Genomic DNA, 493,759 nt, shown 5'->3' with positions numbered 1-493,759 from the left:
AGGCAGCTTCATGTGTTCACGTGTTCAACAGTTGGTTTTTATATGCCCACTTTCTCTACCACTTAAGGAAGAATCAAACCGGCCTTTCCTTCCCCTCCCCACAACAGACACCTTGTGAGGCAGGTGGGGTGGAGAGAGCTCTAAGAGAGCTGTGACTAGCCCAAGGTCACCCAGCTGGCTTCACGTGAAGGAGTGGGGAATCAAACCCAGTTCTCCAGATCAGACTCCACCGCTCCAAACCACTACACCAGATACACCCTTGTCAGTAGCGGGATGAAAGACCACTAAGGAAGTCCAGGGTCGCTACCCGGAGGCAGGCACTGGCAAACCACCTCTTGCCTTGAAAACCCTATGGGGTCGCCATAAGTCAGCTGTGACTTGATGGCAATAAATAAATAAATGCTGACCCACACGTCTCCAATTCTCCAAATTGCCTGAATCTGACCTTACATTGTTCCGTAGTTCTTACAGTGCTGATCAGTCGTAGTACCACTTCCAAGCGCAGGTCACATGACCAACGCTACTCCAGCGTGGTGTAGTGGTTAAGAGCAGTGGTTTGGAGGGGTGGATTCTGATCTGGAGAACCGGGTTTGATTTCCCATTCCTCCACATGAGCAGCGGAGGCGAATCTGGTGAACTGGATTTGTTTCCCCACTCCCACATACACGACGCCAGCTGGGTGACTTTGGGCCAGGCACAGCTCTTATAGTTCTCTCAGCCCCACCTTCCTCACAGGGTGTCTGTTGTGGGGAGGGGAAGGAGATTGTAAGCTGGTTTGAGTCTCCTTTACGTGGCAGAGAAAGTCGGCATATAAAAACCAACTCTTCTTCTTGACACACACAAAAATGTCCTTGAACTAGGAAAACTAGCTTCTCAGGGAGAATGGTTTCGGTCTAGTTTTCTCCCTGTAGTGTCATCTTTCTACAGCAGGCCTCTTGAGGATGTTTCATCTCCTCGTGTGGAGCATTCAACGCCATAAGCCAACACCTATGTTCTGTGGTTGACTGCCTCCATGTCAAGCAGGCCAATTACTTAACCCTTGGAAATTATTTACAACCTGCACCGGCTGAGACATGCTATCTAGCATGCGAGGCCCTTGGCTGCATTGAGTGCATCAGCAATCCAGCTCCCATCTCGGAGTGGGAAACACCCTTTGAATTCCCAGCCAGCAGGTCTGGGCGCGGCCCTGGCTGCACCTGATATCAAACCCACCCAGGTTAGGAAAACAGAAAGCACAGCATTGCAGAGAAGGAGCTGGTACTGAACAGGGTACAATGCCAACCCGGTATAATGCAATACAGTCCAGCTTCCAACGCATCCAGTTTCTCCAGGGAAACTGATCGCTGCTGCCTGGAGATCTCTAGGCCCCACCTGGAGCCAGCGTGGTGTAGTGGTTAAGAGTGGTGGACTCTGATCTGGAGAACTGGGTTTGAGTCCCCCGTTCCTCCCCATTAGCAGCAGACGCTAATCTGGTGAAACCGTGTTCGTTTCCCACTCCTACACATGAAGCCAGCTGAGTGACCTTGGGCTAATCACACTCTCTCAGCCCTGCCTACCCCACAGGGTGTCTGTTGTGGGGAAGGGAAGGTGATTGTAAGCCGGTTTGATTCTTCCTTAAGTGGTAGAGAAAGTTGACATATAAAAACCAACTCTTCTTCTTCTTGGCAATTCTTGAGACTCAATGCCAGACATCTCCGCATGGACCGATCTGAGCCAGAGTGGTGTAGTGGTTAAGAGCAGTGGACTCTAATCTGGAGAACTGGGTTTGTTTCCCAACATGAAGCCTGCTGGGTGACCTTGGGCTAGTCACAGCTCTCTTAGAGCTCTCTCAGCCCCACCTACCTCACAGGGTGTCTGTTGTGGGGAGAGGAAGGGAAGGAGATTGTAAGCCGGTTTGCTCCTCCGTAAAAGGTAGAGAAAAAGTCGACATATGAAAACCAGCTCTTCTTCAGCCCATGAAACCATGCAACAAATTTAAGAATACCCCAACAGAAAACTGAGCCTAGGCCAGGAGCATCACGTGACCGACTGATTTTCACAGGAGTTTCACCATAACAGGATGGTTTTCGTTTGCTACATCTACACCCCCAACTGAACACCATGGGAGTTACTTCTGAGTAAATTGGCACAGGCTCTGCTCCCAACCTAGATTTTAACTCTGAGAACAGGATTGGGGAGGGGGGCTGAAAAAAAAGGATCTAAGCCCATTCACTTGCTCAGGGCCAGGTTAACAGCCTGAGCTGGGAAGTTCCCAGTTCAAATCTCACTTTGATAATTAACTCATTGGCAACCAAAGGCAAACTGCTCTCCTCTGTATCACTGAGTCCTTTGTAGTTACTTGCTGTATCAGGATTATCAGATCATATTTATTCATAAGGATTACTGAGAACGTATCTGAAGTGCTAATGTTCTGAAATGCTATTTCATATGATGTACTGTTTCAATTAGGTTTCTGTGCACCAGCAGCACCTAAAGGGACAGGCGCCAGACCAGTAAAAATGCTGGCAACCCAGCTAATATATCAACAACAATTCTTTATTACGGTCAATGACCAGCGCAGGACCCAGCTAATATAAACTCCTGAAGCAGAGGGGGGTTCCTAACAGGGTAGGGGTCATTTAGGGTTATCTCCAAAGGAAAGGGCGAAAGGAAAGGAAAACATCTTGGCCCCTTCTTTGGATCTGACCAGCAAAATCAGAATTTCAGTTGTTACCTTCCAACCTCCAGGAAGAAGACAGAGATAAAAAGTGCATATTTTACCATTATTGGTTCAACCGTTTCACACAAAATTATCTAACACCAAAGCCCCACCATTGCTTGCAAAAGCTGTTAACCCCCTTCCAAAACAACCCCAGCCATTTTTATTATCAGTAAACCCAATGACTGCAATGGGATTGCTCCAGGGCCAATTCCCCAGGGGCCAAGGATTCCTTTGTTGACTTAAGAAGCCGATCCCGCCCAATTCCACGGAGTTTTCTCCCAAGCAAGCAAAAGAGGGCCTCCACAACCTGCTTCCTTATGCCCAGTTGGGCAAGAGGGAGGGTGCAAGCCTCGGGGCCGTTTTACTCCCGAGGAAATCTCATGCAACTGTTTAATACTGAACGCCTCGCTCCAACGTAGCTGCAGCCAAGACACGTTCACGAAGGAACTTCCCACTGAACTCACAGCGCAAACCGATGCATGTTTACTCAAAAGTAAAAGACTCTTTACTGACATGTTTACTCACCGCAGTCTGGGCAGGAACTCACTGTTGAACGGAAGGGGCTAGACTCCAATAATAGGGAAGGGAATCCCTTCTTTCAGGCGCGGATTCCAGGTAAGTGTCACTCAGTCCCAAAGCAGGGGATCAAAAGCGAAGAGGAAGCCTCGCCTGGAGCTCAGTTGTAATCCCAGGCGATCTCCAGCCACCACCTGGAGGTGAACAGTCTAGGAGCGAAAAACATTTGCAAACAAGGTGCCGTTTTTATATAAGCTACTGAGATTCCTATAAACATACAATGTGCAAATGCAAGTGACCACACTATAACCAACACATAGTATGTACAAAATATACAATAAAGGAGCAAAAAATCTTTCAAAGGTCTCAGCAGAGTACCAAGTATGTATAATTCACAGTGGCTCGCCATGTTAGTCTGTCTGCAGTGGTAGAAAAGGGCGAGAGTCCAGTAGCACCTTAAAGGCTAACAAAAATATTTTCTGGTAGGGGATGAGCTTTCGTGAGCCACAGCTCACTTCTTCAGATACAGCTAGAATGTTCTAGCTGTATCTGAAGAAGTGAGCTGTGGCTCACGAAAGCTCATACCCTACCAGAAAATATTCTTGTTAGCCTTTAAGGTGCTACTGGACTCTTGCCCTTTTCAAGTATGTATAAGTTCAAGTTCAATTTTCAGATGAATAAGAAGCCACAATCTTCAAGAGGATATTGAAAGATTTTTTGCTCCTTTATTGTAGATTTTGTACACACTATGTGTTGGTTATAGTGTGGTTACTTGTATTTGTGCGTGGTACGTTGATAGCACTGGTTCCCAACCGGGGGTCCGTGGACCCCCAGGGGTCCGCGAGAACTAAATTAAGGTCTGCGAAACAAAGTTACAAACCCATAATAAATTAATATTTTCAATTCAAAGTTCTCTATTATAAATATATATATATTGAAATATTATTCTAAGTGTAATGTTTAACTAACAGTTATGATTCAAGTTGATTTTCAACTTCTCCGAATTTTTATTTTGAACCTTGGGGTCCCTGCACCGAACAAAAAAGTCCTAGTGGTCCCTGGTCAAAAAAAGGTTGGGAACCACCGGTTTATAGGAATCTCAGTAGCTTATATAAAAACGGCACCTTGTTTGTAAACGTTTTTCGCTCCTAGACTGCTTCCCTAACCTTTAGGGATTAGTACAGAGGGGCCTGTTTCTCCCCCACCCCCGGGAGGTTGGCAACCCTCTCCCCCCCCCAAGAAAATGCGAGGCTGTCCGCCCCCCCCCCCAAATAAAGGGGCGAGGGGTCGTCTGGGCTACTCCCTTGCAAAGGGTCCAGCCCCGGATCGGCCCCCTCCCCTGCGCGCGCCCCTCTCCAAAGGGAGCCCCTCCCCAAAGGCGCCTACCTGCGTCTCCATTGCGCGCGGCCGGCCGGGCCCGGGGAGAGGAGCGCAGGTGCCTCCGCCGCCCGGGAGCCGCCCAGAAAGTGGCGCTGGGAGCCGGAGCGGCTCCGCCCGGCGGGGAGGGACCGACAGGCACCTGGGCCGGGCGGGACTCCCGCAGCCGTGCCGAGCGAGCCTCGCGCAGCCCGCCTCCCAAGCGGAGCAGGCGGCGAAGTTGCCCAAAGTCTCCCGGGGAAGCCGAGCGACGAAGTTGCCAAAGGTCCCGTGGGCAGCCGGGGGGCTGCGAGGCGCGCCACGCTTCCTCTGGACGCACGGGTTCCCAGCCAGGGGTCCCTGGACCCCCCGGGGTCCGCGAGAACTAAATTAAGGTCCGCGAAACAAAGTTATAAACCCGTAATTAATATTTTCAATTAAAAAGTTCTCTATTATAAAATATATATATTCAAATATTATTCCAAGTTTAATGTTTAACTAACAGTCGTGATTAAATCACAGTGGGTAGCCGTGTTAGTCTGTTTGCAGTAGTCAAAAGGGGCAAGAGTCCAGTAGCACCTTAAAGACTAACAAAAATATTTTCTGGTAGGGCAGGAGCTTTCGTGAGCCGCAGCTCCCTTCTTCAGATACAGCTAGGATGTGAATCACATCGGTCTTTAAGTAAATTAAGTAGATTAAAGTTTATTTTCAAATTCTCTGAATTGTTATTTTGAACCTTGGGGTCCCTGCAGCGAACAAAAAAGTCCTAGTGGCCCCTGGTCAGAAAAAAGGTTGGGGACGGATGGTCTGGAGCAAGAGCCGTTGGAACTCCGGGGGACTTCGTTCCCAGGGGCAAGCTGGGGGCGCTCGGAAGCTCGGCCCTTTGCGCGCCGAGTCGAGATGCGCAGGCTCGGGCCAAGATCCTGGGCGCGTTGGCTTGGGTGGGATTCCCCCCCCCCTTGCAGGAGGGTACAAACTCTTGGGGGACGGGAGGGGAGCGAGCCAATGCCCTGCCTTCGGTAGGGTTGCCAACCTCCAGGTACTAGCTGGAGATCTCCTGGTATTACCGCTGACCTCCAGCCGATGCAGATCCGTTCCCCTGGAGAAAAGGGCCGCTTGGGCCATTGGACTCTATGGCATCAAAGTCCCTCCCCCAAACCCCACCCTCCTCAGGCTCCGCCCCCCAAAACCTCCCGCCGGTGGCAAAGGGACCTGGCAACCCTCGCCTTCGATTTCCTTTGGCTTGCTTTAAATGACTCAAGTCGCTTAAATGATTCAGAGTCATTTCAAGTCTTGCTTTAAGTATGACCCCACGGCCATTTATGCCGGGGAGGTTTCGCCTTGGGTTTGCCGCTGTCTGAAAGTGCCTTTCCCCCCCCATGCAAATTCCCAAAACTCAATAATAAGCGCCCATGCAGAGTTCTGAGACTTCGGATGGGGAAAAGGGGCCTCTAGAGAGCAGCAAACCCAAGGCGAAACCTCCCGTGCATAAATGGCCGATGGCTCTCCTGGTTCCCAGGGCCAGCAGCATGCTGGGTCCGCGCCGGGCAGTATTTTTGTAAGGGGACAGCCGCAGACGTGGTTTTTTTTTGCAAGTCGCAAACATCATTTTTCTCCCGGTTTAGGGCATCCCCGAAGCGCGCAGGCGCGTTCCCGGGACTCGCTCTGGCAAGGCTAGCCAAGGCTGACTCGGCACGCCCTCTGCTGTCCGATGCTAGCCATTGCCGTCAGGAACAAAGAGCAGCATCTGCCTCGAGCTCACCTGGATCTCTGTGCTTTTGCAGCTTGGGCTCCGTTGCATCACTAGAAGAAGAAGAAAAAAAGGAGCCAATTGCTTCTGAGTGTTAAGCGCAATTCCTTCCTGGGGAGGGGGAATGGAATAGTGTTTACCTGAGCGTGTGCAGAGTGTCTTTTTCTTTGGGACAGGAATGCTTCCTCACGTTTTCAGAAACGGACCGGGAATGCTGTGGAATCTGAAGGCTGTCGCCTACTACCACGCTTTTCCGCCTTATCCAGCAGTAGCTCTGCGGATGCCAGTGTGTTGTGATTAAGAGTATTGGACTAGTATCTGGGAGAGCTGGGTTTGAATCCCCTCTCGTGCCATGGAAGCTCGCTGGGTGACTTTAGGCCAGTCCTGCGCTTTCAGCCTACCTTACAGGGTTGTTGTGAGGATAAGACAGAGGAGAATTATGTAAGCTGCTTTGGGTCCTCATTGAGGAGAAAAGTGGGGTACAAATGAAATAAATGCAAATAAATAAATGATGTTGAGATGCTGGAGAAGTTTGATTCACACATATCTGGTGAGGTGCTCAACCTGTGTTTGGGCTGTAGCATTTCAAATTCACAAGGGATCTCATATGACTGTGATATGCTTATTCATGAAAAAAATGACACCCCTGCATATAGAAATGTGTGCAGGGATGTGTGAGAATATGTTTTCTGCCTGGATGAGGATGAATTTTGCATGGGTGTGATCTTTCCAACAGTGGATCTTTTCTGTAAAGCCCTTTCCACTTTTGTTGAACACCTGATCTCTTGTAAATAATGCCTGCGTACATAATGGCCAGCGTGGTGTAGTGGTTAAGAGCAGTGGACTCTAATCTGGAGAACCAGGTTCAATTCCCCACTCCTGCACAGGAAGCCAGTTCGGTGACCTTGGGTCAGTCACAGTTCTCTTCGAGCTCTCTTAGCCCCACCTTCCTCGCAAGGTGTCCGTTGTTGGGAGGGGAAGGGAAGGCGATTGTAAGCCAGTTTGATTCTCCTTAAAAGGTAGAGAAAGTCGGCATATAAAAACCAGTTCTTAGATAGTGCCTGAAGCAAACTAGTGGAGCATATGTCTTGCCTGCTGGAGGCCCCTGAATCAAATCCTGGCTTCTCCAGCTAAAAGATCTCCAGTAGACGGTGCTGGGTGAGAGACCTTCCTCTGCTTGAGACCCTGGAGAGCTGCTGCCAATTATAGACAATGCTGTGCTAGATGGGCCAATGGCCTGACTTGGTTTATGACACTTGCGTCTGTTAATTACTGATAGGTGGCTCAGTGGTAGAGTATCTGCTTGATATGCAGGAGGTCCCAAGTTCAATCCCCGGCATCTCCAGTTAAAAGAATCAGGCAAGTAGATGATGGGGAAGACCCCTGCCTGGAGAGACCCTGGAGAGCTGCTGCCGATCTGAGTAGACAATACTGACTTTGATGGACAAAGGGTCTGATTCAGTATAAGGCAGCTTCATGTGCTCATTCAAATGGGTGAATGTGTGCCCGCTTCTGAAGAAAACCCACAGGACCATTCTTTTAAAAAAGCACACAAGTTTATTGCATATCAATCTCATGTATAAATCCGTCGTAGCATTGGAAAGATTACATTTGGTATACATTCCTATTCTACAGCATTAACCTCAAAATCAGCGCTTCCTAGTCATTATGTTTTTTAAGGAATTTCTCTACACAAGTCATCTTTTTTATCACAAGCATCAAAGTGAAATTTTTGCAAAATCGCCTTTTTAATTATATTCTACAAGTCATCTCTCTCTCTCTCTCTCTCTTTTTAACTTCATTTACTCTCCCAACAAAGCGATTTCATATTAATTAATAACTGCCACTTATTTAAAATTTTCCTTGGCAGTTCGAGGCTTCTAGCCCCTAACGAAAAAACAGAAAAAAATTCAAACAAAAGGAAAAAAAAATACCCCTAATCACATATACAATAAGTGCATCTACTGAATTTTTTTTGTTGTTTTTAATAAAAATTTCACAAACGGACACAAGAATGACTTTGAAACACAAGTCATGCAATTTTACTTATTAACAACAGAAGCAATATATACTCCAGAATGCCAAGAACTAGCACCTTCCTCGTTCTCAATGTTTTTAAAACATTATTTGGGGAAAAAAACAAACGACATTTACAATTGATTAAAAAAAGACTATACAGTTCTAAAAGGAAAAAAAAAAAGCCTAGATCAAATTTGTATACTGTAACAACGGTGGAGAACTGGAGAAGGAAGAAGGATGACAGATAAACAAATTATAATCCTTGCTACCATTATATATATAAGTTTCTTTTTTTAAAAAAAACAAGAAAAAATTACATCTTTTTTTTTCAGGCAGGCGACGGGCATTAAAAAAGCTTGCATTTTGAAATTAGCAAGAAAGACAGCTGTGATAGGCAAGGAGGCATATCTAAACTTCAGATTTGTATCGGTTTGATATCAGTTTAAGGGGACTGGTTGCCCCCAAAGAATCTTGGGAATTGTAGTTTTTGTGGTGGGTGCTGGAACATCTGCTGGAGGCCACTTAACTGTGCCCTCTTCATTGAACTACAGTTCCCAGGGTTCCTTGTTAAACCAGTTGAAGTCTGTGGCGTAGATATGCCCATTTGAGAAATGGCTTTAGAATTATTTGTTCTCACGTGAATTGTCTGTTGGAAAATGAAAGCTGCCATTTTTGCTTATTTTTTTAAAAAAAGTTCTAAAAGTGGTATTAAAGGACCAAGAAAGAAAGAAAGAAAGAAAGAAAGAAAGAAAGAAAGAAAGAAAGAAAGAAAGAAGGAAAGAAAGAAAGAAAGAAAGAAAGAAAGAAAGAAAGAAAGAAAGAAAGAAAGAAAGAAAGAAAGAAAGAAAGAAAGAAAACACACTTGGATTAAGGCAAAACAAAAATCCTTGTTTTCAAAAAAATCACAGTATCTGTTAAATATAAAGGAAAAACATTTCCATGGCTTTGTGAACGACACTACTGACCATCGTATACGAAAATGATTTTGCCCACGGATCATCTGCAGAGGCGCAAGATTACATTATTCCTTCATTTTTTTTAAAAAAAGTGTACATTTCTACACCCAAGATGCTTTCCCTCCGACCACAACGTCAGAAATAAAAAAATACAGTATATTAAAAAGAATGAATGTTAAGTCAGTAGATTGCAGTACGTTGGAGGAGAAAAAAACACGAATTCCAGTGCTTCGATGCTTCATTTATGCCTATATGTATACACAACGCAAACCAATAGGGTGTTCTCTCGCACAACTGAAATCAACAGGAGCCGTGCCTAGCCTTTTCCATGGAGTTTATGCAAGAGACCTTCCCCATGTTTCACATCAGCCAACAAGTGCTTTACAGGATTCTTCACCAAGGACACAGGGATGGGAAATAAGTATTTTGTTGTTCTCGTGAAATTCTAAGTGCTGATTCTTGGGTTTTTAGATAGACAGAATGGGGTTCTTGTTTCCGTCAAGACATGCAATTTGGCACTTGGCAACGGTCCTTAAAAAAAAAAAATCTTTTTAAAAATTCCCTCCTTTTTATTGGCATGTGTCAGGAACAGAGGCAAAAGGGGCCATGCTTTGGCGCATAATGTGCCAATGCGCCACCCTCTTGGCTGGTTCAAAGCAAGCATTCCATTGCAACAGGCGCATCAAGAGATACCCTTTTGAGCTTCCATAGCCAACTCCTCTTCTAGCCTGGTCAGATTTTTGTCCCAATCCTTCACAAATAAAGAAACGTTCGTGCAATTAGGGTTTGGGCTACAAGAACATGTTTTGCATGCAGGGTGAACAAATCTCAATTAACTGGCCTAGGAAAAACCTCTGCCTGCCAATTAGAATAAACTATACTGGCCTGGATGAATCAATCGTCTGACTGAGTATAAGTCTTTGCTAACATGAGTTCAGAGCCAGTAGGGACAGGTTAGGGGAGTATTTTTTTTCATCAGCATAAATGTTTCGGTCTTCCAATGTATAAGCTTAGCTTCTTCCTCCATTTTGGGATTGTGGAACTGGGCAGGCGAGATGAATGCTTACATGTTCCAGATTTCTTTGGAACATCTCGACATTATACTCCAATTGTATCGGCTCTGTAGACAAGAATCTCCCCCCCCCCCTAAAAAACTAGTGTCAAAACTAATTCAGCTGTTTCCCCTATTGGTAGTGAAAAGACTACCAATCTACTGGCCAAGCATGCAATCTTGTAGCAACTCATCAGGGCAACCCCGTTCTGGGCACAGATCCCCTGCCGAATGGGGAACAGCAGATGGGGAACAGCTTGCGTGTGCGCATACATCTTTACAGACACCAGAGCTCCGATGGAGAGAATGCATGGCTGGTTCCCAACATCAAGACCATGGCACATTAGTTGCACGTACACAAGACAAAAGAACTTGGATGGTACCGATCACCTGTTTGGGGAATCCCAAGTCAGCCCGCCCTCTACACCTTTGCCTCTTTGAAAAGGCAATCCGCAAAACAGACAGCGCTGACCACCAACTTGGTGGGTATGCACCTGAAAGGGCTAGGGTTGCCAGCTCCAGGTTGGGAAATACCTGGAGATTTTTGGAGCGGAGCCTGAGGAGGGTGGGGTTTGGGGAGGAGAGGGACTTCAATGCCATAGCGACCAATTGCCAAAGTGGCCATTTTCTCCAGGGGAACAAATCCCTATCATCTGGAGATCAGTTGTAATAGCAGGTTGGCAACCCTAGTCAGGGCCCGTGCACAACAACACACAGAGCACACTGCATGCAGGGTGGTGGTGTCTTTGGAGCTGACCCGTAAGTCTTAAAATTAGGTCATTAGCAAAACGAGGAGGGTTTCCCCCCCCCTGAAAATCATCGGTATCTTTTGCCCTGAATGCCACAATGTCTGTAAAATGGAATGTCATTTGGTGCCTTTGTTTCATGGTTACATTGCGTGTGCACATGTGTGCCTCTTGGCTCTTTCTTTTTCAAGGGCATCTTCTGAGCTTTCTGGTTGCAATTTCCTTTCCTTTGCCAAACCGTAAAAGGAAACAAAGATTCAAATAAATAGAACGCTTAATCCTAAATGCAAATGCCCCAGAAATTTTAGGAAAAGAATAATTAAACGTAACGTATGATTGTCTGGAAACCGGCAGCAAGAACAGCACTGTTATTACCCATGGGTCATTTGGCACATTAGAGACAAAATGGAGAAAAAAATAACCAAACCCTACTCCCTGGTTATCAATCATACGACATACAGCCTTAATTATACCATTTTGGTCCTTCACTAATTACTTATATTAACATTATTTCTTCACAATAATGATATCTAACGCAAAACAAAAATATATAATAAAAATACTGTTACGGAAGAAATAAAATAAGAAAAAAGGGTGTTCTTTTTCTTTCTCAAAAAAATTACATGTTATATACAGATTAAAGAAAATCCCATCGCATTCCGCCCCCCCTCGAAATCTTCCAACAGTGTGGGTTCTCATTTTTTTTTAATTGGCCCCTCTGAAAATACACAGCCCCCAGGAATGGGATTAGTGGTGCCAGCATCTGGAATGTTCTGCCTTAGCTTTAAGGGTGGCTTCTTGTGGGAGGACAATAGAGGGAAAGGCTTGCCTAAGAAGTGTTCCCCTGGCTGAGGACATGTGCAAAAGGAAGTATTTCTTGAACACATGAAGCTGCCTTCTACTGAATCAGACCCTTGGTCCATCAAAGTTAGTATTGTCTACTCAGACTGGCAGTGGCTCTCCAGGGTATCAGGACTTTTCCCATCACCTCCCTACCTCCCTAGTCCCTTCACACAATGCATCGTTAAATTGTGGGACTCCCTGCCCCAGGATGTGGTGATGGCTGCCAACAGGGGAGGCTTTAAGAGGGGAGTGGACATGTTCATGGAGGAGAGGGCTATCCATGGCTTCTAGTCAAAATGGCTACTAGTCATGATGCATACCTGTTCTCTCCAGGGTAAGAGGAGCACACCTATTATATTAGGGGCTGTGGAACACAGGCAGGACAGTGCTGCTGCAGTTCTTGTTTGTGGGCTTCCTAGAGGCACCTGGTTGGCCACTGTGTGAACAGGCTGCTGGACTTGATGGGCCTTGCTCTGATCCCGCATGGCTTTTCTTATTTTCTTATGGAGGATGGGGCTATCCATGGCTACTAGTCAAAATGAATACCAGTCATGATGCATAGCTATTCTCTCCAGGATCAGAGAAGCATTCCTATTATATTAGACAGGATAATGCTGCTGCAGTCATCTTGCTTGTGGGCTTCCTAGAGGCACCTGGTTGGCCACTGTCTGAACAGACTGCTGGACTTGATGGGCATTGGTCTGATCCAGCAGGGCTCTTCTCATGTTCTTATGGCAACTTTGTGAGTTTCTGCGGGGATGCTGTTATGCACACAACCCGGGCTGCCCAAAGGGTCTCAAGGGGAGGGAAGCAACCCCAGGACACCACCACGCACAACAACGCTGTGTACTAACAGCAATGTACTAACTGAGAGCTGCTGTTGATTCCTGCACCCTCTATAAAGGTTTCTTGGTCTCGTGTGAAGGGGAGATGCATAAACGGCCCCTGGGAGGAAGGAGAAGGAGTCATGCAGATTTACTCTCTTTGCACATCTGGGCACAGAGGATGAACAAGACATCATCTCCCAGTCCCACTGGCTCCAGGGGTTGGTCAAATTCTGGATGATAGAGGTTTGTGGAAGGTCCATGAAGTCAGCTAACCATAACATAGAGTCCCCCACACCCTAGAGTCATCCTGGGCTTCTGAGGAATGTCACACGGGAGAAACCCCCCCCCCCAGAGAAACTGCTATGAAGACCGAAGCGACCACTAGAAGGAGCAAAACACGTGCGGAAAAGGGGAGAAAGAACCCCGACACAGTACGGGCAACAACCAACAGAAATAACATGTGTGGAAAAAACCCTTTGCTGCCTCAGTAGAAGTCAGACTAGGGTTGCCAACTCCAAATGGGGAAATGCCTGGAGATTTTGGGGGTTCAGCCTGGGGAGAGCCAGGTTTAGAGAGGGGAGGGACTTCAGTAGGGTATAATGCCATAGAATCCACCTCCAAAGCAGTCATTTTCTCCAGGGGAACTGATTTCTGTCAACTGGAGATCAGTTGTCGTTCCAGCACATCAACAGTCCCCAGCTGAGCAACCCCAGCTGAGACCCAAGGCTTCTGTTACAATAGCCAGTGTGATGTATTATCCACATTACAGGTGAATTGGCAGAGGGGAGAAGGCCCCTTAGTGACCAACAAGATTTTGGGGGTATAAACCTTTGAGAGTCTGATGAAGAAAGCTTTGCTTCTTGAAAGCTTATACCCTGAAAATGTTCTTGGCCTCTAAGGTGCTCCTTGACTTGAATCTTTGCCAAACTGCTATTCTTTTAAAGGAGGTCAGGACACTTAAACTAATATAACACTGATATGTATAGATGGGCCCACAGGAGAATCATAGAATCATAGAGTTGGACAGGACCACCAGGGTCATCTAGTCCAACCCCCGGCCTAATGCAGGAAATTCACAACTACCTCCCCCCCACACACCCAGTGACCCCTACCTACTCCATGCCCAGAAGATGGCCAAGATGCCCTCCCTCTCATGAATTGCCTAAAGTCATAGAATCAGCATTGCTGACAGATGGCCATCTAGTCTCTGCTTAATAACCTCCAGGGAAGGAGCACTTACCACCTCCCGAGGAAGCCTGTTCCACCGAGGAACTACTCTAACTGTTAGAAATTTCTTCCTAATATCTAGATGGAAACTCTTTTGAAGCAGCTCTGTAGAGGATAATATCTTTTAACAGTCCATGGCAACATACAGTGAAAAGAGTTTTGCGCAAGGAGTTGAGAAAAGAGAGCAAAGGTCATCTGTTCACTCTACAAAGCACAGACTTCGAGACGACATCTCACAGAAGTGCGACTTCTTATGAAGGGACAGGACATTACGGAGGACACGTGGCTGCCACAGAAAACTGCAGCCTTGCGCCTCATTCTTCCTTTCTCCCTGATCACGTCGTCATGTTTCAGAGGGTAGCCAGCGTTGTCCTGCGGTAGAACAACTAGATTCGAGTCCTGTAGCACCAACAAGATTGTTGGGGTATAATCTTTTGAGAGTCAAAGCTCCCTTTGTATCCGACAAAGGGAGATTTCATTCTGGAAAGTTTATACCCCTCCAGAATCTTGTTGGTCTCTGCGATGCTACTGAAATCTAGTCATGTTGTGAGTTTCCCTGCCCAAACAAGAAACATACAATGAAGTGAGGCGGGTAGGGGGGCAGAGAGCCACAGAACCTGATCATGTCACATCAACATTTTTTGTTTTAACTCGACATTACAGGGGAGTGAGGAAGAGAAAATGCAGGGCGTACAGTTTTCAGCGGCAGCCACGCATCCTCCATAATGACCCCTTAGGCATGGCTGTTTCCTCGCGGTCACCCCAATGACGACTTCGGGGCTTTGCTGTGATGATCCTTGCGTTTTCCGTCTGTCAGAGGTCACCTCGCTCTCCCCACGCGTTTCCGCGCGCTTTCTGGAAGCCGGCTAAACACGAATCCAGAAAACGCAGGCAAAACGTGCGGAAATGCGCAGGGAAGGGGAGGTGACCTGTGACAGTCGGAAAATGTGAGCGCAATCAAAGCAAAGCCCCGAAGTAGTCAGCAGGGTGACTGCGAAGTCACGGCCGTGCATCAATGGCCAATGTCTCATTCTAGCCACAGAAGAAAACACAGAGAATCTTTGACTCCTGATGATCATCTTGCATCCCTTCTTACTCAAGACTACCATAGAATTTTCCTAAACATGTTTTTTTTTAAACCACTGAATTAACCCAGTCTAATTTTAAGGCTGGACTCTTCCAGTCCTTTGATATGTCCCAAAGATTTGAAATTATTGGCACTGAGGGAAAATCCATAGTGAGTATCCCTCAAACCAATCAATCCCCCTTCTCATATTATCTGGGCAAGCCTGTCCTCCTTTTGAACCCAAGTCCAAATTTTGATCCTGGAATCTGGTAAAACAGGTAACCCTTTAGATTCCAGGCTAGGGGATAGTGGAATTTGACTGTTCATGTTCTTCTGATGTGTGGTAGGAATGAGGCGGACGAATGCTTCTATATTAGGGCAGTAGCTTGAATGCTGAAATATACTCCATTCTGGGATTGCTGGGATCTGGTTTTATACCCTGAGGGTTCCAACTAAAGGGCCCTTATTACACACAAAACAGCCCAATTTCTAAGCCAGCTCTTTGTGAGTTAAGAGCTGTCAACCATGAAACTATCTGATCATCACTTCTGGTATCAAACACCCACTGGGTTTAAGTGGAAGGCACCCAAGAGAGACCCCTTTAGCCCATCTGCAAAGGAAAACTCTGCAGTTTTCTCTTGTGGTTGACACCCAAACTTCAACATCAGATTGGTGGCATATCCAAAGACCAACCCCAAAATTCACAAAAAAACACAGCAGCCTGTAGTTGGTCAGTACACATGCACCTGTGCTAGAATGACCACCAACCTTTCACCACAGGTGAAATTCTGAGGCGAATTGGCAAAGTCCTGCTGAGCTGAAACGTCCAAGAAATTCTGAGGAGAGCAGAGAAGGTTTTGGTGGTTTTTGCAAAATTTCATGGGCCGGGGAGGCACGGTTGGCTCTGTGGCAGACAGCCTCTGCTTTGTGTGCAAAAAGTCCCAGGTTCAGTCCCTGATATCTCCAGTTAAAGGACCTCAAGAAACAGGGAAGGCCTCTCTCTGCCTGAGTCCCTGGAGAGCCATTGCTAGCCAGAGAATACCAAGCTAGCGGGACCAATTATCTAACTCGGTTAACAGCGACATCATCTTTTGAGAGAGGACCTGAAAATTCCTAAACCGGGTCCCTTTCTCAGGGGGACCTAATTTTCCTTTTTAGCAATGCCCTTTTCTAGAACCATTTCTGCTTTCAGCTATATAGGAATCATCGCGGCCACACAACAGGAGAGAGACGAAGGTCCCCCTGGCCTTACGGATTATTTTCTAGTATAAGTAAATCTTGGGCAGGGGGGAGCGCATAACACCAGGTTGTAAAATGGGTTTTCTAACACAGTCTTGATGGCTTCCTTGTTCAGAACAGACTCTGTACCAAAGACCTTCCGCTAAGAAAAATGACAATGGGTGGGATATAGGCACAAGGCTATGGGGGGGGGGGATATGCGGTGACATAAAGAACCATGAACTTGAGCTACCGGGAAAGCGACCCACCATGGGGAATGTATGTTCAGAGGCTGTTCTTGACCACGCCAAGGCATCATAAGAAGGGTTCACACTACATACGTACATGGATCCGAAGGAATAGGATTTGACACCAGTTGTACAAATTGGAGAAGGGGGGAGGTGAAGCAGAGGAACATCAACAATGTCCTAATCTCAGTGGAAATCCAGTGACTTCATCAAAATAGACCTGGCCCGGAAAGTCATCGTCGTCTTCTTAAGTAGAACTGGATATGAGGAACAAAGGACTTCAAGTTTATGTTCGTTTCTTTACAAGTAGGTTTTTTGCTGGCTCAGCAATACGGTCCGTAACGGGAGAAGGGACAGTCTTTGATTTGCTAACAACAAGTGCACCTGTGATTTCCCATGCAGGAAGTCATTCGCTCGTGATCTGGGCTACGCTTCGGAGAGGGCGGGGTCCCAGGGCGGCTGAGGTTGGCGGTTTCGACAAAGTCGAAGATGAGAGGCAACTTGTCTGTGATGGGTTTTTGTTCTCCTGGCGGGAAAGCCCGGGAGGCCTTCTGGTGAGTTTCCCCGCTTCCTAGAGTGTCCAAGAGGCCTTCGGGGGGGGGGGGTTACCTCCGTCTCCTCGCTGGTATTGTGGCCAGGTGCCTCCTCGAACCTCTCAGAGGTGACCGACGGAGTTGAAGCCCCCCGACCCCGAAGCTGCTCCTGCCATGTTCAACCAAGCGTCCAGAGAGTTCTGGGAAGAGGGATGGAGGGGGGTGTTCTCGGAAAGGGATAACATCATTGCATAAGCCTATTGGATAAAGAAGAAAGCACAGCATAGGTTAGAGGGCAGTAATGTATCAGATTCCTATCTGATAAATAAATACATAAATCGCAACCCAAAGGCTTGCAAGATCCCATGTTGGGCATCACTGACCAAGACCATAAGTTTGATTCAGTATGATACATGAATGTGTGAAGTTGCCTTATACTGAGTCAGGCTATTGGTCCCCTAGCTCAGTGTTATCTGCTCTGATTGGCAGCATCTGCTGCCAGAGATTCTTTGGGTGCAGATGCTAAGAACTGAGTGTGGGACCTTCCGCATGTGAAGCATAAATCAAAACCCTTCTGCATATGCCTCATATAGAAGAACGGTACTTGTAGGGAAAATGTCCCCATCCCCATAAGCAAGCCAAATACTAACCATGCGATCTGACACAATCTGATGGGAGGATTTCCAACCCACAATGAGAGACAAATTTGTTTCATCTCTGGGGTGGCATTCAGAGATCTCCCAAGTGAACATTCAAACAGAAAACATTTATCTCCCTCATCCTTCTCCCCAGTTTTGCTGCCTGCACCAATATATTATTGTCCCACAATGGCACGTGTGTGAGTGTTTGTTACACAAAATTCTCTCATCAGGACAAGCCCGGCACTACAGGAAAAGCAACAGATAACACAATGTCCATAAATAATTAGTACGATTTCAGCGTATTAGTAAAAAGACAACAAAGACTGAGGCATGCATGGAAACAGGAAATGAACTCTCTCTTGAACGGCAAAAGAAGTTGAAAACCAGAGTCCTTCCTAGGTTGGTGCACCTGTAATGTTTGGCAGTTATGCTCCCCTCCAGGGCTTATCTGTACTGCAAACGTAAACTAATTTTAATAGGGACTCCTTTCCAGAAAGCACTGGGCTTTTAGTGGCTTAGATTAAGGATCTTCCACAAAGAAGTCTCAGAATCCTCGCCAGTTTACAATTCCCAGGGTTCTTCAGGGGAAGCCATGATAGTTAAGCAGATATAAAACCAGCATATGATGGGAGTGTCGATACACCAGAGCTGCTTATCTATCAGGGCTGCATTCAAAATAAACCATGGTTTGTTTAAACTGTGGTTTGTGGCAACAAATTCCGATTTGTCTACCAGAGGTACCTAATAAATTCCAGGCTGGATTCACATGCTGTTGGATATTTTTAAATCACCTCCCGGATTTTCCTATTTGGCCAGGAAAATGGTTGCTGCAGGGGGCGTATACTTCATTTAATTTGCAATTTGTGAACGTAGATGTCACAACAAACCACAAAAAAGTAGTATGAACTGCGGTTAATAAATCAACTGCAAACCCTAGTTTGAAATCTCAGTTTGGCAGCACTCAACAAGCCCCAGTTGGTTGGACCAACTGCATTTGGACATCAGAACTCACCAGGGTTTGATCCAACCACGGTTTATAAACCTCAGTTTATTGTGACATCTGTAACATCAGAGCTAACCAGGGTTTGATCAAACAGTGATTTATAAACCATGGTTTATTAAGACATCCAAACACAGCCCATCTCTTATGAGTATAGAAAGGGCAAAACTCAAATCTGTAAAACTGGATGAAAACACTCTGTCTAGTTCCCCACCACCACTGGGCTGCTAGATTACCGCAGTGGGCCCTGATCTTGAGAATCCTAGCTTTATGCGGACAGAAAGCAAGTTGGCTAATCCCGTAGAACTGCTGGAGGGTAGCTAAAGAAAAGTCCCAAGGTACACCTACCTGATTTTTAGCCTGCCTGTACAGAGTCTGTTTAATTGCCTCAGAGTCTAAGGTGGGATTATACACATCTTTAACTTCAAAAGATTCCTCGGATGCTTTGCGTAGATCCATCCCCTTCCCAAAATGCGGCATCTGCTCCAAATCTAACAAGCCGGCTTCGTCCTCCTCAATACACCTGTACCAATGACCAGGAGGGGAGGGAAGGGGTTGACCTGTTAGCGCGTCTGACGGTTCACAAATATGGCCAAGGCGAGGGTTGCCGAACTCAGAGCAGACATGCACATGCCCTGGCGCTGCCAGAAGCCACATGCAGGACACGAGAAAGGGGGAGACACACAAGACGATCCACAGGCAGACAAGCGACTTTACACATAACACAAGGGACAGAATGAAGCATGGGAAGGGTGGCTGTACGAGCTCAGATCACAAGCCCTATGACAGATGTTCAGCCTTGCTGGCATTTGCTTTGGGGGCTGCTGCTGAGAGAGTCATTCGGAGGACTCTCCCTGGAGATTTTTCCACATGATTATCAGCTGACTATTCCATGTGATTATGGTGTGACATCAAGGCAACCTTAAACATACTATTCTGGTTGCAATAAATGGCATTAATAAGCACTATAAGGGCTAGGATGGTAAAATGGTTAGAGTGTTGGATTCGGACCTGGGAGGGCAATCCCTCCTCAGCCATCAAGCTCCCAGGGAGGCTCTAAGCAATCATCTTGTTTCATCCTGGCCTTTCTCACAGGGTTGTTGTGAGGATGAAAGAAGAGAAGAGAACCCCCATCGTCTCTGGAGGAAGGGCAGGATAAAAATGTGACAGACAGGTAACAACAAAGGGGCGAGAATATGTGTCTGTGGAGAATTCTCCACTCTTCTAGTATGATGTTATCACTTCTGCTGTCGTATCACGTTGTAGGCCAAGCAGGAATTACTTACCGTGTTTTATGTTATCTTTGAGATTCTGCTGCCGTGCAAATTCTGTTCCTTCTCTGCACCGTTTCCCTCTTCTTTGCCCTCACTGCCCTTGTTCTCATTTGCCCTCACTGCAATGGAATTCTGTTGACTCTGGTGACCCACCTGATTTTGTCACCAATGTGACGGTGGCACAGGGGATCGAAACCATGCATGGATCCAAGGGAACAGGATTTGACGCAATGCTGTGGTTTCTAGGCACTGTCGTGCTCTCAGTGGTATCGTTCAGAATGCTTATGAGTCGTTCTTTAGTCTGCACCTCTCTTGACTTGGACAGCGCCCTCTCGGTAACTCTCCCCAGTTCACAGAACATATCAAAGGCAGAGGGCAACTGGTTGGATACTGTCCAAACCAGAAGAGGTGCAGGGAGGCCTCAGATGCTCCAAGACATGGGCAGGGCACCACTGACCACCAATGATCTTGGATGTACCACACATGCGTGGAGAGATCTAAAGTTTTCCCACTGCTTGCACAGGTCAGCGAATGTTCTGTGGCACTACCTGCCACCAATGTTCACTAGCAAGGAAATGGCATTTCTGGGGTTGATGCAATAGCCGCGCCAAATGGATGATTCGTGGTCACCCCATGCCTTGCCAACGAGGGGCAGAGAAAGCCGGCCTTTCCCCCCACCGACGGAAGCAGTCGCCCCTACCTTCGGGTGCGGTCAAAACTCATGGTAAGGGATGTGGCCTCTTCATCTTCCTCATCCTCATACCCTCCTCGGGGCTCCGTTGTCGGAGACGCCGTCTCGTCCTGCGATTTCCCTGTCAGGCTGTCGTCGTCTTCCTCTTCCAGTTCTTCCTCTTCCTCGTCCACGTCTTCCGTTTTGTCGTTAGCAAGGTCGTGGCACTGGGAGTTGCCGTCGACATTCTGGATTTCAGGCCTACGGGATGCGACCAGGAAGGATGAGTGGGACGGGATTATAAATGGAAAGCGCTGAACTAACACTGAAAGGTCACCTCTGCCTGTATTTCCTTTCTGTCTTTTTTTAAATAGCTTTATTTCTTTTATAAGCTAACCGCCAAATATGACATCACATAACAACACATAAACATAGACAATTATCATCACCTTACAGTTTACATGGAGCTTACTTATTTTTTAAAAAAACATTACATCTTATTAACCAGCTTCTTTAAATTTCAGTGCTCTATATCAGAGGTTCCCAAACTTTTTGAGACACGAAGCACTTTTTAGGACAGAAATTCGTCACGGAGCACGAATTTTCACCTAGCACCTATATACTGTGTGTGTGTGTAAAGTGCCGTCAAGTCGCAGCCGACTTATGGCGACCCCTTTTTGGGGGGTTTCATGGCAAGAGACTAACAGAGGTGGTTTGCCAGTGCCTTCCTCACCACAGCAACCCTGGTATTCCTCGGTGGTCTCCCATCCAAATACTAACCAGGGCTGACCCTGCTTAGCTTCTGAGATCTGACGAGATCAGGCTAGCCTGAGCCATCCAGGTCCGTTGTATTTTTCTTTCCAATCTCTTCACAGAGCACTAGGAGATGTTTCACGGAGTGCCAAGTGCTCCTTGGAGCACAGTTTGGGAACCTTGGCTCTATATCATCACAAGTCTTCATATCGAGCATATTTTAATTGTAAATCCATACATATCCTTAGTTATTTTTTAAACTTTTAAAGAGGGTGTGTGGCCAAAATGGCAGCCGGCTGAAAGCATATTTTAATATGTGCTTTCTTGTACCTCTGGTAGGGGGGTATGAAAATACCAGGCAGGGCTATTAAGTAGACCAGAGCCCCCTCCCAAATGTGGGGAAGGCACCATCCGTAGGTGTGCTGAAGGGGGTGGGTGGGTCTTCCTTCTTAACCTTTCTGTCTTTGAGTTAAAGGCAAGCAAGCCATGGGACAGGCAGTGAAACCAAACAATATTAAAAAGGTAAAGGTCCCCTGTGCAAGCACCGGGTCATTCCTGACCCATGGGGTGACGTCACATCCCGACGTTTACTAGGCAGACTATGTTTGCGGGGTGGTTTGCCAGTGCCTTCCCCAGTCATCTTCCCTTTACCCCCAGCAAGCTGGGTCCTCATTTTACCGACCTCGGAAGGATGGAAGGCCGAGTCAACCTTGAGCCGGCTGCCTGAAACCGACTTCCGTCGGGATCGAACTCTGGTCGTGAGCAGAGCTTTGGACTGCAGTACTGCAGCTTAACACTCTGCACCACGGGGCTCCTTACCTGTGGACTAACAGTTTGCTCTTGCAGTGGCAGAGACAACAGATTGTGGGTCAGTAGTTGTCCTAAGACTGGGGAGAAGTTGCTTCAAATCCCCATTCAGTAGGGTTGCCAGGTCCCTCTTCCCCACCGGCGAGAAGTTTTTGGGGCAGAGCCTAAGGAGGGCGTGGTTTGGGGAGGGGAGGGACTTCAATGCCATAGAGTCCAGTTGCCAAAGCGGCCATTTTCTCCAGGTGATCTGATCTCTATCGGCTGGAGATCAGTTATAATAGCGGGAGAGCTTCGGCTAGTACCTGGAGGTTGGCAACCCTACGCTTTAACCACCACACTGCACTGGCTGAGAACACTGTTATCTCAGGCAGAAAATAAGCATTCCACCCTGTACAAGGATAACCAGAAATACCTTGATTTCTGTCTCATTTTGGCGCCACTCAAAACATGGAATTCCCAGTGCAAAAATAATAAATAAATGCCCATTTCATATTGCGCAGCATTTGGAAACATCAGAATGGAAGAGTCATAATTATAGCTGGCGTTGTACATTTGTACAGCGTGCATGCACAATATAAAAAGGTCCCTGTTTGTTTCTTTTTCTCAGTTCATTGGCAGATTAAATATCCCTCAGACAAACAGAGGGTTCTTTTTTTTAAATTAAGAGTAGGAAACACACAATTTCCTTGAGCCCTGCATCTTATCACATAGTTTAAACACACTGAAAAGGGCTACTTGTAAGTTTTCTTTCTTTTTTAAAAAAAAAGTGGAACCCAAGGGCTTCAAATTTGATTCACCCAGAATCAATTATACCAGTTGGCTAAAAGATCACACCTTTATTTTGTATCAAAATCTTCCTGATTTCCCAAAGGATGCCTCGGTTTTCCGATTTCCTTTCTAACTTCAGTTTGAAACACGGAAACTCGAAAGCATGCACAGAACAGAAAAAAGGGGTTTTGTACTGAGCATGGTTTCTGGATTTTTCTTTCAGGCAATTGGCCAAAGCTGCCAAAAAACAGTGGGAAGGAGACATGAAATATATTTCTCCAAATAAGTGTGTGTGTGTGTGTGGGGGGGAGCTATTGGTAGAGAGTAGGGTTGCCATCTCCAGGTTGAGAAATACCTGGAGATTTTGCAGGTGGAGCCTGAGGAGGGTGGGGTTTGGAGAGGGGAGGGACTTCAATGGAGTAGAATGCCACAGAGTCCACCTTCCAAAGCGACCCTTTTCTCCAGGGGAACGGATCTCTGTCGCTTGGAGATCAGTTGTAATAGTGGGAGATTTCCAGCCACCACTGGAGGTTGGCAACCCTAGACTGCACTGTTAGTGACTTACAAAATCATTCTTTCCTCTTCCATCCAATTCTCACAATGTTAACTCTATGCGGTAGGCTAGGCTGAGAGAGAGTGCCATCCCAGGGTTCCCTTGCAAGCTTCCTGGGAGAGCAGGGATTCATCCTTGGGTCTCCCAGATCTTAGTCTGACCACTACACCATGCTGACAGTGAAGGCTCACCTAAGGACAAGTGGTGCAGGCTTTAAGTGGAAGAGGAAAGAAGAAGAGTTGGTTTTTATGTACCAACTTTCTCTACCACTTAAGGGAGAATCAAAGCGGCTTTCAATCACCTTCCCTTCCCCTCCCCACCACAGACACCCTGTGGGGTAGGTAGGGCTGAGAGAACTCTTAATAGAACGGTGACTAGCCCAAGGTCACCCAGCTGGCTTCATGTGGAGGAGTGGGGAAACCAATCCAGTTCACCAGATTAGCTTCTGCCGCTCATGTGAAGGAGTGGGGAATCAAACCCGGTTCTCCAGATCAGAGTCCACCGCTCCAAACCACCGCTTACGGAGAGTCATTTTGGGAGAGATGGGCGAGTCAGGGCTAAATGTTCTGGCTTTCAGGAGCGTGTTTATTTCTCAAGGACCATTCTTCTGTAAAGTGTGGGGGTATACTTGATAACTTGGAGAATGTCTCCTTGGGTATAAGGTTACCAGCCTCCAGGTAGGCGGGAGACCTCCAGCCACCACTTGCAAGTCGGCAACCCTAGTGGAGAGCCGGCGTGGTTTAGTGCTTTGCATGCCAGCCTAGGCCTGTGGAGAGGAAGTTCAAATCTCCACTCACCCCAAAGCTCACAGCATATGACCTTGAGCCAGTCATTTATTTACTGCCTTTTTATTTGGTTCTTCCTCCAGGGGGAAGAAGAAAAAAGAGGGGAATAGAACCGAAACTGGAAAACAGAAGTTCATTACCCAAGGTTGGGTGGGATTAAATATATATATATATATATATATATATATATAAATAATGAAACTATATAATTTATTAGAAGTGCTATATAATAATTAAAATTATTTAAAAACTGTTAAAATAGCACAATGGCATTTCTAAAGGTTGATGTCTGTTACCCCAAGCCAAATGCGTTTCGGCCTATATGGCCTTCCTCAGTGGTCTATTTAAATCATATAAAATTGTGCACACACATTACAAATATATTTTTACATGTACAGGCAATATACAACCGACTAGGCATGTAATAGGTTGTATATTTTAGCAATCGCACCAACATCTGGTGGTACTGTCTTAAGTTTTTATGCTGGGCTGTATATGTCTCCCGCATAAGTTGTGTGCAAGTATCAACCTATTCAAACAGTGTGCCAGGGGGCTCCCTTCTCCTTTCTTCCCTTTTATCATCACAGCAACCTGGTGAGGTAGGTCAGGTTAAGGGAGAGTGACTGGCCTAAGGTCACCAGGTGATTTAATGGGGATTTGAATCTGGGTCTTCCTGGCCTCCGGTTCGACCCATCATGCCACACCGGCTCTCGCTTCTAACTTGTGTACCTTTTATCCGCTAGAGCCGACGATTGGTTCATTTCGCTATTTGCAATAAAGTTTCTGATCTCGGAGAAATACGAGTCCTCTTTCTCGTCTAAAAGTGCATGGTTGTCTGATTCTGAGGTCGGAGAGGAAGCGTTGGTCCCGAGGTGGTTCGTGATGACCCCGGAGTGTTGGCTCACTGTGGGAAAGGAACGGGAGAAAGGGAAGTATTAGGATTTGCACAGTCAAATAAGGATGAAACAAGAGCGTTGGTCAGAGAGACTCCCTTCCTGTAAATAAGCAGGGAAGAGAAAATGTTTTCCCTATTCAGTTTTTCCTTTGTACATCTCATTTCAGTTTTTCACTTTTGACTTTATAGATTGCATACGGTTCTAATACAAAAATGTATACATACGTAATACACGTGTCATTCTATGACACACATATCATCCTGGTAATACTTTGGCTGTGGCTAAATTCCAGGCAGCAGTGGCTGGACAAACACTTGGCAGAAATGCTCTAGGCTGATCCTGCATTGAGCAGGGGGTTGGACTGGATGGCCTGTATGGCCCCTTCCAACTCTATGATTCAATGAACCTTCCCAATTCACCTGGAACATTTTCGTGTTCGTGCTTCTTCAGATGCCGGTCGAGATTGGTCTGCTGTCCGAAGCACCGATTACATAGGTGGCATTTGAATGGCTTCTCCTTGTTGTGTATGTTTCGGACGTGGCGCTGGAGGTTCGAGGAAATGCTGAATGATCTGTCGCAGTATTTACACCTGGAGGAAAAAAGAGACAGAATGCGGGGTTGATATAAATTGCTCATACTTCGACATCCCAAAGTTCTTGTTGATGTCACAGTAAGAGTTAAGCCCGGCAGGATTTCAAAGTCCTCAGCTTTGGTTAGTTTACACCCTATTTCGCTGACGTCTGTTTCACTGCAATGAAAGCCAATCTGGAAAGACAACCATCTTGTGCAGTCACATGGAAGAGACGATCAGGAGCAAGTTTGTTGGCCCCACCCTAGATCAACATCCTATTTCCTGTAATGGATAACACAATCATTCTGGGAAGTGAAATCAATAGCCTTCCCTTGTTGTTGCCCTCTAATACCTGGCATTCAGAGGTATACTGTCACCAGAAATGGAGGATCCATTTAGCTATCACTGCTAATAAGAATCGATAGGTCTATTTTCTCTGTATTTACATGGTCCCATTTTAATAAGCCCTACTGAAGTTCCTCCATCCAGCATCCCGTTTCCCAAATATCATGTCTGATCCTTTCCCCCCATTCTTGCTAATTTTTGTAATCCTAGTCCTCGTCATACATTGTGAAGAAGAAGAAGAGTTGGTTTTTATATGTCAACTTTCTCCACCACTTAAGGAAGAATCCAACTGGTTTACAATCACCTTCCTTTCCCTTCCCCTCCCCACAACAGACACCCTGTGAAGTAGGTGGGGCTGAGAGAGCTCTGGGAGAGCTGTGACTAGCCCAAGGTCACCCAGCTGGCTTCGTGCGTAGGAGTGGGGAACCAACCCAATTCACCAGATTAGCGTCCGCCGCTCATGTGGAGGAGTGGGGGATCAAACACAGATCTTCAGATCAGACTCCACCGTTCCAAACCACTGCTCTTAACCACTGCACCACGCTGCCTTATTAGATATCTCCAAGCTGTTTGACAGCGTTGTTCTACCCTTTGTAGTCTGCCTCAAATCTCAGCAAGAAAGGCGGCCTATGAATACAGTAAATAACTACAGGTACATTTCTATCTCGTTTCACTGGCTGGGCAAGGGATCTTCCTCATTGTCTTCACCAGCACGAACTGAGACTGCAGTTGCTACTGACCACCCTGCCAGCAGAATCTGGAGCAGAACCAATCACGGTAGTTTCATTCATAATGATGACAATACACGATCCATAAAAATCCAGTGGTGCATGGAAAATTGCGAATATTATGCATTCTTTCAACCTCCTGAAGGGGGCAGCATTGGGGCACTGAAGAGCGAGGATTTCTGAGCCGTTGGGTGCACGTTGAATCAAGATGAATGCACCATAAATCTCTGCTTATATGAGATTGGGGTGTTTTTTTGGGTACGTTCAGTCCCGACGCAGAGAACAGCAGAGATTAGTTTACCGATCAACTTCACCGGTTTTCTTAGCACATTCGCCAGGACTGGGAAAACCTCATTCACATGCGCAGCTAGTCTTGTCCGCTCGTAGCCTTCTTTCTATCAGTGCGAGCACCAGTTTGTTTTCTTAAAAAGAAACTAATCAGGAGAACGGCAAGTGTCACAATCGTACATCGCGCCGAGAGCACATATTTTCCAGATGTGCTACAGCTGCAGCCGTGACTCGGTCTCTAAAAATATCTGCCCTATTATTTTTGGATGTGGCGGAGATGCATTTATGAAACACTCTCCGCAAATGTTATTCGGACCCCGTGTTCACCCCAACAATTTTGTCGCCGTTTTGAAAAACGAGCTGGAATCAGGACATCGAGGCTGACTTCGAAGTATGTCGCTTACAGGCTCTTTGCCCCGCTGCCTGTCTGCTGGGCGCAGCGTTTGCCTCTCTGACCCCGCACGCTTTTTGTTCTTTAATCCTAACCCTCCCACCGGAGGCCAAAAGTAAGACAAGAGGTCAGCCCTAGTAAGTAAGCATTTCTGAGATTTGCGGGAGTTGGCAAAATCCAGGTAAATATGTGTAGAACAATGCTGAAAACCGAGCGGGAGCCCCTGTCCCTCCACCCCACCCAAGCCGATTAAGACACCCAGATCTCATCTATTACCACCAATATTTGTTTGTCTGATTCAGCACTGCAAGCTGCTCTTCTGTTCTACGCATCAAAGCCATACAATGTGTATAATAAATGCCTACAAGATGAAGTGTGCATTGGCTCATGAAACCTTAAGCTGGAATAAATTTTTTGTGAGTCTTTAAAGCACTCCTGGGCTTCTGTTCAGTTTTACAAGAACCAGAGAATCCGCAGTTCCAGCAATGGGAACAGGCCAACCAAAAACCATTTACGGCGACAGCTTTTGCAGACAAACAAAAAACAGTGGCGGGGGGACATACATATTTGCTCATCCTGAACTATGGCTTATATCATTTGCCATGGTTATCAGCATCGGGTTGGGTCCAGCCAACTTTTTTGCTAATGAAAGAGGAAGGTGAGATCCACTTTAAACACAGAAAAGAGCATGCGCAAAAGCCAGAGGTTTTTGAGAGAAGGACCGGGCTGCAATGAGAAGGGGAATTCGGCAAGACTGAGTGGAAAATCGGCCTGGATCTGACCCGTCATGTTTTAGGGGCCAGTGTGGTGTACTGGTTAAGACCGGTGGACTCTAATCTGGAAAACTGGGCTTGATTCCCCACTCTTCCACATGAGCGGTGGACTCTAATCTGGTGAACTGGAATTATTTCCTCACTCCTACACATGAAGCCTGCTGGACAACCTTGGGCTAGTCACAGTTCTCTACGAACTCTCTCAGCCCCACCTACCTCACAAGGTAGAGGAAGGTGATTGTAAGCCAGGTTGAGACTCCTTAAAGGTAGAGAAAATCAGGGTATAAAAACCAGCTCTTCTTCTTCCCCCGCGCCTTCTTACCATCTCGCAAGAACTTCAAAGTGTCTCGCGCCAAGCAAGCCAAACTTGGCGGCCTATCTGTTCATTTATTTAGATGTTCAGGAAGTCTTTGAAAAGTTTCTTTTGACAGCTTTGGCTGGGACCGTGAGTGATGAGGATCAAGGTTAGGATACAGAGGCTAGATAACAAGCTTGTTAAAAAAAATCAAAACCAGAGGGAGGTTAGCGGAGCTGTGCCTAACAGCGTATGAGGAAGGAGGCAAAAGGTTATTGCATTTAATGTGGTCTCGGAGGGGTCACTCCTTGGATCTGAGCTGGTTTTAATCTAAATCATTGGAGGGAGGACAGAGAATATATGAAGGAATATGTGCCTTTAAGGTCAGGGGGGCAAAGAGAACAGAACAGCTATAGGTAAAAAAAGGTAAAGGTAGTCCCCTGTGAAAGCACCGGGTCATTACTGACCCATGGGGTGACGTCACATCCCGACGTTTACTAGGCAGACTTTGTTTATGGGGTGGTTTGCCAGTGCCTTCCCCAGTCATCTACCCTTTACCCCCAGCAAGCTGGGTCCTCATTTTACCGCCCTCGGAAGGATGGAAGGCCGAGTCAACCTTGAGCTGGCTACCTGAAACCGACTTCCATCGGGATTGAACTCAAGTTGTGAGCAGAGGTTTCGACTGCAGCACTGCAGCTTAACACTCTGAACCACGGGGCTCCTTTTGGACTATAAGCATGTGCAACTGTTGGAGTTAGCTACTTTTCGCCATAGGGTTTTCAAGGCAAGAGAGGTTCAGAGGCGGTTTGCCATTGCCTGCCTCTGTGTCATGACCCTGGTAGTGCTTGGAGCCTTCCCATCCAAATACTAGCCAGGGCCGACCCTACTTCTGAGAGCTGACGACATTGGGCTAGCCTGGGCTATCCAGGCCAGGCATGGTTAATTGAAATTCATATGAAGTTGCCTTATACTGAATCAGACCCTTGGTCCATCAAAGTCAGTACTGTCTACTCTGACTAGCAGTGGCTCTCCAGAGTCTCAGGCAGAGGTCTTTCACGTCACCAGCTTCCCTAGTCCCATTAACTGGAGATGCCAGGGATTGACCTGGGACTTTCTGCATGCCAAGCAGATGCTCTACCACTGAAGAAGAAGAGTTGGTTTTTATATGCGAATCAAATCAGCTTACAATCACCTTCCCTTCCCCTCCCCACAACAAACACCTTGTGAGGTAGGTGGGGTGGAGAGAGCTCTATTAGAGCTGTGACTAGCCCAAGGTCACCCTGCTGGCTTCATGCGTAGGTGTTGGGAAACCAACCCAGTTCTCCAGATGAGAGTCCATTGCTCATGTGGAGGAGTGGGGAATCAAACCCGGTTCTCCAGATTAGAGTCCACCGCTCCAAACCACTGTTCTTAACCACTACACCACACTGGCTCTCTGAGCCACAACCCCTACCCTAGGTGCTACTAGACTCAATTCTTGCTCTTCTACGCACCTGAAACCGTCTTTCCCTGCAGTTTGTGATCTAGCTCACAAACCTTTGGTCATGCATACAAGCGCCTTTGATCAATCTCTCCAACTAGAAGAACCAACAAAGGAACCCCTGAAACAACCAAAAGGAGAAGGAAAATACACACACACACGGATTTAAGGACCGTGATGCCGTGATGGACTTCTTCCCACTTGGACCAAGCCAAAACGCTTTCCAGACAATTGTATTTTTGTAGCTAAATTTAGAAACCAGAGTTGTGAAAGGGAGCTTTAGAAAATCAATTATCAACTGAGGTCTTTTCAAAACACCGTGCGAACTCTCCAGAGTGCTGTTACTATACGAGATTTACCAGAAGTCGGTCCTCGATGGATAAAATCATGCATGGGGCTTGTTTCTGGGAAAGGACCAGGCCAAATACATCTTTATTTTGCTAACTTAGGTTAAGTACAAAAGTCTCCTTTTTTGGAAGAAAATGGAGCTAAACAAGCTGTGCATAATCTGGCGTGCGCTTTGGGCCTGACAAGTGAATGCTGCTCGGTTCCTTTCGCTCAAAGCACAAAGAACATCAGCTCAGAAACCCATGCATTTTATCTGTCCCAATTTCCCAGGCACAGTCCCTTCTTTCTGGTCCCTGTCTCTGGAAAATCAGGAGACCTCTACACACAACCCCCTCTGCGCAGTGACTGAACACGAGTCGAGTGGGAGCAGGCACAAGGATGCCTCCTGCCTCTGCACAATCACTGTCTCATGATCATGGCACCTACACATGGAGGAAGCACTCACACATCCCTCCCCATAATCAGGAACATTTGGAAAGCAGAATCCCCGGTCACAGGAAGGAAGCAGAAGAGGGCTGACCAGTGTACGGTGGCTGTGATCGTAGCTTGTCCCCCCCTTTCTGAGTGGGGGCACACCAATGGCATTGGGCGTATCCACCCCTTTTCCTTTTCTTGGCATACAAGCAGCCACCAAAGGCGGAGGAAGCGGTTCTGGTTATCCCTCTTTCTTCTCCCCTAGACAATCCAACAGGCAACCACCACTGGCTCCTAGTAGTATTAGTATTAGTATTAGCAGTAGTAGTAGTAGTAGTAGTAGAAGAAGAAGAGGAAGAAAAGGAAGAAAAGGAGGAGGAGGAGTTGGTTTTTATATGCCGACTTTCTCTACCACTTAAGGAAGAATCAAACCGGCTTACAATTGCCTTCTCTTCCCCTCCCCCCAACAGACACCTTGTGAGGTAGGTGGGGCTGAGAGAGCTCTAAGAGAACTGTGACTAGCCCAAGGTCACCCAGCTGGCTTCACGTGTAGGAGTGAGGAAACCAACCCGGTTCACCATATTAGCCTCCACTGCTCATGTGGAGGAGCAGGGAATCAAACCCGGTTCTTCAGATCAGAGTCCACCACTCCAAACCACTGCTCTTAACCACTACACCATGCTGGCTCCCTACCCCCTGGCTCATACCCCTACCCCCGTCAGCACTTGTAGCTGCTAGAAGCCACAGCTGCTAACCAGAGGAAATACGGTTAGCAAGCAAGGGGACGCTTCCAGGGTCAATGCTGCTCGTTCCTGAGAATTGATGGCAACTATAAGAAAAAGCCTCCCGCCCTTCCTCCCTTCTTCCCTTCCTCCCAGGAACTCAGCAGTGTTCATATTTCTCCCTTCCCTATTTTTTCCTCACAACAACCCTATAAGGTAGTTTAGGACTCAAAAGAACAAACGGTCCAAGGTTACCCTATGAGCTTCATGGCAGAGTGTGGATTTGAACCCAAGTCTATCCATTCCTAACTGTGCCACTCTATTACGCCGCACTGGCTCTGCTTGCCTCTGTGTATTCACTATCTGTGTCATGTTTATGCCTGGCAAGGGGTCCACTGGACAGAATCTCGCCAACGGCCCCTCCTGTCATATTATTTGGAACACATGAACACATGAAGCTGCCTTATACTGAATCAGACCCTCGGTCCATCAAAGTCAGTATTGTCTACTCAGACCGGCAGCGGCTCTCCAGGGTCTCAGGCAGGGGTCTTTCACATCACCTACCTTCCTAGTCCCTTTAACTGGAGATGCCGGAGTTCGAACCTGGGACCTTATGCATGCCAAGCAGAGGCTCTTTCACTGAGCCACAGCACCTCCCCTGACTGATTTGCAACTGCAATGTTTTGCTGTTGTCTCCGACGTTTACAAGCTTTGTTCTTACTTACCTGTAAGGTTGTTCTCCTGTGTGTGTCCGGAGATGTCTCGTCAGATTCGCTGATCGTGGGAAGATCTTACCACAGTACCTAGAAGCGGGGGAAAGAGGGGGGGAAACACTGTAGTGAACTTCATGCAATATTTTCAAAGTCCCCCAGCTCTACCGTGCTGAGATCCAGAGACTGCGTACTGAGATGACAAGAGGGTGAAGGAAATCATGCCAAATAAAAGATGCTTTGGCAAACATCTTCATTCACTAGTTAAAAACAAGCAGGTAGAAACTCCCTTGAAGGCATTTTCACACTGTGCTAAACAGATTGTGGCCTGCTCTCTCTTCTAGTGGTGCCAGAAGTGGGATGGTGCCTGCACAAACCTCCTCCCTCCTTTGGCACGCACGCTGACGGCCTCTTCTTTCCCTCCTCCTCTGCTACCAAGTCAGAGAGCAGCAGGAAGCACTGGCAGGCCCATTGCAAACATTCATGGGAAACTGAGTTTTCCCACGACTCTTTGGAGAGGAAGCAGCTTTAAAGACAGTGAAAAGTCAGTCTTTTTAAAATTCTCCCGGGGTGGTTTGGTGGCGGAGGCATTTTTTGAGGGAGAGTCACCAAATTTGCAGCATAGCTTCAAGGGACTCTCCTTGCATGAACTCGAAAGTTTGGTAAAGTTTGGGACAGGGGTCCTATTTAATGGGGGGGGGGTATGGTAAAGATTACAATGCTTCTCTATTGGGGGGGGCGACCCCTTCTGGACCTCATAAATCCAATCTTTATTGGACCCCCTGATCCAATCTTCACCAAACTTTGAGTTTCATGCAAGGAGAGTCCCTTGAAGCTACCCAGAAAATTTGGGAACTCAACCTCCAAAAATGCCCTCACGGGACCTTCAAAAATAACCCCCATAGACCCGAATTTTTTGGTAAACCCAAATATAAAGCTGAAATACAAATTTTCCAGTACGGGTATTCGGCTTATTCCAGGTTTACCGAAAAAAATCGGGCCCAATAAAGCTGAACCCGAAATTTACTAGTCAGCCGTATCGATTCTTGACAGGCCATGCTAGGGTTGCCAGGTCCCACCTCACAGATGGCAGGAGATTTAGGGAGGCGACGTTGGGGGCGGCAACCAGCGTCATCTACGTGATGACGTCACTTACCGTGTAACCAGAAGTGCCAGCGTGAGGCTTTCCCTGCCCCCTCCTGGTCATTCCCCCTCTCTTTCCCTGCCTACTTTCGCCCGCCGACCAGCTGAGAGTCGGTGGGCAACAGCACTAATGGGTGGTAGATTGCCCACCATAAACGGACAGTTGGCAACCCTAGCTCACACCTTTCCAGAGACGCAGATAGAGGCCTTTCACATTGCCTAGGAACTGATCCTCGTAACTGGAGCTGCCAGGGATTGAACCTGGGACCTTCTGCGTGCCAAGCAGACGCTCTGTCACTGAACCCCAGATCTGCCTGGGAAGCAACCAGGAGGAGAAGTGACTTTCACCATGGTGTCACCATAGACGAGTGGTCCCCCTGGTCAGCATCTTGCTGAGGACACCCAGTTTGGCCCGGGGTACCGCTGATCTTCAGTCTTCTCGAATCTTGCGTCCCAGCTTGGAGCTCTGTTCAAGCAGAACCTCTCATTATCGGCTAGCGACAACCCCATCTCACTTTTTACCTGCAGGTATAGCGTTCTTTCCCCTTGCGCAAAATGGGGTCAGACAGCGTTGGGGGTGGCGACCGGAAGTTGAACGGGTGATGCGGGAGGGGCTGCAGGGAGGCACCGCCGTCTGCTTTCATGGCTGCAAAACTCTCCAGTTTCTCCGTCATGGTTTCTATGGCCGACATCTGTTTGAACAGGGGGGAAAAGATCCTTCCGTCAGCAGGGGAAAGTTGCAGCGATGATTGTTAGGGTTGTTCCCGGCTTAAAACACCCATTCATGGCCTGGATAGGAACTGATGGGCCAGTTAAAAAATTAGTGTCTTGCTTGCAGGGTATAATGGGGAAGGAATAGGTTAGTTTGGGCCAGGAGGTTTTTTTTATTCTGGACACTGAACGAGCAAATCTTGTATTGGTCGTTTTGAACTTTGATTTGCCTGTGGGTTTTTTGTTTTGGTAAACTGAATGCAGCTGGGGGATAGTTGCTGATTTGGTCAGGGAAATGTCACCCGGGCTGGAGGCTTTCTGTCCATGTCTTTTTCCTGATCTAGATTTCCCTTGTGAACTTGGTATTTGCTCATAGTAGCGAAAAATGCAGGCATCTATAACATGTCTATTCGCTACAGCTGTGAGGAGTGCGTAATAGTGTTGCCAGGTCCCTCTTCCCCACCGGCGGGAGGTTTTTGGGGTGAAGCCGGAGGAGGGCAGGGTTTGGGGAGGGGAGGGACTTCAATGCCATAGAGTCCAATGGCAACAGCGGCCATTTTCTCCAGGGGAACTGATCTCTATCGGCTGGATACCAGTGTTATTAGCAGGAGATCTCCAGGAGTACCTGGAGGTTGACAATCCTAGTGCACAATCTAGAGAAAAAGTGCACCATTAGAATAATCGATCTGGATACTTGTAGGGTTGCCACCTCTGGGTTGGGAAATAACTGAAGATTTGGGGGTGGAGCCTGAAGAGGGGAGGGTTTGGGGAGGGAAGAGAAGGGAGCTCAATGGGAATGGGGTGCTACAGAGTCCACCCGCCAAAGCAGCCAATTTTCTCCAGGGAAACTGATCTCTGCAGTATGGAGATCAACTGTAATTCCCGGTGCTACCTGGAGATCATGATGCACACCTATTCTCTCCAGGATCAGAGGAGCATGCCTATTATATTAGGTGCTGTGGAACACAGGCAGGATAATGCTGCTGCAGTTGTCTTGTTTGTGGGCTTCCTAGAGGCACCTGATGTGCCACTGTGTGAACAGACTGCTGGACTTGATGGGCCTTGGTCTGTTCCAGCAGGGCCTTTCTTATGTTCTTAACCCTAGGGGGAGAGGAATTGCTTTGTTCAGTGAACCCTAGATGAGGTGGGTGAGTGTCTATCTGGGGAGGATGAGCCCTTTACCATCATAAGTGAGGGGACAGATTTTACATCGTCCTCAAAGAACAGCTGTCATTTCCTCCAGAGCAGTGAAAAGCATATGGCTAGCAGATCTGTAACTATTCTGATGCACTTTTGTCTTGAGGAGAGATGGGTCAAAATCCCCGCTCCGGTTGTCGGGCCTGCCTCCATCTCTCGGCCTAACCTACCTCACAATGTTGTGGTGAGGATAAACGTGTGTGTGTGTGTGTGTGTGTGTGTGTAGGGAGACACACGTGCCAGCTGCCTTGAGCAGATTGGGAAAGGAGCAGGCTAGAAATAATTAAAGAAAAAATAATTGCAGATTTGTGAAGCCCAGGGTTTAATTAAAGGAATGAGATGCACCCTATCCAACTTTAGGCATAAGGCGTGGATATATGAATAGCTTAATTTCCCCCGTCTTGTGGGAAGCAGACGGAGAGGAAATAGCTGAAGCTGTGATAGGGCTATGATAGGTACCACTTATGCCAGACTCCATTGATGTAAGGAGGTCTGTCTGTTTCAAATAACTTCAGCGGTTCAGGGAGGGAAGGTGCCCTCTCATTAGAAGAAGGAGCCAAGGGCTGGGGTGATCTTCTACTTAACAGGGAGAAGGAGAGATAGCCGCTTACTCATTCTCTGTGAGATTCAGATGAAACTACCGATTCATCACTGCCCTAGAGCAGTTCTGTACTGCACAGAATGAGGCGGTAGAAATCTGGGCCAGCTGACTTTGGGCTGTGGGGTGAGACGGGTAGAAAGGCAGAGGTAAGGCCCCCCTCATGTCAAAAACGTGCCATAACCAGCACACAACAGAGAAGGCTAAGTTGCTCTCAGTTACGATTCTGAGCTAAGTTGCTATCTGTTATGATTCTTCAGTGTTGTTTAGCAGAGAAGAATAATCCAATAGTTTCAAATGAAAAGGTTTGCCCCGTAAAATAAATCTCATTTTCAAAGGGGGAGGAACAAAAATATGGCCGATTTTAGAAACGCTTTGATTAGAAAATGTGTATCAAGAAAAAGAAAAAGGAAGGAAGGAAGAAAAAAGGAAGAAAAAAGATGGAGAAGGAAGGAAGGAAGGAAGGAAGGAAGGAAGGAAGGAAGGAAAGAAGGAAGGAAGGAAGGAAGAAAGAAAGAAAGAAAGAAAGAAAGAAAGAAAGAAAGAAAGAAAGAAAGAAAGAAAGAAAGAAAGAAAGAAAGAAAGAAAGAAAGAAGGAAAGAAGGAAGGAAGGAGCAAGAAAAAAGGGGAAAAGATCGAATTAAGGAGAGAAAGAAAGAAAGAAAGAAAGAAAGAAAGAAAGAAAGAAAGAAAGAAAGAAAGAAAGAAAGAAAGAAAGAGGGAGGAAGGAAGGAAGGAAGGAAGGAAGGAAGGAAGGAAGGAAGGAAGGAAGGAAGGAAGGGAGGAAGGAAGAAAGAAAGAAAGAAAGAAAGAAAGAAAGAAAGAAAGAAAGAAAGAAAGAAAGAAAGAAAGAAAGAGCAAGAAAAAAGGGGAAAAGATCGAATTAAGGAAAGAAAGAAAGAAAGAAAGAAAGAAAGAAAGAAAGAAAGAAAGAAAGAAAGAAAGAAAGAAAGAAAGAAAGAAAGAGGGAGGGAGGGAGGGAGGGAGGGAGGGAGAAAGAAAGAAAGAAAGAAAGAAAGAAAGAAAAGAGAGAGCAAAAAGGAAAGAAAAGAGGGAAAGGAGAGAGCAAGAAAGAAAAGGACAACTTCTCCCATTCGTCTTGATAAACTGATGAATAAATTGTAGAAGGCTGACAACTATTCATAATCCTTAAAATAAAAAGAAATAAAAGGGGGCTCATAAAAGCCATTAAGAATAGATCTCGGTCCACAATGATAATAGCAAGTGAGCAGCTTGCAGAGGTTCTGAGAGGCACAGAGGTCCCTGCCTCGGCTGCCAGTCATGTAACAAAACCATCCAGTTAAAATGCTCTGCGGATCTCGCCGAGAGATTTCCCGCTCAGCCCTTTGCCGGAGTACCTGGAGATGGCTTTTGTTGTTCCCTGTTCTTTCGGCACTTAATCACAGAGGTTTTGCCAGTGTGATACGTCGTGGGCTTATTTTAAAATTCTAAACACCGGCCACGGCCTTTCCATTTGGTACCAGCATTTTGCTATTTAAGGAAGGAGCGGCTGCTTAGAAGTGACAAAGAACGAGAGGAAGAAGAAAAGACCGTCATCAGGTGGGGGGGAACGGGTTGCCATTTAAGTAATCATAAAAAGCGATTCCATTGATTGATGTGGGCCAGAGGTTCGTTTGAAACAGATAATGCAAGAGACATACAAGTCAATGCAGAGAGAGGGGGGGAAAGGTTTCTTTTGTCTAAACAGCTTTTCAGAAAGATACAGGTCACATTTTCAAAGGCGCCCAAGAGATCAGCAGCAAAATCCTAAACACGTTTACTTGGATATTAATGTCACTGGCTCCTAAAGGCTAATGCCAACCCCGTCACCTTTGGTCAAACTGGCTTTTTTTAAAACTGCCCCAGCCCAGTAAAAACCCACAGGCAAAAACCGAGTATATCATTTAGGTAACAAAGAGAACAATCCTATATGCAAACAGATCTTAGAGCATGGATTATTCAAATTGGCTGTCAATATATTTTCATTTGGGGAGGTTATTCTGTTGCTGTTTTAGACACCTGGCTTGGTATGGTTTTAGAAGAAGAAGAAGAAGAAGAGGAAGAGTTGGTTTTTATATGCCGACTTTCTCTACCACTTAAAGGAGAATCAAACCGGCTTACAATCACCTTCCCTTCCCCTCCCCACACCAGACACCCTGAAGGGTAGGTGGGGCTGAGAGAGCTCTAAGAGAGCTGTGACTGGCCCAAGGCCACCCAGCTGGCCTTATGCGTAGGAGCAGGGAAACAAATCCAGTTCACCAGATTAGCCTCCACCGCTCATGTGGAGGAGGGGGGAATCGAACCCGGTTCTCCAGATCAGAGTCCACCGCTCCAAACCACTGCTCTTAACCGCTACACCATGCTGTCTCCCATCCCAAGGTTCCCATCCCATCTTTGCAAACACACACGAGGGTTGCCAACAACCCAGAGAGAATTTTTTTTTGCTCATTTGTGTGTCTGTCAAGTACCATCAAGTCGCAGCGGACTTATGGAGACCCTAGGATGGGGCTTTCAAGGCACGTGAGAAGCAGAGGTGGTTAACTAGTGCCTTCCTCTGCAGAGTCTTCCTCAGTGGTCTCCCTTCCAAGTGGTGACCCTGTTTAGTTTCTGAGATCTGAGGAGATCCGGCTATACTATGCCACCTTCCTCTTGCTCATTTAACAGAGGCTTAACGTGTGGAAATGGGCAAGTGAAGCATTTCAGGGCACAAAGGTGTATGGCATCACCTGGTAAATAACACCCCACAAAACTCTATTGGAGGAGAGTTTTATAAATACCTGGAATGCCAAAAAGGACACATTAGAGGGTTCTAGATCAAAGCAAGACAGAACTGTCCCTAGAAATGAAAATGACTAAACTGAGGCTATCAGGCTTTGGTCACATTATGAGAACACAAGAATCACTGGAAAAGACAATAACGCTAGGAAAAATTTCAGGCAGCAGGAAAAGAGGAAGACCCAACATGAGATGGATTGTCTCTATAAAGGAAGGAACAGCCCTCAGTTTGCAAGACCTGAGTAAGGCTGTTAATGATAGGATGTTTTGGAGGACGTTGATTCATAGGGTTGCCAGGAGTTGGAAGTGACTTGACGGCACTTAACACATACACAAAGGGGCCCGGCATTTGTTCACCAGATTGTTGGCAACTCTAAAAGAATAGTTGACCAAAACTTCAACACGACAGCCTACCCATTTCTCTGGGTGTTTCTTCCCACCAACCACATGTAGCTCCCTCCATCTCTCCCCATGTGCCGAGTCGACAGGTTTTTTTTTTTTTTTTAAAGAAACTGAACTATTGGAATGGGTGTAAACATCCCGTAACACTAGGGTTGCCAACCTCCAGGTGGTAGCTGGAGATCTCCCGCTAATTGGACTCTATGGCATTGAAGTTCCTCCCCTCTCCAAACCCCGCCTTCCTCAGGTTCCACCCCCAAAATCTCCAGGTATTTCCCAACCCGGAACTGGCAACCCTACGTAACACCCCAGCAGATGAAATAAGCCTGGGGAAGGCTTATTTCAATGCAGTGAGCCAGAGTGTTTGCAGCCAGTAACTCTACAAAGGTTTCAAAAACTACAATCCCGCATTTATCCCAGGTTGTCCCCCCTTCTCTTGCCGAGTTTATCTGATTTTTTTTTGGGGGGGGGGTTAAATGCCAAAACCTCTATTTTTTTCTGCTGCACATTAGTGTGTTCTGTGTTTTGATACCTCATTCATCTCTCTGTGACCAGGGTAAGGACCCTAAAATGATTATCCGAAACAGACTTTGCCTTTGCAATAGATATACAGATAGCATTGTGGGATACTAGCTTGACAGATATTTCCCCTGGCCTGAATTTTATTAGCTTGACTGGTGTTTTCCCCTCCCTCCCTCCCCTCCCTCCAATGTGTGCTCATGTCCAGAGCCTATATCTTGCTCACCAGACTGGCTGGGAGAGCTATCGGATCCGTGCGAGGCAGATCTCCTTGCAATTCTAACCCTCACAAACACAGGATGTCCCCGGCCTGCCCGTCACCATTGTAGGGCCTGCTCGAGAGGAAAATCAAGGGAAGTTATTAACCAAACTCTCAGGCCCAGACCAAACAATGAAGAAACTAAGTTTAGATGTGAAAGCGACCCGCTTCGGGTTTTCACAAAGTGCTATTAAGTGATGCCGGAAATGCCTCGGCTAGGAAACAAACCCAAGAGTGCCGACTGTAAATGAAACCATGGCTCATGCCACTGCTGATGGAAGAAGAGGGAGCAGCTGTGGCTCAGTGGTAGAGCCTCTGCTTGGCATGCAGAAGGTACCAGGTTCAATCCCCGGTCTCTCCAGCTAAAAGGATCAAGCGGGAGGAGATGGGAAAGTCCTCCACCTCAGACCCTGGAGAGCCGCTGCCAGTCTGAGTAGGCAATACTGATAGGGTTGCCAGCTCCGGGTTGGGAAATACCTGGAGGTTTTTTGGACGGAGCCTGAGGAGGACAGGGTTTGGGGAGGGGAGGGACTTCAATGCCATAGAGTCCAATGGCCAAAGCGGCCACTTTCTCCAGGTGAACTGATCTCTATCAGCTGGAGATTTGTAATAGCAGGGGATCTCTTGCTAGTAACTGGAGGTTGGCAACCCTATGTGGCAGACTTGAGGTCACCCTATTGTCTAGTTTGGCTTTAAGCTGAAGGTCACAGTTTTGGTCCTCAGCATCTGCAGGTAAAAGGAACGTCATCATGACCGAAGAAACTTCCGGAACGCTCTCACAAAGCACGTCTGGATGTATTTTAGCATCTCCAAATTGCTAGTGTCAAGGAACGTATGACTTGAATGAGAACAGTTATTTTTAAGTCCCGAAGCTTTTAACCCACATATAATGAACACCTTTCTTAAATGAATAATAATGTCTTTAAGTTATCTATTGCCTGCCCCTGCTGCGCTCATAGTTCTAGTAGCTAAAAGGGGGAATTTCTCAGGATCAATTAAAGTATAAAAGGTGATCATGATTTTGAAAAATCCTCCAGGGGGAATCTTGGGCAAAATGTGGGGGGAGGGAGGATTTCGAAGTACTTCCACTTCTGGGGATCATTGTCAGCTGCTGCTTTCTTCAACCAGAAAACTTCCTGTTCTAAAGAAGCTCTCATTCTTCAAAGGACATGAATAAAGAAGCTCCCCCTGCCTTTTCTTTGCATGAAAATTATTTAGATGACACAAATTGGTGCTCCACGTGGGATTAGATAGATAGATAGATAGATAGATAGATAGATAGATAGAGAGAGAGAGAGAGAGAGAGAGAGAGAGAGAGAGAGAGAGAGAGAGAGAGAGATACAGATAGATAGGTAGATAGATAGATAGATAGATAGATAGATAGATGGATAGACAGACAGACAGATAGATAGAGATAGAGATAGAGATAGAGATAGAGATAGATAGATAGATAGATAGATAGATAGATAGATAGATAGATAGATAGATAGATAGATAGATATAGATACACACACACACACCTCATCCCATCCATAGCCTTGACGACTTTGCACAGGAATAGTTAGGGTTGCCAGGTCCCTCTTTGCTACCGGTGGGAGGTTTTGGGGTAGAGCCTGAGGAGGGCGGGGTTGGGGAGGGGAGGGACTTCAATGCTATAGAGTCCAATGGACAAAGCAGCCATTTTCTCCAGGGGGACTGATCTCTATCGGCTGGAGATCAGTTGTAATAGCAGGAGGTCTCCAGTTGGTACCTGGAGGTTGTCAACCCTAGGAATGGGCATAGAGACATTTTCAAACCTACACAGGATGCACATCAGGAAAACAAAGCCATGCAGAGCTTTGTATGGACACACCCTAATCAGGCCCCAGCTGGAACAAATCAAGCCAGGTGAACACCGAGAATAGGGCTCCCTGTTGCTTGACCTTACCTGGGGATGAAAAAGCAGTGGGGAAGGCCTCAAGTACTTCTCCTTTAGTGCTCCCACTGAGTCCGTCACCTTCCGCTTCTCCACCCTGCTGGACAGCAACACAGAGGGTTACATACCTTACAGGGCCTCGAGGCGGAAATGCAAGTATCCTGCCCTGCCCTCTGAAGCGGTGAGCAGCTGGGAGCTGTTTGGACCCCTGGGGATGGGTCGGTGAAGTCGGATCCCTGTGGACTGTTGGTACAATCCGCCAGAAAAGGGGAGATCGCTCTGCCGCCCGCTTCCCCCAAGAACAGTTGGCATTTTCAGTGTTTTGCCCCCGCAAGATCTAGCCTTTAAAACCAGCAGTTTTAAATTGTGGGTTTTAAATTGTGGTTTTTATGTACTTTATGCGTTTTATTGTTTTGTTGCTGTTTGTGTTGTAAGCTGCCTTGGGTTCCTGTAAGGTAGAAAGGCGGCGAATGAATGTTTTAACTAAAACGAACAAATAGCTTGATGCCGACATTAAAAGTTGGAAACCTCACACATGTGTAGAGAAGAGTGGGGTCACACCTGCTGGCCCCATATAGCCAGACGTCTGCAGCAAGCCCTCTGCATGTTTAAGTGCCGCACGTAGGGCTTTCCATGTGACTGGGAAAGCAAGCAAGGTGCGATCCTGTCTTCTCTCTGTGTGCCTGGAGTATGGTTAACTATAGCAAGATGAAGGGCAAACAGATCTGCTCCAGCAGGCCTGTGTTTAAACTCAATGGTAGCACACAATTATTGATGACAGGGTCAGTCCCTGCCATCTCCCGCTAAAAGGGTCCCAAGCAGCACAACAACAACAACAACAAAAAACCCTTTTGTCTCAGTCCTTCGAGAGTTATGGGCGCCTTTACTGAGCTACGTGGACCAGTGGTCTAGGTTGGTGTGAGGCACTTTCATGGGTGCTCCTGCCGCATGTGCGCATGTGCATAGGCTTGCTGCATTTTGCGTATGCTCCAAAATCTTTCTAACTGACTTTTCACATGTGTACAGGATGCAATAGGCTGTGGTAAAGGTACAGGTAGTCCCCTGTGCAAGCACCGGGGCATTATTGACCCATGGGGTGACGTCACATCCTGACATTTACTAGGCAGACTACATTTAAGGGGTGGTTTGCCATTGCCTTCCCCAGTCATCTACACTTTACCCCCAGCAAGCCGGGTACTTATTTTACCAACCTCGGAAGGATGGAAGGCTGAGTCAACCTTGAGCTGGTTACCTGAAACCGACTTCCGTTGGAATCGAACTCAGGTCGTGAGCAGAGCTTTTGACTGCAGTACTGCAGTTTAACACTCTGCGCCATGGGGCTTCTTAAATAGGCCTTGACATGTGCCTAAAAGCTCGGAGCCTCTCAGCACAATAATAAACAGTGCCAAAAAAGAAGAAAAACACATGTATAAGATATTGCTGTATATTCCCAGCAAATCCCTCTAATCCACTTGCTGTGTGGTTTTGATGACCTGCAGTTCCAACAAGCCACAAGCCCTGACACAGAGCAAATATGGAGCAAATATGGAGCCACAAGGTGGACATAAATGAGGAGTCAAACCTTATGAAAATACCTGATTAAAAAGGAGCGGAGACCATTACATGTTTAACTCAGTGCAATATCACCTGGGCTTCAAAAAGACTGTTTTAGTTCACAATCTTGACATTGTGGCTGGTATCCTCAAGAACACACTGAAGGATTGTCCTTACCCACAATCCTTCTCTTCCTTTGGGCTTCCGCTCCTCTGCCACTTCCCATTTTAATTGGTAAGGGCTCCCCCACCATCTTATTATTCTCCAGCCCATACAGAGTAGTAGTGGAATAATTACGTTTCTGTCTTTCCCCAGATGTGGAAGCTACCCAGTAGCATTCCCAAAGGGACACAAATAGAAAGGAGACCCAACAAGATGGAATATTTTGGCCCCAATTCTCATTATAAGAGAGCCTCAAAAAAGCAGCTTTTTATAGGCACAGGAGCTCTGGTGTGGCTGTGGGGCTCCACAACAGGTGAAGTGTTGCCAATTCAGTTCCACAGAGGATGCACATCAAAGTGACACTCGGAGAGTGACTGAACATGGACCCTTTATACATGATGGCTCACACACCTAAGAACACACACAGCTTCCAGTGCAAAGTGCAATGTAAGTGTATCTTTTGCCTCTGAGAGGGCCAGGAGAATGTAAGAACCTAAGGACATCAGAAGAGCCCTGCTGGATCAGACCAGTGGTCCACCTAGTCCAGCATTGTTCCCCACAGTGGTCAACCAGATGCCCCCAGAAGGCCTGTTACAAGCAGGGCACTGAGGCCCAAACCTCCCCCTGCTTCTGCACCCCCTCCCCAGAAACAGGCATTTGGGAGGTGGTGAGCTCTCCTTCCCTGGAGGTTTTTAAACAGAGGCTAGATGGCCATCTGTCAGCAATGCTGATTCTATGAACTTAGGCAGTTCATGAGAGGGAGGGCATCTTGGCCATCTTCTGGGCACTGGGTGTGTGTGGGGGAGGTAGTTGTGAATTTCCTGCATTGTGCAGGGGGTTGGACTAGATGACCCTGGTGGTCCCTTCCAACTAATACTATGAAAGTAGGGTTGCCAACCTCCAGGTGGTAGCTGGAGATCTCCTGTTCATCTAGAGAAAATGGCCACTTTGGAAGATGGACTCTTAAGGCGTTATACCCCATTGAAGTCCCTCCCCTCCCTAAACCCTGCCCTCTTCAGCTTCCACCCCCAAAGTCTCCAGATATTTCCCAACCCGGAGCTGGCAACCCTAATTCAAAGGTATATTCCAACTGAACATGGTGGCCCCATTCAGCCAAGAGGCGGTCTTCCTCCATTAATCTGCCTGCTGCCCTCTTAAATCCAGCTAAGCTAGCAGCTATCCCCACCTGTAGAAGCGAGTTCTACAGGTTAATGACATATTATCAATATATCAATGCAGTCCTACACAGAGTTATTCCAGTTTAAGTCCATTGCAGTAAGTGGCTTAGATAGGAGTAACTCTGCATAGGATTGCGCTGCAGGCAACAAAGAAAAATCTCTGAATCTCCCTCCAAATTTTGGAGTTCTGAATTAGATCATCTTATTTCCAAAGTGGAACCAAGGCATTGGGAATCCTGTTCTATTTTTCTTTTCTTCGGCTTAAAAAAAAGCAATCTTGCAGTGATTATACCTATGGTGTACCAAGGCTCACTGAGGAGCGCATGCACATATCAGTTCAACAATGCATGAAAATAATCTTAATGCAAATCGTATGTGCAGTCATGCTACTTTTTTCTGCAGTGTTTTGTCAATGTGCAAACGTATATCAGCCACAAAGGGAGGGAAAAGATAAGAAGGATCGGATAGAACCAAAATGTGTCAACATTTGTATAGTAGGCCATGTCTCTTGTTCAACAATCCCTAGTTAAACCAGAATTCAGAAAGGGTGCAATGAAGCACAAACAGAATCCATGGAACAATATACGAATAGAATGGAGGGAGTCTGCTGTTTCCAAACAGGACTATACGTGAAGCGGTAGTATTGTGCCACCTTATTGTCCGTAGACCACAATGCTCAAATTTTGGTTCCATTCCCTAACAAATACAAGGGCTTTGTAATGTATAGACCAGGGGTCCCCAACCTTTTTGAGCCTGTGGGCACATTTGGAATTCTGACACGGCACGGTGGGAGCAGCAACGAAATGGCCACCACAAAATGGCTGTCACAGGAGGCGGAGCCAGCCACAAAATGACTGCCACACCTTCACTCATCCACACAGCGTAGATCCTCGTAGTGTGGTGGCAGCTGCCAAAGCAACATTTTTTAAAAGCTGCACGGCCAGTCAAATGTCAATCAGAAGCCTCGCTGGGCGAAAGCCCTCCCTGGCCCCACCCACTTCCTAAAAACACTCGGCGGGTGGCAGAAAAGGTGTCGGCAGGGCACCATGGCACCCACAAGCATCACACTGGGGACCCCTGGCACAGATGGAACCTCAGCTTCCTGTCTGCCCAGGATTATTCGATCCCCTTTCTGAAATCCAGCTGCTGCTTTTTAATCGCCTACCTATCTTGCGTGCCGTTATCCACCTATGGCTCACCGGACCATCAGCTGCTGCGTACAGCTCTTGCCTCTTGCCCTGCCTTATCTCCTGCTACTTGCCTCTGGCCTCCACCAGATGGGCAGCCAACACCCCCTCCTTTGCACCCTGAAATATGATTGCTGTGGTCCTCAACCCCACTGGGCCATGCCATGGGGCTAACTGTGCCTGTGTGTATGGTACAGCCCATCAGGGACCATGGTTAAGGCAGGTTATGTTAATACCTGTAGATGGGGTCCATGAAAAAAGGCGACGGCTTAGCATAATGCAGAGAGGGCTGCGGCGGCATCTGAGCCTGAGAAATCTTGGGTAATACTTCACTGGCCATTAGTTTCCTCTCTCCGTAAACATGGTTCTTCCGGGAGTCCCGGCTCCCGTTCTGGCTGGCCCGGATGCGGTTGCCGATGCTCAGGTCTAGTGGCTGTTCCTCCCCAGAATGATGGGTGGGCAAGATTTTGGGGGGCGGCAAGGCTGGCTTAATTTCTTTTGGCTTCGTGGTAAGGTCGAAGGGCGACTCGGAGCTGCTGCTGCCCATTTTGTGAAGGTCCCTGGGCGACTTTGGTTCTGCCTTGACCAGCAAGCTGTGATTCAGGGTCCGGTCCGTGAAAGGGTACAACGAATGGGGGAAGTTGGGGAGGAACTGGAATGGAAACATGGAATGATAAGGGAGGGAGCCGATTTTCTTTTCCTGCATCCCCATGAAGCCGGGCCCAAAGTACTTCTCCGCGATGGAGGCGATGGCCTTTATAGAGTCGTTGGCTGCCCCGGCCGTGGGAAGCAGCTGCTCTTCGGGGGGAGGGAAGAAGGAATGCTGCGAGTAGAAAAGAGGGATGTCGCTCATGTTGTTGGCAGAACTCACGGACACCGCGCTGCCGATGAAATCTGGCTTGCTCTCGGGCGGGTTGCTCTTGTCTTTCATTTTGTCCCTGTCGCTCTCTGCGTCACTCTCCAAATCAGACCCAGTGCCCGTGGTGGTGTCCATATCCGTGCCCGTGGTGGTATTGACGTCCTCAAAATCGCTCGCGTCCGAGATGTCGCTGGTCCTAGCTTTGAGCTTCTCCAGGTAGGAGTTCCCCAGATGGCTGCTGTTGAACTTCTCCTCACCCGAGTGGCCGCTGTTGCTCACGGCAGAAATGAGGGGGAGGGCCGGGTTCCCCAGGGGGCTCGGAAGCTTGGCGTCTTGGGTGTGGTTGATGGGACTCTTGAGCAGCGGGGTCGGAGGTAATAAAGGGGGCCTGGGATATAGAGAGGGAGGGAAAATACCTGGGAAGCCGGGAGTCAGGGCGGGGAATGCCGGAGGACCAGGGGAAAACGGGAGTCCTCCCGGGTGCGGCCGGGACGGGAAGTAATCGTTGAACCCGAGGCTGGTGTGGTTGAGATTGGGAGATGGCTTGGATTTGTCCATCATGGAGCTGGGGGTCAGAGGCAAGCCTGGGCCAAAAATCCCCCCCGGGTTATAATGGTTCTTGCCCTCGCAGAAGCGCCGGTGCTTGTTGAGCGAGGAGGTGGTGCTGAACATCTGCCCACAGTCCTTGCATTTGATCTGGGTCCGGCAGTCAGCGTGCATCCGCTTGTGGCGGCACAGGTTGGAGAACTGCGTGTAGGACTTGTGGCAGACCTCACCTAAAGCATCAACAGAAACCAAAACACCAAAAGCCAATATGAAATTAATATGAAGTGACTCATCGAAAGTGCGCATGCGTGTGTGACTGGGGAGAGATCGTAGCCAGATTCAGATGTATTGATACAGCATTAGCCAGTAAAAACACATGTGTCATTTATACAAATTCAATAGTTCAACCAAAAAAACATTCTTAATTAAAATTTCCAAATAATTTATAATAGACTAAAATTGACCAAATTATGATTTATCTAACTGCAATTGCCCAACATTAGGGGTTGAACTTTATATGCTATAGCACAAAATTTGGCTACCTGTTTTGCCATCTGGGCATTCCCTTCACAGAGGAGACTCTTAATTCTCCCTTCCTCTGAGTTGACTGAGATTTGGCTGAGCAGGGGGATGATTAGCTTACAACGAGCTTCCTTGTAGAAGGAGCACCTGAGCAAAACATGCTCTATAGACTCCAATTGCCCCGACTTACAAGGGCAGGGATTGTAGCCCTTTTCAGGTTTTGGCATTCCAGTCTTGCACACCGGGTCGTGGCTCAGTGGTAGAGCCTCTGCGCTCGGCATGCGGAAGGTCCCAGGTTCGATCCCCGGCATCTCTAATTAAAGGGACCGGGCAGGTAGGCACCCTGAGATTCTTTAATTACAGATGCCAGGGATCAAACCTGGACCTTCCGCTCACAAAGTCTGCGCTCCACCTCTCAGCAATTAAAAGTGGTATTATCACCAGCCAGATCTCTGGTCCGTGTTGCTCAGTAACCCCTGCTCTTGACTGGCGGCATGTCTATGAGTTCCCAGTGTGAGGGAGGGGAAAGATCTTTCTCCAAACAAATTTGCAGAAAACTTACGTCATGTGCTATTCTAACTCAAGGACTTTATTTTACAGTGGGGGAAGAGATGAAATTATTATTATCACAGTAAATAGTCTGGCCAGCCTTTAATCCTGACCACTATTTATGTTGGTTGAAAAAAGCTGGTCTTGCCACCTGGCAGGGCGGTCAGGAAGTGGCCGAGGTCGTCAAGAGATGAACGTGGCTTCATATCATCCTATCACGTGTTATTATATTCCATTTCCCCCTCCCCTTTATTATTATTTATTTTAAAAAGTCATTAATAGCAAGTTATTTCTCCGTTGGGACGCTCTATAAATATTTCTTACGTAAGGGCTCGGTTTCATTTCAAGCACAAAGGGAGAGATGGTGTTTGTTAAATGATTGAGAGGCTAAAAGGAAATATCACCCCAGCTTTTCACACAGTTGCCAACCGCATAGTGAGGTCAGCTGCCCAATCATAAATTGGTATTCTCTCAGGTCTAGCTGTCAAGGCCCAAATGATGCTGGGAATCTACGACGGGAACTCCTGGCGTGTGATGTCCCAGAACGCAACCACAGGAGTCCTAGATGGATCAGGCTCAGCACTGGGGAACAAGGGTTAACTGTCCCCCCCACCACCATGTGCTGTTTTCCCTGCTTCGAATGGCTCCCTCCAGGAGTTTTTTAGCCATGGAAGGCAAAAAGATACAGATATGTGCCTGTCATCCCCTTAGGGTTGCCAACTACCAGGTGGTGGCTGGAGATCTCCTGCTATTACAACTCCAGCAGACAGAGATCAGTTCTCCTGGAGAAAAGGGCCGCTTTGGCAATTGGACTCTATGGCATTGAAGCCCCTCCCCTCTCCCAACCCCGCCTTCCTCCGCCCCAAAATCTCCAAGTATTTCCCAATCCAAAGCTGGCAACCCTACATCCCTTCCCCCACCCCCGAGGTTTAAGTAGTGTTGGGGAGAAGTCCATTACGAACTGCAAAAATGGCACATGGAGCAAGAATTAAACATCCCATATCCCAGGACCATGCTTCTGAAAGTGCCGATTCGGATTGTGACTATGGCATGCAGTGATAAAGGGGTCTTAGCCTTCCCTCTCCATGGCACCATTTTCCTGATCTGAAATGGTCCTAGCGGAGCAGTAGGTAACCTGTTATTCTCGGGCCAAATAGGGCCCTCTTGGGACCACTGCAGATTGGGACAACCGCACAGGGGGAGGTTGATGCCCCTCGATCCGAATCGGGTACTGCATATGTCTGAACCAAGGAGAACACTCAACATCTCTGATTGTTACATGGGACTCTGGTAGGGTTGCCAGGTCCCTCCTTGCCACCAGCTTCCTGGTTTACCCTGGAAGTGATGGGGATGATCTAGCACATTCCTACAAAAACTCCATGATTGCCATAGATTTTTTTTTAGAGAAATGCTAGTGTTCCACTCGCTTCCTGATTTACCCCAGGTTTACATTATTGCACAGATCTCCCCCCTTCAACTGGCCTGCTTCTGCCCACCATTAACAGGCATTTGGAAACCCTAGACACAGGGTGGGGACCGAGGGCTGCCAACCTCCAGGTACTAGCTGGAGACCTCCTGCTATTACAACTGATCTCCAGCCAATAGAGATCAGTTCACCTGGAGAAAATGGCTGCTTTGGCAATTGGACTCTATGGCATTGAAGTCCCTCCCCTCCCTAAACCATGCCCTCCTTAGGCTCTGCCCCCAAAACTTCCCGCCGGTGGCGAAGAGGGACCTGGCAACCTTACTGAATGGGGATTTGAACCATCTTCTCTCCAGTCTTAGGACAACTACTAGCCCCTCCCCTCCCCAAACCCTGCCCTTCTCAGGCTCCGCCCCAAAAACCTCCCGCTGGTGGCAAAGAGGGACCTGGCAACCCCATGGGGGCCTGAGAGCCAGGCCATGCATTTCGTAATGTGTGACTCATCTGGAATGGTTGCCTTTATGAGACCAATTGGATTTTTCAGTATAAGTGTGTTCTCCCAAACACAGAAGATTCAACGCAAATTGTTTTTCAAGGAAACCTCCCTTTTCTGTTCCAAAACCCGCCTGCTAGCCCCGTTGTTACTTCAGACACTTCTGAAGCATGTTTCTGTCAGGTGGCGTCAGCTGTTTATTTATGCCCAATCGGAGGGGGGGGGGAAGAAGGAAAGAAAATGAAATGGAGGGAGGGAAGGGGGTAGAACACAATGAAAAAGCAAAATTGGTGGGACTTGCTGTGGAGTTGAGCTTTTAACCTGTCAAAAACCTGCCAGAAATGTTTACTGAGAAAACAGGGGCTGTGCGTAAAGCAAATTTTTTTTTGAGAAAGAACGAAAAAGTGGTGGAATTCCATCTTGTGTTCTGACCTATAAAATTAGGGCGGCTGCTTGCGGAGGAGAAGCTGGCGTTTGGGTGGGAGGCGGGGGCCTCCGGATATGTGCAATTATAGTGCCCAGCCGGCTCTCCGAGACGGCCATGACAACTTACATATGAAAGGTTTGACAGTGCTGTGAATGTGCTTATGCTGCTTGAGGCCAGACGAAGTAGCAAAAGTTTTCCCACAATCCGGGCAGGCGTGGGCCCGCGCGCCAACGTGCTGGGAACGGATGTGCCGCTGCAGATTGCTGGGGTCCGTAAACACCTGGAAAAATGGGAAGAGAATTGCCTTGAAAAACGAGAGGGTCCGCTGGGGTTGCCAAGTGCCAGGTGGTGGCGGGCAAACCCCTGCCAATCCACCTGGCTGTCCACCGACCAGCTGAGGGTCGGCGGGCAACGTGTGCACGCACCCCTGCCTGCAGTGACATGTCACTTCCGGTTTACACCCAGAAGTGCTGAATTGCAAGGGGCCGGTTACCACTCAAACTCCCAGTTGTGATGCCAATCCACCTGGCTGCCCGCCGACCAGCTAGCTTTGCATTTCTCCAATATTCTGCACTGCAGCACTGATACTTCCCCCACCTGATGTCATAAGAACATAAGAACATAAGAAAGGCCCTGCTGGATCAGACCAAGGCCCATCAAGTCCAACAGTCTGTTCACAGTGGCCAACCAGGTGCCTCTAGGAAGCCCCCAAACATGATGACTGCAGCAGCATTGTCCTGCCTATGTTCCAAAGCACCTAAAATCATAGAGATGCTCCTCTGATCCTGGAGAGAATAGGTACACATTTTGACTAGCAGCCATGAATACTCCTCCCCTCCATGAACATGTCCACTCCCCTCTTAAAGCTTTCCAAGTTGGCAGCCATTACCACATCCTGGGGCACAGAGTTTTTTGCCCATTGTGACGGAGTCAAAAATGAAAGAGTTGTGTTGCACTCCCTCATGGAGGGTATGCGTATAAACAAGGGGGTGGTGCACTTAGTGTGTGCGGGGGGTGGGTACTGGAGGGTACTCTTGCCAAGGGTCGTCTACTCCTGGTCACAAGGAAATCCAAACCACTGGGGAATGTTCCCACCAGATTGTGATTTTCTAAAGGAGGGTGTTTATCTGCCTCAAATCTTGTGAAGAGTTTCGACCACGGCAGCTTCTTTGGGGCAGGTGTAATAGATAAACCATGAGAAGAAGGTATGCCTTGGGGGAGGGCGCAATTTGGTAAAGTTTACACAAACAGAATAGAAACTAAAACACCTTTTGTTTGCCATCAAGTCATAGCTGACTAATGGCGACGCAGTAGGGTTTTCAAGGCAAGAGATGTTCAGAGGTGGTTTGCCATCCTGGACGTAGCAATCCTGGACTTCCTTGGTGGTCTCCCATCCAAGTACGAACCAGGTCCAACCCTGCTTAAGCTTCTGAGATTTGATAAGATTGGGCTAGCCTGGACTATCAAGGTAAGGGCCAAAGCACTTCCATAGAACCATAGAGTTGGAAGGGACCACCAGGGACATCTAGTCCAACCCCCTGCGCAATGCAGGAATTTCACAACTACCTCCCCCACACATACCCAGTGACCCCCTACTCCATGCCCAGAAGATGGCCAAGATGCCCTCCCTCTCATGAACTGCCTAAGGTCATAGAATCAGCATTGCTGACAAATGGCCATCTAGTCTTTGGAAGTTTTGAGGTTTGTTAAACTGAAGTTAACGGTAATGATATGAGCCTAATGGCATTTTGGAAGTTCTTGAATGGACTCGGGATCGAGGGCCTTTGTCTTCCTGAACAGCCCAGTTTATTTCAGTGGAACTTTCTCAGGAAAGGGTTCCAAGCTTTGTGTCCCTGAGTTCTTGGCCCTCAAATGGGTAACTCCGCTCTACCATACCCAACCTGCTTCCCACTGTCATGCGACATTAGCTACTGACATCATACCTTCACACAGTTTTCACATTCAAATCGCTTTCCGCTGTCATGTGACATCTGGTGACGAATCAGGTTTGATTTCCAGTTGAAGGCTTTGGGACACTGGTCGCATTTGTACTCCCTTTCTTCAGTGTGGATGATCATGTGTTGCTCCAAGCTGTTGGACACAGAGAGAGCCAAGCAGATATACGTGGTTATGCAGCTCTGGTAATTGGTATCTGAGGTCCAAAGTATACTCTAGAGATTCTTCTGAAATCCTCCTAGTTGAGAGCCAGCGTAGTGTAGTGGTTAAGAGCGGTGGTTTGGAGCGGTGGACTCGAATCTGGAGAACCGGGTTTGATTCCCCACTCCGCCACATGAGCAGCAGACGCTAATTTGATGAACCGGGTTGGTTTCCCCACTCCTACACATGAAACCAGCTGGGTGACCTTGGGCTAGTCACAGCTCTCTCAGCCCCACTACCTCACAGGGTACTAACCCTGACTCAGAAGATAAGTGCCACTGCGTTCAATGGGGCTTGCTCCCTAGAAAGTATGCACAAGATTTAGTATGACAGCGCACCATTTGTATGCCGAAGGTGCTAGGCTGGGTGTGAAACGCCTTTGGATATGGTGGAAATGATTTTTTCATTCTCCAGCTGTTTCACCTGAGGACCCTCTCCTCCCCACAAATTGTTTGACCTTCATTTCATGAAAGGCTTGGAGGATATTTAGCAATTCTCATTTGTTTCTTTTGAAGCCCTTCAAATAATTCTCCTGTGAAACTTGAAGTTACCCCCATTTACATCCAAGATGGACCTTTTCGTATCTTAAAAAAAAATTGGGGTGTGTGCGTCTACTTTCGGTGTATTTGAACATGCCTTTTCTCTGTGTTTCTTCTTTTTTCTTTATAGCCGTAAAATATTTAATGTGAAAGGGACAAGTAAAATGCCATATTTTAACTAACTCTATCCCTCTCTTATTTGAGATTCTGGCAAGGTTTTCTCTCCAAAAGACAAGATATTCACGCGTTTTCTGCTGAAGCTATCATGTTCTTATTTTCATAGGCAAGAGGCCCATAATTTCCCAGAACACAGTTAATGTAGCATTGGAAAGAAATACAATCAGGTGCTAACACACTTAAAATGTCAGGCATTTTTTAGTCCTTAACTGGGAGATTTCCCCTTCTGCTAACTGGCAGCTACTCTTCAGCTGAAGGATGGAGGCGTGTTGGCTGAGAGCCCTTTAAGAAAAGGGTTACCCCGTCCTCCCCTCCAAATAAAGATGGCCTTTATGGCATTATACTCCACTGAAGTCCCTCCCCTTCCCAAATCCTACTCTCACCAGGCTCCATTCCCCAAATCTCATTTCCCAACCCAGTGGGTGACTTTGGCCTGTCACAGACACACAATCCTTCCCTTGGGCCAATCACTCTCTGTTGGAGCCAAATGACGTTACAGTTCTTAACTTGTAGTGTCTGAGTTCCCCCACCCTGAGTTTGACTAAGAGGAAAACATTTCATGTGTGAAGGAACTCATTTCCCAAGCATGATGTAATGGTTAAGAGCGGTGGTTTGGGGTGGTGGACTCTGATCTGGAGAACCAGGTTTGATTCCCCACTCCTTCACATGAGCGGCGGAGGCTAATCTGGTGAACTGGATTTGTTCCCCCGCTCCTGCAAATGAAGCCAGCTGAGTGACCTTGGGCTAGTCACAGCTCTCTCAGCTCCACCTACCTCACAGGGTGTCTGTTGTGGGGAGGGGAAGGGAAAGTGATTGTAAGCCGATTTGATTCTTCCTTAAGTGGCAGAGAAAGTTGGCATATAAAAACTTCTTCTTTTTCATGTCAGAACCCAATTTGGATTGTCATCATTGTGTGAGCCAGTGGCTCCTTGCTTCACATGAACACACAAACACATAAAGCTTCCTTCTACTGAATCAGACCATCGGTCCATGAAAGTCAGTATTGTCTACTCAGACCGGCAGCATCTCTCCAGGGTCTCAGGCAGAGGTCTTTTACATCACCTACTTGCCTAGTCCCTTTAACTGGAGATGCCGGGGATTGAACCTGGGACCTTCTGCATGCCAAGCAGATGCTCTACCACTGAGCCTCGGTCCTTCGCCTGCTCACTCTCAGCAGCAATGAAGAATTTTGATCAGTCAGCAAGGCATTACCTGTATTTGTTCGGGAACATCCTCTCGCAGTCTTTGCACTCGTGGACCTGCCCGTCCGCCGCGCCTTCCTGCTTAAGCTCCTCGCTGAGAGACTCGTAGAGGGAGCTGACGGTGTTGCAGGAGTATTTCTTGTGCCGCCTCATCTCCATCTTTGACTGGAAAAGCTCGTCGCAGTCCTCGCAACGAAACGTGTGCACTTCTGGAGGCAGCAACGGCACAAGCAAAGAAGACCTGGCGTTTAATAGCGGGGCAACAATGGCGTATTTTGAATACTGAAACCTCCAGGTACTAGCTGGAGATCTCCTGCTAATACAACCGATCTCCAGCCGATAGAGATCAGTTCCCCTAGAGAAAATGGCCACTTTGCCAATTGGACTCTATGGCATTGAAGTCCCTCCCCTCCCCAAACCACACCCTCCTCAGGCTCCACCCCAAAAATCTCCCGCCGGTGGTAAAGAGGGACCTGGCAACCCTATTGCTTGAAGAAGGCTCTGGCGTAATTTTTGCACTGATACAGTAAATGTTGGTCTGTGCTGCACCTAGGGTTGCCAGACACCAGGTAATGGTGGCAATTGCCTACCAGTTAAGGGAGCTGGCCATTGTTTTTCTGCTGGCCGGCGGGCGGAAGCAGGCCAAATGAAAGGGGTGCCATTAATGTCACTTCCAGGATTATTCTCAAAGTGATGGGGACGCTTGAGCACATTCCTCCAAAAACTCTATTGCACCTATCCCCCCCCCTAGTCCCACCACACTGAAGCTCCTCCCGGTGGTGAGGTGGTACCTGGCAACCCTAGGTGCGCCATTTCCAGCTGCAAATGAGTAGGGTTACCAGGTCCCTCTTCGCCACCAGCTGGAGGTTTTTGGGGTGGAGCCTGGGGAGGGCGGGGTCTGGGGAGGGACTTCAATGGCACAGAGTCTAATTGCCAAAGCGGCCGTTTTTCTCTAGGCGAACTGATCTCTATGGGCTGGAGATCAGTTGCAATAGCAGATCTCTAGCTAGTACCTGGAGGTCAGCAGCCCTATTCTAGAGTCAGGGGGTAGCATCCAGAGACAGGACATTTTCTGTGGTGCCACCTCGGCTGTGCCATGCAAGTAGGGCTGGCATGTTGCCAATGTCCAGGTGGTGGCTGGAGATCTCCCGGAATTACAACTGATCTCCAGACCACAGAGATCAGTTCCCTTGGAGAAAACGGCTGCTTTGGATGGCGGACTCTATGTCAGCATACCCTGTTGAGTTCTCCCCCCTCCCCAAATCCTGCCCTCTCCAGGATCAACCCCCAAATCCCCAGGAATTTCTCAACCCAGAGTCGGCAACCCTAAATGCAAGGTGTACTCCCAAGCATACCTGGCACATAGGTGCCCTGATGGGGCAGAAAGGCAAGATAAAAACGTTGTAAACAAATCGTTTCTTGGGTTGCAGGCACCAAGTGAGAACTTTTTTAAAAAAAATTGGAATGGGCATTTTCTTCACTGCGATTTTTGTGCCTCGCTTTTCTACAATTTTGGCAACTGCATCCTGCTGAATTGTTCCTTGTTCTATATTCACGGTTGGTTTTCATTTAATTAACACATTCCATTGTAACATTGTAAGCCGCTTTAATAATTCTTTGGAGAATGTGGCTAATGGAGTTTAAACAAATAAAACTTTGACAGGTTTTTTTTTGGGGGGGGGGTGTTGCAATTTACAAAGCAGCCATATGAGCAACCCGCATGGCAGAAATATTCAGCCCAAAGACTTACGAAAGATTAACAACAAAACATACACCTGTTCCCATATCCAGAATATATTTTTGATAGCACCGTATTTTTACAAGCTGGTTTGCAGCGGGACCTTAATAAGCCAGTTTTATAAATAGATGTAATATAAATAAATAAAACCAATAATACAAGAAAGCAGCCCTCGATGGAAATAAGGGTAACTCATCTCACAAGATGAGTCGTGAGCCTCAAATTCTACTCTGAGCACCTCAGATGAAGGATGGGAAACTTATGTGAAAATACAGCTGTTTTGATATTGACACCCGGAAACTTTGAGAATGCACATCTGGCCTTTCCCAAGTGTGATCTGAAGTAGGGTTGTCAGGTCCCTCTTCTCCACCAATGAGAGGTTTTTGGGGCGGAGCCTGAGGAGGGTGGGGTTTGGGGAGGGGAGGGGCTTCAATGCCATAGAGTCCAATTGCCAAAGCGGCCATTTCCTCCAGGTGAACTGATCTCTTTGGGCTGGCGATCAGTTGTAATAGTGGGAGATCTCCAGCTAGTGCCTGGAGGTTGGCAACCCCAATCTGAAGGGATGGCAGGACTAATGCAAGGAATGCAAGAAAGAGAATCCAAACTATTATTTGCAAGGACCAAGATAATTATGCTTTTTTGCCGAGGAAAATCCCTTTGGGTTTCATAGAATCATAGAATTGGAAGGGACCACCAGTGTCATCAAGTCCAACCCCCTGCACAATGCAGGAAATTCACAATGCACACTTGGAAAGATACCTCCCTTCGGCAACACTGAAAACTGCTAACCGGCAGCGGCCGTAGCTTGCCTCGCAGCCAAAGGGAATTCCAAGACGGAGCTCCATGCAGTGAAGAGAAAGACGCCAGGGCCTTTGTTTTAAAGAAAAGTCGTCCCCCCCCCCCGCCTAAAAACACACACACACCCCAAACCCTCTCCAGTGCACATAATAAATTATTGTAGTCAAGGTCAAACAAATTAAAAGGAGGGCAGCTATTACTAAGTTTACAAAGCAGCATCCTGACCGCACTGCCAAGCCAAACAATCGGCTCCGTGCTGTAAATTTTCCAGCAGAACGACTTCTAGGAGGGAGTCGAGACAGGCCAGAATTTCCTCACCCGGCAGTCAGCTGGAAACAGAAGCTGTTCAATTACCATTTAGTAGGATTTGGGGTGTGTGTGAGTGGAGGGGGTCGTTCTTTTTTTGTGAGACGACCCCCTCCCTCCAGCCTCTACCCTCTCGATTGCAGAAAGTTGTTTTGTAATTAAAGTTCCTCTCTCTCCCTCTCTCTCTTTCCCCTTTCTATTCAACGGTTTCACTGTTAATTTGCATCTTGTAGCTGCCGCTGGTAGTGCTGTTGGCTGTGGCTGTGTGTGGGTCAATTTGGTAAGGCATTGCATGATAATAAGGAAAGAAGAAGAAGAAGAAGAAGAGTTGCTTTTTATATGCCAACATTCTCTACCACCTAAGGAAGAATCAAACCAGCTTACAATCACTTTCCCTTCCCCTCCCCACAACAGACACCCTGTGGGGTTCTTAGAGAGCTGTGACTAGCCCAAGGTCACCAAGCTGGCCTCATGTGTAGGAGCGGGGAAACCAACCTGGTTCACCAGATTAGTATCCGCCGCTCATGTGGAGTGGGGAATCAAACTCGGTTCTCCATATTAGAGTCCACCGCTCCAAACCACCACTCTTGACCACTACACCACACTGGCTCTCTTAACGGTGGAAAGCACCAAGGTTGCATGCTGAAAAGGCAAGGGCTTCTGTCAATTTTGTCCCCAAGTTTTGTCCCCTGTGAGATGGTCCCAGGTTCAATTCCCAGCATCTCCAGTTCAAGGGACTAGGAGAGTGGGTGATGTGAAAGACCTCTGCCTGAGACCCTGGAGAGCTGCTGCCAGTCTGAGTAGACAATACTGACTTTGATGCACCAAGGGGTCTGATTCAGTATAAGGCAGCTTCATATGTTCATGTGAGACCTGTTCGCTTAGAGCCAACCTAGGTTCTGAGCAATTCCAGAATCCAGTAGCTCCACTATGACCGCTGCCTTTCTCGCTAAATACAACCAGGTTTCTCCTACCTATCGCTCTGTCTGTGTTTATCACAACTGTATCACCCCCTTCCTTCAAGGAGCTCAGAGCAGCGTAAAGGGCTCCCCACTTCCATTTTATCCTCATAACAAACCTTCAAGGTAGGATGGGACAGTGACTGATCCAGGGTCACCCACTGACCCCCTTTGGGGCGGAGTGAAAATCTGAACCCAGAGCTCACCACTCCTAGTCTATCCTAGTTCTATCCATCCACAGAGGTGGGAGATCACGCCACTGATCAGGGCTACCGGCAGTAAATACCATTAATGAGGGAAAAACACACCCTTATTTCTGTAAATTGTCGGTATGCCGTCCACATGTTTCGTATCCAACAGGGACAGCCATTCTTTCCTGCCAGTCTTCTGTGCTCCGTTTGTCAAATTTGTGTTACACGCCTCTATCTTAAGTTCCATCAGGAACATTCAGGACAGAGAAGGAAAGTAACCAATATATATATATATATATATATATATATATATATATATATATATATATACATCAGGCCGTAATAGCTTTCAAAGAGACCGAGGGGAACATAATTATGTACCATCTACATACTAATCTACCCGAGCCGTATCTCAAAGGAATTCAAGAGCCTTGCGCAAAATTCCTGCAGTGATAAAGGGGGTCGGCTGCATTTGGCTGAGGTTTGGAGAAAAGAGGTTTTTTTTTCTTCTTCAAATGATAATTATCTTTGTGTGGAACATTTTAACATTTCCTTTCTTATGCAATTCAGAGTTCCATTGAAAAAGTGGTGAGAGAGAGCATTGTTGAAGGCAAAGGGGATTTAAAAAAAAATTCTAAAAAGTCAAATTTTGGATGATGGGCTATTATGTTTGGGAAGCAATTAGCGAGCAACTGCCTGCCACTTGATACGCGGAGAAGGAGGAGGCAGATAAATACTGCCGAATGCCAAAAATGAAGCATTGTTGGGTACAAGGTAGGGGTTTATTTTTCCGGTCGGTTCAGAAATGTGTCATTTTGGAATTAAAATAAAATTGAATTCATGATGCATAAGAGAGCATCCAAAATTCAATTAAAAAAAAACACTGTGTGTTCCTTCTTTTTGAGCTTAATTTTTTCCTTGGTTTTAAAGGGAGGCTTTGACCCACCAACTATGAAACTGAAAAGGCTGAGGGTGTGCTCTAAGGCCCAATTCTGACCATACCTCAGTGGGGGTGGGACAAGCTCTTCTCACAGTAACCATCATCCGAAGCCAAAAGCCACAATTTACTGTACGTTTCCTGCTACTGTTATTTTCCCCACTGCTATTGTGCTCATCTACCCTCAAAATGAATCAGAATTTTTTCTAATGGAACGGAAGGAAGGAAGGAAGGAAGGAAGGAAGGAAGGAAGGAAGGAAGGAAGGAAGGAAGGAAGGAAGGAAGGAAGGAAGGAAGAAAGAAAGAAAGAAAGAAAGAAAGAAAGAAAGAAAGAAAGAAAGAAAGAAAGAAAGAAAGAAAGAAAGAAAGAAAGAAAGAAGCCTGAACACATGAAGCTGCTTTATACTGAATCAGACCCTTGGTCCATCAAAGTCAGTATTGTCTGCTCAGACCAGCAGTGGCTCTCCAGGGTCTCAGGCAGGGGGCTTTCACATCACCTACTTGCGTAGTCCCTTAATTGGAAATGCCGGGGATTGAACCTGGGACCTTCTGCACGCCAAGCAGATGCTCTACCACTGAGCCACGGCTCAATGGAAGAAAGAAAGAAAGAAAGAAAGAAAGAAAGAAAGAAAGAAAGAAAGAAAGAAAGAAAGAAAGAAAGAAAGAAAGAAAGAAAGAAAGAAAGAAAGAAAGAAAGAAAGAAAGATGGAAGAAAGACAAGTAGCAAAACAAAATGGTGAGATGAATAGGAAAGAGATAAGGCAGGAAAATGTGAGAGGGAGGAAGGGAAGAAGGAAGACAGGACGGGAGGAAAAGGACAGGAAGAGAAGGAAGGAAAAAATTACAGAGAACAGGAAAGAGAGAAAAACAATATTCGTTTTTTATTTTCTGTTTTTCGGTTATTTTTTTTCCTCAATTTTTTTTTTTATAAATCAGCCTTGCTCTTCCTGAAGCCCTATTGCCCTTCCTGCCCCAAAATTTAATCCAGCACTTAAAAAAACAATAATCCCAATCTTCTCTCAAGGAGATGAGGGCCACGCTCGTCATTCTCCCCTCCCTCATTTTATTTATTTATTTATTTATTTACTTATTTCCGTATTTCTAGCCCGCCCTCCCCCGACGAGGCCGGGCGCAGGGCGGGTTACAGCAATTAAAATTTCCAAGAGAACAATCGAACTGCAGATTGATGCATCAGGTTGAATCTTACCAGCTTTTCGGCTTGATCTTGCTCAATTTCCCTTCTCACTGCAGTCCCCTTCCTGTGTGGCTTTCAGCCACGTAGTTCCCACAATCCCATAAGCAGCATTTTTTGGCATTCAAAAAGAGCCCCTTTGCCCTCTTTCCCCGGCAAAAACACTGCTAGGATCCAACCCACGGAGCTTAATTTCTATGCAGACAGCAATAGCTAGCATGGTGTAGAGGTTAAGAGCAGCAGACTCTAATCTGGAGAACCAGGTTTGATTCCCCACTCCTCCACATCAGCCGCAGACTCTAATCTGGTGAACCGGGTTGGTTTCCCCACTCCTCCACATGAAGCCAGCTGGGTGACCTTGGGGGTAGTCACAGTTTTTTAGCCCCACCTACCTCACAAGGTGTGTGTTTTGGGGAGAGGAAGGGAAGGAGACTGTAAGCCGATTTGATTCTCCTTAAAAGGTAGAGAAAGTCGGCATATAAAAACCAACTCTTCTTCTCTTCTTCTTCACCGGGCCAGGTGCACTTTTTGGGTTTATTAAAAACATTATAAACAGGGTCAGCTCAGTACACCATAAAAAGCTGCATAAAAATCCCCTGGGAGCACCTGAATGTCTAAAAAAACCCTGAATGGCACATTTTTGAAAACTATTTTATTTTATTTTCGTTTCATTATGGCTGACCCTCAGCGAGGTTGTTCAACGGTTGAATATATATGGGCATAAGAGACTTGCTATCTACCAAACCACATCAGCCCACCAAGCTGATTCGTGTGTACTCCGGATTTCCCTTGTGTCTCAGGGAGAGCAGGGACTTTCCCAAGCCCTGTTTCCTGAGATGGTTGCAGCTGGCACTCAATCTGGGATAGGGTTGCCAGGTCCCTCTTCGCTACCGGCGGTAGGTTTTTGGGGCGGAGACTGAGGAAGGCGGGGTTTGGAAAGGGGAGGGACTTCAATGCCATAGAGTCCAATTACTAAAGCGGCCATTTTCTCCAGGTGAACTGATGCCAGGGATTGAACCTGGGACTTTCTGCCTGCAAAGCACTGAGTCTGTCATTGAGTTACCCCCTTCCGTATTGTAAACAGCTTCGAAGGTCAGGGGCATTGGCATATAACAGCTAGGTCTGAGCCCAGCAGCACCTTAGAGTCCAATAAAATTTTGGGGGTATAAGTTTTTGAGACTCAAAGCTCCTTTCGTCAAATGCAAAGAAGGGAGCTTTGCCTCTCGAAAGCTTATACTCCGAAAATCTTGTTGATCTTTAAGGTGCTACTGGACTAGTCTAGAATCTAGCTTTTCTGGTGGTATATAAGCGTTGAATCCAAACTGAAAAGGTCAAGCTAAAAAACACTAAAATTACAAATATATAAATTTATTATGGTGCACAGTAAAGTTAAAAACATAAGGCCTATATCATAGGCGAGTCATTCTCAATCAATAAATACTTGAAACTCATACACAGTTGTGATGTGGAAACCGTACAATGACCAAAGTAGGACCAAATAAGGACCAAACGCGTTTCGGCCTCAAAAAGGCCTTCCTCGGTGGCCAGACATAGAATTGTAGTCTAGTACACATCCTAACAGTATGATATCATAATGCACGGTAGAAAATACATAAAAACCCTTCTAGTCTTATGAGGCTTCTTGTAAAATTATTTATTCCATGTACACTAGAAAATGGCTCACATGTCCCACCTTGTATTTCATGCCGGGCTTCTAAGGGTGTGTATATATAGGGTTGCCATCTCTGGGTTGGGAAATACCTGGAGATTTTTGGGGCAGAGCCTGAGGAGGGCGGCGTTCGGGGAGGGGAGGGACTTCAATGCCGTAGAGTCCAATTGCCAAAGTGGCCATTTTCTCCAGGGGAACTGAGCTCAATCAGCTGGAGATCAGTTGTAATAGCAGGAGATCCCCAGATAGTACCTGGAGGTTGGCAACCCTATGTATACATCAAACAGTGTGTTAGGTCAAATCCAAATCAAATCATTTTTATGTGCGGCAGTTGCATCATGGCAGAGGAGAAAATGTGAATGCAGATTATCGTGTGTGTGTGTGTGTGTGTATAGGTCATGTTTTGACGGAGAGTGTGCTGGGGGGGGGGGCAGTTCTCACCTTCCAAACTAGGCGGCATGTTCCCAGCAGGGTAAGTGCTTTCTTTCATGTACATCAGCAGCTCTTCTCCTGGTTCTATTTCTTTAATAACTTTATAATAAATCTAGATATTTATAAAAAGAGAGAAAGAGAAAAGAGAAAAAAATTATTAAAACCACGGAACCGTTTGTGTTTTACTTCAAGTTACCTGAACTGCTCTGGCAAGTAGGGAATGCTGATACTGGACCCTGGGTCACTATTCCTGACAGCTAGGGGTGATTTTTAATTTCTTGTGCCTGTTGTTTTAAACCAGAAAACCCATTTCCATTTTGCTGCTGCATTATGTGGATCAAATCCGTGATTCTTTCTTTTTTCTGTACCACGTTCCGTTTCTGCACACTGAATTTTCCAGGCAAAATATACTCATTTCCCAACTAGGCATCAGTAAATCAGCATTACACATATTTGATACATATACAATATGCACTGTATGTATAAATATCATCAAAAGTGCACATTAAATCCATACAATATATGCAAACAAATCTACTAAACCAACAGCTAAGTAGAAAACTGAAACCACTGAGTAAAACAGAAATGGAAAGCATTTTTTTTTTAAATGGGAACCATTCACTCATCCCAAAGATGACTCTTCCACCTTCCCACACTGTTCTCACTTCCTGACTGTCCAATTTTCATATAAGAAAAACATTAATAGGTACCAGAACGCATCTCATTTATGGCTTATTCACAAGACCATTTTTATGTAGTGGGGAGTCACAAATTCAATGGACTTTCTTGGTCTGGCGCCTGGCCTTGGGAAAGCACCCCGCCCTCCTCAGGCTCCACCCTCAAAATATCCAGGTATTTCCCAACTTGGAGCTGGCAACCCTACTGTACATGAAATATCCTGGATCTGTGGTCAAGCTTCTCCTATAAGTCTTCTGATCTAAAACTCTACACAGCTCTAATGCCTACCATGGAACACCACACAAGATGTTCCCTACATTGCACATGCACAGCTGAACACTGTAGTTAATTGACCACCCTTGTGAATGCATCCTAGACTCTTCCTCATTCTTGTCGCTTTCCCCGATTCACCTTCAGGAACACGGTTGCCAGCCTCCAGGTAGCAGCTGGAGATCTGCTATTACAACTGATCTCCAGGAGACAGAGATCAGTTCACCTGGAGAAAATGGCCGCTTTGGCAATTGGACTCTGTGGCATTGACGTTCCCCCCCTCTCCAAGCCCCGCCCTTCTCAGGCGCCACCCCCAAAATATCCAGGTGTTTCCCAACCCAGCGCTGGCAACCTTATTCAGGAAGCCTTGTACTTGTGACCTTTGGGTGTGCACTGGGACAACGACCGCATGGCCTCTACCCACATGGGGCTTCTTCCATTCCCTTCAGTGTCAAGTGCATCTCTCTGAATGCATTGTTAATGTGAGTTTGGAATGCCTCCATCCATGAAGCGAATGAGGAAAGCCCCTGGCTTCTGCAGCAGCAATGTTGAAGCTCCGTATTGCTTTGAAGCTCCGTATTGCTTTGAAGCTCCGTATTGCTTTCAGTCGGAATTGCAGATAAGCATCCCCGATGGACAGCAGGTTTGAGATATGCCAACCCCCACAGTAAAAATTTTAAAAAAGCAGCCAGCTAGGAAATAAATAACACAAATAAATAAATAACACAAACATCGTGCACTAGCACAACATTTGCAACAACTAGCACAACATTTGCAATAATGGCCATTTGTTTGAGGCTAATAATCTATGCAGCCAAGAAGCACCACCACTGACAGGAAGAGAACTTGACATTTCAAGCCATAAATGAATCATAGGCTTTACTTTTGTGTAGAGTTCCTGTCCCCTTTGTCTATGTAGGTGACAGCTTGTGGCAGTGGCGGCTGAGTCCTTGGGACAGCTCATGTTGCCTTGTGCCAAGGAGCTGGATTAGATGGGGTTTTGTCCCCCTGTGATTTTATAGCAATGTGAATTCCCAGCTCAGTAGTAGGAGACAAGTAAGACTTATGTGGATCCACCTTGGGATGCCTCCCCTTTAAATACGTATGACTTTTAGTATGCGTTTTTCAATTGTTCCTGGATTGATGGAAATTGATTTAGTCTGCAATGTTAATAAAATTAAAAACACACACACACACACACACACACACACACACACACACACAAATTCTGACCTGTCGGTCAAAACAATACACAGTTGCACAAAGAAGCACAACTAAGCTTCAATTCTACATTATACTATTTAGACACATTTTATGTTTTGAATGGGGTGAGGAAATATATGTTCCCCCCCGCTTTTTTCTTTTCAGTTTTGTGCATGGTTCAGAAGGCTGCTGTTCCGCTGGCAGTTGCTTTTGGCAAATTCCCTCATGTTTGTTTGTTTGTTTTAGGGCATTTGCAATGGCATGCCGTTTTTGCCCTATGCGCCGTTTATTACACTATTTATATGCAACGGATGTGAAAACAGGTGTTGCTTGTAACAGCAATATCATTTCAATTATATAGGGGTGGGGGCTTTGTCCCGAGTATCGAAAAAACCTTAAAAGAAAAGTGAACTTTTGAGCGCCCTCAAAATTGTCACCAAATTTGGTAACGTCCCCGAACATGATAAACAATGCTTCAGGCAATTACAAGACTGAAGCCGATCTGCATTTTGGAAAGATTGTTCTCAGATGCCAGAAGGTAGACGTATTCGGGGAATGGCTGGTTTACACATATCCCAAGTAAAGATATTTTATAGCTCTATGGCTGCGTGGATCTTTCTATACTGGCACCCCTATTTCTAAACAGCGCTTGGAGACCTTTCACAAGACGTCTTCTGGAAAACCAAGCCAAAGCTGCATTCTCCTTTCCGTACATTACACTATACAGACAGACTACTCTAAAGATAATGAAGGATTCCCTTAAGAAACAATACTTTTTAAAAAGGCTTTTTTATCAGTAGTTTTTAGGACTTTCTATGTAAACAATCCATCTTTCTAAATAAAGAACACTCCATACTGACAGTTTCATTTCTCTAGATTCACCCGTGCCTCGTTCTTGGGCAACATTTAGACTGTAACCTCCTTTGGGGCAGGAACATGTCTTTATTGTGTTACAAAATGAAGTCTTTGTTATAAAATAAAGGGCATGGTTGCAGGATACAGATACTTGGCGGACGTTTTCGGTCTGTTCAGAACTACTGGGAATCCCAAGTATGCTGTCTTGAGCTGACATGGAAGAAATGCATAACAAAAATGGAATAACTTGCAGTGTAATCCTAAACAGAGTTACACCCTTCCAAGTCTGTTAAGTCAACGGGCTTAGGAGGGTCGAATTCTGCTTAGGATGGCACTGTAAAGTCAATAAAAATGGCATGTAAATTGACGTGCATAAATAAACGACAGCCCAACATAAGAACATCTTTCAATACAAACAAAATTTGCCTGTGATGAAAAAAATGGGTTGGATCCTATTTAAAGGACATTCTGTTGCCATACATACCCTGAACCTTGGGGGGGGGGGCTATCCTTGCTGTCCCCTTCTGCCATTTTGGAGAGGCTGGCTACTGTTCACCCCAAGGTCTTTTCTGGGGTGGCCCCTCAGGAATGGCCTTCCTGAGTTTGTGAAGAAGGCCCCCCACTTCATTAGAAATCATACATGGCTGAGGGGTTTAGGAGGGCATTTGGCTAGAGTTCTGATAGAAGTTTTTACTGGACTGGGTTTTTGTGTGTTTGTATTTGGATGTATTAAACTTGGTATCTTAAAGATAACATTATTACCTGCCTTGAGTCTTATATTTGGAGAAAGGCAGCACATAAATGCCACAAACAAATAACTCCCACTGAGTGAGGAGTCGGCCTCAGAGAGAAAAGATTCCTTCTTCTAGAGCAGTGGTTCCCAAACCTTTCGAGTTCCACAAACTCAACCCCAGCACCCCTTAACCTATCCTATAAAAAACATTATTCAAAATAGGGGTTTGCACGACGCACTAAAGAAGATAATAATAAAATTTCAAAACAGTAACAATTAATTGCACAACTATTCAAAATCAAACTAAAACTTTTTAGTTGAAATTTATTCAACAAAACTGATGAACTTGATCCAGTGGTACCAGCTCTTCAAAGTCTGGGGGGAAAATTCCGATAGTTTCCACCAAATTTGCCAGCATGGCGCCATAGCTTGATCTATTGTAAATTAGTGAACAACACAGTTGAAGGGGCCCACCTCTAGAGCCCCCCTACTGCCCCCTTGCCTCTTATTGCCCCCTAGGTGGTACTGCCCACTTCGGGAACCACTTTCTAGAGTAACACTCAGCTGAAGGGAGTTGTAGGATACAACTCATCGTCCATAAGGATATTGGGCATATATTTTGATTCTACTGATCACATTGTCACCCTGAGTCATTCCTAGGCAGCCTTCTAGTCTCGGCAGAGTTACACCCTTCTGAGAACACGGACTTAAGTAGAACTTGCAAAGGTATAACTTTGCCCAAGTTAGCCCGGTTGATGAATTTCTTTGAAATTCCAACAGGTTGTGGTTGTTTTTGCCTGACCTTTCAAATTCAACCTTGGATTATTTTTTTCCCCAGGCAATATTCGGGGGACACGGTTAGACAACCACAGCCGTGAAGTTTGCTGAAATTGTCAACAGATGAATCTGTCAGGATTCGGTCTGCACCATCCTGTCCGAGGGAAAGGCGCAGAATTCCACTGGTAGATGACCAACACCGACTATTTCCCCGCCCCACACACACATTTTAAAGCGAATATAGTTTGATATATCTCACCCACGCTGAGGCTAGGAACCTGGCAGACATTTAAATAAATAGATAAGGCAGAAACTATGGGCTGCTGTTCTTTTAAAGTTACTTTCAGTAGCTTTATGTTTTATGTTTTAATTTATTTTTCAAAAGCCGTTTACATTTTCTGAGGAATACATTTCAGGGTCATCCTTGTTATTTCCGCCTGAAAAATAATAATCTCCCTTTCAGTTTTACATGTATGGATCAAATCTGTGAGTCTATATTTTTCTGCCACTGTCTGTTTATTCACACACACAAAATCTCCAGAAATTGTACACATTTTGCAATGATGTTTGTGCATTAATACATATTAAAAACATATAAACAATGTATACTGCAGGCATAAATACTGCATATGTCTAAAAACTGTACAACATGAGGACATAACATTATTGAGTCTACAAAAACAACTGAGAAAAGCACAGGACTGTCAGCAAAATCAATAATAAAAATGAAAGAAACAAAAATTATTGACTATCTACTCATTCGTAACTCTTCTGCGTTCTCATCTTTTCAGCTCACCCACAAGAGGGCGGCCTTCACCAATGAAAATAAAGTTTGTCAATGAAAGAATCCCTGTAAGGATAAAACCCTGTAGTCCACATATCCCCCCCACCCCGACTTCAGGACCATCTCTTAAAATATACCTTTAAGACAACTAGTTAAAACAGCTGTCCCGTCTCAAACAAGACAAAACTTTGAAATAAAACAACAGAAACACTCCCTTTAAAAACACACACACAAACAAACCAAGCACACAGAAATCGATTTCAAATTCTCAGTCAAAAAGAGAAAAACACGATTATATTTTCTCATACAAAGGGCATCTTTCCTAAGCAACAATCATAATGTTTTATGCAAGAGCACAAAGGACATCGGTCAGCTTTTTAAAGATCACGGATCGTAAGGAAGAGTTCTGTATAGCTCACTCCATCATTTGGACACTGGATGGTCCAATAAACTTATTTAACTTCAGATGAAAATCTAAAAGGGTTGTTTGAGGTGGGCCCAGGAGCCTAAGCATACCCCATGGGACTTTTGACTCCCTCCTACCAAAAGGCAATAGACGTCTGAACCCCATCTGGAAACACCTCTGAAACTTTCCTTATTTTTTGAAGTAGAATAGGAAGAAAAACAGGTTGATGCTCATAAACATACATTTAAATTTTTGATGGGGGCGTGGAGTGAGTTTGCTGGGCGTTTTGGATCCGAGACCCAACTGACATGCTTTGTTCTGTATGATCAGTTATGGAGAAGGATGCCTTTGACAGCCCCCACTGCACCCCACCCCCAGGGTCACGTAACACTGCAAATCAGACCTAAAAAAGACCCTGCAGAATGCAGACATTTCAGACACGCACGAGGGGTCAGGGAAAAGGGGGAGAGAAGGAAAGAAAAGGAAACCCAAATTAAAGGAAAGGGGGAACGAAGCAATAAAACGTCTGACCTGTTTCTGTTGCGCAAGATTCCCCACCGGAGAAACCCAGGTTAAATTTAGATTGTGGACCACAAAAACCATTCTCTCCTGCGATTAGGAGACGACGGCAGGTATTCTAGGCCCGGGGGGGGAGGGGAAGGGGGGGTCTACTGCTGTCTTTGCAAGGGCATCAATCTGAAATTCGGAGCACCCCTCTCTTGCAGAAGCTCTCCTGTGCTCAACCCGTCCTCGATTACCTAAAACTTCATCTCTCAGACACACCCACTTCATTTATCAACCCGGCCTCCCTAACATCAAGAATGTCAAGAGAGATTGCGGCCCCGTTGAAAGTCAAAGGAAAAGGAAGTTTGGGTTACGGGAGCCAGCAGTCCTGAGTTTCAAACAGGCTGAAAAAACACTTTATTTGTATTTAGGGAGGAGGGGGGAAACCTTTCTTTAATACAGTGTCGAGGATGAGAAGGCATCTAACCGGGCAAGATTTCCCTTTGTTTAATAATCAGAATACAGAGCAGTTCTGGGTAATTACAGACACGACATTCTGTTGATTCGGGAAGTGTTTGGGGAAAGGGTTCGCAACTAATTTGCTTTGTGGGTTTAAATATAGTCATTTTTTTAAAGACTACTACTGCCGCTCAAAAGATTAAATTTTAGGCCAATTTACCTGAGCGCTAGTCCACTTATCTAAATGAAGCAGCGTGCATTTCCACGCAAACATCGATAGAAGACGAGAAGAGCAATCTGTGAATTAAATCATGGGCCCGCTTCATGGATCTGAAGCAAGGGCTTCTTGCTTCTGAGGGCACGGGCCACAATTCAGCGTGTTCGAATTTTTGGAGACCACGGGACTCTTTGTTCTTTGCCACAAATAATATTACCCCATTGCACCCACGAGAGGACAACTGTTAAGGTTTGTCGGTGTGGCAGAGGTGTTGATCTTTTTTTTAAATAAATAAATAAACAAAGCTTTAAAATTATTAACAATAAATATTACTTATGGTTCTCTCTCCATCTAACACAAAGATTTGGATCTGGTAAACTTGCCAGTGCCACAGGATGGGAGAGTGAAAAGACTGTTCCCAAGTACAGAGTGCTTTTCTCCAAGGCCAAATTAAATGCACTGCCATCGGGGGAGTTAGTAGGCAGATTTTCAGGGGTCCCATTTTCCGAGCGACTTTGGAGTTCGGACACTGGTTGGCATTTTTTTGTAGATGGTGAAAAGCATGATCTCGCCAGAGACAAATGGATCACAATACACATTCAGAGGTGGGGACCTGCCCTAAAGCAAGAATTTATAGTTGCAAAGTTATTGGCGGATACTGATCCAAATGTAACCCTCACCGTGGCAAAAAAAAAAAAATATTATCGATGGTTTTTAATGATACCTCTTTTTAACTGTACTGTTTGGATATTATATTTTTGTATGTTTGGGCATTTATGTATTATGGAATGTATTGAACTTGTTTTGCTCATGACCTGTTGGTCCACGAGCATAAAGAATGGAATAAAGGCGAGTCAAAAGAGGTATTTCTAATGTGAAATGTGAGAGAACATTTAACAACAACGACCACAACACACATTTGTGATAAACGCAATAGCAAAATATCACGATTTAGTTCTATGCCATTTTCAGAGGGTAGCCATGTTGGTCCACAGTAGCACAGCTGGATTCAAGTCCAGTATCTGACGAAGGAAGCTTTGACTCTTGAAAGCTCATACCTCCAAAATCTTGTCGGTTTCTAAAGCGCTACTGGACTCTAATCTAATTGTTCTATGTCAGTCGCTCCTGGACTTATCTTCAGAAGACATCTGCAGAACTTGGCAACGAGGACTTCTTATTCATTAAATGTTTTCAGGGGGTGGGGAATGACACGGTGTTCAGTATTCCTGCATGATTTTATAACAGCGAATTGAACATGGCACTCCGTAATCCAGGAATACAGTCAGAGGTGAATTCCTACAGTCGTTTCATTTGTTGTAACTATTCAGCTTCCAAATGTGTACTTGATGTTTAACAAATGTTATATGCCTTCGCAAAAACATTCCCCCCCCCTTAAAGACGAACAAACCATTTATCCCAGTTGTAGCTGATTCAGATTCTGGCTGAATTAAATGACCCGAAGGAGATTTGAAGGAGCGGAGCGGATTAATTTTGCCCACAGAGGACAAGGTTCAGACTGCAACGTGAAAACAAAACAGGGGAGAGAGTCTGTCTCCATACCACTTGAAGGTTTAGAACGGGGGGGGGGGAGCAGAAAGAATTTCCTGCATTCGCTGGCTCCGTGCAAACTTGGAGGGTTTGAGCAGGTTCTTGTGTACTGCACGATGAAATTGGGGCTGTTGACCATGTTCAATTTACAGGCAAAAACTGACAGAAAAAAACAGACTTCAATATTGATGGCTGTTGTTCAGGAGTTTGGGATTGGGTAGTGTGGAATCCTAAACAGAGTTATACCCTTCAAAATCCATTGACTTCTGCGGACTTAGAAGGGTGTAACTAGTTCTTAGGATGATGGCACTGTTATTTCTTAACTTGACCTCAGCTGGATTTTTTTGTGATGCTGAAGATTTAGAATGATCAGTGACTTCCTGAACAGTTGTAAAAATGGCGATAAGAGATCTAGTGGGGAGGTCAACGGTTTGGAATTCTTTGGCTCAAAGAAGAGCATTGTTTAGACTTCCTGGAGTTTTCCAAATAGTTTGGTGTCATCTGCAAACTTTGGTGCAATTTACACATCAGGAGACATTACAGTCTATTGGGAGGGAAATGATAGGATTACAACAGGTACCTTTTACAGGGTTGGGCATCCCGATTTACGACACAATTATGCACTCTGCAAACAAATCAGGTATCAAAAATACTTCTGGACATCGACTGGAGACCAGTTGTAATAGCAGAGCTCTCCAGCTAATACCTGGTGGCTGGCAACCCTACTGCCCCCTGACCCCGATCTTCGAGTCCAGCTTTCTTTCCTGCTAGAGTCCCGGATCAGGATGCCAGTCTCCCGGTGGGGACTAGGGATCTCCTGAAGTTACAGTTCATCTCCAGAGTACAGAGATCAGTTCTCCTGGAGAAAATGGCTGTTTTGGAGGTTGGACCCTATGGCATTATAGCCTCCCCAAACCCCGTGCTCCCCAGGCTTCACCCAGAAATCTCCAGGAATTTTCCAACCTTGAGCTGGCAACTGTACCCCCCTGCTCCCTGCTAGAGGCCAGGAGGAACCTGGCAACCTTAGTCCCAGATGGCCATAGGAGGCAGAAGGACGAAAGACTCAGCTGCTAGAAGAACTTGGCAAAATGCACAGCAACGCAGAATGTACAATGCTGATTTACCGATGCAGGACGGCAAAATGCATACCTCAAATGGGGAAATCACAGATTCGCATCACACAACGAAAAACTAAAACTGGGAGTTTTGATTCAAAACAGCTGTGTTGAGAAATCTAAAAACATCCCGAAAGCCACCTCAAAATAATTTCTAGAAATACATAAGCGTTTTGAGTAAAAAAATAAAACAAAATACAGTTGGGCTCCAAACAATGTGGGGAATGATGAAAGAAATGGGTGTTAACAGACCCGGGTCCATTGTTCTTGCCCTTTGTTATGAAATAATTAGCCTGCTAACACTTGCCGTCATTTTACTGGACTTTTTGTTTAGCAGAAGCGAAATAAATTCTGTCCAATGCCATGGTTCTTCTTTGGTCGACAGGCTGTTTAAACCGCCAGGTCATGTTTTAAACTGAATCTCTTGGTGGTGGGGGTAGGGGTGTCTTTTACATGCAAAAAAGGTCATTGGTGCATTTTATCAATGATAAATAACACGATTCCCATCATTCAATATAAATTTCATTTTGTGCACTAACTAGAACATGACTTTCATTTTTTTTATTAAGTTTCTGGACTGACAACTATCAAGGGAGATTTTGTTGCATCAACATCAGCTTTTGCGGAAGGCTTCCCGGTGACTTCAAAATGTTACCTTTCAGACTGATTCTTTTTTTTTTGGCACTCATAAAAATAGCCACAAGTTTTTCCTTGCTTATTCATTTATTGAGCGCCGTTTAATGGAAAGCAGCAGAAACACCAACCAAAATAACTGACCCAGCTCTGCATAGTCTTGTGGAACAGATAAAAAATATGCATTAGCTTCAAGAAAGCTGGAAAAAAAGAAAAGGGCACCTTGGGCTGTGGTTAAATTTTGGGATTTAGCATTTGGGATTTTGTATTTCAGAAAGAAAATGCATTTATGTGTGTACTTAAAAATATGTCTATCTAGATTCTCAGAAAAACTTTCAAAGCAGCTGACAATGATATGATGTAGCTCTTAATTAAAAACAATATAAAAAACAACATAAAACTATTTATTTATCTTCATTATTTGAACTCAAATGGGATGGGGGAAATTTCAGAGAATTTTGCCTTGCTTCTGCACTTTTGAAGAAGAAGAGTTAGTTTTTATATGCCGACTTTCTCTGCCACTTAAGGGAGAATCGGCTTACAATCACCTTCCCTTCCCCTCCCCACAACAGACACCCTGTGAGGTAGGTGAGGCCGAGAGAGCTCTAAGAGAGCTGTGACTAGCCCAAGGTCACCCAGCTGGCTTCATGTGGAGGAGTGGGGAAACAAATCCAGTTCTCCAGATTAGCCTCCGCTGCTCATGTGGAGGAGTGGGGAATCAAACCCGGTTCTCCAGATCAGACTCCACCGCTCCAAACCACCATTCTTAACCACTACACCACGCTGGCTCTCTTTTTTGTTAATTCTTTTATTTCTTACTTCATTTAAAAAAAAACAAAACACACACAGCACAATTCCATGACAACAGCCATTTTAAAAAAAAACCTCAGGAGAAAGAGCCAAAAACCTTCCCTAAGTCACCCCAGGCCTGTTTCAAAGATTTTCACAAATAACAACCAGATCGCCACAAGACAGTGAGCAGTGACCATCTGCTAGACGATGACATTCCACAAATGGAGAGTCACGGCCAAAAGGGCCCTGTCACATATCCTTACTTGGCATAACACAGCCCCAGATGTTCATCAGAGAGAACAATGGCCTAAAATTTACCCACCTGGAACCAATTTTCTGTCCCCAAGGAACTCAGGAGTGGGAGAGAAAAAAAATGGTCCCCGGACAGTATCGAGCTAGAAATTTCCCCTAGTATCTATGGTAAAGACTACAGAGGCTAGGGGAGGCAGCCTAGAGAGTCACCTGGAAGGGACATCACAGCCTTCCGAAACCTCCTGTGAAATCTCCTGAGGAAGTATTGGGAACTCCACACATACACATGAGGGATGTCTGCTGTTAGGGTTGCCAACCTCCAGGTAGTAGCTGGAGATCTCTTGCTATTACAACTGATCTCTAGCCGATAGAGATCAGTTCACCTGGAGAAAGTGGCGGCTTTGGCAATTGGACTCTATGGCGTTGAAGTCCTTCCCCTCCCCAAACCCCGGTCTCCTCAGATTCCACCCCCAAAAACCTCCCACTGGTGGCGAAGAGGGACCTGGCATCCCTAAGGTGCATGAAGGAAGGCGATAGAGTAGAGGAAGGTGAGATGTGGCTTTTCTTTGGGGTTGCCAGGTCCCTCTTCACCACTAGCGGGAGGTTTTTGGGGCGGAGCCTGAGGAGGCCGAGGTTTGAGGAGGAGAGGGAATTCAATGCCATAGAGTCCAATGGCCAAAAGCGGCCATTTTCTCCAGGGGAACTGACTTCTATCAGCTGGAGATCAGCTGTAATAGCGGGAGATCTCCAACTAGTATCTGGAGGTTGACAACCCTACTTTTCGTGAGCTGAGGCATCACTGAGCATCTTGTCAAAACTGGGGCAGAACTGCTCTTTGAGTATGTACAAGAGTCCTTTCCCTTAATTGTGAGGAAGCACTGTTTACTTTTGCATCCAGTATCTCCTGTTTTGCAATTAAAGAACTAGATTTTTTTTTAAAAGGCTCTAAACGGAACTCAAATGATAAATGGACAGAACTTTCATCTATGATACAGTCCTTTTATCTCACTACACGCAGGCACACCCCTGCCCCAACGTTTACAACCAAAGACCAAATCACGTCAAACTAAATTGAACACACTGGTGGAAAGACAGGCTGAGACTGGGAAGAGAGTAAAATAGAGCCAGACCGTACCTGGTCATTTATGGGACACGCTGCGAGGTTTTGCTCTTCGCTGGAGCAGGCCATCCGGATGTACTTCAACCAGTTCCCGTTTCCATTTCCGGTCTGACTGGCATCGACGCAGAATTTTTCAGTGCTCAGGTCTTCACCAATCTGCAACAAAAGGCAAGAATGCTGTTGTTGTTGTTTTTTAAAAAAATTAATCAGCATGATCAAAACGGAAGTTAATTGCGTTTCCAAGAATTCTTTTAAGCCCTATAAGTATTAAAGAGGAAGAAAGGGATGTCCGGCAGGCACCCCAACCATTATGTGGTCACTTCAAAGAGCAGTGCTGAGACAGAAGAAGGGCAGACACTTCTGTGCCTTGACTTAGAACTATTGGTTCACCAAAAAACAAATCCCCCAACAACCCTATCTGGAAACTGCAGAGCAAAACTTAAAACATGCAAAGAAAGAATAAAATATTTATTTCTAGGGTTGCAGACTCAAGGTTGCGAAATTCCTGGAGCTTTTGGGGTGGAGTCTGGGGGTGGGGTTTAGGGAGGGGGGAACCTCAACATAGGGTTGCCAGGTCTCTCTTCGCCACTGGTGGGAGGTTTTTAGGGTGGAACTTGAGGAGGACAGGGTTTGGGGAGGGGAGGGACTTCAATTAGGGTTGCCAACCTCCAGGTAATCGCTGGAGATCCCCTGCTATTACAACTGATCTCCAGCCGATAGAGATCAGTTCCCCTGGAGAAAATGGCCATTTTGGCAATTGGACTCTATGGCATTGAAGTCACACCCCTCCCCAAACCCCGCCTTCCTCAGGCTCTGCCCCCAAGAAGAGGGACCTGGCAACCCTAACGTCAATGCCATAGAGTCCAATTGCCAAAGGGGCCATTTTCTCCAGAGGAACTGATTTCTGTAGCCTGGAGATTAGTTGTGATAGTGGGAGTTCTCCAGCCGCCACCTGGAGGTTGGCAACCCCGTAATCAAGAGACACCATGCTTAATTGTTCCTCCAAGGAAGAGTGCCATGGATTTGAAGATGAGAAAAGTACAGCAAGAGCGACCTAATGCTGCAATTCTCAGAATTACTTAAAGGCATACATATATGTGTGACTGTGTGTGTGGAGGGGAGAGAAAGAGAATACGGTGACCTTTTAGCAAAGTGTTTTTTTTTCCTTTTCAAAATTATTGTCAAAGCAAGATATCAGCACCTTCTACTTTCTTCTCACAGGAAAAGTGACACCATACCGAGAATATCTACAGGCAGGTATTAAACGTTTTCACACCCAAACTCTCGAAGAGGCAAGCTTCTCTCAGAAGCCCTGGGTAATTTCCTGGTGTGATTACTGTAATACATATTATACCTTTGAATATGATTTGGAAGATGCAGAGGATTACAAAATATGGTTGTCTAGCTATCAGCTGGGAAGAGTTGCAGCAAGAGAGCATGCTGCAACAGTATTGAAGGAACCTTAATCAGTCATTGGCTCGTCCCAGGCTAAACCAGGGTTGCCAGGTCCCTCTTTGCCACTGGCAGGAGATTTTTGGGATGGAGCCTGAAAAAGGTGGGGTTTGGGGAGGGGAGGGACTTCAATGCCATAGAGTCCAGTTGCTAAAGCGGCCATTTTCTCCAGGGGAACTGATCTCTATCGGCTGGAGATCAGTTGTAATAGCAGGAAATCTCCAGCTAGTACCTGGAGGTTGGCAACCTTAGGCTCAGCTCAAGTTTTGGCATTATCATTTCAGTGCACTAGACAGGCACATCTGCAGTACACTGCTTTGAGCAATGCCTGTGCTTTGGACTGGGACACATGCTGCCAAAGAAAGCCAGCTTTGGTTAAGAACATGCTTGCAATGTACCACACAATCGGGATCGGTGCTGAGAAAACGGCATTTCAGCTTTGGCGGTCAAGGGCTCCGAACTTGTGATGCTCGTGTGCAGGGAGGTGGGAAATACTGTCAACAACAGATGAGCAGATTGCGCATGTCCCCTTTGAGGTCTTTCGTACAGTTCCTTTTGAACGACACTGGTGTAGACAACACGGTGACGTCCCCAGTTTGCTGGGAATGAAAACCACTGCTGCAAGAACCGCTTCTAAGCCTGATATCCTTTGGAAAAGAGTTAACTGGGCAGAAAAAATTATATCTTCTAGGTTACAAAGTGATTTTCCACATCAGAAATTTAGTCTGCCCCCCCCCAGCATTTCCCCCCACTTCTGTCCCTAACCTCCCCTCTCGTGGCTAGTCTCTACCTCTTCAGTGTCACTTCCCCACTCATCGAAAAAGGTGTATGCCGTACATCACCTCTTCTCATCTCCTGGTTCGTCTGATATGAAAAGCAGACTTCTCCAGGATCAGTGGCAGCCAAATTTTGCCCTGCCCAATTACGCATTTTGGATTCTTGGTTGAACCGTCACAGTTCTGAGATGCTCGCATGAACTAAATGGAGTGTGCCACACGCTGCAAAGGATCTGGATTTTCTTTCCACATTACTGAGCTCTGTATATTTTTTCAGTTCCTTATGTTCTGAGGTATTGGGATTGGCCAGTTACCGAACCACCAAGCACCGGATTGAGTTCCAGCGTTCCCACTTGCACCTTTGGTCTGTTCCGCCAAGTGGCACTCAGGATCTCGGCCCGAAGACACGTTTCATAATCCATTAATGTTAGACGCTCCGAATTAGCAAAAGCAAAAGTTAACGGGGGGGGGGGGTTTCTAGTTAGAATTTGCAGGGCCTTTTTTTTCCTTTTTCTTTTTTTGCACATCGTTTGAGGTTTCCTGCTTCTCTAATTTGGGAGCTCTCTCTGGTGAGTGGTTCGGTCAGATTGCCAGGAGAATCTGTCATCAGTTTTGCTAATGGATTCTCTGGGCGCATGAAGAAATGTACCAGCCATGAGCATCGATGCCCAAGCGCCTGGTTACTACAACACCACTTTGTAGATGCATTAAACTTCCTCTCCCCAAGAAGATTGCCCTTGACAGCTTGGCTGATGTGCTAATTTTATTTGGCAACAGTGAGAAAGAGGTGTTTTGTTTTTTTAAAGCCACATTAATGCACGCGCTGTTTCAGAACAATGCGTTTGTTGCTCCTAAGAGTCAGGAAACTGGGTTTTCCCCCCTGCCTTAAATGCCACAATTCATATTTTCAAAAATATTTTTTGTTTGGGTTATCTCAGCACTGTCAAAACGTTGTGCCAGAACACAGAGATGGAGAGTCTGCAAGCAACAGAAGGGAAGAGAAGGGAAGAAGCTGTATTTGTGCGGTTGGGAAGCTGGGTTGAGCGCAGTATCCTCTGCAACCAAGGGATCAACGTAACGGGCCTCTGCATTTTTTCCCCTCTTGCCATTTTTGTCTGTGCTCAACCTTGCTGCCCTGTCTTCCTCGGTGGTCTCCTTTCCTTGTATTGACCTTGCTAAGCTTCTGAGATCTGACGAGATCGGGCTATACTATGCCACCTTCCCTCCCACTAGGGTTGCCAATCTTCGGGTGGTTAAGCAAAGCAAGAGTAGGCACTTATGGCACAAAAAGCACTACAAAAGAATGCTGAACAACATGTTTGGAATGACAAGTTAAACAAGCAATGCAACCAAGAACAGAAGGAAATTCCTGTTACATGTGTAGAAAAGTCACCACGTTCCTGCAGTGTAGACAGGTAAGTGAAGTGACTAAATATCAAAGTCCTAGAATGCCATGAGTAGAGAGAAAATAGGCTTCCGGTAATGAGTCCTATTTCGCTGGTGCTTTGTCAATTCAGGCAATCCTGTGACGTTCCGTCAAGGTTCCACGGAACATATGTTCCGGACAAGAAGGCATATAGCCTGACAGTACTAATGGATGGCGAATCTTCGGGTGGTGGCTGGAGATCTCCAGCTATTACAACTGACCTCCAGGGGACAGAGATCAGTTCACCTGTAAAAAACGGCCGCTTTGGAAGGTGGACTCTATGGCATTATACCTTGCTGAAGTCCCCCCTCCCTTAACCTCCCCCTCCTCAGCCCCCATCCCTGAAATCTCCAGGTATTTCCCTACCCGGAGCTGACAACCCTACCTCCCACCTTCCATGTTTGAAAAAGATAAAGAGTTTGGGGCCTTTTCACTTTGGGAAAAAACAAATGATTCGGAGGGGGGGATATGGTCAAGGTTTATAAAATTATGCATGGTGTGGAGGAAAAGGCTAAAGGTGCTTCTCTGTCCTTTCCCTTTACTAACAGCTGGGGCGGGGAGTTATTCAACGAAACTAATAAGCGGACAAAAGGCAATACATCTTCACACAATGCGTAATTCATTTCTGAGATCTGCTGACAAAAGGTGTAGCCAGAGCCACTAGCTTGGGTGACTTTTTAACAGGAGGATTAAGACAAATTCATGGAGAAGAGGCCCACCTATGACTATCAGACACAATGACTAAATGGAACTTCTATGTTCTGGTGCAGTCTACCTCTGAATACTGAAGGCAGCAACAGGGGGGGAGGCTTTAACCTTTGCGCCCTGTGTGTTTTCCACTGTGGGAAACAGGATGCTCGACTCAATGGACTTTTATTCTGGTCCAGCAGGTCTCTTCTAGAGTTGCCAGGTCCCTCTTGGCCACCGGCGGCAGGTTTTCGGGGCGGAGCCTGAGGAGAGAGGGGTCTGGGAGGGAAGGGACTTCAATGCCATAGAGTTCAATTGCCAAAGTGGCCATTTTTCTCCAGGTGAACTGATCTCTGTCGGCTGGGGATCAGTTGTAATAGCAGGAGATCGCCAACTGGTACCTGGAGGTTGGCAACCCTAGTCTCTTCTGATCTTTCCGCCGCCCACAAAAGCCGTCCTCACACCTGGCTCAGCAAACATCACTGTGCTGAGCCAGTGCAGAAACGCTCCTCCGAAACACCGCGTGGGCCTTCCTCTTTCAGTCGGTTATCATACAACGGCAGGAGTTCGCAGAGGGTAAAGGTTTGCAGCAAACCGCGGAGCTGACCACAGCTTTACACGCTCGAAGCAGAGGGTTTCGTGTTTTGAAATTTGCCGATGATGCGGGGAGGGGAACGGCACACCCTTCCTGAGATGCTACTACTTGAGTGCATACCGAAGTTTGGCTTGGGCAGGAAGCTGTGCTGAGAACCAAAATAAAAGCCAAAGAAGGTGCCACACTTGTGGGAAGAAGTACTGCCCTCGCGACCTTTGCTTTTTTGGGGGGGGGGTGTCTCTTCACCCTTCCCACATACTTGGGTGTTTAATAAGATGATACCCTTTTTGCTTTTGACACTCTCGTCTGTGGCTTTTGAGAAGGTGTGAACAAAGTAAACTCGACATAGATCTACAGTACAAGCTCACCCCTGTTTATTTCTCTCCTTTCCCTCAATTTAACAGCCATTGGCTACTCATAGAATCATAGAACCATAGAGTTGGAAGGGACTACCAGGTAGGGTTGCCAGGTCCCTCTTCACCACTGGAAGTGGGGTGGAGCCTGAGGAGGGCAGGGTTTGGGGAGGGGAGGGACTTCAATGCCATAGAGTCCAATTGCCAAAGCTGCCATTTTCTCTAGGTGAACTGATCTCTATCAGCTGGAGATCAGCTGTAATAGCAGGAGATCTCCAGCTAGTACCTGGAGGTTGGCAACCCTACTACCAGGGTCATCTAGTCCAACCCCCTGCACAATGCAGGAAATTCACAACTACCTCCCCCCCACACCCCCAGTGACCCCTACTCCATGTCCAGAAGATGACCAAGATGCCCTCCCTCTCATTATCTGCTTAAGGTCATAGAATCAGCATTGCTGACAGATGGTCATCTAACCTCTTCTTAAAAACTTCTAAGGAAGAAGAGCTCACCACCTCCCGAGGAAGCCTGTTCCACTGAGGAACCGCTCTAACTATTCATCTGCCATTCCACTCATTAAAAAAGGGGGGAAATGAAGATTATTATTTTTCTTGACACTATAAAGAGAAAGGTTGCCGTGTTTCTCATGCAACTCACCGATCTACTTGATAGCAGATAACGCAGCATCTGCTTCTCAGAAAGTGTCATGAGTTGTTTTACCCAGGGAGTGATATATTTATTTTGTGCAAGATTATTTTGTGAACATGCTAAAACAATGTTTATACTGAGTGCTGTAAATATCTTGTATACTTTCACCTGCCGAACATGTCCGATACCAAGTTAGAACCCCCAATGATGATCCTCGTATTGAGAGCCAGCGTGGTGTAGTGGTAAGAGTGTCGGAGTAGGATCTGAGAGACCCCAGTTCGAATCCCTGCCCTGCCATGGAATATGGCTGGGTGACAGTGGGCCAGTCACGCACTCTCAGCCTAGCCTACCTCACAGGCCTGTTGTGAGGATACCATGGAGAAGGGAAGAATGTTGAGGGCTGCTCTGAGTCCCTATTGGGAAGGAAAGTGTGGTATAAAGGCAGTAAATAAGTAAATAATCATGATGTTCGCAAGGGAGAAGATGGCTCTGATTCTTCAGTGATTTCAAACATGGCGACCTTGGGCCAGTCACACACTCTCAGCCTAACCTACTTCACAGGGTTGTTGTGAGGATCAAATGGAGGAGAGGCGAACAATGTAAGCTGTCTGAGGTCTCCACTGGAGAGGAAAGCAGGGTATAAATGAAGTAGGCAAACAAATAAATATAAATAAATATCACAGATAGGAGGCTGCCTAAGGAACAAGTGAGTCAGGAGGCTTTTAGGTGTCAGCTCGGATTCCTACAGCAGCTCTGACCTGTTACCCCATCTGGAAGACAAAAAGCTGAGGAAGATATGCTAACGGTTGCTGCAAAGGAAACTGGACTTTTGAGCTCTCGATTTTGCCTCTGTAAACCTTCATGACAGATCTCTGCAGAAACCTGGAAAGATCTGGTAGGTTCTCATAGAGCATTCTAAGGGAATGCTCCCCTCCTAATATAGTTGATTTTTTAGATGAATAAAAAGTTATGACTAAGAGGGTAGGGATATGACAGAGGTTAACAAAAGGATGATTCATGCAGAGTCAGGGGGAAAGAAACGATTGCCTTGCGTTCACTCAAAATATTAGATCATCTAATGATGGCAACACGGCTTCGGTGGGTTTCCCCCCCCAAAAAAAAAATTTCAGATACCACAATTCTGTTCTGATCTTGCACCGTTAGAAAACACAGTTTGACGCTTCGGTTTCTGTCGTGCCTCTCTAGGGAACTTATAAACGGAGGCAATGATTGGAATTCCATACAAGAAAGATTTAATAAGCAGGAAATACATAGATACAAAGAACAGAACAGAATAGTAATAAAAGAGAATGTTATAGAAATGATGTATAGATAGTACCACACCCCAGTTAGATTAGCAAAGATCGGTCTTCATGATGTGATAAACAGGGAGGCATGGAGCACCCCATTTGGTGATTCTACAGGGTTGCCAGGTCCCTCTTCACCACCGGCGGGAGGTTTTTGGGGCGGAGCCTGAGGAGGACAGGGTTTGGGGAGGGGAGGGACTTCAATGCCATAGAGTCCAACTGCCAAAGCGGCCATTTTCTCCAGGGGAGCTGATCTCTATCAGCTGGAGATCAGTTGTAAGCAGGAGATCTCCAGCTAGTACCTGAGGTTGGCAATCCTATGTTTCTATCATACAACTTTCTAAAGGGAATGCTCCCAAGAGAGTTATGCCGGTTGCAGAAGCATGAGATGTGCTTGAATCTCAGGAACTATCTATTTTGCGCCGGTATCAAAAAGCTTGCCGGAATACGAGGGGAAGGGATGTGACTCAGTGGTAGAGCATCTGCTTGGCATGCAGAAGGTCCCAGGTTCAATCCCCGGCATCTCCAGTTCAAGGGACTGGGCAGGTAGGTGATGTGAAAGACCCCTGCCTGAGACCCTGGAGAGCCACTGCCGGTCTGAGTAGACAATACTGACTTCGATGGCCCAAAGGTCTGATTCAGTATAAGGCAGCTTCATGTGTTCATGTGTACGAAGGAGGACCTTATGGAGCAAAATGGAACAATTAATGCAATGCAGAAAAGCTTCTGGGAGTTTAAGAAAAAGGCACTGTATGAATTCAATGAAATTTAGCACAATATTTTCCCCCAGAAACTCTCACCTTTGCTGCGTGAAGACATACCAAACTCGCTTGGGTTGCAATAAAATGCAATAAAAAGGGACCCTGCTACACATCACCTCCCATAACCTGATAGGGATGCTTCTGAATGTGCATTGGTAATTTTTGGGAGGGGGAGAAAATATAGATGGACTTAGAAGTTCAGGATACCTCATCTGTTTCAATTCTGAAGTTAATTTTAGGAAATGGCCACTTTGGAAGGTGGACTCTATGGCATTATACCCCATTGAAGTCCCTCCCCTCCCAAACCCTCCCCTCCCCAGGCTCCACCCCCAAAATCTCCAGGTATTTCCCAACCTGGAGCTGGCAACCCTAGTTCCACAGCATCAAAAGGCAGGGAAAGGTGGGCAAAAACACTGTCCCCTTGTTATAGGCTGCTATCCTAAAAATACTTTCCTGTGAGTAAGCTCCACTGAATACAATGGGGCTTATTTCTAGGGTTGTCAGGTCCCTTTTCACCACCAGCGGGAGGTTTTTTGGGCAGAGCCTGAGGAGACGGGGTTTGGGGAGGGGAGAGACTTCAATGCCATTGAAGTCCAGTTGCCAAAGAGGCCATTTTTCTCCAGATGAACTGATCTCTATCAGCTGGAGATCAATTGTAATAGTGGGATATCTCCAGCTACCTGGAGGTTGGCAACCCGATGTATTTCTGAGTAGACCCGCTTGGGTCCTGGGCTCACATACTTGCCCAGAACCAGCCCCAAAGCAGCAGGCCCCGAATCAGTTCAGGAAAAGCTTCTGTTTCCCCTAAAAGTTGTGCTTCCAGCCTAGATGCCAAAGGGGCCTGTATTTCCCCCCCTGATCCCTCAAAGTTCCTTGGCAGCCCCGCTTCTTCTTTGATAGCCTGAAGTATCGGATGTAGGCCAGCGAGGCCCCGTGTCACTTAAAATTAAGCGGCCAGAGGATAAGCAAACTGGAAAAGCCTCCACAAACGGCCCGGCGAAGCCAGGAAAAGCAAATGCCTGTTTCAGGCTGACTTCCTTTGCTGTAGGATAGCGCGTTCCCAGTCGTAGCAATTCTCCGCTCTCTCTGTACAAAGTCCTCTTTGTCGGTGGACAATATTCTTAAGAAGGACTTTGCTGCAGAATCTGACCGTGCAATAGGATGTCAGACGTACATTCTAATAAATAAATCAAACACACTTAAGACTTGAAGTAAAAGATCCTTCATTAGACACCCCGACCACTTTCTCCCCCACCCCCCATGCCAAGCTACGTTTTTATTGGATCGGATCCAGTGATCCTACGGTAGTGTAATGGGTCTCCCCCCTCCCTTTCTGGACAAAAGACTCTTTCTTGTCTTCGAGGGCTGACAGTTTATCCAAATATTCTGGCCTTACTACTAGACCCTTTTTTTTAAAAAATTGATCTGCTCAATAAAAGGATACTTTGTACATTTCCAAACCACACCACGGATCAGTGAAGGTCAGTGAAGGAAAAAAGGAAACAAGTTTGAACCGTGTGATGATGTCCAAGAGGCAGAGCGGGTGGTGTCCTGAAGGACGAAGGTAAATCCAAGGAGTTCTGGGCATCGTAAATCACCCCAATAGGTTGTGTCTATGGTTGCCAACCTCCAAGTGGGGTCTAGAGACCTCCTGAAGTTACAACTGATCTCCACTCTATAGAGATCAGTTCCCCTAGAGAAAATGGCTGCGTTGGAGGTAGGGTTGCCAACCTCCAGGTAATAGCAGAAGATCTCCTGCTATTACAACTGATCTCCAGCCAATAGAGATCAGTTCACCTGGAGAAAATGGCCACTTTGGCTATTAGACTCTATGGCATTGAAGCTCCTCCTCTCCTCAAACCCTGTCCTCCTCAGGCTCCGACCCAAAACCTCCCGTCAATGGTGAAGAGGGATCTGGCAACCCTAATTGGAGGCTAAACTCTACGGCATTATACCCTACTGAGCTCCCTCTCCTCCCCAAACCCTTTCCTCCCCAGATTCCACCTCCAAGATCTCCAGGAATTTCTCAAGCTGGAGCTGGCATCCCTAGCATGAAACAGCTTACCGTACTTACTTTTGATGTGTGGTAGTGGTGAAGGAACTGGGGCCTCCTGGGAGTATCCTGTTCCCCTCCTACCTCCCTAGCATGCAAACCATCAGCACTGGTAGGGTTGCCAGCTCTGTGCTAGGAAACACCTGAAGACTTTTGGGGTGGAGCCTGAGGAGGGCGGGGTTTGGGGAGGGGAGGGACTTCAATGCCACACAGTCCAATTGCCAAACGCGGCCATTTTCTCCAGGTGAACTGATCTCTATCGGCTGGAGATCAGTTGCAATAGCAGGAGATCTTCTGCTATTACTATTAGCAAATTTTATTGTTGGAATAGCTACACTTTGTATCCTTACCCTTTGTGGGATGTGGACTTTTTCTCTAGCCCTAGTGGGACGTCTGATGTAACCTACATTTTGATAATGAAACTGGTAGAAATATATGAAGGATATTGAATGTAAGTATTTTAAATGTACTATTTATTTATTATATTTTGTAAAATTTAAGACTAGTATAACATGACTGCAATTGCACATTTTGTATTATTTATGATATAGGAAGGACTGAAGAAGAATTGCTTAAAAGCTAAGAATTTGAAATGGCGGTATCCTCCATTAACTGTTGGCCTCTATCTTACTACATGATATTTGCCTTCAACAAGAAGAATTTGTACTCGTATTGAGACAACTTTGAAGAACATTTTTGTACATATGAACTAGTATATATGGCTTTTTGTAGGTCTTTGATGTATATGTAGTCTTGTGCTGTCTTCATTTTCATGTAGTAGCTTATAAAGAATTTCGCACTTTAAATTGTCTTCGCTCCTGTACTGATTTCCAAATCTTTGGATACTTGTACAGTGGTGTCTATTTCGTTCCCATATTACCTGGAGGTTGGCAACCCTAAGAGCTGGCAACCCTACCTGGCAGGAACTCTGGTTTCAGGCTTAAGCAGCGTAGGTCATCAAGCAATGCATTCTTGCACTCTTAGAGAGTTTTCGCTTCTCGTCTTTTCTCGTTTTAAATGAACGAACCCGATTCACGACGGTCGAAACGCACACGTCAGCAGGTAAATACCCCTAAATCTCCTTGCCTCTGCCTTATTAGATTGGTTCCTGGGTAACCGAAGCCTAGGCCAGCCTCCCCCCTTCAGGATGTGCACGGCCCGTGGGGGTGGGTCAAAAAAAACCCAAACATGATTGCACACGGAGTTGGGAACGGTCCCAAAAGGTCCGTGGGACCGAATGCCGCAGGTGCGGCCGTAGGCATTAGTGAATGATTAGGCCTCGTAAAATATATGAATGGTGTTTCTTTAAGAAGCTATAAAATTTTATGGAGGAAAAAATCCATGTGTAGGCTTTTGGTCTCTTCTATGGCCGGTCATTCAGAATTTCGCTCATTTCTGTCAGGACCATGATAATTAAACCTGTGGCAACCGTCTGGTTCCTATAAAAAAAACCCATCTGGCCTTCTGAGATGAGGCGCATGTGATTGCCCAGGCAGCTAAGAAACATTCAACCATTTACTGGGTTTTTATTTACTCCATACAGGGTTTTTTTTGGGGGGGGGTTGGGGTTTAAAGGGGGGCAGAATATCATTCATGGACAGTGTGGAGTATAAAGGGCTTTGGGGGCAGCTGGCCAGTTCATATTTTGTTATCCTTTTTTATTCAACGGGCTTCCACCCATTCGCGGAATGGATGTGAATTTGGGAGGAAAGATTAATGACAGAAAGATCATTAGAAAGAGTTTACTATGAGGTGTTTTTGGTTGGGGTGGGGGGTGACTTGAGATCTTAGAAACTGTTACATTACCCCTCCGGGCTTTTAAAGCAATAAAGGCCTTCTATATTTGTCTCCCTGAAAAGGGGATTTATAAAGAACTCATTATATGGGGGTTATAAAAGGTGAGGTTTGTTTTCCAATTATGGGTGTTTCCAGCATTCTCATCATCTGAATTCTCCCTGGATTTTGCATTTCTGAATTATCTGTCCCTGTTTCCAAAACTGAACTAAAACATTACAAATCCTTTGCTGTTGTGGCGTTTTATTTCTGAATTTTTGTACACAGCATGGTTAGGGTTGCCAACCTCCAGGTACAAGCTGGAGATGTCCTGCTATTACAACTGATCTCCAGCCAATTTCTGGAGATTTGTGGATGGAACCTGGGGAGGGGGGAGCTTGGGGGAGGGGAGGGACCGCAGCGGGGTATAATGCCATAGAGTCCGCCCTCCAAAGCAGCCATTTTCTCCAGGGGAACTGCAGTCTGCAGATCAGTTGTAATTCTGGGAAATCTCCAGGTCCCTCTGGAAGGCGGGCAACCCTACCTTTCAGGATTTTTTAATGCCATTTTTTAAACATTTTGCATTTTTTCCATGCAAACCTGCCCCGCCCAAATTTGCAGAAGCACAAACCTTACCCTTGGGGTCCTGCCATCAATTCTGAAATGGGGGTACACACGGCTATTAGATGTATTGTTTACTTACGGTCTTCTTTGACCTGAGAAATGATTTTTTAAAAATATCATTGGTACACACACATGAACACATGAACACATGAAGCTGCCTTCTACTGAATCAGACCCTTGGTCCATAGAAGTCAGTATTGTCTACTCAGACCGGCAGTGGCTCTCCGGGGTCTCAGGCTGAGGTCTTTCACATCGCCTACTTGCCTAGTCCCTTTAACTGGATATGCCATGGATTGAACCTGGGACCTTCGGCATGCCAAGCAGATGCTCTGCCACTGAGCCACAGCCCCTCCCCAAAATAATGTTTGGTCACATGAAGCTGCTTTATACTGATTCAGACCCTGGGTCCATCGAAGTCAGCATTGTCTACTCAGACTGGCAGAGGCTCTCCAGGGTCTCAGGCAGGGGTCTTTCACATCACCTACTTGCCTAGTCCCTTTAACTGGAGATGCCAGGGATTGAACCTGGGACCTTCGGCATGCCAAGCAGATGCTCTACCACTGAGCCACAGCCCCCCCCCCACTTTACTCTGGGTTTTTAAAACTGGGAGGGGAGTTATATCTATTTACAGGGAGATTATGAGTGGGGGGAGAAAGACTGATGAAATGCATTCAAGCCAAAGAGTGGGTAGAATGCAACATAAAATTTGCAGGGGTGCACGCTGGGATGTCCCTAGAGCTTTTGAATGCAAGGTCAACTTGGATGGCTTTGGGGGGGAAACATCCCACCCATGCTGCCTACTGCTGACTACAGAACAAGACGGAACAACACAATGCTCGCTTCACTGTCCCACGCAACCACCTCCTATCATAAAAGCCTATCTGTGCCTCTGAATGGCACACTGTGTCACAAGACACTGTTGGAATTGTTGCAGCAGCGTCTTCGCTGAGGGGGAAAATGAGGGTATGGAAAATCCCAAGCGGACGGTACATTCTTCTTTTTCTTTTTCTTTTTTTTTTGCCCTGATGGGAACATCAGCAGCACATCTGGTATCATTTGAGGACTTTCTGAAGATGTTCGACTTCGGGACGTGCCGGAACACCTCGGGGGGTGGGTGGAAGCCAGGAACTGAGGGCTTCTGTGTCGAAGCTCAAGGGAAACGGCTCTGCGGCCAGACGGCAGTTGCGAAGAGGGGACAAGATGCACATGTAGCGCGTGAGCCATCTCCTTCAAGCTCCATTTCTCTCTGCACAAAGCTTAGTTAATGTAGGGAATTCACTGCCATATGGTGTGGTGTCTTAGGCCTGGTCTATATGTAAAGAAGAAGAAGAAGAAGAAGAAGAAGAAGAAGAAGAAGAAGAGTTGGTGTTTATATGCTGACTTTCTCTACCACTTAACGGAGACTCAAATCGGCTTACAATCACCTTCCCTTCCCCTCCCCACAACAGACACCCTGTGAGGTTGGTGGAGCTGAGAGAGTTCAGAGAGAACTGTGACTAGCCCAAGGTCACCCAGCTGGCTTCGTGTGGAGGAGTGGGGAAACCAACCCAGTTCTCCAGATGAGAGTCAATCGCTCATGTAGAGGAGTGGGAAATCGAACCCGGTTCTCCAGATCAGAGTCTACCGCTCCAAACCACTGCTCTTAATCACTACACCACACTGGGTGAACAGCCTGCACCACTTTGCCCATGGTGAGTTTTGCTTCTGAATGCTCCTCCATGGAAGGAACCTCCTTGCAGATGGAAAACTGATGCAGCAGAAGAGAAAAGGGATGTCATTAAGAAAGAAGCTTTCTGTGCTGGTTTTCTGTTTGCAAGGAGCTTTTGACATAGTCTCCAGTATTTCCAAGATGAATAGGGACATGCTTCCACAAAGCCCTACCTTTGCACCAATAGGGTTGCCAGCTCTGGGTTGGGAAATACCTGGTGATTTTTGGGGCGGAGCCTGAGGAGGGCAGGGTTTGGGGAGGAGGGACTTCAATGCCATAGAGTCCAATTGCCAAAGCAGCCATTTTCTCCAGGTGAATATCAGCTGGAGATCAGTTGTAATAGAAGACAATGATGATGACATTGACGACGACGAAGAAGAGTTGGTTTTTATATGCCGACTTTTTCTACCACTTAAGGAAGAATCAAACCGGCTTACAATCATCTTCCCTTCCCTCCTCTCCCTGTCAGGTAGGTGGGGCTAAGAAAGCTCTAAAGATCTGTGACTGGCCCACGAACACCCAGCAGGTTTCATGTGCAGGAGTGGGGAAACAAATCCAGTTCACCAGATTAGCCTCTGCCATGCATGTGGAGGAGTGGGGAATCCAACCCCGGTTGTTCAGATTAGAGTCCATCACTCCAAACCACCACTCTTAACCACTACACCACGCTAGTACCTGGAGGATGGCAACCCTACGTATCACGGATCCCAGATCCACCCACCCTCACATCACAGAAGGCTGAAAAAAGGTGTGCTCCCCACTCCAGTGGTGAGTTCACACGGCAGTCCAAGTGCTACAGGGCCAGGTGTGTACTCATGCCCAAACCAGGACATTCGTACTCACTCCTATGAGCCACAGCCTCCAGATGGAGCCAAATCCCTGTGCTGAGGGCCTCACAAACTACAGTTCATTGGAAGGCAACAGAGGAAGAGGAGAAAGATGGGACCGAGGGCAAACACCCCGCCTGGTGGAACAGTAAGGTTGCCAGGTCCCTCTTCGCCACCAGTGGGAGGTTTTGGGGGTGAACCCTGAGGAGGGCGGGGTTTGGGGAGGGGAGGGACCTCAATGCCATAGAGCCCAATTGCCAAAGTGGCCATTTTCTCCAGCTGAATTGATCTCTATCAGCCGGAGATCAGTTGTAATATTAACAGTTGTAATATGGCTGCTCTGGCAATTGGAATCTATGACATTGAAGTCCCTCCCACCGGTGGTGAAGAGGGACCTGGCAGCCCTATTTCCCCCCATCTTCTCCTATTTGTTTCTATTGTATTTTCTAATTGTTAAGTTGTTCTGGTCCTCCACTAGAGCAAGGATATAATGGTGAAGAAGATGAAGAAGGAGGAGGAGGAGGAGAATTGGGTTTTATACCCTGCTTTTTTCTACTAAAAGGAGTCTCAAAGTGGCTTGCAATCAGCTTCCCTCCCCCCCCCCCACAACAGGCACCTTGTGAGGTAGGTGAGGCTAAGAGAGCTCTGAGAGAACTGTGACTAGCATGTGGAGGAGTGGGGAATTGAACCCGGTTCCCCAGATAACAGTCTGCTGCGCATGAGGAGGAGTGGGGAATCAAACCCGGCTCCCCAGATTAGAGTCCGCCGCTCTTAGCCACTACACCAAGGTAGTTATTGTTATTATATGATGATGATGATGATCCTGAAGCAGCATCAGATCCTTGCCTCGAAAACTTTACAGTCTACTTAGCACTACGCATGGATTTTGCCACATTGCGCTGCTGAACAACAAATGTTATCTCTGCAGCGGAATGGATTAGCGGTGCATTTCTTCGAGGCGGAGGCCAAAGTCCCACATGTGGTCCTCGTTATTACCCTTTCTCGGAGATGAAAGCAGACAGGCACATGATAAATTGGACCGCGCATTCGAACTGACGAAAATATTTTCATTGCTGCAGTCCTCAATGCAATTACGGCGCAGTCTCCTCGCTGCCCACTGAATTGCTAACGTTTCTAATTGGACGTACTCGTTTCATTGACCTGACAGCGGCGCTTCGTTGAAAACCGAGGTTCTGAGCACCGCAATGTTTGGCTCTGGCATCATAACCGGCCTGCCAAATGGCACTTAATGGGCTTCACCTTTATTAATTTGTCAACATGCTCTCTAAGTAGTTCTCTGTGAGTGCAAAGAGAAATACAATCTGCCACCAGAACAGAAAACATGCAGAACAGCGTCACGGAACGGGGTGGGGAATGTTAACTCTTTTGGCTCCCGGTCTAGGGTTGCCAACCTCCAGGTTCTAGCTGGAGATCTCCTGCTATTACAACTGACCTCCAGCTGATAGAGATCAGCTCACCTGGAGAAAATGGCCGCCTCGGCCATTGGACCCTATGGCATTGAGGTCCCTCCCTTCCCCAAACCCCGCCCTCCTCAGGATCCGCCCCCAAAACCTCCCGCCGATGGTGAAGAGGGACCTGGCAATCCCTGTCCCATTGCCATGACCAGGGCTATGCAACCTTTTACAAGAGCCAAACTACGTCGACATATGTGCGAGAATCAGAGAGTTGGAAAGGGCCTCCAGGGTAATCTAGTCCAACCCCAAGAGATCAACAACGAGCCAGTACAAGAAAGCCCATATGCAGACCTGAAACTATACCCCTTCACATTACTGCTAACGGACACGTTGATTAATAATCCATAAAGTTTTCGCAGCCCAAACACTGGTTGTTGCGAGTCCTTCATTAGGAAGTGGCACACGTGAGATCTCACAATAAAAAAATTAATAAATATGCACAGGAGCACCCTGTGTAACTGTTTTAGCACACCGGCTATTTCTGCGTATAGTTCGTGCTTGGATTCAGGTAACTGTTCCCCTTTCTCATTCCGCTTTCTGTAAAGTATCTTCACTTTCACACAGCCCAAATAATGCACTTTCAATGCACTTTCAATGCACTTTGAAAGTGGATTTTACTGTGTGAACTGGCAAAATCCACTTGCAAACGATCGTTAAGGTGCACTGAAAGTGGATTGAAAGTGCATTATTTGGGCTGTGTGAAAGTGCCCTTCAAGAAGACGTTTCGTTCCATAAAAATATTTTCTTGCCATACTGGTTATGCTAGCATCTTGCTTACCCCTCTGATAGACCTTAAACTTAAACATTTCTTCTGGAGAAGGGAGTTTTGACTCTTGAAAGCTCATACTCTGAAAATCTTGTCGGTTTCTAAAGTGCTGCTGGACTCGAATCTAGCTGTTGTTTTATCTAGGGGTTCCCTTATCTCTCTTCCCATAATTCAAGCCTGCGAGAGAAAGAGAAAGACAGGCAGAGAGAAAGGGAGGGAGGGAGGTAAAGGGAGAGGCAGACAGGCAGGCAGACAACACAGTCTTCTAAAAAGTATGTTGCATCCCAAAAAGCTTACCATAGCATCCTCAGGTTTCTGAGACAGCTAGTCTACCAATGGCAGAGTGGAGAATCAAACCGGGGTCTCTCAGGGAGCATTCCTAAGCCGATCTACTTAGAAGCAAGTTCCATTTTATTTACTGGGGCTTCCTCCCATGAAAGCGTTCTTAGGATTGCTGCCTTAAACCCTGGGCTGACACTCGGACTACTATATCACACTAGCTCTGTCATCTTTAATGTTAGTTTTTTTAATGGTTATAATTTGCACTCTCTCCAATATTGCATGCTGTTTTGTAAACTATGATTGAAAGGTCCTAGAGTCATAGAGTTGGAAGGGACCACTTTTAAGTGGCACATAAAGATATTGCTGTGAGAAAGTAAGAGAAGCAGGGCAAATTGGGGCACTGGAGTCTCTCAAGGGGAAATTCCTAAACGAAAGGCTTGCAACATTATTATTTTTTTTAAATAGAAACTGGGTAAGTTTATGAGAATCAATATTGATGACAGGTGTAGCAGGAGCTGAAATTCGAACTCAGAAGTTACTGCAAATAAAGATTTGTTACACATGGTTTTAATATGACCTAACACTCCAATACCAGCTAGAGTATCACGTCTTTTTTTATTGTAAGCAGGACAAAGCTAATAATATAGTTATGGAAACATGTTACACTAAAGCAAATACATACGAGGGGGGGGGGAAGCGCCCTCCTCGAGGCAGACGCTGGTCTCGGAGGAAGGGAACGGCTTGGCTAATAAAACCTACAAATAACAGGGCTGGCCCCAGGGTTCACTGGATCCCCCGGAGCAAGAAAGCTGATTCCCCACCGTGGCGTCTTGCCCTCATAGTGAGTGAGCGCTTCTTACCTGGTCACCACAGAAGAGAGCACCTCTTGTGTCATTCGAACAGGGAAGGATTGATAAAGCCCCCTTCGTCCCTACTGCTCTCTGGAGGGGGGGCATGCAAGGATTCATAAGGATGGAAGTTGGGGTGGGACTGTAGCTCTGGGTTCTCATGGTGAACAATTTAGAGCAGGAGTGTCAAACATATGGCCCGGGGCCCACAGCTGCCCCCTTGAGAGCTCTTATCCAGCCCACGAGCCAGTGGAAGCAGCCACCCCCCCCCCTTTATCTGGGCTGGCAAGGCATGGCCCGGCCCGACCAAGTGACATTTATGTCATATCCGGCCCTCGTAACAAATGGGTTCGACACCCCTGATTTAGAGTGCTCGATAAAAAGCATGTTTTGGGTGGGCAGCCGTGTTGATCCACAGTAGAAGAGCTGCGTTCAAGTCCAGCAGCACCTTAGAGATTTTGGGGATACGAGCTTCCAAGAGTCAAAGCTCTGACAAAGGGAGCTTTGACTCTCGAAAGCTTACACCCACCCAAATCTTGTCAATCTCTAAGGTGCAGCTGGTCTCAAATCGAGCTCTCGATAAAAAGCAAGCATCTTTTGGACAGTCTGAGCAAAAGCGCTGCTTTGCCGTTGGTGTTTTGGGCCGAGATTTTGACCACAGATCCTTCAATATCATTTGATTCATAGAAACTCTTTCTGGCCTTCCTCGAAAATTCCACCCATCGCTCCGCCCAAGGATGAACCTCTAAACTTGTTCTGAAGCTCGATTTAAGTGAAATTTTGGTAAGAAGTCGAGTGTTTTTCATTCGGGGTCTCTTTAATGATGTGCGATCTGCGCCCGAGTCTTTATCCCACCCCTCCCTTCCAAAGATGTCTTAATTTGGCATACAGATTTTCTTTTTGAAAAAGCCAAGCTCCAACGATCCAGAAGCAGATAATGCTAGCACAATGAGTTCCAATTGTGCCACACTGACTTCTCAGAAGGGAGTGCTTGGCTGTTTTTCAACTGTTAACAATGTAATTGTGTGGAGAGCCCCTTCCCTTCCAAATGGTTCAAATTAAAGCGGGCTCAATCTCTGCTCTTGGGGGTAAATTTTCACATATACTGTAGCAAACATGCACAGAAAAGAAGTTCAGGTTTTTGTGTGTGTTTGTTTTAATTAAGAAGCATATACAGTTTCCTCTTTGCTTTTGTTACAGACAAAATATCTTCAGAATGGATTAGAATTTTCACAGCAAAGGTTTTCAACTACAGCAAAAGAAATTATTTGCTTGCTCCATTATCACAGGACTGTAAAACTGAAGGGGACCAAAATATCATTGTGGCCAGTGCCACGATTTGAAGACAGAATCTATCTGTCTTCTGGACTGCAATGGGACGGAAGAGGCAGGGAATCACAGAATCACAGAGTTGGAAGGGACCTCCGGGGTCATCTAGTCCAACCCCCTGCACAATGCAGGAAATTCACAACTACCTCTCCCCCACACCCCCAGTGACCCCTATTCCATGACCAGAAGATGCAGGGTGGGGGGGGAACCGTCCAGGATCCCTGGTCAATCCGACCTGGAGGAAAATTGCTTCCTGACCCCAAAGTGGCTATTGGCCGGGTCTTGGGCATGTAAGAAAGGGCCATGAGAGCCAAACACTGACACAACCCTTCCTGCCCTCCCTCCCATGATCTGCCTAAGTTCACAGCGATCCCTTCTCATAGAATCATAGACTCGTAGAGTTGAAAGGGGCCATACAGGCCATGTAGTCCAACCCCCTGCTCAGTGCAGGATCAGCCTAGAGCATTCCTGACAAGTGCTTGTTCAATCACTGCTTAAAGACTGCCAGTGAGGGAGAGTGCACCACCTCCCTAGGAAGCTGATTCCACTGTCCAAAAACTCTTACCATAAATCCCCCCCCCCCCAGGCAATATCCATCTGGTACCTTTCCGCCCGAAATTTAAACCGATTATTGCGAGTCCTCTCCTCTGCTGCCAACAGGAACAGCTCCCCGCCCTTCTCTAAGCTACAGCCCTTCAAATACTTAAAGAGAGCAATCATGTCTCCCTCAACCTCCTCTTCTCCAGGCTAAACATTCCCAAGTCCCTCAGCCTTTCCTCGTAGGGCTTGGTCTCTCACTCATTACCTGGGGCACAATCTCTGGGATGATTCCCCTGCGCAGGTTTCATTCTGCTGGCGGAAAATTCAGTTTGGAATCAACCTGTTGTTAATACCTGGCTGGTGTCTTGTGTTGTTGCTGTTGAAAGTTTTGGGTGTTTTGATTAGGGGGTTCAGGTGGTCGTGGATTGCCCTGAGCCTTCAGGTGAAATAATGTGCAATAAGTGAATCACTTGCATGAAACAGTAAAGGAAGGAGGGGCTGTGGCTCAGTGGTAGAGCATCTGCTTGGCAAGGAGAAGGTTCCAGGTTCAATCCCCAGCATCTCCAGTTAAAGGGACTAGGCAAGTAGGTGATGGGAAAGAACTGAGACCCTGAAGAGCCACTGCCGGTCTGAGTAGGCAATACTGACTTAGATGGACCAAGGGTCTGATTCAGTAGAAGGCAGCTTCATGTGTTCATGTGTTCATGTGACAAAAGGGCAGCTTTGTGCACGTTCCGTCTTGCTGGTTATGCTGCCCCAAAATTTGGGGGCCTGAAAAAGCCGAGCACGCTGGGCCCATCCCATGTCTGCTTTTCATATGGAAGCAATCGCTCTTCCGATTTCCCTCTCCTGCTCTTTCGGGTGGACATGTTTGGTTCCTGAACGGTTTGACAGTAATGATTAATATAGTGTATTAGGAGATTCCAGTGAAAATATTTGAGAGCAAGCTGTGCCGTTTAGTTCTCATCAGATGGTCAGGCCTACAGGCCTATTAAAAACAGCAGGGGGGTCGCAGACTTAATCACAGAGGCTGCGCCCACAGAGGGAAGACGACACACACATAGAAACCAGGCCGGACCAAGGTATTTTTTTGGTGCCTGAGGCAGAAGAGCCAAACGGCGATCCCTTCTCTCGCTCATTCGCCTGGGGCACAATCTGTGGGAAGATTCTCCTGTGCAAACCCCGAAGAAATGAAGAAAAGCAGCGTCTGTACATGACCCACTCTTCTGTGCGATTCCCATTCGTTTCCATAAGACTTCTAAAACTCTCCGTTCTCTGAGTTTCTCTTTGCTTCTGGAAATGAGATCTGCTATACTTTTCAGTGCGATACTGATGTATCCACCCAGAGAGCCAGCGTGGTGTAGTGGTTAAGAACGGTGGTTTGGAGCGGTGGAATCTGATCTGGAGAACCGGGTTTGATTCCCCACTCCTCTACATAAGCAGCAGAGGCTAATCTGGTGAACTGGATTTGTTTCCCCACTCCTCCACACGACGCCAGCTGGGTGACCTTGGGCTAGTCACACTCTCTCAACCCCACCTACCTCACAGGGTGTCTGTTGTGGGGAGGGGAAGGGAAAGTGATTGTAAGCCAGTTTGATTCTTCCTTAAGTGGTAGAGAAAGTCGGCATATAAAAACCAACTCTTCTTCTTTGCCCTGACCTGGATGGCCCAGGCTTGCCTGATCTCATCAGATCTCAGAAGCTGGACTCTGATCTGGAGAACCGGGTTCGATTCCCCACTCCTCCACATGAGCGGCGGAGGCTAAGCTGGTGAACTGGATTTGTTTCCCCGCTCCTACACACGAAGCCAGCTGGGTGACCTTGGGCGAGTCACAGCTCTGTTAGAGCTCTCTCAGCCCCACCTACCTCACAGGGTGCCTGAGCAGGGATTTGAACTCAGGTCTCCCCACTCAAAGTCCAGCACTACAGCCACGACAACATTCTGGGCTCTCGTAGTATTTAGGGGAACACCTTGCCATCTGTGGCTTCGTTTCTCACTGCAGCATCCTGAGCTGGCAATACCGAACCGGCAACAGGGGGCTAGAAACAGTTTGTGTGTGTGTGTGTGTGTCTGTGTATGAATTTCTCATATTGATCTGAACTAACCAGCCAATTCCTTGGCTGCAGGCTTCTAATACAATTCCTAATATTATTAATTAGGAATTGTGACCCAGGCTAATTGAACTGTGAAACCCTTTGGGCAAGAAAGAAATTGCAAACGTTGAATGGAAAGAGGATGTTGGAAGAAACCGGAACAAGGGCTGCTCACAGTGTATGATTTGTGGAGGCAGAGGAAGCCACGGGACAGAAGTTTTATGCGGAGGAAGAATCAGATAAGGTAATCTATCCAGGACTGGTGAAATCGTCAAAGAAGTATTTGGTGTGGAGAGAAGGACGGGAAGAATTTACAATGTAGTGGCCTAATCCAATGATCATAGAGAGAAGCCTCATAATAAAAGGAAGTACTTCACATAATTTGCTTAGGGAATTCACTGCTATAAAATATACAGACATCTAGTGCAGTGTAGTGACTAGAGTGTCAGAATAGGATCTGGGAGTCCCAGCTTCGAATCCTCATTTTGCCACAGAAGCTTGCTGAGTGACCTGGGGGCAGTCACTTGCTCAGGTAGGGTTGCCAGCCTCCAGGTGGTGGCTGGACATCTCCCGCTATTACAACTGATCTCCGAGTTACAGAAATCAGTTCCCCTGGAGAAAAACGGCTGCGTTGGAAGGTGGAATCTATGGCATTATACCCCATTGAAGTCCCTCCTCTCCCCAAACCCTGCCCACCTCAGGCTCCACCCCATAATCTCCAGGTATTTCCCAACCTGGAGCTGGCAACCCTATGCTCAGGGTTGTTACATAAGAACATAAGAAAAGCCATGCTGGATCAGACCAAGGCCCATCAAGTCCAGCAGTCTGTTCACACAGTGGCCAACCAGGTGCCTCTAGGAAGCCCACAAACAAGATGACTGCAGCAGCACCATCCTGCCTGGGTTCCAAAGCACCTATATACAATAGGCCTGTGAAGTTGTCTTAATTAGGCCAGAATTCAGGAGGAGCGAAATGCTGGGCAGAATGAATGCGTGGCTCAAGGAAAACCAGCTCATCCCTAGTTTTGATGTCTTTCTAAAAAAAAGCGAACCAACGCACAAACTCTCAGTGGCTCTTCATCACAGCAGAGGTGTCCTTGCATCATAAAAAGGAAGTGAAGGACTCGATTTTGCCTCAAAACTCTTTTTAGAAATGTGAACATAATTAACGTCAAGCGAGAAGCCGTCGTTTCTAACCGGAATCCGTGTCTATAGACAGTGGGGCAATATATTCCAGCGATCCGGTGCCTGCAGTTTCCTGTGGCCAGATGCAGAATGGCTTCACACAGTCAGCTTCATTGCCTTCTCTTCTCCCCACCCCCTGCATAGGTGTTGCTGATTTTATGGGTTAATAGACATAAGTATTGAATTTGGCAAGTCAATATTTAATTGTTAGAGGCAATGATTCCCTTTCATTAAGTGAGAATTGTTATTTTTTTGCAGCGGAGGAATGGTTCCTTCCTCCAATGGAAGATTCCCTACCGGAGAGGAATCACTAGAGTTGCTGCTCAAGAGTCCGAGAACTTCGCAGGGAAAATGTTCGGCAGGCGAATATACTGTTTCGGACCGGCGTGATCATTCAATGGCCAAGCTTCAAAACTCCTCGCTTCGTTTTCTTTTTTTAATAGTATTTTTTGTAAAACTATTAAGACTATATAAAACAGTTGTGACAACTTCCAAAATTGAGACAGAGCCCGCGTGGTGTAGTGGTTGAGAGCTGTGGTTTGGAGCGATGGACTCTGACCTAGAGAACCGGGTTTGATTCCCCACTCCTCCACATGAGCGGTGGATGCTAATCTGGTGAACTGGATTTGTTTCCCCACTCCTACACACGAAGCCAGCTGGATGACCTTGGGCAAGTCACACTCTGTCAGCCTCACCTACCTCACAGGGTATCTGTTGTGGGGAGGGGAAGGGAAGGTGATTGTAAGCCGGTTTGATTCTTCCTTAAGTGACAGAGAAAGTCGGCATATAAAAACCAACTCTTCTTCTTCTTCTTCTTTTCTTCTTCTTCTTCTTCTTCTTCTTCTTCTTCTTCTTCAAAGCTAGATATGTTATAGTTTCTTTTTTCAATTGTAATGCTAGAGTAGATATTTTAAGATATTAATGAGCAGTTTTGAATATAGAATGTTATTTTTAGACAGAATGTTTTTGTATCAGTATTAAGATGAACAACATTAAGTAGAGAAACGGAAATTAAAAGCAGTAACAATCAGTACCAAAATAGAATTAGTGGTTCTTAAACATAGTATCTGTTAAATGGATTTTATTATCAATATTCAAGAGGTTAGCAATTGATGATATGATAGGGGTAGGTACACTTTGGAAGCGTGGAATTTCGGCATGTAAGGGTAGTATATATGTTCGTGGTATTTGTTTTTGTTGTTTTATGCTTAATTTTTTTAAAAAAAACTCCTCGCTTTGCTGTTTGCGCAAAAGTTTGTTCCAGCTTTACCTGGGACTCTCCTCCTGCAGATACCCCATTTTCTAGGAAAAGAGCGGGAGGCAAGGAGGGAGGGGCGACGCCCCCAAGTCAGCATCTGTTCTGAATGTCAGTCAAGAAGCCTTTCCTTGTCCGCCTGGGCAGCTGTTCCCCATCCTGAGCAGTAGCTCACAGAAGCCTCAGCCCAGCTGGACACAAGTCTGCCACCGTGCTCATGTTTCAGGTGCTGCTTCCTAATTGTGTCGAGACGCTGGGAAATCCCGCTTTCACACTACAGAGGCAAGCCATAAAAAGTGGAACTGTGGCAGTAAGCGCTGCTCTGATTTACTCAGGCGCGTTGCAACTTAAGCGTACAGAATGCAAATGCTGGGTTTTAAGTGCAGTCGAGAACCCTGGAAAAACTGGGTTTCCAAGAGGATGGTGTGTGTGTGTTAAGTGCTGTCAAGTCGCTTCCGACTCATGGCGACCCTATGAACCAGTGTCCTCCAAAACGTCCTAACTTTAACAGCCTGGCTCAGGTCTTACAAACTGAGGGCTGTGGCTTCCTTTACAGAGTCAGTCCATCTCATGTTGGGTCTTCCTCATTTCCTGCAGCCTTCAACTTTTCTTAGCAGTATTTTCCAGTGTCTCTTATCTTCTCATAATGTGCCCAAAGTACAATAGCCTCAGTTTAGTCACTTTAGTTTCTAGGGACAGTTCAGACTTGATCGGTAGTACCCTTGGTCGGGATTTAAGGGTGGGCTAGAAATCTAAATAAATAATTAATAAACCCACTTATTTGGGATTTTTGGCAGTCCACGGTATCCGTAACCCTCTCCTCCAACACCACATTTCAAAAGAATCTACTTTCTTCCTGTCAGCTATCTTCATTGTCCAGCTTTCACATCCGTACATAGTAATAGGGAATTCTATGGCCTGAAGAAGAAGAAGAGTTGGTTTTTATATGCCAACTTTCTCTATCACTTAAGAAAGAATCAAACTGGCTTATAATCAACTTCCCTTAACCTCTCCACAACAGACACCCTGTGAGGTAGGTGGGGCTGAGAGAGTGTGACCAGTCCAAGGTCACCCAGCTGGCTTCAAGTGTAGGAGCAGGGAAACAAATCCAGTTCACCAGATTAGCCTCCACTGCTCCAAACCACTGTTCTTAACCATTTCACCACTACACCAATTAACTTGATCTTGGTTACAACTTAAGCACCCAGAATGCAAATGCTGGGTTTTGACATGCAGTCGAGAACCCTGAAAAAACTGGGTTTCCAATAGGTTGGGGTCAGCACTATATCTATGCATAGACTCCGTGCATTCATTCGGATGGAAGTGTTTCAGTCTGGGTGGAGCCTGCTTCTGTGACCCCCCCCCCAACATACTCACTGTACGTATTAAAAATATATGACAGGGCTAAGGACACCTCAGATTTTTCTACTGGACTCTGGAGAACGAAAGCAGAGGAGCAAGGCTGGTCAGGAGAAGCCCTGATATACAAGCCCTGCATTTCAGACAGCCTGTTATAGCCCTGAAATATATCCATAGGCCAGCCAATCAGAAGGCTAGGGTTGGAGCCAATCAAACTCTGAAATACCCCAGAAGCAACTTAGAAAATACCTCCTTCTTTCCAGGTATGGTTGAGTAGCTGAGGTTCTGGCTTCAGGGTCTTGACAGATGCATGGAATAGGTTTTACTTTGTGTGTAAAGTGCTGCCTAGTGACAGCCAACTGATGGTGACCCCATAGGCTTTTCAAGACAAGAGACCAATGGAGGTGGTTTGACATTGTCTGCCTCTCTGGAGTGACCCTAGACTTCCTTGGTGGTCTCCCATCCAAGAAATAACCGGGGCTGACCCTGCTTAGCTTCTGGGATCTGACAAGGTAGGGCTAGCCTGAGCCATCCAGGTCAGAACCTGGTACTTTTAAGTACCCTTTCCTGAAAGTGAATGCAAATCCTACTGTAACATCCAAACCCAGTGTCATACAAACAAGAAAAGCCCCGAAGGGTTCAAACTCTTAAAGCTTTTTTCCCCCTTCAATGAAAGGTCCACAGATCAAGCACACGCAAAACACCAATTCATTCTTCTCCAGTGCACCGGCTTGGAACAGCAACAACAGCTTAAAAGAGCTCTTAACCTTAAGGAGGAAATATCGGAGAAGACTGGTCTGGGACATTTGGCTGCACAGATTAAGCAAATTGAACCCAAGTTGCTAAGAAGGCAGGGACTTATTCGCTATTAGGAAGAAGAAGAAGAAGAAGAAGAAGAAGAAGAAGAAGAAGAAGAAGAAGAAGAAGAAGAAGAAGAAGAAGAAGAAGAAGAAGAAGAAGAAGAAAAGGACGACGACGACAATGACAACAACTTTGGTGGATCTTGAAAACTGTTTTCCACCTAGCACAATCATTTAATTGCCTCTAAAATTACATAAGAGCCTTGTGGCACAGAGTGGTAAGCTGCAGTACTGCAGCCCAAGCTCTGCTCATGACCTGAGTTCGATCCCAACGGAAGGTGGTTTCAGGTAACCAGCTCAAGGTTTACTCAGCCTTCCATCCTTCCGAGGTTGGTCAAATGAGTATCCAGCTTGCTGAGGGTAAAGGGAAGATGACTGGGGAAGGCACTGGCAAACCACCCCGCAAACATAGTCTGCCTAGAAAACGTCGGGATGTGACGTCACCCCATGGGTCAAGAATGACCCGGTGCTTACACAGGGGACCTTTACCTTTTTTACCTTACAAAATTACATGGTCTTCATTTCAAGAAAGCTATTCTGGGGTTTTCTTCCACATTCTGAAAACACCTTTCCCCCCCTCCCCCATTTGTATATCAAACATTCAGCCCTATGAAGAATTCCTAAGAACTCCTTGCGCTGTGAGTAGAGGGTCATAAGAAAAAGGTATTTTGCAGCCATTCTTTGTGTGTGTGCGCGCAAAAAATGACTGTGACCCCCCCCCCCAAGAAGAGATGAGAACATTTCCCCCTATTTTTGTTTCTTGTTTTATTTTTTAAATATTTGAATAAACGGGTTCCGTTTTCACTTTTCACTGTTAGATTACTAAACTCATTCGTATTGCACAAGCTTGCTGTATGGCTTTTCTACTGAATTTATATAAGATTTGTACCTACAATGTTTGCCTTTTATATATACACAGTGTAATACATTGTATAATGCTGATTTATTGATGTACAAATAACGGGAAAAATGCATTCCTATTGGGGGGAAATTCTGCCAACAAAATGAGAAATTGCACAAAAATAAAGAAACGGGTTCAGTTTACACCCAGGAGAAACAAAGCTGGGATTTTCAAGTTGAAGAAGCAGGGATGAAAAATTCAAAACCATTCCCAATTGGAAGCTTACATCTTGCTTTGTGACATCGGGGCTGAGCCTAACAAACACATATTGCATTGCTGTTGTGGGTTTTTTCCTACGCAAAGGACAAGAGTTGTCTCCAGCTCTACAGATCCAGTTCTTTTGGGGGCAATTGCCGCTTTTCTCTTTGGCTGAGCTGACAGCGAGAGACTGATGAAGGGCAGGAATTCCCCCCTCTTCTAAACCACCCTCCTGCTATCTTCACATAACTTGGATTTGCAAGGTTATCAGTGGGGGGCCGTGACTTCAGCGATGACCTCATTAAGTTAGCGTAGCCACGTCAGCACCTTTTCAGAAGCTTTGGCACTCTTCATGTGTCGAGGTGGCTTCCCATCGACACCTTCCTGGCCAAGACGACTTGTTTCTCCTTATCTCCTGCGGGGAGAGGTCTCTCTCGCTGGGAGACAGGGAGCTTGTCTAGGAATGCAGCAGAGAGACAAGTTCACCACCGGTGGCTGACCGGAGATGATTAGGCCAGCAATCTTTGAAGCAAAGGGAATTATAAACGGGCCCGGTTCACTTTTAAATTTTTTTTTGCTCCTGACAACACATTTACCGACAGCTGCTATAATTCCCGAATTGTTACTATAATTTCAAACTCAACCTCACAAGGTCTTTTGATCCTGAGCGGGGCTGTTTTAACTCTCTTTGCGGCAACGTGACGCGAGCAAAGTTGAATCCATTTAATTTGCAAAAATACAGTCTTTATTCCCTTGGGGTCGGGGCGGGAGGAGAAGGCACTCCCAAAAGGTCCTTTTTTTGAGTATACAAGGGAAAAAATATATTGCTCATTTGCACCTATTATAGGTTGGACACTGGAAAGAGAGGCCCGCTCTCAAAACAGCTGGAGTGCCGAATGAAAGGATGCCAGGACTTCTTACCTTAGTGAGGATCTTGTTCCAAAAAGTGGAGGTTTTTTTTGAAAGCTATATTTTGCAAGAAAAATGGCTCATTTAAGTGGCAGAAGCTGTGCATTCTCTTCTCGAGGAACAAAAGGGGACTCAGCGTGGAATTGAGTCATGCATTGGGGGTAAAGCTGACTTTCTGTCAGTGCCACATATATTTTCGGAGAGTTAACAGGGAACAAAGAGCCCCCTTCACCAGTCATAACCCTCCCCACCCACTTTCCCCCCCTCCCCTATCACAAACAGGCACTGGGCATAAATATTAACTTCGGCTCAGCGGCTTTGTGCTGGCGCTTTCCCCCCCTCGTCAAAGGCGTAAGTGCAATCACTCAGAATCAACTGGAACACAATGTCCAGGAAGAAACATGGGGCCAATCCAATGGCACAAGCAAATCCTACCAAGTGTTTGGGGCAGCACAGGGGCAGATGGATTCATTCAGGGCACTGAGCTTGGGAATGGAGGATCACTTCTCATAAGCATCAAGTTGACTATCGTGCAACAGAATCAAGCAGGTGCAGAGGAGAGTGACGAGGATGATCAGGGGCCTGGAGACCAAGCCCTTTGAGGAAAGGCTGAGGGAGGTGGGCATGTTTCGCCTGGAGAAGAGGAGGTTGAGGGGGGACATGATTGCTCTCTTGAAGTATTTGAAGGGCGTTCGCTTAGAGGAGGGCAGGGAGCTGTTCCTGTTGGCAGCAGAGGAGAGGACTCACAATAATGGGTTTAAATTGAGGGCGGAAAGGTACTGGCTGGATATTAGGAAAGATTTTTTACAGTAAAAGTTGTTCGACAGTGGAATCAGCTACCCAGGGAAGTGGTGAGCTCCCCTGCACTGGCAGTCTTTAAGCAGAGGCCGGACAAACACTTGTCAGGGATGCCCTAGGCTGCTCCTGCATTAAGTAGGGGGGTTGGACTACATCAAAGCTTCTTAAACTGTGGGTTGCAACCCCATATGGAATCGCGTAACTGAATGTGGGGGTTGCGAAAAATTTGGCAACAGTAAATGGTAAAATTATATGTATACCAAATAATTGTTTTAAAATAAATTTCTTTATGATTTATTATCAGTAAATGTTTGATTTGTATACCTATTTATATACCTATATACCAGGGTTGCGTAAAAGGTTCTCGGGTGAAAAGGGGTCGCAAGTGGAAAAAGTTTCAGAAGCCCTGGACTAGATGGCCTGTATGGCCCCTTCCAACTCTGTGATTCTATGAACAGCTGGAAAATACAGTACCTATTGTTCATCTTCACTTGCCAGGCCAAGCAACGACAAGGAGCATGGCCTGAGTTTGTGATAACATTCTTTTGTTTTGGTTTTTCTTTATTGCTGGAAATTTGGCAATATTCATGCCCATTCAATAAATGGTGCCCATATGCATGGCAGAAATAACAGTAGGTTTTTAATAAAGAGATTAATTGATTTACTGATTCATAGCTGTGATCTTTCCTCCTAGTCCTAGGATATAATAAAGGAAGAAACTAGTAGTGATAACCTTGATGATGTGAAGCTGCCTTCTACTGATTCAGGCCACTGGACTTCAAGCTCAGGATTAGATTTATTAAATACAGTAGTTGACAGCATAACAATAAAAATTTAAAAAGGAGCAATCACAATAGTACACAGTTGTACAATAGGCCAAATGGGGAGCTGTTTCACAGCAACAACGATCTCCGTATTCTGGTAGCAATATAACAAAACTTTGCCACTGTATGTGAGATGGTGGAATTCTTATCTTCAAGTAAAAAATTCACCCTGAAGACACTATCATGGCTAAAGTGGCTAGTGTAATGGGAACCTGGACAGCAGAGGCGAGATCAGGCAATTTCTGACATCCCTGTAAAATTCGCAATTTAGTAAAATATGAGCAATTGACTCGATCGCGTTTGCGCTGCAGGGGCGTAACTGTGCCTCCATAGGCCAGTGTGGGAATCTTCCACTAAGCAGGGCTGATGGAAAGCCATTACACCGAGCTTTAGAGAAAGCCCATTGGTATTTAGAGAAGGCAATAGCTGTTAAATATGGTGCAGAGATTCTCACCCATGATTTCAGAGGCCTGGAAGGAGAGCCTTCCTAAATCCTAGCTCCAGTAGTTGTTCAGAGTCTAAGCCTATCATGAACAGTTTCATTATTATCCCCTCGCTCCAGGAGAACTGGTGGGTTCAAGCTCAGGATTTTCTCCTTGGACAGAAATGCAGCAGGGGCTCTGCAGACCTGAACCTGGCTGCCTGCAATCCTTTTTAGGTGGAGACGCCCAGGTGGATCGAGCCTGCGACCTTCTGCATGCCTAGCAGGTGCTCTTTGCCTGAGCTGTAGTCTTGCTTATCCATCCATCCATCCATTCATTCTTATAGATCTGTACCCCACGGAGTCTCCAAAGAGGCTCATAACGCATTCACGATCTTAAGCTCCGTTCAGAGTCTCAAAAGGGTGTGGACATTGATGATCTGGGCGCCGGTTTATTTAAATGTACGGCAATCAACAAGCTGGTGATGAAAGCAGATGATAGGTCAGCTAAATATTCTTTGATTGGCTGTCAGCCCGAATACAGAAACACTGCCATAACGTATGCACGTCCTCCTCTATAGAAGGCACACAAAATTGCATAGAAGGCACACAAAATTAAGTATTATGTCCACTAGGGGCAGTGTAACCTAAAAGAGAATGAAGAGCTGTTGAGCAACTACTAAGGAAGAGGACTACTAAGGAAGAGGAGAATGTTCTGTCAGCCATGAGGAATTCTCTTTCCATCCTTTCTTTTGGTCTTAACCTAATCCTTAACTAAAGTTTCCAGGCCATGCCTCGCAACCAGTGGGAGCTTCGTGGGCTGTACATGGGGGGGGGGGTGCAGCACCATGTGCACTGTGACATCACTCTTGGGGAAAACCCAGAAGCAATGTCAAGTAGTTCTAGGAACTGCTGGAAACTCTGTGGTTTTACCATAGCGTTTCCAGAAATTCCTAGAGCTACCTGACTTCACTTTTGATTTTTCCCCATGGCCCACATAATGTTGACTTACAAAAAAGAGTTATCCCACTGCCACTCGAAGCAGCACTGGGCAACAATGATTGCCAGTGGGAGGCCGCCCGCCAATAGGCGAAGCCTGGCAGCCCTATGCTTATAACACTAGATTGTCAACAGAGTTTCATAGCTTAGTGGGGATTCAAACCTGGCTCTCCCCGGCCCTAGATGTTAGCTCCCAGTCCATCTCATTTACCCAGGCAAGGAGCCCTTCGATGCTGTAAATCACCAAGCAATGACCATGTCTTCGGGTCAGCCAACCCCTACGTGGACAGCCTGCTGAGCAAAACTCCATCCTTCAGGATCCAGGACAAAGAGCAACCAAAATGATCAGGAGGCTAGAGCAACGGCTTTATGAGGAGCGGTTAAAACGCTTAGGGCTATTTAGCTTGGAAAGAAGGCGGTTAAGGGGAGACATGATAGAGATCTATAAAATTATGCATGGTATGGAGAGAGTGGACAGGGAGAAGCTTTTCTCCCTCTCTCATAATACCAGAACTCGGGGTCATCTGCTGAAGCTGGCGGGTGAGAGATTCAAAACAGAGAAAAGGAAGTATTTCTTCACGCAACGCATAGTTAAATTGTGGAACTCCCTGCCCCAGGATGTGGTGATGGCTACCAACTTGGAGGGCTGTAAGAGAGGAGTGGACTTGTTCATGGCTACTAGTCAAAATGAATACTAGTCATGATGCATACCTATTCTCTCCAGGATCAGAGGAGCTTGCCTATGATATTAGGTGCTGTTTGGGGGCTTCCTAGAGGCACCTGGTTGGCCACTGTGTGAACGGACTGCAGGACTTGATGGGCCTTGGTCTGATCCAGCAGGGCTTTTCTTATGTTCTTAAGAAAGCACTTCCCCCCCCAGTGCAGTGACTATATTTGAATCTTCATTTCTTCACACATTTTTTTTTTAAAATAAAACAACCCATAATAATGGTTACATGTTTGCAAGCCACTCCGCTTCTGTGTTTTCTCTCACAGCTGCTTCGGGAGTTTCTGTTTCGTTATCTGATGACATCCCTCCGGCTATTAATTTCATAAAAAGATCATTGTTCTTCCAGATGATCTTTACAGAAACATGTCCCTGGAGGATGGGAACATTTAGTTAATAATTTAACATTGCGCTGTCTGCAGAATTTTTTCCCCCCGAACCCCAAATGCGATCGATGAGGCAAACAATTGGTATATTGAATCTCCTGCAGGCTTTTTATTTCCCAGAGACACAGATGGGAATGCAAAAAAAGATAGCTGCTTCCTACTAAAACAAAACAAAACACATGCACGCCCACATATACACATATGCACACTAAATCGATGCAAGTTGCCAAAAAATAATTGTTTTATTTTCTAAGGGAACAGTTAAGACACTATCGGATGCGCTGACCCATAACGTTGGTTTTTGAAGAGCGTGGGGAAACAACTTGGCATTTATTGACAGTTTGTTTCCAGCCTCAGAAGATGGGAGCGGAGAGCGAAGCAAGGGAAATGCTTTTAATTTATGATCCTTTAAAAACAAAAACCAGATTCACTGTACTTATTAAGTAAAGGGAGAGTACAGGGCCCAATGAAATCCAGAACTTCTCACTAGGGAAGGGCAGCTGTCTGGAAAATAGGGTACAGCCTCTTTAGTTTTGCACTGCTTCTGCATATCAGGTGCCCAGCTGAAACGACCTGCTCTGCGTAGCTACTAAGGATAGGGTTGCCAACCTCCAGGTACCAGCTGGAGATCTCCTGCTATTACAACTGATCTCCAGCCGTTAGAGATCAGTTCGCCTGGAGGAAATGGCTGCTTTGGCCATTGGACTCTATGGCATTGAAGTCCGTCCCCTCCCCAAACCCCGCCCTCCTCAAGCTCTGCCCCAAAAACCTCCCGCTGGTAGCGAAGAGGGACTTGGCAACCCTAACTAAGGGTCCAGCTATATGATCTATGGGACATCTGTGATGAGACTTTCTCCATGTTTCTTTTAACACCAAGAAACCACCACGATGTGTATGAGATAATGTGATCTGGTTTGGGTCCAAAGTAGGGTTGCCAGGTCCCTCTTTGCCACTGGCGGAAGGTTTTTGGGGCGGAGCCTGAGGAGGGCGGGGTTTGGGGAGGGGAGGGACTTCAATGCCATAAAGTCCAATGGCCAAAGCAGCCATTTCCTCCAGGGGAACTGATCTCTATCAGCTGGAGATCAGTTGTAATAGCGGGAGATCTCCAGCTAGTACCTGGAGGTTGGCAACCCTGCCTGGGGGGCACCTTCCAACCAGCAGGTCTGAGACATGGACAGATTAAAACTAAGTCCCAGCTATGCCTCAGAATGAAGTTACATGATAGAGTAATACTGTTCTAAACCTACAATAGAAGTGGGCTAAAGCAGATTATGGTTCTAAATATAACTTACACAAGCCTGATGACGATATCTACTTACCAGGAACCCATTACCATATCCTCAATAAGTACTACAACTCTATCTACCCAGTGCATAACCCAGCTACCTGTCTACTTACTTGAACATACTCGGTTGAGAGTACCTAAGGTGGTAATAATCATGCCTCCTCTCAGAGCCTTCCCAGGCGGCTTTGCCAAGGGACATGTTTAGCTTGGCCCCCCTGCATGTTGCCAATGATGTGGCCGTAGGCTACCTGGGGGCCTTAAGGGGGCCTTCTCAAGGCCCATCGCGTGCCTGTCCAAAATGCAGCAGGGCAAGCGAAACAACCGACCCGGCATTGATGTTCTAACACGAAGCAGCTACCTGCCACATGAGCATACACGAATAAAGCACTGCAAAAGAGCGATCTTTATGTGTACTGTTGCACAAAGATTCTTCTCCTGTGGTGTTTCATCAATGCGCTCTGGCGTAGCTCGGCATAAGTACAACACTACATAGAAAGAATCTTGATGCAACAGTACAGATGATCACATCAAGAATGCTTTTCTGCAGTGTTTTATCAAAGTGCCTGTGTGAATTGGTAACATAGAAGGTTAAAAAGATTAAATGAATTGAGATAGTACAGGGTACAATCTTGTATTAGTTGTTGTAAATTATTCTAGTTATACCAGAGTTTAGGAAAAGAACACCAGGCAAGGCAAGATTCCAGTCTGGCAGAGAGGCACAGAACAGGGACAATAATCTCTAAATCTGATACATAACCAGACTGGAATCATAGAATCACAGAGTTGGAAGGGACCAGCAGGGTCATCTAGTCCAACCCCCTGCACAATGCAAGAAATTCACAGCTACCTCCCCCCCAAACCCCCAGTGACCCCTACTACATGCCCAGAAGATGGCCAAGATGCCTTCCCTCTCATCATCTGCCTAAGGTTATTGAATCAGCATTGCTGACAGATGGCCATCTAACCTCTTCTTAAGTCTGTCCCCTGTCGATCCCAAAAAGTAACCACATTTCCCTGTTACTCTTTCAATGTCCTCTTCTTTATTTTCACAGATCCGGGAGAGGCTGCTGCATTAATGATTGAGGCATTGCGTTACACACCTGGTCACATTAAGCCAAAGCTCTCTCCCATGCTTGCTGGTGCATCGGAGCCTGTGAATAATTTAAGTGGCTTGAACAGTGGACTGAAATGTATTATGAGCATCCCCACTGCCAGCCTTCTATTTATTTATGCTGGGCACGATCCAGCCCAAAGTTAAGCACTTTCAAGGCCTATATTATTTCAGCAACCGAGAGGAAGCTTGGCACACATTCGGTCCCCTCCACCTCTAGTTACAACTGTTTACTCGTATTTATTTGAAAACGCATCCTAATGTTGGTTCCAGTGGGCCATTCCATTTGAAACCATGGCTGTTGCCAGAGATAAACAGAGGTGGGCAGTTGCTGGGTATCCAGCATATTAAGGGGTTTGCTCACCAGGAGCAATGGCTAGTATCCTGATTGTTGCTAGGCTGGAGGCCTAGCCAGGCAAAAGGTACACATGAACACATACTGAATCAGACCCTTGGTCCATCAAAGTCAGTATTGTCTACTCAGACTGGCTCAAAGCTGGTCTGGCAAGGAAATATGCATGATACACTGTGACTATCTGGGTTTGGAAGTCAAAGACCCACATCTCCTTTTCCAAGAATTATCATGGCATAATTTCCCTAAGTGTTTGGCCCAACCTAACCTAGGGATGACAGTAAGGTTCCCCAATACTGCTTAGGCAAATGCCAGGAAATTTGGGGGATGGTGTCTGGGTAGAGTTTGGGGAAAATGTGATATCACCTGTGGGTGACGCTCTAGGATTTCCCCTTATCTCTATGATGAAAACCATAGAGGTTGGGGAAATTCCCAGAGCATCACTATAGAGGCCATTTTTCCTGCTCCTCAGTTTCTCAAGGTTGGGAGATTGGAGTGGGGGGTGGGGGGAATTGCCCACAAGACCCAGGAAATTGAGAAGCCTAGATGACAGGAATGCCTACAAAACTGAAATACGGCATTCCTGAAATACTGAAATACTACCTCCACTTTGCATTTCAAATTTCGGGTAGAATACTGTGCATCTGCAGTTCGCTTCAGCTTTTAGCCCTTGAAGTGCACAAGCTCATGCCGGCTAAATGAAACAAGTGGCAGTGTGGTATATTTGTTAGAATGTCAGACTAGGAACAGGGAGACTTGGGTTCAAATTTCCACTCCACTACGAAGTTCCCCTTGAACTAGTGATGTTCTCTCAGCTTAGCCTATGTCACAGGGCTGTTGTGAGAAGAAAATGCGGGGGGTGGGGGAGAACTACATACACTTCGCTGAGCTCAGAGGAAGGGTGGGATAAAAATGTGCTAGCAGACAATATCAGGCAGCTTCAAATTTTCATATACATGGCCAAGCATGAGGGACAGGTACATACTTTTCCAGGGGCTCTATACAAAATAGTATAGTAAAGAACATATTCAAATAAGTACATTTGAGCGAAACTCCAGAAGAAAGGAATTCTAAGGAGTAACAGAAGGAATTCATATGTGCCAATAACGGCAGAAACAGCAGAACGCAGCCAGTGAATTTGTTTCTCCATAAGTGAAATAATACACAAGGAGACATAATATCATATTATCATCATCTGAACGGCTATTATTATAGTGTTTTATCAATGCGCACATGCCCGTCGGCAATGTAGAGGGAGGAAAAAAAACAAAAAGGCAATCTTTAGAAATTCTTCTAATTAACCCAGAATTCAAGGCGTCAGGAACACCCACTTTCCTCCCACCCCCAAGCTTGGGTGCCATCTCTGGGTCACCAGGTTGCAACTGAGGTCCCGCCGAAGCCGGTAAAGACAACCGTTTCCAGGCCGAGCCAGTTTGCCAAGTTAGATTCTCTCGGCGCGCGCCTCTTAATTCGCGACAAGGCGAGAAGCTCGGAACGTTCAAGAGTTCGTTTGTGCAAAAAAAAGCCAAACAAGGTAGCCCACATGAAAGGGTTTTTGGAGCGCGTCTCCGAGGCCAAACTGAGCGGCTTCAGTGTTTGTCGGTGGGCCGAGCCAGCAGCAAAAACAGCGCGGCGTAAATGACCCTCGAAAGGTGAACCTGACGGCTAGCAAAAGGGGTCTTTTATGTAATTTTTGGCATGGTTTCCTAACTGCCACTCCGCATAGAAATGATAATAAACTCTTACCCCCCAAAAAAGGATTCCTTGGTTGTGATACATCCCTCAGGTATATTGGATATAAAACCAGAGACTGCATTAATGTTCTATATTAGGGATTCTTTGGCAGGAAGCCACAGACAAGTTAGCTCCACTGAAAGCAACAGGATAAAGGATTTATTTGCTTAATTTTGGGAGTGGGGGGAGAGACATTTGGTTCCTACAAAGCTCAAAGTAGTTTATATTATCACTTCAGCATACAAAGTAGAAGAGTGAAAGCACATTCCTTTAAAAAAATTGTACACACAACACACACAATACAGTACTTTCTAAAATCATGCAAGGATTTTATTTTATTATTACTATTTTTAAATTTCCAAGATATGCTGCAGGAAGCAAATCATATTTGGTCTCATATTATATCAGTTTATCAGGGTTTTTTTTGTCAATCGTTTCAGTTTCCAACTCTGGAAAAGATGTCCATTCATACAGCGCATGCATGTTAAATGGATTTTTGTATGCAATTTATAAGGTATTTATATGCACAGTGTTTGTCATTTATGTATATAATTGGGACAGGTAGAGCAAGTACATATTATAATCCTGATTTACTGATAATGTCAAAAATGTGTACATTTTATAGGAATAATTTGGTGCAAGGAAACAGAAAATGGTGCAAAAATAAATCTAGCTCAGGGTTGTTGTATCGAAAGAACTGGATATATACATATATGCCCCTCTGTGCTCCTTGAAGGAAGGGTGGGATAATACTGGGCTATATGTCATCAAATCTCCTCAACTGGACTTTAAATTAATAAGGTTTTAAATATAATTTACATTTATAGTATGTTTTTAAATTAATTGTGTTTCTTGATTGTTAGCCACCCTAGCCTGAATGTAGTCAGGAATGGGTGGGATATAAATCCAATAAACTAAACTAAACTTTTGATTTATTTTATTTTTTCAGATTAGTATTATGATAGCAATCTGTTAAATACCACAGCTGCACTATCCCTATTGATAGTGAATAAATTAATGGAAATTGAACGACAGCAGCTACTGACTGATTGTGGTACATATTGGGGCTGCAATGTGAAGGTATCCCTAATTAACTGGGCAACACATTTCTTGAAACACATTGTTAATTATTTTAATACAATTTTTTTAATTTAATACAATTTTTATTTTATTTTATCCCATCCAAGTACCGACCCTGCTTAGCTTCTAGGCCATCCAGGTCAGGGCAAAGAAGAAGAAGAAGAGTTGGTTTTTATATGCCAACTTTCTCTACCACTTAAGGAAGAATCAAACTGCTTACAATCACCTTCCCTTCTCCTCCCCACAACAGACACCCTGTGAGGTAGGTGGGACTGAGAGAGTTTGACCAGCTGGCTTCATGGTGTAGGAGTGGGGATGCAAATCCAGTTCACCAGGTAAGCCTCCAGCCGCTCTTGTGGAGGAGCGGGAATCAGAGTCCACCGCTCCAAACCCCTACTCTTAACCACTACACCACAGCCGCTGCTTATGCACAAATGTATCCTTTTTTCTTGTTCGTTCTTTTGGAGATGAGCAAAAAAAATGTCCAGAAAGGAAATACCCCCCATTGCACGGCAAACTACTAAAAGGAATATATATATTCCTCATCTACACGACTGAGCTGTGGGAACAGGGATCCTTCCATGCAGCAGGAATGGAATGTGAAATTGAGCCCACCCCACTGTGAATGGGAGGTGCGCTTGTGAAGGTTCACATGATTGGGCCTCCAGCAGGCTCATTGTCTGAAGACAACTCCTAAGGTTTCGTATCATTGAAAGGACAGATGCCGTAACGGGAGCCGAGCAAGAGTTGGCATTGCCGGTACAGGCGGTCGCAGGTGAATACTTCGACCTCCGCTCTTGTATTTTAAGGTTTCCAGGGAAGATCACAATGAATGATAGATTTTCTTCATTTGCCCTTTTCCTGGTTGTCTTTCATTAAGATCTTTTGTGTGTGTGTGCAAAGGTTTGCCACTAAATTATTACTGGTATACTAAAATTCCAGGGGGGATCTGGAGATTCTTGCTTTGGGAGAATGTTGGAGGAGAAGGAAAGGAAACAACAAATTGTTTCAATTAGATTTGCAAAATTTTGGGGGTGGGTTGGGCTGGAGGTCTGCACAGCTTGCCCATTTGGGCCAGATTGTGCTGTGGGTGTTGTCTTCCACCAGCACAAGAGGTCCTGCTGGAAATTCCAAGCTGGTCCTCTTTCCAAGCGACAGACAAAAAGTTGACAAGGCCCAGGGCTTAGGTGTTTGCTGAATTACACTCAACATGAAATTTCAAGTCAAATCCCAAAATTTGTGCTTGGGCGAAACATCTAAGAATTTAAAAATAGAATGTTGGGGAGCTTAGCAACATTATCAATAGGGTTGCCAGGTCCCCCCTCTCCTCCAGTTGGAGGTTTTTGGGGTGGAGGTGAGGCAAAAATCGTGCATGCGTGGCTGCGCCAACATGATCGCGTCACTTCTGGTTTACACCTGGAAGCGCCGCATCGCAAGGGGCCTTTTACCACTCAAACTGGGAGTTTGAGTGGTAAAAGGCCCGTTGTGATGCGGTGCTTCTGGGTGTAAACCGGAAGTGACATGGCATGGTGGAAAGGTGAGCGTGCACGCCTTGCCCGACGACCCTCAGCTGTTTGGTGGGCAGCCAGGTGGACTGGCGGGGTTTTCCCTGCCACCACCTGGCACTTGGCAACCCTAATTATCAGAAGGATCTGCGCAGCCCTAAATTGTGACTGGATGGCAGAGCCTGTTATTGACTGCAAGGCATGCAGGATGTATTCCAACAAACAACTTCCGTGGCGGGTATTCTCATATGTAAACAGAGAACTGCTAAGATTGCATTACAGGATTATTGTCAAGATTACTGAAATAACACTTAGAAACACTTGAGTCTGGGTTTTTTGTTTGTTTGTTTTGGTTATTTATGTTCCACCCTTTCTTTGAGGAATTTAAGTTTGCATACACTTAGCAACAGCCTTGTGTGGTAGGTTGGGCCGAGAGAGGGATACAGATGGCCAAAGGTCATCTAGAACATTTTGGGAGACAGGGTTCAAATTAGGATTCATAGATCTAAAACTCCAGCGAAAAAAATGTGTTTATGCAAAAGGAAGACAATCACCTTTTTAAAAATGTTATACGCACACAACAATTAATTCCTGGACATAATTGTAACTTGTATGTAAATGTAAGATGAACCTCCCCTTTTTATGGCATCCCTGGGGGGGGGGCTAATTTTGCATTTCAGTAAATACAGCAAGTGTTAGAATTACAATGTTGTTATTACAAGTGAGGGACTGTGAAGAATCACCGAGGAGGAGGACATGTATATCTCATGCAGTCCCATAAGCTCCCCTTTTAGGATTCTATAAACTTTCAGAGGCTTGAATAGACCTATTTCACTTTCCCCTAAGAACATAAGAATGTAAGAAAAGCCATGCTGCATCCGACCAGGGCCCATCAAGTCCAGCAGTCTGTTCACACAGTGGCCAACCTGGTGCCTCTAGAAAGCCCACAAACAAAATGACTGCAGCAGCATTGTCCTGCCTGGGTTCCACACAGCACCAAATATATTAGGCGTGCTCCTCTGATCCTGAAGACAATAGGTATGCATCATGACTAGTAGCCATTTTTACTAGTAGCCATGAATACTTCTCTCCTCCATGAACATTTCCAACTCCCCTCTTCAAGTCTTCCAAGTTGGCAGCCATATCTTGGGGCAGGGAGTTCCACAATTTAACAGTGCATTAAGTGAAGAAATACTTCCTTTTATCTGTTCCTTTTATCACCCTACAGCTTCAGCTCCCTCACCCTTTAACTTGCTCTCAACAGTTTGAGCCTTTTGAAGCCTATTCTGTCACCATCCAAACAGGCTCCCCCTCTTTATCATTTGGTAAATTTGCAACAGATTATTCTTCTGCACATCTGGCGTATGCAGAGACTAGGGTTTTCAAGGCAGAGGTGGTTTGCCATTGCCTGTCTCTGCATCACACCCTTGTTTTTCCTTGGAGGTCTGCCATCCAGGGTCAAGTCCGAGAGTGCGTGACTTGTCCAGGGTCACCCAGCAAGTTTCCATGGCAGAGTGGGGATTCGAATTGGGGTTTCCCAGATCCTTGTCCCACACCTTAACTACTACACCACGCTAGCTCTCTACTACTAGGTAAAGGTCCCCTGTGCAAGCACCGGGTCATTCCTGACCCATGGGGTGAAGTCACATCCTGACATTTACTAGGCAGACTTTGTTTGCGGGGTGGTTTTCCAGTGCCTTCCCCAGTCATCTTCCCTTTACCCCCAGCAAGCTGGGTACTCATTTGACCGACCTCGGAAGGATGGAACGGCTGAGTCAACCTTGAGCCGGCTACCTGAAACCGACTTCCGTTGGGATCGAACTCAGGTCGTGAGCAGAGCTTGGACTGCAGTACTGCAGCTTACCACTCTGCGCCACGGGGCTCCTATCTCTATTACTAGTACTACTATTTATTAATAATAGCTGCAACAACAATAATAATAAATGGGCAGAATGTGCAACTGCCCTGCATGTGTGTTTTAAGTGGAAGACGAGATTCTCAGAATTCCTCAGATGTTATAAGATCCTGCCATGCGGACTATGCTTCAGGAGCCACAGCCCGGTTGCAGTCACGGCCCTCCTGTTCAAAGGAGCCATAAAGCTGCAGACTGCTATTTTGAAGATTCTTTCCTCTTCCTCCAGAGGGTCAGAAAGCCGTGGAGATAGACCAGTAGCAAGCCCTGCTTGCCATGTAATTAAGGAAGTTCAGCAGCGCAAACATTTCCTCTCGTCTCCAATTACATTTAACAGCCCCACATGTGCTCCAAGTCTAGCACATCCCAGCAGCGCAGAGCGGGTCCCTCCCCCCCCCCCCCGCCGCGATCTCGGGCTGGCCCAAGCTGACCATTTTATGAGAGATTTGCTTGCAATAAATCCCCATCTTGCTTACTGGTGGTATATCAATAAGTAGCTCAAAGGCTGTAAAAAACGAAACGCCGGAGCAAGTTATGAGACAGATTTTATGTGCAGATCTGACAGCTGGTCCCTCAAAGATGGGTGGAAAAACCCACCATGCCAAATGTGCTTTACTGTTTCGTTGAAAGAGTTGTCTGGTATTATTTTTTTTTAATAAAATTGCTGTTTCATTGAAAGCAGCATCTTTGTGCCTGTTTCAAAATAGCCGTGCGGCGTTGTGACATCACCGCTTTCTTCGTGTAACCACGTGGGATGATGCACCACCCCCAACTGCAGTCTCAGGAGAGGGGGGCACTGAAAATCCAAACCCTGCGCTAAAAACATGAAGTCTCCCGCGAGCCTGGGCAGAAAGTTCTCGCTGCTGAGTCTACGCCATCAAGCCTCCACAAAACCCGAGACTGATGTCTTCTAAGACAGAAATCTAAATTCCAAATTAACTACCGGAACCTCTTGTTTTGGAAAAAAAACAAACTCTTAACATTTTTTTTTTTAAAAAAAGATAAGGAATGGCCATGAGCAAATTTTGAGGCAAACTGAAAAGAACTTGGTTGAACAAAACATCCAAAGAATTCATGCATAGGGTTGCCAACCACCAGGTACTAGCTGGAGATCTCCCGCTACTACAACTGGAGAAAACGGCTGCTTTGGCAATTGGACTCGATAGTATCGAAGTCCCTCCCCTCCCCAAAACCCGCCCTTTTCAGGCTCCACCTCCAAAACCTCCCACCGGTGGCGAAGAGGGACCTGGCAACCCTAACCTTTACTGATTGGGCGGACCCAGGGTTTTAGATTTTAATACACAGACAAGAGTAACCATATATGTGCCGCTTGTTCTCTGTGCAACGCTCAGTAGCCCCAGAGCTTCCTTTTCTGCTCGGCTGCTGAACGGAGTCGCCCTGTCAGTGTTAAGTTTAATGTCTATTCCTTATCAGATCAAAGCAGGTTGGAGTTTCAGTGTTCTGACTCCTGCCATTCTCCTCTCATTCATTCCTACTTCCTGTTCACTGAAAGTCAAGCTTCCATTCACAAAGAGCCAGGCCTTATCTCCTTACCTCTTGACCCTGAATCATGGCTGCAAGGAAAAAGGGGTTTAATTTCTTGCCAGAGAGCTAACAGGTGACAAAGTCCTTGGCTGCAGTGCCTTGGGTGGATAAAGAAAGGCCTTTCTTAAGGCCCAGGCCGGAGGGCGACGGTGGGGACTGAACCTAACCTCCCGGCAAAAGCTTTACATGCCATGAAAGAAAGAAAGAAAGAAAGAAAGAAAGAAAGAAAGAAAGAAAGAAAGAAAGAAAGAAAGAAAGAAAGAAAGAAAGAAAGAAAGAAAGAAAGAAAGAAAGAAAGAAAGAAAGAAAGAAAGAAATGCCCTGCTGGATCAGACTAGCGTTCTATCCAGACCAGAAGCTTCCTGCTGCATACTGTAGCCAACCAGTTACCCTGGAGAACTAACAGACTAGAGTATAGAAGCATATGCCTCCCCCTAACATTGTCCTCTTTGACTGCCCCTGGATATGGAGGTTCCTTTGAGTCATCTTAGGTAGCAGCCATCGATGGACCCCTCATTCATGAATCTGTGGAATCCCCTTTTAAAACATCACCAGGTCCACTGGCAGCAAATTCCACGATCTTAATTATTCTTTGAGTGAAAAAAAAGTCCTTCCTTTTGACCATCCTGAATCTACTGCCCATCAACTTCGTTGGATCCCTTCAAGTTCTAATGTGATGAGAGAAAGATAAAAAGTCCTCCCAATCCCCTGTTTTCAGAGCTAATTGAAACAAGCCTTTTTATCACGCGAGTTACTTGGGCAGACAGGGTATGGCACATTGAATTAAACTCTCCAGCACTATGGACGAAGGGAAAAAAGTTTAAATTCGTTTATTACATCACCGTGCTACTTGATCTAATGTGCTCTTGATGGTTTTACAGGTTATATAAGCATTGGATCTTACCGGAGCAAGAGCAGAAAAGAGTTCACACAGGCAGAGCTCCACTTTTTTCTTCTCCCCCCTCCCGGCTGTCCCATTAATGCCTTTAAATTCCTCTGCTGAAGGTCTTGGGACTCTCAAAAACAAAATGCACTGTAGCTCAGGGTAGGGTTGCCATCTCTGGGTTGGGAAATGCCTGGAGATTTTGGGGGGTGGAGCCTGAGGAGGGCGGGGCTTGGGGAAGGGAGGGACTTCAATGCCAATGAAGTTTTCATTCATTTTCAAAGCAGTTAGAAAGCATTTGAAAATATCTCGAGGATCTTAGAGACCAAAAGAACTTTGCTAAGGAAAGCTGCAGCCCTTAGTTCGGCGCCTTAAAACTTCATTCATACAGGCTGAAGAAGCATTATATGCAAAAAATGTTTAAAAAATTCCGGAAGGCGTTTTCCATCTTTACCTACCTTCAATAAGGAATCAAGACATCACTTGATCTTTGGAAAATTTAGCATCAATATACATGCAAGTTACAATGGACTATACATGAAATTTTATATCCTCTAGAAGTCATTTGGACTCAATTGATGAACTTCATGTCTTAAGCTTATGTTCATTTTTGTTTAGGTTGTTTATAAGTTTTCGTTTGCACGTCACTGTCATATCCACTGTATAGTAATACACTTTTGATATTTTTGCATATAGAGTTGAGTACTGTTTCCTTTCCAACTTATTACCGTATAGTACAGGTGATTTTTTGTATTAAACCTTCAGGTAGTAGCTGGAGATCTGCTATTACAACTGATCTCCAGCCGATAGAGATCAGTTCCCCTGCAGAAAATGGCCACTTTGGCAATTGGACTCTATGGCATTGAAGTCCCTCCCATCCCCAAACCCCATCCACTTCAGGCTTCGCCCCAAAAACCTCCCGCTGGTTGTGAAGAGGGACCTGGCAACGCTGCATACAGTTAGGGTTGCCAGGTTCCTCTTCGCCACCGGCGGGAGATTTTGGGGGCGGAGCCTGAGAAGGATGGGGTTAGATGAAGGGAGGGGCTTCAATGCCATAGAGTTCAATTGCCAAAGTGGCCATTTTCTCCAGGTGAACTGATCTCTATTGGCTGGAGATCCGTTGTAATAGCAGGAGGTCTCCAGCTGGTACCTGGAGGTTGCCAACCCTACTAGGGATCCTTCCCAAATCCTCCTCTGATGGTTCCTCCATAATGATATACATCACCAAATGCACATCCTGGGCTTACCTCCCAAAAATATCTGGGATACACAAATGGAAAATAAAGGATATGTGAGCAGTTCTGTTCTGTGATATGGGCTACTTGTCTAGGAGTAACAGAAGTTCTAGAGTGGCTACAAAGGGTGGATATTCAAGGACTTTAGTGTGTGTGGGGGGGTATTCCTTGCCAGGCACCACCCACAAATCTCCAGGAATTTCCAAGCCAGAATTGGCATCCCAACTGCTACTACTTTCTTCTGAGTAGAGCCTGTGCAAGAAGGCTTTGGTTCTGCTGGGGAAGACAACTGCAAGAGATGCCATGGGTAGGGTTTCCAACCTCCATGTACTAGCTGGAGATCTCCTGCTATTACAACTGCTCTCCAGCTGATAGAGATCAGTTCACCTGGAGAAAATGGCCGTTTTGGCAATTGGACTCTATGGCATTGAAGTCCCTCCCCTCTCCAAACTCTGCACTCCTCAGCCTCCACCCCAAAAGCCTCCCACCAGTGGCGAAGAGGGACCTGGCAACCCTAGCCATGGAAATGTCGACTTTTGCAACATATGTGAAGCGTGGCTGTTAGAAGCAATACCTTTAAAAACCGTGCAAAAACATTTCAACAGTTTAAAATGATCAAACGGTCGCTGGGCCCAGCCCAGGTTGAATTTGGTCATGTGAAAGTTTGCACTGTGCTAGCCTGTTTACTTTTTTTTTTTTTTAAACTTGGCTGAAACTTTGAAAGAGTTTTTATCAGGTTTCACAGCCAGGCCACTTGAGTTAAGAAATGTCTGGCGGGCAGAGGCTCCGACACATACTTCAAGTCACAACAATGCAAGCACCGGCGTTAATTTAAAGGAGGAGAAAACACAACCTTCTGCCGATCAGACCCAAATTCTACAAGGCCCTCGGTTGAGCAAACTGGGTTTATTTCAGCCGAAGCGCTGCTTAGCTGGCAACGTCCGCTTGCAAGCAATCAGGGCTTTCCCCCCTTTCTTTTGGGAAAGCTGGATTTAAACAAAGCGTTCTCCGTGAGCTAATTTGCTCAGGCACGGCGAGGGTTAAGAAACCCTGCCGGGCCTGACTTGGACAAGGTGAAGTGGGTGGTCAGCGAAGTCTGAAAGGCACCCTTAACCCCTCTTGGCTGAGAATTCAAGCTGTTGTTCTCTCCGCTGAACACGCACATCATCACTTGGTGATATGAATCAGAATGAGGCGGCTTTCGCCGGGCAAAGCTTTTGGTCTTAAAGAGACAGCCGCTTGAAGCAAACTCTTGCGCCCAGGAAAAGAAACAGCCCTTCACGTTAGGGTTGCCAGGTTCCTCTTTGCCACCAGTGGGAGGCTTTTGGGGTGGAGCCTGAGGAGGGCGGGGTTTGGGGAGGGGAGGGACTTCAATGCCATAAAGTCCAATGGCCAAAGCGGCCATTTTCTCCAGGGGGACTGATCTCTATCGGCTGGAGATCAGTTGTAATAGCGGGAGATCTCCAGCTAGTACCTGGAGGTTGGCATCCCTACCTTCCCCTCCCCACAACAGACACCCTGTGAGGTAGTTGAGGCTGAGAGAGTTCAGAGAGAACTGTGTCTGGCCCAAGATCACCCAGCTGACTTCGTGTGTAGCAGTGGGTAAACCAACCTGGTTCACCAGATTAGCAAGAGCAAGAAACGGAGGTGTTTTGGTGCTCACAGCCAAATCTATGGACAAGATTAAAGACACATAGAACTGCTAATTGCCATTTTCTCCAGGGGAACTGATCTCTATCGGCTGGGGACCAGTTGTAATAGCAGGAGATCTCCAGCTGGTACCTGGAGGTTGGCAAGTCCCTTCTGATCTTTCCGCCACCCACAAAAGCCGTCCTCGCACCTGGGTTTTACATCCTCACGTCAGCAAACATCACCGTGCTGAGCCAGTGCAGCAACGCTCCTCCAAAACACCACGTGGGCCTTCCTCTTTCAATAGGTTATCATAAAATGGCAGGAGTTGCCAGCTCCAGGTTGGGAAATACCTGGAGATTTTGGGAACTGATCTCTGCAATCTGGAGATCAGTTATAATTCTGGGAGATCTGCAAGCCCCACTTGGAGGTTGGTAACCCTATCGTCACCTTCCATCACTACAGACACCAGGAAACAAGACTTGGTCCACTACCTAATTAGCCTATTTCTTAGTGGTTGCTATTACTTTGATTTTGCATCTTTACATTGCCTTTCTTTTACTGTAGAGTGACCCTGTTGTTCCAGGATTAAAAGCCAAGGCCTGGCTTCATGTGTAGGAGTGGGGAAGCAAATCCAGTTCACCGGATTAGCCTCCGCCGCTCATGTGGGGGAGTGGGGAATCAAGCCCCGTTCTCCAGATCAGAGTCCACCGTTCCAAAAACCACCGCTCTTAACCACTACACCACGCTGGCTCCCAAAAGTGGCCTAACCACCGTTATGAATGGCTCGATCCCTCTCCCCAAGTTTTGCCAAGGCGGTATTTTACTTGCCTTTTCGCCCTCCCTCCACCCCAGGCAAGAACACCACTAACGCAAGGCAACCGAGTTCCCCCGCTCAACCATCTCTGCTACGGGAACAGGTAGGTTTAAGGTTATCCACCTCGTAGCCTGGGCCTCCCATAATGGGAGATGTTACGGTGGTTGTCTGAAAACTGATTCCTGTCAAGAGCTATTTTCTCCGGGAGACAGAGGAGACATTGTAAGCCCCCTCGGCGCTCAAGTGTGGCCTCGGCTACCGCCGAAAGACCACCTTTCTCCCCCCTTCCTTCCCTGAGACAAAACAGAATCCCTCTGGCTGTCAGTTCTATCGGGAGCTGCTGAAAGGAGGTGTATCAGCCCAGCCACGCAGCTCAAGAGATAACTGTCAAACGGCATGAAAAGCCCTGCCTATCTGCTTAGCGAGAGGAAATGGGGCACCAACAAGGAAGAAAGAGAGAGAGAGAGAGATCCTCTCCAGCTTCACGCTGAACACCCCTTGGCATCTCTGAGCTCTTGCATTTATTTTTATTTTTTGAGGTCATTCTTTAACACCCTTATGAAACAAAATGGCGAGTGCTACTCGTGGAATTCACGATCCTTTTTAGGTTGTTTTTTTAAAACCCAGATCATCGTGGGAGATGGTCTGATTAGGAGGGGAATGGAAGGAGGCTGACCCCAACATTGTTGCATCTTGAGTTGTAGTTTTTTTCAAAAAGAGAGAAAGGACAGAAGGTAAATGCAGAGGCCACACAGTGAGAATGTGAAACAGATTTGCGTCTGAAACGTCAGCGTCAGATCGGTCAGGGTAGGCAAAAGACCTGTATGGAAAAACCAAATCCCAACGAAAAGCCGGGAAGTTGTAGCTCGAGCACAAACGCTTTCTCGAGCATCAGCCATGCATAAACAATTGTGGAAATTTGGTTCTGCCGCTGACAGGCAGGACCTAGAGACCAAGAACTAAAAAGATGTATTTAGACAGCCAGTCTTGTGAAGTGGTGGGAATGTCAGACTCGGACGTGGGAAACCCAGGTTGGAATCAACACTGACACGAGACTTGGTGGGTTGATTTGGGTCAGTCGTTCTTTTTCAGCCTGGCTTCCCTCTCAGAATTGTTCTGAGTATAATGTGGGGAAGGGAGAACTATACGCGACCCTCTGAGCTCCTTGGATCAAAATCTTGTAGAGATTTAGGAAGCAGATTCTTTTTGCAGCCCGTCCTACGTGGATAGGGTTGCCAACCTCCAGGTACTTGCTGGAGATCTCCTGCTATCACAACTGAACTCCAGCCGATAGAGAGCAGTTCACCTGGAGAAAATGGCCGCTTTGGCAATTGGACTCTATGGCATCGAAGTACCTCCCCTCTCCAAACCCCACCCTCCTCAGACTCCAACCCCCAAAATCTCCAGGTATTTCCCAACCTGGAGCTGGCAACCCTACACATCTGGTCAGCAGACGCCCAATAATGCTGACCATCAATTTTGGCTCAAGGAGTAACCTAAAACCATCCAAATCACAAAGGTATATGATAGCTCACTGTGTGTGTGTTACGTGCCGTCAAGTCACTTCCGACTCATGGCGATCCTATGAATGAAAGTCCTCCAAAATGCTTAGCGAGAGGATAAACTATCTTTGACAGCCTTGCTCAGATCTTGCAAATTGAAGGCTGTGGCTTCCTTTATTGAGTCAATCCATCTCTTGTTGGGTCTTCCTCTTTTCCTGCTGCCCTCAACTTTTCCTAGCATGACTGTCTTTTCCTGTGACTCTTGTCATCTCATGATGTGACCAAAATACGATAGCCTCAGTTTAGTCATTTTAGCTTTTAGGGTCAGTTCAGGCTTGATTTGATCTATAACCGACTGATTTGTTTTTTTGCCAGTCTAGGGTATCTGTAACACTCTCCTCCAACACCACATTTCAAAGAAATCTATTTTCTTCCTATCAGCTTTCTTCACTGCCCAGCTTTCACACCCATACATATTAATAGGGAATACGATGGCATGAATTAATTTAGTCTTGGTGGCCAGTGACACATCCTTACACTTCAAAATCTTTTCTAGCTCCTTCATGGCTGCCCTTCCCAGTCTCAATCTCCTTCTAATTTCTTGGCTGCAGTCTCCATTTTGGTTGATGGTGGAGCCAAGGAATAGAAAGTCTTGAACAATTTCAATTTCCTCATTGTCAACCTTAAAGTTGTGTAATTCTCCTGATAGCTCCTGATAGCTCACTACTATAATCATTTTTCAAGTTGGGAGCAGAGCCTATTCTGTTCCGCATGAATTAATCCCATGCCAATGTCATTCCTGGTTCTATCTGCCCAACTATGAATGGAAAATTGAAAAAAAAAAACCTTTATAAGTATGCACTGAAATAAGGAAAGAAATCCAGTCTTCTCACACAACTGGTAAGGAATGCAGCAGTGTGGTTAAAGAGTAACTAATTCCCATTAAATTATCTTAACCGGGTATCCTAAGGGTAAACTACCCAAGGTCATCACATACGTAAGTGCCGTCAAGTCGCAACCGACTTATGGTGACACTTGCAAGGTCTTTCGAGGCAAGTGGGAAGCAGAGGTAGTTTGCCATTGCCTTCCTCTGCAAAGTCTTCATAAGAACATAAGAAAAGAGTGAGGGACTGTGAAGAATCATCCAGGAGGACACGTATATCTCATGCAGCCCCATAAATGTCCCCTTTTAGGATTCTCTAAATGTTCAGAGGCTTGAATAGACCTATTTCACTTTCCTCTGAGAACATAAGAAAAGCCCTGCTGGATCAGACCAAGGCCCATCAAGTCCAGCAGTCTGTTCACACAGTGGCCAACCAGGTGCCTCTAGGAAGCCCACAAACAAGACGACTGCAGCAGCATTATCCTGCCTGGGTTCCCCAGCACCTAATATAATAGGCAAGCTCCTCTGATCCTGGAGAGAATAGGTATGCATCATGACTAGTATTCATTTTGACTAGTAAGCATGGATAGCCCTATCGTCTATGATCATGTCCATTCCCCTCTTAAATCCTTCCAAGTTGGCAGCCATCACCACATCTAGGGGCAGGGAGTTCCACAATTGCTTGGAAGTCTCCCTTTCAAGTACCGGCCCTGCTTAACGTTTGAGATCTGATGAGATCAGGCTATACCATGCCGACTTCCCTCCCACCCAAGGTCATTAAATGAGAGCAAAGAAGGCTTTGCCATGAGGTGATGGCTTCTAAGAGCCATTCTGGACACTGGAGCAGGAGACAGACAGATCTATGACCACAATGTGATGCGAAATTCCGCTGAAATGACCAGAACTGGCACAACAGCATAAGACAAGGCAGTGGGAAGAGTTGGTTTTTATATGCCAACTTTCTCTACCACTTAAGGGAGAATCAAACCGGCTTACAATCACCTTTCCCTCCCCACAACAGAAACCCTGTGAGGTAGGTGGGGTTGAGAGTGACTGGCCCAAGGTCACTCAGCTGGCTTCATGTGTAGGAGTGGGGAAACAAATCCAGTTCACCAGATTAGCTTCCACCGCTCATGTGGAGGAGTGGGGAATCAAACCTGGTTCTCAAGATCACAGTCAACCTCTCCAAACCACTGCTCTTAACCACTACACCATGGTGGTAGGAGGTAGAAAGTGCCCGGTCGAGAGTCTTGGGGTGCTAATGGACTCTTGCTCTTTTTTACCGCTACAGTCAGATTAACACGGCTACCCATCGGGATCTAAAGTTGGAGATGTCAGCAAAATGAACAAATCAAAATAACTTTATTGAAAGGACCATGACTCTTAAAGACATCTTCAGGTTACTCTTCTGTTCTTCTTCTGCTACCGAAGACACATAAACCTGGCAACCCTGGACATCCCATTGTCTCAAGCATAAGCACCATCACCGTAGGAATATCAGGATATATGGATTCCATCCTGAGACCATACGCCATTAATACCCCCAGCTATGCCCGTGATACCACAGACTTCTGAAGGAAACTGCAGTCCATGAACCATCTCCCAGAAAACTGCATTCTAGCCACTATGGATGCTGAGTCTCTGTACACTAACATCCCCCATGAGGATGGACTACAAGCCATTAGAAACACCATTCCTGACAACTCCACAGCAAATCTTGCCACTGAATGCTGCAGATTTGTTCTCACCCATGACGACTTCATGTTTGGTGAGGACTTATACCTTCTTAGCAATGGCTCTGACCTGAATGGTCCAGGCTAGCCTGATCTCGTCAGATCTCAGAAGCTAAGCAGGGTCAGCCCTGGTTAGTATTTGGATGGGAGTCCACCAAGGAATACCAGGGTTGCTGTGCAGAGGAAGGCACTGGCAAACCACCTCTGTTAGTCTCTTGCCATGAAAACCCAAAAAGGGGTCGCCATAGGTCGTCTGCAACTTGAAGGCACTTTACACACACACACACACACATCATAGCTCAGCAGTGGGCACCCACATGGCTTCACAATATCCCACCTCATGCAAGAAATCAACACTGCAAGAATAGGGTCAAGGTCTGAGCAGAAAGGAGCCTGCTTTTCAAACCTGGTAATATTTTCCTTCTTGGTGCACAAGAATTTGAGCCCACGGAGAACATTTGTGGATGTACATCGATGCTGAATCATACTCCCCATTCATAACCTTTCTGTTTGCAGATCCCATAAATTAGAAACTCCTTAACACATGACCTCTGAGTACACAGTTTGGAAATTTTTTTTGCGCTTTTCAGTTAGCTAGTCAGTCATTCACACTTAGTAATTAATTACTCGCCAAGCACACAACTTCATAATGTGCTACTTTTGATACTTCAAATAGGGACATAACTCTCAAGGGCAAAGCCATGAATTATGAATCTGAACGTGCTGGCTTAGGGAGAAATAAAAGGATGGCAACTCTTTTGCACAATTAAAATTATAATGTTTCATTTTGTCCTATTCTGGGATGATAATTGCCTAGTATAGGAGGAGGAGGAAGAAGAGGAGGACAAGGAGGAGTTGGTTTTAATATGTTAACTTCCTCTACCACTTAAGGAAAAATCAAACTGGCTTGCAATTGCCTTCACTTTCCCTCCCCACAACAGACACTCTGTGAGGTAAGTGGGACTGAGAGAGCTCTAAGAGAGCTGTGACTAGCCCAAGGTCATCCAGCAGGCTTCATGTATAGTAGTGGGGAATCATATGGAGGAGTGGGGAATCAAACCCGGTTCTCCAGATTAGAGTCCACCACTCCAAACCACCGCTCTTAACCACTACACCAGGCTGGCTCTATACTTCTCAAAATCCTCTTTTTGCCACTTTAAAAAAAAGTGTGTCCACCCCCCAGCTTTATAGTTCTGAGCATGCTTTTCCTAGATTTTAATTGCAGTTCTTCTTTTCTCTCCCTTGCGCCCAAAGTCTGTGTCCCCAGCCTCCAAGTGAACTGATCTCTATTGGCTGGAGATCAGTTGTAATAGCAGGAGACCTCCAGCTAGTACCTGGAGGTGGGCAACCCTAAGCTGTGCCCACCGTCCTGTGTCAGAGGTCTAAAGGTGACCCGCAGGCTCAAAAAGGTTGGGGGAGGACCCTGCTCCAACCACTACACCACACCATCTCTCTTGGACTTCAAGGGGGCCGGCACGAACCAGAGGCGCAAGAGCACGGACAAATTGCAGCGCGACCCGTCCGCCCGGCAGCTCTTTTCCCTCCTCAAAGGCTGAAACAACCCCGAATGGGTCCGGCCACCTTTTAGACGTTTCGGTCGTATTATATTATCCCGCTATTCAAATAAAGGGAAGAGGAAAGAAATCAGATTTAATTCCCTGTTCCCTTCAGATGGGGGACTTTAAAATGAAATTAATGAGCTCTGCGGCAGGCTGCCGCACAATCAAGCTATTTTCTTTCTCTCTCCTCTCCCTCCTCTTTTTAATATTTAAACCCTTGGAACCAAGAGTGGCCATAAATTTTACAATAAGCCAGAGGAGCGCCCCCCCACCCGTGCTGCTTCTTTTTAAAAAAATAATAATAATAACAGGATTTGTACTGACCTCGGCCTCGACGGCTTTGATCAGAAATATTACTGAATGGTGATGGTAGCGGTGGGTTTGGGGAGCACTTGGCAAATGTGTGAATGAATGACCCTACAAGTTGACGGGGGGGGGGGGGGAAAGCCAGGAAGCCGGTGATTTCTTTCAGGCCCCAAGATACGGAGGCAGGGAGTGTTATCTCAACTGCTAGGATGACTATAAACTATCTTAACAGTGCTGGGAGGGGGGGCTCCCTGCATCTCGTAGGGGCCTGGCCCCGTGAAAGGCGGCTCTGTGCTCTCGGGCTGCTGCGGCTGAAAGCAGAGAGGTTGTCTCAGAAGTTCTCAATTGTTTTTAAATTCTGTTTTTACAAGGAGCGGGAGATTTATAGGCTCTTGAGGGGAAGAAAATGATGTAACCTTAGTAAATCAACAGGCCATTTATTCCTGGCCCTGTTTCCTCTCTGCCGCTGACTTTTCGAATTAGCCCCCAGTACTTTGTCTTTGGAGACGCGCTCTGCTCCTGGGCATCTGGTAGAGATAATTAAGGGTACGGCTTGTGTTTCCTCCAGAGCGAGTGCCCAAAATGAACCCTATAAAACCGAGGTGGCTGACCAACATTTCGAGGAGCTGCTCTCCGCTCCCCACTTCGAGAAGCAACCGTTCCCTCCCCCCTTAATTTGCGGCATTTGTATCCCACCTCTCTGCAGTTTGCACAAAGTGGTGGAGAGGCAGCATCCAGCCATGATTAAAAATGAAGCTTAAAATTAGTCAACAGCGATAAAGACCTGCATAAAATCAATACTAAAGCCTGTAAAAGAAAAAGAAAAAGAAGAAGAGTTGGTTTTTATACGCTGACTTTCTCTACCACTTAAGGGAGAATCAAACCGGCTTACTGTCTCCTTCCCTTTCTCTAGGGTTGCCAAGTCCCTCTTCGCCACTGGTGGGAGGTTTTTGGGGCGGAACCTGAGGAGAGCGGGGTTTGGGGAAGGACTTCAATGCCATAGAGTCCAATGGCTAGGGTTGCCAACCTCCAGGTACTAGAAATCAAATAAAAAATCTAGTGCCTCTAAACGGGAGTTAGCAAAAGACGAAAAAGGCACTTATGGCTAATAATTCCAAAGCATACTCAGGAAATAACCAACACAGTGTAATCCAAAATATGTACAAGAACAATAGCATATCACAATATCAATACAATAACAATGGAACCAAGTTCCTTTTGATAAATCCAAAGTCCATGAATGCCAAGAATAATGGCTGTGTTGGCCATTGGTAGGGTTGCCAGGTCCCTCATCGCCACTGGCGGGAGGTTTTTGGGGCGGAACCTGAGGAGGGTGGGGTTTGGGGAGGGACTTCAATGCCATAGAGTCCAATGGCTAGGGTTGCCAACCTCCAGGTACTAGGTGGAGATCTCCTGCTGTCACAACTGATCTCCAGCCGATAGAGATCAGTTCCCCTGGAGAAAATGGCCACTTTGGCAATGGAACTCTATGGCATTGAAGTCCCTCCCCTCCCCAAACCCCACCCTCCTCAGGCTATGCCCCAAAAAACGTCCCGCCGGTGGCGAAGAGAGACCTGGCAACCCTACCAATGGCCAATGCAGCCATTTTCTCCAGGGGAACTGATCTCTATCGGTTGGAGATCAGTTGTAATAGCAGGAGATCTCCAGCTAGTACCTGGAGGTTGACAACCCTACCTTCCCCTCCCCACAACAGACACCCTGTGAGGTAGGTGAGGTTGAGAGAGTTCAGAGAGAACTGTGACTGGCCCAAGGTCACCCAGCTGGCTTTGTGTGTAGGAGTGCGGAAACCAACCCGGTTCACCAGATTAGCGTCCGCCGCTCATGTGGAGGAGTGGGGAATCAAATCCGGTTATCCCCATTAGAGTCCGAAATAGCAGCAGCCCTGTGTCATAGCAACCAACAACTTTTAATATGAATGAGCAGCAATAAGGTCTTTTAAAAAAGCAATAAACATAAGCAAAAAGTGCAGACCCATATAAAAAAAAGGCCATGCACCAATTTGGACAGGGTGAGGCAGCAGGGAAACAGGAGGTGAGAACCACAATAGATCATTTAACAACTCACCAATTGGCCAAAGATATGGGGAAATGAATGTTTTTGCCCAAAGCCCCAAAAGGTAGGCCGTGAGCTGTCTAAAGAGGAGGTGCTACAGCAAAACAGGCCCTGTCCTTAGATTTCACTCACCCGTCCCTCAACTAATATCACAGTCCCCTTGGTGACTTCAGGACTGGGGCAGAGACTACACGGTTATCTGGATCAAGGCTGCTTTTCCCATGAACCACAGAAATCCAAAACCCAAATGCATAATTATCATCTGGAATTTGTCAGGAGAAGGTGATGGACTCTATGGTGTCGAAGTCCCGCCCCTCCAGAAACCCCACCATTTTCAGGCTCCACACCAAAAATTTCCTGTTGGTGGAGAGGGGGGAACCTGGCAATCCTAGATCTCCTGCTATTACAACTGATCTTCAGGTGACAGAGACGTCGAGAAAATTCCCGCTTTGGAAGGTGGACTCTATGGCATTGAAGTCCCTCCCCTTCCCTTCCCCTCCCCACAACAGACACCCTGTGAGGTAGGTGGGTAGGCTTGCCAGGCCCCGTAGCTCCACCGGCGGGAGCTTTGTGCGGCTGCAGCCACAATGTGCGATACGTGTGTGTGCACCCCGCGCGATGTGCCTATGTCACTAGAGCAGACGCTCTAGTGATGTTGGCCAAAACTCTATGGTTTCCATAGAGTTTTAGCCAAGGTTGCCAGAGCATCCATGTCACTTCCGGGGAAACCCGAAAGTGACGCACGTGGAGCATGCATGCGTGCACACACCGCCCGCCAGCTCTCAGCTGGTCGGTGGGCAGCCCAGTGGATTGGCAGGATTTTACCTGCCGCCATCGGGCACTCGGCAACCCTATAGGTGGGGCTGAGAGAGCTCTAACAGAGCTGTGACTAGACCAAGGTCACACAGCTGGTTTCATGTATAGGAGTGGGGAAACAAATCCAGTTCACCAGATTAGCCTCCATTAGCTCATGTGGAAGAGTGGGGAATCAAACCCAGTTCTCCAGATCAGACTCCACCGCTCCAAACCACCACTCTTAACCACTACACCACGCTGGCTCTCCAGGGGCACAATGAGACTGGGGTGATGTAAAGAATCTGAACAATGCAGCAACCGGTGTACGTACAGCATTGCCTACAACATTTGGAAACAAACAACACAGTGGTGGAGAATTGGTAATGTACTGGTTCCAGTTTGGGAACTAGGTCGAACAATTTGGAACACCAAAATCCAGGGTGAGTTTGAGTGAGAAAGCACCCCTCCTGATGAACCATCAAAATGTTCACCATTCAAAGGCGCCCAAGGGCATTATTGAGTTTGTGCGCCCCCCATGAGCTTGGCTAGCTCCTGTCACCCGTTGCTCTGCCTGTCATCAGCCATGCAATGAAGAATGAGTAGGGGGAGGGGGGAAATGCCTTATTCTTCCTAGTCCCCAATTTTTTTTCCAGAGCATAATTTGGAAAGAGCCACCACCACCATCACCAAGACCCAAAAAACCCTCCCCTCCCCAGGGGAAAAAAAAACTTTGCAGTTAAAAAAAAACAACCAAGGGTATAATTTTCTTCAATCAACTGCAGCCCGTGACTGCAATTACCCAAAATCTTTCCGAACCTTGCTGTGATACTCCAGGGACAGGTCTCGGAGCCTCGGTGGGTGGCTCCTTTTCATCTGCTCCTCAAACTGTTCTTTATTGTAAGGTTTCAAATTAGTGCTAGCAGCAATGAGCAAATTTGATAATTCCATCTCAAATTAGTTAATGCAACGGGCCAGGAACCGCTAACGAGGGGCCGCGAAAGCAGCAAATGCATCTTTGCCATCGTCAGGAGACACACTTCACCAACCCATCCTTTTAAGAGCTGAAAAGTTGCGTGTGTTATTTTTTTAATTAAACTTTTTTTTACCGTCAGGAGGGGGGAAATTGCCCATCTTTCCCCCCTATGCATATGACTATGGGCGAAAACGTACAGTCGGTCGCTTTAGTCTCCTTTATTCCCTGTTTCAGCCAGGATTCAGCCAGGATCGAACGCATGCGTTTTGCCGAACGTACGTTCGATCTTGGCTAAATCCTGGCTGAAACAGGGAATAAAGGAGGCTAAAGCGACCATGCGTTTTTGCCCTATGTGTATTTCAAAAAATATATATATCTGTAAGGGCCAGTGCTAAACACAATAATGAATGCGATCAATCAAGTACAACTTTTCTTTACTTCAGTGGAAACGTGCAAGGAAATCGCCGTACATAGGCATATGGTGAATCCTAGGAGGAGGAGGAGGAGGAGGAGAGTTGGTTTTTATATGTCGACTTTCTCTGCCACTTAAGGGAGAATCAAACTGGCTTACAATCCCCTTCCCTTCCCCTTCCCACAACAGACACCCTGTGAGGTAGGTGGGGCTGAGAGAGCTCTAAGAGAGCTGTGACTAGCCCAAGGTCACCTAGCAGGCTTTATGTGGGGTAGTGGGGAAACCAACCCAGTTCTGCAGATTAGAGTCCGCCCCTCATGTGGAGGAGTGGGGAATCAAACCCGGTTTTCCAGATCAGACTCCACGCTCCAAACCTGCTGGCAATTGTGCATGTATTTTGTTTGTGCAGTGCTGACTCAGACAGGATGTGAGAGAAGGAAGAACTGGGACCACAATATTTGCAAGGAGATATAAGTTTCAGGTACAGCTTTTTTGTTGTTGAGCTGAACAAGATACAAAAGGGATCTCTCAAGGCCATAGCATAGTAAGTGTGGTGTAGTGGTTAAGAGCAGCGGGCTCTAGGGTTGCCAACCTCCAGGTAGCAGCTGGAGATCTCCTGCTATTACAACTGATCTCCAGCCAATAGAGACCAGTTCACCTGGAGAAAATGGCCGCTTTGGCAATTGGACTCTATGGCATTGAAGTCCCTCCCCTCCCCAAACCCCACCTCCCATTGGTTGCAAAGAGGGACCTGGCAACCCTAGTGGACTCTAATTTGGAGAGCCGGGGTTGATTCCCCACTCCACCACATGATTCTAATCTGGCTGAATCTGACTCCCATCAGGATCGAACTCAGGTAGTGAGCAGAGCTTAGACTGCAGTACTGCAGCTTTCCATTCTGGGCTCCTTTAGTACAGGGTTGCCAACCTCCAGGTGGTAGCTTCCCCTCTAAAAAAACCCTAAATCCAACATGCAAAAGTTGGGGAGGAAAGAAAGAACAGAAACTGAGATTTGCTTCTGCGCGCATACTAGAAACAGGACAATTTGCTTGAGATTTCCTTCCCACACCCCCTTCCTCTCCCCCCCCAGCTACTTAAGATTTAAGCATCTTTAGGACAACATCTGAGCAGAATATCTGATCCCAAACACGAACAAAATACTCTGCTAGGTTAACAAAAAAGGACCCTATTACAGCTAATGCTCTTGCTAAGCATGGCCCATCATTTCTTGGGAATAAGAATGCTATCAGCAATATATGAATGCCGGGCGGTTTGCTTCAAATTCTGGGAAGCTGTGAAGTTAAGATGGGGAGAAGGATTGGCGAGAGAATTTCAAAAGCTCCAGTGTTGCGCTGAACTCTCTACTTTAATCAGAGCTGAAAGGCCTCCGGCCCGGAGCCGAATGACAGATGATTCTCCTCTGAAATGTTTTCAAATGGAACAGAAGACGCTGTTTATCTGTGTGGTCTGAGCTCATTTACTCCAGTAGAAACCTCCAGCTTCTCTCTGACTGAAAGCCAGGTCTTGTTCTCCCATCAGATGGATGAATTGAATCTGGAAGTTTGATCCTGTCCCTTGAGATGTCATTTAAATCCACAGATACGTCCGACAGGCATAGGGACCCGTCAACTCTTTGGCTCATCTCTCTCTCACCCTCCCCTCTCACCTCCTTCATTCACTACAAGATGCTCTCTCCTTGCTTCTCCCCCCCCCTTTTCCTTCCCCTTCTTTTTCTGTGTGTTAAAATTAGGGCTCTGTTCTTGTGCTTTTGAAATCTTCGATGCAAACGTGGTTTGTTTTTTTTAAATGGAAAAGCCAGAATTAAATTGTCGAAGGCTGTCACGGTCAGAGTTCATTGGTTCTTGTAGGTTATCCGGGCTGTGTAACCTACAAGAACCTACAAGAACCAGAATTAAATTGTCCGAAAGTTTGAAAACAGAACGAAATAAAAGCAGAAGTTTTTCTTTTAGAACCTGTCTTTGGAAGGTATGAAATCTAACAGCATCTTAAAAGCTAAACCGTGCGGAGGACACGCTAATGACCAGGTAGGGTTGCCAATCTCCAGATGGGACCTGGAGATCTCCTGGAATTATAGCAGTTAGGGTTAGGGTTAGGCAACAGAAACCAGGCAACAGAAACCAGTTCCCCTGAAGAAAATGACTATTTTGTAGGGCTGGACTCTATGGCATTATACCCTGCTAAGGTCCCTCCCCTCCCCAAACCCTGTCCTCACCAGGCTCCACCCCTCAAATCTCCAGGTATTTCCCAATCCAGAGATGGCAACTCTATAACCAGAGTTGCATCAGACTTTGGCTGGGGATCTTCTCTTGGAGCCCGTGTAGGACCTCATGGTAAAGTGGCCTTGTAGAGTTTGATCTGGCAACTTCTGGCAGAAGACCATTATTTTCATGCCAGCCCACCCCAATTAATAGCATTCCTCAATTTCAGGAGGCCGTATAATAGGGGAGGTTCTTATTTGGTACAGGAAGAGTGCATGGTATAAAGGGCAGGTCGCTTTCGTTTCCAGGGTTTAAACACCAAAGAATAATAAGGATCAGAGGAGCATGCCAAATATATTAGGTGCTGTGGAACACAGGCAGGATGGTGCTGCTGCAGTTGTCTTGTTTGTGGGCTTTCGAGAGGCACCGGGTTGGCCACTGTGTGGACAGACTTCTGGACTTCATGAGCCTTGGTCTGATCCAGCATGGCTCTTCTTATGTTCTTAGGGATGTTCCCTTCCTGCTGTTGTTGTGGGGTTCCTGGAAGGGTTTAGCTGCCTTCTCTTGGGAAACAGGATGCATAGTTTGGTCCAGCCAAACAGTTATGACATTCCTATACAAAGGATAATGCTCTTTGCTGAGATTGCCAAATGGAGCCTATGTCCTGAAACAGTCTACAGCTGAATACAAGATACTAAGGAGAGGGAATACAATGGTAGAGGCCGGTTGCCCTCATTCGCAGCTTGCGGCTTCCAGGAATTTTCTAACTGGAAGATCAGTTGTAATAGCGGAGATCTCCAGCCACCACCTGGAGGCCGGCAACCCTAAATCTGCCCCAGCAGAAAAACTTGCCAGAGGCATCTAGCAATAAATGTCAAACAAGGAAATAATGAGTAAATAGGTCCTTCTCCATTGACAGGAGGTTTCAGGGGGCTGCACATGATGCCATTACGTCACTTCCGGGTTTACCACTGGAAGCGCCGCATTGCCGTGGCCACTTTAGCACCCCAAAGTTTGGGGGGGGGGTTGAGTGTTAAAGGGGCTGTGGCGATGTGGTGCTTTTGGGGGTAATCCCGGAAGTGTAATCGCGTCACGCGCAGCCACACGTGGGCACTACTGCTGCTCCGGAGCAGCCAGGTGGATTGGCAGGCAATTGCCCGCCGAAAACCACCCACCTGGCAACCCTGTGAGTAAATTACACTCTCAGCAGTGAAACATGAATCAGTCAAAGGAACAGTACAAACGCTTAAAGAAGAAGGGTTAAAATGCCAAAAGTGAGTACAGAGCTACCTAAAGCCAGACGGCCTGGCCCAGCAAGGCTCTTCCTAATCACCCAGGCCTTAAAAACGGACAGCTTCTCCTAGAGCCCGTGTGGTGCAGTGGTTAAGAACAGTGTTTTGGAGCAGTGAAGTCTGATCTGGAGAACTGGGTTCGATTCCCCACTCCTCCATATGAGCGGCGGAGGCTCATCCAGTGAACTAGATTTGTTTCCTCACTCCTGCACACGAAGCCAGCTGGGTGACCTTCGGCAAGTTACAGCTCTGTTAGAGCTCTCTCAGCCCCACCTACCTCCCAGGGTGTCTGTTGTGGGGAGGGGAAGGGAAGGTGATTGTAAAGCGGTTTGAGTCTTCCTTAAGTGGTAGAGAAAGTCGGCATATAAAAACCAACTCTTCTTCTTGTCTTGAAGGCAAATATGAGTCTTCACGGCTTCAACTCAGTGCCAGATACTTTGCTGGGAGCAGTGGCCCACTTCATTGCTCCCCTATCCGTTCCCCTTGGTTCCGGTTTCTGTCCTCCGATGCTCCTTGCCCTCGTTCTGAACTGCCTCCTTGAAATTTGACTCGTCTGACCCAGAGAATTTACCTGTCCGTGAGTGGAGGGGTAATAGATGCCACTGATCCCACCCATCTGCCAGCTGCTGTCCCCCTCCGCATTAAGTCCATCCCTTGACGGAGGGAAACAGGTACACACCTGACAATTGCGTTGATGAAACAGCAGAGAAGTCACCGCATTCATGGCACTCGATATACGAATCCATTGGTGGCCTTTTTGAAAGACACCTTTCATGTGCCGCGTAAATAAACTCCCAGGATGTATTTTATTTATTTAGATATTTATACTCCACTTTTGTACCCCAACAGGGAACCAAAGTGGGTTGCAACATTGTTCCCTCCTCCTCCATTTTATCCTTACAACAGGAGAGGCCAAGAACCGAACCATCTGGCGTTAGGATTGCCATCTCCAGGTTGGGAAATGCCTGGAGATTTGGGGGGTGGAGCCTGAGGAGGGGAGGGGGTTTGGGGAGGGGAGGGACTTCAATGGGGTATAATGCTATAGAGTCTACCTTGCAAAGCGGCTATTTTCTCCAGGTGAACTGATCTCTGTCACCTGGAGATCAATTGTAATAGTGGGAGATCTCCAGGAGCCAGCGTGGTGTAGTGGTTAAGAGCGGTGGTTTGGAGCGGTGGACTCTGATCTGGAGAACAGGGTTTAATCCCCCACTCCTCCACATGAGCAGCGGAGGCTAATCTGGTGAACTGGATTTGTTTCCCGCTCCTACACATGAAGCCAGCTGAGTGACCTTGGGCAAGTCACAGCTCTGTTAGAGCTCTCTCAGCCCCACCTATTTCACAGGGTTTCTGTTGTGGGGAGGGGAAGGGAAGGAGACTGTAAGGCGCTTTGAGTCTCCCTTAAGTGGTAGAGAAAGTCAGCATATAAAAACCAACTCTTCTTCTTTGAAGACTGGCAACCCTATCTGGCATGCAAAACTGGTCTTCTACTGCTCATTCATTCCTCCCATAGAGTTTCTGGAGATTCCTAGATCTACCCTAAGTCACTTCTGGGTTTCCCCTGGAAGTGGCATAGTGGCGCAGATGACATCACCTTAAAAAAAAAAATTTCCGCAGCCTCTCTGAATAAAGCTTAACAAACACAAGGGTCACACCAGCAATTCAGAGTTGTGCAGTGAGGGAAGGGGTTACCTAAGGTCAAGGTTTGTACCAGCAAAACCTTAGAAATGACTAAGTTTGGCACATGTTTTGTTTAGTCATTTAAACTGCTGTTTTTTGGCCATTCCTGAAAGTGTTAGTCTGCTTTTGTTTTCAGGGCAAACGTCTTTAAGATGTGGCACATGCGGGGTTCAGTGCTCATGTTTAATGTTTAGCCTGAAAAGGAGAAGACTGAGAAAGGATATGATAACCATCTTCAAGTACTTGAAGGGTTGTCATAGAGAGGAGGGTGCCAAGTTGTTTTCTGTGGCCACAGAAGGTCGGACCAGAACCAACAGGTTGAAATTAAATCAGAAGAAAAATTAAATCACAGAGCGGTTCCTCAGTGGAACAGGCTTCCTCGGGAGGTGGTAAGCTCTCCTTCTCTGGAGGTTTTTAAGAAGAGGTTAGATGGCCATCTGTCAGCAATGCTGATTCTATGAACTTAGACAGTTCATGAGAGGGAGGGCATCTTGGCCATCTTCTGGGCACTGGGTGTGTGTGGGGGAGGTAGTTGTGAATTTCCTGCATTGTGCAGGGGGTTGGACTAGATGACCCTGGTGGTACCTTCCAACTTTATGATTCTATGAATGTGTAGGTAGAGGGTTCTGTTTTTGGTTTTTAACTGGACCAAGAATTCACCTCGAGCAAGATTACAACTGTGCAAGCCTTTCTAAGGCAGGAGGAGTTCGTTCCCAGCATTTTTCAAGAGGGCCTCTTGCAGGCCTCGGTAGGGTTGCCAGGTCCCTCTTCGCCACCGGCAGGAGGTTTTTGGAGTGGAGCCTGATGAGGGCGGAGTTTGGAGGGGGAGGGACTTCAATGCCATAGAGTCCAATGGCCAAAGCGGCCATTTTCTCCAGGTGATCTCTATCGGCTGGAGATCAGTTGTAATAGAAGGAGGCTTATATTCATTTTCCTCAGTGGTTGTGATATGAACGATCAATCATATCAGTTGTATCAACATTTTTCTGAGCAAAACTTTCTCCAACATTGAACAGAATGGGAATGTCACATACGATGCAGTTCAGTTCACAAGAACTTCTGGAAGTAAGGTTTCCAGCTTTTACGGAGATCTATAACGTGATATTTGGAATCAGGGAAGGCTTGTGGAAAACATTCCTCTTTAGTTTGCATAAAAACATTGTTGTTTTAGCAAAACGTGACAGCCGCATTTGAGTGTGTATTGGCGAGGATGACTAAATCAGATTTGTAGGATAAGGTGTGCTTTTTAAAAAACAACAACCTGCATTTGCATCTCTTCTGTTTTCTCTCAAGACAAAAAATAATAGTGCTTAAATAATACTCAGCATAAATATGCATGACAGATTCCAACCTTGTATTTGGATGCATTGTGAATTGTAACTCTTACCCACAGGTATGCAGCTTGGAATTTTCCCCTACTGTGCGTTAGGAAATGTCATTCAATCAGATAGCAGAACCTAAAGAAAAGGCCTATGCACCTGAATCATAGAATAGAATCATAGAGTTGGAAGGGGCCACCAGGGTCATCTAGTCCAACCCCTTCCACAATGCAGGAAATTAACAACTACCTCCCCCCACACCCCAGTGACCCCTACTCCATGCCCAGAAGATGGCCAAGATGCCCTCCCTCTCATTATCTGCCTAAGGTCAGGCTCCGCCCCAAAAATCTCCAGGTATTTCCCAACCAGGAGCTGGCAACCCTACAACTAAGTTGTAAGGCAAATGAGACCACCTTTATCAGACAGCCAATGGAACCCACAGTGCTTAAAACAGACATATTATACTGCGATCAGAAGTTCACGGCTCAGGTACCTGAACCTTTGTATTTATGAAAGAATAATAGAATTATATTTTCATATCAAAGTTCAGTGCATCTGATAAGTTTCCACTCTCGCTTCGCCCCAGGGCCATGCGGTCCCCTTTATTAATACCTCGTCCTGGTTCATAGATGGATGAATCACTGCACGGCTATCAATGCAACCTTTAGCCAGAGACTATTATCAAAACCAGCATCCATGGCGATTTTAGAAGGTTTCATTACACCTCCGTGGCTAAGCACATTGTAGAGATGCAAACCTTTCCAGTGCTGATTACAATAATTTCATTGCCAAGAGCTCAGAATACAAACTTGGCGTTCACAGCCCCATTTTTACAGCCATCCTAACATGAAAGACAGGAGTTTTGCTCAAAATGCTAACATTTATCATAAGGCAAAAATAAATAAATCTTTTCAATAAGACCAGTGGGTTTGAGGATTACTCATTCTTTCTTTAAATAGCACACCATTTTGGATTGCAGACTACACAGGTAAGACAATCATGAAACACACACCATCATGTACACATATATATACACAGAGCGTACACTCTTCAACATTTACAAAGAAAAGAGAGGCATGTTTGTAACTAGTAATAGGTGAACACTCCCATGCTCAACACAAAACTGCTTGCAGTATTGCGAACATACCTGGTCGGTACTTAGAAATGCTGGGTGGGCATTTGCAGGTGTTCAGTGTGCAAGAACACAATAGCTCTCTGCCTTCTCTGGGCCCGTACCCCTCTGAGTCACAGTTTTTACTTTTCTGAAAGGTAAAACCTTCATGTTGTGACATTACTTCCAGTTTGTGCCTAGAAATGACATCACATCACTCTAGGAATTCACACATATCTATGGTAAAAACCATAAAGCCAAGCAAATTCCTAGAATATCTTGACATCACTTCCAGGAACAAACAGGAAGCGATGATACCATATTGTATATCATTGTGCAATGTCTCCTCCAAAGACTCCTGCTGGTTGTCAGCATTTAGCTGGCAACCTTAGTGGTGCAGCTCAGACCTAGATTAACTACCTCACTTAGAAGTAGGCCCAAAGGGCTACATTACTAGAGTGATGTACTTCAATGAAGAGACGGTCTTGTCCACCTAGCAACGGCTATCCAGCTGTGTTCTTAAACGTATCCATGGTCAGTGGAAAGAGGAACATTCTTTTCCTTTCTCCATGTCATTATGAGATAATCTAATAAGCAGTAAATTCTTTCCTCTGTTTTCATCTACATATTAAACTCACTCCGTCTTTCGCTCTCTCCCTCTCTGTCTCTCTCTCTCTCTGACAGTGCAGTCAAGAGTGAAGGTCATACTTTTAAAAGAAGTACCCCTTTCAACACACAAGGAAAACAGTTCAACTGGAGAGATAACAAAGCAGCCAGAAACGTCCCCTTTCTTTTTCAAAGTATTATCTCTTTGGTTCCTCTTAAGGTGGACAGGACAGGACAGACCAAATTAGCTTCAAAGCCACATGTGAGCAAATTCAGGGCTAGATGCTTTTCATTCGGGGCTGAGATTGAAGAGGGGAAAGGAAGAGCGGCACACGCTAGAAATGGGGAGGCTGAGCCAGTTGGAGAGTTCAGCTGCCATGAAAGTTACACCTAGGGTTGCCAACCTCCAGGTCCTGCTGGAGAAAAAAGGCACTTGGTACTAAGGGGAATTGGAGAAAAAATGAGTACCAAAAACAACTCATAGAATGCAAACACAATTTAGTGGAAATGACAAAACGTGCAAAAGTGAAACGAAACAACAGACATTACTATATGTACAAAGAGAAACACATATACGTAGCTCCTAAGGAGTCTTCAATAACGCCTTCTTAAACGTAATTATGAGTCCCAAACGACTTCATACGTGGAAATTTATGGAGAAGACGGTAGAATTGGTCGAAATCGGATTGAAACGCAGTCCGGATTAACTTAACGTTTTCACCGCCGCTTTGGCGGCTTCATCAGCACACCGTTCAATTATCGGGAGACCAAGCTCCTTAGTGCAAAATTCTCAAAATCTCAACAATATTCAAGACAGTTCCAGGCGCTTGAAAAGCTGCTCCGTTCAAAGTCACACGCTAGAGATGGGGAGGCTGAGCCAGTTGGAGAGTTCAGCTGCCATGAAAGTTACACCTAGGGTTGCCAACCAGGTCCTAGCTGGAGATCTCCTGCTATTACAACTATTCTCCAGCCAATAGAGATCAGTTCGCCTGGAGAAAATGGCCGCTTTGGCAATTGGACTCTATGGTATTGAAATCCCCCCAAACCCCGCCCTCCTCAGGCTCCACCCCAAAAACCTCCAGCTGGTGGCCAAGAGGGACCTGGCAACCCTAGTTACACCATCCATGGTGAACAAAGATAGAGATGGGAAGAGTGGGAAGACCTCCAGATGACCGTTTCCCTGAAGAAAATGGCAGCTTTGGAGAGCGGGCTCTATGGCATTATACCCTGCTGAGGTCCTTCCCCAAACCCTGCCCTCCCCAGGCTCTACCCCCCAAATGTCCAGGAATTTCCCATCCTGGAGCTGGGAACCCTATATGCCACCACCACCTATTGGCTGGAGATCAGTTGTAACAGCGGGAGATCTCCAGCTAGTACCTGGAGGTTGGCAACCCTAGTTGCCATCTCTGGGTTGGGCGAAAACTGGAGATTTTGGGAATTGATCTCTGCAATCTGGAGATCAGTTGTAATAGTGGGAGATCTCCAGGCCCCACCTGGAAGTTGGCAACCCTATCGTCACCTTCCATCACTACAGACACCAGCAAACAAGACTTGGCCCACTACCTAATTAGCTGGCAAATCTTTTGTTTCTTAGTAGTTGCTATTTCTTTGATTTTGCATCTTTACATTGTCTTTAGAACATAAGAACATAAGAAAAGCCCTGCTGGATCAGACCAAGGCCCATCAAGTCCAGCAGTCTGTTGACACAATGGCCAACCAGGGGCCTCTAGGAAGCACCCAAACAAGACTACTGCAGCAGCACCATCCTGCCTGTGTACCACAGCACCTGATATAATAGGCATGCTCCTCTATGCATCATGACTAGTATCCATTTTAACTAGTAGCCATGAATACCCCTAACCCCTTTCCTCCATGAACATGTCCACTCCCCTCTTAAAGCCTTCCAAGTTGGCAGCCATCACCACATTTTGGGACAGGGAGTTCCACAATTTAACTATGCGTTGTGTGAAAAAATACTTCCTTTTATCTGTTTTGAATCTCTCACCCTCCAGCTTTAGCAGATGACCCCGTGTTCTAGTATTATGGGAGAGGGAGAAAAACGTCTCCCTGTCCACTCTCTCCAAACCATGCATAATTTTATAGACCTCTATCATGTCTCCCCTCAGCCGCCTTCTTTCCAAGCTAAACAGCCCTGTGTTTTAACCGCTCCTCATAGGGCACTTGCTCTAGTCCCCTAATCATTTTGGTTGCTCTTTTCTGCACCTTCTCAAGCTCTGTAATATCCTTTTTTAGGAGTGGTGACCAGGACTGTACACAGTAGTCCAAGTGTGGTCTCACCATAGATTTGTACAAGGGCAGTATGATATCAGCAGTTTTATTCTCAATTCCTCGTCTTTTACTGTAGACTGATTGTGTTGTTCCAGGATTAAAAGCCAAGGCCTGATTCAACCACACAGCCCCATGGATAAAGTTCCACCTTAACAGCCATTCTGAAGATCCCTGAATCATCCCTTTCCCCCCCTGCATCTGGGGCTAAAGAAGGTCTCTCCTGCAGCTGCCCACCATCGGAAGGCTCAGCCCACTCCTAATAACATCTCTAAGACAGCTAATAAGGCTCCCGATGAATGATTAGTATGAATTTCTCCACTGCTAATTTCCTTAACTATCACTCTCTGAAAGACAGCTGAAGGGATTTTTGGGTTCAGGGTTTGCCTCTCCTCTCCGCAAACAGAGGGCTGCATTATTTTGACAGAGTTCGAATCGGCGTATCCGGTTTCAGGGATCTGATGGGGGGGCGGGGAGGGGGGGCTTGCATTTTAAAATGATACAATATTTTGAAACGTGCAACTGCTTCGCTGATTCCTCCTGCTTCACAAGTGCCTCTTCGGGAACGCTGCTTTTTTAACTAAACCGGACACGTCTCTGGCAACGGCATCGCCATGCAACAGAAGCAATTCTCTCTCACCCCCTTCCCAAATTTGAAGGAGCTGGGTATGTTTAGCCTGAAGAGGAGAAGACTGAGAGGGGATACAATAACCATCTTCAAGTACGTGAAGGGCTGTCATATAGAGGATGGTGCCAAGTTGTTTTCTGTTGCCCCAGAAGGTCGGACCAGAACCAAGGGGTAGAAACTCAAAAGAGTTTCCATCTAGACATTAGGAAGAATTTTCTAACAGTTAGAGCGGTTCCTCAGTGGAACAGGCTTCCTCGGGAGGTGGTGAGCTCTCCTTCCCTGGAGGTTTTTAAACAGAGGCTAGAGGGACATCTGTCAGCAATGCTGATTCTATGACCTTAGGCAGATCATGAGGGGGAGGGCATCTTGGCCATCTTCTGGGCACGGAGTAGGGGTCACTGGGTGTGTGTTGGGGAGGTAGTTGTGAATTTCCTGCCTTGTGCAGGGGGTTGGACTAGATGACCCTGGTGGTCCCTTCCAACTCTATGGTTCTATGAAATCGCACTGTGAAAATTCTGTGCATGATCCCCTTTCTCCTGCGCAACCGTCAAAGACTCCCTACACAAAGTGACGGCTTTTATTTCACAAGCGTTGCGAGGAAGCATTTCCCCAAATGGTGTTGGTAAGCTATCTTAAACTCATAGGAGGGCAGGATATAAATTTTAAAAATTAAAAAAAGAAGAAGCAGACAAGAGGAAGCTGGGGTAAAAACTAGGAACCCTGGAAATAAGCCAGTGTAAACCGAACCTGGTTTCAATTAGAGATGCGTCCAAATTCCCCCCACCCCACCCCCCGGTAGGAGCTCTGCCTGGAATACGGTGTTCCATCAGGAGCTGCCCAACATCACAGAATGGAATTGCGTTCTTTTTGTCTCAGCTTCTAATGGTGAGTCCCAGATATCCTTCAGGGATAATACCGATGAGATGCTCACTTGGGTAGGTACTATCATTATTCTGTAGAAATACAGTATAATACAGAGGACTACAGAAATAGTGGCAAAATTCATCTCTTGGGCACTAAAATATTGAAATATTGAAATCTATGGCATTGAAATCCCTCCCCTCTCCAAACCGTGCCCTCCTCAGTCTCCTTCCCCAAAATGTCCAGGTAGTTCCCAACCCGGAGCTGGCAACTCTACAAATAAGTACAATTTCATATGCCAACCAAAGTACAAACAAGGCAGTTTATAGTGGTTTTTGTTTTGTTTTATTCATTCCATTTATACCCTGCCCCGTGGCGCAGAGGGGAAAGCTACAGAACTGCAGTCAAAAGCTCTGCTCACGACCTGAGTTCAATCCCAACGGAAGTTGGTTTCAGGTCGCCGGCTCAAGGTTGACTCAGCCGTCCATCCTTCTGAGGTCGGTGAAATGAGGACCCAGCTTGCTGGGGGTAAAGGGAAGATGACTGGGGAAGGCACTGGCAAACCACCCCGTAAACACAGTCTGCCTAGTAAACGTAGGGATGTGATGTCACCCCATGGGTCAGGAATGACCCGGTGCTTGCACAGGGGACCTTTACCTTTTTTAAAAATTCATTCAATTTATACCCAAAGTGACTTACATCATTCTTCTCTCCTCCATTTTATCCTCACAACAACCCTGTGAGACAGGTTAGGCTGAAAGTGTGTGACGGACCCAAGGTCACCCCGTGAGTGTCCATGACAGAATGGAGATTTGAACCTAGGGCTCCCGGATCTTGGACCGACTCTAACCACTACGCCACATTATAAAAGCAGTACAATAAATTGGATTGATAGGAAAATATTGTATATATTCCAATTCCTCCCCCACCCCATTTCTGGTGTCCCCCACCCCCCAATGACTTCAAGATTTCTGGAAATTTGACATCCTTTGTGTGAAGATGTGGCTTCCAGGGGAAAAGGACGTTATCACTCATATCTACGAATAATGAGCAAGGCTGAGGACAGGATTCGTAGACGTTCCTAAATGTCAATTATAGGAGACAATTGTGCTGAGTCATTATTGTACCTTTTAAAAAAAACATATTCCTCTCATTTAGCAACAGGAGCTGTCTGTCTTGGGCCAAGGGTACCTGAAAGCTTCAAACCGTGTCCAAGTTCCTGTCAATCTGGAATGTAATTAGAGTAAATTAAACACCATCCTGAAGCTGTGGAGGTCAGAGAGAGCCAGCGAGGCTGAGGTGGGTCATTACCAAGTCTCTCTCTCTCTCTTCCTCAGGAGGCTTCCTCGGGAGGTGGTAAGCGCTCCTTCCCTGGAGGTTTTTAAGCAGAGGCTAGATGGCCATCCGTCAGCAGTGCTGATTCTATGACCTTAGGCAGTTCATGAGAGGCAGTTCTTGAGAGGCAGTTCATGAGAGGGAGGGTATCTTGGCCATCTTCTGGGCATGGAGTATGGGTCACTGGGTGTATATGGGGGAGGTAGTTGTGAAATTCCTGCATTGGGCAGGGAGTTGGACTAGATGACCCTGGTGGTCCCTTCCAACTCTATGATTCTATGAGACAGGCAGTACAATTTTTGAGGACCGGTTTCAATTTGGGTCCTGCCTTGGAGACTGTTTTTCTTCCCCAACTGCAGCAGAGAAACAAAATTTGCAGTCTGCTCACCTTGTTCGAAGGTTCCCCACCGGGTGAAAACACCCGAATCATTTCCAAGGAGGCCCAAAGCGAGAGCAGCCCTGTATGGTGTGAGCAAGTTCCCACCTCAGTCTACCGTTAAGCAAATTTCAAAGCAAAATTAGACATGGGAGATTTATGAAATTGCTCCACATCAGATTAATTCCAGACACCCCAAAACCTTGCCAAAATAAGGAGATCTGACATTTTGGGAAACGCTTAGGCTCAGAGGTTGGTGGATTGTGCAGCAAAGCAAAGCCCCGTGTCTGTTTTGATTTGAAATCTGCATGCCACCAGTCAGTCCAAGTATAGTCCATCATGGCAGGTCATATTCATTAACACACAAAACCACATGTCCACGAACCACAGCTACCATGGACAGCAATGATGCTGGGTAGGGTTGCCAACCTCTGGGTACTAGCTGGACATCTCCTGCTATTACAACTGCTGGTGCCTGCTATGGGTGGGGCAGGTCCCAATGAGTGTGCTGACCCAGCAGGCAGAGCAAACAGGTAACCCAAGTTTGCCTTGAGACCATGTCCCCAGAGGCAATCTTGGCTGCCACCTGAGGGAGCTTGCCTCTCCCAGTGGCCTGGCCAGTTAGGGTTGCCAGCTCCAGGTTGGGAAATACCTGGAGATTTTGGGGGTGGAGTCTGAGGAGGGTGGGGTTGGGAGAGGGGAGGGGCTACAATGCCACAGAGGCCAATGGCCAAAGCGGCCATTTTTCTCCAGGGGAACTGATCTCTATCGCCTGGAGATCTGTTGTAATAGCGGGCGATCTCCAGCCACCACCTGGAGGTTGGCAACCCTATGGGTATTTCTCAGCACCACAAGGGTATCTGGCACTGGGCCATGTGCAGTAAGGACAAAGCGGGTAGAGGAGGGGGTGCCCTGTCTTGTCAGGAGGCCAACAACAAGGAAATACTGATGCCCAGCCTACCCAGGGGGAGGTACCAAGACAGGAAGGGGTGGACCTAGATGCCCTAAGGGTATAAAAACTAGGGTTACCAGGTCCCTCTTTGCCACCAGCAGGAGGTTTTTAGGGTGGAGCCTGAGGAGGGCGGGGTTTGGGGAGGGAAGGGTCTTCAATGCCATAGAGGCCAATTGCCAAAGCAGCCATTTTCTGCAGGTGAACTGATTTCTATGGGCTGGAGATCAGTTGTAATAGCAAGAGATCTCCAGCTAGTACCTGGTGGTTGGCAACCCTAATAAAAACCCAGCTGGCTCAGGCTGAGGAGAAATGCAGATGAGGGGAAATCTGGAAGCAACCCTAGATAAAGTCCTCCTTCAGTTATTCTAGCCTCGCATCATTTAGTTCTTGATTATCTGAGTTTTATTATACCTGAACTTTATTAATTTCCAAGGGGAACTTGGGAGGTAGGGACCCCAAATGGCCCGTGCCCCTTTTGTCTCCAAAACATGCAGCCATGTTGGGGTAGGCCCCCTGATACCTACCAGGCTTAACAATATTTTTGGTGTTCATATCAACTTGATTCAATTACTCGTACTTCTGCGCCGGAGACTGTTACCTCCAGGGGAGAAAGCAAGTTGGGGCAAATGCATCACTGCCCATGGATATAGTATAAAGAACAGATTAATATACCCGATTTACATCCAGACTGCTGACTCCATTACTTTAAAACTCCCATAATTGACTTGTTTTTTTTTTTTTAAAATGACATTAGCATTTAAATGGTGCTTGTGTTAGAAGGGTGAAGGTTCAGCAGAATATGATCAATTTATTGAACTTTTCAAATGTTTCTTTTGCGATACAGATATAGATATATATTTGAGGCTCTCAGGCTGGAGGCTTTTATTTGGTGTTTTGTCAGACATCAGAAAAAAAAGTCTATAGCACCAAGTCCTCGGAGTTGGCAGCTGGGAAACAAGCTGCAGCGGCGTCCTTCAAATCATTACGCCATGGTGTCATTTTAAAAAGTTTGCTTGAGGGTGCTTCTAAAATTCTCCACACTGAAATTTCTCATCTGCCTTTGCTTCTCAGGCAGTTGATTTTCTTTTTTAAATTTCCAGATTTTGTGCCAAACTGTGCACATACACCGTTTGTTCTGACTTTCAGGACCTTCACTTCTTTTGCATTTCCTTTGTTCCTGATGAACATGTGAGCATCAATTAAACATTGCAAAAAAGCAATCTTGGTGTGATAACATAGCCTTTGTCAGCAAATACCCAACGCAAAAACCACACACACACACGCACACGATTAAGGAGTAGATCAGGACAGACAAAAGGATGTACTTCTTTACTCAAAGAACAATTGGTTTGTGGAATTCACTGTCATGGAAGGGGCTGAGGGCCACTAGTTTAGTAGTTTTAAAGTGAGATTAGACCAATTCATGGAGCATGGGTCCATCAATGATTATTAGCCACAATGACTAAACGGAACCTCCATATTCAGAGGCAGTAACCCTCTGAATAGCAGTGCTGCGAAGCAAGCATGGGGGAGGCTTTGCCCTCTCTGCCCTGCTTGAAGGCCTTCTGTGGGCATTTGGTTGGTGGCTGTAGGGTCCCAGACACAAGACCAGAAAAAAACATAGGCCTGACCCAACACGATTGTCATATGAATACATAAAGCTGCCTTATACTGAATCAGACCATTGATCCATCAAGGTCAGTATTATCTACTCAGACTGGCAGCAGCTCTCTGGGTCTCAGGCAGAGGTCATTCACATCACCTGCCACCTGGTCCTTTTAACTGGAGATGTTTGGGATTGAACCCTGAACCTTCTGCATGCAAAGCACAGGCTCTATTGCTGAGCCACAGCCCCTCCCTGTTCTTACATACCGATTTAGAATAATTTGGTTGTAGAAAAACAGAATGACCTGGTGCTTGCCTTCACCTTTAGAAAAACAGAGCAGTGCACCTATAGCCAATTTCAGGTCACAGGCAAGCTCATAAGAGTTGTCCCCCTTGTAACCCCGTGCTAAAACATCTGATATTACCATGGAATTGTATCATCCACTGTCTTAAGCATGATATCAAATTGGGGGGGGGGGGACACACGACCAGCTCAATAGTGTCACACTGATGCACACCATCACTTCCAGCATAAAACCAGAAGTGGGGTCATTGTGTTATGGCAATGCTCTAGGATTCCCTCTAAACTAACCATAGGGTTTGGGGTGAATCCTAGACCGTCGTCCCACCGTGATGACATCACTTCCAGTTTTGTGCTGGAAATGATGTTGCACTTCGGCACAACACTGGTGAGCCCCCTTCACTCCCCCCCCCCCAGTCAGTGAAGTAGCAGCAGGGAACAGAGGGCCAACAGCGGGAGATCTCCTGCTACAGTGAGGGGATCTGGCCCCCTATATAAAAAAGTATTTTTTACGGATGGCATAGCCAGCCAAGGAGTGGTAGCATTTTTTATAGTAATTTGCTGTTAGTTGTCTTGGAAGCCTTTGACTAAGAAGCAGGATGAAACGTTTGAAAACAAGCAAACGGATAAATGTGCGCATTTAAACTAATCCAGATAGATACACAGATAACAGTATTCCTTATTTCAAAATAATGTAATGGCATTCAAAAGAGAGAGAGAGAGAGAGAGAGAGAGAGAGAGAGAGAGAGAGAGAGAGAGAGAGAGAGAGACTATGTTAAGAATCTCATACTTTCATTCAAACCCTTAACTGCCTATTTTGATCATTTCCGTCTTGCGATTCAGGGCATCATGATATATCAAAGCACCCTCAAATATGTAAACATTCAGGAGGAGAAAGAAAGATTGCCATTCAATAATTATAGAGGCAACCAAGATTATCTTACCATAAACGTCTTACAAAAAATAAACCCCCAAAGGGTGCTCCTAGATCAGATGGTAGGTTGGAATAGAAAGATGGGGTAACATTTTTGCTAAATACATAAATTAAAGAATCCAAATGTGTGTGTGTGTGTATGGGATTTATACCAATGCAAGGCCCACTTGGGAGTTAAAAAAGAAGATTTGCATCCTGGAAATCAATAGAAAGAGCTGTTCTCTGCAGTTTGTCAAACATGGGGCTGATTGTGTCTGAGGAAAGGCCCAATGCATGCTGAGTATGGCTTGAAAATCTTCCCCTGACTCTTAAAAATCTCAAGGATTTCAAATTTTTCATCTCTGCTGTTTTGATCCCCCAAATCCCCATTTTGCTTTTCTTTCTCCTTTGTGTGAGATTTGCATATCAATAAATCAGCATTACACGTTTTAAGTATAAATACCACAGGAAAAACATATAAGCAGCTGGAAATTGAGTACAGCATTCAAACAAACCTGCAAAACCAACACCAAACTGCAAAAAATCCCTCAAAACAGTCAACAAAAAGATATATGAAAAAGAGAGACAGAGAGAACAGGAAACATTCACTCACTGCCAAAATAACAAGAAAATAAAGAATCTTTATTTCTACATTTGGGTATTCGTACACATGCAAAACTCGTTTGAGAATAAAAACAACAACGGACTGCATCCCATAAATCAACAGAGAACACATCAGGTTTTAAACGTGGGGCTAATTCTTTCTGAGTAAAAAGCCCAGTGTGGACCACAAATGGTTTGAAAATGTCCTCCTCTTCCTCTTGCAAATCTACTCTGGAAGCAGGACAGCTCCTAATCTGCTGGGGGGGGGGCGTCTTCTTTCGTTATTTGGGAGTTAAAAGAGACCCACGCTTCTTGCAAACAAGGCAAAGGCAGCCGTGACTTAACCACAAATGTTGATTTCTCTCAAACATCCCTGGATCTTTTCACGTCTCACAACTCAGAGAGGCTCTAATCTCTCAAGGAATCCCACCTCAAACTTCTGAAACATTTGCGGCTACCAGAAGTGCCAGCAGTTTTTATTACCGTAAAACGTTTGTTCTTCCTCACCCCAGCCACGTCTGCCCGTAAATCTTTCCAGCCTCGGAGGCGCAGGGCCGGTGCCAAAAATTAACTTGAAGAGTGTCCTCCCCCCTGCTTAGGAAGGTTCATTAGCAGGCCAATTACACTGTACAAGGGGACTTGCTATCATATGAATTGATGTAAAGGTTCAGAGCGAGCAGAGTTTCCGTTTTTTCCCTGGTTAATCCCCCCAAAACAGGAGGCATTTGTGAAAGTGTTCAGTTTTCAGTTGCATTTAATAAACTTTGTCCAACGAGCAAAGCACAGCCAAAATGTAGCAACTCCCCCCCATCCCGACCTTCATAAATTTGTACCGACGCTCCCCGTCACCTCTTGAACTTTTCAGAGTCAGCAAAAAGACAAGTAGAACACGCAAGTCAAAAGCGAATGGAAAGAGGTCCAGCAGTGGATTTTCAAACAATGCCCGAATTCTGTGCCACTAATTCAGCAACCTAAATCAATTAGGCGAAGGGAACAAATACATAACGTTCTCCATTTGAATTATTCTTCAGTGTTTACTCTTTGCAGACATTATGCTGATTTTCCTAACTGAGAGATCTGCTGGGCACTTAAGCCTTCTTCCCCCTCCCAGTGCTGGCAATCTTGGGCCAAACTGGGGATAAGCGAATGTCGTCCTTTCGTTTCTTTGTATGTTCATTCACATTTTGGACAACCATTCCAGTTCCCTGCTTTTCGTGTGTTCGCCGAGCAGATCCAGGGCTTTTTTTGTGGTAGTACTCACTGGCACTGAGTACCGGTACCTTGGGGGGGGGGGAGAGAGAGAGAGACTGTCCCAACTCATGATTGGGAAACGCATGGAAATCAGTGCAACCTTATTTATTAGAACCAGAGCCTTGAAACAAAAGCAAAAAAAGCACCAAGCAGATCTAAAAATCTTGCCCCGTTCACAAAAGATACAGGTGATCTGGTTGGAGTGGAGAAGCCAGACTCCTCTTTCTGGATTGGTTTTGTGCATTTCATTGCCAAGGTGAATGCTTATACAGCAGTGTCTGCTGTATTTCCATCGGAACACAGGACAAAAATTGAGGAGTTCACTAACAACTTTTAAAAAACCACTGAGAAGCAATTTTCTTGATTTTCAGAGGTGTTGTTCACTGATTAAACAGGAGTCTAGTGGCACCCTAAAGACCAACACATTTTTATTCTAGTGGCCTCTAGTTTACGAAATGTGCACAAAAAGAAAAAAATTGTCTTTAAGGTACCCCCAAATTCCTATTGATTTTTTTTTCTACAACAGACCAACATGGTGACCTCTCTGGAACTGGTTACTGAACCACAGCATACCTTACTGGCAAACGCAGTTCATGACCAACCAGCAGAGTCATGTTCCTGGCCGCCACTGGAAATCTCCCCTCCCCCAATCAGTGGCCTTTTATGCATGGCTGTTTCCCTCGCAGTCACCCCTCTGATGACTTCGGGTCTTTGTGTTGATTATGCATGCCGTTTCCGACCGTCAGAGGTCGCTCTCCTCCTGCCTTTTCCCGTGTTCTGCCTGCATTTTCAAATTTGAGATAACACAGGTCCCTGAAAACGCAGGCAAAATGCGGGGAGATGCAGGGGGAGAGCAAGGTGACCTTTGGCGGTTGGGAATGGCATGCATAATGAAAACAAAGACTCCAAGTCATTGGAGGGTTGACCGCGAGGGAAACAGCCATGCATAAAAAACCAGTGTCTGGCTTGGAACTTTGTACTAGAGTGCTGTTGGCCACTATGATGGCTAGGGTTACCAGGTCCCTCTTCGCCACCGGTGGGAGGTTTTTGGGGCGGAGCCTGAGGTGAATGGGGTTTGGGGAGGGGAGAGACTTCAATGTCATAGAGTCCAGTTGCCCAAGCGGCCATTTTCTGCAGGTGAACTGATTTCTATCGGCTGGAGATCAGTTGTAATAGCAGGAGATCTCCAGCTAGTACCTGGAGGTTGGCAACTCTAGTTATGGCAGATTTGTTGCTTCAGATTTCAAGAGAGAGAGAGAGTTTTTTAAAGTTAAAGAAATCTAACTCGCCTTCATACTTTTTATTATGAGAACCAAGAGAGTACCAGCTTTCAGCTTTCTCAGTGTTGTGGGAGTACCTTAATTTTAATCCATTCATCATGAGATAGTCAGTGTGGTCCAACTGTATATTATATAAACCAGAACTTCCATCATCTCATTTGCTCCAGAGCGCATCCCTTTTCCCCAATGGAAGGAACTAGAAACTTACCTAGTTCACTTTGCATTGGTGAAAGTCCCTATTATATAAATTAATGCAAACGGTAGCCTCAATTATTCGAAATCTGGATTATCCAAACATATGTTGTGTGATTCCCACGCTACTGGACGAGTCAATATATATTGTTTTCTCTGGACAGGTTTCCCCTGTGTTCTCTTATCGGGTATGTATTCTGATTTTTTGGACCAATTTTATTTCTCTTCTGCGGAAAAGTCTGATATGTTCTTACAATATAGTCATTTCTTAGCCAGCCAAAAATCATAATTTTTTGACTTTCAGAGATTCAGCTAATGTTTGGCATCCGTCGAGATGAGTGTCATTTTGCAATGGAGAAGGATAGGGGGGGGGAAAACTTCATTGAAACCACACAGATTTAACCCAGAAAGCTGTCTCCATGTAGGGGCTGTAGAATCAACTTTGAACAACAGAGGGCACCTTCACACAGTAGTTCTAATAATATATTTCAGACACACTAATAAACTTAAAAATAAATGATAAAAGAAACATTCTGGCCAGTTGAGGAGGCCTGTTTTTAAAAATAGCTCTTTTCTGTGGATGTGATTTTTTTTTAAAGGAGAGAGAGACAGAGAGAGAGAGAGAGGACAGAAATTCAAGTATCATAGTATACATCCGGACTACATTGCATTTCCTAGTAGTATGAATATTTTAAAACACTGGATATTTTCCTGTCACTAAAGAACGATGCTTAAAAATAATCTTATGCACTGATGCAAATCTGCATGACTTCCCTTTATGATGTGGCAATACACATTCAGAGGCGGGGACCTGCCCTAAAGCAAGATATAGTTGCAAAGTTATTGGCTGATATTGATCCAAATGTAACCCTCGCTGTGGCAAAAAATTCATCTATGGTTTTTAATGATACCTCCTTTTAACTGTACTGTTTAGATATCATATTTTTTATGTTTGGCTATTTATGTATTATGGAATGTATTGAATTTGTTTTGCTCATGACCTGTTGGTCCACAAGCATAAAGAATGGAAATAAAGGGGGGAAAAGTGGCAATCTGCGATGCAAAATGCACACCAGTTGGGCACAAAAAAAGCAATATGAATCTAACCTTGTATTAGTGAATCTCCCGAGAAAAACTAGTGCTGAGATTCTATTCTGATGTAATATTTCCTGTCTGTATAATGTGTGGGTAAAACGTAAACACACTAAGAGTTGGTGAATGGTAGACTTTAATAAATATCATCACAATAGAAAGCTCATTTGCCACAGTGGCTGAGGAAGGAAAATGCATGTCCCCAGTTCCAATCTTGCCTCTGCAGTAAACCTTTCAGAACATGATCCCAGAAGAACATAAGAACCCTGCTGGACTGCATCAATGGATCCATATAATCCAGAATCCTGCTTTTTACACACAGCCAGCTGGCTGCTTCTGGGAAGCAGGGTGTGAAGGCAACAGTCCTTCGCTACTAGTGCCCCTGGTAACGGGAATCCAAAGATACACTGCCCCTGAACATGGAGGTTTCATCCAGCAACTATGGTCAAATAAATAAAATAAATAAATTTCTTTATCATAATTTACATACATAATAAATAGCGGTAGATAGTGTGTGGTCATGTGTGGGGGGGTGCTGCTTAGGAAGAAAAATCCCTTTTGGACACAGTGGTTAAGGTGTTGGACGAGGATCTGGGAAACCCAGGTTTGAATCCCCACTCTGCCGCGGAAACTTGGGTCAGTCACATACTCTTAGCCCTGACAAGTATTTGGATGGGAGACCTCCAAGGAATACCATGGGCGTGACACAGAGGCAGGCAATGGCAGACCACCTCTGAATATCTCTTGCCTGGAAAACCCTATGGGGTCGCCATAAGTGACCATGATGGCAAAATAAATAAATTGATGAATAAATAAATAAATAATATTAAATAATTATTTCACTCCTCTCTTTGGTTTTTCAAAAACCCACTGAGAAGAAAGATATTCATCAGATCTTAATTCTTTGGTCTTCTAGAGGAAAGAGACTTAAGTTGACAAATTAAAAAGCATAATGTCTAGAATTGAACATAGAAGAAATATTCAGAGTATGTAAAGTATAATTGTATAACGACTAATAGACGAAGTGATAGAGAACTTAATAATGATAAAGTAATGTCTTTTGGGGGTAGATGTAGGATGCCTGTATGTAATGTTTTAAACCACTAGGACACAAATATCAAATACTATTATTATTTCCCCCTTTCCCCCCCATTTTTCCTTTTGTACTCTTATAAGAAAAATAAAATAATTTTTAAAAAACCCACTGAGAATTCATAATGACAGAAAACTAACAGCAAAGAAAGTGTAAAAATGGTCTAAGGTTACAATCGTGTGCACACTTACTTCAAAGATTATCTCTATGGAACAAAATGGGAATTACTTCTGAGTAACAGGATGGAGCTTTTGCTGAATTTACAACGATCAAGAGAAAACATCTCTAGAAACATTAACATTCACTTCAATCTGAAAATTAATATTGGCTTTGTAAGGAAAACCCCACCCTGACCTGGATGGCCCAGGCTAGCCTGATCTCGTCAGATCTCAGAAGCTAAGCAGGGTCAGCCCTGGTTAGTATTTAGATGGGAGACCACCGAGGAAATCCAGAGTTGCTACACAGAGACAGACAATGGCAAACCACCTCTGTTAGTCTCTTGCCATGAAACCCCCCCAAAAGGGGTCGCCATAAATCGGCTGCAACTTGACGGCACTTCACACACACGCAAGGACAACCCCACTTTTAATGTGCAGTTTCATAACCAGTTTGCAATGCCTTAAATGTCTCTTTTGGTGTATGGCTTATGGGCTGTTAAACCTGAACAAAGTAAAGTTTGCAGTGTGATGTGTTGGGAGCGCAACTCCACCCCCACTGCACACCTCCCCTCTCAGAGCACCCCAGTCGGTTCACTGGACTACACCATCCAGATGGACTTCAAGGTCTTTTTGTGTGTGCGCATGCAGAAAACCATTTGAATGGGCACTGGTAACAGTTTTTGTTTCTATCTTTTCTCTCTGATGGCGACCCAAAGCGGCTTAGAACATCACTCTCCCTCTTCCATTCTAACCTCACAACAACCCTGTGAGGTAGGTTGGGCTAAGAGAGAGTGACTGGCCCAAGGTCACCCAGTGAGCTTCCATGGGAGAGCGGAGAGTCGAACCTGGGACTGCCAGGCTCTAGTTTGACACTCTGATCACTCCAGCCTGCTATTTTTCTTAAGAACACTTTCAGAAGAGGAAGAAGAAGAGTTGGTTTTTATATGCCGACTTTCTCTACCTTCTAAATAGAATCAAACCGGCTTACAATCTTCTTCCCTCTCCCCCCCACCCACAACAGACACCTTGTACTTACAGCCCAGATGAATTAACTGTCTTTCAGCATATAACTCCTTAAATGACAAAAGCCTACAACTGTTTACATTGAGCTGAATGGGACAGTGTGGACACTTTTTCTGAAACAATGTGCTCAAAATAACCTTCATTCATGAGACATTTGTACAGGTGTGAGGTGACAGTCATTCCATCACATCCTATGCCTGGACAAGTTCTGTTTCAAAGCGTTTGCCACCTTCCCCATCAGCCGGGGCTTGGAAAACACTTGAAAACAGAGAACTTCAGACAAGAAAAACTCTCACTTTGATTTCAGCACAATATTGGTATTATATCAGTGCGATTATACTGTAACTCTACTATCATATGCATCTCTACTTAAACTCATTTTGCAATGCTGTTCCATTTAATGAATGCATTGGATGGTTTTGTTTTTATCGTGCCTTTCCCCCAAGGAGCTCACGGCAGCATGCATGGAATTTCCACCCCTTGCATTTTATGGTAAAGGCTCGGTTGGGGACCTTGTAACGTTCTCCCCCACCCCCATGCAGAACCAAGTGCAGCTTAGGAGGGGGTATTTAAATTCAGACAGGGGCATGACAGGAAAGGGTTAAACACTCTGCCAACCCAGCAACCCTTCTTCAATATTCAAAGCAGCTGCTTAAGGCTGCTAATTAACGTTTCGAAAAGAAATGTGGAAGATCCCAGAAGCAGCTCTTTGCTCGGGTCCAAAGTAGGTTCAGGGGCAGGGACAGGGGTGGACATGTGTGCTGTTATGTCACTTCCAGGGAGAACCCAGTAGAGTATCTCTAATAATCACCAAAAGCTCTATGGTTAGGTTTGCCAACATCCAGGTGGTAGCTGGAGATCTCCCGCTGTTACAACTAACCTCCAGGTGACAGAGATCAGTTCCTCTGAAGAAAATGGCCGCTTTGGCAATTGGACTCTATGGCATTGAAGCCCCTCCCCTCTCCAAACTTTGCCCTCCTCAGGCTCCGCCCCAAAAACCTCCTGCCGATGGCGAAGCGGGACCTGGGAACCCTACCTATCTATGGTAAAAACCATAGTAAGGCCTCTGAGATTACGTGCTTTTGCTGGTGGGACCGTCGTTTTGAAAGAACAGATCCTTTCCCTCCCCAGTGTTGGCAATACTCACACTCAAGTGCTCCACAGGCATCCATAAACCAGTTCCTCTAGTCTTCCTCTTGTGCGATTGTGTGTTTTCCTTTTTCTTTTTTTCCAAAGAGAAAGGAAACTCCTGAGTCCAGCGAGAGCATTGCTGTTCTTTGGGTTCCTGACTCCTGAGCTGAGATCATGAGAAGGCAGCCCATTAGCTGCCTCCTGGAATTGTTTCTTTGCTCAAGTCAGTTCCTTGCTTTATTATCCTCAGCTCAAAGCATAAGAATTCCTTGGTTCCCCCCCCCCCAACACACACCCCTTGTTTTCCTGGAGACTTTAGGAGAAACCAGACAAGGGCTGTCATATAGAGGATGGTGCCGAGTTTTCTGTTGCCCCAGAAGGTTGGACCAGAACCAACGAGTTGAAATGTAATCAAAAGAGTTTCCGTCTAGACATTAGGGAGAATTTTCTAACAGTCAGAGCGGTTCCTCAGTGGAACAGGCTTCCTCGGGAGGTGGTAAGCGCTCCTTCCCTGGAGGTTTTTAAGCAGAAGCTAGATGGCCATCTGTCAGCAATGCTGATTCTATGACCTTAGGCAGATGATGAGAGGGAGGGCATCTTGGCCATCTTCTGGGCATGGAGTAGGGATCACTGGGGGTGTGGGGGGGAGGTAGTTGTGAACTTCCTGCGTTGTGCAGGTGGTTGGACTAGATGACCCTGGTGGTCCTTTCCAACTCTATGATTCTATAAGATCCCTGGTTGCCTTTCTCTGGGTGATGGAGACAATTTCCCTCCAGTGTGTGGTGTTACTTTCATTATTCTAAGCAGTGCTTTGTTGTTGTTGTTGTTTTAAAAAGAGGTGCTGGTATAAAGTCTCACTGATTTTTGCCAATCCCCCCCAGGACTTGGGAGAGCTCCCCCAAAAAGGTTCCAGTACTCAGTATGCATGTAAAATGCCATCAAGTCACAGCCGACTCATGGCAACCCCTCATGGGGTTTTCAAGCCAAGGGCTGAACAGAGGTGGTTGGCCATTGCCTGCCTCTGGGTAGCCACCCTGAACTTCCTTTGTGGTCTCCTGTCTAAGCACTAACCAAGGCCAACCCTGCTTAGCTCCTGAGGTCTTCCAAAACCAGGCTAGCCTGGACCATCCAGGTCAAAGCACTGATGAGTACCATCACACACCAAAAAATACCCTAATTTTAAGGGACAAGTTTCAAGATTGCTGAAACATGGCCGTTTGGAGAAACGCCAGATTTTTCTATTTGAAACCAGATGTATTGCTAGCATAGAAAACTAATCTGCATTCTTAAAACAGGTGGTGTCATGTTTCATGTCCCAAGTTACAAAATGTTATAGCATTTGTCTAAAAAAATAAAAGTTCTCATATGTATGAATTGCTGATGCAGGTGGGGCCATGAACCTATTGGCACTACCCTGGCTTCGGATGGGAGGAGATGCAGTTCATCAATTTATGGTGCTCTGAGTTTGTTTTAAACAACAAAGTCGTTCTTTTTCAGCAACCAAAACTTGAAAGCCTGGCTGTGAGTCTCTTCGGATAACCTTGGCTCTGTATGAAAGCCTGCTCTTATTTGAAAAAGAGAAGCCCCCTCCCAGGGTGAGATTCTCTTCTCCTCGGCTGTTCAGAACAGACAGCGATATGGCAACCCCTCTCTGAAGTTTGACCAGCTCCACGGTGAATTTAGGCATTCATACTTGCTTTTCTGTGGATGGTGTTGAAAGCGTGGAACCATCCAATGGTGTCTTCTCCTGCCAAAGGCCAGCTCCGATGATTCTCTCTCTGGGGCCAGGTTCATTAGCCTCCAGCGAGAAAGCTACCTCCAGAATTCCCATCAGTTCACCGCAGCTGCGGGCTGAAACAGTGCCCTCCTTTATTCGCCCATACCAACCTGTGCCCCCCTGTCATTTGAACTTCCTGTTTATTCAGAGCTTTGATCCAACCACATTTACCACTGCACCCCTCCCCAAATGCTTACTTCATCAAGGGAGTGTGTCAGTATCCCTGGCAACAATAAGGAGATTCTCCAAAGACACCAACAGTGCACATTTATCAGGGACAATCCTTGTTCTCTGGAAACAGTCCCAGGTAAAACACAGTCCTGACTGTACTTAATTTTCCTTTGGAGGATAGTTTATTAAAAATTTTACTTGTGCAAGATACTAGAGTTGTGATTTTTCAGGGGTTCACCCCCTCACCAGAATGATAGCCGGTGTCTCTTGGTGGTTACAGTGTGGAACCAAAACTGGGGAGAACGCACAAAGCGCCATGAAATACTGAAAGTAAAGTAAAAGTAAGGGTAGTCCCCTGTGCAAGCACCGGGTCATTCCTGACCCATGGGGTGACGTCACATCCCGACGTTTCCTAGGCAGACTATGTTTACGGGGTGGTTTGCCAGCGCCTTCCCCAATCATCTACACTTTACCCCCAGCAAGCTGGGTACTCATTTTACTGACCTTGGAAGGATGGAAGGCTGAGTCAACCTTGAGCCGGCTACCTAAAACCAACTTCCATTGGGATCGAACTCAGGTTGTGAGCAGAGCTTGGACTGCAGTACTGCAGCTTACCACTCTGCGCCATGGGGCTTAGGCTTTAAATAGGTTAAAATGCATCACATACATGCTCTCTCAAATCATTACTACAGTCACAAAAGGCATGCCATCATCAATAGCATCATAGTTATTGTTATTGTTATCTATCCTGGTAAAATCTTCAGCATCCTAGCTGGAGCAAACTACAAATAAACAGCATAAGCCAAAAAGGTGCAATGTATGTATATATCAAAAAGCAGGGAGAAATGGACCCCCCAACTTGCACCAGCCTTCTTTTTCTCTATCCAAAATTTCTCCAATTAAAATGATTCCCCACCACCACTAAATCTGGTGACAAGTGTGGTTTGAACCAAAGTTTAGGTTCTGGTTTTCTCCAAATTCAGGAAGAAACCACAGACATCTTCCCCTCCCCCCTGACTGTACTAACAAACGTCAATATCAATGTTGCTGTTAAAACCAACATCTGTTTTCATACCAATTGTCTATAAATTGCGTAAAACTGTCATACAATGTAAAAACTTGTAGTCAAAAAAAGAAATTTGCCAGAGAAAACATGAGAAAAAATTGTCTTCCTAACTGTGAATGAAAATTTAATTAAAGATGCATACTCATACATCCATGTTCACATATAGCATTATTTATCTGCCATTTTTCACAACTATATTCCACTACATTTGGACTTTCCCTTTCTATATTACTAATGTGTATGTACACACTGATAAAACACTGCAAAAAGATTACTCACATGTAGTATTCCATTAAGATTTTTTGGGGTGCCATGCTTTTATCACTGTGTGGGAGCATATGCACCCATTAATGAAACACCACATAAAAAGAATCTTGATGTGACCATGTGTACAATAATATCTAGACTGCTTTTTTTTTGCAATGTTTTCTATCAATGCCTACACTTTAATAGCACTGGGGGGCAGGGGGGAGAGAGAAGGAAGATGTGTATGAATTGAAGGAACGTAAAGGTGGCAAATGGGGACATGTTTCAATTCTGGAAATAGCTTTAGAACTTTTCCAAGTTAAATAAGAGGAAGTAAAATTCAGAACACGCAGAAATTCTGAAACAATACACAAAAAGAAAAAATCTGTTCATCCCTGACTTTAATATCAGAAAACATGGTTCAGTCTCTACTAGGTGAACACTCGCTGATCAGTTGAACCTGTCAAGCACAAACCAACCTTGAGGTTCTCTTTAATAGATCTCCTTTGAACTAACGCTGCACCAAAACGGGTGGTGGGCATTTTCCAGGTACAATTTAACCCTCTTTGAAAAATGACTTCCTTTCTTTTTTGGGTATGTGTGTGAAAAGGTTCAAAAATATGTGCTTTTTCAGAGAGAAGGCCTCACAAGGCAGGAAGCATCTCTCTCGTTCTGAATTGGCTTTTGTTTGGGATAAAGCGCGATAGATCATCAACAGCAGATAGCCATCTTCTCCCCTGCTTGTGAGCGCCCTCTCCCCAATAACACGTAGGGTTACCAGCTCTGGGTTGGGAAATACCGGGAGATTTTGGGGGCGGAGCCTGAGGAAGGCAGGGTTTGGGGAGGAAAGGGACTTCAATGCCATAGAGTCCAATTGCCAAAGCCGCCATTTTTTCCAGGTGAACTGATCTCTAACGGCTGGAGATCAGTTGGCCTTTCCTTTATCCCTTAGAAGCTCCTTGATCCATTGATCTTGAGCAGCATAGTTTTGAATCTAATGTTTGAGGGATATAAGGACTGAGATAAATGTTGCCCCTGCCAATGTAGCCTTGGGATCCCTATCAATAAAAAAGGCATTATATCAGACCCGGATGCTTTGAATTTATATATAAAAAGAGGAGAGATATATTGTGCTCTAAGGTCCTCATACAAACAGCATTCCAAGGGCACCTGAGCTAATGAGTCAATGGAGCCAGAAGAGCACGGACAAGTCCTGGAGATCAGTTGTAATAGCAGGAGATCTCCAGCTAGTACCTGGAGGCTGGCAACCCTAATAACACGTAACATGGTTTCTCTCGGAAACAGAATGCTGGACTTTTCGGACCTGGTCAGAGCTGGTAAGTCAGCCTCTCATGTCCTTCCAAAACCCCTGAGCCATCAACTCCAAATCCTCAGAGCCATTGGACGCCTGCTGAATGGGCACAGCCAGGCTTCTAATTAACGCCTGTGTTTTTGCCCTGAAATACATTGCCTATCACTTGGTTAATACTCCATAATACTATATTGCAATGGCTGTCCATAGTAATTGCGGGGTTTTCTCCAACCAGGTCTACAGAGCCTCCAATCAGAACTACAGTCTATGAATCTTTCTCAGTTTCCTGTAACGGCTTTTAAGCCTTGCGTCGTAGGCTGTTTATGGCGCATTCACACTTGGCTTTAGAGATTTGTTTTAATGCTGTTGGTGTTATTTAGAGAGGGATTAAATTCAAACAGCTTTATGGGTGCTAATAAACGTCCCTTATTATTACAGGCCTTTTGATATAAAAACCTCATACAGGTACTTCCCCCCCTCCCCCCGTAAACTATGTAGATTTGATTGATTAGGCTGTGCTTGTAACACAGTGGTTTATTTTACACTTCAGTGAACATTAAATCTTTCGTTAAGATTAAAAGTGTAGTTTCTACAAGGAGGAAATAACTTCACAGTCAACCCCAAAGCATGGCCCCTGCTTCAGCCAAACTTCAACGGGGGGAGGCGAGGAGGAAATTGTGCTGATCATGGAAGCTGAGTCAGTCATTTCAAGATATGTTATTAAATTAGAGTTGCCAGCTCTGGGTTGGGAAATTCCTGGAAAATTTGGGGAGTGGAGCATGAGGAAGGCAGGGTTTGGAGAGGGGAGGGACTTCAATGCCATAGAGTCCAATTGCCAAAGCCGCCATTTTCTCCAGGGGAACTGATCTCTATCGGCTGGAGATCAGTTGTAATAGCAGGAGATCAGTTGTAATAGCAGGAGATCCTCCAGCACCACCTGGAGGATGGCAACCCTATATGGAATGGAGTCAGGGCTGGAATCGGGGATGGCATTATCAGAATCCACTGAGGTCCATGGCCCCAGCAGTGGCTGTGCCCCTGGAGGGTGGAGTTTAGCTTGCCTTGTTTTGACTGAGCAAACAGTAATAGAGGCAAAAACATCATCCTCTCCATCTGGGCAGAACTGGGACCAGATGGAGTCAGCAAATCAGTAACACAGGCAGCAATAATGGCCAAAGTAACACCAGTGACCACTTATACAAACAAACAGAATGAAAAAGGACCATGTCATGCAACCTGAACATTTGAACACATGAACATGTGAAGCTGCCTTATACTGAATCAGACCCTTGGTCCATCAAAGTCAGTAATGTCTACTCTGACCAGTGGCAGAAGCAGCTCTCCAGGGTCTCAAACAGAGGTCTTTCACATCACCTACATGCGTAGTCCCTTTAACTGGAGATGCCGGGGATTGAACCTGGGACCTTCTGCATGCCAAGCAGATGCTCTACAAACTGAGCTACAGCCCAAACACCCTGCCTCTCAATCATAGGCCTTTGAAGTGGTTCCCATAAAAAAGCACAAAACTATAACCTCCCCCAAACTTAAAAACTCTCACTAGAACAGCCAAAGCATCAGAACTAAAACTTTTAAAAAGCCAAGAACAATCTCAAAACCAAAACAATGTGCTTGTGCAGACACAATTGAAAATACCAGGCACCAACCATGCAGAAACAGGGAAGGCATTTCAAAAACAGAAGGCCGGCACAGAAAAAATCCTTCCTTGGATAGCCACTCACCTCCCTTCTGATGTTATGGTACTTGACACAGTATCTCTGGTGAAGCTCCTAGTTCTTAAGCATGCTTATACTGAAGCAAGAGGTCCCTTCAAATCTCTGGTGCCAAGAGATGTAGGGCTTTAAATTGAAGAGTCGGATTGTGCCCAAGAGACACAATCCCAACCACTATAGACTTCTTTTCTGAGATCTGATACTCAAAACTAGCAAAACTAGTAAGATGTGAGTGGAAGGGTTGCCAACCTCCAGGTTTTGTACCAGGGATTATTTGCCTGTTTGCTTTAGTTACTACAGAATTTTGCACTATCGTTCTGCTGTGTGTTTGTTATTTGTGTCATTTGAGTTGTTTCTGGTTTTTATTAGAGTGATAGTTAAGTTTCCTTTATAGGTGTTTGATTGATATTCCTGAGCTTAAAGTGCTGCTTTTTTGCTTTGCCTAACCTCCAGGTACTAGCTGGAGATCTCCTGCTATTACAACTGCTCTCTCCAGCCGACAGAGATCAGTTCCCCTGGAGAAAATAGTCATTTTGGCAATTGGACTCTATGGCATTGAAGTCTCTCCCCTCCCCAAATCCCGCCCTCCTCAGGCTCCCCCCAAAAAACCTCCCACATGTGGGGAAGAGGGACCTTGCAACCCTAGTGATTGGAGGTGGGTCAATGGGTAGTGTACATATTTGGCCCAGGTTAAATCCCTGGTATCACCAGCTGGTAAAGACCAGAAAGACCTTTCTCTGCACAAACCTGGGAATAATGTTGCCAATCAGAGAAACCAATATCAAGCTAGATGGGCCAATGGTGTGACTCAGTATAAGGCAGTTTCTCATGATCATTCCAATAAATTAGCATCACCATGACCACTGCATTGTGCACAGATCAAATCAGTTGGTATTGATAGGGCTGTAGTTAATACACCTTAACTTACAACTTCATCCAAGATACCTGGCTCCAAAATACTCCCCAGCAGAGTTGCTCCAAAATCCTCCCCCCTCCCAGCAGAATGGACCTGGGGTTTCATCTTCAAGAAACACATAAAGAATTTTGAGGAAAACTAAAAAGTGCTGCCATCATAGAGACGAACAAAGGTTCTGTATTTCATTTCTTTTGGTGCTCATTATCTTTTTTTGTCAACCATTTCCATTCTGCGCCATTTGCTTTCGGTTTGATCGATTCGTTCATACTGTGAACCCATGCTGCATGGTTTTTATATGCAATTTATATGATATTTATACATACAACGTAATAATAATCGTACGGCGCATCATGCTGATTTATCGACACACAAATAATGCTGAAAAATGTGTACGTTTAATGGAAATATTCAGAGCGGGGAAGCAGAGTGGTGCAAAAAGAAAGGATCAGAGGTTCAATTTGCACCACAAAGGAGAAGCAAAAATTGAAATAGGATTTGGGAGATCAAAACAGCAGGGACAAGAAACTTCCAGCCATCCCTAAAGGTGAAGAAATACAAGGAAAACTTACAGTCTCGAGAAAGCAAACTCATTTTCTAGGGGTGAGGAGCGCATACGCGCGGTTCACACATCCCTTGAGCCAGGTTAAGAACTTACAGCCATTTTATCAGAATTTAAAATACAGTGTTCGCACTCGGAGTTTTGATTTGGGGAAAGAGGCAGTTAATTACTGCGCTTTTCAGCTAAGTGTCTTGCCGAGTCCCGAAACGGCTCCCACAAGCGAGGCTCGGGCCTTGGCAAACGCAGACGGGCACCGCCACCTGCCTCGTAGCCTTCAGACAGTCACCACCAGGGACCGTGTTGATGAATGGCCAGTTTACAAGGCTGTCATGCCAGTTTTGTCCGGTGGGAAATGCAGGAGTCTCTCAAAACGGCTTATTACCAACCTGTGGCCAAGGCAATGATCAATCACACTGATCGGATATGGCAAACCAAGCAGCTGATACAAAGAAGATGTCCGGCTGCTTGGCTTGAGGTTAACATGACAAATGATACCGGGGACCGAGAATAACTAAAGAAGGGAGGGGGCACATTCGGGGGTGAGCCGGGGCCCATCAAAGCATGGCCAGTTAACAGCAATATAGCAATGTCCTCCCCCACACACACCTCTCAAGCACACACATACAACCAATGCATTCCTGCTTAGCTTTCATCAAGGTAACCTACAAGGCTGTTACTAGTAATGACTTTTTAATAGCTTATTTTTAATGGCTTTTAATCTCTAACACTATCTATCTATCTATCTATCTATCTATCTATCTATCTATCTATCTATCTATCTATCTATCTATCTATCTATCTATCTACTTTTTTTTTTAAATTGTAAGATGCCTCGAGCAGGATATAGAAAGAGGAGGCATAGAAATATTCCCAATGAATTAATTTAAAAAAACAATAAATGGCCAATGAATTATACATTTTCTAGCTTTAAAAGCGTGGGGGCAGGGGGGGGGTTGAGTTTAGAAATAGTGACTAACAGTGCAATCCTAAGGAGAGTTACTCCAGTCTAAGCCAATTCATTTCAATGGGCTTGGACTGGTGTAACTCTCCTTAGGAATGCACTGGAAAGGGGGAACCCATATTTATGCATTCCCTAGTACTCTCTGCTCTCCAGAATTATTCCATAGCTGCATGGTGTCAAGTGCTTTGTTCTATCTCTTTCCAATGATCCACTGCAGGTTTCTTCGAAAACTCAGAACACAATCCACACAACACCTTTCACCATAAAACAATTATTTTCTGCAGAAGATACAAATAATGCCAGTGCAGATTTCTGTGAACATTGTGTGTGTTGACCATGAGATATTTACTTATTTATTAGATTTATACCCCGCCCTCCCTGGCACAGCTGTTTTGAAAAATTATGCAGTCTATATTCAATGCATGTTGCAATTAGGGTTGCCAGGTCCCTCTTCGCCACTGGCAGGAGGTTTTGGGGGTGGAGCCTGAAGAGAGCGAGGTTTGGGGAGGGGGGGACTTCAATGCCATAGAGTCCAATGGCCAAAGCAGCCATTTTCTCCAAGTGAACTGATCTCTATCGGCTGGAGATTAGTTGTAATAGCAGGAGATCTCCAGCTAGTATCTGGAGGTTGGCAACCCAAGTTGCAATCCACACTTCCATAGCAGTTCCATAATAATGAACATCCAAATATGTTGCCAATACACTGTGCAACCCATATTTCTGAAAGGGGGGTCCTCTTCAAAAAAATGAGATGTACCAGTGTACAATGGGTGAAACGAAAACCCAAACAGGTCCTTTCTTCAACATAGACTGCTTGGGTCGGATAGCTACGATGGGTAGTCCTTCTCATAAGAACTTTCACATTCCCCCACCAACGAAGTACTAAAATTCCTTCTGAAGATACAATAAAATTATCGTAGAAGAACACAAATGCCAATTTTGTATGGATCAAGACTCCCTAGCCCACATTGTTTTAGCATGTTCCCAAAATAATACTGCACAAAATAAATATATCACTCCCTGGATAAAGCAGCTGAAGACATTTTCTGAGAAGCAGATACTGGGTTATCTGCTGTCAAGTAGATCAGTGAATTGCGTGAGAGATATGGCAACTTTTTTCTTTACAGTGTCAAGAAAAAATTAATTTTCATTTCCCCTCCGTTTTTTTAATGTGAAATGATAGATGAATAGCCAATGGCTGTTAAATCCAGGGAAGGATTTAAACTTCCTTCTGGCTCAATGAGAACCAAGCCCATCAGGACACTCTTTTCAGTATTCTCCTGATATTGACGAACTCCCATGATACCCACGAAAGTCATTTGCTTCCGTGTCTTAACACTTTTGGGAAGAAAATTAACAACCAGACTTTCTGCCAAGTGCAGGATTATCTAAATGTTTTTGTGTGTGTGCACGAGCAATTGCTTTGGTTGTTGGCTTTGTGATTTTTACAGCAATTATGCAAGCTTTTTATTATATACATGTGAGCAGTTTAGTGGGATATGAATTCTGTGAAATATAATTTAAAGAAATAGTCCAACGCTTCTTTGGCAGTGAACGTAGACTTGCAGTTGGGTATTTGCTTGGCAGGGAGTTGCAGACCATCCATATGCTGTGATTAGTATAACTGTTAAGTCGGATGAGTATTTTGTACTTGCAGTTGTCTCATTCACACATTACCTTTTTATAACCAGACTGTTTGTTAGGTGTTATGTAATGTGTGAAGTGACCCACTTAAATGTAAATCCCATAATGGGATTCAAACTCAGGACTGGAAGCTCAAACCCAAAACTCCACCCACAGGCCAACACAGGATCTCTATGGTTTTCCATACGTTTGGCCAATTGTATTATGGGCCCTGCTGGAGACCACATTTCTTTGCGATTAATAAGAAGTAGCATTTCTTGTTATGAAACTACAAGGTATTTAAGAGGAGCTCTGCTGTGACGCACTTCACTCGACGTATTTACTAAGTACATCTAAGTACACGTATATATGTATTCAAAAGTTAAAAGATCTAAATTGTCAAGCCGCAGGCGACCAGGTATAATGGGACCAAATTCTAACTTTCAAGGGTGTAGAAAGTGCAGACACCGCGGTGCAACTATGCTAAGCAAACTCTATTGACTTGTATATATATTTTTTTATTGTTGCATTGTTAATGGCAGGATCCGTTTCACGGGATTGTGAAATCACAGGGAGAAGGGAGTAGACTCAGTAGAGGCAACCACTGGAGAGTCCCCCCCCACTTTGGACTTCATTGGGAGTATAACCTCCTGTTTAACAACAAAGACCCCCACCAAAAAAAGCTGTCCGTTATCTTCTTTATGCCTGGAGGAGGACACATCCATCACTTTATCTCTGGATCTATCTCAGTTGTTAACTCTCCCGCACTTGTTAGAGGGGGTCTTATTGTGCCTGTAGCTAACAACTGACTTTTTTTTTTTTTGCTCGAGTGGCTTTGTGGGGGAAAAACTTGTTTGCGAACACAATTAATGAGCAAAAGACAGTCTTCAACGAGACAATAATTTATGGCTTCTGGAACAGGCAACCTTAACAGTCGAACTCATCCAATGATACATTTCAATAGAAAGAAGACGGGGAGCAGAAGGATTTTCATTTCAGAACGAGCAATGGCCTTATTTTTTTAATGTATTGTATTATTGTTTCAGCTTATTAATTTAAGGACGTACACCCCGCATTTCTGTTAAAACCCCCCACGATGGTTGCGATAATAATTCAAATAACAATCAATACTTGGTGGAAAACAAAAGCTCAGCCTTCCAGAGAACGTTGTTTTTTTTAATTGCTATGTTCTCTGGAAACCGTGAAAAATAAAATAAACTCTACGGCCATAATATGGAACAAAAACCCCTGAAACATTCTATTGAGAAGCTTGGAAATTTTACTAATAAATTGTTAATCTGTTCCAGACAGGGATAGTCAGATGTATAAGTAACAATAATGTACAATAGGGATATATGGAACGGGGTGGAGGGGGGTTCAGTCCTGCTTCAATTGCAAATAAATTCCCTTTTGATGCACCAGTGATAGACGAGGGGGGCTTCAAATGTATCAGAAAAATAAGACTCGCTTAATGGCTAGCAGATTTCCAGAGTGTCAGTTCTAGTGTTTTCCACAGATAGATTTTCGACTCTATAATAATCATGCAGCTAAGATACAAGGTTTCTTGTTGGCAGTAACCTACATGACATGACTTAGAAGGCAGGTGTTATTCTAATTAGCTATTGTTGGGTTATCAAAAGTCAGAGCTGATTAAAGCCACTAAGTACAAGTGCAGTATTTTATTTCAAAGAATATTATGAACTCCATGCTGGGACCCTTTCACTACGAACCTACCTTCCGGAGTCAGCTAAGAGCCCATGCCAGCAGTAATCAAAACTGAAATCTGCATAAACCTTCGGGGTTTTTTAATTCAAGCAGAGCCATTTCATTAGAAATATGTTACTTTATGAAATCTGTTCGCCAGCAAGGGGAGAAAAATGTGACTTCTTAAGAAAAGTGAATGGCATCTCTTTAGTGATTAAACCCAGATTAATGGAGGCTCCCACCGGTGGGCCTAAGTCCATTTTATTGCTAATTCATTTAGGTACTATTTCAGATGTACTTGATGAAAGTCACCTGCTAAGAAGTCATGTTTTGGCAAGTAAGGATAGCCATTATGGTTGAAATCCCAAATAGATTTTTTTTATTATTATTAAAGAAGCTTTGAAAAGTGTCTTGCGTTAGGCAGTCTTTTAGGGGACGTATTATTTAATGTACTCAATTAGTTAAAAAAAAAATTGGGGCCCCGGGTCACTGATGAAAGATTTATGGAACGGTTATGTGTATTTCCATCTATTTCTCCCCAACCCCAACCCGCACATACACAACCTGCTGCAATCGGTACAGATCTTTAAAATGGAGAGCCCAATGAAGACAACTGAGACGGGCAGCTGTTGTAGTGATGCACAGTGAGAATTGAGAACTGCACTCCTATCATCACTGGTAATTCCACTCTCCTCTTCCTAAGGTGTTCGGTGCCCCTGATACATGAGTAATAGGGTTGCCATCCTCCAGGTATTAGCTGGAGATCTCCTGCAATTACAACTGTGGATTTCTAGAGCTACCCAACGTCCCTTCTGGGTTTCCCTTGAAGTGACATTATGGCACAGAGAATAGGGTTGCCAGGTCCCTCTTCACCACCGGTGGGAGATTTTCGGGACGGAGCCTGAGGAGGGTGGGGTTTGGGGTGGGGAGGGACTTCAATGCCAGAGATTCCAATTGCCAAAGCGGCCATTTTCTACAGGTGAACTGACCTTTATCAGCTGGACAGCAGTTGTAATAGCAGATCTCCAGCTAGTACCTGGAGTTCGGCAACCCTACACAGAGAATGATGTCTCCCCATGTCCCCACCCTCCATGGCCTAGCAACCTTACTTCCAACAGAACACAGTGTGCTTGGAAACAAATTAACTTTGCGTATTTTTTCAGATGTTTAAAAAATGTGTGCTATGCACCAAAATATTGAATTTTTCAGGAATCTGGAATATCTCTGTTGCAGAATTTTGTACTTTATCAATACACTAGATCCATTTCTATCCCACCTGTCCTCCCAGGAGCTTAGGACAGCGTGCATTTTATCTAGGGTTGCCAACCGCCAGGTACTAGCTAGAGATCCCTTGCTATTAGAACTGTATCTCCAGCTCCCGCCGGTGGCAAAGGGGGACCTGGCAACCCTAATCTTATCCTTACAAAACCCCTTTGGTTGAGATAGAAGGACTGGGCCAAAATCTCTCATGGCACTGGGGAGTTGAAGCTGGATCACTGTGACACTCTAACCACGACACCACACTGGCTCTCCTGTATAAATGTAGTGTGACAAAGAAATATGGGTCTCTTCTGATAAATCTGTGCTTTTGGAAAGAATCCACATGGATAAAAATGTGTAGGAAGAAGTATACCAGAATTGGATACATATTTATTTACTTCATTTATATTCCACCTTTCTCCACAATGGGGACCCAAAGAGGTTTACATTGTTCTCCTCTTCTCATTCCCCCCCCCCCATATGAAAGAACTGCTAGTAACAGCTGGTAGGAATGTACTATTTTGACTTCCTGGAAAATTCATAGATTTCCATCTTGGATGCAACATTTTGCAAGCATATGTTCCCACAGGATTCTTTCCATAACCCTTTTTACAGAGGAACCACATGGAATTCCAAGTGCCCCCAGAGGCATTAGGGAACTTGACTTTGCCAATTTGAGCAGGGGCTAAATGTCATGATGGAAGAGGGCAGCACAATCCCTGCCCCCATGTAAAAGGAGAGGTGGGGTCTTCTCCTTTGGGTCTTCAAGAGGAAAAGCAAAATCTCATAATGAAGGGCCAGATTCAAAGCTATTTTTTGTTTGACTTGAGCATTTGTCTAATTTGGTTTCCCCCAGAGCTCTACTCTGAATAGGGTTGCCAGCTCCGGGTTGGGAAATATCTGGAGATTTGGGAGGGGGCAGAGCCTGAGGAGTGCATGGTTTAGGGAGGAGGGACTTTGATGAGGCATAATGCCATGCAGTCCACCTTCCTAAGTGGTCATTTTCTCTAGGTGAACTGGCTGCTATTGCCTGGAGATCACTTGTAATCCCTGGAAGTTGGCAACCCTAGCTCTGAACCATCAGCTCAGCCAGGCTGTTCCCCTGTCCAGCGAGGTGCCATATTTTGTTCCAGCTGTTATGTATGGATTAGAAGCAAGGCTCATGTTGAGCTTGAAGTTTTCTCCAGGCTCCTTCGCCTGTGATTCTCATTGGACTACGGGCCAAAACCGCCCAATCACGGACTTGGCTTCGCCTGCGTTCCCATTGGACTACGGACCACAACCAGCCAATCACAGACTTAGGGGCGTGGCTCCAGGGGGTTGGGATTGGCATATAAGCCGGGGAGTTGTGCACTTGCAGCTCAGTTCAAGACAGTTCAGGAAAGTTCAGCTCAGTTCAGTTCTAGTTTGTTAATAAAGCGGCTGTTGTTGGAACTCCGTCTCCTGTCTCGTGTATCACCCACACATACATGATACCAACCAAGCACCACCATCCCAGTTCCCTCATCTTCCAGCACAAGCTCTTAGTTCCCAGGCTCCACTTCTGCATCTCAAGGTCTAATTCTCAGAAGACTGGGCAGGCCTAAGTGGATTTTACGTAGGAGGATTTGGGTTTGAATCATATATAAATATGATTCTGCTGTTGTGTTTCACTCAGTAGTTGGTTGTGCTGAATTTATTGACTCTGCTGTTCTATATACTGCTTTTACTTACTGACTTGGTAGGGTTGTCAGATCCCACTTTGCTACTGGTGGGAGGTTTTGGGGCAGAGCCTGAGGAGAGAGGGGTTTGGGGAGGGGAGGGACTTCAATGCCATATAGTCCAATTGCCAAAGTGGCCATTTTATCCAGGTGAACTGATCTCTATCGGCTGGAGATCAGTTGTAATAGCAGGAGCTCTCCAGCTAGTACCTGGAGGTTGGCAACCCTAAAACACTTTCTTGATATTCCAGAGCAGTAACTTACAGTTTTAGCAATATCTGGATCACTACAAAAGCCATATGAAATCTGTACTGAAACTCGACAGTTGTTCAAGGTCTGAGCTTGAATGTTTTTACTTGGTTTAACCTAGTCCTTCACAGCCAAAATAAAACAGGAGTTTCACGACACCTTAAAAACTGCCATGATTTATTCCAGAATGAGTTTTTGTGAGTCAGGGCTCACTTCCTCAGCTGCATCTTTACCTCAGTTTTTCCAACCTGCTAAAAGTGCCGTCCTCAACAGAGCTGCACCCTTCAAGCCCATTGACTTCAATGGATTTAGAAAGGTGTAACTCTGTTGAAGGATGTTCGGCGAATCCATAACTGAAAATGCGCAGGCAAATAAAAACGAGGGAGGAACAACTGCAGATCGATTTCATAACCCGGGAGAATCAGGTTCAGATCCCCCCCCCCAATACAGGCAGTAATAAAACAATCTCCTTAATTTTTTTTAATGTGGGTTCATGAAGCTGCTAGTGTTTCACATCAAAGAGAGAAATCAGGGGAACAAACACACTGTCCCCCTAAAAACAAAAGAAAATTTGGCACTGGGAGAAAAGCTGTCCTCCCATGTCAAAGGAGGAAAGGGAATAATTTTTCTTGAGAGTCTTGGAGGCCCAGGCAAGCGAATCTTAGCCTTCTGTTCAGCTCAATTCGTTCACCTCCAAGGCCCTTTAGTGATTCAGTCCTGTCTTACTATCCTGTTATACCCTTTGTTTTACAGTTCTTTTTAAATGCATGTGTTAATTATCCTGCCACTGCTGTAATTTCTCCCTGTAGTCCATTAATTAAGAGGTCACAATCTAAGAGCATGTTTACCCAATAAGCTTTCTTTTTTAATTATCTTAATTGCTTGGATACTGACAAAGAATCTGTCCTTCTCCTCCCTGTATTCTCATTGGATTAGCAAAGAGCATTTAAACACACACACACACACACACACACACACACATACGCACAAGCACAAGAATGGGTTTGTTACATGGATAGGGCCATCCATCCTTCTAAGCCTTACAGTTCAAAGGTCAATGGGGGGGACATTTTCAGCAGACTCAGAAATGACAGAAATGCACTTTGGCTTATTTATTAATTAAATTTTGTTAAAACATTTATATCCCACCTTTCCCCGTTGGTCAAGGCGGTAATAAAGCTGGAAGAAATGCATTTGTGCAAGGGAAATGAGGGAACTGAAGGCAGCTTTGGATATCACTAAGTTTACAGGAGCCCCAGGAAATCTGACAAAGTTTGTTTGTCCAATTATATGTCAAGTAGGGTTGCCAACCTCCAGGTAGTAGCTGGAGATCTCTTGCTATTACAATTGATCTCCAGTCATTAGAAATCAGTTCACCTGGAGAAAATGGCCGCTTTGGCCATTGGACTCTGTGGCACTGAAGTCCCTACCCTCCCCAAACCCCACCCTCCTCAGGCTCTGCCCCACAAATCTCCTGCCAGTTGCGAAGAGGGACCTGACAAACCTAATGTCAATTGATAAGGACATCCAAGCTGCTACGTGGGGCAGGCAAAGCTCGATAAATGATATTGTGATTTGTTGTTTGCTGAATTTGATTCGATGAAATAATTTAGGGATGACTCCACTTTTTCCAGCCCTACTGTTTTCCACACGAGAACCCTTGTTTTGATTTCTCTTCCCCCTTGTATAAATTAAACTTTATAATGACACCCATTTTCCCCAACCCATTATTCCTTATTATTGCACCATTTTTCCTGTAGTATGTATAGGTTTCTATATTATTTCTGCATCAATACACTGGCAATTATTATGGTTTGGATCCGATGGTAATTTCTACAGATACAGTTTCTGACTGCAGAGCAGAATTTCCTCACTCCCCCTTCCTGCTTCAGCCCAAAATGCCCTTATCCTCAAAACGTTGGTCTCAGGGGACAGGGGACCCCAGAAACAGCATAAGGGGGGTGTCAGAAGTCTTCTGTGGTGGAAATCACCCCCCTTTGTCCTTGGAAATACTCCATGAGATTGAACCCCATATGTATAAATAAGGTATATATAAGTACTGAAAAAGTGCACAAAGCCTGTCCAATTTGCTTACACAGTACTATCAAATCTACAAATCAAACAGAGAAAAAGCAAAGAACTGAAACCATTGACAAAAATATGCACAAATATAAAAACGGATGAAAAATCAAGTGTATTTGCTCATCCCTAACACAAAGATTGCAGTGTTTTCCCTCTCTGAATTCCAGCCTCCTTGTTTAAGGAACTCTTGTGTCTTTTGTTGGCTTCACAGACAACATATTTCAAGCTTATCGAAACAAAGAAAAAATCAAGATTACTGAAAAGACAAATCAAGTCTATTTAGCTCACATTCATAAAGAGCTTGCAGGAAAAGAGAGCCAAGTATGATTTTAATAGTGAGGGAAAGCTGAATTGGGGTGGGGGGGAATCTAATATTTTGTCACAGTTGTATAGGGCAATATTTGACATGTGGACAAAAGGGATTCCTTGGGTGGCTTTCCCCCCCTTTTAATAAAGGCTTCATTCAGATTAGACATCTCGGGAGCCGACTCATATAAAAGTAATATAAATTAATCAGAAAACACTTTGGGAAGCATGATTGATGCATGGAAAAATAGATGTTTCCCTACACTTATTGTTTCTGCTGATGGATTATGGATGAGTATTTAACAGTTCATTTGACCCGCCCATCCATGCGGCTGTCGATTTTGGCCGTGCCGGTGCGCACCAGCAACTTCTAAGCAGTTAAAGACTCTTTAATAAAGATTAAGATGTCAAGAGGTCCTGCATTGCACGAAATCCCAAGTTTATTAACTTCTCATTATCAACTTGAAATATGAAGGCCATCTCTCCCCCTGCCCCCAAACACACACACCGCTGCTAAAATGTTCCCTGAGGTGGGGAATGCTATTAGGCAATTGGGTAAAGCAACTGGTTATTTTCCTTATTGACTTCACTTGGGTGACTCTAGAGGCTTGCAGATTGCAAAGGCGGTTGTTTAACTTTTTAATTTTTAATTTGCATTTTCAGACTGTTTTCTCGTTGGAAACACAAAACAGACATCCAAAACGGCTACCACCGCCTAATATCCAATACAAAAACACAGTACAAAATGTACTTAGGAAGGCATTCTCAAGCAAGGCCTGGGCCCAAGCCGACAGAAGAGAATCTGGCTGCTGATCCTAGGGTTGCCAGCCTCTAGGAGGAGCCTGGAGATAACCTGGAATTACAACTGATCTCCAGACTACAGAGATCAGATCCTCTGGAGAAAATGGTTGCTTTGGAGGGTGGATGGCATTATACACCATTGAGGTCCCTCCCCAAACCTTGTCCTCCCCTGGCTCTACTCCACATTTTCAGGAATTTCCCAACCCAGAGTTGGCAACCCTAGGGTCAACCTTAGGGTTGCCTGGTCCCTCTTCCCCACCGGTGGGAGGTTTTTGGGGTGGAGCCCGAGGAGGGCGGGGTTTGGGGAGGAGGGGGACTTCAATGCCATAGAGTCCAATGGCCACAGTGGCCATTTTCTCCAGGGGAACTGATCTCTATCAGCTGGAGATCAGTTGTAATAGCAGGAGATCTCCAGCTAGTACCTGGAGGTTCAATACAAATTACAATAGGCTCAATATTAGGCAAACAGTATCAAGTGTATTCAAAGTTCAAAGCAACAATACACAAACAAGGACTGTACACATAAACAATGGTTCTGAACAACAAACGTGTACTATATACAGTATTTACAACAAATAGTCACCACCAGATTCATTCATCAAGCTATTCAGCTTACTGATACTAATAATGTCCGTAGACTCAAAGTAAAGCACCCGGCTTCATCTGTTTCTTGAACTTCCCTTAAGACAGTAATGCCAAATGTCCGGTGGGGACCACAATTGAATCCAAACTGTTCAGAACTGGATCAGAGAGAGGACTGCAAATCCATGGTATTCATTGCGTTTCACCTAAGGCTTCATCAGCCTCAATAAGTTTCTCAGGTCGCCTAGTTCACATCAGTCAGTTTTCAAAACATGCTCAGAGGAGCTAAGTTAGTTTTCCAAGGCTTATCACCAGAATGCCCATTTATGAATTTCCAGAGTCATCTGAGTGTTTGAAACAAGATGACAGACTAGATGGGTCCTTTGGTCTGATCCCCAAAGCTGCTGTTATGTTCTCATTGAGGATTAGATGAACTTGTAGTTCGCATGCATATTAGCAGCAATTTACCATGATGGCTAAGAAGGAAACTTCTATGTTCAGAGGCAATATATCTGATTCAAGTGTGGAATTCGCTGGCAGAGGATGTAGTGATGGCCACAAGAATAGGCCGCTTAAAAGGGGATTAGACAGATTCATGGAGGAGACGTCTATCAGTGGCCGTGGTGACTAAAGGAAGCCTCCACTTTCAGAGGCAGTAAACCTCTGAATACCAGTGCCAGGCGGCAACACCAGGGGAAGGTCTTGGACTTTATGCTCTGTTGTTGGCCCTCCAGACTAACCATCTGGCCACTGTATGAGACATGATGCTGGGGTAGATGGACCTTTGAAAGGAAAATTTCCATAGACTATAATGGACCCATTTCCCCCCGGTAAACCTGGAAATAAAGTCGAATACCATATTTACTGGTATGGGTGTTCGGCTTATTTCGGGGCCCAATAAACCCGAACCCGAAATTTACCGAATATCTATCTATCTATCTATCTATCTATCTATCTATCTATCTATCTATCTATCTATCTATCTATCTATCTATCTATCTATCTATTGCACGACCCTAGTCAGCTGCCTTTGGAGAGGAAGACCCAACAAGAGATGGATTGACTCAATAAAGGAAGGCACAGCCCTCAGTTTGCAAGATCTGAGCAAGGATGTCAAAGACAGGACATTTTGGAGGACTTTGATTCATAGGGTCGCCATGAGTCTATGAAGCAACTTGACGGCACTTAACTCTCACACAGTCGGCTTCCTGGAGGCGCCTGGCTGGCCACTGTGTGAACAGACTGCTTAACCTGATAGACCTCGGTCTGATCCAGCATGGCCTTCCTTATGTTCTTAATTCTTAACTTCACACATCCATCGTTATAGGATACCCTCCACTGGGCATTTGCTAAATCCAAGCGATATTTACCTCACACCGCTTTGGTTCAAGGCCTCCACTTGACCTCGCATTGAATGCATTTTCATTTTTCACTTTGGAAAAAAAAGAAGTACTGGAATAGAATAACTAACAAGTGGAAGATAGCAACTTTACTGGGGGAACTGATTATGACTTTTTTAAAAAATCCCTGATCAAATACACCAGGGCAGGGTTGTCGGTGGAATATCCTTCCTTGTCAAAAGGACTGAAGCTATTTGTCCTTGCACCTGACATTTCTCAGTTTCTATGTAACAACACAATGGGTGGAAACATCTTTTAACTGCCAGACGGAACTGTGCCGATAAGCCGGCCAATTAATAATACTGATTTGAAAAGCCCGAGAATAGGTGAGAAAGCAAAGTCCTTTGGTAAGTCATATTTGCACAGCATTAAGAGTCCCTTTCTACCTGATCTGGTAAACAGAGCGTTTGTGGAAAGCCTGTGCAATTGGGAAAGGGAAAAAAAAGTTTGAGGCACTACTGTGATATGTTGGGCTGATAGTTCTTGCCACTCCTAGCTGCTCAGTTCCACTTATCATGCCTTTTGTACATACATACCTTTCAGAAAGACAGCTCAGTGTTCATGCATTCCTCCTATTTTGCTGGGCCCAGAATCTAGGGTTGCCAACCTGCAGGTGGGGCCTGGAGATCTCCCGGAATTACAGCTGGTTTCCAGACTACAGAGATTAGTTCCCCTAGAGCAGAGTTTCCCAAACTTTTTGAGTCATGGAGCTCGTTTCAGGAGAGATATTCGTCACGGAGCACTAATTTTCACCTATCACCTATATACTCAACTGAATGACACGTGAAGTGATGGTATCGTTTTGCTCTGGTTAGACCTCACCTAGAGTATTGTGTTCAGTTTTGGGCACCACGATTTAAGAAAGATGTAGACAAGCTGGAAGGTGTCCAGAGGAGGGCAACAAAGATGGTGAGGGGTCTGGAGACCATGTCCTATGAGGAAAGGTTGAAGGAGCTGGGTATGTTTCGCCTGAAAAGGAGAAGACTGAGAGGGGATATGATAACCATCTTCAAGTACGTGAAGGGCTGTCATATAGAGGATGGTGCCGAGTTGTTTTCTGTTGCCCCAGAAGGTTGAACCAGAACCAAGGGGTTGAAAATAAATCAAAAGAGTTTCCATCTAGACATTAGGAAGAATTTTCTAACAGTTAGAGCGGTTCAAAATATTGTCGAAGGCTTTCACAGTCAGAGTTCATTGGTTCTTGTGGGTTATCCGGGCTGTGTAACCGTGGTCTTGGTATTTTCTTTCCTGACGTTTCGCCAGCAGCTGTGGCAGGCATCTTCAGAAGAGTAACACTGAAGGACAGTTAGAGCGGTTCCTCAGTGGAACAGGCTTCCTCAGGAGGTGGTAAGCTCTCCTCCCCCGGAGGTTTTTAAGCAGAGGCTAGATGGCCATATGTCAGCAATGCTGATTCTATGACCTTAGGCAGATGATGAGAGGGAGGGCATCTTGGCCATCTTCTGGGCATGGATTAGGGGTCACTGGAGGTGTGTGGGGGAGGTAGTTGTGAATTTCCTGCATTGTGCAAAGGGTTGGAGTAGATGACCCTGGTGGTCCCTTCCAACTCTATGATTCTACAGTAGTATTTTTCTTTCCGATCTCTTCACGGACCACTAGAAGACGTTTTGTGGAGCGCCAAGTGCTACTTGGAGCACAGTTTGGGAACCTGTGCCCTAAAGAAAATGGATGCTTTGGAGAGTGGACTATGTGGCATTGCACCCCACTGAGGTCCATCTGGAGCTCAGCCTAGGATTGCAGTCAATTCAGCACCCCTTTCCATTGTTTCGTTTGATGACATTAAAAAATGAAAAGAAACATAAACATTCAAAAAACAAATGCTTGTGGACTTGGCTGTAGCTCAGGAACAGCCCAGGCATAATTCCAGCATTGAATAATACATCTTGCTCCTATGACCTAATTCATCAACACTCTGTCCTAGGTGGGGAAAATAATATCTTGTTAACTGGTTAAGAAACAAACAAACAAACAAACAAAAAGGCTAAATAAAGATTCAGATTTCTATTTTCTGAAAACCTTAGGCTCTTTAAGCATCTGTTAAGGCCTGTATAAACAGAAGCAGCCTGGCTCCTATGTCCTCAGATTCCAATTGGGTGTGACTCTGCCCTGACCTTTCCCATCCACCTGAAAGTCACCCATAAAGTCGGGGTCATTAACCAGCCCTCACCTGAGCACTGAGGTTAGCCCTCTTTGATCTGATGAGCCTTTTGGACCACCGTAGAATTATAGGGTTGCCAGCCTTCAGGTACTAGCTGGAGATCTCCTGCTATTACAACTGATCTCCAGACGACAGAGATCAGTTCACCTGGAGAAAATGGCTGCTTTGGCAATTGGACTCTATGGCATTGAAGTCCCTCCCCTCCCCAAACCCTGCCCGCCTCAGGCTCCACACCAAAAATCTCCCGCCGGTGGCGAAGAGGAACCTGGCAACCCTATAGATTTACCTCTGAAATCCGAAGAGTGTTCTTCACATGTGTGTAGTGTTGCCAGCTCCGGGTTGGGAAATACCTGGGGATTTTGGGTGTGGAGCCTGAGGAGGGCAGGGTTTGGAGAGGGGAGGGACTTCAATGCCATGGAACCTGATGGCCAAAGGGGCCCTTTTCTCCAGGTGAACTGATCTCTATCATCTGGAGATCAGTTGTAATAGTGGGAGATCTCCAGCCACTACCTGGAGGTTGGCAACCCTATACACATAGTAAGAGGAAGTTGTATGATTGCTCTGTCAAGCTCGGTATTATCTATTTTTATGGGCAGAAGATTAGACGCTAGGGATTGACTCTTGGATCTCCTACTAGAAAGCATTTCCCCTTAGTAGGGCTGGATGATTCCATTAACTCAATATCAAGCTTTCATGATGATAAGCATGGCGGTTCATGTACCCATCTTGCTTAGCCAGTTCAAGTATAAAGTATACACTAAAACTGGCTTCTTCCAAATTTTACTCCAGCCAAGAAAGTAACTGTGTGTTATACAGTCTAATTTCAGTACTTCTAAACAAGGATTTGCATTTTGGTACAGTACATTGTCTTCAGACACAACTCACAACAATTGAAAATAAGGATGCACGCATGTTCCCCATTTTGCTTCTGTTCATATTTGTTGATGTTTTTTGTCCAATTTTGGTTCTTTGCTTTTTACTGTTGGTTTTGATCATTCGTTTGTACTGTGTAACACAAGCAGGATGGTTTTTATGCAGTATTTAGGTCACTTATGCTACAATTTATTGATGCACAAATAACGGTGAAAAATGAGTACATTGCAGGGAGCAGGGCAGGGAGCAGAAACGGGGAAAATGGTGTGGGATGAAAGAACCAGAATTTCATGGAATGGGGGAGAAGTGAAATCGAAAACGGGGACTTTTCGGGTCAAAATGGCTGGGATGAGACATTCAAAATCATCCTTGATCCAAAAACACCCCAAGGAAAGAAGAGAAGAAGCCGGACTATGCGGGGTGGGTGGGTGGGTGAGACAACAACTTTGCTTGACAGGCTAAAACATGGTAAATTTTCAGTGTGGGCAAACCTTTCTAATTAGCCAATTTTCTGAGAAGTCACCTAGGTCACCAGCAAGTGACCTCCCCACCCTCTTGAAAGCTGGAGGGCAGAAAAGACCCCTGTTCCTAATCATGGGGGGGAGGTTTTGTTTCTTAGCCTGCACTGCCCCTATGATGAAGGAAGGCACGATCACCTCAGAGATATGAGATCTATTATCGATTTATGGCACCTGAATCAAATTCCAAAAGCTTGCCCAAGTGTTGCCATAGAGTTTCTGGCGATTCGTAGAGCGACCCAGCATCACTTTCAGGTTTTCCCCAGAAGTGATGTAATCATGCCCATGATGCTGCCATTTGTTCCCCTTCTTTTTTTACCAATGGGAGCTTGGGGTGGGGAATTCCCAGGGGGATGGCACCCCCAGTCTATAGAAAGACAGTGTGGGGTAATTGTTAGAAAGTCTCAGTCTAGGATGGTGGAGAGTTGCGTTTAAACTGCTTGTCCTGAAGCTCCCTTGTCAACCTCACAGGGTTGTTGTGAGAGTCAGAGAGGAGAAGCATGCATGCCACCTAGGGCTGCCAGGTCCCTCTTTGCCACAGGCGGGAGGGTTTAGGGACGGAGCCTGAGGAGGGCAGGGTTTGGGGAGGGACTTCAAAGCCATAGAGTCCAATTGCCAAAGCAGCCATTTTCTCCAGGGGAACTGATCTCTATCGGCTGGCGATCAGTTGTAATAGCAGATCTCCAGCTAATACATGGAGGTTGTGCAACCGAAACAAGAACTAGTGCCTCAAATGTGACTACTGGAAATCTCAAGCACTTATGGCAAAACAGACAAAAATATGTTAATAAGTCAATCACTCTATTGTATATACGAAACGCAAAATGCAAAACAGTGCTATACACAAATCAATTTCAAAGGAGAAAATGTATTTTCTCCTTTGAAATTGATTTGTGTATAGCACTGTTTTGCATTTTCAGTTTCGTATATACAATATAGTGATTGACTTATCAGCATATTTTTGTCTGTTTTGCCATAAGTGCTTGAGATTTCCAATACGTGGAGGTTGGCAACCCTAATGCTACCATAGGTTCTTGGAAGAAGGGTAGGATGGAAGTTAAGAGGTGTTTTTGTGTTGTAGGATGGTGACGTTGGTTTCTTCTGATCCTGCTTAACTTTTGCTACTGTCTAATCGAATTCTTCCCAAACCTTTTGCTTTCATTCCAACATAGAGAGACAATCAAAAGTTATCTTTTAAATTCTCTCTCTCTCTCTCTCTCTCTCTCTCTCTCTCTCTCTCTCTCTCTCTCTCTCTCTCTCTCTCTCTCTCTCTCTCTCTCTCTCTCTCAAGCTTGCTTCTCTGTCCATTGCCTACGTTAGCAATACTGTTTTGAAATCCCCGGGGCGATCGTTCCCAAATTTGCGGTGTTTTGTCTGCTGCTGGGACTGGTGATTTAAGGTTTGTCAGAGAATGTCAGAAAGGCCAGGAGGCCGAGGGCTTCCTGATGACGGAGGATTTTCTTTCACATGACCTTCCTGAAGTTGATTTCCAGCCCCAGACAGCGCTGCCTTCAGCTTTGACAGGGGCCGGCTGGCAACAGACTCCTGCCGCTCTCTGGGGCATTCCGGCATTCTTAAATGAACTGGGGGGGGGGGGACTGCAACATCTTTTCATTATCCAGAATATTATTTCACAAGTAATCGTCCTGAAAGTGGGATAAGCGAGATACGTCCATATAAATGCCAGCCGTTTCACACCTCGTTTCCTTGCCTGGCTCACACAAACGATCAGTCGAGTACCCAAGGTTGGGTGGGATGGGGAAAATATATATAAATAATAAAAATATAATTTATTAGAAGCGCTATATAAGAATTAAAATTATTTTAAAACTGTTAAAATAGTGCAATGGCATTTCTTAAGGTTGATGTCTGGCACCACAAGCCAAACGCGTTTCGGCCTATATGGCCTTTTTCAGTGGTCTATTTAAATCATATATAAAACATGCACACACATTACAAATATATTTACATATACAAGCAATATACAACAAACCAGGTGTGATAGGTTGTATATATTACCAATTACAACACCATCTGGTAGGATGGTCTTAGGTTTTAATGCTGGGCTGTATATATCTCTTTCATAAGTTGTGTGCAAGTATCAACCTATTTAAACAATGTGAAGCTGATGACTCTGACCCCGCAAACGATCAACCACTCATCTCTGTTTCCACTACGATTTTTAAGAGTGCTGTTCGTTTTTTGAGTTAGGGTCTCTCTCGATAAAATTAGCTGGCGAACTTGAGCGGGTCTTCATTGGTGGGGGGTAGGGTTGCCTTGTCCCTCTTCACCACCGGTGGGAGGTTTTTGGGGCGGAGCCTAAGGAGGGCAGTGTTTGCAGAGAGGAGGGACTTCAATGCCATACAGTCCAATTGCCAAGGCAGCCATTTTCCCCAGGTGAACCGATCTCTATCGACTGGCAATAAATGAATGTGAAGAGACTTAATTAGCATCATTAGACTCTGAATCCTTCTGCCAATCTTGACGATTGAGTGAAAACTCGGCAAGACTGTCCAAGGAGGTGTGGAAGAGGTGTGGCAAGACCAAAGGTGTAATTTTTTAAAACAAAAAAGGCTACCTTTATAATTATGGGAGTGCTCTATCCTTATTCATTTGTTAGCATTCAAGCTGAGATAGAAGTGGGACCAACTGGTCACTAATCACCTGCATCATTATAATATTAGCAATATTGAAAACTCCAAATGGTTACAAAGGAATCCAAACCACAAACGTCAGCTGCTTGATTTGGTAGGGCTTCTTGGACGGGATGAGTCACTGCAAATGGCAGCACAGAGGTTGGTCAAACAAAGTTCACTGATGTTGAATACCAAAGGTGTAGGGTTGCCAGGTCCCTCTTTGCCACCAGTGGGAGGTTTTTGGGGTGGAGCCTGAGGAGGGTGGGGTTTGGGGAGGGACTTCAGTGCCATAGAGTCCACCTTCCAAAACGGCCATTTTCTCCAGGTGAATTGATCTCTATTGGCTGGAGATCAGTTGTAATAGCAAGAGATCTCTGAGTCCAGCCACTACCTGGAAGTTTAGGATAAGTGTTTATTTCATTAGAACTACCTGGAGGTTGGCAACCCTACAAAGGCAACCAAAGATCTTTTCCAGTTAGGAGCCATGGAACCTCTTGTCCTCATTCTTCAGAGCACGAATACTGTGGCCGTACGAAACCCATTTTTATTTATATACTTTCCTAATGGTATTTATCTGATTTTATGTGTCCTTTGTAAATATGAATCCTTGCTTATGATTGTTAATATTGTCTCTATGCCAATAAAGGTTTGGATGATGATGGATGATGAATACTGTGGTCTAGATAAACCTTTGCTGTCCAATTCATACATTTACTCACTTCAAGGAAACTCAAAGAAAAGAGTTAGTATGATTCACAGACCTGGAGCAAATTCATCACCCCTTCAATAAGGAGCTCTAGGGCAGGCATCAATGTCCAGAATGCTTGGGCACCAGGTGAGACTCTAGCCCACAGGTGGGGGCCCCTTGACAATCGTTGAAGCCCCCTCATCCTGCTGCTTCTCCAATATTTTGTTGCTGCCTGTTTATTTTAGTTGCCAACCTCCAGGTAAGACTCACACAAGGCTGAGTGCATGATGAAGCATATTCTGTTCAGTGACCAACACAGTAAGAAAAAGCAGTATATAGAACAGCAGAATCAATAGGATTGCCAACCTCCAGGTACTAGCTGGAGATCTCCTGCTATTACAACTGATCCCCAGCCGATCGAGATCAGTTCCCCTGGAGAAAATGGCCGCTTTGGCCATCGGACTCTATGGCATTGAAGTCCCTCCCCTCTCCAAACCCCGCCTTCCTCAGGCTCCACCCCTAAAACCTCCCGCTGGTTTCCAAGAGGGACCTGGCAATCCTAAGAATCAATAAATTCAGCACAACCAACTGCTAAGTGAAACACAACAGCAGATTCACTTAGCCACATTCATAAATATAAAACACTGTGTTTTCAAATGACTGCTGCAGTCTTAAATGCTAAACAAGGGGGGTTACCACACTTTGTATTCCCAGCAATGTATTAAGAGTTTGAAAATGTTGTAAAAAACATCGCTTTAAAAGGGTTTTTGGATACCACGGCTTATAAATGGTTGGAAGACGTCTTCACAGCTAAAGGGACCAAACTAAGTGTGAACAGTATTTTTTATAACGTTTTCAAACTCTTAATACATCGGTGGGAATACAAGTGCGGTAACCCTTAAGGTCACCCAATGACTTTCATGGCTGGATTCAAACCCAAATGCTCCTATGCAAAATCCACTTAGGCCTGCCCAGTCTTCTGAGAATTCGACCCTGAAACACAGAGATGGAGCCTGGGTGCTAAGAGTTTGTGCTGGAAGATTAGGGAACAGGGATGGTAGTAGGGTTGCCAGCTCTGGGTTGGGAATTACCTGGAGGTTTTTGGGGCGGAGCCTGAGGAGGGCAGGGTTTGGAGAGGGGAGGGACTTCAATGCCATAGAGTCCACCTTCCAAAATGGTCATTTTCTCCAGGGGAACTGATTTCTATTGGCTGGAGATCAGTTGTGACAGTGGGAGATCACCAGCCTCCACCTGGAGGTTGGCAACCCTAGATGGTAGTGCTTGCTTGGAGCAAAATATGACAACTAGATGGTCAGGAGAACAGCCCGGCTGAGCTGATGGTTCAGAGCTAGGGTTGCCAACTTCCAGGTGGTTATTCAAATTCTGACACAGATAATCTATATGCCTAGTATAGCTTAAACACAGACTGTATTGTACAAATTACAAAATACACTTAACATACACATAACATGCAAGCACCTACAAAACTGTTGCATAGAATATAATTCACCATACAGAAGTCTAAGCAATCGTTATTTTCCAAAAAAATTGATTGCAGGTAAATATTATTCAGAAAAAGCAGTCCTGTAGACCAATAATGGTTCTTTTTCTCTTTCAGATGTGGACGGCAAGTAAGTATTACTCTATCCTGAAGTAGGGAGGTCACAGAAGTAGAGGGGAAGACGATCATTTCAGTTCTTCATCAGTTCTACCTCACCACTCCTCGCATTCCATATGTCTTATTCCTTGCCATAAAGTCTGTACGTCTCAAGGTTCCTTCCCAGGATATCACCTGGAGAAAATTGCCACTTTGGAAGGTGGACCTCTATGGCTCATGTCCCTCCCCTCCTTAAACCTCACCCTCCCCAAGACTTAGGGTTGCCAAGTGCCCGGTGGTGGTGGGTAAAATCCTGCTGATCCACCGGGCTGCCCGTCGGCCAGCTGATGGACGGCGTGCACTGCGTGCACACACATACACGCGTCACTTACCTGAAAGTGACGCGGACGCTCTGGAAATCTCAGATAAAACTCGGGGTGCGCGCCCGCGTTGCACCAGGCGTGCACACGCATCACGCCCCGCAGCCACGGCCCCGGAAAGCTCCTGCCGGTGGAGCTACGGGGCCTGGCTAGCCTACCAAGACTCCGCCCCCCCCAATTCTCCAGGAATTCCTCACCCTGGAGTTGGTAGCCATACTAGCACAACGGCCACGTTGGCCCGTGAAACATTTGGCTTTTGCGACTTCTCCGGCGGCTGCTTTGGGCCAGGGCCTTTAGCGTTAGCATGCTTCATTTCAGCAAAATCAAGGATGCAAACTTCTCAGAGGTACTTAGTTTCCATGGGAACCCAAGCTGACCTCAACATTATTGTTCTCAAGAGGGAACTGACTTTACTATATGTTCATTCACTGAATTAATGGACTCCTGATTCTTTTATTAGCAGAGGCCTAACAATGAAAAGAGAGGGAGAAATGAGGGGTGGGGGGGGGCACAGAGAGACTCTCTCAGACAACTGTCCAGCCTTTTGTGGAACGGCTTATTGGAATGAAGTGAGCCTATTCAAGAAAAGATTATAAAAATCAACTCAAAGCGGCCTCTGTTTGTGGCAGCTAAACATACTTTTATTTCATAGAGGCAGAACCCATAAAACAAGCAAATTGAAGTGCTTAAGGAAAGGGAAACTTCGCCGCTGAGAAGACCATGTGGAAACTGGATTTTAGATATAAGGGCGAGATACTGTTGTTCACACGAATGTGATTTTTATCCAGTATTGTTGAGGTCGGTCTTTATGGAAGTGACTTTAAAGGACAACCAGATCCTTGTTGCCTATGTTCTTTTCTTTTTTTTATTAACAAAAGGCAAGGCGTTTAAGATGCTGGGGGAAATAATGAAAGCAATATAAACAGGAGGCCATGATTCGGCAAACCTGCTTCCCCTTGCGCAAGGGGGCTTGCGTGCACACAGCTGGCAAATTTGTTTTGCGGCTCTTTTGGCACTGTGTTGATTGATTGTTTGCCTCTGTAGACTGCATTTCAATACCTAAGTGGCCTGCATTTTTTTTTTAAAAAAAGGTAAGATAGTACAAACGGAAGAGGGGGGTGTCCTCAGCTAAACAGAGATCCAAGCATTACAGAGTAGGGTTGCCAGGTCCACCTTCACAACCAGCGGGACATTTTTGGGGCAGAGCCTGAGGAGGCCGTGGTTTGGGGAGGGATTTCAATGCCATAGAGTTCAATTGCCAAAGTGGCCATTTTCTCCAGATGCACTGATCTCTTTCGGCTGGAGATCAGTTGTAATAGCAGGAGATCTCCAGCTAGTACCTGGAGGTTGGCAACCCTATTACAGAGGGTTGCTAATCTGTTCCCTCCCATCTCCCATGTTTCCTGTCTATAGCAGTGAGAAGATTAAGGGAAGGAGTTTATGAAGGGAGGAATTTAAGCTCCCATATTGGGTTGCCAGCTCTAGGTTGGGAAATACCTGGAGATTTTGGGGCAGAGCCTGAGGAGGGCATGTTTGGGGAGGGGAGGGACTTCAATGCCATAGAGTCCAATTGCCAAAGCAGCCATTTTCTCCAGGTGAACTGATCTCTATCAGCTGAAGATCAGTTGTAATAGCAGGAGATCTCCAGCTAGTACCTTAGGGTTGCCAGATCCCTCTTCGCCACTAACGGGAGGGTTTTGCGGCTCTTTTGGCACCATGGAGGTTGGCAACCCAGTTGTAATAGCAGAGATCTCCAGCTAGTACCTGGAGGTTAGTACCTGGAGGTTGGCAACCCTAATGGGAGACCTCCAAGGAATAGCAGGGTTGCTATGCAGAGAATAGACTGGCAAACCACCTCTGTTAGCCTCTTGCCTTGAAAACCCCATAAATGGTCACCGTAAGTCAGCTGTGACTTGACAGCACTTTAAACGCACACATACACACATAGACAAAGCACATCCACCTACATCTTATCAACTTACCTTCTAGATACTCTGGGGAGAGAACTAGAATTCAGGAATTCTCATGAATATGAATTCAACAAGGTATTGCTGAAAGGCTAAAGTATGAAAGGAATTTGCCAAGAACTGATACAGGAGGACAGAGGAAGTTGGAATATATGCCTTCATACCTATCGGATTTTCTTTTCCACAAATGTTGAATAAATGGTTCCCTGTTGCGAGGCCAACAGCAGAGCTTCGGCAAACCGAGAAGAGCTCAAGTTAAAATCTTCAGACCAATGTCGTCTGTGTGTGTTTAGAACTGTTATTATAAACCCTTGCAAAGGCCGGGGGCTTCATGGCCCGGGTAGTAATTGCTCCACAAAAGACAGTTAACAGTTCTCTTGCTCCCCCCTCTAACTACCTTCCTGACTGCTTATTGAAGTCTGATTTCCCACTCCTCTGGGTCATCATTCATCAGCCCGGCTGATCCCACTGGGGGAGACCCAGCGGACCTTTCCTTCTCCCTTGTAACCGGGGGCCATTTTTGATGGCCCTGTCCTCTCGGAGGAACGTCTCCGCTCCCTCCCAATGGGGGGAGCTGTGTTTATAATATCCAAATAATGATTTCACAAATTATCATAATTATCAATCAATCATCTTCTTTGAACAATGCCTGCCCCAAGTATCAGATGGCTCCAGTGACCTGTGGAGAATTTTTGTGTGTGTGCTGGCAACATAAACAGGGAGAGATTTATTAGTGGTGGTTGTGTTGCTGCTGAGGGTAACTTTTCTTCTTTTCAGCTACAAACCTTGGTGAGACTTGGAAAAAAATCAAGGGCAAGATATAGGCGAAGTACCCTAAGGTGCTTTTTTCCCTTCTGGAAAGTGTGACAAGTAACACAGCCGGCCGCTAATCAGAAGGGAACACAGCAACCGAAATGCACATGCTTTCTCACATTGCAGCTGCACATTGCTGGATATTGAGCTACGATTGTGCTTTTGCACTAACTGGCAACTATGGATGCCAACTTCCAGGACGGCCTGGAATTCTCTAGAATTATAACTGATCTCCATAGAATCATAGAGTTGGAAGGGACCACCAGGATCATCTACTCCAACCCCCTGCACAATGCAGGAAATTCACAACTACCTTCCTCCCACACCCTCAGTGACCCCTACTCCATGCTCAGAAGATGGCCAAGATGCTCTCCCTCTCATCATCTGCTTAAGATCATAGAATCAGCATTGCTGGCAGATGGCCATTTAGTCTCTGCTTAAAAACCTCCAGGGAAGGAGAGCTTACCACCCCCAGAGGAAGCCTGTTCCGCTGAGGAACCGCTCTTCCTAATGTCTAGACAGAAACTCATTTGATTTAATTTCAACCCATTGGTTCTGGTCCGACCTTCTGGGGCAACAGAAAACAACTCGGCACCCTGCTCTATGAGACAGCCCTTCAAGTACTTGAAGATGGTTATCATATCACCTCTCTGTCTTCTCCTCTTCAGGCTAAACATACCCAACTCCTTCAACCTTTCCTTATAGGACTTGGTCTCCAGACCCCTCACCATCTTTGTTGCCCTCCTCTGGACACGTTCCAGATGACAGAGATCAGTTCGCTTGGAGAAAATGGTGGATTTGGACGACAGACTGTATGGTATGCAACAGAGCAGGGGCCCCAACCTTCTTGAGCCTGTGGGCACATTTGGAATTCTGACACGGCATGGTGGGCACAGCCACAAATGCCACAAGAGGTGGAGCCCGCCACAACATGATCGCCACAGCCTAACTTCAGTAACACAGTGTAGATCCTTGTGCTGTGGTGGCAGCTGCTGCCAAAGCAACATTTTCAAAAAAATCTGCACAGCCTATCAAATCTCCAAGAGTTAATCAGAAGCCTTGCTGGGCAAAAGCCCTACATGGCCCCACCCACTTTCTAATAAACACTTGGCGGGCACCAGAAAAGATGCTGGCAGGTGCAATGGCACCCATGGGTGCCATGTTGGGGACCCCTGCCGTAGAGCCTATGAGGAACTATGGTACATCCCTAGGTACTGCCCCCAAATTTCCATGAACTTTCCCTAGCCAGGGCTGACAATCCTGCTTGCAACTGGATTTTACTGGGTGAGTGAGACAATCCAGCTTCCAACAATAATAATATAGCAATAATATTGTAATATCCACTGATGTGTGGATCTAGTCTGATTATACAGTATAAGCATGCTCCATTTCTTGGGAAAATCTCCAACATGCTCATAATATGGAAAAACATAGTCATTACTTATTTCAAGGAGGGAGGACTCGCTCTTAATATGTTCTTTGCATTTTGAATTTTATTCATTACTGTCTCAAAATTACTTTTAAATCCCTAACTCCAAATCAACCAAAGGATGCACCCACACATCAAGCATGAGCAACCTTTTTAATTTTTTTAAAAATGGATGATTCTCTGCTTTTTGCTGTCATTTTTTGGACTTGGTAAGGAGAATGAATGGACTTGGTAAGGAGAATGAATGGTTTCGATACAAAATGTGTATGGTACAACATACACTATATGTACAAGATACATGTCATACTAATTTACTGAGGCACAACATTTTCCCCCCAGAGAGCATCTGGATCAAGAAAACATGGCATGAAAATAAGGAATCTTGAGTTTGAATTGCACAAAGGAAAAATGGGATCAAAACAGAGATCTGGGGGTTAAACAACAGGGACGAGACATTCAGAATCATCCCTCGCACACACATGCACAAAAGATAAGGTTTATCATCTTTCTGATCGAGTCTCCCCCACCGTTTGTGACAACGGTATCTTTTTGCTCCCTGGCAGACTTCATTCTCGTTAATGGATAAATTCAGACTTGCCCGAAAGTCACAGAATAAATTTAAAGCCTTTTGCCAAACGTCTATCCTATTGGATTTTGATAAGATGGCTATTGAGCTTTAATAATGTCGCCTATCCATTTCAGCTGGCCCTTAACATGTCTCTTTATTTGTCCCCAAAGCCTCTTCAAGCTATGCCTTTTTATTACAAGTCTCTCCGCTTGCTCTCTGGGGAGACGGGGTCAACAAAGAGTGATAGATAGATAACTCTATAGATTATCTCCCACAGCTGTTTTCTCTCCAGTAGCCCCTTTGGCTATTCCCTCTAAGTAAACAGAGACTCAAGGGGGGGGGGGAGTGAACTGGAGAAAGATGCCCCCCCAAGGTCTCTCATCATTCTGCCTAGGACAACAAAAATTATAAAACACAAGCCATCCTAGACAGGGCCTGGCTGCATGCTTCTTCCTTCCCTTTCTACATCTAACCAAAGTGACTTTCAGAGAAAAAATATTAAATACATACAGCATTGACCCTCTAACCACGGAAGACTTGGGCCTGGGAAAATGGGATTCGGTTCCACTATCTCTCTTCCCAAGTTTTAGGGCTGCCAACCTCCAGATAGTAGCTGGAGATCTCATAGAATCATAGAGTTGGAAGGGACCACCAGGGTCATCTAGTCCAACCCCCTGCACAATGCAGGAAATTCACAACTACCTCCCCCACACACACCCAGTGACCCAGAAGATGGCCAAGATGCCCTCCCTCTCATGAACTGCCTAAGGTCATAGAATCAGCACTGCTGACAGATGGCCATCTAGCCTCTGCTTAAAAATCTCCAAGGAAGGAGAGCTTACCACCTCCCGAGGAAGCCTGTTCCACTGAGGAACTGCTCTAACTGTTAGAAAGTTCTTCCTGATGTCTAGAAAGAAACACTTTTGATTTAATTTCAACCCCTTGCTTCTGGGCGACTTTCTGGGGCAACAGAAAACAACTTGGTACCCTCCTCTATATGACAGCCCTTCAAGTACTTAAAGATGGTTATCATATCACATCTCCTGCTATTACAACTGATCACCAGCTGATAGAGATCAGTTCCCCTGGATAAAATGGTGGCTTTGGCAATTGGATTTATATGGCATTGAACTCCCTCCCCTCCCCAAACCCAGCCCTCCTCAGGCTCCACCCCAAAAACCTCCCACCGGTAGTGAAGAGGGACCTGGCAACACTACCAAGTTTATAATTGAAACAGAGATGATCATTAATTAAAGACAAATAGATTGCACAATACTTCTGGTTTGGCATCACAGTGGTGCACATACAGAAGGATAAGGTGAATTGCACAATCTTTAGGCGATGTGCAGCCTTCCTGCATGCTACAATATCCAAGTCGTGCTTTGAGAACATGCGCACATAGAAAATAAATGGCATATTAGTTTTAAAGAGCAGTCCTTTTATGATGTGACAAATCATGCACATTGCGAGCTCTGGTTCCATGCCCGATCCTGTCCTGAAGGCCAGTATGCCTAGGCTTGCCAACTCTGGGTTGGGAAATTCCTGAAGATTTTGGGGGTGGAGTCTAGGAAGGGTGGAATTGGGGAGGGGAGGGACCTCAGATGGATACGAGGCCACAGAATTCACCCTCCAAAGGAGCCCTTTCCTTCAGGGGAACTGATCCCTGTCATCCGGAGATCAGTTTTAATTCCAGGACATCTTTGGGCCCCACCTGGAGGTTGGGAACCCTAGCAGTCCCTTCAGTTGAGCAGCAAGCTCCTTCACAAATCATTAAGTTTAGACTTGAACTCTTCACTGATGGCCCCAACCTTTGCTGCCCTGGCTTTAAACTCTGACTGCCCCACTGGTCAATTTATTACCCCATAAACTCCTGGTAGTGCTTCTTCACAATGTGTTTAGGCTAGCGCTTGCGTCAAATATTATAATTGCCCTAGTTTATATTTGCAGTAGACAAAGAGGATTCTCTCACTCTTTTCAGGGAGGCAGGAAGAAATAGCAGCATCCAACTGTGAGACGTTTCCCGCAGACATTAGAAACCCCCTCCTCTTTGCCACAGTAAAACATTAAAACCCATTAAATGGCCGTGCTCGCTTTTAAGGAATTCTTCTTTGCTCTCAGCCAATGGGATGGGACTCCCTTGAAATAAAATATTACGGAGTGCAAAATAATAAAAGGGAAAGGGAAAAAAGGCACAGTCAAGAGGGTGCTGAGCCACATGGCCCAGACAAACTTCCATCTTTGTGGTAAACAAGGTTATGATAATAAGGACTAGCGTTCTGTCACCACATCAATTGGGAGATAATAGGAACCCAATGTAGTCCAGACAAATGGCTGATGACTTATGGAAATCAACAGGGTAAAAAGTTCAACCGCCCTGCAAGGTCACTGGATGGTCAACAGAGGGCACATCATGTGGGAACGACCCTTCCCTCCCCAAGTTTAGCTTCCAAGCGGTGAGCCGGCCACATCTAGAGTTTCACCATGCTTGGCAGAAATCCATTGGGGTGTTTCGTTTTAACTTTTAGAGCTCAGGAGAGTATCATAGCAAGACTTTTTTTTAAAAGACAAGTTACAGTAGGTTTCTAGCTTCAACTGTAACACTTTCCCAACAAAATCTCACCGCGCTTGTCCTCCAAGACCGTAAATTTCCATAAGAAAACAAAACCCAAGATGAAATTGCACCAACATGGTATCAGGCAAACGCACATGGTAATTGTCTGGACGGGGCAGTAATGAAGCGTGGCTGTCTCAAGGGTTACCTTTAGCTCGTTTTAGTTACCCAAAAAAACCAACAGAGATTTTTATAGGTGAAGAGTGGATTCGGTGGAACAACTGCAACACAATTCCTAAGCTGGCTACTGGAACAGGTAACAAGTTGGAGAGATTTCGTGAACTCCTAAGAGGATTCCAGTAAACCTCTGCTGAATAACAAGGACCATGTGTTGAAGAGCCAGTTAAGATTCTGGCAAGGGTCCACCTATGCAACCAGAAAATATGTCAAGCTCTGCAAAAGGTTTGTCGGAATCCACCAGGCTCCACCCATGACTCAACAGAATCCATCAAGCTAATCTAATGACTCCGCAGAAACCACCAGGTTCCACCTGCATCTCACTACATGGTACTAAGCCAAACCATGGACTCATCGAAACTCATTTTAACCCAATTCATGCTCTGCCCCTGACTTACCATGGTCTGCCATGGGTCTACCCCTGCCTTAACTGCACCTTCCATGGTACAATCCCCTCCCTGGTCTTGTCCAAGTAGTCAGCATTTTTTTTAAAAACCAAAAACCACAAGCCCTTGAGTAAATACGAGCTCTTTTCCTTATCCCATTGGCACTCCGTTTTGAAAGGATTCACAGCATAGCCTCCCATTGAAACACAGAGACCCTTTTCATCCCAAGCAATTGGGTCATGTGACTGCTATATACCCCAGCCATGACATTAGTCATGAGTGACATTTGGGACTTATGCTATTGGCCCAGGTGTCCTTTGTCCTAGCCCACTGCAATGGAGCTGCCCCCACCAAACTCACCAACAAGGACCATGCAGATGGCTCCTGCTGTTTGGGAGAAGGAAGAGGGGAAGGTTTCTCAGGTGACAATCTAGGTTGTGGGCCAAGTGCCCTATGGATCTCCAGCCTGATTGCCTGACAATATGGTCAGTCATTGCTATACTGTGGATTGGACAACTAAATTCTGGCATGTGAGGAGGAGTATTCCTCCTCCAAATACCAACCAAATCTCCATCCTGCACAAACTTCACCAACCTTTTTTGCAGATACCCACTCTCAGTAACGAAGCATCCTAATGCTGTGCATATTTACTTAGAAGTAAGTCCCCACTGGGTTCAACAAGGATCACTTCCAAGTAAGAGTATACAGGATTTCAGCACTATCCTCTTTAGTCCAGAATGGGAAGGGTTGCATGCTCAGTTCTGAGATCCGATTTATTCACCTCCACCAACAGCCACAGACAGAAACTTTTTTTACTGCAACAGAAGAAAATACACTTTCTGACAAAGTCTAACACGCCAGCTTGATCAAAAACTCCCATCCTCCGCACCTCATGGAAATCTTTTCTCAGTTTGCCGAGTCTGTAAACCATATAGAATACACACCAACCGAATCATGGCACAACGAAAAGGATAGATATACCACAAGATCAACATCTTCAGGTCAGTATTCGACAGACACCTTTTGATGGCAAGAAGGCGATCCGGCTGCTTCCATAGCCAACCAGCTGTGAAAGACAGCTTCAAAAGGACTGATTTTCTTTCTGGCCTACCTTTTTAATGCAGCCATCTTGCAAAGCTGTCTCCGGATCCGTAAGCATTTGCTGGAAGCAAGAGAGAAAGAAGAAATAAGTCAGTGTGCAGCTCTGGAGGGTAATGAGATACTGTAAATACTCAGGGCTGATGCCTGCGATTGTAATGATGGACAGAAGAAGAAGAAGAAGAAGAGGAGGAGGAGGAGGAAGAAGAAGAAGAGGAGGAGGAGGAGGAGGAGAGGAAGAAGAAGAAGAGGAGGAGGAGGACTGTGACTAGCCCAAAGTTACCCAGCAGGGTTCATGTGGAGGAGCGGGGAATCAAACCCGGTTCTCTAGATTAGAGTCTGCTGCTCAGAGAAATACTTGCCTCATCGGCACTCACCAAGAATGGGAGATTGCCCCAGAGGCCTGTGGGAAATCATGGGAAGATCTCTGGGTCAACCTTCCATTTCCACGTTGGAGAACCACTGGAAAAAAATGCAGTGGTGATTCTATTTGCGTCTCTTTAGAACTGTTGGCATTGACCATGGGTGCATGTATTAGGGATCAAATAGAATAGGAGATGGGGTAACAGTAACAGTAGCAGTATACCTATAGGGGGCAGGAAAGGCTATACTGGCCACACTCCTCAAAAAACCTGGGGCCAGCCCAGTTTAGATAATTTGATATGGAAAGAAACATCACACCTATCCCACACACATAGGGTTGCCAGGTCCTTCTTCGCCATCGGTGGGTGGTTTTTGTGGTGGAGCCTGAGGATGGCGGGGTTTGGAGAAGGGAGGGGAGGGACTTCAATGCCATAGAGCCCACCTTCCAAAGTGGCCATTTTCTCCAGGGGAAATAGGGTTGCCAGGTCCCTCTTCGCCACCGGCAGAAGGTGTCTGGGGTGGAGCCTGAGGAGGGTGGGCTTTGGGGAGGGGAGAGACATCAATGCAATAGAGTCCAATTGCCAAAGCGGCCATTTTCTCCAGGTGAACGGATCTCTATCGGCTGGAGATCAGTTGTAATAGTAGGAGATCTTCAGCTAGTACCTGGAGGTTGGCGACCCTACACACACACCTGCCACACACACCCCTACCAGAGGTATTCATAGAGCCACCTAGCAACTTTCATAATGGCTCAGGATCTTCATGCTTTCAGACCTAAACATAGTCCCTGTATTCCCTTCTGTTCCTTTCCTAATAACCTTAAATAGTATTTTTTTTTCTCACACATTTGCACAGCTGCTTTCTGGGAACTCTTTGCAATGTCTCCAAGATGCTCCTCTTGAGTTGTAGCAACTACTTTGGAACTCAGCTCCGACAATTTCCCCCCCAGCACGGAGCTCCATGCAACAGAAGCCCAACACGTTCTGCCCAATAAATGCACCAGTCGAGGGGTCTGGCTCCGTTTGTGTGTTTGCATGACCCGGCCTGGCAAAGGTTGCCCAATTTCCTAAGTTCAAATATGTTGGCAGGCTTCTTCCCAAGCTCAGCTGTGACAACAAAGTGTCAGATTTTAAATACGAAGGATTTCTAAACCCCTCCGATGTTTTATGTTTCTTTTAATAGACACTGAAAATTGTGGTTTTGGAAAGCCGCGAAAAGCAAACAGGAGCGAAAGGTGAGCGCCGGAGGAACAAAGCAAAGTTCTGTCGGGAGAAATCAGCACTCTGCACCCCACGCTAAATAGTTTCGCATGCGCCGCTGCAAGCAGATGGGACCGGGTCGATGAAGCAGAACTAAGCTCGGGCGAAAGGGAAGGGGTGCCCGACTGGGCCAGGCCAAAGGCCCACGCTCCGCTGGCTGGCCAACTCTGGATATGCACAAACGTAAAGATGGTGTGAAATTTCCCAAGTCGAGGGTTTTTTTTAGAAGAATGCAGCCAGCTCAGAGAACGCGCATTAGGATGCAAAAGCAGCGGTTCTCTCGTCAGGGTTTCTCGCCTGTTGAGAGACCAAGGGAAGAGACTGCAATTTAAACAAGGATCTTTTTTCTCCGCAGTGGTTTAGCTCTGAAGCTGGCAATGAAGAAAATTGCCCTCCTTTTCCCCTGTCACTTTGAAGAAGAAGAAGAATTGGTTCTTATATGATGACTTATATGACGACTTGCTTTACCACTTAAGGCAGAATCAAACTGACTTACAATCACCTTCCCTTCCCCTCCCCACAACAGACACCCTGTGAGGTGGGTGTAAGGTTGCCTACTTCCAGGTAGTGGCAGAAGATCTCTTGCTATTACAACTGATCTCCAGCCGATAGAGATCAGTTCACCTGGAGAAAATGGCCACTTTGGCAATTGGATTCTATGGCATTGAAGTCCCTCCCCTCCCCAAACTCCGCCCTCTTCAGGCTCCACCCCAAAAATCTCCCGCCGGTGGCAAAGAGGAACCTAGCAACCCTAGGTAGGTGGGGCTGAGAGCTCTAAGAGAGATGTGACTAGCCCGAGGTCATCCAGCTGGCTTCATGTGGAAGAGTAGGGAAACTAACCCGGTTCACCAGATTAGCGTCCGCTGCTCATGTGGAGGAGTGGAGAATCAAACCCGCTTCACCAGATCAGAGTCCCCCGCTCCAAACCACTACACTTTGACCAGGATGACTTTAGGCCAGTCACTCTCCGTCAGCCTGATCTACCTCACAGGGTTATTGTGTGGGTACAGTGGAGAAGGGGAGAGTCACATCGGCCACTCTAAGCTCCTTGGAGGGAGGGCACAATTCAAATGTAACTGGAAAAAGCAACAGAAAGAAAGGAGTGGAGAGCTTCCCTTTGGGAGCAGCGCTTGGGGAGGGGCGGTAGCTCAGTGGTAGAGCATTGCTTGGCATGCAGAAGGTTCCAGGTTTGATCCTCAGCATCTCCAGTTAAAGGGACCAGGCAAGTAGGTGATGTGGAAGACCTCTGCCCGAGACCCTGGAGAGACGCTGCCGGTCAGAGTAGACAATACTGACTTCAATGAGCCAAGGGTCTGATTCAGTATAAGGCAGCTTCATGTGTTCAGGTGTGTACATGGCATTCTGAATCTGACAAACCTCACCATGGACTTGAAAATTCCCTGTTTTTGGATGAAAGAAAATGGAAATTCCTAAAAATCTGGAGAAATATCTTTTTTAAAAAAATTAAAGCCATCACTCATTGTCCTCCTTACTGCAATTAGCGTGGTTTAGTGGTTAAGAGCGGTGGTTTGGAGCAGTGGACTCTGATCTCGAGAACCGGGTTTGATTCCCCACTCCTCCTCCAGTGGAGCAGCGGAGGCTAATCTAGTTAACTGATTTGTTTCCCCACTCCTACACACAAAGCCAGCTGGGTGACCTTGGGCAAGTTACAGTTCTATTAAGAGCTCTCTCAGCCCCACCTACCTCACAGGGTGTCTGTTGTAGGGAGGGGGAGGGAAGTTGACTGAAAGCCGGTTTGAATCTCCCTTAAGTGGTAGAGAAAGTCGGCATATAAAAACCAACTTTTCTTCTTCTTAAAAAATAAAAAAGCCATCACCCACTGTCTCTGTGCTGACAGCTAAAAGCAGAGCAGCATGTCATACACCACTGTAGATGGGCAGTTTTACATTACCAGACGCTCTCAGGTTGGGGAAGGGGAGGGGCAGCCCCGCTCTTGCGGTCTGTTCCCTGCAGCAGAGAAGGAGAGAGGTCCCACTCTGAGTGCTTTGGGATTTGCACATCTCCGCACCACTTCCGATAACTAAACATGTCAGGCAACGCCATGCGAATCGTTTTGAACAACAGTTTACAAGCTGGCATGCTCTGTCTGCATCGAGCCCTAATTTGATTACATTCCCGGGACAGGTCAGAATAAGCTTATGTAAATAGTAATATTATCCATTCTCCCTGTGCGTTCAGACAAAACCACCACTTAGATATACATATGCACACATTAAGCCATTAAATGGCATGTATTTTGGACGGGCCTTCGGCTGGGGAGGGCGGGATATAAATGGAATAAAATAAATAAATAAAATAAATGTATCAATTACATCCTAATTGCATTTATTGAAGAAGAAGAAGAAGATGATGAAGAAAAAGAATTGGTTCTTATATGCCGACTTTCTCTACCACTTAAGGAAGAATCAAACTGGCTTACAAGCTCCTTCCCTTCCCCTCCCCACAACAGACACCCTGTGAGGTGGGTGGGGATGAGAGAGCTGTGACTAGCCCAAGGTCACCCAACTGGCTTCATGTGGAGGAGTGGGGAAACTAGCCTGGTTCACCAGATCAGAGTCCCCCGCTCCAAACCACTGCTCTTAATTACTACACCATGCTGGTATGCATGCCTAGATGTGTGTGCGTGTGTGGGAAAGAGATAAATACACAAGAGCAATTAGAAAGCTGTGGATTTGAACAGCACATTTCCCACAAAATAATAGCACAATCCTAAAGCGTGTTACACCCTTCTAACCCCACTAAGGTCAATGGGCTCATAAGGGTATAACTCTCCTGAGGACTGCACTGTAAGTGGCCTTAGGGAATTCATTCTCACTCTTCTCCACTTTACAGATGAAAATAGGGACATGTTCGTAAAAAAAACAAAAAAACACCCCAAACTCTCAAACCAAGGAAATCTGCCTAATGTCCTCCCACACACATACACCAGCTGTATGTTGGATTCATTTACAACAGCTTGGCCAGTGTGATTAAAACACACAAAGTTTTTTTTCTTGTTTTAATACATAATAGGAAAATGTAATTGACCTACAATATATTAACAATAATGCAAAATTTAACTCAGAAGCTGCCAAGTGCCAAATGGGTTCATGTGCTTGCATTTACATGTGCATGCACAACAGATGAGATGCCTCCATTTCACACTTGGAAATTTAACTTCCAGGGACTTGTGGGAAGGATGCTGAAACCTGAATAGTGACAATGTCAGGAAGTCATGATCAAAACATTTTAAGAAGACGTTCCCCATCCAAGTACCAACCAGGGCCAACCCTGCTTAGCTTCCCAGGTCTGACCAGATCAAGCTAGCCTTCACCATCCAGGTCAGGTCAGAACCTAAGGAGCTGTTATCTTTAGGCAGCAAGCCTGGGTTGTCCCTAAAAATGGTGAGGTTTAAATACATAAGGTTATTTATGACATTTCTATCCCACCTTTCTTCCATCAAAGAATTCTAGGCAGTGTACATAGGATGCAGAATACGAAGAACAAGAACAAGAAGAAGAACAAGGTAATTGTGAGTTTCCTGCATTGTGCAGGGGGTTGGACAAGATGACCCTGGTGGTCCCTTCCAACTATGATTCTAAGAACAAGAACAAGAGTTGGTTTTTATATGCCGATTTTCTCTACCTTTTAAGGAGAATCAAACTGGCTTACAATTACCTTCCCTTCCTCTCCCCACAACCGACACCTTATGAGGTACCGTAGGTGGGGCTGAGAGAGTTCAGCAAGAACTGTGACTGGCCCAAGGTCACCCAGCTGGCTTCATGTGGAGGAGTGGGGGAACCAACTCAGTTCGCCAGATTAGCGTCCGCCGCTCCTAACCACTACACCACGCTGGCCCTCCTGTCCTGGCATTGACCAGACACCTGCCTGCTTTGCCATACGGTATGCCATGTGAGGGTGCCATATCATATGCTCTGTAGCCCAGCTCTGTTTTTGATACCTCCAGGGAGCTCAAGATCACATGTACACACAGTGTTTTCCCCCCATTCCCACCTCCTTAGGGTCAAAGATAGTGACTGGCCTAAGGTCACCCCGGGTCTCCCTGGAATAAGCCCAACACTGTGCACTGCACCACACTAGTTCCCGCAGGCCTGACTAAGGTCTATAACGATGACTGTTGATGATGAACTGCTTGAGCGAGACGTGCACTCCCTCCTTGCTATTTACATATGGACAAGCTTAATATTTAACCATAACTCAGATGCTTTCTGCGTAAACATTTATCTGCGCCCACTTTCGGTTCAAGGCTGCACTTTTCACCTGAGCCTCTAGCGCTCACTGCCCCCTTGGTCCCACAAACTCAACCCTAGCGCCCCCTACCCTTTCCAACAACACAGTTGAAAAGGCCCACCTAGGGTTGCCAGGTCCTTCTTCACCACCTGTGGGAGGTTTTTGGGGCGGAGCCTGAGGAGGGTGGGGTTTGGGGAGGGGAGGGACTTCAATGCCATAGAGTCCAAAGGCCAAAGCGGCCATTTTCTCCAGGGGAACTGATCTCTATCGGCTGGAGATCAGTTGTCATAGCAGGAGATCTCCAGCTACTACTTGGAGGTTGGTAACCCTAGGCCCACCTCTAGTGCCCCCCTGCTGCCTCCTTGCCTCTTAGTGCCCCCCCTAGGTAATCCCACCGCCCCCAGGGGGTGGTACTGCCCACTTTGGGAACCACTGCTCTAGTGGGATCTCAAACACGACCATAATGAATAGTGGGTGGGGGCGTCTCAAGCATTCTACAGACATCAAAGGTTCCACACCTAAGAACTCCACTCAAGTATCAAAGGTGGTGAAAAACGTCTTATAATAATACAGTGCACATGAACCAACGGTAGAATTTGGGAGTGGAGGGGAGAAGAGATGTCAATTCAGAGAATTGGGTCATTAGAGTGTCCAGTTAGAAGCTGGGGTTCAAATCCCCACTCGTTCATGAAGCTCACTGAATGACCCGGGGGCTTGTGAAACACTCTTGGCTTAGCCTACTTTAAAGGATTGTTGTCAGGGTTGCCAGCTCCTGGTTGGGATATACCTGGAGGTTTGGGGGAGTGGAGCCTGAGGAGGGCGGGGTTTGGGGAGGGGAAAGACCAGTGGGGTATAATGCCATAGAGTCCACCTTCCAAAGTGGCCATTTTCTCCAGGTGAACTGATCTCTATCAGCTGGAGATCAGTTGAAATAACAGATCTCCAGCTAGTACCTGGAGGTTGGCAACCCTTCTTGTGAGAGAGGGAATGAACACAAATTGAAGTGTGTAATTTGCAAAGAGCAGCAGTCACCGTCACCTTTCCCCTGACATTTGCGATCACATCCTGGCTAGGACAAATATATCAGGAAGTTAAACACACCGTCTAATGGGGATCATTTGTAAGAAGTTCAATATACAGAGGACTTAAGACTTTCAGCCAAGACAAACAGAAGACAAGGTACAGATTACCGAACGGCACCTTCCCTTTGCCAAGTAATCGGAGGCTGGTGATAGTGGGATGTTAAATACAATCTCCCCAGTCTTCAGGGCCTGTTTGATTTTATATGGCATTCTTATCAGGCTTTAGGAGCGTAGCATTTGTGAGCAGACGAAATGCACTTTCAAGGTTTGGCAGTTTTTTCTTAAAGAGGGGGAAATAAAGGGACTGAGCGTATTACATGGATCCCTGTGTTTTGCAAACAGGGATCTAATTGACTTTGGGTAGCACCGTGTCCTTCTCTAGGGCTGATGCAAGCTTCTTTTCTGCCATTCTAATATTGATTTAATAAATCTGTAGTCCATACTGGACAAGTAAATGGTGCCCTGTTTTATATCTGGGCACATTTTGGTCAACAGTTTCAGCTCTCTGTTTTTCCCTGTTGGTTTTAGGAGCTTTGATTGTGTATCCGCATTGTCCCGTTTTCCCCGTGGTCATTGTTTTGGAGCTCCTCTCTTGCTGGCCCCACCCAACCACCTTCCGTGGTGTCAGCCCACACTGGGGACACTCCTCCCAGCCTCAGAAAAGGAGGAAGAGGAGGTTGAAAAGCCTTCGTCCACTTCCCTTCCATTGACAGCTATTTCCTTTCCAGCTAGAGTTGCCAGGTCCCTCTTCACCACCAGCGGAAGGTTTTTGGGGTGGAGTCTGAGGAGGGTGGGGTTTGAAGAAAGGAGGAACTTCAATGCAATAGTCCAATTGCCAAAGCTGTCATTTTCTCCAGGGAACTGATCTCTTTTGGCTGGATAATAGCAGTAGATCTCCAGGTAGTACCTGGAGGTTGGCAACCCTATTCCCAGCAGGAAGTCCTGTCCTTTCCTCCCTAGCCTGTCCCCGGAGCTTCCCTTATTAAGGATGCCTGCCCCACCCCTAGGGTTGCCAGCTCTGAGTTGGGAAATACCTGGAGATTTTGGGGGCAGAGCCTGAGGAGGGCGGGGTTTGGAGAGGGGAGAGACTTCAATGCTATACTACACTTGATCTTAGCCAAAAGGCCGAGAAGCAATATTTCAATGCCATACAGTCCAATTGCCAAAGCAGCCATTATATCCAGGTGAACTGATCTCTATCAGCTAAAGATCAGTTGTAATAGCAGCCAGGAGATCTCCAGCCACCGCCTGAAGGTTGGCACCCCTACCCACCCCTTTGCCCAAAGTCCAATCTCAGCCTTGCTTGTCAGGCTTAGGCCAATCTGGAGCTATAGGTGAGGCATTCTCCCATCTAGGGTTACCAAATTCAGGTTGAGAAACTCCTGGAGATTTGCGGGTGGAGCCTGGGGAGGAAAGGGACCTCAGTGGGGTGTAATGCCGTAGCATTCACCCTCCAAAGCAACCATTTTCTCCAGAGGGACTGATCTCTGTAGTCTGGAGATGAGCTGTATTTCCGGGGGATTGGTTGAATTCCGTCTAAAAGTTCCATGTTACTTCCTCGTCCCCCACTGCACCCTAAAATGCCCCTGCAAATGCTGTTTCATGGCGATATGGAACCTCCCAAGAGTAGTATGAGTGGGGAGCTGGAGGTCTGCCAGGGAGGTGGGAACTGGGAAAAATCTCACTTTAATAAAACAAAGTAGGCAATAAATTAAATGCATGGGTCCGACTCGGGCATATGATCCATCTATTCTTTCCCTGAAAACCGTTTTAGTTATCGAATTGACCTCGATATTGACAAAATGATAAAAGGGAATGAGTTTGTCCTGTACTTTGGATATTGATAACCTGTTCGCTAAGATGATCTGTAATAATCATAAGTACATCAGGACCGCTCATATATCTTCGGCAATGGTAATGCTGACATGCGCCCTGCCTCTGATTGTGGAGGGTCAAACTACAAGAGATGCTCAATGGTACAAATGTCTTTATAGAGAGGACTGTTTTAATTCAAGCAATTGCAGCAGGAAGCTTCCATCTACACATTGTTAATCATAATGTTTTATATAGCACATTTATAAATGGAGTCCTAAATGGAGTTACACTTTTCTACGCCCATTGACTTTAGTGGACTTCATAGGCCTAACTCTGCTTAGGATTGCACTGTCGCTGTGCAGTTTTGTGTAGAACCACTCCAGTCTAAGCCCATTGAAATCACTGAGTTTAGACTGGAGTAACTCCATATAGGACTGCACTGTTGCACCCTAAGTAGGGATGTTTACTGCTCCCCCCTAACCATTTTGCCGCCCCAAGCGATTTACTCCCCTGCCCCATCCTGAGTAAGACTCAAGAGGTGATGAATTTTAGGGGCAGGAGAACAGGTAAACTGCTATTCAGAAACCACCTCTCACCTTCCTCCTCAATCTTGACATGGAAGAGGAGTTGCTATTGATCCACAGGAAAGTGGATTAATACAGTGAAGCATTGTGCATGCCTCCTCTAGGGAAAATGATCTCTGTAGTCTGGAGACCAGTTGTAATTCTGGGAGAACTCCAGGCCCCTCCTGGAGGTTGGCAACACTACCCATCCAAGTAGTAGCCAGGTCTGACCTGGCTTAGCTTCCAGGATCTGACGAGATCAGGATAGGGTTGCCAGGTCCGGGTTGAGAACTACCTGGAGATTTTGGGTAAATCCTGAGGAGGGGAGGGCTTGGGGAGGGGAGGGATTTCAATGCCATAGAGTCCAATGCCAAAGCGGCCATTTTCTCCTGGTGAACTGATCTCTATCGGCTGGAGATCAGTTGTAATAGCAGGCGATCTCCAGCCACCACCTGGAGGTTGGCAACCCTAGATCGGGCTAGCCTGAGCAATCCATGTGAGGGCGTGCCTTTGCTACCTGGAGGTGGGCATTGGTGGGTGGTCATTCTGAGTCATCAACATAACCAAAGAATGATTTGCCAGCAGCTGCAGGCTGGGGGAGGGGAGGGGAAGCTACTTAATCCCCAAACCTTGAACAACAGGCACAAGTTTTGATGCCTAATTTCTCTACTGTTCAGCAGCTACGATTTTCATCCCTTGGCTGAAAAAGACCCCCCTTGAACCATTGAAGTTTGTGTCCCATCAGCTAACGGGAGAAATTATTTTACATTCCTAGCTTCCAACATTCTGGAAAAGGCCCGATCTCATCTTGACACTTAAGTCCGTCGCCTTTGTGGCAGACAGACCAGAAACGCAGGCAAGAAACAGCAGCCTTTGTGAAAGATGCCGGCGTCCAAAGGGAGGCTTGGTTCCCCCCCCCCCACTTCTTCACTGTTTGGGAACATAACCCTGGTTGGTACGCTGACAGAAAGGATGGGATATGTCACTTTGATACCCACCAGCCACTGAGCCAGCTGTCACTTTAACATGACAAGGTCTTCGTTAGTCCATGAGACAGACTGAGAAAAATGACCCCCATTAATGCACAAGTTTTTTTTAAAAAATAGTTTGCTTCCTGAGAAGTGGAAAAAATGAACGGAATTGGAGTGACAGGTTCTCAGCTGCTGTCATGTTGAAACATCCCAGCAAGGTGAAAAATAAAATGAAGATATGTACCTGGTACATCTACTAACAGTAAACTCCTCTTCATGTCTGGCTGGTTGATAACATGGTCATTTGGGCTGGAGAAGGGTGGAACACACATTCCTTCTTTACATCCTTCTTTTAAATTCACTTCTTCTTCTTCTTCTTCTTCTTCTTCTTCTTCTTCTTTTTCTTCTTCTTCTTCTTCTTCTTTCAGTGTGTGTGTGGAGGGGAGGGTTCCTTTATCCAAATTTCTCCCTAGATTTTGGAATACCGTACTGCCCATTCTTGTTTCTAAAATGTAACTGATGCATTTGGAATATTTTTTAAAATGTCAGCTTCCTTCAGAGCACAGCGTATGTCCAGTTGCAGACTACATTTCTCCATTGATATATATCCACACACACACACCCGTGAATGTGCATATGTGCCTTGATAAAAATGTGGCAAAATTGCCATCTCGATGTGATTATGTGTGCAGTTTTATCAAGATTATTTTGGCATAGTGTTTTACCAAGGCACAGGAGCGTATGTGGGCATCAGTAAAGCACCAAACTGTGCAAATAATATGTACAATTGCACCAAGGTAAAACAAAATTGGACTGTGAAGAGCTCCAAAAGGATCTATACAAAACTGGAGGAATGGGCATTAAAATGGCAAATGAGATTCAATGTGAGCAAGGAATACAGAATAAAACTGCTGTTATATTAGGTGCTGTGTGGAACACAGGCAGGACAATGCTGCTGCAGTCGTCTTGCTTGTGGGCTTCCTAGAGGCACCTGGTTGGCCACTGTGTGAACAGACTGCTGGACCTGATAGACCTTGGTCTGATCCCAGCGTGGCTTTTCTTATGTTTTGCATCTTTCAGTTCCTTCAGCTTATTTCCCCCATGTTACTTAGGTGCAGTGATAAAACATTACAAAAAAGCAATCTGTGCATACTCTAATCCTAGAATTACTTTTAGAAATTCTCCAAAAAATTAAGGACCGGAACCAAGGTAATTCACTTGCTCTATATCCTGTGCACATTTACCTGAGAGTAAACCCCAGTGAAGTTGACAGGACATACTTCTAGATAAAACTGCATATGCTTGGGCTGCGAAGAGGTTTAGGATTACGAATTTTATCTAATTTTTAAATCATATTATTAAAAGGTACGTGGCCATATTTAGACTGCTTCCCCCCCCACAACAGTTTAAGATGTCTAATTCTTGGTGTAATTTGTTCCAGAGGCAAATTGCAACATTGTTTTGCCATAACACTGTAAAGACTTCAGTTACTCAAAAACAGGATACTTAAAAAAAATCCTATTAAATTGCAACGGAATGGTTCCTGTTGGTAATGGTTTTTGTATTAAGGAAAGAAACAATGGGTGGGGGGAATTAAATGGACCCCCTTTTCTTCCTTTCTTCTGAAGAAAGAGTGGGCCATTGATATTCGCCCCAGAGAAAGGTTAACACAGCGATTCTGTGGATTAACTTTCGTCATAAGCATATAATCACTTCCCTATTTAAAAAGGGCACAACATTGTTTTATCTGAACAGATGGGGAGGGGGGGGTGCCAGGTGAATTCACTTTTAAGAGCTGTTGAAACAATCCTGGGCACAATTTGATAATATTATGCTTGGAATGATAATATTATGTTTGGAAAGACCCAATATTTTATTTATCCGCCAGACGACAGAGTGTGGGTGGCAATTACATTGCTTTCTCTCAAGACAGGAATTCCGGGAGACCAAACTGAACACAGTTTCCATTTTCTGCAGAGGACGACAATGGCTTTCATGGGTGGGAATTAATACACATTGGCGGCGTGGAAGTATATATAATGCTGGGCTAATTCCATCTATCTATCATATGTTTATCTCACCCTTCCTTCATGGAGCTCAGGGTAGGGTGTGCTCTAGCTCTCTCCCCCTCCTCCATTTTGTCGTCCTGGAAGCCCTGCAAGTAAGGTTGCCAGCTCCGGGTTGGGAATTACCTGGAGATTTTGGGGGTGGGGCCCGAGGAAGGCAGGGTTTGGAGAGGGGAGGGACTTCAACGCTATGGAGCCTGATGGCCAAAGCGGCCATTTTCTCCAGATAGGGTCGCCAATCTCCAGGTATTAGCTGGAGATCTCCTGCTATTACAACTGATCTCCAGCCGATAGAGATCAGCTCACCTGGAGAAAATGGCTGCTTTGGGAATTGGGCTCTATGGCACTGAAGTCCCTTCCCTCCCCAAACCCCGCCCTCCTCAGGCTCCATCCCCAAAAACCTCCCACCAGTGGCAAAGAGGGACCTGGCAACCCTATCTCCAGGGGAACTGCGCTCTATCACCTGGAGATCAGTTGTAATAGCAGGAGATCTGCAGCTACCACCTGGAGGTTGGCAACCCTACCTGCAAGGCATTTTTGGCCAAGAGTATTGCTGGGCCAAGGTTACTCTGTAAGCTTGGCAACAGAGAGGGGATTTGAACCCAGTTCCCCCCCCTTTCTTAGCGCAACGCTCCAATAAACCAACCAGTCACACTATAATAAAAAAGAAATAATGCAAGGCATACTAAATCCAAAAGATTGTCTTCAGGGTGTCAAAGCCTTATGAAATGAAACCCATTTGCTGAATCTTTCAAGCCAGATGACAAATGTTGGCTTTCCTCAATGGAAAGGTTCAGCCCTGCAATGTTCCATGTGCTCACAAACTCCCACTCTGGTGTCACCTCTCTGGCATGGGTTCATTCCTCCATTATCAATGATTAGGGTTGCCAACCTCCACGTAGCAGCTGGAGATCTCCTGCCATTACAACTGATCTCCAGCCGACAGAGATCAGTTCACCTGGAGAAAATGGCCGCTTTGGCAATTGGACTCAATGGCATTGAAGTCCCTCCCCAAACCCCTCTCTCCTCAGGCTCCGCCCCAAAAACCTCCTGCCGGTGGCGAAGAGGGACCTGGCAACCCTACAATGATATAGGGTTGCCAGGTCTGGCTTGGGAAGTACCTGGAGATTTGGGGGCGAAGAGGGACCTGGCAACCCCTCCTTCTTTCCTTTGTGCTGGTCATTGACCGTAATAAAATTTCTATTCTATTCTTTCCTTCCTCCCTCTTTTTTTTTTTCCTTGAAGAACAGCTTTGTTCAGCAAGGAGTTTTAGAGCCTGATGCCACATTCTTTTAACTTGATTTCCCTGCTGAGCTAAGTGAGGCATAAATGAAGATCAAGTGACCCAGCCATAGCCAAAGTCACAGAGTGAAAACATGAAGCTTTCGCCCTGTGCTAGGAACAGGACATACAATTCTGAACATTTGCTGCGCATTGTGTAAATTCCCTCCCTGACTGGCAGATTTATTTAGAATCCGTAGTTGCCAATGCTTGTTTTAGCCCTCACGAGTCTATGGTACAGTTGTTGCGGGGTGGGGGGGTATTCTGTGAAGTAAACTTGAAACATGCATTGTGATAAAGTAAAACATTGCATCATGCTGTATTAGCATGTTAAATGGGACTAACAAATCCTATGACATTTCTGGAAGTGTAGGAAACAATTTGCTCATGGAGGCTGAGAACTCTGAGATTCTCTCCATCCCCCTCCTCACTACTAAGCAAGGGCATTGCTACTAGTGAGATAAATAGTTAAATATTCGGGATTTGCCATATTTGGCAAATTTGAAGAAGAAGAGTTGGTTTTTATATGCCGACTTTCTCTACCACTTAAGGAACAATCAAACTGGCTTACAATCACCTTCCCCCCCCTCCCCACAACAGATACCCTGTGAGGTAGGTGGGGCTGAGAGAGTTCAGAGAGACCTGTGAATAGCCCATCACCCAGCTGGCTTCAAGTGTAGGTGTGGGGAAACCAATCCGGTTCACCAGATTAGAGTCCGCCACTCCTAACCACCGCTCTTAACCACTACACCATGCTGGGTGACTGTGTATTTCTTAGCAGGTTTACTTTTATATACATTTCTATTTTGACCAGTGGATTTGTTTCCCTATTTTCCACTGTCACTGAGAAATTGTGCAACTAAATGACCCGTTATTGGATAGGATGGCTCATGAGCCTGGTACAAGAATGCATTTGTTTTCAAGGGGAGAGAACTGGCGCAAGGGAACAGACAACAGTGAGTAAATAAAGAATCCCAGATTCAATTCATGAAAGGAGAAAGTGCGATTGAATTTGGGATTTCCGGGTCAAAACATCAAGGACCAGAATTTCCTAATCATCCTTAAGACAATTACTACATTCCCTTAGTCCTTGATATAGAATGCCCTCCCCTGGACACTCACCAATGTTCAAATCATAGAATCATAGAGTTGAAAGGTGCCAACTAGTCCAACCCCCTGCTTAATGCAGGATCAGCCTAGAGCATCCCTGACAAGTGCTTGTCCAGCCTCTGCTTAAAGACTGCCAGCGAGGCAGTCCCAAAAATCTACAAATCCTCTCTTATATTTGAATGTGCATACTGCTTCCCATCACAATCTTTGGGAATGATAACACACGTTAATGTGGCCTGTTTAAAAATGTTGACCAGTTCTCCCAGAAACAAACTTTAAGCTTTACTTTCCTTTATTATACATTATACACTATTATACATTATACACTTTATTATACATTATACACTGGTCATTATACACTGGAAAAGCAAGAAAATATCTGTAGTTCTACTAAGTCCTCTGGATACAGTTTAGTAGGAAAAAAGAGGGGTGGGGGAAGCCAACACTGTATTTATTGCAAAATTGTTCTGACCCTGCTTCCTTCTGTTATGCCAAATGGTAAAAGATGCCTCCCTCTGCCAAGAGGCACTTCTGTGTATGTCTTAAAACTATGACCAATATTTCACGAACACCACAAATGTTCATCATGAAGCCAGACGCTCAAGAGGCCATCGAAGAGGGTTTATTAAAGTACATCTTTGAATTGAGGGATCCAAAGTAAATAATCAGGAATCTGAATGCAGCCAAACTTTCTGAATGGCAAGAAGATCTGGACGCACCACCAAGGAAACTCTTGCTAATAGAAAAATCACCGCATAAGAACATAAGAACATAAGAACGGCCCTGCTGGATCAGACCAAGGCCCATCAAGTCCAGCAGTCTGTTCACACAGTGGCCAACCAGGTGCCTCTAGGAAGCCACTAACAAGACGAGTGCATAGTACATAGTAAAGTACTTGCAAATTTGGTGATGTCCCAATGCCACAGCGCGGTCTTTGCTGAAATCAAACACTGAATAGCAAATAGGGTTGCCAACCTCCAGGTACTAGCTGGAGATCTCCTGCTATTACAACTGATCTCCAGCCGATAGAGATCAGTTCACCTGGAGAAAATGGCTGCTTCAGCAATTGGACACTTTGGCATTTAAGTCCCTCCCCTCCCAAACCCTGCCCTCCTTAGGCTCTGCCCCCAAAGCCTCCCGCCAGTGGCGAAGAGGGACCTGGAAACCCTAATAGCAAATCCATACAGTCAACACATTTCCTAACGCTCTTCAGTAGTTTGAAGCTGAAATGAGGGGGAGAACTTTCAAAAACCTTTCACCAGAATCTAATCGGGATGCCCTTTCCAGAAATATTTCAGAGACCAATACAGAAGAGATGAATGATCCCTGACTGGATAGGATTGCTCAGGTCTCCAGTACAGGAAACATTGCCCTGATATTAATGGGCTTCATTTGCCCATTAGGATGTCTGCAAATGGCTAACTCAGGGGTGTCAAAGATATGGCCCGCGGCCCCCTTGAGAGCTCTTATCTGGCTTGCGAGCCAGCCGAGGCAGCCACCCCCCCACACACTGCCAGGCCCTGTAGCTCCACCGGCGGGAGCTTTGCGGGGCCATGGCCACAATGCGCGATGCGTGCACACGCCTACGTCACTTTCGGGTTTACCCAGAAGCAACGCGGATGCTCTAGCAATCCCTATGGTTTCCACAGAGTTTTAGCCGAGGTTGCCAGAGCGTCCACGTCGCTTCCAGGTAAACCTGAAAGTGACACACACGCAGCATGTGCACGTGCATGCAAGCATTGCCCTCTGGCCCTCAGCTGGTTGGCGGGCAGTCCGGTGGATGGGCGGGATTTTACCTGCCACCACCGGGCACTTGGCAACCCTATCCACTCTCAGTCTGGGCTGGCGAGGCATGGCCCAGCCCGACCAAGTGACATTTGAGTTTGACACCCCTGGGCTAACTAGTTTGTGATATTATCAATGCCACTACATGATTTCTGACTGGTTGGGATTACTTATGGAAGAACTAAGAGAGAGAGAGAGAGAGAGAGAGAGAGAGCTCTACTATTTCAGAAATGTGCTCTATATTTCATTTATTATTTTTTTCCCATCAGGGGACTTATGGCACAGTCCAAAGCCTCCCCCCCACCCCGTTATTTCACGCTGGCACTGGTACTGAGTGGATGTTCAGCCTCTGAATAGAGAATTTCCATTTAATTATTGTAGCTAATAGTCATTGATGGACCTGTCCTCCATGAATTTGTCTAATCTTCTTTCAAAGCCATCCACAGCCTGTGGCAGTGAATCCCACACGTTAATTACTCTTTGAGTTGAAGAAGTGCTTTCTTTTGTCTTGAAGGAGAAGTCATGAAGTGACAATGCCCATGACTGCACCCAGATATTTTTTTTAATGCAGTGTTTCAGTTGACATGCATATGTGCAACTGTGCATTGGTAGAATATCACATGAAAAGAATCTTGATACACCTGTGGCAAACAGCCCATGCACAGTGATGGGCACCACATTTAGAAATAAGAAAAACAAAACAATGGATATTCCTAGGGTTGCCAACTTCCAAGCAGTAGCTGGAGATCTCCTGCTATTACAACGGATCTCCAACCGATAGAGATCAGTTCCCCTGGAGAAAATGGCTGCTTTGGCAATTGGACTCTATGGCATTGAAGTCCCTCCCCTCCCCAAACCCTCCCCTCCTCTGGCTCTGCCCCAAAAAGCTCCTGGATTGGCAAAGAGGGACCTGGCAACCCTAGATATTCCTGATGCACTGGTCCACCGGAAACAGGTGCTTTGGCCCTGGAAAATTCTGGGATTGATTCAGATAAGAGAGAATTTTGGAAGAACCCTTTGCCCTAAGTCTTTGGCGGTTGCAATCTACTTGCATTTAAGCATTTTTCTCCTTCTAGAAAAGCTTGAGATTTGCCCCCAAGGGTGCAAGACAGCCACAGAGCAGATTTCCAGCATCCCTCTACTATCCCCGGGCTTTACCGTGAGCATTTATTCAAGCAGGCGAGTGTCATATTTATACCCCTATATACTTTATACAATCTTGTTCAATTATGAATGGATTGGATTGCTTCATATATATATTTCTATAATATTAAATCCTTTACCCTTATGGCATTTAATTGTCTTCCGTGACAGCCTCGGCATCCATCATCGCCCCTGCTGTCCCCCTTAGCCCCAAAGATAAACCATCCAGAGGGTAATAAATGTCAAGCTGTGATTATTGATGCTTTCATGGAAATTGATTATCTATTTGAGAGACATGGACCAGTGATATATGGCGATCTCTTTGTGTCCGCACCAGTTCCTTGGCAAGATAAAGTCTTTGATTAGATTTTTCTATTAATTCAGATGTTTGGAGGGTTTTTTTTATTTCTTGCAAAAATGCACTTACCGCCCTGGTACTTCTCCCCTGCTCCCTCTCAATCTGGCCAACACGTATACTGAAAATAAACCAATGTATAACCCACACCTTAAAAAAGTAAGGAAAATGTGTCTTTCTGTGTCTTTCCACGTCTTTCTACCTCACAGGGTATCTGTTGTGGGAAGGGGAAGCAAAGGTGATTGTAAACCAGCGTGGTGTAGTGGTTAAGAGTGGTGGTTTGGAGCGGTGGAGTCTGATCTGGAGAACCGGATTCGATTCCCCACTCCTCCACATGAGCGGCGGAGGCTAATCTGGTGAACTGGATTTGTTTCCCCACTCCTACACACAAAGCCAGCTGGGTGACCTTGGGCAAGACACAGCTCTGTTAGAGCTCTCTCAGCCCTACCTACCTCACAGGGTGTCTGCTGGTGGGAGGGGAAGGGAAGGTGATTGTAAACTGGTTTGAGTCTCCCTTAAGTGGTAGAAAAATTCGGCAAATAAAAACCAACTCTTCTTCTTCTTCTTCTTCTTCTTCTTCTTCTTCTTCTTCTTCACATTTTGATCAGAAAAAGCATCCAACCTACTATGTTACCACGAATCTAAAGCATCTCATTTTGTGTCCATTACATATGAATTGATTATAATCCAAAATGATGGCTTGGAAGACCTTGCCTAGAAATTTCATGGGCACAAGGAAGAGTGGTGCTTTCACCCTCTCCCATGGCCACCCAAAGAACCACCCAAAATGCTGCTTCTGAGTAGTGGGGACCCTCAGGGATAGCTGGGAGGAATCAGAGGTCTCCCCCAGGAGGGGGGGAATCAGGTGTCTCCATTTGTCCATTTTGGAAGAAGAAGAAGAAGAGTTGGTTTTTATACCTCGATTTTCTCTACCTTTAAGGAGAATCAAACTGGCTTACAATCTCCTTCCCTTCCTCTCCGCGCAACAGACACTTTGTGAAGTAGGTGGGGCTAAGAGAGTTCTGAGAGAACGGTGACTAGCTCAAGCTCACCCTACAGGCTTCATGTGTAGGAGTGGGGAAAACAACCCAGTCCACCAGATCAGAGACCGCCACTCATGTGGAGAAGTGGGGAATCAAACCCAACTCTCCAGATTAGAGTCCACAACTCTTAACCACTACACCATGCTGTAAGGTATGCTAGTGCCATCAAAACTGCTCCTATACCAACCAATGGCATAGTGCCCATAAGGCAAGATGAGGGACTGCTTTTGTTTTCTGCTGTAGTTATAGTATATTAATTTAACCCCCTTGCAGATTGGATAAACTGTAGCAGCCTGGTAATGTGTCTAAATTCCCACTCTGCATTGACTCTTCCCACTTGTAGGGAAGATCTCCAGGCCCCAACTGGAAGATGGCAACTAGCTGAAACAACTCCCTGCTCACAGTTAAGTATTACGTATTGAACTCATCACTGTGGGTTTAGTCCGTTTTTTAAAAAATACATATAATTACATTCAGATACGGATTATAAATCATAGAACAATTTGTCCCCAAAGGGTAAAGCCAACCGCTTGTTCATCAGAAATGCATTCATTAGCTGCATCCTGGTGAAAACGATTCTGCTGATAATGAATCTATGGGAAACAATTTGTGTCAGATGCCAGGCAACCGATTGTGGTTTCCTTTCTATTGAAGCAGGGCACATTCATTTGGGCACCTGTGCTGGACAAGAACAGCACAGTTGGCATCTCCGCTTCTGGCTAAGAACATTGCAGGGCAAAAACAAACCTAGATAATTGCACGCTGCATCCGTCGGTAAGACCAGCAGGCTGCAAACGAGAGAAACTCATCATATCTGCTTGTACAACTTTTGCATTCATCTTGGGCAGCTGGTTCAGAAGTTCCAAAGAAGATGGGTGGAAAACCTTTCTTGGACTGAAAGTAACAGGTTGTGGAGGGGTGTCCCATTTTGATTTGCTTATTTGGGCACTGATGGCCATTTATGCAGGGCTGTTTCCCCATGGTCACCCCTGCTGACTGCTCCGGTGCTGCGTTTTGATTATGCATGCCTTTCCCGACTGCCAGAGGTTGCCTCGCTCTCCCTGCACATTTCTGTGCTTTTTGCCCGCATTTTCCTGATTCTCGCTAAAACAGCATCTGGAAAACACAGGCAAAGCGTCAGGAAACGCACGGGGAGAGCGAGGCAACCTCTGAATGTCAGGAAAGGCATGCATAATCAAAGTGAAAAACCGGAGCAGTAGGCAGGGGGTAACCACAAGGGAAACAGCCCTGCTTAAATGGCCTCTATACTGTTTTTCTCCCCAAGGGAAATTTCCAAAACTATCAATTTACACAACATAATGTAAATAATCGAAACAAAGAAAACATCTGGGGAGGGTCCAATTCATTGGGCTTGCTATTGTAGGCACTTCTTAGTAAGCCACAGGCGAAGTGTCAAGGGCCAAGAGATCTTTGTCTCTTGCGTTCCGCTTGCATCCAAGGGCTCTCACCTTCTGCCCAGGCTGAAGTAACTTTTAGAGTTCTCCTTCACTTAACTATGGGAGCCAGGCAACCCCTTAGTTCAAGCTCTTGGGAGTGGGGGAAGGGAGGGAGGCCAGCACAGATGACATTGCGGCTGTCCTCAGTTGTGGGCCTGGTGGAACAATTCTGTTTTTCAAGCCCTGCAGAACTCTTTAAGGTCCCTCAGGGCATTCATGGAACTCGGGAGGTTGTTCCACCAGGCTGGAGCCAGGGCCAAAAAGGCCCTGACTCTTGTCAAGGACAGCCGCACACTCTTAGGTAGGGTTGCCAGGTCCCCATTCGCCACCAGTAGGAGGTTTTTGGGGTGGACCCTGAGGAGGGCGGGGTTTGGGGAGGGACTTCAATGCCATAGAGTCCAATTGCCAAAGCGGTAATTTTCTACAGGCGAACTGATCTCAATCGGCTGGAGAGCAGTTGTAATAGTGGGAGACCTCCAGCTTGTACCTGGAGGTTGGCAACCCTACTCTTAGGGCCAGGGACCACCAGTAAATTATCATCAGATGACCGTAATGTTCTTTGGGAGGCGGTCCCTAAGATACGAGGTACGATCTCATATGAACAGTGATTTCAAATTTCTAACAGCAATTATGCTGGTGGCAAACATCAAGATGCCATATATAGGCTCCAGCTGGGGGTGAGGTCAATGATAAGTCTCCACTATAAGAGTGTTCAGAAAGTCCATTCCTCACATGGCAGAGACCTGGGTTTCTTTCCACTGATAGTCCCACCAGGACCTCTGTTTTCTGATAAACCTGGATTCCTGTTGCACAATCCAAACACATTAAGCTCTCCCTTACACCCTCCTCCTCTCCTCCGCTGATGGCTCATGGCTTCCTGTGCATTAAACAGACTCGAGACCTATCCAGTTTCCCCGTGGAATGGAACACTTCAGCCCTCTCATATAGCATCGCTGCTATCTAGACACCACTGCCATGATAAAAATGGCTAACATTTGCAATCCATCTCTCTTTAAAGAAAAGATACAGACAATGGCTGGCATTAAGTATAATAAATTGCTCGGGGGGGGGGACACACACACCTTCCTGTCCTGCTGTTCTTTCAAGAAGCCACATACATTTCCCATAAGTTCCTGTTTGTAAACAGTTTTCTTAAATCACACTGGGATGCTACTTGCGACGCCAAACTCTCCTTCACTTAGGACCAATGAAGGACTCCTACACATGAAGCCAGCTGGGTGACCTTGGGCTAGTCACAGCTCTCTTAGAGCTCTCTCAGCCCCACCTACTTACAGGGTGTCTGTTGTGGGGAGGGGAAGGGAAGGTGATTGTAAGCTGGTTTGATTCTTCTTTAAGTGGTAGAGAAAGTCGGAATATTAAAAAACCCAATAACAACAACAACATTCCTTCTGAGTTTAATCAGAAAAGATTCTAAAATTAATTCAGGAGTTCAGCATACTCGGTCTGCCATAGCTATCAGTACCTTCAATTAATTTACATCTCCTCCCTCCCATTAACAATATACACATGCATACTGACGGATCACAATTCTGATTATACCCAGATTCTTTTTTGTGCAGAGTTTTACCAAAGTGGAAAATGTGCTTCTGCACATTTATAAAACACAGCACCAAAAATAACACCAATACAACTGCACATAAAGCTCACATCGATGTTGCTTTTGTGGTGTTTTATTAATGTACAGAAGTGCACATGTGCATCAGTAAAACACCACAAAAAAAGAATCTGATTGCAATCCCATCCAGAAGTCTCTGTTTTGATGCTTTATCAAGGTGCATGTCTGCACTGATAATGTAGACCAGATGGGGGACAAAACCAGAAGACTATTTTTGAAATTGGGGGACTTTTCAGGGAAAAGCTTAAAGCATGACTTGAATGCTAAAGATTGCAAAACCCGAGAGCCAAATGAAAACACAAAGACACGCTTCGGAAGTCCAGTTGTTTTCAGGTGCAAAACATGAGCCTTGCTCTTTTAAATGTCACCAGTTGTTTGGCCCGATTGAATTGGAGTCAACAACTTTTTTATGATTTGTGCCATCGTTGACCCACAGCAGAAATATGCCAAATCGAGGGGCTGCAGATTCTCGAGCCTTCCTCGATTTCATCCCGCGAAGCCCTTTCTCTCAGGCTGTCCCTTCCTCCTCGCCTCTCTCCCCCCAACCAACCCCAAAGAGGCACAGAAGGAGAATGTGAAATAAGTCCACCATCATCGCTGGCACTGCAGACAATGTCTGTCTTGTGTGAGTAATTTAGCACGATGGCCAGTCAATGTGGTTTCTGGGCCTGGTGCCCTGACCCTCTTTAGAGCGGCTCTGTCTCTCCGGCACAGTGTGAAACATTTCCTTTCACAGCGCTGACACGTTGCAGATTGAGACATCAGGCCCGTCCAACTGCAGCAAATTAGCAATTTTTCTTTTGCTAAGTGGAAATAAAAATGTTTTGCAATGGGGATAGATCTGGGGAGAAATGCAGGATTTGGGTTACAGCTTTCCCCTTTCGGTTTCGGATATATTATATATACATACATTTATTTAATGGACGTTTTCTGCATATGCCTCCGTTGCTTCCCCGCAGCACAGATTTTAATAGGGTACTCAAGTGTTAAACCTTCACAGCATCAGCCCTTCCAAAAGATTAGCTATAGTTCCTCATTTATCTCCTGTTCTTAAAGGCCGCCGGGGACTCCTTAAAGAAAAGTTCTACTGATTGCTTTTCCCCTTGGCAATGAACAATTTGGAGAGGCGGGATTGAAGGGAGTTAACAACTTCAAGGAGCAGCCCAAATGATGCAAAGGTGAAGACAAGATTTTGGCAACGTCACAACTCTGTGATTCTCCCCAAGAAGAGCAGCTCTGAGCTTTGGCGAACATTCCCCAATGTTGGATTTTGGAAAGAAATCAGCCGGTTTGGCGAGTAAAACGTTTTTCACCCAAGCACTGTGATGATGTGAACATTCACTTTTTATCATTCTTTTTTTTTTAAACAAGGCATTACTTTGTAACCACTTTTTACCACTCCCTCTCTTTTGGCTGATCTTAGGTCAGTTATGCATGGGAGTTTTACCTGGTGTTTGATACTGGCTCGACCCACACTTTTCTGTTGCGAATCCAAAAAACATTATGTGACAGCAAGGTCCAATCCGAAAGTGTCTCCCTGCCCCTTGAAAACGCTGCTTTGTAATTGGCTGTAGTGCTTGCAGTGAGAAAAACACCCTGCCTATGGTGGGGAGAGGAAGGGGATGCGATTGTAAGCCGCTTTGAGGCTCCTTAAAGGTATAGAAAAAGCAGGGTATAAAAACCCTCTTCTATTTATTTAAAATATGTATATCCTATATGTGGGTTTTTTTGCCATTCTGCATATCAACAAAGCAGCAAATGATGTGCATATGAAATACGTACAGCCTATGTACTCAAGCAGGAATGAATCTACAAAACCAACAGCAAAGAGAAGTGAAACCAATGACCAAGATATAAACAAATGCCATAAGTAACAAAGTAGGGAACATTCACTCATCTCTAAGCACCAGCAAAGAGGTACTTTTCTACTTCCTTCACTGAATCCAAGTAAAGTAGGGTTGCCAAGTCCCTCTTCAACACCAGCAGGAGGTTTTTGGGACAGAGCCTAAGGAGAGCAGGGTTTGGGGAGGGGAGGGACTTCAATGCCATAGAGTCCAATGGCCAAAGCGGCCATTTTCTCCAGGTGAACTGATCTCTATAGGCTGGAGATCAGTTGTAATTGCAGGAGATCTCCAGCTAGTACCTGGAGGTTGGCAACCCTAAAGTAAAGCAATAGAAGTTAAGGTTACAGCAGCTTTGATACAATTTTAAACTGTGGCAAAAGTTTCATATGCACACCCATCACCCTATTCATACCACTGAAAGACTGATGCAGTGGTTGGTTTTTTTTACAGTGTAAAGCATCAGAAGCTGATACCTTCAACCATCTGCCAAGGCCCAGGGATCAGCAGAAGGACCACTTCCCAATGGGAAGGCGCTCATCTCTCATTTTCCAATGGAAAGGTGCCTGGTGGGAGCAGAGGAAGCACAGATCCAGAGAGCTGTACCATCTGTAGCCTCTGTTCCAGACAGCCTTCCCATTGGAGACTGGCAATCCCCAATCAGGCCCCTGTGACACCCCAGCTGGGAGAAACACAAGGAAGGAACTGAACTAGAGTTGCCAGGTCCTTCTTTGCCACCGGTGGGAGGTTTTTGGGGCACAGCCTGAGGAGGGTGGGGTTTGGGAGGGGAGAGGCTTCAATACCATGGAATCCAATGGCCAAAACACAAACTCTTTTTTTGCTCCTCTTAAAATTCCTCAGATGCGTGATGAGGAACCTCCAAATTTGTTCCAAATTTAACTTCAGGCAAACCTGATTTGTTCCAAATAAAACTTTAGGCAAACCTAATCTACAGAACTCCACTGGAAAATGCTACACATTTTAAGACTTTTGTGGTAGGGTTGCCAACTCTGTCTTGAGAGGTTCCTGGAGATTTGGGGGTGGAGCCTTGGGAGGGCAGAATTTGGGGAGGGGAGGGACCTCAGCAGGGCTTAATACCACAAAGTACACCCTCTGAAGGTGGCACTTCCTCCAGGGGAACTGACCTCTGCTGCCTGGAGATCAACTGTAATTCTGGGACAATTCTAGGCCCCACATGGAGGCTGGCAACACTACTTTGTGGACTCACTTAGTGTACTTCTAAGTGCACACCAGAAAGTATGAATGTTACATTATAGGTAAAGGTCCCCTGGGCAAGCACCGGGTCATTCCTGACCCATGAGGTGACGTCACATCCCGATGTTTACTAGGCAGACTTGGTTTACGGGGTGGTTTGCCAGTGCCTTCCCCAGTCATCTTCCCTTTACCCCCAGCAAGCTGGGTACTCCTTTTACCGACCTCGGAAGGATGGAAGGCTGAGTCAACCTTGAGCCGGCTACCTGAAACCGACTTCATTTTGAAAATACACATTATCATGGAAGTATTCTCAGACACAGCCGTGATCTGCTCCACCTTATGCCCATTTGGTGGCAAACCCTGCATTGCCCTTAGTGTTGTGTGAAACCATCCTTATAGGCCAAATCGTTCTTTTCGAAGCGTTTCCTCCCCAACACCTCAGATAGTTCGTCTCAGACGAAATCCTCACATTCGCTTCAGGCGAAACTTTGGTGCCAACTCATATATCTTTTCCACACGAGAGTTAGCTGGGGACATTTTGCTTCAGCCTCTTCATAAATCGCTCAGCGCTTTGCAGCACTGGCACTCCGTTTTATAAAAAATAATAGTAACAGTATTCAATAAACATCCCAAACAATAACATTCTTGGAGGCCGGACAAGAAATTCCGCGCCACCGATGAGAAGGAAAAAGTGACGGGAGAGGGAACCGAAGAACGGGCCGAAATGGGGCCTGCGTTTGAGGTTTCGCTTTCTCCAAAAGTCAGGAAGGAGGGCTGGCACACAGAGCCCAGGCGGTGGTACATGAGCTGCGGAAACAATGCCAGGGCATGAAGTGCACAGAATTCTCCCCCACCCCCAGCAACACCCGCCGCTAAAGGCTTTGACAGCCATGCCTAATAATTCTTTCTGGAGAAGTCTCTCCCCCCCTTTCCTTTTTACTTGATGTCTTTATGTGAATATGAAGCTGGAATGAAAAGCGCTGGCCCAACGACCCCCCAGGAACGAAGGGGAAACTATGTACGAGAGGGAGGAAGAAAGGACTGAGATAGAGGCTCCCTGCGGTGACGCAGGCATCTTTGATGGAAGCTCGCCTCCTTGGCTTCAGAAGGCCGCTTTGTGAGGGGGAAAAAAACGGCTCTTCTTCACTCCGGCTCGCGACAATAGGTGTTTTGTCCGAGAGGGATAGGATAAAAAGCGAGAAGGGGGGGGCAGGGGAAGAGCATCCTCACCGAAGAAGGGTAGGCCTTTGGGGGCCTGCAGATGTTGGAAAGGGGATGATTTATGACTCCCATGTCCTCTGTGGCATTTGGCTTCCATCCCAGACCTCGCCTTGGTGGCTTGGGTGGGAATAAAAGCGACGGGCAGAGGTTACTCCATAACCGAAGCATCTTGACATTTACCTTGTATGGGCAAAGTAAAGGAAAATGGTGGGTGGGGGGAACTGAGGGAATGGGAGGGGGCACTGCTGCTGGGATGACTCATCAGGAGCAACATCCCCCCCCCACTGAAAGATGCAGGAAGGGCACTCATCTGGGCCCACACGGAAGCTGGGAAAACCTTATAGGATGTTTCCCTCTCTCTTTGGGTCTCTGCCTGTCTGTTCCTCTCTGTCTCGGGCTTGTACAGTTTCGTGTGTGGGAAGGGAAAAAAATCCCACCTCCAGATACAGATAACTTTCTGATTTTACGAGGAGCTTTGGAAGAGAGTTAACTGTGATGACTGGGTATGTAGCACCTCCAGCAGGTGTAGGGTGCGGCATACTTCCTTACTGCTTCATGCGATTTGGGTATGCTATTTAGTGCTGAGCAAAATGGGAAGGGGGTATGAAAGGCCACGCAAAACCAGACCCTCACAGACCTTTTCTAATGTGGCTTTTTTGTATGGTCCAGACAGTGGCAGCAGCCATATTCTCTGCAAAGACACCTTTTTTTTTCTTTTACTGTACCACTAGGGTTGCCAGGTTCTCTTCACCACTGGTGGGAGGTTTGGGGGCAGAGCCTGAGGAGGCGAGGTTTGGGGAGGGGAGGGACTTCAATGCCATAGAGACCAATTGCCAAAGCAGCCACTTTCTCCAGGTGAATTGAACTCTATCGGCTGGAGATCAGTTGTAATAGCAGGAGATCTCCAGCTAGTACCTGGAGGTTGGCAACCCTATGTACCATCCACATGATTCCAGAGGTGACTAGGGAGAATCACAGAATAGAGTTGGAAGGGACCACCAGGGTCATCTACTCCAACCCCCTGCACAAGGCAGGAAATTCACAACTACTTCCCCCCCACACACCCAATGACCCCTACTCCATGCCCAGAAGATGGCCAAGATGCCCTCTCTCTCGTGATCTGCCTAAGGTCATAGAATCAGCATTGCTGACAGATGGCCATCTAACCTTCAATTAAAAACCTCCAAGGAAGGTAGCTGTATCTCATTTTCTATTTCACTTTGTCATAAAGCTATATAAGAATGAAGGAACCAACATTTCCTGCCTGTGTTCTGTAATCTTGTGGGTAAGGAAAACAAAACAAAAATGTCCCCACCAGCCAGGAGCACAATCACCACAACAGGTGAGTGAGATGAAGATTCTGTGCACTCTCCCAATAATGATGTCCAGATACCTTTGGAAAGGCATAAACAGAACATGAAATCAACAAGATTCCCCCACCACTGGTTTCATCAGTGTAGAGCTTCTACTTAGCCGTCATGGTTAAAAGCTATTGATAGATTTCTTCTCCTTCATGTTTTCCTAATCCATTTTCAAAGCCACCTAAGCTCATTTCCACAGACACATCTTGTGGCAGTAAGTTCCATAAACTAATGATGCTCTGCAAGGAGATCCACTGCGTTATCAATTTCATTGGATGACCTTAAATTTTAGGATTATGGAAATAGTCAAAACATTTCCTCTATCAGCCCCCCTCCCACACACCTTTATTATGTGTCCCCCCCTGGTGATTGTCTATTTTTTTCCAAATCTTTTTCAGCTTTACGATATACTTTTCGGAGATGGGGTGACCTGGGCAGAACTCTGCACAGTATTCCAGACATGACCACATTATAGATCTATCTGAAGACATTACAATACTGGCCCATCTTGTTTACAATCAATTTCCTAGCTATTGCTAGCATTGAGTTTGTCTCTTTGATCACCGATGCACACTAAGTTGATGGCTTTATTGACCATGACCTTAAGATCTCTGTCCTGCCCAGTCAGGGTCAGCACAGACCCCAGAGTGTTCATATCTAGTTGAGACTTTCTTACATTGTGTAGCACAGTGGCTAAGAGAAGAAGATTGGAAACTGAACAAAGAGATGATATGGCAGCTGATACTGGGGATATGAATTGGGAGGGCAAATTCTCAATTCTTTCCCATTGATTCCACACACACCCCGCCCCCCAGCGAGGTATCACCTAAACTTAGGTACTTATAATATTGAGATTGCAATCCTGCAACTGTTTGCTAAAGAGGACCATCCCAATTTCATCTCCCATTGTTATTGTCAGATAAAAATGTGAAATTCCTCTTCAGCACCCCGCTGAATGCTGCTTCTTTAGAGGTTTTTAAGCAGAGGCTAGATGGCCATCTGAGAGCAAGGATGATTATGTGAACATAGGCAGGGACAACAGGAAGAGTTGAATCAGCGCTTGGCTCTCATGGCCCTTTCTTACATGCCCAGGGTAATGCCAATTGCCATTTTGGGGTCAGGAAGCAATTTTCCTCCAGGCCAGATTGGCCAGGGAGCTTGGAAGGGTTTTGGGGGGGGGGTGTTGGCCACCTTCTGGGCATGGAGTAGGGGTCACTGGGCGTGCGAAGGAAGGTAGTTGTGAATTTCATGCATTGTGTAGGGAGTTGGACTAGATGACCCTGGAGGTCCCTTCCAACTCTATGCTTCTATGATTCCAATATTGCCCAAAGTGAGGCCTGATCATGAGTAAACAGGCATCGGATAAGGCACTCAACCTACATAAAATCCGCTCCATCCTCATGGCAACAGGTTGGCGGGTGTCTCACGGAAACAAGTTCAGAAAACAAGGGTGCTCATTTGCACTCTAATTAACCCCTGGGCCTTTTGAAGCCTACCCATTACTTCATATAAGCTATATATAAAATTAAGTCTGAATTACCACCATTCCCAAACTGTCAGCCAAAGGAGGGTCTGGAGAATTTCCAAGAGAGAGAATTCACAGCCAGGTTTTTTTTTTTTTTTTGGTTCAGAAAAGTAACATGGAACACAACACCATATTGCCAGCAGTTTGACTGAGGAATATTTACTGCCCTCTCCAGTTTTCAGCGTCTGCTTTTCCATCTTGCTTGGATATGTATTTGGTTAAATAAACAGCAGACATGCTTGGCATGACAGCCCGTAATGTGGAGTTAACTGAAAAATGCTGAACTGTGAGGCCTTGTCGCAGTTTTGGACTGGGAAGATCTCCCTTCAGATTGGCAATCAGATTTTAAAAGCCTGCTGCTGTACTATCCTGCTCGCCTGTTAGACCCCGCTCTGCCCAACCCTACCAGCAGACAGGTAACCCTAGCTTCAGCTTGTCCTTTGGCATGTTGATAATCTGGATGTGTGAATAGCTTTTTTGAATAGATAGCAACACAGCAGAATGGCATTTTTAGGTAACCCTGAAGAGAGGATGCAATTAGATCCATCATGATTTATTCTGGAAGGAAAACCACATGTGCATGTTCACAGCTTGCAGAGGTCTCCATGTAGGGTTGCCAACCTCCAGGTGCTAGCTGGAGATCTCCTGCTATTACAACTGATCTCCGGCCAATATAGATCAGTTCACCTGGAAAAAATGGCCGCTTTGACTCCCCTCCCCAAACCCTGCCCTCCTCAGGCTCTGCCCCAAAAACCTCCCACTAGTTGCAAAGAGGGACCTGGCAACCCTATCTCCAAGGGCAAGCAAGTTTGATAGGCACACGGATTCATAATAATAAGCCAATGGGAGACAATATGCTGTTAAAAGATATAAACATATTTAAATAAATAAATACACACATACATAAAAAAGAGAGCTAGAATGTAAACAAACATGCAAACTCTTGCAAAAAATGGTATTTCTATTTTTATCTCAAAGATGTGATGTTATGTTTCAGTGATCAGTAGGAAAAAAGAAGGCAGGTTTGCAGATTTCTGCTTGGAAATGCTTGTTATGCTTTCTGTGTTTATTGCATTTTTCTCTAGTTTTATTACATTTTTATTGCATTATTTTTATGCAATATAAGGTCTCATTGCATTGTTTTTCACTCCTGCAGTTCCTGCACTACTGTGTTTTTAAGGCAATGTTCTCTAATTTAATTTCTTAGATGTAATCTATTCGTGTGTGTGTACATATATGTGTATATGTATATGTACTATAAGATTTTCAGCTGCAATCTGCATTGAGTCTCAGTGAGAAAGGCAGAGTACAAATGAAGTGAATAGATACAAAAATAAAATTGTTTTGCCAACGGTAACTGCACAAATGCTTCATTACTGAAACAGAAATTCCATCCAAAGTTATGCGCAGACCTTTGAACATTAAAAAAGAAAAAGTTATGATTTTATCGAGGGCTCGGAAAGGTTCTAACCCAGGCGTGTCTAACATAAGGCCTGGGGGCCAGATCCGGCCCCTTGAGATCTCTTATCCGGCCTGCAAGCCAGCCGAGGCAGCCCCCCCACCCCTCACTCTCGATCTGGGCTGGCGAGGCATGGCCCGGCCCGAGCAAGTGACATTTATGTCATATCCAGCCCTCGTAACAATTGAGTTCGACACCCCTGTTCTAACCTGTACTGCAAATGTTTCATGCATGCACATTCTCACATTGCTTTCTCACAGATACCCCTAGCAAGAAGATAAGCCATCCTTTGGCAAAAATGAAATATGCAACCACAAAGGTGTACTAAAAGAAAAAGAAAAAACACACAACTGAGAAGATAATTAGGAATTTAATAAAGATGCAGCCAACCTTTTCACCTCAGAAGGCTCAATTTCTCCCTTGTGAAAAGTCATCATGTTAGTGCCGTTTTCTGTTTCCCTGTTCCAAATTTCTCCCCATTAAATTTAGGAAACATTTAATGTTATTTTCTGATGAATTGCATGTACAATGCATGAATAGCATTACAATACCATGAAATAAATGAATGAATCAGAAGCATTGAAAAGGCTCATAATGACAATGTATGGAAACAAGAAGAAAACAGAACAGGGCATATTTGCACATTCCTAGAATTTAATTCACTTTATGTCACGCCCACAGATGTGCTCTTCACTCAGCAGTGCCCTGCTTTCTCATTCTAACAGCAAACAAAGTCTTGTGTCTGTCGGGAGGGCAGTGATACAGAGATGTGGTTATTACAAGGGTATTCGGCGGAACCTGATCCAGCCACATTAATTTAATGGAATCAGAGGAAGAGATAATGAAACTTCTTCTTTGGGACGGGGACTCTTTTTGTCTCTCTCAAGTTGCCAAATTTTGCACTGTTGCAATTAAGATCTGTACGGGAAAGGTAATCACTGGGACTGGCCAATTTTTATTTGGTAAATTCTTGGTTTTAAATGTTTAAAATTGTGATAATTTAAACAGGAGAGATCTTAATCTCTCACAGGATGTAGTTGGACTTTTATTCTGGCTTTGGCCGTAAATAAATGTATTTCTATTTGTACAGAGGTGTCAACGAACAAGGCAGGGCTTTTTCTATGCTTGGGGTATGCAACAGATTTTTTTTATAAAGCTAATGAACACTGAGCATACTCACTGCCCACCTTGAGATTAAAGAACAAGGGATATTGTGCGCCAGTTAAAAGGAACAAAATTAAACAATGAAAGGCGAGGATGGAAAATGGCCTCCTTGAACCTTTAACAGTTTATCCTATTCCGGAGAGGAGATTAAGGCACACATCCCTCAACCCTATTCCCCATCTCTATGGTCTCTATGGTCTTTACCATAGACGGGGGGGGACACATCTGGTCTTTACCATAGACGGGGGGGACATCTGGAAGTGGTGTCACATCCTCCCCAAATTTCACTCTCCCCAGGGACCATCCTCAAAATCTCCCAGCATTTGCCGAGGTAGTGCTGGCAACCCTTACTGGGTGTGTGTGTGTGCACGCCCCCCCATCCCCAGAGCTCAGCTGTCTCATACTGTCATCTTGGGGGGTCCACAATTGTTTATCCCATGCTATCATCCTAGGGAGAGAGCCCTGTGGAGCAGAGTTGTAAGCTGCAGTACTGCAGTCAAAAGCTGTGCTCACGACCTGAGTTCGATCCTGATGGAAGTCGGTTTCAGGTAGCCGGCTCAAGGTCGACTCAACCTTCCATCCTTCTGAGGTCAGTAAAATGAGTACCCAGCTTGCTGGGGGTCAAGCGCAGATGACTGGGGTAGGCAGTGGCAAACCACCCCGTAAACATAGTCTGCCTAGGAAACGTCGGGATGTGACGTCACCCCATGGGTCAGTAATGACCCGGTGCTTGCACAGGGGATAGCCTTGACCTATCATACTAAGGAGGGGAGGAGTCCCAATTGTATATCCCCTTGTAAATCCTGGCAGACCGCCCCCTCCCAGTGTCTGTCTGTTCTTGTATAAGTACTCAGTCCCATCTAGCTGGCAAGCTATCACAAGCTTCTTGGCACCCAAGCGATTCCTTACGTCAAGCGAAAGCAACATGTAGGATTGAATGGAAGTTTTGCATGTATCTTATTGCAGTCAGACTTCGGGACACTGGCTACGGACCAATCCCAGTGCTCATCTCTAAGAATCAGCAAACATCAGCACAAAATACCTCTGCTCGAATAGTTGTCCCCCTCTTTTCTTTCTTTCTTTCATTCTTTTTTGATCCAATGAAACATATTTTCCCATGGAAGGAAAAGGCCGGCCTTTGTGAAAACGCCACAGCTACAGTAAAGGTTAATCGCAAACAAGAGACAAGGAAGAGGGACAAAGAGCATCATACACTTCCCGTTTCAATGGATGTTTTCATAAATGTATGAATAATTTAAATTATCATTGCCGGAGTTATTTATCCAAGTGCTCTGGGTGGGGGAAATGCCTCCTCTTTTTTATTTTAGTAATTTTTTTCATCCCCCCCCCCTTTGATTCTTTCCATTTTTTGTCTCGTCTCTTTTATGTGCTGCATTGGCTGTTTTTGGGCATCTGAATCGGGTTCCCCTCCCCACGAGAACAATGGGATGTATGAAGGCTGAGGGGGCAGCCGAAGAATACAGGACTTGTTGTACTCTCGGCAAGTTGACGTTGATTAATGAGGGTGCGGACATGGGCAGAATGTGAGAGAAAGAAGGGGAAACTTGGAGGACCCGGGGCACCCAAAGGAGGAGGGCAAGGAGATGACAGTGGCTGCCAGGACCATGCCAGTTTTCTCTACGACAACATGGAATAAATGGAGGGTCACCACCTAGCCTTACGAGGCTGTCAAAGGCCCGAGCGTGCCACTTGACAATAGGGGTGGCCAATGCCTTTGTTCCTGAGGGGCAAACTCTGGTCTCCTGTAGGGACCCTTTGGAATTTCTCACAGATCGTGATTCAATATCAAATACCTCTAGGAAAGAGCAAATGTTCCCCATTTCATCCCTTTTTATGTATGTATATCTTTTGGCATCCATTTTGGTTATCTTCCCCCCCCACACACTGTTTTTGGAAGATTCACCAGTAATGCCGCACGTTTCTTATACACACGTCCAGTTTACATCACTGATTAGGGTTGCCAACCTCCAGGTACTAGCTGGAGATCTCCTGCTATTACAACTGAACTCCAGCCGATAAAGATCAGTTCCCCTGGAGAAAATGGCTGCTTTGGCAATTGGACTCTATGGTACTGAAGTCCCTCCCCTCCCCAAACCCCACCCTCCTCAAGCTCCACCCCAAAAACCTCCCGCCGGTGGCAAAGAGGGACCTGGCAACCCTATCACTGATAGACGTGATGTGTTTATAGTGCTGGTTTATTGATCCACAAGCAATGTCTTTAAAAACCATTCACTTTTACGGGGAGAAAATGTAATGTGAGGTGACAGCAAATGATATGAAAATGAAGAAATCACAGTTTTGGTTTTGTGAAAGGGAGAAGCAAATCGAAAAAGGGATTGCAAGGGGAGGGGGAGTCCCCATGACTGGCTGGCAGTATGAAGCTCTGGATCGCACAAGAAACCAGACTCTGGATTGGCCTGGCCTGGTGTTCATACAGGAGCTAAGCCTTCTGAACTTGCGGGATCAACTTTCAGGCTTGCTTCACTTCTACTCACATAGATGAACACATACATGAAGCAGCCTTCTACCCAATCAGACCAATGGTTTGTTGATGTCAGTACCGTACCCTCTGAGTGGACGAGGGAATCTCCAGGGTCTCAGCTCAAGGTCTTCCACATCATCTGTGTCCCGATCCTTTTAACTGAAGATGCTAGAGGGTTGAACCTGGAACCTTCTGCATGCTGAGCAGATGTTCTACCATTGAACCATGGCCTGACCTCCAAATTCAACCCTAACCCTAAAGCCTAGTTGCAAGTTTTGGCAAACGGCTTCTAGGTTTCTTGACCAGAACACATATCAACTATGAATCTCGGTATGACTGCCGATGGTCATAGGTTGCATTTGTGGCTATGTTTGCAGCTGTTTTCTCTGAAGAACTCTCACCACATAGAACACGGCAAATTGCCTTAAATCAAGTCAGACAACTGGTCCATTCAGTTCACTTTTATTTATTCTGACCAGAAGAAGTTATCTAACAGGGAAAGGTCTTTCACAGCACTTGCCAACCCAAGATCTTTTTTGATTGGAGATGCTCGGTATTGATTCTGGGTCCTTCTGCCTGCAAAGAGTGTGCTCTGCCCCTGAAGGCTGGTGATTTTGGAATCCCTACACAACATGTCTGATGACAGCACGGTGTAGAGGTTAAGAGCAGTGGTTTGGAGTGATGGACTCTGATCTGGAGAACCGGGTTTGATTCCCCTTTCCTCCACATGAGCGACGGAGGCTAATCTGGTGAACTGGATTGGTTTCCCCACTCCTACACATGAAGCCAGCTGGGTAACCTTAGGCTAGGCATAGTTCTTTCAGAACTCTCTCAGCCCCACCTACTTCAAGGGGTGTCTGTTGTGGGGAAGGGAGGGGAAGGCGATTGTAAACTGGTTTGATTCTTCCTTAAGTGGTAGAGAAAGTCGGCATATAAAAACCAACTCTTCTTGTTGTTCTTGTTGTTCTTCTTCTTCTTCTTCTTCTTCCTTGTTGCATCAAAGTCTTCGAACTTAACAGTTCCTCTCTTTGACCAAATCTTATTCTAACCCAACCACCTCGAGCATCCAAATGCCAGGCCTCCTGTTATCATCATGCCACGGCACCCCAGGGAGGACCTGAGCCCCAGAACCATTGATAGAACAAATGACAGAGCTTAACTACAGCACAGCTGGCATAGAAAGAAGGAAGGAGTGGGGTGGGGTGGGGGGGAGGAAAGATTAGAACAAAGATTCCGTCCAATTTGCTCTTTTGGGCATTGTGGAACCTGGCTCGTTTCCCAGTATATCACTCTGCCACTGAATAAGGTCAACTGCAGAGCTGCTTCAGTCCTCCTGATGGGTTTTGAGGAGGAAAGTGAATGAGACGCAAATTAGCCAGCGTCCTCACAAGCTTCCTCCCTCCACCCACCCTTCACTGTCACTCCCAGACCTGACAGTCCAAAAAGGGAAATGAGGATTAATAATAAAAAAAAAACCCTAACGGACTTTTCTCCCTCCTTTATCTGAGCTATAAAAAAACCCTATTGTATGTCTTCCCCTCTGCCCCCCCTCGTCTCTCTTCGTGACAATGTTCCGTGCATTTTTGTCCACTGCAGGGAAGCTTTTAAAGAAGAATGGGTTGGTGGATGAGTACATTCCGTGTGCCACACATTCACGCCCTGAGCTCCCCGCGCCTGCCTGGCCCTGCCACGGACAGAATGGAAGACAGAAGCCATCTGATCTGCATAATTATTATCTGTGCTATATAATTCAGTCCCCTGCATCAAATGACCACAGGGCACTTCCTTTATGCCTACCTGACAAGAACCAGAAACATCGGCAGAGGTGACGGCTCTTACGTTTTTCGTGGTGCAAAATGGCTCACGCTTCCTGGTCTTCCTATTTATTTGCTTACTTGCTTAACTTTTTTTTTTAAAAAAAACTTTTCCACTCCAGATTTTAGCATTTCCAAAGGACACAGGAAGAGCTGATCTTGGACACAACCTTAATGACAAACTGAAAATGACAGGAACATTTTTGGAAATCCCTTTTCAGGAAGGCAGGGTGAGATGAAATATGCAAATATTTCAAGAGTCGCAAATGTATAATGCAATAGAGAATGATGCTCACACAGGAAGAGCTGATCTTGCTGTGAGGTCTTTCACAACAAGGTGTGACCAGTGGGCGCCAGGTGGATCATGGTTTCATCTAATATCATGTAAAAATTCATTATTACCGCAGATTAATTTTTTAAAAAATTAATGGACTCTCTCTTGTCTTTTAGAGAACATCTTAGCAGAGTCTGCATAGAAGTAGCCAATTCTATAGGGAGTCACATGTACAGGGCATGTTCATCATTAGGGATGATTTCAAATTTCTCATCCCTCTTGGTTTATGACCCCAATATGGACGTTTTAATTTGGCTTCTACGTTGGGCAAATCAAACCAGTGATTCTTTATTTTCACACTTTTTTCTTTCTTTCCTCGCACCGGCTTTTGTTCATAAAACACATGAATTTTGCAATATTATTTTTACATCAATGCATCAGTATTACACATAGACTACACGTGAGAATTCCAACAACAAATAGTGGAGAAACAACCCCCCCCCCTCTCTCTCTCTCTCTCTCTTTCTCTCTGTATAGAGATCAATTCACCTGGAGAAAATGGCCAATTTGGCAATCGGACTCTATGGCATCGAATTCCCTTTCCTTCCCAAACCCCGCCCTCCTCAGGCTCCGCCCCAAAAACCTCCCGCCAGTTGCAAAGAGGGACCTGGCAACCCTACTGATGTGATCCCACTGGGCTCTTATGTTCTTAAGTTGAAAGTTCCCCAAACTCACCTGGCTAGACCAGTGATTCTCAACAGGGGCCATATGTCCCCACAAGGGATGCTCTACAAATCTGGGGTTGGTCTTCAGAACATTCCGGGGCAAATCGGGGGGGGGACACTCTGGATTTTAAACCAACCCTTCTCCCCCCTTGCAAAGGGGGGAGGGTACCAAACTGGGGCATATCAACAGGCCTTTTAAAACTTCTTTTTATTTGTATATTGTGTTAGATTTTTTGATCCACCCATTTTTTCATCATTGGCATTCCCAATTTGAATTTGTTTCCAAGAAGGAAGTCTAGGCCATGTAAACATTATATGCTATTAATATGCAAACAATGCAAAGGGGTGAAGGGGTAAAAGCATCCGTTTTAACAGTAATATTTCAATCAAATTTCGTGGCTGGGAAGAAACAGGAGTGAAGTTTTGTTTCCAAGTGGTGAGGACACATGTTAGAAACTAGACATTTCTAATCCAAATTTGGTAGCCTCTCCACTGCAAAGGGAAATAAATATGCTGAGACTGGAGGGAAAGGCTTCCAGTCACATCCAGTGTTACCTGCCTGCAAAAACAATCAGCAGCCTGTGATTCTATTTATCCATTCAATCATTTTTCTGCCCCCAGAAAGTACGTGAAAAATCCACAGTCTAAAACCATCACACAACATCTATAATTTATAAAAACAACATCAATAAGGCAGCAAACATCATCAATATGACACAGCAACCAGCTAGAGAAAATCCATATCCAAGCAACAGCTCAAAGAAAGCCAGTTAGCTATCAAGGAATACCATCTGGACAAGCCATGCTTTTACTTCATGCCACAAAACCAGAGCAGGCTGTCTTCAACCACCTCTCTGATGTTGTTTCTAGCCTAGAAGCACTGATGGGAGGAACTTTAAGGTCTCAAACAGAGAACAGTTTTATCGCTAGCACCTGAGTTCTTTTAACTGAAGAAGCCAGGGACTGAACCTGTCCTAGGACCTTGTGCATGGAAACAGGTGTGGAAGTATTGAGCCATAGTCTCGCCATTCTACACAGCAGACTTACGCTAGGTCATATAACTGGAACCTGCTGAGCAGGCAAGCCGGCAAGCCAAACTACTCTTCATTAGGGAGGGAAGCATGAATTTTCGTATTCCCTTCCTTTATTGCTCTGAAATTTCAGTCTGCGAACCATGCCTCCTGAATGCAGCCAGCGTAGTATAGTTGTTCGTTTCAGACTAGGATATGGGAGTGTGTGTGTTAAGTATCATCAAGTCGCCTCTGATTCACGGCGACCCTATGAATTAATGTCCTCCAAAATGTCCTATCGTTAACAGCCTTGCTCAGGTCTTGCAAACTGAGGGCTGTGGCTTCCTTTATAGGGTCAATTCATCCCAGGAGATGGAAGATCTTAACTCTGCCATGAAACTTGCTTGGTGATCTTGGACCAGTCTCTCAGTTCAGCCTATTTGTTGTTGTTGTTGGTTGGTTTTTTTTTAATATGCCAACTTTCTCCATGGTGCAGAGTGGTAAGCTGTAGTACTGCAGTCCAAGCTCTGCTCGTGACCCAAGTTCGATCCCGACGGAAGTCGGTTTCAGGTAGCCGGCTCAAGATTGACTCAGCCTTCCATCCTCCCGAGGTTGGCAAAGTGAGTACCCAGCTTGCTGGGGGTAAAGTGGAGACAACTGGAGAAGGCAATGGCAAACCATCCCATAAACATAGTCTGCCTAGTAAATGTCGGGATGTGACATCACTCCATGGGTCAGTAATTATCCGGTGCTTGCACAGGGGACTACCTTTACCTTTTAACTCTCTCTACCTTTTAAGGAGAATCAAACTGGTTTACAATCTCCTTCCCTTCCTCTCCCCACAACAAACATCTTGTGAGTTAGGTGGGGCTGAGAGAGTTTGGAGAGAACTGCAACTAGCCCAAGGTCACCCAGCAGGCTTCATGTGTAGGAGTGGGGAGACCAACCCAGTTCACCAGATTAGAGTTCGCCACTGATGTGGAGGAGTGAGGAATCAAACCCAATTCTCCAGATTAGAGTCCACCGCTCTTAACCACTACACCATGCTGGCTCTTGATGCAGTTGTTGTGAGGATGAAGTAGAGATTATGATGTTATAAACTGTTTTGGGTCCCCAGTGGGAGAGAAAAGCAGAGTATGAAGATATATTGGTTCTTGTAGGTTATCCGGGCTGTGTAACCGTGGTCTTGGAATTTTCTTTCCTGACGTTTCGCCAGCAACTGTGGCGAAACGTCAGGAAAGAAAATTCCAAGACCACGGTTACACAGCCCGGATAACCTACAAGAACCAATGAACTCTGACCGTGAAAGCCTTCGACAATATTATGAAGATATAAATAAAATAAATAAATACATAAATGGCAGGTTTAATTGGAGGTCTCTGCAGTCTGGTTGTTTTATATTCTGTAATCCAAGTTGAACCTCAGTGTGAAAGGTGGGCTATAAATGAAATAAATAAAATAAGTAGAATTTCTGGAGTTGACTGCAAAACTGGAAGGTATGACGGTTTTATTTCCTTTTGTTATTCTGTGTTTTCTTCTCCTTCTGCACACCTGGTCAGCACATGTGCCCAAGGCTTTGCAGAAGGCCCCAAGCTCAACCTCCAGCAGTTCCATCAAGTCCAGCAGTCTATTCACACAGTGGCCAACCAGATGCCTTTAGGAAACCCCCAAACAAGACGACTGCAGCAGCATCCTGCCATAGCACCTAATATAATAAGCATGGTCCTCTGATACTAGTGAGAACATAAGATCATAAGAAAAGCCATGCTGGATCAGACCAAGGCCCATCAAGTCCAGCAGTCTGTTTACACAGTGGCCAGCCAGGTGTCTCTAGGAAGCCCGCAAACAAGACGACTGCAGCAGCACCATCCTGCCTGTGTTCCACACTACAGCACCTCATATATTTGGCATGCTCCTCTGATCATGGAGAGAACAGGTATGGATCATGACTAGTATCCATTTTAACTAGTAGCCATGAATACCCCTCTCCTTCATGAACATGTCCACTCCCCTCTTAAAGCCTGCCTAGAGTCACTGATTCGGAGGGAGTCAGGCTTGTATAATCAAGCAGAATGTCTTTCCACTTAAAAGGAGGAAAGAGTTCTTTTCTGCAACACAGACATTTTACAGTTCCTTGCAGTGTAATTAAACACACACACACAGAGTTTTCCTGTGTAATTCCAGTGGCGACCTTGCAGAGATCTCTCACGCAGGAGCAAAAGTAAAGCATTTGCTTTGATCAAAATGCCTTCTTTAGCCAGCCTGCAGATTTCCCCTCGTAAACTCTCGAGTGCTTTTTGAGTACCGAGAGGCATCCCGAAGCCCCTACCTGCTCACCGCTTCAAACTGCTGGCATTTTAATCTCATCAAAGGATCTGCTTCCTCCCACCCCGCCCGTTCCTGCTGTTTTGCCTTCCCCGTCTCTTGCTCCTGTCACATTCGCTAGTTTGAAATAAACGCAGAAGTTACATTTACAGACTCTGCGACCTGCAAGACAGTTTTGAGTGATTTCTCAAACAATGTCATGGAACAACTCCCTGAGTTTCTGAGCCTCATTTAAAATGAGCGGCTCTGACATAAGCCTTTGAAATTAATCAAGGTTTGAGTATATATATATATATTTTAAAAAAACCAACGTTTCTACTTTATGTACCAGCAGAGGTTTTTCTCAGGGGAGGAGAGAAATGAGCCCTAGGCCCTGCTACTGCGCAATATCCTTGGGGATCGTGGTGTGCGAGGTCTGTAGTAATTCAAAGAGGCTGTCAAGGGCCAAATGCGATACAACATTGGGAGATCTCAGCAGCCATGGGGGTTTTTTGGATCTGATTCACGGTGTGAGGAGAGTGGTGGATTAATTCTCACCCTGCAGGCTGTTCTGCCAGATCCCTAGGGTTGCCAGGTCCCTCTGCGCCACCTGTGGAGCCTGAGGCGGGCAGGGTTTGGGGAGGGACTTCAATGCCATAGGGTCCAATTGCCAAAGCGGCCGTTTTCTCCAGGGGAACTGATCTCTATCGGCTGGAGATCAGTTGTAATAGCAGGAGATCTCCAGCTAGTACCTGGAGGCTGGGAGGAGGAGGAAGAAGAAGAAGAAGTAGAAGAAGAGTTGGTTTTTATATGCCGACTTTCTCTACCATTTAAGGGAGACTCAAACTGGCTTACCATCACCTTCCCTTCCCCTCCCCACAACAGACACCCTGTGAGGGAGATGGGGCTGAGAGAGCTCTAACAGAGCTGTAGCTTGCCCAAGGTCACCCAGCTGGCTTCGTGTGTAGGAGTAAGGAAGCAAATCCAGTTCACCAGATTAGCCTCCGCCGCTCATGTGGAGGAGTGGGGAATCAAACCAGGTCCTCCAGATCAGAGTCCACTGCTCCAAACCACTGCTGTTAACCACTACACCACGCTGGCTCTTAATATTTATATCAGGCCCAGCCAACCTGGAAGCTTCACACTGCCTGCCAATCACAGTGACTTTGCCACCCTTTCTAAGGTTGTTTATGCATGGGTACTTCCACTCACGTTCGCCCCCAGTCTGTCTCGGTTGTTCCTTGGAGTTATGCATGTTTTTTCCATCCATTAGAGATGACTTCGTGCCCAGGCCTCATAAATCCTGGACCTTCCCATTCCTCTGTTAACCCGATTCTTCCCTCTCCCCTGAGCTCAGCCTGCTTGAAATCCCCATGCGTAAGGCAAAGCACGGGACACAGAAGCTTGGTTTCTCTCGCAGAAAGCACGCAGCCAATTACAAAGCAACATGTAAAGAGGCGGGGATTGAAATGCTTCCTGCTTCCTCAGAGCTCTTTCTGAGCAGAAGAAAGGCTTTTTAAAAACAAGGTTTGGATTTCCCTTCGCCCCCTTTCAGGTTGGTCTGGGTTTTTTTTTCCTTCTTAAAATGCTTTTTTATTTGGCAATTGGGTTTGGGGGGGGTGGAGGTTCTCTCACAGTGAGCACTACAAAGCAAGCTAATTACAAAGCAGCATTTAAAGGGGTGGGGACGTGATTTGAGCTTGGAGACTGCTGGTGTATAGATTCCCCAAAGGAAGGTGTGGATCCAGAGTGCAATGGACCTCAGGTAAAACTCCCATGTACAAATGACCTGAGTCTGCAGAGACATCTGAGGTTTGAGCATACATCAAACCCTGCAGTTCCCACTTCAAACACGACAGAATGGGCACGTAAGCAAACCTAACCCTTGAGCGATTGGTTTGGGGCCAAATAATTTCATATGGGATGGGGGGGGGGGATCACACAGTTTCATTTTAGTGCCAGTGCAGTTCTGCCTTCTAAAGTCGGCTGTGCAAGTTCACGACACAGGGAGATTGCTGTCAAGGCTTCTCCCAAATCCATGTGGGATAATGCTCTTTCAGCACTATTGGCTGTAGGTAAGTACATTCTTTAAAGCAGCCACCAGCTCCAGATTCAAACAAAGTAAGCTTCCCTGCCCATTTTCTCCGAGAAAGGAAGCTCAGCGTCCCTTTATGCATTGTGAATGGCCCACCTAATTTAGACTGAATTATACCCTAACCTTCATTTCCCCTTTACTTCTGTGCTCCATTCAGGGGTTTCTGACTTCAGTTAATTCACTAACAATCCCGGCTGGTCCTTCCCAGCCCCTGGTTCTTTGGCGCATTGTCCGCAGAAGCTGCGTGCCTCTATCTGTGCTCCAATTCCACTCTCCAATTAACCTACTGCTGAGACGGCTTTACTTCTCTCCTCTGCCCATTCCTGCACACCACTTTTTTTTTTTAAAAAAAAAATCCTTTTTAACTCTACAAGATCCCACCCCATTCTCTCCTCTTCCCGCTCGCCCAAGAGACAGACAGATAGACACACAGAGACACACACAAAGATAAGCAGTGGCCTAAATCTTTGGACCAAACTAGCAGTTGATTACCAAGTTTGGGGATGCAGATGAAGCAGCGCGTTCATCAATCGTAATACATAGAATATTTTCCTCCCCACCCCCCCATCCCTAAGCTGAAGTGGGAAGTGAGTGGACAAAACTAATTACAACTGGAAAATACTGAGTGTATGAGAACATAAGATGGGCCCTGCTGGATCACGCCAAAACCCCACCTAGTCTAAAAATGCTTCTGATATCCTCCTTAATCAAATTTATCCCTGTTTAAGCCAGCCCTTTGTCTGGAATCTGGGGGAGATTTCCCTTTGAGAAGACAGAGTACTAAACTCCAAACATGGAGGGGCGGCCAAGATCTTTTTGGATGGAGAACAAGTCGGCTACATTTGCCATTTGCCATCCCCCACCCTCAGCCCCAATCTCCCACCCTGGAGATATTGAGGGGCAGAAGAAAAATGGCCAGAAAATAACCTCTGTAGGGATGCTCTAGGAATTTTACCGCGTCTCTGTGGTCTTTACACTGAGATCAGGGGAAATTCCTAGAGCGTCACGTAGAAGTGACATTATATCTTCCCCCAAAGTCCATCCTCCACAGGCACTGCCCTCAAAATCTCCCTGCATTTGCTGAGGCAGTGCTGGTCACCCTAGAATTGTCCCATCCATTACGCATTGTGCTTTGCTCTCTGGGAGCCCAAATTGAAGAGGGAACAGGTACTGAGGTCATTCAAAGATTTCACAATGTTCCATTCCAGGCTAGAGTGTCCTCCCATTAAATTCTCAGTGATTTCACTCGAGGGATGCGGCTCTGCTAATCACCAGGCCCTCACTGGAGAGTAGGGGTGGTGTTGGGGGGGCCGAGGTTGTCGTCATCTACGCGATGACGTCACTTCCGGTTTATGCGGAAGTGCCAGCATTGCTTAGATGACGCTGATCGCTCCCCCTCTCTTCCCCCAGCCTGCTTCTGTCCTAGGGTTGCTAGCTCCACGTTGGGAAATACCTGGAGATTTTTGGGGTGGAGCCTGAGGAGGGCAGGGTTTGGAGACGGGAGGGACTTCAATGCCATAGAGTCCAAATGCCAAAGTAGCCATTTTCTCCAGGTGAACTGATCTCTATTAGCTGAGAGTCGCCGGGCAGCAAAAGCAATCGGCGGGTGATTGCCCATCATAGCTGGGCACCTGGGAACCCTACTGGGGACAGAGGGGCTCAGTTGAGCTTTGCCAAATCGTTATCTGCTTTCCTTGGGAGCCCTACCAGGTTTTGCGGAAAGAGCCTCACCTTGTTCCTTGCAGCTGCTACCAGTGCTGCTTGGCTCCTGGTAAAGCTGAAGCTCCAGGCTTTGCCTGGTGCCCCCAGGACCTCACAACCTGGGCAGAACAGCAAACGCTGAACTAATCCATATTCACATCACAGCAGGCCTAGCAGACACCCAAATTCTCATTCACAAAAATCATAATGGGGAATACATAGGGTTGCCAGGTCCCTCTTCGCCACCAGTGGGAGGTTTTGGGGGCGGAGCCTGAAGAGGGCAGGATTTGGGGAGGGGCTTCAATGCCATAGATAGGGATGCCAACCTCCAGGTAGTGGCTGGAGATCTCCTGCTATTACAACTGATCTCCAGCCGACAGAGATCAGTTCACCTGGAGAAAATGGCAGCTTTGGCAATTGGACTCGATGGCATTGAAGCCCCTCCCCTCTCCAAACCTGGAGCTGGCCACCCTAACCATAGAGTCCAATTGCCAAAGTGGCCATTTTCTCCAGGGGAACTGATTTCTATTGGCTGGAGATCAGTTGTAATAGCAGGGGATCTCCAGCTAGTACCTGGAGGCTGGCAACCCTAGGAATACATGAGAAACATCTGGACTAAGATCTGCTTTGATTTTTGCACATCTGAAGCACATCAGTAAGATTCGATTAGGGATGCTTCCCAATACCTCCGTGATACATATTCTTCCTAGAATACACCATTCCAATTTCAGCTGACCCTGTTGTGGAATGGATCTTCATGCATATTCTCTTTTGCCTATTATCCAAAGGCATATTTTGGATTATTGGGGGTGGGTGGTGGGTGGAGGCAGCATGCATATATGCAGTGGAACCTGTATTATCTTTATGGAAGCACTATCAAAGTGCAGCTTGGAATGCATATCAAATATGGATCAAAACTCAGATGGCGTGATGATGTACATCCACACAAATGAAGTTCACAAAGTTCTGTCGGGGGGGTCCCTCAAAGTCGAGGAACAAAATATTCAGTGTGGTAAAACTACAGAACGAATAAAAATTGGAACGGATGACATTCCTTCAACCTACATTGCGTTAGCCAGGATTAAATCTGCACCTGACAAAAACCAACACAGTAATCCCAAAATCACCACCCCAAAAAGAACAAATAAAACAGTGATACAGAAATGCAACGACGGGTTACCCACCACGCTCTGCTCCAAACCCCCCTCCCCCTGGTGCAAATTGGCTCAGAATCAAGTGAACATAATCATGGTGTAGTTTTCCGAAAGTGGTTTTTCAAAATCAGGCAGTAAGAAAGTCAATATGGAGCATGGTATCCATTTGTTTTGATTTATCTCGCTAACTTCAATTGACAGTTAATTCATCAGAGGAGGAAAACGCCAGTCTAGAGAAAACACAAATCATGAAGGATCACGGAACAGGGTGGAAAATGTAACACTGATAATACAGGTAATAAACTAAATGGCACATTATCCCCCTGAACTCCATCTGCAGCCTTACCGATTATAAATTAAGAGCATATCCATTTTTATAAACCGACACAACATGAAACAGACCCATATGAAATGAAAAGCTGCAAGGGTTTTGTACACATTGAAATTCATCTACTCGGACCAATGGGAATAAAAGAGAATAAAAAAGGACTATGATTACATTCCTAACATATATAGTGCTGCTTTATATAAAGTAAATTAACTTGTTGGCAAGTTGATACACAAGCAATGGTCAGAACTGGGAAACATGCTCCTTTAAAAAATGTATGCATTTCTATAAATTTACAAATCTCAAATGATCAAAAGGACAAAAGGATATATATCTTCACTCCACCAGTAATTACATTGTGGAATTTGCTCCTAGTGAATATAGTGATGGCCACGAGCATAGAAGCCTTTGAAATGGGATTGGATAGATTCATGGAGGAATCAATCTATCAATGGCTGCCTGTCGCGGTGACTAAAGGGAATCGCCACATCCAGAGGCAGCGTGGTGTACTGGTTAAGAGTGGTGGATATGGAGTGGTGGACTCTAATCTGGAGAACCAGGTTTGATTCCCCACTCCTCCACATGAACGGTGGATGCTAATCTAGAGAACTGGATTTGTTTCTCCGCTCCTACACGTGAAGCGAGCTGGGTGACCTTGGGCTAGTCACAGCTCTGAGAGAGCTGTCTCTCAGCCCCACCTACCTCACAGGGTGTCTGTTTCTAGGGAGGGGAAGGGAAGGTGATTGTAAGCCGGTTTGAGTCTTCCTTAAGTGATAGAGAAAGTCGGCATAGAAAAACCAATTCTTATTCTTCTTCCTCTGAGTACCATGCTGAATACCAGAGGCAAGATGAGGAGACGTCCTTGGCCTCTGGGTCCTGTTTGTTGGCCTTCCTGGAAAACCGGTTGGCAGCTGTGTGAGACAGTATGCCGGATTAAATGGACCACTGGTCTGATCCAACAGGGTACCTGTTATGGTCTAACTAAGGCGCTATTATGTGCTTCAAGGACATACTGGGGGCATTAAGGTAGAGAAAGCTCTTTCCTAATACCCAGTACTTGAAATGCTTTTAACCAAGGATGATGCGTACGAAGCACGAATCCTAGGGCTCTTTCTCATTAACTCCTCTTTCACATGAGAACACTTTACAGGGCGAACCCTGCCTTCAGCTAGCAAGTCATGCAGGAAGTTTTTAAGAAGGTTTTTAAGAAGAGGTTAGATGGCCATCTGTCAGCAATGCTGATTCTATGACCTTAAGCAGATGATGAGAGGGAGGGCACCTTGGCCATCTTCTGGGCATGGAGTAGGGGTCACTGGGGGTGTGGGGAGAAGGTAGTTGTGAATTTCCTGCATTGTGCAGGGGGTTGGACTAGATGACCCTGATGGTCCCTTCCAACTCTATGATTCTAGGATGGAAGGACTGGCTCCAAAAGGAAAAGCCTGGAAAACTCAGGCCCACAAAGGAATGAATGGAGGGATGACCCCTGGCTTGTTGTGGTATAGGTCTGGTCGGTGTTGATCAGTCGGCTAGTGTCAGAGGACAGCAGCGTGGCTTCCGAGTACAAATCTGGCTACACACCCTGTTGCAATGACAAGAGGGATGACATGAGACCAATGAGGTGATCTCCCAGAAGGGCCTCAGCAAGGCAGGAAGCCACACCTGAAGACCACGCTGGCCAAATTTGCTTCAAGTTAGAGCTGCAACATTTGCAATGCAATCCTAAACAGATTTATACCCTTCTAAACCCATTGACTTCAGGGGACTTAGAAGGGTTCAAGATCACCCTGGATCAATTGGAAATTTGTGATCCAATAAATATTCCCTAATTATTTGAGCAGCTTTTTAAACAAGCTAATGAGTTTTTTAAATCTAAGCACAAACAGCACATCTGACTTAAAGTAGACCTTCCCTTCTCTCTCTCACACACACACAGAAGAGAGAATGCCTCTTCTGGGATGGTGTTTGTTTCGGCACATGAATGCAGCACCTAAAAGAAAGAGTGAATTCTGCTTGACTTCCAGGGTTTTACTCCCATGCAAATTTAACAGACAGACAGCGGTCTGTCTGACCCCTTCTTAGAAGAGGCATTCCTCCTTTTCTTACACATTGAAAAGAATACCTCTTCTGACCTACTGTGGGCTGCGACACATCCATGCATCATCTAAAAACAGAGAATATGCTTTCCTCCTTGAGAACTTCTTCATATGCAAATGCATGCAAATTTGACACATTTCATTAATCGACCAAGACACATCCGATTCTTCGACTAAGATTACTTTCCCGGACCAACTGAAATGTTGGTGTGCTGATTGTGAAAAAGATCATCACGCCTAAGAGCAATGTGACATGGGAAAAACAAGTCTGTGGACAATCTATGTTTCAATCTGATGCTAGCAATTCTTTTTTTCCCCCTCCTTTTCAGGGGGGCAATATTCAAACCCCAAAAATTCTGCCCCGAGAAACTTACAATGTACCTAGCAACTCGGGACCCCTTGACATTGTTCTGTTAAAATCCTGTATGCTCATTAAAATCTAAGCACAGCTGCAGTGAACTGAAAAGCTAAGCTCCCCTCCACCGTTTCCCAGGAAACTGGACCTCGGCCAAAGATAACCTGTCCCATTTAGTGCGAGTATCTGTATTTTGCCCTAACAATTTCTTTCTCCTCCTTCCCTTAGGATTCAGATCCAGCCTGGGGGTGATCTAAGCCCTTGACAAGAGCAAAAGATCTTTCCATAAAAGTAGAAAAACCCTTCTCAATGTATCCTCTGGTTTATTAAGAATCGGGATAGAACGCTCGGGCTTTTCAGCCACAACACAACTCGAAGCAGATAAAAGCGGCCATCAGCCAAAGGGCAGCGAAGACTTCTTTGTGGCCCCTGTGGTGCTGAAACACTTCACACAACTGGTAATTAACTTGTGGAACTTACTGTCACAGGATATCATGAGAGCAACTAGCTTAGATGGTTTTAGAAGGGGAACAGATAAAGTAATGAAGATGCGCTTTAATCATGGCTACAATAAGGGCAGGTAACGAGCACCTACTTGTTTTAATGTTGAAGCCCATGGTTTTAACCAGAATTGAATGTTTCTTGGACACAGGATGGATTATAAATCCAAAAATAAACCGTGATAACTACATGTAACCTCCATGTTCAGAATCAGTAAAATTGGGGGGGGGGGCACAATACCAGGCCAGGTTTAGGAAACAGGGCTTGCTCTGATGACTGGAAGAAGAAGAAGAAGAAGAAGAAGAAGAATTGGTTTTTATATGAGAATTTTCTCTACCACTTAAGGAAGACTCAAACCGGCTTACAGTCACCTTCCCTTCCCCACCCCACAACAGACACCCTGTGAGGTAAGTGGGGCTGAGAGCTGTGACTAGCCCAAAATCACCCAACTGGCTTCATGTGAAGGAGTGGGGAAACAAATCCAGTTCACCAGATTAGAGTCTGTCGCGCATGTGGAGGAGTGGGGAATCAAACCCGGTTCTCTAGATCAGAGTCGACCATTCCAAACCACCACTCCTAACCACTACACCACACAGGCTCTCTTGTCTGCTTGTCTCTGTGGCATCTGGTTGGCCATTGGGTAAGAAAGGATTCTGGACTAGCTGGATCTTTGGTCTGATCTGGAAGAAGTTATTGTAGATTCTAAAGCCTTATTAGTAAGCTAGTAAGAACCCTGTTGGGGCTAGGCATGTCCTCCGGGAAAAGGAGGATACCCAATCTACATTTCAGTTTTCATGTACACAATCACATCTAGTTTTCTGAAGTGTGAGCAAAAAGGGAAAAGGACCTGTCCACCACATGAAGACATGAAGCTGACTTATATGGAATCAGACCATTGGTCCATCAAGGCCTACTCAGTATCGTCTATTCAGACTGGCAGCAGTTCTCCAGGGTCTCAGGAAGACGTTCTTCACATCAGCTGTTACCTGATCCTTTTAACTGGAGGCCACCATTTTGTGATCAGCGGCAGTGACACTGCAAAGCAGATATCAGTTCACTTTTAGGCATCACAACCCACGTTCAGAGTACTCTGACCATGGCTCACTGCTGGGGATAATAAGTCGATTTCTGCTTTAGGTTCCTTTACTGTTTTGAAAACCACCGCCCTCTAGGGCTGTTGGGAAAAAAAATCGGTATAGTTCGGCTTCGGCAAAATTCGGCCCATTTTTATTTGGGCCGTGCCGAAGTCCGAACTCCCCCGCTTCGGATCCCCAGAAATTCGGCCAATTTCTAGATCCCAAGATGATGCTTATTTCTTCCTTCTCCTGTTCCAGAAAGGTGATGAATGTGACCATCCCCTTGAAACAATTCCCTCCACTAGCTGATACACACAAATATCTGCTGCATGAAGACTGCTGTAAACTGGTCCCTATGCCTCCACATAGCAAGAATATGTTCACCGTGACATTCTACTCAAATACTCTGATTACAGGGTCACCACAAATCTCACCCCAAAAGATTTAAGACCTAGAGTGCTCAGGTGGTCCTGAAAAAATCGGGAGTTTGACTAACAACCCAAAGTAACCAGGCTTACCTGGCAGTAATTTCTTGTCAAGTAGAACAGAGAATTTGTTCACTGGTGCGCACCTGATGATGCACCCAACCTGACTGGCCACAGAAGAAGAAGAAGAAGAAGAGCTGGTTTTGATAGGCCAACTTTCTCTACCACTAAAGGAAGAATCAAACTGACTTACAATCACCTTTCCTTCCCCTCCCCACAACAGACACCCTGTGAGGTAGGTGGGGCTGAGAGAGTTCTAAGAGAGCTGTGACTAGCCCCATGTCACCCAGTTTGCTTCATGTGTAGAAGTGAGGAAACCAACCCGGCTCACCAGATTAGAGTCCGCTGCTCATGTGGAGGAGCGGGGAATCAAACCTGGTTCTCCAGATTAGAGTCTACCGCTCCTAACCACTGCTCTTAACCTACACCACGCTGGCTGAAAGTGCCTCATTATAACCTCTATGTTTGCTACCTTCTCAGAATAACACACAGAGAGATGATTGCCCAGCCTCTAGTGACCATAATACACAACTGGTCGTTGTCTTTGGCTTGGAGCTACATAAACACCCTTGGGTCCAAATTTCCTGAATCCCCAATTCCACCCAAACAAACCTGCTTGTGTTTTAAGATAAATCATTGCTACTTTCTTGTGAGAGTCCTCACTGGCTGAGATAAGGTCGATGATGACCCATATGAGACATTTTTCCACCCATCGCTCCTGACCTGAGGAAACTTCTGGGACTGGAAGCTTCTTTGCAAGTCTTCTAGAATAATCTGAAGGCATACTTAGACCTCTGAAAGTAAACGAAGTTCTAAGATTGATGGTTTTGGCTGACTGATGACTCGTCTCCAGCCGATAGAGATCAGCTCACCTGGAGAAAAGGGCCACTTTGGCAATTGGACTATGGCACTGAAGTCCCTCCCCAAACCCCGCCCTCCTCAGGCTCCACCCCTAAAACCTCCTGGCAACCCTATTTTATCCTATTATTTGATGTTTTAATTGTGATTTGCCACTTCGTACGTTCCTCTGGGACAGGTTTGGCTACAAATTCAATAAATAAGCTGCGCAGGCCTACCTCCACCCTAATAGTCAAGAGGTATCACCAGATAAGGAGACATTTTTTTTGCCGCTGCAAATACTTCAGCACTTCGCGATGAGTGATCGTGTGTGGTGGGGTTACCTCCCTCTTCACGCTTTGGTCTCAGACATTTGGAGAGTTTCTTCTTTGTCACGGGCCTATCCTCAGCGGCCCAAGTTTAAGACAGTTCACAACTTACGGTCATTTACAGCTTACATCTCAGTAAATCCAGAAGGTGTCTGATAGAAAGGGGAAAAGATGAAGTGGGGGGAGAGAGACGCCAAGCATCTTAATCCCCCTGTTCATTCATGCTCTCTGTAATGTTCTTTCAGGCCTCTGCTGAGAATCAAGGCTTGAAATGAAGGCTGATAAATTAGTCTGGAGGGAAACAAGGCAGATTCAGCTTGTAAAAGGTCATTCCAACTTTGTTCTGGGTGAGGGTTTATCTTTACAGCAGCTGCGACGGACAATGGTCCGGACCTAAATGGCAGAAATCTTAAGCTCTGCTCGCGAAATTACTGTGCTGATAAGGCAGAATGGACTTTAGTAAGATCTAAATGGGAAAAAGGGGAGGTGGGTGTGAGATGGAAAATGTAGGTATTTTTCTAACATGATTGAACAGGGAAGACACAATAAGATGTGCAATTAAACCGAAGATTTCTTTACCCGGGCATTATCTCGAAGAGGGAAGAAACATACTGCCGGCTAATCAGATAAAAAAGGAGAAAGAAAGCCAACCTCTTCTCTTCGCAGATCCAGCAGCCTTTTCTGCAAATCCACAGGCAAGCTTACGGCGAGGCGGGGTGTAAGAACCAGACGCAATGTATGAGCGTGCCCTCTTGATCGAGCATTCACAAACACGGTTGTTACTCGTCATAACGTGCTTTTATTTGGGAGATATGGGGTTTGTTTTCAAACAGGGTTCCAGTTTTTACCAATACGGAATTTCAAGTGGGACTTCCTGAATGTTCAGAATGGGGAGTGAGTACCGCCACAAAATGGGATATTTGGGCCAATCGCAAACTTTTGGGAGGTTGTAAGCTAGGCATCCTTCTACAATGGTGGTAGGTAGCTATTTTTTCCATGGGCTCTCCCTGCAGGCACAAAAGGGATGCTTCTTGGGTTCTTCTGAAACAACTCCTGCTCCAATGAAGTGAAGGAAAGCTAGGGTTGGCTCTTTGCTTTGAGGAAGAGATCCGTTGTCAAAAGCAAATGAGTGTCTGGAAACCCATTGGTAGGCACCAAAATGGTAGGCCATGCTGGGAATCACTGATCTAAGTCATTTAGAAGGAACCCCATTTAGAAGGAAACCCCCCCCCCACAAACTAGTTTGATATGAACACATGAAGCTGCCTTATACTGAATCAGACCATTGGTCTATCAAGATCAGTACTGTCTACTCCGACTGGCAGCGGCTCTTCAGGGTCTCAGGTTGGAGGTCTTTCACATCACCTACTGCCTACTCCATTTAAATGGAGATGCCGGGGATTCAACCTGGGACCTTCTGCATACAAAGCAGATGCTCTCACACTGAGCCACAGCCCCTCCCCATGTGACAGTCCAAGTTTCTTGGGTGGATTCGATGCATACATTCCTTCCTGGGAGGTGTAGGTGTTAACTGCATCTTACGCTGGTATGTATCTTTTCCCCCAATTAAACTAAAGAAGGGGGCATTTTGATCTTGGAAATGGCTTGGGGTTGGGGGAGAGACCAACCCTTAACACATCTCCCGCTCCATGGCTGCTTTCTAGGGTAAAAAAAAAATGTCAGGACATCCAGCGATGGTGAGACTCCATTCTTATGGTTTGTTTGGATCTGTGCTCTAGCTGAAACTGCTTTGGGGAAGAGAAGTTCTCCTTATTTGAAAGGTATTTATTTCTTTACTTCATTTAAACCCCGCCTTTCTCCCCAACGGGGACGCAAAGTGGCTTACACCTTTCTCCTCTCCTCCCTTTTCTGCTCACAACAATCTGTGAGGTAGGCTAGGATGAGAGTGTGCCCAAGGTCACCCAGCAAGCTTCCATGTAGGGTTGCCAGGTCCCTCTTCGCCACCGGCAGGAGGTTTTTGGGGCGGAGCCTGAGGAGGGCAGGGTTTGGGGAGAGGAGGGTCTTCAATGCCATAGAGTTCAATGGCCAAAGCGGCCATTTTTCTCCAGGTGGTCTGATCTCTATCGGCTGTAGATCAGTTGAATTAACAGGAGATCTCCTGCTACTACCTGGCAGTTGGCAACCCTACTTCCATGGCAGAGTAGGGATTCAAACCTCGGTCTCCCAGATCCCAGTCTGACACTCTAACCACTACACCACACTAGAAGAAGACGAAGAGTTGGTTTTTATATGCCGACTTTCTCTACCACTTAAGGAAGAACCAAACCAGCTTACAATCTCCTTCCCTTCCCCTCCCCACAGCAGACACCCTGTGAGGTAGGTGGGGCTGAGAGAGCTCAAAGAGAGCTGTGACTAGCCCAAGGTCACCCAGCTGGCATTAAGTGTAGGAGTGGGGAAACCAACCCGGTTCACCAGATTAGAGTCCACCGCCCGTGTGGAGGAGTGGGGGATCAAACCCAGTTCGCCAGATTAGCGTCCACCTCTCCAAACTGCCGCTTTTAACCACTGTGCCATGCTTGGGGTTTGAAAACATCAGAGCAAGTGCACCTCCCAGCTGATGGTGAAAAACAGACCTGTGAATTAATCAGCCTTCCCATTCTGTCTCTCCAAGGACGAGGTGCTTCTCCTCTATTTACTGCTCCCACTTGAACCCTCATTTCCTCATTCATTGTGAACCAATTTAATGGTGATCAGCTCGGATCTTAATTAAGCTTAACCAGCATCCACTTCTAACCTCGGGGTCTAAAAGGGAAACCTCTTTGGCCTGTGCCTTTGTCGAGGGTCCAGGGAAAGAAAAGCAAGAAAGAGACGTTGCGTGAAGGAGACGGGATTTCCCTTGGCAAGAAAGGGTGAGCGTGAAAGCTGATTCTTAGAGAGGAGAAAACACCCTCCGCGATAAAAACATTTGTTAGGTTGGGGGGCACAGGAGGGATTAGCTTAGGGTTGCCAACCTCACGTTGGAGGCTACCTATCGACCTTTCAACCATAGAAAGACATGTTATGAGAAAGTAACTCTATTTCATGAACTTGTACCTAGTTACTTTATGATTTTGTACATAGCCACTATGTTTGTCTTTACTGTTGGTGTATTAGTTGTATAGACACGTTGTTATTCTTGGAATTTTTGTAGCATATAAAGTTTGTACTTTTGCACAGCGTTGTATGTTTCGCTCCTGTACTAAGTTCCTTATCCTTTGATATTGGTACAGTGGTGCCTTATTTCTCTCTCCAACCTCCAGGTAGTAGCAGGAGATCTTCTGCTATTACAACTGATCTCCAGCCGATAAAGATCAGTCCCCCTGGAGAAAATGGCCGCTTTGGAAATTGGACTCTATGGCTTTGAAGTCCCTCTCCTCCCCAAACCCTGCCCTCCTCAGGCTCCGACCCCAAAACCTCCCGTCGGTTGTGAAGAGGGACCTGGCAACCCTAGATCAGCTTCATCTGAGTGTCAAAAATCAAACTATCATTGTGACTATTCGAGACATTTGTGGTCAGGGAGGGTTCTTGCTGGGGTCAAGAAAGTAGTGGAAATTTTGAGGGAAATGGAAACACTTCCAATACCCTTCAGGGGCCTTCTGCAGGGTGCACAACCCAATCAAACAATCATTGAATCGCTTGGGATGATTTCATTTTGATATATTTGAAGGGAGGCTGGGATAGTTTGTTTTAAATACCCACATGGAGGGCAAGAATCGCCTTTCACAGTTAAGAGCAATCCTCATTTTAAAAAAATATTTCTGACCATATTACAATCTGCTGATAGCTACCCTGGGGGTGGGGAAGGAGAGGCTATTTTTCAAATGCTGTGGTCATGAACAAGCTATTCTTGGTGTGTGTGCCCCCCCACCCCCGTCTCAGAAAAAAAAGTTTTTAATAGGGATGATAAAATACGGGTTCAGAGACCGGGATTCATGGATACCTCTCCAAGACGAAAAGAAAACATTTATTTCCTATTTCTGCTTGTGAATCAGAGCGTTCTATTTTAAGGAAAATGCCCTCTGCCGGATTACTGATGAGTTATTACCCCTTAAGGAAATAGAGAAATATCACAGAGGTATTCTTAGTCATTCTTTCACTGGGTGTGCATGCATGCGTCTCTCCCTGTCTCTCTCTTTTCTCCCCAATTCCTTATATACCCATGTTGGCATGCCATTCCGAACATAGCGTTGGACTTCTTGGCTTGCTGGGGCTAAAAACGACCTCTTCGCCTGGTCCCCTGACGTCATCGCGCTGGTAAAACACCAGAGAATAAGACAGCAGGAAATACTTTTGCTTTCAACAAGTTGGATGATGCTGCATATCCTTATCTAGAGTTAAAACCTCGTGGAGCCCAGCTTTGGAATGAGAAAGGGGGGAAGCCGTCGCCGACTATAGAAGGATTTTTAGTAAATTAATAAATAACATTACAAGGCCTGCTCTTGAAATAGATTGCATTCCACATAGATCTTTGCCAATGTCATTTCTGAATGGCGTAGGGTTGCCAACTCCAGTATGGGAAATTCCTGGAGATATGTTGGTGAAGCCTGGGGAAGGTGGGGTTAGGGAAGGGGAGGGACTTCAGTGGGCTATAATGCCATAAAGGTGACCCTCCAAAGCAGTCATTTTCTCCAGGGGAGCTGAGCGGTGTTGTCTGGAGCTCACTTTCAATGCTGGGAGATCCCCAGGCCTCAGTTGGAGATTGGGAAACCTTACAAATAAAATGGTAGACAAATATAAGAGAAGAATAACACACCCAGGCTCTCACAGCATAGGATCCAATGTAGTCGTAGTCGTAGTCGTAGTAGTAGTAGTAGTAGTAGAAGAAGAACAAGAAGAGGAGGAGGAAGAGGAGGAGGAGGAGGAGGAGTTGATTTTTATACCCTGATTTTCTCTCCCTTTAAGGAGACTCAAACCGGCTTACAATCGCCTGCCCTTCCTCTCCCCACAACCTTGTGAGGTACATGAGGACAAGGTCACCCAGCAGACTTCATGTGGAGGAGTGGGGGAACCAGCCCAGTTATTTCTAAGTACACCCAATGAAGTAAAGGGGGAGGGAGGGGGGCAGACCGAACGCAAGATAATTTTTTTTCTGGCTAAGTGAAATAGAAATCAAGTGGCACGTTAAAGCATAGGCTTTCTTGTGTCGGCTCTCGCTTCATCAGATATACATGGAGTGGGAAACTATTTTACAGAACAGGGATTTAACCAAAATCACAAAAGAGGGAAGAGGAGGAGTTATAGTAGAGAGAGACCTGCTGTAAGTCATTCAGATGTGAGTCCCTGCGAAAGGGGCTGCCACAGATGCAGTTAACTCAAATTTACAAAATGTCTCTGGAATTACACCTCCTTTGGAGGTGGATCAGATAGATCTCAGATCAGAGAGCTCGTAGCTGACAAAAATGGTCGTATGCTGTTGCTGACAGCCTAGTGCTGCGAGAGACCCCTCCATGCTGGACAATATTTTGGAACTTCCTTGGGAAGGAAGGGAGTTCACCTTTGCCCAAAACGTGGGGGAGGGGCTTATGCAAATGTTCCTTCTGAAAAGGTAGAGGCTAATGAACAGTTTCCCTAGGATCATGGGTGCATTGCACACTGCGGTTTTGAGGTGGCGAGGGAGGGTTACGTGTGGAATGCCACAGGGTCTCTGGGCTGGGATGCCAGCCAGAAGGAAACTTCCCTTTGGTTTGCCCTGGGGTTAGGGTTGCCAACTTCCAGGCACTAGCTGGAGATCTCCTGCTATTACAACTGATCTCCAGCTGATAGGGATCATTTTGCCTGGAGAAAATGTCCGCTTTGGCCATTGGACTCTAGCATTGAAATCCCTCCCCTCCCCAAACCCTGCCCTCCTCTGGCTCCACCCCAAAACCTTCCCGCCAATGGCTGAGAGGGACCTGTCAACTTTACCTGGGGTGAGGTTTGCCACTCTCATAAATATATATTTACAGGTTTTGGATTTTCCCAAAAGGGCCAGATTATTATTATTATTTTAAAAGAAAAAGCTCTATTACTAGCTCAAAGAAATAAGAATTCTGGTAGTGATTTTCCATACTGTTAATCCTGTTAACCCACAGATACCAATGAGCCCAAAGAGCGTAGAACATAAGAGCATAAGAACATAAGAAAGGCCCTGCTGGATCAGAACAAGGCCCATCAAGTCTAGCAGTCTGTTCACACAGTGGCCAACCAGGTGCCTCTAGGAAGCCCACAAGCAAGACGACTGCAGCAGCACCATCCTGCCTGTGTTCCACAGCACCCAAAATAATAGGCATACTCCTCTGATCCTGGAGATAATAGGTATGCATTATGACTAGTATCCATTCTAACAGCCTCTCCTCCATGAATATGTCCACTTCCTTCTTAAAGCCCTCCAAGCTGGCAGCCATCACCACATTCTGGGGCAGGGAGTTCCACAATTTAACTATGGGTTGTGTGAAAAAATACTTCCTTTTATCTGTTTTGAATCTCTCACCCTCCAGCTTTAGCAGATGACCCCATGTTCTAGTATTATGGGAGGGGGAGAAAAACTTCTTCCTGTCCACTCTCTCCAAACCATGCATAATTTTATAGACCTCTATCATATCTCCCCTCAGCCACCTTCTTTCCAAGCTAAACAGCCCTAAGCGTCTTAACCGCTCCCATTAGGACAGTTGCTCTAGTCCCCTAATCATTTTGGTTGCTCTTTTCTGCACCTTCTCAAGCTCTGTAATATCCTTTTTTAGGTGTGGTGACCAGAACTGTACACAGTATTCCAAGTGTGGTCTCACCATAGATTTGTACAAGGGCAGTATGATACCAGCAGTTTTATTCTCTATTCCTCGTCTAATTATGGCCAGCATGGAATTTGCCTTTTTTACAGTGGCCGCACACTGGGTTGACATCTTCATGGAGCTATCCACTACCACCCCAAGATCCCTTTCTTGGTCTGTCGCTGCCAGCACAGATCCCATCAGTATATATGTGAAGTTGGGATTTTTTGCCCCAATATGCATCACTTTACACTTACTCACATTGAATCTCATTTGCCATTTTAATGCCCATTCTTCCAGTATGCAGAGATCCTTCTGGAGCTCTTCACAGTCCAATTTTGTTTTAACCACCCTAAATAATTTGGTGTCATCTGCAAACTTGGCTACTTCACTGTTTAACCCCAACTCCAGGTCATTGATGAACAGGTTGAAAAGCACTGGTCCCAACACACATCCCTGAGGCACCCCACTGCTCACATCCAGCCATTGTGAGAGCTGACCATTGATTCCTACTCTCTGCTTCCTTTTTTTCAGCCAGCTCTCAATCCATAAGAGGACTTGTCCTCTTATCCCATGACTATGAAGTTTGCTTAGCAGTCTTTGGTGGGGGCTTTGTCAAAAGCTTTTTGGAAATCCAAATACACAATATCCACAGGTTCATTCCTGTCCACATGCTTACTGATGCTTTCAAAAAACTCTAATAGGTTAGTGAGACAGGACCTACCCTTACAGAAGCCATGTTGGGTTTTGCCCAGCAGACCTTGCCCTTCTAAATGCTTGACAATTCTATCTTTAATAATGCTTTCCACTAATTTACCCGGAACAGACGTTAAGCTAACTGGCCTGTAATTTCCTGGGTCCCCCCCTTGGAACCTTTTTTATAAATGGGTGTTACATTGGCCATTCTCCATTCTCTGGTACAGAGGCTGATCGAAGGGACATATTACATATCTTTGTTAGAAGTTCAGCAATTTCCCATTTGAGTTCTTGAAGAACTCTAGGATGAATACCGTCTGGTCCCTGTGACTTGTTAGTTTGCAGTTTGTCTAGACATTCTAGGACTTCCTGCCTTGTTACCACTATTTGCCTCAGTTCCTCATTTTCCCCTCTCCAAAATCTCTGTTCAGGAGAAGGAATCTGCCCTGTATCTTCAACAGTGAAGACAGATGAGAGGAATTCATTTAGTTTTTCAGCAATCGCCTTATCCTCCCTTAGAGTTCCTTTACTCCCATTGTCATCCAATGGTCCAACCGCTTCCCTAGCTGGTTTCCTACTAGGACACAATCCTTTGCAGAACTGCATCCCTGTCTCTTATGCATCCCTTTTGCATTTTTAAGCCCCTCCAGGATTCTACCGTTAATCTCTCTCTCTCCCAGCAATGGCATTTCCCAGCCCACTCTTCATTAGCAAAATAAACAGCTGTATGATTTATGTCATTATTTACTCAACGAATGATCCAAGATGATTGTGCATGCTTGCGTGTGGGGGGAAATTCCCCCCCTCTCTTTAGGTTTTGTTTTCAAATGTCCCAAGGGTAATAAAGGGAAAACACAGTGTGATTTATCACGGGGTGCCATGACTTGGATGTTTTGGGTCAGAAAGCAAGGGAGTCAATAGACTCCAGAAGGCAGGGTGTTTAGAAACGTAATCCCATCCCACTGAATAACAGTGCAATCCACTGTAAGAGAGGGTTCCCCCCCACACACATACACATTTAGGACTATACTTCCATTACAAAGGACAGATGGAACAGCATAGGAAAAGCAATGGTTTCGTAACTCATTTCCAGGAAAGCATTAAATAACACTCATATGAACATATGAAGCTGCTTTATACTGAATCAGACCCTTGGTCCATCAAAGTCAGTATTGTCTACTCAGACTGGCAGTGGCTCTCCAGGGTCTCAGGCAAGGGTCTTTCACATCACCTACTTGCCTCGTCCCTTTAACTGGAGATGCTGTGGATTGAACCTGGGACCTTCTGCATGCCAAGCAGATGCTCTACCACTGAGCAACAGCCCCTCTTTCCCCTCCCCACAGTATCTCCTTCCCTTCCCCACAACAGGCACCTTGTGAGGTAGGTGGGGCTGAGAGAGCTCTAAGAGAACTATGACTGGCCCAAGGTCACCCAGCAGGCTTCATGCAATCAAGTCACAGCTGACCTCTGGCAACTATGTAGAACTTTCAAGGCAAGAGACATTCAGTCCCTTTAACTGGAGATGCTGAGGATTGAACCTGGGACCTTCTGCATGCCAAGCAGATGCTCTACCACTGTGCCACACCCCCTCCCCTCATATGTAACATCCCACCAATGTCATTTTATTTACAGTTCAAAGCAGCTTCAGAAGGGAAAGCAAAGGAGCTGCTCGCAGAAGGACCCAGGTTCAGTCACTGGCAATTCGATCTAAAAGAATCTCAGGTGACTGGACCACGATGTTAGGAAGGTCACAGTGTAGGCAGCAGTGGGACAGACATGTGGAGCAGTGCTCTGACTTGAACACAAAGCCACCTTAAAAAAAATCAGATCCCCTACTTCAACCTTAGAACATAAGAACATAACATAAGAAAAGCCATGCTAACTCAGACCAAAGCCCATCACTTCCAGCAGTCTGTTCACACGGCAACCAACCTTCCTTGCAATGGAGGCTGGGATCCACCCCTGACATGAGGCTTAAGGTCCAACCTAGGATTGCCAACCTCCAGGTGGTGGTTGGAGATTTCTTGCTATTACAACTGATCTTCAGGTAACAGAGACTAGTTCCCCTGGAGAAAATGACCGTTTTGGCAATTGGACTCTATGGCATTGAAGTCTCTCCCCTACCCAAACCCTCCCCTCCTCAGGCTCCGTCCACAAAATCTCCAAGTATTTCCTAACCTGGAGCTGGCAACAGAAGAAGAAGAAGAAGAAGAAGAAGAAGAAGAAGAAGAAGAAGAAGAAGAAGAAGAAGAAGAAGAAGAGTTGGTTTTTATATGCCGACTTTCTCTACTTAAGGGAGAATCAAACCGGCTTACGATCACCTTCCCCTCCCCGCCCCACAACAGACACCCTGTAAGGTAGGTGGGGCTGAGAGAGCTCTAAGAGAATTGTGACTAGCCCAAGGTCCCCCAGCTGGCTTCATGTGTAGGAGTGGGGAAACCAACTCAGTTCACCAAATTAGCGTCTGCTGCTCATGTGGAGGAGTGGGGAATCGAACCCGTTTCTCCAGATCATAGTCCACCGCTCCAAACCACTGCTCTTAACCACTACACCACGCTGGCTCTCGTAGCATGTAAGAAGTGAATATTTCCAGTAATAATCTCCCCCCCCCCCACCCGGATGACATTCTACCTCTTTCGGTAAGCTCCCAGTTTCCACTTGACAGTCTGAACTGATGAGTACTGTGTGCAACTCTGGTAATGATTGTTGAAAGTTTCTTATGGGAGACTTAGAAAATAGAAGCTGGAACGAAGGAGAAGGGATTCAGAACAAAGCCAGAAGAAACAGATGACGTTTATCTGAAGTCACAAGAAAAGGGGTCAGAATCGTTTGAAGATTTTCAACTCGGAGACAAATATTTGTTGATTTCTGAAGTTTTTGTCAGGTGAGGAAACAAATGAGCTTTGAAGAAATGCGAGGGGCACAATGGAGAGAAAAGGTTCCCTCTTGTACACTGTAAAATAATTAATAGTATCGCTAAGTCAACAGCATATACGGAAGATAATAGAAAAGGCCTAGAGAAAGCTTGGCATCTCGCAAATAAAAGGAGATACGCAACATTACTTGAAATGTGAAAGTAAATAAAGCCTTATATCAGAAGAACGTAAGAAGGACAAAGTTTGCCCCAAGGTTGGATGGAATGTAATACTGTAGCTCGCTTCCGTGGAACTTCCAGGGTTTATGCCTCCACCCTAGCAATGAAAACAGAATTTCTCAAGGTATCAGACACCGTACAGCTCTCTGCCCCCTTGACATCCTAGAATCACAAGAGATATAATAACTATCTAAGAGCGAAAACGCACGGTCGCTTTAGCCTCCTTTATTCCCTGTTTCAGCCAGGATCGAACGCATGTTCGGCGAAACGCATGCGTTCGATCCTGGCTGAATCCTGGTTGAAACAAGGAATAAAGGAAGCTAAAGTGACCATGCGTTTTTGCCCTAAATGTGCTATACGTGCCTTTAAAAGTCACCACTTTTCAGTCAATCTCCCTTCTCCACACACACACACACATACACAACTGATGTGTAACGATCCTTGAGGAATGTTTTTCTTCGTTCCACAAGGTGTTTCCATGGAGCTCATAAAAGGATATTTAATGTGTGCGAATTCAAGGCCTCTTCATATCCACGCCCTCCTTGGAATGGTCCAATATTTCCAAGACTAAATGAGGAGGTGGGAAGGAGAGACATTTCCGCACACAACTTTGGAAAGAGCTACTAATCAAACATTCCGAAAGTTATGAGATTCAGGAGAGAAGCATCTGAAGGCAAGAAGAACTTCTGAGGCATCTTTGTTAAACATAGTGGAAAGGCCCAGATGAGAGATCTGGCCAAAGTTCCTTTTTCCATCCATCTTTGAAAAAAAAAAAGATGTTTCAATTGGTTTATCACACTAATTCCTGCATTCGATCAAGAAGAAGAAGAGGAAGAGTGGGTTTTTATATGCCGACTTTCTCTACGACTTAAGGAAGAATCAACCCGGCTTACAATCACCTTCCCTTCCCCTCCCCGCAACAGACACCCTGTGAGGTAGGTGAGGCTGAGAGAGTGTGACTAGCCCAAGGTCACCCAGCTGGCTTCATGTGTAGGAGTGCGGAAACAAATCCAGTTCACCAGATTAGTGTTCACCGCTCATGTGGAGCAGTGGGGAATTAAAGCTGGTTCTCCAGATCAGACTCCACTGTTCCAAACCACTGCTCTTAACCATTACACGACGCTGGCTCTCAACCATTCACTCAGGGCCAATGTACAAAGTTGCCCTGCTTTTGATGGAGTTTTCATGGGGTGGGAGGGTCTCTGATCCTGTTGCTTCCTCTCTGATGGTGAAAGAATAGCTTGAGTGGGATGCTGTGAGCAGAAGCTGCAACCCATCGGCATTCTCTGCTCCTCAACGTCACTTCGGGGGAATCCCAGAAGTGATGTAGGGTAACTCTAGGAACCCCCAGATACTCTGTGGTTTTACCATAGAGTTCCCAGTGATTCCTAGAACTAGAAGAAGAGTTGGTTTTTATATGCCGACTTTCTCTACCACTTAAGGAAGAATCAAACCAGCTTAAGGGAGGGGCCGTGGCTCAGTGGTAGAGCATCTGCTTGGCATGCAGAAGGTCCCAGGTTCAATCCCCGGCATCTCCAGTTAAAGGGACTAGGCAAGTAGGTGATGTGAAAGACCTCAGCCTGAGACCCTGGAGAGCCACTGCCAGCCTGAGTAGACAATACTGACTTTGATGGACCAAGGGTCTGATTCAGTATAAAGCAGCTTCATGTGTACAATCACCTTCCCTTCCCCTCCCCACAACAGACACCCTGTGAGGTAGGTGGAGCTGAGAGAGCTGTGACTAGCCCAAGGTCACCCAGCTAGCTTCGTATGTGGCAATGGGGAAACCAACCTGGTTCACCAGATTAGCATCCACCGCTCATGTGGAGGAGTGGGGAATCAAACCCTGTTCTCCAGATTAGAGTCCACCACTCCAAACCACCGTTCTTAACCACTACACCACACTGGCTACCCAATGTAACTTCTGGGTCCCCCCCTCCCGAAGTGGAGTAGCAGTACAGAGGATGTCATGCCCCCCACATCCCCACCCACAACCCTCCTGCTGATTGCCAGGCACTAGATGGCAGCCTTATTGCTACAAATAGCAATAATTGTAGTAGTAGAATAATAGCACTTTAACAATCAGTAATGCTTCTGGTAAAAAGAGCCCAGTGATGCAGAGTGGTAAGCTGCAGAACTGCAGTCAAAAGCTCTGCTCACGACCTGAGTTCGATCCCGCCGGGAGTCAATTTCAGGTAGCCGGCTCAAGGCTGACTCAGCCTTCCATCCTTCCGAGGTCGGTAAAATGAGGACCCAGCTTGCTGGGGGTAAAGCGTAGATGACTGGGGAAGGCAATGGCAAACAACCCCGTAAACATAGTCTGCCTAGTAAACATTGGGATGTGACGTCACCCCATGGGTCAGGAATGACCCGGTGCTTGCACAGGGGACTTTTACCTCTAATGCTTCTGGTAATACCAGTAGCAATTGTGGTAGAACTGCTACTCATATGAATACCAACTGCAGTAGCCCATAGGGGATTGAGTGAATGGGGATATAGTCAGGGTGTGAGGAATCGTGGAAGGATTCCTGGGAACATAAGAATTGCTTTGCTAGACCAGAGCGAGAGCCATCTAGTCCAGCGTTCTGTTTCCATAAGAGGCCAGCCAGATGCCTCTGGAAGCTTCCAAAATAAACCTTTTTTTTCTGCATCACATCCAGGATATGAAAACAAACTCAAGCCACTGACGCTTCAGCCTACAATAAATCAATTAGATATTTAAAGCACCACAGGGCTCTCTGCTTTTTGTACCACTGCTGACTAGCATGGTTACTGTCCAGGAATCTGTGTCTATGGAGGGCACCATGTTTAGAATAAAAAGCTGAGCTTCCCAGCTCTTTCAGAATGAGCGCTACTGACCATCGAGTGGGGAAAGGGTATTTTTAAAGTGGCAGCCAGGAACTTAAGTATGATCAACTGAACAAGCCATCCTTGTTTCAGAATGGAAAATACAGGGATTCTCCATTCACATACTTTAAAGATTCCTTAAACTAAAATCATAGAGTTGGTAGGGACCACAAGGGTCATCTAGTTCAACCCCCTGCACAATGCAGGAAATTTCCAACTACCTCCCCCCACCCCTTGAATATGATTCCTTTAAACTAGGATGTTTTGCTACCTTTTTTGTGTGTCTTGTTTTGTCAAGTAGTTAGCATTACAAATAGAAATGGGGCTGTGCTCCTTACAGGAGGGAAGGCAGACTGGTGTATCCTGATCTTGGCAGATCTCAGAAGCTAAGCAGGGCGGACGCTTGGAAGGGAGACCTCCAAGGAAGACGCTGCAGAGGAAGGCCTTGGCAAACCACCTCTGCTTCTCACTTGCCTTGAAAGTCCTTTGCTGGGGTCACCATAGGTCAGTTGCGACTTGAAGACACGTACATATGCAATATTTTAAGTTAAAAACATTTTAAAAATTATATACCTGTGTCTCTCCAGTGTTCTAAATTGCATCACAAATACTGTGGGCATTCCATTCTTGCATTGCTGCCTGGGTAGGGTTGCCAACTTCCAGGTACTAGCTGGAGATCTCCTGCTATTACAGCTGACTTCCAGCCGATAGAGATCAGTTCCCCTGGAGAAAATGGCCGCTTTGGCCATTGGACTCTATGGCATTGAAGTCCATCCCCTCCCCAAACCCCACCCTTCTCAGGCTCCATCCCAAAAACCTCCTGCCAGTGGGGAAGAGGGACCTGGCAACCCTACATCTGGGAACCACAGCTTGAGTGATCCAGTAAGTTCCGAGCCCAAATTAACAGCGATCTAACCAGGATACCTTTGAGAAATTGCATATGCAAGCCCTGCAAGCCAGTCAATTATCAGTTCGGACCGACAGCGGCTGCCTATACAGCCACCATGCTGAATGCTGCCACAGCACAGATGCAAATCTACTCTCAACGCTGTCCGTATTAAATTGCAGACAACTCAACAGGACCGTATGAGGTGCTTGACTCAAGGGCCAACAGGCATGGCGAGCACCGCAAGTCCAATTCTCGAGAACCTTATTTGCAAGATCAGGTTCTGCCTGCTGCAAAAGCCTTCCCTACGGCTTCAGCCTAACCAAACGCAACCTGTCCAGCTTCTACGTCATGTGTTTGCCTTGAATTTCACCCAGAACAGGAAACGAAAACACCAGCAGTTCACTTTATTGCTCGACTGAGACCCAAAAAAGAGTGTGTGTGTGTGTTTAAGAGCACAAGAAAAATATTCCTAGAAAGTGTGCCTCTTCCATAGTGGCTGCTTTTCTCTTAAAATCCAGGACAATTGTCCACACAACATATTTTTTGTGGGGGGGAGATAGGATTTCAGGTCATGGGCTACAGCAGTTTCACAGAAGGTTCAATAAACTAAAAGAGGGCTCTTTTTAAAGTGGATACAAAAATATTTGCATTGGGCACTGAAACTATAATCAAAGCTGTGTGCACTCTGCCTTACATTTTTAAAATAATAATAATTCGGTGCCAAGAAAATTCAAATGCAGTGATCTGAATATGGAAAATTGAGCCGATCCGTCTTTGTTTACTTACTTGGTCTTTAGATTCCCTTCAGTTTCTCTCTAGCGTCTAGTGTCTGACTGGGGAGATTTGGGTTCAAATCCCGACTCAGCTATGAAGCTCACTGTTGTCCTTTCGGTAGTGGCGCTCTCTCACATTTCCCAGAGGTACCACCTATGCAATCCACTTTCAATGTACTTTGCAACTGGATTTTACTGCGTGAAACTCAAAGGCCGTTCATGCTTGGTAATTAGCAGTGCATTCCAGGCTGAAGCGCCCCGCATTTTTTTTTTAATTTCTTCACGCTGAACAGCATACCTGCTTCACATTTCTTAAGAGCCCCTTTAACGCGACCTTTTGTATTTGCTCCGCCCCCGCCTCTAAGCATTTACTGAAGGAAGCAAGCAGAATCCCAGCTGCAGCTTAGCTATGCAAACGACTATTGCTAATTGCTATGCAAATGAAGGAACGAAGGAGCAGGTGAGTGTGTGTGTGTGGGGGGGTGGAATTTGTTTGACTTTCTCCTCCTGCATCGGGACCGTGAATAGTCATTTTAAAGGTCGGATTTAAAAAATCAGAATTGAGCGAGGAGCAGAATCGACCCTGCATAAATAGCCAAAATCTGCTCGGATACAATCGCTAAAGTGCATTGAAAGTGAATTGAAAGTGCATTATTTAGCATGTGTGAAAGCCCTCGCTGAAGGGCAGATAGCAGCACCTCTCAGATCCTTTAGTCCTGCCCCCACCCCCGGTCCTCTGAGATACAGGTAGGGTGTGTACACTTGCATGCACACACGCACAATGACTGTGACAGGAGCAGATGCAACGGAAAAAGTTGAGGCATAGCAGTGCTTTAATTAAAGAACATTAGAGGAAATCTTGTCTAGAGCCCTCCAAATCCAGTCTGAAGCTAATACTGCAAAAAGAGGTCCCTGAAACCTCCTTCTGGTTAGAGAGGTGCGTGAGTTTTGTAACGTCAAGTTGCTTCTGACTTATGCCAAACCTATGAATTCATGACCTCCAAAACCTCCTATCATTCACAGCTTTGCCGAGATCTTGCAAACTGAAGGCCATGGCTTCCCTTATTGTGTTAGTCCATCTTATGCTGGGTCTTCCTCTTTTCCTAATGCCTTCAGAGAAGTAGGGACCATAAAACAGTAGCAGGAGTGACAAACAGAGCGGAACAGAAATCGTAATCGAGAAGACGTGAAATTTGCAACGCTGTTTCTTCCCTTCCCCCAATCCCACCGAACATTCGCATGCATCTTTCCATTCTCGTGCATCTTGGCCAACCAATCGCCCTACTCAAGAAATCTTACCTCCCACCCAAAGTTTGCTTCCTTCAACGTCGTCCTCGGAGAGGTCGCGTAAGGCCCAAATCTTTCCCCAATTTCAATCTTCTTTTTGGTCCAGATGCCCAGTCCTGCGCCCGGAATGGAGGACTCCCTCAGTTCAAAGTCGGGCGGGATCGGAATGTCGTCGGGGATGTAGACCGGCGCTTCGTAAGGCGAGCCTTCTTTGGGGTTGAAGTCCTCGCCCGTGGGGAAAGGGGATGGAGGTCCCACAGGGATGGGAGACATGATGCTGTCTTCCATCTCCTCCTCCGCACTCTCGCCTGCCAGGAGGTCTGCCTCAGTTTCATACATATTATTCACAATCTCGTTGTCACCTTTGGAGAAGAAGAGGCAGATTGAAAGGATGTGTAAGAAAAACATGTGAAGCTGCCTTGGCTTAAGACAACCCATTGGTCTATCTAACCCAGTACTGTCACTCACTGGGACAAGAAGGTCTTTCCCAGTAACAATCTCTTTGAGACCCTTTAACTGGAAATGCTGGGGATGGAACCTAGGACCTTCTGCATGCCAAGCAGATGCTCTACCACTGATCAACAACCTTAGTAAGATCACTGGTCTAGGACCAGGGTTGCCAACTCCACATTAGGAAGTTCCTGGAGATTTACGGGTGGACCCTGGAGATGGCAGGGTTCAGGGAGGGACCTCAGTGGGATATAATGCCCTAGAGTCCACCCTCCAAAGCAGCCATTTTCTCTTAGGTCATTTATGCAGGGGTATTTAGCTCGTGATCCCTGCTGGACTGCTTCGAGGCTTCCTTTGGATTATTCATGATTTTATCAGCCTTTAGAAGTCACTTCGCACCCGCCTCTTTCAGTCCCTTTAAGAGCTGACCTGCCCCCTCCAAGTAAACTGCAACAAGGCTGCAATTTCAGGGGGAGGGACTCAGCAGCTCCGTGATTCACTGGGGATGCATAATTAATCACAAGGTACTCCTGGAATTTCTTGGGTGGGGGGAAGCCCTCATGCATATGACGTTTGAGAATTTGGATCAGAAAACTGTGCAGCAAACCAAACACAAACTTCCTCGGCATAAATGGCCTTAAGGAACTGGCCTCTGTCATCTGGAGATCACTTGTAATCCCTGGAGATCTTCAACCCCCACTTGGACATTGACAACCTTATCTAGGACCTCTAGGGTTGCCAACTGATAGTCTCCAGCTGATAGAGATCAGTTCATCTGGAGAAAATAGCCACTTTGGCCATTGGACTCTATGGCATTGAAGCCCCTCCCCTCTCCAAACCCCGCCCTCCTCAGGCTCCGCCCCAAAAACCTCCCACCAGTGGCAAACAGGGACCTGGCAACACTAAGGACCTCTGTTGAAAGCTATTTTGCAGGTCCAGGCATGGGAGCAGCGAGGCAGGCCTCCACCAGTTAGAGTAGGCAATGCTGAACAAGACAGACCAATCGCCTGACTCTACATAAAGCAATTTTGTGTGTTAATGGGAGAGGGCCTATAGTTAAAGGTTTACAGCATCTGCTGTTCCTGCAGAAAGCCCCAAATTTGGTCCCTGGCATCTCAAAAGATCTCAGGTTGGTAGGTGGTGGAGAGACCTTTCTCTGCCTGATACTCAAGACAGGGTTCTCAGATTTCGAATACCAGCCTCTCAAGTTAAAGAACCTCAGCACTGGGAAGGACATTCCTCTGCCCAAGAACCTAGGGAACCACTGCCAGTCAGAAGCAGACCACAAGGAGCTAAGATGAGCCAATGGCACAACCTCATTATCTCATACTCTGTTTCCCCACTTTTACAGATACCCATACGGTAGGGTTGCCAAAATCCAGGTGGGGCCTGGAGATCTCCCAGAATTACAGCTGACCTCCAGATGACAGACATCCCTGGAGAAAATGGCTGCTTTAGAGGGTGGACTCTAGGGCATTAAACCCCACTGGGGTCCCTCTAGGGTTGCCCAGCCTCTAGGTACTAGCTGGAGATCTCCTGATGTTACAACTGGTCCCCAGCCGATAGAAATCAGTTCACCTGGAGAAAATGGCTGCTTTGGCAATGGGACTCTAGGGCATTGAAGTCCTTCCCCTCCCCAAACCCCACCCTCCTCAGGCTCCACCCCAAAAACCTCCCACCGGTGGTGAAGAGGAACCTGGCAACCCTAAGTCCCTCCCCTACTCAAATCCCACCCTCCCTACGCTCTATCCCCAAATCGCCAGAAGCTTCCCAACCTGGACTTGGCAACCCTACATGGTGAAAGGATTGCAATGCCTTGTCCAGAGTTATAGACATAAGGTGGCGTGCGGCTTCCTGGAATATAATCGCGTGCCCCGTGGCGAGAGTTTGGCTCAGACTGACATTCAAAGCTGAGACCTGGATTGGGTTCAGTGGGTTGCTCAAAGGAGGTAAGCAGCCAACCTGCTGTTCAAAGTCAGCCTTCCGTTTTATACGCAGCCTGGCAAACCCCAGAGAATGGTTTCTCCTTGAACACGACACCGTCCCCGCTTGGGGTGACTGCTCTCCGAACAGCAATGCATCGCGCGCAACGCAGAAGCCGCAAACCTTTTTTTAAAAATTCTCCCCCTCGCACCTCTCCTTTAGCACAGATATTATTTATAAAGCCTCCACACAGAAAGAACGCGGCCCGTGATTAACGCAGGGGCCACGGCCTGGTGGTGGAAATGTTTTGCGCGGTGGACGGGTTCCCAAAAAAGAGATTCGTAATCCGCTTAGAATCAGAACCCCTTCAGGAACTACTTCAAGCCTGTTCTCTCGCACACACACAAAAAGATAAAGGCCCAAACGTTTAAAAGTCATGTGGCTAAAACACTTATTTAATTTAGGAGCATTCAGAAGAGTAATTATTAGCCAGCGAGTGGGAGGGGGTGCCTTTCTTCCCCTTCCACTGGTGTGTGCTTCCAGTTCACAAAAGCCACAGCCGAAGCACAGCTGTTTCCTCCATGCAGTAAAGTTCTTATGTTGCTCGAGAGCAAAACAAAAAACAAAAAAAAACCACCACCCCCAGAAAACATTTAAATGGGACATGAGCAGAACAAAGGTAAAATTCTAAGTGGGAACAATTAGCCGCGTTAGTTAGAGCTGGTGACCACAGCGAGTTACCAACAGCGTGTCGAATCGAGGGGGATGCTTAGCACCCTTGACTGTCACTGAGCATAAAGATGCTCGGCGCGTCACAGGATTGAACCTTGTTTTGGGTTCTCTATTGTTACCTAACACACACAGAGGCACACACACACACACACACACACACACACACACACTAAATACCCTTAATCTAGCAAAGCTGTTTTTCCAGAACAATTAGGAAATTAGCGTGATTCTTTTAGCAAGCTGCAAATTACTACACTTAACTGGATGGCAAAGAAAATGCCATTATACAAACACTCCTCGGTTAAAGCCAGTCTGGGCTCACTCTCTCTTTCTCTCTCTCCCTCTTTGGCAAAATGCACAGAAAGAAAAATTAGCAACCTGTTCAATAAGGTTCAGAAGACTGCAGGGTTTTATTTTTAAAATGCTGGTTCTAACTTTTAAAGCCATGAATAATTCCTCCACCCATATAGACCCATCTGCACACTGATGTTATTGCTGAAGGTCTATTTCCATGCGCCCCGACCAGAGGAAACACAGTGGGTGACCAGGAGGGGGAGGATCTTCTGAGAAGTGTGAAGCTTTGTTACTCTTTCCCAAGTGAGGTACCATTTTCTGGCCACGACTCCTGCAGCCAGCGAGAGAAGGATGGTGTTTTTTAAAAAGCTATTGGCAACAGCATGACATCACTTCTGGTGAAAATTCAGAAGTGACCTCAGTTCTCTCTAGGAATTGCCAGAAACTCTATGGTTTTACACTAGGTTTTACCATAGAGCTTCAGCAATTCTTAGAGAGGCATGATGTCACTTCCAGATTTCCCCATCACCGACAGTTACCTCCATGTTCCTGTCCCTCCATCTCCTGTAAGTTGCTAGGTTGTGCAAATGTACAATTTGGTACATCTAATTAAACGGGGGGAGGGGGAGATCGTCCCCAGTTGTACCTTTGCCCGCCGACCCTCAGCTGGTCGACGGGCAGCCAGGTGGATTGGTGGGAGTTTGCCCCTCACCACCGGGCACATGGCAACCCTAATGTGGGGGGAGAGGAAGGGAAGGAGCTTAAGGAGCTTTGATTCTCCTTAAAAGGTGGAGAAAGTCGGCATATAAAAACAAACTCTTCTTCTTCTAGAACATATTCAAAGAACACAAGCCTAGTGTTCAATCTGTGAAATCTGAAGGATATATTTGGAGCTGAGGTGGGACACCAAGACCTTGGCCAAGGTTACCTGCAAGACTTTCACTAAAAAAAACAAACTCACTGTGGATATAGGTGACTACTGGCTGGAATACTTTGGGGCAACGTATTTCCCTTCTATCGGTTCAGCGTGAAGCTGCAGACCCCGGCTTTCTTTGCAGTGTTTTTCCCTCCCTTCCTCCCCCTCCCCAGAATAACAATCCAACAACTGCCTCATTGTCAGCTCCAGAGCAATGCAAGGGATTCCTGGCGAGAATATTAATGGCTGACCTCTGATGTAATCGGGGAAGGGGAGGCAAGTGTGCCCGACCAAAATTGCAGTTTTTCACTTCAGCGTAGCAAGGTATGTTGTGCTGCCAAATCGGAGTACAGCAGTTATAACAGTGGGGCTTGACTCACAGAAATGAATCTTTCATCCCATTCGTATCCTCAGAATGGGTGCTAGGCACATGACAAATATTTCCTCCTCTTCTTTTGAGGCCTTGTAACAGTTCTTAAAACTGTCGCTCAGGATTACTAAAAGGACGAGGAAGGGGAAAAGCTTCGGTTGTGTGTTTTTACTGATGGGGAGGGAAAAAATACACCTATGGCATAGAAGCCTGTACTTCAGGGAAGGAAAAAAGAGGGCAATCTTGCTTACGCAAACATGCCCCCAGAAACAAGCTTTTCAAAAGCATTATGTGCCATAATCCTGAAAATACTTGTGGTTGCAGTAAATGTTTCTCCTCTGGGTATTAGCATTTCAAATTATTTTCCACTCTATGATTAGCCTTCTTTGCACTTACGAAACTGGGATTCCAACTGAGTCAAGGAGGGGGGAAAGATGGGTTCAAGAGCAGAGCTCAACCTGCAAGAGAGGGAACTTGACACAGGGATAGGAAAAAACAGAGGCAGGGCCCTACTTCTGAACTATATCGCCACACCTTCTGGCATTTCACAAATGAAAAAAGGGACATTCTGGTTACGCCCTCATCTCCATAGCAAGGTTCCATGCCTGAGTCCCCCTGCCCAGCACGGTGTAGTGGTTATGAGTGGTGGACTCTGATCTGGAGAACCAGGTTTGATTCCCTATTCCCCCATGTGAGCAGTAGAGGCTAATCTGGTGAACTGGATTTATTTCCCCACTCCTACACATGAAGCCAGCTGGGTGACTTTGGGTTAGTCACAGCTCTCTCAGCCCCACCTACCTCACAGGGTGTCTGTTGTGGGGAGGGGAAAGGAAGAAGAAGAAGAGTTGGTTTTTATATGCTGACTTTCTCTACCGTTTAAGGGAGAATCAAACCAGTTTACAATCACCTTCCCTTCCCCATCTTTGTTTTCTGATTGTTCAAGGTACACAAAATTTTAAAAAATATTGTTTAAAATTACATTCAGGCTATGTGTGTAAAGTGTATATAAAACATAAATGAATTTGAGTCCCATCCCCAAGGTATCGCATTATTCTACATTTTATAAATTGTATTATATTTGGATGGGAGACCACCAAGGAATACCAGGGTTGCTGGGCAGAGGAAGGCACTGGCAAACCACCTCTGTTAGTCTCTTGCCATGAAAACCCCAAAAGGGGTTGCCATAAGTCGGCTGCGACTTGAAGGCACTTTACACACACACATTATGCCAATAAAGGTATTTGAATTTGAAAATATTTGTATCTCATTATGTATATGCAAAAAATCCAAAATATTCCAATATACGAAAAGATCAGAAATATGGACCACTTCTGGTCCCAAGCAGTCCAGATAAGGGGTACTCAATCTGTATAATATAGAAATGGAGTAAAGCAGAGGTTCCCAAATTGTGCTGCAAGGAGCACTTGGTGCTCCGCGAAACATCTCCTAATGCTCCATGAAGAGATTGGAAAGAAAAATACTACTGTCATTCGGTTTAGTATATAGGTGCTAGGTGAAAATTCGTGCTCTGTGACGAATTTCTCTCCTGAAAAGTGCTCCATGACTCAAAACGTTTGGGAAACTCTGGTGTAAAGGATGGTGCAAAGGACCGCCAGAAACCAATATGGAAATAACAGAAAGGCTGCGGGTGACCCCATACAATTTTTTTTTTAAAAGGGCCATTTTTAATATCCCTAATTATAATACTCACCTACTTTACAGTACAAGATGAACACCATGTAATGTGCACCAGGTCATTCCTGACCCATGGGGTGACGTCACATCCCAACGTTTATTAGGCAGACATTTGTTTACGGGGTGGTTTGCCAGTGCCTTCCCCAGCCATCTTCCCTTTACCCCCAGCAAGCTGGGTCCTCATTTTACCAACCTCAGAAGGATGGAAGGCTGAGTCAACCTTGAGCCGGCTACCTGAAACCGACTTCCGTTGGGATCGAACTCAGGTCGTGAGCAGAGCTTGGACTGCAGTACTGCAGCTTACCACTCTACGCCACAGGGCTCCATGTAATGTTTAGAACACTCTAAAATGCGGTTTATGGCTATGTGTGAACATTGTTATGTTTGCATTGCATTGTGTATCAGTTACTCCCCCATCCTATTGTATGTGTTTCTTTTAAGTCAGTAATTTTATGCATAACTTTTGGCTGGTCAAACAGGCCGTATCAATAAACTTACTTACTTATGTGTTCCTTCAGACATCAGAAGTGGCCCTGACAGTGCAGGATCAGGGCCTGCAACAATTTTGTGAAATTTCTTCCCGTTACGCTTTTGTCCGACATATGGCAGTCCTCCAAGGCTCAAATTTGGCAGACAGTTGAAGAACTGGATGTTCACCGAAAGCGAGGGGTGGGGGGAATGGGTCGTTTTTACTTGTGCATAAAGTAGCAACAGGCTTGCCATCGTACGAGGCAGCCAGCTAAGGAGAAGATTCTCCTGAGGGGTTTGTTAGCATATAAATGTGGCATACAGAGGAAAAGAGAAGTACAGACGGTTTCATTCTGTAAACGCTGAGAGAAGAATTTCAGGGCCTTGTTCTGGGAGGTTAAAGCTGTGGAATCTTGGACTAAGGAAATGGATTTATGGAAAGGAACCGGGCACAGAGAAATTCTCCTCTCCAACCAAATGCAAAGTTAAAAAGATGAAGAATCTCCTTGAAATGTAAAATACTTCTATCCCATCTTGTTTCACGGAAGCTTTCATACCCAAAGATTTTAAACGACCCAAAGGTTTAAAAAATTTAAAATCTGGAGAAAAGTTCTGCATCTTAAAAAACCTGGTAGCAAACTGATTTGGTGTCAACAACAGTTTGAGCCAAGATTTCAACTTCAAGTTAGCTGCTTAGATTCTTTCAGAGTAAGTGGGCATTGATTTTTTTTTTTTTGGGGGGGAAGCTCAATAAAGAAAAAACAGTAAAAAATTACTGCTTTGGGGAAGTTCTTCATCATCAAGTCTTTATTGCACTAGCCGAAAAAAAGCCACCTTATTCTATTCTTGCAAAACCCTCGGGGCTACCATTAAGAAGGCCCTGCTCCTCTCAGCCAGGATGGTATCAGGAATCAGCATGATAGCACCCCTGCCAAGGCAGAGAGCCACCACCTAGAGGTGACTGGCAGCACCAGTAGAAGACAGAATCACTTAGAGAGTCGCATTCCATTGTCTCCTTCAAGCATCCTTCCCATTAGGAAATCGAAGGCTGACCATCTGACACAACTAGGACAGGGTTGAGAAAAAGAAGGAAACTAATGAATTGAGAAGGAGAAGAGGAAATAAGATGCAAAACGAGGGAGTGGAGACTAGGGTTGCCAACTCCGGGCTGGGAAATTCCTGGGGATTTGGGGGGGGTGCCTGAGGAGGGGAGGGTTGGGGGAAGGGAGGGACCTCGGCCGAGTATAATGATATAAAGTTAGGGTTGCCAGCTCCGGGTTGAGAAATACCTGGAGATTTCTGGGGGTGGAGCCTGAGGAGGGCGGGGTTTGGAGAGGGGAGGGACTTCAATGCCATAGTCCAATGGCCAAAGCGGCCATTTTCTCCAGGTGAACTGATCTCTATTGCCTGGAGATCAGTTGTAATAGCAGGAGAGCTCCAGGCACCAGGCACATAGAGTCCATCCTCCAAAGCAGCCATCTGGGAATGTCAGATGCTACTCTGTCATCTGAGGAGCAGTTGCAATTCCAGATGATCTCTACGGCCACTTGGTGGACTCTATAGCATTATACACCTCTGAGGTCTCTCTGCTCCCCTCCCCTGCCCAAACCTCACCCACCCCCCAAATCTCCAGGAATTTCTCCAGGTATTTCCCAACCCAGAGTTGTCAACCCTAGTTCTAGCCTGACGTTCTTACTGAGATGCTGGATTTCTGGTTGCAGGGTACTTTTGTGCATAATCCCCACTCGCAGAGCAAAGTGATACAGACAGAGGGTGGTCATCTCAGTGAGCAGTAAATGGGAGGCCAAAACAGAACCTTCTGCAGTATAGAATAAACAGCAACGGCAGCTGGTGGGGAACTTGGGTAGTGGTCCTTAGTATTCGAATTAGGGTGTTACTAGTGTGTGAAGTATTAAATCATTTTCTACTGTGCAAAGGTGACTAAGAAATTGGAATTTTTAAAATACACTCTGCCATTTGAATCAGGCTTGGAAGGAAATACAGAAATAGCTATATCTACAGTTCCGGAATGTAACCTATTAGGATGCTATGAGAACCACATAAGCGATCACTACTGTGCACAAAAGTGCTTATGTTCACACACACACACATTCCAAAATAACTTATCTGAAGGATCCAAGACAAAACGTCAGCTGGGTGGAATGAAATAAGAAAAAAATATATATCTTATTTTAGTTCAGGATTGAGTCAAACTCATTCCTTGGGATGAAAGCAGAAACTAGCTAACATCGAAAAACTGTGTGTCTGTTGCTAAGTTGTGGAGCTGTAAAACTGCCACACAGCTGCTATAAACCCTCCTACTAGAAAATTCAGCAAAACACAACTACCGTGATCACAACTGCTAATCCCAATAATAATTGTTCAGCATTCATATTGTGATTGAAAACAGCCAAAGGCTTTCACATTAATTAGCTCATTAACCCTTACAATGGCCCTATCAATAACCTTTGCCATTTATATATCATTTTAGAGTGTTCAAAATGCTTTATATACAATATATAAGAAGAAGAGTTGGTTTTTATATGCTGACTTTCTCTACCACTTAAGGGAGACTCAAACTAGCTTACAATCACCTTCCCTTCCCCTCCCCACAACAGACACCCTGTGAGGTAGGTGGGGTTGAGAGAGTGTGACTAGCCCAAGTTCACCCAGCTGGCTTTGTGTGTAGGAGTGGGGAAACAAATCCAGTTCAGCAGATTAGCCTCTGCCGCTCAAGTGGAGGAGTGGGGAATCAAACCCGATTCTCCAGATCAGAGCCCACGGCTCCAAACCACGGCTCTTAACCACTACACCATGCTGTCACCATGGGGACAGTAGAGCCACCAAGTCACAGATGGTTTGCAGTGGTTTGCCATTGCTTGCCCCTGCATAGCAACCCTGGACTTCCTTGGTGGTCTGCCATCCAAGCACTAACCAGTGCTGACCCTGGTTAGTTGAGCCGGCCCTGCACATAAAGGTAACATGCGGGGGGGGGGGGGGCAGATATACCAGTGCACCAAAGGAATGATGCATGCTCCAGTTTCCAAATTAAATTTAGATATTCTGCTAGTTAAGCTAGAAATAAGGAGGAGGAGAATACAACAAAGAGTGGATTTCTGGGGGGGGGAAATAAAGGAACAGAATGGGGAGAAACCAATCCATCCCTAAAATAAACACAAACCTCCATACGTTTCCAGAGAGGCTGAGCGGAGGAGGAAAAAAAGGCTTAGCAGAAATACCAGACTTCGTTGCAACTGTCGGGGAAGTGATTCTTTGCAACTTAGTGGAATACGCCCAAAGTTCGTGGCGCTGTCAAGCCTCAGCAATGGAGATTTCTTTCCTCCACTTGGACTGGAATTGCATTTGGCTTCTAGTTAACGTTTGGAGACATTCGAGAAAGCAGGGAACATTTCACACCTTCAGCAAAACAAGGGGAAAAAATTGAATCTTGTGCCACTCTTGGGTTCCAAGTGGGGCAGAGGCACTCGAGGCCTCGCCTCTTCCGAAGCAACCTCTCTCGAACGCGTCCGTGGGAAAAATGCCTGGCTCCGATCCACCAGACTGTAAGGGGAAGCCAGTTGGGGGAATAGTCTGAAGAGGAGTGACTGGAAAGAAGTAATTATGGGTGGGGTGGGAGGACCGCGCAACGATACATTGCAAGAAACATCAGGAGAGTCCCACTGGATTAGATCGTTGGTCCATCTAGTTTGGGGTTCCCAACTTTGGGTTGGGAAATTCCTGGAGATTTGTGGGTAGAGCATGGGGAGGGTGAGGTTTGGGAAGGGAAGAGAACTCAGAGGCATACAACCCACAGGACACACCCTCCAAAGCAGCCATTTTCTCCAGAGGAATGGATCATCTGTTGTCTGCAGATCAGTTGTAAGTCCAAGAGATCTCCAGGCCCCACTGGGAAGCTGGCAGCCCTAATCTAGTCCAGCATCCGGCTCCCCACTGTAGCCAACCAGTTAACCCCTAGGACTTGGAAAAAGAAGCACAAAGAACAAAAATCTTTCTCCAATGTATCCCCCCCCCCGCAATAACTTGCATTCTGAGATACATTGCCTCTTAGCATGGCTGTTCCATTCAGCCATCTTGCCTATGGTTGGCAAGTCCCTCTTTGCCACCGGTGGGAGGTTTTGGGGGTGGAGCCTGAGGAGGGTGGGGTTTGGGCAGGGGAGGGACTTCAATGCCATAGAGTCCAATTGCCAAAGCAGCCATTTTCTCCAGATGAACTGATCTCTATTGGCTGGAGATCAGTTGTAATAATAGCAGGAGATCTCCAGCTAGTACCTGGTGGTTAGCAACCATAATCTTGCCTCCTAGCCATTGAAGCACTCAATGTGTCTACTCTCCTTTTAAAGGCCTCTAAGTCAGCAGCCATCATTTCATCCTCTGGCAAGGAGTTCTGTAAGTTATCTATGCTGTGTCTGAAGTACTATTTACTTCCTTTCATTTGAACCGTACTGCCCATCAACTTCATTAGGTGACCCCGAGTTCTAGGATTGTCTGGATCTGGGTATCCACCCTCAATAGGGTTGCCAGCCTCCAGGTAGTACCAGGAGATCTTCTGCTATAACAACTGATCTCCAGCTGTTAGAGATCAGTTCGCCTGGAGAAAATAGCCGCTTTGGCCATTGGACTCTATGGCATTGAAGCCCCTCCCCAAACCCCACCCTCCTCAGGCTCCACCCAAAAAACCTCCCACCAGTGGGGAAGAGGGACCTGGCAACCCTAACCCTCAATGTTATTATTATGGGAGAAGAAAAAGTTCTGTCTACTGTCTTTATACCATGTACTACTGTGTAGACCTCTATCATGTGTAGACCCCTCCCAATTATCTTCTTTTCTACACGTAAAGTCCCTCATTCTTCTGTCTTTCCTAATAGTAAAGATTCTGCAACCCAGTTATTAATTGTGTTGCCCTTTTTCTACCCACTATATGATATCTTTTTTGTCAGAAGGAGATTGAGACTGGGAAGGGCAGCCATGAAGGAGCTAGAAAAGATTCTGAAGTGTCAGGATGTGTCACTGGCCACCAAGATCACATTAATTCATGCCATCGTATTCCCTATTACTATGCATGGAATTGAAAGCTGGACATTGAAGAAAGCTGATAGGAAGAAAGTAGATTCCTTTGAAATGTGGTGTTGGAGGAGAGTGTTACGGATACCGTGGACTGCCAAAAAAAAAAAAAAATCAATGGGTTCTAGATCAAATCAACTGACCCTAGAAGCTAAAATGACTAAACTGAGGCTATCTTATTTTGGTCACTTCATAGAAGACAAGAGTCACTGGAAAAGACAATCATGCTAGGAAAAATTGAGTGCAGCAGGAAACAAGGAAGACCCAACAAGAGATGATTCACAGTGGGTAGCCGTGTTAGTCTGTCTGCAGTAGTAGAAAAGGGCAAGAGTCCAACAAGAGATGGATGGACTCAAGAAAGGAAGACCCAGCCCTCAATTTGCAAGATTTGAGCAAGGCTATCAAAGATAGGACACTTTGGAGGACTTTCATTCATAGGGTCGTCATGAGTCAGAAGCGACTTGACGGCACTTAACACACACACAACCGGAACAGCCCACCTCAGTCCAAATGATAGAGGCCATTTGATTCGCTACCGGAATTTTATGTCGACGGTTCTATTAAGAAAGGGCTTTGAACTCGCAAGGCGCAGAGCTAAAGAAATCTGCATAAGAAAAGTTTTATTATTCCAAACTCCACTTATAAAAGCCTTCTATGACATAACATAAAACTTGGTTGCATGGATTTTTTTTTTTTTTAAAGGCTGACTGTGTGTTCAATTTCTGCAAGCTGAATTAAGGTGTTTTCTTTTATTAAAAGGAATTGTGCTGGTGGAACAGAGACCCAAGCTTGTAACAATATTTCAAAAAGTGTTTCTTAATGCACATTTGCCTTTTGTAAAACCAGCAGGGAAAGTGTCTAAATACTTCTCCTCTAAATGCCAGTATTATATTTCCGGCAAAAAAATTGAGTTCAGCCAAGCATCAAATGTATTTCCACACAGAGAAGTCTATTAGAATCATTCGCCGGCAGTTGCTGTCCACAACTCACCCATACCTGTTTCTTTTCTAACCGAGTCTTGATATCCTGGCTGAGCCAGGGCAAGAGATATTGCTACGATGCATCCAGCCAGAATGTCAAGAAAAGCTAGTCCAATAAAGCCAGATTTAAATTCAGAGCAAATGTATCTTTTGTCCTGGTTCTAAAAACACAAACGTAGGGATGTTTTAGCTCGATGTTATGAGGAGGATGAACTGCAAGCAAACTATTTCAGAACCAAGTTTGGCAAAAGACCAGGCCAGGCAATTAATCAGTCAGATTTGTCTCTTTCGAGTCTGAATACACTTGGAATGCCAAAGACATAGGGACCCTCCAGGGGAAATCTGTCAGGGTGCCCGCTTCTTATTTTTTTGTTAAGGGGCAAACATGTTCAATCTTTCGAGTGTGAGAACACTTGTAGGAAACAATTAGAGACACTGGGATGAAAGAAATAGCAAGGGGAATATAGTTCCTTGTGAAACACAGGTTCTTGTTGCTGGGGAAGAGTTGAGGGGGCCAATTTTGATTATTTTGGATTTTCTGTCCTGTTGTTCTCTCATCGGTCTCTCATGAACACCTGAAGCTACCGTCTACTGAGTCAGACCCTTGGCCACCAACGGGAGGTTTTTGGGGTGGAGCCTGAGGAGGGCATGGTTTGGGGAGGGGAAGGACTTCAATGCCATAGAGTCCAATTGCCAAAGTGGCCGTTTTCTCCAAGAGAACTGATCTCTATCGGCTGGAGATCAGTTGTAATAGCAGGAGATCTCCAGTTAGTACCTGGTGGTTGGCAACCCAATCAGTATTGTCTGTTCTCACTGGCAGTGGCTCCCAAAGTCTAAGGCAGAGTTTTTTTTGCATTGCCTGCCACCAGATCCTTTTCACTGGAGACTGAATTTCTGCATGTGAAGTAGGTGCTCAATCACTGATCCACAGCTTCTCTCCATGAGGATTAGGGATGCCAGGTCCTTCCTCGCCACCGGTGGGAGGCTTTGGGGGTGGAGCCCGAGGAGGGCAGGACTTGGGGAGGGAAGGGACTTCAATGCCACAGAGTCCAATTGCCATTTTCTCCAGGGAAACTGATCTCTATGGCTGGAGATCAGTTGTAACAGCACGAGATCTCCAGCTAGTACCTGGAGGTTGGCAATCCTAATGAGGATTCGCCTCATGTGAGTTGCTGTTCCTACTTTCTTTTGTTTCTTTTACAGTGCTTATGCCATTTGTATGTACACAGCCTTTTAATGCCACCTAGGTGCCATTTATAAGCACATACCATATTCCTCTTTCCCTCTCACTTTTAAATCTGCCAGGAAGATGTCAGGAAGAGGTGGGTTTTGTGACTGACACCCAGCAAGCTGTGCACAGCTGTGCTTTTCACAAGTGCTGGCCAATTGGTCCTGAGCAAATCCCCTTTCCCTTCAAAGAGAGGGAGAGAGAAAGGTTCCTTTGAGTCTGACTCTGGGCAGAAAGTTTTAAATGTTAGCAGCTGCAGGTAATGGACCTCCTGGTGTCTGGGTGTGGCTTAAAACACCATACAGGACACACATCATGTTCTTACAAAGACTGTGAACCCCTGGCTTTATTTTGGACTGTTGATAACATAATGGCAAGTGTGCTTTCCCTAGTGTATCTGTAACCAGAAAATGGAAACACTTCCTTTCTTTCGTGAAACAGTGAAGGAGAGACAACCAGGGTAGTCGTCGTCATCATCAACATCATCATCATCATAAGAGTTGGTTTTTATATGCCGACTTTCTCTACCACTTAAGGAAGAATCAAACCAGCTTACAATCACCTTCCCTTCCCCTTCCCACCAAAGACACCCTGTGAGGCAGGTGGAGCTGAGAGAGTTTGACTAGTCACCCAGCTGACTTCATGTGTAAGAGTGGGGAAACCAACCCGGTTCACCAGATTAGCCTCCGCCTCTCATGAGGAGGAGTGGGGAATTAAACCTGGTTCTCCAGATCAGAGTCCACTGCTCCAAACCACTGCTCTTAACCACTACACCACGCTGGTCAGTTGCCTGGGGCCCCCACGAGCATAGGGGACCCATTCTAATCTATGTATGTTGTGACTTGCTGTCAATGAATAAATAAATACTATGTGTGTGTGTTAAGTGCCGTCAAGTCGCTTCCAACTCATGGCGACCCTATAAATGAAAGTCCTCCAAAATGTCCTATCTTTGACAGCCTTGCTCAGATCTTGCAAATTGAAGGCTGTGGCTTCCTTTATTGAATCAATCCATCTCTTTTCCTGCTGCCCTCAACTTTTCCTAGCATGACTGTCTTTTCCAGTGACTCTTATCGTCTCATGACATGACCAAAATACGATAGCCTCAGTTTAGTCATTTTAGCTTCTAGGTCAGTTCAGGCTTGATTTGATCTAGAACCCACTGATTTGTTTTTTTGGCAGTCCACGGAATCCGTAACCCTCTCCTCCAACACCACATTTCAAAGGAATCTATTTTCTTCCTATCAGCTTTCTTCACTGTCCAGCTTTCACACCCATACATAGTAATAGGGAATACGATGGCATGAATTAATCTAGTCTTGGTGGCCAGTGACCCATCCTTACACTTCAGAATCTTTTCTAGCTCCTTCATGGCTGCCCTTCCCAGTCTCAATCTCCTTCTGATTTCTTGGCTGCAGTCTCCCTTTTGGTTGATGGTGGAGCCAAGGAATAGAAAGTCTTCAACAGTTTCAATTTCCTCATTGTCAACCTTAAAGTTGTGTAATGCTCATGTAGTCATTACTTTTGTTTCCTTGATGTTCAGCTGTAGTCCTGCTTTGGCACTTTCTCTTTTAACTTTCAGTTGTGACTTGCTGTCAATGAATAAATAAATACTATACTAAACTATAAATATTTGTTGTTGGAAAATGCATAAAGATAATGAACAATATTAATGTTAATCTGGGTTAGATTAAAAATAAATACTGAAGTATAATGTAAGAAAGGACTTCATTATTATGGAAGCACCAATCAATATATCCTTAATTTTATTGACCATTTTAATTTTTTTCCTGTTAGTGGTTGTGTAGGTAGGGGCTCCAATGTGCTTCTCTTTCCGGGGGGCGGGGGGCCTGAGGTGGGGGGGGGGAGGCTCAGACCATGGTCCTCAGTACAAGAAGTGGGCTATTACAAAGTCTATCCTGATTTTCATCTCTGAAATGGATTTGAACTTGGGAAAAACCAATTCTGTCATTCAGCTCTCCGAAAAGCTACTGCTTTCTCCAGCCACAGACAAGAATGGATTCCTGCAAATATGCACGAAGTTTTTATATTTATTCAAGCAAACGTGGGGAGGGTATACAAGCTTCATTTAAGAATGTGAAACTCGGAACTAGCGGATTATCAAAAACATTGACTTCTGCACCAAACAGATGGAGAGAAATGTTCAAGGTCGGAGTTGCCCATCTTTCAAAGCCTTCCCTTCTCTAACGAAAATGGGGGCCATTTCGGAGGTTTCATGCAGGAAAAACTCATTACCAATCTGGAGGAAACACAAAAAAGTTACAGAAACCATGCTGGATTTTTTTTTAAGCCCTCTCCAATAGAGCCGGAGAAATCATGCCATTTTCCTTGCAAATCCTGCCATGTCAGCTTTGATAAAAGCACGGAAAAAGTTTCCAGTTCAGTGAAAAGTTCTTTCAGGTGGAAATGTAAGAAAATAATAGAACTGGAAAGAAAAGGGAAGGGGAAAAGGGAGGGGAAAGAGAGAGAGAGAGAGAGAGAGAGAGAGAGAGAGAGAGAGAGAGAGAGAGAGAGAGAGAGAGAGAGAGAGAGAGAGAGAGAGAGAGAGATGCAACCTAACTAAAATTTTGAGAAACAGTTGTCTTGCAAGAATGGCCTTTAGGAACAGTGTTTTTAAAAAAAATACTTTAAAGATTCCAAGAAAGTTTACATTTTTGTTCCCAAAAGAGACGATGCAAAGTCTATCTTTGAATTCTGGCCCTCCGGCTCCCCAAAAGGAAGAAAGCATTTTCAAGCCTCCCAAAAGAGACCCCGCATGGGGAATTCACATCCCTGCCAAGCCCCGGCATCGGTTCTCTTGTCACCGCCTCATTGTCATTCCCCTCACACTCGGTTCCCCAGGGTCCGAAGCAAGAGCCTTGGAGCTATTAACATAGTAGATTAATAGCGATGGGGAGGGAGAGGAAGAAAGACATTTTTTTTCTTTTGCAAAAGATGCTAAATATTAAGAATCGTCAAGAACGACTGACGGCTCCCGACGGGTGCTAGACAAACAGGCCTGGGGTTTGGGGTAGGGGAGCAGGGGGGAGACCCTGAAATGAAGGCCCGGCAGCCGCATGCCCTGCAGAAGAAAAGAGGGATCTGAGAATCAATGCTGGATGGAAGGTTGGGCCGTGAGGTGGATGTCAAAAGCAGAGCTCTTTTTCAACAGGGATGGGACATGGGGTTTTTTTGCGCAACAATGTGGAACAGACTTTCTCTCTCTCTCTCTCCACACACACCCTCTCTCTCTCCAGCTGAACGGGGTTTTCTATCAGGCTGTAAATGCTAGAAGATCCTGAAAAAAAAGAGAAGTACTCAAGATTCAAAGCAAGAAAGATTCAAAGCAGTCAAAAGAAAGATTCAAAGCACTCTCCTGTACCACTGCTCGGTACTAGCAGAGGAGAGCCAGCTTGTTTCGGCGCTGAAACCAGGATCACCAAAGAACCGCTGGGTCCAAACATAAACTGTTGGGTTTTTCACAGAGGGAGATAGGGTTAGGGTGTTCACCAATCTCCCTTCTTTCCATGCCCCTTAAAGCTGCCGCTAATCTCCTCTACTTGACTTACTCTCCAATAACTTGCTCTACAATAAGTTACTCTAACTAATGATTCAAAACGAACCTCTCCAGTGCCAGAGACTGCTCCAGGGAGTAAAATGACAGTCCGTGCTCTAGATGGACCTTAGTGGCAATGCATTTGCACTTATGGGCATGCATGCTTGGATCAGCCCAGTTTGGGAAAGGGCTGATACCCCAAAGAATTACAATTCTAGAGCACAGCAGAGTGTTCAAAAAGGGTAAAGGTAGTCCCCTGTGCAAGCACCGGTCATTACTGACTCATGGGTGACGTCACATCCTGACGTTGCCTAGGCAGACTTTGTTTACGAGGTAGTTTGCCATTGCTTTCTCATCTACCACTTTACCCCCAGCAAGCTGGGTCCTCATTTTACCGACCTCGGAAGAATGGAAGGCTGAGTGAACCTTTGAGCCGGCTGCCTGAAACTGCCTTCCGTCGGGATCGAACTCAGGTTGTGAGCAGAACTTTTGACTGCAGTACTGCAGCTTACCACTCTGCGCCATGGGGTTCCTAACCATCCCCTAAAACAAAATCAAGGCAAAACTGGCATAGCGATTTATTTGGGCCAGGTGCCACAAAGTAGGGACCGTCTTGGTCACATGCAAATATCCTTGAGGAGAAGGTATCCTCTTAGTAAGGATGAGTTAAAGTTCCTCCATGTTGCCTCTTTCTGTATTTATGTTTTTTGTCAATGGCTTTGGTTCTCCGCTGTTGGTTGTATGGACTTGTTTCTATTACATGCACACATTGTACAGTTTATTCACAGTCTGTATGGTATTTGTGCCCTGACCTGGATAGCCCCCAGGCTAGCCTGATGTTGTTAGATCTCAGAAAATAAGCAGGGTAGGCCCTGGTGAGTATTTGGACAGGCAGCTCCAGGTGCATGATGCAGATGCAGGTAGTGGCAAGCCACCTCCGAACATCTCTTGCCTTGAAAACCCCACAGGGTCGTCATCAGTCAGCTGTGACTTGACGGCACCAAAAAATGTACACTATTCTGAAGCTAAGCAGATCTGAGTCTGGCCAGCACCTAAATGGAAGACCTCCTAGAACCAGCATGCCTTGCCTTCAGTTTCGGGATGGAAGGAAAATGGACACAGCTTAACAAACAGGTCATGAACACATGAAGCTGCCGTATACTGAATCAGATCTTGGTCCATCATCAGTATTGACTACTCAGACAGGCAGCGGCTCTCCAGGGTCTCAGGGTCTCACATCACCTCCTTGCCTCGTCCCTTTAACTGGAGAAGCCGGGGATTGAACCTGGGACCTTCTGCATGCCAAGCAGATGCTCTACCACTGAGCCACAGCCCCTCCCAGAGTCATCCTCATCCAAGTTCTCTGTATCACTTGAACTCAGTCTTATTCCAGGCAACTTGTTGCTCTCCTCATGCTGTCCAAATTTAAGGTAGATTGGATTCTGTCTGTCCTACCAAGATGGCAGTCTGAATAGGCCTACACTTGGAAATAGCTCTGAGTCGCACAGAGCAGATGCCGAAGCCTTATGTAAGTCGTGGTCCAGTCCAATGCAATTTATTGTCCGGGGAGCCGAGGTTTGAACCAAACACTACATAAGAACATAAGAAAAGCCATGTTGGATCAGACCAAGGCCCATCAAGTCCAGCCGTCCTGTTCACACAGTGGCCAACCTAGTGCCTCTAGGAAACCCACAATCAAGACGATTGCAGCAGCATTGTCCTGCCTGTGTTCCACAGCATCTAATATAATAGGCATGCTCCTCTGATCCTGGAGAGAATTGGAAGGAAGGAACATAAGAACATAAGAAAGGCCATGCTGGATCAGACCAAGGCCCATTGAGTCCAGCAGTCTGTTCACACAGTGGCCAATCAGGTGCCTCTAGGGAGCCCACAAACAAGACAACTGCAGCAGCACCATCCTGCCTGAGATCAGGGTCAAACTGGAAGGCGAAAGTGGTCCTGGAACTATTCAGCTCCAAAATCCCCATTTCAGCTTTACATTGTGTTGATCAAACCCGTGTTTCTTTTATTTTTTGCACATCTTCCATTTCCTAACAACAAATCTTTGCCATAAAGCGCACGCCTCTCTCAGCATCCCTTCTGCCTCCATACATTATGCCTTCTATTACATGTATAATATACATGGTCTGAATAACACCACATAAATTGCAATGTAAAAATACTACAAGTCCATGTACACTGTGCAGACAAATTTACAAAACCTACATTAAAAAGCGGAGAACAGAAACAAACCTTGAACAAAATGAAATTTCACCCATCTCTGAGATCGACCTTTATATTAAAGATGTGAAAATCCCCATGACACAATATGTGAGCCGTATTCGGATTCTTCTAACTCACTGAAACGCCCCCCCCTCACACACACACACACACACACACACACAAACTTATCCCTTGAAGGAAGAAGATTCTTCATATCCACCTCCCCTTTCTATTTCGCCTTCAGAGATATGCAAAATAAAACTGCCCTTCCAAAGATGTTTCATCGGATTTACAAAATTCAGTTTGCTTTCCTTGAAATTCCAGTGGACGTTCCTCTCCCTCCACTACTGCTATTCCTCTGACCCTCATCCCCTACCAGAATTGAGCCTCTCTCTCTCTCTCTCTCTCTCTCTCTCTCTCTCTCTCTCAATCTCAATCTCAATCTCAATCTCAATCTCAATCTCAATCTCAATCTTTATCCAGAAGTTCTTCTCAGGAGCAAATACGGTTCTCCCATCCTTCTTTTAGATTCACAACTACCCTATGAGGCTGGTTTGGTTAAGAGTGCAACTGGACCAAGGACAGCCAGGTCACTTCAAGATGGAATGAGGATCTGAATTGGGGTTTTGCCAGCAGTGGACCAGCATGCTACGTTCTACACCACACTGGGGTGTACTCAACCAGTTTAGCTACAGGTAATGGAAGTGAATCATTCTTCCCCCTTGACCACAATCTACATCCCTGTTCTGTCATTAATCTCAAAGAATGCTTTGAGCAAGTCACTGCCTTTGACCCCAGTCGACCCTAAAGGGGGAAGATAAAAAGAGGGAATACCACCTGGTATGTTGCCCTCTGCCCTGACCTGGATGGCCCAGGCTAGCCTGATCTCAAAGCTAAGCAGGGTCAGCCCTGGTTAGTATTTGGATGGGAGAGCACCAAGGAATACCGGGGTTGCTGTGCAGAGGGAAGGCACTGGCAAACCACCTCTGTTAGTGTCTTGCCATGAAAACCCCAAAAGGGGTCGCCATAAGTCGGCTGTGACTTGAAGGCACTTTACACACACACACACACACACATGTTGCCCTCTGCTCCTTGGGAGACAGGCAGGATCAAAAAGTTATAGACTGATCTCTCTCCCTTCCAACTGTTGCCTTCCCCGTGTAAAATTCTATACTGTAAGCTCCTTGGAACAGAGACCTGTCTTCTGATATCCCGTAGACTTCTATGTACAGGAATGGTGCTATTAAAGTGAGCAGATAATGATTCACTGGAAGAGGACATTCACTGGTCTCAAACGATGGATGATGACTTTGAAGGGAGGCTAAGAGAATTTAGACGAGGTGGGTGCGAGACAGATTTGAAGGATGGGGCCGTAGCTCAGTGGCTGAGCACCTGTTTTGCGGACAGAATGTCATAAGAACATAAGAAAGGCCCTGCTGGATCAGACCAAGGTCCTTCAAGTCCAGCAGTCTGTTCACACAGTGGCCGGGTTGCTGGTGAGGTGAAAGACCTTGACCTTGGAGAGCTGCTGCCAGTCAGAGAAGACAATTCTGACCTGAACCGATTAGTGGTCTGGTTCGGTATAAGGCAGCTTGGGGTGCTCAAGGTTCTCAACCAGGCAACACGCCTGGAGAAATTTCCATAAAAGCATTAAAAAGAAAAGAACTTTGATGCAACTTGCAAACATACTCAAAGGGCTGTTTGGTCCATCCTTGCCTGGAATAGAAATGTGTCTCCTCTCCTGCATACCTCGGTCCATGCATTCTGCAGTATTCCATGTGGGGGGGGGGGAGCCCTTTGAGGCAGCGGCTCTTTAAACAGAGCCTGTCTCTGTTTAAAGCCAATACATTATGGGGAGGGGGGAAAGGGTTATTTATATGCAAAGGGCTCCGGGGACTCTTCAGGGGCGACTGCGTCCCCTTATTTCCTCATTGCTTTGATATCGCCTCTGGCGGTGTGGATGGAACGGCTACCAAAGCGACCATCAATTTTGAATCAGAGCTTGTTCCTGGTACCAGCAAAAAAAAAAAAAAAAAAAAGGCTCTTTGTTTCAAAAGAAATGTAATTTGGCCATTTCCCTCTTGATTCTGCTTCTTGGTTCCTAGCCCTGAGGCTAGGAAAGGTATTCCCCGAATGGTTCAAATCCCCTCCGCTCCCCCTTCTCAACTGGCTTCTTTCCTTAACCCCTGGCTAAGCACTATCTAAGCTGACAGGAGCAACCCCAGCTTTTAATTTTACCCTTAACTCTTCCGGACCTGGAATCTATTTTTCTCCCTTCCTCCCACATTGGCTAACCTGAACTGGATGCGTGTGGTTGGGTGGGGGGAGTCAGCCATGGAGGAGAAGAAGAGGAGGAGGAGGAAGAAGAGGTAGAAGAGGAGGAGGAGGAAGAAGAAGAAGAACAAGAAGAAGAGGAGAAGGAGGAGGAGGTTTTTATATTCCGCCTTTCTCTACCACTTAAGGAAGAATCAAACCAGCTTACAATCACCTCCCCCTTCCCCTCCCCACAACAGACACCCTGTGAGGTAGGTGGGGCTGAGAGAGTGTGACTAGCCCAAGGTCAGCCAGCTGGCTTCAGGTATAGGAGTAGGTAAACCAACCCGGTTCACCAGCTTAGCGTCCGCCACTCATGTGGAGGAGTGGGGAATCAAACCCGGTTCTCCACCGCTCCAAACCACAGCTCTTAACCACTACACCACGCTGGCTCTCCATCTTACTGGGCCAAGTTAGGAGCTGAGGATTTATTTATTTTTATTGCCCAGAGAATGGAGCAAGAGAGGGGAAGGACATTCTGTCACTGGCAAGAGGCCACTGGGAAGCTGCACCCCTTCCCAGAAAGAACGCTGTGGAAAGATGGGCTGGATGGATGAGCCGCAGCCATAAGCCAGAGAAGAAGCAGTCACCGGGAGATGAAGTTGCTTCCCCCCAACCTAGAAAGAACATTCTGCTCTACTGCCCATGACCCAGAGACCGCAGCAGAAAAGGGGAGGATATTCTGGCTACTGCTGGTTTTCCAAGAGCCATGGGCTAGCGAATCTTCAAGTACTTGAAGGACTGTCATATAGAGGAGGGTGCTGAGTTGTTTCCTGTTGCCCCAGAAGAACGAACCAGAACCAACGGGTTGAAATTAAATGAAAAGAGTTTCCGTCTAGACATTAGGAAGAGCTTTCTAACAGAAGATGAAGTCACTTTTAGGTTTGTTATAAAGATTATAAGATCTCAAGTCTGAAACCCTTGAAAGGGCTGAACAAATGATAAGCGTTATTATGAAATAAAATAGAAAAATAGGGTGGGGTTTGGGGAGGGAAGGGACCTCAGCAGGGCACAATGCCAAGGAGTCTAAGCAGCCATTTTCTCCAGGAGAAATTCTGAGAGATCACCAGGCCCCACCTGGAGGTTGGCAGCCCCTAGCATCACCCCAAAGAGGTTGGTTGAGCAAGGATGAAAAATTGTTTACAGCATGCTGGTCCAAAAGAAGAATCCAAACCGCCAAGAACACAACCCATGTCATACATTTATTAGGCACTGCACACAGTTGTGCGTCAGGGGGTTGTCAAAAGTATGCCATGGATTGCCTTCACACACAGCATGGACCAGAAATTCAAAATCATCCCTAACCGCTTCCCTCCTCCAAAAACACGCCCTTCCCTTCCCTGTCCTTTCAAGATAGAGCTGCCAATTCAGTGGGAAATTTCTGGAGATTTGGGGGCAGAGTCAAGGGAGGGCAAGGTTTGGGGGAGGCGAGGGACCTAGGGGAATGCCATAGAGCCAGCCCACCCTCCAAAGCAGCCCTTTTCTGCAGGGGAACTGATCTCTGTAGTCTGGAGATCGGTTGTCATACCAAGAGACAGGGTTGCCAACCTCCAGGTCCTAGCTGGAGATCTCCTGCTATTACAACTGATCTCCAGCCGATCGAGAGCAGTTCACCTGGAGAAAATGGCCGCTTTGGCAATTAGACTCTATGGCACTGAAGTCCCTCCCCTCTCCAAACCCCGCCCTCCTTAAGCTTCTCCCCCAAAATCTCCCACCGGTGGCGAAGAGGGACCTGGCAACCCTAGGCATTGTACCATGCTGAAGTATCTTCCTTCTAGGGATGAAAGCCTGCAGGTGTAACCTGGGAATCCCCTGGAATGACAGCTCCTCTCCAGACTACACAGATCAGTTCCCCTGGAGAAAATGGATGCTTTGGGGAGAGGACTCTATGGCATTGCTAGGGTTGCCAACCTCCAGGTAATAGCTGGAGATCTCCTGCTATGACAACTTATCTCCAGCAGACAGAGATCAGATCACCTGGAAGTCCTCCCCTCGCCAAACCCCGCCCTCCTCAGGCTCCACCCCCCAAAATCTCCCGCCGTTGGCGAAGAGGGACCTGGCAACCCTACCAAGAGGGCTCCAGTTAGTTACGTGTCAGACTATCATGATTGCTACACTTTGATACTTACCCTTCATGGGACGTTTGCTGATTTTTTACCCCGTTGGGGGAAACAATACAAACTTGGATACTTGAAACTTTACCCGGAATGGGAATTTGTTTACACATATGAATGTATAGGAGATGCTTGAAGGACTGATGAAGAGTTGCCTTTTGAAACTCGAAACGATCGTCTCCTCATTTTGAAGTCTCTTCTTGTTTCTGGATTCCTTACATTTGGAGGCTACCCGTCGACTATAGAAAAACATGTTATGAGAAAGTAACCCTATTTCATGAATTTGTACCTTGTTACTTTATGATTTTGTACATAGCCACTAGATTTATCTTTATTGTTGGTGTATTAATTGTATAGACACTTTGCTAACCTGGGATTTTTGTAGCGAATAAAGTTTGTACTTTTGCACCACGTTGTATGTATCGCTCCTGTACTAAGTTCGATATCTTTTGATATTGGTACAGTGGTGCCTTTTTTCCTCCCAACCTGCAGGATGGCAACCCTATCAAGCCGCTTTCCCAACCCCCAACCCCCAACCCCCTTCTCCCCCATTGTAAAGCGCGAAGAACTCCGCCCCAACTGCCTCGCGCGCGCCTCGCTCCGTTGCGACGCCCCTAAAGGGGTTTCTGATGCCATTTATGCATGGGAGCTTTCCCTTGGATTTGCCACTCTTTAGGTGCACTTTCCCCCCATCCATATTCTCCAAACTCAACAATAAGCCCCCATGCAGAGTTTTGAGAATTCGGATGGGGAAAATGTGCATCTATAGAGTGGCAAATCCAATGCAAAAGCTGGAATTCGGATGGGAAAATGTGCATCTATAGAGTGGCAAATCCAATGCAAAAGCTGGAATTCGGATGGGGAAAATGTGCATCTATAGTGTGGCAAATCCAATGCAAAAGCTGGAATTCGGATGGGGAAAATGTGCATCTATAGAGTGGCAAATCCAATGCAAAAGCTGGAATTCGGATGGGGAAAATGTGCATCTATAGTGTGGCAAATCCAATGCAAAAGCTGGAATTCGGATGGGGAAAATGTGCATCTATAGAGTGGCAAATCCAATGCAAAAGCTGGAATTCGGATGGGGAAAATGTGCATCTATAGAGTGGCAAATCCAATGCAAAAGCTGGAATTCGGATGGGGAAAATGTGCATCTATAGAGTGGCAAATCCAATGCAAAAGCTGGAATTCGGATGGGGAAAATGTGCATCTATAGAGTGGCAAATCCAATGCAAAAGCTGGAATTCGGATGGGGAAAATGTGCATCTATAGTGTGGCAAATCCAATGCAAAAGCTGGAATTCGGATGGGGAAAATGTGCATCTATAGAGTGGCAAATCCAATGCAAAAGCTGGAATTCGGATGGGGAAAATGTGCATCTATAGAGTGGCAAATCCAATGCAAAAGCTGGAATTCGGATGGGGAAAATGTGCATCTATAGAGTGGCAAATCCAATGCAAAAGCTGGAATTCGGATGGGGAAAATGTGCATCTATAGAGTGGCAAATCCAATGCAAAAGCTGGAATTCGGATGGGGAAAATGTGCATCTATAGAGTGGCAAATCCAATGCAAAAGCTGGAATTCGGATGGGGAAAATGTGCATCTATAGTGTGGCAAATCCAATGCAAAAGCTGGAATTCGGATGGGGAAAATGTGCATCTATAGAGTGGCAAATCCAATGCAAAAGCTGGAATTCGGATGGGGAAAATGTGCATCTATAGTGTGGCAAATCCAATGCAAAAGATGGAATTCGGATGGGGAAAATGTGCATCTATAGAGTGGCAAATCCAATGCAAAAGCTGGAATTCGGATGGGGAAAATGTGCATCTATATAGTGGCAAATCCAATGCAAAAGCTGGAATTCGGATGGGGAAAATGTGCATCTATAGAGTGGCAAATCCAATGCAAAAGCTGGAATTCGGATGGGGAAAATGTGCATCTATAGAGTGGCAAATCCAATGCAAAAGCTGGAATTCGGATGGGGAAAATGTGCATCTATAGTGTGGCAAATCCAATGCAAAAGCTGGAATTCGGATGGGGAAAATGTGCATCTATAGAGTGGCAAATCCAATGCAAAAGCTGGAATTCGGATGGGGAAAATGTGCATCTATAGAGTGGCAAATCCAATGCAAAAGCTGGAATTCGGATGGGGAAAATGTGCATCTATAGAGTGGCAAATCCAATGCAAAAGCTGGAATTCGGATGGGGAAAATGTGCATCTATAGAGTGGCAAATCCAATGCAAAAGCTGGAATTCGGATGGGGAAAATGTGCATCTATAGAGTGGCAAATCCAATGCAAAAGCTGGAATTCGGATGGGGAAAATGTGCATCTATAGAGTGGCAAATCCAATGCAAAAGCTGGAATTCGGATGGGGAAAATGTGCATCTATAGAGTGGCAAATCCAATGCAAAAGCTTCCAGCACATTTTCCCCATCCGAATTCTCAAAACTCTGCTTGGGGGCTTACTGTTGAGTTTGGAGAATATGGATGGGGGGAAAGTGCACCCAAATTCAAAGAGTCGAGGGGAGCGCTTCATTCCCCCCGCCCCCCCCCCACCGAGCGCGTCCACACACGCGCGCGCCCCGGCTCGACGGCTTCATTTAGCAGGCCGGCGGTTTAAGGGGGTTGGGAGGGGGGGGGGAGAGAGAGAAAATTCATTAATTTTTATTAACAGGGAGAGCCATTTGTCCCCCGTGACAATATTTGACTTGTCGAAATGATTTTTCACCTCTGCCACGAGGTGCGCGCTCCCCCCATACATCACCCGATTACTCCGCGAGCGGGCGGACTCGCAGTCATTAGCCAGTGAATTAACGGCGAGCCCCGGCGCGATTAATCACGCTGACAAAAGCGGCTGCCTGCCTGCTGACCCCAGCGCGCGGCCGGGAGAGGAGCGGGCGGCACCGACACCCTTGCAAACGAGCACGAGGGGTTTTTTTTTGGGGGGGGCTTAAAAAAAATTAAGGGCCTCCGGTTTGGGGACTCCGGAGCAGGGGTGCCAGCCTGCAGGTGGGGCCTGGAGATCCCCCGGAATGACAGCTCGTCTCCAGACTACACAGATCAGTCTCCCTGGAGAGAATTCACAGTGGGTAGCCGTGATAGTCTGACTGCAGTAGTAGAAAAGGGCAAGAGTCCAGTAGCACCTGAAAGACTAACAAGAATATTTTCTGGTAGGGTATCTGAAGAAGTGAGCTGTGGCTCACGAAAGCTCAAAAATATTCTTAGTGGGTAGCAGTGTTAGTCTGTTTGCAGTAGTCAAAAAGGGCAAGAGTCCAGTAGCACCTTAAAGACTAACAAAAATATTTTCTGGTAGGGTATGAGCTTTCATGAGCCACAGCTCACTTCTTCAGATACCCTACCAGAAAATATTCTTGTTAGTCTTTAAGGTGCTACTGGACTCTTGCCCTTTTCTACGCCTGGAGAGAATGGATGCTTTGGAGTGTGCAACGCTGGACACATGAACACATGATGCTGCCTTATACTGAATCAGACCCTTGGTCCATCAAGTCAGGATTGTCTACTCAGACTGGCAGCGGCTCTCCAGGGTCTCAGGCAGCGGTCTTTCACATCACCTACTTGCCTAGTCCCTTTAATGGAGATACCAGGGATGGAACCTGGGACCTTGTCCATGCCAAGCAGAGACTCTACCACTGAGCCATGGCTCTCCATGGTCTCGGGCAGAGGTCTTTCACATCACCTACTCACCTAGTCCCTTTAACTGGAGATGCTGGGGATTGAACCTGGGACCTTATCCATGCCAAGCAGAGGCTCTACCATTGAGCCATGGCTCTCCAGGGTCTCGGGCAGAGGTCTTTCACATCACCTACTCGCCTAGTCCCTTTAACTGGAGATGCCGGGGATTGAATCTGGGACCTTCTGCATGCCAAGCAGAGGCTCTACCACTGAGCCATGGCTCTCCAGGGTCTCGGGCAGAAGTCTTTCACATCACCTACTTGCCTAGTCCCTTTAACTGGAGATGCTGGGGATTGAACCTGGGACCTTGTCCATGCCAAGCTGATGCTCTATCACTGAGCCACAGCCCCTCCCCATAATTTCAAGAAACAAGACATCATATGAACACATGAAGCTACCTTGTACTGAATCAGACCCTCGGTCCATCAAAGTCAGTATTGTTTACTCGGACTGGCAGCGGCTCTCCAGGGTCTCAGGCAGGGGTCTTTCACATCACCTACCTGCCTAGTCCCTTTAACTGGAGATGCTGGGGATTGAACCTGGGACCTTCTCCCCTCCCTAAACCCCACCGTCCCCAGGCCAAGCAGATGCTCTACTTCTGAGCCACAGACCTTCCACATGCTGAAGTCTCTCCCTTCTTGGGATGCCAGCCTCCTGGTGGGACCTGGGGATCCCCTGGAGTTATAGCTCATCTTCAGACTACACAGATCAGTTCCGTGGGAGACAATAGATGCTTTGGAGGGCAGACTCTCTGGCATTGTCCCATGCAGACGTATCTTCCTTCCAGGGATGCCAGCCTGCAGGCAGGGCCGGTGCCAATCATTTTTGCGCCCTAGGCAAGGCTAACTACTTGTGCACACACACCCCATTGCTAACCGATTTTAAAAAACAGATGTCTTGTAGAAAAAAAATAAAAGCACAAAATGTTTTATAAGATGTTATAATTAATTCTGTTCCATAGTTCTGTTCCATAAGTACTGTTGTGGTACTTATCTTAAATATATATATAAATTGTCAGTTGCATTTTTTTCAAGAAACTAATTTGTTTAGAAACTCTGCCCCTCAGGCCAGTTCTGCACCCCTCTGAGGTCTGCACCCTAGGCGACTGCTTAGTTTGCCTAATGGTAGCACTGACCCTGCCTGCAGGTGGGACCTAGGGATCCCCTGGAATGACAGCTCCTCTCCAGAACATAGACATCAGTTCCCCTTGAGAAAATGGATGCTTTGGAGGGTGGACTCTATGTCATTGTTAGGGTTGCCAACCTCCAGGTAATAGCTGGAGATCTCCCGCTATGACAACTCATCTCCAGTTGATAGGGACTAGCCTTGCCGCCAGCGTAAGTGCTTACACGCACTTACGCTCGCGGCAGGGTCACACTGCCTCCTAAAGACTTTCAGCCCCATTCTCAGGAATGGGCTGTAATACTGCAGGAAGCAGGCAGGGGTAACAGGTAGGGTTGCCAGGTCCCTCTTCGCCATCTGCGGGAGGTTTTTGGGGAGGAGCCTGAGGAGAGCAGGGTTTGGGGAGGGGAGGGACTTCAGTGCCATAGAGTCCAATTGCCAAAGCGGCCGTTTTCTCCAGGTGAACTGATCTCTATCGGCTGGAGATCAGCTGCAATACCAGGAGACCTCCAGCTAGTACCTGGAGGTTGGCAACCCTAGTAACACCCCTTTTATTTATTTATTTATTTATTTATTTATGCTTGCAGGAAGATTTATTTTTGATGTGGGGGAGCATTCTGAAATGGTTTTTGCCCTTTGCCCTCCTGAAGGAGTCCAGTTCATGGCAGTATCTCAAGATTTGACCATCTCATTCTTGGGAGTCATGCCCGCAGTTCACTTAAAGGACACCTGCTAGGAAAATAAAAGATAGAAATGCCCAACCGTCTCCTACTCTGACCTACTCTGGCTCCTCTGCAGGTCAGCAACGTTTCCTTTCACTCTATGGAATAATTTTTCTGATCTGTTTTTCATTACTCGCTTTTATCAGTTTAATTCTCCTTTGTAAAAAAAAGGAAAGAGCCGTAAGGGAAGCTGAGTTCGGAAATCCACGATTTCCTGTCAGCTAAGTTGAATCAGCCAAACAGGAGGCAAGGAGATACACTGTTCCTTAGATATAGGAATCAGTAAGGGTTTAAAGGGGGATTTCTGATGCAGGCCCTGTGGAAATGGGGGTGGGGAGAGCATTCAAGGGCAAATATCTATCAGAGCAGGCTCGCCTGGGACGGACAGATGTATTCAGAGCTGGGGGATCTCCAGATCTCAGCACATGATCCTGCCTTGTAGGGCATTTTTGCCCTTCAAATCCCCATTTCCCCCCACTTTTCAACTTGAATTTACCACTCTTTATTTTCATTCCACTTTCCATTTCCTTGCCCTGGATTTCTCCTGTCAACTGAACACATTTTTCAACCAGAGAGGCCAACAAAGGTGGTTTGTCATTGCCTGCCTCTGCATAGCAACCCTGGACTTCCTTAGTGGTCTCCCATCCAAGTACTAACCAGGGCCCACCCTGCTTAGCTTCCGAGATTTGATGAGATCGGGCTAGCCTGGGCTATTAAAAGATAAAGGATCCTCTGTGCAAGCACCGGTCAATTCCTGACCCATGGGGTGACGTCACATCTCGGCATTTCCTAGGCAGACTTTGTTTACGGGGTGATTTGCCAGTGCCTTTCCCAGTCGTCTTCCCTTTACCCCCAGCAAGCTGGGTACTCATTTGACTGACCTCGGAAGGATGGAAGGCTGAGTCAACCTTGAGCCGGCGACCTGAAACAGACTTCCGTCGGGATCGAACTCAGGTCGTGAGCAGAGCTTTTAACTGCAGTACTGCAGCTTACCACTCTGTGCCATGGGGCTCCTAGTAGCTATTGGGTGTCACTAAATCAGCATTATACATTCTACATGTAACACAAATATAAATCTACCTACCTGCCTGTCACAATCTTACTCCACTTGTTCTCCAAAAAGATCAGAGTGCCATACATGATTCTCTTGATCTCTAAGCCTGACAAAAAAACCCTGAGGTAAGTTAGGAAGCAGCAGGAAAAGAGGAAGACCCAACAAGAGATGGATTGACTCAATAAAGGAAGCCACAGCCTTCAGTTTGCAAGATCTGAGCAAGGCTGTTAAAGATAGGACATTTTGGAGGACTTCCATTCATAGGGTCGCCATGAGTCAGAAGTGACTTGACGGCACTTAACACACACACGCAAGTTAGGCTAAGAGAGCGAGATGGAGGCTGGTCCAAGGTCTTCCAAACAGCTTTATGGATGAATGGAGATTTTTGACACCTAGGTTCTCCCCATTCCTGGTTCAATACTCTAGCCACTGCACCACACTGTCTCTTGGATGTTGCACGTGCAAATGGCAGACACTGTGTGTACATATGGCATAGAAATAAATATAAAACCCATACAACATGCACACACAATACAACTAATTTACAAAAGGAGCTGAGAAAAGCAAAAGACCAGAACCATTGGAAACTGCAGAAATGAAATATGAAACAGCTGCTCATTTCTAACGCATTGTGCAAGAATATGTCAGGTGCCAGTAAAGGTATCAGCAGGCACTAAGGGGTACACGGCCTCCCCCATGGACCCAGGTCTACTCTGACTGGCAGCAGTGCTCTAGAGGTCCTTCCCAACATCAGCTACCTGAGACCATTTGAGTGGAGGTAGCAAAGATTGAACAGGGACCCCTCTTCGTGTAACACCTGCTCTCTGCTACTAAGTGTCCTCCTCACTCATACGCCAACACATAAATCTGGGGAGGGGCTATGGTTCAGTGGTAGAACATCTGCTTGGCATGCAGAAGGTCCCAGGTTCAATCCCCGGCATTTCCAGTTAAAGGGACTAGGCAAGTAGATGATGCTAAAGACCTCTGCCTGAGGCCCTGGAGAGCCGCTGCCAGTCTGAGTAGACAGTACTAACTTTGATGGACCTTTATAATCTGATTCAGTATAAGGCAGCTTCATGTGTTCATGTGTTGTTCACCAATGCTCTTTCAGACGTATGGCTCACCTACACATCTCCCTGCTTGTGTGCAAATATGGGATTACCACTTAAATGGATTTGTGAGCTGCCGAAAATCTGCCCCTACATGTTTTCCTTTTCCCCTCCTCCTCAAATCATTTCTCCTTGCCACTTAACTGCTTTGCTTTGTATTTTACCCTCCCATGCATGTAGAATGAAAACATTAAAATGTTACACAGACTTTTCAACTTAGGGTCTCCGTCCCCCACACATTTTTCACATTACGGATATTCCCCTGCCTGAGTTAAAACTTAAGCGGCCCTGGAACAGCTTCATTAACATAAAACCACATGATAATAGAAAACAGAGCCGTTTAATGGTTTATTTTCGTATTATCTTATGATATATTTCATTCTTTCTCCCTCTGCTGCCCTGGGTTCGGAGCGCTACTACATTCTTTTCCTGCTTTTCACTCTGGGGTCCTGGTTCCAATATTGCCGCCGTTTAGCCGCAGAAGTGATACAGAACAGGACGGTGGAATCCATCCCAGGGGGACGGCAGACGATGTTGAAGCCTTGAGGTCCTGAACACGGTATACACATTTGCATTTTATAACGGACAAAGGCCCAGTTGCAGGACTGTGAGAGTCAAGTTTGACCATCCCGAGCATTAAAGCAGGATCCACATTAACACCAAGTTAAGGACTAATGTTCACCTAGGGTTGTCAGGTCCCTTTTTGCCACCAGCGAGAGGTTTTGGGGGCGGGGAGGGACTTCAATGCCATAGAGTCCAATTGCCAAAGCGGCCCTTTTCTCTAGGTGAACTGATCTCTATCGGCTGGAGATCACTTGTAATACAGTAGTGGTTTGAGTGTGGTACAACCTTGCATTTTTGTAAATCACAACGATAATTCTTTGTAATTTAAACATATTTTGTAATTTTTGAAGTATACACACTTTTGGTCATTTTTGTTAGACCTCTGGTACCTTTTCTTCCTGTAGTTTGAGTGTTGCCCTAAGACTGGGAAGATGCTGTTTCAAATCTGCACTCTGTCAGGTAAATCTCACTGGGTGACCTCAGGACAGTCACTGCCTTGCAGCTTGGCCTACCTCACAGGGTTGTTCTTGTGAGGATAAAATGGAGGAGGAGGATGAGCTGCATTTGGGTCCTTTTTGGGAAATGAAATGGGGTATATAGGACGCTACAAGCTTCTTTTCCTTTGAAATGTGGTGTTAGAGAAGAGTTTTATGGATACCATGGACTGCCAAAAAGACAAATAAGTGGGTTTAAGATCAGATCAAGCCTGATCTCTCAGTAGAAGCTAAAAGGACAAAACTAGGGTTGCCAACCTCCAGGTACTAGCTGGAGATCTCCTGCTATTACAACTGATCTCCAGCCGATAGAGATCAATTCACCTGGGAAAAATGGCTGCTTTGACAATAGGACTCTATGGTACTGAAGTCCCTTCCCTCCCCAAACCCCACCCTCCTCAGGCTCTGCCCCAAAAACCTCCCGCTGGTGGCCAAGAGAAACCTGGCAACCCTACACCAAACTGAGGCTATCGTACTTTGGTCACATTGTGAGAAGACAAGAGTCACTATAAAAGACAATAAGTTGAAGGCAGCAGGAAAAGAGTAAGACCCAACATGAGATGGATTGGCTCAACCAAGAAAGCCAGGGCCCTCAGTTTGCAAGACCTGAGCAAGCCTGTTAAGGATAGGACGTTTTGGAGGTCGGTAATTCATAAGGTTACCATGAGTTGGAAGTGACTTGACGGCACTTAACACACACACTCACTCTCACACAAGCTTCTTCCTTGCACCTCCTCTGAAAATGCAAAGCTGCAGCCCCCCCCCCCCCCCCAATATTTATCTAGTTAAGAAAGTCAGTTCTGGGATTTAGAACCGTAAGCAGCTATATGAGAGCCAGCGTGGTGTAATAGTCAAGAGCGGTGGTTTGGAACGGTGGAGTCTGATCTGGAGAACCGGGTTTGATTCCCCACTCCTCCACATGAGCGGAGGAGGCTAATCTGGTGAACTGGATTTGTTTCCCCGCTCCTACACATGAAGCCAGCTGGGTGACCTTGGGCTAGTCACAGCTCTGTTAGAGCTCTCTCAGTCCCACCTACCTCACAGGGTGTCTGTTGTGGGGAGGGAAAGGTGATTGCAAGCCGGTTTGAGTCTCCCTTAACTGGTAGAGAAAGTATAAAAACCTCCTCCTTCTCTTCCTCCTCCTCCTCCTCCTTCTTCTTCTTCGTTTGTTACTGATGCTGGCTGCCTGGCCTTGAACTCAAGCATGGACTCTGAGGTCCCTGTTTATTCTCCTAGAGTTGTTTTCCCCCCCCAGTGGCACTGCTGAGGCTGCTGTTATGGCGATTCAGGCTCCTTCATTTCCCTACCCCTGCCCTGTTTTTAAAAATAAACTTATTCTGCACTTCAGAAGTAGAATTAACGACACATTAAAACAAAAGCAACGCGGCTCAAAAGGAACAGAAGTGGATTTTCCATCTTCCTGTGACCCTCAAGCGCCTATCACCTTCTTTATGTAACCTTGTCTCCCTCCCCAATGCCGCCCAGCGTAATGGATTTCTTTAAATTAATAATGCGTAAAAGGAGATTTACGCCGCCATGCTAAAATATTGTTTTTGCCTTTTATTCATGCATTTGTCACTGTAGTCTCTAATAGAGGTGTTCAGCCGGGGGATAAATAATGAAGAGGGGAGGGGAAGGTCTGTCATAATCCAGGGACATTTGCAAATTCATCACCAATATTCGTCGGGAAGGTAGGAAAGAAGGAAATGAAAAATAGGCCAGGTGGCTAATATATCTCATTGATTTTCCCCATCCCATTTATTTAGAGAGCCTACTTTGAGCTATGATAGAATGTGAATCCTAGAAAGAGCTATTCCTTTTTCAAAGACAGGCTTGGAGCGGGTCCTGGGATATTTGGTGAGGTTCTCTACGAAAAGCGTTTGCTGTGTCCGCAGCATTTGGCTTCCATGGATGTTAAATGGGGAAAAAAGAACGTCTAGGATTTCTCCGCAAATCAACTTAAACAAAAGGATATGGATATATCCCTATATATATTTTTGCTAAACGTGAAATAGCTGACAATGGGGGTGGGGAAACAGCATCAGTTTAATTCAATTTTCGCTTCAGTTCAAAGCTCGCAAATCTAGGCCAGACTGGCCCAAAGATTATTATTATTTTATTTATTTTTTTGGCTGCTGGGCTTAAAAAGGCCTCTGCTTCATTCACACGTAGGGTTGCTAGGTCCCTGTTCAACGGCGGGAGGTTTTTGGGGCAAAGCCTGAGGAGGGGAGGGTCTGGGGAGGGGAGGGGCTTCAATGCCATAGAGTCCTATTGCCAAAGCAGCCATTTTCTCCAGGTGAACTAATCTCTATCAGCTGAAGATCAGTTTGCCAACCTCCAGGTGGGGTAGAGTTGCCAACCTCCATGTACTAGCTGGAGATTTCTTGCTATTACAACTGATCTCCAGCCGATAGAGATCAGTTCACCTGGAGAAAAGGGCCACTTTGGCAATTGGACTCTATGGCATTGAAGTCCCTCCCCTTCCCAAACACCGCCCTCCTCAGTCTCCACACCAAAAACCTCCCGCCAGTGTCGAAGAGGGACCTGGCAACCCTTAACGATGGGTAGCTATGTTAGTCTGTCTGTGGCAGTAGAAAAGAGCAAGAATCCAGTAGTGCTTTAAAGACTAACAAGATTTCTGGCAGGGTATGAGCTTTCATGATACCTGAAAAAGTGAGCTGTGACTCACGAAAGCTCATACTGTGCCAGAAATTTTGTTAGTATTTAAGGTGCTACTGGACTGTTACTCTTTTCGGGTATTCAAAAGGGATGCTTGCATAAGTACAAGACTGGAGGTGTTTGCCCATTACCAGTTCCTAGACACATGATGAACACATACATGAACACACGAAGCTGCCTTATACTGAATCAGACTCTTGGTCCATCAAAGTCAGTATTGTCTACTGTGGCCAGCAGTGACTCTCCAAGGTCTCAGGCAGAGGTCTTTCACATCACCTACTTGCCTAGTCCCTTTCACTGGAGATGCCAGGGATTGAACCTGGGACCTTCTGCATGCCAAGCAGAGGCTCAACAAACTGAGCCACAGCCCTTCCCCATTGGGTTCTCTTCAGGAGTTTGGACCAAATCACTTGGAACTTTAAAACCTAGGGAGAAACTTGGACAAGAAGTACCCCTGCGCTTCTACAGACTAACCCAATGTTCCCATTGCTTTTTTTTTTTTTAATGGCATACATCATTTTCCTCCATACACATTTTAGCCAAGGTTTTGGAGACCGGATTTTCAGCCCTTCCAAACTTGAGCACTGATCTGAAGTGCGACGGAGTGATCCTTGGGGCTCACGCAGGCGTTTTAGTCTCCAAGAGGAAACACTGCTTGTATCAAGAGGAAGGAAAAAGGAAAACAGATGGGAAGAACACAGAATTGGAACAAGTGCATTTTGCCAACAATATACAACAGGTTTCTTTGGCTTCCATACAACAGAAAGCCTCTGCGAAAATCCATACACAATGCTAGCCCAGACGACAAAGATAACAAGGAAAATAATTCTGTGAACTTGAAGTGCGGCTACTTTCTGTAAGGAGGGAGATGGTAATCAGCGGCCATGGTTTCTATTGATCCCATGATACAAAGCCAAGGCTCTGGGGTTGTTGTTTTTTTCCCCCCCTTTGAAAATGATTGTTAGAAATCTACTACCGGCGCTGAAATGCCTGCTACCAGCAGGTCCTCCAAGAAATAGGCCAGCTTGATATGGTTAATTTAATTTGCTAGTGATTATTCACATTCGATCTGGGAAAAATAGCAGGTTGGGAGAGAAAAAAATGGTTTTTCTATCTCTGAATGCTTGTCTTCAGATATGTTTTGTCATTTCCTTTTCATAGCAACTCATTAGCATAGTCTTAATCATGCAAATGCTTATTGCCTATCTTTAGCCCTAACCTTGCTGGCTGGAATGCTCTTAGGTGTGCCGCCAGAGGCTTGTCTCTGTTGGTTCTAGGGTTGCCAGGTTCTTCTTCACCACCAACGGGAGGTTTTTGGGGCAGAGCCTGAGGAGTGCGAGGTAAATCCCAGGAAGCTCCCAAGGTCACTTTGGGTTAACCATTCTCTCTTGGCCTAAACTACATCACAGGCCTGTTGTGAGGATTAAACGGAGGAAGCCATGTATACCATTCTTAGTTCCTCTGAGGGAGGGATAAAGACACAGTACACAGCGATAAATTAATATGCAATAAAAATGGTTATGTCCAAGTTCCAAAAATATTTTTGAGTGGCAGCTGACCACGATGCTCTCACTGTCCTTTACTTTGTCGTGTGTGGAACGCGAACACATTTATGTATTTCAGTCTTTGGGATTAGATCACCCGATCCCTGACAGCTCAGAGTGGATGCATTACCGGGATAATATATGTGAAGTACCTTGAACACACTCCAGTTTTAAGTGGCATGAAGTATTATTAAGCGCTATTAAGAAGGAACGTGTAATCAAAGCAGTTAAATATCTGCTTTACATCACTTAGGACACGATCCTATGCCCAACTGAAGCACATTTGCATCCCCTTTAAATTAATGCAAGCTTTTAACTTAACTCTTCTTGTTAAGTCAACGGGACACAAATATGCCTAATGTTAACCGGGTCACGTCCTGCAAAGGGGGGAAAATCCAGATGTTTGCATATGTTTACCCAAATATAATTTACTGCAAAGGGAAGTCCCAAAGCTGGGGGAGCATCCAAAAAGACCGCCTTACTGAAAATACGCATACTGTGGACTGGAAGTTTAGGATTACATGATATCCTTGTGTCATACTTCTCTAACTAGAGACGTTACCAAAGTGAACGCACGTACATCCTGCATGTAGGTGTGTTCATCTGTTTGTAAGAAAGAATCCCAGTATGTTTAACTGTGTTTAATTTTTAGGGTCCCTCTTCCCCACCGGCGGGAGATTTTGGGGTAGGGTTGCCTATCTCCAGGTACTAGCTGGAGATCTCCTGCTATTACAACTGATCTCCAGCCGACAGAGATCAGTTCCCCTGGAGAAAATGGCCGCTTTGGCAATCAGACTCTATGGCATTGAAGCCCCTCCCCTCCCCAAACCCCACCCTCCTCTGGCTCCGCCCCAAAAACCTCCCGCCAGTGGTGAAGAGGGACCTGGCAACCCTATTTTGGGGGTGGATATCAGTCTTATTAGCAGGAGATCTCCAGCTAGTACCTAGAGGTACTAGTGGCTGCGTGTTGGGATATTTTTCCTTAACAGGAGATTAGCCAGTACCTAGTGGTTGGCAATCTTAGATAAGCGTACATCAGATTGCTTTCTCTGCATACTTACCCAGGAATAACTTATCTTGAAACACAGGATTTATCTCTAGGGTTGCCAGGTCCCTCTTTGCCACCGGCAGGAGGTTGTTGCGGCGGACCCTGGGGAGGGCAGGGTTTGGGGAGGGACTTCAATGCCATAGAGTCCAATTGCCAAAGTGGCCGTTTTCTCCATGTGAAATGATCTCTATTGACTGGAGATCAGTTGTAACAGCAGGAGATCTCCAACTAGTACCAGGAGGTTGGCAACCCTATTTATCTCTAAGTAAACATGTCTAAGATGGGGTTGTTAAGCACTCACATCATTCTCCTGCTTGAGATCAAAAAGTGCTCAAAGTCAGCTGGATCATGCCCCTTGTGTTTGCTCTCATGCCTTTCCCTACGGGATAGGTAACTATTAGACCCATTTTGCAGATTGAGAAGTAAGGCAAAAATGCAATAACTTGCAAGCCAGCCAAAGAGTCTGTGGCACAAATGGGTCTGAAAACGAACCCCAGCCAGCCCAGATCTATCTCTTGGGCCACACTTAAGTTGACAATGTAGATAATGCAAAGGAAAAGTGTCTTTGGAAACTCCTCAGCCTCACAGCCTCACAGGGACATTTCAGTTACACTGTCCCAGATTTAAAAGGTAATTTGTTCTATAATGACATATAAGGAAGACTGCTGATGAAAGAAGGGGACAATTTGCTAGTGATTAAGAAAGGTCAGGGAGGTCAATTTATGAACAACTAAGTCGCATTTACCTGAGGGAAGTCACTTATGTAACCTGAGAAAACTCCTCCGAAGTCTCTATTATCTGCCCATTTAGTACACTGACATTTAAGTAAAGCTATAATTTATCAGCCAGAAAGAACACAGTCTTTAAAAAACCAGGGATGCCTGACAAAGAGAATGAGGACTTCAGACCCTTCCTAGAGTTTTCTACACCCATCTTGTCATACTTCAAGAAAATTCCCCATATTCTCAAAACGAGGGAATCATGCAAAGATCTAGTCCACCGACTCCATCCTCACAATTGAGCCACAGCTGTCGAGCAAAAGTCAGTATGAAGGGGGTGTCTATTGAGGCAGACATTCCAGCAGAAGACCCGCTGCTGACCAGAGATGGTGGGCCCATCTGCTCCCACCAGAAATGGGAGATTGTCTCAGAGGGACTTCAGTGGGGTATAATGCCATAGAGTCCGCACTATCAAATTGAAAGAATTTTTTCAGGGTCAGGCTTCTGCCATAAGAAATTTTCGGCCCAAGTCTTCAAGATTTCCAAGGCATCAGCTGAGGGATGAGGATAGAATGAACCTTGGTTGCTCCAACTCCTACATGTAGGGTGAGACACAGGAGAAGATGGCAACACCAGCGATGGAGATGAGATGGTAGCTGGAGCTGTCCCCCCCCCAAAAAAAATCTACTTCCTGAGGCCTTAACCTCATTTTCCTTCATGACAGAGCCAGCCGGGTCTCAACGGATACTTCCTGACACATATAAAAAGTTACAGGTCAGATGCAAGAAGAAGACGAAGACGAAGAAGAAGAAGAGTTGGTTTTTATATGCTGACTTTCTCTACCACTTAAGGGAGACTCAAACTTGCTTACAGTCACCTTCACTTCCCCACAACAGACACCCTGTGAGGTCGATGGGGCTGAGAGAGTTCTAACAGAGCTGTAACTTGCCCAAGGTCACCCAGCTGGCTTCATGTGTAGGAGTAAGGGAACAAATCTAGTTCACCAGATTAGTCTCTGCCGCTCATGGGGAGGAGTGGGGAATCAAACCCGATTCTCCAGATCAGAGTCCACCGCTCCAAGTAGCTAGTCAATCCCACCTTTCTGGCTACATATTACCATTACCTTCATGGGAGCTGGGTCTAACAGATGAACCTTCCCTCATCAAAGAAAAAGATCTCCTCCTCTTTATTCACTTAAATAAGTTATCATATTTCTTAAATACAACATGTCATGGTGCTTTTTTAAAAAAACGAGAAAAAGCAAACTCAAATGTTTGGGAGCCAAATCAAGTATACCATCTGCTTTAGAAGATTAGATTCTACCCAAAGGCAATTGGCTTAGTTCCAAAGGTCAAGAGAATTTGAATTGATAGTAATAATGTTGTGACTCGAAGTCTAAGAAACTCTCCTTTCCCTGCTTAGGTTCCTCCTCACCCCCAGTCCCTTAAAATAATTAAATTGGATGAGGCACGATACCCGATCGGTTTGCTTTTTGACTCCTCCATTTACAGCATGATATATGCGCAAAAATATATGTGCGTTTTTTTAAAAAAACCTCGAACAACAAGTCTGAGCACAAGACGGCATTTCTAGGCCAGTGGGTCGGTGGCCAACTTAACCATAACAAATATGAACTTAGCTTTTCAAAGATGTTTAAAATCTGGAGTGCTAGAGGAGAACTCTGGATTTCCTTTGCTTTTCTACGCTGCCAAGTCACTAACTCATTATCCCAGCCCCCGCCCCCCCACTCTGATTCTTCATTAGTTGGCTGAAATGACTCCCCGGTGATCTCACAGAGGACAGGATTTCCAGACAGCCATGTGGCAAAAAAAAGAAAAGAAAGAAAAAAGACCTTGGACATTAATGTTTTATGCACGGGCTTTCTGAACGTCATGCCATTTCCCCTTAAATCGGGTAACGCCCAGAGCTCGCAGGCAAAAAGTGGGAGAAGCAACCTGGCCGGCATCGGAATGGTTAACATATTTCACTTCTGAGTTAAGGGAGAGCAACTGTTCTTTTTCCTTAAAAGAAACTGGTCCCCCCCCCCTCCCCGCCCCATCTCCTCTTGTTTTGAGAATCTCGGAATACGAGGTCTTGTGTAATGCGGAGATCACTTCCAATTTAATTTAGTTTGTTTTGTCTTTTTATCACGGTGGAAACCGGTATGGGATCCTTCTCAGGCTTTGCCGTTTAGTAAAAAAGATATATATTTCCTGTCGGTGGCCCCTGCAAGGGTCAAAGAAAGATGCCTGGGTGAGGAAGGTAATCTTGAAAAAGACATAATAGAAGTCTAACATATTTCCTTAGACTGGGCCTGCCAGGAACACAGGGGGTTACCGCGCTTGTATCCGCAGCGATGTATTAAGAGTTTGAAAATGTTATAAAAAATACTGTTCGCACTTTCTATGTATTCCCACCGATGTTTTCAGAGTTTGAAAACGTTATAAAAAATACTGTTCGCACTTTGTCTGGCCCCTTTAGCCGTGAAGACGTCTTCCAACCATTTATAAGCAGTGGTATCCAAAAACCCTTTTAAAGCGATGTTTTTTACAACATTTTCGAACTCTTAATACATCGCTGGGAATACAAAGTGTGGTAACCCCCACAGTCTACCTGACCTCGGATCACAAAAGAATCCATAAAAGTTCTACCAGCCTGGTTCTTTTTATAAGGATTATTTTGACTGCTGCTTCTCCCCGCCCCCTATATATATATATATATATATATATATATATATATATATATATATATATATATATATATATATAATTTCATCATTTCCTTCTTGTTTCCCTCTCATAAAATGTACGCATTTTCCAACACTGTGGAACAATTTGGGTTCTTCTCTTTTGGCTACTGATTTCTTCTTAGCAACTGGTTTGTATTTTGTGTGCCTGTTGCATTATTTACTGGCCAATTTATAAGGAATTTATCTTCATGTATAATCTTGATTTAGTGAGACACAACTTTAAAAAAAATTGTGTACATTTTATAGATTACAATTGGTGAAGGAAGCAAAATGGCACAAAATTTAAAATATGTCTTGATTTGCATAAGGGAGACATGAAATCAAACTGGGGTTTTGGAGTCAAAATAGCAGGGATAAGAAATTTGAAATTACCCTCGCTGTTAGGGCTGCCAGCTCCAGGTTGGGAAATACCTGGAGAGTTGCCAACCTCTAGGTGGTGGCTGATCTCCAGCCGATAGAGGTCTCCAGCTGATAGAGATCAGTTTACCTGGAGAAAATGGCCGCTCTGGCAATTGGACTCTATGGCATTGAAGTTCCCCCCTCCCCAAACCCCACCCTCCTCAGGCTCCAGCCCCAAAATCTCCAGGTATTTCCCAACCCAGAGCTGTGGCAACCCTATCAGGATCCCACCCACCCTCCACCTTCAGAAAACCCTGGTATCACAAAGTATGTAGAGCGGCTTTTGCAAGAAAGTGCCCCAAACATTCAACATTCTTCTCCCTATCTTTGGAAAGCAGAAATTTCTATGGAAATATGACACAAAAATCCTTAGTTCAAATCAAACCAGAAGAGCACCTTAAAAAAAAAAAAACTTTGAAAAGAAAACTCTTTTTGAAACTATTAATGAAAGAAAAACGGGGCTTTTTAAAAAAAATAAACATTGTTCAGTGTTTATGCAAGAAGAAGAGAAAGAAAATAAGGCCACCTCTGGGGTGTTGAGCGTTATAGCAACGCTGCAAAAATTCAAGCAACGGTCTTTTAGGCTTGCGTCGTGCGGCTTTTCCAGAAAAAGCAAATCCATTTCCCTCTGGAGCATCAGTGCTTTGTGATAGCCCATGTTATGCACAAATTTAATGCTCAGGTAGCTTCACAAGGGTAGCATTTGGGGGTGCGCAACTTCGGTTTCGCCCAAAGCAACAGATCACGGGGCCTGTCCCCTTGTTTGCATAAGCACAGCCGATACCACAGAATACCTTTGCCCCGAGAAGCAAAGCAGAATATCTCTGCATTTTCCCTGACGAGTCAAAAATGATCCTGAACAAGCAGAGGAAGAAAGTTGAGTGTGCAGCGCCTCTATTAGCACTGGCAAGGTGACAGTCGGATGCCTGCCCCCTTCTCCGTGCTTTAGGCAGCCATCCAGAAGCGTGGGAGAGGTAAGATTTTGGCTCGCGCGGAGGCCATGCTGCATACTTGGCAAAGGGCAGCAGCTCGTAAAGGGAAGAGTGTGCCTGTCTGACTACCATGGGGTCAGGAGGTGTGCAGTAAGTCGCATGATTATGATGTGTACGGAAGAAAGCCAGGTCGCTGGTGCTGTTACCTTGGAGATAAATGGCACTTAACCGGGGTGCTGTATAAGAATAAAGCAGGAGTCCAGTGGCATCTTGAAAACTAACAATCGTTCCTTACTTTTTAGTCTTTAATTAAGGATTTTTTTTTTAAGTTTTCAAAAACTTCAAGATGTCCACAAACTGCGGGTGAGGGAGGGGGGGACTGGGAAGAATCAAATGGATTCTGAGTGCATTCTAGAGTTGCCAGGTCCCTCTTCGCCATCAGCGGGAGGTTTTTGGGGTGGAGCTTGAAGAGGGTGGGGTTTAGGGAGGGGAGGGACTTCAATGCCAAATTGGCCATTTTCAGAGTCCAATAGCCACTTTCTCCAGGTGAACTGATCTCTTACGGCTGGAGAGCAGTTGTAATAGCAGGAGATTTCCAGCTACTACCTGGAGATTGGCAAGACTAGTGCATTCTTAAAGTGGGTATTGTTCCAACATGCATTTATTATTTTGTATAACTTGTTTTTGTGTATAAACACGAAAAGTAAACCATCAGGTGCACTGCAATAGAAATCCATTAGACCAATTTATGCACAAAACAGAGGGGGGTATTACCAAGAGAGGGATGTTACAAAGGTATCTGTCAGTTACATTCTTTCCTCATAAGAACATAAGAAAAGCCCTGCTGGATCAACCAAGGCCTATCAAGCCTAGCAGCCTGTTCACACAGTGGCAAACCAAGTACCTCCAGGAAGCACGACTGCAGCAGCACCATCCTGCCTGTGTTCCAAAGCATCTAATATAATAGGCATGCTCATCTGATCCTGGAATCCTGGAGAGAATAGGTATGCATCCCCAGATAACACCCAGATACAGCCCCTACTGTGCCATCATTCAAATATCACCCTAAAGACTAGATTATTTGCTTGGATCTCTTCTATTTAGGGATTATTTTAGATATCTTTGTGGTTTCAGCCTGGAAAATTCCTGTTTTGATTTTCCTCTTTTCTTGATGACGTCAAACCCCTTTTCGGTACTCATTTTTCAACGTTATTTGTGCCCCAATAAATCAGCATTATCTATTGCATGTAGATGACATACAGTGTATGTATAAATAACAAATAACTTGCACAAGGAATTGGTACAACATGTACTCACAAGCCAACAAATCTACAAAACCTATGGGAAAAATCAAAGAATGGAAACCATTAATGCAAATATAAAAAGAAATAAAATGGGGAACATTTGTTCCCCCTTATTCTATTGCTGTTTTGAACGTTTCTTATTGCTGTTTTATAGATTGTTCAGCTATTCCTTTAATGTAACATTGTGTTTTTTTTTTTAATCTTCACTGAATGTAAACTACCTTGGAAGTTTTTATGGAAAGTTTGGGTAACTATATTTATAAATCAATAATAATATGTTTCTAAATATTTCCAGGAACTTTAATCTTACTCTGAGTTTACTGAAATGAAACTGTCCTTACAACACAGAGTTGCTTAGCAGGAAGCAGAACTTTTAAATTGTTGCCGCTTTAAAGTATTCTGTGATTTTGCAGACTGCCGGCTTTCTAGACAACTGTTAAATAAATTTCCTTTAAAAACATGATCTGGCATGACAGAAGTAACCTGGGCTTGTCTGCGTCGTTGAGAGCACAGATAGAAATGTGGGCAGGAGATGGTTGGAAAAAGGAGACCCACCCAATCCCTGGTATTTGTCCACCTGCTCATGCGGTCCAGAATTGTAGCAGGGCAAACAAAATAGTTCAAACATCAGCAGATAGCTGAGGTCACGGTTAATTTCAGGTAGCACCGAGAAAGGGGGGGAAAATGCCTCTTCAGAAACAGTGCCTGACAGATCAAACAAACTTATACAAAAGGACACCTTGGAAAGGGTGGGACGTCCCAGGCATCCAGATTGTCAGCTAAACAATTCCTACCAGATAATTGATGTACGGCTTCAAAAGTCAACATACACACATGTTGACGGAGAAGAGGTGAGAACTCAACTCTCTGTGCTAGGAGCTTAGCAGCGGGAAGCGTCTTTTAAAGCTGCGTCATTTCGATTTCTATGACTGAAGCTACATGAGCAAAAAAGTAAACAGGTGCCTCTGTAAGGGTTTTTCAGGACGGTGCGTCTTAACCTCTGTGCTCTTTTACACGAAGAAGAAGAAGAAGAAGAAGAAGAAGAAGAAGAAGAAGAAGAAGAAGAAGAAGAAGAAGAGAGTTGGTTTTTATATTTCGACTTTCTCTACCACTTAAGGAAGAATCTAACCAGCTTGCAATCACCTTACCTTCCCCTCACCACAACAGACACCCTATGAGGTAGGTGGGGCTGAGAGAGCTCTAAGAGAACTGTGCTTAGCCCAAGGTCACCCAGCTGGCTTCATGCGTAGGAACAGGGAAACAAATCCAGTTTCCCAAATTAGCCTCCGCCGCTCCTGTGGAGGAGTGGGGAATCAAACCTGGTTCTCCAGATCAGAGTTCACCACTCCAAACCACCACTTTTAACCACTACACCACGCTGGCTCTCATACTAAAAAATACCATATGCTTTTAAATGTGGAAGAAGCTGAGGGCCTGCTTCACATGCATCAGCTCGCAGATTCAGTCCTTGGCATCTTCTATTAAAGTGTCTTCTGTCTGAGGTACTGGATAGTACCTCTACCCTTCTCACATCCACTGGCGGTTCTTGACTTTTTACTGCCCAAGTATATGACTATACCCATCGAAACCCATAGATCACACACAACAATACATTCTATGTACTATATGCAAAACAGAATGTCTTATCTTACATTTTCTCATAATTTAATCCTATTCCAATGCTATAATGGAATAGATGGTCCATTCTGTAGTAAAAATGGTATTCACCCCCCATATATTTCCATGCTCTAATTTTATCCATAAGCACTGTATTCCGGCTGGTGGTTCTTGTTGCAAAACCTTCAGTTTTGGGAAGGGGAGACCCAACTTTCAAAAACATGTCACTTATTCATAAAATGGTTATTTGTTGATGAAGAATTATGTTGGAAAATGTGTACATATATGCTTTTTTTTGCTCCCAAATTCCAAGGAAACAGAAAATTTGAACAAAAATACAGAGCAACAGGCCTCATTCACACAACGGAAATGTATAATCCAAACAAGTGATGAGATTATGCATGAGAAATCGGAAAGGTTTAATTAGGTTTAAAAGATAAAATCAACAATAGAAAAGTAGTCATCGTATCATCATCATCATGGGTCCAACACCTACTGGAAAACAACAGCCTTTATATATCTTTGATAACTTAACAGGAAAAGGGCAGATATACCTGGATTCCTGGATATTTGGGGGTGGTGCCTGGGGAGGGCGGAGCTTGGAAGTGTTCACAGTTATTTCAGAACAGTTGTACAATGATTGAAAAAAGGAGACCCATTTATCTGGTTTAGGGATGTCAATCTCCAGGTACTAGTTGGAGATCTCCTGCGATTATAACTGATCTCCAGCCAATAGAGATCAGTTCCCCTGAAGAAAATGGCGGCTTTGGCAATTGGACTCTATGGCATTGAAGTCCCTCCCCTCCCCAAACCCCACCCTCCTCAGGCTCCACCCCAAAAACCTCTTGTTGATGGTGAAGAAGGACATGGCAAACCTAATCTGGCTGGATACAAGAAAATAAAGGTGAAACAGCCTTGGTGGTCCCTTCCAACTCTATGATTCTATAATAGAGATTGATTTCTGCTCTTTGCTGCCTCAATCAAATCTGCCCATAATTTTCTATTACCGTCTCTCTTGTGAAGGTATATCAATGTTTTGTATTCTTTCTTCAGAGTTAGCAGGGTGAGATAAGCTCCCTGCCTGTCCTTATTATTAGACCCTGCTGCTCGTTTATACGCGGAAGTCAATGCATTTTTTGCCCTGACACAGGATTGGTCAAACCATGGTGTAGACACAGGTTTGGCTGTAACGTCTCAGGGTCTGTGCCTCAAGAGGACTAGCAACCCCACTACATATACACATGGCTGCCTGCCAGCCACAAAGCAACAACAATAATACATTGGCCGTTTATGCTTGGTTCCAGCACGTTCCAGGCTGAAGTACCCCACATATTTTTTTTATTTCTTCGCACTGAACCGTCATTCCAGATGTCACTGCGAAGCCGGCGCATACCTGCTGCGCATTTCTTAAGAGCCCCTTTAAAGCAATCTTTTGTGTTTGCTCCGCCCCCGCATCGAAGCATTCACTGAAGGAAGCATGCAGAATCCCAGCCGCAGCTTAGCTATGCAAACAACTATTGCTAATGGCTATGCAAACGAAGGAGAAAGCGAGTGTGAGGGGTGGAATTTGTTTGACTTTCTCCTCTTGCATGAGGACCGTAAATAGTCATTTTAAAGGTCGGATTTAAAAAATCAGCATTGAGCGAGGAGCAGAATCGACCCTGCATAAATGGCCCTTGTCACCGAACTGAACATTTTACTGAAAACTTGGCAGTCTTTTAAACGAAACAAAAACTAATGAAAGCCGCAACAAAGCAAAACGAACACATTTGTAAAGAGAGGACGAAAGGAACCCCCCCCCCAAAAAAGTTCAACCTATTCATAAGGCAGAAAACAATAGTCCTTCGGTATCTTGGATCTGTTTCCCCCCACGATGATAAAATAAGAGAATGCAGCGTAATGGTTCCTTTCTTCCACCTTCTTGATTTATATGTGTTTATGACTGAGGGTCAACTGAATGAAAAGCACCTGGGGACCCCGAAGCAGGAACAAGCCGTCAGGGTGATAGCGGTCCGGGAGTGCCAAGGATGGAGATAGCTAGGCCAGCTCAGTCAGACAAATTAGATAATTAAATGGAAACAGGCTAGATAAATTGCACTTTCCTAATTGGGTTATCAGGAAACAATAGTGCTCAGAATGACCTCACCGTCTGTGTCGGTGGAGACACGACACTCTCTCTAGGAAACCAGGAGGGAGTTGCTCGTCTCGGTCAAGGTTATTCTTGGCCTAAAAACGAAGGAGGGGGGGAGATATTTTATTCCCCCCTCCCCCCCCCCCACTACTTCCTCTGGCCACTAAAAGCAATTGTTGTTGGAAATCATTTTTGCAATGACGGGGGGGGGGGGAGCACAAAGCATGAGATTTGCATGAAAAAAATAAAACCAACCTCTTCTCACATTAAGTATGATTATTTATAGCTGGTCGGAAAAATGTCTGGCCGGTTCCTGTTTGCTTTGGGACAGCTGCCAGAAAACCCCAACTGAACCCTTTCAGTTGCTTTAGGCTCCTTCCCTCCATAGGGTTGCCAGGTGCCTCTTCGCCACCGGCGGGAGGTTTTGGGACGGAGCCTGAGGAGGGCAGGGTTTCAGCTGGGAGGGACTTCAAAGCCATAGAGTCCAATTGCCAAAGTGGCCGTTTTCTCCAGGTGAACTGATCTCTAGCGGCTGGAGATCAGTTGTAATAGCAGGAGATCTCCAGCTACTACCTGGTGGTTGGTAACCTTATCCCTCGACCTTCCCCAAACAGCTGAGTCTCATCCCCAGAACCACGAAAAACAGCTGGGCTCCCCCCAATAGGGTTGCCAACCTCCAGATACTAGCTGGAGATCTCCTGCTATTACAACTGATCTCCAGCCAATAGAGATCAGTTCACCTGGAGAAAATGGCTGCTTTGGCAGTAGGACTCTATGGCATTGAAGTCCCTCCCCTCCCAAAGCCCACCCTCCTCAGGCGCCATCCTGAAAACCTCCTGCCTGTGTTGAAGAGGGGACCTGGCAACCTGAGGCTAAACACATCTTTTTACCCAGTCTTTTAATTAGAGGTTTTATCTTACCAGCTTTTAAATTGCCTGCTTCTGTTTTACAGGGTTTTTATCCTGTTTTGTGTCCTTTGACTTGTTTTTAACGGCTTTTTTTATCATTGTGATGTGGGTTTAATTGTAAGTTGCCTCAAACAGGCCTCTGAAGAGACGACAACGGCATAGAAATATCCTAAATAAATGCATAATAAATGAAAAACCCTCAATTATAACAGGGGAAGGGAATGGAGTGAGGAAACAGAAGAGGCAATATTAAGTAGGTCTACTCAGAATCCTACTCAGTTCTATTCAAGGAGGCTTACTCCCAGGAAAGTGTCCTTAGGATTGCACTGAGAGACTCTTAGGTTCAGTGCACATGAAGGAAAAGGGAAAACCCAAGCAGGGGTTTTCAACTCGAAACAGGCTGCAAAATTCAGTAGCATCCCAAATTTATACAGCATCCCTGCTTGCAAATGGTTGGCTGCATATTTGGTAGGGAAGTTTAGAAAACCCAGCTTGGTTCATTCATATAGTTTAGTCTGGCACATGAAAGTGGCCATGTGGAGGTTTTCTTTTCAGGGGGAGGGGGGTGGGGAGGACCCCAATGCTTTCAAGGAAAGCTGCAGCATAGGGTTTATGTTTTGAAGCCTTTCTGAACTCGGGAGCCCCGAGGCTGTGAGCTGTGTTGATATCTAAGCTTAACTTGGATCTCGGGTCTTCCTTCAGTCATGGCCCTTTGCTCAAAAGGGGGGGGGGGAAAGCCAGTTTAACCTCTGATTAAATTAATGGATCTGACCATCAGACAGGAGCTCGCAAGTTAACTTCCGTAAATTGATTCTTAACTCTTTGCATTTTTCCTGTTCCTCCACTTATGGTGGGGGGGGGAGGAGGTAGGGCGGGCAGCTAAACATGACCGATGGAAGACAAAAACTGTATCACAGGAAGTTTGCAGCTTGTTGGCTTTAATTTCAAAACGTTTCCTCCCCAAAACAATGCTACCTAAAGCCACTTCAATTTAAGGTTCTTATTTAAGACACCACATTCCCTTTGTCTTATTTTGATTCAAAATGACAGGAAACCAAAAACACCCAGTGTACACTTCTCATTCAAGCCTCCGCAAAATCTAATGAAAACCATCATTTGAGAGCTGCCTCCCCCCTCCCACCCCCCACAAATGGTTTCTTTTAAAATAAATATATTCTCTAACTGGGAAAAGAAATCTTCTGATACTTGCTGTCAATTTACCAGGGATGATATATTGGTTGCCAGATTCTGTGATGTTGCCCACATGATAACAGTTTAAAATATGACCCCAATTAAATTAGCTCTATATCAAAAATCCTTTAAATAATTGGGATGCTTCTAAACTTTTGCCCAATAATGACTGGCACTACAGGACTCTACAAGACTAGGGCTGCCAACCTCCAGGTGGCTGGAGATCTCCTGCCATTACAAGTGATCTTCAGGTGAGAGAGATCAGTTCATCTGGAGAAAATGGCCACCTCAGAAGGTGGACTCTATGGAATTATACCCCATTAAAATCCCTCCCCTCCCCAAACTTTCCCCTCCTCAAACTCCACCCCCAAAATCTCCAGGTATTTCCCAGCCTTAACAGGACCAAGCCTGACTGAGGGCGAAAATGCATGGGAGGTATTGCCTTGGATTTGCCAGTCTCTAGATGCCCATTTTCCCCGTCTGAATTCTCAAAACTCTGCATGGGGGCTTATTTTTGAGTTTTGCGAATTTGGCTTGGGAAAAGGTGCAATTAGAGAGTGGCAAATCCAAGGCAAAACCTCCCATGAGTTTTCACCCTATGAAGGCTGCCATCTTTCCCTGGGCCTGGCCAAAGCAGGTTTGCCAACTCTGGGCTGGGGAAATTCCTGAAAATTTTGGGGTGAAGCCTGAGGAGGGCAGGGTTTCGAGAGGAGAAGGAACTCCACAGAGTATAATGCCATAGAGTCCACCCTCCAAAGCAGCCATTTTCTCCAAAGGAACTGATTTCTGTACTCTAGAGATCAGTTGTAATTCTAGATCTGCAGGCCCCAATTGGAGGTTGGCAACGATAGGCAAGAAGCAGATGCAAAGGGTGTGGGGAGGGGGTTGAAGGCGATGATCACATGAAGCAGATACCAACCATGATCATTGTTGCTGTGACAAATGCCAATCATCTAAATCGTGATGCTGTAAAATCTGAAAGCAACAAGCTTGTAATATGAATTTCCCATGTGAATAATTTAGGGTTGCCTGCTCCTGGTTGGGAAATACCTGGAGATTTTGGGGGTGGAGCCTGATGAGGGTGGGGTTTAGAGAGGGGATGGACTTCAATGCCATAAAGTTCAATTGCCAAAGTGGTCATTTGCTCCAGGGGAACTGATCTCTGTCACCTGGAGATCTCTGTTGTCTGGAGATCAGTTGTAATTCTGGGTGATCTCCAGGCCGCACCTAGAAGTTGGAAACCCTAGGTGACACACAACACAGAAGGGAAGGGGGAGTCCTGTATGCTTATCAGGGTTGCCAGGTCGCTCTTTGCAACCAGTGGGAGGTTTTTTTGGGTGGAACCTAAGGAGGGCAGGGTTTGGGGAGGGGAGGGACTTCAATGCCATAGAGTCAAATTGCCAAAGTGGCCATTTTCTCCAGGTGAACTGATCTCTATCGGCTAGAGATCAGTTGTAATAGCGAGAGCGCTCCATCTAGTACCTGGTGGCTGGCAACCCTAATGCTTGTCTAGGCTGTAGGCTTCCTTCCTCCATAGCTGCACAACAATTCCTCACGGAAACCATTTCAAATTTTCGTCTTTTCTGAAATCTGGTGTCAACATATAGGGATGAGGACCCCGCCCCCCGAAAAGTTTACTTACTTTATCAAAACTTTGGAGCACACCCCAACAATGCACCCGATATTTTGAAGAAGAACAGTTCGTTTTTATATGCCGACTTTCTCTACCACTTAAGGAAGACTCAAACCGGCTTACAATCACCTTCCCCTCCCCACAACAGACACCCTGTGAGGTAGGTGGGGCTGAGAGAGTGTGACTAGCCCAAGGTCACACAGCTGGCTCCATGTGGAGGAGTGGGGAAACAAATCCGGTTCTCCAGATCAGAGTCCACTGCTCCAAACCACCTGACTGAAGAAAATTTCCAAATTTGGTTCAATTTTTTTGCTTTACATGTAATTTCAGTGGTGTTGGTTTTTTGGGGGTAAGGTACATGATGTGTTCTTTCCTAAGCTGAATTTCTGCTGGCAGTCTCTCTGGTGAGGTTTAAATACATGCCCGAGTTCTCCAGCTGGACCCTCCTCTGCGAGCCCTCTTTTTCCTTACCCCTAAAGCAAAACTAGGCAAAGAGTTAATTAATTACTCCTATGGAATTTATCTTCTGGATGGATATTTCTTTCCTCTTGGCATATTATTTACACAACTTGGTAATGAACTCCACTCTTTCGTGCTTTCCTCCCAGGGTAGCAGAAATCGAAAGGGGGTGGGCGGGGAGGTGGAAAGAGCTCGGAAACGAGACATCAGGGCCAAAGGCCACATCCAACTTAGATATCTTTGTTGATAACATATTGTACAATTAGATCAATTTGACAATTTCCATTATGGCTGATAAAATATTTATCGAGCCTTGGAGATGATGTCCGATCCCTGGTGCCATTTGTTTTACTAATGGGGGGGCGCTACGTACCGAGCCGGCGAGAGGCGGCAGAGATCTCCCAACCTTCTGGCATCCCCTTCCACCTCGACTCTCCCTCCCCTTCTCGCATTAGGTTTGCAAATTGCCGTCCAGAGTCGTAAATTATCGGCAAGGCACAGTCAGATGGATGCCAAGCTGACAAGGTAGGTAGATGGCTTGCGATGACATTGTTGCTTGGAAGCATTAATCAAACCCCAAAGAAAGAAAATATTCTAAAATTGGTCCATAAGTCTAAATATTAAGGAATGGGAAGCCAGCTGCCAGAAGATGACTCGGGCGAGAGCAGACAATTATGATTTGAAATAAATGAATGAAGGGGAGGGGGAGGGAGGAGAGAGGAAGCACAACACCCTTCTTTTATTATTTAACAAATCAATTTAATCAGGTTTAAAGTGCAAGAAAAATGCGGTTTCGCTTCTGCTGTTGCCAAAGCGTGTGCCTCTGAACTGGGTATATATTATGAATACTTTACAGACTCATTCAGAAACAATAATAGTGACCTTCCCTCGTGTTATTTTTTTTTTTAAATAGGATTTTTATTGTTAGAAAGAAAATATTTTTTAATTCCTATTTCTGATTTGTACTGCGGGGTGGGTTTACAGCTGGTGTTCTGTGCTAGGTCAGGAGTATGACATATTATTTAATGCACAGAATATGCTATAATTTAGAAATGTTGGTGGTTAGAATTTATAATACACACACGCACACGGATCCTACTATTTAATGGAACACGTCTTTTATGACTGACACATGGACACATGCACACATGAAGCTGCCTTATACTGAATCAGACCCTTGGTCCATCAAAGTCAGAATTGTCTACTCAGACCAGCAGCAGCTCTTCGGGGTCTCAGGCAGGGGTCTTTCACATTACCTACTTCCCTAGTCCCTTTAATGAGATGCCGGGGATTGAACCTGGGACCTTCTGCATGCCAAGCAGATGCTCTACCACTGAGCCACGGCCCCTCTCCATCTATTTTGCTATCAAATTCAGAGAGATCCCCCCCCCCCCGCAAGACCTCTATATTTTCCTGAAGCCTTTCTGACAGCTCCTTCCACCCAGCCTGTTAGGACAGCCTCTCAGGTCTTGGTTCTCACACTCGGCAAGTGGGCAAAGGCCCCAAACCTCCTCCTCGTCCCGCAGCCAGGACTGTAAGCCGAGGCTGCTGGCCCTTTTAAGATCCCAACAGCCAATGCCGCAGAGCTCTTGTCTGTTTGGTCTGCGATAGGGAAGCTATTGTCCTTTGCGAGCCTGGCAAACCCGTGTGTGTCCCCTGGATTTATCTCGCACACATGATGCAGCTTTGCGGAAGGGGATCGGGAGGGACTTTGCATTCCTCGGGTAGGATGATACGGGTTTGTATCTAAAGCTGTTCCTTATGACCCACCTCACATGGTCCGTGTCTGCCTGATGCACTTGGAAAGGTCAAGGGAGGTTGGACGCTGGAGTGTCAGCAGTGGAGGGGAAAGCAGCTGTGAAAATTCTTTTGCTCGGTGCCCCCCAGCGATGTCTGTGGACCACAAGTAGGGTTGCCAACCTCCAGGTAATAGCTGGAGATCTCCTACTATTACAGCTGATCTCCAGCCGATAGAGACCAGCTCACCTGGAGAAAATGGCGGTTTTGGCAATTGGACTCTATGGCATTGAAGTCCCTCCCCTCCTCAAACCCTGCCCTCCTCAGGCTTCGCCCACAAAACCTCCCGCTGGTGGAGAAGAGGGACCTGGAAACCCTAACCACAAGTGTGACCCTTCAGGATATATTTTTAAAGTTCGCTGTTCCCCAAAGCCACTGATATTCTGTTGCCCCAAATAAATAATGAGAACCAGAGTGTATAGGGTTGCCAACCTCCAGGTACTAGCTGGAGATCTCCTGCTATTACAACTGATCTCCAGCCAATAGAGATCAGTTCACTTGGAGAAAATGGCCGCTTTGGCAATTGGACTCTATGGCATTGAAGTCCCTCCCCTCCTCAAACCCTGCCCTGCTGAGGATCCTCTCCAAAAACCTCCTGCCGGTGGCAAAGAGGGACTTGGCAACCCTAGGCTACAGAGATCTGTTCCCCAGGAGGAAATGGCTGCCTTAGAAGGTAGACTCTATGCCATTATACCCCACTGTGGAGTATTGTACTCCCCCTCACTCTTTCCTCATGACCACCCAGGACCCCATAAAATTGAATTGGTGGCAAGATTCTTACAGTTCGCGATTCAAGAACGTGAGCACTTGTACACCAAATAATGCTGGCCTAGTACTGTTAAATTGTCTAATGCACCTTAATTGATTTTGCTGTAAAAACTATGGAGTTTCTTGTACTGTATGGATTTTATGTATTTGCTTTTATACACTTTATCTTATGCCAATAAAGGCTACTTGACTTGACTACTCCCCCTCACCCTACAGCTGGTAGAGAGATACGCAGCTCAGCTGTAGGGTAGGCATGGGGTCCCATCTGCCTGCCCTACAGCTGACTGTTGGCCGCTGCTTGAGTGATGCCCCTCGCTGTTGTTCCCACTGAAATTGTGGCAGCTGGCTGTCCCATTAGAGTTGCCTGAGGAGGGCAGGGTTTGGGGAGGGGAGGGACTTCAATGCCATAGAGTCCAATTGCCAAAGCGGCCATTTTCTCCAGGGGAACTGAGCTCTATCGGCTGGAGATCAGTTGTAATAGCAGGAGATCTCCAGCTAGTACCTGGAGGTTGACAACCCTAGGTATAAGAGAATTATGGATTTTGCCACTTCTTCAAGGGAAGCCAAATATACCTTCTGGAGAGTGCTCCTAGCAGGCATTTAACACAAGGCCCCTTTAGCTGTTGCAAAGCTCCCCCCTCCCCCAATAGGGTTGCCAGGTCCCTCTTCTCCAAGTCTGGAGATGGGCTACTAGGATTGTTTTTAAATTTATCGGTGTGATACTGCTCAAGGACATTTGGTCAAATGAGTAGTTCCATTTAAGTATAAAAGGGGCAGATTCTTACATCCCTGAAGGCAGATGAATAGGAAGAGACATGAAAGGCTGACCAAATAAATGGATTTTTAAAACGAAAGGAAACGTGTGACTCATAAGAATTTATTACTCCTCCCCCTTTTTGCTACTTGTGGCCCTTCTCACCACCTTGGTATGGGTCCAAATGCAACTCTGGAAAACACCCTTCCACCCTACCAACGTCCTGCCAGAGTCTGGGACACCACCACCCCCAGGTGGGAATTGGCGCACGAAATACCACAAGCCACTAATCCGCCACTTGAGCAAACCTTGATGGCCACACACTTCTGTTTGAACTCCAGCTACAGGAGCAGGGAGGTTTCCCATTGATCAGCTCTCCAAACCACCGGACCTCAAGAAGGCTGCTCGACGCCCACTCCAAGCCACTTCTTAAAGGAGGTATAATGAAGGGATTCATCAGCCTGATCCTCTTTTAAAGCATTAATTCAGTTAGGTGGGGCAGGAGCGGAGTAAGTCAATAAAATGGCCATGTACATCATGATTTGACAAAAGGCCTCTTTGACCTTAAAAAAAAGATTAGCAATATTTAAAGGTGTATCAGCACCTACAAGGAGATACCTCAGCCTAGTTTCTCAAAAGCTTTATAAGCATGCGGCGGGGTGGCCTCCAAGAAGGCATGGAGGTTAGGGTTGCCAACCTCCAGGTGGAGGGTGAAGAACATCTGCTATTACAACTGATCAGGTAGCTGGCTCAAGGTTGACTCAGCCTTCCATCCTTCCGAGGTCGGTCAAATGAGTACCCAGCTTGCTGGGGGTAAAGGGAAGATGACTGGGGAAGGCACTGGCAAACCACCCCGCAAACAAAGTCTGCCTAGTAAACGTTGGGATGTGACGTCACCCCATGGGTCAGGAATGACCTGGTGCTTGCACAGGGGACCTTTACCTTTTACCTTATTACCTTTATTCCTTGTGCTACACAAACCCGTGAGTCTATTTTTGTACCAGTTATTTCTCTCTTATTATTTTCCCCATAACATTAATGCATTTTTCAACATTATTTTTGCATGGGTTGTGTACCAAAAGAAAAACCAAACTAACAAAAACTTCAGCGGCAGCAATGAAAATAAGAAAGACCAAAACCAATGAGGACACACAAAAAAGAAACACTAAAAGTCAGATTCAAGTCCAGCAGCACCTTAGAGACCAACAAGATTTTCAGGGTATAAGCTTTCGAGAGCCAAAGCTCCCTTCGTCAGAAGAAATGTTTTGTTGATACATCTCAGACATTATATAAAGCCTAGCTTAACTAGGGTTGCCTGGTCCCTCTTCGCCACCGGCAGGATATTTTGGGGGCGGAGCCTTAGGAAGGCGGGGTTTGGGGAGGGACTTCAATGCCATACAGTTCAATTGCCAAAGCAGCCATTTTTCTCCAGGTGATTTGATCTCTATCGGCTGGAGATCAGTTGAATTAGCAGGAGATCTCCTGCTACTACCTGGCAGTTGGCAACCCTAAGCTTAACCCATGCACTTGGTGGGAACACAACAGAGAAAACTGAGCTTTCTGGACCGATAGTCTAATTCTGTATAAGGCAGCTTCAAATGTTCATATATGCCACCAAATGACTTCCTGGACATCCTCTAAAAACCTCATTTGCAAAGTTTGGAATTTATCGGATAAAACAGCAAAGACCAGATACCAGAGATGAGAAGGAAAGGGCCTCATCACCAAGAGGAAACCTGTTACTCAGAACTTCAGAGCAGGCCTAGAAATATTTACAAACAGACATGGTTAGATGTGCCCAGGCTAGCCCGATCTCATCAAATCTCAGAAGCTAAACAGGATCAGCCCTCATTACTACTTGATGGGAGACAACTAAGGAAATCCAGGGTTGCTATGCAGAGGCAGGCAATTGCAAACCACCTCTGCCTCTTGCCTCGAAAATCCTATGGAGTCACATGAACACACGAAGCTGCCTTATACTGAATCAGACCATTGGGCCATCAAAGTCAGTATTGTCTACTCAGACCAGCAGCTGCTCTCCAGGGTCTCAGGTAGAGGTCTTTCCCATCACCTACCTGCCTAGTCCCTTTAACTGGAGATGCTGGGGATTGAACCTGGGACCTTCTGCATGCCAAGCAGATGCTTTACCACTGAGCCACGGCCCCTTCCCTCTCACCCAAAGTCAACTGCAACTTAAAAGTACTTTCCACCACCAAGGTCAAATGTGGGGGTTAGGTCTACTGCATTACGACAAGCTTATCTGTTAATGCTTCGAGCAGAACAGAAGTAACTCCCAAAAGGAGGACAAAGTCTGCACATTCCAGATGGTCAGTTCCCAGCACTTCTGCTTTCTCATAATAGCAATCACACTACATTTGGAACCCATCCTTAAACAAGTAATGTGCTCGCAGACATTCCGTGACATCACAGCAGCTCAGCCAATGTCTGTGAGAGGGGTTCAGCCAGACAGCAGACAGCTTGTAGCCCATGCCAAGATAAACAGGCAGCCCTTGGTGACGGATCCATATGTTATTGGTCACAGGGTGACTTTTAAACTAAATGAGCGTAAGCTTTGGCAGACTTCTTCATGATGCCTTGGCCTCTCCAAGGACATTTTAAAACATTCCAAAGTAGGCCAGTTTGTCTATCCAACAGAAAGGAACAAGAGTCCAGTAGGACCTTAAATACTAACAAAATTTCTGGTAGGGTGTGAGCTTTTGTGAGTCACAGCTCACTTCTTCAAGAATCATATCTATGGTTGCTAACCTCCAGTTACTAGCTGGAGATCTCCTGCTATTACAACTGATCTCCAGCTGATAGAGATCAGTTCCCCTGGGGGGAAATGGCTGCTTTTGCAATTGTATTTTATGGCATTGAAGTCCCTCCCCAAACCTCGCCCTCCTCAGGATCCACCCCAAAAACCTCCGGGTGGTGAAGACGGACCTGTCAACCCTACAGAGTGGGGATTCGAACCTGAGGCTCCTAAATCCTCATATAACACTATAACCATGATTGCCCTGCCACCCACCTAGCTTTTGCAAATGTTTGAACTCAAGTTTCTTCAATCATAGTCAAAACTCCAGCCCTCTCACCACAGTGGCTCTGTGTGTGAAGACCGTGTTCATCTCTCAGTGTTATAATCTCCCCAAGATGTACAGTCCTTTTTAATATGCAGGTTCGGTTCAGTCATCATGGCTTCTGGACCTACCCTACAGGAGTGCGACTCAACCCCCTTAGTTCTTTATTATTACAGTCCACGACCAGTAGGTATATAAAAGAAACATTCATTACAGAAAGAATAAAATGTATATACAAATTATCTTGATAAATACAGGATAGTACTAATTAGGGCTGTCGATTCGGTTTGTCCCGAACCGAAAAACAGCCGAATTTCCCCCGATTTGGCGTTCGGTTTGGATTGAACCGAACTCAAAAAAGGCGGGAAAACGGGGAGCCGGATTCGGCAAGTTCGGGGTGTTCGCAAATAAATTCGGCAAATTCGGCTCCTCGTTTTCCCGCTCTTTAAACAGATCTGCACCTTCCAGCTGGAAGGCGCAGATCTGTTTAAAGGGCCCCCGCGGGCCTTCATGGAAGCCCCATGAAGGCCCGCGGGGGGGGGCGAATTTTCCCCCGAACTCTGGTTCTCGCGCCGAAGTTCACGGATCCGAAGCGGGGGAGTTCGGACTTCGGCACGCCCCGAATTTGAACGGGCCGAATTTTGCCGAAGCCGAACTTTCCCAAAAAAATTTTCAACAGCCCTAGTCCTAATAGATTCCAGCTAAAGCTATGCATATCTGTCAGCAGTTTAACACTTCAACATTCTCCTGGGCAAATACTAGAGATTAGGGCGAAAATGCATGGTCGCTCTAGCCTCCTTTATTCCCTGTTTCAACCAGGATTCAGCCAGGATCGAACGCACGCTTGGCAAAATGCATGAGTTCGATCCCAGCTGAATCCTGGCTGAAACAGGGAATAAAGGAGGCTAAAGCGAACATGCGTTTTCGCCCTAAAAGTCATTTCAGGAACTAAAATATCTGCTACTCTTCAGGATTAAAGGCCCTTCTCAATTTTTCTGTGATTACAGACCTGGGTAGGGTCCCTCTTTGCCACTGGCGGGAGGTTTTTGGGGTCGAACCTGAGGAGGGCGGGGTTTGGGGAGGGGAGGGACATCAATGCCATAAAGTCCAATTGCCAAAGTGGACTTTTTCTCCAGGGGAACTGATCCCTATCGGCTGGAGATCAGGTGTAATAGCAGGAGATCTCCAGACAGTACCTGGAGGTTGGCAACCCTAGACCTGGGTGCAAAACCAATCATGTCGTTTGGTGGTTCTTATCTGACATAAGATATTCAAGTTAATTTTATTAGATCTTCCTGAAAACATTTCTAGCAATGGTCCTTCTAGAGCCATATATATGCCAGCGGGCATCACCACCTGTTGAGAGAGCAAATTCCTCTAAAAGTTCTATTAAATACTATGAGTGGCCGATTCTTCCACCACTTGCAAAGAACATTTGCTGACGAGAGGTTTCACCGCACCTTGTGGGTGGCAGGCCGCCTGCCTTCTCCGCCAGCGACTCGGACTTCTAATCCCCCCTTCCCCCGCTAATGCCGCAGCCTGATTTTTTTTTATTGGCGACAGATAAGTCATGTTGCTGGATCCCGCACATGGTGACCGGACGCCACCTCTCAACGTCTTTGCGGGCAAGAATTATGGCAAAACAAAGACATGACTATTGGGTTGCCCTTCCTTGAGGGAGGCTTAAGGACATTTTTGTCATTTTTGAACAGCTAATATCTTGCGGGAATGGAGGGGGGCGAAATCATCTAATCTCTTTAAACTTAATCTTTCCTTTAGGAAAAGAAAAAAAACCCACAAAACTGTGGGTACAGATGCTTTGGACGAGTCTGTGTTTCATTAATGAAACTAATTAGGTTGAGATTACCTCGAATAAGTACAAGTCTGCTTTCAGGCTCTCCTTCTCCTCTGCTTCTCCTCTCTATCACCACCATATTAACATGTCTGTTATTCAAGAGTCCTGGCGTTGTGGTCTCACGTGTATTCTCTAGCGCTGCTACTGATACTGATCCTCATTCACTAACAAAAAAAGATTATATCTGATGCTGGGGATTCATAATTCCCCAACTTGCATGTTAGCAATACATAGAGTTGCCAACTGCCAGGTATTAGCTGGAGATCTCCTGCTATTACAACTGATCTCAAGCCGATAGAGATCAGTTCACCTGGAAAAAAATGGCCTCTTTGGCAATTGGACTCTATGGCGTTGAAGTCCCTCCCTTCCCCAAACCCCGCCTTCCTCAGGCTCCACCCCCAAAACCGAACTGGGACCTGTCAACCCTGGCAATACAAAAGAAACTGGGGGGGGGGAGGGGACACACAATTTAGTTTGTTACCTGGGAAGGGTTTTGAGGGTTTTTTTTTTACACATACCATGACCATTTCCCTAATTAAATACATACACGTCTGCTTAAAATTGGTATTGGCAAAGAAGGCAGATACTTTTAGCATAGGGTTGCCAGGTCCCTCTTTGTAACCGGCGGGAGGTTTTTGGGGAGGAGCCTGAGGAGGGTGGGGTTTGGGAAGGGGAGGGACTTCAATTCCATAGAGTCCAATTGCCAAAGTGGACATTTTCTCCAGGTGAACTGATCTCTGTCGGCTGGAGATCAGTTGTAATAGCAGGAGGTCTCCAGCTAGTACCTGGAGGTTGGCAGCCCTATTTTAGCATGGTTGTATTTGTTTCCCTATTGGGCCTAAATCAAGTTGGGAAGAAAAATGGCACAGGGCAAAGAGTGAAACCCCTCTTTCTCCAGCACCACAATCCTGTTTCATGTAACACCCTCAGTGACTTCTTTTTTTTCCCTGTTAAATTACAGTCTGGAACATACCAAGTAGGGTTGCCAACCTCCAGGTACTAGATGGAGATCTCCTGCTATTACAACTGATCTCCAGCCCATAGAGATCAGTTCACCTGGAGAAAATGGCCACTTTGTCAATGGGACTCTATGGCACTGAAGTCCCTCCCCTCCCCAAACCCCACCCTCCTCAGGCTCCACCCCAAAAACCTCCCGCTGGTAGTGAAGAGGGACCTGGTAACCCTAACACCAAGTACTATGAGAAAGATTTGAATTACTTCACAAACATATTAGGAATCAAGAGATGATACAAGCGCACAAAATTCAAGAAGACAAATGTTAACAAAACAATAATGTAAACCTTCTCTCTGTCCATTTTGATATTGTACTGAGAATGCTTTCTCTTATGAACATTCATGAAGCTGCCCCTACTTCTGTCAAGGTCAGTATTATCTACTGACAGGGGCAGCAGCAGCTTTCAGGGTCTCGGAGTAGAGGTCTTTCATGTATTACCTCCTTCTGCATAGTGTTAAGGTTTGGTCAGTAATCCATGACATGAGAACTTGGGGGTACAAGTGTACCCCATTACAGTCTGCAAAATGTGGTGGTTGTGCGGATCTTGCATGAAGCCTCTGGGTTGGCTAGGCCAGGTATTAAGTAGAAGGAGCTTATCCTTCCGCCTCTGGTGGGCTACACAGCAGTGCCTTCAACTTGCTATATGCTGGCAACTAACGAAGCCCGTCTGGAATGGAGTTCTCCACGACTCTGGCCTGGCCCTGACATTTGCCTACAAGATGTTAGGTTGGTGAGAAACTCTGGTGTGTTTCTGACACCTGTCCACCACAGTTGCTTCCTGTTAACGTTGTAGCTCACTATAGTTTACAGTATTTTGATCCCATTTCCTTAAACAGTTAAGTGTGGAAGGGTGTTTTTCCCCCCTAATATGCAGAGGAGACTAAATTCCCTGCAGCTTTAGAGTGGAAGCATTGTACTGATTACAGGCTGAGGTTATGAAAGTGTTTACTTGGCAGCTCTGTAAACAAAGCTGCCTTGAAATCATAGTCAATGAGCGTAAGTAAGCTGGCATGTGAGAAGATGGGCAATTACCAGGCTGAACCAGGGCCTGTCAAAATATCCATATCTGCAAAATAATCTTTCCCTTGGACCGTCAATGGCGACGCTTTGCAGCCCTATGCACACCAATTCCATTGATCTTCAAAAGTGGTTAAAAATCATGCCAGAGAAGGGTGGAAGAGTTGCTCAATGGTTGACCAGCAGCTCAAAAGCCTTTCTGACAATCAGACATCTGTTACTACAGGTTTCTTTTACCATCTAGCAATGATTCGTCCTAATTTTTTTCTAGGTATATTTTCTTAGGCAAGGCTACAAATGGCTAAATTCCTCATATCAACTGAGCTCCTGCTTAAAAAGAAAGAGATGTATTCAACTGTATGATGCCCACTGCCCAAAACTTAATATGGTGGAGGAGCTGCTATGGGTCTTGAGTTTGAGGAGTGCTGAAAATAATACTCCAAAAATAGTATGAGTTGAACATAACAATATTCAGAACATCTGTCCATCAAACTCACTGTTGTCTACCCTGGTTGGGAGGTAGGGTTGCCATCTCTGGGTTGGGAATTACCTGGAGATTTTGGGGGTGGAACCTGAGGAGGGCAGGGTTTGAAGAGGGGAAAGACTTCAATGCCATAGAGTCCAATGGCCAAAGCGGCCATTTTCTCCCGGGGAACTGATCTCTATCACCTGGAGATCAGTTGTCATAGTGGGAGATCTCCATCCACCACCTGGAGGTTCGCAACCCTATTGGAAAGGGTTCTCCAGGGCCTCAGGCAGAGAAAGTTCTTGACAGAATTTTTTTATTAAAAAGGTAAAGGTCCCCTGTGCAAGCATCGGGTCATTCCTGACCCATGGGGTGACGTCACAGCCCAACATTTACTAGGCAGACTTTGTTTACAGGGTGGTTTGCCAGGGCCTTCCCCAGTCATCTTCCCTTTACCCCCAGCAAGCTGGGTACTTATTTTCCCGACCTCGGAAGGATGGAAGGCTGAGTCAAACTTGAGCCGGGTACCTGAAACCAACTTCCATTGGGATCGAACTCAGGTTGTGAGCAGAGCCTGGAATGCAGTACTGCAGCTTACCACTCTGCGCCATGGAGGCTCTTTTTTATTAGCGTATTTATATTTACATGTTCAGATGTATTAGAATTTTAAGTGATTTATGCTTATCTTAGTTTTTTTAAATGCCCTTGATGTTTGTAAGCAACTTTGAGTCCTGTGTTCCAGGAGAAAAGAATCATCTACATATGCTAATTAAATAAATTGCCAACAATTTGCTACGCATGATGGATTAAGTGGCAGTGCCAGCGACCTTGGGATCTTCTGTATGCCAAGTATGTGTTCTACTGCTGAGCCATATTCACATACTTGGTGTGGGCTGTGATAATCATTACATTGAATCTAGGGAAGATTTTGACTTTCTTGTCTCTGCTGTCGCATCCTGAAAATCCTGGTTTCAATTCCGTATCTCCCTTGTGCAAATTATGATTTTTAATGGCTTGACTTATTTTTATTTACTTGTTTTATTGGGGAGCAGCTTTGAGCAGCTTCTGGAGAGAGAGCATATGAAAGTTCTAAATAAATAACTTTAATAGTTGAGTTTGGTTTATTGCTCATTAACAAAGTCATAAGCAAATACACAAGCAAATATGTATAAACTTATAAAATACCTTAAATTCATAAATACATAAAATACATATAATAAAATTATACGTTCAACAATATCTCTTGGAGTGAAACCCCTGTATCATTTAGCAGGACAATTTTAAAGCCATTAGTTGAGTTAAGTATTTTGCCACCTGATAAATTTTCTCAGTATCCACCTCCAGATCTGATAAGAGAAAAGGGACGATCCAGAGTTCTAGAGGAAGATTATACTTTGTTAGAATGGGTGTGATCCACCTGGTTCTCTCCTTATTCCAATTTTTACAAAAAAGAAGTAGGTGCCCTAGGGTTTCAATTTCACCAACTCCACAGTCACAATAAATAACCTGTGTTTCTTCATTTATGCAGCGTTTTCCATTTCCGTGTACTGAATTTTACCCATAAAATGCACACTTTCCTAAGAGTATTTATATATCAGCAAGCTGACATTATCTGCATTTTACAGTATAGATAACATACATTGCACAGGTGAATACTATATTTATTATGTAAGCTGCTTTGTTTCCCCTACTGGGGAGAAATCATGGTAAAAATAAATAAATGCATGCATACGTATAACATGCATACACAGATCAAAAGAATCTACAAAACCAATTGTGGAAAAAGAAGAAAACCAAAAATGTTGACCTAGGTTTCAATGAATTTAAAAATAAATTAACTTGGAAAAGTCATAATTTATACCTTGATTGTGCTCCCCCCAATCCAAATACCCTGACTCCAAGCCATTCCTTCCCATTATCAAGCTGTCCTTTGACAAAGAGGCTGATATTTCAGTTAATTATACCTCTCAGCACTGAGGATCAGAAATACTATGAGGAAATCCTCATTCCACAGTCTGTCCCCAGCCCTGAAATAGTCCCCCGCCCCTCCGAAGCAGCAGCCTCACAATCTCCGAAATGCGGGAAAGCTAATCGCATAATTACATCCACTAAAACTCAAATGTCGGGGGAAGAGAAGTTATATCACATCGCAGGCAGCGAAGGAGCCCTTGGATTACAGGTCGGCAAAGAATCAGGATGTTTGTTCTCGAGGGTTGTTTCCAAGCTCCTGTCCACAGAACATGCCTAAGAGAACTTGATGGCCAGCAGGGCTGTTTTTTTTTTTTTTATTTCCAAGGGCTGGGAAAATTACACAGCTTTACCCAGTCAATTAGGATTGCCAGCTCCCTCTTGGGAAATACCTGGAGATTTAGGGGTGGAGCCTGGGGAGGGAGAGATTTGAGAAAGGGAGGGGCCTCAAAAGGGTACAATACGATAGAGCAGGGATACCCAATGTGGTGTCCTTTGGCGCCATGCTACCTGCCGAAAGCTTTTCTAGTACCCACCAAGTGCTTTTAGGAAGTGGGTGGGGCCAGGTAGGGCTTTTTCCCAGCAAGGCTTCTGATGGACTATTGGAGATTTGACTGCCTGTGCAGATTTTTTAAAATGCTTCGGCAGCAGCTGCCAGCACAGCACAAGGATCTACACTGTGTTACTGAAGTTAAGCTGTGGCAGTCATTTTGTGGCCGGCTCTGCTTCCCTGCAGCCACCGTTTTGTGGCAGCCACTTTGTTGCTGTGCCCACCATACCGTGTCAGAATTCCAAAAGTGCCCACAGGCTCAAAAGGTTTGGGGACCCCTGCCATAGATAGAGTCAACCCTCCAAAGCAGCCATTTCCCCCCAAGGGAAGTGATCTCTGCCATCTGCAGATCAGTTGGCATTCTGGGAGATCTCCAGCTCCCACCTGGAGGTTGGCAACCCTATGAGTCTCTGTGTTTGGGTACACACACACACCAGTACTTGAAAGGTGAAAACTGGCATGCAGGTTCAAGACCCTGCAATCACCCAGAGCCATAGAACTTGATGTATGAATCTCGGAGAGGGGCCGTGGCTCAGTAGTAGAGCTTCTGCTTGGAATGCAGAAGGTCCCAGGTTCAGTCCCCAGCATCTCCAGTCCCTTCCCAAGGTCAAGTACTTGGTATTCATATGGAAGAAGGAACTGAAGGCAGTTAAAACCCAAAGAATGGAAGCTTGTTTTCTGGAACATTTCTGGTTTAAAAATCCTTTCTTTGGCAAGAAACTTTTCTGCCAGTGGAAAAAAGGAGGAAGAGTTCCTTTGATCACCCAAAAAGGCTATGCTAGGGAGACTATGGAACCAGCATCGATAAAAGCCATGTGGGACAAGGTCTGTAAAAGGAGGAATTGGGTCACATTGATCAGAAAAGCTGGATCCAACCTTCCGTGTTAGCTACTGCGGCAGGAAACATGGAAAGATGCTTAAATAACACAAGCAGGGATAGCCAACTGTTTGAGGCGGTGGGGGGGGGATGAATCTTCTCTGGTCAATAGAGTTTGGAGTGGTGGAGTCTTATCTGGAGAGCCGAGTTTGATTCCCCACTCTTCCACATGAGCTGCGGAGGCTAATCTGTTGAACTGGATTTGTTTCCCCACTCCTACACATGAAGCCAGCTGGATGACCTTGGGCAAGTCACCTCTCTCAGCCTCACCTACCTCACAGGGTGTCTGTTGTGGGGAGGGGAAGGGAAGGTGATTGTAAACTGGTTTGATCCTGCCTTAAGTGGTAGAGAAAGTCGGCATATAAAACTCTTGTTCTTCTTCTTCCCCCTTAAAAACAGGATAGCTACCCAACATCAAACTTCTCAGTAGTTTGTTTCATGAAGCTTCTCTCTCTCTCTCTACCCCCCCCCCCCCACAATCCTTTTTCTTCCCAACAGGAAAAGAGGTGCCTCCCCCCCCACATCCCACCCCACAATACACAGCCTTTCTTCTCTTGTTTATTGAGACAGTTCAGAATATTTAAACAGTTGTATATTCAAAGATTACAATGAAGGAAAGAGAATTACCTACGGACTGGGTTAGCATGTTTGATCAATGCATAATCAGATAAGTACTCCAAGCTCTGCTTCAGAAGAAGAAAAAAATCCCAACAAGTCTTTAAGCAAAGATCAGCCACTCAAATTCTAATTCCTTTTGCTAATTAAGCAGCCTGTTAATTGCTCTCAGGGTCTCTAATGCCATGTCATTATGCTTTTTAAACAGCCGGCTTGACATCAATAGGGTTACAAGCACCATACAAACCAAGCAGGCATCTGACACTTAACGAATTAGGTTAATGCCGGTACTTTCACTGGCCACTGGCATCTTGCCTTCCGCACACAGAATTGTTATTAAAATTGCCTCATCTTCCATTAAGAGAGAGAGAGAGAGAGAGAGAGAGAGAGAGAGAGAGAGAGAGAGAGAGAGAGAGAGAGACCCTCCCCACTTCCCAAAGCAACTCTTTGTAAGTGGAAAACATTTACTAGATCAGGATGAAGAAGAGAAGAGTTGGTTTTTTATATGCTGACTTTCTCTCCCACTTAAGGAAGAATCAAACCGGCTTACAATTGCCTTCCCTTCCCCTCCCCACAATAGACACCTTGTGAGGTAGGTGGGGCGGAGAGAGCTGTGACTAGCCCAAGGTCACCCGGCCGGCTTCATGAGTAGGAGTGGGGAAGCCAACCCAGTTCACCAGATTAGTGTCCGCCGCTCGTGTGGAGGAGTGGGGAATCAAACCCGGTTCTCCAGATCAGAGCCCACCACTCTTAACCACTACACCACGCTGGCTCTCCAGGATTTTGTAATGGCCTATGGCTAAACAAATAAATGAATTCATTCCTCATCCCTCACAAGGATCTAGAACCACCTTGCAGAAGGGATCGGAGTGAGATGCCCGGATCTACAAATCCATGCGTAAACAGACAGTAAACAGAAGGCCATGAGCCCCCTTCTGGAGGCCCCCTAACCTCTCCGCCATTGATCCAAGACTGTAGGAAAACATGTGGCTCAAGCTGAACCACTCCAGCTTCCTCTTTCCATTAGTCCAAAATAAATTCCCACTGGCAAAGCGATGAGTGAGAAGCCTTGTCTGGCTGTCAAAGATTAGTCTCTTAAAAAAAAAAAAGTGGTGTCAAAGAGACGTTGCACATTTGGGGTGAGTTGGTAGAATGACTGTGCCTATTAGGTTGCAGGCAGGGATGAGCGAATGTGTTCTTATTTCTTTTTTCCAGTTCTCTGTTTTTTCCCCTGTGGATTTTGCTTGCCTTGCATATGCACCCGTTTTTTAAATGCAATTTATATACTATTTGTATGTACAGAAGTGTGTGGTGAATAGGTATACTTGATGTATAATGCTGATTTATTGATGCATAATACCACTAGAAAATAGGTACATTCGTGGGGGGGAATTACTGCAAGAAAACTGAAAAAAAAATGGCAACAAACAAACAAGAGTTTGATTTGCTCAAGGGAGACCCAAAATCAGAACCAGGGTTTTCAGATCAAAACAGCAGAGATGAGAGGTTTAAAATCATCCTTACTCCTAATGAAGGACAACTAGTATAAAACCGGTGGTAAAGCTTTTTATAGACTACACTACTCTAAGTTGGGGGAAATGACATTTTGAATGCTCTCCCTTTCCCCCTAAACCTAAATACATCCTACTAGAAAAAGAGCATTTGAGTGCTGCCTGATCATCCCCTTTTGCCAAAATTGTATTTTTACATGCAGGGGGGGGGGGGAATGTAGAAAAGCATTCCATTATGCAAACCCCATCCCCAAAAGATTTTACTACAAGGAGTAGATTGGTAATGCAGGGGGGAGGGGGGATACCATTATGCAAACCCCATCCCCAAAAGATTTTACTACAAGGAGTAGATTGGTAATGCAGGGGGGAGGGGGGATACAGTGTAAAAGAACAGCAAGAACGAAAAGCTGAAATTGTTTTCAGCCAAGATTTCTACCCAGGTTTTGGAATCCCAAATGTCCTGGTCTTGTTTCTAAAGAAGAACTCGTGCATTAAATGCTAAATGTCACCATGTGTCAAGAACCACTTGCAACCAATCTATTATAATACTAGTGCCTGCCCACCATCAAATACTGCTGAAAGTGAGAGTCTAATGCAAGCCTGCTATTAAAGATTCTCAGAAGATAGGTACAGAGATCAAATATCTGGAAAATATTAAGCAAAGATGTGCATATTCAAAGAACTTCTGGTAAATATGACATCAAAATTCACAGAAGATAATGTTATCAGGTCAATAGATAGGGTTGCCAACTTCCAGGTTGTAGCTGGAGATCTCCCTCTATTACAACTGATCTCCAGCTGATAGATTCAGTTCCCCTGGAGAAAATGGCCACTTTGGCAATTGTACTCTATGGCATTGAAGTCCCTCCCCTCCCCAAACCCTGCCCTCCTCAGGCTGCAGACCCAAAATCTCCAGGTATTTCCCAACCCGGAGCTGGCAACCCTATCAATGGACTAATTTTTCACCAGCTGCTACAAAACGCAACACAAAATTGCTAAGGGGAAGTAACCGGCTGAAACTTACGATGATTGAAATATAACTGTATCTGGCTGCTATATTTTCCACTCATTGATATAATTTGAGCAGAACAGTAGTTTCCGTTATGTAGTTTCTGTTATGCTTGGAGACTTTTTATTATTTTGATAGGGATTATGTTAATTCGTTATTTGATGCTGTGCATTATGTTGTGCTGTCGTTGTCATTTTATGTTATGTGACACGCGGAGCTGGAATAGCATTGTGGCTAAGGGACCGAGCTACGAACCAGGAAATTCAAATCTCATCTCAGCCACGAACTTGTTAGGTGGGCTTAGACAAATCACTTTCGCACAGCTTGAAATGTGGGGAGAAGAACCCCAACCAACCTTACAAGGTATTAACAATTTTTTTTTAAGATGACATACAAAAATTAGGTATGTGAACCATTTTGAAAACACCATACAAAATTCTCATTCTTGTTTCCACACTGAACCTTTCTTGGCCAGGTTCTATATTTACTTAGCTCTACCCACAAGGTTGCCAACCTTCAGGTCGTGGCTGGAGATCTCCTGCTATTACAACAGATCTCCAGGCGACAGAGATCGGTTCACCTGGAGAAAAATGGCCACTTTGGAACTATGGCATTACCGTATTTTTCGCTCCATAAGATGCACCTGACCATAAGACGCCCCCCCCCCACACAGCTGGTTGTCGGATCGGGGAACGCCAGCTCGCGCCGTCCCGACGAGCCCAGCGGGCTCTGTGCGGGTCCGCCCGCCTCCTAGCTGGCCGTAGGGGCAGGGAACGCCGGCTCGCGCCCTCTTGCCCAGCTCTGTGCGCCCCACCCGCCTCCCAGCGCGCCGTCCCGACGCACCCAGCTCTGTGCGCCCCGCCCGTCTCCCAGCTGGCCGTCGGGGCGGGGAACGCCGGCTCGCGTCGTTCCAGTGTGCCCAGCTGGCTCTGCGCCCCGCCCTCCTCCCAGCTGGCCGTCGGGGCGGGGAACGCTGGTTCATGTTGTTCTGGCGCACCCAGCCGGCTGGCGGGAGGGGAGGGGGTCCCTCTGCCCGGCACTGGGAGTCCCGGATGGACCGGGCTAGGGTCCATAAGACGCACATTCACTCCATAAGACGCACAGACATTTCCCCTCACTTTTAAGGAGGAAAAAAGTGTGTCTTATGGAGCGAAAAATACGGTATATCCCATTGAAGTCCCTCCTCACCCCAAATCCTGCCCTCCTCAGGCTCCACTCCCAAAATCTCCAGGTATATCCCAACCAGGAGCTGGCAACCCTATCTACCCAATGTTACAGTTAGGAATCATCCGTCTGTAGTGCTTGATTGCTCTCCAACAGGTTATAGTTTCAAAGCAGCCTCTCTTTTGTAACATCTCCCTACACCTAACCATCTGTTGCTTTTAATTGCAAATACAAATAATTACTATGGATGTACACTCCCTGCATCTGATGAAGTGAGCTCTCAGCTCATGAAAGCTTATGCTGGAATTAGGGTTGTCAGGTCCCTCTTTGCTACCAGCGGGAGATTTTTGGGGTGGAGCCTGAGGAGGGCGGGGTTTGGGGAGGGGTGGGACTTCAATGCCACAGAATCCAATTGCAAAAGCACCCATTTTCTCCAGGTGAACCGATCTCTGACGGCTGGAGATCAGTTGTAATAGCAGGAGATCTCCAGCTAGTACCAGGAGGTTGGCAACCCTAGCTGGAATGTGTTTTGTTAGATTTTAAGGTGCATGTTTTTCTTTTGTGCTGCTTTTCTTTTGTGCTCAGGCTGTGCGGCTGATGAAGTAAAAATGGAATACTCCAGAGAGCTGTTGAATGCTTTCTGCTCCAGCTATGAGCAACTTGGAGACATTTTCCAGCGGTCAGCCGGATGCTTTCCTTTCCTTACAAGATAGCTTCAGATCTCTGTAATTTACATTGTAGTGACAACAGAAGTCAAAAGAGAAATTGCACCCTTTCTCAGAAAGCAACTGCATCAAGCAACAAAAAAGTTAAAGCTTCAACTGTTATGTAAAACTGGATATCCACAATGGGTTGAAAATTTTCCAGTTGTTCAGGACAAGACTCTGGGTATAGTCCCCACAGTTAATGAGCAGTAAATACCCAACGGCACACCCTCATCAATTTAAATAGTCTCGGTATGAAAAGAATGTAATTAATTAAGGTATGTTGATTTACAAGAGCCGAAGTAACAAGATTGATAGAAAACCCTTTCCCTACAGAATCGGTCACGCTTCCTTACTCCAAGTCGGCTCACTGAATCAACGGTGGTCAACTTTGCCGTTTTTAAGGGGAAGAGAAGTAAGGGGGGTGGAGGAATCCGCTTCTAATTCTTCACAGTCTAACTTGTGTAAGCCCCTGTCTGAACAGAGACTTGTGTTGCTGAAAGGGAAATCGTGCTCCACAGAGGAAACATTCAAGCATGATTTAAAGCAAAGGACTGTAAAGGAAAGAACAAACCCTACTCCCTCTTTATTAAATTATTTTAAGGATGTGAAGTTGAATGATCTCCTCTCCCCTTTAAATCTGATTCCCTTTCCTAAATCAGTGCATGGCGTCTAGTGAAAAACAGGATTGTGTCAAGATTGAGCTTAATCTTTCTGCTTTTTTTTTCTTATTCTCCTCCTTTAATAATTACCCCTTTCTTCTTTTAGCCACATGAGCTCTGTTTTAGCTTTGCAGTAACAGCATTGCAAGGGTTAGACCCAAACACTGCTTAAAATTAGGAAAGATTCAGTATTCCATGGCCCTGCACTTTTGACTCAAAGAGCCCCATTTTTTTTAGCCTGCTTCTGTCAGGTACAAACTGTATTGCTGTATTTTTGCACCAGTTCCTACTCCTTTGCCCCTGCATCATCCCATAAAATACACACATATTTCAGCTTCATTTCTGCATCAGCGAACCGGTGTTATACATCTGATATAGTATAAATTGCATACTTGATATGTACAAATACCATATAAACCATGTATAAAAATTGCATTGGACGGAATTGCAAAAGAAATGGACACTGAAACCACTGACAAATAATTAAAAAGAATATACACACAAATGAAATAGGAACATTTGCTGATTCTGAGACACCAAAAAATTCCAAGCTTTTTTTGTTACTTTGTTAAGACAACAGGCGTTACCGAATAGTCTGCTTTCTAATCTCGGCCATGAGGACAAATTTAATCCATATAACCTTCCTGATGGATTTTACTTCTGTGGAGAAAGGAAGTGCCAACATTCCAAAACAAAGATGGAGATCTCTAAGAGCTGTATGGCAGCAAATTTTATCTAATTTAGAGAGGTTACATTTTTTTCTTAACATCACTGAGTGGGAAAGGCACCATTCTCAATTGCATTACGTAAAGAGGCTCTTCATCTTCAAATTCACTAAAGCCACACGGAGGAGGAGGTGGAGGAGGAGAAGAAGAAGAAGAGCTGGTTTTCATATGCTGATTTTTTCTACCTTTTCTCTAAGAGCCGGCATGGTGTAGTGGTTAAGAGTGGTGGTTTGGAATGGTGGACTCTGATCTGGAGAACCGGGTTTGATTCCCCGCTCCTCCACATGAGCAGCGGAGGCTAATCTGGTGAACTGGATTAGTTTCCCCACTCCAACACATGAAGCCAGCTGGGTAACCTTGGGCTAGTCACAGCTCTCTCAGGCCCACCTACCTCACAGGGTGTTTGTTGTGGGGAGGGGAAGGGAAGGTGATTATAAGCCAGTTTGATTCTTTTTTAAGTGGCAGAGAAAGTAAGCAAAAAAAAAAAAACCTTCTTCTTCTTAAGGAGAATCAAACTGGTGGGGAAACCAACCCAGTTCACCAGATTAGAGTCTGCTTCTTGATGGCGAAGAATATGTCTGCCTTACAAAGAAAAATATTGAAGATCTTAAATCACTTGTTTATTAGTTGCAGGTCAAGAAAGACTCGTCTGCCACCCTTGAGACGCTGACCAAAGAAGTGCAACTTCTGTGGGACAGACTTCAGTAGCCGCAGGAGCAGCGGGAGGAACATAAAAGAATTATGAGAGAACACTATTTCTGAAGCACTGAGGATGTGGGAACAACAGTTGCGGTACCTAGGGGAGCTGAAGAAAAAGAAATTGAAAGATCTTATTTTGTAAGTCAGGCAACAGCTTGATAGTTTTTATAGCGATGAATGGAGAGCCACATTCCACCCATTTTATAATGACAATTTCACAGAAGACTTGTTGAGTCACTATGATGAAGAACTTCTGAATATGAAACTCGAGAATGAGAAGAACGAGCTTATGTACAGTTAGGTTTGCCAGGTCCCTCTTTGCCACCGGCGGGAGGTTTTGCGGCACAGCCTGAAAAGGGTGGAGTTTGGGGAGGGGAGGGACTTCGATGCCAAAGCGGCCCTTTTCTCGAAGGGAACTGATCTCTATCAGCTGGAGATCAGTTGTAATAGTAGGGGATCTCCAGCTAGTACCTGGAGGTTGGCAACCCTATGTACAGTAATGTACACAAATGGGCACCCACATGGGACCGTTTCATTGAATGGGAGAAAAAATCTACAGATCCGAGCAGACTTCTGAACAGAGGCAGTAACTTGCTCAAAGATGAATGGAAGCGATCAAAGTCCCAAAAGCAGTTGTTAAAATTAAGCGAAGACCTGAAGAAAAGTATTGAAAGCTGGGAAAGAGAAAATGGCTCTGACGTCCTGGTCAACAACGAAAGGCTTTTATAATCCATAGCCCACCAGTTGGAACTTCACAGGCTTAAAAAAGATCAGACAAATATGACTGTGAAGAGGGATGAATCAGTGCCAAAATCAGCTGCTAAAAGACTTGCAGGTGTATCTACGCCAACTAGGGTTGCCAGGTGCCTGCTGGTGGCAGGCAAACCCTCGGCAATTGACCCCTCTGCCCGCCGACCACCTGAGGTTCCACCTCGCGAGGGACCTTATACTTCTTGGTTTGAGTGGTAAAGGGCCGTTTTACCACTCAAACTAAGAGGTATAAGGCCCCTTGCAAGGGGGCACTTCCGGTTCTAAACCAGAAGTTTAGAACCAGCACTTCCGGTTCTATGTTTGCCTTGCAAAGAAAAATATTGAAGATCTTAAATCACTTGTTTATCAGTTGCAGGTCAAGAAAGACTCCTTGTCTGCCACCCTTGAGACGGTTCTAAACCAGAAGTGACATGCATGCGTCGGCGCATGCACGCTTACACGAAAAAGACTTCCGCCGGAGGAGAAAAGGGACCTGGCAACCCTAACGCCAACTTCCAACAAGATACACAAGGCCAATGGAGGTGCTAATCTAACTGCATTTAAACCAAGTGGCTGCTGTAATTTCACTCCCAAAAAGGCCGCTGGCAGCAAACAGGCTGCTGAAATAAAAAAAGCCTCGTCAGTGAAATCCAGCAGCAATGAAATTTTCAATTCTAAATTAAAGAGAGCCAGCGTGGTGTAGCGGTTGAGAGCGATCATTTGGAGCGATGGACTCTAATCTGGAGAACCAGCTTTGATTCCCCACTCCTCCATATGAGCAGCAGAGGCTAATCTGGTAAACCGGGTTGGTTTTCCCACTCCGCCACATGAAGCCAGCTGGGTGACCTTGGGCTAGTCACAGCTCTCTTAAAGCTCTCTCAGCCTCACCTACCTCACAGGGTGTCTGTTGTGGGGAGGGGAAGGTGATTGAAAGCCGGTTTGATTCTTCCTTAAATTGTAGAGAAAGTTGGCATATAAAAACTAATTCTTCTTCTTCCTCCTCTTCCTCCTCCTCCTCCTCAACTGGAACTGAAATGTACCCCAAGGTCCCTTGCATAACTGAATTCCTTTTTTTTAAATTAAGTATTAAAAATGCATACAATGTACAGGCTATATGAATAAATATCCTCGCTCTGATTTCCTTGAAAACACCATTCTCCACTATACAATTCCAGACGATTTGCTTCAGCCCTCAGGGAGCAAATCCGACCTGGGTGATTGGGTCTACAAAGGAGACGCCTTAATTGACAGCCATTTAGTTGCCCATGCGGAATTCGCCCCATGGTACAGTCTTATAAAAAATGACCATCTTAGAGCTCCTTATCTGGCTGATATAACAACTCACAGTCTTAGGGCAGCATTTACCTCACTGCGATTTCAAACCATGCCCACAAAGCTTCGAAAAAAACCACTGGTTCAACGTATTTGTATATGCGGGGAAGATCTACCCCATTATGACCTGGTTTGTCCTCTATATATTAAGCCTAAGAATAAGTTCCTGGCCAATATATTAACTACTCTGCATTCTTCATCTAATGCTGAGAAATTAATTTTTTTTATATCAGATGTGGATTCTTTTGTCTCCCGAAAAATGGCGCTTTACGCTTTGGCAGCCAGGAAAATTAGGGCAAAAAACAAAAAAAAAACAAAAAACAACCATTAAATGAATAGAAAGTTTTTTTAAAGAAAAGATGGTTCGAGCCAAATTTTATCCTTCTTGTTTTACATATATTGTGTTAATGAGAAATGGAATGTTGGGTGTAATTTGAGAATTTTATCATTTTCTGGATTTTATTAGTTTTATCATTTTTAACTCGTTGTAATAATGTTTTAGGTTGTGAAGGCCTATGGCCGTGTATAATAATGAATAAATATTCTGGGGGGGATTACAGAATGCCTAATGCAATAGTTTTACTACAGAAACCAGACTGAGTAGTTTGAAGTTCTGAAACCCAGAAAGAAATCATGAAAACTTTGGAAGCATCCCTTCGTCATATTGATTCCACAAGCCACAAGTCAGCCTACTGCCATCCCATCAGCTGTGACCTTGACTTACCTGAAAATCTAGCAATAAGCATCTAACATATATCATGCAATCCAGGTTTGCCACATGCACGTTTAATATAAAATTGACATTTGATATATGCACCCTTAACAACTTTCTGTTTTTACTGTAAGTCTTTTGTTCCGTAGAGATTACGCAAGGATTTTGCTTTCATTTTTCATAATGGTTCACTCAATACATCACAACCGATAGCGGTGCTTAATGAAGGTCCACTTTGTTCTACATCCAGCCTGGAACATGCAAAAAGCATACTAAAAACCCACATATATATGGTCCCAAAATGATCAGAAGTTTGAAACGCGGTGCTAATATTACACATATTACATGTTTAATAATGGTCCTTTCTCACTTTTAGCATCCAACTATAAAGGAAGTTAATAAAGCAGCCTGCAGCTTAAATCCACATGTCGGAACGGGCTTCCCTTCCTCGTCTCTTACTGTGGACCCACATCTGTTTCTCTGCATTTTCAAACTGTGTTCATTTTTCACCGTTGCCCTTTGTCCCAAACATTCTAGCTCTCGCCAAGGGCTTTGTTTCATTTATTCAATAAGCAAGAGACACTGGAGAAGGCATTCCAACAAAAACTTTGAACTGCCCAAAGAACTCAACAGTTTCGGCTTGCTTGTCTCCTACCAAGTGACTAGCACAACCATTTCTTGATGGCCACCTCTTCACAAAACAAGGGAGAGAGGGCTTTGCTTTCAAGGCAGATGATTTAGTGGAACATAATGGCTAATGCCCACCAGCGTTTTTCAGCTTTCTACCCACTGGAAACCCTTTCCATAGTGATTCATCTGCATGTCTTATCCTGCATGTCTGTGTGGAACCCATGTAAGATGCAGTGGAATTTGGGACCTATTTAAAGACCCACAAGGGGGAATCAGCTAAACCTGTTATTGTTCCTTTGTATAAACTGACAGTATGAAGTCTGGGAATGGTTGCACATGAGGGTGGGGAAATCCCCACATGGAAGCACCCTAGAACACACCAAACACTCCTCTGCAAGCTGCAGTTCCAAAATTAATTTTAGAAACTTGCCTAGTCAGACTGGAATTTAGGAGGATTGGAACGCTACACAGAGAGAACGTCCGGAATAAAGGAATGGTACAGGAAAAACTCCACTCACTCCTACTTCTCTTCCAAGAATCCCCAGCAGGCTTCTGAAGTACTCTAGGTTTTCCAGAGTACAATTTAAAACACCAATTTAGATTGCTTTTTTTCAAAATGAAAAAAAACCCTCCTTTTCTGGAAATGTCTATCTTCAGTCTCTCTTATGTTATTAAACTTCTTTGCATTACTCCAATATTATAATGACACAGCAGTCGATTTGGGGGTTCTAAGCTACCATTTTTGCTTAGTGTTATGGTTATCAAAGGAGAGTTAACGATGATGAAAGAAATGAGATATGTGCAAGGAATCTTGAATCCCTTTAACTTAGGGTCAAACAAAAAGGTAAACTGTTTTATTGTTTTCATGAATGTGTTAGGAGGCCTTTTCAGGATCCTACAGACTGGAACAGGCAACGCAAAGTTAAAGCTTCAATATGTGTAATTTAAACTTTCTAAAGAAAGAAATACGAATCTTGTATGGTACTAGAAAAAGAAATGTCAGCAAATCTCCACTCATTTTAATTTGTAGTCTGTAATCCTTAAAAAAAAAACAATATTACATTCGTTTTGTTCCACTGAGGGGCTCAGATTCTAAGAACTTTCCTAGTGAGTGTTAGTGGGAGAGGCCCAATTGTATAGGGCAGTAGGCAAGACTTTTTGGAGGGAGGAGATGCTCACAGAGACTTGGGCCTTTTATGCAGGGACGTTTCCCCGCGGTCACCCCTACCTACTACTTCGGGGCTTCCCTTTGATTATGCACGCATTTTCTGCCTGTCAGAGGTTGCCTCGCTCTCCCCACGCATTTTGCCCACATTTTCCAGATGCTGTTTTCGTCTGAATCTGGAAAATGCGGGCAAAATGTGCGGGGAGAGCAAGGCAACCTCAGACAGGTGGGAAAGGAATGCATAATCAAAAGGAAGTCCCGAAGCAGTTCCAAAGCAGTCGGCGGGGGTGACTGTGGGGAAATGTCCCTGCATAAAAGGCGTTGAATCCACTTTGAACATTTGCCAACAGTCTGTTTCTCTAATCTGGTTGGTTTTTCACCTTTGTGGCCGATCTACACCCTTCCTTGGTTGGTTTCCAATGGTGATCTACATTTTAAATCAGAATTGCTACACAGTTCTGTGCATGTGTTCACGCCTCATGCAATTCTCCACTTTCTAAGTGGATGTGCAGCTTCCGTTGGAAGATTAATTGCCAATGAGTACTTGGCATGTTACCTGGGATTCCTTTAAAGTTATAAATTGAAATTATTTTGGAGAAACTGGCCACACATTTTCATGAGGTCCTCTGCAATCATGAGGATTAGTGGAATTTTTGTATACAGAAGACAGGCTAAATATTCAAGATTCCATGCCAGATTTTGAGTTAGAGCTAGACATTAGTGAATGCCCACTATTTAATTTCTTTTTTAAAAAAATCTTTGCTTATAGTAAAATCACCAGCTTCAGTTATCCACTTTTTTGCTGTCAGTTATGCTGATAGTATTGTGGACACATATTCTATTATTTTATATGCAACTTGTATCTTATTTATATGCCTAATGTATGATCCTGATTTATGGTGATGAAAAATGCATATGAACATGGTGCAAAAATGAACACAGTTTGGGTTTGTGCAGGAGAGATGTAAAATCAGAACAGAAATCTGTAGGCTGAGAAATCAGAAGTCAACCCTAGTTAGAACTCCCGTTCCAAATTCTGAGATATGAGTTTTGTAATGCTGATTTGAATCACAGATAGAACCTTTCATTGCAACCCAAGCAGGTTTTTATTTTTTAAATCTACACCGCTCCTTACTCAGTTTTACATAGTAAAAGTTTGCTATTCGCCGCTCAGCGTTTCCCAAATACCCAAGATGCTAATTGCTGGAGTTTTACCTGCTCGCATGTTCTCAAGGCAAGATTCTGACATGTTAACGACTTTATTATATCCTGTCGCTAACTTAAAAACACTGGACAAATTCTCCTTTGGAAAAGTGGAAGTAGACTCCAAAAAGCGATTTCCAACCCTGCTTCGGAAAGAGAAATAAACTCCGGACTGTGTTCATTATGCAGTCCGCATATGAAGTCAAAAAGGGTGGGTTATTTCATTCGATTTTGTTGGCAGACATCCTGTCCTAGTTCCACAGTCGTAAATAATGTAAAGCTACAAGGTTTGGGGGAAGTTTATGTTTGGGTGGATTGTTCTGCCTCTCTGCTTAGTGCTGTTCCTTATTTGCAACTTATTTCTTCCCCCGCCCTTCCCCCCCAGCTTTTCTGCAGTTCTTTAAAGGCACTTAAAATGCCCCCAGTTGACGTTCATCGGCTCTTAGCGTCTGGAGCAGCCCTGGCCCCTAGCATGCGTTTTCATCAGATTTCTGCTCTGTTTTACAGCCTTAATTTTAAAGGGCGACGAACATAAAAGTCAACAAAACATGCACTTTTATAACGGCTATATCTAAAAAGAAACTTGGTGGACGACAGCTCTGGTTTATGGGCTTGCTGGTTGGTGAATCAGCCCCTACTTTGTATTGTGCACAAGCTGTAATGTTCAGTCGCGAGCGTGCCAGAAATCTGACCACAAGGCACCCTACCGTCAGGCAGCATTTGGAACATAAGAAGGGCCCTGCTGAATCAGATCCGTGGTCCATCTACTCCAGCATCCTGCTTTCCCCCAGTGACTAACAGCTGCTCCAAAAGGTCCACAGTAGAGGAACAGAAGCCAAATGTGCCCTCTACTTTGGCCCTGACCCCAGGAACTGACACTCAGAAATATATTACCATCTTGAACATGGAGGTTGCCTTTTGCTATTATAGCTAATAGCCATTGAGGCAGGTCTCCTCCATGAATCTGTCTCATCTCCTTTGAAAATCATCCAAATAAGCAGACAGCACTATGACCCGTGGCAGTGTATGCCGTAACCAATTAGCACTCCACAAGACCACCAGTGACCTATCCCATGCCTGTATATTTACTCAGGAGCCTTGGTTGAGGCTGCATTCTGATGCCACAGTTTACTCCATCTATGCTCTGCGCAACATGCTTTAGCTGTCTGCTAGACACAAGTAACAAATAGGGTTGGCAGTTCCAGGTTGGGAAACACCTGGAGAATTTGGGGGTGAAGCCTGTAGGGTATAATGCCATAGAGTCCACCTTCCAAAGTGGCCATTTTCCCCCGGTGAACTAACCTCTGTCGCCTGGAGATCGGCTGTAATAGCAGGAGATCTCCAGCCACCACCTGGAGGTTACTAAACAAACACGCAAAAGCACTGATGGCTGAACACTATTGAATTATCTCATATATTTCTAAAGTCAATTTTTCTTAAAGGTACAGAAATAACTATGTATCACATTTGTCTCTATAATATTGCCCTACAAAGCATAATATAACGTATTGTAGGATACCAACATAACCTAAGATACCTCTTAGTGTCCAGAAAAGTTCCAATAAATTATCCTGTAATAGCCACATACAGTTAATTCTGAAGCAGCTCCTTGATCCAGGAATTTGCTTGAGCCCGGTGTTGTACAAAAACAATCCGGGGCTGGTGTGTTTCACAATGTATTCTGAAGATATAGGAAGTTCTCTAAGCCAGGAGATTCCCAAAAGGTATCCAGGAATGATTAAATATCACAGAGTTCCTGAGATGGGGACCCGGTATGACTCCCATTTCACCGAAGCTTTATGTGATACATAGTTATTTCTGTGTGTGTATGTGTTAAGTGCCGTCAAGTCGTTTCCGACTCATGGCGACCCTATGAATCCATGTCTCCCCAAGTGACCTATCCTTAACAGCCTTGCTCAGATCTTGCAAATTGAGGGCTGTAGCTTCCTTTATAGAGTCAATCCATCTCTTGTTGGCTGTTCCCCAACAAAAGTTATTTCTGTACCTTTAAGAAAAAATGACTTTAGAAATATATGAGATAATTCAATAGTGTTCAGCCATCAGTGCTTTTGCATTTTTGTTTAGGAACCTTATATTTGAGCACGAGGTTATTTTTGAATTTCGAACCACCTGGAGGTTGGCAAGCCTAGTAACAAACCCCACTTGGTCTGCTTCCACTTCCCAGCACAGAGGACATCTCTCCTATACAGCTGACTCTGGCCCGGCAAGCAAGAAGACTGACAAACTTAAACCATAGTTTGCAAATTAAGGGCACTGAAACAAACCACAGGTAACATGAACAGTGGTTCATGTGCCAGCTACAAACACTAGTTGCAAATCAAGGCTTGTTGCCAACTCATCAGTTAGTCTGCATTGAAACATCACAACTAACCAAGTTTTCATCAAACTGCAGTTTATGATGACATCCAAACACAGCATCGATCTTCATTGTATAGCCGGGTTGGTGATCAAATAGAGTCAAATTGCCAAAGCGGCCATTTTCTCCAGGTGAACTGATCTCTATCGCTTGGAGATCAATTGTAATAGCAGGAGATCTCCACCTAGGACCCAGAGGTTGGCAACCCTATTGTATAGGCAGGAAGCAATTGCCTGACCTGTTCTCCCTGAGACTCAAGGCCAGATTACATAGTATAAAACAGTGCAACTGAACAGCAGAAGACATCCCATAACAATCCAATAGGATTAAGATCACAAAACATATAAATGATGCAAAAAAGTATCAGACATGATATGCTATAAAGAATGGGAAGAGAGAGAGAGAGAGAGAGAGAGAGAGAGAGAGAGAGAGAGAGAGAGAGAGAGAGAGAGAGAAGAAGAAGAAGAAGAAGAAGAAGAAGAAGAAGAAGAAGAAGAAGAAGAAGAAGAAGAAGAAGAAGAAGAGGAGAATGGAATTGCAATAGTAGAAAGTAATGCAGTAAGAGCACAAGTTATGTGACTTTAAACACAAATGCCAAATAATTTAGGCAATGGTTTCAGGCTGCCGGAGACAATCCTGTCTTAACCAGTATTGTTTCATTTCATCAAGATCAAGTTTCTCTTCTCCCCACCCCCCCAGCATCATCACTTCCCTTTCCCTCCCTAAGAAACAAGCTGCCACCGAGTGATATTTTCGCCTTTCGGAAACCTCATTAATGTCACCAGTTGCTCACTTTAAACTTATGGGCTTTAATTGCCAGAAAATGAGCCGAAAGTAAACAAACTCGGGCAGCTCTTTAAAATTCCATAGCACTCACATTTTTCCTTTTTTTTTTTAAAGCTTGCCTCACAGCCAGCAACAAGCCGTTTGGATAGACAGGAGACGGCACATGCATGGTTTGGATGCGTATGTGTGTTTTAAGGGATGGATCTTGGTGGTTCAAGGCGCAGCCATCTTGGCTTGCAAATCAAACAAAGCATCTTTTTTCTCCCTCCCCTCTGCTATATTGCCAAAGCTAGAAAACTACCTTGTGGGGGGAAAATATCTAGCAGTTATAATAATGTGCTAAGGAATGCTTTTTTTCAGGCTCAAATATGCAATTGCAGGACTTTGAAATGTCAACTGGCTGAGAGACGTTTGTGAAGTTCTGACTATGGGCCCTTTAGTGAAAGAGATAGTTGGGCTATAAATAAATAAAACAAATAAGTACATAACATACTTAGGGTTGCCAGGTCCCTCTTTGCTACCAGCGGGAGGTTTTGGGGCGGAGCCTGAGGAGGGCAGGGTTTGGGGAGAGGAGGAACTTCAATGCCATAGAGCCCAATTGGCAAAGCGGCCATTTTCTCCAGGTGAACTGATGTCTATCGTAGGGTTGTCAGGTCCCTCTTTGCCACCGGCGGGAGGTTTTGAGGGCAGAGCCTGAGGAGGGCGGGGTTTGGGGAGGGGAGGGACTTCAATACCACCTATTGCCAAAGTGGCCATTTTCTCCAGGTGAACTAATCTCTATCGGCTGGAGATCAGTTGTAATAGCAGGAGATCTCCAGCTAGTACCTGGAGTTTGGCAACCCTACTCTATCGGCTACAGATCAGTTGAAATAGCAGGAGATCTCAAACTAGTTGGAGAAGGTTGGCAACCCTAAACATACTACATATATATATTTTCCCTTATTCCTAGAAATGGGTTTTTCCTTATTCGTAAAAGACCATAGCAACTGTCCATGTCCATTGTCCCTATCCACCAGTGACAATCACTAATGTCATAGCTATATGTCCTTAGCAGATCATTGTCTTTATTTATTTTTACTCCTTTGGGGGATATGTGGGATTAAATCTCCATGAACAGCTCTGTGCGCATCGTCTCTTGAACACGGGATCCCAGTTTAGCATTTGGCAAGGTTACCTATGGCCTTTTTGTCCTGCCTTTAATCCAAGGAGCTCAGAGTTCCATACATCATTCGCTGCCTCTTCCTTTCTATTGTCACCGCAGCCAGTGTGGTTTAGTGGTTAAGAGCGGTGGTCATTAATCTGGGGAACTGGGTTTGATTCCCCACTCCTCCACATGAGTGGTGGACGCTAGTCTGGTGAACTAGGTTGGTTTCCCCACTCCTGCACATGAAGCTAGCTGGATAACCTTGGGACAGTCACAGTTTTAGCTCCACCTACCTCACAAGGTTCCTGTTGTGGGGAGAGGAAGGGACGGTGATTGTAAGCCGCTTTGAGACCTTCTGCAGACAAGGCAGATGCTCTACCACTGAGCCTCAGCCCCTCCTTTCTACTTGGCTTTGGAAGTCAGGAAGGCAAAATGGGTGAAGCTGGAATACTAGAGACCAGCCATGTAGCTTCTCCCTTGCCTTCCACCACCTTAGCACCGGTTAAAGATAACCAAAGAACTCATCTCTTATTAAAATTAATTCCACATTCCCCACCCCCGTCCTGGTGGGGTGGATGGACAGCAGATGAAATCAGGAGACGGGGTAGTTCTGGGAAAGTAGTGTAAGAATATATGTGTGCACAAATTTAGAAGATGTCTGTGGACTCCACAAAGGAGAACAATTTTTAATATATATATACATTTGAGTGTGATGTTTGCAATTGGTGATCAAATTGACATTGGAACCAGTGGCGGACTGGGTCTAAAAATATTGGTCGCCAGGAGACAAAGGGGATCCACCCACAACTATAAGGCTATCATTTAATTGTTTAAGAAATGAAATAAACAAATCCCAGGCTGGGATTCCCAGCTAAGCTTCATTGCGTAGTCGCAATAGTAAAGATCCGAGCCTATATAACGTATATTAAAATAGTAATACAATGTAAGTTTTAGTTGCACACAGTAATAATATTGGAATTTCTGTTATATTTTCAAGCTACTAAAAGGTCATTAACATTTTTAACATATTGTCTAATGTTTAAGGGGGCCCACTTTCCACTGGGCAAGTTTGACACCCTGGCCAGTCCACCACAGACTGGAACAAAGGAGAGTTTGCCCATCACTGACAAGGACTAAATACTTCTTAAAAAACAAAACAAAAGCAAAGGTAAAAAACATCAGTGTCGGGACGGGAGGGCCAAATATCCTGGCGCACACCGGTGCATAAGAATGTGTAACTCTGTCCGCATTTCCTTGGCATTAATGCACAACCAAGAAGGTAAACTGACAGTATCCTTTACCTCCCTCCTCCAATCACACAGACACTTGGGTATTTGCAAAAAAAAAAGGAAAAAAAGGAAAAGAAAAAGATTCTCAAAAGCAAGTGCAGGGAGGTCTTTTTGCAATTGAAATATCAAGGCGAGAGAATGCTAAAGGTAATTAAGAAGGAGTCTGGGGGGACAAGCACATCACCGGCTCTCCCGTATGGCAATACAATGGGCCACCTCTGCGTGGGCAAGAAAGCTTGATGGCACTTTATTTAAAACGTCTATCTCGCCTTGATGAACAGCTCATATTGCGAGTTCGCAAGGAAGAACTATTATGGCATGGAGGAGCTCTGACAGACACAGCCTGGGCCTGGGCCGTGAAAGAAGAAACAGCGAGAACCCCTTCACACTGTCCAACTGCAGCTCAGCATGGAATCAATACGTTTCTAGATGAATTCATGAGGGAAGTTTACTCTGGAGGGCGGGAGAGGAGGAGGAAGGGGGGGAGAGAGAAGAAGAGCTGTGGAGAGAAAGGGAAGAATGCGACCCACTGCAGGCAAAATATAACCATTAGGCAGGAATTTAACAGCTGCTGTGCTCCTAACACATGGAGATGAAACATGGAGGTTTTTTATTTTATATACTGGATGCAAACACACACATACACGCAAACACGATTTGTAGGGATGTGCAATTTTTTTCTGGTATTTTTCTGGTTCAGGTTTATTGGTCCTGATTTTTTCAGGAAACTCGAAATAAGCCGAATACCAGTACTGGTCAATGGGTCTTTCGGCTTTTTTCTGGGTTTCCGGGGAAAAATTGGGTCCATTATAGCTGATGGAAATTTTGTTCGAGGCTCCGAAGGGGGGGCGTCTTTCAAGGTAGAGTCATCAAGTTTGCAGCATGGCTGCAAGAGACTCTCCTTACACGAACCCCGAAGTTTGGTAAAGTTTGGGTCAGGGGATCCAATTTTAGGGCCCCCCGAAGGGTCGCCCCCATTCTCAATTGGAAGCGACTGTAAAATTTACAATTAGTTCATATTCTGCAAGCTATGTTTAGCTATGTTCCTGGCTGCCACAAAGAATGCCCACTCACTCTTCTTTCTTAGCTGCTGATTGTTAAATAAGCATAAGAAGGAAGAACTGACATAAATGTAAAAGTAGCCTGCATCCTGGAACCGTAGGTATCTTCCTAGCTTCCCTGAAAATTCTCACTTCCCTTTCAGATCTGAGGTTTGGTGAAGATGGTATGCTACCCCTAAATACAATTTGTATTCTGAATAGGGTTGCCAACCTCCTGCTATTACAACTGATCTCCAGCAGATAGAGATCCGTTCCCCTGGAGAAATATGGCCTCTTTGGCAATTGGACTCTATGGCACTGAAGTCCTTCCCCTCCCCCAAACCCCGCCCTCCTCAGGCTCCTCCCCAAAAACCTCCCGCTGGTAGCAAAGAGGGACCTGGCAACCCTACTAATTTTGAAAGATTTAGGATATTTCTTGATGCCACCACAATCTCCCTGTCCTCCTCAAATCAGAGGACTGTTGAAACAAGTGAATGCCCACACCTAATACAGCATGCATTCGGAAAGCTTAGGCTCCTGGCTGCCCCCATAAAGCAATCCTGAAACTGGAGAGTTGTTCAAGCATGCAGAGGAGGAATCCGCACACCGATGAGGCCTTCCCCATCTTCCGACTCTGGCTGTCATTGCAACTTGCCCCTCCCTCAATCAGATTCTTGTTCAAGTGTGTGAAGGTGGAATTCTACAGGTCAACATTCTGCCATCACATTGGGGCCTTGGGTTATCATGTATGGGTGTGTTGCTGGTCAGTTTTAGATCACAAGTATGAAAGGACAGAGGTAACAAGAAGAAGAAGAAGAAGAAGAAGAAGAAGAAGAAGAAGAAGAAGAAGAAGAAGAAGAAGAAGAAGAAGAAGAAGAAGAGTTGGTTTTTATATGCCAACTTTCTCTACCACTTAAGGACAACTCAAACCAGCTTACAATCTCCTTCTATTCCCCTCACCACAACAGACACCCTGTGAGGTAGGTGAAGCTGAGAGACTGTGACTAGCCCAAGGTCACCCAGCTGGCTTCATGTGTAGGAGTGGGGAAACAAACCCAGTTCACCAGATTAGCCTCCACCACTCATGTGGAGGAGGGGGGAATCAAACCTGGTTCTCCAGATCCGAGTCCACCACTCCGAACCACCACTCTTAACCACTCCCCCATGCTGGCTGTCAAGTGACCAGTGGCAACACTTCTCTACAAATCCGTGTGCAAAATTTCATGCATGCAGCTTATTTAGTAAAGCGCACTTTTTCCAAATGGCAATAAAAATCCCAGTACATCTTCTTGCGTTCAGTGGGTTACATTCTGGAAACATAAAGCTTAGTTCCCACCCCAGGGACTTCTGCAACCAATTTGGTTAACAACCAAATTTCTATGAATTGCCTTTTTGTACTCCTTCCCAATGAGTACATCCTGAGCATAGACCTCTTTTCTCACTCCCACAAAATATTCACACACAGTCATACTTCACCTTGCACCTCTATTAACACTTGCTTTCATTTCAATTAGGAGACCAATAAAGACAAATGACTGTGGCAGCTCCAACGCATTTTTCTTTGTCAAACAGAACCCAGGCAAGCTTCTTCTATGTGCAGCCAACTGCTAAAGGTATTGGCCACAATGACCTGCTAGGCTAATACAGAGTACTACCGCGTGCAAGCTCCTAAGCACCACGTTTACTTGGGCTTCAGTTATTCCTACGGTGGTTTCCGTGCATGGTAACAACGCTTGATTTTACCCAGCATGCACATCAGTTTGGTAGGGGAAACAGGAATTCTTTTCTTGAAGAAAGAACAGCATGGTGTAGTGGTTAAGAGCGGTGGTTTGGAGCAGTGGACTCTGATCTGGAGAACCAGGTTTGATTCCCAGCTCCTCCTCATGAGCAGCGGAGGCTAATCTGGTGACCTGGATTTGTTCCCCCACTCCTACACACGAAGCCAGCTGGGTGACCTTGGGCTAGTTACAGCTCTTTTAGAGCTATCTCAGCCTCACCGACCTCACAGGGTGTCTGTTGTGGGGAGGGGAAGGGTGATTGTGAGCCAGTTTGAGTCTCCCTTAAGTGGTAGAGAAAGTTGGCATATAAAAACCAACTCTTCTTCTTTTTATTAAATATATTTTTCTTTCATTCCATTAATTCCTACATGCTCACTGAAGTTCGATCGCTAATATGCAACCACTATGAAAGAAATCCAAAGGGAACTGGCTGTAACACCTATCTATTTTTGCTTACATTGTCACGCCATTGTAGAGCTGTTCTCAAGCAGTTGTTAAAACTGCCAGAATTCAGAAGAGGGTGTAAGACAATCCCAAAGGCAGCATTCCTCATTGAATCATAGAGTTGGAAGGGACCACCAGGATCATCTAGTCCACCCCCCTGCACAATGCAGAAAATTCACAACTACCTCCCCCACACACCCCCAGTGACCCCTACTCCATGCCCAGAAGATGGCCAAGATGCCCTCCCTCTCATGAACTGCCGAAGGTCATAGAATCAGCATTGCTGACAGCATTCCTGTGCCTCAAAGGTTCTCCATTCGTTTATCCCACTACTGCCACCACTCAAGCCAGCTTACAAATTAACACAACAATAACATGCGCTCATAAGAATGATTAAAACCAATAATCAAAGAACCATTGGCATAGTGGGGGGGGGGAACCAGGTAAAAAGGCTGCAACCTTCCTCTAGGGCAGTGGTTCCCAACCTTTTTTTGACCAGGGACCACTAGGACTTTTTAGTTCGGTGCAGGGACCCCAAGGTTCAAAATAAAAATTCAGAGAATTTGAAAATAAACTTTAATCATAACTGTTAGTTAAACATTAAACTTAGAATAATATTTGAATATATATTTTTATAATAGATAACTTTTAATTGAAAATATTAATTTATTATGGGTTTATAACTTTGTTTCGCGGACCTTAATTTAGTTCTCGCGGACCCCTGGGGGTCCACGGACCCCTGGTTGGGAACCAGTGCTCTAGGGGAACTGATATCTGTTGTCTGGAGATTAGTTGTAATTCTGGGAGGACACCAGTCTCCACCTGGAGGTTGGCAACCCTATCTGCATCTCAAATGGAAGACAGGCCTACCAACAGTTATTAAACATGATAACTACTTAGAACCTCCATTTTCAGAGGCAGTGCTCCCATCCACAGGAGATATTAAGGATAAAGAGAAGGTGATTGTTACCCTCATGGTCTTCTTAATATGGGCTGGGATCTGATCCAAAAGAATTGTTTCTACACCCTCAAAATGCTGATTTCCAAGTTCTTGTATACACATGTCTGAAAGAATTGCTTTCAATTTTTGTTCTCTTGCTTTAATCTATGTTTAGTTTTCTAAATTGTGCGCTGCTCATCCCCATGCTCTAGATACTGCCTAGCAAGGCAAATCAGCAAAATTAAATTACATCCTGTAATAATATTTTACATCTTGAAATGTGATCCCATTTTTAAATCAGCAGTTGTTCAAATATGTGGTTTGACATATTCCTTGCTGTATTTATAGACACTGGCACAATGGATGGGAACCGTGTGCGTGAAAATTGCCTTGTTGGTGTGATTATTTTATTTTAAATTGTTTTGCAACCATTGATTACGAAAAACCATTTTAAAACACAGCAATTTTTTTTAAAGTGTTGGAAGAAGGTGGTCTCAGAGGCAAGGCCCAAGAATGGCAGAAAATGGGTGTGCTTTGCTAAGGAACTGAGGTCCCAGTAGGGTTGCCAACCTCCAGGTACTAGCTGGAGATTTCCTGCTGTTACGACTGATCTCCAGCCGACAGAGATCAGTTCACCTGGAGAAAATGGCCGCTTTGGCAATTGAACACTATGGCATTGGAGTGCCACCCCTCCCCAAACCCCGCCCTCCTCAGGTTCAGCCGGAAAAACCTCCCGCCGGTGGTGAACAGGGACCTGGCAACCCTAGGTTCAGGCAGGCCCTGCCCAGACTACAAGCCCATTAATGTCTAAGCATGAAAGCCAAAGCCTCCCTTCAGTAACAGTTATTCAGAGGTATACTGCCCCTTGATGCAGAGGTTCCCTTTAGTCACCATTGTAATGAAGCCACTGATGGACCTGTCTTCCATGAATTTCTCTCATCCCTTTTTAAAGTCATCTAAGATAGAGACGCTCAGACTTGGATGGCAGCAGGCTAGCCTGATCTCATCAGATCTCAGAAGCTAAGCAGGGTTCGGCCCTGGTTAGTCCTTAGATGGGAGACCACCAAGGAATACCAGGGTCGCTATGCGGAGGAAAGCAATGGCAGGGGAAAAAAAAACTCTAGGCAAAATCCAGTGGCTGCTCTAGCTCCTCCTCTTCTCCTAGCTCACGGCTAATTGTGGAATTGCAGCCCATATGTGAACATGTTGCTTATCAGCTGAAGAGGGTACAAGCTCTGGCACAGGGGAATCAGAAAGAGGCAGCCCGGTGCGGCATTCACTGAGGAACTTTGGACTTTCTAATCTTGGAAAGAAGAGCACAAGAGGAACCAAGTTCACTGGGAAGATAAGCCACCGCTAAAGAGACACGAGCAAAAAGGACTTTTGGCTGGTTGAGGACTTTTGGCTGATCTGTTACATCCACTGGTCACCGGGCAGAGCCCCCCCCCAGGGTTGCCAACCTCCAGGTACTATCTGGAGATCTCCTGCAATGAACTGATCTCCAGCCGATAGAGATCAGTTCCCCTGGAGAAAACGGCTGCTTTGGCAATTGGACTCTATGGCATTGAAGTCCCTCCCCTCCCCAAACCCTGCCCTCCCCAGGCTCCGCCCCAAAACTGTTGAAACCTCCCACTGGTAGGGAAGAAGGACCTGGTAACCCTACCCCCCACACACACTTCTATATGCTCCAATCGGTCCCCCTCCCCACTTACTTGGCAGAGGGTCTGTTAGTCTCAGGAGTAAGGTTGCCAGCTCCAGGTCAGGAAATATCTGGAAATCTTTGGGGCAGAGCCTGAGGAGGGTGGGGTTTGGGGAGGGGAGGGACTTCAATGACATAGAGTCCCTGGAAATCAGTTGTAACATCGGGAGCTCTCCAGCCACCACCTGGAGGTTGTGCTGTAATTTGGAAATAATAAGCAAAAAGCAGCAACATTGGCCAAATAACACAATAAAGAATTCACACAGGTGTGTATAATTCACTAAGTTATTATACACACCTGTGTGAATTCTTTATTGTGTTATTTGGCCATTGTTGTAGCTTTTTGCTTATTACAACCTGGAGGTTGGCAATAGGTAGGGTTGCCAGGTCCCTCTTCTCCTCTGGCGGGAGGATTTTGCGTTTAAGTGTGCGCTTGCCAATTCCAGTTTAGAACCAGAAGTGCCGCTTCGCAAAGGGCCTTTACCTCTTAGTTTGAATGGTAAAGTACCACTCAAACTAAGAGGTAAAGGCCCCTCGTGAGGCGGAACTTGCAGTTCTAAACCTGAAGTGCCGCGCGCAGTATGCACGCATGTGTGCACGTTTGCCCGCCGGCTCTTAGGTGGTCAGCAGGAAGAGGGGCAATTGCCGGGGGTTTGCCTGCCACCAGCAGGCACCTGGCAACCCTAGCAATAGGATTGCCAGGTCCCTCTTCGCAATTGGCCGGAGGTTTTTGGGTCAGAGCCTAAGGAGGGCAGGGTTTGGGGATGGGAGGGACTTCGATGCCATAGAGTCCAATTGCCAAAGCAGCCATTTTCTCCATGTGAACTGATCTCGATTGGCTGGAGATCAGTTGTAATAGCAGGAGATCTCCAGCTACTACCTGGAGGTTGGCCACCCTAATTGGCAACAGGGTGTCTGTTGTGGGGAGGGGAAGGTGATTGTGAGCTGGTTTGATTCTTCCTTAAGTGGTAGAGAAAGTCGGCATATAAAAACCAACTCTTCTTCTTCTTCAGACTTCCAAAATATTGGAAAGGGTTTCCTAAAAGGCAGAAAGTTTTAAAACAACCAGCGGAGGAGGCAATAAGAACGGTTGCCTGGGATGGAAACTTCTCCTCCCTGCACCCAACCTGCCTCTATTAAGGCACTCTTTATGGCTATAGGAGATGACACAGTGCAAACGCAGAGCGCAGGGCCTATCAGCAGAAATCTCTCTTTTGTCTCACCGAACGCTATTCACAAGGTCTCGGGCCTGAAAGAGTATTGATCTCCCGGAGTGCAAAGTCCAGCGTTCCATTAGTCCAATCTGTTTTCAAGCTGACACAATCCCATCGTTTGTCACCCCTGCCTGTCCTGCTGTGTTTGTTTAGTAGCAAGACACTGGCTTTATCTGGCACTTTCCAATCCTCACTATATCTTTTACCCAGCGCAGGTTTTATTGGGGCCAGGGTTCCCCCTCGCCCAAGTCATTAATAAAAAGAGATTATGGTATGCCAATGGGATTGTTGAGGAACCTGGATTCCCCCCCCCCCTTTAACAGACATCGCAATGTCTGTCTGCTTCAGCTGGAACTGGGACACGATTCTCTCATGACAATGGAAGTATAGAGGCGGGAGAGAAAGAGGAGTTGTTGCGCACGCAATACTCCATTGCTAGGAAAAAGAGGGAGAGAGGTGGAGGTCATCTTTGCCTATGTCCTCTAAAGTTGTAGAACTGGAGAGAAGGGGAATGAGACCCAACGTTGGAGAGAAGGGGAATGACACCCAACCTGAAAAGCAGAAGCTGGGTACCCAAGGTTGGGTAAATAAATAAAAGAAAGAAAGAAAATATAATTTATTTAAGACGCTTTGTGTGTGTGAAGTGCCGTCAAGTTGCAGCTGACTTAGGGCGACCCCTTTTTAGGGTTTTCATGGCAAGACACTAACAGAGGTGGTTTGCCAGTGCCTTCCTCTACACAGCATCCCTGGTATTCCTTGGTGGTCTCACATCCAAATACTAACCAGGGCTGACCCTGCTTAGCTTCTGAGATCTGACGAGATCAGGCTAGCTTGGGTCATCCAGGTCCAGGCAAGGTGCTATGTCAGGATAAAAATTATTTTAAAATATTATTAAAACAGCACAATGGCATATCCTAGGTTGATATACTATAACCACATGCCAGATGTGTTTTGGCCTGTTTGACCTTCCTCAGTAGTCAATTGATACCTATGTAAAACGTACACACATTTACAGATTCTCTCTCCCATCCTCTTCTTCCTCCTCACATGCCCGCCAGAGAGAACAATTATCTGCGCTCAAGCAGTCAACTTTTCTCTGGTGTTTTTTTTTTTTAAAACCCCTTTTAGTTTTAGGATTTTTCTGCAAACCTGGAGTGCAGTTCCCCCAATTTGCAGGAAAATCTCCTTTCTGTCAGTGTGGGCCCAATCCATGGATTTAGATATCTGCAGATTGACCCATACTTGACTATTAGAATATATGATTCTGGAAGAGCATTCCAAAAATGCGTTTCATGAAAAAAAAATTAGTTTCATACAAAAATGTCCCCCCATATTGATGATAGTTGGGGGACACAACAGCAGGAAGTATTGCTGACACTCTAATTTGTGCTGTTATCATGAAGCAAAATCTGATTGGCTACATGGCAATATGGCTATGTACACATGAACACATGAAGCTGCCTTATACTGCATCAGACCCTTGGCCCATCAAAGTCAGTATTGTCTGCTCAGACGGGCAGCAACTCTCCAGGGTCTCAGGCAGGGGTCTTTCACATCACCTACTTGCCTAGTCTCTTTAACTGGAGATGCCGGGGATTGAGCCTGAGACCGTCTGCTTGCCAAGCAGATGCTCTACCACTGGCCCCTCCCCATTTAGTGGTTCACACAGCTGGCAAGAACAACAACATACTTCTTTTTTTTTAAAAAAAAAAACAGCACTCAAGAAGCTGCCTAGAAAGGAAACAGACTGGAATGAAACTGAGCAAACTGCTGCAAAAAATGTAATTCATTTGGAGAATATTTTCAGCCTATCCACATTGAATATGTTCGTCCACGAAATTTCAGCTCAGCCTTAATTCTTTCAATCACATGGAGTACAGAGCAGCTCATATCTCATAAAACCAAGAATCAAACATCTAAAAATAAATTAAACAGAACAAAGAGCCAGAGCAAAAACAAAGTTTTAAAAAAACATTAAAGTTACTAATTTTAGCTGCCATTGCCTAGTCAAAAGAGAATAGTATTTATGGGATGTGTAAATGCAAGCAAAATAGGCCGATGACCACATGTTTTGGTGGGGGTGCCATACATGCACCACAGAAAAGTCCTTTTCTTTACTAGGTACCCTCCTAACTTCTTAAACTGGGGACATCTAGGGCAGGAATTCTGCTGAACATTTCAACTATCAGTCTGATTTAGCTCTCAGCTCATTTCTATTTTGCTATTATATATTTAAAGAAAGAGAGGGTAGGGACCATGTACCATAAAGTGTGTATGTGTGTGTACACAAGACAGCACAGTGAACTAAGAAGGCAGTATAATCTTAGCTAATTCAGGTCAGGTATGATAGGGCTCTGCAAACCCTTTGCTGTACAGTATCGCAGAGAGGTTTGGATTAGGTAGGCAATACATCACAGGATACACTCCTCAATAAAATTTTAAACACTCTCATTAGCTAACAGAAGTCTATACACAGAAAACAGCTGTACAGCTGTTAAGGATTGTCTGCACTCATTTCGCGTCACATGCGTAGCTGCTACAGCAATCCCAGCCAAACGGGGGGTGGGGAGGGAGACAGGGGAGACGAAGGGGTGGGGGTGAAGGTGGCTCACGGCGGAAAATTCACACTGGGCTCCAGATCCCCCTTCATTCAAGCGCACAGATGTTCACCAACTTTCCTTGTTTGGTTTATTACAAGTTTGCCGAAGGAATGGGTCACAAAAACAAAAACTAAAATTAAAAAGAATCGGGCTCAACACCAGCGCGAGAACCGTCTGCTCAAAAGCAATAAAAAAAATAAGAGATATTTTATCCCCTCTGTGCAAGCGCTGTTTGTTTTTATGGACAAAAAGGACTCCGTGTTCTGTCTCTACATATAAAGGATAAAGTTACATTTTATTTGCAGAAAACTTTATGGCAGAAAAGCCCGTTCCTTAAAACACACGCAGAAGACTCTTACCCAGGAATTCTCATCAATTCTTCTCAGTTTGTTGCCTCCCTAACTTTGTACGGAATTAAAATTTTTATCCAAATGGCGACGTCTCAATTTTTTCCTCCCTGCTCCTTCTATTATTGGGGGGGGGGGACGAACAAGAGGGAGGGTTTCACCCCAAGGGTATTTTTCAATCCTCCTTTTTTTGTTTCTTATGGAGATCCTTTGAATACATCTTTTGTCACTAATAAAGACCTTTCGGGCATTTCTAGGCGAGGGTGGTAGGAAAAGAAATTAAATCTCACAACCTCATAAGGATGGATCCCTGGTTCGGCCTGCTTTCTCCAGGTTTCTGGAGAGGGGAGAAGGGCTTCACCCAAAGGGGTTTTTTTAAGTCCTTTTTTTGGAGATGGGGAGAGATGCCCTGAATGCATCTTTTGCCATTAATAAAGACCTTCTGGGCATTTCTTGGAGGGGGGAGGGGAAAAAAAAGAAATTAAACTTCACAAGTTCATAAGCACAGATCCCTGGGCAGGCTTGCTTTTTTATTATTCTTTTCTATTTACTTCCTACCTAGATAAGATCTTAATCGCAGCCCCCAAATTATCCACAATGACATTTATCAACTCTCGTCATCTTTTCTTTAGCATGTGTCGCCAGACCGGTCTCCTTTTTTTTTTTTTTTTTATCCACCCCTTCCTTTCAATGGAAGTTAATTTCGAGTACATGATTTATCTTGCTGAGCTAACAGTGCTGAAACGGCCCACCTTTTCAAAGGGCTGGCCAGGGAGTGAATTATTGCCGGGTTGTCCAGTGATTGCGTTCCTGAGGGAAGGAGAATAGGAAGCCAGTGTGTTGCCCCGATGCGGCGCTGGGACCTTTTCAGCCCATGAAGAAGAAAAGATTAAACCTCTGACCGCGGGGCTGACAGGCAAGCGTTATATCAGCAGACAAAGGCCCCCGAATACCTGAATAGATCAGAGCTCTGCATCCTCTGAGATGAGGTGGTATTTACAAGACTTTCCACTGACCCTATCTCTCCCCCTCACCCTGCCCCCAAATTTACATGATATCAGTGCGGCCGTCTTTAACCTCTCCACGGTTTCGTCGGCCCGCATCCTTCACATGACTATTAGCATAACCGAGAATTTGCAACAGCGACATTAAAGCCTGGTGCTGCCCCGAAAGCTTTTCACACGCCTTTTGAGGCAAATAACGCCCTCCCTTCCCAAAAAACCACTGTCTGAAAATGTATAATTTCCTCGCATTTGTGTGTCTGTGTGAGTGCCCTGTATACATCTGGGGGTGCGTGCTGGTGTTTGGCTTGGCAACGGGTTTCGCTTCGTATCTATTAACAGTCGACTTGTATATGTCAAAGGCCGTGCGTGGCCCACTCCAGTGCATATTTGGCGCGAGCTACAGTCATTTGGCGTTGGCCTAAGAGTACAGCTGGTGCCATCTGGGGCAGGATAATAATGAGCTTTCACACAGGCCCTCCCAAGTTGTTGTTGTTTTTTTTTTTTTTTTTAAATACATTCCCCCCACTACCCCCCTCACCCAATTCGAGCTACTGAACAAGCCAGGGAGAAGCATCAACAAGACAAGATTTAAGAATATTGTGTTTCCAGAAACAGAAGTCAGGATGGGGTGGGAGGTGGCCTGGGGGATTAACCAGAATACAGTTGCTCTCAGATATATGCCTTTGCTAGAGCTGCCAACTGGCCATTGACCCAGTAGCCTGTTGGATGGCCCATATTTATTTATTGGGTAGATTGGTACCCTGCTTTTTTTCACCAGACCGTGGCTTCAAAGTAACCTACATGTTAAATATTTTCTTATGGCCTGTCCCTCTACTAGGGTTGCCAGGTCCCTCTTTGCCACTGGCAGGAGGTTTTTGGGGCAGAGCCTGATTAGGGCAGGGTTTGGGGGGGAGATGGACTTCAATGCCACAGAGTCCATTTTCTCCAGGTGAACTGATCTCTATTGGATGGAGATCAGTTGTAATAGCAGGAGATCTCCAGCTATTACCTGGAAGTAAGGCCCCTTAGACATCAGCCTTTGACTTGAAGCTTAGTGCTCAGGGTTCACAGCTCTTCTGATTCCCCAGGAGTCAAAGGAGGGAAGCTCCAGATGCTGCTCCACTACAGGTGCTATTTCCATTGATAAACTTGCAATGGCAGCTGACGGTTGTGTGCATTCTTTGCTTCCATTCTCTCAGGGCTCTACAACAAGATAGCTAATCCTAAACTTGGCCAAGTCGGGGATGAAGTTCTTCTGTAATTACAGTTGATCTCCAGACTACAGAGATCAGTTCCCCTGGAGAAAATGGATGCTTTGGAGGGTGGACACTATGGCATTGTACCCCTCTGAGGTCACTGTCCTCCCCAGGCTCCACCCCCAAATCCTCCAGGAGCTTTCCAACCCAGGGCTGGCAACTCTATATCCTACCATTGTGTTCAACCAAAGTAGGTGAGAGGATAAAATGGCGGGTGGGGCTATTTATGCCACCTTGAGCTCCCTGGAGAAAAGTTTCCCATTAAATTAAGAGGAACTGAGTGTCAGTGTGATATAGTGGTGAGATAGTTAGGCTAGGATTGAAAGACACCAGGGTTCAAATCCCTACTCAGACATGAACCCCGCCTTGGGCTGGTCACTCGTAGCCTCACCAACCTCCTAGGGCTGTGGTGAGCACAGAAGGTCGGACCAGAACCAACGGGTTGAAATTAAATCAAAAGAGTTTCCGTCTAGACATTAGGAAGAATTTTCTTACAGTTCGAGCAGTTTCTCAGTGGAACTGGCTTCCTCAGGAGTTGATGAGCTCTCCTTCCCTGGAGGTTTTTAAGAAGAGGTTAAAAGGCCATCTGTCAGCAATGCTGATTCTATGACCTTAATCAGATGATGAGAGGGAGGGCATCTTGGCCATCTTCTGTGCATGGAGTAGGGGTAACTGGGGGTGTGGGGGGGTAGTTGTTGGGGGTTGGACTAGATGACCCTGGTGGTCGCTTCCAACTCTATGATTCTATGAAATAGAGGAATAAACTCCTTGGAAGGGCGGGATCAAAATGAGATAGATGAGTGGAGAGTTTCCATTCATTTCTAGGAGTTACAGCCAAAGAACATCCTGGTAGGTTGTGCACCTAGTGTTCATTAACAAAAAGGGCTCCTGTTTGAAGTTTCCAACTTTGGCGGCAGAATGCCTTTGTCCGGCCCTTTGCCCTGAAATCTTTATAGAAGTCAATTTTTTAAAAATAAACTTCTTACAGCCTCTTCCTCTCCCCCCGTCTCCAATTCTGGCATATGATCCCTCTGTCTGTAAGGCCTATGATATTGTGTGTGTGTCCTCCCTAATGTTTAATATATATTTTTTTCTTTTTTCAAACTTCTTATTCACTCCTCTTCTTTGTAAGGTCAAAGCTGTGTAATGGCTCTCTCGACAGATGTTAGAATGCTTCGGTTTTGCAGACTTCCAACAAGACAAACCCCCTTCAATAACATTGTAAGTGGTCAGTGTTTTGATTCCCTTGCGGTAAAGCTATTCTTAAACCACAGACGATTAGTACGGGGTCCCTGCCAGACAATTAGCCAAGGAGTGATTAAAGGAGGAATACATTGTTGGGTAGTGAACAGCAGAGTTCCTCCCCCTCCGCTTTGCGGAAAGTCTGAGATGTGTCACGCCAAATATATCTGTTTTTTGGCCAGTGGCCTGTAGCTTTGCTTGAACTGCAGAGATGAGCCCTTTTTTTTTTAATCTGTAAGAATACATTGCACACGTTTTCGTTATTTTTGTATTTTTGCATTTTTGGGGGATATTTTTAAACGATTGGTACAGAGGCAAGAAAGAAGGTAAAAGTACCATGAAGTGCAGAATTCAAATGAAAAGTTGAATTCGGGATGAGTGAATTATTCACACATGGCTTCTTTTTGCGTTCCTTTATATTTTTGTCAGCTGTTTTGGTTCTCCACATTACACTTTGGAATTTGTAGACTTGCATGTATTATGTAACCTGTTGTAAGGTAAAGGTAAAGGTTCCCTGTGCAAGCACTGGGTCATTCCTGACCCATGGGGTGATGTCACATCCCGACATTTATTAGGCAGACTTTGTTTGTGGGGTGGTTTATATGGAATTAATATGTATTTATACATGTAATATATGTATTATAACTCTTCTTTATTGCTGCACAGATAATGTTGTAAAATGTGCACATTTTACAGGGCAGAAGGGATTAATGTTAGGTAACAGAATCACAGGTTTGATTTATTCAAGAGAAAAGCAAAATTGTACTGGGGTTTGGGGGGCAGGGGTTTGAAAAATTAGGCAATCCGTTTATGAATCCTTAGCTTCAAGTAGCTTGGCCAAGAAGTGCCCTGTTTTGTTCTTGAGTTTGCCTTCAATGCACCATAAACCACCAGGCTGTTAAGGATGCCAATTCCAGGTTTGGAAATTCCTGGAGATTTGGGGATGGAGTCTGGGGAGGTCAGGGTTTGAGGAGGAGAAACTCTTCACTGGGGGCATAATGCCACAAAGTCGACCCTCCAAAGCAGCCATTTTCTCCAGGGGAACTGATCTATGTCTTCGGGACATCAGTTGTAATTCTGGGAGATCTCCAGGCCACACCTGGAGCTTGGCAACCTTACAGCCTGCCCCCCTTTAATTCTGAGCTCAGCTGCTGGGCATCTAACCCGCTCTGAGCTCTTTCCTCTCACCTGGAGGATGCCTTCTCCAAGCCCTGCCCAGGTATCAGAAATCTGGATTTCAAGATACAACCCTGCTTACAGGTTTGTCATGAAGATAAACCGGGCCTAGTGCACACATATCGTGCTCTGCGTTTCATGGAGGAACATCAAGAGACAGATTGGATAAATAAAATGTGGATGGTCTAGGTGTTAACTAATTCTGAGAAGGAAACAAAATGCTGGGTTGGCAGACTGCTTTGAACTGGGAGGTGCGGAAAGTCAAACTTCACTTCAACCCAAGACCTCTTGGATCGGATGGAGAAAGAATCAGGGCATTCCCCATTGATCTGAGCACTTAAGCCAATTAGAAGGTAATTATCGGCAAGGAAAGAATTAACATATCCTTATGGGACTTCTGTTGATGCCTTTTCTCTGATGAACAGTCTAAATGACTACACTGGAAAGTCAAACTGCTTTGTCCAACAGCTATTAAGTCACACTGATGAACCAAGCAATTTATTTACAAGATGGTTTGTTATGTTTTTTAAAAGAACTATGTTATCTATTATTATTTGCTCCACGGTTATCCTGTCTCTCCTCTAAGGAGCTCCAAGTGGTACAGATGGCCACCCCTTTCATTTAGCCCTTAAAATTGAGAGATGTTGACCAGGTGAGATTCATAGTTGAACAATTAGATTTTAGTCCAGTAGCAACTTAGAGACCAACAAGAGTTTCAGAATGTAAGATTTTGAGAGTCAAAGCTCCCTTCATCAGACACAGTAGAAGTGGAGATCTCAGTCCTTTTATCCTAGTCAGAAGGTGGGAGGGGTATTATAAAGGATTAGAACCTACAATTCCTACTGACTGCATCACACTGTCTTATCTTTGGGGTGAAACCTCATTCCCAAGTGCACAGGGACCTATTTCTTATTGACATCCTGGCACTAGGGATACCAGCTCTGCTCTGAGAAATTCCTGGAGATATGGAAAGAATGTCTTTGGAGGGTGGGATTTGGGGAGGGATTTCACCTAGCATCTATGGTATACCATAGAGTCTGCCCTCTGAAGCTGCCGTTTTCTTCAGAGGCCCTGATTTCTGTAGGCTGGAGATCAGATGTAATTCCAGAAGAACTCCAGGGCCTGCCTGGAGGTTGGAAAGCCTACCTGGCATGCAAGATAACTTCTCTCTCTTTTTGCTGTCTTTAAAACCGACCCATCTCCGATTAAGAAATTGGAAGTGATGGAAAGAAAGAAAGCCTATAAAACTCTTCTTAGAACTTGCTTTTGGTAATGTTTTAATTGTAGAACACTAAAAGATATCTGCTGGCTCAGACCAGTGTTCCTGCAGCCAGTTTCACAAAGTGGCCAAGAAGTTACCCTGGAAGGCTGACATCTAGAGCACGGAGGCGAAGACCTTTGCCAAGGTTGCCAGCTCCAGGTTGGGAAATTCCTGGAGATTTGGGGGTGGAGCCTGAGGAAGGCAGGGTTTGGGGAGGGGAGGGACTTCAATGCCATAGAGTCCAATTGCCAAAGTGGCCCTTTTCTCCAGGGGAACTGATCTCTATCAGCTGGAGATCAGTTGTAATAGCAGGAGTTTTCCAGCTAGTACCTGGAGGCTAGCAACCCTATGGTGCCACCAAACCCTTAAAATTTGGCAGCTTCACTAGGATGCTAAAAAAAAATAAAGGGGGAAAGGAAAGGAACATCAACAGAAATGAAAGCGCTCCATCCATCTTGAGCAAATCAACTTGATTATTGTTACTAATACCGTTCCGGCAAAAGTGTGTACATGCTTCCCTTTTGGTCACACCATTCCAGGCTCCTCCAGCCCTATTAATAATGAGCCCTGGATGGTTAAGCAGCTAATTAGCATGCCGTTTGTTAGACGAGTTAAGAATGTCATTAGGGAGAGTGGGCAGAGCCTGCCGGAGGAATGCGGTGTGAAGGGTTACCATAGGGATCTCTCTGTGGTCTATTCATTCGGAGGGTTAGTCTAATCACTATCATAAGGAAAGGATTGCTTGGATATAAACTTCAGGTTAACATCTGATTAGATTGCCAGGGAACAAAGCGACCCAAAGTAGTTTGTTTGTTAATCCGTTTGGGGGTCCAACCCAAATTCTCTAACTTGAGTAAAGAGCTTTGGATCAGAGTTTGTCAGTTTAAAAAAAAAAAGTTGTCCCCCTGATTTGAAATTGAAATGAACTTGCAGGCAATAGTCAGAGATTCAAGGAGAAATTCAAAGGCAATTAACTGTGGTAGCTAAGTGGAACTTCCGTATTGAGAGGAAGAATAACTCAAAATGCCAGTTGATGGGGGGAAAGCTTGCCTTGCTTCTGGGCATCTAGAAGACATCTGTAAGAAACAGGATACTACGTTAGATGGACCTTTGGTCTGATCCATCAAGGCTGTTCTGAAGAAGAAGAGTTGGTATTTATATGCTGACTTTCTCTACCTCTTAAGGAAGAATCAAACCGGCTTACAATCACCTTCCCTTCCCCTCCCCACAACAGACACCCTGTGAGGTAGGTGGGGCTGAGAGAGCTGTGACTAGCCCAAGGTCACCCAGCTGGCTTCATGTGGAGGAGTGGGGAAACCAACCTGGTTCTCCAGATTAGAGTCCACCACTCATGTGGAGGAGTGGGGAATCAAACCCGGTCCTCCAGATTAGAGTCTGCTGTTCCTAACCACTACACCACGCTGCCTGAGACCCCAGAGAACCATTGCCAGTCTCAGTAGGCAATAGTCTGATTCAGTATAAGGCCCACTGCATTCATGTTTCGTGTGAGAACAGGGGAAGAGATTCCATCTAATAAGAGAGGCAGGTCCAGGTTGGCATGGCTTCTTCTAAGAATCCATTGAATGATATCTTCATTCCAGAGAAAAGTTGATTTAGAACATTTCTGCCCGTCATATTTTTATTCCTTCAGTGAGCTCAGGGCAGTGTACATGTTTTTCCCCTCCACCATTTTCTCCTCATATCAAACCTGTGAGGTGGGTTTGGCTGAGAGAGAGAGCGTGTGTGTACCCGGCCCAAGGTGGGCAGTAATCTTCACGGCTGTGTGGGGATTAGAAGCAAAATCTCCTCTGTCTTCTCAGGCACTGAAACCACTAAATCTCTCTGGCTCTCATAAAAAGTTTGAGGCAGTATCACAACGTCTGGATAAAAAGCAGCCCCCCAAATTAGCAGCATGAAACACAATCGATATAGGAGTAAAGTCTGCACACAAACCAGTGGGTTTAACAAAAAAAAAAGGAGAGGCAGAATGTTAGGAACAGGTTTTACGAAACAGCAGCAAAGATTAAAAAACATGTCAAAACTAAGTAGCAGTTTAAAAATATAGGATTTAAACCCATAAAAGCGGCATGGCGGTACTGAAATACTCCAACAACAGCGGAATTCAATTATGAAGACGGGGTCAACAGTGATAAAACACTCCAGAGCTGCTGAAGGGGAAATGTAACCAGCACAAAGGAGTTCATCTAACAGCCTGGTAGAATAAAAATATTTGCTCCTGGTGCCAAAAGGTTTGCAATTTTTGCCCCAGTAGCAAGGGAATTCCAAAGCCTTGGTACCACAACACGGAGACCCTGTCCTTGTTGCTCACTCAGCTAGCATCTGGGCACAACGAAGCAGGACTTCTGAAGTCCAGCTGGGTAGTTTTGTTGGGTACAAGGTCCCAAAATACCAAATCGTCTAGGGCTTGGTAGGGTGTCGTTGGGAAGTGATTTTAGGCATTGTTCTTTGAGATTCATAGACATTAGAATTTGTGCAGATTTCTGAGTAAACTCAAAGATTTCTTTTTATGTGACACAAGAAGAAGAAGAAGAAGAAGAAGAAGAAGAAGAAGAAGAAGAAGAAGAAGAAGAAGAAGAAGAAGAAGAGTCGGTTTTTATATGCCGACTTTCTCTACCACTTAAGGAAGAATCAAACCGGCTTACAATCACCTTCCCTTCCCCTCCCCACAACAGACACCTTTTGAGGTAGGTGGGGCTGAGAGAGCTCTAAGAGAGCTGTGACTAGCCCAAGGTGACCCAGCTGGCTTCATGTGTAGGAGTGGGGAAACCTATCCGGCTCACCAGTGTCCACCACTCATGTGGAAGAGTGGGAAATCAAACCTGGTTCTCCAGATCAGAGTCAACCGCTCCAAACCACCGCTCTTAACCACTACACCGTGCTGGTTCTCAAATTCTAGAGAATTTAATGGGGGGGAAAAAGAGCTGCATTGAAGAGAGTGATATTTCTCCTGTGGGGGCACTTCCATCTATCCTGAGGTAGGATATCTATTGCAACCGACTTATGGTGACCTCAGCAAGGAATTTTCAAGGCACTCAAGAAGCAGTGGTGGTTTGCCTTCCTCTGCAGGTCCTTTCTTGCTGGTTCACCCATCCAAGTATAGACCCTGCTTAGCTTCTGAGATCTGACAGGATCAGGTTACACCACACCATTCCCCATGCCCTCCGCTAGAATACTTGTTGCCAAAGTATAATCTCTCTGCTCATTGTATGATGTGACAGTTTATACATCTACAGTTGCTTGGAGGTACCTTTTTCAGATTATATTGAATGAATGAATAAATTTATGGCAAAAACCAGAATACAATGACAAGATACAACCTGTGAGAGATTAGGATCTCTCTTGTTTAAAAATATCACAATTTAAAAATAGTTAAAAGCAATAATTTACCCGATGAAAAATAGGCAATCCCAGCATTAACCTTTCCCGTATGGATCTTAATTGTGGCAGAGCAAAATTTGGCCTCTTGAGAGAGACAAAAAGAGTCCCCGTCCCAAAGAAGAAGGTTCATTACCTCTTCCTCTGACTCCATTAAATTAATAAGTGGACAGATTATATTGATATTTATATGTAAATATAAATGTAATATAAATATAAGTATAAATAAAATACATAATTTTTAATTGTTCTTTCTGTAAGCTACTTTAAGATCCAGTTTTGGGATCTTAAAGATCCTTTTTTTTAAAGTTACGCATCCACCAACAGTCAGCGCATCCATATGAGGCTTCCAATCTCTCCCTCAAAGGAAGTTTCCACACCGACTACTGTCACACCACTCATTCTCCTACTTGGAGCTGCAGTAACTTTCTCCTTTGACAGCCTGTCACCTTTTTGCCCACTAGGCCCATTCAGTGTCACCATCTCGTTCCCAATTCGGTCGCCGAGGGATGCTAGGGCTTTTCATTTCTTTTTTTTTTAAAGATGTTCATTAAGTACACCCCTGCATAATTTTCTCGCCTTTTTAAAAACCTGCCTACCCAAATTTGACAGTGGCATTTCCTCGTTACCCTTTTGAGGGGGGAAAACGAACCGCAAAATGCACCAATCACAAAGTATTTTGTGTCCCGCACCATGCTGTTCGCTACAAACGCAGCGGGCCAGAGACTCGGTTGGAATTAACAATTCATCGAGGACCAAATGATTTTAATGTTATCAACACATCTTTCCCTCTGGCATATGAGTGCGCGACTTACGAGGAGAGAGGCAATTTGTTTGGCGAATTTTATCCTTTGTTATTGAAAGCCGCTGCATTTTGATGTATAAAGACTCTTGCCATTAAGCCGCAGGACAGAAACATCCCGCGGCCTTGCCAGTTTGTTTGCTTGTTATTTGATTTTTAAATAAAATTGACTTTAAAAGTAGCATGGCATGAGGTTCCCCCCCCCTTTAAAAAGGTGTTTTCCTGTTCCTCTTCCAAGAGGTTGCAAAATCGTTAACCTAAGAGCAAGCCTTAGCTGAGCTGCTTGGAATATAAAATGAATTTGGGGGGGGGGGGAAGGTGGCATTATGGAAAGTTGGGGTGGAAAGTCTGCTGGTCTGCGTCGACTCCGGTTGCTCCATGTGTTTGGTCTCGGCTCCAGATCTGGTGGTGAAAAGGGAGGTCAAGTTGCAGCTGACATAGGGCAACCCCATAGGGTTTTGAAGGCAAGAGAGGAACAGAAGTAGTTGACCATTGCCTGCCTCTGCACAGCAACCCTGGACTTCTTTGGTGGTCTCCCATCCAAGTACTAACCAGGGCTGACCCTGCTTAGCTTCTGAGATCTGACAAGATCAGGCTAGCCTGGGCCATCCAGGTTAGGGCGGATCCAGATTTACATATATATAATAAATGTCAAAGAAAAGTCCACTATCCTAGGTGGGGATGAGCTTCTCTACCCTTAAGAGTTACATCCACCCAGTTCAACAGGGCTTGGAGAAGCATTGGGATGGTAGTCAGGAAGCATTGGGATGGTAGTCAGGAAGCAAATACAGGGATGAGTGTCTATTTTATCAAACTATCTTTGCTGTGCAGAGGAAGGCACTGGCAAACTACCTCTGTTAGTCTCTTGCCATGAAAACCCCAAAAAGGGGTTGCCATAAGTCGGCTCCGACTTGATGGCACTTTACACACACATCTTTAAAGGCCATGTTTTCCCCTGATATAAGGGTTCCAAGGAGGGTAAAGGCAACGTGTGCTGACGAGTCACAGCTGATACAAGACAACCCCATGAAATTCCTCCACATGGGGTTTTCAAGGCAAGATGAGCAGAGGTGGTTTGCTGTTGCCTTCCTCTGAATGGGACCTGTTTACAGAGAGCCAGCATGGTGTAGCGTTTAAGAGCAGTGGTTTGGAGAGGTGGACTCTAATCTGGAGAACCGTGTTTGATTCCCCAATCCTCCACATGAGTGGCGGAGGCTAATCTGGTGAACTGGATTTGTTTCCTCACTCCTACACTCGAAGCCAGCTGGGTCACCTTGGGCTAGTCACACTCTCTCAGCCTCACCTACCTCACAGGGTGTCTGTTGTGGGGAGGGGAAGGGAAGGTGATTGTCGGTTTGAGTCTTCTTTAAGTGGTAGAGAAAGTCGGCATATAAAAATCAACTACTCCTACTCCTACTACTATAGAATGGGGCCAACAGTAAAAGCTGGCCTGAGGAGAAGAGATGTCCACCTGGGTTCATAAAGAAAAAGTTGGCCTTTTACAGATTGGCATCCCAGGCTGCAAAGGCCTTTAACTGATTCATACTTTTTTTACATTCATTTGTATTTTTGTCAATAGTTTCAGTTCTGTGACTATTGCTATTGGTTTTGCAGATTCATTTGTGTTGGGTAGGCAGGTTGTACAGATGTTATACACGATCCATGCGCTAATTTATATACACAATGTCAATACATCGATAACATTGAAAAGCACACGCTTTTTACGTGGAAGTTCACTGAGAGGAAACAGAAAATGGCACAAAGAATTAAGCATCACAGATGTGATTTTCAAAAGGAGAAGCAAATGGATTTTTGGATCCAAATAATAGGGATGGGAAATTCCCAATCTGTTCTCATTAATATACAGATATGTAATTTGTACATTTATTAAAAACAACACTTGCTCGGGCAAGACATTTTATGTGGGGAAATGTGTGCAAGGAAATGGAAAATGGCAGAAAAATTAAAGAACCACATGTTTGATTTTGCAAGGGAGAAAAGAAATCGAAATGGGGAAGTGGGAGTCAAAACCAGAGATGAGAAACTGAAAATCATCCCCAGCACAGTGCATTGTGATGCAAGTGTTAAAGGTGGTAAAGTTTGCCTCTGTATGCTAGAATAGACCCAGGTTCAAATCCTCACTCACTCTTGCAGTGAAAGTTTCAAAGAATGTGTAAGTCTTACCACTGTTGCTCACAGCCACATGCCCATCTTCTCTCTGGCCTTTCAACGCTCCTTTAGGCTGTTAGTTTCCTGCTCTCCCTTTCTTCTTCCAACTCTCTTGCCTAACCACCCATTGCTTTCCTTGGTCTCCTTTCCTCTCCGTCCCTAGATTTCTGCTTTCTTAAACCCATGCTGGGGCTTCCCTATCCTTTTCTAAGCCCTTTTGTCTGCCTTGACTCTCTGTTTCTACATTGAGAATACCACAGTCAATGGCAGCCAGAGATCCTTCAGCCTTCCCTTCTGTGACGTCATAGAAGCTCAGCCAATCGCAATCAGAGTTCTCACCACTAAATCCACTCTCTTCACGGTATAGATTGGGGGTGTTATTTTATTTGTACCTTTATCCCAGCTCTAAGCAGCTAATGACAAATAAAAAGGTTTTAAAATAAATCTTAAGAAATTATCTCCATCCAACACTACTGGTGCTAAAAGAAGGAGTAAACGAACATTCGTAATTTCATTGCTTTTTCTTTATAGTTTTTTCTTTATAGTATATTTCTTTATAGCTTTGTCGGTGGCTTCATCCTTGTAGATTCGATGTCAATATGTACCCAGTTATGTAGTCTTTATACACAATGTATATGGTATTTCTAAACATAATATACTGATTTATTGATACAAATAACATTGAAAAGTGTATAGAAGAAGAAGAAGAGTTTGTTTTTATATGCTGATTTTCTCTACCACTTAAGGAAGAATCAAACCGGTTTACAATCACCTTCCCTTTCCCTCCCCACAACAGACACCCTGGGAGGTAGGTGGGGCTGAGAGAGCTCAAAGAGAGATGTGACTGGCCCAAAGTCACCCAGCTGGCTTCATGTGGAGGAGTGGGGAAACCAACCCAGTTCACCAGATTAGCGTCCACCACTCATGTGGAGTAGTGGGGAATCAAACCGGTTCTCCAGATCAAAGTCCACCACTCCAAACCACTGCTCTTAACCACTACACCACACTTGCTATCTACATACATTTTATGAGGAAAGTCCAGCACAAGCAAACAAAGACTGATGTGAAAATAAAGAACTGTGGGTTCCATTTACACAAGGAGAAAGGAAATCAAAATGGGTTCAAGACATCAGAGGTAAGAAATTCAAAATCAGCCCTAGCTGAAACCTTCTAAACTTGGGTTTCAATACAATTTGTGTTCTTCGCCTGATTTCTGTCCCATCTCAACTTTATCTCCCAAAACAAGCAACCACTTTCTTTTAAAGAAAAAAAAAGGGGGGGATGGGACAGGAAAGCACACTCTTCCTACCCAATTTCCACCAATACATCAAAAATCAGGAGGGGAATGAAAGGGGGGGACCCAAGGTATTCTTTAACATGCTATTGTTTTCTTGCCAGCTCTTTCACTCTTATTTTCAGCTAATTAAATTAAGCTGGTAAGCAGGTGTAAGCCTACTTGTTAAACCAATGGTTTGGGTTGCTAAAAGGAGAGGCCAGCCGTATTTACACAGCCAGAGATTTGAAAAAGAGAAACTTAAACCCCAAATGACAAGAGAAGCCCTCCCACAGGAAGCTGAGAATCCTGTTTTGCTCTTCCTGTAGGGTACCCACCCCTCAAAAAGGGTGTTCTCTTAATCTAATAGGCTAAACCCCAAGGAGAGAAAAGTAGAATTGGGGGGTGGAGGTTGAGTGCTAATACTTCAGGCAGCTTCCTTTCCCAAAACAATCCTCTCCATGCACATTTTCATTTTCTAGACAGGGTTTGGTAAGAGTTGTCAATAAAGCAAGGCAGAGCTCTGGACAGTAATTAGAGTTTGCACAAGCGCCACTATCCTTTAGCACTTGGCGCTGTTCAAAACAGCACTTTAGCCTCGTTCATTTCATTGGCAATTTTAGAAAACGCACACTCAGCCACTCAGAGAAATTCAACTCAAACTAGGGTTGCCAACCTCCAGGTACTAGCTGGAGATCTCCTGAATTGCAAGGGGCCGCTTACCACTCAAACTGGAAGATCAGTTGTAATTCCCGGAGATCTCCAGGCCCCGGAGGTTGGCAACGCTAGGCACAGCTGCAGTGTGAAGTAGTGCAGCCCAAGCCAAGGTATCTGTCCATCAGACCTCATGATAAACTAGGTGGCAATTCAAAGTATGCCGCCTTGAGTTCCTTAGATGCAGAGGAGAGTACGGATGATGAGAGACCCAATCCGTGGGTCATCACGCATTCTCTATGTCTCTGCTAACCCTTTTCTCAATTCCTTTCAGTCCTACACATGAAGCAGCTGGGTGTCCTTGGGCTAGTCACAGCTCTCTTGGAGCTCTCTCAGCCCCACCTACCTCACAGGGTGTCTGTGGTGGGGAGGGGAAGGGAAGGCAACTGTAAGCCAGTTTGATTCTTCCTTAAGTGGCAGAGAAAGTTGGCATATAAAAACCAATTCCTTCTTCGTCTTCTTGTTCCACTACCAACTGCCCCTTTCCGAGTGCATAGCTGTTGGACATTCCTGCCCCTAATGGCATCTTGTTTTGCCCCAAGTCCCTCCCCTCAAGTCCTATTTTGAAGGTGCTCAAGACAGGAGCTCACTTAAAATGTTCCCGTACGCTTGTGGCGTAACAGCCCATTCAGGACAGATAAGCCTCTTTAGAAATGAAGGGGAATTTAATTCAGTGTTTGAGTGACAGTAGGAAGATTTATCCGCTGGCTAGACAATACGGCTTTTGGGGCTTTAATCTTGCCCAGACAATGGAGTGTTTCTTGGGCCTCATCTTGTGTTTTTCCCACGATGTTCGGTGATTAACCAGCTACTTCATTGGATGGAAGCCACTATCTCTCTTTTAAAGGGTGTTTGCGCTTCTGTCAAGGACTGAGAGGGGAGGGGGAGGCAGGAGATGGGAAGAAGTGAAGGAGGAAGGGGGAAAGGGGGGGTTAAATCAGCCAGGAGAATGCAGCAATGAAAGACAGCAAGAACCCAACTTGGTCTTGGACCTGAAGGAGGCGGAGCTGAGGCAGGAAGTCAGATATAAGGGGCAGCTGTCAATTGAGTCGCATAACTAGGCTGTGGGCTCCAATGATGTTGACTTTATGGCAGTGACAGCTGTCAATCAATCAGCCCGATATAACATTTAAATACACGGGAGGAGATTGAGGAGGAGGAGGAGGAGAAGAAGAGCTGTTTTTTATATGCCAATTTTCACTACCTTTTTAAGGAGAATCAAACCGTCTTACAATCTCCTTCCCTTCCTCTCTCCACAACAGACACCTTGTAAGGTAGATGAGAGCTCTAAGAGAACTGTGACTAGCCCAAGGTCACGCAGCTGGCTTCAGGTGGAGGAGTGGGGAATCAAACCCAGTTCTCCAGATTAGAGTCCACTGGTCTTAACCACTACACCACACAGGTACTGCCCCCCAATCTCCAGGAATGTCCCCAGCCAGAGTTTGCAAACCCAACCAGACAGCATGGAATTGTAGTTGACAGAGTTACTATCTACATGAATAATGTTTTTTTTCTAGGAATAATCACCCTGATCTAGATGGCCCAGGCTAGCCCAATTTTGTCAGATCTCAAAATCCAGCAGGGTCAGCCCTGGTTAGTACCTAGTTAGGAGACCAAATCACCTTTGCTCCTCTGTTGCCTTGGAAATCCTACAGGGCTGCCATAAATTGGCCAAGATTTGACAGCACTTTCCACCACCAAGAATAACCAGTGTGGAAACTGATGTATCTACACAGCGTCAGACATTTGAAGTGGCCGTCCTTCAGGGAACTCGGGACAGCATTCACAGTTCTCTCCTCCTCCAGTTCATCCTTACAACAACCCCATTAGGTATTCTAGGCTGAGATAAAGAGACTGGCTTAAGATCACGTAGTGAGCTTCAGGGCTCTGTGGAGTTTGGAACCAGTCTATGCTAGTCTGCTTCAAAATATTCTCTTATAGAACTATGTCAGGCATTATGAGCGTATAACCAAGATGTACTGTGTAAAAGAGCAGAAATTAGCTGCAGTGAGCAGAGCTTGCCTTTGCCTAATGTGTGAAAGGGTCAGAGTTGCAGTTTTTCCTAAGAAGCCTATTCAGTTTTCATGGCAAAATGGCAGAATGGAGAAAAACAAAGATTCCCCTTGTCAAGTTGATTTAGATTACATTTGATTCTGTGAACTCTAAACATAGCTTAAAGGATTTGGAGTTTCCCCGCCCCCAACAGCCCAAGCCACACCTACTCCTGTGTTGTCATACCAAGAAAAGAGAAGAACTTGTGAGCCATTGACAAAAGACTGGAGGAGATTATTTGTGTTTCTTTTCTTGTTCCAGGGGTATCTGTGCCTTAATTCCTGAAACTGGATGCATGGATTATCCTTTACACTAAGCTATATCGTTTTCCTCTTTCGCAGACAATTGACAAATGCCACAGCCAATACTGAACAGGCAGAAAACTACCAACTCAATGGCACCGAATTGGAGGGCCTCGTCAGCCAAAAGAAGAAGAGCAGCAATTTTGTAGATTTTTGTAAAAGCCAAGTTGTTAAGGTTAACTGAAGATCAGATACGTATAAGCAAAGAAATACTTTAATTCAACTTAATAATGCCCTGCTTCTTCCTATTCTATAATGCTTTTATAGCAATAACAATAACCTTATGTGGTGTAGCAGCACATGTGACCCAGCGCAATGTTAAAACACCACGCAAAAGGAATCTTTATAGAATTGCATTATGTTTGCTTTTTTTTGTAGTGCTTTATCAGTGCAGACGTTTTCATCAGTAATGGGTAGGGTTGCCAACCTCCCAGTACTAGCTGGAGATCTCCCGCTATTAAATTGCTCTCCAGCTGATAGAGATTAGTTCACCTGGAGAAAATGGCCGCCTTGGCAATTGGACTCTATGGCATTGAAGTCCCTCCGCTCCCCAAATCCCGCTCTCCTCAGGCTCCACCCCAAAACCTCCTGCCGATGGCAAAGAAGGACCTGGCAACCCTAGTAATGTGGGAGGGGGTGAGTTTAGGAAGCAGAAGCTGTGCCAAACCATGCATGCACAGTGCTCTGTACAAAACAGTTCCAAATTCCAGTTTGGAAACTCAGAACCCCAGAGGAAAACTTGAACAAGGAGAATTTCAGAAAAATCCCTAGTGACAGCCAATGCTAACCTACCTCACAGAGTTGTTGTGTGTACAAAATGGAGAAATTATTCTTAATGTTTGTGTTATTTTCTGTTTCCTGGTATCGGTTTTTGCCCGTAAAATGTAAGCATTTTCCCAACTTTTCTGTGCATCAGTAAACCAGCATTACACATTAAATATATAAACACTATACAAACTATGCAACATGCATACATAATGCAAACATATCTACAGTAGGTTCTTGTAGGTTATCCGGGCTGTGTGACCATGGTCTTGGTATAACCTACAAGAACCGATGACCGTGAAAGCCTTCGACAATATCTACAGTAACTCCCCTCCCCAAAAAGAGTCCCAAAATATAAACCCAAAGTATAAACAAAACAAAAACGAAATAGGGAACATATACTCATCCCAAATTTTTAATGTGTAAATGTCATATGGAGGTCTGCTTTGTGTACCATTTTAATAATCAAAAGGCACACAAAAACCCTCCAAAATAAATAAAACCTCACTAAGATTCGCATGGCTGCTAGCTCTTTGCTCTCACCAAAACTGAAATATGAAATTGCACCCATTTGCACGTATGCATTTAAGCCTGACAGTGTGATGACTATGAAAATTCAAAACATTGACAGATGACTTTGAGTGAGCTGCCAGCTAACTTTACAAAACACTCATTGAATCATTTCTATTGTCACCGATACATTTAAATCAATTCTCGTATTACCAAAACCTCATTACAGGTGCCTTATGGAGATATTGGGGGGGGGGGGTCACTCCAAAACCTCCCGCCGTTGGCGAAGAGGGACCTGGCAACCCTGGTTACTGGGGGGAGTAGAATTATGTTATTTTGTTGGTCTAACTCCTATCCTTTTACAATATTTTTAAATCCCATATTCTGTATTGTTGTTGTTACTATTATGATTCCATGAGTTGATCGAAGTTCTCAGCTCCAAACTAAGCCATTAAAAGGGGGAAAAATAAAAATCAGGGAACTGTCAGATTCAGTCTGGAAGCAATAGCTCACACTGTAAAATCTCTCTCTCCCCCCACCCTGGAAATTTTATTCCAACATAGATTTGCCAACCTCCAGGTACTGTATTCAAAGTACGCCTTATGCTGTAATAATAGATACTACATAGTAGATACTACAAAGAAACAGCACTTATGGTCTAATAAATAAATAATAAACTGTAACAAGGTATGAATTCTAATCAGAATTATTTATCCGATTAATTTTAGTTACATGGATACCAGATCCAATAACAGGATACAGAATACCCAGTCAGCAATGAAATTTCCAATTGCAATGTTTGCAAAATTTAAAGAGTAATTATACAATTGTATTAAAGTTCCAAATATGCATATAGTGTCTCATTGCACTAAAGATGCTGCTGGATTCCAAAAAAGATGGGTTTCCAGTATTTTTCTACCCATTTCGTCTATTCAGGCTTCATCAACCCAAGAAATCCATGTAACTAAAATTAATCGGATAAATAATTCTGATTAGTCGAAGGCTTTCACGGTCAGAGTTCATTGGTTCTTGTAGGTTATCCGGGCTGTGTAACCGTGGTCTTGGAATTTTCTTTCCTGACGTTTCGCCAGCAACTGTGGCAGGCATCTTCAGAGTAGTAACACTGAAGGACAGTTAGAGCGGTTCCTCAGTGGAACAGGCTTCCTCAGGAGGTGGTGAGCTCTCCTCCCCCGAAGGTTTTTAAGCAGAGGCTAGATGGCCATATGTCAGCAATGCTGATTCTACGACCTTAGGCAATTCATATTTCACTTTTGGTGAGAGCAAAGAGCTAGCAGCCATGCGAATCTTAGTGAGGTTTTATTTATTTTGGAAGGTTTTTGTGTGCCTTTTGATTGTTAAAATGGTACACAAAGCAGACCTCCATATGACATTTACATATTAAAAATTAGGGATGAGTATATGTTCCCTATTTCGTTTTTGTTTTGTTTATACTTTGGGTTTATATTTTGGGACTCTTTTTGGGGAGGGGAGTTACTGTAGATATTGTCGAAGGCTTTCATGGTCATCGGTTCTTGTAGGTTATACCAAGACCACGGTCACACAGCCCGGATAACCTACAAGAACCTACTGTAGAGGTTGGTAACCCTACTGAGGCCCTCCTCCACAGGTCTCCCAACCAACTTCAGAAGTGTGGTAGTCAGAGAAGGAACTCAAAAGAAGACTTAGCTGCTGAAAAGGTTTGTGTGGGCAGAGGTCATCTTGGCGATTCCCCTGCCCCAGACTGTTTTGTCACCTTGTTTCTCTGTAAAAGGGGCCCTTGACTTCCATTAGTCAGAAGTCTTCTCAATCTTAACAGGACGGACACTTCCAGGTCATTTTCTAATGAGTTTTAACCATCAGAGCTGCTTAAGGTGTTGTGTTCAAGAATTTATGAAGCAAGCAGGGTGTAATGTGAAGACACCTTGATGGAGGGGGAAGATAAAAGCAAGACAAACACATCGAGGACAGATCGGACCTTTTTAAACTTTCCTTTAATCACGCAGAGCAGACACTTCCTCATACAGAGGCAGACTGTTTCAGCAGCAGATCTTGAACCTTGAACTCAACTTTGGTTGTGCGAAGCAATCGGAGATATTGGCTTTTGCCCGGCTGAACTGCCTTTTTTTTTTTTAATCAGACAAGGCAACTATCAAATCTGTTGCAGCAGTAGAAAAGAGCGAGAGTCTAGTAGCACCTTAAAGACTAACAAAATTTCTGGCAGGGTATAAGCTTTTGTGAGTCACAGCTCACTTCTGCAAATAGCGAAGAAGTGGGCTGTGACTCACGAAAGCTCATACCCTGCCAGAAATATTGTAAGGGGCTAGTAGACTCTTGTTCTTTTCTACTGCTACAGACCGACTAATATGGCTATCCCAGAAATCTATTGTAGTCATTCAGTCTTTGAAAACCTTTAAAAAAAAATGCACTAGTCCACACATTTGTATCGTGTATATGATACAACATACCCCATGAGTTATTTGTAGCACATGGATAGCCTGGGAAAAGATCCAGCCTTTCCATTTCACAAAGGTTTCACTTACTGATCGCCTGAAGGCAATTCATCCTTACTGTAGGTGAGCAAAAAGAAGAAGAAGAAGAAGAAGCTACCTGCAAGTATGACCAAGAATGACAGTTGACCATATTAGCTTGCCCTCTAGGAATCTTGAAGACAAATAGGGATGAGAAGATTCCCGCAGTTTTGTCCCTTTATTATCCCAGAATTTTTCTGTGCTCCAACTTCCAGTCCTCCGTAATTTGTACTAAATTGTAATTTGATCTTTGCACATCGCTCAGTTTTAATAGCCTTGATATTTATGGTTGCCGGTTCAGACTTACTGAACCTTACTAAAACTAACAGGAGATGTTAAATGAAGACTTGCATTCAGAGCCTAGAACTCAGCGTGGGATGAGCAAAGGATCCCCATATCAATTATTTTTATACTGTTTTTGTCAGCAATTTCAGTTGTCTGCTTTTTGCTGTCAGTTTTGTAGACCACTGTGTATGCATTCATTGTCTATGCATGATCTTTAAGTCCTTTACACATATAATAGTTCTGAAAAATGTACATACTTAAAGGGGAAAATTAAAAAATGGCACAAAAATAAAGGATCACAGATTTAATTCACTCAGTTGAAGACTGAAAAGGGACATTTCGAGGTTGAAACAGCAGGGGGGGGGTAATTGGAAGTCACCCCAAGGTTCAGTGTGTACAAGTTTCCCGATCTTCTGAGAAAAGGGTTGCCAGGACCCTCTTCGCCACTGGCGGGAGGTTTTTGGGGTGGAGCCTGAGGAGGGGTGGGTTTGGGGAGGGGAGGGACTTCAGTGCTATAGAGTCCAATTGCCAAAGCAGCCATTTTTCTCCAGGTGAACAGATCTCTATTGGCAGGAGATCAGTTGTAACAGCAGATCTCCAGCTAGTACCTGGAGGGTGGCAACCCTATCTGAGGACGTTCTGGAATGCCTGTATTGTTATTTCCTGATCTAAAAGCTTCAGGTAAAGTTACTGAAGTACCTTCTCCAGCTCAGTGGAAGGAAGTATTGAAAATCTCCTCGCTGTTCCTTGTTTCACGCTTTATAATGTGATGCTTATACATACTTTGGTAGCAGATTAAATGGGCAAGAAATAAAAACACCGAGTGAAGGGAGGAGAGAGAAAAATAAGAAGAGGGGAACAAAGCCTATAAGTGTCTGAGGCGAGCAATGCAAACTTCAGGAGGGGGTTTATGGGTTAGAGCGCCGTGTGCCATACAATACAAGATAAACATCTGTTGTTATTTCAGTAAACCTAAATCAGATGTTAAAACTTTTTCTTTCAGGAAAAGAGTGGTACAAAGAGAGACCACCACCACCCCCTGCCCTTTATCAACGGCAGCTGTATCCAGTGCTAAGAAAGGCCAGGAGAGGATTCGAGAAGTGACTTGTGAAAAAAATGAAAAATGATTACAAAACTAGATTGCTTGTAGAAGTCGACACAGGTTTGGCGGGCCAGGGGGAATAATTGTCACATCTAAGAAAGCTGGAAATCTCCTTGTTGGATGAAAGATCTGAAGAATTTTGAGAAAACACAACAGGGGTTCAAAATACTAGAAAAATGTCTTCATGGGTATGGGAATTAATGGTTTCTGCATATCCCTAGGAGGTTGCTGGGTTTCCCCGAAGTGATATTTGAAGCAAATTTAAGATGTTCTGCTTCGTGTGAGGAATTTCATGGGAAATCAAAAAATTCCCATCAGTCTGGCAGTCTTTTGCATGACCCTATAAGTTACCTTCTGCAGAGTCTAAGCAGTGGGGTTACCTTAAAAGGCCCCAGCCCAACCCAGAAGCCCATTACAGGCAATGGCAAGCCACCTCTGAACACTTGTAAGTAGGCCAGATTTGCCCGGCTGGCAACTAAAATAAGACAAAACGTGTTTAAAGCACTGGAATAATCAATCTGTGATTAGAATCTGTACAACAGTATTATACCTATTTTGGAGGATTTTTTTTTTTTAGCCCAGTTTTAATTTCTGCTACATTTTTACTATTTATGTTATATTATTATTCACTAATTATGTATGTATTTAACTTCGATTTGTTTGGAGATTTGATGGTCTATGACTGTTGTGAATAAAAGCCACTTGTAACTAGTAATTGAAAATTCAAAAAGTAGGAAAATTTCAAGCACTTTCTTCTAGTAAGGATCCAAAACCCAACGTTGGTTTGAGCGGTGAGGAAGATAAGCTCTTCGTTTTATGTGGCACCACAGTTCAGCCATGCCTGTGTCCATGACACACATGAACACACAAACTCATGAAGCTGCCTTATACTGAATCAGACCCTTGGTCCATCAAAGTCGTCTACTCAGACCGGCAGCGGCTCTCCAGGGTCTCAGGCAGAGGTCTTTCACATCACCTCCTTGCCTAATCCCTTTAACTGGAGATGCTGGGGATTGAACCTGGGACCTTCTGCATGCCAAGCAGATGCTCTACAGATGAGCTACACACACGCACACACACATCCTCAGCTCCTTCACTCTTAACTCCATTGTCGCAGAAGCTTGAGAACACATAGGCTTCAATTGTGAGATCTGTTCACCGCAAAAACAAGAGGTCATGCATTCAGCCTACACATGCTGGCATGTATTAAGTATAGAACCTTGCCTAGATGGGACTGTGAATTAGAGATGCCAGCCTCCAGGGAGGACCTGGGGATCCCCCGGAATTACAGCTCATCTCCAGACTACTTTGGGGAGGGGCTGTGTCTCAGTGGTAGAGCCTCTGCTTGGCATGCAGAAGGTCCCAGGTTCAATACTTGGCATCTCCAGTGAAAGGGACTAGGCAAGAAGGTGATGTGAAAGACCTCTGCCTGAGACCCTGGAAAGCCACTGCTGGTCTGAGTAGACAATACTGACTTTGATGGACCAAGGGTCTGATTCAGTAGAAGGCAGCTGCATGTGTTCATGCGTACAGAAATGAAGAAAATTGATGTTTTGGAGGGTGGATTGTGTGGCACTGTATTCCACTGAAGTCCCTAAACTCCCCAGGCTCCACCTCCAAATTTCCAGGAAGTTCCCAACCTGGATCTGGTGGCCCTACCCCCAATCCCCTGCAGGTGGCCAGGGGGGACCTGACAACCCTACTCTGAATAGATGTGGATCAGGTCCAAAGGCACAGTTCCATCCATACACAAGTGCATGCTTTTGACATCTTCTTGCTCAGGCAACTCCATGATGCGGCCATCACTGAAACCTCAGTAAGGATGCCTGTCCCTTGATTAAATTGTAAAGTAACACTTTCTAGCTGAAATTATCATTAGTCACGTTTTACAGATTGTGTGTGTGATCTCCCTGGTTGCGACTGAACAGGGATTAATTCAAACCCAACCTTCCTTGTCTTTAAAGCACTGAAATATGCAAATAACTGCCAAAAGAGGATTGTGGGAGGGGGAGATACAGAATTAAGAAGCACTGAGGTTCTGAGAGTGTCAGCGTGGTGTAGTGGTTAAGAGCGGTGGTTTGTAGCGGTGGACTATGATCTGGAGAACCGGGTTTGATTCCCCACTCCTCCACATGAGAGGCGGAGGCTAATCTGGTGAACCGGGTTAGTTTCCCCACTCCTCCACATGAAGCCAGCTGGGTGACCTTGGGCCAGTCCCAGCTCTCTTAGAGCTCTCTCAGCCCCACCGACCTCACAGGGTGTCTGTTGTAAGGAGGGGAAGGAAGGTGATTGTAAGCCAGTTTGATTCTTCCTTAAGTGGTAGAGAAAGTTGGCATATAAAAACCAACTCTTCTTCTTCTGTGTCAAGTTCAAGAGGCCCCTTAGCACTACCAAAAATAGTGATTTGGTAATTTTTAAAATAATTGTAAAATTTAATCAGGAGGTCTAAACTGCTGTTTACTGAGGGAAGCAACAGGAGTAGGTAGTCAAATATGTCAAGATGTTACAGAGCCTCTTGGGCCCTATAGGGCAAATATCCTACAAGTTTGCTCTCTACTGACCCCCTCTGTAGACATCCTGACAATTCAGTTCGAAATATACGGTGGGGGCCAAGTCAGAGGTGGGTGTTTCATTCCATACAAGAGTCCACCCAAGATACCTCCAGGACAGCCCGGCCACATTTAGTTATCTTGGCCTGAGCAGGCCAAATAGTTTGAAAAACAAATCACTACATGGCATTTAAAACAATGTGGGCTGAATTTAATTGCAAACCCTGACAGCCTGTCTACTCTTTATCATTCCACTCCGGCAGCGGCAAGAGTCGAACTAAGTTAATATTCCAAGCTGTTTCTGTTTTCGACATATTAAAAGGCATATTATAGCAAAAGCACCAGACAGCATATGGAGTTCAGAGCCTGAAAGCCTCAGGGTAAAGCTGCGAGGGGTTATGGTTGACCACGGGAGATGTTGTAAAAAGGAAATTTTGCAAGGTATGGTTCCAGAGGTGCAGCTTTGCTGGGGCTTCTCGGCATACCGGTTACCAGAAGCACAAATGAACTATAGACTGACTCCCGGATGAAGTAACAACGATCTGTTCTCGGGTCCCATTCCAGATGTGGTTCTCTCCAGTTTTTAATTTGGAAATTTTGTGGCGTGCTCTGATTTAACAATGCACTTTTAATGACCCAAATGTATGGGCCTTTTTGTTTCTCCCTTTATTTACTTTAGCAGCATACTAAAAATGGAACTGGCATACTTCAGGTTTTTACATTAGATTTTTAATTAGTGGAGCAATTACTGGGGAGGGGGATTCAGGTTTGTGAGTGTACCTAGTTAAAGAGAGAAAAAAGACAGGCACACTGTTCTTTGCAAATACGCCTCCACGGTGCTGCTGATTCAACAGTAGCAAAATTATTCCATTGCGTAAGCATTTTTTGGAGGCAGGATTATGTTCCATATGCAATAGAGCAGGGCCAAAGGACTGCATCATCTCTGAGATGGAAGATGCCCAGGTCTAGAACTGCTTGAAAAACTGATGCATCGGTGGCAGCAGGCATTTATTCTGATCTCCAAGTGCGCACAGGCTGGTTGTAGCTACTCAGTAAAGGTAAAGGTAGTCCCCTGTGCAAACACCTGGTCTAGGGTTGCCAACCTCCAGGTGGTGGCTGGAGATCTCCTGCTATTACAACCGATCTCCAGCTGATAGAGATCAGTTCCCCTGGAGAAAATGGCTGCCTTGGCAATTGGACTCTATGGCAGTGAAGTCCCTCCCCTCCCCATACCAAACCCCACCCTCCTCAGGCTCCACCCAAAAAACCTCCCGCCGGTGGCAAAGACGGACCTGGCAACCCTAACCAGGTCATAATTGACCCTTGGGGTGAAGTCACACCACAACATTTACAAGGCAGACTATGTTTATGGGGGGGGGGTTGCCATTGCCTTCCCCAGTTGTCTACACTTTACCCCCAGCAAGCTGGGTACTCATTTTACCAACCTCAGAAGGTACCAAAATAGGGTTGCCAGGTCCCTCTTCACCACCGGTGGGAGGTTTTGGGGGCAGAGCCTGAGGAGGGCAGGTTTTGGGGAGGGGAGGACTACAATGCCATAGAGTCCAATTGCCAAAGCGGCCATTTTCTCCAGGTGAACTGATCTCTATCGGCTGGAGATCAGTTGTAATAACAGAAGATCTCTAGCTACTACCTGAAGGTTGGCAACCCTATACCAAACATATTTTTAAACATATACATGGGGGAGGGTGATGGTCACCAATTGTCCCCTACCATGGTAGAAGTCCACCACCACCTCCACCATCCTAGCTATTCCTGTGGTTCTTCCTGGATTCTAATTCTGCTCCTGGAGAACAGAAATAGCTTGGTGGGGGTAATGGAGGTCTGCCATGGCAGGGAGAAATTGGTGACAATCATGCTCTCTTACATACATGGACATTTTAGGCAGAATCCGGCCCACAGTAAACAGTGTGTGATGAAAGCATGAAACCAGGCTATTGCAGATGAGGGGGTAGGGTTGCCAGGTGCCCGGGGGTGCAGGCAACCCCCCAGCAATTTGCCCCTTTGCCCGTCGACCCAGCTGACGGTCAGCAGGCAAACATGCACTCGCGTACACACCTCTGCAGGTCACTTCCGGTTTACAACAAGGTAGTCCCCTGTGCAAACAACCGGAAGTAGTCTCCTGTGCAAACAACCCCTGTGTTACAACAACTCAAAGCGGCATAAAGGCTTCTCGCGAGGCAGGCCATCTGGTTGTAAACCGGAAGTGACACGCACGCATGTCGGTGCATCCACGCGTTGCCGCGCGATCCCAAGCTGTGTCTTAAAACTTAGTCTCCTGCCGGTGGAGAGGTAGGACCTGGCAACCCTATGAGGGGGTTCTTCCTACTCTGGGAAATTCCTGGGGAACGCAGAAAAAAATATCAATTTGTAAATTAAAAAAAAGAAAAGTGTATGCTTGCGGGGTGGGGGGAAACTGCAAGCCCGCCCAATCAGGACTGAGTGTGCGCCAGAAGGGATAGAATTTTTAAAGCACCTGAGAGTTTGGGGAGGGACTTCAATGCCATAGAGTCCAGTTGCCAAAGCAGCCATTTTCTCCAGGGGAACTGATCTATATCGGCTGGAGACCAGTTGTAATAGTGTAATGCCCAGATATAACGGCTGGTATAAAATACTATGTACTCATATGCACACACATGGAAGCTTTGGGGAAGTTGGCATCCGGGAGCCATGAATCAACAAATCATGCTCTCTGTGCCTGGTACAGCCTTTCACCAGTAGAGAGCTCTGAATTACCTTCATCCTTAGGAATGTGTTTTCTACTTCCAAGATCACAAGACCTAGCACTTGCTTAGAGACGCCTTCGGGCAATATCTATAGGCTATGCTAATTAGAGTGGAGTAGACACCTAATGTGCATTGGTGCTTTTGTGTATCAATCTGCTTGTCAGCAGCCATGGGCCTGCCCCAAGCGAATGCATAAACGATACTAAGCTTCCTTTGTTTCTCTGCTGAGTAACTCTGCATCTTATTTGTGGGTTATTTCACCCCAGGTCTGTGTTTAGCTAAATAAAGAACTGTTGATTTTAACCTCCTCCTAGTTGTCTTTATTGGACTCTATAAGACAACCAGGCACTTCAATAGCAAGAGATCTCCAGCTAGTACCTGGAAGTTCCTATGCTGGAAATAGTAGAAACTATAATAAATGGCAGCACGTGGCTTCAAAGATAATATAATGTGAAATATACCAACTGGAAAAGAAAACAATATTATAGAATATAATAATTCTATTTTTTGGAAAATCCAAAACACAACATACATTCATAAACACTGTGTTGAAAGCCACACAGAAACCTCAATGGGTCTGAAATAACAAAAAATGTATATATACAGATTGCTTTTAACAACAAAACATGAACAACATAAATTCAAGAATTATTTCTGTGGCCTTAACAAAGGCTCATATATACTCAAGAATTATAGTCCATGAAAAATCATGAAGAGACGAAGAAAGGTCCAAGGTGGGTCTATCACAAGTACGCGTTTCGGAATCCAATCCTTCCTCAGCTTGGCGACCACAACGATGTTTAAAGAGACCAATAATAATGGCTTCACTGCTTTTCAAAGGGTCCAAAGAATCTTCAAAAGGAAATTCATGGGAACAATTTTTTCCTATGGTACAATGAAGCTAATCAGTAAGGCTAATATTAAAAATGAGTCAAAGATTGAACAACTCTCCATACTAAAAATGAAGTCTTACCCCATATGAAAGGGATCTAGAAAGAGTCATCAACCCATTCAGAAGTCAGTATTCTTCGAAGTGAGAACAGGAATGCAGGGACAAACTCAAATACACACAGCTGTGAGAAAAATTTCTCAAAAGGATCCAACTGATTAAAGTGACCACATTACAAAAAACAAGAGAGGTCAAATTCTGTATTAAAGCCAATAGGGGCTAATGTTTTAAAAGAAAAATGAAGCGTCTCTCCTGGCAATTGAGAATCTTCTTAACATCTTGTGCCTGGTATGCTTTAGGCTGGTATTGCCAAAGAACAAAGAATTTGAGATCGTGGTCGGTATGACCGTGAGAGACAAAATGGCTGACAATTGGTGCGTCCTGAGTTCAAGCCCTTACCCTTGCACGATGTTCACCAATGCGTAAGCGTACGTATATAAGTGTATATATAATTTTTTTGTTATTTCAGACCCAGTGAGGTTTCTGTGTGGCTTTCAACACAGTGTTTATGAATATATGTTGTGTTTTGGATTTTCCAAAAAAATAGAATTATTATATTCTATAATATTGTTTTCTTTTCCAGTTGGTATATTTCACATTATATTATCTTTGAAGCCACGTGCTGCCATTTATTATAGTACCTGAAAGTTGGCAACCCTAATTATAAGAAGCCATCCACTCATTTCATAACCCAATTCAACAGGGATCAGTAACATTCTTTTTATGCAAAAAAAAGGGGGGGGAGACGGCCAGGTGGGGGGGGGGAGAAACTAACTAATGTTTTTAAACCTGTACAAGTACCAATAGAGTGTACAGTGCATGCCAATACAGAGGACGATAAGTTGTACCCTACTTTTTTGGTGTAGAATGCTGTGCAAATAAGCTTGTGAACTCTCTGCTGCTCAGACCAAGGGCTAAGAGGCCTATTGCTTCTAAATTGGCTTCAGGGAGACAGAGGCCAAGATTCATCAAAACAGGTAGATACACTTAGGAGGGTTAATGGTTAACCCAGCAAGCACTGAGAAGCAGAATGCGAATGCCTTAACTATGGTGGCACTAGGGAAACACAGTAATGGTCCAGAAGGAGGGAACAGAGAACAATCAATATTGGTGTGTGTTTTTTTAATTTGAAAGAGAATTCTCATACATACACACACGAACATATCTCCCAAGCTATTCTAGTTTCGCACAAGAGGTAAGATGCAATCCCCTGCACCAGAGTGGCCATCTTTTAAACTGGTCCCTCTATAGGGCTGCCAACCCCCAGGTACTAGCTGGAGATCTGCTATTACAACTAGGGTTGCCAGCCTCCAGGTACCAGCTGGAGATCTCCTGCTATTACAACTGATCTCCAGCCGATAGAGACAAGTTCCCCTGGAGAAAATGGCCGCTTTGGCAATTGGACTCTACGGGCGCTTTTACACATGCTGAATAATGCGTTTTCAATCCACTTTAGCGATCGTTTGCAAGTGGATTTTGCCGTTTCACACAGTTAAATCCAGCTGCGAAGTGCATTAAAAGTGGATCGAAAGTGCATTATTTGGCCTGTGTGAAAAGCGTCTAAGGCATTGAAGTCCCTCCCCTCCCCAAACTCCGCCCTCCTCAGGCCCCGCCCCAAAACCCTCCCACTGGTGGTGAAGAGGGACCTGACAACCCTATCCCTCTATCTGTCTGTTGAATATCAGTTTGCTGTGCAGCAATTATCAGGTAATGTTATGTAGCTCCAAAAGCTTCAACAGCCCATTCCTACATATTAAAGCCCTATTAGAGAGGACATTTTCCCTCCTGGCCAGTTATTTGAGACCTGGTGAGGGAGATGAACCTGAACAATGACACTGCTAGCAAACTTAAACGCGCCAACATTTTAACAAGCCATCCTCCAAAGGCAAAAATAGCCACAGTGATATCCCGGAAAATAGGAACGCTCCCTGGTAAGAAAGGACACATGGAACATATAATGTTGACTCAAGAGGTAATTAGCCCTGATGATGAAATTAAGTTTCTGCTAAGATTGGCTAGAGTTTCTGCAAAATCAGGCTTTATTAGAAATAAGTAGCAGATCCCTTGTGCGTGTGAATGAGGCTTTGAATGTCGCCAGACCACCCCCAATATTAAAAATCCTTTGCGTTATGCTCAAGGATTGCACAAAGCCCATCTTACATATTATCGCATTTTAGCTATTTTTCTCTCTTCCTATGTTTGGTACTTGCACCTCACTGTTAGCTGAGGCACATTCTCTTCTCTTTGTGTTTTGTTCAGGAGCGTTTGATTGCCTTTGCTAATTGAGGGGGAGGGAAATCAATAAAAATATTTATAAAAAACAAACATGCACACAGCGGGCCCCTTTGGGCCCACAGAGAGCTATGGCGTGGTTCTCTGGATCGCAGCCTATAAATCTTCAAGTGGCTATTAGCGTTTACTGGGTTTGCAAAAGTGACAGAAATAACATTGAGAAGTGGAGGCTGGGAAGGGGGGGAGTGCATTGCAAAGAAGGCCAGAGTGCAGAATGATCCCAGGGGATTTGACGAAAATAAAGCCTAGGCTTGGAAAAGTTTCTCCTCTTTTCGGTCTCCCTCTCAAAAGTTATTTGCTCCGATGTCGCAGCATAACTTCCAACATTTCGTAGGTGCCAAATGGATAGAAATGCATACACGTTTGTTAACACCGCCATCATCCACACCCTGCTCTAACCTTTGTACATTAGTGAAGCCTCTGCTAGGCTGCAGGATTCATGAGCGTCTGTAATATGTTTTCTGGGTTGGGTTGCCAACCTCCAGGTAGGACCTGGAGATCTCCTGGAATTATAAGGCATCTCCAGACAGGGTTGCTGGGTCCCTCTTTGCCACCGGTGGGAGGTTTTGGGGACGGAGTCTGAGAAGGGCGGGGTTTAGGGAGGGACTTCAATGCCATAGAGTCCAATTGCCAAAGCAGCCATTTGCTCCAGGTGAACTGGAGACAGGGACAGGGTCAGAAAATAAGAGGAGATAGGCCTCATGAAACGGGTACCGTATATGTTGCAGCTAGGTCTCTCTCTCTCTCTCTCTCTCTCTCGCATTTCTTTGCAGACTGCATAGTAATCTTCAGACTTGTTGGGGGGAAAGTACCCAAGGTGATAAATATAAAAACCATGGCCAAATTACTGACGGCCAGAGGCTGGGTGGGGTGGGGGTCAAGTTTTTAAGAAGTAAAATTCAGGATATTATAAACTTCGTTTTTTATTATGGGAGTCTGTTGCTCTCTGTTCTCGTTAAGGGTCTATAAAACATTTCCATTAGAAACACCAGGTAGGCAGAGAGAGAGACTGGCTTAAAACCAGTCCAGCTTGAAACATTGCCCCAAGGCATCTATACAAAGCACATGTCCAAGGCTTTGACCCTGAAATGTTTCCCCCTTTCCTGTAAGTCCTTTCAACAAAACTTCAAGGCCACAGTCCATTGAGAAGATCTCCTGCACAAGCAGTATTGTATAACTCCCATCCATCCCAATGGAGCTTATACAGGAGAATTTTCCTTTGGATTGCTTCTCAACGTTATTATATTCAAAACATTTTTATACCATCTATCAGAGTCAAAAAGGCAGCAAACATAAAAAAAAACATTCAAACAATTAAAATACAGTCAAAATTATAAAATAATTCAATTAAAATACTTAAACTACACTGGAAGAAGGACCAGTAACCGCTATTGAGGTTATGCCAGGCAGAACAAAAAAGTCTTTACCCTCTGGCAAAAGCCACTGATAGAGGGAGACAGACAAACCTCCCTGGGGAAGGAGTTCCGAAGTTTTGGTGCCTCGACCAAGAAGGCCCTTTCTGGGATTGCCACCCATCTAGCTTCAGGGCCTCTGAAGATGATCCGAGTATACGGGTAGGTTCATATTGAAGGAGGTGAATTTGAACACATGAACACATGAAGCTGCCTTATACTGAATCAGATCCTTGGTCCATCAAAGTCGGTATGGTCTACTCTGCCTTATACTGAATCAGGCCCTTGGTCCATCAAAGTCAGTATGGTCTACTCAGACCGGCATCAGCTCTCCAGGGTCTCAGGCAGGGGTCTTTCACATCAACTACCTGCCTAGTCCCTTTAACTGGAGATGCCGGGGATTGAACCAGGGACCTTCTGCATGCCAAGCAGATGCTCTACCATTGAGCCACGTTGATAGTAAATAAAAGGGGTCTCCTATTTTTTATTGTTTTTCACCAACAATGCAATAATGCACCTCAGCCTGGGGTTTCTATTAAAAGAGAAATAACATGTTTGATTTAGCAAATCATCTGTCTAAAGCAACGAGGCTTTCTTTACTGGATGTGTACGTGCACAAGGACATCTTGCAAAAATTATAGGTGCCCTGATCCACCAAGGATTTCTATGAGTGACACCCCTGGATTAGAGTGTCAGAGGAGGGCTTGGGTGACCCAGGTTCAAATACCCCTCAGCCATAAAGCTTATGATGTTGGGCCAGTCAACCAACCTCACAAGGCTGGTATGAGAACAAAACTGGGTGGGGGAAAACCGTACACACCACCCTGAGCTAATTGGAGGAAGGGTGGGATTAAATTGTACAGATAGAGAAATCTCTCATCCATGCAACAGAATCCATTACGCTCTGCTACAAACACATGTTGAAAATCAGGTACTGGCAAATTATGGAATGCACACTCATATACGAAGCGGTACGTAGTTTACACTTCCTAAGTATTTTTTAAAACTTCATAAAAGCTGTTAGCAGCCCGCTTGTCAAAACTGATAAACTCAACACACCAAACTAAACCCCTTTCCCATGTTTATTGCTTCTGATTGTCCATTATGTATTCAATCTGGAAGATGTTCTGAATTTTGAGGGGGGGGGGAACTGCTTCGGTTATTCCAGTCTAAACCAGGTGGCCACTTTTGAAATGTTGTTCTTGAAGAAAAGGGCCCATTTGGATCATTTCTCATGCAACAGAGCCTTGTTTCAAGGCTTGGAGCGTCCTAAACTGGATTTCCAGCCAGAGCGGTGAGATTTTCCTGTATTTGTGGCTTGCCTTCAACTCATTAACATTACTTAGACATCATTTTTATAGCTGAATTATACCATGTTTATACTGCGGAATTCCATTACTTAATTGCTTCACTACTGGAAATTTCAAGGGGGTTCTCGTTTTCCGCATAAATCTCAGGGATAAACATGTTTCTGTTATTTCTTTGCCCTAATTAACTGCATGTTTCGTACAAATGGTTGGCATAGACAAATTACGTTGAGGAGCAGTTGTTTAATCAAATGGGAAACTCACACAGCATGTAAGTGGGTAAACCTCAGAAAATATGAGTGTCAGGTAAGTGCCCACCCAGGGGTTGGGTGTTCCAATACTTTGGCCAACAGATGTAAATTACACACATGCACACACACACACAATATGTCATAGAACAAAAATAAGGACAGACTCAAAGTGCCCCAGTCCTTATGACAAAGAGCACAGCCCAACCCTAGCCTCCCACACAGCTCTATTGTAGGTTGGCTGAATAATATTAAGGGGGGGGGGAGTCAGATACTAATGTGTGAGGCAAACGCTATATCAACTGGTACCCAACTGATATAAAATTATTTTCAGAACTCACAGTAACGTATTCATAAATGTATCTGTATATACATGAATATCAATTAAATAATATAGTTGCAAATCAAAGGTACATTTTACATTTGTAATACGAGTCTTACTTTTTTATATATGCAAAGCTTCTTAATATATCACGAGTACAGGGTTGCCAGGTCCCTCTTCGCCACTGGCGGGAGGTTTTTGGGGCGGAGCCTGAGGATGGCGGGGTTTGGGAGGGGAGGGACTTCGATGCCATAGAGCCCAATGGCGAAAGCGGCCATTTTCTCCAGGTGAAATGATCTCTATCAGCTGGAGATTAGTGTAATAGCAGGAGATCTCCAGGTAGTTCCTGGAGGTTGGCAACACTACACTAGTAGCAAGTTTGCCTCCTTCATGTAACAGGTTAACTCCTTTGATTTGCAACTATATTATTGAATTGATATTCATGTATATACAAATACATTTATGAATAAACTGCTGTGAGTTTTGCAAATAATTCTATATCGGTTGAGTACCAGTTGATATAAGGTCTATTGTAGGTTGGGGCAGGCTCAATTTCGCTTTCTGTAAACTGCGTTCATTGACTTTGGCACCACCAGTCTTCTATACAAGGGGGGGTGATCTTTGAGTGAAAGATACACTAAATCATTGCCCTACCTATAGGTTATCGACAGTTCAAGATATATCTCAGCAGCTTCCCTGTGTGAAACTGCAGGCTGTATGTTGCATGGTGCCTTAGTGTTCATGTGGACATGGTTTGACACAGGATCTATCAAATCTGGGATTTAATTTCTAGAGATCCTAAAAATCGAACTGAACTGTTGACTATTCTAGCACTTCAAGCTAAAAAAACATTGCCAATGCATCTCCAGAACAAGGACTGCATACCAGAAAACAGAGAAAGCAAGACTGTATGGCTACATACTATTCTATTGATGGGAGAGACTCTACTTTCGGCTACCGGACCCTGGTAAAAGTTTGCCTTTATTTACCCATTTCAAAATGATCTGCATTTGCCATATGTTATTTTTCTCTTTCTCCCTTGGTTTTTTTTTTTTTTTTTTGGAAGCCAAACTATAATTTGGAGATGGCAATGGAATCTTGTCTGTAGTGCACGTGCATGTAAACACATGAACACTAAGGCACTGCACAGGCTGCCGTTTCACAGGCTGCAGCTGGCAATGTTAACTTTGCACCGTTAAGTAGGATAATATATTCTAGGACAAATATGCTATATTTTTCTGGTATATCTGTCCAAAAGAATAAACACAAATCAGTGCAGAACAGGCTATTGAGGAAGGAAATAAACATAGTTATTTATAGCAGGCCTGCTCAATCCACAGTTGTCATAGTGCCTGCCACTCACAGGTGGTTGACGTTGCACAGCCTTTGTGGCTGAAGCAAACACAGTCCTAGGTCGCCAATAGTGCAATCCTAAGGAGAGTTACTCCAGTCTAGGCCCATTCATTTCAATGGGTTTAGACTGAATAACTCTGCCTAGTTTTGCACTGTTACACTGCAATTCTCTTCACATTTAGCTAGGGGTAAGGCCCACTGAACATAGGTTTGAGTAGGAAGAAGAAGAAGAAGAAGAAGAAGAAGAAGAAGAAGAAGAAGAAGAAGAAGAAGAAGAAGAGTTGGTTTTTATATGCTGACTTTCTCTGCCACTTAAGGGAGAATCAAACCGGCTTACAATCACCTTCCCTTCCCCTCCCCACAACAGACACTCTGTGAGGTAGGTGGGGCTGAGAGAGCTGTGACTTGCCCAAGGTCACCCAGCTGGCTTCATGTGTAGGAGTGGGGAAACAAACCCAGTTCACCAGATTAGCCTCCGCCACTCATGTGGAGGAGTGGGGAATCAAACCCGGTTCTCCAGATCAGACTCCACCGCTCCAAACCACCGTTCTTAACCACTACACCACGCTGGCTCTAGGATTGTGTTGTCACCAAGCCCAGAGTTAGGCATGCTGCAATCTTTGTAAACCAGTTAAAAATTGATGTTTAATTATCATCATCATCATTAACCTTTAATAGGCATATTTAAAAAAAAAATCTCATACAGATTCTCATGATCAAAATCAAATCACACCAACCCAAGATGAACAAACCAGGGCCCCTATCATACTCAGAAATATACAGAATATATAAAATATGCCACATTATTAAAATTAACCAAAAGGTTAAAATAATCTGCCAATCCAGCCGGACAGTGATACAATACAATAAACAATAATAGTCATAATCATTGACCATTCACTAGATAAAGCCACAATCACAAAAGCAACTTAAAATATTAGATGGGCTTCATGGATCCCCATCTCAATAACATTACCAAAATTTTTGCAACCGAAACAGTCATTTCAAGCTTGGCATCAGACAATAGAACAAATAACATTCAACTTTTATTATTGACTATTTCGGTATCAAGCAGATCTAATAGACAGTCATTACGAGGGCCCTCACCCAGGCGGCATTCCAATATAATATAATAATGTTTAATTCTTGTGGGCATGTGCAGCAGTAAAGATGCAAACATACTGAAAAGCTGCAGCAAACTATGCATGAACCTGCAAATGATTTCAGGAATCCCCTTTCAAAGCAGAATGCAAAAGAAATGAAATGCAGAGCAAAGCAAAATTCCAACAATAAATGAATGGGAATGGGGGAAATAATTCCAAAAATGAATTGGAATAATTGGACAATTTGGATTCTTAATTTGGGTTGCCAACTCTGGGTTGGGAATTACCTGGAGATTTTTGGGGCGGAGACTGAGGAGGGTGGAGTTTGGGGAGGGGACTTCAATGCCATAGAGTCCAATGGCCCAAACAGCCCTTTTCTCCAGGCGAACTGATCTCTGATCACCTAGAAATCAGTTGTAATAGTGGGAGATCTCCAGCCATCACCTGGAGGTTGGCAACCCTATTCTTAATGTATGGATATTTGGGGGGATCTAGTGGGTTTACAGCATGGATCCCTCTGACAGCTACTCAAAAGGACAAATGTGAAGAGCCAAAATAGGACTATTTTGTTGCTTTTATATTGGGGAAGGGCTGTGGCTCAGTGGTAGAGCATCTGCTTGGTATGCAGAAGGTCCCAGGTTCAATTCCCGGCATCTCCACTTAAAGGGACTAGGCAAGTAGGTGATGTGAAAGATCTTCACGTGTACATTCATTTATAGTTGTCAACTATTATGGGCAGATTCATTTGCATTGTGTTCGACCATAGTATGGTTTTTACATATGATTTACACAGTATTTAAATATACAATGCACATAATTTGTACAGATATGTATAATGCAAATTTATTAATGCTTACAATAACCTTCAAAATGTTAGCATCTTAACAGCATCTTATTTGGTGCATTGAAACACAAATAACCGAAAATAAAGATTCATAAACTTGATTCTCACAAGTGCAAATCAAAACTCAAACAGATTTTCAAGTTGAAACAGCAACAGATTCAAAATTTGAAAATGCCCCTAAGCCAAGAGTTTTACTGAGGAAATTTGGTAGCATGCATTTGCATGCTATTTTCATACTACTCTGAACCCTCATGAGGATTTGCTTCTCTTTGGGCACCCTACCCAAATAGCAAAATATGGCGTGAATGCCAACTTTTATTTACATCTTGGCTCATTACTTGAAGAGTTGTTTAAGGGAAGAAAAATAGCTTCTCCATGCAAAGTTATACCAGTGGAGGGGAGGGGTTGCTAAAGGATCTTGCAGAAATGCAATTCCATTTTTGGCTGAATAAATGTATTGAGGATTCTTTGTTGCGGGGGGGGGGGGCAGGGAAAACAAAGTTGGATTCCTTTATCCTCGTGTTCTTCTTTTCTCACAATGTAATACTCTGTTTGGTGGGCCAGAGAGGGGCACATCCCTCGAGACCCCAGCAGAATTCAGGCTTTTGGTAATGGATTCCGACTACTCAGCGGTACCGTCAGCCTCTTTCCCTTTCCCTTTGAACGAGTGTAGTCTGTCGGGATCGGAAAAAAGCAATTTAAAACCTCTGGTAAAGGGAGAGCTTTAGGTGAAGAAGGAAGAATGATCCCTTATCGAGGCTGCCAAGAGAGATGACCCAGTTGGTGTGGCCAGGATGCCCTTGAATACCGAGCCTACCTCATTATTAGAAGATGATATTCTATAACCAACAATGGCTTTTTAAGAGCTCCATCTAACTTTTTGAAGGGGGGGGGAGATTAACACCTAGAAGGGAGGGGAGGAACGAAGAAGAAAGGGACCTCCTTTGGCTCGCTGGTCTGGAATTTCTAGCCATGAAACCAGAGAATTCTCAGCTCCAGTTGACTGCACCCGGGGCTGGAGATGGCTTCGCTTTCACCAGTTGAATTTTGCACCCTCTCACTCTACTAATAAAAGGAATGCAGCTAGGCTTTTTATTTTAGGGAATATCTCCTAGGAGAGGCTTCCTAGGAGGTCTTTTCTTTAAATTTTTTCCAGTTTCACTGGTGGCCACAAACCCAGATCTGCACAGGTTGGTTATTTCCTTGCCTCATTTGCTCTGTACTTGGAAACATTTTTGAACCGAAACGGATATTGGTGATACTTCCAAAAGTCTCCTTGTCCATATTTCTCCATGGAGTCTAGAGTTCCAAATTACCCAAATTCCAAAGTGGAACCATTGAATTAGAAGTCCTCCATGGTTCCATTAAAAAAAAAAAAAACTGATTCTACTGCGTCTTGCATCAGCTTTTAGTTCCTTCAGGAAATGTATACATTTGTCCCTCTCCTTTTTAGTGATAAGCATGTGAAAAGTGCAGAAAAGCAATCCTGATGCAATTGTACATGGTGATTGTAACCTAGGGTTGCCAACCTCCAGGCACTAGCTGGTGATTCCCTGCTATTACAATTGATCTCCAGCCGATAGAGATCAGTTCCCCTGGAGAAAATGGCCACTTTGGCAATTGGACTCTATGGCATTGAAGTCCCTCCCCTCCCTAAACCCCGCCCTCCTTAGGCTCCACCCCAAAAACCTCCTGCTGGTAGTGAAGAGGGACTTGGCAACCCTATTGTAACCTGTATGTTTTCTTTCTTTTTGTCTTTTTCTTTTTTGCTTGTGTTTTACCACTGTGTAGGAGCACACATGTGCTTTGGAAATACAGGGCACAAAAAGAACTTTTCATGCAATCATTACATAATGTGTGCTCATTGATAAAACACACCCCTCAAAAGCAGATAAAAAGATGCAAATTCATAAACTGATCTCTGCAGCAAAATGTACATGCTCTGATTCCAAAACCAACCACAGAAGTCCAAAGGAGAGGAATGCACCTCCCAGAGATTCCAGAGAACTACCATTCAGATGCACCACCAAGAGGTTCCTTGCAGCCTTTTTAACTGCTTTGCTGGGACTTTTTACCGCAGAGACACAGCTACAGAACCTCTAACCAACAGGACACCCCATCAGGTTTCATACCCTATTACTGAGGGTGGTGGGGGACAGACTGAGCTGCGAACCAGTGTTCAAATCTTGCCCCTTTCAGCAAGACACATAGGCTTAGTGTTCATTGCGATGTGTCTAGGATGTGCCACTTGGCATACTCCTCTGTACCAAAACTTTGCCCTCCAAGTAGAAAATTAGGACATCAAGCAGAAGGGTTCTGCCTGATCTTTTCCTGCCATGCTTGCTGTGTTTTCTCTGTGTGTGTCTGTGTTTGTATTAGTAGAAAAGAACAAGAGTCCAGTAGCACCTTAAAGACTAACAAAAAATATTTTCTGGCAGGGTATGAGCTTTCTTCAGGGTATCTGAAGAAGTGAGCTGTGGCTCACGAAAGCTCATACCCTGCCAGAAAATATTTTTGATAGTCTTTAAGGTGCTACTGGACTCTTGCTCTTTTCTACTACTGCAGACAGACTAACACGACTACCCACTGTGAATTATCTGTTTGTATGTGAGGAGAACATTCCACCATCTGAGTTCCTATCTGCAGTCCAAAAACCATGTAGTTTAACTGAACTAGGGCCAGATTACTAAAGCCACTGAGCATGCTCAAGGAAGCTTTGAACCAGAGACATCCTGATTTACAGCTTAGCCTCTTTGCTGCTACACCACAGCTTATCATTCTCTCTACCTTCCATATAGTTTCTGCAAGAACACTTAAAATGCTGCTTATTTTAAAACTGCAAAGAAATCATCAATTCAAGTTGGATTCTGGTCCAGTAGCACCTTAGAGAAGATTTTCGGGGTATAAGTTTTGAGAGTCAAAGCTCCCTTCGTCAGATACCATCAGTGACAGCGTAAAGGGTGCTTGACTCAAGAGAAAATGGATATTGGAAACACGATAGGATATTTTTGATTATTTTTTTGTTTTTTGCAAAGATCACAGAACTATGGTTGATGATCCCAGGAGGAGAACTTGGGGCCTTCTGCGTGCAAAACGGGCGCCACTGAGCTAAGATTCCTCTTAAACATTGACTCTACAAGAAGGAATTAAACATGTCTAACATTCACTAATAGACAGAAAATCAGGGGGGGCATCGGGGATTGACTGCAAATTCTCTCCTGCTCCCCAGTGTTCTAAGGCACCATCTGTATCCTGTCACTCAATGGATGTAACTTACAAGCTGTTAACTGACTCTCCGATTCAGAACCATCCTCCCAGTACACATTATTGCAATTTAATATTTTCACACAGAGACACATCATTATCTTGGAACTGGACACCGTGAGGATTATTTGGTAATTTTTCTAGAAAATCTACTTCTAACATTTCCCCCCTTAAAAAGTAAGCTTCAAAGAGCAGCCTGGTGCTAAAGAGATTTTTCTATTTCCTACGCCTTTTGAGAAACAAACACAAAAAAAGCTCTCATAAAAATATTTGTGCAGAATTGATTTTGCTTTTAAAACAAACAATGCCAGGGCACAGTCATGCGAGTATCAGCCCGGTACAAATTGCTTTAAAATTAAGGGTGCCATTAAATTCTGTCTCATTCCCAAGGCGTGGTTATATTAGTCTGTTGTAGCAAAATGATACATGAGTCCAATAATACCTTAAAGATTAACAAAATATAGTTCAGGATGAGCTTTTGTGAGAAATGATACTTCACAGCTGGCTTTCCCTTCCCAAACCAGTCATCTATATAATGTATGATGGGCTCTCTTAGGAACTGTCCTTCATCCTTAGATGCCTCTGGGTGCTCACCAATTAGCCTCTGCTGTGTTCTTGCCATCCCTAGGTATGGCCTAACCAGTCCTTAGACCAAGCCTACTTAAACCTCCTCTCTCAAGAACAACACGAAGCAAGCAAAAAAGGATCCCCTACCTAAGCCAATCATAGCAGACTCCCCCCTCAAATTTCTACTTGATCCCCAAAGGTGACCAGCTAATTCTATGCTGTCCCAATTTGGGTGTGTGGATGGGCAACACATGGGAAATACTCGAGTCAGGGAAGCAGAGATGCTATTTAGGGTGCCGCTGCTTTGCTGAATCCAGTATGCTACCCCCAATATTCTCTTGTGAAGGAGGAGGAGGAGGAAGAGGAGAAGCTCAGGCCATGGAGAGTGGTGGAGTCCACAATAAGGTTGCCAGGTCCTTCTATGCTCCCAGAGGGAGGTTTTTGGGGCAGAGCCTGAGGAGAGCGGGGTTTGGGGAGGGGAGGGACTTTAATGGTATAGAGTCCAATTGCCAAAGGGGCAATTTTCTCCAGGTGAACTCTGTTGGCTGCAGATCAGTTGTAATAGCAGGAGATCTCCAGCTATTACCTGGAGGTTTTGGTATTCAATTTAACAACTAGTGTTCAAGACAGAGTTTTGGAAATCAAATTACAGAACACTTATGGCTCATGTATGCTATTAAGCCCTATATAAAAATTAGACAAAGCAGTGTTATGCAGCAATTTATAACAATTTTCACAAAGTTCCAAAACTGAGTAAAATACTACACATCCACAGTCTTCAAACAATATTCAAATAGCAAGTAGCTACATACAGAATAAATTCATACACATGTTTAGTGTGCTGAAGGACACATTCAGCACACTAAACATGTGTATGCATTTATTCTGTATGTAGCTACTTGCTATATGAATATTGTTTGAAGATTGTGGATGTGTAGTATTTTACTCAGTTTTGGAACTTTGTGAAAATTGTTATAAATTGCTGCATAACACTGCTTTGTCTACTTTTTATATTGGGCTTAATAGCATACATGAGCCATAAGTGTTCTGTAATTTGATTTCCAAAATTACCTGGAGGTTGGCAACCCTAGCCCTTGGAGAATATTCCATGGGCACAACGGGAAATAAATGTGGAATGATAGGGTAAAGCAATACAGTGGGGAACAAGCTGAGGATGAACTATATTAATTTGATTTGAAATAATGAATGAAATGTCATGGCTGCATATGTTCTGAAGCTGCCTGATACCAAGTCAGACCCTTGGGCTTTCAAGGACCATATTGCCTGCTCTGACAGGCAGCAGCACTCCAGACACTCAGGTAAGAGGTCTTTCAACATCATTGCCTACCTGATCTTTTTGGCTGGAGACTGAACTGGGATATTCTGCAGGAAAACCGTTCAGTGTTTCCAGAAAGGGTGTAGTGCATTTTTTTTTTTACATTAAAAAGCTCGTGAGGGTAGATATCTTAAGTGCTATTTACTGCTCCCCCTTCCCAATTAACGAAGCCTTTCATGTCAAAAAGATCATGTTTCCTTAACTTGCCCTATGCCAAAACCGTGCAATTGGGCATCAACTCATTCCCTCGCAATATTTGTTTTGATAGGTTTCGGACGTGTTAATAGCACTTTAAAAAAAAATTATCGAAATAGCCATGTTTATTCATGAACGTTCCAAAGGCTACGGCACTTCGAAAGAAGAAATGAAGATGTGGGTGACTCTCCTTCCATGGCAACAGATTAGAGGCAAGTGATTAACTGATTGTTCGGTTGAATGGGAATTTTTTTTTTCAAATGGAGTTTTGAGTGGTTTGCACACATGGTTGTCTCTTTTGAAAGGGGTGTTGGTGGCAGAGCTGTCAACAAAGCCTAGGGATTGATTTTGAAAATGAATGCCCCATGATGTCAGATTTGTGGGTGCAGAAGGGGAAGGAGGGGTGCTGGCTGCCTGTGGTAGTGAGAGAAAAGTGCCACACATGGGCTCAGAAACACCCTATACTCTCATCATACTGTTGGTAAAGGTGTGGTTTGCCTCAAAGCACAATGGTGGTTAGAGTCTAGATGCTTCCAAAATTCTCCGCATCCAATTTTTACACACACACGCACGCACATTAGGAATCCTCCTTTTTTTATTTCCTAATTTCCCAATGGGGAACCAAAGCAGCCAGCGTGGTGTAGTGGTTAACCGCAGTGGTTTGGAGTGGTGGACTGTGATCTGGAGAACCGTGTTTGATTCTCCACTCCTCCACATGAAGCCAGCTGGGTGACCTTGGCATAGTCACAGTTTTCTTAGAGCTCTCTCAGTCCCACCTACCTCACAGGGTATCTGTTGGATTGTTCCTTAAGTTGAAAAGTCGGCATATAAAAACCAACTCTTCTTCTTGTGGGGATGGGAAGGGAAGGTGATTGTAAGCGGGTTTGATTCATCCTTAAGTGGTAGAGAAAGTTGGCATATAAAAACCAACTCTTCTTCTTCTGAAATATGAAATGAAATGTGGTACTAGGAGGAATGGCGTAACAAGCATGGTCCCATGTCTCAGAAGGGGTACAAGTGTGGTGAAGTCATTATACTGAATTATTTTGTATGATCCTTCAGGCAGGGGAACCAGATAAAAACACCAGACTGCAACCTACAAATCCTTTTTGCAAAGTGAGGAGTCCAATATAAATACATGTTCAATTCTGGCTTTGTAACATAACATTTAAAAACTCTAATGAGGCATGAGTGGATGTTTACTATTGTGTTTCTTTTTCTTTTCTTTTTGCATTTGTTGATATATTTTTCCAACGGCTGTCTGCTTTTTGCTGCTGATTTTGCCAAATGTGCTTGTAATATGCACACATCATACTGTGTACTAGGTTTATATACAATATTCATACACACAATATGAATCATTTATATGTGTGATACATTGACACAGAAGCAATGCTGAAAATGTGTACTTTGTGTACAAATTTGGTGCAAGGCAACAGAAAATGGAACAAAAAAACACAGGGTGGGTTTGATGGAAAAGCGAAACTGGAATGGAGATTAATGGATCCAAACAGCAGAGATGAAAAATTCAAAAGCAATCTTTCCCATAAAGCCACCGTGAGAACACTTTAGAACATGCTCAACTGCTGCTGTTGGTTTTGCCATCTGGATGCTGTTGTGGACACTGTATTTATTCACCTACATTTTTATACCACTTCTCAGGAAAAAAAATCTAGCAGAGAAAGCTAGCAAAGCTCAGATGGGATCCAGGCTGGAATATTTGGAAGGTATGAAATTGCATGTATGCTATGGCACAATATTTTCTAGAGGGCTACAGCAGTTCTACTCATCATTTGCCAGAGGGGACGACCATTGATTGATGGGGTGGAGGTTACTGCTACTTGTAAACAAGACTGAACTCAAACTTGAACACACACATGAAGCTGCCTTATACTGAATCAGACCCTAGGTTCATCAAAGTCAGAATTGTCTACTCAGACCGGCAGCGGCTCTCCAGGGTCTCAGGCAGCAGTCTTTCACATCACCCGCTTGCCTAGTCCCTTTAACTGGAGATGCCGGGGATTGAATTGAACCTGGGACCTTCCGCATGCCAAGCAGATGCTCTACCACTGAGCCACAGCCCCTCCCCCTTGGGCTAGCTTGGGCTAACAAGGGCTCCTCCCCAGAACTTCAGCCCAGGAAATGTATCATCAATAGCGATCAAATAATGCCCCCCGCAAGCCATTTTCATAAATAACATTATAACTCACCCAAATTTAATAATTTGTTAATAATAGTTATATTAATATGTCTTTATCATTATGGTCTGAGCTCAGACACCAATGGAGTACATTCCCTAGAGTGCACCAAGGCGTCTCATATGTACAGGCATACCTCGCTTTATTGCACTTCACAGACATTGCATTTCCGAGCAAGTCTATCGGCGCCATTTTCCCAACAGCACATGCTCACTTCGTGTCTCCGGGTCACATCTTGGTAATTCTCACAATATTTCAAAGTTTTTCATTATTAGAGTACGATGTTTTTAAAAGACACAATGCTATTGCCCACTTAATAGGCTACAGTGTAGTCTAAACATAACTTTTGTATGCACTGGGAATCCGAAAAATTCGTGTGACTTGCTTTATTTCGAAAATCTGTTTTATTGTGGTGGTCTGGAGCCGGACTCGTAATATCTCTGAGGTATGCTTGTATCAAAAAGAGTGTATAAAGTGCTGGGGGAAGAGAAAGATTCTCAAACTCTATGGGTTCCCTGCCTGGTCTAGGCAGCAGCTGCAGAGGCCCCAATTCTAGGCATCAACCCAGCCCATGCAATAAAGAAAGGACTAAAAAAAAAAACCCCAAACAGAAAATGAATAATGACAAATGAATACCTGTAGTGACTAAAGGAATACAGTTTTTAAAATGAAAACAAAACAACAATTGTAACGCCAGAGCTCAGTCCAAGAAGAGCTGAAATAAAGAGGGCCTCCGAATATACGGCAAGTGAATTTTCCTTACCACTAAGTGACGGCTGATATTTTTGCACCTATCCTGACAGATGTGCTGGGAAGCTAGGTCTTCCAGGTCAGAGGGCACAGTTTCTCTGTCAGAGCTGTACTTAGGATGTTGAATTGAATTTACTCAGCTGCTAATAATCCATGTTCCATTCAAAAGTCTAAACTCAGAACTCTAAAAAAAAATCCATTAGGAATCAGTCCACAAAACATGCCTCTGAAAATGAATAGCTTTCTTTGGGGGGTGATAAAATATTCTTAACTGAAAAGCAACAAGCCATGCTTTAAAAAAATGATTACAAATTATTTTAACAGTGCATTTGCAAAAGGGTTATAAAAACAGCGATAATATTTTTGTCTTGGGTTCTGGAATTACCGGTGTGACAGCTAATGCAGTAATGATTTGTTTCAAACGTCGGTGTTTAAGCCATAGAAAGCTGATTTTATCCAATTTTTTTTCCAGTAGGCCGCACTGTCGTTAATGAAATTAAACACACCAATCGCATTTGTCCCCGGGGGACGAGGAGTTGAACACGGCACCGGTTTACTTTTTTTATTAAAATAAATTGCAGCCAGCGAGATGGACTAATTGCACCCCGAATTGAAAAAGAAACATTCCATTGATATAATTAAGCCAATTTTCATGGACAGAAAGAGTTAGCATTGATATAAAATAAGCAGAGCATTCACCAGAGGCTGACACATATACCTCTCCCCACACACACCTCCCTGGAACACATTTTTCCCCCTTTAGAAAAGCAGATGGTTAACTATTCAATATAGACTTGTGTTGCGCTGGCTGTCCATATGCTATCTAACAGTGACGGCTAAATTATCTGCAATCTTCATTGCTGGTATATCGTGTCTGCAGGACACGCTTAGACAGGGAGAGCCAAAGGCTGGGGTAGGGGGAATAATAGAAACTTCTCAGAAGAGGGGGTGGAATCTCAATGTCCTATTTAATTTTGCCAGTCCTTGGCCTTAAAAAAAAAAAGGCTGGAATCCTAAGGATATTTTTCTGGGAGGAGGAGGAGAAGGAGAAGGAGGAGAATAATAGAATATTAGGGGAAATAATAGAAACATCTCAGGAGAGGGGGTGGAATCTCAATGTTCCAGTTAATTTTGCCAGTCCTTGGCCTTAAATAAAAAAGCTGGAATACTAAGGATATTTTCCTGGGAGGAGGAGGAAGAGGAGAAGGAGGAGAAGGAAAAGGAGAAGAAGAAAGAGCTGGTTTTTATATGCCGACTTTCTCTACCAGTTAAGGAAGACTCAAAGCAGCTTACAATCACTTTCCCTTCCCCTCCCCACAACAGACACCCTGTGAGGTAGGTGGGCCTGAGAAAGTGTGACTAGCCCAAGGTCACCCAGCTGGCTTCATGTGGAGGAGGGGGAAAACAAATCCAGTTCACCAGATTAGCGTCGGCCGCTCATGTGGAGGAGTGGGGAATCAAACCCGCTTCTCCAGATCAGAGTCCACCGCTCCAAACCACCGCTCTTAACCACTACACCACGCTGGCTCTCCAATGGGGAGCTGGCTACACCAATGGGGAGTAAGCTCCATTGGATAACATGGGAGTTACTTGCAATTAGGCCTGCTTATGCTTGCTCCCAAAGGATTGTACCCAGGGTCGAACTATGTACATGCTAGGGGATATCCATGATTGGATCTTCCCATATATAATTAAGCCACAAAAGGCAAGGGAGCTGCAGTGTTCGGGAAGGGGGGTGTCTTCTCCTACATTGTGGCTCCATCTTCTCCAACATTGTGGCTCCAATCAAAACTTGCATGTTCCCCCCCCCCCCGCATCTTTTAGCCCAGTGGAGGAAAGTATATGTATCTCCATTGTCCCAGAGCCCAAAAAGCAGTTGGGGACACTTTTTTTATCAATACTATGAGTTCGTTAAACCCCTTCTTCACCAAGCACTATAGACCTTCTCTATATATTCCGCTCCCAGCAGCTACTTTTGAAAGTAAATTGATAATCAGGATCTAAAGCTGGCATTGACTGCCCAAATAGAACAGAGGTTATATATTTGCATATATTAATAATATTTACACCTGGTGTCAATTAAACAAATGAAGGATATCATAGGTAATGATAAATAATGATTATCAAAATTAGTATAACAGCAATAGAAACTTATAGCAAATTCTAGACTTTTATGTAACAGCTGATGATTTTTTCCCCTATAGTTAGATCAAAGTTAAGATGATCTGGGAAGTATGGGGTAGGATAACAAATAGCTCCTAATGGCCACAGACATGTTGTAATATATGTTTTTCTTTTCTTTCCCCAATGTGTATTCTCCCTCTGTTTTTGTATCTCTATACATTAAAAACAATTTAAAAAATTAAAAAAGAAAGAAAGAGAGAGAGAGAGAGAGAGAGATGTTTATTCTTACAGCCATAGGCCAAAATAAAATACACAGTACAATACAATGCAATACAATACAATCACAGCTAAAAAGAGGTTAGACAGGGTATTAGTACATGTTTCAATATCATTTGCAAATTACTTGGTCAAAGAAAAAAAGTAAATTCCATTTTTGGAGACCCAGTCACCCTTGGAGAAATACAGATAGAATTGGAGATCACAGGAACTATGACATCTGTTTTAAGTAGGGCAGTCACCCAATTGGACCTGGTTAGTCACCTCCCTTTTAACCAGTTCAACAACTTGTCATGCCTTGACACAACTCAATAGTTTATTGTGATTTTGCTATATTTATATGCCACTTTGTCCGTCTGTCCCCATGTCAAAGATTCCAACAGGGGGGAAAAATACATCATACAGAAATATAGCTTACAAAGCCAAATAAGAAGCAAATAATGGCCCAGTTCCAACATTTTTCTGCCCATCTCCAAAAGGAGACAAACAAAACAAAACAGTTAAATTTCCCATAGGAAGTAATGCCAAAGCTCTGGGGCCACCGTGGAAAAGGCTCTGCTCCTAAGTGATGACAGTATAACATCCAAAGCAAGATAGTGTAGGGCTTCCCCAACTGATCTTGAATCTTAGGGAGGAAATAATAAATAAGGGAGATAGATAACTTAAACAAGGTTTTGGCACAGCTGCATTCCACAGTTGGGTCACCATAAGTCAGCTGTGACTTTATGGTACTTTCCACCACAAACCCAAGTGGCCACCCCATAGCTCTTGCCACTGGATCATCAGTTTTGACTTAAAATTGGAGTCAAGATTATAGATTGAACCTTGGCAAATTGAATGGCAAGCTGGCTTGTTCTCCTGGAAGCCCTATCAGACCTTGAATTCCCACATGTTGTGGAACCCAACAAAACGCAATATTACAGTTAGGAAAAGAAGGAGCTTCCGTATGAGAGGAGAGGACATGGAGTTTGAACTGAAGAATCAAAAAGATTTGAAAGGTCAAAACCAACATCTGGAATTGGGCATAGAAACAAACTGGTAGCCAGGATTTTGGAAGCAGGTTTAAAAGAAAAGCTGCCTTCCGTAGTTCCTCCTTGGTATTACAGTAAGGTTGGACTGGATCCACATTATCATTGGACAGTGATTTATGGTAATAATTTGTCTCCTGGATTTTCCCCACACACAGGAAAATGCAAGAGTGAATTATTAGGGTACTGCAATATTCGCCAACATGTGGATCCAGTTTAACTGTGCAATCCTAAACAGAGTTACACCCTCCTAAACCGAATGGATTTAGGAGGGTGTAACTCTGTTAAGGAATGGGCTGCAATATAGCAGAAGCATAATAATCCACCAAAGAAAAGGACCTTCCTACTTTTAGACTTGCTATGGGCATTTTCACAAACAATACTAAAAATATTTTATTTTCTCCATCTCTCTCCCCCACTTCAAAATTGCGATGTGAATGCAGGTTCTACCCATAGTGGAATACGTACTCCACCTTGACCAACTCAAAGGTATCCTAGGGAGCAATCCTTGGCAGGTCTACTTGGAAGTCAGTCTGATGTTATTCAGTGGGGTTTATTCCCAGGGGACAGCCCTTAGGACTGAAGTTCTACAAACGCTACTTATTCACTGTCTCTCATGTTGCCTTGTATGCTTGGAACATATCCAGTTATATGTATATAACATCACGATTGCTTTCTTTGGTACTTTTATCAGTATAGAAGAAGAAGAAGGGTTGGTTTTTATATGCTGACTTTCTCTACCACTTAAAGAATCAAACCGGCCCACAATCACCTTCCCTTCCTCTCCCCACAACAGACACCCTGTGAGGTAGGTGGGATTGAGAGAGCTCTAAAAGAGCTGTGGCTAGCCCAAGGTCACCCAGCAGGCTTCATGTGTAGGAGTGAGGAAACCAACCTGGTTCACCAGATTAGCATTCGCCACTCATGTGGAGGAGTGGGGAATCAAACCTGGTTCTCCAGATCAGAGTCCACCACTCCAAACCAATCGCTCTTAACCACTGCACCACGCTGGCTCTGCAAAGGAGAGTCACAAATGTAATGAAGGAGCCGAACAAATTGCACACAGTCCAATTTCAGAATTTGTTTTAGAAGTTCTCTAAGCTGAACCAGCGGTAAGGAGAACTAGAAGCCAAAACAGAGATTTCAGAACGGTGACAGAATTCTGCTCATAATGAACGTGAAACCCCTTGAATGCTCTGAAGCAGAATACAAACTCTAACCGACACACTGTTAACAGGGTTCCTAAAATTGTGCCAGGTACTGTACATTCATTTTTTAAAAGCATCCAACCAATAGATTATCACCGTATAGACTCAAACAAGAACTTGTTAAGACCCAAACATGGAGTGGGGTGAGAAGGACTGATACATTTTATAAGGGCACAAGGGTTCGGATGGTTTGGCACCGGCAGCAATCCTACTAGCATATATAGTCTCTATTCATGACGCATCAGAAATAAACCAGATGTTTCTGTTTCATGACTCGGGAGCTTGTGAGATTGGGCTGGGCCCAGAGAAATGGCACTTGGGCCCAGGAATTAGCAGAAGCTAACCAGCCAACATTCAAATCACTTTAGAGTATTTATTCCTTGAGAAAGTTAACTTTTCCCTCTGTTGGCTTCCCCTCCCTCTCCTCCCCCCCCTCCTCACTGGACACCTGATGAACTGCATCAAATGCTCTTTCAGCATGGGGGTGTGAGGGACACAAAACTTCATTTAAAAATAAGAATTTTTAATCCTGGATAATTTGGGTTCAGACTGTAATTATACATCACCTCAATTACCAGATCACAACCCCCTAAGCATTCCTAATTGCCTAATTGAATCAAAACTGTTGGGGGGGAAGAGAGAGAACAGCTAGTAGCCAGCTTTCCCTCAAAGGGGCTGATTGGGGGGGAAAAACAGGAGTGGGACGTGGGTGGGCGTTGCACCAGAGGAAAATAGTCAAGGAGGAGGGGGTGAAGCCAAACGGCCAGGTCATAATTTCAAAATAATGTGCCTCCTGCGACATTGTAAAAGTGTTCTGTGGGATACTGCAGGGGTTGGAACGCTGAAATAAGGCCTGCCCATGATGTCAAATGGAGCCATCGTGCTCAGGAATACAGGATATTTGCCAATAATAAGGTGCATCTGGCAAACTTGGAGCAAAACTGGGAACCTCCTACGATGACATTAGGGATGAGCGAATGGTCCCATTTCTTTTTAATGTAATGTATATTTTGGTCAACAGTTTCAACACTCATTTATATTGAGTAAAACAACAAAAAGGATATTACAGAGCTTGAGAAGGTGCAGAAAAGAGCAACCACAATGATTAGGGGACTAGAGCAACTGCCCTATGAGGAGCGGTTAAAACGCTTAGGGCTGTTTAGCTTGGAAAGAAGGCGGCTGAGGGGAGACATGATAGAGGTCTATAAAATTATGCATGGTTTGGAGAGAGTGGACAGGGAGAAGTTTTTCTCCCTCTCCCATAATACTAGAACGTGGGGTCATCTGCTGAAGCTGGAGGGTGAAAGATTCAAAACAGATAAAAGGAAGTATTTCTTCACACAATGCATAGTTAAATTGTGGAACTCCCTGCCCCAGGATGTGGTGATGGCTGCCAACTTGGAAGGCTTGAAGAGGGGAATGGATGTGTTCATGGAGGAGAGAGGTGTTCATGGCTACTAGTTAAAATGGATACTAGTCATGATTCATACCTATTCTCTCCAGGATCAGAGGAGCATGCTGAATATATTAGGTGCTGTGGAGAACAGGCAGGATGCTGCTGCAGTGGCCTTGTTTGTGGGCTTCCTAGAGGCCCCTGGTTGGCCACTGTGTGAACAGACTGCTGGACTTGATGGACCTTGGCCTGATCCAGCATGGCCTTTCTTATGTTCTTATGAGTATGCATGTTTTTATGTGTAGTTTAGATGGTGCTGATGTCAGACATTCAATTGCCTTATACTCAGTCAGGCCTTTGGGCTATCGGGGACAGTCCTGTACACTTCCACTGGTGGAGGCTCTTCAAGATCTCCAACAAAGTTCTTTCACGTCACCTACTCACCTGGTCCCTTTCACTGGTGATGCTGGGGATTGAATGTGGGACCTTCTGCATACAAAGCAGATGCTCTACCCCTGAGCCACAGACCCATAGTTATATGTATAATATACATACGATGTAGATTCCTTGATGCAGAAATTTCACTGGAAAATGTTTTTATAGAGAAAATTTGACACGCATGGCAGAAAATGGTACAAAAATAATAATCACAATTTCAATTCACACAAGGCAAATTCAAGGGTCTGAAACTGCAGGAATGGGAAATTTGAAAGCATCCCTATATGATGTACTGTTGACATCCATGTGAATGCTGATGAAATTAGCATTCTAATACTAATTTGGGACATTCCATATATTCTAATACTAATTTGGGACATTCCATACTGGGACATTCCATATATCTGTCACCAGTTCAGTTCCCTTGAAGAAAAGGACACTGGACATTGGTGTCTTTGTAATAAGTTGCTGATTTATAAATGGAAAAGCTGAACAAAGTCGTAGTTACCTGTTGCTTTGCAAATGTGCCAGATAGCAGGGAAGCAAAAGCAAGCACACAGACGGTACCAAATTTGCAGCAGCAGCAATCCAGTTTGAGTACAAAGTTATAGCGTTAGATCCCATGGAAGATTTCCATGCATGCAACAACCTTTTCTCGGGTGGAAGTGCTAAAATTACTCCTCGCTGTCTGTTCGTGCTAAGAGGAAGTGTTGTATTCACCACAATATTTTTCCATGTGCAGAAGGTATTCCTAATACAAGGGATTTTTTCAGATACAGTTTCAAAAGCAAATTAAATAAAAAAACCATACAAATCTTCTGTCATACATTCCATTGTTTCATATGCAAATTGTCATTTTGTTAAAAATTATATCGAAGTGTTGCTATGCCTCTTGCTCCACAGCTTGTGCAAGAAGAACTGCGCTAAGCACATTATTTCCTCTTCCTCTCATGCATTGCAGGATTCATCCCACAGTTTTCCAGCTCTCTTGTCATACGCCCCTGTTCCTTTGCAAAGCTGTTTTTTTCAGCCACCAGGATGCAATTCACATGGTAGATACTTCAGCATGGCTACCTGCCTGTTTCCTTCTACTCAGCATTACAAGACTCAATACATTTGAGCATTCCTGAGACCACCAAGGTGTCTCAGATAAGATCTGTGAGTTCCAGCTCCCATACTGAATTTTCCACATGGATAAATACCTCTCAGGAGTTGCTACAACCCCTGTAATAATGACCTTGAACCAAGATAGTCTGGCTAAGATATCTCACAATCCCTAGAATCTCACCCAAGACTAACCTTTCAATGGCAGAGCATCTGCTTGGCATGCAAAAGGTCTCAGGTTCAGTCCCCGGTATCTCTGTTTAAGGGTCAAGTAGCAGGTGATATGAAAGACCCTGGAGAGCTGCTGCCAGTCTCACTAGACAATACTTACCTAGATGGACCAAGGGTCTGATTCAGTATAAGGCAGCTTCATATGTGTTCATGTGTATGGTAGGATTATTATCTGCTGGTCTGACACCTTCAAAGTCCCCACCCCACCCATCGTATTTGGAAAGACTTCCACTGAGCAGTCACGTCACCCTCAACCATATCAAGACTAGGCCACAGTAACATTGAGACTTAGGGTTGCCAACCTCCAGGCACTAGCTGGAGATCTAGCTGCACATGTGTAGATGCTCTCTTGTCATGTCCCGCAGCTGGCATGGAGAGGAAATAAACCCGGTTCCAAGCTTAAGCGCTCGCTTGTATCAGTTCCCAAGCAAAAGGCCCCCCTTGCTGCTTGGCTGTCCAGAGGTCGATCTGAGCGGCAGAAGCTGCCAAGAAGGATGGATTAGCAGAAGAGGTGAGAGATTATTTCGGGGTGGCCCCCCACCCACGAAGAAGAAGGGCTGGTTTCTCTTCCTACTTCTCCATTTCCGAGGCCTCTCTGCCTATCTCAGGCAACTGGCTAAGGGCGGGAGGAACCAGCGGAAAGCCCAAGGGACAAAGAACTCTTTATGCTGGAAGTAAGGTGACCGCAATGGCATCTGCAGGGAAAGAAAAGAACACCCAGCAAATACGTGCCGAGTGGATTTCATAACCTGCAGCAAGGCCCCGATCCTGCCACTTGCTCTCTTCTGCAAGAGCAAGAGGCTCTTTTGCTGGTCATTTTGTTTATTTTTAAGCAGCCCTGTGCTGTGTATTGCCCATACCTAGTTCTTATTTGTCCGTGTGGGACAGGGGACATTTAAACCATCGAGCACGCATTGATATGTTGCCCATTCTACCACGAAGTTAGATCAAAGCTTATTTCCCCCCTGCTTGGTAAATTCCCTGAAGAGTCAGTTGAGCTTTTGGCAAAGAAGCTCCTATTGGGAGAAGATCCTCAGCTTACGCTTCAAACTGCCACGTTCTGCGCTGCTGCTATTAAAATACGCAGAACTTTATTAGAGAATGATCGTTAGAATATTTTACAATTTTATCAATTTTAAGGTGATAATTTTAACCAGGGGTTGTTTTTGTTGATCTTACGCCTTTATTTGTAGGGGCAGTCTGTGATTCTGCGGTGCAAAACTATTGAGTCTGGAAATTTTGATGTGTTGGCATGTGATTGGTCAGTTGACCGTATTAATAAATTTGAATACCTAGTTCTTAAAAAGGTGATTGACTCTTGCCTGGACAGTACCACTGCAGATAGGTGCTCGAGTGCCCTCTACATACACACACACACACACAAACACACACATACACAGAGTATCTTCATATACAGAAAACAAGCATGCCAGGAAGAATCTCTGGTTCTAATGTGCTCTTTTGCACGGAGTTTGTTAAGGTTTTTTTTCACAATGGAGAAACATTCATGGATATCAGCCCCCCCCCCCCCCATTTCTATTCTTAGTTGATACAGCTCAGACGCAGGTTCATTATTTACTTTATAAATGCACATCCTATACTCCTCAGCCAATGCACAAAATATCAATTAAAAAATAAATCAACCAATAATAATATCCACAAAATCGCGGGAAAGGGGGGACCGCCTGAGAGATCTTGAAGTTAATTTCCTATTGCTTCGTATTGCAGCTTTAAGCATGCAGTCAAATGTAGAAAATTAGTTCATTATTTTCTTGTCTGTTTAAAATTCTACCCCACTCTTCTTCCAAGGAGATCAAAGCAGGATACCTGGCTCCTTTCCTCCTATTGATCACTACAACCCTGTGAGGTAGGTAAGGCAGAGAGAGAGGGACCGGCCCATGGTCACCGAGGGAGTTTCATGGCAGAGCAGAGCACCTTAATCTGGGTATCCTGATCCCCCTCATCTGACACACAGACCTGCAGCTCTCTCTGCAATGCTTAATTGCCTTTTAGACAGTTAATTGACTACTCCGCTAAATGTAAACAGTTTGCACATGTTCACCGCTTCACAAATTTATTTATTTATTTATCCCGCCCTCAATCCCCGGCCAAGTCCGGGCTCAGGGTGGCTAACAACATAGTACAGAGGGTTGTCAAGCTCTAGGTACTAGCTCTCCGGCTATTACAACCGATCTCCAGGTGATAGAGATCCAGTTCCCCTGGAGAAAATGGCCGCTTTGGCAATTGGGCTCTATGGCATTGAAGTCCCTCCCCTCCCCAAACCCCGCCCTCCTCAGGCTCTGCCCCAAACACCTCCCAGAGGTGGTGGAGAGGGACCTGGCAACCCTATTGCTAATGCATGTGAGTTGACACACATGTGCATTAGAGACAAGTGGCATCCATTCCCCACTCTGGACACGATCTATCACATCCCGTCAAAATTTAAAATGTGCAAAGAAAATGAAGGAAAACAATAGTCTATTGGAGAGGGCAGTTGCTAGCTCCTCCTGACACCAAGCCCTTCAGATAACCTGTGGCCAAACTGAAAAGGATCAGCATCTGCTGAGGCACAGTTGTACAAATGGAGAAAAAGGGCAAGAAATTGTAACAAGACACAACAGTGACCAAAGCCTCACTAAGTGTCCTTTTCTTGTACAACTGATTGAAAGGCCCATAAGACAATTCACAGTTTAACAAGCGAAAGCTCCATATGCTGTTAGAAACCACTCCTGAATATTTTCTTTCCTTACTTAGAAGAAGAGAGAAGAAGAAGGAGAAGGGAGGAGAAGGGAGAAGAGGAAGAAGTGTTGGTTTTTATATGCCGACTTTCTCTAGAACTTAAGGAAGAATCAAACTGGCTGACAATCACTTTCCCTTCCCCTCCCCACAACAGACACCCTGTGAGGTAGGTGGGGCTGAGAGAGCTCTAACACAGCTGTGACTTGCCCAAGGTCACCCAGCTGGCTTCCTGTGTAGGAGTGGGGAAACAAATCCAGTTCACCAGATCAGCCTCCGCCACTCATGTGGAGTGGGGAATCAAACCCGGTTCTCCAGATCAGAGTCCACCGCTCCAAACCACCGCTCTTAACCACTACACCACACTGGCTCTCATGCTGGAACACACCAGAACCAAAGAATCTTTGAAAAGAAACCAATAAGGGGGGCCTTTATTCACAGACACTCGGATTAAAATGAATTGAGTCAACCAACTACAGGTTTAGATGACTGATCTGCAGATGAAAGCACGAAGTTCTGGTCTCCCTCTTGGAAGCTCTCTTTGTGCATCACGCCCAGGACGGTCTCCTCCTGAAATCCCAGACGTGCTTTTATTTTTATGCTCATCTAAGACACAGTAGGATAAACTAGTCCTAAACACTTTTCTGACTGGTTCTTGTAGGTTATCCGGGCTGTGTGACCGTGGTCTTGGTATTTTCACCACGGTCACACAGCCCGGATAACCTACAAGAACAAATGAACTCTGACCGTGAAAGCCTTCGACAATACTTTTCTGACTCTTTTGGGGGAAAGACCAGGCTTCTGCATGCAGCAGTAGCTTTACCAACTTGCTATCTGGATTAAGTGGATCTGTCTAATCTATGTGCCAACACGTTGTTTAATTTACAGGGATGGTGTCTTAGCCAAGAGCTGTGCAAATGTGAGAACTGATTTTTTTGGATCAGTGCAGGATCCATCCAGCTCAGGTAAAAACTAGATTGTTCTGGAGACTCATAAGCACAGTGGTTGGCCACTGTGTGAACAGACTGCTGGGCCTTGGTCTGATCCAGCAGGCCCTTTCTTATGTTCTTATGATCACATTAATGGCCACCCTGCTTGGGGCGGGGGGTTGTCCTCAGCACCCAGCATTAAGTGTATATTGCCTCTGTACATTAAGATTCCATACTTAGGAATTATGGGAAGTAACCATTAATAGAATCTCCATTCATTTGTTTAACTTGCATTTATAAAAAACAATGATAAACTACTGGGCCTAACCACATCTTGTGGCAGTGAGTTCCATAAGTTCCTCATTCATTGTGTGAAATAATTCATTTGTGGCTCAGTATTAGAGCATCTGCTTGGCATGCAGAAGGTCCCAGGTTCAATCCCTGGCATCTCTAGTTAAAGGGACTAGGCAAGGAGGTGACGTGAAAGACCCCTGCCTGAGACCCTGGAGAGCCGCTGCCAGTCTGAGTAGACAATACTGACTTTGGTGGACCAGGGGTCTGATTCAGTATAAGGCAGCTTCATGTGTTCAATTTCACTAATCCAGAGCCTGCTGCCAATCAGCTTGACTGGCTGAACCAAGTTCTGCTGTTCAAACAGATTCTGTCTTGTACTTCTGGAACCAACGATCTGGTGCATGCTTTTCTGATGCTTGATTATTTTTCCATGATGAAGTCACCACCACCCCTTTTTCACCTGTTACAGTTAGTGAGATGCTGACACTGAGCTCAGAACCAGCTGCAAATTCACCCGGTGGGCTCAAGCAAGCCGCTCGGACTCAGTCCCCACTTTTGCAAAATGGGAGATAACAACAGTGGCCTACTTTGCAGGGCTGTTTTAGGAATTCTTGAGATGCTGTCTGCCTGTGCTTTAAAACTTGAATACTGGTAGTGTTTTCACTTGCCACCATCTCCTCCCATGCTACCATTTGGTCAATACCCATGTTTACTTTCATTAACACAAGCTTCATCATCATCCACTAAACTAATAGTGCAGTCCCAAGAACACTTTCCTGGGAGCAAGATGCGTTGAATGGACCCAAACAGTATTCTGAGTAAGCCTGTTTAGGATTGCTCTCTAAATAATCCAGAGTATTAACCACTTCCCAGATCTGGAGTCTCATCCACAAGAAGAAAAAAGAAATAAAACCCCATTGTTTATTTTGTCCCTAAGCATGAATTGGAAAGCTTGGGTAAAGTCCACCCTTTTAAAAAATACTGCATTTTGGAGGTTCTTAACATACAGCTCTGCGCAAAACCTGCGGCTCTAAATCAGATTTGTGCAATTCTAATGAGAAATTTGCACAAAGGGTCACACCGCATGCCACACGTGGTGTCATTGAACCTCAAAAAGCAGCCGCAAAGGAGGCTGACTTTGTTGGCCAAGGGTCTGGTTCAGTGTAAGGCAGCTTCATGTGTTCATGTCTGTTCAAAAACCCTTTCCTAAAAGCCAGTGTTTAGTATTATTTTGTTTTTTGAGGTTGCATTTCTATGAGCTTATGACGTCCAGGGTCGCTATGCAGAGGCAAGCAATGGCTAACCGCCTCTGTTTGTCTCTTGCCTTGAAAACCCTAGGAGATCACCTCATCAGTTGTGACTTGGTGGCTCTTTCCAGCACATGAAAGGAGGAAAGAAAGCAAAAAACAAACAAACAAACAAACAAAAACCTCCTATGGCCAACTCATGATGAGATCATCTTTTCTCTCTAGGAGGCTCTCTCTCTCAGTGGCACTGCACCTGCTTCACATGCGGAAGGTCCAGGGAAAAGAAGATAGGCAAACAGGGGATGGGAAAGACCTTTCTCAGTCTAAGACCCTGGAAAGCCACTGTATGTCAAACAGAAAATATCAGGATAGATGGGCCAATGGTCTGACTCAGTATCAGGTAGATTCATATACAGGGTTTCAGGATAGATGGGCCAAGGGTCTGACTCAGTATCAGGTAGATTCATATACAGGGTTTTAAAAGAAAAAGACAGGTAATACCTAAAGAGGGTTTGTGGCTTTTGATGTCTGGTGGCTTCTAGCAAGACAACAGGCTTTTCCAGATAATGGCAAGTCCTGGAGAGAAACAGGTTGCCATTTGCAATCAGCTCGCAACTTTTACTGTCATCAACCTCCATGACAGCACCCTCACAAATTGGACAAGTGTTATTACCAGAGGCAGAGAAAAAAGCAGCTGCTTCAGAATCTCAGCTCAGGTGTGATTCGAACTAGGGGCCTCTCAGCTCACATGATTTCAGATAGGAAGCTAAAGCGTACTTTACTTCCAACTGACTGTTGTGTGAGCATTAAATCTATACTGGAAATGCCTTGTGAGTGAACAAATACCAGATTCTCACAGCAATAACACAAGAAAGGCTCCGAATTGGCCAGAATGCTCATTTGCAATACAAATGCCTCTTCCCTGAAACTCAGCTCTGTGTTGATCATGTTGGGAAGGCTCAGATGAAAAGATCATGGCGACTACACCTGCCCAGCTCCCACATGTAACCCTTGCCTTTAAATTACAAAGTTAGTCTAAAACTTACATAAAGCATTTCTCTTGGATTTTTCTTAGGTATTCCATCCTATAGGGATAGGGACCCGATCCTATAGTGATAGGGACACAGATGGCCAGTCAGAGTCCCATAAGGCAGATTCTAGCAAAACAGGGCCTGAACCCAAAGAGTGGTTTGCAAAAAAAAAAAAAAAAAACTGAACTTACAAAATGTATTACTCTGTTCTGGCAATAATTGGGGGAGAGGGCTATGAAATGGAGCAAAAATGTTCTACCATTCTGAGCGAGGGCAGGAAGCATTGTTCTCACTCTGATTGTGCTTTTTGGTGTTACCCCATATCCAAACCTAACTGGCACCTGACATCGTCTAGACATTAGGAAGAATTATCTAACAGAGCAGTTCCTCAGTGGAACAGACTTCCTCGGGAGGTGGTAAGCGCTCCTTCCCTGGAGGTTTTTAAGCAGAGGCTAGATGGCCATCTGTCAGCAATGCTGATTCTATGACCTTAGGAAGTTCATGAGAGGGAGGGCATCTTGGCCATCTTCTGGGCATGGAGTAGGGGTCACTGGGGATGGGTGGGGAGGTAGTTGTGAATTTCCTGCATTGTGCAGGGGGTTGGACTAGATGATCCTTGTGGTCCCTTCCAACTCTATGATTCTATGATCCACAAACCAGGTTCAGGATCCCAGACTGTATAGCCAGCCAGAACAACCACCTTCTTCCAAAAGAAATAGCACCACAGCAGTGCCAAAAAGGTAGCGAATGTGGGCAAGATTTGAGCAAATGAGTGCAACAAAAGGCAAGAGGGTGGTTTTTTTTTTTTTTGCGGGGAGGGTATTTCAAAGGATATTTCAGCCCTTTCGAAACTCCCCCTTCTCTCCCCCCCCACCAGGTTTGCACACAGAATTATTTCAGCTAAGCCCTTGCCTTGCTATCAGTTCAACACTGGTCAAGATATATTTTTGATATCTCTTCCTCGCAGACGACATTCTTGAGGTATGAAAGTGCAGGAGGCCAAAAAAGAAAAGGGAAAAAAACCCCATGAAAACACATGTGGCTGCTGAGCAAGATATAGATGTAAGTACAAATCTGATTTATGGGCCTGGAAAGGGGGGGGGAGAGAGAGAGTCCTGCAAGAGAGCAAGGGATCTCGCTCAAAAAGCGCAGATATGCCAAACGGTGTCTACTGAGCAGGCCACTTCATCTCAAAAAGGGCACTGGAGAATGGGGGAAAGTGCCCAAAAAGGCAACCCACAGAATCAAAGAGTTGGAATAATTTATCTAGGCGGAAAGGCACGTGGCTCTTCTTACTTTGGAAAAGAGAAAAAGAAGAGATGGCAGAAGTTTCTACAGTTACGAATGACAGAAGAGAGAGAGGAGCCGTTCCCCCTCCTTCTTTCATAATACTTAAATTTGGGGATACTCAGTGAAACTGACGGGCCCGCAGGTAGACAAGAGAACTTTTGAGGGCAAGACATAAGTAACACGGAAAGCCATTTCTGCCAGGGAAAGGTGCTGATGGCCAGTGATTTAGTCCATTTATGAATAGGAGTTTTTGTCTTGGATTTGCCGCTCTCTGGATGCATGTCTTCCCCATCCAAATTCTCAAAACTCAACAATCCCCCCCCCCCGCAGAGTTTTGAGAATTCGGATGGGGAAAATGTGCACCTCGAGAGCAGCAAATCCAAGGCAAAACCTCCCATGCATAAATGGCTTTAAAGGACTTTCTGAGGGAACTTGATCAAACACAGAGAGGGGAGGTTTCCAAATGGCTACGTGGTGGGACCCCCATGCTTAGAGGCAGCCTACCTCTGGATACCAGCTACTGAGAACAAGCAAGAGGGACCTTCCTGCTGGGAATACTTCCTGCTGGCTACTGTTGGGGATGGCATGATGGCTGAGATGGGCCTTCGGTGTGATCCAGGAAGGCCTTTCTCATGCCCAGCCCTTGGTATATATTTGGGGCAATGGTGAGACCTGTTCTCCCCCCCCCTTTGCATATCTAACGAGAGACACCCTCCTATGGCTCTCTATTCCAAACCTGCATTGCCTCCCCCCAAAAAACAGCCCCCACTTCTCCAGAAGCTCCAGATCTCAGACATACATAGAAGGAAAAGAGGCAGGTAACCGGCCAAGGAAAAGGCCAGAGGGAAATTTCTGCTTTTACCGAGAGCCAGCGTGGTGTAGTGGTTAAGAGCGGTGGTTAGGAGCAGTGGATTCTAATCTGGAGAACCGGGTTTGATTCCCCACTCCTCCACTTGAGCGGGGGAGGCTAATCTGGTGAACCAGGTTGGTTTCCCCACTCCTCCTCATGAAGCTAGTTGGGTGAGTTTAGGCTAGTCACAGCTCTCTCAGCCCCACCTTCCTCACAGGGTGTCTGTTGTGGGGAGGAGAAGGGAAAGTGATTGTAACTGCTTTGAGTCTTCCTTAAGTGGTAGAGAAAGTCAGCATATAAAAACCAACTCTTCTTCCATGTTCATTTGAACCAGTTTGGGGCAGTCATTCCGGCTTTTTCCTTGCTCTCAGGTGTGTGTGTGTGTGTGTGTGGCGGGGGATCTTGGGCTCTTACTGGCCCAGATCCGGCGCTCTTTAAAGCAGACTGTAAAGAAGAAGAAGAAGAAACGAGTCCATCCTAGCAGTGGGGAAGTCTTTTCGCTTATCTTCGGGGGAGGCTGAACTCCAGGCGTGGGGGTCAAGTTTAAATACCTCTTTTTAAAAAACTACTTTTTAAAACTATCAAGCAAACCTATTGCAATAAGAAATCTGATGGGGGGGGGGTTAGAGATGGTTTCCAGCTTTATTTATTTGTTCGGTTTCGCCAGAAAATGCCTTTTCTCGCCGATTTGTGAGGGGGGGGGACAAACATGCCGGGATACCCCCACTCCTCCCGTGATACCACCTTCCAATGCAAACTGCTTGGTATCCACGGAGAATAACTTTCTGCTCGGTTCCGAGTCGTCGTCCCCGCCCTCCCCAATTCACAAACAAATAAATAAGCGGTCCAGAAAGAGAGCCAGGGGAAAGACGGGCGTCCCAGAGGAAGGCTGGATCGTTTCCCCAGCCCGGCGCGACCGAGCCCGGGGCTCGCAGGCTCTGCCTTGCCGGCCCGGGACGTTCACCCTTCTTGGCTCGGTCCTCCTTCGCAAAGCAGCCGAAGACCCGGACCGCCCGCCGGGGAAGGCTGCTTCGGCGAACCCGGCCGAGGAGAGGGAAGGCGAACCGGAAAGCAGGCGGGGGCTCTCTCCCCTTCTTGCCCGACCGTACCCCCTTTCTCTTTCTCTCCTCCTTCCTCTCCTCTGCCGTCCTTTCTTCCCTCCTTCCCTCCTCTCTTCTTCTCCTTCGATCTTTCTTTTTCTTCCCCTCCCCTTTTCTCTCCCCTCTTCGCCCTCTCATTTTTTGCCCCCTTTAAAACTTTCTTGTTCCCTTTTTTCTCCCTCCCCCCCCGTCCGTCCCCCAAAATCCCTCTCTTTCCCCAGCAGTTTGTAACTCCAGGAGCAAAGACTCCGTTTCGGCGGTTCGACAGCTCGCTTCTTTGCGGAACAGCCCGCCTTTCATTCTTGATTCATTTATCTACCTCCCCACCACCCACGTTCTTCCTGCACAAACTGATTCCCCCCCCCCAAAAAAAAAAACCCATCTGGGGAGCTGGGAAACAGTTTCACGAGTAAAAAAAAAAGTGCGATCCCGGGAGGGGTTGGGGAGCGAGAGCAGAAGAAGGTGACTTTCTTAAAACCAGCCGCAGAGCCAAGCGGGGACTTTTGACCTTCCTGCCGGCCCTCGAGCTCCGTCCTCTAGTAGGACGCCGGACTCCCATCGTCGCGGAGTTCACACGTCCAGAAGGGAGGGCTGGGAACGGAGCGGGCCAGGGTGACACCCAGTTTTCGCCCAGGGTGTCCCAGGTCCGGAGACCTCGCCCTGGCTCGCCTGGCCCTTCGCAGGCTGAGCTGAACGCCGGCCAGGGCTGCAGTCGCGAGTCAACACAACCCCCCACCCCCAAAACACACACACACGTGCACATCACTTTCTTCTTCCTCGGGAAACCAGGTAGCAGCGGCAGCAGCCGGCGTCCCTGGAGAGACCCTCGCCATCTGCTTCGAATAGCGCCCGGCGGAATGAAACCCTACAAACGCGGCGGTGTGTTTTAAGGCAGGGCGCCGCCACCGCCCTGCAGCGGTTCGTTCGCCCCGTTTTCTCGGAGGGAGGCGGGCAGGGAAACGGGCTCGGGGGCTGCTTTCCCCCCCCCCCGCCTCCCTGAGATGCCCTATATAAAGCAGACTCGGGTGCAAGGAAAGCCAACCGGACGCGGGTGGAAAGGGGCAAAGGGAAGGCCCGCGTCTGAATGGCTGGCCTGCTTCGGGGGCTCGGTCCGGAGCGGGCATCGCTTAAAAGAAGGGGGTCTCTCTCTCTTTTCCTTTATTCATGAAAGCTTTTGCATTGGATTTGCCACTCTACAGATGCACATTTTCCCCATCCGAATTCTCAAAACTCGGCATGGGGGCTTATTGTTGAGTTTGGAGAATATGGATGGGGGGAAAGTGCACCCAAAGAGTGGCAAATCCAAGGCAAAACCTCCCATGCATAAATGGCAGAGAAAATCCCTAGGATTTGGGCACCTTGGACGACTTTGGCCGTTTATGCGTGGGAGGTTTTGCCTTGGATTTGCCGCTTTCTTGATGGACATTTTCCCCATCTGAATTCTCAAAACTCTGCAAAACTTATTTTTAAGTCCTGAGAATTTGGATGGGGGAAAACGTGCAGCAAATCCAAGGCAAAACCTCCCATGCACAAATGGCCATAATGTTGTTGAAGCTGACCCCGGGAAGGTTCTTCTTCAGCTCGGGAGGGTTTCCCCCCGGCGCCGCCAGCGCGCTCTCTAAACTGTAGTGCCCGGGATTGGTATCCACCCAGCTGGGTTTAATCAGCCTCCCAAAACAGAGACTTCCAGGTTGGATCAAGTGGGAAACGGCGGGGGCAAAAAAAAGAAGGACGGAAAGAAAGCAAAGGCAAAAAAAAAAAAAAACCTGGCTGCTTGCGTGCTTAAAAAAAAATCTCTCCAGGATCCTGCCCTCAATTTCTTCCTTATTTCTTCTTACCCCTTACAGTTATAACTTGTGCTTCTTTATAGCCGCAAACGCAAACGCAAACAATAATAATAATAATAATAATAATAATAATAATAATAATAATAATAATAATACTCTTCCACACATTCATACTAGAATTGTCTAGGAAATTTACAAGCACACATCGGAAACATGTCAATTTCACGTAATGAAGAATGCCTTTAAAAAACACGCCGCTTCCCTTATATACTTTACGAAGTTGACAAATATTAATCAATTTATCTTTTAAAACCAGGATTATTTTCAATATCAATATCAAAACCTTTATTGGCATAAAGAGGATTATTTTTAAAAATGTAGTTTCCTGGTCTGAATGCACGCACACACTCACTTTATTAAAGCATTATGGGAGTGGGCTGTTTGGGGGGGATGCGGCAGAGTGCGCGCGGTGTGCGCGCGCCATCCTTACGTTTATTGAAAAATTATAGTATTAATTGCAAAGAAACTTCCCCCTTGTAATCGCTTCAGCCATTCGTTGACAAGTTTGATGCTGTAAAGGGAACGACGCGCAGGATCGCTGGCAGGTTCTGCCTGAAGCTGGATTTCGCGTCCGTTTCTGGGCGCTACCCAATAATGGAAGGAAGGTAGTTATGGAGGCAGAAGTTATTTTTCTTGCTAAAATCACGCGGCCTGTCAGCGAAGACGACAGGCCAAGACCTGCGTCGTTCCTTTGAATTCCAAAGAAAGACTCAAAACTGTTGATTATGGCAAGCAGTTCCCCCTTTTTTTTTATTTTCTAACATAGGCCGTTCTGGAAAGGAGGCGCTAATAAAGCCCGGGCACCGAAGGAAGTTCTGTGCGAAGTTACTGTTCCCGCAAAGTGTTAGAAAACAATGACATGATTAGGATTGCCCTAGCAGGATTGCCGATTATATCAAGTACTGCTAATATATTTATACCGGCAGGGCGATTTCTTATGGTTGGAGAGTTCTCTCCCACGATCTGGGCGAAATCTTGGAGCTCAAATTCCTTTGACCTTGGACAAGTTCAGAAGAAGCCAGTACGAAGGGCCTTCAACCCTCCCAGAGCCCTTGTGACATGGCGGGAGGGAGACTTCCTTCTCCCTTTCCTGGGGAGCCGCCGCATAAGTTTGTCAAGCATCGCCGAATCGATCCAGGTCTTAAAACGGGGTTTTTGAAAGGTTCGTCGGAGTACCAAATCTTATGCCCTTAGCAGGCTGCAATTCTTGGAAGGAAGCCCCTATTGAAACCATGAGGACTTTTTTCCTACCGAGTGAAATGTCTCTAGGATGAGAAGGCCAATCATTTTTGACTGCCAGCTCGCTCCCACCTCCTCTCCTTACCTGGCTCAGTTCTTACTTCGAGTTACCTCATTTGCAAAGGGTATGTTAAAACTTGGCAGTTGCGGGTTCGAATTCTAGCGCCTACAGTTCATCAGGGGATTAGTATATCATTGTCAAACAAAGCAAAAAAAAAAGTTTTTAAAAGATAGCTACAAAATAAGCACCGACTTTCCATAACACCCCCAAAATATAAATGTGTACAAGAGAAACACAAATCGTTTAATATCATAAAAAAAAGAAATGAAGACCGTTAAAAGCCTGTGACTGTCCTGGTATACACTTTTGCCATTAAACACGTTTCAAATCGCCGAGCTGGTGGGGGGGGGGAGAGATAAATAACCATTTGACAGATACCATATTTCCAACCGGTGTACACCCCCGCTCTCTCGTCCAGCCGCCCCTTCCGCATTACCCACCCCTTGGTAGTTCAGTAGTTAGCAACCTATTAGAAGCCTTGGAGAAAGGCAGGGTTTTTCAAGTGTGTGTGTGTGTGGGGGGGGTGAGAAATAGAAGGGGGGGAAGAGAAATTCTCCCCACCATTTTTTCTCTCTCTTTCCAGACAAGAAGGAAAGGACTCCGCAGACAACCCCAAAACGCATCGCCCGCTTTTAGGAAACGCCCGAGCGTGTCAATTTCGCCGCCACCCAACCGTCCGTGTCAATTTCACCGCCCGGCGCCCCGAACACCCTTTTCGCTCCCAGTTTCTCTGCCTCTCCAATTCATTCTCCCCTCGCCTCGATGGTTTTATTTTCTCTCTCTCGTCCCCCCCTTTCTGCCGCTCTCCAGATCCTCTTGAGCAAGGCTGGCTCGCCTGGCCAGACGCGAACCTCTAGCGCCCACTATTTCAAAAGCCGGGAATTAAAAGATTTCACAAGAACTTGGAAACGACTTGGGGAGGGGGGGAGAGAGAGAGAGAAGAGCGAGAGAAAGTTGCTGGGCTCAACTTCGCGGCGAACTTTCGCTTCTCTCCTCTCCCCCACTTTGAGTTCCCCCCCTCCTACCTCCTCGGCCATCCTCGATCGCCTCGAGATCCGCGGAGAAGCGGGACACCCCCCGCCCCGCTCCCCAAGGCGCGGAGAAGAGGAAGAGGAAGGAAAGCCAAACTTCGAGGAGCGAAAAAACACAGACGCGCGCACACCAAAAAAAAAAAAAAAGCTCGGATCCGCGGCGCGCTCCGCTCTCCCGGCTGAATCATCCCCGGAAAGGGCCGCCGAGGAGGTGATCCGCTCTTCGCCTTCGTGCCCCCCACCCCCCATCCAGCCGGCCAAGCGCCCCCCCTTCCCTCCCCAAAGCGCGGCCCCCCTTCCACTCTCCCTGGCCAGATCTCGCCGGGGATCTCCCCCCCTCCCCCCCCCGCCCGCGCGGGAAGGGGACCTACTTTTGGGCAGTTTCCTGGCCCGCGCCTTCGATCGCATCTTGACGGCGGAGCGGATCCCTCCTTGAACCCGCAGCTGCTCTGCCGCGCTATCTTCATCGCCCGAGCATTGTCAGTTCGGACACCTTCGCACATGCGCACAGAGCCTTCAATCTGACACCCTCGCCGGGGCCAAAAAAACTTCCCAGCGTATTCATCACCGTCGGGGTTGGGGGCTGGTTGGGGTTTGGGTGTGCGCGCGAGAGAGAGAGTGTGTGTGTGTGAGAGTGAGTGTGTGGGGGTCCTTTGTGTGAGTGTGGTTGGTCCTATCCTCTTCTTCAGATCACTTATCTCGACCCCCCCCGCGCCTCCTCCTCCTCCTCCAGGAGCACCATCCTCCCTCCCCCCCCGCACTTTCCCCGGATCTGCCCCTTTAAGAAAAAGCCTCTCTCTCAGCCTAACCCTTTCTCCGCTGCCCTTGGCCCGGTGGACCATATTTAAAGATGCAACGGGACATCCCGCCGAAGGTGACTTTGCCTTTTCTTATTTATTTCCCCTTTCGGATGGTCGTTTCCAAACGATGCTCGGGAGGGGGCAGAGGGGGGGCGTGCGTGTTGCAAGAGGTCAGTTGCATGTGCCGCTTCACAGATCTTTGTGTAATTATGTTTTGATTGCATTTTGGGTTTCGGGGTGTCCTTCCCTCCATTTGACACCCCCCGACCCTCTGCATGCTTGCGCGCTAAAAAAAAGTCCCCCGTCCGAGTCCGGGGTTTTTACTCTGCGCCTTCGCCAAGCAGGACCTAAGCCAGGGTGAGGATCCCCCTGCATGTATACTCGGGAGTAAAGGCTAGGGATGGGTTTCACTGGGGTTTTGGGAGGATTGACCGGGCACGTTGAACTCGCAGATGGGCTGGGGGGGCACACACTGATTTGACTCGGACTTGCTCCGCGGTCAAAGGTGCGGCCGGTCGTAGCCGCGCGCCTGGAGCGGCCGTTTACTCGGAAGTAAGCCGCTGCTTCCAATGGGGTTGAGCCCAAGGGGGGGGGGAATAAGAGCATAGGACCGCAGCCTTTCTGAGCCCAGGATGATGAGGTCGGACGCCCGGATGGGAGGGGGGTTCTCTCTCTTTACCCGGGAGTTTCCTTTTCGGCTTGTTTTACACGGCTCTTGACCCACCCACCCCCAAAGGAGCCTGCACACGTATTTGCGGAATGTAATTGCGTTTAAAAGTCTATTAAGAAAGATTAAACCTCTTCACAGACTGGCCCGTGACTTTCTTTTTCCGACGTTTGCTTTCTGGCGCTTTGGGGTTCCTCGGTTTCGTTCGCTTGCAACGCCGAGCGCAGGATCGGGAGGGGATCCGCTTTACCTGCGTCTCTCTCCCACCTTCGATTTTGCGGTTATTAAAACACCCTAAAATGTCGGATTATTTTTATTTTTTGTAGGGAGGGTGTCTAACTCCCTTAGCCCGGCCGCAGGCATGGTTTGCACTGACGTGTGCCTTCTCGGACTTGCCGGGAAATTTCTCCCGAGTAGGTGTACCCCAGGTTCACGCGGAAGTAGGCTCCCTGTGTGCTTATTGAGCAGGAAATCCCATGAGGATTTACTCCTAAAGTAACCCTTTCCAGGACTTGCTTTGTTTCCCAGCAGGATTTCGAAGGTCCAGAAACTGGGCTTGGAAACAGGCTGCCGAAAATCCCGAGCTTTCTGCATGTTTGCTCAAGAGTAAGTCCCTTGGGGCCCTAAGATCTCAGCCCTGCGCACGCTTACACGGGAGTAATTGGCACTTCTGCCTACACGTGTTGAGTAAAGATGACCGTTAGCCCAAGACGGTGCGCGCAGGAATATAATTTTTAATATAACACCAACACATTTTCCTCCAAATGTATTTCATATTTTAGTCCTTGCTCCTGCTGCCGCTCCTTTTCGGTCCAACCCTCCCACCCACCCCTTTCAACCGGCGACAAACTTCTGTTGAAAAAACAAAACAAAAACAGGACCCCCGGGTACCTTCTCGGTTGGCAAAGGAAGGCGACCGGCAAGGATTGTCCTCGGACTCTCTTTACAAGGTTGACTTCCGATCGAAATAACCTGGACTCTTTCGCAGAGTTTCCCCGGGTAATTTCTACCACCCCCTCCTCCTGCTGCAGATGTATAATGGCCTTTCCAGGTGAATTGGGGTGGGGGGCTGTCTTCCCCCCCTTTACAGATTCAAGGGGAGTTGGTTTAAAAGGGGATCGAGGGGGTAAGTATATCATTTTCCAGAAGCTGCTTGTTTTAGATTTCTTTTTAAAGGTTCTGTTTCGCTGGGGGCTGCCTTTGGTTCCTGGACGGGGGCGCGAAATCTGTGCGCTGGGGAGTCTTGAGAAGGCCATTTCTGCATGGGAGGTTTTGCCTTGGATTTGCCACTCTCTAGATACACATTTTCCCCATCCGAATTCTCAGAACTCTGCATGGGGGGCTTCTTTTTGGTTTTTGAGAATTTGGATGGGGCAAGTGTGCATCTAGAGAGCGCATCTAGAATGCAAATATGCAAATGTGCATCTAGAGAGTGCATCTAGAAATCCAAGGCAAAACCTCCCATGCAGAAATGGCCCAGTTGGAGATGTCTGGGCTGGGAAGGGAGAAGAGAGGGCCGAAAAATTATTTGAAATGAGGAAAGCTTTCTTGGAATTAAAGGGGGCAGGTTAGAAGTTGGCAGGGGAAAAGGTTTTCATGGGATCAATGTGAAGGGGGGACCAAATAGCCCTAACCCTACAAGAAAATAAACGGGGGGGGGGGACAAACCGAGGGGCGTTCCCACTACGGCGGGGAGGGGGGATTTCGGCAGGTGTACGGTAGAGGAAAGGGGGCATTTCAATTTGGCTACCAATCTCCCTTCCCGATAGACTCTTTTTAAATTTGTGAAACGCACAGGAAGGGTTTTTCGTCGTCTTACTGCTAGTGGACGAGATGTTTTGAAAACGTTTGTTTGAGCTATATAATCTCATGAAAAAAACCGGGGACGTACAAAAGCCACTGTTTGGTCCTGTCTTTTAAGAAAAAAACAGACAATAAACAATCAGCTATCCTATGCCTTCTTACATTTGCTTCTAAAATCCTCTTGGGGGGGAATAACCTATCGGATACCCCCCCCCCCAAGAAACACACATAGTAGCCACTTTCAGGAACTTTAAAGGAAGCTGGTAATTGAGTAATAGGTGTTTTTATTTATTTTGTTTTTCAAACTGCCCGCTCATAATTGACAGAGTCTTGAAAAGGGTATAAACTGAAGATAAAATACTTTCCAGAATTATTTAGGTAGACATATGGGCCATTTATGCAGGGGCGATTTGGCCTTGGATTTGCCGCTCCCTAAATGCATTTTCCCCATCTGAATTCTCAAAACTCTGCATGGGGGCTTATTTTGGAGTGAGCCGAATTCGGATTCTGAGCCGTGCAAAATGTGAAGCCACAGATCCAAACACTTGGAAAGGGAGAAGAATTTCCGAGCCAGTTTCTCCAGGTGGCACAATATCAAATTGCGGGGTGGGGGGGGGGACCCTCTCTCCTGTCTTCCACCTGGGGCGTGTAGCCATTCTCTGGGTCTTGCCCCTTTGGGCTTTTGCTTACAGTCTTGCTGTCCAGGAAATATCGGGAAGATTAATAGGGGGGCAGTTCAGTGCAAACGGTTCCTTGCGAGTAAGTCCGAATGAACGGGAGCGGGGCCTACTTCTTAGTAAGCCTGCCTGGACTGAAAGAACCGATGTGCTCGGCAAGGGTCGTTCCTTAATCGACAGAGAGTCAGGCCCATTGGTACTGGTAGGCACAGTGAACAACCACCTAACAGGGCCCAATCTAGGGCCATTTATGCATGGTAGGCTTTGCCTTGGATTTGCCCTCTGCAATGCATGTTTTCCCCATTCAAATTCTTAAAACTTAAATATAATCTCCCATGCAGAGTTTTGAGAATTTGGATGGGGGAAGTGTGCATCTATAGAGCGGCAAATCCAAGGCAAAACCTTCCGAGCATAAAGGTAGCTTTACTCAAAAGCAAGTCCTTAAAATGGGATTTACCCACCGGAGAAGTGTGGCTAGGATCTCAACCAGAATGAGAAGGGCCATTTATGCATGGGATGTTTCGCCTTGGATTTGCCGCTCTCTAGATGCACATTTCCCCATCCAAATTCTCCAAACTCAACAATAAGCCCCCCTGCAGCGTTTTGAGAATTCGGATGGGGAGAATGTGCATCTAGAGAGCGGCAAAAACCTCCCATGCATAAATGGCCAGGGAACCCACCTTGTTATTTTTTCAGGTACTTTCCCAGCCTCTTTGTGTGTTATAAGGTCGCTGCCCCACGTCGCTTACAGTGCTCCTAGCAAAGGACAAAAGGAAAGATCCAGTCAGGGCGCTTTCGGATCGGGGTGGTTTTGACGTCAGAAAGCGAGCTTCGCAGAAATATTATCCGGCCAGCCCTCCCCGTATGATAACTGGCCTTACTTGTAAGTAAACGTGCAAGTCTACTGGATACTGTGCGAGATCTCTGTGGCATTTAAGTCCGAGTAAACATGCAGCGGATCGGGCTACGTGTTGCCTCTTCGTAAACCGGCCGCCTCTCTTCACCTCTTGGGCGCTTCCTTGCGCGTTGAGGCCTGTAGGATCACGGCGCAGGGTGCGCGCGAGGAGCCCGGCTAAATTAATAGGGGCCGCCCATGGGTTTTAATAAGGGGAGGATCTGGTTCGTTTTCCTTTGCAACCAACGCTGACTGAAGGAACGGCTGGATCCAGTGAGCGAGGCAGGCCAGAGCCCGAGACACATTTGGGTGCCCTTTGGGATGGCGATCATCTGTGCCGAAAAGAGAGTCGGAGTCTAGGCAGGTTTCCGCGGGAGTAAGGATATTGTTGCTGAAGGGTTTTTAAAACATATGCATTTTATCTGATCCCTCTGCCCCCAACCCACCCCAATGGAAGCTGTAGTGGCGTTTAGAAGCCTCCCTTAATTCTTCTTCTTAATAGGATCTTATCATCAAGATTGGTGGGATGGGGGATAAGGGTGTCGCCCTCCTGGCTAGGCAGAGATTCGCACTCGGAGCTTGCGGCTCCAAATTACTTGTGCACCCCCCCTTCTCCCTCCCCCAAAAAAACCTTTTTGAAAAGGTCAGGCAAATACCTGTGGAACAGCAGCGGCGCGCACCGGCGCGACCGCCTCGCGATTTGCAAAGGTCTGTTCGGCCCTGATGAAAGAGAAGGGGGTCAGGTGCGCTCAGGTGTGGGGCAGGCGAAGCTTCCGGGCGTGGCGCTGGCCCCGGGAGGTCGGCGACCCCGCCGGCAGCCTCCGAGAGATGACAGGGGAGGAAATGGGGCAATTTGTCGGAAACTTTTAGGGCAATCTCCGAACTTCAAGCGGCGCGAGGCAATTTCGCAACGCCAAGAACCAGGAGGGAGAGAGGAAGACCGCCAGGCCACGTTTCCAGAATTGGGGTCAGGATCCTCACCAGAAATAAGATGTCAAGAATTTTTTAATATATATATTGCACACACACGTGGTCTTGCCAACACAACCGAGAATCTTGCGTCATCTTAAGGACAGACGGATTGACGGTGGCAGAAGCCGGCCCGCATCAAAGGCCCCCTTCATCCGGAGCTCAACTAATCCGGAGGGCCTCCGGTTCAAAACGCACAGGTTCCAGGAACTCACCAGGTGGCCCCGGATCCGGCGTTCCCGTTTCCACCGCCTTACCTCTCTGCAGACCGGAGTTAACACTGATCTACCTTGCAGGGGTCTTGTAAGGATTACGCGCAGATCACGTCTGTGACGCGCTCTAAACACTCAGAGGCTAAACACGATTGGCTGGAATTTCGATTTATGGGCCTTGCTTCCCGGTCAGATCTTTTTGCACAATTTTTTTAAAAATCAGCCTGGTTTGATTGATGCTCTTTTCTCTCCATGCGCCCCCCTTCCCTTTCTAGCTGGAAAAATCCAAAAAGTACTGTCTTCCTAGTGGTTCAGCCCCGCAGTCCTTACTCAGAAGTAAATTATCGGAGTTACCTTTACTTCCACGGAAGGCGCGTTAGGGTAAGAACGCGCAGGCGAGCTGGATAGCCGGTGGTTTGGTTTGCTCCAGAGGAAGAGCCGTTAAATTTGGTGGGGCTTTTGGGAAAGCAGGCAGAGGATCGCGCTTGTCGGATATTTCCCAGATCATAACTTAAAAACAACAACAACACTTTCTAGGGAGAAAAATTGAAACACCAAAACCAGAGAAAATGGCGAGTAAACATAGCACAGGATATATCCCCATTTTAAAATTATACTTGCTGAGAACCGGGGAGGAATTTAAAAGGTGAGTTTGGGTCTATGGCCAGGTGCCATTATAATTGACACCCCCCCCCAATATACCCACACTGGTCGGGGAGGTGGGGTCGGGCTTTCTTCTGCCACTTCCCGTCTGTACAGGATTTTTAAAGGCAAGATTAGCTCTCGTTTTTAAGGATATTTTCGTAGCCGCAAAGCGAGATGCAGATGAACCAGAAAACCATAATTTGGCTGATCCCCACACTTCTGTTTGAGAGATCTGGAATCTCACCCGGAATGGTACCATTTAAAGAGGAAAATAAGAGGGGGGGGGCTTTCTTTGGTGTTTCAACCTGTCGCTTCAAGATGTGGGTGGGTGGGTAGGTGGGTGGGTAGAGGGCTAGGTTTCCAACGCAGTGCCGCGCAACTATTAACTTGATTGAGACTGTCGTAGGCCCGATCCACCCGCAAGTTCAGGAGCCACGCAACCAGCCTTGGCTACTTGAAAGTAAGCCCGAAGGGACTTGTAAACCGCGCACAGGGCCGCGGTTTTAAGAGCCAGTCCCGCTTTCTGTTGACTCAGAAGGAAACCCCGTTGAGACGTCAAGGGGATTAGGATCGCAGACTGACCGGCTACGGGATTTGCTTCTGAGGAACCCCCCGAGGCCCGGCGCAACTCGAAGGATCTCCGCCCGCACGGAGCCGATCCCGTTCCCGCCGGCGTTCCCCACGCCTTGCGCGTCTATATTAATATATTCAAATATTTTCATTTGGACTTAACAGCGTTGTGGATCGAGGCAGCTACTGGTGGGCGAAAACAAAGACGCGAGGCGCCCTAACCAGTTTAGTTCCCTTTTCCTGATCCACACGACAAAAATCGCCACCAATAACCAGATCTACCAGTGGATTCGCCCTCCCCCTCCCGTCAATCAAAACGAAAACAGCAAACCTACTTCGTCTCTTCTGGATTATGATTTATGAATAGGAACGGCCTAATAGGGTGTGTGTATGTGGGGGGGGATCAGTCTGTATTTTACCCTCCCTCATTAAAAAAAATACAACTGCTTAGGTTTCTCCTTGTTGCCTTTCATATTCCAATTCCCTGGAGGTTTGGTTTTTTAAAATCCCCAACTGAACCAACTATAGCAAAACGTAGGAAGAAAGCCCTCCCTCCAAGCCCACCCAACTCAAATCATTTAAACACTGAACCCCCCCCCCCAATTATCTTCGTGCACCTGTTGCAGGTCTTATAACCGGCTACAGCAACCAAGGAGCGGGAGGGAAATTCATGGAAGGGTGGAGAGGCTCTTCTTCCTCTTGCACCTACAGGTTAAGTAGGATGTGAGTGTGAGCACGCTTACTCAGAAGTAAGCGCCATTCTATTCCAAGGGGCTTTCACTCAGGTAAGTGGGAACGGGATTGCAGCTTTCACACACCTTTCCTTATTTCCAAATGAAGAGGAAAATCAGTGGGTTTAAAATAATAATAATAATAATCCCTCTTTGCATCTTCAATCGTTTTCCGTTTCCACTTCCATTAAAAAAGGGCGACATGATTCAGGGCCATTTACACACGGCAGGTTTTGCCTTGGATTTGCCACTCTCTAGATGTACATTCCCCTCCATCCAAATTCTCAAAACTAAAAAATAAGCCCCCATGCAGAGTTTTGAGAATTCGGATGGGGGAAAAGGTGCATATAGAGAGCAGTAAATCCAAGGCAAAACCTCCCGTGCATAAGTGGCCCAATAAGGAAATGCAAATGAGAGTTTATTCAGACACAGGATTCAATACAATTGTCCAAAGGGGGAGGGTTCTTTATCAAAAAACTGTATTAGGAAGTGTGTTTCAAAGGTGGCAAATCAAATTAACTAGAGGCTAATTATGTCTACAATGCTTTAGCAATCCCCCTTACATTTTCTGCAAATGAGGGCTAGAAACCTGTAAACTTGAAGCAACATCTTCCCCAAAAGAGGAAATGTAGGACTGATAATTATTCAAGGGGGGGTTTAATGAGGATGTGGGAAGGGATGCGATTCTGTAAGATCTCCTTCCCACTGTAGGAGGATCTCTCCAACCACCTCAGTTTTTCAACTCTAACCAAATCAGACCCAGAATAAAAATGACCAGTAGAGCCCAGTTGCCGCCTAAGCCTTTAGGATTTCCCATCATTACACGTGCATGCACGCTTTCCAATTGTCTCCTTTACCCATGAGAACTAGAAACTTAACTTTTGACCTGAATGGAAAGGTTTGTTCACAAGCCTTGTTTAATAAATGGCACCACTGAACGAGGGGGAAAGAGTTATAATTAGAGCTGGGGTGTTTTCAAGGGGGTGGATTCTAGGTGGAGAAGTTTGCCCAGGTGGTGGTGGCTGACCTCTGGTTCTGGAAGTGCAATCCTGCATAGGATCTCACTGTAAGCCAGCCATTGCTTTTCGTGTTCTTCTAGCTCATCCAAGAGAGGGACCCTGTTCTCCTCCCGCCTGCCTTTCCAAATCAATATTCTCTCAGTTAGGGGGGAAAATGCAATTTATAATACTTTATACCATGACAGGATTTGCAGAGTTGTTCTTCGGAAGTGAGCGACCGACTTTCCCCGGTGGCATTTTCCTACAAAGGGGTGGGGGGGAGGCCGAGAGAGAATGGGTATCTGGGCACGATCCAACTACAGTTAATCACTTTAATGGCCTCTGGGTTTAAATGGGAGAGATTTGGGCACGTGGGTGAGATCTAAGCTCCCCCAAGGAGATGGATGGGCTTCAAAAAGCCTGCTATGCACACGGGTCAGTTCTGAGTAAACAGTCCTTAATGGAATGGGACTTCCAAGTAAAAGGGTGGGGGGATTGAAAGGCTTGCCCAGTGAATAAAGCCACACTGAATAGAATGGGTCTTACTTCCGAGTAGGTATGCAGAGATTTTTTTGGGGGGCAGCTCGAACTCCCTTCAACGGTTTTTTTTTTTAAAGTCTTGTTAAAACGAAGCTACCATTTCCCATCACTTAACCATGTGCCAGGGCTCAGTGATAGAGCATCCGTTTGGCATGCAGAAGGTCCCAGATTCAATCCCCGGCATCTCCAGTTAAAGGGACCAGGCAAGTAGGTGATGTGAAAGACCCCTGCCTGAGACCCTGGAGAGCCGCTGCCGGTCTGAGTAGACAATACTTTGATGGACCAAGGGTCTGATTCAGTAGAAGGCAGCTTCGTGTGTTCTCAAGGGGAGGTGCCGTGGCTCAGTGAAAGAGCCTCTGCGTGGCATGCAGAAGGTCCCAGGTTCAATCTCCTCCCCGGCATCTCCAGTTAAAGGGACTAGGTAGGTAGGTGATGTATTCTGCCTGAGACCCTGGAGAGCCGCTTCCGGTCTGAGCAGACAATACTGACTGTGATGAACCAAGGGTCTGATTCAGTAGAAGGCAGCTTCATGTGTTCATATGTACTTTATGCTTCTTGTCAACTCGCATAGGATTGGCCTTTTAAACGTGTCTCAGATTGGAGTTTTACAGATCCCGGGACGGTGTCAAGAACGAGATCCTTCAGGCGACTACCGAAGGAAACGTATCACGCACGAACATCTATATATACAGCAGCCCTGTCGCCGGCATCAATGTTCTTAGAACAGCTTAAAATAGTTGAGGTTTTGTGGGGCTGATCAGGAGGTCTTGAACAACAACAAAACTTTCCCTCTTCGGAGGACTGGATAGTACAAACCCATGATTGTTACCAGGCACCGAGAGATTATTAGGAAAGGCCTCGGTGATTATTTCTTTTTGTAAAACCAGCGGTGCCTGTTCACGTCGCCCCAGTCCGCCACTTGGGGCCCGATAGACCCACTTGACACTCCGTTTCCCTAGAGATCTCCTCTTCTTCCTCCTCCTCTTCTTCTAAAAAAAACCCCTGTTTACCGATAAGCTAGCGAGAAAACGGATTTACGTTCCCTCTGTAAACAGGAGCCACCCGGCCAAAGGATTTCAAACGGGTTTAGAGTCTCTCTCTTCTCCCCAGAGATAATCTTCCGGGCACAAGGGGGCAGTTGAAGGCAGGAATTGGTCAAGAAAGCCTCAGCCTAATCATAGTTGAAGACTGCAAGGGAACCCAATGGATTTCCCCACCCCCACACACACACACACACACGTAGTCACGCTTATAAATAGACGCCCCCCAAGGTACTCTCCCCCACCCAGCAAACTGCTACAAACCAGCTGAGCAAGCTTTTGAGTTTGCCAGAACGCTGCATCAAGATATGTGGGGCAGGATGAACCCCCCCCCCAAGTCTGCAGAAAAACGGGGTAGTCCTTAAATTAACAAAGCAGAGAGAGTTAAATGTCAGGTGTTTGTTTCCCTAGGAAGGGAGTCAAGGGGAGCCCGTTTGGAGCGAAGGAAGAGACCCGTCTCGAGTTTAAGGAAGTGGCTAGTTTTAAGCAGGAGTGCTTTTCGGGGCAGAGACCTGTCTCTTTAGCATCACCTCGTTGCTGGAGGCTAGCGATGTGTCCTCCTCGGGAGTAAGTCCCCGGAATCCAGTGGAGTTTACTCTGAAGTCAGCCTATGTAGAGCAGCTGCCAGCTTTGGGCTGGAAAACGCCGTCCACATGAAATCGTCATAATTCGATGCAACAGTAATGGGATGGTGTTAGGTTTCACTCCGAGTCTGTTTTAGGGCGGCGATCAAAGACCTTTATAATTTCCATCGCGTGCTTTTATATACAGACACACACTTGACAATGCAATTGATAATACATGGGGGGGCGGAGATGAATAAAAACGATCTGCTTGATCTATCAACGCCTTGAGCCTCGGCGAGAAAAGAGTACGGCTCCATGTCCTTATATTACCCTTAGGTTTCTGAGCTTACATATGTCACAAGCACGGTCCAGCCCCAGCTAATAGTGCCTTTCAGGCTAAAACCCTATACCCGCTTATCTGGGAATGAGTCCCACTGAATTCTGTAGCGCTCCAGAATAAACACGCAATAGTATTGGCCTGTTGAAGTCTGAAATCCGGAAGCACCCCTTGAAAGCACTAACTTTCGAGTAAGCATGTTTAGGCGAGGAATGTCACTCAGTTAGGGGCCATTTACCTTGGCGTAAACATGCCCAGGATCGGGCCAGGGGGTCCTCTCCAACGCTTAACTCTCTCCTGTTGAAAACTATTAGTCTGTAATGGTGCGCGAAGGCTGAATCGGGGCCCTTTTCAGGAAGGGGGTTGATAAGGAGGATGGAAGAAATGGGGTGGGGGCACGCAGTTCGATGGATGAATCGCCTTTGGACTCGAAAGATATTCTCTATTTTTTTGGACCTAGCTTCGGCCATTTATGCATGGGGAGGTTTTGCCGCGGCTTTGCCACTCTCTAGATGCACATTTTCCTCATCCAAATTCTCAAAACTCAACAATAAGCCCCCCCTGCAGAGTGTTGAGAATTCGGATGGGGGAAATGCACATCTAAAGAGTGGTAAATCCAAGGCAATACCTCCTAGGCGTAAATGGCCTTCCTTGTAAAAAAAGAAAAGAAAAGAAAAGACCCCCTTTCCGCTCACAATACTTTTGAAGAGCGCTTCGAACGCTCTCAAAGCGCCATACAAATGCAGCCCCTTCTCCCTCCCCCTGTTATTACTTCTGTTATTAATAGAGATTAGCACCAATGCTATCGTTAATAATAACAACAGTAACAACAGCCCTACTAAGTGCGTAACAATATTATGAAACAGGACACATTTAATCATAATATTACTATGGAGAAGGAGGACACCAATTATTAATAGGAGTCGCGCGTATTCACATGTCACGCCGTAATACACCCAAATTAATATCGCTGATGATCTAATCACGCGTTCATTAATTATTATTAACGGTATGCTTTGCGATGGGCTGTTTCACACGCAGGCAGTCTAGGGGCAAAACGTTTTTTTGGGGGGAAACGGTGGCCGGAGGAGCGAGTGGTTCGTGGGATTTCTTGCGCGCAGGAACCCGGAGAGCAAAGAAACCTCGCCGCTTTTGCAGAGGAAACCCGGGTTTTGTGGCAGAGGTTGGGTTTGGCGAGGCAATTGGCGATCAGAAATCCATACAAAACACACGCACGCACACGTTTTCATCTGGTGTGCACCAATGGCCAAACCGGGGATGGGGGAGAGAGCGGTAAACCAGGCGTTGGGCGGGAGAGTCCACCGGGTATTCATTACGCTTTTGAATTCGTTGCGTCCCACCAAGAACCGTCACTGCTGGGTTTGATAACCTTACACGTTTTAAACCAGTGGTTCCCAAAGTGGGCAGTACCACCCCCTGGGGGCGGTGGGATTGCCCAGGGGGGCACTAAGAGGCAAGGGGGCAGCAGGGGGGCGCTAGAGGCGGCCCCCTTCAACTGTGTTGTTCACTAATTTACAATAGATCAAGCTATGGCACCACGCTGGCAAATTTGGTGGAAACTTTCCGGATTCCCCCCACCCCCACTTTGAAGAGCTGGTACAGCTGGATCAAGTCCATTAGTTTTGTTGAATAAATTTTAACTAAAAAGTTTTAATTTGATTGTTACTGTTTTGAAATTGTATTGTTCTTATCTTCTTTAGTGTGTCATGCAAACCCCTATGTTGAATAATGCTTTTTCTAGGATAAGGTAGGGGTTGCTGGGGTTGAGTTTGTGGAACCAAGGGGATTCTTAACGACACCCCGGCGGGTTTCCGAAGGAGAGACCCCCGCCAGGGGCGCTTGTCCAACTCGTCCTTTGCTTTTGACCCTTCGGAAGAATAATTAGCCACGCGGAGGACCCAGAATAAACTCCGGAGCGTTTGGATCAGTCCCCCAAGGAAAACCCGACGGCAGGCAGGCCAACAAGGTGCATTCCCTGCGAGAGGCGCTACCTCTCCCCTCGACTGGTCTCAAGCCAACATCGATAGAAGCAGAATAAAAACTCAAAACGTCGACCAAATCGGAGGCGTTTTGGCTACAAGCCTGGGCACAGCAACTCGGGAGTAAGCCGCAATGAATTTAGAGGAACTTGCTTCTCGGCAAACATCTATAGGATCGGGCAACGTCCTGTTAAAGCGAGCATTTTCATTGACAGAAGGCAGAAAGAGAATTAAAAATAATATACTAAGTAAGGACATAGTTGTTGTTGTTTTTAAATGCAAGCTCCTTCTTCTGAGGAGACCATTCGCAACGCAGCCCCTTTACGCAGAAGGAAGTTCTACGGGGTGCAAACAGGCAGGATCTTCTCCCAGGTAAACGAGGACCGGCTTGCAGCCTACGCGTGCTTACTCGGGAGTAAAGCCCATTCTGTTCAACGGGGTTTACTCCCGAGTAAGAGAGTTTGGATTATATAGCCTTGGGGGAAGTGACAGAGAAGGGGGTGGGGGAGAAAAAGCGAGAAGAAATGAAACGGGGTGGGGGAGGAAAGGGGAGAAAAAAGTGGGGGGAGGCAGAGAAAGAAATCCTGCCTGGAAAGAAGGGAGGGGGGCGAAGAGAAAGAATATAGGCTCAATAATTCCTCGGGGAGCGATTAGTCCCAGAGAGGCATGTTATTAAAACAAGGAGGCGAAGGCTCTCTTTTAATTCGGATTAACACCTCCAGCCAACTAGCGGCTCTTGAAATCTGAACTTGATTCGGTTCCAGAGGTTCTGCCTCTCTCTCCCCCTTCCTTCTCCCCCCTCCCATTCCAGCAGCGAGACCCTCTAGCTCTCGACCACGGGCGGAGTTGAATCGGGACCCTTCCCTCCCTGGCTGTCCCCCCGCCGCCGCCTCGACCTAGCCTGGTAGCACCGGTATAATTATTAGCCATTAATTGGGTTCAGGACCTTTGGCGGTGGGAAAAAGCGGCGGGTGACCCCCGAGGACTCCCCAGAAGAGCCTGGGAGAAACCGGGGGGGGGGTTCCCCGTGCGCAAGCACGATCCTGATGGTCCCTGGAGGGCAAACAGAAAAGACATTGGGAGGGGAGATCATTAGGTGGAAAGGACAGAAACTTTAAATTAAGGCATGCCTGGTTTCCAAGGGGAAGGGTTTCTTCCCCCCCACCCCCTCCAGTCAGCCTGCTGCGTGCCAGGCGCTTACTGGAACGACCTGGCTGCAGAGTATGAGAGGGGAGGAGGCGGGAGCTATAAAAAAATCGAGTGCCCTTTATAAGGAAGGGGTGGGGGAGAGAAACTTGCTAGACGGCCTGGGCAGGAATGGGGAAACATATGCAAACGATCGCATTCCTCTCGCTGCAGGACTCCCTCCCACCCCCAAATCACCCACAGCTAGGGTTGCCAACCTCCAGGTACTAGCTGGAGATCCCTTGCTGTTACAATTGATCTCCGGCTGATAAGAGTTCACCTGGAGAAAACGGCTGCTTTGGCAATTGGACTCTGTGGTGTTGAAGTCCCTCCCCTCCCCAAGTCCCGCCCTCATCAGGCTCCGCCCCAACAACCTCCCGCGGGGGCGAAGAGGGACCTGGTGACCCTACCCATAGCATTTAATTCTTTCCAATGTACAAAGCACTTGACATACTTAGTCTGCTTGTAATCTTGACAACAACCCTACAAGGTATATTAACTATTAAGAGATGCATAAAAGAATTAGACCACTATAGTTCCACAATGCATGCCTGGAGAGTATGTTCAACTCAATTCTTTGGCATTCCTCCCTCTTTGCTAACTCCATACTTTTACAGCCTGACAGTCCCTTCCTTCCAAAGAGCCTTTATGCTGGCCCATTTAAATGCTGCACCCTCAGCAGTATTAAATGGAAGATATAGACATCTACCATATTCTGACAGACTTTGCCCATGCAATTCAAAGAAAATTGACACATTATTTCATAAAGTGATGGAATGCCCCCTCTTTAAACACCACTGAGACAAATGGATTACCCCCATATTGGCAAGAACTGCTGCCCCATAACAAGAGACAAAATAGTCCCCTTTTTTGCTGATGGCTAGAGACCCAAGTATAACATTGGCCATGGTCAAATATTTCTCCATCATATTTTCCTCTAAGAAATAACTGCTCAGGACCTATGGGTCATAGGAGCAAAGAAGGAAAGGAACGGAAGACCTACAAGGTAGGACCACATATTGCAAAGGGGGGAAGCTTGGGGCTGGAGCTGTGTGCCTTGTGCAAGCCCACCTAGTGAGTCGGAGGAAGACCAGATTAAAGCCAGGGACTTCCTGGTTTGCTAATGTACTTTGGAATGTGAGAGAAAGTGCTGCAGAAAATATCCATCTTGTCCATTAGCTCCTCCCCTTCATGCAGGGCCAGCCTAAGAATCTCTAGTATGTATCTAGTGTTTCCTAGTGTCCCAAAACAATATGATATGATGGTCAGAGTGTGGTGGTCATGGAGGATCGGGCTGTTCATGGCTGCTGGATACTAGTCATGATGCATTCCTATTCCCTCCAGGATCAGATGAGCATGCCTATTCTATTCGGTGCAGTACAGTTTCCCCCCAGCCCGGGTCAATTTGATCCTGGCTGAAACAGGGAATAAAGTGGGTTAAGGGACCATGCGATTTTGGCTCATAAGAAAAGCCCTTGTACTCCACAGCAGGAAACTTATCATACAATTTCCCTCTAAAAACAGCCACACAGAAAAACAAAACAAAAATATGTAAAAAAATATGAGAGAAATGAATGTGCTTGATCAGACTGAAATTGATCTGTTTTAGTATTCTTTTTCCAACAGCGGACAACCAGATGCTTCAGAAGAATCACAACCAGAGTATAAAGAAGAAGAAGAATTGGTTCATTATATGCCGACTTTCTCTACTTTTTAAGGAGAATCAGAGTGGCTTACAATCACCTTCCCTTCCTCTCCCCAGAGCAGACACCTTCTGAGGTAGGTGAGGCTCAGAGAGCTTGAGAACTGTGACTGGCCCAAGGTCACCCACCTTCATGTGGAGGAGTGGGGAATTGAACACGGTTCTCCAGATTAGAGTCTGCTGCTCATGTGGAGGAGTGGGGAATCAAACCCAGTTCTCCAAGATGGCTCCGCCACCCAATGCCCAACTAGCACCTGATATTCATAGATGGAGTGCATCTCTGCACCATAAGTGGAGGCAACATTAAGACACCACCTTTCATCAATTTATATGGAACTTTAAAAATAACAACAACATTTAAGTTCCATCTTTCCCTCCATCTTGCGGAGTGAGTTCCATGTTAATTATCTGTTACTATTAAATATTTCCTTTTTATCCGGCTTCACCTGACTGCCTGTCAGTTTCCTTGGATTACTTTGTGTTCTACGTTATGAGAGAAGGAGGAAAAAATGTCTCTCTGTCCACTTTCTTCACAGTATGCATTATTTTATAAAGCTCTGTCAAGTCTTTATAGTGCAATTGCAAGAACACTTTCCTGGGGGTAAGCCCCATTGAACATGCCTTAGTGTCATTTTGAGTAGACGTGCTTAGGATTGCTCTCTTTAGGTTTCCAAGCTCAAAAACAAAAACAAAAACAAAAAAACACCCAAATGCTTTAGACAAGGCCAGGGGTCCCTAACCTTTTTGAGCCTCGGGCACCTTTGGAATTCTGACACAGTGTGGTGGGCGCAGCCACAAAATGCCAGCCACAGTTTATGTTCAGTCACACAGTGAAGATGCTTGTACTAGAAGAAGTTGGTTTTTATATGCCAACTTTCTCTACCACTTAAGGAAGACTCAAACCAATATACAATCACCTTCCCTTCCCCTCCCCACAACAGACACCCTGTGAGGTAGGTGGGGCTGAGAGAGCTCTAAGAGAGCTGTGATTAGCCCAAGGTCACCCAGCTGGCTTTGTGTGTAGGAGTGGGGAAACAAATGCAGTTCACCAGATTAGCCTCCACCACTCATGTTGAGTGGGGAATCAAACCCGGTTCTCCGGATCAGAGTCCACCTCTCCAAACCAGCGCTCTTAACCACTACACCACGCTGGCTCTCACCACTACATGATGCTGATTCTATGGTGGCAGCTGCTGCCAAAGCAACATTTTAAAAAATCTGCACAGCCAGTCAAATCTCTAATGGACAAAAGCCCTACCTAGCCTTGCCTACTAGTCTAAAAACACTCAGTGGGTGCCAGAAAGGGAGTCAACAGGCACTTTATTGCTTGCACGGGGCGCTGAAGTAGAATCTGAATAGATTCTCCCTGAAGAAGCTTTATGTGAAACATGTTGGGGTAACAAAACTTATTAAAGTATCATTTCCTTTGCACCAATTGTTTCTTTGCCTTCATTTTGCTTTGGTATGCCCCCCTTTCTACATATATTATACAACACAACAAGCATGCAAAAAAACCCTCCCAACAAGCATAATGCAACGTGGATGGATGTTCAAAACCAATCATGCACAATCAGAGAACCGAAACCACTGAGAAAACCATTAAAGGAATCTAAACAGAAACAAAACAGGGAACATTTATTTTGCCCCTTCTTTTCTTTTGGGGAGAAAAACCAGGAGTATGGAACCAGGGGGTGGGGTGAGGGCTTCAATTAACTCCCTTCGCTTCCAAGGTGAGCCGAGGAAGACCTTCCTGGGTTGCCAACATATTTTGTTCATTTAGGACACAATGAAACTTTCAAATGTGAGCCAGTTAGAGGCATAATTCAATAGAGGTGGACGAAGAAATTATGGGGTGTGAGGTGATTTTCTAGTAAGCTTTGATTTTCTGGAAGGGAGTGTAGTAGACATGGCAGGAGAAGGGGGGAGGACTAGGAACATGGGGACAGAAGGGAAAAATACATGGGAGATTTGTGGAAAATAATTTTGGGGTGTGACGAGAGAGCAGAATAAAAGAGAGATTTCCTTAGGTGGATCCTTTGTAATTTTTCTTCATTTGAATCTCTCCCTGCGTTTTGGAACTCTGGGTGACTTTTTTATGTTTCCGAAGTGGAACTGATGTGTTAGGAATCTTTCGTTCCATTTTTTGGGGTAAATTTCCAGGTTTTGTACATGTGCAGTTTACCAAAGTTTTCAGTCCATCCTTAGCATTTGTCTCTTGTAGTCCTTTCTACATCACCAATGCACAATGGCAATGCTCAGCAGAGCATGTGTGCATGAATGAAAAGCCAAGGATCTTGATGCAATCACATGAAAGATCACTTCAAGACAGCTTTTTTTTGCAGTGTTTTATCACCACACAATTTAGCACATTTTTATGGCCGCTGTCTTCCAAGGAGCTCAGAGCAGTGTACATCATGCTCCTATTCTGTCCTCACAACAACCCTGCGAGGAAGGTTAATCTAAGAAGCACAAGTACACAGTAGTAATGTTGCGGGGAGCAGGGTGTAAATGAATGTAAAGAACTGCAGATGTTCCAGTTGTGGTATTACTTTTAGAAATTGTCCGAATTAAACTGGAATTTGTAAGCAGTGGAACACGCTGCAGAGCAAAGATATGGAATAATTAAGGGGTGGACAATTTAGTTCAACATGACCCACAAATCAGTTTCATCCCTTCATCCAAGTAGCTCAGGGTGGCACATACATTCTCCCTCTCTTCCTTTTATCCTCACAGCAGCCCTGCGATGTAGGCTAAAACAAGAGTGAACGGTCCCCAGGATCACCCAGTGAACTTGATGGCTGAGCGTGGACTCGAACCAGGGTGTGCCCAGTCCAACACCACTTTCTGTGACACGCTGGCTCTCTAAACAGCTTCCTGAAGCAAAAGAGATCTTTCTAAAAATATTGTTTTCTTCTTTAGATTCTCTGATAGTTTATCTCACCCACTTAGATTGTCTACTTTGCTTAATTTGTTTTTCATTTTCTGTTTTTGTTAATGATATTTTATCATTATGAACTTTAGTACACAATTAATTTCAAATACCAAACAGCACACGTCGACCTAGCAAGTCAAGTGTCATGCTACTTTTAATCATAGTGTGTATCATTGTTAATGTTTTGTTTGCATTTTAAAGTCCAAAACTCAATAAATAAAGATCACTTTCCAATCAAGGCAATTCAGCATTTGTCTTTCACATTTATACTCCCTCTTCCTCAAAATCAGGGTGTTTTTACATGCTTATTATCTCTATTTTATTCCCATAACAACCCTGTGAGGTAGGTTAGCATTGAAGTCCTTCCCCTCCCCAAACCCTGCCATCCTCAGGCTTCGCCCCCAAAATCTCCTGCCGGTGGTGAAGAGGGTCCTGGCAACCCTAGTATACACAGATTCAACAGTATGGGCTCTATGAAGATGAGCATCCTGGGATGATATACATGCTTGCAAATACATGTTGGTCACATTTCATATGTTACACTTCTACATTTCATATTTTACATTTTAGATGTGTACCTAAATGTTCCATCCATCCTCTATCATGCCTGGACCCAGCAGAAGACCTCCCTTTCCACCTTCCATCTGCCACTGAAGGGACCATCCAAACAATGGCATGAAGCAGACAACCCCCGGCCCCACCAACAACAAGCCTGGATCGAACACCAGCTGATGTTTAATTTTTAAAAATATTTAATTTGAATTATCACTTGAATTAATTTTTTAATTCCCAGGGGCTGCTTTATAAGCCAATGATTTAGCTGAAAAACAGTATCATTATGTTGGCTGTATTTCCTGAAACGCAGAATATATGACATGACCTTTTTTCTGTTTCCAAAGCTTTTCCCTTAGCCAGTTTTCCTCCAAACATCACATTAAATAATAATTCCCCTTATTTTTTCCTGAGGAACAATCTATTTTATATAAACCATTAAAAAAAACCCTTTGGGTTCATTATGTATATTGTTATTAAATAACTGTCATATGAATTATAAAAATCAAGTTTATTATGGGGACTGGGGGGTTACCAGGAAGGAACAGATTAGGAGATTTTTAGGGGAAGCCAGCAGAGAGGCTCCTGGGTGAAATTTTGTGAGTTGGGGTTTGGGCTACCAGTGGGTATGATTTCAAACCTATCGAGATGGGTAAAGTAACTTGGATCCTGTCTATTCAGATCTGCAATGACAACCTTGGCATTTGCTTAACCATTGATCTGCTAAATCATGAATCAAAGAGACCAACAGTGCAATGCTAAAACACTTTCCTGGGAGTAAACACCATTGAGTAGACCATTTTAGGATTGCTCAGATGAGTTGAGTCAGCAGCCTAAGGTGAGACTAGTGACTCTTGAATCATGTCTCCTTCATCCTGGGATAAATTACCATCTGGTTTTTCAGAACCAAAGCATATATTACCCATAATGCAGTATTAGAAGTTTTCTTCTATCCATACTAGCTGCTTTCCCCCACCTATTGCTAGGAAAGAGCAGCCTCCATATTCCCATTCCTGCTAGGAACTGCAGAATAGTAACACTGTTCATTTATAAATCTTCCTTCCTTCTTCTATCCCATGTAGTGGGACCGAAGGAAGCAGAAAAGCAAAATGCTTCACAATATTAAAAAGAATAGAAGAAGAAGAGTTGGTTTTTATATGCTGACTTTCTCTACCTTTTAAGGATCAAACTGGCTTACAATCTCCCACCTTTCCCCACAACAGACACCTTGTGAGGTAGGTGGGACGGAGAGAGTTCGGAGAGAGCTGTGACTAGCCCAAGGTCGCCCAGCAGGCTTCATGTGCAGGATTGAGGAAACCAACCCAGTTCGCCACTCATGTGGAGGAGCGGGGAATAAAACCCGGTTCTCCAGATTAGAGTCCAACACTCTTAGCCACGCTGGCTCTCTCTCTCTCTCTCTCTTTTTGTTCTCTCCTGCTTCGGGCAGACATCAATGTCACTGTAATATCAGAGTCATTGCACCAATCCTTGCGCTCATCTCAGACCTATTTCCATGCCTAGAAACCTACTAATTCAGAATACTAGGCAAAGAGGGCCCTGCTCAACAGTCCTGGAAGCAGAATCTCAAGGATGGACATGCGCCACAACAACAAATCAACCAGCGGAGTCACTCCGTTCATATTACTCCCCCCCTCCCACCTTTGGTGATGGTTTCACTTGTCAGTCAACTGCTTTCTGTCACCTCACATAGATTATCTAGACAGAGCCTTCGGAGCTGAGGGCGGGTTCAGCTTTTCTCTCTCTGACCCAAGCCTTCCCCCCCCTTTTAATCAGTCTGGGTCAAAGCCTCTCTTTAGTTGAAAACAAATCATTTTTCCCCCTACTAGGAAGGAGCAATCTGTGTACTGAGGCATCGGGCAGCCAGCAAGGAAAGGGCAAAACCTCAGGAAAGCCCGGAGGCCAAACACTCTTAGACGTGACTTTAAAGAAGATGCAATCAATCATGTTCTGCTAGGGGGATACCTCAGGGAGGGCTGCCTTGCTCTGACTAGGCCAGGCAGAGAAGAGCTGCTTTTAAATGCTGAACCCCCAGTCAGCTATGGCCAGCTTCGTCATGATGTTATCATCCTCAACAAGGATAGATTATATGGAAGGTGGCATTCAAAAAGACCTTTGTTACAATGGTTTGCATTTATATAGTGCTTTAAATAAGAACATAAGAAAAGCCCTGCTGGATCAGACCGAGGCCCATCAAGTCCAGCAGTCTGTTCACACAGTGGCCAACCAGGTGCTTCCAGGAAGCCCACAAACAAGACGACTGCAGCAGCACCATCTTGCCTGTGTTCCACAGCAAAGATATTCGGCATGCTCCTCTGATCCTGGAGAGAATAGGTAGGCATCATGACTAGTATTCATTTTGACTGGTAGCCATGGATAGCCCTCACTTCCATGAACATGTCCACTCCCCTCTTCAAGCCTTCCAAGTTGGCTGAAATAAGAGCCATGCTGGATCAGACCAAGGTCCGTCAAGTCCAGCAGTCTGTTCACACAGTGGCTAACCAGGTGCCTCTAGGAAGCTCACAAATAAGACAACTGCAGCAGCATGATCCTGCCTGTGTTCTGCAGCACCTAATATAATAGGCATGCTCCTGTGATCCTGGAGAGAGAACAGGTATGCATGATGACTAGTATCCATTTTCACTAGTAGCCATGGATAGCCCTGTCCTCCATGAACATGTCCACTCCCCTCTTCCTTCCAAGTTGGCAGCCTGTTCCTGGGGCAGGGAGTTCAACAATTTAACTATGTGTTGTGTGAAGAAATACTTCCTTTTATCAGTTTTGAATCTCTCACTCTCCAGCTTCAGCAGATGACCCAGCATTGTAGTATTATGAGAAAGGGAAAAAAGCTTCTCCCTGTCCTCTCTCCAAACCGTGCATAATTTTATAGACCTTTGGGTGCTACTCCTTATCACTGACCATTTACTAAAATATTTGTTTCCCACTTTTCAGCACAGATGGCCCTCCCTGAAGCTACCAGCGCATACAATTCTGTAGATCGCACAGGATAGGTGCTGTGATAAGTTGAAATGGAATTGGCTTGCGTTTCCTATCCTCCCTCAAGCCCCCCTCCCACTTCATTGTAACAGGAAAAGTGACTCTATGAAAGCCAGTCTATTGAATTTCTCATAAGGAAGGAACCAGGGCTAGACTCTCCCTCATTAGATGGGCCCTGCTATATTTCCAAATGACTCTTTAAAAAGGGCAGGGTTGAGGGGGAGAAGGCAAAAACAGTAGTAATTTCATACCCAATGTACACTTCTACAACCATCTCAATAAGTCCAAGATTGCAATCCTAAGAACACTTTCCTGGTAGTAAACCCCATTGAATAACATGGGACTACACTAATGCACACATGAACTGGCCTTATACAGACTCAGACCATTGGTTTATCAAGGTCAGTATTGTCTACTCTGACTGGCAGCAGCTTTCCAGGTTCTGAGGTCAGGGTCTCTCACATCACCTAGTGTGGTGTAGTGGCTAAGAGCGGCGGACTCTAACTTGGTGAAGCGGGTTGGTTTCCCCACTCCTACACATGAGGTCAGTTCTCTCTGAATTCTCTCAGGCCCACCTACCTCACAATGTGTCTGTTGTGGGGAGAGGAAGGGAAGGAGATTGTAAGCCGGTTTGATTCTCCTTAAAAGGTAGAGAAAGTTGGCATATAAAAACAAACTCCTCCTCTTCCTCTTCCACTACTACTACTACTTCATCCTTTTTAACTAGAGAGGCTGGGGATTGAACCTGGATGCCAAGCAGATACTCAGCCTTCCCTAAAGCCATGGCCCCCCTCCTGATCAGGTAGGTGGAGTTTAGCACATCACTACTTTTGGATGGGTGCCACTGTTTACGTTATTTTTTAAAAAAACCAGAAAATTTCTTATTTTAAAAATAAGCTCTCCTTTTTGAAATTATTTCATTAAAAATTAAACTAGTAAGATAATGTGGCGTGCCAACCAGAGTTTTAGGGTGTGTTTGTGTGTGTGTGGTTGTGGTTGTGTGAGGTGGGTTGTACACCCCCGCAGGAATTCGACTTTCAGTGCAAAATTTGGTTGTAAGTTTGGACAAGCACAAAGCTCACCCGTTTTGGATATTTCATTTCCTATGGCAACGCACTGTCCATGTTCACAAAAGCTCCTGTAAAGAATTCCTTTTACTGAGCTTAGCTCAGTTTGTTTCGCCTCAGCCAAGCCCCCTTTTTCAGATTGCCATTCCGCATCAGTTTCATTATTTTATTGTGGGAGGAAGCAGGACGAGAGTTCCATTTCCCTAAAGCATAAAGTTAAATAGAGTGAACTGGGAAGTTTCTAAAAAGTAATTGAGTGAGCTCACCCATGCGACCATTTTTAAGTGACTTAAATCTAAAGAGTCTCTCGTCTCAAGTTGGAATTGGATCTTTACAATATTGGCGGGTATTGTGCTGGCTCAGTTGGGGCTGTAATCACAAGTGGGATGGCATTCGTGCATAAGAATGTACTTTTTAATAAAATGATTATTAAACTCTTTTTTAAAAAACAAATCTTCAGTTCCTAAACCACCCAGAATCTGAGCCAATGGTGGGGGGTCAACAAAAGTCTCCACATTTTCAGAGGAAAGGAGATATCAATCCAGTGGTTTTTGTCCCAGAAGCTTTACAGATATTTCTTATTTTCCAGGTGGCCAAGGGTGTCATTTGGAAAATATATTGTCTGCCACATCTTTACTGGTGAGGTGTAAAGAATGACTGCAAACGAATCAAAACTCAATTTGGTTCAAGAGGTGGGAATAAAATGATCACCACTCAAACCACCAACTCTTTCTCTGATACATGAATAAAACAGAGGTGAAGGTGGCAGAGAATGCTGATGATCTCCACTCCTACACATAGTTACACCCTTCTAAGTCCACTGGCTTCAATGGACTTATAAGGTTGTAATTCCGCTGAGGAGGACTGTATTGTAAATCTCCTTATTTTCCATTCCTGGCCTTCTCTGTTCTTCACTTCTTAAACCCTTCTTTTTCTTCTTTCTGCCCTACTACTTCTTTGGATCAGCTCAGCCAATAGAAGACAGAGAGCCTTCTGCTTGTCTTGCCCCTCTATGACATCAGGGCATCCCTACCAATCAATGTCAAAAGCTTCATTATCCATCACTGATAACAATATAGATTACCATTCCATTTATTTACTAGCTCCTTTGACCAAAGGTCTTGAGCTTAACAACAATATAGATTACTTGCTGGGAAGGTGAAAATGTAATATTGCATGCTTTTGTGAAGCACACGCTGTTTCAAAATAAAAAGAACAACCCTCCCCTTGTCTGGATTAAAAGTGTGGAGGTCTCTCCTCCAACTCATAAATAAGATGAGGAAGGGTTTTCTTTGATACTAAATTTAGTGGTAAACCTATTTTCCACCCAGAACTGGGTTTTAAGGCAAACTGAGCTTCAAAGGGAATGTGAATGGGGGCCTTTCTCAGAAGCATCATGAATGAATCAAAACAATGAATTGCATGAAAAAGCAGCTGCACTCTTTCTTATACTCTTTCCTCAATTTCCCTGTTCCTGAAAGTCAAACACACACACAAAAAAGAGCATGCGGAATTGCAGGCTAAATCTGGCTGCATGTTCTCCCTAAAGAGAGAAACAAATTCTGTAACCATTTCCTTCTGTGCTCACAGCTCATGACTCCAAACTCTGATCCCACAAATCACACAAATTTGTGGCTGAGAGAGTTCAGAGAGAACTGTGACTAGCCCAAGGTCACCCAGCTGGCTTCATATGGAGGAGTGGGGAAACCAACCCGGTTCACCAGATTAGAGTCCACCGCTCTTAACAACCACACCAAGATGGCTGGATCAAATCAAAGAGGACACTTTATTGGACTGGATGCTCAGCAGCGCTGTCCCACAGGCCACGACAGTTTGCGCACTTACTCAGAAGAAAGTCTCACTGCTGTGGGACCTACTTGCAAGCTACCAGACACAGGATTCTGGCTGCAAGAGTTTGCACCTCCATGGTATACAACAGAAATGCAAGCGGGCCTGGGCGGGAGTGAATTCTCGCCAAGGACTTTGTAGATATTAGCCATATCAGCAGCTGTGAAATCCCCACTGCGGAAAAGAACTGTTTTGATTTTGTGTAATTCGTCCCTGGAAGTGTTGGAAATGTTACAGGCAAGACTGATGTTAGAGAGCTCCGATTTGCGAACGGTGCCAGCTGGAAGAGGCCAAGAGTGAGGGAATTCCCGCTTGGCTGTTAAAAATAAAGATATTAGGATATAATGTCATGGAGAGCCTTTTGGAGCTACTGGAGAAAAATGCAACCTGTGTGACACCCATAGCTTTCCAAGGGTTACAAAATTTACTTGATTGTTCATTACATTAATCAATTAAAATATTTTTTATCAAATGCCCCATATATATTTTTTAAAACCTGCAAACTGCAAGCACCATCTTAGAAGAGGCATGGGCAAAATTGCATGTTCACATTAGCCTCCTTTTTTCCCTGTTTCAGCCAGGATTCAGCCAGGATCGAACGCATGCATTTTGCCGAATGTGCGTTTGATCCTGGCTGAATCCTGGCTGAAACAGGGAATAAAAGAGGCTAAAGCGACAGTGCGTTTTCACCCATTGCTTGCTAAATGTAGGATGAATCAGGGACAAACGCTTCTTCTGCTACAGTGTTTTCTGTATCACATGAAGCTGCCTTATACTGAAGCTGCCCTTGGTCCATCAAAGTCAGTATTATCTGCTCAGACCAACAGAGGTTCTCCAGGGTTTCAGGCAGAGGTCTTTCACATCACCTCCTTGCCTAGTCCCTTTAACTGGAGATGCCGGGGACTGAACCTGGGATCTTCTGCATGCCAAGCAGAGGCTCTACCACTGAGCCACAGCCCCTCCCCACTCAATAAACCAAGATACTAAATAATACTGAACATATGAATGGTGCTTTCAGGGTTCAAACAGATTCACAAACATTATTTTGTTAGTAATCCTTACGATAGCCCTGTAAGGCAGATCAATACTATTATCCCCATACTGCAGATAAAGGGAGCTGACGCTAAGATAGGACTTTTATGCATGGCTGTTTCACTCTCCATCACCGCTCCGATGACTTCGGGTCTTTGTGTTGATTATGGATGCCGTTTCGGACGGTCAGAGGTCGCCTCGCTCTCCCCCTGCATTTCCCCGCGTTTTCAGAGACCCGTTTTATCTCAGATGGTCAGAAATGGCATGCATAATCAACACAAAGACCTGAAGTCGTCGAAGAGGTGACAGCGAGTGAAACAGCCATGCATAAAAGACTGCAGGGTGACTTGGCCGTCTGCTGAGGTGGTGGATGGAAACTAAGCCTTAAAAAAAAGTTCTGAGCACCAGATATTCAAAAGCTAGTACCAGTGTCAGATTCCTAAACACTTCTGGTTGGATCACTCCCCTTTCAAGCACATTTTGGCTGAATCACTCTCTTCCCTGATTGCCCTTCCTTCTGCACCCGCCCCCCACCATAAAATTAGTCAGTAAGGAAACAGAATGATGGTCATATTGGTACATTTCTGATCCCAAATATTGGCTCCCAAATATCTACATTGGGATGGGGCCCTGGTGAAGAGGTAGAGCATCCGCTTAACATGCAGAAGGTCCCAGGTTCAATCCCTGGCATCTCCAGTTAAAGGACTAGGTGAGTAGGTGATGTGAAAGACCTCTGCCTGAGACCCTGGAGAGCCGATGCCAGTCTGAGGAGGCAATACTGACTTTGATGGACCGAGGGTCTGATTCAGTAGAAGGCAGCTTCATGTGTTCATCCCAAATAAAGAAGAATTCCTTGCCCAATGAGGTCAGGAAGGCTCCCATTTTTTCAGTTTTGCAGAATATGTAAACAGAATTGTTCAGGAGGCATTTTAAGAAAATAACAGGGCTGTAGTTTTAATGTCTGTGAAATATTTTTATTGCATTATTTATTGTATTGTATTATATGGTTTTATTGCATTGTTTTTAATTTTGTAATCCACCTTTGGAAGTCATTAATTCATAGGGTCGCCACGAGTTGGAAGCAACTTGACGGCACTTAACAGACATACAATCCACCTTGATTCTCAGCAAGAAAGTTATGTTATAAATAAAGTAAGAAAGTAAATGAATACATCACAAATAAATCTGTTTGGATTCCGAGCATTACTGACTTTTATTTATTATAAGCATTTATTATCCTGCTCTGTCAACGAAAATATTCTTGAGGGAACTTTTAATGTTAATAAAACATACAAAATATATTCATGATTGGGCATGTTCTGGTTGGAGCTTGAATACTTACCCTTCCCTAATATGCAACTCAGTTACTTTGTGAATTTTATGTGATGGGTGTCAGTGAAATGTATACTTATTGTTGGGAAGATTTTAAAAACCACATTTAATACCTTGTTGGAGTTTCCAAAATAAAATCACATAACATTATTTTAAAACATTTATTTCGCTTAAAATGGACCCCATTGCAAATATTATGGAACAGTGAGAGAGATGGATATTATGCTTATATAGCTAAAACACCACAGGGAAAAGTTTTTTTTTTTTTTTTGGCACATTTTGATTTAAAGGAAGCAAGAAAAGCTAAACATTTTTAGTCTTTAGTGGACAAACCATTCTTAAAAAACAAAGAACTTTATTTTTGTTCAGATGCGCCAGTGCCAAAAAGCACTTTCGAAAATTATTCCCATCCATGCTTTCTGCTTCCTGAAGCCAAAAAAATAAAATATAAAAACAAAATCTAGACAGATTTTGCTGTGACGCATCCCTGAAGAACTGATATACAATATGATATTGTATTCTTCAGTTTTTCTTTTAGAAAACTGAAGAGGTTCAAGTTTGATAAACAGGAAAATCAGGAAAGGCTGAGATACTAAAGAGATAAGTAGGGTTGCTAGGCTCCCTCTTTGCCAGCGGCGGGAGGTTTTTGGGGCAGAGCCTGAGGAGGGCAGGGTTTTGGGAGGGGAAGGACTTCAATGCCATAGAGTCCAATTGCCAAAGAGGCCATTTTCTCCAGGTGAACTGATATCTATTGGCTGGAGATCAGTTGTAATAGTAGGAGATCTCCAGCTCCTACTTGGAGGTTGGCAACCCTAGAGATAAGCCATATAGCTTAACCCTAGAGATAAGCCATAAGCCATATAAGCCATATAACCCCCCCACCACCACCACATAACAGCACCTAAACAACCAAAGAAAGACTCCTTTTGCAAAATAATTTTTTCCTGTCTGGTGGGGCAGTGCAAAAACATGAATGCACCACATCTTTACAAATCAATTTAGAAACACTTTGAATATTTAATAAAAAAGCAGTTTTTTGAGCATTCAAGGGTGCTGCTTGCCATTTGCAAACAAACTGAGCAGGGGACGGCCACCACCACCAGGTTATTTTCTGAGGCTCCCCAAATGAATGGACTCACTGCAGAGTCTGAAACTGCAAAACACACTGGGGGTGATCATGCTGTTGAAAATTATAAGCAACTGCCAAACAGAAACAGATTATATGCACTGCAACGATGCCCAAATCAGGATCATAAGACGATGCCAAGATTACAATTTGGAAAGGATGGTTCCAATCAGCTGCACCGCCTTCTGGATCCGCTTGGCTCGAGATACGCAAGACGATCATGAAGATTTTGAGGGAGAGGCTTTTTGTTTTCCTTTCAGAATTTTAGGGAAAGGTTCAGAAATGAGAAAAAGGTTTCTTAAGTTAAGTCCAGGGCCAGAGGGGTTGTGAGCTCAATGCAACCACTTCAGAAACTAGAAGGGCTTGAACAGTCAATATATGCTCAAAGGACTTATAGTAACTTGCTGACAGTCCGTCTGGGCCAGGGACTTTATCTGGCATCAACCTTCTAAGTACATCAGTTATCTCTTGAACAGATACTCTCTGGTTAAGCGTTTGTCAATCTTCTTCTGTTAATTTTTTCAAGTTGGCTAAGTCTATATATGTATTTATTCCAGTTTGCTGAGAGTCATTGTTCTTATACAATTCTGAGTAAAACGATTTAAATATCTCTTGTATGTCCTCTTCTTTACTGGATAGCTGATTGCCTTTAAAAACAGCTACGATCCTTCTCTTCTCAGACTCCTTTTCGAGAGTATTTGTAAGAAGTTGCCCGGGCTTGTTAGTGTGTTCAAAATATTTAATATTTATGTTGAGGGAAAGCTTTTGTATTCCTTTCAAAATGTTAGGGAAAGGTTCAGAAATGAGAAAAAGGTTTCTAAGTTAAGTCCAGGGCCAGAGGGGTTGGGAGCTCAATGCAACCACTTCAGAAAGTAGAAGGGCTTTAGAAGATCTCCTATTTTAAAAACTCGACGTATTTGGAAAACTAGCTGCCCCTCACATATCAGGCAGAGGCATGCCATTAAATTTTTATGGGCCTTTTGGCACAGGGTGTCCATGTAAGCTTCCTAACCAGAGAGAGACTGGGAGGTTGGGGACATGGGGTGCACTGTCGGCAATGGCATGACATCACACCCCGAAGTGGCATCAATCTTCTCTAGGAATTGCCAGAAGCTCTATGGGGTTTTTTAAAGGCTTTTTTAAAGGCTTTTTTGTCACCTGCAGGCTGAAGTGGTACAGTCCATGATGTTACCATCCAATTGTACCCCATCATTTCATTTTACATATAGGCTAAGTCAAAAATTCAGCTTCATAGTAGAAGCTTGCATTGCCTGGACTTGAAACTGTATTAACATTCCCTCAAAGGGAAATGAGTGGTGTTTTTTTTTTTTTAAATATATATTATTGAATATGAATTTTTTACACATCCAAGTTCAAAATATTGTTTTTCTTGGAGGCCTCCGTGGCTTTTCATTATGGCGGAAACCTGACGTTGCGTAGCGTTGAAGTATCCACTTACACATCTGGGCGGGTGGGAGTGAAAGACTAATGAATCTCAGTGAAGCAAAGTGACTGCACGCGGTGTGTATATACGTGTGTGGGGTGAAATGTTTCCAAATTAAATATATATGTATTTAGTTCTAACGTAGGACTGCTTAATAAAACCATGGTGGCAGAAGGTGAGGGGAAGAATGGCTTGAGTCTCAGACAGTCTGGGAAACCCTGGCATTCTGCACAGCAAAACCACAGTGTGTTCCAAGGGTCTGAAGTACGTAGTTCAGGCTTCATGCCCTTTTGCCCTCAGCCAGAGAGGCAATGAGGCTAAGGTCATCTTGGTCCTTCCGTCTCTCTCTAACCCAGTTGTAGCTTGCCCTTCCATTAAGTGACTCGGGGGGGGCACATCTGGTTCTCCCCTTCTCCGTTTTATCCTCACAACAACCCTGTGAGGTAAGTTAAGCTGACAGGGTGTCAGCGAGGGCATGCAATCGGACCCGGGATAGCGAGGTGACTTTCGTTTCATCTCTCCTTCCCGTGGGAAGGAAGAGGCAACAGCCAAAAGGCTCGAGAGGTCTCCACTTCAAAGTGACTTCCTGATTGTAATCCTGCTCTGATCTTAAGGTGTGAATTCTCTCTCTTGGTATTGGGGAACCTCTGATGTTTTGCATTTCAAAGATGTTACTTGTAAACATGCTAGCGTGTGTACTCTATAAGAATACCCTCCAAATGATTTGGCGCCATTGTAACGTTGTGTTTCATAGATTACTGTACCCTTCCTTTCAAATAAATTCTACTTTAACTCTCTGCTAACGTCTGGAGTAAAGTTGATGATTCCTGAGAGGCAACGGAGTCCTAGAATCTGACAGTACGTTACAATCTCAACCTTTTTTGTTTTCGGGTCAGAAGTAGTATTAGGATGTCTGTACCACCCTCGGGGCCGCTCAACGCGGGAGAGGAAAGTCGGCAGACTCCCGCTGATATTGAGGTTGGCCAAGGAGAAGCGACCCCGGAGCAGCGCCCACCCGGGCCTACCGATGTCCCTGGAAGGCTGACGTGGACCCCCCGACTCTCGGGGGCCGGGCAGCGGCAGAGAGCAGCGTCAGAACCAGGAGGCGACTTCTACCGGGGACCGCTGGCCGCTTGGTATGGAGAGGGGGAAGGGTGGAAGGACCCCACGCTCGCTCACACCCCTACCCTCACGGCAGAAGCGGCCACTCTGATACGCAGACAGAATCAGATGCTCGTTCTGCAGAATCGGGACCTGCAAACTCAGCTAGACACCTTGCAGCGGGATCTCGCAGCTGTTCTAGGGGCAGTGAGGGGGCTTGGACAGCCCGTGCAACCACCCCAAACGGATTCGCGGCCGACTACTGGACCGCTCGTTGTTGGGGAGGCTCCCACGCCCAGACGCCCTACGGCCAGAGACCTGAAGGTATCTTTCGACGGATCCAGCTCACAGTTGCCTCACTTCTTACTCCAAATTTCCGGCTTCATGAAGGACCAGGGGGAGACCTTTGCCTCGGAAGAGGCTCGGGTCAGGTATGTGATCAGCCTGCTGGAGAAGGAAGCGGTGGAGTGGGCAGTGACGGCGGCAGAGACTATGCCTAGGGTTTTGGCATCCCTGGATGAGTTCTTGTCCGCTCTGCGACGCAGGTTCGAAGACCCCCACCGGGGGGAAAAGGCAAAGGTTGCCCTGCGTCGTTTGAAGCAGGGAACCCGCTCAGTAAGTGAGTATGCACAAGACTTTTTATCTTTGTCGTGCAAGATACGGGAGTGGAGCGAGGCCACAAAGGTCCAGCATTTCCGCGAAGGGTTGCGGTGGGAAGTGCTGGATGGCTGTTTGACTTTGGGAGATCCAGAATCGGTGGAGGAGTGGATAAGTTTGGCAGCTCTGGTAGAGAATCGCAAGCTTACCCTCCAGTTCTCCAGGGATCGTCCTTCGAAGACAACCCCTATCCCGCCCGCGAGAGGGGACAACGCAGTAGGCCCCCGGCGAGAGGGAAGACATCGAGGAGTCTACAGTCTCGACAGGGCGCGTCGGTTCAGGGAGGGAGCTTGCCTTCAGTGTGGGAAGATGGGCCATTTTGCAGCAAAATGTACCAACACGCCGTCAGAAGGGACGAGCAACAGGGCGACACAAGAGCGGGAGGCGACACCACCTCGGAATCTGGAGCACAGGAGAGCGGAGGGGATGAACGGTCGCCGTGGGGCGGCGGCCCTGCAAGCTGAAACCTCATCGGATCTCCACAACCGTTGTACCCGAGATAGTTTCCGAAGCCCCTCACCGGCAAAAAACGAGGACGGCCTTCTGTGAGGGAACCGGCACAGAGGGCACCCGCGGAAGAAACCAAACCGGCTCCATGTAGGGTGAGTGATCAGGGAGAGACATTACTGATACCTGTGGTGTTACGAAACCCCCAAGGGGGGGAACCTGTGGCTGTTGTGGCTATAGTGGATTCCGGGTGCTCCCGGACCCTAATTGATCAGGCGGTGGTAGAGCGTCTGAAAATTGGGACTCGAGAACTGGACCAGTCCCTACACTTCCATCAAATGGATGGGAGTGACCTGCGGGGGGGGCCGGTTCATTTGCGCACTCGCAAGATGTGGTTGGGGGTGGGAAATCACTGGGAACAGATCCACTTCACGGTAGTTCCTAAAATTTCCTACCCGGTGGTGCTCGGCATCAATTGGTTGGTGGGGCATAACCCGAGCATTGATTGGGAACAAAGGCAGGTGGTATTTGGAGCTCCCCAGTGCGAGAGACACAGCCGGGATGATTTACCTGGAGGGGAAGGGGGAGACGCCGCTGCTTTGGAGACGCCCACGTTACCCCCAGAGTATAGTGACTTTTCCGATGTATTTGAAGGGACGGATTGTGATTTATTGCCTCCTCATCGCACAACGGACTGTGCCATCGAACTGATTAAGGATGTGAAACCGTCCAAGGCTCGAGTTTATGCCATGAGTCCTCACGAGAAAACAGTGCTGCGAGAATTTCTGGACAAGAACTTGAAGCGGGGTTTCATACGGCCGTCCAAGGCTGCATTTTCTTCTCCCTGCTTCTTTGTGAAGAAGAAAGGTACATCTGATCTCAGACTGTGTGTAGACTACAGGGGGCTTAACGCGATTACTGAAACTAATGCCTACCCCCTTCCCTTAATCCCGGATCTCCTGAGTGCGTTACAGGAGGGTTGTGTTTTTTCGAAAATTGACCTGGCGGAAGCCTACTACAGGGTCCGGATCAAGGAGGGGGATGAAGCTAAAACAGCCTTTTCTTGTTGCTATGGTTTGTTTGAATTTTTAGTCATGCCATTCGGTCTGTCTGGGGGGCCCTCGTGCTTCATGCAATTAATTAATGAGATCCTACACGACCTCCTATTTAAAGGTGTAATAGTATTTCTCGACGATTTATTAATTTACTCCAAGGATCCCGCAGAGCACAGAGAGTTGGTGCGGGAGGTGTTGAGTCGTCTAAGGGACAATCATTTGTATGCTAAGTTATCAAAATGTGCATTCAACCAAGACCAATTGTCGTTTTTGGGTTATGTGATATCTCCCCAAGGGTTAAGCATGGATCCGGAGAAAGTGCAGGCAGTGTTAGAATGGGAACCTCCCAGAACTCGCAAACAAGTTCAGCAGTTTCTGGGGTTCGCGAACTTTTATAGAAATTTTATTCAGGATTTCGCTCAAATAGCCTTGCCTATTACTGATTTGCTTAAAACCAAGGGGAAGGGGCAAGAGGCCATCTTTGCACAATACCAGGTACCTTGGACCGCCAGGTGTCAGGCGGCTTTCGAAATTCTTAAGGAGCGCTTTACCTCTGAACCCATTCTGGCGCACCCAGATTGCTCCAGGCCATTCACCTTACAGGTAGATGCCTCTGACAAGGCGATGGGAGGCGCGCTCCTTCAGAGGGATGATCAAGGGAGACTTAGACCCTGCGCATATTTTTCTAAGAAGTTCTCTGGCCCTGAACTCAACTGGCCAATTGGGGAAAAAGAGGCAATGGCGATTAAACATGCACTCACGGTTTGGCGACAGTTCCTGGAGGGGGCTGCCGAGCCCTTTGTGGTATGTACTGATCACCGCAACCTCGAATCTATTTTGGGTCAGCGGAAGCTGTCAGCCAAACAAGTGCGTTGGTCTACCTTTTTCTCTAAGTTTAATTTTACCATCAAACACATGCCTGGGAAAGAAAACTGCTTAGCAGACGGACTGTCTCGCATGCCGCAATATGAGTGTCAGGTTGAGCGGCCGGTGGGTTCTCTTTTCACACGGGAACACCTGGGTTTGACTGCAGAGGGGAATAGTGCAGGAGTTCTGACCAGAGCGCAAAGCCGCGCGGCGGCACAGGACTCGAGTTCGAGTTCCCCTCGTGAAGTGGTCGCTCCCACCTTCTCATCCCCAGCAGTCCCCGGAGAACTCTCAACCACTACCGCTGGGGAGGGGGGGGGAATCTCCCAAATAGAGCGAAGGGACCAGGCTGAAGGGCCGGTACCCACCCCCTTGCCGGGGTCGGATGTACCCACCCCCTTGCCGGGGTCGGATGCTGCCATTCCCCGCCTCTGGGCAGTTCCAGAAAGCCTCCCAGAGATAGTCAGGACGAGGTGGGGGGAGGCCCTTCAGCGAGAGCGGGAGGAAGAATCTATCCCGTCCCAGATGACGGACAAAAACGGTATCTGTAAGAACAAACATTACGTGCCCAGGGAACTGAGGCGGGAGATATTGGAACGGAGCCACAGTTCAACAATAGGGGGACATTTTGGGTTTGCTAAATCCTTACATCTAATAAGAAGACAGTTTTGGTGGCCTGGGATGCGCCAAGACATCGAAGTGTTTATCAAATCCTGCCCTGTGTGCGCAACTAGTAAACGTTTGATGGGAAAACCCCCGGGATTATTAAAGCCCCTAGAAACTCCCGAGGCACCCTGGCGAGTGATTGGGATGGATTTCATAACAGACCTCCCATCCAGTCAGGGGAAGACTGTCCTGTGGGTTATCACGGATCTTTTCTCTAAGCAAGTTCATCTCGTGCCATGTGAAGGGATGCCATCTGCACATAAACTGGCTCGCTTGTTTGTGCACTGCATATTCAAATTGCACGGATTTCCACGGAAGGTCCTGAGTGACAGGGGCTCCGTGTTTGTGTCCAAGTTCTGGAAAGCGTTTTTAGGAATTGTAGGTGTGCAGTTGGGTTTGTCATCTGCCTATCACCCCCAGACGGATGGGCAGACCGAAAGGGTTAATGCGGTGATGGAATGTTATTTGCGTTGTTTTGTTAATTATCACCAAGACAATTGGGTTGATCTGCTGCCACTGGCAGAATATGCCTACAATAACTCGGTGCACTCTGCAACCGGGGTGAGCCCATTCAAAGCAGTTTATGGAATGGATTTTGGACCATTAGGGGCTGTACCCACCCCAACAGAAGGCGATCTCCCCGAGGTGTCTAAATGGGCTCACACAGTGAGGAACACTTGGCCCTGGCTTGTAAAAAACCTGGAACAGGCTAAAGATAGGTACAAACTACAAGCAGACAAACACAGAACACCTCAGTGGGAATTGAGGGTCGGAGAAAAGGTGTATCTTTCCACTAAGAACCTCAGGTCTTTACGCCCGTGTAAAAAATTGAGCCAACGGTTTGTGGGCCCATTTTCTATCTCCAGAGTTATCAATGAGGTTACGGTAGAGCTGGAGCTACCCAAATCCTTACAAGGGGTGCACCCGGTGTTTCACGTGAGTCTACTAAAACCCTTTCTACAAGCACCAGAATGGCACCCCGAACCCGAAGCGGCAACTCCCATCATGGTACAGGGCGAACGGCACTTTGAAATCTCCAGGGTGCTCGATTCTCGGAGGCGCAGGGGCCGACTGGAATATCTTGTGCGTTGGAAACATTTAAATTCCAGTCACGATGAGTGGGTGTCCGCTGTTCACGTACAGGCTCCAACCCTTGTAGCGGATTTCCATCGCCATTACCCGGACAAACCAGGAAATCTGGAGGGGGGGCCTTTGGGGAGGCGGAGTGTCAGCGAGGGCATGCAATCGGACCCGGGATAGCGAGGTGACTTTCGTTTCATCTCTCCTTCCCGTGGGAAGGAAGAGGCAACAGCCAAAAGGCTCGAGAGGTCTCCACTTCAAAGTGACTTCCTGATTGTAATCCTGCTCTGATCTTAAGGTGTGAATTCTCTCTCTTGGTATTGGGGAACCTCTGATGTTTTGCATTTCAAAGATGTTACTTGTAAACATGCTAGCGTGTGTACTCTATAAGAATACCCTCCAAATGATTTGGCGCCATTGTAACGTTGTGTTTCATAGATTACTGTACCCTTCCTTTCAAATAAATTCTACTTTAACTCTCTGCTAACGTCTGGAGTAAAGTTGATGACTCCTGAGAGGCAACGGAGTCCTAGAATCTGACACAGGGTGTGACTAGCCAAAAGCCACCCAGAGAGAGGCATGACTGAGCGCAGATTTGAACCCAGGTTGTATCCTATGGACACTCTCATTGGCAGCAGACATTAATCTGAGTATTTGTAATCAACTTTCAGAGGTGGTATTATAACTTTCAGAGCAGAGGTGATATATTATAAAAACACACATAATAGGGAATCATGCATCAGCTCCAAAGAAGGAATATGAAAAATTGCTACTGCATCCAATGAATAGGGTTGCCAACCTCCAGGTAATAACAGAAGATCTCCTGCCATTACAACTGATCTCCAGCTACTAGAGATCAGTTCACCTGGAGAAAATGGCCTCTTTGGAAATTGGACTCTATGGCATTGAAGTCCTTCCCCTCCCCAACCCCTGCCCTGAGTTCGAGCTTAAACAGGTTATAATAGTGGCAAAAAAATTAAATCTAAATTCAGAGTAAAGAGGGCAATACAAGACACAATGCAGGAGATCCTCTAGTTCTAGAATTTTACAAGCACTAAAAGCTCTGAGCTACTGATATTTGGGTATAGCAACCATTTTCATGGCTGTTGCCATAGTTTGAAAACAGATGGCCATAATGACCAATCTAAATTTATAGACTGTAATGCCAGACAAATAGGAAGCTTTATTATGATCTCTTTGTAATAGAAAATAGAAATGTTCTCTGTAAAATAAACTATTTATATCGTCAAGAAAACTTGGAACCAGATATTATTTGCCTGTCTATCATGGCATCATGGTTAAATATCCAGCCTTGAAGTTTAATGCATTCATTTGCTTTTTTCTCACTACTTATATTACCAATGTGTATGTGCAATCGTGCCCTGACCCGGATAGCCCAGGCTAACCTGATCTCCTCAGATCTCAGAAGCTAAGCATGGCAAACCTTGCAAGCATTTGGATGGGAGACTTCCAAGGAATATCAGCGTTGTGATGTGTATAGGCAGGCAATCATAATCTACCTTTGAATGTCTTTTGCCTTGAAAACCCTACGGGGTTGCTATAAGTCAGATGAGACTTGACAGAAAACATAAAAATAAATGCTCCAGCTGTTCATATGCTAATTCCATCCATGGCCACTAGCCATGGTGACCAAAGGAAACCTCCATATCCATTCAGCAAACCTTTGAATACCGTCTTAGAGGCAGCATCAGGGTGGCATTAAATATATAATATACAGAAGAAACTGCCATCATTTTGTTCCACTTTTCTTTCAGCTTCAAGGACAAACTACTCCGCTGTCAAATTTCCAAGGTGGTATGTTTTGCATTTTTCTCTGCATTAGATTATGGGAGCAAGAGTCGAACCCCCTCATGTTCCTGTAAATCCTCTCTCCTATGGAAGTCACTGAGCTGTAAAATATTTAAACTGGCTACAGTTGTACCTCGTTTGTTTACACATTTCCAGCAGGCTGCTAAAATGCAACACACCGGACGAGAACAAAGACTGCCAGATGCCGCATCCGATTTCATAACAGCCCTATAAACTGTGCATTGATCAGTCTGGAAAGAGGAACGTCTCTCTTGCCCACCTTAGCCCTTGAGGCTAGATGATGCAGCAAGTTACTTAAATTTCTCTTTCCAAACGTGTATTGTGCTTGTTCTGAACATTTACAGGCAGGAGGAGGTAGGGAAGCCGCTGGAATGGGTGGTTGTGTCTGGTGCTTGCCCAGAAAACCTTCTCTCCACACCTTGGGGCTGCACAACAAAGACCTACAGAATGTAGGGTTGCCAACTTCCAGGTACTAGCTGGAGATCTCCTACTATTACAATTGATCTCCAACTGATAGAGATCAGTTCACCTGGAGAAAATGGCCGCTTTGGCAATTGGACTCTATGGCATTGAAGTCCCTCCCCTCTCCAAACCCCACCCTCCTCAGGCTGTACTCCAAAAATCTCCAGGTATTTCCCAACCCAGAGCTGGCAACCCTAATGCACATGCTTCAATTGTGTACCCCCCATTCATGCAGCCTGCAGATCAGCATTTTTGTTGCCAACGTCTGGGCTGCATGGGAGTTCCTTTTGGCCCAGGTCTGCTTCCATACCTGAGAGGCAGAAACTTTACTTTGATTTCACCAGATAGGGCTGCCAGGTCCCTCTTTGCCACCAGTGGGAGGATTTGGAGTGGAGCCTGAGGAAGGTGGGGTTTGAGGAGGGGAGAGACTTCAATGCCATAGAGTCCAATTGCCTGAGGAGGGTGGGGTTTGGAGAAGGGATTGACTTGAGTGTCATGAAGTCCAATTGCCAAAGCTGCCATTTTCTCCATTTTCTATTGGCTCGAGATCAGTTGTAATAGCAGGAGATCTCCAGCTAGTACCTAGAGGTTGGCAACCCTACTACCAGATGTCTGTCTTGTGGGCTGGTTGCAGCCACCAGAGGGTTAGGGGTAAGAAGGAAGCAAGGAAGAAGAGAAAAAGGGTGGAAGGTGGAGACAGGTGGAAGGAAAAGAGGAAGAGGAGCTCTTCTGTGGCTCAAATATACAATCCAAGCCAACTAGCCAGAGAAAAAGCTAGGGCTGTAACACTTCCCATTGTAAAAACACAAAATTGATATATCACATTTCCTACCGCCGTGCTAGGTCCCAAAGCAACCCAAGGGTTTATTCTCAATTGAGGAGGTAACATGGGGATCTCCTGCTATTACAATGGATCTACAGCCAATATAGATCCTTTCACCTGGAGAAAATGGCCTCTTTGGCGATGGGACTCTATGGCATTGAAGAAAAAGAAGAGGAGTTGGCTTTTATATGCCGACTTTCTCTACCACGTAAGGAAGCATCAAACCGGCTTACAATCACCTTCCCTTCCCCTCCTCACAACAGACACCCTGTGAGGTAGGTGAGGATGAGAGAGCTGTGACTAGCCCAAGGTCACCCAGCTGGCTTCATGTGTAGGAGTGGGGAAACAAATCCAGTTACCAGATTAGTGTCTGCTGCTCATGTGGAGGAGTGGAGAATCAAACCCGGTTCTCCAGATCAGAGTCCACCGCTCCAAACCACTGCTCCTAACCACTACTCCACGCTGGCCCTCCCTCCCCTCGCCAAGCTCCGCCCTCCTCAAGCTCCACCCCAAAAACCTCCCACTGGTGGCAAAGAGGGACCTGGCAACCCAACCACCAATGTAAGTAACTGATCAAAGAGAGATACTGCAGTTTCTTTTTGTCAGGTGAAACAAGGTGGGGGAATAGGATTCTACTTGGTTTTAGAAAGCTTCTGACTCTGGCCTGGTCCTCTGTCCGAGCCAAACAGTGAACACCAAGCAGCTTTCTGTAGGGTTGTGAACTCTGAGTTGGGAAATTCAACAAATGGAGGTGCAAACAACACATGAGGAGGGTCATGGAAGAATGTGACCCACAGGAGCCAGAAAATCAGAACTCATTCTGACCTAGATTAATGTGTTCAGTTTTGGGCACCGCAATTTAAGAAAGATGTAGACATGCTGGAACGTGTCCAGAGGAGGGCAACAAAGATGGTGAGGGGTCTGGAGACCAAGTCCTATGAGAAAAGGTTGGGTATGTTTAGTTTGGAGAGGAGAAGACTGAGAGGGGATATGATGACAACCATCTTCAAGTACTTGAAGGGCTGTCACATAGAGGAGGGTGCCGAGTTGTTTTCTGTTGCCCCAGAAGGTTGGACCAGAAACAACGGGTTGAAATTCAATCAAAAGAGTTTCCGTCTAGACATTAGGAAGAATTTTCTAACAGCTGGAGTGGTTCCTCAGTGGAATAGGCTTCCTTGGGAGGTGGTAAGTGCTCCTTCCCTGGAGGTTTTTAAGCAGAGGCTAGATGGCCATCTGTCAGCATGTCCTTAGGTAGTTCATGAGAGGGAGGGCATCTTGTAGTGGGGGTCACTGGGCATGTAGTGGGGGGAGGTAGTTGTGAGTTTCCTGCATTGTGCAGGGGGTTGGACTAGATGACCCTGGTGGTCCCTTCCAACTCTGGTTCTATGATTCTTGGAGATTTGGGGGTGGAGCCTGGGGAGGGTAGTACATGGGAGGGGAAGAACCTCATAAGGGTATAATACCATACAGTCCACCCTCTGACACTGCCTTTTCCTGCAGAGGAGCAGATCTCTGTAGACTGGAGATCAGCTGTAATTCTGGGAGATTTCCAGGCTCCACCTGGAGGTTGGCAAGCCTAGCTTTCCGGCTAGTCCTCCACTGCTTTGCATTGTACCCACAGTGCTCTGAAAAGTAGTTTCTGGTGTACACTGAAATATTCTTCAAAAGATATCTCCCCATTCATTTCTTTGGGGAGGGGAGGTTCAGCATATCCCATTCTGCGCTATTGGTCTATTTTACATCCTTTGGATATTAACAGTGGCTGGCAAAGAACCAATGCCCGTGGGCATAGAAGCCAAGGTGGTTTGCTCTCTAGAATTTTAAAAGCCTGGCAAACAAACAATTTTGCTATTCTTGTTTCGTGCAACACTTCCCCCCCAGCATACATAAAGAAACTTACAGGCTCATCAAAATGCACTAAACAAGAGCTCTTTCTGTAACCGAACCACAAGGGATCTTTTCTTACCATGCTATAAAATTGCATCCAGCACATTGATGCTTTGTGCAAAGGTTTATTAGCCACTCCCCAGCTGTTCTGATTGACATTTTTTTTTGCCTTGCTGGTTGGTCATTCATTGTTTTTAGAAGCATTTTTTCTGCAACACAGTCGGGCCAACCTCCTTGTACTCCTGCTGCGTTACCCACATGCTCCTAAAGGAAGCCAAACTGGTGAGTACTGATGCTCCGATCCAGACAGAATACATCCTGTCCTCTGGGGCCATGACTTTTACTGGCATGCCCCGGGGTGCCAGAGCCTGGAGCTCCTTCACAAGTCTGTCGCTGAGACCAGGAAAGAGGGTGGAGCCTCCTGCCATGAACACATTGCTCCAGATGTTCTGCTGGATGCCTCCATTGCATTTTGAAATACTGTCCGAGATCATCTCATGGATCCCTGGTGAAGAGACTCCTGCGTCGGTGGGGCTAAAAAGAGACTCAGGAGTTCTGTATAGCTGGTCGTCAATCTTGACAGGATTCCCGTCCGGGAGAATGTATTTATGGACTGACCCTTTCTCCTGGCTCGGGTCCAAAGCGACGTAGCACATGCTCTCCTTGATGTTCTTCACTATCTCCTTTTCAGCCGAACTTGAGAAGATATGCCCGCTCTCCAAGAGAAGTGTTGCTAAATACTTTGTGATATCCCGGCCGGCAAAATTCATCCGAGAAATGCCGTGAAGCAGGCAATGGCCTTTATAGACGGGGACAGTCATGGTGACGCCGTCCCCACTATCTAGGACTATGCCTGTCGTGCGAGCCGAGGCATAGAGAGCCAACAGGGCCTGCAGGCCTACAAACATGGCAGGCACACAGAAACGCTCAAACATGATCTCTGTCATTCTTTCTCGGTTCGGTGCAGGGTTCAGTGGGGCCTCTGTCAGCAGCACGGGTCTATCTCTGGCCCTCATCTTGAGCTCGTGCCTGTAGATGTGCCTCCAGATCTTCTCCATATCATCCCAGGACGTAACCATCCCATGTTCCACAGGGTATTTAAAAGATAAAATGCCCCTCTTGGCTTGAGCCTCTTTGCCGACGTAATATTCCCTCTGAACAGGCCCGAACATAATGGATTTGGACTTTGGATAGCCAATCACGGTAGCGACAACGGTTCGTGGTTCCTGCTCTCCAGACAATCCCGCTTTACACATCCCCGATCCGTTGTCAATAATGACAGCTGGGACATCTGGTACTCTGTGGTGAGACATACTTGGGCAAAAAAAGAAAGAAATACCCACTCTGTATCTTAATGCTCTGGTAGAATGGAATGTTCTGCTGCCAATGCTCTAGATTTCTTCGAGTCACAAAAGGTGATATTTCTTTCTTCTAGCGAGTCTTTTTAGACCTCTGAACATGCTGCATATGTTTCAGGGAACGGATTCTTCTTCAAGAAAGCAGGAGCCAGCTTGGGAGCTGAAAACCTTCAAGGGCTGAAGTTCAGAGTTTACTGTTGAAAAGTGAAGACCAGCTGACTTCCTGAAGGGTCGTCAAGAAGATAGAGTAGCACGGATACCAGGAAGCATGGCACATTTTCCTCTAAGAGGAATTCCAAAAGGTTCACCAAAGAAGTGAAGCTGAACCAGCCTGTCATCCCTCAGGGAAACGTCATGCAAGGTTAGAGTGACCACAAAGAAGTATCTTGCATTCCAGCTCATCATGAACATTCAGCCTATAGAGTTCACCATAAAAGTGACATCAGAATAGCACCATGGTAACAGAGACAATGAACGAAGATTCACGTCTGTATGACTTTGCAAAGAGCAAGAGAGAAATCTCACCTTACAATGATATGTTAAAATTAGTGTCATAAGAAATGTTAGATTCAAGTCAGAGAGACCTGGATTCAAATCCTGCCTCTCAGTTATGAAACTTGTTTGGTAACGCTGGGCCACCATCACCTCTTAACCTAACCTACCTCACAGGGTTGTTGGGTGGGAAAATGTCTTAGAAAGGCAAGTTTGACTGATTAGCATAGTTATGAATTACAGGCAGCCTGTGCTCCATGGGTCTGACCTATAATTCTTCCTCTCCTGAAATCCATGACAACACTCTCTATTTCTTGGCCAAAGATTTATCTCGCTTGTAGATGTCAGGGATTGAACCTAGGACCTCTTGTCTGCAAATCACATGCTCTACTGTTGTTATGGCCACTTCTAAACAGGTCTTTGGTTCCTGCCCCACTCCAACTGTTCCCTTTGTATAACACAAGGATTTTGAAACAAACCAGCAAACGTACACAAATGCCTTCTTGTCATACTGAGGTGTTTTTAAAAATAAATAAACAAAATGCAAAGTGGTAATTTTTAAAAACATAAAAGGGACCATTGTCACTCATTGTCCACGAACCGTCCATATTTGTCAATGAAAGGACGTTCGTTTCTTTGCTGAAATGTGCACTGTGGTAGTTATGAACCAAACCCTGCAGCACTGTCCCCAGAACTTTTCAGTGCTTGAGGGGAGCGCAAATAATATTTTATCTCTGATATCATATCACAATAACACACCAGAAAGCAAGTCGCTTCCAAAATTAATTATGTCCTTAGCTTCTTATCCATGACTATTACAATGGATGTCCAGTGCTTATTCAACTAAATTCTGGAGATCAATCTGCTCATCAAATCAATTCGAACCTGCAAGTTTATCTATCCTGCACTAATAAGTCAACGCTCATTAGCGATGAATGCATTTTCCCAGCGTTGTTCCCCTGTTCTTCCAAAATTTCTTTGTAATGCATTCCATTCCTTTTGAACCTTGGTTTAACCAGAAGTTCTAAAATTAATTGCATAACTGGATCATACACACATGGCTGCCGCTTTCAGTCCCTTCAGTTCATTTACATCTTTCCCTTTCCCCGTTCTGCATTGCCAATGCACTAAAAAAAAAAGCAACATTGAAATGATCGTATGATTCCATCAAGCTTCTTTTGGTACAGTATTTTTTTATTGATGTTCACTTGCACACCTATGTACTGGTAAAACAACATCAAAGAAGAACGTTGATACATATCCAGATCATACCATTTTATCAGTGTTCATATGCACATGTGCATAATGGTTATGTAGAGAGGACTAGGACCATGAAAGGTCATGAGGCATTTACACATCTGGCCAAAGAAATGAATGACACACCCCACACAGCTTCCCAGCACATGTAAAACCATTTTAATTTAACCCTTTAAAAAAGGGATGAGTGCATTGGGTTAGACTACCTGCACCTCCTTGTCTCCATTGGTATTACTCTATACATTCCCATGTTCTCTTTAAAAGCATCGTCTCTGCACAATGTTTGGTCCAAACTCTCTGTAGTCAGCAGCAGTGACCCACATTTGCTTGAAGGTGCTCAGGGAAGTGATAATGGAAGCCCCGATCCAAGTTGAGAACCACCGATCTGGAGGTGATATGACCTTTATGGGAACACCTTGGGGGACTTTAGGCTCGAGCCCCTTGAAGATCCTCTCATCTAATCCCGGAAAGAGAGAGGAACCACCGGAAAGGAGCACGTTCCTGTAGAGCATGTGGCGGATGCTGGGGTCGCATTTTTTAATGCTCTTGGCGATCATCTGGTGGAGGCCTTGCCCACTTTTGCCAGCGTTGCTCGGTGTGAAAAGGATCTCAGGGGCTAGAAACAGAGCATCGCCAATGCTGATTTTGTGACCATCGGGTAGTGCGTACTCCTTTGGGAGGTCCACCGGCGTCTTATTATGATCAGGGTAGGAATCCAGGGACACAAAGCACAACTTCACTTTGATGTCTTCCACAACATTGTTCGCTTCTGGAAAGTTCCTGTAGTACTGCCTGCCTTCTTGAAGCAATTTCCGTAAGAACTCGGTGATATCTCTGCCACCAACGTTTAGGCTGGAGACAGCATGGGGCAGGCAGTACCCCTCATAGACGGGCACCGCATGGCTCACTCCAAAGCCACTGTCCATCACAAGCCCAGTGTACCGTGCGGAGGCATACAGAGATAGTATCGCTTGGATAGAAAGATAGAAGGCTGGCACCCTAAAGTGTTCAAACATCAACTGGGTGAGCTTGGCTCGATGCTCTTGGGGATTCAGAGGGGGTTCGGTCATTAGCAGGGCTCTCTCAAAGGCTCTCAGTCCCAATGCTTTGTCATAGATGTGCTTCCAGATCTTTTCCATATCATCCCATGAAGTAATAATGCCACACTCTATTGGGTATCTCAGCGACAATACTTCCCGCTTGTCCTGGGCCTCTTTTCCTACGTAACATTCCCTCTGTTTGTCTTTGGATAGTGTAACTTTGGTTTTGGGGCAGCCGAGAACTGAAGTGATGGTTTTTCTCGGGCCAACTTCTCCTGAAATCCCAGCTTTGCAGAGCCCAGATCCATTGTCAATAATCACAGCGGGTGTAGTGAAGACTTTAGACTTGTGTCCTTTTGCTTCACGTACCATTTTAAACTTCAACTTGACGTCTGCAAAGCTTGTGCCTCACCAAAGTTACCGTGCTGGGGATTCAAGGACATATCCTCCGGTGTCTCAAGAGACCTAGAAACATCCTACCATCCAAATTCTTGAAGCACTGTACCTGCATTAAAGATGTTCATCTCTAAGGTAACTGGGAAGTGGTGCTTGTAGACAATACTTAATAATGAGTGAGGTAAGTACTAGTAATTGTTTGGTGGTTTCTAGGAAACCAACAGATAGAGAAAATCTTAAGATGCAGAGTGACTTGATTGCTCTAACTGGGAAACTTATATATGTTTTTAAAAGTTATGTATTTTTAAAATCTTTTTTTTTAATAAAATGTATGCACATTGTTGACTGCAGCCAAGAAATCAGAAGGAGATTGAGACTGGGAAGGGCAGCCATGAAGGAGCTAGAAAAGATTCTGAAGTGTAAGGATGTGTCACTGGCCACCAAGATTAAGTTAATTCATGCCATCATATTCCCCATTACTATGTATGGGTGTGAAAGCTGGACTTTGAAGAAAGCTGATCGGAAGAAAGTAGATTTTTTTGAAATGTGGTGTTGGAGGAGAGTGTTACGGAATACCATGGACTGCCAGAAAAACAAATCAGTGGGTTATAGATCAAATCAGGCCAGAACTGACCTTAGAAGCTAAAATGACTAAACTGAGGCTATCGTATTTTGGTCACATTATGAGAAGATACGAGTCACTAGAAAAGACAGTCATGCTAGGAAAAGTTGAGGGCAGCAGGAAAAGACGAAGACCCCACAAGAGATGGATTGACTCAATAAAGGAAGCCACAGCCCTCACTTTGCAAGATCTGAGCAAGGCTGTCAAGGATAGGACATTTTGGAGGACGTTGATTCATAGGGTCGCCATGAGTTGGAAACAACTTGACGGCACTTAACACACACATGCATATTGTTAGATGGATTCATTATTCAGGAGAAAGGCAGTAGCTTCATGATAGAGTGCTTGTTTTGAATACAGAAAGTTCCAGGTTCAGCCATTCCCTGGTATCCCTACTTATAAGATCTCAGGCAGAGGGTGTTTGGGAAGAACAGTTCTTTGAGAACGAATGCCAGTTCAGGTATGAAGTGCTGAGCTACATTATGGACCAATGATCTGATCTGGTTTATAAATTTTTGAGTAGTGAGATTATCGTGTTATATCACAAAAATTAAGACACCTCCTTCCAAGGATGTCCATATAACATGGTTACTATTGTTGTTGTTATTTCAGCCTACACTGGCTTTCAAAGCAGCCCACAGGAATCAGAAACCATACAATCAACCATTAAAATATAATCCAATTTTTTTTGGGGGGGGGATGTTTTGCTGAGCATTACTTAAATACTACAGAGGAATGTCCGGCTGCTTCCTGCTCTCCCCTGAAGGCTTCACTGATGTCCACTGGCAGCAACCCTAAACCTGTGATCCTAATAACACTTTCCTGGGAGTAAACCCCATTGAATAAAAGGGACATACTTCTAATTAGACCTGCTTAGGATTGCTCCCTAATACTACTATCTGGTTCTCTCTTTTTCCCAAGGTATAAGATCAGGAAGGGTTAATGTTATTAAGCCTTACCGTGCCTCTAGAATCCAATAGGGCTGGTCCCCATTTGATTAGGAAGCGGTCAGTCCCCTCGGACCAAAGACGAATACCACAGTCCAGAGCAGGCCAGGATCCAAGTTCTGTAAGTGGCAATTAAAAGTCAGAAGTAGGTAACGTAGTCCAAGGCCAGAAGGAAGTCAGGTTTCAGAGGCTGTGCAGGGGAAAGTAGATAGGTGCTTAGCTACACTGAGAAGGGTTAGACTTGTAGAGCCTTAGGTTTGGGGTTTTATAAAGTTTGGTGGAGCCAGCTGGGTCCTTGATGGTCAGCTGACTTGGATGTTGTCAGACTCAAGAGCGCCAGCAAATGCCTCCTTGACCCACAGTCTACTAGGTAGAACAGGGGTCTTCAACGTTTTTGAGCCTGCAGGCATGTTTGGAATTCTGAGAGCAGGTGGGCTGCCACAGGAGATGGACCCCAACCCAAAATAGCTGCCACAGGAGGCAGAACTGACTGGAATACCTCCTTCTTCACACCTCAAGTAAAGAAGAAGAGTTGGTTTTTATAGGCCGACTTTCTCTACCACTTAAGGAAGAATCAAACCGGCTTACAATCACCTTCCCTTCCCCTTCCTACAACAGACACCCTGCCCTGTGAGGTAGGTGTGGCTCAGAGAGTGTGACTAGCCCAAGGTCACCCAGCTGGCTTCATGTGGAGGAGTGGGGAATCAAACCCGGTTCTCCAGATCAGAGTCTACTGGTCCAAACCCACCACTATTAACCACACTGGAACCAACACTGACAAGTGGAGAAGAGGGGTAGGAGAGTGAAGCATCAGGGATTTAATTAAACATTTCTACCCTGCTTTTCTTCCCCAAAATAGCTTACAACCATGGTGCCCATGAGGGCCATAGCACCCGCCAATACCTTTTCTGGCACCCGCCAAATATTTTTAGTAGGTGGGCGGGGCCAAGTAAGGCTTTTGCCCAGCAAAGCTTCTGATTGGCTGTGCAGATTTTTTTAAAAAATGTTGCTTTGTTAGCAGCTGCTATCACGGTACGAGGATCTGCACTATGTTACTGAAGTTATGCTGTGGCAATCATTTGGTGACTGGCTCCGCCTCCTGTGGCAGCCATTTTGTTGTGCTCTCCATGCCGTGTGGTTTCCAAATGTGCCCGCAAGCTCAAAAAGATGGGGGAGCGTATATAACATTGTTCTCCCTTCCTCCATTTTAATCCTCACAACAAGTAGGGTTGCCAGGTCCCTCTTCGCCACTGGCGGGAGGTTTTGGGGGCGGGGCCCGAGGAGGGTGGGGTTTGGGGAGGGGCGGTACTTCAATGCCATAGAGTCCAATTGCCAAAGCAGCCATTTTCTCCAGGTGATCTGATCTCTAATGGCTGGAGATCAGTTGTAATAGCAGGAGAGCTCCAGCTAATACCTGGAGGTTGGCAACCTAACAAGCCTGTTAGGTTAGGCTGAGAAAGAGTAAATGGCCCACAGTTTGCATGGCTGAGTGGGTATTTGAACCTGGGTGTTCCCAGATCCAAATATAGCACTCTAACCACTATACCTATGTTGTAATAGCAGGAGATCTCCAGCTAATACCTGGAGGTTGGCAACCCTACCTGTGCCACAATGCTTTTCTCTCATTTGGAATCCTCACTTTTCTCAAGGCATTTTATATAGGGTTCACAGGCAGTCTCCCATTTACCTCCTGATTTTTTTTTCCTTTTTAAAGATTTTATTTTTGTAAATAAGAAACAGACAAAGGAAACGCAAAACAACAAATACAGTCACATTAAAAGAAAAAAGAAAAGAAAAATATACATATAGTGTAATAAACAATAAACGATAGCAATAATAATGAACAATAAAAAGTGATATAATAATAAACATTAAATACTGATAACCGGAATAATAAATATAAGCATAAATTTCTAAAAATAGTTTCCAGATGCTGGAAAATAAATCCATATGCCATTGTCATCTACCTGCCATTTATTAAAATGTGTTTTTTTCTCTGTTAAACATCTTTTAATACATTTTTTCCTTTCTGTGGCAGACCCCAATTAGCAAATAAACCAAAAACAGAAAACTGTAAATTTAAAAAAGTAAGCTGTAATAGCAAGAGGTTCAATATAAATATGAGGGGGCGGGGTAATGATAACAATCCAATGTAGAAAAGAAATAATACCCCAAATATTGAAATTATTAAATATTATTATATAATGCTTCTACATTCATGTCTGTAGGTAAAGTAATGACAATCATATACGTTGCTCAGGCATCACAATATTAAACAGTGGTTACAAAAGATGTTTTAAATACAGACACTGCAATTACACAAAATAATAATATAAACCGGCGTAGAAATGTCCAAACAGTTTAACAGCTGTGACCTTGTTCCAATTTGCTATATCTGACAACAATCTAGTTTCTCTCTTCTTACCAAGTACCTAGGTTCAAGACTCCCCCCCCCCCTGTTTTTAAGACAGAGGTCTTAAACAATAAAACCATAAATCTTGTTTTTTCAAAAAACTTCATCAGAAGTCTTGCAATAAGCTACAGTTATATAATCAAATGAACACATTATTTCCTTATAGTCAAAACTAATCCACGTACAGTACTATTGTTCCAAAAAAAAATTTAATTCAAAAAGAAATATGACCTCACGGGACTTTGGAGACTACTGCCAAAAATTTAAATGCTATCTCTTGATATGCTGTTGCAATTGTGCCACAAACAACGCTCCATAGAGTTGGCAGGTCCCTCTTCTCCACCGGCGGGAGGGTTTTGGGGCAGAGCCTGAGGAGGGCGGTGTTTGGGGAGGGACTTCAGTGCCATACAGTCCGATGGCCAAAGCGGCCATTTTCTCCAGGTGAAGAGATCTCTATCGTCTGGAGATCAGTTGCAACAGCGGGAGAGAGATTGTTTATCTACGGCCCTCGGCCAGATAAAACAAAATGCATGGACTGCAATAGTAGGAGATCTGCAGCTAGTAATATATATATATGTATATAGCAATAATTATAAGAACAAAATTGTATACTTCATTCATCAACAAAGCAGAAAGTAAATTTACTCAGGAGTAATGCCACGCAGGGCTTAATTCTCACCAACAAAACAGAAGTAAGTAACTCAAGAAGTAAGTGCTTACTTCTGTTTTGTTGATGAGAATTAAGCCCTGTGTGGCTTTATTCCTGAGTAAATTTTCTTTCTACTCTTTAGTAACTTTAAGCCATGTGGGGCAACTTTTTGTATGCTGCAATATATTACTCTTGAGTAAATTTCCTTTCTACTCCAGAGTAAATTTCCTTTCTGCTTTGTTGATGAATGAACTTATATATATATATATATATATATATATATATATATATATATATATATATATATATATATACATACATACATATACACACACACATATATACACATATATATATATATAAAATGAACATAATTATAAGTGCTTATAATAATTCATGATGAATGAACTTATAATTATTGCTATATATATATATATATATGTATAAAATGAACTTATAATTATAAGTGCTTATATTAATGATGAATGAACTTATAATTATTGCTATACACACACACACACACACACACACATATATATATATAAAACTGAAAGAGAAGGCACTGAAAGAGAAGTGCCTCTGTGCCTCTGTGCCTCTTTCAGTGGCACTGAAAGAGAAGGCAGCACGAGGCTCAATTGCAAAGAACAGTTTATATATATATATATATATAGCAATAATTATAAGAACAGAATTGTCACAGAAGTGCCACAGGTTACCTATTTTCCTGAGTACCAAGGTTGGCAACCCTAGCGCACCAACACTAGTCTCCTCAGGTCAGGAGATGAGTCGATTCTCCACACCTGTTGGGATTCTGGGCCTGTTCCCTGAGTGGGCCTGCAATGGCCAGACAGCCAAAACGCTTCCCGCTCCAGCCAGGCGCACGAGAGAGAGAAATCAAAGCCAGACAGAGAAAGCTCCAGGGGATGCTCAGGGGATGCTCAGCTCCTTCAGGAGGCCGAGTGTTACTCGAGGGTGCCTCACAGGGAGGGAAAACTGGGGCGGAGGGTCTGCCATGACCTCGGCCCAATGCTGTCTGAGGCTATCTCGGAGGGAACGTCCCAGAAGGAGTCTGGTTCCCTCAGGTGAACGCCGCAAGCCCAGCAATGCCTGACGGGGCCTCAGAGGGAAATAGGGTTGCCGACCTCCAGGTACTGGTAAATAAAGGTTAGCCTGCTATACAGTTAGTTAGCAAATACAAAATAGCAGAAAAACAAGCATTCGATAAATGCAAAGTATGTCTTTGTTCAATTTAGGCATATAGTTAACATACAATTATATAATCATTGTCTGTGCAATATTATGCAGGATAGATCATAAACAACTTGTAATTACAAATGTCTGAGTCCCAATTCAAAGAGTCTTTGTGCGAATATCTCGCCAAACTTGCGCCAAGGAGACGTGGATATACTCTCAATAACGTTCAGACTTGGTAGTGGAAATAGCAGGTATCTTCTGTTCCTTTTTGCTATCTTTCTTCTCGATCTCCTCTCCATGTGTAGAAGTAGCCGATTAATCCAAAAGATCTTGCCATGGTTTCTGTTTTTTTGGCTTTTCTGGTTTTTAAAAGTTTTATTTCAATTACAAACATATAAACATAAAACATAAACAATCATATTAATACAATGTATGTGGAGCTTACTTTTTTAAAGTAGACCTCTTGCTATTACAGCTGATCTCCAGCCGATAGAGACCTCTTGCTATTACAGCTGGATGGGATGTTGATGCTTTTCCTGGCATGGAGGTAAATAGCATCCCATTATGGCTCTATTTAAGCGAGGGACCATTTTTTCCCAGGCCTGCTGGCAATCATAACAACAAGGTGGAATCGTTTTATACTAACCCAGTCACTTCTGTTAGTGTGTGTGTGAGGGTTGCCAACCTCCAGGAGATCTCCTGCTATTACAACTGATCTCCAGCCGACAGAGATCAGTTCACCTGGAGAAAATGGCTGCTCTGGAAATTGGACTCTATGGCATTGAAGTCCTTCCCCTCCCCAAACCCTGCCCTCCTCAGGCTCCGCCCCCAAAATCTCCCGCCAGTGGCAAAGAGGGACCTGGCAACCCTAGTGTATGTGTATTTGAATTTGTATTCCTAGCAAGTCAAGATTTGGAAGTCACATTTGGATAACCTCAGCCTACGAAATCTTGCCCTTTAGTTATTTTCTTTTAAACAAGTCCCTAGTCCTCATAGTTACCCTGGAAAGGAACCATATGCATTTCTGTACTGAACTGAATTATCAATGCAATCCAATCCACACTTAATGCCAAACTAAGGACATTGATTTCAGTCTGCTAAACCTGGAGTAACTCGGCCTAGGATTGCACGGTAGCTCCCCCACCCCCCAAGAGCTCAGCCTGTGCCTTTTGGGACCACTTAATTCTTTATTTTCCTGTGTATAGGATTTCCAATTTGTCTTTCAGGCTACAGCAACATGACATACACTTCTGTGTTTCCATGCAGGTTTAAAAAAAATGAAAAGCATCTGGAGAATGCTACTGGTAAAAGGAATAGGCTGCTTTCTTACTCCGTCTCATTCCCACCTCAAGCTATCTTTTCCCCATGGATGGAAACATATCTGGGGAAGCCAAGTTTAAACAGAAAGGTAGGTGGAGAGCAAAGATTTGAGCAGCCTTCTTCCCAATGATCAGTAATTATATCTGCAACCGCTTCTCCCAAATGCTTTTTTTGGTTTCTTTTTTTTTTTAAAGTGTTTGTGGAGGAAAGTATACACATAAGTAGCCAAGTACATGACTCCGTTTGGGCCCTCCACCGATGTTGAAAACCATACAGCTGGGCCATTCAGACAAGGAAAGGCTGCCTCACGGCCTGTATTCTCAGGAGTCTCCTCAAGTATGCAGACAAACATGATTCTGTAAATTATTCTGAAAGAAGAGGAAATGCTCAAAACCCATCCTGAGAAGGAGTCACAATGCCATCCTAAGCTGAGTAAGATTCAAGTCCAGTAGCATTTTAGAGACCAACAACATTTTCAGGGTATAAACCTTCGAGAGTCAAAGCTCCTTTCATCAGATATTCTTCAAAGAGTATACCCTGAAAATCTTGTTGGTTTGTTTCCTCACTCCTGCACATGAAGCCTGCTGGGTGACCCTTGGGTTAGTCACAGTTCTCTCCGAACTCTCTCAGTGCTACATACCTCACAAGGTATCTGTTGTGGGGAGGGGAAGTCACAAGGTGTTTGTTGGGAGGGGAAGGGAAGGTAATTATAAGCCACTTTGAGACTCCTTAAACTTTAAGGCTTAAAGATAGAGAAAAATGGGTATAAAAACCAACTCTTCTACTTTTTCGTAGGTGCTACTGGACTTGAATCTAGCGCTTCTACTGGAGACCAATATGGCTACCCTCCCAAATCTGTCCTGAGTTATGTCCTTCCGATTCCATTGACCATTTGCCTTAGAAGGGTGTAACTCTGTTTAGGATTAGAATGTAAATATCCTTCAACATGGGATGGGATGTTGAGAATACCTGAGTGTTAGTTAAAAGGAGAAGGAGAGAAAGGAACATCAGCTTGCTTAAGACCCTGAACACTTAAAGAATTCTGGTGGGAGAGATTTTCAAATTGTGTTCCCCCCCTGTTCGTGATTCCTCATGGGGCCTCTAGAATGTATGACATATTGGTGTAGAGGACCCAGACACAATGGTATACAGGACCACATTGGTATACAGGACAATGGGAGTGAGCATTCTGGCTCCATCCTTACTTGAGACTAATCATGCTGGTACCTATGCATGTACATCCCTAGGTCATGAATGCTCCTGTTCATGGGGAGCCTATCCATATATACTTTGCATGTGTACAAACCATGAACACATGAAGCCAGTGTAGTGATTAGAATGTTGGACTAGAATATGGGAGACCCAGAGTCAAATTCCCACTCTGCCATGGAAGCTTGCTGGGTGGCCGTGAGCCAGACACACTAACAGTCTAACCTACTTCACAGGGTTGTTGTGATGGTAAAACAGATAAATCTTTCCAATCACCTGGAGATGCCAGGGTTTGAACCTGGGACCTTCCGCATGTGAAGCAGATGCTCTACCAGTAAGCCGTGTTTCCACTTTTTGCTCACATGTGGCAAACATGCAAAGGGAGTGTGTGTGGGGGGGATATGCTAACTTTTACTCCCTGTCTACGCAAGTTGGTGAAGTACACCAATATGGTGTGTGTACAATTATCACTTGAATGTTTAGCCTCTGAAAAAGAACTGTTATACAGGCTACTGTGCTAGACAAATCATGTCAAGAGAAGGCTCTAAAGGGATTTTTTAAAAACTACAGCAAATTTTCTAGACCTCTTTGGATTGGGCCTGTTTCAATATCCTTGTCCCTCCAGTTTTCAACTACCTTGCAAACAGGGATGTCAAGATTTAGCAATTAGTAGGAACCAGTTGATTTCCATTTTTCTGTTCTTTTATTGTTTTGGAACTCCCATCTGTGTTGCATTCTATTCTTTAATTCTGGCCTAAGTAGAAAAATTCTACACTACAGCATGTCCAGTTTGCCACAGCTTTCAGGTCCCCCCCCATTTGTTTGCATCTATTTTTTTTCCATTCTGCATTACCAGTGCACACATGCACATTGATACAATGCTCCCAAATATGTTGTATCAATGTAACCGAATGTATGTTTGCAAGAATGTTCTTTTTGTGTAGTGTTTTACTAGTGTGCACATATATCCCTGCTCATTGTAAAATGCATAGCAAAGTCTTGAAGCAACCATACATACAGTTACAACAAGATTGCTTTTGGGAGGAAGGGTTGTCAGTAAATACACAGAGGAAAAAGACATGAAGGAATGGTGCACATATCATACAATGGCGCATCATACAAAACTTGGAAATTAAAGAATGAAATTACAGAGGATTCTTAACACATCAGTTTCATTTGGAAACAAGACCAGATAATTTGGAATTCCAAAATACAGAATGAAATTAAGAAGACAAATTTGCACATATACTTTGTTAATGGATGACATTTTATGAATAGTTTGCAAACGTTTTAGCAAATGTTTAAATACTTTGAGGTACTGGTCCTTTCCAAAGCCCCCCACCTTCCCTATATTTTAAATCTCCTCGTAAATTGGGAAGGTTGTAGTTTAGCTACTAGGCAAGAGAAGGATATCAGATCTGTCCTGCAGAAAAACAGGAACAAGATACCTAGAAGCCACCCTGATCCTAGTAGGTGTTTCTGTATTTATTTTCTTGTAAAGTTTGTCCTGCCAATAAATCTAGAGACAGCTGATTTTTTTTTTAAATATGGGAAGGGCCGCCAGTCTTGGAACTATTGGTCTTTTTTTGGAACTTCCACTCTCCTAGCAAGGTCACTAGTTAGGACAATCAATTTCATTAGAAACATTTTCGGTGAACTACACCTGGGCCAAAATCTTTGTAATCGTCAAGAGTGACCCACATCTGTTTGAAAGATGTCAAGCAAGTCAGAATAGAGGCCCCAATCCATACGCAGTACTTCCTCTCTGGCGGTGCTATGATCCTGACTGATATCCCTGCTGGCACCTGCAGTTGCATTTCCTTCAGGATACGCTCATCCAATCCTGGGAACAGAGTCGATCCTCCAGAGAGCAAAATATTTCCATAAAGATCTCTGCGGACGTCAATATCGCATTTCATAATACTGTTGAAGATCATCTTGTGTATACCGGGAGCTTCAACGCCAATGTTAGCAGGTACGAAAAGGGTCTCTGGAGCTCGGAAGAGTTGGCTGCCTATCTTGATGACGTTGCCATCGGGCAATTTATACTCCCTCATGAGTTCTTCCATCTTGGCTCTCATTTCTTGGATTGGGTCCAAAGCCACATAGCAGAGCTTCTCTTTGATGTCTTTCACAATCTCTCTCTCGGCCGTGCTGACGAAGGAATGGCCGCTCTCTAGAAGGAGCCTCATGAAGTATTCGGTGATATCCCTGCCAGCAACGTCCAACCTAGAGACAGCATGCAACAAACAATAGCCTTCGTAGATAGGGACTGTATGGGTAACACCATCCCCGCTGTCCATTACTATCCCTGTGGTACGAGCTGACGCGTAGAGCGCTAGTGTGGCCTGGACAGCAACATACATAGCTGGCACCTTGAAACTTTCAAACATGATCTCTGTCATTCTCTCCCGGTTCTGAAGAGGGTTCAGTGGGGCTTCTGTCAGTAGAACCGGCCTGTCGCTGGCTTTGATCCTCAGTTCACACTCGTAGACGTGCCTCCATATTCTTTCCATGTCATCCCAAGATGTCACTATGCCATGGTCAATGGGGTAATTCAAGGATAATACTCCCCTTTTGGATTGGGCTTCTTCTCCAACGTAAAATTCTTTCTGGCCGGCTCCAAGCATGGTGGCTTTGGCTTTTGAGCGGCCGACTATTGCTGTGATAACTGACCTTGGGGCGCTGTCCCCAGCAATACCGGCTTTGCATAATCCAGATCCATTGTCAAAGATAACTGCTGGGATGTCTAAAACTTTGGGATCAAACATCCTTTGGATGGTATGCTTCTCACCAGGAGAAGTTGCCTGATAAGGGGGGTAGGATTGGAGGCCATTGGAACGTTTGAGAACAAAGGTTCTAGAGCGGTGATGTCATATACAACAGCATCCTCTCGTACCAAAGAGAAGGTCGCCTAGAACTTCTGAGGAATGTTTTCTGGTGACCATTTCCAATATTTGGACCAATCCGATGAATGAAATACAAGATGGCATCTCAACAAAGGGAGAGCAAAGTTTGGGTAGACTCTGGAGTGAGGTTGATGGGTTAATGGAGAATGTGAATGGGCCTAACTGGGAACATCAAGTAAGTTCCTCCCATACTGTCCAACTCACCAGTTAAGATCCTCTTCCCAAGCCTTATTCTAAGTGGTGCGTGAGAGCCAGCATGGTGTAGTGGTTAAGAGCAATGGTTTGGAGAATCTGGAGAACCGGGTTTGATTCCCCACTCCTCCATACGAGCGGCGGAGGCTAATCTGGTGAACTGGATTTGTTTCTCCACTCCTACACACGAATCCAGCTGGGTGACCTTGGGCTTGTCACACACACTCAGTCCCACCTACCTCACAGGGAGTCTATTGTGGGGAGGGGAAGGGAAGGTGATAGTAAGCCAGTTTGATTCTCCCTCAAGTGGTAGAGAAAGTAGGCATATGAAAACCAACTCTTCTTCCTCTTCCTCCTCCTCCTGCCTGTTGAGGTGAGGCAGGAAGCAACCAGGCAAGGCTTTTTCAGTGGTGGCGCCTCATATTTACAATGCTTTCACCCTTGAGGGTTGCCTTGGCACCAGCCATACTTTTGTTCAGGTGCTAGAAGAAGAAGAGTTGGTTTTTATATGCCGACTTTCTCTACCACTTAAGGCAGAATCAAACCGGCTTACAATCATCTTCCCTTCCCCTCCCCACAACAGACATCATGTGAGGTAGGTGGGGCTGAGAGAGCTCTAACAGAGCTGTGACTAGCCCAAGGTCACTTAGCTGGCTTCATGTGTAGGAGTGGGGAAACAAATCCAATTCACCAGATTAGCCTCCGCTGCTCACTTTGAGGAGTGGGGAATCAAACCCAGTTCTCCAGATCAGACTCCACTGCTCCAAACCACGGCTCTTAACTACTACACCAAGCTGGCTCTCTTTGTTTGCTAGAACAAAACATTTCTTCTTACCCAAGCTTTTAGCTGAAGGATTCTATCATTTACATCTGTTTTTGTGGCCTGCTTCCAGCCTTAGTGATGTTTTATTAATACTGTCTTTGGTCTTTTATGCATGGCTGTTTCCCTCGCTGTCATCCCTCCAATGACTTCAGGTCTTTGTGTTGATTATGCATACAATTTCCGACCATCAGAAGTCGCCTCGCTGCCCACCTTACGTTTTCCTGTGCTTTCAAATTCGAGATAAAACAGGTCTTTGAAAACACGGGCAAAACGTGGGCAAACACAGGGAGAGAGTGAGGCGACCTCTGACGGTCGGAAACGGCATGCATAATCAACACAAAGACCCAAGGTCGTTGGAGGGGTGTTTGAGGGTTGGAGGCGAGTGAAACAGCCATGCATAAAAGATCTTTGACTGTTGAATGTTGATTTTATGCCCCTTGAGGGCCCTTTGCTTGTATTATTGCTGGTTTTAATATCAATAATTTTTGTGCTGGTTATTTCTATACTGTCATTGTTATATTGTTTTTACCTGGTGAGCCATCTCGAGCAGGTGTCTGAGGAGGTGACATATACGTTTTCTAAATAAATAACTAAGTAGAAGAGAACTTGAGGAGGATAAGATGAAAGAATTAGATTCTTAATATACAGTACATTTTTGATGTATAGCTGAGATTTTAAAAGTGCCTTTTTCAAAACACAAAGTGCCTCCCCTGCCCAGCGGAGTGTATGTTCAGTAGCTATCCTGGGTTTACGGCCCATAATGTGTGAAACCTCCCTTGAGTGTCTTTCAGTTACTAAACGTGGATCTGGACCATGTGAAATTCAATTCTACGCATGTTTTCTAAGGCCATTTATGCCTGGGATGTTTTGCTTGGATTTGCCATTCTCTAGATGCACATTTTTTCCCATCCAAATTCTCAAAACTCAACAATAAGCCCCCATGCAGAGATTTGAGAATTCGGATGGGGAAAATGGGCATCTAGAGAGAAACAGATCCAAGGCAAAACTTCCCATGCTTAAGTAGCCTAAGAAGTCTCACTGTTCAGTAGCACTTACCCTCAAGTAAGTGTCCATCATCTGAAATAGGACTTACCTCTGGGTCAAGAACAGGATCAGGACATATGCCTGTTGTTTTCTTTAATCCTAGAAGTGTTTGAAGAGTGGTGGCATGGTTGTAGCTATTGTTATTTTTAAGGGTAGCATTATATTTTAAGGTCCCTAGGAGTTTTTTTTTTAATGGGTGGGACAGGAGTTCAAATGTGTTATTGCTCTTATTGTTGTTATTATATATTACTTAATCTCAGAGCGTGGTTTGGAAAGCAATCAGCTTTGACCATGAAATATAAGCCAGAGTAAAATTTTAATACGGTTTTTTTAAAAAAAAGTCACCTGTGAGTGTGCAGTTAATGGTAGAAAGCCCACAGCGGTTGCATTTTAATTGCTTCTCCCGCTAGCCTTAAGTTATGGCCAGCTTCAAAGAGAGGGTGGCTTCCATTAAATTTAATTACTCTCCCTTGCAGCCAGCGTGGCAAAGGTGCCAGCACCTAATTAAAGGTGGTTATGAATCAGAAGCAGATCCCAGCTGAAAGAGGCAAAACGAAGAGGCACTTCTAAACGTAAGTCAGCCGCTTCGACTTGGGGCCATAAGGAAGGCATACTTTCTCGGTCAGGGGAAGTACGGGCATAAACCCTCTCAACGCTTTACAGGGAAGTGTGAGACATCACTGGAACAAAATGTACCTTGTCTTGTTCAAACACTATGCAGAAACATTCAATGGAGACCGTTATGGTCTCCTCGTCTTTCTAGAGCCTTCTGTTTAGCTAGACTGAATGCTAACCCCTCTATGGTTATGCAGGGCAGGATTTTGAATATACCATATCCAGACAGGACCTGTCCTTGCTCTTCTGCCTCTATCGGTTCACTAGCTCGTGCCCTCTTGGAATGCCGCTTTTACGAGAAACTTTGATCACATTATATCTCTCCCCTTTTAACATATAAATCTAATGTCTGTGTGTCTGACATAATGCCTTTTTTTTTACTAAGTGACAGGGATCCCAAGGCTACATTGTCAGTGGCAAGATTTGTTTCAGTCTTTATATCCCTCAAACATTAGATATATGCTGCTCAAGATCAATGGATCAGGAGCTTCTAAGGGATAAAGGAAAGGAAAGAAACCCTTCTGGGGTTCTCACCTTCAGATGTCACGGCAGTGGCTCCTGCTGAAAGGTTCTGGGGCTGCATGGTGACTGAGGAAGTCCCTCCCTCCCTCGGCAAATGTTTACCTGCGGCCATCTTTGCTTACGTGCCAGACAAAGTCTATTTAGCTTTGGGGTGTTTAATTTTGGCTAGTTTTGTCCCAGCAGGATCCCCCTCCCCGCAGTGAAGACAGGAGACAACCATTTATGGGTGAAACTAGATTTTATGAAATGGCTTATCTGCATCATCACCTCTAGAAGGTGGTGGAGTAGTGGGGTTGCCAGATCTGAATTGGGAAATACCTGGAGATTTTTGGGGTGGAGCCTGAGGATGGCGGGGTTTGGGGAGGGGAGGGACTTCAATGCCATAGAGTCCAATGGCCAAAGTGGGCATTTTCTCCAGGCGAACTGATCTCAATCTGCTGTAGATCAGTTGTAATAGCAGGAGATCTCCAGCTAGTACCTAGCAGTTGGCAACCCTAGTTGCAATTAATGGGCCACACATTGCCTACCAGCATTTTTGGGTAATTCCACCCTGGCTCCAAACCTGGCCAGTGTTAACACTGGCTTTGTTTCTCCTATGCTGCACATTACCTGTGCCAAGAGGTGCCTCATCCTCCTCTCCCATGAGGGTCCAATCTCGATCCATTCTGCAGCACAGCAAGCTGAGGTACTCTTGTTCCCCCATGTGCCTTTTCAAGTGCCAAAACAACTGTGGGGGTGGGGAGTGCAGTCATTTGGGCACTTGAAAAGGCACCTGGGAAACAAGAGTGCCTCATTTTACTACACTGTGGCCCTCAGAGCATTTTTAACGCACTTTAAAATGGTGGCGGCATCCACAGGTTGAATCCATGGACACCATCATGTCTAGCTTGGCCCTAAGACGACTTTAAAATTGGATTAGACATATTCATAGAAGCTAGGCCCATTGTTGCTTATTAGCCATGTGTTCGGAGACACTATGGACTTTTATGCATGGGTTGAATCTCCCTGGTTGGACCAGGGTTCATTGCACATTAATTTAACGCGATTTGGGAAAAACTGTATGCATTGGCTTGAATGATCAGGGACGAAACTGTGCGCTAATCGAGCCATGAATACAGAAAAGCAGTCTCCCAAGCTCAAATCAAGCCCCACCCCTTTAAATGCTGCTCTGTAATTGGCTTACCGTGAGAGAAGATTTCCTTCTCCCCAAACCCAACTGCCACATAAAAAAACATTTTAAGAACAAAAAAACAAAAAAGAAAGCAATCTGAAAGAGGGGGTGGGGGAGCCTTTCTTTTGCTCAGAAAGAGCTCCGAGGTAGCAGGAAGCATTTGAATTCCCACCTCTTTACACACTTCTTTGTGATTGGCTGTGAGAGAAGCCAATCTTCTGTGTTTCCCCCTAATGCAGTATGCACGTTCTGTGACTCCGGAATGAGCCAGGATCAACGGTTTAATTTGGGCCAGAAGAGGAATGGGAAAAGCCGGGTTCGCTTTGCGTCGAAACAGCGTTGAGCTTCCAAGGAATGAGATAGTGTGCATACTGAAAAATGTGATCCTGGCTGAAACAGGAAATAAAGGAGGTTAAAGCAAACATGCGTAAATGACCTATATCTCAAACAACCAGCTGCTTGTAGGGCAAGAGGAGTAGGGGTCACTGGGGGTGGGGAGGGGAGGATCAGGCCTTCCCAACATTTTTTTTAAATTGCTTTAAAGTGGCAGGGACATCTTCAGGTCAGACCTATGAATGCCATCATGTCTAGTTTGGCCCTAAGCATGTGGGCATCACTTCACCTTGTGGCAGTGAGTTCTAAAACCATAGAATCAGAGTTGGAAGGGTCCACCAGGGCCATCTAGTCCAACCCCCTGCACAATGCAGGAAACGCACAACTACCTCCCCCCACACATCCCCAGTGACCCCTTCTCCATGCCTAGAAGATGGCCAAGATGCCCTCCCTCTCATGATCTGCCTAAGGTCATAGAATCAGCATTGCTGACAAATGGCCATCTCGCCTCTAAATCATCAAGAAATGATTCCCCACTTAAACATAACCGATTTTCCACGCCTTATGGCACCCAGTGACAAAGATTTTGGCTCAGAAATGGACAAAATTAGAAACTGAAGTACATGGTAGGGTTTTTTTTTTTAGAAGTAGTAGTTTACTAGAATTTCAACTCAAACACCTGTGAACAGCTTCTCACAGATGCTGGCTTCCCCCACTGAGAAAGCACAAACCATAAATAGTTTAATATGCTATTTATAGGGCATTCTTTGCCTGCTTTATTTGAAAATGGCTGAGCACACAATTTTCCACTTCAAGAACTGTACAAGGCTTTGTGCTTTTATTGTCAATTCTCTTAAAAAAAATAAGGCAAACTTTCTCCTTTCTGTATCAATCTCTGAACAATGCACCGTTTGGCTTACTAAACACCAAACTCCCGCTAAGTGAAAACAGACTGTTCTAAAAACCATGCAGAAGGAGCAACTGAAACCTGGGTTTCTACAAATGCAATTAGAATGATGCTCTTGTGGAATTATGGTTTAAGAATGAAATCTGAAATCTGGTTCATAACACTCTTTTCAAGCAGAGATGGGGATGCCAATGCAGAGAAATAAATGTACATATGTATGTATCTGAAACCCTCCTTGGACTTTGGAATCCCAAGTGTCCTCGTCTAGTTTTTTAAAAACCTGACACCAAATACATTAGGACTTCTCCATTGTTTTTAGTTCCAAACTTGGGCTTGGATCCTATAACTTTGGTCTGCATGCACTTCTCTCTGGGCGCTCCTCTGCTGCACTTGAGGCTCAAGGTACTTCCACTTGCACTAGATTAGTGTTTTTCAAGGAGCCCTGAAGTGACTAGCATTAAATAAAGGCTTCTTGGGTGGTTTTAATGTTTTCTTGTTTGTTTTTTAAAGGGTTTTTTCCCCCTTGCTGGCTACACAATTCAGCCAGTCATGATGAAGAAGAAGAGTTGGTTTTTATATGCCAAATTTTTCTACCACTTAAGGGAGACTCAAACCGGCTTACAATCACCTTCTCTTCCCCTCCCCACAACAGACACCCTGTGAAGTAGGTGGGGCTGAGAGAGATCTAACAGAGCTGTGACTAGCCCAAGGTCACCCTGCTGGCTTCGTGTGTAGGAGGGGGAAAACAAATCTAGTTCACCAGATTAGCCTCAAGTGGAGGAGCGGGGAATCAAACCCGGTTCTCCAGATCAGACTCCACTGCTCCAACCGCTGCTCCTAACCACTATACCATGCTGGCTCTCTCATGTAGCTGATGTGATCATGGCACCCCATAGCTAATGAGATGTGGCTGCCACGTAACCAACTCAGAGTGAGAACAATGCTTCCTGCTTTCATTTTGAACTGAATGACATTTTTGCCTCATTTTGTAGGCCTGCTGAATTATTGCCAAAACTGGGATGAGGGCACATTTTCCAGGAACTTAAATTTTCCAGTAAATGTAACCCCCGCCCACAATTTTACTTAGTCCTATGTTACTGTGATGTTTACTGTTATGAACTGTGGGAATTGGGAAGGTCAGCGATTAGAAACTGAAATAAAATGGGTCTTCTAGATGCTAAATAGGCTGATGATCCCAAAAGATGTATTAATTCCAAGCCAACAGAAAGGAGGGTGGGGAGATGAGATGGAGAAGGGATGAAAATCAATGTCTGTTAAATAGGAAAAAGCGGGTATAATCAGTGGGGGGAAAACTATTTCATTTTTAGTTCCATGAAAGGTAAATGGGAAGGGGGAGGTCGAGAATGGGAAACAAATTATAAATGATACAAATAAAAAAAAAAGATGGTGGAAAGGAAACTTCCAGCTTATTAGCATTGTCCTTTTAAGGGAAACTTAAATTACTGATTTGGTAACTTGGAATTCCCTTGGGGATGTTAAGACATGGCCTTCTACTTTTTAAACCCATTACGTCTATCTAGTATCTCTGGAGAGAGCCTCAGTTTAATAGTATCATCTGAAATGTAATAAACCCTTTGGCCATGATGAACAACCGGGAAGGTACAAGCCCCCCAAAGGAGTTCAGATTTAATTCAAAACAATCTGAAAAGAGGCACTTTCAGCCGCATATATTATTTCCAACTCTGGGAAAATAGTTTGGCTTCTCGATCCCCCCCCCCCCCCCGCCCGCAAACCTTTAAAGAGGCATAGATCTTGAAAATGGAATGCCTAATGGACAAAGGCATGCTTGGCTGAAAATGTATGAATTTAAATGATAGATGGAAATACTGAAATGTTTAGAAACTCTGCTGCTGCCTTGGCCTGTTTCTCACTCTGTGATCTTTTCCTACTGCCCTTCGCAGATAAACGTTACAATGGTCAAAGTACATGGGAAGGCAGCATGGTATATGGGGAGGTCCATATACCCTTGGTCCATCAAAGTCAGTATTGTCTACTCAGACCGGCAGTGGCTCTCCAGGGTCTCAGGTAGAGGTCTTTAACATCACCTACTTGCCTAGTCCCTTTAACTGGAGATGCCGGGGATTGAACATGGGACCTTCTGCATGCCAAACAGATGCTCCACCACTGAGTACACAGGTTGGGCCTGGGTTCCCTGGCGAGGGGCCATGGCTATGTGCTAGAGCATCTGCTTGGCATGCAGAAGGTCCCAGGTTCAATCCTTGGCATTTCCAGTAAGGATCAGGGTGATGTGGAAGACCTCTGCCTGAGACCCTGGAGAGCCACTGGCCAGTCTGAGTACACATGAACACATGAAGCTGCCTTCTACTGAATCAGACCCTTGGTCCATCAAAGTCAGTATTGTCTACTCAGACCAGCAGCAGCTCTCCAGGGTTTCAGGCAGAGGTCTTTCACATCACCTACTTGCCTGGTCCCTTTAACTGGAGATGCCGAGGATTGAACCTGGGACCTTCTGCATGCCAAGCAGAGGCTCTACCACTGAGCCACAGCTAGGGTTGCCAGGTCCCTCTTCACCACCAATGGGAGGTTTTTGGGGCGGAGCCTGAGGGAGGCGGGGTTTGGGGAGAGGAGGGACTTCAATGCCATAGTGTTCAATTGCCAAAGCGGCCATTTTTCTCCAGGTGATCTGATCTCTATCGGCTGGAGATCAGTTGAATTAGCAGGACATCTGCTGCTACTACCTGGCAGTTGGCAACCCTAGCCACAGCCCCGTATATGATATAAGACAGCTTTATCCTTTTATATCATTAACTCGCACAGACCCTCACTATTTGATTGCAGCAACATGAGGGGACTGGATCGTGGCCAGCGTGCAGGTCAAAATTCCGCCGTGGGCATCGCTCCTTGATCTTCTACCATCCCGCCAGTTTCCACTAAGCAAACACGGCTGCTCTGTCTCTGCCAAGCTGGCACCCTCCGTTTATTTTGCAGAGCAGCTCATTAACAGCCGGGGAGGTTAAGAAAAGTTTACTAATGAAAAACACTTCGGGAAACTCCACCAGCAAATGCAGCTGTCGGAAGAACCGCAGAGACAAACCCACTCGGGTGGAAAGTCTGAAGCGTCCCATCCAGTGTCCTCATCAAGAGGATTCCCCCTCCCCTCCTGCCACCTAGTTTATAAATCCCAACGATTTTTAACTTCCAAGTGCAAACGCGTGGAGTCCTTCGAAGATGTTTACTTTCCCCTTTCTAAATATTTAAAACCCATCAGCCAAATGAAAGACAAAACCGTCAGGATTCTTCCCTGCTTGGATTTTGGCTCGCCTCGAGCCTCACTGGGTAAGGCTGAGTTATATAAACAGGAACCTGATGCCACCAGACAACATCTGAGAGGTCTGGAGATGTGCAGGATAAACGAGGGAAGCGTTAATCAAGATGATAGCCTAGAATTTTGCAGTTAGAAGTGCAACCTTGAAGATGACCTTCAACTCCTCCCCCCTCCTTTTGGCTTCTGCCATACACCTATTTTTGATTGAAACTCCTTGAGGAATTGTGCGTGGCTATGGGAAGGATCAGAAAAAAAAAACAAGCAAGGAGAGGGGAAGGCAGAATAAAACGTGGAGGAAGAAATGGGCAAATGG

The 493,759-nt window shown here is 45.4% G+C and overlaps 3 protein-coding genes across 5 annotated transcripts; all 3 read right to left on the bottom strand.

The window, feature by feature from the left end:
- Positions 1–17,167: 17,167 nt before the first annotated feature.
- Positions 17,168–427,742, bottom strand: PRDM16 (PR/SET domain 16). 3 transcript variants are annotated; one of them, XM_056865303.1, is made up of 17 exons: positions 427,538–427,742; positions 265,356–265,705; positions 197,475–197,525; positions 75,344–75,484; positions 62,992–63,094; positions 54,771–54,969; positions 52,629–52,776; positions 50,812–50,965; positions 46,103–47,501; positions 41,798–41,885; positions 33,935–34,104; positions 32,285–32,362; positions 25,624–25,793; positions 25,038–25,212; positions 20,673–20,903; positions 19,047–19,221; positions 17,168–17,314 (listed from the first exon to the last, which is right to left on the bottom strand). In XM_056865303.1, the coding sequence occupies exons 1-17, from the start codon at positions 427,572–427,574 to the stop codon at positions 17,180–17,182; spliced, it is 3,804 nt and encodes a 1,267-aa protein (XP_056721281.1). In that variant the 5' UTR covers positions 427,575–427,742; the 3' UTR covers positions 17,168–17,179. The 3 variants fall into 3 exon arrangements, with proteins under 3 accessions (XP_056721281.1, XP_056721282.1, XP_056721283.1); XM_056865304.1 differs by having other exon boundaries at positions 41,798–41,882; XM_056865305.1 differs by lacking the exon at positions 19,047–19,221 and having other exon boundaries at positions 17,171–17,314.
- Positions 427,743–468,920: 41,178 nt separating this feature from the next.
- On the bottom strand, positions 468,921–484,394 carry LOC130491742 (uncharacterized). The gene is made up of 3 exons (XM_056865530.1): positions 483,269–484,394; positions 472,155–473,265; positions 468,921–470,040 (listed from the first exon to the last, which is right to left on the bottom strand). The coding sequence occupies exons 1-3, from the start codon at positions 484,392–484,394 to the stop codon at positions 468,921–468,923; spliced, it is 3,357 nt and encodes a 1,118-aa protein (XP_056721508.1).
- Positions 472,091–473,245, bottom strand: ACTRT2 (actin related protein T2). Its single transcript, XM_056865428.1, has one exon. It carries the CDS (start codon positions 473,243–473,245, stop codon positions 472,091–472,093), a length of 1,155 nt encoding a protein of 384 aa, XP_056721406.1.
- Positions 484,395–493,759: the final 9,365 nt, after the last annotated feature.

The sequence above is a fragment of the Euleptes europaea genome, chromosome 19, assembly GCF_029931775.1.
Source record: "Euleptes europaea isolate rEulEur1 chromosome 19, rEulEur1.hap1, whole genome shotgun sequence".
In the NCBI taxonomy this organism is placed as follows: domain Eukaryota; kingdom Metazoa; phylum Chordata; class Lepidosauria; order Squamata; family Sphaerodactylidae; genus Euleptes; species Euleptes europaea.
Note: the sequence above shows the minus strand (reverse complement) of the source record. Positions and strands in the feature narration are given on the sequence as shown.

Excerpts from the sequence above, each read along its gene's own strand:
- PRDM16 (XM_056865303.1), bottom strand. The coding sequence starts at position 427,574 with ATGCGATCGAAGGCGCGGGCCAGGAAACTGCCCAAAA. Across the intron at positions 265,706-427,537 it reads GGCCAGGAAACTGCCCAAAA|GTGACAACGAGATTGTGAAT; the intron begins GTAGGTCCCCTT and ends TCTTCTCCAAAG. Across the intron at positions 25,794-32,284 it reads ACAGGAGAACAACCTTACAG|GTGTAAATACTGCGACAGAT; the intron begins GTAAGTAAGAAC and ends TTTTTCCTCCAG.
- LOC130491742 (XM_056865530.1), bottom strand. The coding sequence starts at position 484,394 with ATGTTTGATCCCAAAGTTTTAGACATCCCAGCAGTTATCTTTGACAAT. Across the intron at positions 473,266-483,268 it reads AGGTGTAGTTCACCGAAAAT|ACGTCAAGTTGAAGTTTAAA; the intron begins GTTTCTAATGAA and ends CAAGCTTTGCAG. Across the intron at positions 470,041-472,154 it reads CTGAGCACCTTCAAGCAAAT|TATGTCTCACCACAGAGTAC; the intron begins GTGGGTCACTGC and ends TTTTTGCCCAAG.
- ACTRT2 (XM_056865428.1), bottom strand. The coding sequence starts at position 473,245 with ATGGTACGTGAAGCAAAAGGACACAAGTCTAAAGTCTTCACTACACCC.